The sequence below is a fragment of the Neovison vison genome, chromosome 2 (assembly GCF_020171115.1).
Source record: "Neovison vison isolate M4711 chromosome 2, ASM_NN_V1, whole genome shotgun sequence".
NCBI classification, from domain to species: Eukaryota; Metazoa; Chordata; class Mammalia; order Carnivora; family Mustelidae; genus Neogale; species Neogale vison.
Genome location: NC_058092.1, coordinates 97,702,126 through 98,227,469, shown reverse-complemented (window position 1 = coordinate 98,227,469; position 525,344 = coordinate 97,702,126). Strand labels below are relative to the sequence as shown.

General features: G+C 39.1%; 7 protein-coding genes and 2 pseudogenes across 15 annotated transcripts; 7 read left to right on the top strand and 2 right to left on the bottom strand.

The window, feature by feature from the left end:
• Positions 1-12,595: 12,595 nt before the first annotated feature.
• On the bottom strand, positions 12,596-19,149 carry DCLRE1B (DNA cross-link repair 1B). 2 transcript variants are annotated; one of them, XR_006383217.1, is made up of 5 exons: positions 18,647-19,149; positions 17,855-18,020; positions 17,326-17,508; positions 13,382-14,513; positions 12,596-12,963 (listed from the first exon to the last, which is right to left on the bottom strand). XR_006383217.1 is itself a non-coding variant. In XM_044238952.1 (4 exons), the coding sequence occupies exons 1-4, from the start codon at positions 18,833-18,835 to the stop codon at positions 13,438-13,440; spliced, it is 1,614 nt and encodes a 537-aa protein (XP_044094887.1). In that variant the 5' UTR covers positions 18,836-19,149; the 3' UTR covers positions 12,596-13,437. The 2 variants fall into 2 exon arrangements, 1 of the variants encoding a protein (XP_044094887.1); XM_044238952.1 differs by having other exon boundaries at positions 12,596-14,513.
• Positions 19,150-19,251: 102 nt separating this feature from the next.
• AP4B1 (adaptor related protein complex 4 subunit beta 1) lies at positions 19,252-33,978 on the top strand. Of its 3 annotated transcripts, XR_006383216.1 has the most exons (13): positions 19,352-19,456; positions 19,657-19,844; positions 21,521-21,745; positions 22,439-22,569; positions 22,946-23,093; positions 23,641-24,137; positions 25,383-25,466; positions 26,203-26,306; positions 27,031-27,238; positions 27,456-27,737; positions 28,204-28,654; positions 30,966-31,009; positions 33,891-33,978. XR_006383216.1 is itself a non-coding variant. In XM_044238950.1 (11 exons), exons 2-11 carry the CDS (start codon positions 19,732-19,734, stop codon positions 28,629-28,631), a joined length of 2,220 nt encoding a protein of 739 aa, XP_044094885.1. In that variant the 5' UTR covers positions 19,252-19,281; positions 19,657-19,731; the 3' UTR covers positions 28,632-30,139. The 3 variants fall into 3 exon arrangements, 2 of the variants coding, with proteins under 2 accessions (XP_044094885.1, XP_044094884.1); XM_044238950.1 differs by lacking the exons at positions 19,352-19,456; positions 30,966-31,009; positions 33,891-33,978 and adding an exon at positions 19,252-19,281 and having other exon boundaries at positions 28,204-30,139; XM_044238949.1 differs by lacking the exons at positions 30,966-31,009; positions 33,891-33,978 and having other exon boundaries at positions 28,204-30,139.
• Positions 31,031-37,552, top strand: BCL2L15 (BCL2 like 15). The gene is made up of 4 exons (XM_044238953.1): positions 31,031-33,570; positions 33,891-34,012; positions 36,582-36,806; positions 37,412-37,552. The coding sequence occupies exons 1-4, from the start codon at positions 33,444-33,446 to the stop codon at positions 37,427-37,429; spliced, it is 492 nt and encodes a 163-aa protein (XP_044094888.1). The 5' UTR covers positions 31,031-33,443; the 3' UTR covers positions 37,430-37,552.
• A 9,246-nt stretch (positions 37,553-46,798) lies between these two features.
• Positions 46,799-103,492, top strand: PTPN22 (protein tyrosine phosphatase non-receptor type 22). 3 transcript variants are annotated; one of them, XM_044238946.1, is made up of 21 exons: positions 46,799-47,026; positions 61,554-61,662; positions 61,781-61,857; positions 62,016-62,111; positions 62,522-62,560; positions 64,714-64,785; positions 64,906-64,965; positions 65,570-65,712; positions 66,256-66,322; positions 67,182-67,259; positions 69,920-70,006; positions 83,832-83,908; positions 84,010-84,824; positions 86,856-86,939; positions 87,092-87,201; positions 89,320-89,347; positions 92,439-92,522; positions 92,764-92,879; positions 94,082-94,112; positions 99,030-99,107; positions 103,138-103,492. In XM_044238946.1, exons 1-21 carry the CDS (start codon positions 46,940-46,942, stop codon positions 103,200-103,202), a joined length of 2,403 nt encoding a protein of 800 aa, XP_044094881.1. In that variant the 5' UTR covers positions 46,799-46,939; the 3' UTR covers positions 103,203-103,492. The 3 variants fall into 3 exon arrangements, with proteins under 3 accessions (XP_044094881.1, XP_044094880.1, XP_044094882.1); XM_044238945.1 differs by having other exon boundaries at positions 87,092-87,222; XM_044238947.1 differs by lacking the exon at positions 69,920-70,006 and having other exon boundaries at positions 87,092-87,222.
• A 1,719-nt stretch (positions 103,493-105,211) lies between these two features.
• RSBN1 (round spermatid basic protein 1) lies at positions 105,212-150,590 on the top strand. Its single transcript, XM_044238948.1, has 7 exons — positions 105,212-105,917; positions 117,104-117,777; positions 137,941-138,078; positions 138,388-138,530; positions 146,912-147,079; positions 148,349-148,457; positions 149,467-150,590. Exons 1-7 carry the CDS (start codon positions 105,212-105,214, stop codon positions 149,935-149,937), a joined length of 2,409 nt encoding a protein of 802 aa, XP_044094883.1. The 3' UTR covers positions 149,938-150,590.
• Positions 150,591-155,967: 5,377 nt separating this feature from the next.
• On the top strand, positions 155,968-207,296 carry PHTF1 (putative homeodomain transcription factor 1). 2 transcript variants are annotated; one of them, XM_044238943.1, is made up of 19 exons: positions 155,968-156,442; positions 156,757-156,831; positions 157,484-157,540; positions 182,510-182,579; positions 183,231-183,389; positions 188,707-188,863; positions 190,514-190,648; positions 192,578-192,737; positions 193,621-193,794; positions 193,900-193,989; positions 194,935-195,156; positions 198,275-198,403; positions 199,000-199,272; positions 200,019-200,150; positions 200,661-200,747; positions 204,219-204,374; positions 205,371-205,466; positions 206,114-206,239; positions 206,771-207,296. In XM_044238943.1, the coding sequence occupies exons 2-19, from the start codon at positions 156,787-156,789 to the stop codon at positions 206,789-206,791; spliced, it is 2,289 nt and encodes a 762-aa protein (XP_044094878.1). In that variant the 5' UTR covers positions 155,968-156,442; positions 156,757-156,786; the 3' UTR covers positions 206,792-207,296. The 2 variants fall into 2 exon arrangements, with proteins under 2 accessions (XP_044094878.1, XP_044094879.1); XM_044238944.1 differs by lacking the exon at positions 155,968-156,442 and adding an exon at positions 157,207-157,251 and having other exon boundaries at positions 156,764-156,831.
• A 25,476-nt stretch (positions 207,297-232,772) lies between these two features.
• MAGI3 (membrane associated guanylate kinase, WW and PDZ domain containing 3) lies at positions 232,773-477,895 on the bottom strand. Of its 3 annotated transcripts, XM_044238942.1 has the most exons (22): positions 477,512-477,895; positions 322,657-322,773; positions 306,975-307,094; positions 302,029-302,238; positions 296,941-297,115; positions 293,761-293,840; positions 282,428-282,485; positions 278,224-278,318; positions 271,928-272,116; positions 268,173-268,778; positions 266,875-266,906; positions 264,666-264,822; positions 262,198-262,289; positions 260,297-260,486; positions 258,011-258,199; positions 252,693-252,878; positions 243,983-244,085; positions 243,146-243,272; positions 242,432-242,575; positions 237,228-237,366; positions 236,387-236,477; positions 235,725-235,801 (listed from the first exon to the last, which is right to left on the bottom strand). In XM_044238942.1, the coding sequence occupies exons 1-21, from the start codon at positions 477,825-477,827 to the stop codon at positions 236,428-236,430; spliced, it is 3,375 nt and encodes a 1,124-aa protein (XP_044094877.1). In that variant the 5' UTR covers positions 477,828-477,895; the 3' UTR covers positions 235,725-235,801; positions 236,387-236,427. The 3 variants fall into 3 exon arrangements, with proteins under 3 accessions (XP_044094875.1, XP_044094877.1, XP_044094876.1); XM_044238940.1 differs by lacking the exon at positions 236,387-236,477 and having other exon boundaries at positions 232,773-235,801; positions 477,512-477,890; XM_044238941.1 differs by lacking the exon at positions 235,725-235,801 and having other exon boundaries at positions 236,140-236,477.
• LOC122901449 lies at positions 248,257-248,374 on the top strand (annotated as a pseudogene).
• Positions 413,866-414,932, top strand: LOC122900345 (annotated as a pseudogene).
• Positions 477,896-525,344: the final 47,449 nt, after the last annotated feature.

Sequence of the window (525,344 nt, the reverse complement as noted above, 5' to 3'; positions counted from 1 at the left end):
ATGAAGGTTTGGTCAAGCAGAGACCCTGGAGAGAAGGGGTCAGAGAGGAGAACTCTTTCCTCCTAGACAAGATGAGTGCCGCTAGAGAGGGAGCTGTTGCTAGTTGGAAGCATTGAATCTGACCTAGGGTATGATATTTCTCTGTGGCCTAGAGCCTAGATTCAGTGTTGCAGACAGGAAGTACTCGCTCAGGAGCTGCATTACTTAAGACCAAGTAGGAGAAGCTGACCCAAAGGTTGAGTCACAGGAGAAGTTGAATCAAAAAACTTGTCCAATTATCCGAACAAATAGTGAATCCAAGGGGCCAGGAAAAAAAGAGAGAGAGAGAGAATTCAAGTAGAAGCTGACAGTTGTAAAACTGGGAGAAACCAGGTGAGACAAAAGGTCTGAAGGAAAGGATAAGAGGCAGAACATGGAAAAAGCCTTCAAAACAAAAGGGCATCCTCAGTGGTTTTTTAAAATCTAGATCCCAGAAAACTTTTTACTTGGAAATAATTCCAAACACACAGAGAAGTTGATAATAAAAAGAGCACCCATATATTCTTTACTTGGATTTGTTGATTAATTTGGATTTGTTGATTGCCCCTTTTGCTCTAACACTTGCAGTCTCAAATAGATATCACACATACACACCCATTTTTTTCTGACCATTTGAAAGTAAATGGCACCTACCATGCCCCTTTATCCCTTAATGCTTCAGTGTCCTAAGAATATGTACATTCTTTTACATACACAACGTGTACAGTTATCAATTCCAGGAGACTTAACATTGATACCATACTTCAATCTACATCCATATTCCAAATTTCATCAGTTAATCCAATCATGTCATTCTTACCCATTTTCCCCTTCGAGTAAGTGGATCCATATATTGCATGTCTCTTTAGTCTCCTTTAATCTGTATCAGTTCCTTAGCTTTTCTTTGTCTTTGATATTTTTGAAGGGTACAGCCCACCCCCTTTGTTTGGACAAGAGAATGTCCCTCATTTCCAATGTGTTGTTTATGTTTGTCTCACCTGTATTCATTATTAGATCCCAGTTATCCATTCCTGGCCAGAATACTATTGTGATATTGTGATATTGTGTCCTTCTCAGGATATCAAACCCAGGGTCAGATGATGACTCTCTCCCTCATTTGGTGATGATAATTTTGGTCACCTTGTTGAGGTGTCTGATTCCTCCACAGTATATTTACTATTCTTTTCCCTGTAATAAGCAATCCATGGGGAGACATCTTAGACCCTGCAAATATCCTGCTCCTCATCAAATGTGTTCCCATAGATTTAGCATCTATTGATGGTTCTTACTTGTACCAATCCTCCCTTATCTCTTATTAATTAATTAGTTATCTATTAATGATTAGACTCATGGATTACTGTGTTTTTCAATGGTTTATTCCTTACAGTCCTTAATTATTTGCATGATAAAAATTTCCAGATTTAGTCAATGAGGGCCTTTTCAAGCTCCTTTGTCTTTCTTTCTTCTTTTTTTTTTTTTAAGATTTTATTTATTTATTTATTTTGACAGAGAGCAACACAACAAGAGAGGAAACAGAAGCAGGGGGAATGGGAGAGGGAGATGCAGGCTTCCCACTGAGAGGGAGCCTAATGCGGGGCTCGATCCCAGGACCCTGGCATCATGACCTGAGCCAAAGGCAGATGCCCAACGACTGAGTCACCCAGGCACCCCGCTCCTGTGTCTTTTTTAGCATGCCCAATTTTCACATATTCCAGATTCATCTTGATTCTTACAGGTTCACCATTCCTTGGAGCATTGGATTTCTCCACTGAATGCTTTGTATCTGGCCAGAAAAAAACAAAGGGAAGAGAAAATATGGATTATTTATGTGGGAAGTTCTTTTTAAGGATTTTTATTTACTTACTTGGGAGGAAGAGAGAGCAGAGAGAGAGAGAGGGAGAAGCCAACTCCGTGCTGGGCAGAGAGTCCAATGCGGGGCTTAATCCCAGGACCCTGAGATCATAACCCGAGCCAAAGGCAGCTGCTTAACCGACTGAGCCATCCCATGTAGGAAGTTTTTATAGGCCAGGCCTGCAGGTAGCAAACACATAGATCTACTTTGCACACATCACACTGGTGGTAACTCAGGAACATGGATACTGCTGCAATGATTAGGAGATGACACAATCTATCTGTGTGCCCAAGAGACTTGACATAGTAAAAAATTAGGCCAGTCTCCACCATGCTTGTCCAAAAGCTATTTTCTATGTTACTTCTTCCATATTGGTAGGATCCCAGTTTTGTTCAGACAGAAGGAAGATCCTTTGATTTCAAAGAAGGTAACTTCCTCTCACCAAATCAGGAAATGAATTACAATGGTCCAAACCAATCCTAGTAATTCCAGTTCTTGTCACCAGTGACTAGTCTAAGAGTGGGTATAGACTCAGTTCTGAAATAGGAAAAGAAGTCTAATGGGAGGCTCATAGGAAAATTTTTCTTTTTGTATAAAAAAGACAGGACCTTCACAGAAGAAATTCTTTTGTCCCTGCCTCTCTTTTTGCTGAGACAAAGGAGTGAAAACACCAGGCGTGGAGCTGTCATACCCATCTTGTGACCATAAATGTGACAGCAAACAAAGATGAAGACAGTCAGGATGTTGAGGACAGCAAAGGAGAAAGAAAGGAGTCTTTGACGACAGAAGTAAGCTTCTGAATGAAACCGGGACTGCCCGCTGCTTCTGGACTTTTTAAGTAAACAAACGTTCATATGTTTCAAGAACACTGCTAGACGAGTTTTCTGTTCTTTGCTGCCAAAAATCATTCTTAAGTGACAGAGAGAGAAGTAGGAGAGCTTTTCTGGGAAAAGGAACTAATTGGTGGTATCTGAATGTTCTGAGAAGGAAAGGAGAATAAGGACAGAAGAGTGGCCAGAGGATTTGCAGTGAGATGGTCCCTGTGGATCTTGGTAAGATCAAGTGGCATAGTGGGGAGGAAGAAGCAATGTAATTGCTACAAAAGATTTTTCCTGGTATGAGTGGTGACGGACAAACTGGGAAGGATGGTTTGAACCAAATGGGTGACAGAATCTACTCTGGTCAATTCCCATATTCAGTTCCTAATACCCAAGGAAGCTGTTTGGGTTCCTGCTGTCTGCTTCAGCTACACCTGGGAAATCATGAACTGAATCACTTTGCTCTCTTGAGCACTTCTCACAGCAATAAGCCAGGAAAAGTTGTTCTGGCCCCTGAACTGGTTTCATAGAGGGCAAACCCAGCATGTATGATGGGAACTAAATAGAACCTTTTAAAAAACATTTTCTTCCAGGATTTATTGACTGTATAATAAGTACCAGGCATTCAGTTAGACAGAATAAAGAGATGAATAAAGCATATTCTGTGTCCTCTGGGACTTCACAATCTAATTTAGGAAATAAATTAGGAACAATTATAACAAATCTGAGATTGGTCCTCAAAGTGGCATTACTAGTGGTCAGAAACATAGCAGTTACTGTCTGGAGATCACTGCAGATGCATCTAGAAGTATCACTATTGACCGAACAGGGACTTAAAGAAGACAGCACTGTTTCAGCTAGGCCATCAGTGAGATGTTATTTGGTTTTAGTAACTATCTTTAAGTACCTTTTCCATGCAAAATGTGAACAGACTAAAAACACCATTACATTATCACATGCAATGGACACGAGCTCTTCAGCATGACAAGTACCCATTGGGAAGGAGTTATTGGTCTGCTCTAGGCCACCAGGGAGCCACGGGGTTAGAAACTAAAACCAGGCAGAGAGGAGTGCGGTATACAGAACAGCGAAGTGAAGTGCCCACCTGTGTTATGATAACAGGTGAGTGAGTCCCTCCTCTGTATGGTAAAAAGGCTTGGTCCCCTCTTGGCTCCCATACTTCTCATGTTCCCCAGCATCTCCCCACTAAAGCTGGGTGGTTGCTGGGCTGAAGAGTGGGATTGCAAGTAGGAACTGGCTTCCCTGCTCTCAGGTGTAAGTCTTGCTGGTCTTGTTCTCTTTTTGTATCAAAATAAGACATTTGGGGGACTGGGTCCTAGCAGAAATGACTTGGATGGAAGGGGAGTTTGGAAAGAGGCCACGGCCATGGGATTAAAGAGAAAGAGTCAAATACAACTAGTTAACATTATGAATGCATGAAATGCCACTGAATTGTACACTTTAAAATGGTTAATTGTAGGGCACTTGGGTGGCTCAGTCATTAAGTATCTGCCTTTGGCTCAGCTCATGATCCCCAGGGTCCTGGAATCGAGTTCCACATCCAGCTCCCTGCTCCTTGAGAAGCCTCCTCCTCCCACTCCCACTCCCCCTGCTTGTGTTCCCTCCCTCTCTGTCAAATTAATAAATAAAATCTTTAAAAAATGGTTAATTGTGTGTCATGTGAATTTCACTTCAAAAAAACGGGAGGGGAGAGAGTTTTGCAGGATTTAGACATAATGGGCAAGAGACATGACTCCTAATTTTCAAGAGTCCATCCAGAGCCTTATGGGAGAAGAACAATGCCTTAGATACCCCTACAACCATATTTATTCCTCCTCAGACCCTCCTTCCCCCTAATCATTTCTGTTTCCTCCCTTATCTACACATCACCACCTTACTCTCTCACTTTCTCCATATACCAACTCTTTATTCAGCAAAATTCAGCTTTTCTCTCCCTTTCCCTGGGTCATTGTCGTGTCTCATTAACATGTCTCCACCATTCTGTAGCTTCTTACCTTCGACCAACTGTTACACAAGCTTTTAGCACCGCCCTCCATATGTCTTTTCCTATTTTCAATTCTAAGCCAAAGCCAAAGCCAAAATAAATGATCTGGGAAGGGACACAGAGACCCACAAGAGAGAGGTCTATGCATCGGGACAGGAACTCAAAATTCAATCATTGACTATTATTTGTGCTAAGTCATTTTGCACTTCCTGCAGGCTTGGAAATCAAAAAGGCCCTAACAAAGTATCCCTTGCCTAACACAATTCCTGATATGTGGTCAGTACCAGTAACTATTTGGCTGACTAAATTACTGTGTGTTTATTCATGGTGCTCAAAGCATCAGAATTCAATTAACTATAGAATAGAGTTTTGGAAATCCCAGCAATCTTCATCTTGGGCTGTGAAATTTAACTTAATTTTTACATTATTACTTCTGGAAACTCACTTTTATCAAATCTTCAAGCTATTATCAAGAGGTTAGCAGGTGACTCCTTTGGAGGTGGAGAGGAGGAGGGGTCTGATCAAATCCTGGAGGGTAAATTCTCTGATGTGAAATAGGCTTCTGCCTGACCAACCTCAGTGCTCCCAGAATGTCCAATACAGAAGTAAAACATGAGCTTTGGAGTCTTGACATCAGGAGGAATCCTGAGTCTTCTAGTAACTAGGGTGATAGTGGGTATACTGATGAATTTCACTTTCCTTATTCTAAAAAAAAAAAAAAAGATTTTATTTATTTATTTACTTATTTATTTGAAAGAGCGGGGAGGAACAGAGGGACAGAGGGAGAGGGACAGCAGACTCCTTGCTGAGCACGGAGCTTGATCTCAAGAGCCTGAGATCATGACCTGAGTCGAAATCTAGAGTGGGACCCTTAACTGACTATGCCCCCCAGGCACCCCGCACCTTCCTCCTTCTTAAAATGGAGATGCTAATACCTTCTCCTTACCATCCTCATTCCAGCCATCAGAAAAACTTTTCGATATTACTTCCAAAAAATATCCTGAATCTACTACTATTCATCTCCACTCCTACAGACGTTCTATTTCACAAAAGTAAGAGGTGAGATAGAGACGAATAATAAATACAGAATTTTCAGTCCTATCTTGATTAAAGGGAGTGCTGATTTTAGTTATGTGTATATTTACTAAGAGTCTTACAGAGAGAGGATGCACCCTCATAAATGAAAAGTTACCTGTTCATTCTGGTGCTCCTCCATAAAGATATGGAATATTATAATTTGGTGAATTAAACAAAAGGTTCGAGTCCGACTGAATTTGATTATACTCTGTTCTCTACTATATCTTATAGATCTCTCCTCATAGATTCAGATATTGAAAGATCAGGACTAATGTTATTTACAGTAAAATTTTATGATTAAACTTTATAATAATTTAAATAATTTAAAAATTATTCTCTGATTTTTTTTTACTGAAAAACCTTACTCGCTTAGAAAACATAACCTTTAACCCCAAGTCTTGTATTGACTCCAAAGCAAGTAAAACATTTTTCTTTCTCTTACGTACATAGTTGTAAAGTATGTCTATTATAGGAAATAGGGTAAATTCATAAAATATTCTAGTTACTTGTAAAACTCATTCTTTTCTTATTACCCCCCAAATATCAGAATGTGCACATATATACATGCACACGCTTCTTTGTGAAAGCTTTGGTAGAGGAAAAGACAGGTCTTTTATTTCTGTAGCTATGTGTAATAAAGTGGTTTCTCTAATAGATTTATACCCAGACACAGTGCAAATCCCTTCTTCCAGAAACCCCAGGTTCAGCTCACCAGGATCTCTCACAGTTGCAAGACCTTCCTAATTTGTGTATGCCTGCTTTTACTCTCCCCCTATTCTCCATCTGATGCTTTCAAAATATATATCAAATCATATCTCACTCCCCCCGACACACACACTTTAAGGCACTTCAGTAGCTTCCTACTATATCTAGACTAAAGCCCAAACTGCTTGCTTTAAGTGCCTCCCTCTCTGAGCTCATCTTCTCCCTCTCTAACACATGCACTTCTCAATGTTCCTTGGACACAAAACTCGTTCCCAACACATTGACTTTGCACTCATGCTATCAGGTCTTCCCCTGACAGGTTCCTTCTCATGACTCGAGTCTCATCTTAAGTGTCAGTCCCCAATCTTCTGACACACCTTTCTTGACCTGTTTCTGAACTGCTTCCCACACCCATAAGCCAGTTTTATTTTCTTCTTAGCATTTATCACTATCTGATCTTTATGTATACTGCCTGTCTCTCGAGAGTGTAAGTGCCATGTGGGCAGGACATTTTCTTGTTCACTATTTTGTATCCCCAATGTCTGGAACACATAGTAGGTATTCAGTAAATTTCACTGAATAAGCAAATGAATGATTGAATTTGTGAATTTGTGGACACTAGTTTTCTCATAAGAGAGCTACAGATTTAAAGGTAACACACAAAAAATGTCTACCAAGGTAAACCTTCAATAGGTGTTAGCTTGAGGGCTGAGAACTTGCTTTACTTCCTGTTTGGGAGAAACAGGATTTATTGAGGGAGGCTTGCCTAAAGGATGAACAATCCATCCATTTCTTTAGACTCATTCATGTATTCATTCCACCAGTGTTTATTATTAAGAACCTGCCATGCGTTTCAGACATTATGGATGCAATGGTGAACAAAAGAAACCAGGGGAGAAAAAAAAAAAAGAGTTCTGGAGTTTACATTATAGTGCAGTGAGATACACATCAACCTCAGTAGGTAAAAGAGTATGTTAGCAAGTGGCAAGGGCTCTATGGAGAAAAAGGAAGGAAGGGAGAGAGGAAGTGGCTAGCCACATGGTTGCAAAATCTTTTAAATAAGATGACCAAGAATCATTTTGCTGAGCAAAACCTTGAAGGAGATAAGGAAGTCATGTGGGTATAGGAATGGAAGTCCTGGTAAGGAGAGGAAGCAAAATGAGGTGAGTGCCCCCAGGGCCTGGTGCTGGGGTGACCCCAAGGAGGTCGGCAGGCTTGGAGAGTGTAAGCAAAGCGTGGGGAGTAATCGAAGAGAACAGGGCAGAGCATGTGGACCAGGAAGACCACAGAGAGAACTCTGGGTCTTATTCCGGGTGAGCTGGAAAGACCTTGGAGGATTTGAACAGAGAAACAATATGGTATGATTTATATCAGGCCTGCTGGGGGTACCAGACTGTGGGTCTGCAGGGGAGAGGGCAATGTTGGAAGCAGGGAGAACATTTAAGAGGCTCTTGCAATAACTCAAGACATGACACAAAGGCTGCTCTGACAAAGGTGGTAGAGGTGAAGATGGGAAAAGAAAGAACATTCAGGATACGTTTCAAGGTAGAGTCAACAGGATTTACTGGTAGATGGTAGTGTGCTGGGCAGGGAGAGCCAAGAGAAGGGGAAAATTGGAAACCAAGCCCACTGAATAAATGTAATAGGATTGCTTAGCAGAATGGAAGGCCATTTTGATGTATGAGGTCATGATTTAAAACAAAACCAGTCTGGTTAGGGGTTTCTCCAATAGCATCTAGCTGTTCGAGTGCAGGCAAAGAGCAGAGAGATAGTAGAATTTGTTCAGAATTGGAATTTGTCAAGGCAAGTGTGTCTGAGTGAGTGCAAGCCAAGGAGTTGTATTATACCGATAGATCATGGGATGCATTCGGGTCAAGGTGGGAAGTGAAGCTCAGAGAGGGCTCACATTGGCCATGGAGGTCCTTGAGTGAATAAGCTGGGAGAAGATTTAAAATTGAGATTTCAGATGTAGTAAAATTTCTGGTAAAGACAGGGCGGTGAGGAAGACAGAAATAAGGTCTTTGGAGGTGAGGTCAAAGAACCTGAGACTGGAATGTTGAAGTCATCCAGGGTGAAGACAGAGTTCTGGAGTGAACACATGGAAATTTGGGGAGAATAGCATGCTCAGAGATCATGAAAGTTCCTCGCCCTTTCCCCATACCTTGCCTTGAGCCTCTCTTCCATCTGAGTTATATCCTTTTGTAACAAACCAGTGATTCAGTAAGTAAAATGTTTCTCTGAGTTCTGTGGGCTGCTCTAGCAAATGAATCAAACCCAAGAAGACAAGAAAAGCTCCAATCTGTAGCCCATGGTCAGAAGCACAGGGGATAACCTGGACTTGTGACTGGTGTCTGAGGGAGAAGAGAGCAGTCTTGTAGGATTGAGTCCTTCATCTGTGGGAGTGGGGGCTATCTCCAGTTAAAGAGTGTCAGAATCCATTTGAATTATAGGACACCCAACTGAGACCGGAGACTTGTTGGCTGGTGGGGGACTCCCATCCTCCCTAGGAATTGGGTGCTCAGAACCTTTCAGCGGGTTTCCTCCAAACCTTATATCCCTGACTCCCCCTATACAGGAGTCTGGCTCCACATGCTTTGTTTTCATAGAGCCCAGTTAGTAGGGAGAGTGAGCTGGACCCAAAGTTCTTGGTTCCACAGAAGCACACTTTACAGTGAACACATTAAGAATGGGATTATAGCACTGAGAACATTTTCATTCTCCGCTCCCCAAAATTACTGAAAATTGATGGGAAGTTTCAGAATTGGTGAAATAGCCATAATTCTGTTTTTTAATATGTGAATATTTTAAGGGAAAGACTAACCCCAAGGCTAGCCAGGAGTTTTGTGTGATTGAGAGATGATTCAGTGAGCCATCTGTCTAGGAAAGGAACCAAGCCTGAGATTCTGGGAGCATTCTGTGATCTGATGGGTTAAGGTTGTGTTCAAAAAAGAGGAAGTTACCTAGGAATGAAATAGTCAAAATAGAAGGGTACAGCTAAATGAAATCACCGTGGTCAAAACAAAGACAAGCATAACCATTCTGAGAATCCCCGCAGAAGCTGTAGATTTAGAAGATTATAATAGCAAGCAGAATTCTGTATTGATGTGCTGAGGTGTTCCACGGAGGATTGGGAAGCACCACGAACCCAAGACAGAACCCAAGACAAAACAGCTTGTTGTGGTAGTGATTAGGGAGGGTGAAGAGTGGGAGGCACGTAACAAATTCATAGCCATTCTGTAGTAATAGCTTCAGTAATACATGAACATGGCATACCAGGTGGGATTTCTCTTGCTTATGAACCATTCCAAGAATGCAGAGAGAACAGTCTCCCTCGGAGTGGGCTTGACATGGAGAACCCAAGTCCAAATCTCTTTTCTTAAATAAGCAGACTCGCTTATCTCCTATTTCCTACCACAAAGGGCAGTCTGGGTCAGGAGTGAGAGATGGCCCCTCAAAGCCAGCCAGGCAGATTTTTTTTCTCTAAAGGGACTTAAGTCACTTTCCGTCTCCTTTCGGAAAGGTACGTGTTTTCCCACAGAACATGAAACGAACGACTAATTGATCTCTAGGGAATTTCCTTTCTCCAGGTATCCTTTTTTTTTTTTTTTTTTAAGATTTTATTTATTCATTTGACAGACAGAAATCACAAGTAGTCAGAGAGGCAGGCAGAGAGAGAGAGAGGAGGAAGCAGGCTCCCCGCTGAGCAGAGATCTCGATGCGGGGCTCGATCCCAGGACCCTGGGATCATGACCTGAGCTGAAGGCAGAGGCTTTAACCCGCTGAGCCACCCAGGTGCCCCTTCTCCGGGTATCCTTAAACCTAATTGTAAGATCTTAGATTCACGTGGTCATCCTTAGATTCTAAAAATAAATTAAGGGGCGCCTGGGTGGCTCAGTTGGTTAAGCCTCTGACTCTTGGTTTTGGCCCAGGTCACGATCTCAGAGTTGTGGGATCGAGCCCTGTGTCAGGCTCCACACTTGGTGAGGAGTCTGCTTGGGATTCTCTCTCCCTCCTACTCTCCCACTTTGCCTCTTCCCGCACGTGGACACACACACACACTCTCTCTCTCAAGTAAGAAATAATAAAATCCTAAAAAGAAATAAACTAGCTACTTACAGATATATGCAGTGCAGGACTTTTATGTGAGACTGTTGAGATAGCAAACAAGGCAACTGTGAACCTCTATTATAAGCCAAATTTACTTTAGAAAAATTTCCCATTATTGAAACACAAACATGCCATCAACAACTAAATTCTTCAAAGAATTATTTGAGGAATTTGCTTCCACTCCCTCATCTGAATTCACCTAGATCCCATTTCAAGGAATGTGCGTGACACAGCACAGGCCAAGAGTAGACAGGTTCCCTTGTCCCTAGAAGATAACGCCAATCTGGAGGCCCTCATATGAGGACTACCTTATCTCTCCCAGCCACCTTTGGGTAGCAGGGAAGTGAGACAGCTAGAGGCTCCTAGAGGAGCTCAGGCTAAGCCTTTGCCCACAGAGCCTTAGTAAATATTTATTAACACACAAGATGATTTGCCATATGTTTGTAAGTTCCAGTCTAACAACATCATTTGAACTTGATGAATCTTCAGGGTATTCTAATCCTATCCTCTTCTGCAGAAAGGATGGTAGGGAAACCTTTCTAGAGGGCAATAAGGCACAATTTGCATTAGGAACTTAAAATTGTAGGGGTGCCTGGGTGGCTCAGTCAGTTAAGTGTCCGACTTGATTTTGGCTCAGGTCATGATCTTAGGGTTGTGAGATTGGACTCTGCACTGGGCATAGGTTCTCTCTCTCTCAGCCCCTGCCTGCCCCCCAAAAGTTAATCTAAGATGGTAATCCCACTTCTAGTAATTTACTCTAAAGAAATAAACAAAAATGCCATGATAGATGCATAAAGTTGTTCACTGTAATACATATTTGTGAAAAAAAGGGCGCAAAATCTTGACTATGGAAATGTTATTACCTCTGTAAGGTATCATACAACTATTCATAAATACATTTCAAATATTTAATGGTACAAAGAAATGTTTAAGATATTAAGTAAAATGGGCACCTGGGTGGCTCAGTGGGTAAAGCCTCTGCCTTCGGCTCAGGTCATGATCCCAGGATCCTGGGATTGAGCCCCACATCAGGCTCTCTGCTCAGCAGGGAGCCTGCTTCCTCCTCTCTCTCTGCCTGCCTCTCTGCCTACTTGTGACCTCTACCTGCCAAAAAAATAAATAAAATCTTTTAAAAAGGAAAATAAAAAAAGATATTAAGTAAAATGGAGGATTGAAATTATATACAGTATGGCCCCAATTTTGAAAATTATAATACATTTATACATACAGAAAAGGACTAGAAACAATTGATGTACATGGAAGAATTAAAATCGATTTTTCTTCTTTCTATTTTTATATGACTTGTAAAATTTCATGTTTTATATATTGAATAATCTCTTTAGAGAGCCAGAGTCTAAGAGAACCAATATTTGAAATATCCATCATGGGGTAGCCACCGAGCTAAGAATTTTACCAGTTATCTAACTTCCACAGCAACCAGGGAAAGTAGGTCTCACAGTCTATTTTACAGGTGAGGAATGGAGGAGCCACTAACTAGGCATGAGAGCTCTTTGCCCAGCGTCCCCTGGACTCAAGCCCAGGACGAGCCCATATTTCCTGCTGCCCCACAAGCCTCACCTGCTGCGGCTCTGAGTGGGCCCATGGGAGGCTTACAGTGAAGGCCACTGACAAAACAAAACTGCACAGCTTGCCCAAGAGCAAGGCCTCCCTTTCTAAATTCTTCCTATCTTCTTCTGAAAGTAGAAACCACCTTCTTTATTGCAAGGCTCCATTCTGAAGCCATTTTTACCCCTGTACCCAGCTCCACTCGCCTGTGCCCTCTCAGAGCCTGTGGTATCTGCTGTCTTGCTGATTGGTTTGGCATGTTGTCAGGCTGTGAGCAGAAGGACAGGGCAGAGCTGCGCACCCCCACCCCTTCCACCAGCTGGCTCCTTGGTCTCTGCCCTGGATACTAAAACAAACAGGCTGTGTGCTCTGGTTCCCTACTCAACCCAAGGGGGTGGGGGGTGGGGAGAGTAGCAAATATCCCAGCCATGTGAACAATCAGGAGTATCTGGCAGCACATTTGATCTTTTATTAAAACTTTATTTCAGCCAAAGAGTCACAGCTTCCAGGCGGCAAGTAGGCCGTTGTACCCCTAAGTCTAATGTTCAGCTGGTTCCAGGTATGGCCTTGGTAAGGGGTGCCCAATTCCCCAGCTGGCTCTGTTCCAGAGAAGTCTCCTGTGACACTAATTGTAAACTCTCATGGAAGCAGGGGGAATTTCTCTCCCCTGTTCCAGGGTTCTTCATTGCTTCCTGTTCACTCCCAGAGGCAAAGAAAGGAAGTCTCTTTGATGGGGTCATGGCAAGTCAGTGACATTCAGGATTGGAACGTGCTGCCTGGATCACCACTTCATCCTCCAGCAGTGCAGTTCCTGACTAAAACAACAACAACAACAACATAACTACTTATGTTCTTTGATCTGGGAAGAGGGAGAAAGGGACATGGGGAATGGCACATGGCCCACCAAGAAACAATGGGAATAACCTGGTCCTTTCAGATTAAGACCACATCTCTTTCTGCACCCACATAAGAGGACTGCATGTTCAAGAGAGATGGAGAAATACTGGATTAAAGCTAAGCAGATTAAATTACCGCAGGACTTCTCAGAACCTTTAGTGTGCTCAAGTATACTATGCAGGGGGTATAATGGGAAGTGTTTCTTAAACACAGTCAACCATAAAACTCATGAGTCTGTAGGCACTGGGATTTCAATGAACATGCTTTGAGAAATATTTCTCCAGGGTGAGCCCATAGGGATCCTGTGAAGATAGGAAAGTAAGGCCCATCACAAACCTCCTCACCAGCCAACAGTCAGTCTTTAAAACTGCAGGCTGGACCAACCAAAGGTATCATTCTGCATTCTCCTCTCTGCACCTGAGCAAGAGTTTACAGTATTTTTCCACTTGCTGGTCGAAGTCCCTAGAAGAGAACCGTGCTTGGAAAAAGTTCACTGGAGTCAGAAGGTATTTTAGTGCCAGACCCCTGAACTCAGGAGCCAGGAGAGGAGCAGCCTTGCTGCTGTGAGACAGGAGAGACTCCCCACCCAGCCAGGTGTTCTGGTTCCCTGTGGCTGCTAAGCCATCCTGGTTTCCCCTGGGTACCAAGTGGGGCGCTACACCACTTTCTTCCCCAGTTTCTAGAGGAAGAAAGTCCTCATCTGTGGACTCTAAGTGCACTGAAAGACTCGCAGTTCGTACAGTCACCATCTTCGGGGACTCAGAGATAGGGACGGCCCCATCCCATTCTTTGCTGCAGAGGTCCGGGAAAAACTGTTTCTTGATCTGCAAAGGATGGTGGGAAGTCTCCTTCTCAAGGTCCCCAGGAAGGTTCTCATTCTTGGCCTTCTTTGAGTCCCTGTCAGCTTGAGACTGATCAGCAGTTTCCTGAGAGGAGTTAAACACGACACCCTGCGTTCGTGGCCTCCTTAGCCTCCTTTCTAACAACAGCCAGAGAAAGCTTGGTTTCCTTGAGGAGGAATTCATATATTGCTGCACAGAGTCTGGGATCAGAGGCGCAGAGAGCCTGGGGCTCAGGCTGTCCTGAAAGTAGTCCCTACAGGGCTGCCGACTGACAATGGGCACCACGCGGCCAGGCTTCAGCGCTGCAACAAAGGTCCGAAGCTCCGAGTAAGAGGAATGGTCAGAGTAAGGGATGACGTGGATGTCGGGGTGCGAGTGGCGGATCTTCCGGCTCGTGGGAAGGATAGCGATGGTAGGGTGGGTCTGGTTCCAGTGCAGCATGGCAGAATGGCAGACCTCCATGTGGTCCACCGCATGGATGCGGCCGGCCTTCTCCTCCACCGTGAACACGTCTGCCAGGCCCAGCAGCTGCACCAACTCCAGGCGCCGAGGACTCAATACCACCCAGGTCTGAAACTCCAAGGCCAGCTGCTCCAGCAGTGACTCTTTTCCCAGGCTATAGAGTCCTGAAGCATGTTAAAAGGAATGAGAAAAGCAAGAAATGAAAGAGAGGAGATCCCGGGGAATCCTAGTACGTCACCCAAATGTTTCATAAAAATACACAAATGGGGCAATCGGGGAGTGTATCAGGGAAGAGGTGGGATTTGAGCTCAAATACATGGAAAATGGGGAAGGGCCTACCACTGATTCCACCCACTGGTTTGGTTCAACAGAGGAAAGCATTTACCAGATGCTAGGCACTGTGAAAATAAGCACAAGCCTCAGTCCTCAAGGAGTATAATCTACATGGGGACTCAGAGGCCATGTCAGAGACATGCACACAGTATTATGAGAGCACAGAAAAGTTATCTAGTAGCTGACAGAGTTAAGGAAACTTCCCTGAAAATGGCAACTGAGTTGTCATAAAGGATGGGTCTGAGTTTACCTGGCAAGGGAAGGGGATGGTTTGGTGTTACCAAACTGCCAAGAAGGAACTGGTAAGAAATGATACAGGAGAGGGAAGGGTCGAATAATACACGGCCCACATATATTGCTCAGGAGTTTGAACTTAATTCTGTTAAGTGAAGGGGAGCCATTAAAGAGCGTGCAGCAGGAAAATGGCTTATTTTATTTATTTTATTTTTTAAAAATGATTAGTTATTTATTTGTTTGTTTATTTGACAAAAACACAACAAGAGAGGGAACACAAGCAGGGGGAGCGAGAGAGGGAAAAGCAGGCTTCCCGCCAAGCAGGGAGCCTGATGCAGGGCTCGATTCCAGGACCCTGGCATCGTGACCTGAGCTAAAAGCAGACACTTAACGACTGAGCTGCCAAGAGCCCTGAAAATGGCTGATTTTAATCACAGGAATAATATGATCAGAGGAGAGCTTTAGAAGACAAAAATGGCAGGAGTGTTACTGGATCGCCTAGATGAGTAGATGCTGAAATCAGCAGTTAGAAGGCCCCAAAATGAGGGCACCTGGTGGCTGGGTTAAGCATCTGACTTTTGATCGGCTCAGATCATGACCTCAGGGTTCTGAGATCAAGCCCCTAGTGGGCTCCAAGCTCAGCAGGGAGTCGGCTTGAGATTCTCTCTCTCCCTCTGCTGCTTCCCCTCCTCATGTCTGCTTGCACACTGTCTCTCAATAAATAAAATTTTAAAAAAAGACAAAAAAGGCCCCGAAATGTTTTATACTATTGAGGAATCGCTAAACAATGTTTCTAATTTCTCAGTGTGTCTGATTTTAAGCACAGCATTCACCTGAATATCTATATTCTGATAAATTTCCTGGGTGGCTCAGTCAGTTAAGTGTCTGCCTTTGGCTCAAGTCATGATCCCAGAGTCCTGGGATTGAGTCCCCTCATCAGGCTCCTTGTTCACCAGGGAGCCTGCTTCTCCCTCTGCCTGCCACTCCCCCTGCCTGTGTTCACTCTCTCTTTGACAAATAAATAAATAAAATCTTTTTTTTTTTTTTTAAGATTTTATTTATTTATTTGACACAGAAAGACACAGTGAGAGAGGGAACACAAGCAGGGGAAGTGGGAGAGGGAGAAGCAGGCTTCCCGATGAGCAGGGAGCCTGATGTGGGGCTCCATCCCAGGACCTATGACCTGAGCCAAAGGCAGATGCTTAATGACTGAGCCACCCAAGCGCCCCAAATAAATAAATTCTTAAAAAAAAATTTCACGGGGCGCCTGGGTGGCTCAGTGGGTTAAGCCGCTGCCTTCAGCTCAGATCATGATCTCAGGGTCCTGGGATCGAGCCCCGCATCGGGCTCTCTGCTCAACAGGGAGCCTGCTTCCTCCTCTCTCTGTGCCTGCCTCTCTGCCTGCTTGTCATCTCTCTCTGTCAAATAAATAAATAAATAATCTTAAAAAAAAAAAAATTTCACTCACTCAGATAACAAATATTGAGTGCCTTCTTAGGCATTAATCTAAGTGTTTGAGATATAGCCACAAGTAAAACAAAGAGCCCTGCCATTGTGGAACTTATATTCTAGCAGGGGTAGACAGACAATAAAAACCAAATATAGCAATATGCAAATTGTGGAATACATTATAAAACAGTAAGTGCAATATTGGCCCTCCTATTTAAAAACCTTCAATAGCTTTTTGCCCAAATATAATCATTTGGATCAAGTTACGTTCAAGGATTACATTTAGGATCAAGTTCAAGCTTACAAGCGAGCACTTCAGCCTCTCCTACCTTTATAGCCTCCTCACCCACTGTGTGCCTGTCATGCCGGCTGCTACTTCTCTGTTCCACAAGCAAGACTCCTTCCTACCTCCATCCATGTTCTCAAGGAGTTTGTGTGCGTGTGTGTGTGTACGGCAGGAGACGTGGAGAATAGACAAATAATAAGCAACAGCATATTAAAACACGGATAGAGTATACTGGAAGGTGATGAGTGCTATTAAAGAATGAAAAACTTGAGTTGGTATAGGGGATCAGGAGTTGGGAATATCGCAGTAGAGATGGTGGGAAGATTGCATTTTTTTTCCAAAGATTTATTTAGAGAGAGAGCGCACACATGGGGGTGTGTGGATGCTGGGCGGTTGGGAGGAGCAGAGGGAGAGACAGAATCTTAAGCGGATTGGGAGCTTAGCTCAGAGCCCTAGTCAGGGCTTGATCTCATGATACTGAGATCATGACTTGAGCCAAAACCAAGAGTCAAAGGCTTAACAGACTGAGCCAACCAGGTGCCCTGGGAAGATAACAATTTTAAATAAGGTTTCAGGTGTAAGGAGGGGATCTACAAAGACCTGGAAGATATGAGAAACCTCCCCAAACCCAAGATTCACTATGGGTAAAAGAAAAAGGAAAGAAAACCACTTACCAATCTTTATGTTATGCTGGGGGTGCTTTCGAATGAGCTCAACAATCTGGCGGGCAGCTTCTTGTCGGGAAGGAAGAATCCAGGCTGGGTTACAATTGGTGTTGTCTAGGTATAAGGTATGGATCTGTTTCCCCAGTTTCAGGGCTGGCTCCTTTAACATGGAAGGTGTATACCGAAAGTCACCTAGAAGAAGAATATATGGGGAGCAGAGAGTCAGTGACAAAAGTATAAAACACAAGCCTCTTCTGGCTTCCAACAGCTGAAGGACATTTGCTTACCAGCCTGTGGAAAAATTCATAGGAAGTCTGGCACTAACACAGTATAGCTTTTTTTGGGAAAGGTCTGAATTCTGCTTCTGTTTTTATTATTCTTTATAAGGTTTGAAACTTTAAAGAGTGGGAAATCAGTTGAGAAAGGGTCACTATGCTCATATGGGGTGAAGCTAGGAGGTCTCCAGACTTCTGAGTTAAGGCTGCTCAAGAAAAAGTAGTGTCTAGGGAAGGTGGGAGGGACCCCTTGGAAGGCCCACCTGTGTAGAGGATGGTTCCAAAGTATCCTTCAAAGAGAAACATGACAGAGCCAGGGCAGTGATTGGCATCAATGAGGGTTACAGTCATGGTCTCTCGCCCAATTTCATCTAGAGGCAGGACATGGCTCTCGCCAACCTCCAAGGCCCGGATCCACTCCTTAGGTACCTGAGGAAAAAGTTGGTCATTCTAGTGAACACAAAAATCTCCTGCTTGATACTGCCCTGGATCAGGAACTAACCCTTTACTGGAATCAGGGAAAGCAAATGACATCCTAAGCCACCCAGGAGCAGAAGGTCTAACCGACAGAGCCCTCAAATGCTCCCTTCTTCCTCTCACTCTCCCTTCCCACTCTTGGTACAGTTTAAATTAAGAGTCCAAAAGACAGTCTAGCCAAGCGATTCTCAAACATTTCTGATCATAATAGTCCCTTGACGGGCACCTGTTAAAAAAATTCCAACCAGCTTTCCTGTACCTGCACCAGCTAGATCTACTGGAAGGGGGGTGGGGGAGAACTGAAGAATGTGTCACCCAGCACTTTAGGTGGATTCTTGAGACTAGAGATACACTGGCCTAGTTTAAATGAAAACGTAGGTACAGTTTCCTTGGCTGGACAGAAAGATCTCCCCAACTTATAGCTGAAACATTCACATTTCAGGGTTCGAACAACTCCCACATTTGTAAAAATCAGTCCTCCAGGCCCCTACTCTACGAGTCAGAGGCTGTGACAGATCGGGATTCCCACCCGAATGCTCGACCCAGCTCTCGGAGGACTCCCGCCCCCTGTCCAGTACCTGCAGGTGACGATGCACGAGGTAAGCAGTGATTGGGGAGCAGTAGAGGGGCCGGGCCCAGGTGCTAGACAAACCCACGGTGTGGTCCGAGTGCATGTGGGACAGAAAGAAGAGCCGTGCGGAACCGGCCCGGCGCAAGCTCCAGAAGTCCACAGCGATGGGCGTATGGGGGATCAGGGCCCCGTTCATGGTGGCGGGGTTGGGGAGTCACCAGCGAGATCTTCATGGGCACAGAGCTCCCGCGCGAGGTTCCCGCGACCGCGCCCTGAAGGTAAGTCACGCTGGGGCAGCCACGCGGCCAGAGACCCTAACGGGAAGCCAGGCCAGCAGAGGACCAGGTCCCTAGCGTGGGCAAAAAGAAGGAAGTGGCCGTGCTCTTGAGAGTCCTGGGGGGAATCGCAAACCGCGGACTACGCTCCACTGAGCGCCACTCCTACCCGCGCGCGGGAGCCGGCGCTGAGGCCGGGCGCTCAAAGCGCGCGCTGCTGGGCGGAGACAGGCCGAAGCAGAGGATTTCCGAGGGCCCGCCGCGCCTCCACCAGAGGGAGCCGCGCGGCTGCGCCGGGAGGTGAGAGGCGGGGGAAGGGCGCCCTAAGGTCGGCGTCCGGGCGGCGCTCGGCGCTCGCTGCGTGAAGGTGAGTGGCAGCCGCCGCGCGCGGGCGGCCCGAGGAGGCGGGACTTCCGCAGAAAGCTAGATTGGGCCTATCCGGGCGGGCAGCCGCGCGGAGGCGCACCGAGGGCTGGAACTGGCGAGGGAGGGGTCCGCGGACCTCCGGCGGCTGGGCTGGAAATGGGGCGGAGGGCCTTGAGGTAGCGGGAGCGGTCTCGGGCGGGGCGAGCCGGCCTGCAGGTCCCGGGAAAGAACTGCAGAGCCTCGTTCGGGGCTCGCCGGGGCGCGGAGAGGGTTGGTGTGAGAGTGCTGGGGCCTGGGCTGCGGCCCCCGGGGAAGCCGAGGCTGGGGTGAGGTCACGCCTTTGGTCTCCTCGCTGTCTGACATTTGCTTTACCCAGGTTCCCACGTCAGGGCTAGGAGGAGCCCGCGAGTTACCTAGGGGTTCTGTGGGGGCTGCCCGGTGACTGTCGAAGATGCCATACCTTGGCTCCGAGGACGTGGTGAAGGAGCTCAAGAAGGCTCTGTGTAACCCTCACGTCCAGGCCGACAGGCTGCGCTACCGGAATGTCATCCAGCGAGTGATTAGGTATCAGCTACCGCCCGCACTCCCCGCAGCGGCCCCCATCCGGGCCCCCACCCCTGGCCGCTCGGAAAGTGTGAATGAACCCAGGGCAGGGTGTGATTTGGTCTTCCCGCTTCTCTAGATGGCGACGGCAGCCTCCCCTGTGGCACTTGCTTGACTTCGTTTACTCAGCAGGGTGGTTACACCCATGTCTTGAACTTAGACTGCTGACTCCCAGATCTATAGAGTCTAGTACAGAAAGCCTTTTGTATCTTCAAACCCACATACCCTACTGCCTGCTGGGCATTCCCATCTGGATGTTTCTTCAAAAACATGCAAAGTAGCACCTGCATCCTTCCCCTCTCCCCAAACCTGCTCTTCCGCTTATATTTGGGTTAAGGAATGTCACCGTCCTGCTGACCCAGGGAGGGAGTCAGTCTTCATGACGCCTGGTTTTCACTTCTCGAGTCAGATGGTATGGATATATAGTTCTAAATATCCATCCTTCCCCCCCTCCTCCCACAAGAAAATGTCTATGCATTTCTTTTTTGTTGGCACCGCTGTTCTGGTTTTATCACCAAAGCAATTGAAGTGGCTTCCTAGGTCACCTTGCCTCCTCATTTTTCTCCGAAGTTTCCTAACCTGAGTTTGAACGTATAATTCTTGGCTGTAGTTGTGGATCACAAACGTCAGTATGCACAAAAGTCCCTTGGGATGCCTTTTTAAAAAAAAAAAAAAGTGTACAATTTTCATCCAATCCAATAATGCTGCTTTCAGTTGGGTGGGATGGAACCCAGGAATGTGCATTTTAAACAGACATCCCATCTGATTGAGAAACGGATCTACAGAAGGAAATCCAAACTTCTTATCCTAGCACCCAAAGAACACCCTAACACAGGTGTTACTTGCAGACTCTTAAAGAATGTAGCATTCTTGCTGATGTCTACACATCTCATAGCATGTGTTGTGTATTTTATGTATGTGTAACATATTTTACAACTACACCTGCCTGGAAAATTCCAGCTCATTCAACTAACGTGTTACTTCCTCTTGGAAGCGTTTTATGATTTCTTGTCAGTATTAGACTTCTGGATCCCCACTGCACTTTGTCTGTTACTTCTTTTTTTTTTATTTTAAGATTTATTTATTATTTGGAGGGGGGAGAGGTAGAGAGAGAATCTCAAGCAGGCCCCCTGCTGAGCTCAGAACTGATGTGGAGTTTGAATTCACAACCCTGAGATCATGACCTGAGCTGGAACCAAGAGTCAGATGCTTAACCAACTGAGCTACCCAGGTGCCCCAACCTTATCTATAACTTCAGTTTTTAATACTTACCAATTTTAATATTTACCTACTATACTGTATTTTGTGGTGTTTTTGTCTTGCTCCTTAGTTATACTTCGAGTTCCTAAAGATTGAGACCAGGCCTTCTTCAGGTTTATGCCCCAGAACATATCCCTGGAATGTAGAAGCTGAATTAGACTGGAATGTACCAGGAATTCAATAAATGTTTGTTAAATGCATAGAAGAATGTTTATTATAGGTCCATGGCATGAAGTATTGTGCAATGTAATAGACAAGATAGACTTGGTTGCTTCCTTCACAATCTAGTTGGATAACCAGGATGTGTATAGATAAAATGTCTTTCATTGTAGGCTGTGGATTATGTATTTTACTTCTGCTGTGTGTGTTGGTTTCAGGCACATGACTCAGGGCTTGGACATGTCTGGTGTCTTCATGGAAATGGTGAAGGCCAGTGCCACCGTAGATATTGTTCAGAAGAAGCTGGTTTATCTTTACATGTGTACATATGCCCCCCTGAAACCAGATCTGGCGCTCTTGGCCATTAATACGCTGTGCAAAGACTGTTCGGACCCCAATCCAATGGTGCGAGGGCTGGCACTACGAAGCATGTGTAGTCTCAGGTGAGTACCCTCTTCCCTGACTGTTTATCAGTGGCTGATGGATTCAGGAGACCATGGGAAAGGTTTTCAATGGTGATAATCTATTTGAACTTCTTAATACTAGAGAAAATGTGCTTGTAACTTGAACCCAAGTTTTCAGCCATTGCTTAGGCTTAAAAAACTATGTCACATTACATTAAATGTCACATGTTACATTAAAGGGAATTTTCCATTCTCACTCTTGCTGAAATAGTTCTTGGTTTTGGTTAAATGATTTCTAAACAATTATGTAGATAATATATTTTTGCTGCCCTTGTAGTAGTATTCCAGATGAAAAGTCAACTATGACTTTAAGTTTAGCAGTGGCTTTCCGTAATTCTTTATTCTCTTTTAAAGATTTTATTTACTTATTTGACACACAGAGAGAGAGATTGAGAGTAGGAACACAAGCATGGGGGAGTGAGAGAGGGAGAAGCAGGCCTCCTGCCGAGTAGGGAGCCCAATGCAGAGCCCAATCCCAGGACCCAGGGATCACGACCTGAGCCAAAGGCAGAAGCGTAACAACTGAGCCACCCAGGCGCCCCTCCTTAATTCTTTATGATGTGACAGTTGTACATTCAAACATCTACTAAACTTTCTGTTAAGTGAATAGGAGCTGAGTTCCATCAAAGCTAGCCTTTCAGGATCTGGCTGACTCCACTATGTGTTGCTTAGGATGCCTGGTGTGCAGGAATATATCCAACAGCCCATTCTCAATGGTCTGCGAGATAAAGCTTCATATGTCAGGAGGGTGGCAGTTCTTGGTTGTGCCAAGATGCATAATCTTCATGGAGACTCTGAAGTGGGTAAGTTTCAGTGTAATCTGTCATGACCAGTATTTATTTTTGCTTTAGTTACATGTATGACTTTGTAAAAGATGACGTGACTTTGGGAGAAAATAGTAATGTGGCCTTACTTCTGTACTTGTCTCTTTAAGTAGAAAGGTCGGTTTGGTATTTTTCGAGATCACAGAAGCCTTTTCTCTGGGGCCCAGGTGAGATCCATCATGTTAGCTACTTAGAACAGTCTGCAGATGGCAGTTTTTTGCCTTGCACTTTATTATTGCCTTTGTTATTTTTGTAGCCGAGAAGTTCAGCTTTGTCTGCCTGGAGCTAGTACTCTGGCTCTGTTCCTGAGACATTGAAGCTGTTCCTTATCTGAGATCTTTGTGCTCTTTTATAGACGGTGCTCTGGTAAATGAATTATACAGTTTGCTGCGTGACCAGGATCCAATTGTGGTTGTGAACTGCCTGAGGTCTCTAGAGGAAATTCTGAAACAGGAAGGAGGCGTTGTCATCAACAAGCCCATCGCCCACCATCTCTTAAATCGGTTTGGATGCCTCGGTGCTCTCTTTGTTATGATGAGATCTACATCCTAGTGGGATCATGACATGTTGAATCAAGGATACCTTTTGAACAACTTCTGTAGAGTAGTAATGTTAACCATGACTATTAACTTCCTCATATTTCACTGAGAGGATTTCTTTTATTTGTCTTAGTTTCTTTTGGTGGTATAGAGAGATGGCAGAAATATCCCTTGGAAATAGGTTCTGTCCTCCCCTACAATCCTTATGTCCCCCAAAATATTTATGATTTATACTGTCGTAAACTGTAAAGACTCTGGATCTAGGTCCAGTGATCATGGTCCTTGGCCTTAGATGATGAGAATTTGTAGTATAAACTCATCTTGGAATTGAAAGCCAATTTTGTGTAAACTTTAAATAGCACATGAAAAAGAATAGTTCTGTTATGGCACTGCCTGTTTCCAAGAATTCTCTCCTTGTTATGATGAACAGATGACTAGTGACATGACATTTGCGTGCAGATGGTCCTAATTTGGTTGCTAAAATAACACTCTTCTTTTCTTTTTTGGATAGAATGCCAAAACTGGACCAGTGGGGCCAGGCGGAAGTATTGAACTTTCTGCTACGCTATCAACCGCGCAGTGAGGAAGAGCTGTTTGACATTCTCAATCTGCTAGATAGCTTTCTCAAGAGCAGTAGCCCCGGTGTGGTGATGGGAGCCACGAAACTCTTTCTCATCTTGGCAAAAAAATTCCCCCATGTACAGACGGATGTGCTCGTGCAAGTCAAGGGCCCTCTGCTGGCTGCCTGTTCTTCGGAGAGCCGCGAGCTCTGTTTTGCTGCCCTGTGTCATGTGCGTCAGATCTTGCACAGTTTGCCTGGGCACTTTAGCAGCCACTACAAAAAGTTTTTTTGCTCCTACTCGGAGCCCCACTACATCAAGCTGCAGAAGGTGGAGGTGCTGTGCGAGCTGGTGAACGACGAGAACGTACAGCAGGTGCTAGAGGAGCTCCGAGGGTACTGTACTGACGTGTCAGCCGACTTTGCCCAGGCCGCCATCTTTGCCATAGGTAGGGGTCTGCTGCTTTTCCTTTTGGAGACCTTCGACTAACCAGAAACCTGTGGAATCACAGAGACCAAAAGGGAACGAATTTTGCGTCCGAGACAAATTACCATGCACCAAATTACCTTGGGGTCAGTGGCCACAGACAGAAGTGGGGAGGGAGGGGTTTTTTGGCATCACTGGTGTTGCCTTATCTTCTAGGATAGAGAATACAGGTAACTCAAACTAGAGTACTTAAAATTTATATGGCCTTTTCTTGGGTACTATCCAGAATGCTTTCCCGTATATCATCTTAGCATAGTCTTGGGAGGCAGTCAGGAAAAGTAAGCAAGTGTTATCGTGTCATTTTAGAGATGAAGAAACTCAGAAACAAAAAGGTATAAATGGCCAAAAGGTCATGTGGTTCCTGACCCAGGGTCAGAACCCTGCTTTCCAGACTCAAAATCCTGTGTCAACTGGCCAGTTGTTTATTGAGCTTCTACTATGGGCTATGCATTGTGCTGAGTACAGACCAACACAATGAATCCTAAGTCTTACAGGCTTTTTTGTATTTGTTTGGAATTCAGAAGGCCAGACTGAGTCACAAAGTGAAAGCAGGCAGGGAACTATGTTTTGTTGGAGGCCTTCAAGTGGAAGAGGAGAAGGAACCTCTTATGTTAGAATGAAGAATGAGTATTTTCAGGGGCAGGAAGAGCAAATAAACAGGAGAGCAGAGCTCCTGTGGTCAGGTGTTCACTCCGTGCAGGGCCATTCCTGGGATGGCCCGCAATGCCTCGAGGCCTCATATCTAGCTGCCACACATACCTTTGTTGCTGAAGGTTTTCAGCCTTGTTCAATGGGAAGATTCACTTTTACCGAACATAGGAAACTTAGGTTGTTACTTCATCAAGCAAGGGGTGGGTTTTTTTGGTGGTGGTGGTTGTTTTTTAAGATTTTGCTGCTCTGGGGCGCCTGGGTGGCTCAGTGGGTTAAGCCGCTGCCTTCGGCTCAGGTCATGATCTCAGGGTCCTGGGATCGAGTCCTGCATCGGGCTCTCTGCTCGGTGGGGAGCCTGCTTCCTCCTCTCTCTCTCTCTGCCTGCCTCTCTGTCTACTTGTGATCTCTCTCTGTCAAATAAATAAATAAAATCTTTGAAAAAAGAAAAAAAAAAGATTTTTCTGCTCTTCTTTGTCTTTGACTGGTGGCTAGTTTTTTTAAAATGAGGTGCTAGGATTTGACTTACCACTTTTCTCTGCTTTCTGTTCTCCTATAGGTGGGATTGCCAGGACCTACACAGACCAGTGTGTGCAGATTCTAACAGAGTTGCTGGGGCTTCGGCAAGAGCACATTACCACGGGTAATAGCTGGCTACCGTTTGGGCATTTTTTTTTTTTTTTCCCGGCAAATGCCTGCCCTGTAGCAGTTGCTTAAAAAAAAAATTAATGTTGTGTAACAGAGCTTTACATCCTCATATGCTGCCGTCAGAGAAGCGTAGGGTCTGTAGATCAGAGGGTCTTCAGGTTGCCATAACTCTGCAAGGCTGTTCTGTAGATAATGAAGGCTACCAGAATGCCTGGGCTTGTTAACTCCCCACCCTCACCCCTCTTTTTGCTTTATGGCAGCAGTGGCTTCCAGGGCTAGGACTAGGGTGAGGCAAGCTAGGTGCCCAGGATGCAAGAATTTAAAGAGGCACTCACTCTCAGGCTTGTGCAAATGCTAACCCCGCATGTCTTCAATTTTATACCCCCAGCGCCTCATTTGCCTCACCCTAGTCCCATCCGTGGTGGCTGCATCTAAACTCTCTTCCAAATATCATTCAACAATAACATGACCTCACATTTGCTTTACATTTTACCATGTGCTTTTGCATATATGAGCTCCTTGATCCTCATGGCCAATCCGGTAAGAACAACACCGATTTAAGAAATTATTGCCCGTGTCAGACATTTCTCAGAAAATCATTGACTACCCCTCTGACACCCATTTTATAGAAATTCATGTAGCAGTCTACTCTGAATATGTGACTTCTCTTAAGATTCCTTCCTGTGTGGAGCCTCTAATCCTATGCTCTTGTATCCTGAGCTGTGTTGTAGTGGTGGTGCAAACTTTCCGAGACCTGGTTTGGTTGTGTCCTCAGTGTACGGAAGCTGTGTGTCAGGCCCTGCCCGGCTGCGAGGAGAACATTCAAGACAGTGAGGTAGATGGCAAATTCTCTTTTATCTCCAGGCAGAGGGGAGATTGTTGGGACCCTGCTCTGTGAAATGGAGCCTAATTCTTCTTTCTACTCAGTGTCTGAATATGGAAATTCTTAGAATTGATTGCCACCTCAGATTCTTTTTGGGTATAGTTAGGGTAGAAGTGATAAAAACATGAGCTATATCTATGATTTTTGCTACAGATGCTTTGATATCATCATTTTCTTGAACAGTGTTAAGCCAGAGATTTAGACCATGGAGTATTCAACTATAATGAGAATCAGAATCATTTGTGGATATTTGGGCTTCACTGCAGGTCTGCCAACTTAAATACTCAGGAGTGCTGGGCCTAGACACATAGATTTTTAAGAAGCTTCCCAGAGGTCTCCGATTTTCACTCTAGGTTAATTACCATCTTCATGAAGCTCTTTCAATAGCTTCCACTGACATATTAAACCCCAGACTGGGGCAGAGGCCCCCACATTGTGGAAGCCTTATTACATAACTAACACAGGCTCTGGGAGTCTTGAGTCTCCTTTTGTGTAGTGACATTTTATTCCTATTTGTTGTAGAGAGTGCAGTCGGGGTGTGGGGGATCGATAACAATGAAAATTAAAGTAAATAAAAGATTATACCTTTTCTGCTGACGTTGCGGGGAACAAAACCTGTTACTGTGTTTGGGACAGTCAAATGGCAAGGACCTGCTCTCACCTCTTCATTCCTCAGGGGAAACAGGCGCTTATTTGGCTCCTTGGTGTCCATGGGGAGAGAATCCCCAATGCTCCGTATGTGTTGGAAGACTTTGTGGAGAACGTGAAGTCAGAGACTTTTCCAGCTGTGAAGATGGAGCTACTCACTGCATTGCTGCGCCTTTTCCTCTCCCGGCCTGCCGAGTGCCAGGACATGCTGGGGCGTCTGTTACATTACTGCATAGGTAGGTTCTCCAGAAGAAAACTGTCCTTGCCATGTCAGATAGGAAACATTCTGACAGCTGACACTGTTTGGTGAGTCACGCTGGGGACCCAAGAAACCACGTTAATGTTCTCTAAGATTTCCTCCCTCCTTTCTTTTTTCCCCCATTCCAGTTGGCACAGGGTAGAAGGAGTGTTTTGGTTTTATTTGTAATTAACTCAGTCTTTGTCTTACCTCAGAGGAAGAAAAGGATATGGCAGTACGAGACCGGGGCCTCTTCTATTATCGCCTTCTCTTAGCTGGCATTGATGGAGTGAAGCAGATCCTGTGTAGTCCTAAATCTGACCCTTCTCTTGGACTTTTGGAGGATCAGGCAGAAAGACCTGTGAATAGCTGGGCCTCAGACTTCAACACGCTGGTGCCAGTCTATGGCAAAGCCCGCTGGGCAACCATCTCTAAATACCAGGGGCCAGAACGTCGGGGCCCGGAGCTTCCTAACGCTGCATCCTTTGCCACTTCAGGTAGAAATAGTCCTTACTTTACATCTTGTAAAAAATCTTTACCTTTAGCAATGACTGGTGGGAAGTAGAGTACCCTAGCTACGGCTCAGACTGTGGGCTGAATTTGAAGTCTTCGTGAGCAAGAAAGAAGTTCCTCATTGGCTATTTCAACCATTTGTCCAAAGATAAAAGTCACACTGTGTACTTATGGAAATCTAGATGAAAAAAACATAGTTTAGGGTGCCTGGGTGGTTCAGTCGTTAAGCATCTGCCTTCTGCTCAGGTCATGATCCCAGGATCCTGGGATCCAGCCCCGCGTAGGGTTCCCTGCTGAGTGGAGAGCCTGTTTCTCCCTCTGCTGCCCACCTCCATACCCCCCCGCTCGTGTGGTCTCTCTATGTCTCTCAAATAAATAAAATCTTTTTCAAAAAAACACAGTTGGTATAGATTAAAAAGATCTCTTACACAAGCTTTTTAACTCTTTCAGGTCCCCTGATTCCTGAAGAGAGCAAGGAAACGGTTCAGGAACTTCCTGATTCTGGAGCCCTCATGCTAGTCCCCAATAGCCAGCTGACTGCTGAGTATTTTGAGAAAACTTGGTTTAGCCTGAAAGTTGCTCATCAGCAGGTGTTCCCTTGGCGGGGAGCCGTCCATCCCGACACCCTCCAGATGGCCCTACAAGTAGTGAACATCCAGACCATCGCAATGAGCAGGGCTGGGGCTCAGCCGTGGAAAGCCTACCTCAGTGCCCAGGATGACACTGGCTGCCTCTTCCTAACAGAACTGCTCTTGGAGCCTGAGAACTCTGAAATGCAGATCTCTGTGAAACAAAACGAGCCAAGGACTGAGACACTTAATAGTTTTATTTCTGTATTAGAAACTGTGCTTGGAACAATTGGAGACATAAAATCATAACAGATTCTTGCTGCTTGTCCTAGGTGAGATGAGTAGCTATCAGAATTCCTAGTTTTTTATTAGAATTTGCTTTTAAATCCAGACGCTATCAAATACAAAGGAGAATGGACAATCTCAGAATCAGGGTTTTTATGTTTTTGTCCAAAGACGATTGACTTATTCCTCTCATACCTATAGGTTAATGACCCCATTTTCTAGGTGATGTTGAAAGGTTAATGTTGGTAAGGGGATGGGGAGAGACTGAGGATAGGATTTGGATTCTTTTCTAATCCATTATACGGTTTTACTAAAGATGCCTGATGTTTACGGAAACTGATAAAGTCATCATTTGTGGGGATCATCTTTTCTTCCCTGTATTACTGCAATAAATTCCTCACTGGTCTCCTGTTTCTAATCATGCTTTTCAAGGCCAGAGTCCAAAGTCTTTAGTGCGGCATCAGAAGTAACTCTTCAGTGTCCTGTCTCACTGCTTGCCTGAACACCCTGTTCTTGCATTGGCAAATGACTTGGCATTCCTTGAATGCACAAGGCTCTCTCTCACCTCTGTGCTTTGCTCCTGCTTTTATTGCTTGGCTAGAATGTTTCCTCACCCTCATATCTTCTTTCTTTAGGTAACATCTAGTCCTTGTCTCTCAGCGTTCCGCTCAGTCACGAGCCCTTGCAGGAAGTTTTCTGTGACCCCGGTTGCTTTCATTACAGGTTCTGTCAGGCTGTCATGGCCTCCAGTGCGTGTGTCTAGCAGGACAGTTGTAATTGTTTTCTGTCACTCTTTCTTTCTTTCAGTTTTATTCATACCTGCCCACATTTTCTACATTAACTGAGGCAACTTATGGCGAGAGCAGATGCCATAGGATGGTTTAAAGTATAAATAGTAAAGTATAAATAACCAGAGGATCCACAACAGGGAAGATGAAAATACCATCTCAGACCAGCTTAGTTAGGGATGGGGAAGTACACAAATGTTCAGGCTTAAGGGCCAACATAATTGGTACAGTTGAGCCTCAAATTTAGCTCTAAGTGATTTGGCTGAATGAAGAGAAATAAGTATAAAGTCGTCATTAGAGAGGAAGAAACCTTCCAATATTAATTTCCAAAAGAAATTTACATGTAGTTTCACATAGGTGACATGGGGAAAAGTACAAGATTCTTATGGGAAGTCAGTAATGGGTTTCTCATCACTTACGGTGTTCTTCAGTGAAAGAGAGCATGACTTTAACATGGACCTTAGTGAGCGCATTTCTTCAAGGGCTTAAGATAACACAATCTAAATATCTAGATTCAAGGACTTCTACCACGTAGATACGTAAATGGACTGCATACCTTTAAGTTTTTCAGCCATCACTTCTCTCAATTAGGCTCTTAATAAGAGTAAGTAACTGATTTTTCTGGCAAGGCCCTGGATTTTGTGCGTTGTTTTCCCACCTGGACAGTTTCTAAGGACGGTGATGTTCTTTCCTTCCATCTCCACAGTCTGCCATATAACGATGACTCAGTAAATATTTACCAAATGAATGGCTGTCAATAATTAGATTCTGATGGTGTTTTGGGATTGGTGTTTGAAGTGTGTTTTGTTATATTGTATCAACCAAACAATAGTGGAAATCCATCTAGACTAGGGTTTCTCAAAAGCAGCATTACTGACATTGGGTCCAGATGATTCTTTGTATGGAGGGTTTTCCTGTGGTCTGTAGAATGATTATTAGCAGCATCTTTGGCCTATACCCACTAGATGCCAATAGAACCCCTAGTGGTAACAAAAATGTCCAGACATTGCCAAAGGTGCCTCAGTGGGACAAAATCACTCCCCACTGAGAAGGATCTAGATCAAGGGTTCCCACGATTACATGTAGAGAGATCAGAACAGTTTCAGAATTGCCTTTTCCATAGTTTGATTTGTTTGGTTAAACCGTGACTATTTAATTACATACTAAAAGAAATAAAATGGAAGTGTAAAGTGCTGCCAATTTACAGCGTTATAAAGGAACAGTATATAAATGGTAGAGATTAAGTAAAATTATTTACTTCTTTAAAAATTAAAGACTATAATTGAAATGTTGATCTAAAGAAAATTAGGAATGGCTCAATAATTGAACAAATGTTACTAAAATGATCCCAGTTATTGGAGCTTTTAAAAGATTAAGTCCTACTTGGTTGTTTGTCTATAATGTATGGGGCATAGCCGAATATGAGACTGTTGCTTTTGAAAAGTGTACTTTTAAAATGATCTGAAGGAGGAAATGATTTCTTTTAACTGTAGCCTGGTTTTGCTAATTTATAAGCAAAATGACTAAAGCTTACGTATACCATGAAGTTAATTATATTTCTTCTCCCTAGGAGCTCTCTCTAGCCTTGGCAGACATATGGTTTGATGATGTGATGTAAGTACATGCATATTTTTAAAATCCTTGAGGGTAGTTGATACTGTGCTTTTAGAAAAATGACTTTCTAATGTCTGGGTTAGGAAATAATCTGTGACACGTGTAGTGAATGGATGCCCACTGATGACCATGGTGCTTTAACACTTTGCAGAGGCAGTCATTTGTGTTGTTCCTGTCTATAATCTTACTGCCATGGACTAGTGGCTGTTAAATGCCTCCATCTCCCCCACACCCCTTTTTGAGTGGGAGTCCTATAACCATTATTCTATCCCTTTCTCATATATTGGGTGTTTGGGGGAGGGGAGACAAAGAACTTATTTTCTCAGTTACAGAAGTACACATTGAGAGGAGCAGTACCCAAAGATCCTCATTCATAGGCAGACCTGGGGCAGATGACAAGACCCTAGACTTTGAGCCAATGAAAAAAGGTGATGAGGTTTTTGAGAGAGGGATGTAAATTGTGGCCAGGGCAGCAAAAGAAGCAGGTGATGGTGAAAACACTGTGGCCTTGTTTTTTGGTACTACCTGGAGATAGTACTTGAACTGCAAGAGTGAAGGGGATGTGAGCTATGGAAGAAAGGAATGGGGTGGTTCAGGAAGACGCTATAATGAAGGCTCCAGAAGAAATACACAAAGGAAGAAACTACCCCATATTGCCCAGGAGAAGATAGACTCCTTTCTTTAGCCTTACAACATTGATTCTACAAGATAACGTGAAGGATAGATAAGATAATGCAAAGATTAGTTCTGAAGATGGCATTTGCCCGTAAGCACATCACCTGTGAAACAAATTACTGTGGGAAAAGGTTTATTATTTGAGGTAGGATGGGCTTGGTTTTCAATTTCTATGCGGCCACTTACTGATGCCACTTACCTTGGGTGTTTAACACCAGCTGGATGGTATCTTATAAACCTTTCATTTGTTTTCGAATGCACTTGGGGAATATGTCAAATTAATTTGTTAGAATCCTTCAATTTTTAGTAACCCACTCTAGTGTGAAAGGATGATGGCTCAGAATTCTCTCAGAAGGATCTTCTTATGTCAGATCTGAAGCTTACTCAGCAGAACCTGGTTTCAGCCCTAGTGATAGATGACAAATAAAAATGGCCCTTTATGTAATTTCTGTTTCTCATCCAAAAGCAGTTCATGATCATTTCTTTTTAGAACAGAATAGAAAACAGAAGATTGGCTCTTTTTATTTTGTAAGTAGGACTTTCGTTCTGAACAACTGACTTACTGCTTATGCTTGAATTCCTTATTGGCTCACCGGGTCAGAATACCCTGGAAGAGCTGATAAGTTTGAGTGTTGACACCCAAATCCCAGACTGATGTGGCTTCATTAAGAAGGCAGTCACTGTGGGTAAGTGTCAGTCAGGAGATCTCACAAAAACAGTGATGGAGTCTAACGCCTGTTAGAAGAATCTTACTTAATTCTGTTGGAGAATGAATCCCAGATTCCTTTCATCCTGGTCCTCAAGCCTTGGGCTAAGACGAAAGACATTTAACACTTACTACATGTCATAAACTGCTGGATCATCCCACAGAACATTGTCTTACTTAATCCTCATATAATTTCCTTGTGAAATACTTTATATTATCTCCATTCTTAATTCCTCAAATGCGCAAGTTTTTTCCTCCCACCTTCTCAACTTCTATATATCCTAGTCCCACCTGGAATGGTTTTATTTCTCCTCTTTGCCTCATAATCCCTCCTTAAGAGCTCATCTCAGTTGTTAACAACTCCAAGGAAGCCTTCCTAACCCCCTAGGTCTGATTTCCCATTGCACAATGTAATCACACACTATCTCAATAACCACAAGAAATTATGGATTAATCATGTAATATCAGCTGTGTATGCAAAAGCGTAAGCTCCGTGAGGACAGGAACTGTGTCTGTGTCATTTTCCTGTGTTATTTGTAGTGCCAGGCATAGTTCCTTACCCATAGACACTCAGTATATAAAACATCTGAATATGGCAAATAAATGCCATCTATTAGAAGTTGAATGCTGTTCTATTATAACTCTGAAACTTTCTTTAAGTAACACCAGACTCAGAACCTAACAGGAAGTATTTCTAAATGAAATTGCCCAAGAAACTCTTCCTCAACTCTATCTCAGTTCTAAATTGGCTAACAATAAAAGTTATTCATTAATCTTAAGTTCTGGCTAGGGTGTGGTTCTAAGAAAAGGAACTGAAAGTTTTCAAAAAGTCTCCCCAGTTGTGTAGGTGAACTCTTCAGAGAAGTCCCATGTTTCTGACAGCTAGTTTTGAAAAAAAGTAGTAGGACACGCTCTAGGACTACGTGTCCCATTAGGGAGACTTTAGAAAGAACAGACGTCGATGCTTCTAGTTTACCAGCAGTTCTGACTTCCTGCTGAGCTGAAACCTGCTTGTTTTGTGGAAAAGCAAAAACTCGGCAGCAAACATCTAAAATGAAGAGGCCCCGAACTTTTGAGGAGCAAACAGAATGCATCTTGAACACTTTACTCACAGACTTCTTAGGCACCCCAACACAGGTTGCTAACCGGGACCTATGTTGTGGAGATGAACCAGATTCAGGTAAGGCTCCTGGCCTGAGGTGTTGATTGCGGGTCAGTAAGAGCGTCTGAGTATGCTTTCTTATTGCCTCCTAAGTTTCAAAAGGTGAACTAAGCTTTCAGCAATACCTGAAAATCAGTAGTTTCCATGGAAGGGAAAGATATTCTCAGTGAAGGGGGATTTTCTGACTATGGGGTTGAAAGGATATCGAAGGTGCTCTCGGGAGAGATCGATGCCACAATTGTTTGAAAGTCTAGAGAGCGTTCTCCAATGTCCAGATTCCTGGGACTGGCCGTCCCTTCGAGTTGTATAACGCATGTGAATGTGTTCCTCCATCTTAGGAGAGCCTTGCTCTTTTGATGTGGCCATCATTGCTGGTCGCCTTCGGATGTTGGGTGACCAGTTCAATGGAGAATTGGAAGCTTCTGCCAAAAATGTCATTGAAGAAACCAGTCATGGACGGGTAAAGTTGCTGCTGTTTTTCTGTTCCAGATGCTCCTTTTTTACCACTCTTGTATGACTATCTGCTTAAACTAGAAATGTCCTGCAAAAGATTTGAGGGCTTATGTTCATCCAAGGAGACACAGCAGGAATTCTCCAGTTGCTAGTTCTTCAGGAGTTAATCAAAGGCCTAAGTGGTATTGAGAGGAAAATCTTCTGGCAAGGGCTGGTCAACCTTCAGATTGTTCCCATTTGTTTTTCAACAGAGCTGTGCTTACGTGACATGGAGCGCATATGTAGCACTTTGTTCTTGGTAAAGCACTTTATTCTTTAATGCACCTATTTAATATTTATTTGGCTGGGAATGGGTGTCTTTCTTCCCCCAACCCAAGGTCCAGCAATGAAATTATGTACTGGAAAGGCAGGCAGTCCTCAAGTAAGTTGTAATGAGTACTGACAGCCACCACCTAGGGCATATCTGGCTTTTCATCAGAATGCTGATTACTAGCGGTGGCACTTGGATGCTGCATTAGATGTAAAGACCACAGACAACATTCTAGAAGATGTTGCTGATTGTTATCAATAATGGCAGGTAATACAAACTTAACAGGTGCCAGACATTATTCCAAACGCTTTATACTTAATATCTCATTTAAACCTTCCACCAGTCCCTGGGGTATTATAGGAACTGAAACTCACAGTGCAACCTCCCCTCCTGTTTGTGGAATGCCATGAGAGGCAAAATCTGACCTCTTTGTTCACTGTTGTCTTCACACAACCCAGCATAGTACCTCCTATACCGGAGACCTTCCATACATGTTTTTGTGATTCGCTATCCATTTAAGCAGATAAGGAAACTGAGGAAGAGGGAAACAAGAATTTAGGTTACCGAGTGAGTGTTGAAGTTAGGATTTTAACCCAGACTGATTCCAGAACCACATTCTTCACCATTATGCTTTATTCTTCTTATGAACTATAGCTTGGATGGTGCGCCCATTCAGGCAGAACTGGACTTATTACTCCTAATTGCTTGCCCTGAAACTTTCCTAGGTAGCCAAGAGCTGAATTTTTGTTTTTTAATTAAAAAAAAAAGCCTTTTTGGAACTTCCAAATTCATAGGAAAGTTGCACATAATTAGTTGTACAAAGAATTTCCCTCTTGAATCATCTGAGAGTAGGTAGTTGATGAAATGTTCCATCATCCCCTAATACTTTCACATTTCCTTCAAACAAGGCCATTCTTTTATATAACCACATCAAAACCAGGAAATCAGCACTAACACATTATTATCTTGTCCTCAGATCCCATTCAAGTTTGGCCAGTTGTCCCAGTGATGTCACATACAACAAAAAGATCTAGGCCAGAGTCAGATCCTGCATTTAGTTGTCTTGTCTCTTTAATCCCCTTCAGTTTGGAATTGTTCCTCAGTCTTTCCTTTTTTCATGATCTTGGTGCTTAAAGATTATGGGTCAGTCATTTTGTAGAATGTCCCTTAAACTTGGGTTTGTTTCATGTTTCCTCTTGAGTGGATTCAGGGTATGTACTTTTGGTAGGGAGGTCACAGAAGGGTTGCTGTGTTCTTCTCATTGCACCTTTTAAGTGGCACACATTTTAATTTTTCCCATTAGCATTAGTGATGCTAACTTCAGTCACTTAGGATAGTGTCTGCAAGGCTTCTCCACAGTAGTTAGTATCTGGTTAATATAGTTAAGTGTTGTGGAGGTACTTTGAAACTGTGTAAATATTCCTTATCTCATCAACATTTCAACCTATTCATTTATTTTTTATATCAACATGGACTCATGAATTCCTGTGTTATTCAAGGGTTATAACCTATTACTATCATTATTATTTGGATGCTCAAATGTCCTAGCTTTGACCAGTGGGTGTCCTCGCCACTGGACTGTGTCTTTTTAGTACGTCCCTGTCATTCTGTGAGTACTTCTTTAATTTCTGACAGCTCTCTTGTATTTTCCAAGCCCCAGCCTACAATCAGCCTTTTTCCAGGGAGCTCTGGTATCTTTAAATGGAGAATGATATTTGGAAACCAAGATCTGGGTACATATGTAGATGCCCTCTGCAGCTTATTTGGGTTCTGGCAACTGCTCTGACTACCAAGGGTCCCCCTACACTATACCACAGTGGATATTGCTTGGCCCCACCTAATGACTTTTGGATCAATTCTGAGGGAAAGGAAAGAGGAGGAGGAAAAACTTTCTTTTTAACTTTAGAATTTCACAGACTTCAATCATTCAAGTAATACCTCTACAACTCGACCAGCTATACTATTGTGTACTTAATATTTTTCTTTCAAATCACTTTTTACTTTTGGCCCTTTTTGTGTGTCCTAAGTAATCATATCTGAAATCATGGGTTTAATGGGCTACTTACATTTTCTCTGTACACGTTACAATAAATAACAAAATAACACTCCTTAAGATTACCCCAGATACGATCAGATACAATGTACTTGCCATTCTCTAGGAAACTCTTGCTCTACTGGACGCCTGCCCCTGTACCTTTCCTGCCCCTGTACCAGTCTCCTGTACCTTTATATCAACACTTCACTGATATCCCGTGTCTCTCTCCAGGCAGGAGCTGCACTTCAGGACACAGTCAAAAGTCTTAGCCAGGCTTGGTGTGCTCAGGATTCCAGCTTAGCTTATGAGAGAGCCTTTCTGGCAGTGTCAGTGAAGCTTCTTGAATACGTGGCCCACATCGCTCCTGAAATGGCAAGACAGGTCGTTGTCTCCATGACAAGCATGATTAATGGGAACAATGCCATCCAAGAGTTTGTCCAGGGCCAGGGAGGTTGGGTAAGTATGTCGGGGTCCCTGGCTTTGATAGGCATTTGTACTGTTTTTGTACTAATACCCAGGACTCCCAATGCCTGATTCTTTCTGTAAGTTGGAAACCAAGTAGAAGAACAGGTCTCCCTACTTTGCTGAAAATGGCAGTTTGTTGTTTTGTTTTGCTTTGTTTTTCCCCATGGGAAGGGGAACAGTCAGAAGCTCAGGCCTCTAGGTGTTAGACTCCAGAGATATTTTGCCCAAAATTTTAGTTGACTCCTAACAGTGTAAAGCTAAATCCCGCTTCCTATATATAACGGCCTGTTAAGTATACTGGTGATAGAGTACTAGCCTCAGCCCCGCTTCAGAAATTCAGAATCATCCCCTGTCATCTCACAACAAACAGTGCTATCTGCTGCTGCGGTAACTATAGGAGGCATTCTAAGCCCATGTCTTAGTAATCATTAGAACATCTGCTCTCACTGAGCATTCCTCTTCATTTCCAGCAGCAGCAGAGACCTCAGTAAGAGCTGCACCCCCTGGAGGTGTCTGTAGATTATTTGTGCTTTCTTTAGGACACTCCTTTTACAAAGATGTCCTTTTGACTGTAGGCTATTCCCTGTCCTTCCTAGGAGAACCTGGAGAGCTGACTACAAAGCGATGGCGCTGTTTCCTAGCTTCAATATCACTGCCACTTTGATCAAGGGATTGATTGCTGGCCATTAAAACAGACATCCAGGAGCACCTGGGTGACTCAGTTGTAAAACGTCTGCCTTCAGCTCAGGTCATGATCCCAGGTCCCTGGGATCAAGCCCTGCATCGGGCTCCCTGCATCCCTATTCCCACTCCCCCTGCTTGTGCTATCTTGCTGTGTCTCTCTCTGTCAAATAAAAAAATTTCTTAAATCTTTAAAGAACAAAACAGACAACTAAATCCAAAGCTGCTTTCCTTTGGACACAACTGGACTTATCTGAATAATTTCTTTTCCACCAATTGCTAAAGTTGGGAGCAGCCCTTGGAGGTCTACAGAGATTTTGTACTTTCCGTCTTTGCGTGAATTTGGAGGAGGTTCCATTTAAGCCAAGACCTCCAGATACAAAGTAATGGTTTGTTAGGAGGAAATTTCAAGGCAACAGAGCAGGCCTCTGCTGGGCATATTTTGGGAAAGCGAACACACAGTAAATTATTAGTTCAGATTGAGCCCTATCCTTTGGTAAGGATCTTGTCTATTTATTTTGCAGTCTAAATGACTTCAAGGGAGATTTTTGTTGAAATCTTGTTATTAGTTGAGGATTTTCTTTTAAATTCCTATCCTTAGTTTTGTGTTAATTTCACCAAAGTAGAATCATTTTATGCATTTTTAGGTTGAAAGCAAAAAAAAAAAAAACAAACAAACCAAAAACAGTTTCTTCATCTGCCCTTCTAAGAGAAGGGCCAACAGAAGATAAAACAGTGCGTTTTTACTGCCACAGGATGCAGGAAGTGCTGGCCCACATCTAGGACAGTGGGGCCATCCCAGCTTAGATGAAACTAGCTGCATACCACAGTGTTTTTCAAACCAAAAAGTGCTTTACATATCACTTGTGGACCTTATGAATTGCTGATTTCCAGGCCCCATCCCTAGAGATTCTGATTCTGTAGGGGGAGGCTGGGGCCTAGGAGCCAACCCTTTTAGCCAGTTCCACAGGGCATTCTTATGTCCATATAGGATTTGAGCACACTCACGTTAGTACAGGGTCGGGCCAAATCCTGCCTGCTGCTTTTTGTGTCCACAGGTTTACCAGCAAGCAGCTGCACTCACTTGTTTCCTTGTTGCCCATGCCTGTATTAGCACTTCAGCGGCACAGCTGAGGAATTGCAGCAGATCCCTAATGGCCTATAAAATGTATTTACTATCTGGCCCTTACAGAAGGGCATGTAGACCCCTGCTTTAAAGCTAAAAGCTAAATGAACATTTCTCTTCAAAGAATTTAAATTCTGTTGCAACCCTGATCATTCGTACCAAACACAATGGTACACAGGATAAATCTTTTTTATTTTTTTTTTAAAGAATTTAATCTAAGAGTGTTTGTCAGTTCCTGCATAGTCCACAATTTTGCTCTTTGGCAAATCAGAAAGCTCCGGGACCTCTGGATAGTCAGTCAGTAGAGGGTCTACATTTCCCCAGTCCCTACCTTAAGTGATTGGAAGTGAAGCCTGTGGTATCTGCAAGTGTATCTTGTAATAATCCTTCATAATCTCATAGATTAGTAGGCAGTCATCACATAGAGACTCTTATATTCATAAACCCCAAGGCTAGACTACTTAGTGGATTGTCAAGAAGAAAAGCATTGCTATATCTATTTTTAAAGAGAGACATTAATGGTTTGGTTACAGTTTGGCTCAAGTGTAACCACATCCCCTCCCTCCAGCAACCAGCTATCTGTTTCCCCTAAATGCATAGAAATAAATATGTAGCACTGCTACTATATTTTGGCTTTTTCAAGTTATGCTATTTCCTCTCTTCATGGGCAAATCACAATAGGTTAGTAATCCCAAATGAGATTTCATGTTTCTCTTAAGTAGAAATTAGCGCTTTTTTTTTTTGCTACCAAGTTTAGCAATACTTGGTGTATTCCTTTGTCCCTTACATTACTGTAAATTCAACATGGTAGGTTTTGTGGTATTTTGCTTCTTGGGTGAAATCACTATTTTCACTTTGACCAATGCTGTTTGTTCATGAAATAAAATTGTGTCTATGTATTTGAATTAATTCTCAGTAAATGCAATCTCAGATGAATGATAGAGAAACAGCAGATTGGTGGTTGTCAGGGGCAGGGGCTGGGAGGTAGGAGAAATAGGTGAAGGAGGGCAAAGGGTATATAACCTTCCAGTTATAAGATGAAGAAGATCTGGGGATGTGATACACAGCATAGTGACTGTAATTAACAATATCGTATCATATGTTGAAAAGTTGCTATAAAAGTAGATTTTTAAAGTTCTCACCACACACACACACACACACCACATTATTTATTTTTTTATTTATATATTTTTTGTAAGTAGTGTCTACACTCAACAGGGGGTTTAAACTCACAATCCCAAGATTAAGAGGCACAGGTTCCACTGACAGAGCCAGCCAGATGCCCCAAAACAAATTGTTTAGCTAGGTGAGGTGACAGATGTGTTAACCAACCTTATTGTCATAATCACTTCAAAATACATACATAGAGCAAATCTTACATTGTATGCCTTAAATTTATTATACAAGTTATATGTCTGTTATATCTCAATAATCTGACAGAGTAAATGACAAATGTCAGAGGCCAGCAGCCTCTTCTTTGTCTTTTCTTTTCCCACTTGGCTATAGCAGCTCCCTGTTTTATGCTATACTGCCAATGAAACGTCAGAATATGAATCTGGCTCCAAGAGTCTTGAGATTAAGGGTATTGTGCCCCTGGGGATTATACCAAGTGAATAGGAAAATCATCCTCTCCTAGGAGGGCTGAAGTGGTGGGGTGGCAGAAAGAAAACACATTGCCCAGAGATTCCGGATACCTTCAGACCATCTGATTTTAACAATTTAGTTTCACCATAAACTAATCACGTGACACTGGGCCAGTAATCCAATTCCTTTGTGCCTTAGTCTTCACATTCTAAAAGAGAAATGATTTGGTTACTCATTCGTAGGATTGTGGTGAGGGATAAATGAAATGATACACTGTGGGAAGGGCTTAGCCCAGTTTCTGGACTATTTTGCGAACTGCACCATTAACAATTTGGGGCTGCTGTGATTTGGAGCTCATAAAATTCTGCCTTGACATTTTTCTCTCCACTGACACTGTCTCTCACAAAGGCAAGCCAGACTTCTGGCTTTACCTCTTGCCTCAATGTGGGTGATTCCCATACCTGACTTATTTCCCTTCTTCCTAAATCCACATCCACAAGCTCTAATTCTTCATGTCTATGTACCTTTCTTATCCCCTATATTTTCCCAGACGGCCATCCAGCTAGCTCGAAAGCTTAGTCATTTTTCCCTGTTCCCTCTGTCCAGTCTTACACACACAATTAGCCTTCCTCACTTATTCTTTCTTTTTGTTCTAATTCTCTCACAAGAGTTTATTGCCAAGCCTCTCAGTCAGGCTGTTAATGGATCATTCTGTTGCAGGCTTGCCCCACACCAGTCTGTCCTATATACTGCCACCAGATTCACCAAAGCTATGGTTTCCTTGTCTTTTTTGATCCATTTTTAGATATGACATAATTCATTTTGAAAATTTATATACTACTGAAGGAGGTGAGGAGACTTCCAAAAAAATTATCAGAAAGGACCATTTCTTTGAAAAAAGATATTGAGAAACATTGCTTTGACTGCCATTTTCTTAAGATTTTCCAGTGGAAATTTTGAAGGTGATTAGATTTGTTCCTTATCCTGATTGTGATGATGGTTTCATGGCTATGTACACATTTCAAACTTACCAAACCATACACTTTGAAATGTGCAGTTTATTATATGTCAGTAGTACCTCATAAAGTTATTATTAAAACAAAAAGTTACTAAAACTTCATAAAGTTATTACTAAAACAAAACCTTCACTGGTTTTCCACTGCCCATCAAATAAAGCCTGACTTTTCAACCTGGTATTCAAATTTCCTCAGGGTCTGTCTCCAACTGCCCTTTCTAGCCTTGTCAGGCAGGGGTCTACAGAACCAAGGCTCCCATCAGACTGAGCCACTCAACAGGCCATCCAACTCCCTCTGTTCTTTCTCTCTTTCATAATGGTTCTTCTCAGGCTCTTTGACAGATTCAAGGCCTAACTCAAATGCTGCTTCCTCTATGAAGGCTATCCAGATAACCCAAACACAAGATCTTTGCCTCCTCAAAATTTTGTTAGCATAACATTTATGGCCTTACCACATATGGCCTTAAGTTATAGTTATTTGTGTACTTAGCTTCCTTACAAGTATAAAAGAGCCTTGAACGAAGACAATTTGTTGTACACATCTTGAGTGCCCCTCCTCCCCATTCTCTTGCATGTATATAGATCTCATAAGTATTCATTAAATAAACAGACTCAATAAACAATCAAATGAAAGATAAACATCAAGTGTGATTAGATTTTGAACAAGGTGCCAAGCCCAAGAGTTTAAAAAAAAAAAAAAAGGTAAATTACATCAGTTGAAAATCATCAGTGGACTTTTGCCCTCTGAGGATTGCATTTCTGAAACCTAAGGCAGAGCATGATTTCCTGTGGAATGTGGGGAGGTAACTAAGAAGTTCACAGCAGCTGAACTGAAGAGCTTGATGAGGTCTCGGAATCCTGTAGTGACCAGAAGCTATCATGACCAGAAGCTGGGGAGGGGATTTTCCTGCTGTGGATGAGGTAAAAACACAAAGCAAAGCAACAAGCGTCTTGTGTAAGCCTCACCCATATCCTTTTACAGAAGGGGAACTGGATCTATTGTGGAGAGGAAGGAGGTCATTTCTTCCCCAGCCATGGCAGCCCTGCAGGACTCAACTCTTGCCTCAGTGATGGTGGGCCCCATTCCTTCCATAACAATGCCCCCACCCCCCCTGCTGCTGGGCAGCAGCCCTCAGGCAACTGCTTTTTGCCAGGTTCCTGATGTCCCTGTAGGGAAGGCCCATCTGCTCCTGGCAAAGTGAAAGTGGTGGGCAGGAGACCTGGAGTCATTGTTGCAGTGAGTAAGCAAGTCGGGGTGGGTGTCTTAACAACAGCCAACCACATTACATAGTGTCCTTGATCACCATAAGCTTATTTCATGTATGCTTAAGACCAGGGTTAAGCACTGAGGGTTACACAGACGCATATAGAAGACACTAGCATTACCATTGATAAACTTAAAACAGCAGCAGGCCATTTATGTGGTTTTTTAAAAAATCAACTCTCCTAAATAAACTTATGGGAGACTAGGAACACGTGAAGAAATGAAGAAAACTGCTATGGCTGAATATAAAGACGTAATTCTGAGAAGAGGCCTCCTGAGAGAAGTTTGTTGGTGAGATGGCGTCAGGGACAGAATTGTTGAAGAGAAAAGTAACCAGGATTTACAGTTTTACTTTTGTCTTGACGAAAATTAGGGGAAAGGCGAGAAGTAGCACATGAGGTGGCAGTAGCGTGAGCAAGGCCTGTGGGGGATGTGGCTAGATAGTTTGGGTGGGGACACACAGGGAGGGGCTTGGTAGCAAGTGGAAGAATCTGGATGTGTTCCTCTAAAGTATGGGTAACTACTTCGGGTCTTTGAGCATTAAAGTGGAGTTTTAGTAACATTTATCCAGTCTTGGTTCTAGGAGATGCAAGCCCGGAATACAGATGAGAGCGCATTGAGATTGCCGCGATTGCTGCAGCAGTCTATGTGTGCCAAAGGGCCCGGAGGTCCACATGGGAATGGAAAAGACTGCATGAATCTACAAGACGTTGAGGAGAAAGGACAGGCAGGCCTTGGTGACCCAGGGCATGCTCACAAAGAACCCAGTGTCTCACAGATAATACACAGAGCCCATAACAAACCAATGACCCGGTGGAGCAGAGAAAGGCAGGCATGATGAAGAGGAAGCAAAGGTTGGTAAGTGGCTTCCCCAGGGTAGAACAGGATCCGCAGAGGGAGAGAAGGATGTGCTGAGAAACCTGAGTGTATTTCCCATTAGCTAATAATCATTGTCCTAATAATCTCCCCTGATATTCTCTCCGGTTCAAGGTTTTTGGTTTTTTTTTGTTTTGTTTTGTTTTGTTTTTTGTCATCTAATTCCAACCTCCGTGACAATGATGTTTCCCCTTACACTGGCACACTTCCCTCTTGCTGGTGCAGGTGACTGTGGGACAGGCCCTCCTCCCTGCTGTCCTCTTCCTCCTGAACACTCCCGAGAGCCACAGGGGGCAGCAGTGAGGCGTTCCTTCCTCAGTCTTCTTCAGGTGCTCATTCACTTTTACTTTCCACTAGAACTCACCCCTGAGGGTTCTGACAGAGAGTTCATGTGGGTCTTTTACTGCATGGAATTGTTGCGTTCACTCGGGGTTTACACCGGACTGGCTTAAATGTTTCATCACAAATTCACAAATTCTTTTAGGTACTTGCCGGTCTTTGCTGTATAAGATATTCCTCCCCTCCCCCAGCTCTTGATCTTCCCGCAAGATATAAATGAGTCATCAGAATCTTTATCAAAAAGCATGATGCCCCTATTGTCTGTAGACACCTGTGAGTATCTGTAGAAGGAAGTGTGAACAATTAAGTAGCATCTTAGATTTGTTAAAAATAAAACTTTTTTTTTTTAAGTTTTTTGTTTTCTCCTTCAGTTTTGTTTTTTGCTCGCTTGAGTGGTCTACTCAGGAAATGGTCTTTCAGCTAAGTGGGTTTTTGAGGTTTGGTTATTTCACCATGTTTCTGTCTCTTTGGGTTTTAGAGTGGAACAGACTCCTAAGAGTTGCTGTTTGCTTTAAAAAAAAAAAAAAAATCTGCAGTTCTGCTAAGACACTATTTTTAGATTCTTATATTTGGGGTAAAAGGGCTACAGAGGGCATCTCAGTGAGTTTCTCTTCACCTCTTATCTGTCTCTATCTTAGCTCTCCCCAAGAAGAGACTTAAGTTAGAGACTGTTCTGAAATATGAGCTTGAGAAAAAGAACGTTACGTCTTATTTGATTAGGTCTCTTTTTGTTTATTAATTAGTAAATTTCTGGTTTGGTTGATAGTGGTTACATTCTAAGGGGACAGAGAGATTATGAAACTCTCTCTCTCTTGTTAAAATGCAGAAAATCATTTTCTTTTTCAGATTATGCTTTGGTACTCCACAAAGGAGCAAGTTACTTTGGAATGTTTTTATTTTGCTTAGTAATTACATCTGCGTCTTAGTCCCGAGATGCTTTATTAAGTGGTTAAGGGTTCTTTTCACTATATTCTGGCTTGTTCGATACTGCCTCCCCAGTCCTACTATAGTGCTTAGCATTTAGTGGGCACTAAATAAATTTGTTGAGCCAATTGTTGGATTTTTATATCTTTTTTGTAGTTAAAAATGGCATAAGAATTTTAAAAGACTTTTAAAAAGAAAAAGGGGTGTCTGGGTGGCTCAGTGGGTTAAAGCCTCTGCCTACGGCTCAGGTCCTGAGCCCAGGATCCTGGGATCGAGCCCCGCACTGGGCTCTCTGCTTGGCAGGGAGCCTGCTTCCTCCTCCCTCTCTCTGCCTGCCTCTCTGCCTACTTGTGATCTCTGTCTATCAAATAAATAAATAATTTTTTTTCTAAAGTACCCTTGATCCCGGCACTTGCACAATTGAGCTTTTTCTGCATCACTTAGTCTTCTTCAAACCTCATAACATAGTTTTAAAGGGTTTTAGTTATTGTGAACTTTAGATTTTGTGCTTTTGAAGTCTTCCCCCTGCCATATTTTATATGTCTTAAAATAACCAAATTAAACATCGCATTTGTTAGCACAACAAAAATTTCCCCTTTAATGCTAACTGAAGAAATACTGTCCCACTCTCAACAAGTATTGTTGGAGAACTATGCTTCATTTTAATTTCTTATGTGGCTCAGGATTGCAATTCTCTATTGGCTTCACCTGCCTATAAGCAGGATCCCTCCAACACCATTCCTTTCCTGTTGTGGGGCTCAATAAAGTGGAGGCGACTTCACAGTGCTTGGAGTCATGATTTCCTGAAGGGAGTCTGAATAATGCAAAACAGAAAGGATTGCTAATATCTTCAATAGAGGAAGCTCTCATGCCACATTTCCCAGTTTTCTTCAGGATTATTTCAGACTAATTTTGTTAACAATTATTTATGGAGGGGCGCCTGGGTGGCTCAGTGGATTAAGCCGCTGCCTTCGGCTCAGGTCATGATCTCAGGGTCTGGGATCGAGTCCCGCATCGGGCTCTCTGCTCAGCAGGGAGCCTGTTTCCTCCTCTCTCTCTCTGCCTGCCTCTCTGCCTACTTGTAATCTCTCTCTGTCAAATAAATAAATAAAATCTTTTTAAAAAAAAACAATTATTTATGGAACTTCTGTCCTCAGGCAAAGACGATATGCTGATTTGGGGTTGCACTCACTCTGTATGAGACAGTCTTAAGTAGGTTTGTTCCCATTGAGGAGAGGATTTATTCAAGCTGAGATGTGGAAGCTTTTTCTAGAACAGCCTGCCTGACAAACAGGGCCAAAATGCCACATGCACAGCGTGGCTTCCCGAAGCGATGGCCTTTTCCAAGGCACCAGTTGGGAGGGCAGAATGTCTTCTTTAGACTCAGCTCATGCTTTCCGTACTCAAAGTTACACTGTTGCCAGCAAGGTGAGTGATTTTACTCTTTTTCTGTTCCTTATAGTTAACTAGCATTGCATAAGGAGACATTGTACCAACTTCCTGGTCAGGTGCTCCTCATGGGGACCACTGTGCTCCTGGATCCCATATAGATCAACACTCAGTCCTGAAATCAACAATACTTCCCTTAAGCAATTCAGCACTTCCCCAGCCCTGGGAGAGACACAGGCTGTCAGAAGCAGCTGACTTTGGTTCATCCAAAAGAGAGTTTGAGGTCTATATGGCATACTTAAAATTTCTGAACAAAAATGCCTTCTCTGATGAACAGAAATTTCCCACTGATCACATGGACAAGGCACTTTGGGGAGAGTAGCACAGGCAGAAGATGTCTTAACTCCAAACAGTGTCTGTCTCACTTTCTGGCCCTAGCTGAACTTGGCTGAGTTCATTTGGGACGTGAGGAAACAGAAGGTATCAACAGGGCCCTTGTGTTCACTGAAGAAATGGGGAGAGGCAGATCCGATCCGTGAGACCTGGCACACTGCCTTTTCTCTAGGAAACAAGAAAAAAGGTGAATCTCGCTTAAAAGGGATAGAGTGGAACAGTCTCGGAGCTAAGCAGACCACGTGTGATGCTTTGGTTAGCCTCTTGTTTGTTGCAACTCGAGTCGTAACCGGGTTCCTTCCTTGAGAAGGAAGGCGCTAGGGCCCTGGAGTGATGATGGCTTTGTTGTGTGACCACAGAAGCTGGTTGCGCACTAATTTCCTCTAGGGCTTGTGATGAAGTCAGTTAACCACAGCCTTCAACATGCTCTGCTCCAGCGGCAGCCCTGGCTCCTTGGTGGTATCTCGGCCATGACATACATATGACATGCCCTCCCTTCACCCACTGGCAGACCGTTTCTCTTGTCCTGCAGCATGGACCAAAGGGAAATTCTGCATAGATTCCTGGAGGAGGCCCAAAGCAAGAAAACTGACAAAGAGGAGTTTGCCGGTGAATTTCTGGTGAGTCCTACATGTGACACTCTCAGGGGAGTTACACAGACTGTTTAGCTGATGAGGATGGTTCGACTCTCCTAGACCAAATTGCTCTTCGGAGAGAACGTGCATATCAGACCGTGCAGGGCAAGAAGGGAGAACGGCAACCTAAAACTCCAACTTTCCTACAAGTTTTTTTTTTTTTCAAGATTTTAATTTATTTATTTGTCAGAGAGAGAGAGGGAGGGGGAGCAGCAGACAGAGGGAGAAGAAGGCTTCCCACTGAGCAGGGAGCCCAATATGGGACTCAATCCCAGGACCCTGAGCCAAAGGCAGACACTTAACTCACTGAGCCACCCAGATGTCCCAAACTGCAACTTTTCTTTCTTTGTTGCTTTTTTGTTTAAAGACTCCCTTTCTTTTTTTTAAAGACTTCACCCATTTATTTATATATATATAGAGAGAGACACATAGAGAGAGACACCGCGAGAGAGGGAACACAAGCAGGGGGAGTGGGAGAGGGAGAAGCAGGCTTCCCACTAAACAGGGAGCCCCATGCGGGGCTCAAGCCCAGCACTCTGGGATCATGACCTGAGCTGAAGGCAGATGCTTAACAGACTGAGCCACCCAGGCACCCCCAAACTTCAGCTTTTCTAAGTGGCTTGTGTGTTTTAAGTATTATCTCCAAAATACTGTTTTAAATATTGTGTTTGCTAGTTCTTGGAGTTGGACTAGGATTCCTACGGAAGGCCTACATAATTCCAGGTTTATAAATACTCAACATTAATTGAACATCTGGAGTTCCTAGGTATCTGAGTTGTGCCTTATGCCTCAAATGACTACTTTTAATTAATATTAAGAGGAAAGAAACCAAGATTAACTTTTCATGGAACATTATGTGTTAGCCTCCCCATGGAATTCCACTTGGATGACAAGGGCTCCTGCGCCCTGAAACTACTGGCTGCCATATTTCTTTATTTCTTCTTTTATTTTTTCTGGTGTATTTTCTCAAGAGGAAAAATGAGAACCTGTGTTTTTTGCAATAACAGGGTTTCCTTAAGCTTCTTTTGCTTGGAGGGGTGGAACGGCTGGGATGAGGAATAGAGACAAGTGAGGGGCATGGAGACAAACATGAGTGCCAAGGAGAGTAAGGCTGACTAGATCTGGTCATCCAGGGAAATGCTGCATCCCTTCTGATGGGACGGTGGTGACTGACCCATCAGCAGCTGGGTAGGCCTCATTCATCCCATAACCTAGCAGAGCAGAGGACATGGCATATCTGATAGTACCTATTATGTACTTTGGAATACTTCCAGCTGGTGTTTCAGAGCTCTAAAAACTTGAGGCCTTGGCTCTTCAGATCCAGAGAAGTAGGAAAAACAAGAGAGTTGAAGCAGAAAACCTGAAATTATCAACTCTTTGACATGTTCCTTCATTTCCCCGAGTCTTGGTTTCCTAACTTCCAAAATGGGAATGATAATTCATATCCTACGGATCCTCACATATTGTCATGACGATTAAATATCAGCAATAGTTAAATGTGCTCATTCATTCAGGAATATTTATTGAGACCCTCCTGTGTACCAAGTTTAGTTCTAGACCCTGAGGATACAGCCATGAACAAGACAACACCTCTGTGCTCATGGACCTGACGTTCTGATCCCAGAGAGTAGCTGTGAAAACACTCTGTAAAGCTGAGTGATTGGATATTGTGACTGAGTGATTATATGTTGTGAGAGAAGCCCTTATACCAACTCAACTTGACTAATATTATTTTCCATTCAATACCCAATTGATCTTCTAATAATACAAACCTGGTCATTTCCCCCCTGCTTAAAAACATTGTATAGTTAGTGTTTTTTTCAGCTGTCTAAAATTGTGAAACGTAATACATTGTTAGAAAATTCCAGACAGCATGTATAAGTATAATTATAAAGCCACCACCTCCAAGGTCAAGGACTAGAACATTCTCAGACTCACAGAGACCCCTCTATATCACTTCTCCAGCAGGTCCCTCACCCCCACTCCTCTCCCCATCCCCACCCCCACCATGTCTTGCCCTGTCCTGCCCAGGGAATAATCACTATCCTGACTTTTATATTAATCACTTCCTTGCTCTTCTAGCTCTTGGTTTTAAGGACCTTGTTTTTGGGTGGTGATTAAGTGGCACCTCACTGTTCACTGACTCATGTCCTCCAGCGGAAAAACAGAGTCTTGCCCTCAGCCCCACCTAAAGGTTCAGCTGAGATACCAGAGATTCATTTTGGGGGAGTTGGGTGGTGGTGAACAGGGCTCGGTTGCTTGCTTGGACAGGTCAATACTGCCATTAACTGAAAGGCTTTCCATAGGGTCCTGACCCCCATCCCATCTTCAACTCTTTGATGTATTCTCCCAGGATTTGATGTTTTTGAGGTTGGAGCACTAATTCTGTGACATGAGGCCACTGCTAGCCTAAATGGTAGGGACTTTGTGGGAATTACAGAAAGTCATCTCTGGTTCCAGGGAGACAATCTGTGTACCCTGCCTCCCGCCAGGTCCGAGACTTGGATTTCAGTCCCCGGCCCCACCCCCTTGGCTGTGTGTCTGCACACAGAGCACATGGTGCTGGTATTCTGGCTGAAGCCAATACCATGCAGCTGAGGACTTTTCCTTTGCCGACACTAAATTCAATCACCTTTCTGTAGCGGAAACTGCCATGAAACTAGTGGAAGTTTAGTTCTACTAAACTTGGCTCTTACTGGAGTGGAAACTGCCACAACTATAAGCTTTTCCCGCATTCATTCACGTGTTTACTGAGAACTTACTATGTGCAAAGCATTGTGTTAGATGCTGCAAGATACAATGCCCTGCTTTGGTGGAGCTCATCTCCCAAGATATCAAGAGGATGCCATAGACAGGCAGACATTAAACAGCTAATTACACTGGTAAATACTGAATTGTGATAGTCTTGGTGCGGTGTCAAGGAGGCATTGTATTCATTATCTTATTTATTACTCATTAAAAGAAACACAAAACCAATCTTGTTAATGATCGCTGACCCACAGATGAGAAAACTGAGGCTCTGAGAGGTTAAGTAATTGGCCTAAGCTCACGCCACTGTTCAGCAGCAGATGTGAAGCTTAAGCTGGATCTGTCATTTCAGAGCCCGGGAAATGAATCCTTATGCAGTAGTGTCTTGGTTCAGCCAGTAACACCGAGTTCCTCAAAGGGTTTTTAGCCTGAGCATAAGTCCTCAGTTAGTATAGTTCCTTTTGTTCTCTCTCTCTTAAAAAAGAGAGAGAGAGAGAGAGAGAGTGCCCAGGGTTGGCAGGGAAAGTTGGGGGGGACAGCGAGCGAGGGAGAGAATCTCAAGCAGACTCCCTTCCCGGCACAGAGCCTGACTTGGGGCTCAATTTCATGACCCGGAAATCATGACCTCAGTGGAAATCAAGAGTCCTACCCTTAACCTACTGAGCCACGCAGGTACCCCATATTGTTGTTATTCATATAAAACAATATTATTGCAAGTTAAAAGAAAATAAATTCACCGCAGGACCAATATCCCAAAAAATACAATCTACTTGGTGTGGAAATTCTAGTTCTTATCCACTTATATACTGCCTTTTACATTGTTATAATGACAGCATAGATACAATTTTGTATTCTCATATTTTCACTTAATATTATACCAAAATTATCATGTTAATTAAAATCTATATTTATGGCTTTTGATGGATCATGGTATAAGGAAAGAATAATGCTCATAATAATAGCTAATACTTCCATATTTCTTATAGAAACTGTTCTAAACACCTTTATGTATCAAGTCATTTAATCCATTGAAGAAGGTACTGTACATTTTATAAATGAAGAAACTGAGGCAGAGGTTAAATGACTTGCTCAAGGTTAGAGAGATAGGAAGTGGTGGAACAGAGATTTAAGTTCAGGTAGTCTTGCTTTACCATCTATATTTAAATTGACTTCAGTGTCATATAAACCTGAGTTTGGATTTAGGTTCTGCCTATCATTAGCTCCATGACCTTGAACAAAGTCATTAAAAAGTGGGAATAAATAAATATTCACATTGCAGAATGCTGCGAGAAAAATTGAATAAATACATAAAATGCCTGATGTGTGGTAGACACCCAAGTAATTTGATTTTTTCTTTTTCTTGGACATTTAGATTATTTCTAATTTTTCACGATTATTAATAACATGCAATAAATGTGCTCATCCGCATAGTTTTCGTCTTTTGAATTATATCCTGGGGCTAGTATCATTACCAGGTCAAAAAGTCTTAGCATCTAATGGGCTAAGTGTTGCCAAATGTGCTTTTCAAAGAGTTTTTCTAACTTGCAAAGTCTGAATGTATCATCTTTTCTACCACCTTGCTAGTCTTAATAACTATACAAGAAATTAAATCTTTTGGACTCCTTACTATATGTTAGGCATTAAGTGGTTTACCATATATAAACTTAATCACTACAACACCCCAAGAGGAAAGCATTATCTTCATTTAAGCCATGAAATGGCAAAGCCAGGACTTGAAACTGGTCTCGTAAAAAGCCCTTAACCTCTATACTGCATCCTAACATCCTTCCTACTCCCCACCCCCAATTTAGTGTAAAATAGTACTTCATTGTGTTAATTTTATTTGATTTTGAAGCCTCAAAAAATTTTTTGATTCTTTTCTTTTTTTTTTTAATAATCAAAGTATAGCTGATGTACAGTGTTACATTAGTTTCAGGTGTACAACATAGAGATTCCACAGCTCTATACTCCATGGTTATTTTCAACCTGCATTTTCTCATTATAAGTTGTCTGTTCATCTACTTTCAATAATAACTGACCCATGGAACTGTGTTCCATGCTCTATGCTCAAACACAGTCTCATTTACTTCCCAAAGAATCCCTTACAATACAAAGTCCTACATGGACCAGCCCTCAAGGGCTTTTCCAACTTCCCACAGTATGTTGAGCTTGTCCTTGTCATGCTCTTCTGCCACAGGGCCTTTGCACACATGCTGTTCCCTTTCCTTGAATATTCCCTCATACTCCTTTTCACCTAGTTAATTCTTCATAATTCTTCAGATCTCAATTTGGTAGGCATATCCTCAGGGAAGCCTTTTTGACCCCCCAAATCCAACAAATCTCCTATTATACGTTCTTGGTCAGCCACGTCTGTCATTTCTTTTTACATCTCTTTTTTTGCCCCCAGCATTATTAATGTTTCCATAGGATTTATCACAGTTCGAATTTTACATCTCTCTGTGTGATTATTTGATTAACATCTGCTCTCCTATCAGTCTGAAGTACCACAAAGATAAGGCTCACATTTAGTTGTGCTTATCTTGGTATCTGCAGCCCCTAGCACGTGTCTGGCAAGTCCTAGACACTGAGGGACAATTTGCCTAAGTTCATGCAGTTCATTAAGTGGTAGAACTTGGATCTGAAATAGAACTATCTAACATTAAGCCTGTGCTCTTAGCCCTGACTCTATTGCCCCCAGTTTATACATTGGCTTGAACCTTTTAAACTTGAAGTAATTGTGGAATATAGCATGTACACAGAAAAGTGCTTTAAACACACACGAGGAAAACACACACACACACACACACACACACATACACATGAGGGGCACCTGGGTGGCTCAGTCAGTGAAGGATCTGACTCTTGATCTCAGCTTAGGTCTTGATCTTAGGGTTGTGAGTTCAAGCTCCAATTTGGGCTCCACTCTGGATATGGAGCCTACTTAAAAATAAATAAATAAAAATAAATAACTACAAACAGGGCCCTTGGGTGGCTCAGTTGGCTAAGCATTTGCCTTCATTCGGCTCAGGTCATGATCCCAGGATCCTAAGATCAAACCCCACATTGGGGTCCCAGCTCAGCAGAGAGCCTGCTTCTCTCTTTCCCTCTGCCCCTCGCCCTGCTCGTGCTCATGCTCCCTGTATCTCAAATAAATAAATAAAATCTTTAAAAAAGTAAACAAACACATGCGATTTAGCACTAGGATAAAGCAGGTACCCATAGGAGCATTGCTCAGATGGAGGAACAGAACATTGCTCACACCTTGTAAATCCCTTGGGTGTCCTTCTGGATCACAGCTACCCCCAAACCCCACTATATTAGAGGTAAATGCTGTCCTGAAATGGTTATGGTTTTTACCTGTGAATTGTTTTTTTTTTTATCTTTCTGCATACCTTTAAGACCTGTATTTATCACTGAACAGTAGAGATTAATTTTACCTATTTTGGAACTATGTAATGCAATCATGTTATGTATTTGTTGTGTGTTTTTTTTTTAATGTCTTCTTTTTTTCACTCTACATCATGTTTATAAAATCCATCCATTTTGTTACATGTAGCTGGGTCTTGATGTTTTTCTAATCATTTTTATGAAACCCATCAGGGTCAAATATATGCAGTTACTATAGTGTTGTGATCAGAATGCACTGAACAAGGTCATGTGGTCATCTAGGATGGTATTAACTATTTTGGATCACCACAATCCAGTGTCTTGGCTTTAGTTTTGCTAGTCTAAAAATTCAATTTTGTCAGTATGCTCCGAGTTGATCAGGACTAGGCAAACACATGAGAAATTCACCAGAAACAAGAATGCCAATTTATTAATTTTTCAGGGAGAAAAATCACTGTCAGAATAGAAGTTTGCATGACTGATAGCATATTCAATAGTTTGGAGAAAAACTAACTATAGCCAGAAAGTTGCCTGATGAGCATATTGATTTTGGTGGCCTCAAGTGCAACGGTATGATCACCACCTCCCTGTTCTAACCCTCAGACTGGTGCCACTACTCTTTCCTGGCCAGCACTAGGGACACAGTGACGGTGCTGGACGTCTTGTCTTCAAGGCTAAGGAGGGCTCTCTGTTTCCATTAGTGCATTCTTTTTTTTTTTAAAGATTTTATTTATTTATTTATTTGTCAGAGAGAGAGCGTGAGCAAGAGCGAGCACAGGCAGACAGAGTGGAAGGCAGAGCCAGAGGGAGAAGCAAGCTCCCTGCGGAGCAAGGAGCCCGATATGGGACTCGATCCCAGGACGCTGGGATCATGACCTGAGCCGAAGGCAACTGCTTAACCAACTGAGCCACCCAGGCGTCCCCCATTAGTGCATTCTTGATCAGACAGATTACAATTTTCAGAAGAATAGGTAATCCCTTTGGCCAATTACTGCAACTGACGGTGGTTTTTATGACATGTACATTTCAGTCATTGTATGAAATATGGATCAAGACTTGGTTATGTATATTACGTGCTGGTCAATTTTGTTTAAAACTCCTCTGATATACTTTTCTACATTGGAGGCAGTTGAAGTGTCTTCATTTAGGAAACATGTGTAAGGGGAACCTAGGTGGCTCAGTGGGTTAAACATCTGCTTTTAGCTCAGGTCTCGATCCCAGGGTCCTGGGATCAAGTCCTGTGTTGGGTTCCCTGCTGAGCAGGGAGCCTGATTCTCCTTCTGTGTGCCACTGCTCCTACTTGCACCCTTTCTCTCCCTCTTTGTCTCTCTCTCTCTGTGTCAAATAAAGTAAAATAATTTTTTAAAAGAAAACATGTGTAAAAGTATGAATTGTGTATAAAAAGTAAAAGCTTAGCAAATGTCAAGAATTGTGCTAAATGTACATATATGAGCTATATGTATTTGAACAAAGACCGGATGGGATTACAGAAATATGAACACGGTTTCATGTAGATAGGGTAATTTGATTATGGTGTATCTTCTTCCTTCTAAAGAATGTTTTGGAGTGAAACTCCAAATAGAAGTATAAATAACAAAAATACCAACAACAACATTTAAGCTACCAGATGGCCTTAATACTTATAATATTATAACCCTAATGTTGGTCAGAGTTCAGAGAAACATGCAGTTTCATACATTGCCTTTGTAATGTTTCTGGAGGCAAAATTTGTATACCATTTCTGATATATAAATATATATATATATGATAATATGGATCTAAAACCTTTATAGTGGGCAAATTCTTTGACCATTCCCAAGAATTTATCTGAAGAAAATAATGAAAGATATTTGGTTTTGATATAGGTTTTGGCTACCTATAATAATATTGTTTAGAGCGGTGCCTGGGTGGCTCTGTAAAGCCTCTGCCTTCGGCTCGGGTCATAATCTCAGGATCCTGGGATCGAGCTCCGCCTCGGGCTCTCTGCTCAGCAGGGAGCCTGCTTCCCCCTCTCTCTGCCTGCCTCTCTGTCTACTTGTGATCTCAGTCTGTCAAATAAATAAAATAAAATAATTTAATTAAAAAAATAATATTGTTTGGAACTATTGTTTAGGAAGATTGAAGCACCTTTAATGTGTAATAATATGAAAGAACAGACTAAATAATTTATGTTACACCCTACAGAATGAAATACTCTGACATCACTAAAAATGTAGAACGGAAATTCATAAGTAAGAAAAGCAAGTTGCAAAGCCCTATATGCAGTGTGATCCTATCTTTATTACACAAATAGATAAAGGATTGGCATGTAATATAAAATATTAGGAATGATTAACTCTGGGTAGTGTGGGATCCTAGGTAATTTTTATAATTTTGTTTTGCTTCTCGGTATTCTAAAATTTCTTCAATGAATATGCATTACTTTTTATTTAAGAAATCTATATTTAAAATTTTCCTTTAGTGTTGCTTGAATCCATAAACAAGAAAAAGCAAAAAGAGAAATGGAGGGAGGGTGATTTTTATGTTTCTTTGGGATGAGGTATTTTTATATAAAAAGTAAACACTGCACTTATCAAATACAAAGACATATTTATTAAATATGGAGGATTCAATGAGCCCTAATAGAATATACCCAGTCATGAAGGCCATGGTAATGTTGGGTTATAATACACTAGAAGTCAGACCGGTAGTGTAGCAACTTCTGGAGACCTATCAAGACAGACAAGAGAAGGCACGGTATTTTTTATCAGCTCCATGGAGAAGATATAGATGGATTCTAGCTCTATTATTTATTTACAGTAACAATACTAACAAGGCAGTCATGACCACAGTAAGTCCTGTGTAGCCAGTGCACAAACATCCGTGCAATTGAAACGACTCATTTATGCGATAGAGCCTATCACTTGAACTTGAAAACACTTATCAGGATTTCTTGACTTTTGTGTACATGAAGCTGAATTTTTTTTTCTGCTACCACCACGATAAATATATTACATCCCTTTGAAAGCAAATTCCTCTCAACTCCATCCCCAGCCTCTCAACTAGTGACCATCCAGTCCCACATTTTCAATTATTCACAGGATTTAAAAACAAAACAAAACACATGTCTTGTCATCGCCTCACATTGTAAGTATCTAACAAGTTGAACTTCTTGGTTTGCTCACCCCATTTTGGGCTCTTGCTTACTCACCTACTCACTTACCTGACTATTGGACTGAAAGCTAATTCTCATTTGTTTGGCCGGCTAGTTGGAGCCAGATTGGAGGACTGGAATAGATCATACTGACTTGTAGTTGTAGGCATTAAAGGACTGACTACCTTAAGAAGCTCCGGAAACAGCCTGACCTGATCTCCCTCTCTCATCTAGCACGGGGGTGGGGGTGGGGCAAATTTGATTTCTCCCACTCCTAAATGTAACTTATGCAAGGTCTTCTGTACAATGATGTAGTTCTCCAAGGCAAAGATATTATGGTCTTGGGCTTTCTTTTTCTTTCTATCCTCTTTTGGGAGTGACCTTAATCCATTTATGAGTAATTAACTTACTAGTCAATGAGAAGAACATGCTGATGACTGTCCTGATTTCTATTTTTATGGCCAGACCTGTCTTGAAAGGAAAAGGATAGGATAGACCATAAACCAAATGCAGGTACTATTATTAGCATATCAAGAATACACCGAATCTGGTTTGTCATACATTCCAACTGATCGGGGCCAGGAGGGATGCTGGCCCTTTTTCTTATTCCCTTAGCAATTTTGCCTCTGATTTCTCTCATTCGTGCCCCCTCTAGTGAACGTGCATCCTCATACCTTGTGCTTGTCTGAGAAATACCTTCCCCCTTTGACCTATCCTTATTCCCTCAACCCCCAACTCACTGCCATGGCTCTGATTTCTCTTTTAGGCACTTTTGCTGTCTAGTCTCAAAGCTCCTTCTTTTCTGTGAGGTGTATCCATGATTCTGTCCTAATTCTGCTCTGTTTTGTTCTCTCTTGGGGTGTTGGAGCCTGCAGGTCTGGTAGGGACAGAAGGGGATTTAAAAAAAAAAAAAAGGCCTTCACAGTGATCTGAGCTCATGGTAAGATATCTAAAAACAAAACAAAAACCTTTCACACTTCCCAAATGAACAATTGCATAGGCATTTCCTATGTGATGTTTTGCTAAAAGTACATCACCCTGGTCATCCAGCAGGATGACTCCAGGAGGAGGAAGGAGTAGGGGAGAAAAAGCCATCCTGTTCCACTGTGGAAGGGGGCAGTCGAGGCTGCTAAACAAGCACAGGTTTACAAGCACACGTGTGCATACACACACACACACACACACACACACACAATCTTTATCTGTGACACTTTACCAAATTAATAGAGGTGTATCTTACAAAAAGGGTTTTTTGCCTATAGCATTCTCAGAAAGCACTGGACAAGCAAGCAAAGCAAAACATACAAGTAGAAACAGTGTAACAAGGAGTATGCACCAGGCTCCTTTCTAGAGATTTTTAAGAGGAACAGTTCTGGGACTTGACAGCTTTTCAGCAGCCCTGGAATGAATGGCAACATAAAAAGTGATCATTCCAAAGGTTCATAAGAGTGGAGACAGCTGAAAAACCAGTGTAACTTGAGTGGAACTCTTTAATAGTCTCCCATGTGCCTGTGGCATGTCCTTAGTTAAACTCTCAAACTAGCCCACTTGCATCCCTCTTGTGATGAAAATAGACTGCATTGTTACCAGTTCAGCATCTCTCCCCCTAAATCTAATCCTGAAAATCCACAGCAACTCAAATCATAGTCAGAAACTAGAATTTAAGAAATGACCGTACACCTGCTTTGTAATAGGTCGCCTGTGTCTGATCTACCTCTAGAAACAGAAAAAATGGTCATTAGAAGAACACGCTGGTCTTTGTGGTCCAGCAACTAAGAAGGTACTGGCTATCTGTCCCCTTTGTCACCCTCAGTTGGAAAAGGCTTACATTCCTATACTCTGAGGTGGTATAATAATTTAGCGATTATGTATTATTTGGAAAGTGTCCATTTAATTAAATTCTAGATATTTGGAATTCTTGGTGTTAAGAACTCCCAGCTAACAAACATCTCATGACCCCAGCTTTTCATCAAATTATCCAGAGCTGATCTTGAAATCTAACGATGGATTGGGATGATTTATTGGAGGAAATCTCTATTTTCTACGACCTTTTTAAATCTCTCTGTCATCATACCTTGGTTTTAGGCTCTCCCTTCCTCACCCATTTTTTTTTAAAGATTTTATTTATTTATTTGACAGAGGGAGAGAGACAGCAAGAGAGGAAACACAAGCAGGGGGAGTGGGTGAGAGAGAAGCAGGCCTCCTGCTGAGTGGGAGCCCAATGCGGGGCTCAATCCCAGAACCCTGGGATCATGACCCAAACTGAAGGCAGATGTTTAATGACTGAGCCACCCAGGCGCCCCACCCATGTTTTTTAAATGAGGTAATTATAAATGTCCTTAAGTAAATTCCTACAGTTAGACACACATACTAATTATGTGAAAACACTGTATGAAGTATAGCAACTAAGCAACAATAGGTAACACCCCCTTTTTTATTTTTTCTTGTTGCCAGTTGCTCAAAGAAAGTTCTTTCTCTATTTCCTTATTTTTCTTTATCATTTTACCCCCTGGAACAAAATAGATCATAAACTTTGCTGAGAAATGCAAAAGCAGTACCAGATATACATTTATGAGAAAGAAAAGGAAAGTTGTTATCTTAAAGTAATGATACTACATATAACAGGTAATAACATCAATTTGTATAATCTTCTTTTTTTTTTTTCTTTTTAGAGAGAGAAAGGGTGGTTTCACATGCAGAGCAAAGAGGAACAGAAGGGGAGGGAGAGAGAAAATTTTAAGAAGGCTCCCCACAGAACCCGACACGGGGCTTGATCTCATGACTCTGAGATCATAACCAGAGCCGAAATCAGGAGTTGAATGCTTAACTGACTGAGCTGCCCAGGTGCCCTTCAATTTGTATAATCTTAAAAGAAACTAGAAGTCAATCTTTTTTTTTTAAGAAAATATTTCTTGTTTTAGTAGATAATCTTAAATACATTTTTTCTAATATTCTTAAATATATTTTTCTGGTTAAGTGTTCCCATAGACTGAAAGCAAGCCTGTTAAATTGGCTAAACAAGGATATGGGTAGACAGTGAGATCATTGCAGGGAAATGCATGTAATCAGAGAGCTAGGATCCCTCAGAACCACAGCCTAGGTCCGGGTTAGGAATTTTTGGTACCTGGGGCACCTGGCTGGCTCAGTCAGGGCAACATGCAACTCTTGGTCTTGGGGTTGTGAGTTTGAGCCCCACACTGGGAGTAGAGTTTACTCAAAAATTTAAAAATAATCTTTAAAATTTTCATTAAAAGATTTTTAGTTACCTGAAGTCATTTGTTTATTCTTATTCTCTGCATTTATCTATTCCTGCATTTATTAAACATTTATGGGGCACATATTATGTCTCCTGGGAAGTCAGTCTTAAGACACCTTACAATGGTAGGGCGGTGGGAAATACGGGAAAATTTGCTCGGGGTCCAACTGGGAAGAATCTCAAGTACTTGGCTAAACAGTCTGGGCTCTTTCCCAGTAGCAAGGGGGATTCATTGAAGTTGTCTTGGGCATGAGAGAGATAAGGAAAGCAATTTTTTATTAAGACTAATTTGGCATGATTGTCCCTTAATGACTTTTAATGAGGAAAGAGAAAAGTGTGAAGGTGAGTTAAGAAGCCACTGGACTGGTTCAAGTTTTAAGGTAGAGGGTCTGAACGAATGGACCTGTGGTAGACACAGGAAGGAAGGTCGACACAAGATACTGCATGGGAAGAATCAGTTGACCTTGCTGACCCAGTTAGAGGTGGGAATTGTCAGGAGCGGGAAACCCCAAGTAACTCGGTTTCCAGTCTGTAGTTGCCCGGGATAAAAGTAATGCCAGTGTCATTGACACTGGGAACGATGCTCATTTTAGTTTGAAGTGTGTGGAGTCTGAGACTCTAATAAGATGCAGAAGCGGAAAGGTCTAGGACATGGCCAGGAATTTAGGACTAGAACTTGGTAATCGAATCTCTGTATAGAAATTTGAGAGTTCTCCCATTGGGGTTGGAACTATAATTGATTTAAATCAGGTAAATGAATTTTAAACCCTCCCATTGGTAGGCCTTTTCTAAGAGGATGTGGTGTCCCCGAGTGAGAAGGTAGAGAAGAAGGAGGACAACCAAGATAATGTACACTAGTAAGGGCCAAGGGAGGAGGAGATCTCAAAAAGGAAGTTAAAGAAATGAAGACTGAGTGGATCCTGAGGAATTGGACCTATAGGAAGTAGTTAATGCTCTTCACGTGATTGAGGCACCATTAAATAGTGGGTAGATACTGAAAATTATTTTCCATAGTTCAGTTCAACAAATATGTGTCAGCTATCACAGATGTTTCCCCCTTTTCTTTCTCAGATTGAGTAAGGCTTCACAAAGGTCAGTTCTATTAAAATCGGTTTCTTTCTTTCTTTCTTTTTTTTTTTTTTTTAAAGATTTTACTTATTTATTTGACAGACAGAGATCACAAGTAGGCAGAGAGGCAGGCAGAGAGAGAGGAGGAAGCAGGCTCCCTGCTGAGCAGAGAGCCCGATGCGGGCCTCGATCCCAGGACCCTGGGATCATGACCTGAGCCGAAAGCAGAGGCTTTAACCCACTGAGCCACCCAGGTGCCCCTAAAATTGGTTTCTTTAAATGATAAGGAAGTTCAACAACGTCTAGGACCAGGTTGTTTCCTAAGGAGCTAAAGAGGGACAATGATTTTCTCTGACATGAAATTCTGGTCTATAGTAGAATATTGGAAAATGGGAATAATTTCATGGAGTTACTTCACCATCTTGAGAAATCTTGTTGAATCATATTATGCCAGTCCCAGCCTGGTCCAGATCACATTCTACCAACAGAATTTGATACCATTTAAACATTGCTTGGTTGAGGGGTAGGCTTGCCAGAGATATTTTATTTGGCTTAAGTTCCATTTCTACTTAAAATAGTCCTGTAGTAGCTATAAAGAAAGTAAGCTTCTAGTAGCTGATGTTTGTGTGGAACATATAGTTTGTTTTCAAAAAGACATTGGCTTTTAAAATATTTGCTAGTTTCACCTCTAGATTTTAGTTATTTGTGGCTCAGCTGCTGTAAGTGTGATCTTTTCACTTCTCCAAATTGAAGTCTGCTGGCCTTATGCTCTGGGGCTCTGTCCTGAACTGGAGGTACTTCTAGAAGAGGTTACCAGTTGCAAAAGTGGACTATTTGGGCAGAAGAGAAGGAAAGCTATCTAGAGATATCTTCTTCCCTCTGTACCCTAGGAGGATTTAACTTTTGGAATTTTATTACAGAAGCTGAAAAGGCAATCCACCAAGTACAAGGCAGACAAAACCTATCCCACCACTGTGGCTGAGATGTCCACGAATATCAAGAAAAACAGATATAAAGATATCTTGCCCTGTAAGTTTTGTTTCTCCCTATAAAAATCATCTGCTATTCACAGTACTAGATCCTGACTTAGAGTAAGCCCTCTGACTAAGCCCTTTTAGTTATCCTGGCTCTGTCTTTTGTATTATAGATGATCACAGCCGAGTAGAGCTGTCCCTGATAACCTCAGATGAAGATTCCGACTACATCAATGCCAACTTCATTAAGGTACACCCTGCATTCATAGTTCTCTAGTACCTAAACAAGGGGTTGAGGTACTAGACCATATTTCTCTAGGTACCTAAAAAAAAAGGTGGAGAGGATACTAGACAAGAAGAAGAAGATACTATTTGTAGTCATCCTATATAATTTCTGTTCCCCTTTAGGGAGTTTATGGACCCAAGGGTTATATTGCCACCCAGGGACCCTTGTCTACAACTCTCCTGGACTTCTGGAGGATGGTCTGGGAATACAGCGTCCTGGTAAGGACAGAGTTGTTTCTGTTACTCCCTTCCATAGTTGTTAGAGATGGAGGGGGGCAAGGTGCTAGGATACGGGACTGAGGTTTCCTCTGCATTAGAATTGGTGCCTTTTGGGGCCAAGTCGCTAGAATTTCAGGGTTCAGGCACATTTTTGTTAAAATCACAATGTCACCTGTATTCAAGGAAATGAAAGTCCATATCTTGACAGGTCATTTGTTAAGAATTTACTGATTTGAATAGGAAAAGGGGAAGTAAGGACAGAAAGAAGGGCAGGAGTGACATTTTATCATTTACCAAGATTTCTTTTGGGGGGTTAAAAAACAAAACAGGAAAAAAACGATAATCCTGGAACCCATGTGTTAACTGCTCTTTCTAACCACATCAATGCTCTATCAATTTCATTCCCCCAGGTCATTGTTATGGCATGCATGGAGTTTGAGATGGGGAAGGTGAGTTGCTTTCTGGTGGACCTAAAGATAAAGGAAAGAGAAGGGGGAAGTTGGTCGCAGAACTTTCCTTAATTGTGCCTACTTAAAAATTATCCTCATCTTATTAACTGCCAGTTTGAGAACACCAAGTGACTCCCTTTTCACACCTAAGAACCCCTTTTGTCCACTTTCCCAGTAGACTCTCTATTTTAAAATAAAGATAAGATATGCTTTTTTTAAAAAAAGATTTTATTTATTTATTTGACAGAGAGAGAGAGATCAGAAGTAGGCAGAGAGGCGGCCAGAGAGAGGCAGGGGGAAGCAGGCTCCCCACTGAACAGAGAGCTGATGCGGGGCTCGATCCCAGGACTCTGACATCATGACCTGAGCCGAAGGCAGAGGCTTAACCCACTGAGCCACCCAGGCACCCCAAAATAAGATGTGCTTTTAAAGTAACCATTTTCCTACTTTTATTAATAAATCAGGCACCTTTAAGTGGCAGTCAGCCCTTCTAACCCCATGTTGTCTAACATGACACCCACTGGCCACATGTGACTATCGAGCCCTTGAAACATGGCTAGTTTCAGGGAACTCAATTTTATTTCTTTTTATTTTAGTGAGTTTAAGTTTAAAAACTCGGTTTTCCAATTCAGTGTCTGGAACAACTTGGGTATGTGAATCTTTTTCAACCATACACTTGATAAGCTCTATATGGAAATAAAATGTTCCCGATGGTAATTTAAGATATTGATATGTGCTGTCAATATAAAATACACACTGGGTTTGAAGACTGAGACAAATGTCAAATATTGAATATTTTCTATTGATTACTTTTTTTAATATACTGGCTAAGATGGATTATTAAAATTAATCTCTTTTTTTTTTTTTTCAATTTTGAATGTGACTATTAGAAAACTTAAAACTGCCTGGGTAGCTCACATTATGTTTCTGTTGAATAGCACTCTTCTTACCTCCTGTTGATATTCATAATTCCAGTTAAAACCAAGCCTTCAGGGGTGCCTGCGTGGCTCAGTTGGTTAACCATCTGCCTTTGGCTCAGGTCACCATCTCAGGGTTCTGGAATCAAGCCCCTGCAGAGTTCAGTTGGGCTCCCTGCTTACTGGGGAGTCTGCTTGTCCCTCTCCCTCTGCCTCTCCCCATTTCCTCCTTGTACCCTCTCTCAAATAAATAAAATCTTTTTTTTTAAAGATTTTATTTATTTATTTGATAGACAGAGATCACAAGTAGGCAGAGAGGCAGGCAGAGAGAGAGGAGGAAGCAGGCTCCCCGCTGAGCAGAGAGCCCGATGTGGGGCTCGATCCCAGGACCCCGGGATCATGACCTGAGCCGAAGGCAGAGGCTTTAACCCACTGAGCCACCCAGGCACCTCTCAAATAAATAAAATCTTTAACAAAAGAAGAAGCTTTCACTTGGCTTGTACAGCTTTGCTTTAGAAGACATGATCTCTGTTAATCCCTTTGAAATACAGTAGTCACCCTTATTCATGTGGGATATACTCAAGACGCCTGGAGTGGATGCCTGACATGAGGATAATTCCAAACTCTATATGCACTATGTTTTTTTCTATGCATACATGCCTATGGTAAAGTTTAATTTGGGAATAGGCACAGAAGGAGTTAACAACAACAATACTAAAATAGAACAATTATAACAATATGGTATAAGTTAGGTGAATGTGATCTCTTTCTTCCTCAAAATATTTTATTCTACTGTACGCACCCTTCTCATGATGATGTCTACATGATGAGATGAAGTGAGGGGAATGACGTAAGTGTTGCCACATAGGGTTAGGCTACTACTGATCTTCCAACAATACATCCTGAACTATAGGTAACTGAAAGACCATGGTTGACCATGGGTAACTAAAACCATGGAAAATAAAGCTGTGGGTAAGGTGGGACTACTGTACTGAAAAGGTCAGATCCCTATTTCTACTTCTTCAGACTTCTAGGAAGTCTGAAATTGATATATCCTTTAGTGTTTTTCCCATCCTTGAAGATTCCAGACCATGACATTGGGGATGGTCCTAACCTATGTTAAAGGACACAGAGCTGAATTTGTAAATTTGCTTCTGAATGAGGAAGTGGATTTTGTTACCCAGAAGAGACTAGAATATCTGGAGGGGAGTCATGACATTTTGCTTTGTGCAACAGAAAAAGTGTGAGCGCTACTGGACTGAGCCAGGAGAGCTACCGCGGCAAGTTGGCCCTTTCTCCATATCCTGTGTGAGTACGATGCCTGTTTCCATTATGGCTGAGCAGATGCTCCATCCAGAGTCTACTTTATAGAGACTAGTTTTTGAACATTAGTCTTTGAAATAACTAATATTTGAATTTACTTCTTAGGAAGCTGAAAATAGAAAATCCAATTACATAATCAGGACTCTAAAAGCCAAGTTCAATAGTGTAAGTATAGACCTTGAGTGGTAACCTCAAGAGCCCACGGCGGCAAATACATATGTATGTCACTTGGGCTGGCCACAAGACAGCAGGAGTGGTGGGGCTCTTGAGGTTCTTGATAAATCTTCATTTGCAAAAGAGACCTTTGATGTAATCCCTACTCCCCAATCTATTACACACCATGGCACGCTTATAAAATGATAATATTTGTAGGATGAATAGAGGCTATGCGGTGAATAGAGGCTGGGAACCACCTTGAGAGCTCATGTTGCCCAGTCTCTCTATGGCAAAGGCGTTTACTATATCAGCATGACTGTGACCCACTTGAACCGGTGAAGCACACCAGTTGGCAAGCTCTGGTTTGGACTATCTTAATATCTACCTCCTCTTGTGAGTGGGGCGGATAGAGACAGACCAATAGTCAGTTACCTGAAATCACTTTTAATTGTTCTCAGAAGGCACGTGGTCCTAGAGCCTATAGAGAAGAAAGCAGCATAAATCGCCAACAGGACAGAGATGCTACTTAGGAAGTCAGAATAATCTTGTGGTAGAATGAGGTGGGGTCCTGACACTGAACTCTCTTTTTATTCTGGCTACTTCTTTTTTATAGGAAACTCGAACTATCTACCAGTTTCATTACAAGAATTGGCCAGACCATGATGTGCCTTCATCCATAGACCCTATTCTTGAGCTCATCTGGGATGTACGTTCTTACCAAGAGGATGTCAGTGTTCCCATATGCATTCACTGCAGGTAAGATGCTGGTCTATGAATCTTCCACCCCAAACAAACCAAATGTCACAGTGTGGCCAGGACTCCTGCTATACCTGAAGGAAGACAGACTCTGTTGGAATTCAAGGTGGTACAAGCATGTAGGATGTAGGCTCCTGATCCTAGTCTCATTTTTTCCAGTTGATGAGAAAGAAACAGAGCTTAGAAATGAGAGTGATTGAAAGGGCAAGGTCCATAGCAAAACCAAATCATAATAAATTCAACCAAATCACAATAAATTCAAATAAATTTAAATAATTCAATTAATTAAATTAATATTTTCTGACAATTTACTTGGGAACAGTGCAGATCTAGAGACTCTTGTTGAGAAGTCACTGAGGATCTGTCCTGAGGTTCATGTGGGCATATGGCAACTGACAAACATGCTCTGGGAATAGGGGGGTGCTTTGGAACATTTCATTGCCTCTAGGTTTCTTCTTCCCCAATCTGCTTGTGACATTTCCCAGCTACTGTCAGTGACCCACCCTCTGCAACTGTATGTGCTCCTGTGATCTTTCATTTCAGTGCCGGCTGTGGAAGGACTGGTGTTATCTGTGCTATTGATTATACCTGGATGTTGCTAAAAGATGGGGTGAGTTTCTCTCTGCAGGCACTTCCTGTCTACTTAACCTGCTACTTTCAGACCTAGGAATTGTTTGATTCTTCCAAACATCTATCTCCATGACTCATATTTTCTAGAATATTCACTGTAGACCCACTTTGTCAGATGCTTAAATTGGGCCCTAGGTTGGTGGTTCTCAAAGTTGGTTCCCAGGCAAGCAGCATTGGCATCCCCTGAGAACTTGTTAGAAATGCAAAACCGTGGGCAGGGCCTTGGATGGATTGAAGCAGAAACTATGGGGTGGGGGTGGGGGGACCAGCTAGCTCTCCTGGTGCTTCTAAGGCATGCTGTAGTTTGAGCATCACTGCCCTAAATTCCCTTCCTTTATCCAAACTACTTTAGTAGATGGGCTCTATCTATCACAAATTTTGTGTTCCAATCTCTAAGTCATTTAAAAAAGTCTAATAGGAAGTGGGAACTTTGAAACACGGGCTTGAAATCTATCTGCCAATTTCTTTTATTCCATAAAATTCTCAAGCTTCCTCATCTGAACCTTCTCCCTCATTGTATTATTAACTTCAGACATTTGATCACCCCATGCGAAATCATGCCCGAGAGTTTCTTCAGTCTTTTCTGGGGAAAATACCAGGCTCTAAATCATGACTCAAGTGATGAGAAACCTCATTCATTTTAAAAATGCATTCTTTTTTTGGATATTATCTTCTGTTAGGAGAGCAGATATCATGGGAGTGACAAGACCAGTCTTGTCAATAATAGTAATGATTTATTAAATATTAAATAATATTAAATATTAAATAAATAAAATAATAATTTATTAACAAAGTAGAGGAACAAAGGAGTAAGATTTTTTTTCCCTTTTATTTGATAGATACTTCCAGAGAACTTCAGTATTTTTAGTTTGATCCAGGAAATGCGAACACAAAGACCTTCATTTGTTCAAACTCAGGTATGCAACTACGGTGAATAGATCATAACATGTGTCTCAGTCTTGCTATATCTCTCTGTTCAATAGTAAGGCAACCCAAAACAGCTGACTGCCTAGCTATACTACCAATTTCCTCTTAGGAGCACTAGCCCATTTGCATTTCCTCGAACTCTGAATAGATAATTTTTTTCCCTGTATCCCTTGCCTTGGGTCAAATTCCTCTCATTCCTTGTATTTTACTGTCTATGCAGAAAATATTAAGAAACTATTGTAATATTTGTTATAAAGGATGTTTGATTTAAAAGCTGTTATAAAAGCTGTTTGATTTATTAGGAAGAAAGAGTTAGGTCAGGTTAACTTGAAGTTTTGTAGCAGTAATTCACTTCTGAAACTGTAGAAAAATCAGAGATTTGTTATTTCTTTTTTTAAAAGACTTATTTATTTATTTGACAGACAGAGATCACAAGTAGGCAGAGAGGCAGGCAAAGAGAGAGGGGGAGGCAGGCTCCCTGCTGAACAGAGAACCGGAGTGGGGTTGGATCCCAGGACCCTGGAATCATGACCTTAGCCGAAGGCAGAGGCTTTAACCCACTCAGCCACCCAGGCGCCCCAGAGATTTGTTATTTCTGCTTCAGGAAGTGGTAACAGAATCCCGAGAGTGCAGTCAGTCTGTATACTCATTTTTTGACTTGAAGAAAATTAAAAATAAAAACAACCATACTCCTGTCACCTAGAGAGAGCCACAATTACTATTGTTTTGTAGTCTCTCCTGATCCTTATTGTATGCATACTTTAAAAACCATGATTATAACCATACTATAATAAGGTTACATATCTACCACAACATTTTCATCTACCCCAAAGTGCCCACCCTCGTTCACTCTGTTAGGAATGCTCTTCTCCTGCTTTGTTCTCTCCTCTCCCACTCAAGTTCCACCTTCTCGATGAAACACTTCAGGACAGAACTCTCACCCTCTACAATATTAATTTCACCCAGATTTCTACACCAATAATTTTACCCACCTTTCTAAAAAAATGGTCTCCATCTTTAAGATGGAGTTTAGCTTTCACCCATTCATTCATTCACCAAGCATTTGTTGATAGACGTAACAGACGTTTTTACATAAATTTGTTAGAACTACCTTCTACTGCTTAAGTGGTAAGACCCTGAAGTGTTAAAAGCACTTACAAATGAACTTGCACATAGATTTGGAAGTAAAATAACTGACAGTGGCAGTTTAGATATTTTCATCTGACATTTGTGAATTGAGGGGAAAAAATGAAGAGCTATTGTAATATAAGCGTTCTGTTTGGCCCACGTAGGTTTTCCACTAATAGCTAGTGGAAAAAAAATTTTTTTTCATGTGTCGACTGTAGGTGTTTTCTATATTCAACCTGAAGGAAAAAGTTTCTGTGAAGTAAAAGCGTTGGCTGGATTAGTTGCACCAGACTTAAAAGCAGGTCGATCCATATAAATGTCTAAAGACCCCAGGAAGTATGCAACCTAGTTGTCTAATATTACATTGTAGTATGAATCAGTCAATAAAACCCTACTTCATTTCAGAGAAAGTCCATTTCCGGCCTCCTCGTAAAGGTCGGAAGACAGAGGAAACGATTTCTGGTTAGCTTTCATAATCAACATTATCAACAACTAGCTGAACAAATCCCTTACCAGTTGTCGCTGCTTTTTCTGACACCACTCTCACCAGGAAATAGCACTGTAACCAGCTGATCACTTCCTGTCTGACTTTCCTTTTCTTAAAAAAATGGGAGAATGTACCAACAGCTGTGTGGGGTGATGCAGATTCTGTATGGTTCTCCTGCTAAAATTATAACTGGCAAAAGTTGTGCTTTATTTGTATTGTGTGAAGTGCCAGGGAAACCCCATTGAGGCTCTTTCTTTGGAGATGAAAAGTAGCTCCAAAATCAAGTGCTAGAGGAGGTCACATGGCAGAACCCCACCCCCACCTGCACGGACACTTTAAGTGTGGTGGTGTCATTTCTCAACAGTGAAATCCTTTCACAGGTACAAATTTCCAGACTGCCTTGGGTGATCTACTTATTTTTGGTGTCTTTGCTAGGAGGGCATGTCAGCAGCTTGATCTAGGTATATTAAACTAAGAGTCAGAAGACGCGGGTTCGAATCCAAGCCTGGAAATCATTCTGAACAACCTTGTACGAAGTGTAAACAGGGATAATAGCCTACCTGCGTCAGAGATAAATTGTCAGGGTCAAGTGAAGAATATAACTGAAGCTCTGTATCTACCCCTTGACCACAATCTACCTCCCTTTTCCCAGAAAAGTTGAAGGTGCCTGACCAAAAATGCATCCAGAATCAGATAAAACGTTGAAAATGTGAGCCGGGAAAACGAAATTGGAGGGATGATGGTGCGGAGGAATATAAGTGAGAAAGTGGGGTTGGAACATAAAATATGGGGAAGGCCCTTATATATTTAAAGGTAGAAGATCAAATATTTAGCTATTTCTAGTAGGCTGCACGTGCTTTGCAATCCAAAATGGGCTTCGCAAACGTAAGGGCATTACAATGAAACTATGGTTGATGGTCTTTTCAGGTCTGCTGTACTAGGGTTTGACTGATGTTCACACTCCTGAACTCTGGTTCTGTGGTTCACCAAGTTTCTTGTTTGTTTTCATTTATTTCGGTTTGTGATGCTCTTCAGGAACAGTATGAACTGGTCTACAAGGCTGTATTAGAACTATTTAAGAGACAGATGGAAGTTATTAGGGATCAACACTCAGGAACAGAGGTAAACATTAAACTTGACATTTTGTCTTTTTTTTTTTTCGTGTTTTATTTTGGTCACGGGATCACAGATCAATTATAGGACTAATGATTTATTGCCAAAACTGAATTGGAGTGTCAGGGGCACATGGGGTTATACTGAAAATCTCCTGTGGAGAAGGACTGATTAATTGAAGTACTTCAACTCAGAAAATGAATCTTTTGGTTAACCTATTGTATACAATTTTCAGCTAAATTTAGAAACAATAGGAGTGAGTGACAGGGCAAGTGTCTATTCTGTTCCCAGGTCTAATAGCTATGTGGTGAGTTAAAAGTGAGAGTGGTGGTTACAAAGTGAAATCATAGTTGAAAACTGATATAATTTTTCAGGTTTCTTTAGCCTCATTTTGATTGCATATGTCTCATCAAATTTTGGGAATATTTTAGAATATACAGAGGAATTTTTAGCTGAGGGTCTTCAGTATAAAAATGATTATGATTTAACCAAATTCCAATTAAGAGATATTGAGTATTCTAGGATATGCTATTTTGATCGCATCACAAAAATTGATAAATCAAATACTAACTGTGAAGTCACAAAGTATTGGGTTATGAACAAACTTTAAGAAAATAAGATTACTGATTTACCTTTGAAGGGTGTGTTTTGTAACATATTCTTATTAATTTAATTTTTAATATCACATTTTGGATTCTTAATCTGAAAATATTCACTGAGGACCTTCTACCCAGTGTTAGGATACTGGGTAGTATCTACTAATACTACTAATACTAATATTACCTAGTATTAGGAATACAAAATTATACAAGACATGATTCTGATCATAACTCTTGTCAGTCAAATGTTGAATCATGGGGAAGGAAAGCCAGAAAAACTGTTGAGGTTTGAAATGGACTAAGCAATCCTCATCAGTGTCACCTTCAAGGGAAAACAATATGGTAGAAGGACATGGAAATAAGAGTATAGTTTTGTCAGAAATTGTTATTTATATCCTATTTATATATGTTTTATTAGCCAGTATTCCCATACCAAGGTTAAATGATAAAGGTGATTTTGGACAACCAAATTTTAATGGGGAAGATTCTCATGTTTCACTACCAAGTGTGCTGCTGCTGACTTGTTTGGAGATATTTGTTTGTTTGTTTACATCTCTAAATCCCCACCATCTATTTTGCCTCTTCCTCCACCTACCTCCCTCTGGCAACCACCAGTTTGTTCTCTATTGTTAAGAGTCTGTTTTCTTTGCGGGGTGTCTGGGTAGTTCAGTCAGTTATGTGTCCAACTCTTGATCTTAGCTCAGGTCTTGATCTCAAGGTTGTGAGTTCAAGCCCCATGTTGGGCTCCATGCCTGGAGCCTATTAAAAAAAAAAAAAAGAGTCTTTTGTTTGTTAATTTTGCTTTTCAGATTCCCCAAATGAGTGGGAGCATTTGGTATTTACCTTCCCTTATTTGACTTATTTCACTTAGCATATTACCCTCTAGGTCCATCCATGTTGTCACAAAATGGCAAGATTTCACTCGTTTTTCTGACTGAGTAATATTCCATTTTATAAATATACCATCTTTATCCATCTAGGGATGGACACTTGAGCTGCTTCCATAGTTTGGTTACTGTAAATAATGCTACAATAAACATAGGGGTGCATATGTCTCTTGAAACTAGTGTTTTCGTATTTTTTGGGTAAATACACAGTAGTGTGATTACTGGATCAAGTGGTAGTCTTATTTTTAATTTTTAAAGGAACCTCCATACTGTTTTCCATAGTGACTGCACCAATTTACATTCTCACCAACAGTGCACGAGGGTTCCTTTTTCTTTACTTCCTCTAACACTTGTTTCTTGTGCTTTTTATTTTAGCCATTCCGACAGGTGTAGAGTGATATCTCATTGTGGTTTTGATTTTCATTTCCCTGATGACTAGTGATGTTGAGCATCTTTTCATGTGCCTGTAGACCATCTGCCTGTCTTCTTTAGAAAAATATTTATTCATGCCCTCTGCCCATTTTTTAATAAGATTTTTTTTTTGTTTTGAGTTATACAAGTTCTTTATATATTTTGGATATTAACTCCTTATGGATATATCATTTACAAACATCTTCTTCCACTCATTAGGTTATCTTTTTGTTTTCTTAATTATTTCCTTTGTTGTGCAGAAGTTTTTATTTTGATATAGTCTCCATAGTTTATTTTTGCTTTTGTTTCCTTTGCCTGAGGAGACATATCCATAAATACGTTGCTAAGGCCAATGGCCAAGAGATCATTATAAGAAATTACCTATGTTTTCTTTTAGGAATTTGACAGTTTTAGGTCTCACATTTAGGTCTTTAATCCATTTTGAGTTTATTTTTGTGTACAGTATAAGAGAGTTGTCAAGTTTAATTCTTTTGCATGTAGCTGTCCAGTTTTCTCAACACCATTTGCTGAAAACACTGTCATTTCCACATTGTATATTCTTTTTTAAAGGTTATTTATTTATTTATTTGAGAGACAGAGTGAGAGAGAGTGAGAGAGAGGGCACAAGCAGGGGGAGAGGCAGAGAGAGAAGCAGACTCCCTGCTGAGCAGGGAGCCCAACTGCTCAGCAGTTAAATCTCAGGATGCCAAGATCATGACCTGAGCCAAAGGCAGCACTCAAAAACTAAGCCACTTAAGGGCCCATCCCATTGCATATTCTTACCCCTTTGTCATGGATTAATTGATCATATAAATGTCGGTCTCTTTTTGGTCTCTTTATCTGTTCATTGATCTATGTGTCTATTTTTGTGTCAGTGCCATACTGTTTTGACGACTTTAGCTTTGAAATATAGCTTGAAATCTGGGATTGTGATACATCTAGCTTTGTTTTCTTTCTCAAGATTGGACTTTGAGGGGCACCTGGGTGGCTCATTTGTTAGGCGTCTGCCTTCAGCTCAGGTCATGATCCCAGGGTCCTGGGATCAAGCCCCACATCAGGCTCCCTGCTCAGTGGGAAGCCTGCTTCTTCCTTTCCCACTCCCCCTGCTTGTGTTCCCTCTCTCACTCACTGTATCTCTCTCTGTCAAATAATAAAAAAAAAAAATTGGACTTTGACTCTTTGAGGTCTTTTGTAGTTCTATACAAATTTTAAGTTTATTTGTTCTAGCTCTGTGAAAAATGCTCTTGGTATTTTAACATGGATTGCATTGAATCTGTAAATTGCTTTGGGTTGTATGAACATTTTAAGAATATTAGTTCTTCTAATTCATGAGCATGGTATATCTTTCCATTCATTTTGTCATCTTCAATTTCTTACTCAATGTCTTTCACCTTTTTGGTTAAATTATTCCTAGGTATCTTTTTCTTTTTGGTGCAATTATAAATTGGACTATTGTTTTTCAATTGTTTAAAGAGAGTATTCATTGATTTCTATTTTATTAGGAAAATTTTAGAGAAAGAATGTTGAATTATGTCAATTGCATATTTCGCCTTAAGGGAGTGATCACCTGGATTTCTCCTTTGATGTATTAATATAGTCACACCATTGGATTTGTTAATGTCAAACTGTCCCTGTATTTTAGAATTAACCCTTTTTGAACAAAAAATATTCTTTTGATATGTCACTGGAGTATGTGTGCTGATATTTTATTTAGATTTCAGGAAATGCCAATACTCAAATTTAGTCCAGTAGCAGTGTCATGGCTCCTGCTGGGTTGTTTGGAGTGGGCCCTTAGTAAGTAAATGGGAACACAAGAACACAGTTCAAACTCTCACAGAAAGAATTGGTTACAGTTAAATAAAGAGGACTTCTGTTTCTGGAAAAGATCAAGTAGACACACTTTTCCGTGTGTGTGTGTGTGTGTGTGTGTGTGTGTGTTTTTCTGGTTGAACTAAGTGCATCCAGAAACTATATATATATAATTGGCATTATATTTAAAAAACAACTATAAGAAGGCTCTGAGAGATAGAAAGAAGACAGTCCAGTGAAGGACCTTGAGACCCAAGGAAAGACATTACGCTAAGTTCCAGTTTTCTTTTGACTCATATATCCCAGACTTGAAACTGAAGAAGTCAACAACCTGGAAATGCCAGTGATACAGACAAAAAAGCCCCAACAAAAGCCTGCTCTGTCTAGCCAAAGGACCAAAAAAGAGGCAGTCCAGCAAGACACAAAACTTTTAGATAATCATCACTCTACTTTAGTCAACACCATCGAAAATAGTGGTTCCCTAACCCATGCATGTCACTAAAGACTGAGTAGGGTCCTAGATTCCCACCTTTCTAACACTGTATTAGAATGTTGGAGTGATGTCAGAGAAGGTTAGGTAAAGAGGTAGGACTTTCATCCTCAATGGCCTGAAATGAGGGTTTCCTGCAGTGTCATTGGAGGCTGCATGGGGAACCTAAGCTTCTACTGGACACTAACATGGTACCCTAATGCCTCCCCACTGAAGTAGTGTCAGAAGAAGCCTAGTAGAGAATTAGGACTTCCACCATCATCGAGCAGTGATAAGGCCTCCACTTACCACAGTGTCAGTAGAGACCACATGGGGAGTGTCTTCCATGATGTCTCCCCTTGGCTGTCAACAAAGGCTCGGTGAGGAAACTGGTGGAGTTAGAATATACTTGGCAGTAAAAAGGCAGCACCTTCCCTTTCCTCTGTAGAATGTAGTTAAAAATTTAAAAACCTAGCTAAAACAGAAGGTTTAACTAAGATCTAGAGCCTCATAACAATACAAAAATATCTAGGTTTTAATTGAAAATCACTCATCATACCAAGAACCAGGAAGATCTCAAACCAAATGAGTAAGACCATCAATAGAGGACAAGGTAAAGATGTTAGAATTATCTGACCAAGTTTTAAAAGTAGCCACAATAAAAATGCTTCAATGAGCAATTACAAACATGCTTTAAATTTTTTTTTTTTTAAAACGAAAAGGTTGGGATACCTGGGTGGCTCAGTAGGTTAAGCCTCTGCCCTCAGCTCAGGTCATGATCTCAGGGTCCCGGGATCGAGCCCCACATAGGGCTCTCTGCTCAGTAGGGAGCCTGCTTCCCCCTCTCCTCTGCCTGCTGCTCTGCCTACTTGTCATCTCTCTCCATGAAATAAATAAAATCTTTTAAAAAAAAGATTAAAAAATGGAAAGGCTCAGCAATAAATATAAAAAGATTCAGCAAAAAATCTAGAAGATATAAAAAAGAACCAAATGGCAATTTTAGAATTAAAAAACATAGTAACTGAAACAAAATAGCTTAGTAGATGAGCTCAACATCAGAATTCAGGATACACACAGAAAAAAAGAACCAATAAGATAAAAGATAGAACAATAGGAATTACCCAATCTAAACATCAAAAATAAAATAGACTGGAAAAAAAGAACAAACAGAGTCGTAGGAAACCTAAGAGACTGCAAGAAAATAACTAGCATTTGTGTCAGTAAAGTCCAAGAAGGAGAGGAGAAAAAAAACATGGGGTTAAAAAAGTACTTCAAGGCTCATTATAATTAAACTTCTGAAAATTAAAGACAAAAGTTCTAGAAAATAGCCATGGAAAAATGATCTTACTAGTAGGGAGAAAACAATTAGAATGATAGCAAATTTGTCATCAAAAACCATGGGAGCCAGAAGAAAGTAAAACAATATGTCTTAATGCTGAAAAAAAGTAACTGACAACCCAGAATCCCATACCCAGTGAAAATATCCTTCAGGAATGAAGAAGAAATAAAGACATTCTTGGATGAAAAACAAACAGACAAAAAACTAAGAAAATTAGTTTGGTAGACCCATCTTTTAAAAAATGACAAAGAAACTTTTCTAAGCAGAAAGGAAGGGATGAAAGGGAGAACATGATAAGGAAAACCATGGGTAAATGTAATAGGCTTTCTTTTTCTTTTTCTTCTTCTTCTTCTTCTTTTTTTTTAGATATTTATTTATTTATTTATTTGACAGAGAGAGAGAGAGAGATATTACAAGTAGGCAGAGAGACAGGAAGAGAGAGACGGAGAAGCAGGCTCCCCGCTGAGCAGAGAGCCCGATTCGGGACCTGATCCCAGGACTCTGGGATCATGACCTGAGCTGAAGGCAGAGGCTTTAATCCACTGAGCCACCCAGGCGCCCAGCTTTCTTTTTCTTTTTGAATTTTCTAAATTGTTTGATGATTGAAGCAAAAATTATGCAGTCTGATGTAGTTCTAAATGTATTAGGGGAAATATTTAAGACAATTATATTATAAACAGGGAAGGGTTAGGAAACGTAAAGGGAGAAGTTTCTGTACTTGAACTAGTGAAGTGATAACACCTGTGGACTGTGATAGGTTATGTATATATAATGTAATACCTAAAGCCACAAAACAAGCTACAAAAGCTATACAAGGGTGTACCTTAAAAACCTCTATAGATAAATCAAAATGAAATTCTAAAAATGCAGGAGAAAGAAAAGAGAAGTGAAAAACAGAACAGAAAACAAAAAACAAAATGGCACAGTTAAGCCCTAACATAACAATAATTACATTAAATGTAAATGGTATAAATATACCAATTAAAAGACAGATTGGCAGAGTATATTTAAAACTATATGCTATATGGGATATAGCATATATATATATGCTGTCTATAAGAAATATACTTTAAATATATAGGTTGGTTTAAAGTAAAGATGGGGAAAAAGATATATTACATATTCATATAAACATGAATAAGGGAGCAAAAATACTGATTCAAAGGGGCCCATGTACTCTGATGTTTATAGTAGCATATATATATATATAATATGCCACAAAACAATCTCAAACATTAAAAAAAAAGATCTGAAATCATACAGAATGTATGCACTGACCACAATGAAGTCAAACTAGAAGTCAGTAACAGAAACATAACAGGAAAAGATCCAAATACTTGGAAACTAAACTATATTCTTCTAAATAATCCATTGAGTGAAAGAGGAAGTTTCATGGGAATTTTTTGAAAAACCACACATTGAACTGAATACAAGTGAAAATATAACACATTGATATATATATATGTGTGTGTGTGTATATATATATATTTAGTATTATTTATGTATTTTACATTATACATGTATATGTATATTATATATAGTATATATTATATATTATTATTATATATACTATATATATATTATTATATATATATATATATACTAAATACACACACACACACACACTGGGCATTCTTTTTGATGGTTACTAACCATGGGAGGTTGGGGTACCAGGTGGTGGGTATTATAGAGGGCACGGATTGCATGGAGCACTGGGTGTGGTGAAAAAATAATGAATACTATTATGCTGAAAATAAATAAATTTTAAAAAAAAGAATGCTCAGTGTGTGTGTGTGTGTGTGTGTGTGTATTTTTTTTAGTCAACCATCAAAAAGAATGAAATCTTGCCATTTGCAACAGTGTGGACTGAGCTTGAGTGTACTATGCTAAGCAAAACAAGTCAATCCGAGAAAAACAAATACCATGTGATTTCATTCATATGTAGGATTTAAGACACAAAACAGATGAATGTAGGAGAAGGGCAAAAAGAGAGGGAAATAAGCCATGAAGGACTCTTAACCATAGATAACAACCTGAGGGTTGATGGAGGTGGGATAAATGGGTGATGGGTATTTAGGAAATTTTTGAAAAACCACACATTGAACTGAATACAAATGAAAATACAACACAGCGACATTTGTGGAACAAAGCTACAGCAGTTTTGAGAGGAAGGTTTATAGCTCTCTAAATACAAACATTTGAAAACAGTAAAAGTCTCAAAATTAACATTGGAGCTCCCACTTTAAGAGAGGGAAAGAGCAAAATAAACTCAAGGAAAAGAGAAGGAAAGAAATAATGAGCAGAAATCAATGAAACTGAAAACAGAAAAACAGTGAAAAAAAAAAGAGCCAAAATAATCAATAAAGTTGACAAAACTTCTATGAAAACTGCTGAGGAGAAAAGATAGAAATGACCGATATCAGGAGTGAAATGGGAGAGCCCTAGAGTCTCTGTAGATATCAAAAGGATAATAAAGGAATATAGTATGAACTGGACACATCTACACTTGACAACTTAGACAAAATGGATTGCTTCCTCATAAAACACAAACTGCCACAGCTTACTCAACATGAAAGAGATCATTTGAATAGCCCCATAACAGTCAAGGAAATGGAACTTATAATTTTAAAACTCCCAAAAAAGAAGTCTCCAGGCCCACGTAATTTGAGTATTCTAGTCAAATATTTAGAGAAGAATTACCATGAATTTTACACAATCTATACCAGAAAATAGGAGGAGGAAATACTTCCCCCATTCATATTTTCTGTTACAGTCAAATATATCATTGTATCTCAGTGGAAGAAATTACCACCTTACCCATGTTTAAGTGTACGATGCAGTGGCAGTGAGTACCTTCGCTATGTGCATGACCATTGCTACTATTTATTTCTAGAAGTTTTTCACCATCCTAAACCGAAACTCTCCATGCTTCCTACAACAGCCCCTAGCAATTTCTATTCTACTTTTTGTCTTTATAAAATGGCTTATTATAGGTACATCATAAAAGTGGAATCATGTATTTATCTTTTGCATCTGGCTTATTTCATGTGGCACGTTTTTAAGATTCATCTATTTTTTTAGTATGCATTTAGGAATTTCATTCCTTTTTATGGTTGTATTATATTCATTGTGTATATATCCCACATTTTGCTTATTCATTCATTCACCAATTGACACTTGAATTGTTTCCACCTTTTGGTTACTGTGAATAACGCTGCTATAAAAATTAGTGTGCAGGGGCACCTGGGTGACTCAGTTGGTTAAGTGTCCGCCTTTAGCTCAGGTCATGATCCCAAGGTCCTGGGATGGAGTCCTGCATTGGGCTCCCTGCTCAGTGGGGAGTCTGCTTCTCTCCCTGCTTGCGTGCTCTCTCTATCAAATAAATAAATAAAATCTTTTTAAAAAATGGTGTACCAATATTTGTTGAAGTCCCTACTTCAAATTCTTTGGGATATATACCCAGAAGAATCCAGAATTTCTGGATCATACAGTAATTCTAGGTTTAGTTTTTAAAGGTACTGCCATACTGTTTTTTACAGTGGCTACAAAATTTTACATCCCCACTAGCAATTCATAAGAGTTTCAATTTTTCCACATCCATGCCACCACTTGGCATTTCCTGGTTTTTGCTTTTTGCTTTGTTTTTAAGATAAGAGCCATCCTAATGGGTGTGAAGTGGTATTTCATGGTTTTGATGTGCATTTCCCTAATGAATGGTTGATGTTGAGCATCATATTTTTGTGTGCTTATTGGTCATTTGCATATCTTTTTCAGACAAATATATATCCAACTCCTTTGCCTACTTTTTTTTTTTTTCAAAATTTCTAAGTTGTAGTAAAATAGGGGCACCTGGATGGCTCAGTCAGTTGAGCATTGACTCTCGGTTTTAGCTCAGGTCATGATCTTGGGGTTGTGGGATCAAGTCCCATAGGGCTTATGCTCAGCACAGAGTCTGCTTGGGATTCATTCTCTTTTCCTCTCCCTCTGCTCCTATCCCCTTTGCACATGTGAACGTGCACTCTCTCTCTCCCTAAAATAAAAAGTTTTTAAAAAACTGTGGTAAGATACACGTAAATTTAACCACCTTAACTAATTCTATGTGTATAGTTCAATGATACTATGAACATTAATACTGCGCAATTATCACCACCATCCATTTCCAGAATTATTTTTACTGGAAAAACTGAGACTTTATACCTTTTAGAGTTTCCCATTCCTTTCTCTCCTTCCCCCATCTTTGGCAACCACTGTGCTACCATCAGTATCTATGAATTTGAGTATGCTAGTTATCTCGTATCAGTGGGATCACATGATATTTGTCCTTTAGTGTCTGTCTTATTTCACTTAGCATAATGTCCTCAAGGTTCACCAATGTCTTAATGTATCAGAATTTCCTTCCTTTTTAAGGCTAAATAATATTCCATCATATGCCACATTTTGTTCCTCTATTCATCCATATTCATCCAAGTAAACCAATAGGTGGTTTACTTCCACCTTTTGGCTATTATGAATAATACTGCTAAGAACATGAGTGTGTAAATATCTTTTTGTGTTCCTGTTTTCAGTTCTTTGGGGTATATATGCAGAAGTGGTAATGCTGGGTCATATGATGATTCTTTTTTCTTTTCTTTCTTTCTTTCTTTTTTTTAAGTATTTATTAAAGTAACCTCTACACTCCACCTGGGGCTTGAACTCCTGACCCTGAGATCAAGAGTCACATGCTATTCTGATCAAGCCAGCCAGGTGCTCCTCACATGATAATTCTATGTTTAATTTTTTGAGGCACTGCCACTGTTTTTTACAGCAGCTGCCCCATTTTACATCCCCACTAGCAATGTACAAGGTTCCAATTTCTCCATATCCTCAGCAACACTTTTTATTTTCTATGTTTGTTTACTGGTTTATGGTAACCATCCAATGGGTATAATATCTCACTGTGGTTCTGGTTTGTGTTTTCCTTTTTTTTTTTTTTTTAAAAAGATTTGGTTTGTGTTTTCCTGATTAGTGATGTTGAGTATTTTTCATGTGCTCATTGGCTGTTGTTTATAATCTCTGGAAAGTGTTTATATAAGTCCTTAGCCCATTTTTGCATTGGGTTTTGTTGTTGTTGTTGAGTCTTAGGAGTTCTCTGTATATTCTGAATTGTTGTTTTTATCATAAATTTTGTCAAATGATTTTCTTCCCTAAAGGGAGTTTTCCCCTTTATTTTATCAATGTGGTGCATTATATTGATTGATTTTTGTATGTTGAACAATCCTTGCATTCTGGGAATAAATCCCCCTTTGTCATGGTATATAATCCTTTTAATATGATGCTGAATTCAGTATGATACTGAATCTTTAATATTTCCTTCCTTCTTCCTTCTTCTTTTACTGATTCAATATGATACTGAATATTAGTATTTTGTTGAGGACTTTGCATCAATAATCATAAGTGATATAGATCTATAGTCTTCTTTTTCTTGTAGTATCTTTGTGTGGCCTTGGTATCAGGGCAATGCTGGTGTCACAGTATGACTTAGTGAGTATCCTCTCCTACTTAATTTTTTGGGAGAGTTTGTGGAAGACTGGCATTATTTCTTCATTAAAGGTTTGGTGGAATTCACTAATGAAACCATCTGGTCCTGGCTTTTCTTTGTCAGAAGGTCTTTTGATTACTGACTCAGTCTACTTACTAGTTGTAGGTCTATTCAGATTTTCTATTTCTTCCTGAGTCAGTTTTGATTGATCATGTGTTTCTAGGAATTTGTCCATTTCATCTAGGTTGTACAATTTGTTGGCGTGCAGTTGATCACATAAAAAGTCTTCTAATACTTTTTATTTCTGTAAAATTGGTAGTAATGTACCCATTTTTATTTCTGTAATTTGAGATTTTGGTAATTTGAGTCTTCTCTCTTTTTTCCTTAGTCAATCTAATTAAGGTTTGTCACTTCTATTGATCTCTTCTAGGGATCAACTTTTGGTTTTATTGATTTTCTCCATTGTTTTCTTAGTCTCTACTTCATTTATGTCTGCTCTAATCTTTAATATTTCCTTCCTTCTGCTAGTCTTTCGTTTAGTTTGTTTATTTTTTCCTAGTTTAAAGTTAAGTTATTGATTTGAGATCTTTCTTCCTTTTTAAAAAATTTAAATTCAATTAATTAATTAACTCAATCAATTAACATATAGTGTATCACCCAAAATCTTTCTTTTTAAGAGTAGGCATCTGTAGCTATAAATTCCCTCTGAATATCACTTTCACTATATCTCATACATTTTGGTATGCTGTGATTTTGTTCACTTTTAAATATTTTCTAATTTCTGTTGTGATTTCTTCTCTGACCCATTAGTCGTTTAATTTGCACACTTTTGTGAATTTTCTAGTTTTCCTTTTGTTATTAATTTTTAGTCTCAATTTGTTATAATTGGAAAAGATAGTTTGTATAACTCTAATCTTTTAAAATTTATTAAGACTTGTTTTGTGGGGACGCCTGGGTGGCTCAGTTGGTTAAGCGGCTGCCTTCGGCTCAGGTAGTGATCCCAGCGTCCTGGGATCGAGTCCCGCATCGGGCTCCTTGCTTGACAGGGAGCCTGCTTCTCCCTCTGCCTCTGCCTGCCACTCTGTCTGCCTGTGCTTGCTCTCGCTTCTCTCTCTATGACAAATAAATAAATAAAATCTTTAAAAAAAAAAAAAAAGACTTGTTTTGTGGCCTACCATGTGGTCTATCCTGGACAATATTCCACACAAGTTTGAGAAGAATGTGTATGTCATAATGTGGAGTGTCCTGTATGTGCTGTTAGATTTAATTGGTTTATGGTGTTGTTCATGTCTGTCATCTATTTCCTTACTGATCTTCTATCTGATCTATCCATTATTGAAAGTGGGGTATTCATGTCTCTTATCAGTTTACCAGACTCGCTGTAACAAATATCACAAACTCAGGAGGACTTAAAACAAATGTATTTTCAGGGCCTCTGAATGGCTCAGTCAATTAAGCATCTGCCTTTGGCTCAGGTCATGATCCAAGGGTCCTGGGATAGACTCCCTCATCAGATTCCCTGTTCAGTGAGGAGCTTGGTGCTCTTTCTCCCAGTCCCCCTGCTTTGCACTTCCACATTCTTAAGAAGTAAATAAGAAAATAAGAAAAAAAAATCTTAAATTTTAAATTCAGCACACCGCATACAACTGATACTTCTTTTAAAATATTTTATTTTCTCATAGTTCTGGAGGTAGGAAGTCCAAAATCAACATGTCAGCAAGGCCATGTTTTCTCTCATAGCTCTAGCGAGTCTTTCTAGTTTCTTCTTAGTTTCTGGTGTTTGCCAGCAATCTTTGGCATTTATTGGCTTGCAGATCCATTTCTCCAGTCTCTGTCTCCATTACCACATGGCATTCTCCCTTTGTGTCTCTGAGTCTCTGTTTTTTGTTTGTTTGTTTGTTTGTTTTTAAATAAGGACCCAAGCCATTGTGATAGGGCCCACCTGAATCTAGTATGAGCTCATCTTGACCAATAACATCTGTAAAGACTCATTTCCATATAAGATCACATTCACAGATACCAGGGGTTAGATTTCAACATGTCTTTTTGAGAGTCATAATCAAACCCATAACAGGGGGAATCCTACAATGGTTGATGACATTTAAAAAATGCATATAAACATTTCTAAATTCAGGATATAGTTTATAAATTGGTGGTATCTAAGATTCTACATAACATATTTCATAATGCAATAATTGCTATGAATAAAAAGAATGGCTGACAAGTGTGTGGGAGTATGATTTTAGGTTGAGTGGTCAGAGAAGATTTCCTTATGCAGGTGACATTTAAGTAGAGCACAATTACTTAGAAAGAGCCAGTTATGCAAAATCTGGAGCAAGAGTATTTCAATCAGAGGTAATAGTAAGTGTAAAAGGCTGGAATTGAAAACAAGCTTGGTATGCTTAAGGAATGACAAGAAAACCAGTATAGCTAGTAGGTTGTAAGGAAGAAAGAGGTAGAACAAGTTAAGTATAAGGACCTAATAAGCACTTAGTAATTTAAGAGTTGAGATGATGTCATTTCTGAAGGTAGATTGTTCTTAAAAGTTACCCCCAAAGACATGTTAAAAGTCCCACATTTGATACTATAAGTGAACACTTTCTAGGTTCTATAACACTATTAATCCTTTGATCTTGGTACGTGAACAGGTTCGTGTTGGACTCAATATTTTGGAAACTCATCTCCTTTGTGAATGATTTTAAATCTTATGTTTTCTGAAAAGTAACTTCTCAACTTTATGAAATGTTAAAATATTGCCGTTTCTTTCACTAAAAACCAATGTCTTCCTTATTTCTCTTGAAGATTCAAGCACAGGATTCCGTTCTTAAGCAAAATCCCATTCTAGAAACAGAGTCTTATTCTCCCAATTTACCAAAAAGGTGAGCACAATTTTACACACCCCAGTGTTGTCTCACTGATGTGATGCTAACAGGAGACCTCTCTGGGGTGCGGTGTTATCCTTCCTTTGTTTTTGTTTCAGCAGCTTAAAAGAAGCAGAGATGATGAAACAACAGAGCAAACCAAGGCTAAGGGTGAAAAGTGCAGAAGTTTCTTCTTTTGACTTCAGGACTTTTGACAGAAGTGAAAAGGAAAGGTTAGCCTTGCACGGTGGTGAACAGAGACGTGCTTTTGACCTTTTGGAACTAAACTGTAGTTCTAACAAAAATGCCGACATAACCACACATTGGGAGACCAAGGCATTTCCAATAGCTGGGAAGCCTCTTCAGAAGCATCAGAGTTTAGATTGGAGTGCCATTTTGTTTGGAGCGTGTCCAAATTCTAAAGCTGCCGATGTGGCAGGAAGGTATTTTAAGGCAAAGGCGCCGATAATACGGACCAAATCAACGCCCTTTGAGCTGACACAACAGAGAGACACCGAGGAGTTGGACATCAAGGAAAATGTTTCTTGTTTGGAATCTCTACCCCACAGTTCTTATCTCGCACAGGCTCAAAAAGCGAGGCATGCTTCTTTGGCAGAACAGAATTATTCACTGCCATCAGACTCTCAGCCCCAAATGGGCAGCGCCTCTGTTGCAAAGGGGCAGGACTCTCAGCCTCTTCGTGTATATTCTTACATGTCTGTAGAAGATCCTTATTTCTTATCATTGTCTCCTAGTAGCGCTGGTTCCAAGATGTCTCTTGATTTATCTGAGAAGCCAGATGGAAACGTTTTGCCTTGTTCCTCATTGCCAACATCTTCTACAACCCTCTTTTCTTCTTACAATTCACGTGATTCTTTAGCACTGAGTCCTCCGACCCAATACCCCTCTCCAAACCCAGAGACAGCAGTAGTAGGTAAGGTTTTTTTTTTTGAAGTTTATATGGCATTCTAGATTTCATTCTTCTCTATAGAAGATTTGGTTTCTTTTCATGCTCCCCCTTGTCTTTCTCAGCTTCTTTCTCCTTCTTTCTCCTCCTTTCTTCTCCTCCTCAAAGAAATAAATCCCCAAGGGTTTTCATGATGGGATGAGTTAAAAAATAGCAACATGTAATCATTGATGAAACAGGCAGCAACGGAGACAGGCTCTATGCCAGCAAGAGTGTCCCTAAAGAAGGCAATCCCCATTCCTCGGGATGTTTATCAGAGGTCAACAATTCACCCTTGCTAGGCAGAAGCAAAGGAGCAAAAGCAAAGAAGCAACAGAAAGGATTTGATCCACAGCACTGCATGGTCCCTCAGGACATTTTTGCTCAACCATGTGGCTGCACTGAACTGAACAGATCATTAAGCATTCAGTTCTCCTCTGCGGGAGTTGGAAAAGGAGGACCTGATTTCTTCCCATCCTTGCATAATAACGTAGTAGATGAGAACATGCATTTATATGCTGTGTGGGACTATCCTCTTATACTCCCCTTTACTTTCATTTTTTTTCACCTTTATTGTCCTGGATGTTTGCATATTATGCATATTGTTTTTGTTTTATTGAGTGGTTTGAAAGTTAAAAAGTAAGTATCCTCCTAGAGATAGTTATAATAGCTTGATAGGGAAGAAGGTGAAGAAAAGAGCAAGCTTAACTCTCCAGATATATTATCAGAAGTTTATCAATGACATTTTACCTAAATAGGAGCTAGAAAAAATTTTTTTTTCTATAACATGTTTTATTGTACAGCGTTTCTTAGTAGATAGATGTGTGGATGTGTAGTTTGTGACAAAAATGTTTTACCTGGATCTAATTGCTTCTTTATTCTATATATTTTGGTCCTGTCTTATAATTTAAAGGATTTTTTTAAAAAAGTTACCCACAATACCTTAAACTTCTCTGAGTATTATCTTCAAAAGCAAATCCGAGCTTTAGGGATTGTAACATCATTGACATGTGTGCCACCTGGTGGCAGTTTCTTATAACAGCATTTCAATTTTTCTATAAAAATTCTGAATTTTTCTGTAGAAAAATAGAAAACCTTGTTATACCATTGTTTAGTAAAAAGGAAAAAATCCATATTCTTCACTGTAGAATGAAGAAGTGATACTAAAATCTTTAAACTTCAACCTACTCTGTAACTGAATCCTTGGCATATTTAAAAGTGCTTTATCATGCTTTATTGAATATTGTACATGAAACAAAAGGGTTATATAGAAAATAACTCAAAACTTCCTGAATTAATATAATGTTTTATATTCTGTTAACTGGTACTGAGTGACTCGACCAAAACACTTTGGGGCCTTTAAAGGAAATAGGGAATAACTTTTGAAGAAGCAGCAAAGCCTCCTGGGTTTGCAAATTAAAATGGGAGAATTTACTTTGCTTTTTCCTTGAGTAAAAACATACCAGCTTAAGTATTGTAATGATGCTTGATGGACTTTACTTCGAGGTTAGAATATAAGAATTTCCTTTGGCAAAAAATCTTAAAAAAAAAAAAAAATGAGGTACCTGAGTGGCTCAGTGGGTTAATCCTCTGCCTTCAGCTCAGGTCATGATCTCAGGGTCCTGGGATCGAGCCCCACATCAGGCGCTCTGCTCAGCTGGGAGCCTGCTTCCCCCTCTCTCTCCGCCTGCCTCTCTGGCTACTTGTGATCTCCCTCCCTCTGTCAAAAAAAAAAAAAAAAGAATTTCCTTGGCGGGCACCTGGGTGGTACCGTGGTTTAAGCATCCAGCTCTTGGTTTTGACTCAGGTGATGATCTCAGGGTCCTGAGATGGAGCCTCATATACGATGACTCCAAGCTCACCATGGGGTCTGCTTGAGATTTTCTCTTCCTCCCACTCATGCTCACTTGCTCTTTCTCTCTCCCTCAAACAAATAAATTAATCTTAAAAAAGAAAAAATAATTTCCTTTGGATGTTTCTAATGAAAAATTATGGTTCTATTTCTGGCATTTTGGATAGCAACTTCTCCAAGGATAGATGATGAAGTCCCCCCTCCACTTCCTGAACGGACGCCTGAGTCTTTTATTGTGCTGGAGGAAGCTGGTGAGTACTGTTTCAGTTAGTGTAAAATAAAGTGGATTAACTAGAATATTTCTCAGGTCCTGTCAATGTTCTGCGTGCTGCTGGTGAGTAACATTTGCATTATTCTGTAAGAATTTCAACACTCCTAAGAATTGGACCATATTTACTTTCAGGAGAATTGCTACTGAATGTTCCCAAATCGTTATCTTCAGCTGAGGAGGCAAAAGTTGGAACATCACTACAATGGAATAGAACGTCTGAGTCAAGGACATCCAATGACACTGTGAGACTTAGACCAACTAAGGTCCATAACACTTTTTCTTTTCTTTTCTACTCATCTGGATTCCACGGACCAAAATCATATTCCTTGTATTTTTAAAGTCTATCACTCAACAAATACTAAGCAGTATTTATACTGCTTTTATGTATACCCCTTATACTCATTTATACTCTTTATAGAACAATGTGCTAGAGGATATGGGGATAAGGCAATGGATAAGACACAAGTCTTGCCCTTATGAAACTTTTCAAGTTTGAAGTGACTAAGGAAGGCATAGTGAAAGAGGAAATGTTTGAATTGGTTCCTGAAGTACAGTTAAGGCAAAAATAAATTTTTATAAGTAGGTAGCCTGTTCATAGTAGTCATTTGGTAGGCTGTATCATGTTCTCTGATAATATGTTGTAGAGAACAATTTTTTGAAAGACAGATGCTAAAGTCCATGCTATTTAAGATAAACTTTTCAGGATAATGCTCCCCACTTTTGAAAGTAAAATCACATTTCAATAATCTGTTATGTTTGTATATATTCTATGAACCAACTACGTTAAAATTTCAGAGATCAGAAACAAACATTTTAAAGTAACTACAACTGCAATGCTAGTAGGCAAATATTCTTTATCTTTTTGATTACACTTTTAATATATTTGTAGTTATTATTGTTAATAATATGCTCACATGTAATGGTCTTTACCTTAACAACTGCTAGAGCCAAGAACAATCACTCCTTTTCCAGTGTCATGAAGTAATTTCAATTTCAACAATTTTCCTCCAGTTAAATTTTCTGGGAAATGTTCTGTAGGACAGAAATAAATTTAAAAAGGATCACTTTAGAACCAATTGCCATGACATACAAAAATCACCATAAGGTTATGGCAGAGGATATTTGCAAATGATATATTTGATCAGGGGTTAATATCCAAAATATATAAAGAATTTATACAACTTATATTAAAAACTCCTACATAATCTGGTTTTAAAAATGGACAGAAGATATGAATAGACGTTTTTCCAAAGAAGAAATACAGATTACCAACATGAAAAGATGCCCATCACTAATCATCAGGGAAATGCAAATCAAAATCACAATGAGATGTCATTTCACCAGTTACAATGGTTAAAAAAGAGAAAGAAACAAGTGTTGGTGAGAATGCGGGGCAAAAAGAACCCTCATGCACTGTTGGTAGGAATGCAAACTGGTGCAGCCACTATGGAAGATAATACGAAAGTTCCTCAAAAAGTTAAAAATAGGATTGCCATATAATCTAGTAATTCCACTACTGGGTATTTACCCAAAGAAAACAAAAACACTAATTTGGAAAGATATATGCACCCTTATGTTTACAGTAACATTATTTATAACAGCTAAGATATGGAAGCAGCCCAAGTGCCCATCCATAGATAATAGATAAAGAAGATATGACATATATATGTATACACACATACACACATATATTACACACATACACATCATGAAATGTTACTCGGCCATAAAAAGAATGAGATCTTGCCATTTGTGACAACATGGATGGACCTAGAGGGTATTCTGTTAAGTGAAATAAGTCAAATGGAGAAAGACAAACCATATGATTTCACTTATATGTTGAATTTAAGAAACAAAACAAAGGAGCTAAGCTAAGAAAAAAGAGACAAACAAAACAGACTCATAATTATAGAGGACAAACTGATGGTTAGCAGAGGGAGGTGGGTGGGACATGGGTCAAATAGGTGAAGGGGATTAAGAGCACACTTATTGTGAACAGCACGGATTAATGTATAGAATTGCTGAATCATTACATTTGACACCCAAAACTAATATAACACTGTATGTGATTTACACTTGAAGCTTAAAAAAATAATTAAAAATTTAAAAAATTCACAAGCTTTCTTTATATAAAAGGGAAAAAAGAAATAAATTTAGAGAAAGAGAGTAAAACACTGTAGGAGTTCAGGATGCCTTTTCATAATTTAGTGTGCTTACAAATCAGGAAAAATAAGGTCAACATTTCATGACTGTCTCTATAAGAATATGAAATGCGCTTTCAAAAATGCCTTATATTGCTTAGAGTTTCTAAATTTGTGTACCGATTCTTCTTTCACTTTTTTTTAATTTCTTTCTTTTAGAGTGTAAAACTCCGGAGTCCCAAATCAGGTAAAAAAAAGAAGAAGAAGAAAAAAAAACTCCCCCTGGTTTTAATGACATTTAGCTCTAAGAATTTATACTCTTAGAATGACTCATTAAGTTTAGAGTAATTCACCTCAGGAGATGGCATGGTTCCCATAATGGCTCCTCTATTTATTGTTTTTTGTTTTTTTTTTTTTTTCTGATTTTCCCAGGCTAGGAGTTTTGCTTTGTCAAGGGCAAGGAAAACACAGGATTTTAGAATTCTACTCCCTGACATATAATCCTTAAAAACAAAGACAAAGACAAAAACAATTTCAAGTAGAATTTTCTCAACATTTTGCAGCATTTCTATTTTATAGGTTTTAACATTGTTAGCAGTTTGATTCTTTAGATCTTTAATTTGCTGTTATTTCTCCAGTACTTTGTTGCTGTTTTTTTTTTTTAAAGATTTTATTATTTGAGAGAGAATGGGTGAGAGAGAGAGAGAAGGAGCAGAGGGAGTAGCAAAGGGAGAGGGAGAAGCAGACTCCCCACTGAGCAGGGAGCCCAACATGGGGCTTGATTCCTGGGACTCCAGGATCATGACCTGTGCTGAAGGCAGACACTTAACTGACTGAGCCACTGAGGGGCCTTGTGTTTTGCTTGTTTTATATACCAAATAACGACATCTACAGCTAACATTTATTGGGCACATACAGGCCCTTTACATACGTTGTAACAGGTGGTAGGTTGCCCTTAACACAGTTATTCATATGAACATATTATTCAAATTACATAGGTAATTTAACATAGCGGTTAATGAGCATGGGCTTTGGAGTCAGATAGGCTTTAAATCAAATCTTTAGCCTACCAGGAGTTATCAAAATGCATAACCTTGGTTAAATTATATACTTTCCCTATTGATTTTCCTCACTTATATTATGAGGATAATAGAACTCATTTCTTAGAGGGTTTTTGTAAGGGTTGAGTGAGACAATGCATATAAAGCTTTTAACACAGCGATTATCAAATAATAAGCTCTCATTAAATGTTACATATTACCATCTTTATTAGATAATTATTAAATGAGCAATTCCTAAGCAAGTTCTATATGCTTTATACAGTGTTAGGATAGTCAGGATATATAAGAAAAGATACTTTTTAATGTTTATATTCAAATTGGGTAGGCAAAATTAATACTTACTTGGAACCATTAACTGATAATCTGTGTGGACTGATTCTAATCACCAGGAGCCTGGAAAAAAAGGAAGTATCACTGGAGTGGTTAGGAAAGGCTTCACTGAGTAGAAGAAAGAAATTTAAGAACATGGGTAGACCGAGAAAAAAAGAGGGAATTCCAGGAGCTGGAATCAGGGTAGCATTGACTTAAAAGGTAGAAATAAGCACGATGAGTATAGAGAAATGGTGAGTAGGTTAATTTAGTTGCAATAGAGAATCTATTCTGGGAACTATGGAAAATAAATTTGGATGAAATGTGGAAAGATTCTGAAGGATTTTAAAGTTAGGCAGATAAAATATCCAGGTCAAGGAAATCTATATATAGAGAAAGCAGATTCGTGGTTGCCAATCTAATCTGGGGGGAATGGGAAATTACTGCTAAATGGATACGGAGTTTCTTTTTAGGGTGATGAAAATGTTTTCAAAATAGTGGTGATGGTTGTACAGCACTGTAAGTGTACTGTCATTAATAGCAAATTTTATTATGTGTATTCTATCTACATACATAGAGCTAGGCAGAAGAATTTAGATTTAATGCAATAAGTAATAAGCACTGTAGGTTCTTCATCACGGGGGAAATAAAGATGAAAGTGGTATTTTAGGGGGCACCTTGGTGGCTCAGTCATTAAACGTCTGCCTTTGGCTCAGTTCATGATCCCAGGGTCCTGGGATCGAGCCCAGAATCGAACCTGGAATCGGGCTCCCTGCTCAGCGAGAAGCCTGTTTCTCCCTCTCCCACTGCCCCTGCTTGTGTTCCCTTTCTTGCTATCTCTCTGTCAAATAAATAAAATCTTTTTAAAAAAGAAAAGAAAGTGGTATTTTAGGAAGATATTTGGCAGGATATCATTCACTGCAAGTTAGCTTTAGTTCTCAGTGTACTTTCTAACAGCAGATTGGAAGATGATAAGCAACTTCAGAGTAGTTATCAAATATTTATTAAGTGCCTACTATATGCCAGTTATGATATTAGGTGCTAGAAATAAGGATTGTACTTTACTTTTGCATATCACCTGGTGTATGAGAAAGAAACAACAAGAGAACTTGCTTTAGAGACAAATCCTAAGGCCTAAAGAACCCAAGACCAAAGATAGGTGAAACTCGAGTTTTGAGCCAAATTTTCAGTTTCAAAAGACATTAATATGGTATGTAATTATACTCAGCACCGTATAATGAGATTATTATACACTCTTTGTATCTTTAGGACTTATATTTTGGGAAAATAGCTCTATTATTTAAAATTCTTTATATCATGGAAAATTCCAAACACATTTTAAGTCTACCATAGCAGCATTATCATGCCAATGGAATTAACAATAATCCCTTAATATGATTTTATATAATTTTCTCAAATTGCCTCAAAAATGTCTTTCTACAGTTGGTTTATATGCATCTGGGTTCAAAGTCTACACATTGCATTTGGTTTATATATTTGTTAAGTCTTTTAAAATTTGTAAGAGTTTTCCCTCCTTTTTATTCCCTCATTCCATTATTTGTAGAAGAGTGTGGATCATTTTTCCTAAAGACTGTGAATATTCTGGATTTTTGTTGTTTATATTCTCATGGTTTTATTTATTAACGTGTTATGCTATCCCCAGGATTCTATGTAAAATGATGGTTAGATCTAGAAGCTTGATTAATTTTAAGTTCAATTTCTTTGGAAAACTACTTTTCTAAGAGAGTACAAGTTTTTGATGCATCATAGGTTCATTGGCTAAAAAGCTAGAACAAAAAAATTCTTGTGGCTCCAGCTGTTGTTCAGATTATTTTTTATGTGTTTGTTGTAGGTTAATATTGAAAAGTTGGAAACATTATACAACACCAAAAAGGAGTTTTGACTTCTAATATTTAATTGATGGATTTTTGTTTTGTTTTCTTTTGTTGTCTATCCTTCTTATCACAGATCTACATCAAGATCGTTCTTCTCCCTCCCCACCTCCACTCCCAGAAAGAACCCTGGAGTCCTTCATTCTTGCTGATGAAGAATGTAAGTGACTAGTATATTCCTCTCAAAAAAGCTATAAATATGAGACTGCTAAAAGATTAACAATAAAGTAGGACCTAAATGGTAAAGTATAAAGAATGATTAAACAAGATAAAAATAATACATTAAAAAACCCATAATATAAAAATAATGCATAAAAAAGCCAAGCTAAGAATTACTGAATATATACCTATATATATCCCAAAGGCTTAAAAAGCTATGCATCAAATCATTTTTTTTAAAGGTATACAAGCTCAGCCTGTAAAGACTTATTCTACTAGCTGTCCTAATACCATGGAAAATTCAACATCTTCAAAACAGATATTGAAGACTCCGGGAAAAGGTTTCACAAGGACTAAGGTAAAAAAGATGGGAGTTTTAAGAAATATACCAGAGTCTTCATTTCTGAAGGTGTTCACACCCTTCACCCCTTCCCTGTTGCTAGAATCAAGATGGAAAGTAGATTATTTATAAGAACAGCTGATTGGGAACAAGACTGTTAATCACTAGGGCAACTGATTAAATAAGTCATAAATCATAGTATATGCATATAGTGAAATACTATATAGTTTTAAAAGGAATGAGGATGCTCTCAGTGTACTTATTTATAATTTATTAACTTTTCCTTAAGTGGTAGAAAATATGATCTATATTTGTGTTGTACATTATAAGGGACTCTGGAAGGATACATAAGAAATGAACAATAATGGTTATCTGTGGAGGAAGGGTCAGAAACTGGATAGATGGAGAACAAAGATGGGAGCATTTTGACTATAATATTTTGAATTATAAATTACTGATTTATTTTAAAAATTTTAAATAAAAAATTTCCCTCCAAAAAGAATTTATTAAATATGTATTATATAGAAAACTACACTTCTGTTAGGTGTTAGAAGATAGAAATGTCCTAAAGGATATCTATGTGTCCTTGAAAAGAGAACAGTTAATCCACTGGAATACAATGCCTATATGAGAAACAACATGAAGATATCAAAAAGAACAAAATACCACAAAACAGATTAAAAACATACATGCTGAGGTATGTGAAGAAGAGAAATATGGGTCAGTTCCTGGAAGAGATAAGTTAGGGACTTCACTGTAAAGGAGGCAGAGTGGTTTTGCTGAAAAGGAGAGGGAAGTAGCATGGTAACAGTATGGAGTGGACCTTAGTAAATTTAGTTCAGAGTATGATTTTTAGAAGTTCTTGGCTAGAATGGGAATGGCTGGGTATCATAGCTATCTTCAGAAGCCACTGTGGTTTCTAGAATGGTCCTAATAAAGAAGAAATGTAGGAACTCCTCTTTCTCTGATATTCTGATAGCACTCCTTCTAAATACATAGAGTGATTCTTATGTTGATGGGAAACAAATAGCAAGATAAAATCTAGTGGAGACTTTGCACTGAATTAAAATGGCAAGATGGAAAAATAATTTTGTGCATTTGATGGCTATTTTTAGGGAAATTAATCCTTTCAACTGAAATCTGTATTTTTACTTGATGAAAGTATTTTGGATTTCATAGGAAAATAAGAAAAACTAACATTTTCCTTTTTATTTTTGTAGAGTTTGAAAATATTGAGAAATGTGAAAAAGAGTAAGTTTCTTTTTACTTATTTTTTTAGAATACATATATACTTCCACAATTATGTAATTTTTCCTTATATAACCACTTTGTGAAAACATTAACAATATTATTCCTATACAGAGCCTTGCTAGGGCACTCTGTGTCAGAAGGATCACTCCTGGGCCTTGTAGCATGTGAGGATCCACAGTGCTAATGGAAGCGAGTAAAGGGAAGGGGAGTTTGTGTTTAACAGACAGGAATAATATGATGTGTGCCACTTTCCACCCATCCTGAGATGCTGTCATACAAGTGTGTTATTTAAAATTCCTAGCAGTCTGACCTTGGATGTATTTTCTTTGAAAATAGTCACAGCAAAGCATATTGTGAAACAAATGTGTTGATTTAATGAAAGAAGCAAAGTATTGACACGTTTCCATTTTTGCCAAGTATTATTAGTAATAAAAGTCTGTTGCTTATTATTTTCACTATATTGTAATGAAAACAAAACCAAAAGACTCCTGAAACTGTGGAAAATTGATTATCTCAGAAATCCTTATTTATAACTACACAGTATATAAAAAATAGTGATATACTTTTTATGAATTTGATCCACTTGGTTAATCACCAAGGACCAAACAGTGATTTGGCATTATACTGGTGTTATTATAGGGAAGGACAAAGAGCGCTGAGAAAACACAATTTATGGTATTGTCTATATAAGAAGGTTTATAGCTGAATCTTACCTGTTTCTGCTAAGTTTTCTCTTCACTATCCCATCAATAAACTTGTTCTAGCTTGCCTTCATTGACACTACACCTGATCTTAGAAGTGAATGGATTTCTTACCTATGATCATAAAGTATGATTGGAAAATATACTATTTCCTCTAAAGTGAGTCAAAAGGGAATTTAAACATTTCAGAGAAAACTGTAGTATAAAACAGGGGAAATAAAACAGCCTGAAGCAAAGAAGTGACTGACTTAATAGCTAGCCAGCTTGGCTTGAACAGCTTAGCTTATGAAACACCGTTTTCTTTCTCTTAAAAAAAGAGAAAGAGACTGACTTTTTTTTTTTTTTTAAATATAGCCCCAACCCTATCTTGGGGATATCAAAGACACAGAAATTTCAGGTAAATTTAGGTTGGCATAGTTTCAAGATGTGGAATGCTCAGAAATTCTGAGTCTTATTTCTAAATAAGACTTCCCAGATCATTCTCTAGATCTAAACTAATTTCAATTTATCAGTTGCCTTCATCCTCTGGTCTTTTGTCCTTAAGTGAAGAATAATACCTGGCCCTCAAAATATCCTGAAGCTAAAAAAAATAAAATAAAATAAAATAAAAAAAAATCCTGAAGCTTTAGATTTATCTGCCTGTACTTGGGTATGTCTCCTCTTACCCTTCCAGATGGTTCATGACTCCTGAAGTCCAGATGTTCTCCCTTTAGCCTGGATCTCTAACTTGTCTGTAGTTAAAGCTGGTCTTATTTTTAATAAAGTGAGTGTTCTTGACCTGTGGTTTTAAGCTTGCATTTAAGCATAGTGTTAATCATTCATTGAATATTCATTGAGTGCCTACTGTGTATCCAGCATTTTGAAAGGCACTGGGTATATGATGGGAAACACAACAGGTATTGGACTATGCCTTTGTGGAACTTAAGTCTAGTGAGGGATTCAGATATTAAACAATTCACAGATATGAACATACCAAAACATGGTGATAAATGCTGTGTAGGAAACCAAGAGGGTAACTATGAGAGAGAATAACAAAGGGATTTTTAAAAAAAATTTATTTTTTTCAGCATAACAGTATTCATTGTTTTTGCTCCACACCCAGTGCTCCATGCAATCCGTGCCCTCTCTCATACCCACCACCTGGTTCCCCCAACCTCCCACCCCCCCGCCCCTTCAAAACACTCAGATTGTATTTCAGAGTCCATAGTCTCTTATGGTTCACCTCCCCTTCCAATTTCCCTCAACTCCCTTCTCCTCTCCATCTCCCCTTGTCCTCCATGCAATTTGTTATGCTACAAAGGGATTTATTTTATTTTTTCAATTTTTTAAAAGATTTTATTTATTTATTTGCCAGAGAGAGAGAGAGCGAGAGCATGCGCACAAGCAGGCAGAGTGGCAGGCAGAGGCAGAGAAAGAAACAGGGTCCACGCTGAGCGAGGAGCCCGATGAGGGACTCAATCCCAGGACCCTAGGATCATGACCTGAGCCAAAGGCAGCAGCCTAACCCACTGAGGCACCCAGGTATCCCCAAAGGGATTTATTTTAGAAAGAGTGGTCTAGGAGGCCCTTTCTAAGTGATCATTAAACCTGAGACCTGAAGGAATAGCCAGCCAGGAGAAAAGTGGAGAGGAGCCCTCCAGATAGAGGAAACAGCATATGCAAACCCTCTGAGGTAGGAGTTCGGTGTATTGTAGGAACAGAAAGGAAGCCATCATAGCTTCATGGTATCAAGGGGGCAGAGCAGTAAAGTATGGCTGACAAGATGGTGGAAGTGGGGAAGAAGGTAGTTAAATCTTTACAGGTCATGCTAAGTAGTTTAGAATTTTTTCTAAGTGTAATGGGAAGTCACTGAAGAGCTTTAGGCAGAGACGTTACATGATCTGTTTTTAAAAAAGATCCTGCTATCTGCTGTGTGGAGAGTGAATTATAGGGTGACAAGAACTAAAGATATTGACCACGGTCTCTGATGCCTACTTTTGGTGGGAAACACTACTCAGGTATCCCTCAGTTGCAAGTGATAGAAAAACCAATGTAAGCTAGCTTAAGTGGAAAAGGGGGATTCATTGGCCTGTAACCAAGAGTTCAAATGATATAATCAGGACCTAATCTCATTCCATATCTCCAGCTTTGTTTTACTCTGGTTTGCTCATTCATGAGGAGGCTTTTATCATGTGGTTTCAGGCTTGTGATGGAAAAAATTAGCTCTTTCCTGGTTGCTCAAGGAACAGTCTGATGACTAGGGCTGATTGGGCCTGATTGTCTTGGTTTGATTCATTTGCCCATCCTTGAACCAATTTATTGCCAGTATATTCTGATTAAGCAGAGCGGTGTCATACTGTCATACTGTTAACTATTATTAAAATATTTAACAATTGTTATATATGGACACTGACCAATAAGAAATGAGGTCAGACCTAAATACCTGGTATGATTATGGCAATGCCCCAACTGAAAATTAGGCCTATAGGTCAGTTCCTTGATTTAAGAGTAGAATCAACTTCACCAGACATAAGGGAGCTGAAAATTGGGGAGGGGTGGTTTGCTAAAGGAAAACTCAAATTCTGTTATCAGAAGGAGGAGGAATTAATGCTGGGCAGGCTGCTTAAAAATATCTGTGACATAATATAGTTCTACTGGAGCTGCCACAGGAAAAAACCCAAGATATTTCATTAAGCGAGAAAAGCGAATTGTAGGATAATTAGTCTTATTTATATAATAACTTAACAAAACTAGGTACTTGCAAGTATATTAAGTTCAACCATATGGCACTGCCATTTTGAAGAAGAAACAAAAAAAGCAAACCAAACTGTGACAAGCCAATATGCAAAATAGCTGTTCCCTCTGATATATTTGCAAATTTTGTCCCCTGTGATAAAAGAACAACAAAAACAAAAAAAAACCCCACAACATGCCCTTTGGGCACAAATGTTTTCTGTCAGCTCACATGAAGTTTAGTGATGATTTTGATATGTCTTGAATTTCTCACCTTCACTTACTTCTTACTCATGTCTCTATCCTGAGTCCCTAGCCCAAGGCTTGGCACATAATAGGCATTCAATAAATATATATTTTAATTGAATCTGATTGAAATTCAGTATGTACTCTAGTGATTAATATTCAAGTACCTCCATGAAGAGGGTTTTTTTTTTCTTGAATCCTAGCATTAGGCATGTGTTTACAAACACAGATGCAGTCCCCATACTGCACACTCAAAATGCTGAAAGCCAAAAAAGGTGACTATTTAATAATTTCTCCCTAATCATATGTTCTTTTTACATAAAGTCTTATAGAAGGTTTATAAACCTGAAATCATCTTTTTTCACTGCTAAGTAGTGCATGCACAAAATATGGATGATGTTTTCACTGGACTGTTTTAAAAATTGGGCAGTAACTTTTACATGAATATCTTAAGGTGCTGGGAAGAGAAACATTTTTAAACCGACCTGTAAGTAGCTAAAATAGCAAAACAAAGCAATATAACAATGCTTTTGGGAGATTCTGGGCCTAACTAGAATCATCTATAATGGGAAAAATATAGGTTGGAAAGTGAAGAAAGATATTTAGTAGTAAAGGATACTGTAAGAAAAACCATAGGCGTGCCATGGATGAGCTAATGTGCAAAACAAATTATTTAAAACGTGTTAAGAGTGATCAGAGTGCAGTGGCTCCTGGGTGGCTCATTTGGTTAGGCATCTTCTTCTTGATTTTGACTCAGGTCATGGTCTTAGGACTGTGGGATCCATCGTAAAGCTTGCTTAGGATTTTTCTCTTTCCCTCTGCCCCTCCTCCCTCCACCACTCCCCTGCATGGGCTTGTTCTTTCTCTCCTCTCTCTCTCTCTCTCAAAAAAAGAAAAAAGTGATCAGAGTGCAAAGTAAAATGAAATAAAAAACCACAATGTGAATCCCCCAAGAAGTTGACTCAAAATGTAATGGATGTTATTTCTGAATACTCTGGTGATTTCTCTTTAGTGTTGGGCTTTATTAGACAATCTGTTTCCAAGGGGGAAAAAACCCTTAAAAAAATACCCACACCAAAATGAGATTATAGTGTTAACCCATTTGTAAGCATCTATATTTTGTTACATTATATAGTAATATGTTTATTTGGGAGTATTAATTTGGAGGAAAAGTTTAATTTCAAAATTATGTGGTCTGATAAACAGTAATTGGAGTCTGCCTTCATTTTTTCCCTTACATTTTTTCTTTTGATTCTAGGTATCTGTAATTCTTCCCCACCAAACAAGTCTGCAGACTCTGTTCAGTCAAATTGCTCCAGCTCCTTTCTGAATTTTGGTATGTGTGTTATTTTCCAATAGAGTTAAAAAAATGTTTATCTTATAGTGTGTTACAACTTTAAGTATGATTCAAGGTTGATATTTAAGTCCTTATATTTATATCCTTTCCATGCAATTTATCTTTTTCATTTTTGACCTTAGTTAATAATTCACCTAGGACTGAAATGCCTAGCATAGCAGAAAATGAAGCTAGGTAATGAAATGACTCTGCTGGCATGTAGTAAATAAATGTTACTAGCCAAAGCCAAATGAAATTCTGAGATGCTATGATACTCCAGTTCATATCTAATCAAAGTTAAAAAATACACAAGTATGATAATAACAGTTGCTCTCTCTTATATTGCTCATTCTACATAGGAGCTGAAGCATAATTCTGATAGTTTAAAGGAACTGTTTGCCCCACTGCCCCTAATATTAACTTAAAATAATCTTACATTATTTTAGTCATCCTATTATTCTTTTTTTTTTTAAGATTTTATTTATTTATTTGACAGAGAGAAATCACAAGCAGATGGAGAGGCAGGCAGAGAGAGAGAGAGGGAAGCAGGCTCCCCACTGAGCAGAGAGCCCGATGCGGGACTCGATCCCAGGACCCTGAGATCATGACCTGAGCCGAAGGCAGCGGCTTAACCCACTGAGCCACCCAGGCGCCCCCTCATCCTATTATTCTATGTGACATAAATTCATGATACTCTTTAATAGTATCACATATACTACAAATTTTTATATGAAATATAGTAATTAATGTAGGCTATTATTACTAAAAATTATTACTGAAAAAGCAGAACCCATGAAATGGTCTGGGAGCCCCCTAAGGTTCCCTAGGACAAGACCTTTAAGGCGGTTGCTCTGTGGTCTTGTCCTTGTTCCTATGGTTAGAGTTGAGTTACTGCCATATCCAGATTGCACGTGGCAAGAAGATGAGAGGAACATGTGTAAACATGTAAAGGTGTGGCCTCCTCTTCTGGTCTTAAGGTACTGGCCTGGAAGTGGCAATATCATGTCATCTCACATTCCCTTGAAGAGAATTTGGATATGTGCTACATCTAAATTGCAAGAGTGACTGTGAAATGTGATAATGCTAGGGAGGCAGTTGCTGAGATACAATTCTGTTCCTGAAGAACCAAGGAAAGATTTTGGTGGAAAGGTAGCAATCTCTGCCCCACCTGGATTATGGTCTCTCTATTCCACCTTGGCCAAATTATTTAACTAGAATCTCGGGATGTTTCTTGAGCTGTAAAATGTTATTTGGATTATGATTACGTTAACTCTAAGGTTTAAAATGTTAGGGAAAAAAAGTTATGATTCTTATGAAATCATTTAGCTAAAAAATTCATAGATTTTCATATAACTTATGAAAAAAGCACCAAACTTTGCCAGTTCCCTTGCTTCTTTTCTCTTAATCCATGATACCGCTTGAGTAATTCATGACCCATCTAACTTCACAGCAGTCTGTAATCTAAGATGAAGATAAAATATTAGAGAGCTTCCTCCATCTTATTTCTTCTCAAATATGCTTAGATTTGAATATTTACTTAATTAAAAGCACAACTCTTTCATTGGGTCTTTTTTAGAAAGGAAGCAACAGAAATTGCAGTAATATTTTACTTAAAAATCTAAACGTGAATTTTAAAATTGTGTGATTTATAAACATTTTTTATTTTTCCTGAATTGGCCTACATGAAAAACAGATAACTCACTATTGTTCTAATCTATTCAGAAATGATCAGTGAAAATGACTGAATGTGGATATCCCTTAAATTTCAGAAACTTAGTACTTGTATATTATGTTCTTACTTCTATTCTCAGTCTACTCAGGTTATAGTCAAGCTATCTAGACTGAATAGATGAGTTTGTGACTATGTGTATGAAACTATTTAACCTGAAATATTTTTCCTTCTGTTTTTTTTTTCTCACTCAAAGAAGTAAAATGTACATAAGCGTGGCTTTGTGCTTCTCCCCCCAATTTTTTTCATCATCACTATTATTAATTTGTTTTCCTGGTATTTAAGTTTTTATTTAAATTTTGGTTAATTAACATACAGTGTAATTTTAGTTTCACTCGGAGAATTCAGTGGTTCTATTATTAAATTTAATATTAGTAGGGTTCTTGTTTTTATATTCTTTTCTTCTCTTCCATACTCCTTTTCTTCTAGTTTTGGTATAATATTTTTGTGGTTCTGATTGGAGCAACACTTAAGTAGTTACAATGAGCCAGACATTGTGCTGGATGCTTTAACAAATATCTCATCTGATCTTTTCCTCAGTTCTGTTCAAAGCTTTCATTGTTCAATTTGAGCGCCTAAAGTTGCTGTGTCAGAGTACCTTGAAAATATACCATCATCAAAGAAAAGTCCTATGTTGAAGGATAAAGAGATAATGTTATCAACCTTATCAAATCTTAATGTTATCAAATCTCTTTGAAAGGACCCAGAAATAGTTTTCATTTGTTGTGCAAAGTTTCCTTGTTTTCCTCCTTTTTTGGGGGGGGGGGCAGAGGTAATTACTTAGTTTTTCAGGACGATACTTAAAAAACCAAACAATTCAGTTAAAAAAATGGGCAAAGGACTTGAATAGACATTTTTCTGAAAAGGACATATGCATGGCCAACAGGTAAGTGAAAAGATGCTTGATATCACTAATCATCAGGGAAATGCAAATCAAAACCACACCTGTCAGAATGGCCATTATCAAAAAGACAACAGACAAGTATTAGCTAGGCTGTGGAGAAGGAGAACTGTAAAACGTTGTTGTGAATGTAAATTGGTATAGCCATTATGGAAAACAGAAGTTCCTGAAAACACGAAAAATAGAACTATCATATGATCCAGCAATCCTACTTCTGGGTATATATCTAAAGGAAATGTAATCTTTACCTCAGAAGAGATATCTGCACCCCATGTTCATTGCACTGTTACTTAAAATAGACAAGACATGGAAACAACTAAGTCTCCACCTGACAGCTGAATGAAGAAAATATGTATATATACATTATGTGTGTGTGTGTGAATATTATTCAGTCTTAAAAAAAGGAAATCCTGTTGAGACAACATGGATGAATTTTGTGGGCATTACACCGAGATAAGTCAGCTAGAGAAACACAAATACTGTATGTTTTCAGTTATATGTAGAATCTAACAAAGCCAAACTCACAGAAATATAGAGTAGAATGGTGGCTGCCAGTGGCTATGCAGGGATGTTAGTCAAAGAGTGCAAACTTCCAGCTGTAAGATGAGTAAGTTCTGGGGGTCTAATGTACAGCATGATAATTATAACAGTACTGTATCATATACTTGAAAGTTTAGAGTAAATCCTAAATGTCATCACCACAGAAGAATGGTAATCTTATGAGGGGATGGAGGTGTTACTTAGTCTTAATGTGATAATCATTTCATAATATATATGTGTATCAAATCATCATGTTGTATACCTTAAGCTTACATATTTTATAGGTCAATAATATGTCAGTAAAACTGGGAAAAAAAGGATATTACAGTTGACCCTTGAACAATGTGGAGGACAGGGATGCCCCACTGCCCCCATGTAGTTGACAATCCGCAAAAACTTAGAATCTCCCAGAACTTAACTCCTAATAGTAAGCTGTTGATCAGAAGTCTTATGCACAACATAAACAGTTGATTAACACATATTTTGTTTGCTATATATATATATATATATATATATATGTGTTCTATATATGCTAAAGAAATATATATATGCTAAAGAAAATGCTGTTCAAGGGTCAACTGTATCTGCTGAATTACCAAAGGTTGTTATAACCAGGGTTCTTCACCTAATTATTACCATTATAAAATTTGTAAGTGTTCTACAAAATTAAAATGTTATTAATATTGTTACCATTTAAGCATTAACTTAAGTGCTATGCCTTTACAATCTACTATTAAAATAATCAAAGATGTTGCCTAACTTTTTGAAAAAAAAAGTCCATGTACTTGCATATGTTATAATACACTCTAAAATCTAAGTATTTATTTCTACACAAAAAATTTTTAATTTTCTGTTCTCAGGTTTTGCAAATCGTTTTTCAAAACCCAAAGGACCAAGAAAACCACCACCAACTTGGAATATTTAACACAACTTTGGAATATAGGCTGCAAGTGCATCTGCAAATAAGAGTACTAAAATACTATTAGCTAAAATAAGGTTTCCATATTCATTTCAACAATGAAGATAACATAATGTGTTAATAGCAATATTAGAAAAGAATATTCAAATAAGTGCCAGAAACTACATTTTCATCTCATATTGGGCTGGAAACTGGAAATAAATGTCACTTGAGCTTATGTAGAGAACACTGTATCACTGTATGAGACACAGTTTTTGAATGGACTTATTTTTCATTTTGGAAGTTATTTTTATTCTACTTTTCTACACAAATATAAGCCTCAAAGTATTTTTTTTATAAACTTCAAAATGTTTTTAAGAATTGGATGTCAACTGTTTACATTGCCAAAATTACTACGGAAAGTGTTTCACAAAATCTGACCTGTGCTTGTGACAATGACTCTTCCCTGGGAATTGTTTTTGCCTAAATGGAGTACACGTTGCACATCTTCCCAAAGGTGGAAAACTAGAGAACTAGAATAATAAGAAAAGAAGTTATGCTTAAGAGAATAAAATATGTAAATAAAATCATTTCTATATTTGGGTATATCTACTAACAAGATGTTCAACTATATTTCTGATAAGTTTTAACCAGTTATTCAGTTACCAAGTCTAGAATAATCAGTAAAATAGCTATCTTTTGGTAGCATTTTTCATTTCGAAGGACCTGCATAAGTACATGCGACTTATATCCAACCAATCAGAGGTTTAAAAAATTTCCCCTATGAATGTGGGTCTGCCTTAGTTTTAGAAAATCTGAGTTTTCAAATCTGATTTTATGTAACAAATAAGTCAATGGGTAATTAATGTTACAGAGGATTCCCGAGTTCTCCTAATGACTTTAACTTAGAAGTTTCTTTTTAACTTTTAGAAACATGAAATACTTAAAACAGCATTTGTTCTTCAATACCTTTCGTTAGGAAGCCTCATGATAGGGCTAATTGGATGACATGTTAACCTATTTATTATAGCACAAAGTACACAATAGGTGCTGAATAAACTTTGTTTTAAAAACCAGCTTTAGTGTTTATTTAGCTGAATACTTCTCCAGGCACTAGTGGTGTTCCTGAGTATTTCATTGTAATCAATTACTCCCAAAGATCCTCATCAAGGACCAAATATGCGAACAGAATCTTAGGTAAAATCTAAAATCTTGACGATGGAATTGTGAATCAATTTCCGGGCAGCAACCTTGGTGAACAGTGACGATTTTTGGAATGTTCTGTGGTAGACACACTTCTCAAATTCATGCAACCCTATACTTGCGACTTGGGGGCGGGGGGAGGAGAAACTTGTTTAAAAAAGCTTAAAAACAAGGTTTTCCTTCTAGAATTTTTTTCGTCACCGTGGGGATGGATTCGACATATATGATGGCCGCTACCTCTCCAGGCTCGAAGGTGAGGTGCGGCGGCGCTCACCAGGCGTCCGGGCTGTCCTTGCACCTGCCTTGCCAGCCTGGAGCTGTGCCCACGAAGAGGTTAAAACATGTCTTCACTGCGGCCCCATTCGATTCTAAACCCAAATCGCCCTCATTTTACGTATGATCAAGTTCCCCTTTCCTCTTCGGTACATCGCATGTCCAAAGATAAAAGGCCGCAGATTCTTCTACCTCACAAAGGTTATGAGAGGACTACGAAATATAAAAGTACCTATGGAGACCACCGACTCTGTATAAAATGACGAAGTCGCAGACGGACACGATAATGGGAACGCGCCGGCCGACTCTGAAAACCACTAACATTGTTTCGGCCGTTAAGGCGGTTGGCGGCAATTCTCCGCCCAGCGGCGGTTGCGTCGCCGCCCGAAGCGTGACTCGGCTCACGCTCTCTTTCCGCTCCTCCACTCCCAGAGTTAGGGACGCGGCGGGGGCCCAAGGGAACTACCGCTCCCATGAGGCTCTGCGCCGCCCAGGGTGTTTTACAATAGAGCTTGCTCGGAGAGGCCTGCGGAGAAGCGCAGGGAACTGCCGCTTCCGGCATGTTCAGCTCCGGAGGAAGAACCGCCGAGAAGTGGAGGGCGGGGGAGAGACTCCAATGCCCAGCGGGCCGTGCGCGGGCGGCGCTTGCGCGAAACGCGGACGGGGGGGCGGTCGGGCCATTTAAATGTGTGTTTGTGGGTGAAATGGCTGCGCAGGTCGGAGCAGTGCGCGTAGTACGGGCGGTGGCGGCGCAGGAGGAGCCGGACAAAGAAGGGAAGGAGAAACCTCATGTTGGGGTCTCGCCGCGGGGAGTGAAGCGGCAGCGCCGAGCGAGCAGTGGGGGGTCTCAGGAGAAGCGGGGGCGGCCGAGCCAGGACCCCCCTCTCGCTCCCCCTCACCGGCGGCGTCGCAGCCGCCAACATCCCGGGCCGCTGCCGCCAACGAATGCAGCCCCAACCGTCCCAGGCCCTGTTGAGCCTCTGCTCCTGCCGCCTCCGCCGCCACCTTCGCTGGCACCCGCCGGGCCCGCTGTCGCTGCCCCGCTCCCGGCCCCAGGCACCTCGGCCCTCTTCACCTTCTCTCCCTTGACGGTGAGCGCGGCCGGGCCCAAGCATAAGGGCCACAAGGAGCGGCACAAGCACCATCACCACCGCGGCTCCGATGGTGACCCCAGCTCCTGCGTTCCTGCCGATCTCAAGCACAAGGACAAGCAGGAAAACGGCGAGAGGACTGGAGGGGTGCCTCTGACCAAGGCCCCCAAGAGAGGTGAGAGCGGGCGAACTGCCCCGAGCTTGGGCTTTAGGTCTCTCTCAGTTCTGATATCCCGCCCCTTTAGCACTGAAAGACGCCAAACCCCTACTTACCTCCTGCTGCTCTACTCCCTTAAGCCCACTGGGGTGGACTCTGGATTTCAAACCGTTGACACAGCCTGACCTACTTGAGGCTTCTCATTTCGAGGCCGAGCTGTCAGTTGCTAACCCCCTTACAGGCTACCCCTCCCCGCCCCCGCCCTTCACCCCGAGCCTCTACCAACGTTTGTTTTCAAATTCGCCAGGGTTTCCGCGCCGCGCGGTCCTTGGCGTGGGATTAGTGGCTGGGGTATTAAAAAACTGTTTTTCTAAAGTAAAGACCTGTCGCTAAAATCCTTTCTTCTTGTTATCTTTGGTGGAAATCTTAACTGTTCACTTTCCCAGGCTCCAAAATATTCACGGGTATGCTGTGGGGCTTTAATGAGTTTGAATTCTTACAGAGGTTACTCGACTCACGGGTTGCTTTAGCTTTTGCAAGGTAAAAATATCAAACGTAGTTCGTAGTGGTTCTTTTTTATCTGGAGGTGAAATCGTTTTTAATTTTTATGTTAAATCTTAATTCTGGGAAGACGATTGGGGAAGGTTTTCTCTCCCTTTTGATCCTAGGAAATAGGACTAACTGTGACTGTGACGAGTGGGAAATGTGCAGTAAGTGAATAGTTAGAAGCAAGAATTCCAGTTGCAATTTATTCTTTCTGGCACACACATACACACACACACACACACACACACAAAAGGAATTTATTTGATTCCAGTAACCCTCACTAGAGTAAAAAATATTGAACTCAGAAAATATAGGTCTACCCAATTTAATGTGGGATCTAGAGAAATTAGATTTAACAAAATTGGTGTCTTCCTGTTCACAAGTACACGTAGCATTTATTTGTATTTTCTGTGGGATGAGGGTAGGAATTTTGATCATACCGTGGATTTTTATATGATTTTACATAATTTTTAGTTCTGTTTCCTCAGGAGGATTTTAAGATATAAGTATCTTAGTATTTCTTAGTATTGGGCCAGCTGAGTTATTACATGTTAATGAACAAAGCCTTTCAATCTAAAGTTTTGTGAGTCTTGGATTCCTTCCATATACTTGGTCTTGACTTAATCAGTTTTTTTGTGGTGCCACTTCCAAATAGTGCAGTTTGTTGCAAATAATTGCTCAATAAATACTTATTGAATTGAATGAAATCTTTCTTTCTTTGGTGGTATCCAGATGTTATTTTCAGGAATAAAACTTGTGCCAATCTGATAGGACTGCCAGTTTCCACCACTAGTATGCAGTGATCTTTCTGTCTTCTATTTCCCGTCTTTTCATTCTTCTGTGTGTGTGTGTGTGTGTTTTAACCATATAGAGGTAGAGGGAATCTTAGAGATCAACTAATTCAGATTTATATTGTGGAAGAGGAAACCCAGGCCCAAAGTAGTGAAGAGACTTGTCTAATTAAGCCACAATTAGTACCAAGTACAAACTTTAAATGAATAATTGGTATAATAAGGAGTAGAACCCAGATCCTTGAATCCCAGTTCAAGCATTGTCCCCCAGTGGCTTGTAGTTCCTTTCTTTTTTTCATAGTATTTTTTTCATGGTATTCAGTTACTTTTTCCCCTTCTTTGCTTACCCCTTTCCCATGCCTTGGGATCAGAATGGCAGTAGCCAGTTCCATCAAAAACTTCTGACCTTGCCCCTTTTTATGGTGGGATAGGGGCAGTTAAACGTATAATAAACAACAGTGTGCTTCTTCTCTGAGGATTGCAGTGTTCTTTAAAAAACAAACAAAAACAAATCTTTAACTCAGTGCTGTCTGACAGAACTTTCTCCAGTGATGGCAATGTTCTATATCTGTGCTGTCCAATATGGTAGCATCAGTCATATGTGGCCCTTGAAGTAAGTCTTGAAGACTTAAATGGGGCTGGTGTAGCTGAGGAACTGAATTTTTAATTTTATTTAATTCTAGTTTCTTTTGGCTAGTAGCTACCATATACGACAACACAGCTTGAAACATTTGTAGTGTGCCAATACTTGAAGAAGTAGGTTAAGATCTGGTAATTTCAACATCTTACCTTTTTTCCTGTTAATTGAAATACAGTAACATATAATGTTATATTAGTTTCAGGTATACAGCATAACAATTTGATATTTGTATGTATTGTAGAAGGATTACAAGTCTAGTTTTAAACATTTTAAGTTTTGAGTGAGGGTCTGTTGCATTATGTATCCTGTAGGAAAAGGGCTCCCTGGCCTTATACATGGGGGAGAAACTGTATATATAGCCTTCTAAGTACATGACATAGACTGGTATTTTAAAACTTCTGAGAACCCTGTAGAAAACAAACTGGCTTAACCTTGTTTAATCCAGGCTTTTGCACCCACTTTGATGGCTATCTTTACTTTTTTTTCGCTGAACATCTTTATACTTGTTACAGTGGTGTGCAGGAGGTATACCTCTGGAGTCAATTTAAGTTGAACTTGTGGCTCTACTGCTTACTGTTTGATCATGGGCAAACTACTTTAACCACTTTCTGCTTCAGTTTTCCTGTCTGTATAATGGGATTGGAGTATTTGTTTTACAAGTTTATTATGTGGATTAAATGGGGCAGTATGTGGAAAGTACTTAAAACAGTGGCTGATATAGGCACTTTCAGAACTGCCTTTTGTTACTTTATCAAGCTTTGCCCTTGAAACAACTCTAACATTAATAAGGAGAATGGCTAGACCCTTGTTATTTAGAGTTATGTCTTCCCTCCCTTATCCTAAGATTTTCGGAAAGTATTTTAACTTTTTATTTAGAGATAATTATGTACTCACAGGAAATTGCAAGAACAGTCCAGAGAAGTTTTTACCCTTCATTAGTTTTTCCCAGTGGTTACATTTTATATAACTATTGTATAATACCAACACCAGGAAATTGACATTGGTACAATGGTGTGTGTTTAATTCTGTGCCATTTTATCACCTGTAGATTAATTTAACCACCACTGCAATCAAGGTCCACAACTGTTCATCACCACAAAGATGCCCTTGTGCTAATCCCTTGAAAGTCTTAGGTACCAACTATATCTCCCCACCTTCCTTAACCTCTAGCAATCACCAATCTGTTCTACAACTGTATATCATTTTGAGAATGTTATAGATGGAATAATATAGTATGTGATCTTTTGAGGCTTTTTTTTCATTCAGCACGATATCCTTGAGATCCGTTCAAGTTGTATGTATCGATAGCTCACTCCTTTTTCATTGCTGATTAGTATTCTGTGGTAGAGATATACCACAGTTTAACCATTCACCTACTGAATAATGTTTTGGTTCTTCCCAGTTTGGTTGTTCTCTGAACGTTCATGTTCAGGTCTTTGTGTGGATGTAAATTTTCCTCTTTTTCTCTGGGAATGCAATTGCTGGGTCATAGAAATGTATGTTTAGGGGTTTTTTTTTTTTTTTTTTTGAAGTTATTACCAAACTATTTTCTAAAATGTCTGCACAATTTACATTCCCACCAGCAATGTATAAGATTTTCATTTTTTCCACATCCTTGCCAGTATCTGGTATTGTTAACTCTTTTTTTATTTTATGTGTTCTGATAGATGTGTAATAAGTATTACCGCTCATGGACTTAAGTTGCATCTCCCTAGTGGCTAGTGAAATTTAACATCTTTATTTTGACCATCATTTGCTGGCCATGTATCAATAAATTGTCTCTTTTTTATGTCTTATGCCCATTTTCTAATTGAATTGTTTGCCTTTTTTTTTTTTTTTTACTGTTGAGTTTTGAGAATTCTTTGTATATTACATATATGGGTCCTTTGTCATATATATTGTTTGCAAATATTTCCTCCCACTTTTGTTGCTTGTCTTTCTCTCCTCTTAATGTGCTCTTTCACAGAGCAAAAGTTGTAAATTTTGTTGAGGTCTAATTTCTTCTTTCTTTTTTCTTTTATGGGTCATGCTTTTGGTGTCAAATCTAAGGTCTCAAGGCTTGGATCCCAAAGATTTCCATGTATTTTTTTCCTTAAAGTATTATAATGGTAACTTTTACATTTGAATCTCTGATTCGTTTGAGTTCTTTGTGTAAGGTGTGAGGTGTTCAGGTTGAGGTTCATGTTTCCAGTTTTTCCAGGGCCTTTGTTGAAAGACACTTCTTCCTCCATTGGATTACTTCTATATATTTGTAAAAAAATCAGTTCCACTGCCTGTTTTTGTATGATGTGTCAGATAAGGATCTTTACATTTTAAATGGTTGAAGAAAACCTCATGACTTATGAATATCATAAGAAATTTAAATTTGGTGACCAGAAATAAATTGGAATACCACTCCACTCATTCAAATGTATTATCTGTTAGTTTTCACACTAAAACAATAGAGTAGTTGAGATAGACCATGTGGGCTGCTAAGCTTACTACTATCTGGCTCTTTATAGAAAAAGTTTGCCAATCTCTGAGATCATTCTGCTGAAAGATATGTTCCTTCCCACCAGCCCAACTGTACTCAGTCCAATTTCATGTATTAGTTAATCATAGATTTCAGATTCCAGGTGTTTGGAGTTGCTCAAAAATAGTTTAAACAATGATTTCTCATCTCTAAAATGGGAACTAAAGTGAGTTTTGAAGAGGTGAAGTGACATGCTTAAGATTTTCTAGTTAGTAGGTGATAGAACTGAATTTAGGACCCAATTTTTTTGACTTGTCTATTTTGCTCTTCATTTTTCACTTAAGCATACTTGGATTTTTAACTAAATAAAGAGATACTAAAATATTTTTTTATTTCTTGTAAGTAACGGGCTTGAGTCTTAAACCTATAGTTAGCTGTGTATTTTGAAATCTTAATTTTTTTCTCTCCCATTTTTGCTCATAAAAAGCATAGAACATATTTTGCTCAAAAATTACTTTTAATTCTTGTTAAGTAAATTTACAGCTTTAGTAATATTTTAAGATTTTGTAGAAAAAAGGAAAGGGAGGGTACCCAATCCCCCTAGCTCTTTTCTCTAGTGTCATTAAGTAACAGTATATACTCTTTTGTATTCACTTGTGAATCAGTCTTCCTTTCTCACATTTTTTCATCTTTGACCAACTGTCTACTTTCTGTCACAGATAGTATCCCCAAATAAGACAACTAACTGTAATTTTCTGTGATGTCAGAAAGCTATTGGCAGGAATTTAAAATCCAAATCCTATTTGGTGGTAGGAGTGAGGAATTACTTGGGATTATACAGAGAACTCAAATAAACAAATCCTCTCATTTATCAGAGCAGCAACTTTAGGGACTGATACTTTCGTTAACTATGGGTGGAAGACTTGAGGGTATGAAATTTTTGCATAACATAAATACCATCTTTGTGATCATGCAGAGTTACCATGTAATGGGCATTCAGTAAAATATTTGTTGAATGAAATAATGCTCCTTTTATTGGAGATGGGTCCTCCTCCTGCTTCTCAAGTCCATTAATTGTAACCAGGTAACTTCAGTTGATTATTTCACAGGAGTGTTGCAGAGAGTTGATAGAGAAGGGCAAAATGGAGGAGTGTAGTATAATAGTATATGTGAAGAGTTTGAGTTTTAGAATCTGACAAGGTGAACGTTTGAAACTTGGTTCTCACATACTAGTTTTGTGGCCTACGATAAGTAACCTATCTTATTGCAAGCTGTTTTCTTCTCTATAAAATGGACTTACATATCTTCTTCACCGGTTTGTTTGAGGATTAAAATGAGATAGCATGTATGATACCTAGTAGACCCTTCTTGAGTAATGATTTTCTTCCCTCTTTCAGAGATTTTTTTTCCTTTTTGTGGGATTCTCTTGTAGTATACTACATTGTATTCTAGGTCCAGTAATTTCTGTCTCTAGTTTTGATATCTCAGAGTTATTGCCAGTATTTCAAGGAGTGCATTAAATATTATTGTGAAAATGATAATGAAGATGGGGAGCACTTATTTTGTGTTCAGTACTGTGATGAGGCCCTTATATTTATTGTAGTATTATTTTTTTAAAGGATATATTTACTTATTTATTTGACAGAGAGAGAGAGAGAGAGAGATCACAAGTAGGCAGAGAGGCAGAGAGAGAGAGAGGAGGAAGCAGGCTCCCTGCTGAGCAGAGAGCCAGATGCGGAACTTGATCCCAGGACCCTGAGATCATGATCCGAGCTGAAGGCAGCGGCTTAACCCACTGAGCCACCCAGACGCCCTTTGTGAGGTAGATACTAGAATTAACATCTTAAGATAAGAAAATGGAAGTTTAAAGAGATTAATGAGTGTTCTGGGAGACCTTAAGCAGTAAGTTCTAGGGCTGGGACGTTAAGCTAGGTCTCTCTAACTGTGAAGCACCTGGTGGTGTAGCACTCTCTACTGCCTCTACAATCCATCTATTTTGGGGTAATAGTAGTTAACATAAATTGAGTATTTGTTATATTCTAGGACTATTTTAAGTGCTTTATGTGCTTTGTTTACTCTGCTCACTGATTTTATGAGGTACTGTTAATTCCCCCGTTTTACCAATGAGGAACAAGGTACAAAGAAATAAAGTTGCAAAAGGTAATCTTACGGGAGGAAGTACTAGGACAGGGATTCAAATTCAGCCAGCCATGCTTAAACGTGTTATGGAGGGTTGGGAGAGTAAAGTAAGGCAGTGTTATAAACATACAGTGAGCTTTTTAGTCAGATTTTTATATGGAATGGGAAAGATACCCAGTAAGACTAAAAAACTTATTTTCAGAAAACAACTTTAGCCCTTTTCTTTAATATGATTACAAAAATATAAAACATTGTACTTGCTTTGATATGTATCCACCACGCTTTTTAAGAATTGAGGATATTACATTTCTTTCAGTTCTAAGTTACAATTCAACTGTGAGAATGATGGTAAGAATTTAAGTTTTGTGATAGAAGCAGCTAATTTTTTTGCATTAATGAGAACTTTCAGTAGTGATATAAATAAATGATGCTATTTGATAGTTGATTATATTCGCACATGTGAGGATTTTATTTTGATTTTGGTTTCAGGTGTAGAATTTATCTTCTTTTTTTTTTTTTTAAGATTTTATTCATTTATTTGACAGAGAGAGATCACAAGTAGGCAGAGAGGCAGGCAGAGAGAGAGGAAGGGAAGCAGGCCTCCTGCCGAGCAGAGAGCCGGATGCGGGACTCGATCCCAGGACCCTGAGATCATGACCCGAGCCGAAGGCAGCGGCTCAACCCACTGAGCCACCCAGGGGCCCTCAGGTGTAGAATTTAGTGATTCCTCACTACCATAGGACATCCAGGGCTCATCATAACAAGTGCCCTCCTTAATACCCGTCACCCATTTAGCCCAACCCTCAACCCGCAGTTTGTTCTCTATCATTAAGTCTCTTGGTTTGCTTCCCTCTCTCTCTTTTTTTTTTTACTTTCCTGTGTGTTCATCTGTTTTGTTTCCTAAATTCCACATGAGTGAAATCATATGGTATGTCTTTCCCTGATTGATTTACTTCACTTAGCATGGTAGACTCTAGCTGCATCCACATCACTGCAAATGGCAAGATTTCATTCTTTTTGATGGCTGAGTAATAATATTCCATTGTGTGTGTATGTGTGTGTGTTTGTGTGTCTACACACCACATTTTCTTTATCCATTCATGACTCAATCAGTGGACACTTGGGCTCGGATGAGGATTTAATTGATAGTGTCATGCATTAATTTAGATACAGTTAGAATGACTTTTTTTTTTTTTTTAAAGACAGCAATTTGTCTCTCAGTTAAATATATCTTCCTCTGTAGACTTACATACTTCTCTTTATGCTTGCTCTCACAGTTCGGTATGTGAGAGCTTTCCTTAATCACAGATGTGGTTTGGCTTTTTTTCTGTAAAAGAACTCATGTCAATAAAATTTAGCTTTTGCACTGTAGGGAAATACTCAAAATGTTACTTCCTGATTATGTTCTCTGTGGGAAAGCTAAAACAGCCAATCAGGAATGGAAAGATTGTGAAAACTTTAGACACTTTTTTTTTTGAGATATAATTGACATATAACATTGTGTAAGGTATACAATGGACTGATTTGATACATTTATATTGCAAAGACATTGAATTTTAATTAATTTTTTTTTTAAGATTTTATTTATTTGAGAGGGAGAAAATGGTGGGGGGTAGAGGGAGAAACAGACTCCCTTCTGACCAGGGAGCCCAACATGGACCCCATCCCAGGACCCTGAGATAAAACCTGAGCGGAAGGTAGATGCTAATGACTGAGTCACCCAGGTTCCCTGATTAATGTTTTTAATTCAAGGCAAGGCAACGTTGATATTCTCATAGTGCAAGAAGGGCTAACATACTGTAATGACCTGTAACAACTTTGAATATGTGTGCCACTTTAAATTAGTTATCATAATAATTCAAAGGTAAATTTTGTTTATTCATTGAAATTCGTAAGCTGGTATGACACAAAGTACTCTAAAATTTCTCTATAAACAAAGGTGAGCTCTCTATATCAGCCTTAGATAAGAATCAAAATTAGAAAAACAGAATTAGTGAGGAGGTAGATTGACATTTATTTCATATTTTAAATTTCTATTATGTTGAAGTACGAGATTACAATCAATTTAAAGTCCCTTTCATTTCCTTGTACCGTGGTTTTTCTGATGGGCCCGTGTTGGATTATTTGAGTGGATGATTCTCATATAAATGAGTGTGGAATAAAACCCACAGAGACTTGGCCATGTTAGAAATACCATTGGTAAGCCGATAGTAATATATAAAATGTGTTACAATCAAGGCAGCTCCTTCTTGGTGTTAATTTCAGTGGCAGATCTAGGTCACAATTCATCTTCTGCATACCAAATACCTCCTCTGAAGCTTAAAATAACAGATCTATTCAGAGATAGTTTCTTTTTTTTTTTCCTGTGAAAATGCTAAAACATTTAGCAGAGGGTAATTAGATGACTTTTAAAATTGGTCTAACCTTTGTTATTTAATGGCATTAACATTTAGTTGCTTGGGAGAATTGCCTAAATTACCAATTTTTAACATGGGAAATGCATTTAATTTTATTTGGTAAGAAATAAATGACTGTTATAAGTGTTTTAACAAAATCTCAAAGATTTAGTTGTATATAGAATAAAAGATGGACTGCTTTTTTCTCTTTACAGTTTAAGCAATCCGATTACCTGTATATTTTGCTATATGGTCTCAGTTGAATCACAAGTGATGTTTGCAAATGAAGGGTTTTCTTTTTGTTTAAAAATGGATATTAAACAGAATGGAAGTCATTTGGTATCTGTATACTTTAAAGTCTCTGACTTATACTTTTAAATACTTTGTTTAGAAATTTTTCATAACTTGCAATATTTAGTGATTTGAAATGATTTTGTATAGAGTACTGTACCTATTATGTTTGCATATTATACCACATAAATTATTTACTGTAAATTTTACTGAATTTGTTATTCCCAGGTGTAGTCATAGGATCAATTGTAGTGTCTTTCTTAACACTGAATTACTTGAATGATGTCAGAAATACTGTTATTGGGTGGAAAATTTCAGTAAATACCACATTGAACTTGAAAGGTTGTTCAGGATATACCTGATATTTATTCCTAAATATTTCTTGCTAGATATGTTTTTGAACTAGTAAATAAAAATGTTATTCTACTTTGGGTTCGTCAATACATGATAATCCCTTAAAAATTAAAAATAAATTTTTAATTATAAAAGTAGTATGTGTTTATTGTAGAAAATTAGAAAATACAGATAAGCAAAAAAGAAAATATCTAGTTATTTATAATCCTACCACCCTAGATAACTACCATTAACACTTTGATATGTATTTCTTCAGGTACTTTCCTGTGTAATACATATATAAAACATGTGTAGATCAGTCAGACTTTTTCCTCTCTTTAGGTCCTTTGCTTCTCCCTGGAATATTTTTCCCTAGAAAACATGCCTGGCTTGTCTTAATATTTAGGGCTCAGCCTTAAAGTTACCTCCCAAAGAGAGGTTTCCTCAGCATCTAGAGTAGCTTACTGATGCTTTGTTTTTCTTGTTAAACTAGATTATAAAATCCAAGAGAATGAGGATTATGTCTGTCTGAGCATCATATCCGTAGTGCCCAGAAATGACCCTGGTATTTAGTGGGTACTTAATAAATGTTTGAGTGCTTAATGTTACAAACATGGGATCATATTATAAACACATTAGATGCGGAAAGAAAGGTAAGATCTATATTTCTGATCTTAGATTGCTTACAGTCTAGAGGAAAGGTAAAGAATTAGATTTGTGATAACATAGAATATTAAGTTTTGTGATAGACCAGTACAGTGCTAAGGAAGCACAGGGTGGGAAAGCTATCCAAACTGGGTAGGAATGAATTGTTAGAGAATGCTTCCTGGAAGATTGGCAGTGTAAGCATTTTATAACCTTGTAATTCATTAGTTCTTTTCATTTGTAATATAACTTGTAATGGCAGGGTGGTATTTTGTCAGTATGTAAGTACCAGAATGTAATCAACATCCTGTTACTTAGGATAGACATTTAAGGGGGAGTCCCTGAATTTAGCTGTCATGGATATTTTTGTGTATCTTCAGTTATTTTCTGAGGTAATTTTTACTTGGGAGTGGAATTTCTAGGTCCGATAATTTAAAATATTTTCAAGGCTTTTGATGTACATAGCCATTTTGGTGGGTGCCAAATTGCCCGTGGAATTTGGACCAATTTATAGTTCCAACAACAGTATCTTGAAGGCCAAAAAAGAAAAATCATGCTAATTTGGTAGGCAGAATCGTGTCTTACAGCTTAATTTGCTGTTGTTTGATTTAGCTGTACGCATTATAGCAAAATATGGTAAGCTTCAGTTTAGATTTTACAGTGGTTACTGAACAGATATTCCATACAGGGTGGCAGAAATGGACTTCTTGGATTTCCTTTACTTTGTTACTTTGTTGTTGTATTAAATTACATACTTACATATTCATTGTCTACTTTTTAGCATAGTTTTCAGCCCTGAATATTACTGTATTTTAAGATTTTTATCTCAGTCATTTTATAAACATGTAAGTTGTCATGGCAAATTCAGAGAAACTGAGAATAGGCCATTTAATTTGAGGTCAAGTACCGTAAGAAGTTTCTATGTTGACACTAGGCCTAGCAACTAACTTCTTTTTAATTATTGTGGCCAGAAACGCCAGATGAAAATGGTAAAACCCAGAGAGCTGATGATTTTGTCTTGAAGAAAATAAAGAAGAAAAAGAAAAAGAAACACCGAGAAGATATGCGAGGAAGACGCCTTAAAATGTACAATAAGGAAGTACAAACCGTCTGTGCTGGCCTGACCCGCATCAGTAAGGAAATCCTCACCCAAGGACAAATAAATAGCACTTCAGGAGTTAATAAGGAGTCCTTCAGGTATCTGAAAGATGAACAGCTGTGCCGATTAAATTTGGGCATGCAAGAATATCGGGTACCCCAGGGAGTACAAACACCTTTTATGACTCACCAGGAACATTCTATTCGTAGAAATTTCTTAAAAACAGGTACTAAATTTAGCAACTTTATTCATGAGGAACACCAGTCCAATGGTGGTGCACTTGTCCTTCATGCTTACATGGATGAACTCTCATTTTTGTCTCCAATGGAGATGGAGAGATTTTCCGAGGAGTTTCTTGCTTTGACATTCAGTGAAAATGAGAAAAATGCTGCTTACTATGCTTTAGCAATAGTGCATGGAGCGGCTGCTTATCTCCCAGACTTCTTGGACTACTTTGCTTTTAATTTTCCCAACACTCCTGTGAAAATGGAGATTCTGGGCAAGAAAGATATTGAAACAACCACCATTTCAAATTTTCACACTCAGGTAAGATAAAATCATTGTTAAATTGTTACGTAAATACAGTTTCTTGACAGTATTAACCTCATTCTGTTTCATTTGCACATACCAGCACGTTTTTTGATAAAAACTCATGGTAAACGTGATTCAAATCGTTAGTTTATTGCTCTAGTTGAAATATCTTAACTGCTGCACTTCTTTGGGATGTATCTGTTACTTGCTTGGTCTAAGAAACGCTTTATACATGTTAGACATCATTACAAGTCTTTATGGAAAACCAACTTGAAAACTAATCCAGTCTTTCAGAAATCAGGAACTATTAGTATAGAAGATGTGACTTAGATTTGGTGCCGTCAAGGTAACTTTAAGACTGACTTTTGTCATAATAAACACATGAGGGCATTGGCCTGTTTATTTGCCAGGATTTTGCTGTTTTTGTTTCTTACAGTAACTTGTTGGCAGTCTATCCCAGAAACATACCCCATTTACGTGACTTGGAAGTGTCACTAGGAAGACCGCCATAGCCTCTGCTCCTTCTGCCTATGCACTGTTGTAGGTGAAGACCTTTTCTAAAGCCTTGCTTGGGCAGCTAGGCTTAAGTCAGCAGGGAAATCTCTCCTTCCTAAGCAGTGGTTTTTAACCAGGCATTTTTTTTAATGAGTTACTTTAGGGCACAGAAAGAAGTTAATAACATATCCTAGCCACTTCCTTGCTTCCTTTTCTTACAAAGGATAATAAACATGAATGGTCAGCTGTAACTTGGTATCACAGATATAAATTCAAAACCAGTTTAGTGGAGAATATTTTACTTTTTAGAGATACATGATTATAATAACCTGTTTTTTCAGGTTATCTAATAATTTGCTGCCATTCTTTTCCTAAGATTTTTTTTTTTTTTTTAGGTATATAGACTGTTGCATAATAAGACTCTCAGCTGCCTGCATTATAGTGGTTTCAGGCCACGTGGATTTATTTGCAACCTCCTCTAACTTAAATCTTTTTAATGATTCTTACCATCCTTGCCTCCAGTGAGGGGAGTATCCAGTTTAGATTTATGAGCTTCAGAATTTCTCTAATTGAAGTTCTCTCTGCAGTAGAGAGAGCAGGAGCAGCCAATCTGGAGAGGTCGCAAGATGGGGCTGCCCAAGATGTTGGAACACGATGTGCAATAAAGGGCTTCGTCTTGGATTTTGGCCTTGTTACCACAATCAGGTACCGAAGTGCTGACTTTTGTAGTAGATTTTCTTTTTTCTTTTACTTTTTTTTTTTTAAAGGAGTTTTGCCCTTTGAAGGTTAAGAATCCCATTTTTATAAAGATCGCAGAGAAGGGGCTGAAAACAGTCTTCCTGATATAGGCCATAATCCCTGTAAGTCCCTATTTAACAAAGAAGGGTATCGCTGAGAGCAGAATTAACATGCTTCATCACTTTTTTAGTTGCAAAAATGCAGCAAATTTTCTCTTCTGATTGATAGACCGACAAGCATATCTGAGAAATAAGCCAGAAGTACGGGTGAAAAAAGTCTTGGTTTTGTTGTGGTGACTTTTTAACTTTTATGTCAGTTAGTCTATAATAGATCAAGCTCATTTGTCAATAGTATGCAGTCTAAACAGCTAGTAAAAGAAGCTAACTTTAAATATTCCCTGCTGATTTTTGTCCTCCAAATAATTTTTTTAAATGGAGCTGAAATTTAAATGACTGTACCAACAACTTACCTTGAGATTTACTTTGAGATTTATTAAAAAACCTCTTCTTAAGAACATAGGAGATCATTATTAAATTAGACACCTTTAAGCCTTCAACCAGATAAGAATATTGAGGACTAATGACTAAGTCCTGTGCTGTGGTAATCCTGGAACTTAATATTTTATTTATGAATTTTCAGTTGTTGGAGAAATATGGGGTGGGTATGGAGGTCGAAGTAGTCCATGAAACTTTAAAGTTGCACCTGTCAAATATTTGGCAGATGTTAGTATGGAGGCTAACGCAATAGTTGACATTGAGTTAGCAGTTCATGGTTTATAGAAATAGTTCCGCATTTGTAACTGAATGTTTGAAACAACCTATGGTGTAGGTAAGCAATTTTATCTCTGTTTTCCTTGAAGAAACTCTGAAGTTTGGAGGTGTTCATTGTTATCCAAGGTCATGTAGCTAGTAAGTAGAAGTCAGGGTGCTAACCTCGGCCACCTGAACAGTAGGCCTAACATTTTGGAAGAGACAAATGCTTTTATTTGTCTAACACTGTCATTGGTGAAATTAAAATAATCTTAAACACAATATGAGAAGGCTATTAATTTTTAGCAAATACCTTTATATTGTCGGGAATTAAGTGAATACCTTAAATATTTTGGACTTCGTTGTTTAATGAAGTCTTTTGAAGTTCTGTTAAGCCTGTAAATAAACTGAAGAAACTTTTTTTTTTTTTTTAAGATTTTTATTTATTTGACAGAGAGAGACAGTGGGAACAGGAACCCAAGCAGGACAAGTGGGAGAGGGAGAAGCAGGCTTCCCACCAAGCAGGGAGCCTGATGGTGGGGCTTGATCCCGGTATGCTGAGCCAAAGGTTGACATTTAACAACTGAGCCCCCCAGGTGCCCCAAACTGAAGAAACTTTTGTTACCTTAGACAGTTTTTGGAAGTTATTTATAGTTTAAATATGTAGCCATAATAATCATTCGTGACTGTTATTTCAAGATAGTTTATTTAGCGAACAGTTATTTTTCATTTATTTATATATTTATTTATTTAAGGATTTTATTTATTCATTTGACAGAGATCACAAGTAGGCAGAGAGGCAGGCAGAGAGAGAGGGGGCTCCTCACCGAACAGAGAGCCCAACGCAGGGCTCGATCCCAGGACCCTGAGACCATGACCCAAGCCGAAGGCAGAGGCCCAACCCACCGAGCCACCCACGTGCCCCTTTTATTTATTTTTTAAAGATTTATTTATTTGAGAGAAAGAGAGTGAGTGAGCATGCAGCAGGGAGGGGCAGAGGAAGAGGGAAAGAGAATCCCAAGCAGACTCTGCAGAGTCCCATGCAGGGCCTCATCCCAGGACCCTGAGATTGCGACCTGAGCTATAACCAAGAGCTGGACGCTTAATTGACTGTGCCGCCTCGTGCCCCTCAGCAAACCATGTACTAGACGTTTTGTTCTAAAAAGGACTTATTGATGAGCTCAGTTTGGTGGAGGAGAGGAATAGGGCATCAATTATAATACAATTTGCCTAAGTATTATGCATAGGGGAAACCTTGTAATAGAGGGAGCACAGTTTGCGGTGTTACCTAACAGACTTGAGGTGATTAAAAAGGGCAGTTTAAAGCATGTGGTACTTGAGTAGAGTCTTAAAAGGAGATTAGTTCTTAGCTAAATAAGGGCATTTTAAGTAAAGGAAAAAACAGCCTATGCAAACACACAGAGGCCTTAGAGAATGTGGTACTTCTAGGGAGCTGCACCTAGCCTGACATAGCAAGAGTACATGGTGACTATTGAGGGAGTTAAGGCGAGACGAAAAAATCAAGATTGTGAAGAGCTTCATATGACGTGCCAAAAGAAAGTTAGTACTTTTTCCTAAAGGTAATGGGGAAGTCATTGATGAGTTTTAATGGGGGAGTACTATCAAGTTATGTTTGCCAAGTTTACATAGGAATGTAAAGGCTGGGATTGAGGACAAAAATGAGATGGGGGCAAGAAGACTGTTACATTACTATGGTAACCAAGTCAGAAATGATCTCTGTCAAAACTGATACACTAGAGAGGAAGGGATGAAGTTTGAGAAATAATTAGAAGATGGGATTAATTGCAGTTGGTGAGGGAGAAGGATAGAGTCTTAAAATAGGGTTTGGACAATTGGGCAGATGGTGGTGCTGGTCACAAAGTTAACACAGGGTTGAAAAAGCTGGTTTCTAGGGATGAAAGGCGTTGGCGAAGAGTTCAGTTTGAGATACGTTGTGTTGGAAAGTACCTGTGAAGACTGAAGGTTAGAAACATCTATTAGGTAGTTGAAAAATATGAATCTAAGACTGGGGGACGTCTGTAGGCTGGAAATGCAGCAGTTAGATCCATTAGCATATAGGTGATGCAGGCACAGCATTAGAGTGGTAAAGAGATGAAGCTAAGAATGGAATCCTGTGATGTTCCCACATGTAAGTATGAGGAAAAGAGAAAGAAAGAGATCAAAAAGAAAGAGGTAGAAGGAAGATTAGGATACACATTTTCTAAGTTTTTAGAATGATGGAGTAATTAAGAATCATGCTTCAGGAGAGATCAAGTAAGATAAGGATGGGAAAATGTGAAGTTGCTCAATTAGGAATTTAATTGGAAACCAGTGCTTATCAAGACCAGTGCTTTGCAAACCATGGCTAAATATTGTGAGTTATGGGGCTTTTTTAGAAGCTTACTACTTTTTCTGTGTATGAACTTGGCATTCAGACCCCTGCCCACGTCTTCTGAATCAGAATCTGCATTTTAACAAGATTTGCAGGTGATTCATATACACAGTAAGGTTTGGGAAGCACTACTTTAGAACTTAATCTGCACTAGTCAAAGGAAGTAAATTGTAGGTTTGTTTTGTGCAAGAAAATTGTATCTTCTATTTTTCTATTTTTAAATTGTTGTAGTTTCAAAGTAGGATACACAAGTGTTTTTTGTTTTTTCTTTTTGCATTCTATAAAACTCAAATATTCTAACACCGAAGAAGGTGTTCAGTTCATGATAAATATCAGTTGAAGCACCAAGCTCATCCTCAAATTTGATTACTTTCAACAGTTGATTCAGGGTAACTTTGTAAAGTTGGGTTTCTTTCTTTCTTTTTTTTTTTTTTTTTAAAAGATTTTATTTACTTATTTGGCAGAGAGATCACAAGTAGGCAGAGAGGCAGGTAGAGAGAAAGAGGGGGAAACAGGCTCCCTGCTGAGCAAGGAGCCCAATGTGGGGCTTGATTCCAGGACCCTGGGATCGTGACCTGACCCGAAGGCAGTGGCTTAACCCACTGAGCCACCCAGGCGCCCCTCTAATTAAGTTCTAAATAACCATTGGCTAAATAACAATTTTGACCAAGAAGTTTAAGTGTTTGTGGAATCTTTGGGTTGATTAATGAAGAAAAAAATTAGTGTCCACTTAGAAATATATTTCTCCCTATATATGTTTATATATATAAGTATAATTTATTACTTTTTTGCTTAGGTGCTATGTCTAGTAATTATAAGTCTTCCATCTTATGGACTAACAGGATTTTAGAGTAGGTGGGGGCCTTTCCAAGCCTTCATTTTATAGATAAGGAAGGTCACATTTTGGTTATGTCCTTCCCAAGGTTAAATAGTGGCAGATCTTCAAAGAGAAATTGTTTTTTTCTTCTGTCTCTGAGTGGAATTAAATCCTATAGGTGAGGTTAGCAAGTTTTAATGTGTATATAAATGCAGATTTTGATTTTATAGGTCTGGGTTGGGGCTTTATAGTCTGCATTTCTGATGAGTTTCCAGGTGGTGCTGATACTCCTGGTCATGAGCCATCAATGGCTGTAGACTGTACAGGAATTGCAAGCCAAAGCAACAAGAAGAAACACTAAAACACTAAAAACATAATGAAATTAAATTATTAGTTGTTTTAAATGTTGCCATCTGAGATTATTTTCACCTTAGAGAGACTAGGTAATTGAAGGGTGTATATGGAAAAGTAGGATGTGTGTATGTATGTGCTGGGGAGAGAGGCAGTTGATTAAAAAGCTTGCCTACCATTGTAAGATTTGTTTTCTTTATCTGGCAAATGTGCATATTTTAGTTCTGTTTAAAAAAAAAATTCTGTATTCTGTATTCTGAAGTCTTTTACTGAGGCTCGTAGATCTTTATTTAGGTGGTGGTAGAAATTCTTAGAAATACTACTTTTATTACTATAAAATGGTAATGTCTTCTGCTCCAGAGAAAATCAGCAAGTGTTATTTCTTCATTGTGTGTTGTGACAAGCCCTAAAATGGGTTTATTAGGTGCTCCTCATCTTTGATCAATAAAATCAACATTATGGTGATTGGGTAGTACTGATTAGGAGAGCTGAACTAGAAGAGTGCTTTGTAGCTGTTAAATAACTGAGAAACTATTTGTGAACATCAGTGTGTTATATAAAAGGAGAAATAAATGCTTTAAGTAGCTGGCTTTATAAAATAAATCAGGATAGGAATGGTAGGTTTGGATCTTTCTTTCCTTCTCATTCTAAGTACATCTTATAATAAACTCATTTGAATCATACTGCTTTTTCAGTGTATGTTTTAAAGTGGGAATGCTTTTCTAGTCACAGATCACAAGGTTAGGAAGATTGCTGGCTAGCTTTTTTCTTTCTGTTTTTTAAACAATCAGTTTGAATAAGCTTCTTCCTAAAACATGAGTTCTGTAGAATAATTAGCCCTGGACTCAGTTGTGTGTGTGTGTGTGGGGGCATGTCCATATAGTGTATTTCTAGCTTGGTGTTCTTCTAAGTGTTGTTTCTGTGTGTGTGTGTGTGTGTGTGTGTTTAAGAATTTCTTTTTTAGATTAGTTTTAGGTTCATGGCAAAATTGAGGAGAAGGTACAGAGATTTCCTGCATATTGTCTGGCCCCCGTCTGTGCACAGCCTTCCTCATTATCAACATCCACCCCCCGAACCCCCCACCTATGGTACATTTATTACAAGTAATGAACCTGTGTTGATTCATCAATCACCCAAAGTCCATACTTCACATAGTTCACTCTTGGTGGTGTACTTCTGTGGGTTTGGACTAATGTATAATGACATGTACCCATTTTTATGGGAGTACACAGAATATTTTCTCATCTTAAAAATTCTCTGTGCTCTGCCTCTTCATCCTTTTCCTTTCTCTCCCAAACCGTGGCAAACTCTGTGATCTTTTTACTGTCTCCATAGTTTTGCCTTTTCCAGAATGTAAAATAGTTGGAATCAAATAGTATGTAGCCTTTTCAGATTGGCTACTTTGACTTAATAATATCCGTTTAAGGCCCTTCCATGTCGTTTCATGGATTGATAGCTCTTTCTTTTCTTTCTTTTTTTTAAATAATAATGCTGTTGTCTGGATATACTACTGTTATCCATTTACCTACTGAAGGACAGTAGGTAGGAACAACCATCTTGGTTGTTTCCAAATTTGGGCAGTTATGAATAAAACTGCGGTCTTCCAAGTTTTTAACTGACTTATGACTGTCCTTTTTAAAAAGTATTGAAAAGTAAAATGTATTTGGAGCACAGTTAAACTTCCTTCACAATTGGTGCAGGATAATTGTGAAGGCAATTGATATACGATAACTGTGAAGTTGTTTCTTTTTTTTCTTTTTGAAGATTTTATTTTGGGGGGGGGTGCATGCACTCATACGAGTGGGGGAGGGGAAGGGGGGGAGAATCCCAAATGACTCCCTGCTGAGTGTGGAGCCCCATGGGGCTCAATGCCAGGACCCAGACAGAGATCATGACCCAAGCCTAAGCCAAGAGTTGGGTGCTTAACTGACTAAGCTACCCAGGTTCCCCATGAAGTTACTTCTAATTTTAAAGGTTTATATATTTACAGAACAGTGTGTATTTTTAAATGTAATTGCTTGAACTTCTATAGCTATAAATTATAATTTTTTTTTAAATGCATGCAAAGCTAACTACTATTTTCTTATAGGCATTTTCTCTCTTGATTCTACAGTCCTTCTCCCCTCCCCGTTTGCCTTCTGATTTTGATAATGATGGAGTTTTCTCTGGCATTTTGTCTTTTGCTTCTGTGGCAGCCTTACTTTTTTCTGTTCCTTAGTCTCTACTTACCTCCCTCCAGTCCTCTTAATACTCCTCTACTCAACTTGTTCTTTGCTTTTGAGTGTCATTTCCAGGCCAAAGATTTTCAGATTTGCCAGATCCTAAGAATGATCTGGGGTTGCTGGTTGGATCCAAATACATATTTGGAATCTCGGGTTCCTCTACTGGAAATTGTGACTAGGTCTGGAGTGAGGCCTGAGATAAATACCTCAAGTGATTCAAATCCTATGAGCAGGCAAATTTAAGAAACTTTGAAAATATATACCATCTAACATTACTGTGTTTACCTTCATTTGACCTGTAGATGATCATTTTAGAATTTCATAGAAATCATAAACTAATGGCTCTTAGAGATAACCTTGTCTAACCTCTACGTAGCACAAATGTTTTAGAAATCACTTGTGGGCTGATAATTATTCAAGAGCTTATCTGTTTAGGTTTCATAAGGTTGCCAGTGGGCCCTCAACATTGTGTGGGAAGCTTGCTGCTTATCTTTGGTCAAATGCTTGTTTGCTCTTCATGAAGACTATTCAGACTCTATCTGTATACATCTTTTCTGTATTCCTGCCTATTAAAATAGAAAAGAAATCCCACCTCCTCCTGAAAAGCTAATTTTTCACCTGCGTTCTAGATTCCACTCCCTACTTTTCTTAGGATTGTCACAAAATATGCTTAACAAAATTACTGTTTTACTATTTTTACGTTATATAATTCATTGGCATTAAGTGCATTCACAGTGTTATATACAACCACCATTATCCTTTTCTACAACTTTTTCATCATCTGAAACAAACTGCACCCATTTGCTTAGGATCTTTATGCGTCCCCACCCCTGTAATTTTTCCCTCTCCATTCCCATTAAAAAGTACAAATTATAGTAAGTGAATGCTTTGTTTCCTTCATTTATAATAAAATCTAAGCTTTTTTTTCTCTACAGAAGTAAATCTTTCTTCTGAATTTGTGGTTTATTATTTTTGTGCACCTTCTAATATTTTGCTCTGCATGTATGAACATACAGACTATATAAAACTATTTTGTGTGATTTAACACTTTATAAATAGGATTTTATATATATCATTCTACAGATTGCTTCACTTGAGCATTGCTTTAGAGAATTATGTTGATACACGTAACTCTAGTTCATTCATTTTAACTATTTTTGGCATTTTGTTCTGTGATTTTATCACTATTCTCCTGTTCTTGTACATTAAGATTGTTTATAGTTTTGTAATATTACAGTATTATAATAGGAATATATGTAGAGCTATCCCCTATACATCCCATGTATCCTATACATGTTTGCATTGGAATTTCTGTTTGCCTTTTTCTCAGGTCCTGGGGTTCCATGACTATTCTGTTGACTGAACTCAGTGATTCAAATGAGATTTTATGTGTTTAAAGTCTTTATCCTACATTTTTTGTATAGTTCAGACAGGTGTGGCATTCTTGGTTGGAGATCATGTTTTTGAGATTTAGGAAGGCATTTCCTTGAGATTTATGAAGGCAAAGTGTTTTTATTTAAGCTCCTTGTATTGCTATTGAGAATTCCAGTATCATAATGATTCCTGATGTTTATAGGTTTTTTTTTTTTTTAAATCTCTTTGGAAACTTATTTTAAAACCTCTTTACTATAGAATTTCAGAATACTTAGGATAATGTATGTTGAGTTTTTTTTAATTGGGTTTTGTTTTTTAATTTATTATGAAATATTTCAGACATACATAGAGGTATAGAGTACTAAACACCTATGTTCTAACCACTTTGCCCAAGAAACAAAATGTTACTGATAAAACTGAAGACCACCTCCAACCCACTTGATTTTCTCACGTTTTATTGGTCTGAATTGTTTCGTATTCATTCTGATAGATATTTAGGCCTTCTTAATACGGAAATGCATATCCTTTTGTTTGGGTAAGTTTTCTTGTTTAAAATTTTTTTTTTTATTTTTAAAATTTGGTTTTTTTAAATTATTATTTATTTATTATTTCTTTGTTAATGTCCTTACTTTAGTGTTCATTGTTCTTTTTCCCTGAAACTTTTTTATTAGGATATTAGACTTCCTGACAGAATCTTTTCCGGTCACTCCTTTTATTTTTCTTTGTCTTTTTATTCTGCTCTCTGGGGAGATTTAACTATCTTCTTTTCCTCCTGTTGATTTATTTCAACTGTAATGTTTTGAATTTAAGATCTTGTTCTTTTTTTTAAATTTAAATAACTATTGTTTCATGCATGCAATCTCATCTTTCATCTCTTTGATGGTATTAATAATTGTTTTGAAATTTTCTTGTAATTTGTTTCATCACGTTCTTTTTTGTTTTAATCTTGTTTATTTATTCTCTTCAGATGTCTTGTGATCTGTTTATATTGAGATAAATGTTAATACAAAACTGATTAGCAACTGTGGACACATAGGTGGACGCATAGGTGGGATTGGCCATTTGATGGCTGGGTAGGGAATCTGGCCAAATCATTGTAAGAAAAGTTCCAAATATTAACATTTAGAGATCTTTTTTCTGGGGCTCTTAATTTCTACATTTAAGACTCTACCACATTTTTCCAGGGAATAGAGTAAGTTAAATCTCTGTTTGCTAGAATTCTTGGAGTTGAACTGTGGAAGTAGGTAGGTGTTTAATATATGGAATTTTACTTAATTGTCTGTTGTTGGTATAATGGTCTTTCATATTTGTGCCTGCTCTCTTTGTATTCCATATCTCTTGGGTTCACTTATTCTACAAGATAGGGGAAGAGTATGGCCTGGGGTAGGGAGTGGGGAATGTAAGCAGAGGGATCTAACTAATTCTTATATACATTTTTAACCCATCTTCTTTGTTTTAGTTCCATGCTTTGTTTTCCCCCTTCTGCTTAGCTTTTCCATGATTCTGTATCATAAACTGACTTTTGGTTATCTTCTACATGGTACTCAGTATTCAAAGTTCTCAATTGGCTAATTCCCCTGTATACTCTTCCCCTCGTAAAAAATGGTTTGCTAACTTGTATATGTCATTTTTTTACTTCTGTTCTTTTTGATCTTCTGGGATTCATAGCCTTTCTGTTTTACTCTGACTTGAGTGGGTTTTGATAAGGAATAGACATAAATCTTTTGTTTAGTTTACCATGTTTAAATGGCCATTCTCTTCACCTTTTCACCTTTACCAGATTCTTCCCATTAACATTAAGATGTCACACAAAAGAAGACTTAGGTGGAAATACATATTTTTGGATTAAGGAGAACCAACATCCAAATGATAAAAAAGAAAATCAGTGGTGGAGGAGTGCCCTATAGATACCAGTACATTCTAAAGATTTAGTGATTAAATAAGTGTATATTAGTTTTTGAACATTATTCTCTGAAACAGAAAAGTCAGTCTAGAAACAGGCCCGATTACGTACAGGCAGTTGATACTTAAAAATGATAGTACCTCGGTTGGGTTATGGACATTGGGAGGGTATGGGAAATGGTGAGTGCTGTGAAGTCCGTAAGCCTGACAGTTCACAAACCTCTGCCCCAGGGACAAATAATACATCATATATTAATAAAAATAATAAATAAAATGATAGTACCTTAAATCATTGATGGCAGAGAGATGATAGTGTTGGGACATCAGGGTATTTATCTAGAATTCATCTTAGTATCCATATCCCTGGATACCAAGATAAATTCCGAATGAGATCAAAGATTTAAATGTGGAAAATGGAGACATCAATGTAATAGAAGAAAACATGGAAGAATTCTTTCATAACTTTGTAGTTCAAAAGGTCTTTTTGACTATGATCAAAACAAAATAAAAATCACTGTCAACGTAGTCAAAAGGCAAGTTGTGAAAAATTGTATACAATTCATACAGAGGATTAACCTTCCTAAATTATTAAGGGCTCTAGAAGTAGATAAGAGAAACCGATACTAGTAGCCCAATTTAAATATAAGCAGGCATCTTGAATGGATAGTTCATAGAAAAAGAAATAGAAAAGGCCCTTTACTTCTCTTATTTGAAAAGATGCACAGCTTCATTCCTAAGAAAGTGAAATTAAAACTACTAAGATGGTAGTTTTTACTTACCAAATTAGTAAAAATCCAAAAGTTTGATAACAGTTGATTAGGCTGTGGGGCAACATATATTTTCTTAAAGTGCTTAGGGGGATTGGAAGTTTATAGAGCCCTATTGAGGGTTACTTAGTCTTTCTATTTAAGAAAATTCTCTCTTGATCATATTTTCTCCTCTTACTACCAACCTTTTTTATTTTCACAGCCTGATTTCTTGAAAGAATTGTTTACGTTTGCTGTCCACATTTTCTCATCTCTCTTCAGACCACCGATTTTGTTTCTGCCCTCATACTTCTTTGAAAAACCTCTCTTGCCAAGGTTACCAGGGGGCATTTTTCATCTTCATCTCACTGAAATCTCTGAATACATTTTGACCAAACTTCTTGAAATACTTTATTTTAATTTTTATTATACTGTGCTGTCTTGGTTTTCTTCTTAACCTCACTGACCACTTGACAACTGCTTTACATTCTTTTTTGTCAGCTTTTCTTCTCCTTTGGTGCTTTTCAAATTGGATCATCCTAGGCAAAGACGCGTGCTCTTTGAACTCTATATATGTTCTGTAGCCAATGACTAGCATTTATATCCTCAGTCTAAACCACTTGATTTCAGACCGAGCTGCCCTTTTGACATACCCACTTGAGTGTTACAGAGTACTTTGTATTGGTTCCAATTGCTCCTGTAACAAATTACCATAAACATAGGACCTTAAAATGATACCAACTTAGTTTCTTACTGTTCTAAAGGCTCTGAAGGAGAATCTGCATTTTGTTGGGTTTTTGCCTATTTCAGCTTCTGGTTGCCTTCTCTATTTCCTAGTTTGGGGCCCCTTCCTCAGTCTGAAAAGTACATCACTCCACTCTCTGCTTCCATCATTATATTGCCTTCTCTGTACTTACTTCTCCCTGTGCTTCCTCCTTATAAGAACGCCTGTGATTACGTGGGCTTACCTGGTTAGACTAGGCTACTCTCCCCATTTCAAGATTCTTAATTTATTCACAACATTTTTTTTTTTTTTGGCCATATAAGGTGATGTTCATAGGTTTCAGGGATTAGGACCAAGATATCTTTGGGGACCATTATTCAGCCCACCACACAATTGAAGCTCATCATGTTCAGACTTTAAGATATTACCTTCACACCCAAACCTGGTAGTCCTCCCATAGAAAGAGTGGTTTCTCTATCTCCTTGCAAAAGTCAGAATCTGGTAAACATCTTTGATATTCCCTATCATATCCAGTCTGTCTCCAAGTCCTGGCAATTTTATCTCCTGGATATTTTTGGTTTTTTCTTTCTTTCTTTCTTTCTTTTTCTTTTTAAGATTTTATTTATTGGACAGAGAGATCACAAGTAGGCAGAGAGTCAGGCAGAGAGAGAGGGGGAAGCAGGCTCCCTGCTGAGCAGAGAGCCCAATGCAGGGCTTGATCCCAGGACCCTGAGATCATGACCTGAGCCAAAGGCAGAGGCTTAACCCACTGAGCCACCCAGGCGCCCCTCGCCTCCTGGATATGTTCAGATCTTTTTTTCTTTATCATTTCTTATTATCTCCACTGTTATTAACTTAGTTTATCATTTCTTATTTGGATATTACAGAAGCCTAAGTCCCTTTTAGTACCCCTCTGAGAAAATGAAACAAATAACAAAATACAAGCCCCCTCTGCCCTAAAAAGACAAAGGCAAGTCGATAACTTTCCTTTTACTACTTGAGATCCTTTAGTGATTTCCCGAATATTTAATGTAGTCTTCAGGGCTCTCCTAATCCAACTACAGCTCATTTGTCCGGCCTCATCCTTATTTTTTTCTTTTGCTTTCTGTGTTTAGCATCATTAGCTTTCTTTTAGACCTTGGAAAGGGTGATTCTTAAGGGGTTTTGTTTCCTTTAAACTTGTTTTACAGATTTCAATTCCATGTTACTTCGAGGAAAACTTTATTCTCTAAATCAGGATCTCTTGTTCTCTTTCACAGTGTCTTACTCATTCCATACTGAGGACTTGTCACAGCTTATAATTAAATATTTGCTTAGATTAGTGTCTGCTTCTCCCTACTAAACTGTAAGATTCCAGGGGCCAAGAGTGGGTCTGGTTTGCTCTGTCTGTGGTTAGGACAGTGTCTGACATGTAATTTACAGTAAACTTTCAGGGAATCATACTGGTTTTCCCATAGTTCCTTTTTTAAAATTGTATGAGCATACTTTTCTACTTCAGTCTTTTCAAGTTAAATACTTTAATTTCTTCAACTTTTTCTGATTTATCTGGTTTTCAAGTCACTAATCATCTTAACTGTTTCCTTTGCATATGCTCCAGTTACAGATTTTTTAAAGCTCAGAGCAGGAGCTAATACTAAGATGTTATCTGTGCAATACGGAGTATTGTCTTCCTTAGTATAGAAAATACAGGCATACTTTGGGGATACTACAGTTTTGATTCCAGACCACCACAATAAAGCGAGTCAGATGAATTTCTTGGTGTATATAAAAGTTATGTTTGGGGGTACCTGGGTGGCTCAGTGGGTTAAGCCTCTGCCTTAGGCTCAGGTCGTGATTTCAGGGTCCTGGGATCAAGCCCCGCATTGGGCTCTCTGCTCAGTAGGGAGCCTGCTTCCCATTCTCTCTCTGCCTGGCTCTCTGCCTACTTGGGATCTCTCTGTCTCTCTCTCTCTGTCAAATAAATAAAATCTTAAAAAAAAAAAAGTTACGTTTGCACTGTACTGCATAATCTGTTAAGTGGGCAATAGCGGTATGTCTAAAGAAACAATGCATATACCTTAATTTAAAAAAATACTGCTGAAAAATGCTAACTACCATCATCTGCTTTTGGCAAGTCAGTCTTTTTGCTGATGGAGGGTCTTATCTCGATGTTGATATCTGCAGGGTGGCGGTTGCTGAAGGTTGGGTGGCTTTGACAGTTTCTTAAGACAGCAATGAAATTTGCCACATTAATTGATTCTTTCACAAACAGTATCTCTGTAGCATGTGGTGCTGTTTGATAGCATTTTACTAAAAATACAGAACCCAGGTTTATAAAAATATAACTTCTTTCAGAGTTGGAGTTAGTCCTCTCAAGCCCTGCTGTTGCTTTATCAGTTAAGTTCATGTAATATTCTAAATCCTTTGTTGTTATTTCAACAATCTTCGAGTATTTTCACCAGGAGTAGATTCCATCTCAAGAAATCACTTTTTTTGCTCATCCATCGGAAGCAGCTCCTCACCTACTTAAGTGTTACTGTGAGGTTGTAGTAGTTCAGTCCCATCTTACTTCCCAGCTCCACTTCTACTTAAAGTTCATTTGCTGTTTCCACCACATCTGTAGCTATTTCCTCCCCTGAAGTCTAGAACCCCTCAAAGTCATCCATGAGAGTTGGATTCAACTTCTTCCAGACTCCTGCTAATGTTGATATTTTGATCTCTTCCTATGAATCACGAATGTTCTTAGTGGCATCTAGCAATGATGAAAACTTTCCAGAAGGTTTTCTGTTTACTTTGCCCAGACCCATCAGAGGAATCACGGTTTGTGGCAGCTATATATAGCCTTACAAATAAAGACTTGACAGTTGAAATGACTCCTTGATCCATAGGCTCCAGAAGAGATGTTGTGTTGGCAGGCATGAAAATAATAGTAATCTTGTACATCTGCGTCAGAGCTCTTGGGTAACTAGGTGCATTGCCAGCGAACAGTGATATTTTGAAAGGAATTTTTTTCTCTGAGCAGTAGGTCTCAGCAGTGGGGTTCAAATATCAGTTAACGATACCGTGCAAGCAGATGTGCTGTTGTCCAGACTTTGTTGTTCCATTTACAGAGCACAGGTGGAAGAGATTTAGCATAGTTCTTGTGGACCCTGGGATTTTTGGAATGGTAAGTAAGTACTGGTTTCACTTAGAGTCACCAGCTACCTATCCTTTGATAAGAGAGTTTGCCTGTCCCTTAAAGCTTTGAAGCCAGGCACTGACTTCTCTAGCTATGAAACTCCTAGATGGCATTTTCTTTCAATATAAGGCTATTTTGACTGCATTGGGAATTTGTTGTTTAGTGTACTTACCTTCATTCATGATCTGAGCTGGATCTTCTGGAGAACTTCCTGCAGCTTCTACATTAGCACTTGCTGCTCTACCTTGTGCTTTTCTGTTACAGATATGGCTTATTTCCTTAAATCTCATGAACCAACAACTTCTGTTAGCTTCAGACTTTTCCTTCTACAGCTTTGCCACCTCTCTCAACCTTCATGGAATTTGTAAGAGTTGGGCCTTGCTCTGATTAGGCTTTGGCTTAAAGGAATGTTGTGGCTGGTTTGGTCTAACTACATCACTAAAACTTTCTTCAGATCAGCAATACTGCTCTTTCTTATTTGTGTGTTTCATGTGGTTGCACTTTTAACTACCTTGAAGAAATTTTCCTTTATTCACAAGTTGACTATTTGGTGCAAGATGTCTGGTTTTGGGCCTGTCTTGGCCATTGACATGCCTTCCTCATAAGCTTAATCATTTCTGGCTTTTGATTTAAAATGAGAGACATGTGAATCTTCCTTCACTTAAACAGAGACCATTGTAGGGTTATTAACTGGCCTAATTTCAGTTTTGTTTTGTCTCAGGAAATAGGGCCTAAGCCTGAGGAGGAGAGAGAGAGATGGGGGAATAGCCAGGCAATAAAGCAGTCAGTACACATGGCAATTTTTATTAAGGTCACTGTCTTATGTGGGTACAGTTTGTGGTGTCCCAAAACAATTTTAGTAGTAACATCAAAGAGCACTGATTATCATAACAAATACAATAATAATGAAAAAGTTTGAAATACGGTGAGAATTACCAAAATATGACACAGAGACTGTGACACTGAAGAGCAAATGTTAGAAAAATGGTGCTGATAGACTTGCTCTTGTCAGGTTGCCTCAGACCTTCAATTTGTAAAAAAATGCAGCTACCTGTGAAGCATAATATATGTGGAATGCCATAAAGTGAAATGCAATAAAATGATGAATGCCAGTATACAAGATACAAGAGACGACATAAGCTAAACCACCATAACAAAGAGTTGTCACATACAGTTGCTGGAACAAAATAAAAGTTACCCTCTTGAGTAACAAGTCTGGAGGTTAAGTGGCTTGGTTCTGTCCCATGTCATCCAGGATTCTCTTTTCCTTCTGTCTTTTAAGTTTTGCCAGCCCCTTTGGTGGTAGTGTCTGTGTATTTGAACCTGGCTCTCAAGAGACAGAAAGAAGTGGAGAGCAAGCTGCTTACTTATAGAGGCTTGCTTCGGAAATTGCATATGTAACTTACACTAACGTCTCATTGGCCAGAACTTAGTTCCAGACCACACTTGGCTGCCAAGGAGCCTAGCTTATTGGCTATATGCCCAGGAAGTTCTGTTTCTAAAAAGAAGGGTAGAAGTAGTAGTTTGCTTGTTTGGTATTGGCATCACACAGTTGGTACATGTTGCATTTCTGGTCATAAATGCTGTCTATCTTCTAACTTGTGCTGTTAATTATTTAAATGCATTATAAACAGTAGCATTTATGAATGTTTTTTACCCAGGTGATAGATACTGTTAGTCAGCATTGCTATTACTACTGTTTTTCTTTGGCCACAGCTTAATGTCTGATTGTTCCATTCTTTCTAGACACAGGATAAATTATAAATTTATAATACACATTTTTAAATAAATAATTCAACAATTTCCTCTTTTTAGGTTAGCTTTCTCTAAGTAGTAAAGGATGGTTTGTATTAATTCATGTCGCATATTAATTATCCCAGGTGTTTGCATTTTAAGTCATTTTCAAGTTAAGTGGTATTGATTAAATTACTGCTTATAGTTCAGGTAACTTCAAGCATTGTGATATAAAAATATTCTGCTTACTTTGTATGTAAAATTTAAAGTAGTGTGAATTCCTTCAAATTAATAATGCATTAAGAGTTGCATAATCTTGGGGTGCCTGGGTGGTTCAGTGGGTTGGGGCCTCTGCCTTCGGCTAGGGTCATGATCCTGGAGTCCTGGGATCAAGCCCTGCATCAGGCTCTCTTTTCAGCAGGGAGCCTGCTATCCTTCCTCTCTCTCTCTGCCTGCCTCTCTGCCTACTTGTCATCTCTGTCTGTCAAAAAAAAAAAAAATCTAAAAAAAAGAGTTGCATAATCTGAAAGCTAGCAAAAGTGGTATGTGGCAGTGTACTTTTTCATTTTTCAGGATTAGTCTTGAGTTTTTTAAGCTTTAAATTGTGATGTATCTCTAGGATAGTTCTCACATAAAATGCCACTCCTGTGTTTTTGAAAGTCCATCTTGGTAAAAGGAACTTCTGATAATTGGGAATAGTTGGGGGGAGATTTATAGGGGGACTGATCCCTGAAAGCATGTGATTCCCAGAACTGGTATTGAAGGTTAATGAATCTGCTTGAGTTGTTTTAGGGTGCTTAGCCTAGAAAGGTTAGAATAATGCTTAGAAAAGCTTTCCTAAGTAGAAAAGCTTTCCTTACCTTTTTATCCCATGATCATTTTTTTTCCTAGTCTGTCTCCCCTGGCCTTTTCGTAGCATGATGACCATACAAATAAATGGAAAGTAACTCATACAAATTATATGCAAGGTGTCCTGGGTGGTTGCTGCTTAACGATTATATAAGCTGATATTGAGAAATACACATAAGGAAATAAGAAATCCCTGATACTTGAGAACAGGAGTTAAGACCTTTTTTCTGTGTGTATTGTGTTTGAGTAAGGGTGCCTATTAAATTGTCTACAGAAAAAAAATAGTAGGTTCTGAAAATGCTGCTAGAGATCTAATACTTTATAAAGAACTGTGTAAGAAATACTAGATTGTCATTTATGCCTTGTATTGAGGCAAAATTAGTATATATTTAAAACAGTAATGGAATCTTCTTTTTTAAAGATTTATTTCTTTATTTTAGAGACGAGAGTGCATGTGTGGAGGGGGCAGAGAGAGAGAAGGGGAAAGAACATCTCAAGCATACTCCCCATTGAGTATGGAGCCTGACTCAGACCATGACCTGAGCTGAAATCAAGAGTTGGTCACTTAACCTACTGAGCCACTCGGGTGCCCGTTTTTAGGCTTTTCAATCTAATCTGCACTTTAACTAAGGTAGAGAATGTTTGGTTACTGATCCAAGGTAGAAATCCTGGTTAAAATTAAGCATTTTAGTCTAGTCATCTGTATGCACCAGTCTTTCTTTACTCTTGAGAAACATTAATTTTAAATTGGAGGTAGGAAGGGTGCCTGGGTGGCTCAGTTGGTTAGGGTGTGCCTTTGGCTCAGATCATGATCCAGAGTCCCAGGATCAAGCCCTGCTTAGCTGGGAGCCTGCTTCTCCCTCTGACCCCTCACCCTGCTCATGCTCTCTCACTCTCTTCTCACTCCCTCTCTTAAATAAAAATCTTTAAAAAAAATAAATTGGATGTGGGAGTACAAGAAATGACTTAGAAGAATATCAGATTGTATCAAATAAATTGCTAGATTCCATTTAAAAACATTTTTTTAAATTTAAATTTCAGTTAGTTAGCAGACAGTGTAATATTAGTTTCAGGTCTGCTACTAGATTCCATTTGAATGCCAGGATTTTCTGGGCTACAGATTGGTATAAAATACACCTTAAGTTCACTAGAGAGTTGTTAGAAAGAAAATGTCTGTGTGCTTGCAAGTAACTTTAGATTTCAGAAAAGGAAAAGGTCATGAAGGGTGATCAGGAAGACCTCAGAAGAAGTCTTGAACTGATCTTTTAAAGATAAGATTTGGATTGACAGAAAAGAGGACGTTCCAAGTAGGGCAGATTTACGAGAAAAATCTTTGCAGGTAGAAGTAAGTTTGGCATAAGTTGGATAGACAAAAAGATCAGTTTGCCCAGGGCAGAGGATTTTATAAGCAAGTAATTGGAGGAGAGATTGGGTTTGATAACAGTCAAGCCTGGTATCTGGCCTGATGTGAGTGAAGATTTCCACTAGGGAATAAAGAATGGATATGGGAAATTAATCTATTTTTTTCTTTGCCGTGCCAGTTTTACTGTTTATTTAGTGATTTTTTGCCTTAAAGATCACTTTGTTATTATTACAATTATTATTACTTATTTTTAGTGTTTACAGAGTACAAAAATCATCATCCTCAGAGAAATTTAAGTATATCTTAATGTCTTCAGTGTTTCTTTGAGATGTTGGGATCTTAGGTTAATTTGCTCTTTGAAATTTCTGTTTGTGGCACTTACCACGTTAATGTGTTTGTCAGTGTGCTAGGGCACCTTTCTGTAACTATGGACTTTATACAAGGTACTGACCATTGAGTTCTTAATATGTAGAAGAAATAGCAACAGTAGAAACAATATTCTAATTCTTTAATTATATTATAGTGTACTTCAGTCGTTTCTCCCCCCTCTTTCGTTTTATCTCAGGTCAACAGGACATACTGCTGTGGCACCTACCGAGCAGGTCCCATGCGGCAGATAAGTCTTGTTGGAGCAGTAGATGAAGAAGTTGGTGATTATTTCCCAGAGTTCCTTGATATGTTAGAAGAATCACCATTTCTGAAAGTGAGTGTTAATTCTAATTATTAAAGTTCTGATCCTTACTTTAGTGGACACTTTCTCTTAAAAAGTATTAATATTAAATTAATCTTGTCTGTTTAAATTTTATCCAGTGTTCTGAATAGAAATGTGTAGAAAATTATTGGTTCAGAATTTTACATGTAAATTATTATCTAATATAGCATTTATTTCTACATACACATACACAAAATAAACTTCCTAGAGCTTTCTTTTGGTTGGGGGTAGTAGAGAGGTTAACTTGTAAATAGTCAAAAACAAATTTTTTTTAATGTTATTCCTTCATCTGACTTCTAGATGACTTTGCCCTGGGGTACACTTTCCAGCCTCCGACTCCAGTGTAGGTCCCAGAGTGATGATGGGCCGATCATGTGGGTGAGGCCAGGAGAGCAGATGATCCCTACAGCAGATATGCCAAAGTCACCCTTCAAAAGACGACGGTAAACATTTATTTTTCCCAAACAAGGAAAAGCATTTTTTAAAAGTTTGGTGGCTTCTAAGAATGATTGAGACCTGAGCACAGTTTGAAAACTGTCTAGATTGAAGAGCTAATTTAAGGAAATCTTCAGTGGTCAGTTCTTCGTCCAGTCTACTCATTACATAGTCATCAGAGTGAGGCATCCTTCTAAAACAACAAATTTAATTTTTTCCTACTTTCTTAAAACCTGGGTCCTAACTGCCTGCCAGATACAAGTCTAGACTCCTTTGTGTGGCTCCAAGGATCTTTCATAATCTGGCCCCAGCAGTACTTTTAGCTGGATATGTTTCTAGTCTGTTCCAGCCACGTAGAGTTCAGTTTTCAAATAGCGGTCTTTCACAGCTGTATGCTTTTTGCATTGTTCTTTTTACTTAGAATGGCATCCCCTCCCCCATCTTCTGCCTGACAAACTCTTAATAAATTTTCAAAACTGAACTTGGCTGTTACTTCCTTTGTGAAGCTTTGCTTTGTTCCCATAGGCATTTAATTGTTCCCTTCTCTGTGTTCACACATTATTCGTTCACTAATGATCTGTTTACGTGTTTCTATTTTTACTAAATTTTGAATCCTGAGAGAGTGATTGTATTTTATTCTTCTCAGTCTCTATGGACAGGTGATTAGTAGTGTTTGCTGAATGAAACCAGTCATGTATATTTCCTATAGTAATTCATATTGGGCTAACACATTTTGTGATTTAAACACTTAAAACAAATTTAGGTTAATTTATTCTAGTACTATGAAAAAAATCTCATTTTAGTAAGAGTGAAAAATGACTTATATTTGCTTAGACTATGGAAATAACCCCAAATAAGTATCCAGAAGTGAGTTTGTTTGTTTATTTATTTACTTTTACAAGATTTTATTTGAGAGAGAGCAAGAGAGAGCACGAGCAGGGAGAGGGCAGAGGAAGAGTGAGACGCAAACACTCCACTGAGCTGGAAGCCTTATGTGGGGCACAATCCCAGGACTCTAGCTTAACCACCTGAGCTACCCAGGCGTCCCCAGAAGTGAGTTTTAATGGATTAGTCTGGACGTTACCTTAAAGCTTATAGGGGAATGATGCTAAAGCTAATTATGGAATAACCTTAAGTACTTGAGATACTGTATGAAAATACTTTGTGTAAACTATATATGAACACCAGGTGGTGGCATAGTAGAAGCTGACAGTAAACTATTTCTGAACATTGCTTGGACCACAGCGTTTTCTATATATCATGATGATGAGTCTGGAAATCGTAAATTCTTAAGTACTGCATACATTTTTTTTGTTGCATAATTTTAACAAAAAGGAAATGACCATTGTTTGTTTCCTGATTGTTAGACTTTTAGAAAAATCAGATAATAGAAAAAAGTAAAAAGAAGGCAAAAAATACCCATAGTCCCACCTATTTAGGCATATTAACCTTTAAATTTCAGTCTGTATTATACTCCTAAGCTTTGTACACAAATGAACTCATTCTTCACATGATGTTTACTTTAAAACTTGTGGTTTTTATTCACCCCTTAAGTTTATGTGTTATATTAAGATGCAACTATATGATCATTTCTTAGTGACTATGTTCTCACTAAATGGTTGTATCAAGATTTAATTCACCAATTCTTTTTTTTACATTTTAATTTTTACATTTAATAATTACCTATCAGAATTTTAATATACTTACAATTTTTTTGCTCCATCACATTCTAATACTAATTGTCATAATAACTCAAGCAAGAGTAAATTTTGACACAACACTTAGAGCTTTAGGTTCACAGGAACATTAAAAAAGCATTTAAATAGAAAAATATATTTATATATTTTGCTGCAGGGAAAGATGATAGGATTATCAATAAAGTAAATTTGAGTGCAAAAATATATATTATGTCAGGTGGTGGGTATTATAGAGGGCACGACTTGCATGGAGCACTGGGTGTGGTGGAAAAATAATGAATACTGTTTTTCTGAAAAATAAATAAATTGGAAAAAAAAAACCCCCACACAAAAATATATATATTATGTGGGTAAAATTCTATTAGAATAGAATGAAGAACTTAGGGAGAAAAAGAAAAATGTACAGCTTCCAACCATCAAGAACTCGTCTGAATTTTTAAAATGGATGATGGTGGCTGTCAAATCATTAAGGTAATTAGGTTGCACTAATGTCATGTAAAATTGTAACATGACAGTTTTGTTTGTGAATGTTAGTATTTGTCAGGATTCACATTATTTGCAGCTGACATTTTTGAAGGAAAATTTTAGATGTCAACACAAAAAGATGTGTAAAGGAGCCCACCTGGTCCCAGGGGGTCAGGACAGAGCTGGAAAGGAAATAGCCAGTGTTCAAAGATCAAGAAGAGGGTGTTCTAGGAGGAGTCCGTTCCTTGAGTCCTGGGATGGCTGGCCTTGGCCTGGTACACACGGCCTGGCTCGTGGGGCTGTGCTAGCTGAGTATACCCTAGTGGACTTCTGCTTGCTTAGCACTGGACATGGCCCCGCAGCCTGACCCCTTCCTGAAGGGAGGAGGTGGTATCTCGGCCTCCTGGGGTTAGTGTCAGGAGTTGGTTGTCAAGAATTAGGAGCCCTGAAGGAGGATAGGATGTTTGGTTCCCATACAGCTAAAGTCCCCAGGAGCTGACCTGATGCCCTGCCTTTCTAAGCCAAGTCTTGCTTCAATTCCTTGAAGCACCCCAGCATCCTTCCAATAAATGCCTGCCCTTTATGGCCTGCAACTGGAGGAACTGCAACTAGCACACCCACCGAAGGAATCCTCCTGCTTCCCGCCCCACGCTCCTGCAGCTGCTGAAAATGACTGAGGTCATGGAGCAGAGTGAGCCTGGAGAGGGTACAGTCATCACACCTCCACAAAGTGACAGAGATCAAAGATCGAAAGATCTCTGTGTGCCTAAGACTGTCTACCCTATACCGTTGATGACTAACCATGGCAACCTGACTGCCTTCCCAATCAAGCTCCCACAGAAGCCCACATGTCCAGCAGGTTCTGGAAGTCCTGAGACTCTGCCATCATTCACCCCAGTGAAGGGGTATTCGGCTCCAGCCCAGAGCTGGGTGTTGTATTGGGAGCTGTGGACAGCGCAGAACCAAACAAGCTGGCTCCAGGGCCAAAATCAGGGCTGGGTTCCCCAAAAGGCAGACTAAGGAAGTGTCTGGGTCACCAGCAGAGAAGAGGCACCAAAACAAAAGAATCAAGAAAAAAAAATATTGGAAACAGTTTGACATTTGATTTTTTTAAGTAGTCCTCATGAGAAAAGTCAAAATTCTGTTGTACTTAACGTTTTTTTTTTTTCCTGATTGCATGTTGCTTTTGCTGTGAATCACGTGCGGGGGGGGGTGCATCAGCCTGCTTGCATGTGTCTCCATTCAGTCCTGGCAAATGTCACTGCGTCTACCTCACAAAGATCTAACTGAAGACTAGCAGAAGGGGCTGACTTAGGAGAGACCCCTCCTCATTATAGTTGACGACTGGGGTTGAACACGGTTCTGACCACAAGGTGGCAAAAGAGTATAGGATACTTCCTTGAACATGTTTTGTACATTTCTCTAAAACTATTGGTTTATATCCAAGTACACTCTAAAAATATTTTTCACCAATTCTTTTTAATGTAAATTGCTTCCAGTTTTTCAATGTAAATAGGACTTTGACAAACATGACAGTGATATGTTGGAGCCAGGCTCTCAGGGCCAATTCCACAGTGAATGAGATCACATTAGTTGCTTGATATTGACCATGTTGGGAGTATTTATACCACGGAAATAGGCAGCCGTAAACAGCCATATTCCCCTGAAGCCAGTTGTTAGGAATGTATAACACATCAGTGATTGTAGGTAGCTGGCTGGCTGGTAGGTAGGTGGATCTATCTTTGTGCATATGCATGTTCATTTCTTGGTGGAAATTTTAAAGGTGCAGAGTATATACACATTTCTAAATTGATCCAGAAGTGTACCAATATATACTCCTACCCAAATAATAAGATGGTACCCCTTTCCCCATGCCCCTCCATTAATTTTTTTTAAACTTTGTTGCTCTGATTGGACAGAGATGATTCATTTTAATTAATTCTTCTTTGAGGGGTTTGTAGTTCTTATTTTGTGATTCCCTTTTCATTTTCATTTAAAATTCTCTTTTTTTAATGACTTAACTTATTTTGTGTGTTGCAGATTTTCCTGCTCATTTTTTTTCTTTCAGCTTCAGGTTTTCCTTTACTCACAGTTTTGGTGTTTTTGTTTTGTTTTGTTTTGTTTTGTTTCCCTCTCAGTTTATTTTTCTTTGCACACAGATCTGTCTTTTCCTCTGCGGTTTCTCTCCTGGTGGCCAACTTAGAAAGTCCTTTCTCATTCAGTATTACAAAATATTCATCTACATTTTCTCCTGGTACATTCATGATTTTAGTATTTACAGGTTTTACTTCCCTGGTATTGATGTCAGGACAGAGTGAGGCATTCATTTTTTCTAAGTAGTTAGGCAGCTGTACCAACATCATTTACTTTATAATTTATTTTTTCTCTACTAATCTGAGGGGCTGTCAAATTTTATTTTTATTGGGGTTAAATATTCTTGAGTGAGGCATTCAAAAGTACTTTGAATTAGAGTGAATAAATCGGAACTTAAACATTAATGTCATCATCTTTTGTTAATGAGAACTCTTTATTGCTGAAAATGATGGAATCAATGTGAGAAGCTATCTAGTTATCAAGGGCACTGCTAATGAAGATGATCTTTGAATTTATGGACTTTAAAGTTAAGTACATGTACAGGGTTTTAAAAAAATCAAATGGCACAGTAGGTTTTATAATGAAAAATTCTGGCCACCTTTCCGTCCAGAGGCAAACATGTTTTTACCAGACAAAAATGACAATTTCTTTAATTTTTAAGACTGTGGCAGGAAACTTGTCAGTTTCTTGGTATGATAAATGGGGACTTCTTCCTATTCTCCAAACAGTTAAATGACCCTTTCTCTCCAGTTAAATATCCTTTTCTTTACCCTCTTCTTCCCCCTTTCAACTTTTTGCCAGCTGTGGTTATATTATTGAGGTTAATTCATATTCTGTTTTAAAACCATAATTAGGTTTTATATGCTTTGTCAATAGGTGTAGTCTACAGTTTGAAAGTCAGTAAACAGCATTTATATAATATTATGGGAAGGTAAGTTTATTGCAGACCTAACCAGTAGGCTAAAAATTTGTATTCTAAAGTTCCAATGTTATGTTAACATTCAAAGGGATACTATACAAAAGGATCTTTCATTCCTATATTTCATCTAGATATTGAAAGTCATGCACAGTTTAATTGATTTCATGTTTGGATTGTGCTTTTTTTAAAGACAGTTGTTCTATTTTCCCTGCACTTTCTGATTTACCCCTGTTTTGAAGGGGGACATATACTTTGCTTGACCATATCCCTAATATTTTGTGTTCTCTTTTTTGCTTCACATACATTTCTTCTAGAATCATACTTTCTACTCTATGACTATGAATTTAGTCTTTTTTGGGGCACCTGGGTGGCTCAGTGGGTTAAGCCGCTGCCTTCGGCTCGGGTCATGGTCTCAGGGTCCTGGGATCGAGTCCCACATCGGGCTCTCTGCTCAGCAGGGAGCCTGCTTCCCTCTCACTCTCTCTGCCTGCCTCTCTGCCTACTTGTGATCTCTGTCAAATAAATAAAATCTTTAAAAAAAATAAATTAGTCTTTTTTTTTTTTTTGAGAATATTGATAGTTACCTTGGATTCTCTGCTTTTATCCTATCCTTAAGAATCCAGAATTTTAATAATATTGCCTACTCTAGCACATCATTTTTTTTTTAAACCTGGAAATCTTTTAGATCTCTGTGTTCTCTTCAATATGAAAAGCTTTACTTCACCATTATCAACCTAGGACTTCCTGCTTAATGCGTTTCTGCATTAACCTACATTTGTCTTCTTCCTAGGCTTATTTCCTTCTCTTGCTTTAGCACAGTCTTAAGTAATATTCTAACAAAAGGAAGGTATTCTGAGTCATTATATGTCTGAAAATATTTTTCTCTCATTAAATAGGATTGATAGTTTAGCTGGATTCCATAGGATGTATTTTCTTTTAAAACTTCTAGCATTGCTCCAGTGTCTTCTGGTGTGTACTGTTGTTCATGAGAAGTCTTAATGCCAGTGTAATTTGGGGGTTTTTTGTAGGTAATCTTTTTTCATTTCTAATCTGAAAGTTGAATTTCACAATGACGTACTTGGGTCTTCCATTCTTATTCTTATGTTTAATCCTTTTTGTTGTTTGGTAGGTCCCTTAAATTTTAAAGATTCATGTCTCCTTTTCTGGGGATTTTTCTTTCTTGTTTTGGTTATCTTTTCATTTTTCTCTGTTACTTCTTTCTGAAACCACTGTTGATTGAGTAATAGATCTCTCATTTTGATTATCCTCATATTTATTATTTTTTTGCTTTTAATTTTGGGACATTTGCTCGAGTTTTGTCTTTTAATTTTTCTTCTGAATTCTTATATTTCAGCATTGTTTATTTTGGTCTTTGTCAGGCTACTACAGGCTGTCTTCAAATAGTTGGTGATTCGTGGTTGACACATATTTAGAAATAAAACATTGGGCTTACTGAGCGTTCTATTTATATTTTAGTGAGGCTTATCACAAGGTAGTTTTCATTATAGAGTTAATAGGCATAGAACTGGAAATTAAAGGATATGTCCACATGCAAGAGGATTACATTAGTTCTATTAATATGGTAAGTTCAGTGTGTTTAGAGAAGAATACGAAGGGTTTTTATTGTTGTTGTTTTTTCTGAAAGTTTATCAGGATGCTTTGGCTACAGACAACAAAAATTTTGATTCAAATAGGTTCATTAAAACAAAATGTTATCCCATGTATCAGGTGGTCCAGAAGCTTAGCTCTAGGTACACACTCTCTCTCTCTCTCTCTCTCTCTCTCTCTCTCTATATATATATATATATATATTTATATTTATATTTATATACGTATATGGTTAGTGACTCAGTACATTCATCAAGGAATCAGGTCTTTTCCTTTGGTCTGCTTTGTCATTCTCTTTGCCTGGGCTTTGTACTCACAATGGTATTCTTTATGGTTGCTGGATGACTAGTACGGTTCTAGGAATCACATATGGATCTGGTTATATGCAATAGAAGAGAAAACTATCTTTTCTTTTACTTCTCTCTTAGGGTCTAGGAAACTTCTCAGAAGTCTGCTGATTGCCTCTCTTAACTGCTGCCCAGAGTCAGTTCATGCCCATTTTTAAATCAGTCACTGGCAAGGGGAATGCACTTACCACCATTTGTCAAGATTCATTAGGATCTGCCTCTGAAGCTCGTAAATGAGGTCCTTTATAGGGTAGGAACAGATACTCAGTGGGAATCAGTGTTTTGTCAGGGAAATAACTATGAGAGATGGATGCAGGGTGGGTCAGTCATAGTCTTTTCGTGGGGGTAGATGCCTGACCTTATTTTATCCATAGGGGTGGCAGGTGACTGGTTTATTTACAGAATTTCACTTTAGTTCCCCCCTTTCTCAGCCTTACCTCATTTCTATCTATTATCATTATACCTGGTCCCCACCCCACCCATCTGCCACCCACCTTTGCCTCTTGGCAAAGGTCTTTTGGGCAGGCCAGCTGCCTTTTTAGTTGCCATTCCTTTCATGTGTATTCTAGACCTGTGGCTTTCTCTGCTCAGTTTTATTAGTCCAAGACACTTGTAATCATTTTCCACCTTCCAGAAATTTGTTGATATTGTTCATTAACTAATTCATTTCTTTTGTTGGTTCTTATTCATTCCTTTACTGTCTCCTTTAGATTACTATATTTAGAAATTTTTGAGTATGTAAAAAAAACAGAAGAGAATATAATGAATTCTCATGTATTCAGTTCATAGCCAGTTCCGTTTCATCTGTACTCCCATCCATTCGTACATTTCCTTTCTCTCACCCCTACCATATTAGTTTGAAGCCTCTTACTTTAAGATTTTAGTGTAGAAGGAGATCAAGTACATTCTCAGTTTGCCATCTTGAATCAGGTCTAGTTGAATGTTTCGAGGGTTAAGATGGCTCAGGGTAGAGAAACACACAGCCTTGAATTTTGAATTGTGTTTTCTGAGTTTAGTTTTAGAAAACTACATTTTATGTATTCAAATCAAAGATACAGCTTTTGTGTTACCATGACATCCTTAGGGAAGAAGGTAATCTCATTAAGCTTTGCAGTATAATGTGTTAAATGCTCATGATCAGAATCATTGAATCCTTATTAGTCCTGGTCTTATTTAAAATTTGATATTTTAGCAGACTTTTTCACCTTATTGCTGTTAATACTTACCCCTGCTTTACTTCACAACCAAATCAACTCCAGATCAATGAATGAAATTAAAAATCTCCAGTACCTACCTCGGACCAGTGAACCCCGTGAAGTCCTCTTTGAAGACAGGACAAGAGCTCATGCTGACCATGTAGGTCAGGGGTTTGACTGGCAGAGTACGGCTGCTGTTGGGGTTTTGAAAGCTGTACAGTTTGGTGAATGGTAAGTTAAGGGAACTAAACTACAAGGTTGGTTAATGTTTGAGAAAATGTGGACTCAATTTAAAAGGTTGGGGAGTAACTTTTTTTGAAATTGTGGTAAAATATACATAACAAAATAAAAAATGAAAAAATTTTTAAATGAAAAATCTTTGCCATTTTAAGTGTACATTTCAGAGGCGTTAAGTGTATTTACATTATTGTGAAGCAGACTTAGAGAACTTTTTGTCTTGCAAAACTGTTAACTCTATACCCATTAGACAATAACTGCCTTTCTCCTCTCTCCCCAGCTCCTGGTACCCTTCATTGTACTTTCTGTTTCTGTGAATTTGACTACTTTAAATACTTCATATAAGTGGAATCATACAGTAGTTTTTGTGACTGGCTTATTTTTGTTAGCATAATATCCTCAGGGTTCATCCATATTGTACCAAGTGCTATAATTTCCTTCCTTTTTAAGGCTGAATAGTATTCCATTATATGTATATGGCACATTTTGTTTTCTCTGCATTCATTCTTCAGTGAGCACTTGCGTTGCTTCCATCTTTTGGCTGCTGTGAACAAGTATCTCTTCCTGCCTTTGCTTTCAGTCTTTTGGGTATATACCCAGAAGTGGAATTGCTAGATCATTTCATAATTCTATTTTCAATTTTTGGAGGAACTGCTATACTATTTTCAATAGTGGCTGCACCCTTTTACATTCAATTGGAACCAAAAGCTCAGAGCACTGAATTTAGCTTATTTTAAAACTGTTTTGTTTTTCATATTTATAACTTCAGGGCCTTCAATATTCCTATAGCTTGCTCTAACCTTTTTTAGAAGTAGAGTTCAGTCAAAGCTCGACAGTATTTCAAGTACATTGCTTAGCCTTTTTTCCCTCTCTCCTTTGGAAACTGAAGGCATGATATTTATGTGGCTGATATGTTTTCTCTCCACTTTGTTCCATCCTGACAATTACATTACTGGTGGCCTGGAAATGGGGCAGAGTGGTGAGAGGATGCAGATGTAGCTAGTTTAGATGGAAACTGCTTTTAGTCATTGTTATTTTGATTTTGTAACAACTGATCTAGTTTTCATTTTTAAAAACAGCTTTATTGTTGTTTTATTTATTTTTTAACTCTTGATTAAAAAAGCAAATGTACACTCTCTTTGTAGGAGCTGTTGGTCTACTTCTAGGCTTGTAGTACCATTTCCAGGAATAGGAGAAATGAAATTTGTCATCATCTTCCATTATGAGATGCATGTTTCTAAAATTTGATTTTGTTAATCTTAGGAGTGACCAACCTCGCATAACCAAAGATGTGATTTGTTTTCATGCTGAGGATTTTACTGATGTTGTACAGAGACTTCAGTTAGACCTTCATGAACCCCCGGTTTCCCAGGTAAAACTCTTGCTTTTTTATTACCTTTCGAGTGAGATAATAGAAATAAGTGCCTGTTACCCATTTTATTTTGCATTTGATCTTATAGTTGGATACATGGGATAGCAAATTTAATTTTATTACTATTAAAAGATATGTGTGAAGTGTGTCAGAAAGTCATTAAAACAAGCTTCCCAAGCAGAATGCTTGGCAGTCTTTAATCTTTGGAATGCCAGATGGCCAGAGGGTCTAAGCTGCTCAGTTCTTGCTGGAAGTAGTCTCAGCTGATAACCCCATTGTCCTGTGTGTCCTTAACCTGCAGAAGGTTGAAGAACACAGGAGCAGGGGCACCTGGGTGGCTCAGTGGGTTGAGCCGCTGCCTTTGGCTCAGGTCATGATCTCGCGTCCCTGGATCGAGTCCCGCATCGGGCTCTCTGCTCAGCGGGGAGCCTGCTTCCTCCTCTCTCTCTCTCTCTGCCTGCCTCTCTGCCTACTTGTGATCTCTCTCTGTCAAATAAATAAAATCTTTAAAAAAAAAAAAAAAAGAACACAGGAGCAAGTAAATATTGCCCTTCTGTGTGGCAGAGAATACATTATTTTATTTATTTATTTATTTGACAGCGAGAGATCACAAGCAGGCAGAGAGGCAGGCAGAGAGAGAGGAGGAAACAGGCTCCCTGCTGAGCAGAGAGCCCGATACGGGGCTCGATCCCAGGACCCTGAGATCATGACCCGAGCCGAAGGCAGCGGCTTAACCCACTGAGCCACCCAGGCGCCCCGAGAATACATTATTGATACCTAGCTGGGTTTTGGAATAGTTGTTTAAATAATTCCTTAGGCCATCCTGAGTTTAACCTGTACTTTGTTACTAGAGAGGTAGTAATTGGCAATTTCAGAAAGTTGTCTGTCACTTAGTATTGCTTGGCTTTAATTTGGCTCTACTACTGTTTCCCTGTATTCATTCTGATATTTTATTTGGCAAAATTATTACATATTTTAAAGTGTCATGCAACTTCTCTTTACTCTGCAGTGTGTACAGTGGGTGGATGAAGCGAAACTAAACCAAATGAGGCGGGAAGGCATTCGCTACGCCAGAATTCAGCTGTGTGACAATGATATTTACTTCATCCCTAGAAATGTCATTCATCAGTTCAAAACCGTGTCAGCAGTGTGCAGCTTAGCTTGGCATATAAGGCTTAAACAGTACCACCCGGTTGTGGAAGCCACTCACAACACAGAAAGCAGTTCTATGGTGGACTGTGATTTAACCGGAAAGCAAGAATTAGAAGTTGACTCGCAGTGTGTGAGGGTAAAAACTGAATCCGAGGAAACATGCAGAGAGATGCAGCTTTTGACAACTGCTTCATCATCCTTCCCTTCATCGGAACTTAAACTACAGCAAGATCAGATAACTCAGCCTATTCCAGTTTTAAAGGTGGAAAGTAGACTGGACTCTGACCAGCAACACAATCTACAGGAACATTCGAGCACTCCTGTGTGATATGTACATACTCAAACACATTTTTTAACTTTTTTAAATTTTGATGTGAAGTTATAGTTTTATAACTGGCTTAAGTTAAGTTTTATTGGAGAAATCTTGCCTATAATTCTATAAAGAGAAATGACATTCCACAAATGTCAAGCATATCTTTTTTACACAGATTATGCAAAGTTAAGAGTTGTATCTTATCCCGTTAGTACAGTATGTAATAGTGGGTCTGCTGCTACTTTCTGTTTTAAGGTGTGAGGTAACAATTCAATCTCTTCTTCAAATCAAACTGAGAATTCTCGGGAATAACAGATTCTTATTTGGTAAATTATTCACTTCCCTTAATTTAATCTTGCCTTGTCTCTTGCCATATTTGCTGTTTTTACGATAGAAGATCAGACTTATGCTTTGGTACTTGTGTCTTTATGACACAGATTCAGTTTCTACAGTAAAGATGGCATAGGTTGCAAGAAAGAGTTCCTGCATCTTGTACATGGGCAAGTAAGTTCCAACCATAAAGAACAGGTAGTTTCTAAGGAAAATTCAGTGGCTCTCTGGTTTCTTAACAAAAGAGAAAGCACAGCACTTTCTGATCCAAACTGTCTTTTTTGTATCTGTTATTTAAAGCCCAGTGGATATTTCAATTAAAAATATCTAAAGATGAATAGTCCTTGGTCATTCATTTTCCATGGTTCATTAATCTCTTCTAAAATACATGGTAACTATGGAAGATAATTGGATAAAGAGATAATGTTGACATGATACTCTATCATTCTGCTACCTAGCATTCTCACACATTGTGTGGATACTTTTGCTTCCTAAACTGATCACGAGTATCAAACTTAGAGAATGATATCAATCTTTCTGATGAGGCTGCCATATTTTGTGCATGAAACTTAGGAAAAACTGTTTTTTGTCATTTGGCATCAACCTCTTCATGATAAAGATCTGTTGAGACACTTTAATTCACAGTTTTAACTGGTGAATACTTGGGTTTATTTACTATTATTCTGTGTTGCTATGGCCTAATAAAGAATATGGCACTAGACTTCATCCTAGAGCTTCAGGTAACCTACTGCTTAGTAGGCACAGTTCATATAGCTAGTGTGGTCTTAACTTCCTATTATTTTAGATTGTTAACATGATACACATTTCACTTTCTCTTAGTTAATAATACAATAGGCCTTTTGTTCATTAAAGGAAGAGTATTCCCCACACCTAAGACCAGATTCTTGTATCTACCTGGTTATTGTGCAATTTGGAGATTTTTTTTCCTGGAGGGTGAGATTTGGAATATTTACATTAACATAGGCAAAAAAGATGCTGCTTTATTATGTCTGTCACCATGAAAACTTTAGCTGCATCTTTTAAAATATCAAATATGAATTTTCTCTAAAATATTCTGAAATAGGCTAAATCTTATATAAATATTACGTTGTGCAATATTGTTGTGTAGTTAAATGCATATTAGCAAAGTATAGAGGTCACTGTGTAAACCGATAGAAAAGTAACCATCAGCAAATACTGCAGTGATTAGTTAGAATCTGTATTATTCCTTATATATATGTATATGTATGTATTCTCTGTTACAAAGGATGAAGACAAATAGAGAAACATTTCAATGTAAACCATTTATGAATTGGAAGTGATGTTGGTTTTAGTTATCTTTGTAAATAAGGTAATTAGAATGGTATGAAAAGTAATGTGATTATTGCAGGGGTGTTTTAAAATCTTGGGTATAAATTCTAGGGTAAATTCTAGTTTATCAAGACTAGTTTTTAAAGGGACCTGCCTTTGAGGGTGTTTTTTGTTATTTTGGAGGGGGGAGGGGTTAATCACAAAAGTATGTGGATTTGGGTTTTCTTGTTTTTGTTTTTCTGTCCAGAAGAATTTCATAGAGCTTTAGTAGGCTGTGCAAAGTAGAATTCTTCTCAGGCAACATTTGCTTTTTAAAATAATCATGAAGAACAAGGTTGTTAAAGCAAAAACTTTTTTTATTTTTATTTTTCTTGTCTTCCAAGATCCGATTTCCCCATTTCCCACTTGGCCATCCAGCAGATGCCATCTGTCATCTAAGCTGGTCATTACTAATAAACAAGGAGACTGTCTCCTGACAGCCAGCACTGTGTATAATCACTCAGGAACCAGCGGATCTGCAAAGACCTACAATCAAAAGCAAATCCCCATTTTCCTTTTATAAACATTCTACCCTCACCTCCAATATAAACACATTAAAAGAGTATACAAATGTTTAAAATCATGTACTAATAAATTCATTGTATGTTAGAATTGCAATAGAATGGAGAGAGAAACATTTAGCTAGTAATGTATCTGGAAACTGAATGTCCTATGTGAGTATTAGATTTAATAGCATGCTTTAAAGACTGATGAATATAAAGCTCAAGTTTTGAGTTCCTTACTGCTTTCAAAGTTGTATCCTAGTTGAGTGATACAAATGATTGCAACTTTTCTAAATCTTGAAATTATTTGGTTTGGTGGAGTGAGGCATGGAGCAATCTGGCGTCTTCTGATTTGTAAAGTAGTGATGGCAGTGAAGTTGTAACTGAAATTTAAGCTGATCTTCCTTTTTGGTATATTATCTGTTGTGCCAACTCTTTGAGATTACTTGCAGAATGTGGCTGTAAGTTTGAGTATTTTGTGGAGCAGAGGGATATTTTAAAATGTGCTTATGGAAAGGACCCAATAAATGAATATTCCTAACTTAGTAACTAGAATGATTTTATGGTATTCATAAATAAGGATAAACGTCTTTTCCCCCTGCCCTAGAAGCATTCTGTAATTACCAAGATATGCTAGGAGTAGGATTATGATTCAGAGGTATCCCAAATTCATAAAGCAATAATAAAAACCTACATATTAGTTTTCCCCTCCAAAGTTTCAACTCTTTAAAAATGAATTCCTAAGCTTAATTGTACTTTTAATTTGCTTATTCAGTGCTTAGAATTTGTCTGACTGGTACTTTATTATTTTTAATTAAAAACGAGAGGTGCCCTTTCCTCTTGGAGAGTTGGAATATCAGTTGACTAATACTACAAGCTCTTGTGGGGGGAAATGGAGCTTGTTAAAACCCTTTACCAAACCTTAGGAAAAGATGTCTTGTAACATCTTGCGTCAGTCTTAATAGGTATAAAGTTCATACTTAATGCCTGGAGAAACTTTTGCTTATTGCCTTTCCCTCTATAAATAGTGTCTAGAATGAAAACTAATTTAGAAACAAGACTCCAAGATTCAAGAAAACCCTTAGTAAATATATTCTTGATCATTAATATTAGCCCATTATATTTTCATCTGTATTTGCCATTTAAAATTTATTTGCATTTATACCTTTAGGATAATTGAGTTTGTGTCTTTCTAATCTATTTTATCATTGCTACAGGTTTAAAAAAAAAGAGCCTTTCACTAGTACATGGCAGAAATTACATGGCAGAAATTCATATTTCTGCCAAGTTTTTTTTTTTTAAACAAGTTGTAGCTGTATTTATTGGTCATGCAGTAAGTAGAGGAAATGTACAAGACAAATGTTTTTCTTTAGCACATAAGGGACCTATCCTCATCCTGAAAGTTTGTTGCTTTAAAAGCAAGTATCTCCATAAATATTATGGCCTTCCATTTTCTTCATAAATTTTTTATGATCCACTTGTGCATGTAGTTGAGACCACTGTCTCTTAATATAGCACTTTTCAATTCTCTAAAGAAATACTTATGTACTACTTCTATCACCTGTTGTAAATTTTCATGTAATAGTGTTTTCTGTGACTAAACTCCATTTTGATTGGCAGCTAAGACTTTTTTTTTCCTGTGGCTTTAATTTATCTAAGAGGTCTTTGCATATAGATGAAATGTATAATTTGCCTGGCGGACTATTTGCGTTGTGTGGCCTTAGTTTGTTTATTGACATTAACGAGTGTTTTAAAAAGGTTTTTAATGAATAGTCTTAAATCTAAATTTGTGTGAATAATAATCCTTTTAACACAGTGCTTTTTGTAGCTGTCTAAGTGTGTTAAATTGTTAAGCTATTTCTTTGTAAAATAGGACAATGGAATGCATAGAGGTTTTTTTTTTTTTCCCTGTAAAGTATTTTTTTAATAAACAGAAGTCTGATTTGTCCTTTACTTATGTTTCATGAGAAAATGAATAGTGCATGTGAATTCTGGCTACCTGGAACCTGTTTTTAAAATATTAATCCCCCACTTTCTGTGTACCTTGTCATTCCTAATTTTTTAGAAAATCTTATGACGTTTCTTCCCTAAAGAAAAGGGGATGCATACAGAGATGCAACTAGTTTTTGGGATGAAGAAAAACTACACTTGGCATTTGTGGCACTTGTGCCTTCTGATGCTTATATCTACTTGAGAGGACAATCTTAAATTTTTAATTTAAAATTTAAATTTTTAATTTTAATTGATGTTGATATTTTTCAAAGTATGTGCAAACAGTGTTAGTTAATGAAGATAGTGATATATATTTTGGATGTATTAAGTGACACAATGCAATAGATTTTTTTTCCTTAGGAATTTTTGTGTGAACTTCTCTTTGAGATACTTAGTAAGTCCTGATAGACCTTGGTTGTGATTAGGAAACAAGAAGGAAGGGAATTAATGTTTTCTGAGTAACTGTCAAGGGCCAGGCACTTTCTTGGAGGGTATCTCATTTAATCTTCACAGCCTTTAGTATTTAGTACGAAGATAACAATAAATACAGGTGAGAAAATAGGCTTGTTAGGTCGAATAAATTGCATAAAATCACAGTTCTTTAACTGAAGCAGGGATCTAAATGCAGTTCTTGGTTCAAAGCCCATGCAGTGCTCATGGCAGCCTTAGAAAGTACTGAGAACTTGGTAAAAAGGGTCACCCGGAAGAGGATTTGCTACTTCCTTCTATTCCAAAATGCAACTTACTGATTTCACTTCTTCCATGAATCCCACCCCCCCCCAAAGTGTGCACTAAGCAGTGAAGTAAAATGTAATTTGTCTTAAAGCAGATATTTAGATACACAGGGATGACCTTTTTCATTTGTCATTTATCCGTTTTTAAGTTGGCCATTTTTTCTGAAACCCAATAGAATTAAAGGGAAAAGCTGTCAGGAAGCAAAACCATAAGTGTACAATATAAAAAATAATTTAAGCCCGGGTGAAATAATTTTTAATTAATTCTGTGGGATTTACTTTTACTTCTTAGTGGCTTTTTTCTTTCAGTAAAATGGGCCCTCACCTTACCCCGATTTAATATGTTTTTAAAACCTAGAACCACATTTCTTAGGCTTTCTGCAGTGGTAACCGGTGTGATCCTTATCTGTTACTAGCTTTACCTGACTCAGATGCTTCATGCTGAGCAAGCATGGACACTGCTTCAAGTGGAGTGGGAATGGCCGTTAGGCGTCAGTGTTCCATGAATGGCCAAAAAAACCAAAAACCGAAAACAAAAACCCGTGCAGTATAGAGGACGAGAGCAGCTTAAAATCTTGCTAAGGTACTCTTAAATTTTCATTTAGAGCGCAACCATTCCATTATCCTGACCTCAATCAGCCTGGACAAGAGGAAGCAAGTCCCTAAGCTGCAGCCCACCTCGCCCTTCATCCCTGGACAGCGTAAATTCAGAACATCTGTTCATTTAGTCAAGAGCCTATGTGCCAGGCCCCAGGCTAGGCCCCAGGCTCTGACCTCTCGGAGCCCACAGCCCTTTGGGGAAGACGGATAGTAAATACTGAAGTACAAAGAAACCTGTAAAATAAAGATAAGTGTTACAAAGGAAGGAACTGGGAGCTATTAGAGCACCAAGACCGACCCCCTTTAGATCGATGACTGGGGAAGTCATTTCTCAGTAAGTGACCTGGAGGCTGATCCGAGATAGCTGCCTTGGCCTTGACGCTCTAGTGGCTCCCAACCACTCCAGGCCCTGCGGGGCCTGGGCGGGGGCGGAGCCACCTTAGCAGCAAAACCCGGAAAGCGGAAGCCGCCGCGGGGCTGCACCGTGGTCTGCGGCGCGGCCCTCGCCCGCCTCTCCGCTGGCTGAGTCACGGCCAGCCGGCCGGCCCGGCCTAGCAGGACGCACGCTCGCCGCCCCGCAGCCGCTGCCTCCGGCGCCGGGCGGCCTTCGCCCCTCACCCGAACAGCCGGCATTGAGTCTTCGGCCATTGCCTTAGCCTACTCTGGCGGCGGGCGAAGACCTCCTTCACTTTTTATCCCCCCTCCTTTCCCAGTTCATTGTTCGCTTCTCGGGGGGAGGGGCGGGGGACCGTCTGGTGACCCTGTAGGTCGGGCTTGGAGGGCGCCGGGTCTGCGGCAACAGAGTGCCCTCCTCTGGGCACTGGGCAGCCGGCTGCCTCTGAGGCCCGGGCGGCCTCCGCGGTCTCCATGGTAACGGCCGCTCTGGCGTCTCCGCCTCGGGGGGAAGATGCAGCCTGCCGGGCCCGCCATCTCGCCCCCGGCCTCATGGCGGGGCCGGGGCCACTGAGGAGGAAGGTCCCGGCCACCGGACTGCGGGGCAGCGGGCACCAGGTGAGAGCCGGACGCCGGCGAGCGGAGGAGGGGCGTGCAGCTCAGCTGCAGCCAGCACCCCTTTCCCTGCCCTGCATCCCTCAACACACTCGCACCAAATATCGCAGAGAGGCTTCTCGGGGCGCCACTGCGCCAGAGGTTTTTGGTTTGCTTCTGTTTTTGTCTTTTTTTTTTTTTACCCCCTGGCAAACAGCCGGAGAGAGACAGTCAGCAGCTCATGGAGAGGCTGAGAGAAGCGATTTTGGCGTTCTCCCCAAACTGGGAGAGCACCTTTCAGCAACCGGATTCACCGACTGGTTTTCCTTCATTTTCAGTGAAATCCCATTCCCTGCCTGGAGACACAGATGGCCTCAAATGAGAGAGATGCTATATCGTGGTACCAAAAGAAGGTAATATCAATTTTTTTTTTTTTTTTTTAGGTAAAGCATCGTTCCTTCCAAAAGCTCCCGCAAAGGATATCCCGTTAGTTTCTCTTAGGCTTGGTAGTGCCAGGAATTCCTACATGGTATCTTTCAACTTACATGGAAGGCCTGATGCACAAGGTCATTAGGTCTTACAAACTCAGTTCCACGTCCCCAATAAGATTTTCTAGTCCCCTCCCTCCTCCAGATCGCATCACAGTGCTGTGCTACAGCAAGGCTTTGAAAGTTCGCTTTTGATCAAACTGCTGGTTTTTTTGAGACCTGAAACTTTTATCTTCACAGCTCAGATTGATACTGTCAACAGTCTTATTGAGCTGCCTGTTACCTTTTATTCCTCTCTAGTTTTCCTACTGATGTTTTCCTTACGAAGTGGAAATATCTTGTAAGGTAATAATTTGAAATATTTTGGACATAGCTTTTTAACTTACCTTTAGATACAGCCGCTTTAGAATTTTGAAGGAAACGGCCCTTGGAAACAATAATTTATTCTAACCTTGGAGAATCATAATCATTTCCAGATAGTCTATTGATACTTAATAGTTTCATGACTTGTGTGAGATTTGACCTCAATGGAAGGATTTATCCTTTGCAACATTTAATAGCCTGTTCCCTGTTTCAGATTGGAGCATATGATCAGCAGATCTGGGAAAAGTCAATCGAACAGACTCAGATTAAGGTAAATTGATTTCTTTGATTCTAGCTTTGTTTTGCTGAATTAATGTGAAGAATGGATTGTACTTTTTATAAAATCTGCCCTTATCCACCAACTGTGGCTATTCTTTATTCTTTGGCGTTTCTAAGGAAGACAACATTGCAAGCAGAATGACAAATGACAATTGACATTTGGCCTCAGTATCAGGGAAATAGAAAGAAGTGGTTGCTCTACGATGAATTAGAAAGCAAATGTCCCCTGTAAAGGGGGCTGTGGCTGCTTAATGCTGGCCAGCTTTAATCTCGGGCAATGCAGCCCCGGAACTGCCAGAGCCTCAGAGTTTTCAAGAGAAGCTGGGAAGATGCATTTTAATGTGAAATATCCAGATTTTTTTAGAGTGTCTTCCCTTCTCCCACATTTCCTCCTCCTCCTCTTCCACCTCATTCTTCTCTCTCTCTCTTTTTTTCTTCTTTCTCCTTTTTCTCTTCCTGTGCAAGCCAAATCAAATCCATTTGTGACCTGAATCACTTTTTCAATTACTGGTTTAGAGTATGGTCTTAAGTTTTCAATGCTCTCAGAACTGAGCAGATTCTTAGAGTAATTTTATTTTAACCAACCAAAAACTGACATGGATTCAGAATGCAAGTTTATTAATTTATAGTAGTGGAGGGAAGGATTAAACAACTTAATGTTCCAAAGTCAGGGTTGTGGGCTCAACATGTGCTGGGGAGATGGAACGATGGTGCAAATTAGTCATGGGAAGGTTGCTTGGTGGCCGTATGTAGTTGGATAGTATTGAGAGATATGGAAAAGCCTGAAGACCATCCCTGCCCTTAAAAGAATGTCTCTCTATATTGACTTTAATACTTAGATCTATGGATTCAGGGTCTCACTTCTTTGGAAAGTGCTGAATAATGGCTGGCAGATTCTTGTTTTTGGACCTTGCTATTTTAAAGATTTACTGCAGACCCTTTCTTAACACTTAAAAAAATTATATTACACCCACATATACATATCATTTAATAGTTCTGTTTATCTCTAAGTCACAGTGATTGGACTGGGGCCTTTAAATCTTGGGTGAAATATATTTAACCAACACTTGTAGGGTGCATTCTTTTTATGGGTCAATCAACTCACGAGTTCTTGGAACTACATGATACATGGCTAACTTTCACAATTTTGTACAGTCCTTGTTTTTCTATATTGAAGGGACATGGGGTAGGATGAATAACACCCACATTTTATTTTGTAACTCTCTAAACCCTGTTCTATTAGTCTTTGGGGGTTGCTGTAAAGTACTGATGGTAAGGTGTAATGGAAAGAGCACAGAACTGGGAGTTAGATCTTCTTTTTGTTATCTCTAGCCTTGTGATCTGAGCAGCAGTGTAGTTTTCTTGAGTTTTAGTTTCCTTATCCTTAAGAAGATTCTATTTACTGCTATAAACTTGCCTTACCTTCTTCTGCTGCCCAACTAAAGATTTTTTTGTCTCTTAATTCCATGCCATTTTATGCTTACCTACCTTTTAGTAAGCCATATCAAAGTTACTTGTTAACCTGTGCATCTTCATAGGCCTCTAGGGTAGGAATTGTGTTGGTATTACATTCTTAGACTGTCTTGCTTCATACTAGGAACTCGGTGTCTGTTGCTGTGTTTAATTAATACTACCTGTTATGTCTGTTTTTATTCATTATTCTGTCATAAGGTAATTTACCTAATAACTCCTTAATGTATACTTGTAATTTAGCAGCAGTGGAAAGAATAAAATTAAAGACAGCTCTAAAGAATTTGCTGAGCTGATGTACCAATGTTCTAGGTGCTAAGAATATAGCAAACAAGAGACAACCTGCATTTCATTGTCTAATGGTGGTGGGAGAAAAACCGAGATATCTTTTTAAATATGTTTAAGTCTAAATATGTTTAAGTCTTAGACAAAAATTGACCAAAGTGTAGGATACAAAGTATTTAGTGCAATTTAAAAACAGATTATACAAATATAAATTTTAAAAAAATCAAAATTAATGAGCAATATTAACTTGAGATCACCTACAGTAAAATTAGAAATTACATAATAAAAATACAGTTCGAGTCAAGAATATACAATGGGGAAAACACAGACTCTTCGGGGCACCCAGGCAGCTCAGTTGGCTAAGTGACTGCCTTCGGCTTAGGTTATCATCTCAGGGTCCTGGGATGGAGCCCCATGTGGGGCTTCCTGCTCAGTTGGGGAGTCTGCTTATTCCTCTGCCCCTTTCCCTCCTCCTGCTCATGAATGCTTGCGCACTCTCTCTCTCTCTTTCTCAAATAAGTAAATAAAATCTTAAAAAAAAAAAGAGAGACACTCTTCAACAAATGGTACTGGGAAAACTGGACAGCTGCATGCAAAAGAATGAAATTGGACTACTTTCTGTACCATATACAAAAATAAGATGCATTAAAGATCCAAATATGAGACCTGAAAACTTGAAACTCCTAGAAGAAAATAGCCAGTTATTTCTTTGACATTGGTCATAGAAATTCTAGATATGTCTTCTCAGGCAAGGGAAACAAAAACAAAATTGAGCTATTGGGACTACACCAAAATTAAAAGCTTTTGCTCAGTGGAGGAAACCATCAACAAAACAAAAAGGCAATCTACTGAATGGGAGAAAATATTTGCAAGTGATATATCCATTAGAAGTTAATATCTAAAGAACTCATATAATTCAAGACTAAAAAAGCAAATAATCTGATTAAAATGGGCAGATGACCTGAATAGATACTTGTCCAAGGGGAGGACATATAGATAGCCAACAGATGCATGAACAGAAGCTCAACATCACTCATCATCGAAACCATGATGAGATGTCACCTCGTACTAGTCAGAATGGCTAAACTCAAAAACACAAGAAATAACAAGCACTGGTGAGGATGTGGAGGAAAAGGAAATCTTGTGCACTGTTGGTGGGAATGTGAATTGGTGCAGCTGCTGTGGAAAACAGGATGGAAGTTGCTCAAAAAATTAAAGAATTACCATATGATCTAGTAATTCTACTACTGGGTATTTACCTAAAGAAAACAAAACACTACTTCAAAAAAGATACTTGCACCCCTGTGTTATTGCAGCATCATTGACAATAGCCAAGATACAGAAGCAACCTAAGTGTCCGTCAGTAAATGAATGGATAAAGAAGTGGGGTGTGTGTGTGTGTGTATATATATATATATATATATATACACACACACACACACATATACATAAGTATAATATATACATACATATGTGTGTATATATATACATATATGTGTGTGAGTGTGTGTGTGTGTATATATATGTATGAATATTAACAAAAAAGAATGAGATCTTGCTATCTGAACAACTTGGATGGACCCAGATGATATAATGTTAAGTGAAATGAGTCAGAAAGAGAAAGACAAATACCATATGATTTCACTCATGTGGAATTTATGAAACAAAAAATGAACAAACAAAAAAGGAGACAAAACAGACTCTTAAATACAGAGAACAAACTGGTGGTTGGCAGAGAGGAAGTGGATGATGATGGATGGGTAAAATAGATCAAAGTGATTAAGAGGATACTTATTGTAAGTACCAAAACTACACACCTGAAAAAGGGTTGAGTTTTATAATATGTAAATTGTATCTCAATGTAACTATTTTCTTTTTTTTTTCTCCCAATTTATTTATTTTCAGAAAAACAGTATTCATTATTTTTTCACCACACCAAGTGCTCCATGCAAGCTGTGCCCTCTATAATACCCACCACCTGGTACCCCAACCTCCCACCCCCTCGCCACTTCAAACCCCTCAGACTGTTTTTCAGAGACCATAGTCTCTCATGGTTCACCTCCCCTTCCAATTTACCCAAATTCCCTACTACTCTCTAACGCCCCTTGTCCTCCATGCTATTGGTTATGCTCCACAAATGAGTGAAACCATATGATAATTGACTCTCTCTGCTTGACTGATTTCACTCAGCATAATCTCTTCCAGTCCCGTCCATGTTGCTACAAAAGTTGGATATTCGTCCTTTCTGATGGAGGCATAATACTCCATAGTGTATATGGACCACATCTTCCTTATCCATTCATCCGTTGAAGGGCATCTTGGTTCTTTCCATAGTTTGGCGACTGTGGCCATTGCTGCTATAAACATTGGGGTACAGATGGCCCTTCTTTTCACGACATCTGTATCTTTGGGGTAAATACCCAGGAGTGCAATTGCAGGGTCGTAGGGAAGCTCTATTTTTAATTTCTTGAGGAATCTCCACACTGTTCTCCAAAGAGGCTGCACCAACTTGCATTCCCACCAACAGTGGAAGAGGGTTCCCCTTTCTCCACATCCTCTGCAACACATGTTGTTTCCTGTTTTGTTAATTTTGGCCATTCTAACTGGTGTAAGGTGATATCTCAATGTGGTTTTAATTTGAATCTCCCTGAGGGCTAATGATGATGAGCATTTTTTCATGTGTCTGATAGCCATTTGTATTTCTAGATTGGAGAAGTGTCTGTTCATATCTTCTGCCCATTTTTTGATGTGTTTGTCTGTTTCGTGTGGGTTGAGTTTGAGGAGTTCATTATAGATCCTGGATATCAACCTTTTGTCTGTACTGTCATTTGCAAATATCTTCTCCCATTCCGTGGGTTGCCTCTTTGTTTTTTTGACTGTTTCCTTTGCTGTGCAGAAGCTTTTGATTTTGATGAAGTCCCAGAAGTTTATTTTCGCTTTTGTTTCCTTTGCCTTTGGAGACGTATCTTGAAAGAAGTTGCTGTGGCTGATATCGAAGAGATTACTGCCTATGTTCTCCTCTAAGATTCTGATAGATTCCTGTCTCACGTTGAGGTCTTTTATCCATTTTGAGTTGATCTTTGTGTACGGTGTAAGAGAATGGTCGAGTTTCATTCTTCTACATATAGCTGTCCAGTTTTCCCAGCACCATTTATTGAAGAGACTCTCTTTTTTCCACTGTATATTTTTTCCTGTTTTGTCGAAGATTAATTGACCATAGAGTTGAGGGTCCATATCAGGGCTCTCTACTCTGTTCCACTGGTCTATGTGTCTGTTTTTATGCCAGTACCAAGCTGTCTTGGTGATCACAGCTTTGTAATAAAGCTTGAAATCAGGTAACGTGATGCCGCCAGCTTTATTTTTGTTCTTCAACATTTCCTTAGCGATTCGGGGTCTCTTCTGATTCCATACAAATTTTAGGATTATTTGCTCCAGCTCTTTGAAGAATGCCGGTGGAATTTTGATCGGAATGGCATTAAAAGTATAGATTGCTCTAGGCAGTATAGACATTTTAACAATGTTTATTCTTCCGATCCAAGAGCATGGAATGGTCTTCCATCTTTTTGTGTCTTCTTCAATTTCTTTCATGAGTGTTCTATAGTTCCTCAAGTATAGATCCTTTACCTCTTTAGTTAGGTTTATTCCCAGGTATCTTATGGTTCTTGGTGCTATAGTAGATGGAATCGATTCTCTAATTTCCCTTTCTGTATTTTCATTGTTAGTGTATAAGAAAGCCACTGATTTCTGCACATTGACTTTGTATCCTGCCACGTTGCTGAATTGCTGTATGAGTTCTAGTAGTTTGGGGGTGGAGTCTTTTGGGTTTTCCATATAAAGAATCATGTCATCTGCGAAGAGAGAGAGTTTGACTTCTTCATTACCAATTTGGATACCTTTTATTTCTCTCTGTTGTCTGATTGCTGTTGCTAGGACTTCTAATACTATGTTGAATAGGAGTGGTGAAAGTGGGCATCCTTGTCTTGTTCCTGATCTCAACGGGAAGGCTGCAAGCTTTTTCCCATTGAGGATGATATTTGCTGTGGGTCTTTCATAGATAGATTTGATGAGGTTCAGGAATGTTCCCTCTATCCCTATACTTTGAAGCGTTTTAATCAGGAACGGATGTTGGATTTTGTCAAATGCTTTTTCTGCATCAATTGAGAGGACCATGTGGTTCTTCTCTCTTCTCATATTAATTTGTTGTATCACATTGATTGATTTACGAATGTTGAACCATCCTTGTAGCCCAGGGATGAATCCCACCTGATCATGGTGGATAATCTTTTTAATGTGCTGTTGGATCCTGTTGGCTAGGATCTTGTTGAGAATCTTAGCATCCATATTCATCAGTGATATTGGTCTGAAATTCTCCTTTTTGGTAGGGTCCTTGCCTGGTTTGGGGATCAGGGTAATGCTGGCTTCATAGAAAGAGTGTGGAAGTTTTCCTTCTGCTTCAATTTTTTGAAACAGCTTCAGGAGAATAGGTGTTATTTCTTCTTTGAAGGTTTGGTAGAATTCCCCAGGGAATCCGTCAGGTCCTGGGCTCTTGTTTTTTGGGAGATTTTTGATCACTGCTTCAATCTCGTTATTAGATATCGGTCTATTCAGGTTGTCGATTTCTTCCTGGTTCAATTTTGGTAGTTTATATTTTTCCAGGAATGCATCCAATTCATCTAGGTTGCTGAGCTTATTGGCATATAACTGTTCGTAATAACTTCTGATGATTGTTTCTACTTCCTTGGTGTTAGTTGTGATCTCTCCCTTTTCATTCATAATTTTATGAATTTGGGCTTTCTCTCTTTTCTTTTGGATTAGTGTAGCCAGTGGCTTATCGATCTTATTGATTCTTTCAAAAAACCAGCTTCTAGTTTCATTGATACGTTCTACTGTATCTCTGGTTTCTCCCTCATTGATCTCAGCTCTAATCTTGATGATTTCCCTTCTTATGTGTGGAGTTGGTTTGATTTGTTGTTGATCCTCCAGTTCTTTAAGGTGTAGAGACAGCTGGTGTGTTCTGGATTTTTCAATTTTTTTGAGCGATGCTTGGATGGCTATATATTTTCCCCTTAGGACCGCCTTTGCTGTATCCCATAGGTTTTGGACCGAAGTGTCTTCATTCTCATTGGTTTCCATGAATTGTTTCAGTTCTTCTTTGATCTCCTGGTTGATCCAAGCATTCTTAAGCAAGGTGGTCTTTAGCTTCCAGGTGTTTGAGTTCCTTCGGAACTTTTCCTTATAATTGATCTCCAGTTTCAAAGCATTGTGATCTGATAATATGCAGGGAATAATCTCAGTCTTTTGGTATCGGTTGAGTCCTGATTTGTGACCCAGTATGTGGTCTATTCTGGAGATGGTTCCATGTGCACTTGAGAAGAATGAGTATTCTGCTGTTTTAGGGTGGAATGTTCTGTATATATCTATGAGGTCCATCTGGTCCAATGTGTCATTCAATGCTCTTGTTTCTTTATTGATTTTCTGCTTCGATGATCTGTCTAATTCTGAAAGAGGCGTGTTAAGATCACCTACGATTAGTGTATTCATATCAATATGACTCTTTATCTTGATTAACAGTTTTCTTAAGTAATTGGCTGCTCCCATATTGGGAGCATAGATATTTACAATTGTTAGATCATCTTGGTGGATAGTCCCTTTAAGGATTATGTAGTGTCCTTCTGTATCTCTGACTACAGTCTTTAGTTTGAAGTCTAATTTATCTGATATGAGAATCGCTACCCCAGCCTTCTTTTGAGTCCCATTGGCATGAAAGATGCTTCTCCACCCCTTCACTTTCAGTCTGCGTGTATCTTTAGGTTCAAAATGGGTCTCTTGTAGACAGCATATGGATGGGTCCTGTCGTTTTATCCAATCTGCAACCCTGTGCCGTTTTATGGGTGCATTTAGGCCATTCACATTGAGAGTGATTATTGATAGATACGTTTTTATTGACATCGAGTTACCTTTGAAGTCTTTCTTTCTGTAGACTGTCTCTATATTTCTGTTCAATGCTATTCTTTGGATTTTTCCTCTTTTATAGCACCCCCCTTAATATTTCCTGCAGTATCGGCTTGGTGGTTGCATAGTCTTTTAAGCCTTGCCGGTCTTGGAAACTCTTTATCTCTCCATCCATTTTGAATGTCAGTCTTGCTGGATAAAGTATTTTTGGCTGCATGTTCTTCTCATTTAGTGCCCTGAATATATCTTGCCAGCCTGCTCTGGCTTGCCAGGTCTCTGTGGACAGGTCTGACGTTATTCTGATGGGCTTCCCTCTGTAAGTAAGGAGCCTCTTTGCCCTGGTGGCTTTCAAGAGATTATACCTACAATTATAATTCCTCAATTTGACTATCAGGTGTCGTGATGTTTTTTTGGAGTGTATAATCTTGGGTGGAAACCGTTCAGCCTCTAGTACATGAACGCTGGTTTCATTCGCGAGATTCGGAAAGTTTTCATGAAGGACTTGTTCCACGATATCTTCTAGACTTCTTTCTTTCTCCTCCCCTTCAGGAATTCCAATAATTCTGACGTTGGAACGCTTCATGGCATCACTTATTTCTCTAATTCTGCTTTCGTGGGATCTAAGCTGTTTGTTCCAGGCTTCCTCCTGATCCTTTCTCTCTATCTGTTTGTCTTCCAGATCACTAATTCTATCTTCTGTCTCAGTTACCCTAGCTTTGAGAGAGTTTAGATTGGATTGGAACTCATTGAGAGCATTGTGGACCTCCTCCCTGGTAGCTTTAAGCTCCGCCCTAACATTGTGAACATCCTGTCTGGTCGCTTTCAGTTCGGCCCTAATCAATTCTGTTTGGTCATCCATGGCTTTCTCCAACCTAGCTATTGCCTGGATAATTGTTAGCCTGAATTCTCTTTCTGACATATTGTCTATCTTGATAGCTGTTAGCTCTATTGCAGAAGGTCCATCCTCTGTATTTTTCTTCTGTTTGGCATTCCTCCTCCTAGTCATTTTGGTGGGAGAAGACTGAACAGATGTAGCTGGATGTATCAACTCTGGTGCAGTCAAGGTGCACCCTGGAACACTTCCTGATCTCCGTCTCAGAGAGAAGCCTCAGTCTGGGTGCAGAAGCTGAATAAATTCCCCCTTGGACGCTGGCAGTGCAGGTTCCAAGTTAAAGACCCTGGGGGCGCAGGATCTTTTGCTCGTCCCCAAAGCCAAGGCAGTGGCGGCTGTCTGGGAGCTCCTGACCGCCAGAGAGGTTCCAAGCAGTGATCGCACACTGAGATTTTGCCGCCGGCCGGGGCTGGGAGTGCCCGGCTTGCGCGCACCTCTTTTCAGAGGCGGCTGTGGGTCGGGCGCGCGTCTGGGGCACTGAGAACGGGGCGCTGCTCCGTAAGCCGCAGGCTGGGCTTTTGCGCGCCTCTGTCCGGGGAAGAGTTTCGCGCGCGCGGCTTAGACTTTGAAACAATGGCCCGGGTCAAGAAGCGCCCCCGGGCCTTAGAAACCCAGGAGTGCTGGAGCGACGTGCGCGCGCATCTCAAGCTTTGTGGTAGGGCTAGCGCGCGTTCTGCACACCGGCGGGCTCCCATCCCCTCACAGGAGCCGGAACCCCTGTGCTCTGGGGCGCGCTGGCGGCTTAGGGACCAGGAGCCGGTTTCTCCGCCGCACTCTCTCAGCCTCCGCGCCGGGGAGGCCGTCTGGGACCAGGGACTTAAGCCCCTGTCCCTAGCCACCCCGATTCCCACAATTTTCCCCCGAGATCCTTTGCTCTTTTGGAGTGCTTTCAACCAGTCTCCAAGTTAATGCTGGTCCCCAGACGCAGGGCACTCTCGCTTGTATCGGGGTATTACTTTTGCACCGGTCGCCTCTGGTGGCTCCCTCCCCCTTTTGTTTATCTTCCAATGTAACTATTTTCTTAGGTCATGCCAATGGAAAAACATAGAATCATAACATTGCACACAAGAATGTCATACATATTCCCAATGGAAAGTATCTTCTAAAATTCCTTAATTGGGAGAGTTTATTAAATTTAAGGTCTAACATCATTTTCAGTGATGAAGCTCAACATAGTCACTCCCATATCCCTTGGGATATATTTACTAAGATGAGTGTTCTAATATTTTTCCTTTTTTTTTAAAGTTTTCATTTACATTCTTGTTAACATACAGGTAATATTAGTTTCAGATATACAACATAGTGATTCAGCACTTCCATACATCACCTGGGGCTCATTAGGACAAGTGCCCTCCTTGGCCTATTTCACCCATCTTCCCACACACCGACCCCCTGGAAACCAGGAGTTTGTTCTCTATAGTTAAGAGTCTGTCTTTTAGGGCGCCTGGGTGGCTCAGTTGTTAAGCATCTGCCTCTCCTCAGGTTATGATCCCAGAGTCCTGGGATGGAACCCCTGCTCAGTGTGAAGCCTGCTTTTCCCTCTACCACTCTCCCTGCTTGTGTTCCCTCTCTTGCTGTGTCTCTGTCAAATAAATAAATAAAATCTTAAAAAAAAAAAGTCTGTCTCTTGGTTTGCCTCTCTCTTTCTTTTTCCTCCTTTGCTCATTTGTTTCTTAAATTCCACATATGAGTGAAGTCATATGGTCTTTGTCTTTCCCTGTTTCACTTATTTCACTTAGCATAATACTCTCTAGCTCCATCCATGTTGTTGCAAATGGCATCATTCTTTTTGATGGCTGAGTAATATTCCTGTGTGTGTGTGTGTGTGTGTGTGTGTACGTGTACACCACATCTTTTTTATCCATTCATCAGTCTAGGGACATTTGGGCGGCTTCCATAATTTGGCTATTGTAGATAATGCTTCTATAAACATTGGGTGCATGTGTCCCTTCAAAGTAGTATTTTTGTATTTCCTTCCTTCCTTTTTGTTTTTTAAAAACTTTTTTGGAGGGAGCACAAGTGGGAGAGGGAGAAAAAGTCCCAAGCAGATTCTGCACTGAGGGTGGAGTCCAATGCTGGACTCATGACCTGAGATCACGAACTGAGCTGAAACCAAGAGCTGGATGCTCAACTGACTGTGCCACCCAGGTGCCCCTTTTTAATTTTTTTCTAATTAATATTAGAATAACGAAAATCAGTGTTTGAAAAAGACGTGATTTCATACCTAGAAAATTTTTTATTATTTTTTTATTCATAGAAAAAAATCTAAAGGGCTAATCATAAGCATAAAGGTGACTTCAACTGTATGTATAATGTTTTATTTCTTAAGCTGGATAGTGGGGTACATGACAGATGAGACTCCTGATTGAAGATGATGATTTGCATATGTGACTTAATTTGATCTATTTGAAACTCCTCTAAAATTACAATACATAAGAAAAAGATAGCCCACAAGGATTAAAGGAATGGGAGAGAGGATTACTGTAAATGAGAGCTATTAACATAATTTTGAAAGTTGGAAAGTGAAGAAAGTAAAAATGTAAGTATCTATAGTAAGGAATGCCAATAGGAAACAAACGACCTTTCTGTAAAGCTCCTGTATTTAATTTCTGAAAGACACAGGAATTAGATGCATTAGGCATATCTGCAGGTATGAGGTGGAACTGAAAATAAGATTGTTTGAGCCATTCATAAGGGGCAATTGACCGATCCCCAGATCCTCTTCCTTATTCTACATGGCCACATAGCTACACTCACTTCCTCTGACCGAAGGTTGGATGGAAGCTTGGATGGAGGCTGATCCAGAGAAGTTCTGGATTCTGGAACAGCAGACACAGTAAGAGTGGGGTGAAATACTGTACTAATAATGGAGATGAAGCAAAAGTCTGGTGGCCAGGTTTATGATCTCCAACAGAAGACTGGAATTGCTTCTTGCAGAAACTGACCAGCTGGAAAGACCAAAGTGTACTGGAAATGAAATGGCTGCCTGCCCCTCTACCATGAGGACCGCTGCTTAACAAACTTCACCACTGCACGCTGAACCCTCATTCAGCATGTTAATGCCTCACTTTTAAGTGTAAATGGATCATTGAAAATCATCAAATATTTGAAACCTATGGAAAAAGAAAGAGATAAAAGAAATGACAAAAGAGTCCTAAGAATGCTATTCTTAAAGATATAATTAATATGTGTAGGGCACCTGGGTGGCTCAGTGGGTTAAGCCACTGCCTTCGGCTCAGGTCATGATCTCAGGGTCCTGGGATCGAGCCCCACATCGGGCTCTCTGCTCAGCAGGGAGCCTGCTTCCTCCTCTCTCTCTCTGCCTGCCTCTCTGCCTACTTGTGATCTCTCTCTGTCAAATAAATAAATAAAATCCTTTAAAAAAAAGATATAATTAATATGTGTAAAGGACTGGATACTTCGTACGAAAGCAAAGAAAAAGAAAAAAATGGACTATAATGAAAAAGAAAACCAGAAAACAAAAATAACCAATAAATTTAGTAGAAAAGTGGAAGGTAAAGTTGCAGCCATTTCTCACAAAAAATCATACAAAAAAAACAAGGAAAAAGAAAATAGAAAACCGAGTACAGTTCATGAAGGAAGCCTAATAACCAGTTAAGAGGTGTTCCAGAAAAAGGAAATACATGGAGGGGAAGAAATTATCAGATAAATAATACATTTATCAGAACTGAAATATACACATTTTAAAATTGGAAAGATTTTTTTAAAATATTTTATTTATTTATTTGACACAGAGAGATTACAAGTAGGCAGAGAGGCAGGTAGAGAGAGAGGAGGAAGCAGGCTCCCCACTGAGCAGAGAGCCTGATGCGGGACTCGATCCCAGGACCCTGAGATCATGACCTGAGCCGAAGGCAGTGGCTTAACCCCTGAGCCACCCAGGCGCCCCTGGAAAGATTTTTTTTAAAAGATTTTATTTATTTGACAGAGATAGATCACAAGTAGGCAGAGAGGCAGGCAGAGAGAGAGAGGGAGAAGCAGGCTCCCTGCTGAGCAGAGAGCCCGATGCGGGGCTCAATCCCAGGACCCTGAGATCATGACCTGAGTCAAAGGCAGAGGCTTAACCCACTGAGCCACCCAGGTGCCCCAAAATTGGAAAGGTCTTTAAGAAGACCTATATTAGTTACAGTTGTATAACACAATGATCTGACATTTATATATATTACAAAATGCTCAACATGCTAAGTGCAGTTATCATTTGTCACCACAAAAGTTTATTACAATATTCTTGACTATATTTGCTGTATATATATGCTGTGCTTTACATCACTATGACTTACTCCTTTTATAAATGGAAGTTTGTATCTCTCAATCCCCTTCACCTCTTTTGCCCATCCTAACCTCCCCTTTCCTCTGGCAGCCACCAGTTTGTTCTCTGTAAGTATGAGTTTATTATTTAGTTTGTCTATTTGTTTTGTTCTTTAGATTCCACATATGAGTGAAGTCATGTGATATTTGTCTTTCTCTGACTTACTTAGCTCTAGGTTTACTCATGCTGGCAAAATTTCATTTTTTTAATGACTAACATTCCATTGTATGTATTTCCCATTTCTGCTTTAGTTGTTCATCTATCACTGGAAACTGAGGTTGCTTTTATATATTGGCCGCTGTCAGTAGTGCTGCCATAAACATAAGTATGCATGAATCTTTCTGAATTAGTATTTTTGTTTTCTTTAGGAATATACCCAGAAGTAGAATTGCTGGATTCTTTTTTTTAAAATGTTTTTATTATTATTATATTTTAAAAGATTTTATGTATTCATTTGAGAGAGACAGGGAGAGAGTGCATGAGCGAGGAGAAGGGCAGAGAGAGAAGCAGACTCCCCTGGAGCTGGGAGCCCGATGCGGGACTCGATCTCGGGACTCCGGGATCATGAGTCGAAGGCAGTCGTCCAACCAACTGAGCCACCCAGGCATCCCTAGAATTGCTGGATTCTATGGAATTTCTATAACTAAGTTTTTGAGGAGCCTCCACAATGTTTTCTGTAGTGGCTGTACCAGTGTGCATTCCCACCAACAGTGCATGAGGGTTCCCTTTTCTCCACGACTTTGCCAATACTTGTTATTTCTGGTCTTTTTGATACTAGCCATTCTGACAGGTGTGAAGTGATATCTCATTGTGGTTTTGATTTGTATTTCCCTCAGGATGAGTGATGTTGAGCACCTTTTCATGTGTCTGTTGGCCATCTGTATGCTTCTTTGGAAAAATGTCTATTCAGTTCCTCTGCCCATTTTTAAATTGGATTATTTACTTTTTTTGTGTTGTGTTCTATGAGTTATTTATATACTTTGGATATTATCCCCTTATTGAACAGATGGTTTGCAAATATTGTCTCCCATTCAGTAAGGTGCCTTTTCATTTTGTTAATGGTTTCCTTCACTGTGCAAAAGGTTTTTATTTTGATGTAGTCCCACTTATTTATTTTTGCTTTTGTTGTCAGTGCCCAAGGAGACATATCCATAAATATGTTGCAAAAACCAGTGTCTGAGAGTTTACTGCTTATGTTTTCTTTTAGGATTTTTATGGTCTCAGATCTTACATTTAGGTCTTTGATCCATTTTGAGTTTGTTTTTGCATGTGCCTTAAGAAAGTGGTCCAGTTTCATTCTTTTGCATGTAGCTGTCCAGCTGTCAACTCCCTGCCGTTTAGTGAGGAGACTGATTTTTCCTCCTTATGTAGTCTTGCTTTGTTTGTTGTAGATTAATTGACCATACAATCATGGATTTATTTCTCGGTCCTCTATTCGTTGTGTTGATCTGTGTGTCTATTTTTGTGTCAGTACCATACTGCTCTGATGACTATAGCTCTGTCGTATAATTGGAAATCTGATATTCTGATACTGTCAGCTTTGTTTTTCTTTCTCAAGATTGCTTAGGCTATTTGGGGTCTTTTGTAGCTTCATACAAATTTTAGGATTATTTTGTTCTAGTTCTGTGAAAAATGCTATTGGTATTTTGATAGGGATTGCCTCGAATCTGTAGATTGCTTTGGGTATTATGGACATTTTAACAATATTAATTTTTCCAATCCATGAGCCATGGTATATCTTTTATTTGTGTCATCCTCAGTTTCTTTAATCAATGTCTTAAAGTTCTTGAATATAGTCTTTCACCTCCTTGATGAAATTTATTCCTATGTGTTTTATTTTTTTTGATGCAAATGTCAGTGAGATCATTTTAAAATTTCTCTTTCTGCTAGTATTTATTGGTATAGAGAAATGATACAAATTTCTGTTAATTTTGCATCCTACAACTTTACTGAATTCATTTATTCTGATAGTTTTTTGGGGGGAGTCTTTGGGTTTTCTATATATAGTGTCATGTAATCTATAAGTAAGAACAGTTTTACTTCTTCCTTATCAATTTAGATGCCTATTCTTTCTTTTTCTTGTCTGATTGCTGCAGCTAGGCGTTCCAGCACTATTTTGATAAAAGTGGTGAGAGGAGACATCCTTTCTTTTTCCTGATCTTAGAGGGAAAGCTTTTAGCTTTTCACTGCTTAGTATGATGTTAGCTGTGGGTTTGTCATGTATGGCCTTTATTACATTGATGAAATGATCTTTTGAGTCGTTAGCACCTATACTAAGGAACATTATCCTATTTCAGAACTTAAATTAAATAAACAAACAAACAAAACTTCGTTCAGTCTACCTTGTATGTTTCTCCTATGAGTCTCTTTTACTATTCACACAGACACTTTCCTTCTGTCACCAAACATGTGGAAGTTTCCCCCAACACCATGCAGTTCTTCCTGAAACCATCTGGAGGGGTCCTACAATTCAATTCAGCTCTATATATAATTTCAGCTCTCTATATAAATTTAAATTCAGCTCTATAATATAATGTCAGATACCACAAGTTAAAGGCTCAGTCCCACAAGACTGCTGCCACCCCGCTTTGGATACCAATAGTAAGTACTAGGTCCTCAGGTTACCCATAACTTCTTTCCAACGTGGCTGCAAATCAGGTTCCGGTGATCCCTTCCTCAGGTTTGATTAATTTGCTAGAGTGGCTTACAGAACTCAGAGAAATACTTACATTTATCAGTTTATTAAAGGATATGATAATGGATACAGATAAACTAGATGAAGAGATACATAGGTAAGGTCTGGGAGGATCCAGAGCATAGGAGTTTATGTCCCTGTGGAGTTGGGGTATGTCATTGTCCTGGTGTGCATGTGTTCAACAAACTAGATGCTCTCTGAACCCCATACTGTTGGAGTTTTTATGCCAAGCTTATTAGCCAAGTATAAGGCACCACATGAAGACATATTCAGATCTTCAAAGTTTCAAAAAAATACATGATCCATGTCCCCTCTCAGGAAGCATGGGAAAACATACACAGTATTATAATGAATGAGTAAACCAAAAAAGAGGAAATCATAGTATAGGAAACAGGATAGCCAGCACAGAGAGAGGTAAAGGGAATTCCAGGATATTTAAGAGATGTCCAAGGATGACAGTTTGTATCAGGCCTGGAAAACAATGAGACTAGAGAGAAGCAGAAAGACAGAAAACTGATACGGATATCTTCAAGGGGGAAAAAAGAGAAACTGGTATTTGTTGTGTTTGAGTATATTGGGAACAGATTTTTAAGACTTACAAGGTATTTCAAGGTGAATTAGTAATATATATTTAGAAAATCAAGTGAATGAAAAAATGAAGCTTGCCATATATGGCCTTTATTATGTTGATGTTCATTCCCCCTGTATCTACTTTGTTGAGAGCTTTTATCATAAATCATTGTTGAATTTTGCCAAATGTTTTTTCTGCATCTATTGAGATGATAATATGTTTTATCCTTAATTTTGTTAATGTAATATATTACATTGATTGATTTGTGAATATTGAACTATCCTTGCATCCCTGGAATAAATCCCACTTGACTGAGGTGTGTGATCCTTTTTTTTTTTTTAATTTTTTTTATTTCCTTTTTTTTTTTTTCCAATTTATTTATTTTCAGAAAAACAGTATTCATTATTTTTTCACCACACCCAGTGCTCCATGCAAGCTGTGCCCTCTATAATACCCACCACCTGGTACCCCAACCTCCCACCCCCCCACCACTTCAAACCCCTCAGATTGTTTTTCAGAGTCCATAGTCTCTCATGGTTCATCTCCCCTTCCAATTTACCCAAAAGCACATACCCTCCCCAATGTCCATAACCCTACCCCCCTTCTCCCAACCCCCCTCCCCCCAGCAACCCACAGTTTGTTTCGTGAGATTAAGAGTCACTTATGGTTTGTCTCCCTCCCTATCCCATCTTGTTTCATGGATTCTTCTCCTACCCACTTAAGCCCCCATGTTGCATCACCACTCCCTCATATTAGGGAGATCATATGATAGTTGTCTTTCTCCGCTTGACTTATTTCGCTAAGCATGATACGCTCTAGTTCCATCCATGTTGTCGCAAATGGCAAGATTTCGTTTCTTTTGATGGCTGCATAGTATTCCATTGTGTATATATACCACATCTTCTTGATCCATTCATCTGTTGATGGACATCTAGGTTCTTTCCATAGTTTGGCTATTGTGGACATTGCTGCTATAAACATTCGGGTGCACGTGCCCCTTTGGATCACTACGTTTGTATCTTTAGGGTAAATTCCCAGTAGTGCAATTGCTGGGTCATAGGGCAGTTCTATTTTCAACATTTTGAGGAACCTCCATGCTGTTTTCCTGTGATCCTTTTAATGTATTGTTGAATTCAGTTTGCTAATATTTTGTTGAGAATTTTTAATCTACATTCATTGGGGATATTAGCCTGTAACTTTCTTTTCTTGTAGTGTCCTTGTCTGGTTTTAGTATCAGAGTAATGCTGGCCTCATAAAATGAGTTTGAAAACATTCCTGCCTCTTCTGTTTTGGGAAGAGTTTGAGAAGGATTGGTATTAATTCTGTGAATGTTAGGTAGACTTCACTAGTGAAGCCATCTGGTATGGGAATTTTGTTTTTGTTGGGAGGTTTTTGATTACTGATTCAATCTCCTTACTATTAATCAGTCTGTCCAAATTTTCTATTTCTTCCTGATTCAGTTTTGAGTTTTTTTTTTCCCCCCTAGGAGTTTATCCATGTCTTCTAGGTTGTTCAATTTGTTGGCATATAATTGTTCATATTAGTTTCTTTATGATATTTTGTTTTTATGGTGTCAGTTGTAACATTTCCTCTTTCAGTTCTGATTCTGTTTGAGTCCTCTTTTTTTTCCCCTTGGTAAGTGTAGCTAATGGTTGTCAATTTTGTTTATCTTTTAAAGAAACCAGCTCTTAGTTTGTTGATCTTCTCTATTGTCTTTTTAGTTTCTATTTCATTTCTTTCCACTCTGATCTTTGCTATTTCTTTCTATGACTTTGGACTTTGTTCCTCTTTTCTAGTTTCTTGAGATGTAGAGTTAAGATGTTGTTTACTTGTTAGGGTTCTTTCTTAATGTAGGCATTTATCACTATGAACTTCCCTCTCAGAACTGCTTTTATTTCATCCCATATTTTGGTATGTTGTATTTTCATTTTCATTTTCATTTGTTCTCAAATTCTAAATTCCTCTTTTGACTTCTTCTTTGACTCATTGGGGTTTTTTTTTAGTAGCATGTGATTTAATCTCCACGTATTTCTGAATTTTCCTTTTCTTTTGGTAATTGATTTTGGTAATTGATTCATACCACTGTGTTCAGAAAAGCTTGATATAATTTCATTCTTCTTAAATTTATTAAGACTTGTTTTGTGGCTAATATAATCCATCCTGGAGAATTTAATGTGTGCACTTGAGACAGAATATGTCTGTTGCTTGTGGATGGAATATTCTGTGTTTATCTGTTCAGCCCATCATATCTAAGTCTTTTGAGGCCAATGTTTTCTTATTATATTACTTTTAATTATTATTCCATTTATTTAAACTAATAGAAAAACCCAGTTCACCCATTTCTCCCACCCTCAGCTCTTGGCAACCACCAATCTCTTTTCTGTATCTATAAATAAGCTTGTTAGTTTTGGGTTCTTAATTTTTTTTTAGATTCTACATATAAGATAAATCATCAATCAAATCAAATCAAATATTTTTTTTCTTGTGTGTGACTTATTTCACTTACCATAATGCTCTCAACGCCCATCCATGTTGTCGCAAAAGACGAGATCTCACAGTTGACAGCTAACATTATATTTTGTGGTGAAAAGCTGAAAGCTTTTTCTCTAAGATCAGGAATAAGACAGAATGCCCTTTTCCCACTTTTATTTAACATAGTATTGGAAGTCCTAGCCAGAATAATTAGGCAAGAAGAAGAAATAAAATGCATTCAGATCAAAGAGGAAGAAGTAAAACTGTTACATTTTGCTGATGACTTGATACAATATTTAGAAAAACCTAAAGACTCCACCAGAAACAATGATAATAAATGAATTCAGTAGAGTCACAGGATTCAAAATTAATATATAAAAATCTGTTACATTTCTCTATACTAAAAACAAACTATCAGGACAAAAAAGAAAACAATGAGAATATACCATTTTTTAATATTTATGCACCCAATATAGGGAGTACCCAAATATATAAAGCAAATAGAAACAAACCTAAAGGGAAAAATAGACAATGATACAATAATCATTGGGAACTTCAGTACACTACTTTCAACAATGGATAGATCATCCAGACAGAAAATCCATAAGGAAACATTGGACTTGGACTATACTTTAGACCATATAGAACTAGCAGACATATAAAGAACATTCTATCCAACAGCAGCAGAATATACATTCCTTTCAAGCACCCATGGAAACACATCCAGGATAGATCAGTTGTTAGGTCATAAAACAAGTCTTTTTTTTTGTTTTTAAAGATTTTTATTTTTATTTATTTGACAGAGAGAGATCACAAGTAGGCAGAGAGAGAGGAGGAAGCAGGCTCCCCGCCGAGCAGAGAGCCCGATGTGGGGCTCGATCCCAGGACCCTGGGATCATGACCTGAGCCGAAGGTAGAGGCTTTAACCCGCTGAGCCACCCAGGTGCCCCGGTCATAAAACAAGTCTTAACAAATTTAAAAAAACTGAATTTATTTCAGGTAACTTTTTGGACCACAATGGAATTAAACTAGAAATCAGTAACAGGATGAAAATCGAAAAATTCACAAATATGTGGAAATTAAGTAACATACTCTTGAACAACTAATAGGTCAAAGAAGAAATAAAAAATATCATGAGACAAATGAAAATGAAAATTTTTATACATTAATAGCGAGCTATTAAAAAATGAAGAATACAATTCCATTTATAATAGCATCAAAAAGAATAAAATATTTAGGAATAAATTTAACCACAAAGGTGAAAGATCTGTAAACTATGAAACATTGGTGAAGGAAATTGAAGAAGACACACATAAATGGAAAGATATCTTATGTTCATTGATTGGAAGAAGGAATATTGTTAAAATGTCCAACTACCCAAAGTGATCCACAGATTAAAAGCCATTTATCAAAATTCCAATGGTATTTTTCACAGATAAAAAACAAACAAACAAACAAAAAACAATCCTAAGATTCATGTGAAACTACAAGGAACTCCAAATAGCTAAAGCAGCAAGAAGAGCAAAGTCAGAGGCATCACACTTTCTGATTTCAAATTATATTACAAAGCTATAGTAATTAGAACAGCATGATATGGGCATAAAAGACACATAGATGAATGGGACAATATGGAGACCCCAGAAATAAACCTATGCTGAAACAGTCAACTACTCTTTGGCAAAGGTGCCAAAAATACATGATGGGCAAAAGAATCTCTTCAATAAATGATTTTGGGAAAACTGGGTAGATATCCTCATGCAGAAGTATGATACTAGACCTTTATGTTACAACGCACATAAAAATCAACTCAAGATGGTTGAAAGACTTAAATGTAAGACCTGAAATTGTCCTAGAATATACCAGGGGCTCCTTGGTCAAGAGTTTTTTGAATATGACAAAAAAGCACAGACAACAAAAGCAAAAATTATCAAGTCAGACCATATCAGACTAAAAAGTGTTCTGCATAGCCAAGGAAGCAATAATGACAAGGCAACCTATGGAATGGGAGAAAATGTTTGTAAACCATATATCTGATAAGGGGTTTACATTCAAAATCTATAAGGAACTCTTACAACTCAATAGCTAAGAACAAGTAATCCAATTAAACATGGACAAAGGAACTGAACAGACATTTTCCAAAGAAGATATACCCAATGGGTATATTAAAAAAGCTCTTTAACATCACTAATAATCAGGGAAGTATAATTCAAAACCATAGTGAGATATCACCTCACACCTGCCATGATGACTCTTATCAGAAAGTCAAAGGATAATAAATGTTGGTGAGGATGTAGAGAAAAGAGAACTTTTATATACCGTTGGTGGGAATGTAAACTGGTATAAACATTATGGAAAACAGTATGGAGGCTTTTGCAAAAATTAAAAATAGAACTATGATTTGATCCATCTATCCCATTTCTGGTCATTTGTCTGAAGGAAATAAAGGTCTACAAGGTCTTCATTTATTAGAAAATAATACAGTGATATTTTTACTTTTAGAATTTTAATTTCTGATTGTGTATGTAGCCAAATTTTTATTCCCATGGATATTATGCATATTTCAAAAATTAGTGTACATGTTTTTCAAAGGATAATTTTTTCTTTGAAATGTGTGACTTTCAAATTTTGATTCCTCCTTAGATTTAATTTTATTACATTTAGGGTTTTAAAACCTTCTTCTATAAAATCTATAGTTTGTAGCTGAATTGGATAGAAACATAGGACCCACTTAAGAGAAATTGTTTGGCCAAAACTATTTAGTTAAACAACTAAAGATCAGTACTGGCTCAATGTCTAAAACAGGGAAATAGCAAGTGGCTATAACCTTTCATTTTTACTTTAATTTTAATGCTTAAATACCTAATTTCTACAACTGGATTAGCATTTACAAATGCTGAGTATAAAATTAAAATCCATCTTCTCAAAGTTTTATTTATTAATAGTAGTAAAACAAAACTGTTAGATAAACTGGGAGTTTGAAACACAAAAGATAATTCACAAACTTACTTTTAATTCGAGGTGGTAGAAGACAAAGTCCCCGAAAGGATTCTTTCTTCATGCCCGGAAAAAAAAAATTCATCACTAGATTTTTGGTTAAACATGGTAGATTGGCCACACACATTTATAATCTCTCCTGAGTTACCACTAAATTACATGAAAGGAATCCATAAAGGGGTTGTATAAAATGAATACATCCACAAAGTCCAGGAAGAAGATTGAGGAGGAAGATCTCAGTAGATAGTAGATCAACATGTATTTGGAAGATGAAAAATGAATGCAAGAGAGTGCCAGGAGAGCAGGGGAAAATGCCAGTTGCACTGTAGAACTTCCCAGAAAGTTCTGGGAAAGTTAGGACTTGAATGCATCAGGTTTCATGTGAGGCAGTTAAATGGGGTATTGAATGAACTTTGTATACAGAGAGATTAGACATTTGTCTCCTCGTCAATCCCTTCAAGACTGGCTAACAATGCCCTTACGAAGGAGACTGGTGATATTTCTTCTGAGAAAATTCATTGGAAGAGGGTCTGTGGACACTGAAGGGCAGGCGAGAATCATGATACTAAAAGCAGAATTGTGAGCCCCTTGATTCAATCTCAAAACTTCCACCACAGGAATCTTTAGCCTTCCTAATCTTCAACCAAAGAGAATACTAGAAAGTTCTTCAAAGAGCCTTGAATGACCCCACAAAAAAAAAGCCTCCAGATATTGACATTTTGTGATTCCCTCAAGCTGGTTGATTACCCTGCAGTGAAATCCCAAGTCTGTAAGCTATACTCATACACATAAAGCTTCTAGTAAGTTTTACAGGCTTTCTATTGAAATAAAACATGTTCAGTAAATATGGATATACTTATACACATGTATATATAACAAAATTTTAAGTGTAAAGGTTGAGGAATATTCTTAATGTAATCATGTAATCAGCATTAAGATCAAGAGATAGATAATTAACAGTACCATAGAAGCTTCCCTTCCATACTTTTCCAGTCACTACTACCAACAGAGGTAGACCAGTATCCCAACTACTAGTGCTACAGATTCATTTTGCCTTTTTGAGCTTTATATAGGAATATTATCAGGAATCAATCAGAAAGGCACTAGAGTTTGTAACAGCAACATTGGAAGCTAGAAAACAGTAGAACAGTGTCTTAATTCCTGAAGGAAAATTAACAACTTAGAATCATACACTCTAGTGTAACCTTTTATTATGAAACATATATATAAACATGTTTATATAAATGAAATTATACAATACATAGACATTTGAATCTAATTTTTTTTTGTTCAGTTTTATGTTTGTGAGACTCATTCATGTTGTGTAATTGTAGTTTATTCAGTACAACACCAAAATTATTTATGCATTCTCCTATTGATGGGCAATATCCCATTGTTGTCTCTGGGTAGTTTCCAATCTGGAGCTCTTAGAAATTATTCTTCTATGAACATTTTTACACATTACTTAGTGAAATACACATTTGTCTTGGGTATATACCTTGAAGTAGAATATTGAGTCAATCACATTTCAGTGCTTCATTCTAATATATAAAGAAAGCCATTGATTACTAGGTATTTGAATTAATCCTCCAAAAGAAAAAGAGAACAGAAATGAATTCAGAGTCAAAATGAAAAATTCAATGGGAGAATTTGAGGAAATTTCCAGAAAGCAGAACAAAAAGACAAAAGAAGTAGAAAATAGGAAAGTTATGTCTGATAAGGGAACAAGTATAAAAATAAATTATAAGAAAACTTCCCTAAAGCCACATAGAAAGAATTCTCAGCACAATAGATATAAAAGACTCATATCAAGGCATATCATTATGAAATTTATGAACACCATGAATAAAGTGAAGATTCAGAGGGAAGAAACAATTCACACTCAAAGGGTCAGGAATCAGAAAGACACTAGAATTTACAACAGCAACATTGGAAGCTAGAAAGAGTAGAACAAGGTCTTAATTCCTGAAGGAAAATTATTAACGACTTAGAATTCTACACTCTAGTGTAACTTTTTATCAGGCATAAGGGTAAAATGAATTCATTTTCAGACATGTGAGGCTTCAAAAAGTTACCTTCTGGACCACTTTCTCAGGAAGCTTCTGAAGGATGCACTCCAGAAAGACATGGGATGTAAGAGCTAGAGATTCACCACAGAGATGAAGGGAGTTGTCAGGGTGATAGTGCGAAGTCCTGCATAGAGCTAGCTGTGCAGCAGGCCCCGAGAGCAACCAGCAGGAGGATAGAAGTTTCTGGGAAGGGCATTTCCAGGAAATTTTTTTTTTTTTTAAAAAGACTGAGTAATTTTCTGGCATTTGAGTATTTGAAAAATGATAAATGTTTTAGCTGACCCGTAAACTAGGAGATTATGAAGCATGGCTTCTAGGGAATAATATTTCATAGTGATCATATCGTAGCTACTGATGACTGACTTTTCAATCATCATCAATCATGTCAGGATATAGGTTTTTGGGGCGGAAGTTAGGATGTGGAAATTAGTTGTATAAGAGAACTAAATTCTCACATGAAGTCAGTGGATTATTTCTAAAATCAATAAATTGAAAAATGGCAGCATAAACATTATTTGGAAGTATAGATGTAGGGGCACCTGGGTGGCTCAGTCAGTTAAGCACCTGACTCTTGATCTCAGCTCAGTTCTTGGTGTCAGGGTTGTGAGTTTGAGCCCTATGTTGTGCTCTGCACTACATGTGGAGCCTACTTAAAAAAGAATAGTATGGAAGTAAATACCAAGAGAAACAGTTAAAAAAAAAAAAAGAAAGTTATTTGTTTTTAATGACTGAAACTGGGAGGAGGAGAGGGGCTGAAGGGACTATTATTTTGTACTTCCTGATCCTTTGACATTGTTGGATCATTTTAAAAAGTGATAAAATATATTCCTGCAGGGGCGCCTGGGTGGCTCAATGGGTTAAGCCTCTGCCTTCGGCTCAGGTCATGATCTCAGGGTCCCGGGATCGAGTCCCACATCGGGCTCTGTGCTCAGCAGGGGGCCTGCTTCCCTCTCTCTCTCTCTCTCTGCCTGCCTCTCCATCTACTTGTGATCTCTATCTGTCAAATAAATAAATAAAATCTTTAAAAATATATATATATATATATATATTCTTGCATTACTTGGTAAACTACACACTAAAACATTAATAATAAGTTATTTCAAGGAACAATAGGATTAAAGTGTCTCCAGTAAAAGGGAGTCAGATATAGAAAGAAAGAAATATAAGTTTACCTTTTGTACTTAAAAGGGTTCTTTACCCTTATTTCTGGTTTTGTTTTGTTTTATCCTAGGGCTTCAAAAACAAACCAAAAAAGATGGGCCACATAAAACCAGACTTGATTGACGTTGACTTAATCAGAGGTGAGTTCTAAAGTTGGTTTATGTATTTTATTATATTATTTCGTCGTAGTGCTAGAGATTCTTTTTTAGATACCTTCCCTCTATGATGGCGTATTTTAATTTCCAAACGGAATATTCTTCCCTCATCATTCAGGCCTTGAGATTTTTTTTTTCCTTTGCTTTGGTTCTTTGTGGCTATGTAATCACATTAGGTGAAAGAGGGATGAACTTGGAAGCTGCTGTTGTGTAAAAAATACATTGTATAACATTCAAGTCAGCCTAATTTATTTTGAGCTCCTGTCCTAGTGATTGAGGCAAGAAGTTATTGTATTTAATGAACATCTAAGAGGATACTTTTTTTTTTTTTTTAAGGATTTTATTTATTTGACACAGAGAGAGAGATCACAATTAGGGAGAGAGAGGGGGAAGCAGGCTCCCTGCTGAGCTGAGAGCCCAATATGGGACTTGATCCCAGGACCCTGGGATCAGGACCTGAGTGGAAGGCAGAGGCTTAACCCATTGAGCCACCTAGGCGCCCTAAGAGGATTCTTTTTAACCAGGCAGGTTATGTGGTGATTTTTGCTCTCAGCTGTTTTTAATACAGTGTTAACAAGTAGGCATTAGTATAGTGTATGTAAATATTTGATGTTTTGTTTTATTGTATATTTAAAGGCTCAACATTTGCCAAAGCCAAACCTGAAATTCCATGGACATCTCTGACTCGGAAGGGGCTTGTAAGAGTTGTGTTTTTCCCCTTGTTCAGCAACTGGTGGATTCAGGTGACCTCTTTAAGGATCTTTGTTTGGCTGCTACTGCTTTACCTCATGCAAGGTAATTAGAGGACTGGAATAAATTATGACAGTTTCTTTTTGCTGCTTTTGCTATTAGATAATGCAGACTTTACTGTTCTTACATTTACCCTGAATGAAGGGATATACACCATATGGAGATCTTAGATTTATTTGCACATAGAAGGCAAACCAATCGTCCAACTCATCTTTCTTGAATTTCTTTCCACCTGTCTTACTGGCGAGGCCTTTTCAATCTTTGTTCTGTGTGACCTCTGAATATTGGATTACCTCAAGGTTGGATCCTGGATTCTTTTCTCTAGGTACTCCCATCAAACCCCTTTGTTTAAACATAGCTGATAAACTGGTGATTCTCAAATTTATATCTTCAGGCCAGATATCTGCTGAACTTCAAACTTGTAAATCTAACTGCCTGCTTTTAGGCATTTATGTAGATAGATTTAATAGGTATATTGAACCTATCATATCCAACATGAAACTCTGGGATTTTTTTTTTCCCCCGTCATAGTCCATCACACCAACATCGCCTTGCCTAGAGCACTAGAATAATGTCTACTCTGAGCCTGCTTTCTACCAACCATTCTTTTCACAGCAATTAGAGAAATCTTTTACAGTAGAATTCGTATCATGTCATTTGCCTCCTTAAAACCCTGAGAGACTTCTCACTGGCGTTGGAGTGAAATCAGTCCTCATGACACCCGGCAGGGCCCTCCATGATCTGTTCCCTGTTGGCCTCTCAGAGGTCATGTCCTACCGCGCTCCTCCTTGCCCACTGGAGGCATCATGGCCCTTTTTCTGTGCTGCACACAGAGCTCTTCCTTCTGTTTGAAACAATCTTACGGATTTTCACATGGCTATCTTTTTTCTCATCTTTAGGATCTAAACTCAGATGGAACTTTCACTGGGCAGCCATCCCTATCTATACTTTTTTTTTTTTCTTTTCAATGTTCCAGAATTCATTGTGTATGCTTTCTAAACAGTCTTACCGTTCCCTGGGAATCTATTTTAATTTCTGTATTATACAACTACCTAATGTTGGCTTTTCTCTTCTCACTATGTGCAGGAACCCAGCACCTTCTCTTTACCACTGTATGGCCACTGCCTACTGGGAATACTTTGTGAAATGGGACCATGTGCACACTCTGGTTATACCCGAACAACAAGACATAAATTAGAACAGAGTAGGGGAAGGTTGAGTTAGGGTGGAAGGATTTGGGGTGATTTTTGTCTTCTTTTATCTCTGTAGGTTTTTTTGAGTTAAGTTATAGAGGGAAAGATAAGTGTCTGAATTTACAAATCTGTAAGTTTAATTTTCTAAAGTCGTGTACAGTGCTGTCCAATACAGTTTCTGTGGTGATAGAAATATTCTGTGTCTGCCTTATCCAGTCCTTTGTGGCTATTGAGGACATGGGAATAGTGTGAATAAGGAACCATATTTTTTAGTTTTATTTCTTTGTAATGAAATGGCTGTAATTTTAATGGCTGGATAATATTCCGTCATATGGATACACCATCATGGATACACACCATCATTTAAAATGATCATTTTCATGTCTGTGAGTCTCTCATATGGATTTGCCATAAATACTTTTTATAGCTACTTAATATTCCATTATATAAAAGTACTGCAACTTATATAACTATTCCTATATTGTAAGCATTTAGATCGTTCCTGGGTTTTTTTTTTCCTATTAATTATGCCATTGTGAACAAAATTTTCCATATTTTATATTTCCTTAGAATTTCTTCTCTGAAATAGAATTAAGAAATCAAAGAATATAAACATCTTAAGGCTTTTAGTACATAAAATCAAATTGCTAGTGGTACACTTCTTTTGGAAAGTAGTGGATGAGAGTGCCTGTTTTACCAGAGTCTGACCAGCATTATTATAATTTTAAAGATTGTTACCTAATTGGATATACAAAAGAATTGTGTTTTGCTCATTTGGTCTGCATTTTTTGGGTAGCTTGTAAAGGTGAGATTAAATATCTTTTCACATGTTCATTATTGAAGAATTTCTTTCTTACTGAGATATATTAAATTATATATGTTAAATTTTCTTTTTTTGTTTTAAGATTTTATTTTTTTATTTGTCAGAGAGTGTGAGAGAGAGCATAAGCAGGGGGAGTGGCAGACAGAAGGAGAAACAGGCTCCCTACTGAGCAAGGAGCCCAATGCAGCACTTGATCCCAGGATCATGACCTGAGCCGAAAGCAGATGCTTAACCTACCAACCCACCCAGGAGCCCATATACATTAAATTTTCATATACACCATGGTCTCTTTCTAAACACATATTCTGCACAATTGATTTGTCTTGTTCTCATATCTGTACCACATTTCTTTAATTAGTATAGTTGTTTAATATGTATTAGCATTGAGCAGAAATATTCCTCTAGTATTCTTTTCCAGTATTTTCTGAAGTGTTTTTACCTACTTATTTTTTTTTTCAAAATAATTTAGAATTATTTTATCCTAATCAGAACAAACAAATAATTTGGAATTAAACTATAATCTCCCGCTTCCCATGAAGATATAGATATATTTGGGGGGAATGGGAAGAAAATAGATCTATCTCACCTTTTAATCAAGTCTTCTGTTCTATTTCCCAGTAAAGCTTTGTGGGATTTTTATTTCTTGTGAGGCCTGCTTAGATCTTCTCAAAGTTAAACTCAAATTTTTTTTATTGTGGTAAGATATACACAATATATAATTTACCTTCTTCACCATTTTTAAGTTTACGGTTGGTGGCATCAAGGCCACTTATGTTGCTGTGCAACCATCACTACCATCCATCTCCGAACTTTCTTCATCTTTCCAAACTGAAACTCTACCTATAAAATGTAATTTCCTGACTCTCCAGTTCCTCCTGAAGCTCAGGCCCCTGGCAACCATTCTATTTTCTTTTTCTGTGAATTTGACTACTTAGATACCTCATGCAAGTGAAGGCAGGGGTATTTGTCCTTTTGAGCTTGGTCTGTGGCACTTAGCCTGCTTTTAAGGCTCAGCCATACACAGCATGTACGCTTCCTTCTTTTTAAATGATGAATAAGAATCCATTATACGTATGTCCCATATTTTGTTCATATACTCATCCATCAGTGGACGCTTCAGTGCTTCCCCATAAAAGTGAAATATTTGTTTTTATTTTGGTTGTTGCTCCCGCAGATACGACACTTTTTTTGTTTTATAAATTTCAACTGGTTAGTGCTATTACATTTGAAAGCTGTTAGTTTATGTTTATTAAGAATACTTCTGCTTAAGGCAGTCTATTAAACCCTCATTAATTTTAATAGTTTTTCAGTGCTTCTTTCACATTTTCTAACCATACAGCCATGTTGCTGATAAATAATGAAAATCTGGTCTCCTCCTTTTTCATACATTTCATTTGCTATGATTGAATTAGTCAGCATTTTCAGAGCAGCATTAAGTAGTAACAGTAAGAATGCTCATCCTTTTGTTCCTGGTTCTGAGTGTCTTTCTCAGTATGATGTGTGTTCATTTCCTCTTTGGTATATTAGGGACATTTTTATATTCCTAGTATTTTAGAAGAGATTGACATTTAAGATTAATTATAAATCAGGAACAAATGTTGATTTTTATGGAATGCTTTTTCACTATAGGAATTGGCCAAACTCACAGGTTAAAGGTATGGTCCTTTGTAAGATTCCCCCCACTTCAGACACCAGCCTCACTTTGGGAGTCCCCAATGCTACCCTTACTTCTGACCCACTGGCTACAGTTTTGAAGGTCCCCTACTGATTCCTTTGATAGTTCACTAGAATGACTCCCAGAATTCGGGAAAGTGCTATACTTACAATTACAGTTTTATTATTCTAAAAGTTATATTGGATGAATTAGAAGAGGTGCATAGTTTGGGAGGATTCCAAACAGGAAGTGTTCATCATTTTCAGGGATTTGGTACACTTTTTGCCATGATGGGTAGCAATACTAATAGACAATTGCCAATTGGGGATGCTCACCCAAGCTTTGGTATCCAGAATTTTTACCGAGGATTTATTATATAGACATAACCAGTTGAGTCATTGGCCAAGTAGGCAACTCAGTCTTCAACCCTCCCTCCTACCTCTCCCCCAGGGGTTAGGCTGATACACTGTGGCTCAAAGCCTCAACCCTCTAATCACATGGTTGGTTTCTCTGGTATGGCTAACCCCGTCCATAGTCACCTTGTTGGCATGAACTATCAGGTTTGGTCCAAGAGGCCCTCTGTGAATAACTTCCATCACTTGAGAAATTCCAAGGATTTAGAGGTTACCTCCCAGGAATCAGGGACAAGGCCTTTTACCCAATTGTCAATTGGGATAATTTGTATATATGTGACCCAAATTGCATGTTATTAAATTATCAGATTAAATCATTTCAGTCTACAAATATGTAAATGCCTACCATGTCTATACATGTATTGTTCTACCAAGGTTCTGAGATATTTTTCCTTCCAGCATAAACCCTGCATGGTTTCGGTGAATTATTCAGATTTATGGTATTTTAATTACTCATTCAACAAATATTTAGTATCCATTATGTGCTACTTACTGATCTAGCTATAGCAGCGAGCCAAATAGATGAAAATCCCTTCATTCACAGTGCCTGCCTTTCAGTAGTGAATTTCTGTCCACATTCACAAGCCAGCAAGGTTTGTAGTTTATTGTTTTGGTGCTATCATTGTTATAATTGGGTGATAGGGTGTTAGGGTATGAAACGAATTTGCTAGCTTTTTCTCCACATAGGAATAGTTGATATATCACAAGAATTATCCTTATGTTAAAGTCTCAAAGAACTTATTTGTGAAATTGTATCTGGATTTTTTGGGACGTAATTTTTGATGTTTTCCTGTTCCTTTCACCACTGATTCTTTGGACAGTTCATATGCATGTACGAAGAGGCTGTATATAGCATAGTCATTTAGAGTAAGGACTCTAGAGCCCAGTTGCCTTGGTTCAAATCTCAGCTTTGCTAACTGCTGCTGGTACAGGTGTGGGCCTTGGAAAAATACTGTGCCTCTGAGCAGAACAACACTTCGTAGTATGTATCACCCAGCATTTAGCTGTTTGGTGGTGGAGAGCCTTTTGAAGTATCTAGATTCTTATACTGACAGAAAGGCAGATCCTTCAAACCCATTCTTCTCTTGCTCTGTGACCTAAGGCCTCAAGTTTTCACTCAACTGATGTGCAGGTGGATTGCACTGTTGAATATTATGTGCTTTTTCCTCGTACTTTTCAGATTGATGGGTTTTTACAGCAAAGTTTATGTAATTGCTAAGATTAGATATAAAAATGAGCCTTTCTTTATATTTTACATTTTGAAACCTCTTCTTTTCAGTTCTAGCACTCGTGTTGTATTTTATGATGCCTATTGTGAATGTAAGTGAAGTGCTTGGACCCTTGTGCCTTATGTTACTCATGGGAACTGTCCACTGTCAGATCGTGTCTACTCAGATAACAAGGCCATCGGGAAACAATGGAAATCGGAGAAGAAGGTAAGATGAGAAATTACACTTGGTAGTTGTGTATTTTCTAGGAGAGGCATTGTACATGCTTACAAAATCCTCAAAGAAATTAATTACAAATCTTCTGTTTTGCATGCCTTTTGAAATTATTTTTTTGGCTTTCACTTTTCTTCCTGATAATAGGAAACATTGTCATGACCTTGTAATTCCAGGTAGGATTTTGTCATTCAGTACAGTTGTTTAAAAGGAAAAATCTGATACTATATTGTACTTTATTAAAATTTACCTTAAATAGTGATGTTGAAAACACATTCATCAAAATATAGTCTCAATCAAATTGAAAATTCACTGTATAAATATGGGTGTTAGTACATTAGGTTAGTGCTACTAAAATTTTTACCTTTTTTTCAATGGTATATAATAAAAATGGATTTCTAAGTGTTCTGAGCTTTTTTTTTTTTTTTAAAGATTTTATTTATTTATTTGACAGAGACAGATCACAAGTAGGCAGAGAGGCAGGCAGAGAGAGAGAGGAGGAAGCAGGCTCCCTGCTGAGCAGAGAGCCCGATGTGGGACTCGATCCCAGGACCCTGAGATCATGACCTGAGCTGAAGGCAGCGTCTTAACCCACTGAGCCACCTAATAGGAATTTGACATTTCTACACATTGAGGTTATGGCATGTTTTTATTGATTATGTGCTATGTGTGGTTTTGGAACTGTTAAAGTTTTTTGTTTTTTTGTTTTTTGTTTTTTTATATTATCATTCCTCAGAATATCTGTAGATTTTGTTCCCTTAAACAGTTACTAAAGATTTTTTTTAATTTGGTGTGATGAATTTCAACATATTTATTCTTATTTTTGAATGTTATTTTCAAAACTTTTTTTCAAAAAAAGGATTCCATGATAATTCTGTTCAATTAATTGAATTGAAAAATTGAATTGAATTGAAAAAATCAATTGAATGATTTCTAAGGAAATCACATGCGATATATCCCATTGGTGATTTATAGGATATATCTTTTAACTGCTTCAGGTAGCCATACAAAGTGATCAGTTGCTATTATTTTGTGTTCTCTGATGAAGTGTGTCCAATGCATTGATTTTTGACATCCATATTTAAAGGAATTGTTCCTTCTACTAGTAGTGTTGAGTGTTCCTGAAAAGACTGTTGGTCATAGATGCGAAAATTTTCTTTAAATAATATTTTGAAATATCAGTTCCATTTCCTTAAATATTGAACAAAATAAGGGACACCTGGGTGGCTTAGTGGGTTAAGCCTCTGCCTTCGGCTTAGGTCATGGTCTCAGGGTCTTGGGATTGGGTCCCACATCACACTCTGCTCAGCAGGGAGCCTGCTTCCCCCTCTCTCTGCCTGCCTCTCTACCTACTTATGATCTTTCTTTCTCTCTCTCTCTCTGTCAAATAAATAAATAAAATCCTTAAAATAATAAATAAATATTGAACAGAATGATAGCCTAAGACTTTGGTTTGAAATCCAGTTTTGCCCCTCAGTCAGAAACATTCTTGCATGATTTATCCTCATTATATGAAATTCACTGTAATTCATTTCACGTTGTAATCCATTGGTATCAATTTCTGTAAGGATATTTAGGGCAGAAATATAAAAGTTCTTGAATAATCTGAAGTTGTTGAATTTGTGTGTGTGTGTTTGTTTGTAGAAAATTACGGAAAACTGTCAATGGTGATGGGAGCCGAGAAAATGGAAATAACTCCTCTGATAAAGTCAGAGGAGTAGAAGCTTTGGAGTCTATTCCCTTTATTGGCGGATTTTGGGAGACTCTCTTTGGGAACAGGTGAGAAAGTATCACACTGGAATGTTTATTTGGTTTTATGTTCACATCAGTGTTAACCTAGTAGGTAATCTAAGTAGGAGAACACAGTGTAAGCATATTATAATTGTGGTGTGAGCATTAACGGTTCTAGAAGGATTTGCTTCCTCCATATATCTCCACTGTCTGTCAGGTTCCCCATAAGTCCAGGATTCTACCATAAAAATTTCATTCTATTTAATCTTTAATGACATTTTAGATCACAAGTTTACAGAAATATAAATACTTAGAAAGGGTAAATATTTTAAACCATATTGGCTGACATCTTGAGGGAGAAAAGAATTTTTAAAGGATCAGGTATTTTTCAGTGTGAAAGCTGATACCTCTTTAGAAATGGCATGCAGGAAGCTGGTGTTGATGGGCTGTAGGTCAGAAAGGGAAATGGATCCAAGACAAATTCTATCTCCTTCACAATTTTACAGTGTCATGACAACACTAGCATGACTTGAAGAAATACTTATTTTGTCCTCTGTTAATGATTATGACTCAAAAATAAAGTGCTCTTCCTGCTCCTTTTTCGAAGATGAGGTACGCGTTTCTCCCTCCTTTCCAAAAGTAGAAAGTTCCTGTGATGCCTTTTGCAGGCCGAAATGGAATAAAGCAAAGAAGCAATTACCATGAATTTATACGGAAGACGTTTTTGAGCCTTCTCAGACCCAAACAATAGCCCCTCTTAGGCTTTTCTGATACCTTAGGTTGCATCTTGGTAAGGGATGCATGAAAGAAGTGGAGACAAAGCACAGATGCTCCCAGATGTAGTTCCAAGCCATGTTGGCTGGATGCTGAGAGGCTGAGTGTAGCTCCTGGGGCAGGAGCTCCAAGGGGCCTCACTCGCTGCTGCTGGGCATGCGGCTTCTGTCACGACTTGCTGGAAAACCAGTGCTGATTGCTAGTTGCACTTTCCACCTTCTCTTGTGAAAGCAAAAATCCTCTTCAGAGTTCTTCTGGTTAGCCAACACTGGTCCTGATGTGGGTCTCTCAGAAAAGCAAATTTTTGATTTACTTTTGTGAACTTTTGAAAGGTGGGGGATGCCTGTATATATTCACATACTTTTCTTAAGATAGGTTATACTCTTTAGTTGGGGTTCTTTGTACTGAACGTTGTGTGCCCTACTGGGCATCCCTGTTTTTTGGTGCTTTTACTCTCTAATCAGGAAGATAAGAGGATGATGCAATCATAGCAATGTAAAAATATCTGAATATTACCTGCTGACTAAAGGCCATGCTGTCCAGCAGACGGAATGATTTTTCAGGGGGGAAGTAGTCAGCAGGAGTCTTGAAGTCAAGAATTGCTGGTCTTTGAGGGACAGGACAGGGAAGACATTTCTTCGAGTGACATAAACAGGTGATGTGAGGTAGGCATTGGCACCCTGTCTGAGAGGGTGAAGGGAAGACTGAACCCACTTCCTTGCAAAACAGAAAAGAAGAGGCTTACTCTCGAAATTAACTATGGTGCCTCTTTGGAGACTAGAGATACCTAGGCAAGCCAGAAGCCTGAAAAATGGGGTTTCTGAATTTTCTTGATTTCCAGAATAATACACAGTTGACCCTTGAGTGCAGGGGCTAGGGGTGCCTGTTGACTGGAAGCCTTAGTAATAGTATGTGAATAGTTGATAAACACATATTTTGTGTGTTATGTGTATGATATACCGTATTCTTACAATAAAGTGAGCTAGAGGGAAAGGAATGTGATTGAGAACATCATCAGGAAGAGGAAATACATCTGTAACGCTATATGGTATTTTTTTTAAAAGATCCACGAATAAGGAACCTGCAGTTCAAACCCATGTTGTTCAAGGATCAACTTGAATTCTTCAAATGCGAATGATTTCGTGAAATATACTACTTTTAGAAAACAAGCTAGTAGTCTTTTTTTTTCTTTTTTAAAATTAGGAGTAAAAGAGTAAAACTAATCAGTAACAAAGGGACTGAAACGGACAATGACTCAAGTTGTCTGCATCCTATCATTAAGAAGAGACAGTGTCGACCAGAGATTAAAATGTGGCAAACAAGAGAGAAAGCAAAATTTTCAGATGGAGAAAAGTGCCACAGGGTAAGAGTTAGATGATTATATACAAACATATATTTATATATAACAAAATCTTTCCTTTCCTGTGTAATATTTGGCCATTCTTAGATTCTGCTAGAGATGTCAAGTAGATTCTAATAGGTTTGTGTAATTTGTCTTAACAAATAAGTGAAATGTGAAACCACAGAACACAAAAAGGAGAATAACACACGAGGACTGTAGTTTATTCTTTTAATTTCTGGAACGAGAGCACGTTATTTCTTTGGCTGCTGACCCAGCCTCAGCAGTGGGCCGGGAGGTATCATCAACAGATCCATGGAGAGACCCCTGGCTGTATTGCAGAGATGTAGTGATGATATGAGAGGGGTTTGGGAGACTATCTTCTAGGTGTAGCTGAGATGGTCTAGCTCTGAAACTACCCTTCGATTGCATCATCTTAAATATGTTCTCATTTGTTAGATGGTGGCATGTAGTAATTACAAAAATAGCTAATATTCTTGAGCCATTACTGCAACTAGGCACTGTCCTGAGTGCTTTATACATAGTAAGTCAACTCATTGTTCTCATAGCTCTGTGAGATAGGTGCTTTTATTACCGTCACTGTTCAGATGAGGAAATGGAGCCTCAGGTTAGTGACTTGCCTCCAGTTACACGCTAGTGAGGAGAAGGGCCGTGCCCCAGACACAAACCTGTGCTTCTATCCTCTACGTAGTATGTCTATGAACCTGTTTAGTTCCAAGAGTTCACTGTTTTTCTTTACTGAGACTGGAGTAATATATAGGCTTGTTCACTTTTGGCTTACTTTCATCATTTCTTAGTTTTTACGTGCTTTTTTTGTTTTTGCATGTGTGGTTTACTGGAGTATTTTGGGCTGTGCCCTGGGAAGAAATTGCTGTTCTCTTTTTAGGAGGCTTTCAGGCGATTGGGGAATGGGATTTCGGATGATCTGTCTAGTGAGGAGGACGGTGAAGCCCGGACACAGATGATGATGCTACGTAGGAGTGTGGAAGGGGCCTCAAGTGACAACGGCTGTGAAGTGAAGAATAGAAAATCCATACTTACCAGGCACCTCAACACTCAGGTAATTTTGAGTTCGTAAAAGTATTGGCATCGATCCCCAGATCACTGAATAGTCACAAGATGTTGGACATGTTTTCCTTTTGTTGGTTGGCTTCATTTTTGTCAGGTAAAGAAAAGCACTCCCAAGTGGTGTCACACGGTTCGGGATTCGGATAGTCTGGCAGAATCAGAATTTGAATCGGCAGCCTTCAGTCAGGTAAGGTAGCCTTCTGACAAGTGACTGTTCCAGGCCTGGTCCCCAGTGTCATATCTTTATCCGTTGCTTTTTTTTACTGGTTGTCCTAAAGTAGTGCTTCTGTCAGCCTGGCCTCCCCCGCCACCGCCTGTCTGTCTACCTGTCTGGCAGCTTTCCTGTGGCCTTTCACCCCCAAAAAGCAAAGAGCTGTTTCACTTTGACTCTAATCTCAAAAGCATCCTAGATGAGATGAGGCTCAGTAAGGGCTTGCTCAGTCCCCAGCGGACGAGAAGGCTCCCTTATATTGACTTGGAATATGGGCCTTATTCTCAAGCCTCATTCCTGTCTTCCGCCGCTGAGAGGTGAGAGCAGCAAATCTCACTATTGTCCATTTGGAAGGTTACCATTCAGAGATGAGTGGGGTAGATGGTGGGAGTGTGAGTTTTGCTTCGATTGACAAGGCTGTCCAGGATGTGGAAAAACTTGCATATTTATGCTTGTCCTGCAGGAGAGCCGCACTGTGCACCCTTTTTTCAGTCTGACTGTCCTTTCCGTTTGGCCGGGTCCCCGGGATGTGACTAGATCTGCAGTCACACTCACATTATTTAGGGGACACTTTGGGTATGTCAGTAGGCTTGGCCACACCCATACCCAGGGTAGATCCTCGGGATATGCATGTAGAGGTCACTATCATCCCAGGGAACGTGAGTGGAACCATCTCATGACTGGGCGAAAACTTCTTAGAGGGTGTCCTTTTAAATCCTGCTTGTTAGAGAGTCACTGGAGTTCGACGTTGACTTATTAAAATGTATTATTGTTATGTGAAGCCTTGTGGGGGTCAACTTAAGAAAGTTTGCCAGTCATCACCACAGATAACTTGTTTGACTTTTATTTTAGATAGATGATTGCTTTTAAAAAAGAATGAAAAAAATATATAAAGTTTTGGTTTTCTGTTTTCCTTGAAAGGGCTCGAGGTCGGGCATGAGTGGTGGCTCCCGAAGCCTCCACATGTCGAGAAGAGACTCAGAGAGCACCCGCCATGACTCGGAGACTGAGGATATGCTATGGGATGACCTGCTGCATGGCCCAGAGTGTCGATCGTCTGTCACCAGTGACAGTGAGGGGGCCCATGTGAATACCCTTCACTCAGGGACCAAACGTGACCCCAAAGAAGATGTTTTTCAGCAGGTCTGTAAAGGTGATGGTAATAATAGGTAATACTCATTGTACTTATAGGCCAGGTACCATATTAGCCCATTGACTTTATTATAGTCGTATATGGTGGATACTATTATTATCTCTAATTTAGAGATGAGGAAATTGAGTATAGTCTGTGAGTGAAGATGTTGGTATTAGAACACGGGGTGGGGGGAGTTCTCTGAAGTTGCCCTAACCTAAGTTTTTCTTCATAATACTTTTTCTCATTATTTTCCTTAGAATGATCCTTAATGTTCATTTTATGTGAGTGGGGTTGTTTGGTCTATCAACCTTATATTTTCGCAGACTGACAGTGTTATATATGAATTACTAAGAAATGGCATTGTTTGCTTTTCTAATAATGTATAAACCAAGTGATGCTTTTAATTTTAGGTTTTATATTAATATCACAAAATCAGATAGCCTGAAATTAGAGATTCCTTAGAAGGTATTTGAACCTTCCAATGAATGTAGGAATTCCTCAAGTGGTAATAATAGTTACCACTTCTTGGGACTATTGTGATAGATCTAACGAGGTAATAGGAAGGTGCTTAGCACAATGTCTGGCAAAGAGTGAGCACCTGAAAAAAGGTTAGCATTGTTATTAGTATCCCCATCAGATGATCAGTGGCCTCTGCTTAAATACTTCTAGAGCCGGAGTGATTGTTACTTCATGAGAGAGCTTTTTTCACTGATGGATAGATTGAATGGTTAGAAGTGGGTCTCATAAGTGACTCTTAATCTCACGAAACAAACTGTGGGTTGCTGTGGGGAAGGGGTTTGGGAGAAGGGGGGTAGGGTTATGGACATTGGGGAGGGTATGTGCTTTGGGGTAAATTGGAAGGGGAGGTGAACCATGAGAGACTGTGGACTCTGAAAAACAATCTGAGGGGTTTGAAGTGGCGGGGGGGTGGGAGGTTGGGGTACCAGGTGGTGGGTATTATAGAGGGCACAGCTTGCATGGAGCACTGGGTGTGGTGAAAAAATAATGAATACTGTTTTTCTGAAAATAAATAAATTGGAAAAAGAATAAAAAAAAAAAAAGAAGTGGGTCTCAAATCAGCATTCCAGATGTTTGGGGCAAAGTCATCATTTCTTCTGCTTTGGTTGTTGTCATTTAGGCTATATATTTCCACAGTGATTTATAAATAGTGGGTGGTGGGTATTCATTTGTTGAATTAGTGAATTTTCTAGACTCTAGGTTACCATTGACTTAAGTTACACATTTTTATGAAAAAAAATGTTGCTTCATTAGATGTATACAATTCTTAAAGACTAACCAGAATCCACGTACACTTTTTCATTAAAGCTTTAAGCCTTTTTTCTTTCAATTTTGCCATCAAAGCTTGAATCTAAAGATTATTTATATTTCGTCTGATGATTCATCTACATTACACTGGCCCTAGGAGTAACATAATTAGTAATATCGTAATACAGTAACCATTGCATAGCATCCTGATGATCTTGACGTCCTTTGCACTTTTGGGATTTTCAGTATAATTTTAAGGCAGATGTAAGGTAACATGAAACTCACCATATCAAAAGGAATTCATCATTCCCAATTCCCCTATCTATCCTGCTCTTTTATTCTCCATATTTTTGAATCTACTACTAACCACCAAAGGCAGAAACCTGGGAAACCCCTCCTTCTCCAGCATGTTTCTAATCGGTCCTCACATCGTCTTAACTCCACTGAATAATATCTCTCTGTCTACTTGTGTGTCCCCTGCTAGGGGCTATCTGGATCATTAACAGCTTTTGTGGGCTTGCTCCCTTCGTCTGCTCTTCCATACTGCAGCCGCGATCATGTCATTCCCCTTAAAATCCTTTAACTGCTATTTCCCCCATTGGGGTTATTTGCTTCCATTTCTTTATTCACTCCAGTACAGTCTCATCTTTGATCATTCGTCCCCCAACTCTCACGTGCTCTACTTTACCGCAGTTGAACTTCTTTCAGGGCCGTACCACTCCCCATGTGCCTCTGGCTTATTTGCCTAGAACGCACTTTCTCTGATACTGTTCCTTCAGCTCACTCCTTTGTCTTTTTCAGGTCTTAGCTTAAATGATCCTTCCTTAGGAAGCCTTTCTCATTTGCTCCTGAAGCCCTCTTTCTTTCCCTTGTCATGCTGTGCAGTAACTTTATTTAATTATGTCTCCCATCAGTCTGTAATCTCCTTGGTGTCAAGGACAGTGTCTGTCTTGTTCTCCATTGTATCTGGGGCGCATGTTACGTAGTTGGCACTTCATACATTTTTTTGGCATCACCAATGAATAAATCAGTAGATGCTCATCAGCATTGTACTGAGCATTGTAGCAAAAAGAGAAGAAATACACCATGTGATCATTTTTTTTTTTTTTTTAGAAATTTATATTTTAGCTTGAGGACAAGATGATTATAGGGGAAATAAGTAGAGGACATTAGAAAAGTACTATAATTACATGCTAATTTGTCTGATATAGACTCTAAGGGTCTTTAATTTCAGGGAAGGGCAGAATAGTGAGACTTGTGCCAATGAGCTGACCGTGGTGAAATGGGACTTGAGTTGGTACTTGAAGAATAAGAGCTTACATAGCAGAAGGAAATGGCACTTTTTTTTTTTTTTTTTTTAATCTTGAGCTTTCTCCTCTTGAGTTTTCTATGCTTTTCCGTGTTCCTGATTAGGCCAGAGAAAGGCTTAATTCCTCAGTCATTCATGTAACATGTAAGACTTATTAGCAGCTTCCCTACCTAACTTCCTGCTGTCTCCAGTACAGTCACTCTGCTCTAGAAATACTTTTCTCCTTAGCATGCCATGAGTAAACCAAGCTTAGGCTCACTTCCAGACTTTAGATGGGGAAGCCACCTTGAAGACCATGGAATTCTACTTCCCATCATCACAGAAGACATTTAGTCTCACTCCAGGTCAGATATTGGCTTATTGAAGAAAAAGGGACCAGAGGTGAGCATCACGGAGGCAGCTATGGGCATGATGAGCTCTCGGAAGGAGAGAATGGAATGATGAGGTCCAGCACTGTGAATGTGGCCTGAGAACTGAACAGTGGTGAGAAAGATCCAACAGAGGAAAGAAAGAAGGGTGGATGGAAAGAGTTTTTTCTTTTTTTCTTTTAGAACCACTTATTCTGGCTTCAGAACTCAAGTCCTGCCTCTGATCGAGTTAGTGCAATAATCTGGGAAGGGAGTGAGTGCAAAAAGATGGATATGTCTGTGTTGGAAATAAGTGGCATCATCATGAGCAGGGTAAGATTTCATGAGTTTTTCAAACCTTTCCAAAAACCTGTTTAATGACCAGCTATTTCATAGGCTCTATTCAGTGACCAAAGTACTGACTCTGCCTTTGAAGCACAAATATGTATTTTTTTCATGTTGTAGTTAGAATCTTTACTTGAGTATATTTTTAGATCTGTTACAGTGTTCTCTGTGAACATAATCATTATTCAGGTATACTTCGGCAAATATTCTTTATCTCATTTAAGCCTGATTTTTAATGAAATCAAAGAGTGATAAATCATCTTTATTTGTACTTCTTTTGGCTATAAAACAGGTATTTTTTTTAAGATTATTTATTTATTTATTTGACAGAGATCACAAGTAGGCAGAGAGGCAGGCAGAGAGGGAGGGGGAGGCAGGCTCCCTGCTGAGCAGAGAGCCCAATGCAGGGCTCTATCCCAGGACCCTGAGATCAGGACCTGAGCCAAAGGCAGAGGCTTAACCCACTGAGCCACCCAGGCGCCTCAACAGGTAGTTTTTAATAATCTAAGTAGTACTTGGTAAATACTTCTTGGTAACTCCATTTAACTGTGTAATAATGTTGGACATTTTAAATTAATCCCCAGGTGAATGCATATCAGCAGGGAGTAGGTTATCAGATGCTGGGAAATGTCGTCACCATTGGATTAGCATTTTTTCCTTTCTTACATCGACTTTTCCGTGACAAGAGCCTTGACCAGCTAAAATCCATTTCAGCTGAGGAGATCATGACTCTTTTTTGTGGGGCACCACCTGTTACACCTATCATTATTTTGTCTATGATTAATTTTTTTGAACGATTGTGTCTTACTTGGATTTTTTTTTTCATGATGTGTGTGGCAGAGAGAACGTATAAACAGGTCAGTAGAGAGTTAAGTAAAATTTCTCGCCTCTGCTTTTGCGTTTAATATTTCATTGAGTTGATTTTCTTTTCTTGATTTGTTCTCTCTCCAAAAGTTAATGTGGGCAATGAAGGATTGATGAATGGGCTTTTGGTATTTGTGGGTTTAACAATTGTGGTATCGGTTATTCACAATTGACATGTTATAATCTGGCATTTCGCTGAGCTCATGTGTAGGAGTAAATGCCTTAGGCAGGGACTCAGCCTGGCTGACCGCATCGCACCTGTACCTCAGTGTGCCTCTGTGCCCGTTTGCCCATGACATGTGTAGTTATCCTCAAAGTCAAAATGTTTCTGTGAAAAACAATCAAGTGAGAAATAGATTTGTTGAATTCCTATAAGAATTTGGAATTGAGGACTTGATATATTGGTGTTATGTGCAAAAAAAATGATTCCATTCATGGAAATTTAATTTGGGACTAAACCAGAATCCTGTAAATGTTTGTGTTTGTGAAGCTGGGAATTCACAAAGGTCTGTCAAGAATATTCCTTAAAAATGTCAGGAGTGTACCATGTTATAGAGACACAGATTACAATGGAATGTGGTTTGGAAGCAACAGGGCCATGAGCTATTGATGATCTAAGTGATCAATTTCATCTTTTATTATCTTTTATATATGGGGAATATTGCTTGCAATTATATAAATATGTACACAGAGACACATTTATACCTTTTACTTTATGATTTTTTTTAAACCCTTCTAGAGATTTTTATTTGCAAAACTCTTCAGCCATATTACCTCTGCCAGGAAAGCTAGGAAATACGAAATACCTCATTTCAGACTTAAAAAAGTGGAGAACATTAAGATATGGTTATCACTGCGTTCCTTTCTAAAGGTGAGTTTCACCTGACTAACATAGAGTGTGTGCAAAAACATGCAGGGAGCCCGCTCACTGAATTTGCTGGCAGCAGATCTTCAGTGGGTGGTGGAGTTAGTCGTGTGTACTGGGCGGATTGTATCAGTGGTCGCCAGACATGCTGGACACCAAGCTGGAAGTGATCTGTCTGCTGTGCTGTTAGAAGTAACTAAATAAGAGCTTAGAAAGGGAAAAGGCAAAATAAATTCCTAGGGCAGAATCAAAAATTGAAAGTTGCATCTTTTTCTGACTTTTTGGAAAATATTCCAGCTGAAAATACATCAGTGAATCACTCATACTCTTAATTTGGAACAGCAATGAATTTCAGTGCTTCAAGTGAAACATGTCCAAAATGTATTAAAATCCTATGCCAGAAACTTCTTATAAACATTTATTCTCACATTCATGTAGTAAAATTCAGTATGTGAATGGCGTGAGAGCCATTGCTGTTTCTAACTGTAATCCTAACCTATGTGTCTTATTCCACAGAGACGGGGTCCGCAGCGTTCAGTTGATGTGGTTGTATCTTCAGTCTTCTTGCTGACTCTTTCAATTGCTTTCATTTGCTGTGCCCAGGTAAGAGTTTTATATTTGTTTTAATGAAGAACGGAAATTCTAATAAGAGTAACTATCTATTCTAGACGCGTGTGTGTGTGTGTGTGTATGATGAAGATTTGTTTCTCACGAGCAAGGCACCAGCATGGTTGTATTGAAATATCTATTTTTTTTTAAATGTATCTAAATTTCTTTTGCTATTTTGAATACTTGTTAATTTTCCTTACTTTTGAAATGAGAATAAAGTAATTCTGAGTGCTTTGAGACTCTAAGATCACTCTAATTTTAGTTGGCAATTTTTGATTGGTGATAAAACTGTCATGCCATGAGGGTTACAGAATAGCGATTTTTCTGATTCCATCTTTCCTTCCACACGTTTGTTAGTTGTCACTCTATGGTTGACCTTTCCTTTGTTTCTTCTTCGTTTCCTTCCTTCCTTCCATCATGGACTCATACATTCTGATTTTTATCGAATAGATTGTAATCTATTATTGCATTTCTTTTGATGGCTAAATTGTCCCAGATTTGGCCAGTTCCCACTGAAGCTCCCCTTGAAGCTCCCTCCTGTATCCTTTCAACAGGTCCCTGTATCTTTTTGGGGGGTGTGGGGGTGGACTTCTCTACTTTCTTCATTACAAGAAGTTACAGGCTTAGCTTGTATTGTTCCATTTATTGAGTTTTAACTTAATTCTACTGTGGTCAGAGAACATATTCTGAATGTTTTCACTCCTTTGAAATTTGTAGAGGCTTGCTTTATTATCTGACATATGTTCAGTTTTATTAAATCCCCATCAGCACTTTGAAAGATCTTGTGTTCTGTTGTTTGGGTGAGCAGCATTCTCTCTATGTAAATTAGTCCACGTTTATTTGTTGTGTTACCCGCATCTCCAACATCCTTAATCATGTTTTTGGTCTTCTTATTCTGTCAGCCATTGCCAGAGGTGTGTTTAAGTCTACTGTGATGGTGAATTTCTCTTTTATTCCTTTTATTTCTGTCAGTTTTCACGTTGTATATTTTCAAGCTGGCTTTTATGACCTTCATAATTACTTTTTCTCACCCCAAGACCACATGGTGCATTTAGTTATCTTGTCTCTTTAGTCTTCTTTAACCTGGAAAAGTGTCAGGCTGTTCTTTATCTTTCATGATCTTACGTCTCTGAATCTAATGTTTCTTAACTTAAAGTCTACTGTGTTTGGTATTAACTACACCAGCTGTCCTTTGGTTAGTTTTTGCATGTTGTCTTTGCCTACCCTTTCATTTATTTTGTCTTCATATTTGAGTCATGTTTCCTGTAATCAACATATCCTTTTTCCTTTTTTCTTTTTTTTTGATTGCTTATGTCTTAATCCAGCTTCACAGACTTAGTGTTTTAGATTGTCTAGCTCATTATTTAATGTAATTACCATGTATAAAATACTGTTTAGTTCTTATTTTTTTTTTAAAGATTTTATTTATTTATTTGACAGAGAGAGATGACAAGCAGGCAGAGAGGCAGGCAGAGAGGCAGGCAGAGAGAGAGGCAGAGAGAGAGGAGGAAGCAGGCTCCCCGCCAAGCAGAGAGCCCGATGCGGGGCTCGATCCCAGGACCCTGAGATCATGACCTGAGCCGAAGGCAGCGGCTTAACCCACTGAGCCACCCAGGCGCCCCTGTTTAGTTCTTATTTAGTCTACTTATTAGTTTTTCTTTTTCTTTCCTTTCTTGCCATCTTTTATTAATCTAATATTTTATAGTATTCCATTTAATCCTCTCGGTTAACTTGTTATATGTTCTTTTACTACTACTGATCTCAGAGATTACAACGTATATCCTTAGTTTATTTAGTCTAATAAATTATTAATTTCTGCTCCCTTGATAATGCTAGGACCTTAGAACACTTTATCTCATTTACCCATTCACCCATTAGTAGTGTCCTTCATTTAAATTTTACATATATTTTAAACCCACAAGATTATTATTTTTTGTAGTTTATTATTCATTTATATTTACCTACATATTTACCCTTTTCATTAGTTCTTGCATTTCTGTTTTTTTCTGGGATTATTTTCCTCCTGTTTGCATAATTGGTTTGATGATGAATTGTTTTTGTTTGTTTGAAAATGTTTTTTATCACTTTCATGTTTAAAGGATGTTTTTGCTGAGAATACATTTCTAGGTTGCCAGTTGCTTTCAGTACCTTTAGGATTCTCTTGTTTTCTGATTTCCATGTTTTATCCTGAGAAGTTCGCTGTTAGTCTTATTGCTGCTCTTTTGAAAGTAATGTCCTTTTTCTCTGGCTGTTTTTTTTTTTTTAATTTTTTATTTTTCAAATTAACATATAATGTATTATTAGCCCCAGGGGTACAGGTCTGTGAATCGCCAAGTTTACATACTTCATAGCACATACCTTCCCCAATGTCCATAACCCCACCGCCCTCTCCCTACCCTCCTCCCCCTGGCATCTCTGGCTGGTATTAAGAGTTTTTCTTTGTGTTTGGTTTTATAGCCATTTGACTATGGTTTGTGTGTTATCTACTGCTATAAACCAACCACCCTGGTGAAGAGGTGGGTCTAGTTTGCTATAGTTGTTACTTTCATCCCCTGGTTATAGGCAGGGGTGAACACTTTACCCAGACCAAGCTAAATGTATCCCTCTTTTGAAAACTAGAATTGAAAAGCTGAGATATCAGTAGTGGACTTTGGAGAAGGAAGGTCTGTAGGGGGTCAGTGGGGCCAGTAGGGTGCTATGATAAGCCAAAACTGGAGCAAGTCAAAGTCAGGGGTGCAGTAAACGAGGTTCTTGCAAGGCAACAGAATTAGCTAAGAGGAGTGGTGATGAGAGCCCAAAGGCCCTCCAGGAAGAGAGATGGAGAAGGGAGCTGCTCTGGGACCTCCTGGTTTTCCGAAGGCCAGCATTTGGTTTCAGTGAGGGTTCTCTGTATATTTTTCAATCAATCCCATTTTACCTTGGGCTGACTTGAGTAAATTTTGAAACAACCAAAGACTTTTACAGAAAACTTGACACATAACAGGCATTTGCTAACTGGTAGCTTCTGCTGCTGCTCTTGTTATTCATGTCCTCAAATGGAGTAAAGAATTGATCCTCAGGATTTTCTAGTCATACTAATAGGGTGGGCCACATGTTTTAGGAAGCCCTACTAGTCAGATAAATGCAAATTTAATACTTTGTAAAATGGTCACCAAATAATCATGAGTGGGCATACTACTGGTTAAAAGGCTGGAAATGTGTTTGTCTTACTTCACTTGTTGTATGTTTTCCTCCTTTGTTACTCCCAGACTTTTGCTATCTTTCATGCAAAGGAAAAAATCAAGGAACTTAAAGAAACAGTGATTAGTTAAAAAGATAATGCTTTATATGAGTATTAAAACTCTTCTGCTTTGAGTATAAAATATTGGTAACTTCTAAATCTTTTTAAATTGCTAGAATAAAGGAGGGGAACCATAGATTTGGAGACAAATGAAAAACGTAACTTTTTTTTGGTCTTTTGTATAGGTTCTCCAAGGGCATAAAACTTTCCTGAATGATGCTTATAATTGGGAATTTTTGATCTGGGAAACAGCTTTACTACTTTTCTTGCTGCGTCTTGCTTCACTGGGGTCTGAAACCAATAAGAAATACAGCAATGTTTCAATATTACTTACTGAGCAGGTATTGGTTGGTCCTTGTCAACTTGGTGCTATGGTTAGAGATGGCATAATAAAGTCTGTGTGGAAGATTGAAGGTTGAGTTTAGATTTAGCACTTTCTAGCTGTGTGAACTTACAAGTCACTCTGCTACTATAGTGTTTCCTCCTCGTGAAATGAGGGTAATAATCTTCTCCACCTGTTCCCAGAATTGTTAGAATTAAGATCTTATGGATTGGAAGTATTTTGTATATTATAAAGTTATCTTTATTGGTGGTAATGGAGCATGTTTTTAATGACATATTCCACATCAAATATTAGATCTTTGTAGTACTTGTCATTTAAGCATGTTTAATAAACTTCTTGGATTTCTTCTCTATCAGCTGTAGAATACATTCAGTGTTTGGAAAATGCTTGCTCTTTAGTATGCGACTGGATTTTAAGACTGGGAAATGTTTCTTATAAATACAGAGTAGTCTAAAGGGGTTTTGTTTGTTTAATTTTGATTTCATGTTTATCCATAAGTTATAAATAAAAACATTTGGTATCATTAGATTTTCTTTTTTTTGCCTTAGAATTATAGTGGGGAATATTTCCTAGCAGAGAAAAGATAAGGAAATATAGCAAGTGAAAAGCAGCAGCTATCTTCCTACCTCTCATTTGTGTTTCCCAAGGACGTTAGTTTATGTGGGAGACACCAAAAAGAGTAAGACAGAGCTTTTGAACTGAAGGAATTCATATGTTAATTGTTGTGTTAATAATTAGTATTACACTTTTTGTGTATATATATATATATATATATATATATTTTTTTTAAATCCACTAAATAGCTTTTCTTTGCCAGATGTGACTGACTGGGGTGGGGTGTAGGGCATGTGACATACGTATTCTGTAGAAATAACTGCAGGAATTTCAAAATGTATTTTATTTGAATATATTACTCTCAAATCTGCCAGACTTAATGCAGTATGTATATATCTTTTTTTGTGAGATTTGCCTTAATATTTCCTTTTTCTCTTAGATTAATTTATATCTTAAGATGGAGAAAAAGCCAAATAAGAAAGAACAGCTTACTCTAGTAAATAATGTATTAAAGCTGTCTACCAAGTTATTGAAAGTAAGTAATACCCCGTGATACACTTTTACCAACACTTAAATCAATGCTTTACTTACTGGAGGAGACCGTAGGAATAGGTAGATGTCAGGCTGTGTACATTCAAAATACCAATTTGATAGTTTGGGGTTAATGACGACATAGAAAAAAATTTCTCATCTCATTATCCAGGTTCAGGTGATTGCTGACATCTGTCACATTTTTCAAATGAACATTTCTTTTTTTTTTTTTTTTAAAGATTTTATTTTTTATTTATTTGACAGAGATCACAAGTGGGCAGAGAGGCAGGCAGAGAAAGAGAGGAGGAAGCAGGCTCCCCCTGAGCAGAGAGCCTGATGCGGGGCTCGATCCCAGGACCCTGGGATCATGACCTGAGCCAAAGGCAGAGGCTTAACCCACTGAGCCACCCAGGCGCCCCTGAACATTTCTTAAAAATCACAAATAGCATACCATGCAAACCCACATTTAATCACGTAGCTAGTGGAGAAGTAGATGAGAGTCCATTAGAGGTTTTTTGAATGCAGCTATTGAACATGAAGGAAATGGCCTGATGCAGTCATCCCCACCCAAGACCTAAAACACAGCCCAGAAATCAGTGGCGGCCATCAAGAGGCCATGGATCTCATCTCCGTTCTTTCATGTTTTTATAGGAGTTGGACACACCATTTAGACTCTATGGACTGACAATGAATCCCTTAATCTACAATATCACACGAGTTGTTATCCTTTCTGCTGTCTCAGGTGTTATAAGTGATCTTCTAGGATTTAATATAAGAGTAAGTGAGACCCGTACTCTGTAGTATCTGCTTAGTCTTAAAAATGGCCAAATATAATAATCCTCGCTTTTCACCCTGTGTGTGTGTGTGTGTGTGTGAGAGAGAGAGAGAGAGAGAGAGAAAGAGAGAGATTGGAATAAGAACTCTTGAGGTAAAATAGACATTTTGATGGTGGTGCACAGGCTTCTTAGCTTAGGTTTCCTCATTTGACATGAGTGAAATAGACTGTGTTCTTGAATAGAACACAAAGTCAAGTTTGAATCTCATGTCAGTCTAATAGCATGGGCTGCGGGATGGCTGTCCTCTCATCTAGGGATGTACACAGTGGCAGAATGAATGAAAACCCAAGACCCACGAACTGCAGTGTGTCATTTTTGACCCTGGGAATTGTTCATGTTTCTCTATGGTGTTCTGTGGTTGCTATTGTTCTTCTTATGTATAGGGTTCTTGGTTCATTATCATGTAAGTGGACTTGTAAACCCCAACTGTTGGTCTTCAAACTAACCAATTTTGGTGATTTTCTTTTCTTAGCTGTGGAAAATTAAGTCATAAGCTGAGCCATTTGCCTGGACTCTCCCCTTGCTGGCATCAGTACTGGCCCATTAAGGAAGGAGAGGACTTGCAGAAACCATGAGACACCTACCTGCTTGTTCACACACAGAGGTGCCCTCTGCTCTGCTTAATCTTACAAATGGTGTTTTCAGAGGAACAAATCCTTTTCCAGCGTGGTGCGCATGCCAAAAATTGTATTTTCATGGTTTTCAAACATTATGAATAGTCAGATCATGCGTTATGCTAAGAAGGACAACTTTCTAAGTTAGGAAATTGATTTTGGGCATTTCAGATTCAGAGCTGTGACACTTATATTTACTGCAAGTAGTCTTTTGGGTTACTGTGGTAGATGCCCAACGCATGCAAAAAATATCTTCTCTTGGAAATGGCAAATTCAGTACTTTTCTATTAAGTCTATATAATTGGAGATTTCTTTTCTCTAACAAAGAGATATCAAATTTAAACTATTTTAGGTTGAACCCAAATAAAGAATTTTCTTGGAGAATTTCAGTTTCTAGGCTTTTTTTTTTTGTTGCTGTTGCAGAAAAAAAAAAAAATAACCTTTTAACCTGTGAGTTTCTGTTAACTGTGGAGAAAATTTTAATTCACTTACAGTTTTGAAGTTAATCCCCATAACTGCATAGTTTTTGGGGAAAGAGACATGCATATAATGTGCCGTGTAATTCAGCCAGAGATGTGTTAAGTGTATGTGTACTCATTCATGTCCGTCACACAACATGGTTTCCACATAAGTTCTCTGAGCTGTTGCCTATCACAGTGCTAAGTAAGGCATGGATAGTTCATTGTGTGACTCAAGATACCCAACCCTCGGTTTACTTTCAGGTCCTTAGTGTCCATACTCAGCCAAGTTATGCTTTTGATGATTTGGGTTCTCTCATCATCATTCCCTGTTACACACACATGCATATACGTATGTTAATGAAAACTCTCGTAGCCTACATACAATTCTTGCTCTTTAAGCTCTCTGCTTCCAAGAATCTCTTGAAGCAAATTGAAAGTCTGAACATTTTAATGATAAGATTGTATGAATTTATATTTTATCTTATTTTGTTGAAATAGAATTAATCTACAGTATTATATTATTTTTAGGCCTACAAGATGATGTTTCAACAATTCTATACTCTAGTCAGTGCTCATTACATGATAAGCGTACTTTTATTCCCCTTCATTTTGTGAATTTTTAGAAGGAAATAATTTAGAAACTTAGGTATTACCCATAAAGTATGTACCCACACAAAATCAGTGTTATCAATTATATGTATCCTAATGTGCAGGAAGATTTCTGAAGTTTAAAGATGAATTTTCCAAGAGTCCAGGGATTGAGGTCAGACCTATCTGGGTTCATGCCCTTGGCTCTGCAATTTACTGGCTTCATAATCTAAGGCAAATTACTTAACCTCTGTGCATCTGTTAAATGGGAATAACTACTACCTAATAGAGTTTTTAAGGTTGAATGCAATTATCATGGAAGGTACTTAGCATATAGTGCATAGCCCTTTGTAAATCCACAACGAACATTTGTTGTTACTATTTAAGACCTTAAAAAATCTTTCACCAGTAGATTCCTAACTGTGAACATAGAAAAATAGGTTAGCAAAGTTGCTGAACTAGGAGGGATTACTAAAAATTTGCAGCCATTTTTAAATGCTGCATGAGAGTTATAATTTCTTTTAAATATACAGCCCCAATATAGTGATTTGCTTGTAGAAGCCACTCTTCTGTAAAGGCACTTCAGGATCTCATCAGATGACTCCAAGAAATCATGCTTTTACTATTTTCCATAAGCAACAATAGCAACTGTGTCCATGCAAGACTGAGCTCAGTGCAAATTTCAGATGAACAAAGCTCATGCCTGTAGCTTTTTCTGCTACAAAAAAGTGCTGTTTGGTTTTTATCTGCAGCTTTTACCCAGTGAATTGTTTAGTTTAAATGCAGCATTTAGAATAGTTTACTTTTATAGGTTGTTTTGGTTATAGGTTTGATAGTGTATAATTGGTTTAAATTATTTTTTCAGGTGGATAAAATTATATAGAAGTACAGTTGCTCATGTTGGAAACAGGAATCATTCTTGATTCCTTCCTCTTCCTTCAGCCTCACATCAAGGCACCAAGTCTTTGAATAACTATCTTCTAGATATTTTTCTAATCAGTCCACTGTTCTCCATACCCACTTCTATGACCCCAGTCAATATCAACATTCATTGTTTTGGGGAACAAGTTTATGCTGCCTTTGCTCTTACATATGTATTACCCCTTGTCCCCCTAGCGCAGTCTGTTCTTCACAGAAAGCTAATGTGTCTTCCTGAAAATGCAGGTCTCATCATTTAGAATCTATTAGTTGCTTACAATTACTTTGAAGATAAAAATCCAAAATCCTTTCAGCAAGGTGTACAAGCCCACCTTGTTGAGAAAGATTTTTTGAATCTGTACTTGAAAGATATCTTTGCTGGGTCTAAAACTCTAGTTTTAAAGGTGTTGCTCCACTGCCTTCTGAATTGCGTTGTTTCTGGTGAGAAGTCTGCTGTTGTTCTTATCTTTTTAAATCTCTGATGCTTTTAAGATTTTTTAATCATCAAATTTGTACATTGGTGTAGTGTTCTTCATGATTTTTGTGCTTGGAGTTAGTTGCACTTATTGGACTTGTGGATTTATATAGTTTATTTTTGGCTGTTAGCTAACATTTTTTCCTAAAAAATGCTAACAGCATTTAAGGAAAATTTCCTAAAATAAGTTTTCTTTACCCCACTCTCTCCTACCTCCTTCTGGGACTCCAATTTACATGTATGTTAGTCTGCTCAAAGTTGTCCCACAGCATACTGATGTTTTTGTACATTTCCCGTCTTCTTTCTCTGCGTTGAATTTTGGATAATTTCTGTTGCCGTGCCTTCAAGTTCACCAACTTATTCTTCTGCACTAATTTGCTGTTAGCCATAAGTAATGTATTTTTGCTTGTGGAAATTTGATTTTTAAAAAATCTTACATGTCTCTCCGTAATATACTATTTCTTTTCTCTACCTTGTTTAACACAATGAATGTATTTACAATAGGAATAGTAAATAAGGACATTAAAAGAGTTAACATCTGTGTTATTTTGGGGTTTGTTTTTAATGCTTGATTTTTCTTGTTTTGGATAATATTTTCCTGCTACTTTGCATGCCTGGTAATTTTTAAATTGAATGTGAGTTTTATAATGTTGGATGTTGGGTTTTTGTGTACATATGTGTATTCTTTTAAATCTTCTTGAGCTTTGTTTTGGAGTATAATCAAGTTACTCAGAAACAGTTTGATCATTTCAAGTCTTGCTTTGAAGCAGCCTGTAGTCAGGGCTCCTTTTCTCCCCTACTGAAGCAATAGCCTCCCGAGTATTCAACCCAATGTCCTGTTTATTATATGAGGTTTCTCCAGTTGGACCCTGGGAACACAAACTATTTCCAGCTCAGAATTTCTATGCCACTTCTTTTTGGTAGTTCTTTCCCTGTTGTTTGGTATTTCCCAACAACAAGTATTGTGCTGATCAGTACTTACCTAAGGACTTGAAAGGAATCTTCTACATGTTTTTTTGGAACTGTCCTCTCTATGCAGCTGTCTTCTTTCCTGTACTCTGTTTTGCAAATTCCAGCTGTGTTGATCTTTCCAAATTCTTAACTTTGTCTCCTCAACACAGCAAGACTGCTTGGTTCAGTTTGGGTTCCCCCTTCCTGAACTGCAGCCTAGAAATGGCATCTAAGCAGTAATCTGGGGTAGTCATGGGGCTCAATTCATTTAATTCCTTTTTCCTATACTCTCTATTATCCAAGATTTAAAACATGTTTTTTATATATGTTTTTCCTTTTTTCATTGTTGTTGTTTAAGGTGGGAGAATAAATGTCTCTCTCACCTTGGTAAATTGAACAAAGTTTACTCAGTTGCTTAGGGTTTCTTCTTGGGGCTCCTCTCTTTTGTGTCAGTGCCACATTTCCTCTGCTACTAGGTTAAGCCTCCTTCACTTTCACCTGAATTACATGCTGAGCCTTTCCATTCTTTCCTCCTACAGTTGGTTCTCCACAGCCACATGAATGAGCTTAAAAATATGGAAACTGTATACCTAGATCATTCCTACTAAAGCCCTTGCTGGCTTTCCCTGTGGTGGTCTCCAAGGTCCTTCATTATTAGGCTTGCCTCTGTTTCCAGCTTCACTCCTCAATACCGTATAATCACACTGGCTTCCCTCTGTTCCTCCATTACACCAAGTTCTTTCTCATATCAGATTTGTGTCCACCATACATTTTCTTCTGTTCTCCCCTGAATGGCTGCTCAGTTGTTTGTTTCTCTGATGACCTGAAAGTAGTTCCCTGTCTCTCCTTGTTGTCAGTTATATGGCCCTATTCATTTCCTTCAGGCCACTTAACACAATCTGATCATCTTGTTGTTGTTTTTTTTAATTTTTACTGCAGAGAAGTCCTTTATTTCCTTTTTAAAAATTACTTGCTTTTAATTGAAGTATAGTTGTTATGCAATATTACATTAGTTTCAGGTGTATAATATAGTGACTTGACATTTACATACATTATAAAATGTTCACCATAGTAAGTATAGTTACCGTCTGTCACCATACAAAATTATTACAATATTATTGACTGCATTCACCATGCTGTACTTACACCCCATTTTATTTACAGTAAATTAAAATCTTACTTATTTTATAACTGGAATTTTGTTCTTCTAAATTCCCTTTGCCTATTTCACTCATCTTCTAATTCCCCTCCCTTCTTGCAGCCACCACTTTGTTCTCTGGATTTAGGAGTCCGTTTTCTATTTTGTTTGTTTTGTCTTTTAGATTTCACGTATAGGTGAAATCATTTGGTATTTGTGTTTCTCTGTCTTATTTCACCTCGCATAACACCTTTTAGGTCTATCCGTGTCACAAATGGCAGGGTTTCATTCTTTTTTATGGCTAAGTAATATTCTAGAGTATGTCTGTGTGTGTGTGTTTGTGTACACAATGTCTTCTTTATTCATTCATCTGTCCATACTTAAGTTCCTTCCACATCTTGGCTATTGTAAATAATGCTGTAAGAAACATAGGGAAGCATATATCTTTTCAAATTAATGTTTTTGTTTTGTTTGGGCAAGTATCCAGGAGAGAATTAACATTCACATTAACTAGATTATATGTTATTTGTCTTTTTAATTTTTTGAGGAACCTCCATGCTGTTTTCCAAAGTGGCTGCACCAAATGTACATTCCCAACAATAGACCAACAGTACAAGAGGGTCCCCTTTTATCTATGTCCTTGCCAACACTTGTTATTTCTTATGTTTTTGATACTAGCCATTCTGACAGTTGTCAGGTGATATCTCACTATGGTTTTGATTTGCATTTTCCTGATGATTAGATGATGAGGTTCTTTTCATGTGTCAGTCATCTGTATGTCTTTTTTGTTGAGGGAAAAACATCTATTCAGATTCTCCATCTATTTTTAAATTCCATTGTTTGTTTTTTTGGCATTGAGTTGTATGGATTTTTAAATATATTTTGGATGTTAATCCTTACTAAGTATATTATTTACAAATATCTTCTCCCATTCTGTAGAATGTTTTTTGTTTTGTTGTTAGTTTTCTTTGTTGGAAAACCTTTTTATTTTGATATAGTCCCACTTGTTTATTTTTGCTTTTGTTGCCCTTGTCTGAGGAGATTTATTCGAAACAATACTGTTAGGTCAATCTTTAAGAGTATTACTTGCTTATATTTTCTTTTAGGAGTTTTACTCTTTCAGCTCTTGCATTTAGGGCTTTTATCAATTTTATTTTTGTGGATAGTATAGGAAAATGGTCTGGTTTCATTCTTTTGTGTGTAGCTGTCCAGTTTTCCCAATACCATTCATTTAAGAGACTATCTTTTTCCTGTTGTGTATTCTTGCCTCCTGTGTTGTAGATTAATTGACCATGTAAGTACAGTTTATTTGGGGGCTCTCTATTCTGTTCCATCGATCTGTGTGTGTCTATTTGTGTCAGTTCCATTCTGTTTTCATGACTATAGCTCTGTATTGTAGTTTGAAATCTAATATTGTGATTATTGTGATACCTCCAGCTTTGTTGTTATTTCTCTTTTTTTTTTTTTTAAAGATTTTATTTATTTTTTTGACAGAGATCACAAGTAGGCAGAGAGGCAGGCAGAGAGAGAGGAGAAAACAGGCTCCCTGCTGAGCGGAGAGCCCGATGTGGGGCTCGATCCCAGGACCTTGGGATCATGACCTGAGCAGAAGACAGAGGCTTTAAACCCACTGAGCTACCCAGGCACCCCTGTTGTTCTTTTTCAAGATTGTTTTCACTATTTGGGGACTTTTGGAGTTCCATACCAATTTTAGGATTATTCGTTCTAGTTCTATGAAAAATGCTTTTAATATTTTGATAGGGATTGCCCTGAACCTATAGATTGCTTTGGGTAGTATTGGACATTTTAACAATTTTAATTCTTGCAATATGTGAGCATGGCATATCTTTTCATTTGTATCATCTTCAATTTCTTTAATAATGTCTTATAGTTTTCAGAGTACAGACCTTTCACCTCCTTGGTTAAATTTATTCCTAAATGTTTCATTGTTCTTGGTACTATTATAAATGAGATTGTTTTTGTAATTTCTCTTATAATTCATTATTAGTATATAGAAATGCAACATATTTCTGTATATTAATTTTGTATCTTACAACTTCACTGAATTCATTTATTCTAAATTTCTGGTGGAGTCATGAGGGTTTCTATATATATATAGCATTATGTCATTTGCAAATAGTGACAGCTTTATTTCTCCCTTACCAATTGGATGCCTTTTATTTCTTTTTCTTGACTGATTACTGCATCTAGGGCTTCTAGTACTATATTAAATAGAAGTGGTGAGTGTGGATATCCTTGTCTCATTTCTGATCTTAGAGGAGAAGCTTTCAGCTTTTTGCCCTTGAGTATGATATTAGCTGTGGGTTTTTCATATATAGCCTTTATTTTACTGGGGTATGTTCCCTCTATCCCCACATTGTTGAGAGTTTTTATCATGAATGGATGCCAAATTTTTTTTTTAAAGTATCTGTCCTTTTTTTTTTGTTTTTTTTTTAAAGATTTTATTTATTTATTTGACAGAGAGAGATCACAAGTAGACGGAGAGGCAGGCAGAGAGAAAGAGAGAGAGGGAAGCAGGCTCCCTGCCGAGCAGAGAGCCCGATGCAGGACTTGATCCCAGGACCCTGAGATCATGACCCGAGCCGAAGGCAGCGGCTTAACCCACTGAGCCACCCAGGGGCCCTGGATGCTGGATTTTATCAAATGCTTTTTCTACCATCCAGATGATCATATGATTTTTTAATCATTTTTGTTGACGTGATGTATCATGTTGGCTGATTTGTGGATATCGAACTATCCCTGTATACTTGAAATAAATCTCACTTGATCATGGTGAATAATCATTTTAATGTATTGTTGAATTCAGTTTTCTACTAGTTTGTTGAGGATTTTTGCATCATGTTCATGAAGGATATTGGTTTGTAATTTTCTTTTTTCATAGTGTTTTTCTTTTTGGTATCAGGTTAATGCTGGCCTTGTAGAATGAATTTGGAAGCATTCCTTCTTCTTCAACTTTTTTGGAAGAGTTGGAGGGTATGTATTAACTCTATTTTATATGTTTGGTAGAATTCACTTGTGAAGCCAGCTGGTCCTAGACTTTGGTTTGTTGGGAGATTTTTGATTACTGATTCAATTTATTATTAATAATCGGTTTGTTCAAATTATCTTTTTCTTCCCTTCTCAGTTTTGGAAGATTGTGTGTTTCTAGGTATTTACCTATTTCTTCCAGGTTGTCCAATATGTTGGCATATAATTTTTTGTAGTAGTCTTTTGTAATGTTTTGTATTTCTGTGGTGTCAGTTGTAACTTCTTTTTCATTTTTGATTTTGGGCCCTCTTTTTTTCTTTATGAGTGTCCAGTGTTTTATCAGTTTTGTTCATCTTTTTAGAGAACTAGCTCTTAGTTTCATTGATCCTTTCTATTGTTTTCTTAGTCTCCATTTTTTCAACTCTGATCTTTATTATTTCCTTCCTTCTACTGACTTTAAGATTTGTTCTCCTGTTTCTATTTGTTTAGGTGTAAGATTAGATTGAGATTTTTCTTATTCCTTAAGGTAGGCCTGTATTGCTATTAACTTTCCTCTTAGATGGAAGTGGGGTGTCCCCTAGTATTATTGCATTACTGTTAGTTTCTCCCTTTTTATCTATTAGTATTTGCTTCATATATTTAGGTACTCCTATGTTGGGTGCATATTTACAATTGTTATTAAGCCCACAAGTTTTTTTACATTATATAATGCCTTATTTGTCTCTTGTTATAGTTTTTGTTTTAAAGTCTATTTTTTCTGATATAAGTATTACTACCCAGCTTTTTTTGGATTCATTTGCATGGAGTATCTTTTTCCTTTTCTTCACTTTCAGTCTGTATCTTTAGGTCTGACGTGAGTCTCTTCTAGGCAACATATAGATGGGTCCTCCCCCGCCCCCCATCTATTCAGTCACCCTATGTCTTTTGACTAGAACATTTAATCCACTTACATTTAAAGTAGTTATTGATAGGTATGTACTTATTGCCATTTGTTACTTGTTTTATTTATTTATTTTTGTGGTTTGTCCCCGTTCTTCTTTTTTTGCTCCCTTCTCCTGTGATTTGACGATTTTCTTCAGTGTTAGCTTAGATTTCCTTCTCTTTATTTTTTGTGTATTTATTATGGGTTTTTGATTTGTGGTTGCCATGAGGTTTATGTATAACATCCTATGTATACAGGAGTCTATTTTAAGTTGATGTTTGCTTAAGTTCAAACACATTCTAAAAGTAATACATTTTTACCCCCTTCTCCATGTTTTATGTATTTGGTGTTACATTTTACATTTTTTATTTTGCGTATCCCTGAACTAATTATTGTAGATATAATTGATTTTACTTACTTTTGTCTTTTACCTTCATACAAATTTTATGTGATTGATCTGCTACCTTTACTATATGTTTGCTTTTGCCAGTATGAGTTTTAGTTTTCATAAATTTTTACTAAAGTTTTGGCTTTTCCACTTAAGTCCTTTTAACATTTCTTGTAAGACCAGTTAGTGGTGATAAACTTTTTTAACTTTTGTTTGGGAAAATTTATCTCTCCTTCAATTCTGAATGATGACCCTTCTGGGTACAATATTGTTGGTTGAAGGTTTTTTCCTTTCAGCACTTTGAATATATCATGCTACCCACTTTGGGAATGCAAAGTTTCTGCTAAAAAATCAGATGATGACCTTGTGGGGTTTCTCTTGTAGGTAACTGGTTGCTTTTCTCTTGCTGCCTGTTTCTTTCTTTTTTTTTTTTTTTTCTTCCCTTTAAAAGGTTTTTAATTTAGTTTCCCAGTGGTCCTCACAAGTAGAGACTAATCTCCATTGCCTCTTTAACCCATCCTCTCTCCCCTGGTAATCATCAGTTTGTCCTCTATAGTTAAGAGTCTGTTTTTTTGTTTGTCTCTTTTATTCCCCTCTTTGCTCATTTGTTTTCATATGAGTGAAATAATATCAAATTTATCTTTTTCTGACTGAGTTATTCCATTTGGCATTATACACTTTAGCTCCATCAATGCCATTGCAAATGGCAAGATTTCATTCTTTATTTTTTATTTTTATTTATTTATTTGAGAGAGTGAGAGTGAGAAAGAGAGCATGAATAGGGGCGGGAGGTGGGAGAGGGAGGAACAAACTCTCCATATAGCAGGCGTCCTGGAATCATGACTTGAGCTGAAGGCAGATGTTTAACTGATTGAACCACCCATGTGCTCCAAGATTTCATTCTTTGTTATGGCTGAATAATATTCCATTGTATGTATATGTGTGTGTGTGTGTGTGTGTGTGTGTGTGTGTACCACATCTTTTTTATCCATTCATCAATCTTGGCTCTTATACATAGTGCTGCTATAAACATTGGAGTGCATTTATCCCTTTGCATTAGTGTTTTGATTTTTTTTTTTAAGATTTTATTTATTTGAGAGAGAGAGAGAGTACAAGCTGGGGGAGGGAGAGATGGAGAGGGACAAGTAGACTTCCAACTGAGTGGGGAGCCTGATGAAGGGCTTAATCCCAGGACCCTGAAATCATGACCTTAACTGAAGTCAGGTGTTTAACTGACTGAGCCACCTGGGCCCCCCAGTCTTTTGATATTCTTTGGGTAAATACCCAGTAGTGCAACTGCTGAATCATAGGGTAGTTCTATTTTTAACTTTTTGAGGAATCTCCATCCTGTTTTCCAGAGTGGCTATACCAGTTTGCATTCCCAACAGTGCAACAGGGTTCTTTTCCTCCACATCCTCACCAATACCTCTTGTTTCTTGTGTTGTTGATTTTAGCCATTCTGAGGAGTTTGAGGTAATATCTCATTGTACTTTTTTTTTCTCAATTTATTTATTTTCAGAAAAACATTATTCATTATTTTTTCACCACACCCAGTGCTCCATGCAAGCCGTGCCCTCTATAATACCCACCACCTGGTACCCCAACCTCCCACCCCCTGCCAATTCAAACCCCTCAGATTGTTTTTCAGAGTCCATAGTCTCTCATGGTTCACTCCCCTTCCAATTTACCCAAATTCCCTACTCCTCTCTAATGCCCCTTGTCCTCCATGCTATTTGTTATGCTCCACAAATAAGTGAAACCATATGATAATTGACTCTGTCTGCTTGACTTATTTCACTCAGCATAATCTCTTCCAGTCCTGTCCATGTTGCTACAAAAGTTGGGTATTCATCCTTTCTGATGGAGGCATAATACTCCATAGTGTATATGGACCACATCTTCCTTATCCATTCATCCGTTGAAGGGCATCTTGGTTCTTTCCATAGTTTGGCGACTGTGGCCATTGCTGCTATAAACATTGGGGTACAGATGGCCCTTCTTTTCACGACATCTGTATCTTTGGGGTAAATACCCAGGGGTGCAATTGCAGGGTCATAGGGAAGCTCTATTTTTAATTTCTTGAGGAATCTCCACACTGTTCTCCAAAGAGGCTGCACCAACTTGCATTCCCACCAACAGTGTAAGAGGGTTCCCCTTTCTCCATATCCTCTCCAACACATGTTGTTTCCTGTTTTGTTAATTTTGGCCATTCTAACTGGTGTAAGGTGATATCTCAATGTGGTTTTAATTTGAATCTCCCTGAGGGCTAATGATGATGAACATTTTTTCATGTGTCTGATAGCCATTTGTATGTCTTGGTTGGAGAAGTGTCTGTTCATATCTTCTGGCCATTTTCTGATGTGTTTGCCTGTTTCGTGTGTGTTGAGTTTGAGGAGTTCATTTTAGATCCTGGATATCAACCTTTTGTCTGTACTGTCATTTGCAAATATCTTCTCCCATTCCGTGGGTTGCCTCTTTGTTTTTTTGACTGTTTCCTTTGCTGTGCAGAAGCTTTTGATTTTGATGAAGTCCCAGAAGTTTATTTTCGCTTTTGTTTCCTTTGCCTTTGGAGACATATCTTGAAAGAAGTTGCTGTGGCTGATATCAAAGAGATTACTGCCTATGTTCTCCTCTAGGATTCTGATGGATTCCTGTCTCCTGTTGAGGTCTTTTATCCATTTTGAGTTGATCTTTGTGTACGGTGTAAGAGAATAGTCGAGTTTCATTCTTCTACATACAGCTGTCCAGTTTTCCCAGCACCATTTATTGAAGAGACTGTCTTTTTTCCACTGTATATTTTTTCCTGTTTTGTCAAAAATTAATTGACCATAGAGTTGAGGGTCCATATCTGGGCTCTCTACTCTGTTCCACTGGTCTATGTGTCTGTTTTTATGCCAGTACCATGCTGTCTTGGTGATCACAGCTTTGTAATAAAGCTTGAAATCAGGTAACGTGATGCCGCCAGCTTTATTTTTGTTTTTCAACATTTCCTTAGCGATTCGGGGTCTCTTCTGATTCCATACAAATTTTAGGATTATTTGCTCCAGCTCTTTGAAGAATGCCGGTGGAATTTTGATCGGAATGGCATTAAAAGTATAGATTGCTCTAGGCAGTATAGACATTTTAACAATGTTTATTCTTCCGATCCAAGAGCATGGAATGGTCTTCCATCTTTTTGTGTCTTCTTCAATTTCTTTCATGAGTGTTCTATAGTTCCTCAAGTACAGATCCTTTACCTCTTTAGTTAGGTTTATTCCAAGGTATCTTATGGTTCTTGGTGCTATAGTAAATGGACTCGATTCTCTAATTTCCTTTTCTGTATTTTCATTGTTAGTGTATGAGAAAGCCACTGATTTCTGCACATTGACTTTGTATCCTGCCACGTTGCTGAATTGCTGTATGAGTTCTAGTAGTTTGGGGGTGGAGTCTTTTGGGTTTTCCATATAAAGAATCATGTCATCTGCGAAGAGAGAGAGTTTGACTTCTTCATTACCAATTTGGATACCTTTTATTTCTCTCTGTTGTCTGATTGCTGTTGCTAGGACTTCTAATACTATGTTGAACAAGAAAGTGGTGAAAGTGGACATCCTTGTCTTGTTCCTGATCTCAATGGGAAGGCTGCAAGCTTTTTCCCATTGAGGATGATATTTGCTGTGGGTCTTTCATAGATAGATTTGATGAGGTTCAGGAATGTTCCCTCTATCCCTATACTTTGAAGCGTTTTAATCAGGAACGGATGCTGGATTTTGTCAAATGCTTTTTCTGCATCAATTGAGAGGACCATGTGGTTCTTCTCTCTTCTCATATTAATTTGTTGTATCACATTGATTGATTTGCGAATGTTGAACCATCCTTGTAGCCCAGGGATGAATCCCACCTGATCATGGTGGATAATCTTTTTAATGTGTTGTTGGATCCTGTTGGCTAGGATCTTGTTGAGAATCTTAGCATCCATATTCATCAGTGATATTGGTCTGAAATTCTCCTTTTTGGTATGGTCCTTGCCTGGTTTGGGGATCAGGGTAATGCTGGCTTCATAGAAAGAGTGTGGAAGTTTTCCTTCTGCTTCAATTTTTTGAAACAGCTTCAGGAGAATAGGTGTTATTTCTTCTTTGAAGGTTTGGTAGAATTCCCCAGGGAATCCGTCAGGTCCTGGGCTCTTGTTTTTTGGGAGGTTTTTGATCACTGATTCAATCTCGTTATTAGATATCGGTCTATTCAGGTTGTCGATTTCTTCCTGGTTCAATTTTGGTAGTTTATATTTTTCCAGGAATGCATCCATTTTATCTAAGTTGCTAAGCTTATTGGCATATAACTGTTCGTAATAACTTCTGATGATTGTTTCTACTTCCTTGGTGTTAGTTGTGATCTCTCCCTTTTCATTCATAATTTTATGAATTTGGGCTTTCTCTCTTTTCTTTTGGATTAGTGTAGCCAGTGGCTTATCGATCTTATTGATTCTTTCAAAAAACCAGCTTCTAGTTTCATTGATACGTTCTACTGTATCTCTGGTTTCTCCCTCATTGATCTCAGCTCTAATCTTGATGATTTCCCTTCTTATGTGTGGAGTTGGTTTGATTTGTTGTTGATCCTCCAGTTCTTTAAGGTGTAGAGACAGCTGGTGTGTTCTGGATTTTTCAATTTTTTTGAGCGATGCTTGGATGGCTATGTATTTTCCCCTTAGGACCGCTTGCTGTATCCCATAGGTTTTGGACCGAAGTGTCTTCATTCTCATTGGTTTCCATGAATTGTTTCAGTTCTTCTTTGATCTCCTGGTTGATCCAAGCATTCTTAAGCAAGGTGGTCTTTAGCTTCCAGGTGTTTGAGTTCCTTCGGAACTTTTCCTTATAATTGATCTCCAGTTTCAAAGCATTGTGATCTGATAATATGCAGGGAATAATCTCAGTCTTTTGGTATCGGTTGAGTCCTGATTTGTGACCCAGTATGTGGTCTGTTCTGGAGAAGGTTCCGTGTGCACTTGAGAAGAATGAGCATTCTGTTATTTTAGGGTGGAATGTTCTATATATATCTATGAGGTCCATCTGGTCCAATGTGTCATTCAATGCTCTTGTTTCTTTATTGATTTTGTGCTTCGATGATCTGTCTAATTCTGAAAGAGGCGTGTTAAGATCACCTACGATTGGTGTATTCATATCAATATGACTCTTTATCTTGATTAACAGTTTTCTTAAGTAATTGGCTGCTCCCATATTGGGAGCATAGATATTTACAATTGTTAGATCATCTTGGTGGATAGTCCCTTTAAGGATTATGTAGTGTCCTTCTGTATCTCTGACTACAGTCTTTAGTTTGAAGTCTAATTTATCTGATATGAGAATCGCTACCCCAGCCTTCTTTTGAGTCCCATTGGCATGAAAGATGCTTCTCCACCCCTTCACTTTCAGTCTGCGTGTATCTTTAGGTTCAAAATGGGTCTCTTGTAGACAGCATATGGATGGGTCCTGTCGTTTTATCCAATCTGCAACCCTGTGCCGTTTTATGGGTGCATTTAGGCCGTTCACATTGAGAGTGATTATTGATAGATATGTTTTTATTGACATCGAGTTACCTTTGAAGTCTTTCTTTCTGTAGACTGTCTCTATATTTCTGTTCAATGCTATTCTTGGGATTTTTCCTCTTTTATAGAACCCCCCTTAATATTTCCTGCAGTGTCGGCTTGGTGGTTGCATAGTCTTTTAAGCCTTGCCGGTCTTTAAAACTCTTTATCTCTCCATCCATTTTGAATGTCAGTCTTGCTGGATAAAGTATTTTTGGCTGCATGTTCTTCTCATTTAGTGCCCTGAATATATCTTGCCAGCCTCCTCTGGCTTGCCAGGTCTCTGTGGACAGGTCTGACGTTATTCTGATGGGCTTCCCTCTGTAAGTAAGGAGCCTCTTTGCCCTGGCAGCTTTCAAGAGATTATACCTACAATTATAATTCTTCAATTTGACTATCAGGTGTCGTGATGTTTTTTTGGAGTGTATAATCTTGGGTGGAGACCGTTCAGCCTCTAATACATGAACGCTGGTTTCATTCGCGAGGTTCGGAAAATTTTCATGAAGGACTTGTTCCACGATATCTTCTAGACTTCTTTCTTTCTCCTCCCCTCCAGGGATTCCAATAATTCTGACGTTGGAATGCTTCATGGCATCATTTATTTCCCTGATTCTGCTTTCGTGGGATCTAAGCTGTTTGTTCCAGGCTTCCTCCTGATCTTTTCTCTCTATCTGTTTGTCTTCCAGATCACTAATTCTATCTTCTGTCTCAGTTACCCTAGCTTTGAGAGAGTTTAGATTAGATTGGAACTCATTGAGAGCATTGTGGACCTCCTCCCTGGTAGCTTTAAGCTCTGCCCTAACATTGTGAACATCCTGTCTGGTCGCTTTCATTTTGGCCCTAATCAATTCTGTTTGGTCATCTAGGTTGGCTTTCTCCAACCTAGCTATTGCCTGGATAATTGTTAGCCTGAATTCTCTTTCCGACATATTGTCTATGTTGATAGCTGTTAGCTCTGTTGCAGAAGGTCCATCCTCTGTATTTTTCTTCTGTTGGGCATTCTTCCTCCTAGTCATTTTGGTGGGAGATGACTGAACAGATGTAGCTGGATGTATCAACTCTGGTGCAGTCAAGGTGCACCCTGGAACACTTCTGAGCAATCAGGATTCCCCACCCAAACGAGAGACAAAAGAAAAGAAAAAGAAAAAGAAAAAAAGGAAAAGAAGAAAAAGAAAATGAAATAGAAAAAAAAGAAAAAAGAGAGAGAGAGAGAGACAGGAAAGAAAGGGAAGATGAAAAAGAAGGTTCAGCCCAGATGGGCCCCAAGGTAAGATTTATGACGTAGACAAACAAAAAGAGATAAAAAAACTGATATAAGTATATGGCAAGAGAAAAAAAAATATATATATATGCAAATAAAGAAAGAACCTCGTCAAAAAGAACCACAAGTGTAAAATTTATATGCTATCAGGACAAACACAAAAAACACAGAAACACTGGTGGAAGAAGATGGGAGAGTTCTTATAAATTCTCAGTGTGTGCGAGGAAGGTTGTTTTGATTCTTCCTGGATGTATCTTGAGATCTTTATTAAAGGACTCAACTTTCCTAAGATAAAGGGGATTAAAAATTGGTTTACCTATAGGGTTAGTATTGATTGGGGAAAGAGGATTACTTTGAAGTTAACTCTATATGAATATTAGAGGATAAAAATAAAAAGGAATATACTAGACTAAACTAAACTAAAATTTTAAGAAAAGGAATTCAAAAAATAAAAATGCAAAAGAAAAACATAGGTGTATGTATCAAAAAGTTCAGGTTAGAAAGGTATTATGGAATTTGATGTACTGTACAGCTTGCTGTGATGGTAAATAGGTTAAAAAAATTACCTATGTGTAAAAAAAAAATATGAACCGGAATAGTGGAAACGAGTGAACAATACAAGTTTTCCTGTGAAGTAGTGGTGGTTCCCTTGTAGTCCTTTTTTTTTTCTTGGTTTGTTTTCTGGGGGAGGGGCCTGTCACATGGGTTGTCAGTCAATGATGTTTCCTGAGTTGAGTCCTCCTGCCCCCCTCAAGGGGGTAGGCTCTGGGGAAACTGGTTTTTTTTTTCAGGCTTTGAGGCATAAAAAGCGGTTTTTATGCTTGTTCACTTTTTTCCCTCTCACCTTGATCGCCTTTGATGGTTTTTGTAGTATTAGAAGAAATCAAACCGTACCCTGATCTCCCTCTCAGGGAGAAGCCTCAGTCTGGGTGCAGAAGCTGAATAAATTCCCCCTTGGCCGCTGGCAGAGCAGGTTCCAAGTTGCAGACCCTGGGGGCGCAGGATCTTTTGCTCGTCCCCCAAAGCCAAGGCAGTGGCGGCTGTCTGGGAGCTCCCGACCGCCAGAGAGGTTCCAAGCAGCGATCACACACTGAGATTTTGCCGCTGGCCCGGGCTGGGAGTGCCCGGCTTGCGCGCACCTCTTTTCAGAGGCGGCTATGGGTCGGGCGCGCGTCTGGGGCACTGAGAACGGGGCGCTGGTCCGTAAGCCCCAGGCTGGGCTTTTGCGCGCCTCCTTCAGGGGAAGAGTTTCGGGCGCGTGGCTTAGGCTTTGAAACTCATTGTACTTTTGATTTGAATTTCCCTGATGATGAGTGATGTTGAGTGTCTTTTCATGTGTCTGTTGGCCATCTATATGTTTTCTTTGAAGAAATGTCTATTCATATTTTCTGCCCATTTTTAAATTGGATTATTTGTGTTCTAGGTGTTAGGTTTTATAAATTCCTTATATATTTTGGATACTAACTCTTAATTGGCTCTATCATTTGCAAATATATTCTCCCATCTGTAGATTGCCTTTTAGATTAATTGATTGTTTCCTTCACTGCGTAGAAGCTTTTTATTTCAATGAAGTCCCAATAGTTTTTTTATCTTTTTATTTTTTAATTTTAATTTTTTTTAATTTTTAATTTTTTAAATTTCTTTTCAGCGTACCAGAATTCATTGTTTATGCACCACACCCAGTGCTCCATGCAATATGTGCCCTCCACAATACCCACCACCAGGCTCACCCAACTTCCCACCCCCCCACCCCTTCAAAACCCTCAGATTGTTTTTCAGAGTCCATAGTCTCTCATGGTTCATCTCCCCCTCCAATTTCTCGCAACTCCCTTCTCCTCTCCATCTCCCCATGTCCCCTGTGTTATTTCTTATGCTCCACAAATAAGTGAAGCCATATGATAATTGATTCTCTCTGCTTGACTTATTTCACTCAGCATAATCTCTTTCAGTCCCATCCATGTTGATGCAAAAGTTGGGTATTCATCCTTTCTGATGGAGGCATAATACTCCATAGTATATATGGACCACATCTTCTTTACCCATTCATCCGTTGAAGGACATCTTGGTTCTATCCACGGTTTGGCGACCGTGGCCATTGCTGCTATGAACATTGGGGTACAAATGGCCCTTCTTTTCACTACATCGGTATCTTCGGGGTAAATACCCAGTAGTGCAATTGCAGGTTCATAGGGAAGCTCTATTTTTAATTTCTTAAGGAATCTCCACACTGTTTTCCCAAGTGGCTGCACCAACTTGCATTCCCACTAACAGTGTAATAGGGTTCCCCTTTCTCCACATCCTCTCCAACACACGTTGTTTACTGTCTTGTTAATTTTGGCCAATAGTTTATTTTTGCTTTTGTTTCCTTTACTTCAGGAGACACATCTAGAAATATGTTGCTATAGCCGATGTTAAAGAGGTTACTGCCTGTGTTCTTCTAGGACTTTTTTGGTTTCAGATCTCACATTTAGGTCTTTAATCCATTTTGAATTTATTTTTGTATGATGTAAGCTGTCCAGTTTAATTCTTTTACATGTTGCTCTCTAGTTTTCCTAACACTGTTTGTTGAAGAGACTGTGCTTTTCCCATTGGATATTCTTTCCTGCCTTGTCACAGATTAATTGACCATATAATTGTGGCTTTATTTCTGGGTTTTCTATTCTGTTCTGTTGATCTGTGTCTGTTTTTGTGCTAGTACCATATTGTTTTGATCATTACAGCTTTGTAATATAACTTGAAGTCCAGAATTATAATGCCTTCAGCTTTGCTTTTCCTTTTCAAGATTGCTTTGGCTATTTAGGGTCTTTTGTGGTTCCATATAAGTTTTAGGATTGTTTGTTCTAGTTCTGTAAAAAAAATAATGCTGTTTGTATTTTGACAGGGATTGCATTAAAAGTGTACCTTGCTTTGGCTAGTAGATATTTTAACAATATTTGTTCTTTCAGTCCATAAACAGGGAATGTCTCTCCATTTCTTTGTGTATAAGTCTTGTACAGAGCACAAGTCTTTCACCTCTTAGATTATGTTTATTCTTAAGTACATTATTATTTTGGGTGCAGTTGTAAATGCAAAAAAAATTCTGCTGCTTTATTATTGGCATATAGAAATTCAACAGATTTCTGTATGTGGATTTTGTATGCTGTGACTTTACTGCATTCATTATCAGTTCCAGCAGTTTTTTGGTGGAGTCTCTCAGGTTTTCTATGTAGAGTATCTTGTCATCTGCAAATAGTGGAAGTTTTACTTCTTCCTTACTGATATGAATGCCTTTTGTTTCTTTTTGTTGTCTGAGTACTGTGGCTAGGCCTTCTAGTACTGTGTTGAATAAAAGTGGTGACAGTGGATATCCTTGTCTTGTTCCTGACCTTAGGGGGAAGGCTGTCAGTTTTTCCCCATTGAGTATGATATTAGCTGTGGGTTTTTCATATAAGGCCTTTATTATGTTGAGGTATGTTCCCTCTGGACCTACTTTGTAGAGGGTTTTTTATCATGAGTAATGCTGGCCTTTGTGTTCAGATGCATGATATGATGTTGATCTTTTTGAATTATTGCAGTTTGTTTTTTGGCCTAATATGTGACCTGTTCTGGACAATGTTCCATGTGCACTTGAAAAGAATGTGTATTCTGCTGTTTTAGGGTGGAATGTTCTGAATATATCTGTTAAATCCACATGGTCCAGGGTATCATTCAAAGCCATTATTTCCTTGTTGATTTTTTGTTTAAATGATCTGTCCATTGATGTAAGTAGGGTGCTAACGTCCTCTACTATATTTGTAATATTACTGATTAGTTCCTTGAAGTTTGTTATTAACTATTTTATGTATTTGGGTGCTCCAGTGTGGGGTGCATAAATATCTACAGTTGTTACATCTTCTTGTTGAATTGTCCCATTCATCATTATATAGTGCTCTTCTTTGTCTCTTGTTACAGTCTTTGTTTTAAAGTCTATTTTGTCCAATACAAGTATTGCTACTCAGGCTTTCTTTTGACATCCATTTGCATGACAGATGTTTCTCCAGACCCTGGCTTTCAATCTGCCGGTGACTTTAGATTTAAAATGAGTCTCTTAAAGGCAGAATATAGATGGGTCTTGTTTGTTTGTTTGTTTGTTTTTAATCCATTCTGTCCCCCTGTGTCTTTTGATAGCAGTGTTGAGTCCATTTACATTGAAAGTAATTATTGATAAATGTGTATTTATTGCCATTTTACTGCATTTTTGGGTTGTTTCTGAAGTTTTTCTCTGATCCTTTCTTGTATTTCTCCCTTTCATAGTTTGCTGGTTTTCTTTAGTGATATAGTGGGATTTCTTTCTCTTTATTTTGCATGTTTATTGATGGCTCTTTGATATATGGTTACATTAGATTTGTATTTAACATCTGCATTTAGCAGTCTGTATTAAGTTGATAGTTGTTTAAGTTGAAACCATCTTTACTCCCTGCCTCCCTGTAGTTTAGGTATATGGTATCAGATTTTTACATCCTTTTATTTTGTGAGTTCCTTAACTGATTTTTTTATTGGAATGTTCATTTTTACTACTCTTGTGTGTTCTACCTTATACTCTCATTTCTTTCCCTTTCACTCAAACAGTCCCCTTTAATGTTTGTTGCGGAGCCGGTTTACTGGTCATGAACTCCTTTTGTTTGTCTGGGAAACTTTTTTTTTTTTTTTTTAAAGATTTTATTTATTTACTTGACAGATCACAACTAGGCAGAGGCAGGCAGAGAGAGGGGGGAAACAGGCTCCCTGCTGAGCAGAGAGCCTGATGTGGGCCCGGATCCCAGGAACCCGAGATTGTGACCTGAGCCGTAGGCAGAGGCTTTAACCCACTGAGCCACCCAGGCACCTCGTCTGGAAAACTCTTTATCTCTCTTTCTATTCTGAAAGATAGCCTTGCTGGATAGAGTATTCTTGGCTGCCATTTTTCCCCATTCAGCACTTTGAATACATCATGCCATGTATTTCTGGCTTGGAAAGTGTCTGCTGAAAAATCCTGATTGCCTGATTTTTATTTTTATGTGCGTTTTAACTGATAGCCTTATGAGGTTTCCCTTGTAAGTTATTGACTTCTTTTGTCTTGCTCCTTTTAATATTTTTATTACTCTATTTTGTTATTTTAATTACATTATGTCTTGGTGTGGATCTGCTTTTGTTGATTTTGTTGGGGGTTCTCTGTGCCTCCTGGATCTAGATATCTGTTTCCATTCCAGATTAGGGAAGTTTTAAGCTATTCTTTAATAAAATCTTTGATCTCTTTTTTTTCTCTCTTCTTCTGGGATTCCTACAATACAAATGTTAGGTTTGATGGAGTCACTGAGTTCCCTAAGTTATTCTCATTTTGCATGATTCTTTTTCTCTCCTTGTTCAGCTTGATTACTTTCCATTACTCTGTATTCTAGGTCATCAATTTGTTTCTCTGTTTCTTCCATCTTGCTGTTCACTCCATCAAGCGTTGTCTCACCCTGTTTATTAGGCCCTTTAACTCTGGTATATTACTCCTTCTCTCTGTTAGTAGTCTCACTGATGTCCTCTACTCTTTTTTCAAGTCCAGCAAGTATCTTTCTGATCATTGGTTTAAATTCTCCATCAGTCTTGTTACTTATGTGTGTTTTGCTTGTATCTCAGGTCATGGCCTTATCTGTTCTTTCATTTGTAATAAATTCCTCTGTCTTCGCATTTTATCTAAGTCTTTGTGTCTGTTTCTCTGTGTTAGGAATGACAGCTATATCACCTGTTCTTGAGGGTAATGGCTTTACGAAGAAGAGGTCCTGTCGTGCCCTCCAGTGTATTGTACCATTTCCCCAGAGCCTGGCACTTCTGGGACTGTCTCAATGTGTGCTGTGTATGCTCTGTTATTGTGTCATGGCCACTTTGTCCTTCAGGCCAGTCATCTGCAGTGGCTCTCTTAGGCTAATTATGGGCAGTATTGGATCCTGGCCTGAATATGGTGAGTTTTAACGAGCTAAGCTCTGGTCTGCTTCTGAATTGAGAACTGTTGCCACAGCCACTAGAACTCCACAAAACTCCCAGAGTGTGAGTTTTGTGGTGGGCAGGGTTTGAGCCAGTGTTCTGAGGGAGGGGGCCTGCGGTGCTGTGACTGAGGGAAGCTGATTGGGATGAACAGTTCCACCAAAGCGTGGGGGTGGGGCAGAGCTTGGTCTAGGCAGGGGGGTAGTGAGTGTTGGCACTGTACTGGGTCCTGCAGATGGCCCTATGCTTATGGTGAGGTGTGGGGGAGAGAAATGGTACCCACCAGTGCCTTTGTTCCCAGAGGGATCTCTCCACGAATGCTGCCTCTCTGGGACACACTCCAAAGTGAGCAACTAACCTCCCCACTGTGTGCCCCAGGTGCTCTTCAGATCACTGTGTCCACATTGCATGTCCACTAGCTGTTTGCCCTGGCTTTTCTCCAAGAGCAGCCCAATGTTCTCTGAGGTCTCCCTGAGCCAAGCACGCAACCTTGAAAACTCCAGGCTCCAGGCCCCACTGGTGATAAGAACAGACAAAATGTGGCCCCTCTCATTCCCAAGACAATTGCTATGGGAATTCATTTTCCCCATGTTCTCCCCTGTGTGCCAGTTTGTCTCTTGCCCTTCTGTGTGACTGTGGCAGCCACGATCAGTTTCTTTCCCAAGCTACCTCTCTACCTTCTTCAATGTGGCCTCTTCTCTACCTTTAGTTGTAGTTTGTTCTGTCAGTCTCCAGTTTGATTTCTGGAGTTTGATTTTCTTCATTTAAGATGATATGGTAATTATCTAGTTGTAGTCATGGGTGAGCCTAGGGTCTTCCTACTCCACCACCATTTTCCCCTCCTCTCTTGCTTTTAAGATTTATCTCTTAATTTTTGACATTTTAATTATTTGTCTTGCCATGGACCTCTTTGTGTTCAGTAGTTTGGGACTCTTTATGCTTCCTGGAACTGGATGTGTTTCCTTCCCCAGGTTAGGGAAGTTTGCAGGTATTATTTTTTTAAGTTCTGCTCCTTTCTCTCTCTCCTTCTGGGACTCTTATAATGGAAGGGCCCTTTAAGAGCAAAGTTCTAGTTTCCTATAGCCCTCTGGCTTTCCCCTAGTTAAGCACTGATGATTTTCAAAGTCCCTAGAGTTTTAAAGACAGAGTTATGGGGAGGGGGTGGAGGGTGGTGTGTGTGGCTCATCTTCCCAGAACAAATCCCCAGGGCTGGGGCAGGAGTGCCCGATGTGGGGTTTGAACCCTTCCCTCCCCAAGGAAGACATCTGTACATGTACTGTCCCTCCCACCTGCCAAGCATTTGGCTCCTTACTTGCCCCTCCTGCCCTTCTCAATGTGGCTTTTTCTCTGTATCTTCAGCAGCGGAAGAGATTTTTGCTAGTCGTCAGGTCATTCTCCAAGTGAGTTGCGCTATATGTAGTTGCAGCCTTGGTGTGTGTGTGTGTGGAAGGGATGATCTTCCTACTCTGCAGGTTCCCCTCTTATTTTTTGCCTAGTTGTTTCTAACCCCCCTCCTCTCCCCACCACTAGAATATGAGCCCCTTCGGGTGGGAATTTTTGTCTCCTCTTTAGGTCCCCAGAATGCAAAACAGTACCAGACCCCACAATAGGTCCTCAATATAAATAGAATGTATGTGTAGAATGAATGAGTACACCTTGAGGAATTTAACGTTCATGCAACTTTTTTTCTGTTAGGATGAAAGGGTTGTAACTTCATGGTTCAGGAGAACCCTCAGTGCTTTCATTTATCTCTGTATAATTTCTAGGAACTTGGGCTTTTATTTTTTTAAGATTTTATTTATTTTAGAGATAGCATGTGCGAATAGGGGAAGGAGCAGAGGGAGAAGGACAAGCAGACTCCGTTCTGAGAGCAGAGCCTGATGCAGGGCCCAAACCCACAACCCTGAGATCACAGGTCGAAATCAAGAGTCGGATGCTCAACTGACTGAGCCACCCAGGTGCCCTAGAACTTGGGATTTTGTTTTGATCCCCAAAAAGAGTGAGCTATAATATACTTTGGTAAGATTTAGCTGTTACCGAGAAGCAAAACCAAGATGTAAAAACAGGGCTAGATTAGACCATTTATACATTTAATTGGAATAGTAATAATTATTGAGGGTTAAGAGAAATACCTGTTCACTTAATAATTTGTATCAGGAAAAATTATCCCTTTTAAAATTGGTATATAGGTACAACCTGAAATTTCCTAAATATGTATAATATTATAAATATTATAGCTAATGTATGATATAAGCCAAATATTTTGTATAGTTGAATAACTAAACACTTGCCTAACTAGCATATGGTTTCCTGACTTTCAAAGACACGTAGAAAAATTCTAAATACCACAGAGCGGTATTAAGAATGGTACCACAGAGTATTTGCATTAATTATTCACTTTTGAAATGTTTTAGCGTTTTAGCTTTACACACTCATAGTGGGCTAAGTGGGACTGACTCCCAATGTGGCATATGAGTTGGGATTATGGAGAAATTCATCAAAGTTAATCTCATGTATACAGGTATTGACTAGTTTAATCATTTAAAGTAATCCTTTGCTTCTTGCAGTGATTGGTGTCCATCTTGAATAAGGAAGTTTGAATTTCACAAATGTGCAATAATTCCATACCTTCCCTGCAGCATGCCTGAGCATATAAGCTGTAGTAAGGTATTACTCAAGGTAACAAATGATTGTTAGGACAAAATAAGCCTCTAGATTTGTGTATTTGCTAATAATAGTTCTGCTTGACTTTACTGCAAACACTGACTGGGAAACAGTGTTTCACTGTCTGAAACAGACAAATTCCCAAAGGATTCTCTGTCAAAATCATAGGTTTAAACTAAGTTAAAGCACTTGGCTATGTTTTCATATTTTTAGTGTAGATGAGAAAGATTCAGAGTTCTCTAGTGGCTAGAATCACGCTCTTCCCATGAGGCACAGCAACAATGAAGACCGATCCAAGTTAGTGGCTCTCTTAAACTAATTCAGTTAACTAAAGCAGAGATTACAGACTTCATGTAATAATTATGGCATGCTTTAAACAAGTCGTTGTATTGCTGATAAACCTTGAGAGCATGACCAGTAAAGAGCTGCCTGAATAAATCAGCCTGTTATGTTTAACACACACAGATAGTTCTTAGGCATTGGAGCATGACACAATGATGTAAAAAGTTGCTCTGATAGTCTTCGTTCTAGAGCGAAACGTCACATTTTGTGCAAAAGTCTATTTTTATACCAGTTACCAGTGTTCTGCAGGAGCAACCTATGGACTGAGCTTCAGCTTAAACACATCTTTGTAGAGGTTGTTAGACTGTTACACAGTTTAAATAATTTGAAGTTTCCTTGCTTTTCTAAACCACACTCTTTGAATGTCGGACATACTGTGAAATTCTTCATTTGTGCATGTGTTTAAAAGCATCTGGCTTTTCCTACGTGGGAATATCTAGATAAAGGGAAAACCCAAGATATTTTCATGTAGAAATAAAAAGCCAAATGCTTTTGCGTCTGAGACTTCTACTTGGTTTATACAGTTTGATGTAACTAGGATCTCAGTGTTTCACTGGTAGCAAGACAATGCACTAGCGTCCCAGAACTCCATGAGAAGACAGGTCCACCCAAACTATTTTGGTGCCACTTCCTACAGCCTTTGCCATGGCGCGCAGCTCCACTGTGGGGCTTGGGTTTAACTTTTAGTGTGAGTTCATGCAATGGTAGGACTTTATGTTTACCTGCAAGAGTAAAATAACCATGGGCGTGAAATAGGTTTTGGGCATCAATCACACCAAAAATTAAATGAAACCCAAGTCAAAACACTTCATTCTGAAAGTAAGTGAAACCTATAGTAAATGAAATGACTTACTGCTGAAATGCCACAGTCTGATGAAAAATTTTCGTGACCTTACTGGACTTACACTACTCTATCCATTAGAAAGGTCTACTCGCTGAACTTCCCATAGGACAAGTCCTTTTCTCTCCGACAGGGTAGGAAAAGATTTTGTGGGGGTAGCAAATTATTTATGCAAAGCTATTTTCTTTACAATGAACAGGCATAATGATAATTTCAAGGTTTACATACAGATAAAAGGAAAATTCATCATACTGAGTCTTCCTGATTGTAGGATTTTTGAAAATTATGCACTTGGAGGAACAAAATTTGAGGACTCAGACTGTGATAGGAATTAGCCCTGTAAAGTGAAAACAACATTAAATAAGCCTGACAGACAAAGAAATGCAGCCCATAAACAGATTTTTGTTTTTGTTTTTTTTAATATCTATATAAAAAATAACGAGCAATTTACAGATCTCTTTCTCTAATCAGAACCTCAGGTGTATATATAAAGGTACTGTACAATATATAAACATTTACAACCAGTACATCCATATTTTGCTTAGCATTCCAAGGCCACATTGCTAAGTCGGTATATAATCAGTACAGTAATGGGTTACTTAGAAAGAAAAGAGCCACATCAGACTGACAACATATGACATCAAAGTTATGTCACAGTTAACAATAAAAATAGGATTTTTATCACTAATTGTGGACTATAGGGAAAATAAATCATTTCTGTGGTGCTAAATTCTTAGCATGGATCAAGTCTTCTAATTTTTCTCTATTCAAGTAGTTACAAGAGGTGGGTAAATATAGTTCTGGATGAAAGGGGATTTCAGAAATCTCACTCTGGGAAGGCATGTCTCAGCTACAAGGGCGGCTTCAGTTGGTACATTAAAAACTTTCACAGTTGGACTCTGAGAGGACAGGGCCTGGACGTACCATGTTTCACAAGAACAAGATGAACCCGGGTGACGGAACAGGTGTGTTCGAATACTCCATAAAATGGTTGTGTTCTGAGATCGGTCCTTTATTCATTGCTGCTACCGAATGGTGCTTCTGGGGCCTGAAAATCCTCGATCTCTTTTATGGAGCTAAAAATGGTCTCTACCTCCCAACAAACATCTTTACTTAGACTTTTAAAAAGAATTCTGAAAATGTACAAGCTAAGCAGATGTTTAGTCTCCCTTTCTTGTTTTTTAAATAAGTTACTGTAGCTAGAAATTAAAACGAAATCAGATCTAGCAAGGGCTGTCTACTGCCACGTCTGTCCTCTTGCTGAGCAGGTCTGAACGCAGGTTCTGCTTCGAAACACCTGAGCTTGGACAGCTGCTGCTGGAGGCCTGGTCCTGTATCTGTGAAACTGCCTGGTGCTTAAGGCCCTCACAATCTGTACCATGTTTTGACTCTTCACATACGCACTATGTAGTAACGACTAACGAATGAGTAGTAGGAGGTCCAACCCAAATATCCAGAAATAGAAACCTGGCAGTTTTTCTCTGAACAGCAGTAAGCAGTATTTCCACATGCTTCTTTCTGGTTTCGTAATGAAATAAACTGAAGGAAAAGGGTGACCTGAGATGCTACGACCACATCAGGGTTGGATAATACAGCAGGAGGGGAACTCTTCATTGCCTAAAGCACTAGCTCATTTTAAACATCTGACTGTAAGTAATATCTTTCAGTTACTTGAAATACCTGATCCAGCCGAATTAAAAACATGAAGAGAGTGTCGCTTTCTGACTCCATTTTGTTTTTCTTTTCAGTAGTGATGTTCTGGAGTTTCATTTTTAAGCTGGGCCTGGGCTATCACCAGTAGCTGATAGAAAAGGCAACTGCCATGTTTAATGATGAGTTAACAGTTCCTTCTTCTGCAAGGACTCAAATGTGTCTCTCTGTAAACATGCAGCATGCTATTGAGAATATCAACTTCCAAGCCAAACCTAGTTTTTTCATTCCTGTGGAAATAGCTGAGTGAGACAGATAAAAGAGACATGAAACAGTAGATAACTTGGCACAGGTATCAAGTGAGTTGTGACCGCACCGTGCATATCAGCACGTGTGGGTGGGGACACCCACGGAGGCGGGCTGGGCCCCCCAGGAGCAGGCATGTCAGCTGCACGCGGAAGGGCGGCTGCCCAGGGACAGTTGGCTTCCAGTGGTCCTGAGGCCCTTCATGCAACCTGGCTAAAAGGATGCTCAAATTAAAATGCGTGTGCTTCAGAATTTCTGAAAAAAATGACTTTTGGGGGTTTTGTTTTGGAAAAATGCCATTTTTCAGTAAGAAAAGATTACAACTTGTTTCTCTTTGTTTTATACCAAAGGTCACAGCCGTTTCTCAGCCACACCGGTAGTGCCTGCGGCTTTGTGTGCACTTGGAACCTTCCAGGGTCCCGGAGTTATGGGTGTTTTCTTAACGGGAGAAGCACTCTCAGGTTGGAACCCTCCGCTCTCTCTGGTTTTGTCGGCCACCTCTTGTTCTTTTCCTCGGGGAGCTGGGGTTTTGTTTAAAACCATCCTTTCTTCAGGATCCTGCTTCAGCTTCTTGTCTGATACTCTGGCATTTTCTCCTGGCTTCTCTTTGCTGGAGCTTGTCTCTCCTAAGGTTGCCTTCTTTCCTTTCTCCCGGTCAGATAGTACTCTACCAGCGGCAGTACTAGTCTTTTTGGATGGGAGAGACTTTTCCTCCATTCTCTTGCTTTTTTTCTCTGGAGACCGTGTTCTGTTTTTTCCAGACTGGCTCTGCTTTGTGTCTTTCCAGACAACACCTGATTCTTCTCTGCCCTCGGAGATCTGCTCGGCCCCGTCCCTCGCACGGCCCCCTCCTCTCTGACTCTCAGACTCTGATAATCTGGCTTCGGTGTTCACTCGGCCTTTGTTTCCTTCAGGCTTTTGTGGCTTTTTTGGGCTGGAAGACCGTCCTCTGCTTCTTCCACAGTGATCCTGTCCAGAACCTGCCCTGGTGTCCATTTGCCCCCCTTTCCTGTCCCCTTTCCTGGGGCTGAGTGATCGATCTTTGGGTCTTCTTTTGGGGTCAGCTAGTAGAGGACTGGGAAGCCTGTCCGAATGTTCTTCTGCGTGTCGGCCGGCGGGCTTTCTGGGACTAGCAGATCTGCCTCTTTGTGTAACACCATTTTCTACTCTGAAGAGGTTTTTCTTGTCACTCTGCCCATGACTGCTGGGTGGATCCCCTTTATTCACATTTTTCTGGAGAAAAGAGTGCTGCTTTCTATCAGACAGATTTTCATTTAAAGTGCTTTTCTTTTCAGGCACACCATCCTTTAATTCCTCTGTCTTTTCATATATCTGAACTCTCATCAAAGATTCTTCAATTACTGGTGCGGGAAACTCCTCAAATACGGAAGCAGAATGGAAAGATGGGGGAAATGGTGGCTGCTCGTCATAAATCACATTTGAAGACGAAGGAGTATTAAGATCCCAATCACCTGCAAAGAGGGATTTGAGTGGGACATTATTACATTTTAGAATTATAAAGAGGAACTGTAAGAATTGGACTAACTGCTCAAATAGTCTGAGTATATACACTGAGCGCACCCGATAAAGGCGGGCCATATACAAAGACAAGCACGCAGACAGCTGCGCTTGTACACGAGGTGGTTGTACTCGTAGGCTGTTTAAATACACACAGAGTAACAGTCATTCTTCCAATAATTTATGTATTCATGATACGAAGAATTCATACATTGTATATGGTAAGTAGTAACGCCCAATAAAAAAACTTAGAAGAAATAATAAAATCAAACCAAATTACTTGGTTCAGGAAGCTTACTAATTTGGCTGTTATCAAAGGATAGAGCTATGCCAAAATCACTAGTAAAGGAGACCCAACTATGGTAGCCAGAATGAGGTTTCTTGGGCATTTGTCAATAATTTTCTTGCATTAAGCTGTCAAATTTAATGTCAAAAGAGAACTGAAAAGTGCAGAAGATAGAAAGAGATGTATTTAATAGCATTTTTAATTAAACAGAAAAAAAAAAGAAGGAAGTGATTTACAAGACATGCAAATTTACCAAGTCTTTTTAAGGAAAGACCAAGAAAAGCCCTGAAAGCCTTAATGTTGCTCAGGTTTCACGTAGGAGCACAGACCGGAAGGAGCCAAACCTGAAGAAGGAAGAGAAAAAGCCTAGGACTATGTAAAAAAAAAAAAAAAATCACAGCGCAGTTAGCAAAGATGTCACGGGGAACGTATGGTTTACAAGCAGGTGGTGGAAGATCACACAGTCAAAGAATTACAGGCTGGAGGGAACTGTAGGAGGTCATGTCTAGACTTGTCCCTCAATAGCTCTGGGACTTGGGGGAGGAAACTGGAAGGGACACGTCCCAGTGGTGTGGTACTCTACTTCTAGGCTAGTGCACTCGATTCAACAATAAGCTGCAAATCCTGTGATACTTCAGAACCATACAGTGAAACCCGGGAAACTGAGGATCAGCACTGGAGTCCAGACGTGGTCCCACATCTGACTCCCTGACCCCAGGTGGGCCATAGTAACGTGTTTTCAGCAAGTGACCAGAAAAGCCTAAAGTTCTTAGCATTTGAAGAGATTTCAAATGTATCACTTGCTGCCCATATCCTTGTTTTTTTACAGGCACATTTCTCTACAAAAGCAACTATATGTTTCCTGTGGAAACTGCTTCACAAATTCCATCCCAACAAAACAATCAGGCCCGAAGGCACTGATTCTGCAGTATTACAATAGCTCTGCTGTGTAACTCGTTTCAGATGGCTCTGCTGTTTACCTCTGAACTAGCCAGTAAACCCTCTCTCCCCTTCCACCAGAGCTTCCTTTCCTGCTGTTGCCCCCTCTCTAACACCCCGGCCACCTCCGGCTCCAGGTGAGCTACGTGACTTACCGTGGTCAGGTATCAAGCCAGTTCCTGGCCTCAAAAGCAGAAGAACTTTATTTCCACCGGCCTGAATGAGCTCAATTGCTCGAGTATGTGTGATGCCTTGCGTAGGCTCTCCATTGATTTCGACAATCTGGTCACCCACCTAGAGAGCGAACATTCACAGGAACATGAAACTATGCAGCCTTCCTCTCTGCTGCTCTGGAGCCACCCAAGCTTGCTCATTGTCAGACGTGTAACTTGTACACAGTGCTATAGTGCTAAGGCCAATGATGTGTGGACAGAGGATAGCCATTGGAAGAGACAGTGGTCAGCTTTCTTTACTCTAGAAATCCTGCAGGAGAAAGTTTTATATGACTGGTAAATGGGGTCCAGGCCCCTTGAATTCATGAATCAGATTCTAAGTTTTCCACCAAAGGATAAGTAAGGGCCACCAGAGGTAACTTCGTTATGATCTACAGGATACTGTGGATCACAGCGCCTGTCATAGCCTGCCACAGGCCTATCACTGAATGATCCACCCGTGAAGGGTACTTTCCAACTTGACCCGGATCTTGCATTTATTTTCTAAAATCTGGGCTCCTCATCTTTGAAGGCTTTCTGGGCCTGCGGGGAGAACTGCCTGCTTCTTTGTGTTGCCCATGCACCCTGTACCTGTACGAGGCATTCGGTAAATGGGATATTCAGAGATGGAAACACTGACTTACTACAGCCTGGAGCACATATTGATATGAATACTTATTTAAAACGAGTAACTGGTTTACACTCCTGACTTAAACGTAAAATAATTTACCTACGAAACAGAAAACTGGGGATCAGAAAAAGATGTCAGTATCACTGCTGTATACTAGAAATGCTGTTTAGTTATTTAAAAAAAGGATAATATAGATGAGTCAAGTATAACTTTTGGCAAAGGACCTGATTAATGATGATAATGGTAGTGATTTAAAAATATGTCTCAAGGTGACAAGCATGCAAAGGGTACTGGCTTCAAAAGAGAAAAACTGGGGGCACCTGGGTGGCTCAGTGGATTAAGCCGCTGCCTTCGGCTCGGGTCATGATCTCAGTGTCCTGGGATCAAGCCCCACATGGGGCTCTTTGCTCAGCGGAGAGCCTGCTTCTCTCTTTCTCTCTCTCTCTCTCTGCCTGACTCTCTGCCTACTTGTGATCTCTCTGTCAAATAAATAAAATCTTTAAAAAAAAAAAAAAGAAAAACTGAACAGTGGAAAACTAATGAAATTCCAAGAAGCTCAAATATTTATAAGAGCTTACTAAAATGATCCAGAAATAACACAACAGAAGATGACCCAATAATTATATAACAGAGGCTGGGGGAAGTCTGAATTCACAGACCATGCAAAGCACAGGGGCCAGGAAGCTGGGCTTTGGTGTCTGTGGTTCGCTCTTGGGTCTACCTCCTATTGGTTGGGTGGGCTCGGTTTCCTCCCTGTTAAATGGGGACAATATCAGCACCCACCTTGGGGCACAGGGGAGGATTTAATGAGATAAAACCTGATTACCTGATAAAACAGAGGCAAATGTTACTTTTCAAGTTCTCTATTTCCCCATCTTGCCAAAAAAGACTTCAAGTGCATTAGGAGAAGATTCACCTGAGGCTGTACCCCACTCTCTACACTGCAAAAAATGTCAACTATGAGAAAGAAGAGAGATTGTTTTGCTGCATGTTTATGGGAGAAGAAATGGAGAATATCAAGTAAGATAGATGGATTTAACATAGCAGAAAAAAGATCTTTAAACAAAATGATAAACAGGATGGAAAAAGTCATATACGTATAATTAATAAACAAGCTTGTATCTAGAATATATGTGAGACAAAAGTCAATACTCAGATTTCCCTAATAAGTGACTGAAGAAAAATAATTTGCATGAGGAAATACACATGATAAGTTAGTACTGGGTATAAAATACTTCTGATAATGAGAGAAATGAAATTTAAGGCAGACAGTACTGAGAATATGGTTTGGGTATGTCTTGTGAAACATACTGAGGTTGTCATTGATTGCAGTCACATTAAATTCACTGTCCTAAGCTGCCTAGTTCTTTCTCTTAGTACAAATGAATTGCAATAAAGCTTGTAATTGAACAGATCTGCCACCAGGTGTCATTTTTGTTTAACAGGACACTAGAGCCCCATGGCTTTAAAATTTCTGGTAGAAAGGCCCTCAGTGAGGGGGAAACTTCTCTACGGGACTGTACAGGCTGGAGATTAAAAAAAAAAAAAAAAAAAAAGGCACCTCTGAGACAGAAATGTGAACATTCTTTGAAAATTCTGTTACTTTAAAAATTTTTGAATGTGTCAAAAATAAAATGAGAAATACATGTTTTGATAAATAGAACCAATAATGAATGATTCAGGTTCAGGTTTTTATTATTGAAAAATAAAATTATGGGGGACAGAGGAAAGAAGAGAGAAATCAAAGGGAGGGAAAAGGAGAATAGAAAAACCAAAGGAAGAAACGAAGTGGAAGAGGGACTAGAGAAAAATTGTTCCTTAAAAAAGTTACTATATTAACAACAGTCACCAAAAATGTACATCTTGTATTAAAATGACAAAATAATATTTCTAGCACATTGCTTACATGATCTCAGAAGGCCTTGAGAACCAATATGCTTCCCCTAAACAGTCCAATCCAGACACATGCCAGCCAGGGTGATGGGGGAAGCACACAGACTAGGCTTACAGAACCAAAGCCCTGGGTCCCACTGTGGCCATCACAGGCCCGGTGGCTCCAGAGAGGGACCTAGGCTTCCTGAGCCTCAGTTTTTTACATCGGTAAGTAGGGATAATGCCACCTCCCTTTAGAGGGTTTTTGTGAAACTAAAACTAAGTGAAAACACGTGTTGCCTGGAAGATGCCAGACTCCACATTTTCTACATCTGATTCTGTCCTACAGTGAAGATCTAATTAAATCTGATGCTATCCCCTAATACAAGCTTTTCCCACTCAGCTGATCTCATTCTCTTCTCCCAGAACACCTTTTTCACTCCTCTCCAGATCTTAACCAGATTTATGGATGGCTTAGGACTCACTAAATGTAGAGATACCCTTGACTCTCAACACCTTTCCATCTGTATTACAGGTTAACCTTTCCTTATCCTACTGAACTACACTATTACACTGTCTGCCACTTGCTTTATCTATTCCAAGACCTGTCTATGCAGTAATAAGTTTTGGCAGCTAATCTTGAAAAAAGCCAATTCTCTCATTATAAGTATTTTTCATCCATTCTACTCTTTCAACAAATATCTACAGAGCATCTACTATAACCATTCAAGGCACTGTATCGGGGCTGAAGACATTGACATGACAGGTACAGATATCAAAGACAGAATACAGAAAGACAAGGCCAGGGAGTTGGGGGATAGGGGATTGGGGGGAGGTGAAAGGGAAGGGGGAGGTGGGGCGCGGCAGGAAGGGAATTCAGGCAGCTCCATAGTGTGAGTTTGCTGGAGATAAACTCTCCTCATTTGGAAACGGCCCCCAGACTCAGTTGTCACTAGTAACAAAACTCCCATGATCCTTAGCAAGTCAGGATTTTGAGAGGTTGGTAGCCAGAAAAAGAATTCTCTGAAAAGCTAATTTCTGAGTTTAGAATAAACCTGGGCATAATCATAATAGTTTATTTCCTTTTGTTTTCAAATATCAGAGCTTTTGAAATTAGTTGGTTTAATCATGGAAGTCCAAAGCTCCCATTCGTTTGTAAAGAACGACACGTTTTAGAAACAAACTTTGTCTGCTTCAAGGCCTGTTTGCCTTTTATTTGTTTAGTGAGATTAGTGCATCATCTGAAGGTTATATTTGGAATCAACGTTTTAAAATTATATCCTAGTTTTTGGCTTGTTTTTTTTTTTATGACACTCAATACAATAGGAGGTTTTTTTTTTTTTTTTTAAAACCACAGGGCTTGAACTCATGACCCTGAGATCAAGACCTAAGCTGAGATCAAGAGTCAGATGCTTAACCAACTGAGCCACCCAGGCAGCTGTACAATGGGAGATTAAAAAAAACAAACAAAAAAACCAAACCCAACAGATTTAAAGTATACCTAAATAGATTTTTTTTTTTTAAGGGGAGGGGAAGGAAAAGGACCGATCTCTCTACTGAAATCTTACCCACTTTCCAATGCCACCCATTCTGCAAAATCTCCACTCATCCTTACCTCCTTTGAACTTGTGCATAAGTCTGGTCATTTTGAAAAAGGGTGGTGTCTTATTTGTTTTAGGGACACCCCTTCTCCCAGCTCATTCAGTACTCATTCATAAAAGCTTTGGGTAAAGCAAACACTCAACACATGTTTCCCAAATGAGTAATGGGAGTAGGGCAGTGATGTGTAAAATTCAAGACTGCAATCACCTGGAAGCCTTTTCCAAATATTATTAGAATATACCATCTGATTTTTAAACAAAAATTATCTTCCCTGCTGCCTATCAGTGGGAGAGGGAGGAAATCCAAAGTTCTCTTGAGCAGTACAGGGAAAGCTGTCTAGAATTTAAAATTTCCACTGTATAACCTAACAATACCAGTGAATTGTTTTTTTAAAATCGAGGCCAGCACATGTCCCCTATATAACACTCCTCTTTAAGTAACATTCAGAGAAGGGGGGCGGGGGGAAATACCTTCCTGCAGATACAGACAGTCTGAGCTGCAGGGCCCCGTACAAAGCTACAGTGTTTCAGAGTTGAGAACACCTGGGATGAACCATTACCCAGGTGAATTCCAGTCTTTCAAATACTAGTAAAGGTTGGGAGGGTCATGCTTTTTGATCTCCGGCTACCTCTGTGGGTAGCTGAGAGGAAAAAAAAAAATCTTGGGCCTATTATTTCTGGGAAGAAGTTAAAGATTCTGTTTTATCCTGGCCTTTCTAAGACTTTTAATAAGATGAAAGTATATTTTATTTACTAATTCATTTGCCTTCAAACGTTGACTGTGTAAGCCAAAAGTAAGTTTCCTATGGCCTAAAGTCAAGATGTAAAAACAGCACCACTGCGGTAGCGCCCAGGATACGAGAGCGAGGACATGAAATCACCAGGTGTCCGAAAGTGAAACAAGGAGCAGCTGCTTTCAGGTTTAGGGACAGAAAACTTGGCTGCTTCGCTTTGGGAGGTTTCTGCATGCCCTTTGATCAACTGTTTTCAGTCATTTTCAGTCTGGAGGAAGAACCAAAGGTTGGGAGAGGAAGCCAACTCACGTGAATCCGGCCGTCTTTGATGGCGGGGCCCTCCTCAGCAAGACGCAGGATGAACAGCCCCATGTTGTACTCCTTCCCTCCGCGAAGGCTGAACCCGAAGCCCCGGGGGCCTCTCTCCAGCTCCACTGGGTAACAACCAAGGCTCTGGGAAAGAAAGAAGTAGAAGAAAAGTAAGTTTTCGTGGGCTGTTCTATTGAGAGTTTGAAGAGACTACTTTTAGAGCTGGGAGATTATGACTTATACACTCAATATGCATTTCTATATCGTAAGAAAGGAATGTAAGCTTTGGTTGAATAGCTACTTTACAAATGTAGCCTAAATTAAGCTGAAGATCACGTTTTCTCCACTAGTGGGTCAACATACAAAAGAATGATCAGAGAATAGAATTTGGGGAAATGCTTCCTTTAAGGAGATCTTGACTAATTTTCCCTGGGGAAGGGATTCGAAATCCTATTTCGGCAAACTCCAACACCGCTGTTTCTAAGTACCCGACCCAGGGTGCACATTTCTCCAATTACAGGGTAAACTTGTTCACCCTTCACATCTTCTCATGGAAGCTAATGGAATGCCAAATACCCAGCAAGTCTTTAAGAATTATTAACCTTGGGAACAATGTGTCCGAAATGATTTGTAGTAAAAAGTCACCAGTGTCAGTAATGTAGCCAATGAAAATAACAGCCCACATCTGGGCTGGGGGGTGCGGTATCTGCTTACCTGATTGGGCCGGGTGCCGACAACCGAAATCATTGCCGTGTCAGGCTGTGCAAGGTGCTTGTGGTCAGACCATGAATGTCTGTAGGAGGTGGAGACATCCTTCCCAATTTCACCTTCTAGAGCACTTCTACAAGAGAGAAATCCAGTCACTCTCTGAACGGAGAAAATGAAAACAGTCTGAAAGTAAAGGCAGACTAATTTCTTTAGTCCGAAGCTGGCCATTCTCCTGACGAACCGCCGTGAAGGCAGACTGTTTCTAGTACCAGAGGTGCTGGCAATCTGGCTGTTAACTCCAGCATCGAGTCTGTCAGCACCTCCCGTTGTTTTGGTTTGGTTTTTGCTTTAAGGGCATCTCGGTGTAGTTTACAGCAAGGAAAACTGCACTCAACTAACTGACCCAGAGGGAGATGAGCTGACCCCGTCGGTGAGAAACAGCTCTCTGGCAGTGCCAGTGCCTGTGAAGATGCCGAATTTCTGGAAAGCTAGTTTTTGTTACATGCTAGTATTTTCAACAAAGGAGGAAAGAAATAGGTACAAATATTGCTGTGGTCTGCTCAGGTAGTCCGAGAAGAGAGCAACGCATGTGGTTCTGCGGCTTTCCTACCAAAGTTACGAGGACCAAGAGTAGCAGAGCCAGATGCTGCTGTCACTTTTCTTCCTAATCGCCATCATCAGGCATGACTGGACACTCGTGCACTGGGATGCAGCTGGCAGGAGGGAGGAGGTACCGAGGAAGGGGAGGGTGTAGGAAGAGAACTGACGGTGTACCTGTGTGGGGGTGCGAGTGGGGCTGGGTGCTAAGGAGTGGGGAGATGAGAGAAAAAAGACCAGCCTCACCTGTCCCCAGTCACGTGGTTGGCCTGTGACTGTCCCATGGGTCTGTGCTGTAGGGCTGGGCTTTGCCTGGCTGAGTTTGTTCCTGATGGTGGACCATGATGCTCTGTTCACGTGAGAAGACAATAAAAATATGACTTTGTACATAAAACTGCAAAGGCCAAGTGGTGTGTGAAAGTGAGACTATGCTAGCACATGGTTCCAGCCTTCCTGATCCGAGTGACTTCCGCGCCGACAGCATGGCAGTCAGCTGTCTGGAATCGGAACGTTAACATTTCTTCCCCTGTGGCTTTGATGAGTGCTCATGTTTGAAGAGGAGTCGTATTCTTTTGACCATCGATACCACACGAAAATCAGAAATGTCCACACTTGACAGCATTATCTAGAGGGCAGAGCGCCAGGAACTATCCTGTATCCTATTCCATGGGCTTCCAGAGCACACACCCCACAACAGGTAAACAACTCTAGATGACACAGACGGGTCTCAGGAGTGCTGGGACGCAGAAGCCAGTCTGCAAACCACACACAGATCTGTGAACCTGCATCTTTAATACTGGAGCCATTATTTTGCCTCACACGAATACCTAAGGCAAACTTCTAGAACCATCCCAAGAGTTGACAAATGTTTGCAAAGACTTCGCTGCTTCTGTTTTCTGAGAGCACAAATGTAGGGGGGAAAAGTTACTATTTCTTTCTGTATCATCGCCAGCAGCCCCAGACCTTCTTGAGGGCAGGTTTCATAACTAAGCATGGTAGAAACTGCTTGCATCGAGATGGCAAGTCACAGGAGGTACCAGTCAAGAGAGATTCTTAAGGCTGTCGCACTTGTATTTGTAAAGCTGGAACTTTCAATTGTTTTATCCTGTCTATATATTAAACATATGATATTTAAAATATCAGAGAAAGGGAGCACAGCTTAGTGAATAAGACCATGAACTCTGTCAAGACTGACAGGGGTTAAGCCTGACTCATCATTTACTAGTTGTGTGGTTTTTTTTTTTTTTTAATTTTATTTTTTTCAGTGTTCCAAAATTCATTGTTTATGCACCACATCCAGTGCTCCATGCAATTCGTGCTGTGTGTTCTTGAGGAAATTACTTCCATTCTCTGTGCTTCTAATCATCTCATCCAGAAAAAGGGAATTATAGCCACCTTGTGGGGTTATCGTATTAAACAAGCTTTAAACAGCACCTGGCATATTATATTCATTATATAAATGTTTCTATTATCATTATCATCAACAAAATGATAAAGTCTTACCTGGGGCTATATTTCTCTTATAGTGTACATTCTGAAATACTGACCTTAACAAAAGTTTGTTCAATGCTTTAAAATCAAGTGCTTAGGAAGAGTGGAGTATAAACTTTTTTTGGTGGGGGGAGCCCTGGAAATTTGTTGCTCTTTTAAATTACTATCATGAATTTTATCTTCTTATTTAGCTTAACAAGCCACTTAGGCTGGCCCTCCTTGCTGGTCTTTTTACCAACCCCACTCTGCTTCCTGGATTCCAGTCTTAGCATACAAACTGAAAACCCATCCTTCCTCTGCCTTGCTGAAAAACCCATGGTAACTTTTTATTGCTCGTAAGATACCATCCAGACTCATCACCTGGGCACTTGTATCTTCCCACTTCATCTCCTGTTCAAAATGTCACCTCCTCTGTGAAATCTCACCTGGCCACTTAGGCACACTGTCTTCATAGCATTTTCCGTCTTGTGTCAGTGCTAGGAGAACACCTGTTTCTCCTGCTCAACCGTGAACTCCTTGATTGCAGGAATCACACCTCATTTACATTTATATTCCTGTACCCACCAGAAATTCCCAGAAGTCCTTCCACTTTTGCTCACTGGGTACATCAATTTCAAGTTACCTGCCTCTAACCTTAAGTGCCCATCACATAGCTGAATTCTGGTCTGTCGTAAATTCATGGCTACTATTAAGGGAAAGGAAACTGATGGGAGAAACTACTTCTATCAACAAGATGATGACTGGGAGATACTTGCACCTTTGAGGAGTCCAATTTAGATAATTTTTTGGCTTCCTAGCTTGGCTGGCGCAATGGGTGTTTTAACTTCAGGACAGGAAAAAGCAGCTGATCAATTTCAACCTCTCCTCTACCTTTCCCTGAGGATGGGCGTGTCACTGTGGCATCCGGACCACGAATTGGTTTCATTCCCATGTTCCTTCCTTGTCCTTGAAAGGTTAAATAAAACTTTCTATCACTGGGTTTTGTTTTTTTTTTTTTTTCAGTTTTAGTCCTTTGACCCATGCTACGTGGCTTCTCCAATTTTCTTCTGTGTTAAGAGCTGTTGTAATTCTCAAAGTTAAATATCCCATGATGCCAAACAGGCCTATGCTCTCTCTGTTTTATCTGAGATTTCTTCAGATAATAAAGCAATGGGTTAAGTAGATCTCTCTCTCTCAATGAGAATTAAACTTTTGCTAGAGTTTCTGTGTGCAATTATTTAAGAGAAAGTATAATATCAGAGGAAAAACACAAAATTTCATAGTTAAACTACAGTGACAAACATAATAACGTACCATGAATCATCCTTTGCAAGAACAGTGAGAATCTTATGAGGGTACTTTCTAAAACTCTACTTAAGGACACAAAAGATAATCTGAATAAGTAGAGAAGACATCCCATGCTCTTAGGTGGTATGACTTAGTATTTAAAAGTATACATTCTTCCAAAGTTAATATATATTCAATATATCTAAATAAAAATTGCAGTTGGATTTTTTTGAAGGAGCATTATAATTTCCTCTAAAATTTTATACAGGAAAGTTTTATGAATTTCTAGTCAAATTTGGAATGTGTATGGGGGTGACTGGGTAAAAACTTGCCTCAAAAGACAGATACTAGCATACACCACAAAGTTAAAGATTTTTTTTTTAAAGCATGTATGGTTATGTATACATGCACACACACACTTTAAAAATATATCATGTATATTACCATGAAAAATGTATATGTAAATTAACCCAAGACCAGATAAGTCAATAGAAGGGAAGAGCTAGGAGACTCCTGTTGAAAGGGGAGGTACAGGAGTGATGGTGACATGGACCAATGAGAAAAAGAAGTGATCTAACAGCCTGTGCTAGAAAAACCTGCTCCATCTGAGAATAAAAAAATAAAGTTGGATTCCTCCCAAAAACTACATGGCCCCAGATCCATTAAAGAACTAAATGCAAAATTACAAATCAAAAAGATGATGATGTAAGAGAAAGTCTCTGTGACATGGGGTGGGCAAGGTTAACTTCTCTGAAATGAAACTTCAAAAGCATAAGTCATAAGGTAAAAATTGGCTAATGGGATCACGTCTGAATTCAGAAGCTCTGTTCAGTGGAGGGCACCATGGTCAAAGTTAACATACAGATGACAGGAAAAGATCTTTGTACTTTCTCAGATTGAACTGTACTTTCTCAAACTAAACTCCTGCAAAATTCCTAAGGAATCTCTAAATATCAACAAGGAAAAGACCGAAATCCCGCAAGAAAAGGGAGTCAAGGATGTGAAGACGCAATCCAATAGAAGAAAAAAAACCCAAAAAACAGGCATCTGATGAGATGCGCAAATTCATGGGTAATAAGAGAAATGCAAGTTAAACACCAATGAGGACACTTCCCATACTTGGGCGGGTTTGAAAGCAGGCTTGTGCCCCATCCAGGTGGACACGTACAGCTCTAGAAACGTCCATGTTCTGCTGCTCAGAGTGTAGGTACGGCAATGATAGGGGACAGTTGGAAGCACCTGCTCAAATTAAGCACTTGCCTACGCTCTGATAGACCGACTTCACTCCAAGAAATTCTCACACTGTTTATAAGGTACACATATGTGGGCATGATTATCAGGAGCACGTGTGATGAGGTGGCTGTCTGGGGGGCGGAGTGGGCGGGTATTGTGTGGTAAACACATACTATGAAAAACTGTTAAGTCGTTAAAAGCAATTATATGAAGGATTATATTCCTTCAGCAAAGTGGATAAATCTTAAAATTGGTACTATGACACCAAACAAAACACAGATTAATCAGACTTCATCAACATTAAACTTCTGGGCATCAAATGGCAGCATCTGAAAAGCGGGAAGACGACCTGCAGAATGGGAGAAAATGCTTGCAGGCACAGCTCTGTTAAGGATCTAATATCAGAATATATAAGAGGTCTTACAGTTCGACAATAAAAAAGACAATTAAAAGGGAGGAAAATACCTGAACCTACATTTCTCCACTGAAAAATCTACCGATGGCCAAAAACACATGAAAAGGCTCAAGGTAGCTTTGCGCAGTGGCAGTATTGTCGCCAATGAGGTTTATCCGAGGCGCGATTATTGCTAATTGAAAAGGCTCAAGGTCATTAGTCCCTGGGGAAACAAAAATCAAAATCACAATGAGCTACAACGTCACATGCCAGGGAGGGCGGGAAGCAGATGAACGAATAAATGTCCTGTGAAACCCTGGCTCGGATCCTGGAGCAGTAACGGGACACCAAAGAAACAAACATACCGTTCTGAGAATGGGGAGAAGAAAACCAACATGAAATCTATAACACAATCCCATGTAACTCAAAGATAAATGCTAACACACACACAATTATGTATTTTAAAAATAAATCGAGGCACACACAACACACTGGAATGGTTGCCAGTGGGAGCAGGGAGAGTAATGACAGCAGAAAATAGAGTCAAATGGGGACAAACAGATAAATAAACGGAAAACAAAGCAGAGAACTTGGTGGCAATGCTACCGGAGCCATTCTATCGTGGCCCTTGGGAGCCTGGGTGGACCTGTGTCACTCTCAGACCTGGGATGGCCAGAACCTGACACGGAAGGAGAAATCAACGTGGAAAAATAGTACATTGCGCAGATTTCTTTACAGTCAGCAAGAAGAGCCAGGCGCGGTCCACTGCCGTCCTATTCGGGAGCACGGGTTGGTGCGGAAGCGGTGGCTGGTGGCGTGGCAGCGGGCAAGGCTGGAGCCCTGAGCTACCAGTCAGTGGGAGAGTTTTATAGCGGATGTGACAGGTGGCTTGGGAACTCGGTTAACCCATTTCTTTGGGCAAAAACCCTAACTATTCAATAGTATCTGGTAAAAGGGAAAAAACAGAATGGAAGGACCACTTTTTTCTCTTTCCAGCTGTCTTTTATCTATGAACAGTGAGCGGCTTCTGGACCATAGGGAAGCAGTACCCAAGGGGAAAAGCCGCAGCTCTGAGCTATAGATCTGAAGGTGTGATTTCTGAAAACAGCTCTAGGGCGATGAATATTCATTTGATTTTTCAGTGCAAGTTGAAAGATTTTATACTGAATATAATGAGAAACCTGGAAGACTTACAAACTCCACGAATGGGATTTTTATGGACAGAAGAGACATTTTTTTCCTGAGAAGAAGAGATTCTGACTGTTTCCCTGGTTTAATAACACTTGAGTATACAATAAAATAAGGTGTAACACTGAAATGTGATTTTTATGTGTCAAATGTGATTGCATTTTAACAGGTTGTGTCTACATATGAAATAGACTATTATTTTTTTAAGATTTTATTTATTTATTTGAGAGATGCAGTGAGTGAGTGAGAGGGAACACATGAGCACATGAGCATATGAGCAGGGGCAAAGGGAGACACAGAGAGAAAGAAACAGTCGCCCTTGCTGAGCTGGGAGCCCGACATGGGGCTCGATCCCATGACTCTAGGATCATGACCTGAGCTGAAGGCAGACGCTTAACTGACTGAGCCATCCAGGCACCCCTGAAATAGACTCTAAAGCATGTACTGCTGGGGGGTCTCCTTCCACTGTTCTATTTTGCCTAAACACAGACTTGCCCTATATAGAAAATCTTGAGTACATCCATAAGTATTCGGACCACAGCGTCAAAGTTAATTTTTCCTTTAAGAAAAATGCCTGAGCAATCTTGGATAGCTTCTCAAACACCATCAACAATAAAGGGTAATTTTGGCCCCCCAAATTTTTTTTTTTACTAATTCTCTTACTGTGGCCTTTATCCTGGAGCTACTGGTGTGTGGTTCTTGGGTTGGTCAGCAGTAAGACGCCTACAGATACCAAGAGTAAGCTTTTAAAACATTTTCTAATGACTTGACAGAATGATTTTATGTCTTGATTTTTGTTTTTCATTTCATTTTTATGTATGTCACAAAACTGCTGGCTGTGGTGGGCTGGAAATGTCACTGGTCCTTTTGACACATGGCTAGAGAAACACTGAGCACGAGGACTGCTGGTCCCACTACTTGAGGGAGCTTCTTTCGCAGCTACGTGCCAGGCACGCTGACGTGAGTGTACTACAGACCTCATCCTCCAAACAAACCTAAAATGTGATCTCCTGTGATGCCGATGCCTACTTTTCTTTGTGGGTCACAGAACAAATTTAAGGCTAAAAAGCAAGCTCTGGAGAGCAAAGTAATCATAGTGAGGAAAGGGAGACAAAGAAACCTGCCCCAAAGTCCTTCAAGAACTTTTTTATTGAGCACTTACTATGTGCCTGACACTGTTTTAGGCCCTTGGGGTTCAGCACCGAACGTGACAAGACGTCTAACTTCAGGAATCTTGTGACTCTGCATTGTGGCAGAGGGAAGACGGCAGTAAACAAACCACAGGTTCACTCATCTCAGGCAGGGATCAGTGCAAGGAAGCAAAGTCGAGCAGGGCAGAGCATGAGAGGACTGGGGCAGGCAGGGTCATTCTGGATACTGTGGTTGGGAAAGGCATAGCAGTCAGGAGCGCGAATCCTGGGGCCAGTCTGCAGACTCCCACTCTGCTTCTGTCAGGAGCCTTGTAACTGTGGGCAAGTTCTCTAAGTGCTGGGAGGCTCAGTGTCCTCATCTACAGAATGGGAAAACAACAGTGCCTACCTAGGATTAGTTTGAGCATGAAACAACTGAACAGATGTCAAGTGTTTCTAACATCTGCCATAGTGTTAAGTGCTTACTAAATATGGCTACTCTGTCCTTAGGCGGTGAGATGCGGGCAGAAGCCCAGATGTGGGGGTCAGTCATGCAAAGATGGGGTGAAATGACCCAGCTACCATTAGATGAGCACCTCAGGGCACTTATGCAGACTAGGTATGTTTTCCACTGTAATCTTCATGGAGATCCTGAAATAGACATTATCAGCTCCACCGTACAGATAAAAACCTGCAGGGCAGAAACCTTAAGTGGCTTTTTCAGGTCATCCAGCTAGCTGATAGGTGTCCGTGAACGATGTCTGTTACAGGCCTCACTTCTTCTATTGGGCATCTAACGCCTCTGAGCTAGGTACTGGCACAGAACTGAAAGTCGCCTGACTTTTACTTTGTTCTTTTGTTCATTCATCCCCTCGTCCATTCGTTCATCCATTGAACTCATTTCTTCATTCAAAAAATAATCACTGCCCACCTACTAAGTATCACAGTCAACTGATAAGATTCTCTTTGTCTTCCAAGAGCAGAGCACTTCGGCAGGGAGACCATCACACAGGAGCAATGCTCAGTGAACTGCAGGGTGGCGGAGTGCAGGGGGCTCACAGGACAGAGCGGGGGGGTACCCATGGGCACAGAGATCGAAGAGGCCTTGCTCTGGAGCGGATCTGGAAGGAATCTGTAGAAGGAAGCTGGGATGAAACTCATAAAACACTTTCTGTGCAGAGAATGGGGAAACACTTGGGCTTCTGCAGGGGGGATTTTGAGGAGGAAGGAGCAGCAGAGTCTGGGACAGAGTCTTGGCAGAGCACGGACCAGACTAGAAAAGGGAAATGGGCCATGGCAGGGATGTCACAAGGTCTGAGGGCTGGAGAGCTCACATGCAGGTGGAAATGCCCCTCCGGGTGCTGGGATGGCAGCAGAGTCACATACTACTTTGGCTATGAATGAATGTGGGAGAGAAGGGCAGTGGGAAGAGTGAAGAATGGAAGAATCAAGAACAAAAAGACCCCAAAACTGATGACACTAGAAGACCACGGGGCACCGTGGGCCATGAACACCCGTTACAGTACACAGGGTTTGAACAGGAAAGATGGATGGACTCGCCCTAATTCTGCGCTTTGGGGCTTCCCCGCTCTTAGTTTTGCAAACTTGGGAAAAATGAGAGGAACATTATGTAATCCTTACCTTGTAATTCATGAACAAAGAGCACTAACGGGTGCTGTTCAAAATTCCCAATTAGAAACCCTTAATGACGAAAAGACAGCTCTAAAGCAAGGCAAGACACTAAGTGCATTTTATGCCCCATTTACCGGCTGCTCCTATGCACTGCCCGGCCCCCCATTTAGACAGCGCCTCGCAGAACAAAGCCCCGGCGGTGAGGACAGGCACACTGGGCCCGGCCCTGACACGAAAGGCTTGACAGCAACAGTGACTATCTTTGAATCTTTAGAGGATTTCCTCTCACTCCAGCAAGCAGAAACTGAACAAATTATTTTAAGAAAATAAGATCTGAGAAGTATGACCAATCTCTCTCCCTTCTGGGTGATTGCTTCTCCAGCCTGTAGAGAAACAGCCACCACTCGCGAGCTGGATTCCTTATCTTGAGCTACTGACAACTTCTTAATAAACTGTCACTTAAATTCATTCAGTGGAAGAGGCAAACGAGGAGACCAGAGTATCTAAATGGTTCTATCACGGCAGTCCTGCCGGCGGAGCTAGAAGGAACCGCTGGCTTCCCAGGGCTCTGTCCTGTGTCATTCACACGAGCTTGTGCAAAGCAACGTGACTGGCTCCTTACCTTCCTCAGCAACGACCGTAAGTGTGACGGTGACACCAGCGTCTTTGATCAGCTGAACAATGCTATCGTGGGACAGCTCAACAATGGACTGCCCATTCACCGCAGAGATGTGATCTCCGATTTTCAGCTTTCCACAGCGATCTGCTGGGCTTCCCTCTATGACTCGGCCGATTTTGTGAGGAATAACTAGGGGAAACAAACGCCCAGGTTTTTCCATTATTTAAGATACATTAGCGCGGGATTTATCATCATTTAAAAATTCCGCATCATAACATCAAAAAACGTTCTTTAAATGTAGGCCAAGAAAGTGTCGCCAGTGGCCATCTTACCCGGTGGTGACTATCTCCGTGCGGTTCTCGGCTCTCGGCCCGCACGCGTGCACACTCCTTACACGCCGGCAGCTGCAGCACGTACACCTCTGGGCGGTCTTTCACTCACCGCGAACCTCTCCCCAGTTTTCTCACTGCCCTCCTAACACTCCTGTTTGAAGGCTACCGACCTCCCTGATGTGTTACTCTCTCATGAAGCGGATGCTCCTTACTGATTGCTGGCCATGCAGACTGCGTCCTGTTTTGGCTATTTCAGAAACTGCCACAATGAGACCACCTCTGGTTCTGCTGAGGGGGCATTTACTCCCACAGGAGGCCTTGTAAATAAACGCAGTTCAAATTCAAGGTTAGGACTTGGAGGTTACTGCTCAGAAATCCAGGCACAGTGAAAGGACTGACCGTTAAAACGAATCCAAAATTCATTCCTTTTGTGTGTACCTTTAGATTTTTTTTTAAATTAGGAAAGCTGAGGGGAATCAGAACACGAGATGTTTAAGGCTGAGATTATTTGGCTCATGGATAAACTCTTGCCCTAACTGCACAAAGCAGAGTCAAAGACATTTGCAAAGACACGCTGCACAGTTCTATGGGCTCATGATGCTGAAGGCTTTTCCAGACTCTGAAGACAGTTGGCTGTTCCAGCTTAAAATGAGTCCTCAGACCCTCTCAGGAAATCTTGTCAAAATATCTTTCACTCCTTTAAAAGGGGGCATTTGCATTGGGAAGCAAATGTTCCTTCCATGTTCCTTAAGAATTTCCTTACCTGGGTCAGTAAACTTGTCAGGCCATTTGTCTCTAGCAGACTACTGACTATTACAAATATGGATAATCAATATTTAAAATGGCACTTTGAGTATGTTTAATTTCCATAGTAAAATCGGCTCCTTATATTTCTAAGTCATGGCAGGTGTATGTCAGGGACATTGAAATAGGCTTTCATTTGAACTGAAAGTTATTCTTGGCTGTGATTTATAGCCCCACAGACAGGGGCACTCCCCTGCTCTTTCAGGATTCTACAGTGAGAGATTTTATCCTAAAATAGAGGACATCAACGTTGGAAGCAAGTGCCTTTTAGCTCTGAATTATATCAAGCACTTATACCATTTTCTTTAAAGCAAAGTAATCAGAAAAGCATCTGGGGTAGTGGGCCATGTCCTGTGCCAGTCAGCATGAGCGATTCACGGAGAGGACAGCAGGTCAGAGTCTGTGCTACAGTGTCCCTGGGAGGCTCAGTTGGTTAAGTGTCTGCTTCTGGCTCAGGTCATGATCCCAGGGTCCTGGGATGGAGACCCTGGGATGGATGCCTCTTTCTCCCACCCCCTGCTGCTCATGTTCTATCTCTCTCTCAAATACATCTTATTCTAAACCAGACAGTGGCCCTGTGGTGACCTTCTATCTCAATACCTTAGCATTTCTCCTGAGAAAAGATCTACTGGTACGTGGTGTTCATTCTCAATGAGAAGGAAATCATTCAGCCCCTTGGCATGCTGAAAGGGTTTGTTCAGACTTGGGAAAGCATCAAACCAAGTGATTCTCTGAAGTCTCAGTGGTTTCCTTCTCATCACGTGAGCCATGTGCTCAGAAAGAATCGGCAAATCTTGGGACAGAACTTCCCGAAGGGTTAGTTGTCCGGGCGAAGGAAGGTAGAGTAGTCAGATGACCACATCCTCGGCGCTAACAGCTGTATTATCGAAACAGTTAAAAACAGCAGAGAGACCAGTAGAAGGATAACTTCTGAACAGACTGGGAAGTTTTCAGAGTAACCCTGTAGAGCACACAAAGCTAAGGAAAAGTCTCAAGTCCTGCCTTGCCTTTGCTGGTATACCAAGTCCACAGGCACTGGCCATAAAACCAGTTTATCCGTCTTCATCTTTGGCCTAAATCTGTCTCCCAGACTGGAATGTCCAGCTGCTGAGGTCACTGTAGTGCTCTTAAAACATTTCTTTCAGGGAAAGAAAGGACAGTAATTGGAAATGTCCCCTCTCAAAGAATCCTTTGCAACCAGAGCTGAAAAGTATATGATAAGAAAGAGAAACACTAAAACCTCTGAAGCACCAGCAAAGCAAAAACTAGCTAAGTCCTTTTGATCCTAAACACAGAGAGGTCTTTTCTAGGTACTCTGTTCACTGAGCATTTACACAAGCTGGGGCTAGGGCAGTAAGTGTACTGGATCCTGATCCCTGATCTTTGAAAAAGTCGACCGCAGAGAATCTCAGAATTTCTTTTCTTTTTAAGATTTTATTTATTTATTTGTCAGAGAGAGAGCACAAGCAGGGCAAGGGGGCAGAAGGAGAAGCAGACACCCTGTTGACCCAGGAGCTTGAAGTGGGGCTCAATCCCAGGACCCTGAGATCATGACCTGAGCCGAAGGCAGACACCTAACTGACTGAGCCGCCCAGGCACCCCAAGAATCTCAGAATTTCATGACTGGTGTCAGAGATGCTGCCAGGAACTCTGGGACAGATGTCACCAGAAAATACATTTAATCAGAAGGAAGAAATAATCCATCCCGAACAGAGTACCAATCTACACCAAGACAAGGTCCATAAAGAACGAGCTAGTCTAATAACTTTCCTGCCTTTTCACCTGTGCTAACTCTGGTCTGTCCACACCTTCTCTGTAATGCAGTCCGCAGCTACAGGTCAGTCTCTGTGAGTGAAAGCTCCTCACCCAAGCCCCTCCACCCCCGCCCCAGCACCCTCCTTCTATCTACATGAGATGCATGAGAATCCCAAGAAGAAGGCTTGCAGGGCTCAGCATTCTGTGAGATTATCAACTAGCATTTCAGTGAAATTACCGGTTCTGGGGTTGCACCAATAACTGAAAAGCTCAAGGACTTTATACAAAATTCATGGGTACCCAAAGTCTAATTTACCATTCAGGTTGATAATTAATGAGCTGCAAACACTCATTTCCTGCTACACATGAGCTGCTGCCTCGATCTTACATTTTAATTGGGTTTTCTTTCCCATCTCGTTACTCAAGTATTGATAAACTTTTTAAAGTTTCTTAACGAAAAAAAAAAAAAAAAAGCAAGAGACAAACAATTTTATAAATAACACAATGGCCAGAGCAGCAGAAGCTCCAACAGTCACCAGCAGCTTTTAGTAAAGGTCCGGGCTCAGGGCTCACATGCGTTATCTCCTTTAATCCTCAGACTCCTCTGAGACAGGAAGTGTTAGCATCATCCTCATCTCGAAGAGGAAATTGGAGCTCTTGGAGGGTAAGTAATTTGCCCGAGATCAGACAGCTATTAAAAGACATAAGCGGGGCGTGAAGCCGAGTTTGTCTGATTACAGAGCCCAACAGCTAAGGACACTATCTTACGCAGAGACCAGCATCTATGGTACACGAAACCATCAAAATGGTAAGAAACAATTAAGATGAATAAATAGAAAAATATTTGAAAAATTTAAATATAGACAAACATACACCAATGAAACAATATACTTAGTATATATTAAAATGCAACATATATTTTAAATATCAACAAAAACTACAAAAAGGTTAAGCCTATATAAATAAGGCAACTTATTCTGGATTTCTCTATATTGCTTTGTTTTGTGGCTCTCCCCTAATTTCGGCAGTCCTAGAGAAGGAGTATCTTCGGTATAGAAAGCAGTTAGCATCTCTCACAGTGAGTAATAATCTTGCACTGTTTTTGTTAATCTGAATGCGTGGGATTATTGTATGGCATTAGAAAAGAATATGGTTAACTAAAATGGTTATTTGGTTTGGGAAATCCTGATTTCCAACGCTTTAACACAAAACCCACCAAAAGTCTGCTTTCTTTCATTTTTCCAACACAGGCCACATAATCATCCCCAGAGCCTCAGTGACAGTTCCAGTTCCAAGGGTTACCATAGCAACTGCTTTTGGAAAATGGAAACTAGTATCAGTGAGCAGTGACCTAATACTATAGTAATAACTCATCCATGTCACAGGATCTTCTTCCTTTACACACTTGCATTAATTTTAGCAAGATTTTTGCAAATTGGTGTGGCTTCCAACACTCCTGAAAAGGGTTTTCTTCTTTTTCTAAGATTTTTGTGACCATCTAGTCTAAAAGGATCTCACTACTCAGGATATAATCAAATCCACTGGCAAGGCAAGCACATGTTTTCCTGTGGTCAAAGATGTTTACCATTTGACCTGGAAAAATAAAGTCACCAGACAAGTATGATAAATCAATCTCAATTTTCTGGTTCTCATCTTACATTCACTTGGATCTTATAATTATATTTAAAGATGATTATTTCTTAGAAACTTAAAGGCAAAACAAATATTGATTTGCCGGATCATAACCGCCCTGAACATACTAGAGGGAATTCCTCCTTTGCTGAAGGAGTTAATGTATGCAGTTGTCCTTCCCAGATGACAATATTCTGTTAAACTGGGTTCAGGATATTTGGATTAATACTTAAAGTTCTGACAAAAATTTTACCTTTCAATGATGCATCTATAAAAGATAAGAATGCCTGTTGTCATTCAAGAAGGTTCCTTTATAGCTGGAATGTGGCAATTATGATTAAACACCACAATAGGTCTACTTAAGACATATTTGGGTTAAGATTTTTCTGTTAATCTAATTTGCTTCTTCTCAACTGCTTCTAGCATTTGATTCATTTCTGCATTCAGTTTCTTCTAATTAAAACAAAACAAATAATCTATTCCTCCTTATTTGAAAAAACCCAGCATTGTCCTTTTGCTGAATCTCAGAGGGAGTGCACCTCACATCCCTCTCCTCTGGATGCAAACAGAGCAGAGCTGCTAAGACTGATTTTATGAAACCTGAGATGAGAGAGAAACCTGAGGCCTGGAAGTTCAGGTTCAGACCACCTGGTTTGGAAATAAAGAAAATATTCATCGCTCTTAAAAAGATAAGTCTATAAGGCAATGTATACATAATTCCTAATTAGGTTTCACGAAGCCCCCTGGGAGAGTCAGAAAACTCAAACTGCAGGGACAGGAGGCTACAGCAGTCCTTACCTCCCGGAGGGGGTTTGTTTTTGGAGGTGAGGATGACAAAGCCAAATCCTTCATTTTCCTTCCGTTGCAAGACAACATCGTAGGCCTCCTGTGGAGCAGGCCTGGCTGGGACTTCTGCTCTGTGTGGGCGGGGCGAGCCATTCTGTGTCAACAGGAATGCTGGAGAGCTGTCCTCCTCAGGTTGTTTCTCTGTAATAAACACGACAAATTCTGATATTTCCGGTACATCATAATTTTTGTTGACTGAAGTGTTTCTGTGCTAAGCCTCTCCCGGAACAAAGGAGATTTGAATACCATAGAGCACAGAAAAGCAATCCCCCCTACATGAGCTCTGGACATCATGGGAGTGCAGCTGTAGGGGGCAGCACTGGGGCTGACATCTTCAGTACTCGCCTGCCTATAACCTGAAGAATGCTATGGTATCTCATTTTAAAGGAAGCTTTCTTGAAGCTTCTGTGAAAGCTCGCGGTAAACCCATTCTTCTTGAAATTGTCCTAATTCCAGCAGGATTCTGATCAGTAATTTTAACAAAAGTTGGTCATGAAAACTGACACGGTATGACTTCCTTTTAAAATCAACATTAAATATAACTCAGTGTGGGACTAACGCTGGTGACGCCAGGGAGGTCACTGCATGGGGCAGAGGTGCTGCCCCTCACTGGTTGAGAGGTTAGCCGTCAACACAGGATTCATCCTACAGAGTGTGTTTTACAGGTGCAGCCTTCCTGACTGATGATACCAGATGTGCTAACCTCAGTGGCCCGCCGCCTGCCGCGCCCAGCAAATGACAAACTGTCCACGTGGGCAGCCAATTCTCCCAGGAGCAGAACAGGTCCTAGGGATCCCCAGCAAGCAGAGACGTAAACTTACATATTTTTTCCCATTCAAGTATGACATCAGAATTCAAGAAATAACACAAGTTAGTCCTAACTGATTTAGAAAAACAGGCAAATTTTGTGTCATAATTTGACATAACAGGAGCCATCATTAACAACAGCCAGAACACACCGCCACTGAGGAATACCGTTTAGAAGTGGTCTTTTGACTCAAAATCTACATGATTCTGAGATTATGTCTTAGAATTTCAACAAAGTGCCGCCAACATCCAATCATTAATGAAAAATAAAGGTTGTTTTTTTGTTTTTTTGTATAATGTGTGGTCATAATAAATTAGCTAAATGCCTCCAGGAATATCAAACTACTACAAAACATCTTCATGATGCTCTCCGGGAGAGAGCCAGTCTCCAGTTGTACAACAGCACATTTTTTACCGCATGTGGTTATGTTCTGACTCCAACACAACCGACACAGCATTAAAATCTGTGTGTGTCTTTAAAAGTCTGGTTCATAGAAAAACAGGCAGGCCTTTCCTTTGGATGTTGCAATCAAAAACACAGAGCCTCATTTTTAAAAGTAATGCAAATATTCATCAAGTCCACAAACCTTCACTGATGTCCGCTCTGTGCCAAGCAGACACTGTTTTACGTGTGGGGGATACAGCAGTTAGCTAAGTGCATCACTGTCCCTACCTTGATGAGGCTCACATTCTTGTGCTACGGGGTTGTCTTTTTAAGATCTTCAAGTGGCAAGAACTCACTTCTAAAATTCCGATGTAACATTCACAAAGCTATTGATGAGGAAAATGTTTTTCCACCCTCATGTAATGGTTTTGACCCTGGGCTCTATAATTAAAGTCCCTGTTCTAATCCTGACCCTGCTACTCACCAGTAACATGTCTCTCAACCGTTCTGTGGGTAACTGTAAAACACCAGTATTTATATCCTGGTGTCGTAAAGACTAAATAAAAGAATCCGTATGTCTGAGACAGAGTAAGCACTCGATAAACATTTTCTTCTTACTGTTAAATGACATTATATTAAAGGTACTCAAACAGAAACATTCGGCCCTCTTTGAATATTTAGCAATTCCTCAGGATCCAAAATCTTTTGCTATTCAGCTCAAGGGATCTCTTGATATGACTAAAAAACTGTACTTTTTTTTAAGAAAACAGACTTAACCTGATATTCCCATCTATAACACCACATTGGCAAAATCTGTCAATATGTTAATATGGTCTTAATATAGAGGCCCCAAATTTCTTTCTCTCTTCCGATAGTAGTATTATTTCTGGATCCTTCTGACGTTCCATGACCTCCCATGATGAGGCAGGCCCTGGCTCATCTCGTACACCAGGAAACAAACTAAAGAAACCGCAAAACTGTACAGACAGCACAGTAAGTCTCTTTGTTTCTTGATTGGCCTATGAAGCAGGGATGGGCTCACATACCACAGAAGACCTTTCTTCTGACCGTTAGCAGCACGTGGCCATTTCGAGCAGCCGTGGTCATGAGGTCCAAGACTTGTTTGTGAGACTTCCCTTTGACGGGAATCCCATCAATGCACATCAGCTCGTCAGCCGCACGCAGCCTGCCGTCTTTCTCCGCAGCGCCCAGAGGGATGATGGCCCCGATGTAGATCTGATAAAAGACCGAAGCGTAGGTTGGTCTCTACAGTGGGACTAGGCTCCCCTACGACCCTTAACTACTGAGCTAAAGGCTTCCTAACTCAGTACTAAGCAAACCAACACTGTTTTTTGCAGTTCAACCATGAACATTTGAGAAAGGCGATATCTTGGAAAGTGACCATTCTCCAAAAGGGTGTTTCACTAACCTCACTCCGTGATCCCTCCTGGATCTTCAGGGATGCGTAAACGCAAGGTGGAAAATGCAAAGCTGTTCAATGACTTAAAAAGTGCCAGTATCACTTCTACCAATATGACAAAAGACATTAAATTCAGAAAATGCAATTCTGTGGAGTAGCTACTAAAAAGTACAAAAAGTGTACTGAATGCCATCAGCAAAGGTTTTCTATACACTGTTCATAGCAACTGGGATAATTCTTAAGAAAATCCCATTACATATGGTTACTAGTGGAAATTCAGTATATAAACCCAGAAATATTTCTTGTTCCTAAACCGCAAAGCAGCAGAAATCTCAGGGGAACAGAATGGTCTGAGGTCCACTTACATCGATGTAAACGGATCTGGCTCATCTTGTTTGCTGGCAATTAGACTACTGTAATTAGGGAATCCTGAATGTTTGGGCTAGATTCAGAGCTGCTAAAACCTGACATTTAAGAGAAGGGTTTCTCCCAAGGTGTTTGATATAAACTCTGAAAATGTTTTAGTCATCATTATACTGATCAACAAAATAGGAAACATTAAAACAGAATCCCATCCTCCACCAAGAACAATCAAGCTACTGTATAACCTGCCTGGAGCTTTATTTGTCTCCGATCATTGTTTTAACTATAGCCAATATGGCTAATTAGAACACATGTACAATATATAAATCAGCTCTTCTATCCAGAAATAGAAAGAAGCCTATCATTTTAAAAGGTTACTGTTACTCACCTAACTTCCAAGCACGATAATAATGTCTTTCTTATATTACACAGAAAAAACTTAAATATGTTCTCCAACTCTACAAAGCACATTACTTCTCTGTCATTCAAACTGAGGGCAAGACTTAAAAATAGAACCTATTACATTTGTCCTCTAAACTTTATGTGAGAATTGTGTATAAAGTTCTAGATTTTTAAATGCCTTACAAACATAACCCTTATCCTTTCTGGACAGAAACATCAATTATTTTATATTTTTCTAGTTTCACAGGTATGGCAGATGAAATGGCAGGCGAAGTACGGAGCATGAAACTGTCAACCCATCAATAAGAGTAAGTGACCAAATACGCGCAGGCTCGCGCCACCTGTTTACGGCGCATTCAGTCAAAGGACAGACTGATGGTGGCAAACAGGATGCTTCTTTCTTAGAGAAGGCAAGGATCTTAAAATTTAACAAAGGCAAAGGGAAACAAATTGAAAATAAGCTGTAGGTACATAGAGAAGGACAGAAATTGATTACTGCCCCACTGACAGCAGACATATTCACTTCTTGCCTTCAGTTCTAGCCTCCGACACACCAAGATAACTGAGAGACCCTCCCCACCCCCGCCACACTAACAGATTTGCAGTTCTTCCTCTCATTCTGGAGATGCTTACAGCAAACAAAATCATAAAAAAAAAAAAAAAAAAAGAAAAAGAGAGAGAGAGAACAAAAGCACCATATTCTACTGAACAGCCACCTAAAATTTCATAGGAATGGCCAAATTCTGACGTATGTGAACTTACAGACTGGTCGGGTCCCTCTCCTCCCAGGACCCGGAAGCCAAATCCCGACTCCTGTTTCCGAAGAAAAACGTCCAAGTCCTTGGTGTTTGGTGCTAAGGAAAATCAGAAAAATAGAGAAATAAATACAAAAAACAAAATGCTTTGATTTACTTAAAAAGGATTACAATAAAACAGTGCAATTATTTAGTAGGATCATAGTATCGACTTCAATGAACTATAACTTCAGAACTCTCTGGTAGGTGAAAACTTACACAAGAACATACCACTTCATACTAGTACCAAAAAAAAAAAAAATCAATCCTAAATCTTTATTTTCAGCTCTAAACAAAACTTTGTATGGCAAGTGCTCAGGAACATTTCCACTTCCATTATGCTGCCATTAAATCCTAACGGTTCCAAATCCGTGTTGTGATATTAAGTGCAGAATCATCCAATTTAAGTTTGATGTTTGATAGGTACAAATTACCTAAATTAACATTTGGACAAATACTAGGAAAAGAGAGTCTGTACAATGCCTTAATTCTACTACTAAACTAATATCTTTGCTTCTGAAAAGCATTCCATATTTGCTTAGCCTAATTTTGCAAATGGTTATAATTTTAAAAGGAAATAATGATCGCTAACACCTATCATTAGCCCCATTTTCTAGCTGTGGAAGCTGAGGCCTAGCTAAGTGGCCCAGTGTCAGGCAGCAAGTAAACACAAGAGCTAAGATTTCAAGCCAGCTTGATTTCTGGAGTCCAGGCTCTTCATACACCCTATTCCGCGCCCCAAGGGCAGGTTGCATTCATCAGAATATTAAGTCTGGAAAAACCTACTTCATAAATAAAATAATTTGATCTTTAAGAAAATATTAATGTTATTCATAAGCAAGAAGTGTTTGCTAGAAACCTGGGGAGCGATATAAAAATTAAGATATCAGACAGAGTAAATCTTGATAATGTTTCTTAGAAGCAGTCTCTTTTAAGAAATGAGTCCTATTAGGATTACTGAACTTTAGGGATAAAAGACTCTGGAGCCCAACTCAGTTACTTTACAGATGTGGCCCAAAGGAACTGAGTAGTTTCCACCAATACTAAGAATATACCAGCCTGTCAATGGCAAGTCAGAAGAAAGGGATTCTCCATAGTTCTATTAATTTAAATTATTGCTTTGCTGTGTTTGCCTCTGGTTTCCATCTTTCTGAATATGGCCTGGGCCTATCAAGATACAGATCGGGGGGGCACCTGGGTGGCTCAGTGGGTTAAAGCCTCTGCCTTCGGCTCAGGTCATGATCCCAGGGTCATGGGATCGAGCCCCATGTGGGGCTCTCTGCTCGGCGGTGAGCCTGCTTCCCCCACCCCCCACTCTGCCTGCCTCTCTGCCTACTTGTGATCTCTCTCTGTCAAATAAATAAAATCTTTAAAAAAAAAAAAAGATACAGATCGGGAATTGGTTAAATATGAAGCCGATTATACATAGTATTTCCACCTGTGTACACAGTTTCCAAGGCAGATTTAGATTTCTCAGAAACAAATTAATTTGGAAAAAATTAAGCCTACATAATCTGCAATTTTACTCTGGAAAACGTTCTTCATTTTAAACAAATGAGCACCAAACTGAATTTCTGCCTTCTGCATGCTCCCCGCTCATTACCTCTCAGCTGAGCTCCTCTGAGCTAAGTCTACGCTGGTCTCCTCCTCAGGCTGCACACTTTCTGACTCACCACCCCTCACACCCCTGCCAGGAAAATCTCCGAAATACAAGTCCAAGACGATCACCCCTATCTACAGTGAAACCACTGCACGGCTCTCTATCCTTTCTATGATGGACTCCAGCTTCCTCAGAGCGGCCTCTCCTGCCCTCCCCAGCCCTCCCTCCCCAGCCTGCTGGCTCCTGCTCCCCCGCCCTTTGGTTCTGGTGCCAACTGGACCCAGCCGAACTGGGCTACTTGCAGAACTCAGGCTGTGCAAGGTCAACGTGCAAAGGTTACTCCTGCTTTCTTTCCCTTTCTCTCTGCCTCATAAACACCTCTTCGTCTTTGAAGACGTGGTTCTGGCTTAACTTGCCACGTGAAGCAGTATCTGATGCTTCCTGCCACCCCCACTGGTAAACTGATCATCTCCTCCTTTGGGTCCCAGTGAGACTCATCTGGACTCATTTAGACAGACTTCTCTGATTACATATTTGTCTTTACCAATCAGGGCTAATCATCTGTTTGGGCGCAGGGCCTGCAGAACCTATTTATCTCTCTACTCCCATCACCTATGACCATGTTAGGTAGACAGTAGGCACTTTATCCCTGGTTTTGAAAAAAAAATGGATGAATGAATGTTGAATATAAATGGAAGAAGCCCAGAGTCAAATGAAAATTGGGAGGAAGGAATAACTTTACAATACGGTTTTGAAAGATGGGAAGGTCCCAGTTTTTTAGAAAACTCAAATTGATTTTGTCGCATGCTTTCCTGAAATTGTCCACAACTACTTACGTTTATCTTCATATAAAGTCTTAGATTTCAGGTAGACCTCAGAAGGATCCAATTTCGGGGATCCTGACCTGATAATGCTGGGTGGAAAAGGCATAGGCTGGGGAATAGGCTCATTTATGGCCTCCAAACTTCCTGAATTTTCCTTTTTATCTGTTTTCTGAAATGGAAAAGGGCCTTACTTAGTATTTTAGAAAACCAGATGGCTGATTATTTCATAAAACTATTGTGCGAACCGGGTGTGTCAAGGGATGAGAGGTGGGCGGGGGTGGGGCGGGTGCAGGGTCAAAGCCACGGCGTATTTGCAGCCTTGTAGGAATCTACCTTCATAGCGGTGTGCACTTTGTTAAAATATATTTAACTTAAATTAGAAAAGATTTATACTGCTGTCAACTGAAGGGTCTGAATTAGTCCTAAGTTTACACAATCTTGCCCTTTTCTCCAGCCCCAAGACAGGAATGGAGTTTGGGAAGAAGGTGGGCAGGGACATAAGCCAGGGCAGCAGCATGTGGCAAGAAGGGGGGGCCTCCCGAGCGAACAGCCCCGTGAAGCTCTAGATCCGCCCCACCTCCCCACTCACTCTATTTAATTCCCAGGGCAGATGTTTGAGATGCCGCTCTCTCTCAGAAAATGGGGTCAGAAGTGTTACCTCTAATGTGGGCTATAAAGAGGACACTATGAAAACCCGCATGGCCAGTTCAAACACAGGAAGGAAAAACGCACTGTGCGGGGCAGTCCGGTGTGGGCAAATGGGACCTAATTATGTTCGTACTTTTCCCATTCTTTCCCAAAATAATAGCCAGGCAAAGTGACTTAATAAAATTTGGGTTGGGGGGGGATATCCAATAGACAGCCTGAGAAGATAAATACGATTTTGAGAACAGCCTGTTCTGCATTCTTGTGGAGGGAGGCAGATTATGGATGTCTGTGGTAAAATTACAAATGCGGACTAGGATGCAGCAGCAGCGGCAGCTTATTGGGGAGCGGGGTGAGGACGGCCACTACAAAGTGCTCTCCCAGTGTCACTGACCCAGCCCCCCGTCGGGAGGCAGGAGAACAACAGCAGCCACCTCCCCTCTCCTTGGCATGTCCTAGGGATCTGTCAGAGCAGCACCAGGCCAGCAGTCATAAAGCATTAGGGTCACCTAGTGGCGCTGGTAGCCACTATGAAATAGAATGGTAGCACAGGAGTTCAAAACAATGACCAGAGAAACACAGGGAAACACAGTGCCATTTTAACTACACAGGCTAAAAAAGCACTTCTGTTCACACTGGTTGTTAAGTGGTGCCATCTACAGAAGTACAGAATGTGGCTTTCCTTTTGAGCCATAAGACAGCAAATTTGTAGAGGATCTTATTGGGTGAACTAGAAAGAATTCACCCATTTTCTATCAGACAGTGTTTCCTTTAATAGCCTACGGTGGATGGTTAAGGAAGCCCATCTTTCCATTGCGAGATGACAGGCGCCCAATCGAGCAAACTAGATCTAAATTAGGACTTTATACATGATCGTCTTCATAGCCACACCCACGTAATGTGGGTATTTCGGCAGCTACACATCTGCCCCCAGCACACTTTCTTTCCTGGCACTGTTTGCTGTACCCTTTTTTAGGTCTTCTTTGCTATACGGCTCCCTAAATAGGCTACTCAGTTCTTCAGAAGAATGATAAAGAAAAAACTGTTTCAAGTCTCACAGCCTATCAATTTGATTTAAAGCAAGTTGAGCAGAGGCCACAGTTAACTCTGGAAAGTCTTGCTCAGTCCACTGTGAGAACGTAATCTCACGGTGGGTGTTTACTGTCCCCAGGAAATGACGTGAAGCTCTCACTGCTCTATGGGCGTCAGGAGATGTCCCAGGTTTCATTCTCTGCCCTCACCTGTAGCCACTTCCTCCCCGTTGCTCCTCTGAAACACCAAGAGAGCAGAAGGACTCTAAGTGGGCACACTGATGTCTTCCGGCTTCACCATTTAGAGGGCAGGGCTACTGGCAGTACAGGCCTTTAGCATTTGGGAGACACACTTAACCAGGAAAGCCCACCTCCTCTCTAACCCACAGGCTTCCCCAGAGTCTCTGACACAAGCAGGGCAGGATGCCTCCTCACTTCTCCCAGGGGTAATCAATCACCAGCACCAAGTGCTGTTCTTATGGAGGGCGCCCCGCATCTCTCTCGCTGTGCTGGGAAGAAGCATGTGAGGACCACTGTATACTCACCATTTTGGCAGTTTTGGTTGGTGAAGGAGGACCTTAAAAAAAAATGAGCCAAATTTTAAAAACAGAGGAAGCATTTCCAGATCACAAATACTGCTCACGCTTATGATAAAACTAGCTTCGACATTTAGTAGGCTAGTAAACTCTATGGCCGACACCTGCTGTATGCCAGGTGTTGTATGAATATTATCTCACTTCATTTTCCTGCCAATCCCAAGGTGTAAGTGTTACTACCACTGTATATATCAGGTCAACAAAGACTCAAAGAGATTACATTACTTCCTCATACCACAGAACACGTAGCAAGGCAGGAAACTGACATTAGGCATGTCTGACACCAAACCCTGGTCTTTTTGTTATATGTGCTGGAAATGTGGCTAATTCTCCAGCCCTCCCACAGAGATCCTCCCCTTACTCTGAGCACATTCTACTGCCTCACCCAGAGCAGAAACAAAAATAGTTCTAAGTAATGAGGAAATTCAAAAACATCCCAGTGAAGTTAAACTACCCATTTGCCTCAAAAATGAAAACTAAAAGCCAGAGAGAGAAGTGGGAAGGGCTAAATTTTATTCTTAAAAATACTAATCATTCATAGGTAGGGATTTAAGAAGGCCCATCAAAATGCAACTTGATGGTTAGTCCTTGGACCTGGATTTACGCCTGCAAGCAGTGCAAGTCAGCTGATGACCTTGGAAAACAAAAATTGTATTTCTCTTATACGAGGACTGCAGAGTTTGATTAACATTTACAGACCGATACTAAAGCTTCCGAGAAAAGCTTCGTGAGCATGCGTGCTCATGATTGCTTCACAAAACAGATTTTTTTGTTCTGTACAATATTTTGTTGTCCGTTTTTGCTTATTCACAGAGACACTAGCTCTTTCCAAACATCCCTGGTACATCACAGAGGCCCAGATGAAGAACCACCAGTGGAAAGCGTCAATTTCTACTACTGCCATCGACAGAGAAAATGAAATGAAGAGGATATATTTCATCTGAAGTAGCACAATGCTGTGACTCTTTCTAATCACTAAAACCATAAATTCAGATTTTAAAAAGAATATACAGGGAAGAAAATCCATAACGGACAGGAATGAAACCACTAATAACTAAAACAAAACAAAACAAAAAACTGCTGCCAAAAATACTGCTTATGGAAGCAGTCAGACAGAACCTTAAGGAAAAGGCACACTAATTACCAGTTAAGTCTGCTGGGAGAAAAGAGATTCTGCATGGAAGGAAGGACGATTAACAGAGATAAATGCACAAACCGTGAAGATTTTTCCTTGTGCTTTTACTCACCTCCTCTTAGGATAAGCAACGGTACATCTGCACCTACTGGAAACTGCTTTAGCACCTCTACCACTTGGAGATGTGTTAAATTCTGCACATTTTGATGGTAAATTTCCTTAATTATATCCCCTTTCTGGAGGCCTTGACACCACTGACTATCCAGTATCATTTTGACCTTCTGTCCTGTTGGGCTGTCAGCAATTGCAAACCCAAAGCCTTTGGGGCCCTTAATCAGAGGGATAGTCACTAGTTCGGGCTGGGAGCCGCCCGATGATGCCAGGGATGCTCGCTGCTCGCTCAGATCCGATGGTCCATTGAGACGGTCACTGATCAAGGTGGGTCCTGGTTTTCCATTCTGGTCCAGGACCACTGCTCCTGACTTAAAATCCTGAGTATTCATGCAAGTCTCTCCCTTGGTTAATGACTGTCCATTGATGACAGGAGTAGCAGCAACAATGTCCACGACAGGATCTTCACTGTCATCAGGAAGTGGATAACCACGGCATAGAGTGAGGTTGACATACTGATTGACAGGTACCAACTGAAACATCTGGACAACATCGGCATGGGTGTGACCAAGGACACAGTTGCCATTGATGTCTACAATAACATCACCTGTTAAGACACGTGTTAAAAATATTAAAACCACCAGGTAAGTTAATGTTTTGTTGGGTAGGGTGGAACAAAAATAAACTCATCATCTAAATTTGAATTCTGGAAACCTCTTACTATTCATTAACTGCTGAAAAGATAGATTTTGAACACAGACACATCGTTCTCCCTTCTGTGGTTCTTATCTAAAAAAAGAATATAAATGTATGAAACCTTAATTATCTTTGCGGCAAAGAGTTATGACCTCAAGCTCAAGGGAATCATTTGAAAAATAACTGTGAATTCATACGGTCATTGTTAGTATATCCTCTGTGTCATACCTAAGCGGCCACACAAAGCAAGGCTCATGGCAGTAGGTATTCAGTCCACAGACAAGGAGCAAATAACTCCATCAGCTACTCGTACAAACAGGTGATCTTTCTTTTTTTTTATTAAATTATTTATTTTCAGAAAAACAGTATTCATTATTTTTTCACCACACCCAGTGCTCCATGCAATCCGTGCCCTCTATAATACCCACCACCTGGTACCCCAACCTCCCACCCCACCCCGCCACTTCAAACCCCTCAGATTGTTTTTCAGAGTCCATAGTCTCTCGTGGTTCACCTCTCCTTCCAATTTACCCCAACTCCCTTCTCCTCTCTAACACCCCTTGTCCTCCATGATATTTGTTATGCTCCACTAATAAGTGAAACCATATGATAGTTGACTCTCTCTGCTGGACTTATTTCATTCAGCATAATCTCTTCCAGTCCCGTCCATGTTGCTACAAAAGTTGGGTATTCATCCTTTCTGATGGAGGCATAATACTCCATAGTGTATATGGACCACATCTTCCTTATGTGGCTTCCTTATGTGACATTCGTCCGCTGAAGGGCATCTTGGTTCTTTCCATAGTTTGGCGACTGTGGCCATTGCTGCTATAAACATTGGGGTGCAGATGGCCCTTCTTTTCACGACATCTGTATCCTTGGGGTAAATACCCAGGAGTGCAATTGCAGGGTCATAGGGAAAGAAGTTCTATTTTTAATTTCTTGAGGAATCTCCACACTGTTCTCCAAAGAGGCTGCACCAACTTGCATTCTCACCAACAGTGGAAGAGGGTTCCCCTTTCTCCACATCCCCTCCAAAACATGTTTTTTCCTGTTTTGTTAATTTTGGCCATTCTAACTGGTGTAAGGTGGTATCTCAATGTGGTTTTAATTTGAATCTCCCTGAGGGCTAGTGATGATGAACACAAACAGGTGATCTTTCAATACCACTTTCTGGTTCTTGATTTTAAGAGGCCAGTAATTACAGAGGCCAATTAATTACCTAAAATTAAAAATTCATTCTAGTTTGAAAAATGTACGACTGAAGACTACAATCATGTACATTATGAATGTATGTCCCTTTGGCATCTTTCTCAGTCTTAATTGTACAGATTTTCAATTTATCCTAATTTCGGATTTTGAAAGGAGAAACAAGTGACAAGTAAAGAACGTATTATTTAAGACGCAGAAAAGTCAGCTAAACACGTTCTTGTAGAAATTGTTTTTGCTTTTCTGATTTTACATTATTACGACCACTTTGTGGCACAGTCATTACTCTATGACATTCATCAGTGGTGAATTTTTTTTTAATGCAGTCTTAACTTTAAAAACCTGCCCTCTAATGTCTCACCCATTTGCTGCTTTTATTTGAATATGATTATTTAAAAGGTTATTGCCAAATACAGGTGCTTTAATTTGTTCTGATTGCATGTAGGCTCAAAAAAAATCAACATAAATGGTATTTAAAACAAACGCTAAAGTGTGCAGAAATGTATTTCATAATGTAAGACGACACAGAGATCAGACTAATAAGAAACAAAGTTTGGACTTTCCCTCCCCTGGTAAAAGTTTCCAGAATTTCCATGGGAGTACTGTATTGCTCTACAAATTAGACATCAGTTTTAGACAAATCTGCATCTCTATTATGAAACCCTGACAACACATCCAAATGCTACCAAATGTGTTTTGTGGACAAAATGTTAAAAGAAAAAAAAAAGGGCAAAACTGAGAGCTTAAAAATTTTGACTAGTGATTTTACTCTCTAGTTTGTTAATCTCATGAAGTCATAAGAACACAAATCATTTTTCTTGTAACTTCTGATTATTTTAACTTTTCTTGTTTTAAGTCTTAAGTCTCTTGCTTTTAGCTTCTAGTTTTAAGTCTTAAATGGGAAAGCAAAATATGAGAGATGCCTATCCTAAATGAAAATAAGTTGATATGTGCCATCAAAAATACTATGGCAACTGAATTGTCCAAAACCAGGGACACATTTGCTTTAGCAAATAGTCTAAGAAGGGACCTTAGCGGCAGAGTAACATCCTTCTGGGAAAGAGTGCTTAAGCCTCCCTCATAACTATAACCATTCTTGAACTTCCTCTTACCCCCTCAGCCATAAAAACTGTCAGCCATATAAAAATATCTAATAATTAGCAAGTAAAGACTTTGGGAAAACTATATAAAAGACAAATTTATATGGCTCTGTGCAAACAGTAATTTCATGTTGACAACTCTTAACATCAGAGTTTAATTTTACTAACAACCAGTAAGACTAAGGAAGCAAAAACCAAACCAAATCAAACAAAACAAAACTGGGGAAAAAACCATGGGACATCATTTGTTCCCCATCACTATAAACATCACAGTGGGTCATTTTTCAGGAAAGATTATAGGTACATGTTAGATAGCTCCCAAAGTACCCTACATCATCGAAGAAAAACAACCAAACAGTTCTCTGAGATGCCTAATCAGACTTTATCTTAGCACACTGGAGAAGTTATCTCGAGATGATACAAATTACTCAAAAAAATCAATACACTTAATATGCTTTCTCTAGATGTACACTTGCTTTATAAAAAATGGCCCTCCCTCAAAACGAGTATGCACTGAATTTAGAGGATAAACTATTTTATCCTCTAAAATAGGGAGGACTCTCCCTCCCCAGCTGTATAATTTAGTTCTCCATGTATATAAATGGTATGTATAATATATGTTTATATAGTTATTATATATGTAAATACAGATTTATCATATATCAGTTTTATAAGAACATATGTAAATGAAACCTCTGTAGTTCTTACTATACTACCACTGCTCTTCAAACCATCCTGAGAAATTCCTTACCTGGTGCAATTTTCCCATCCTGAGCTGCAGGACCGTCTTTCAGCACATTTTTTACTTGTAGGAACTCATCCGGCCTGTCTCCACCAATAATGGTAAAGCCAAATCCCATTGTGCTTTTCTTCAACGATGCTCGGATAAGGATGCCTTTCAGCTGGGATGGATCTCGAGTAAAGTGGGATTTTTCCATGTCTGCACCAGAACAAGAAATGGGTTTGAGAACAAAAATAAAAACAATGAACATGGCCCTCAGAGTCAACTTTAAGAGAGTCTATGTAACTTAAATATAGTAAACCATAAAGGGATGCACATTAGAAAGAATCTAATGTCATGAAACCGAATTTAACTTCATAAACTACTAAAAAAAAAACCCAAAAAAACCAAAAACAAAAAACCTTAGCCAGTGACTCCAGGCATCTCTTACAGGACTTCTCTATGTTATCTGAAAGGTAAAAGCATGTACTTTATCAACCCCTCATTGCTTTGTTTATTCATACTTTTTCTCAACCCAAAGAGTCCTTCATATGAAGTCAAAATATGCACCTGCGGGATAACCTTTATTATTAAATTCCTGAGAGTCTTACACACCATTCAGCTGTACATTTCATTTAAATAAACATCTACTGAGCTCTACTGAGAAAACACTATTCTGAGAGGATGAAGGCAATGGCTACACACTTATGAAAAGGAATATACTGAGATACACTGAGAACTTTTTATAATTCACAACTCGGGCTTTCTGCAGCCTTCAGTTTGTATCTGATGAAGGCATGAATTCCTAAACTATCAGTAAATAGCTTCACCTTTCTTTCCCTTTTACTCATGTTTAGTGAATACTCTGGGAAGAAAACAAACAGCTCCACTGAAAAGCCCATTTCTGGACGTTTCCTCAGATGATCCTAAAACTGAAATTGATCCATATTGGCAAATAATGAATTTATACAGCTCCTTCTCCTTCCCCTCCTCTCCTCTCTGGCTGCATTTGGGCACTTTTGAGAACCGTGAAAAGATCTAATTGTGCTATTAATAACTTACAAAGCATTGTTTAAATTAACTTCTAAAAAGATGGCCTAACATTTGTTGCCAAATATTTAATAGTTTTATTGAGATATAATCACATATGATAATTGAGTCACTTAAAGTGTGCCAGTCAACGCTGTGCAATCATCACCTAATTTTAGGAACCCATGCGGGTTAGCAGCCACTCCCCAGGGCTCTCTCACCTGCATTCACACACCCTCGTGTTAGGCAATCACTGAGTTGATTATTGTCTTCACCTCTGCCCAATTTGGACATTTCATATAAATGGAGTCATGGACTATGTGATCTTTTGAATGATTTCTTTCACTGAGTATCATGTTTTTGAGGTTCATCTGGGTTTTAGCATGTATGAGGACTTTATTCCTTATACTGCCAAGTAATATTTCACTGTAGGGATATATCACGTTTTACTTATCTGTTTCTCAGTAGATTGACAGCTGGGTTGTTTCCACTTTCTGGCCATTACGAGTGATGCTGTTATGACCATTCACGTATAAGGCTTTGTGTGCACATACACTGTCATGCCTCTTCTGTATATACTAGGACTGGAAGGGCAGCAGTTGCCATAAACTTAAGAGTAACTATGTATAACGTTTTGAAAAACTGCAACACTTTTCCAAAGAGGCTGCACCATTTTCTATTTCTACTGGCCTCTATGAGGTTTCCGACACTGGTTACTGTGTGCTTTCTGGTTCTAGCTACTCTAGTGAGCATGAGTGATATCCTGCTGTGGTCTGGGTGCTCATTTCCCTAAGGACTTCAACCAACACAGGTGACGTGTTTCATACAGAGCTCACACTCAGCACTGTATCGAGCCTAGAGTTATTTATGGAGAGCTGCTGCTGCCCCTCTTAGCAAAGGTTTTGTTTTGTTTTGTTTTAAAGATTTTATCTATATGTCAGAGAGAGAGAGAGCTCAAGCAGGAGGAGCAGCAGAGGCAAGCCTCCTTCCCGCTCAGCAGGGAGCCCGATGTAGGACTCGATCCCAGGACCCTGGGATCATGACCTGAGCCAAAGGCAGATGCTTAATGCTAAGGGCACCACCCAGGTGCCCTTAGCTTAGGGTTTTAAGAGGTACACCTTAAAGCCTGTTACCAGTCAGAAAAGAGTCATCTTTGGAGCTGCCCCATATGCCAACAGGGACTGGGTGGTATAAACGGTTCCCTCGAGAGGTAGGGATGTCCTGAAGATACTGACAAAAGTAGGCTTGTGGTGAGAGTAGGTCTACTGACATGGTCCCTACCCCATCTGTGTGTGTGTGTGTGTGTGTGTGTCTGTGGAAGGTTTCCTGTTCTTCTCTCTCGACCTCTCGTTTTTAAACTAGACTGCTTTAAAAAGAAGAGTAAATAAAGGTGGCCTTTGGTACAGGAAAAAGAAAACTTCTCCCAGTTCTGCTGATCTCTTCTAAATAAAAGTACTTGACACAAAATAAATAAATAAAATAAAGAAAGGCAAGAAGAAAGATAGAAAGAAAGAAAGAAGGAAAATCCACTATTTTGGGTTTCTCAAAGTGGAGGACTAGACTCCAGAGGGCAGTGCACTGACCACTGTAGACACTATTTTGGGAGGCCTCTTGGAGCTTGGCCAGCAAGCCTGTTCCTCGTCATCTCTCCGTGCACTGCTGAGCTGAGCTCTTGTTCAGCCTCTGACATTCCAAGTAGCCATCTGTCTCTGAACGAAATATTGCTTAAAAAAAATCATTCAACACATTCAAAGCCTATTCAGTCGTGTAAGCTGATTATGACTGCCCACTGGAGTCGCCTCCCAGGTTGTGGACCAGATCATCTGCTTAATGACTGTGTACACAAGCAATTGAGGACAAGATCTGATGAAATGTACCTTTCTCACTTTTAACTATGATACTTCAAATATTGTGGTACTTCTGGTGAACTATGTCATGCTCTAGTCCTCATGAACATTGGAATAAGAGGGCCTCCTGTGGGCAAAACTAGAAAATCAGCATAGGACACATGAGATTCAGATGCGCAAACATTAGAAGGGGGAGAAGGCAGCTCTAGCTAATACCTAATTTTGAAACTATGAATAAAACAGCCAAAGCTAATGACAAGTTGGTCAGAATTAGGTCTTGTCAGAATTAAACACAGGAAAGGGAGAATAAGAAAAGCACAAAGGGGGGCGCCTGGGTGGCTCAGTGGGTTAAGCCGCTGCCTTCGGCTCAGGTCATGATCTCAGGGTCCTGGGATCGAGTCCCGCATCAGGCTCTCTGCTCAGCAGGGAGCCTGCTTCCTCCTCTCTCTCTGCCTGCCTCTCTGCTTGCTTGTGATCTCTCTCTGTCAAATAAATAAATAAAATCTTAAAAAAAAAAAAAAAAAAAGAAAAGCACAAAGGAACGGTCTTTGATTCTAAAATACCTGATTTTTTTTTTAAGATTTATTTATTTATTTTATTTGAGAGAGAGAGTGAGAGAGAGAGAGCATGAGAGGGGAGAAGGTCAGAGGGAGAAGCAGACTCCCCACGGAGCTGGGAGCCTGATGCGGGACTCGATCCCGGGACTCCGGGATCATGACCTGAGCCGAAGGCAGTCGCCCAACCAACTGAGCACCCAGGCGCCCTAAAATACCTGATTTTAAGTCCAAACCATGGGGTTTCGTTGAGTGATCTTGGAATGTTATTTGACCTCTTATTTTTATTTATTTTTATTTTTATTATTTGACCTTGTAAAGTCTCAGTTGCTTCATCTATAAAATAGTAGTAGTAGTACACCTCATTCATGGGATTGTTATAGGGATTAAACTAGGCCAAGCTTCAAAAGCACAGGCAACAGGGCCTGACAAATAGTAAGTGCTCAATAAACGTACAGGAACACAAACACATGCATCCTGGCTCAGAAACTGGGTACTTCTGTCCTTGTGGCAAGTGTATCCTTGGAATGGATGCATCCAACAACAGTAACCTGATGCTATCAAGGCATCTGAATGGGGACCATAATATTAACCTCGCAGAGATATTTTGAGTCTTAGCTGAGATGATATATACAAAGCATCCAACTGCATACCTGACCCATTAGCTCAATAAATGGTAGCCATCATTCTTCAAGAACTAGCATAACTTCTACCATTTCTAGGAAGTTTTTCTTGCCCTCTCCACAGTCAGATTTAATTTCTCTCTCCTCTGTTCCAAGTCTCTCCTTTGTTATGTCTGCTATCATACTATCTCTTCCCCTACCTGTATCATGAGCTCCTGAAAGACAAAGCCCAAGTTATTATTCTCCTTTTGATGCCCAACTCATAAGAAAGTGCCTGGTTACCCAGATTATTAACACATCCACACTCACACCCATGCTCCCTGCCCTCGAGAAGCTTAGAGTTCAGTGAGGGAGAGAAGATCGCCCTTGATACATGGCCATGAAGACATGGGCATTCAGGAACTCTATGTTTTAATGCAAAGAACTCTGAATTAAAACTCAATAAAACTAAGTGCAAATTCTGGCTTGATACTCACTATGATTCTAAGCAAAAGGCTTCTCTTCACTGAAGTCTCAGTTTCCGTACGTGCAGTGGGGATTCATTTCTCTCTCAACTTAGTGTCCTCCGTCTAGCCTCTCTGAATCAAGGCTATCAAAACAAGGAACTGCACCCCATCTCTACTTTGTCACTCACCATTCCTTCTTCATTCTACTGCATTTTTACTTCCTGTCCACTTGCTTTTGCTAGAGTGACAAATCACTTCCACGTTGTTGACCTCAGTGTATGCGTTTCAATTTTTGCCTTTCGGGACTATTCAGCAACATGGGACACAAACACTCAACTTCTTTTTGAGACTCATTCCTTCTCGTGGTTGCCTCTCCCTACAACCTCATCTTTTTTTACTTTTTCTAACCATTTCTCTCTGTCCTCTGGCCCCTGGACCACCATTTCATGTGTCTGTGGCTTTATACATTCTGTTCCTTCTACCTGGCATGCCTTCTTGTTCCTCTAAAATTATCAATGGTCTGATTTAACTTTTCTGGACACTTCAAGATCCACTCTTAATGTGTCCTCTGCTTTGAAAGCTCCTGTGTCCTTGACTTTCTCCACCAAAGGAGAAGTGAGCACTCCCTCCTTCACGCCACCTATTAATACGTTTCTATTAATACAACATGTACATCTCTATTAATAACAATGAGACCTAGTATTTATTGCCCACCATTTGCCAGATAGCATTGTAAGCATTTTCCATATATTAATTTGCATGCTCAGAACGGCCTTACGCGGTAAATACTCTTTTCATTCCTATTTCATAGATGAAGAAAAAGAAGCACGAAGAGTTTAGGGAATTCATCCAAGGTTACATATTTGGGATTCACACCTGCTTCACCCTCCACACACTTAACTGCTCTCCGAGGATGGCACCAAATACCATCTATAACCATTAATTTCCTGCATCAGCCTGTGAACTCTTGAGGGCAAGACCTGTCTTACTCCTAATTGTTTTTGAATACTGTGTGATTGGTAGAGCACTAGGCACATAGTAGGTGCTCAGAAATATTTGTTAAATAAAAATGCTTGCTAAATCAAATGCAAAACCTAAGGGACAGGACTATGTTTCTAAAGAGTAGTTGTAAGAAACAAGTGCCTCTTTTGTGGACAACAGAAGAGAAGTCTACTTGATTTGTACAGTATGACCGCACAGACAGAACGCCGGTTATTAGGACAGATGGAGGAGCGGGGAGAGATGAGGGGGGATGAGTGGAACGTAAGAAATTTTCGGGCAGCTTTTTCAAAATACACGTGGCTAGGCTCATAAAAATGTTAGGATCTATGTATTTTAAAAATATTCTCCAAATGATACTGAATGACTGATGCCCTGCCATCCCACTTTGGGAATCAATGATACAGGCAAATACTATGATGGATTTATTCCTATAAGTTAATAAAGAATCCTGGATGGTCAAGCACATTAGACCTAAGCATTAACTTGGGAGAAACACATAATGGATTAGAGATCTCAGACTGTCCTGGCCTGAAACACTGGGAAACAATGCAGTCTTTGTACCACAACTCGAGCCCATAACAAAACTATTCAATACCTTGTGCCAACTATTTCACACTTCCCATCTAAGCAACATGGGAAGATCCCAGTATTCTCAAAAAGTTTAGATGTTTTATTAAGATTATTCCTATCTTCACAGTGACAAAAATCAGATATTCTCTGTTGCAACTCAACACTTCAACAATAAAAAGTTCCAGCTTATTTTCATTAATTCAGCACATAAATTTCAAAGGCATTCTTAGAAGAAAAGACAGGAAAACATTCTACCTGGTTTTGAAGATCCAGTATCGGCCTGTCCTAACTGCTTTTTCCTCTTGGCTTCTTCCACTGGATTTTCAAACTGGGTTTTCTGGTTAAGGTGACTGTAAAAGTAGACAAACAAGCATTTCAGTTTAAAATGAAAGAGTTATGTTATTTTTAAGTAGGCTGTTAGACCATTTCACCCCCATAGGTGAAGGGGCAAACATGTATCTCTAGACTGTGGAACTCAGAGAAGCTGAAAGATGGTAGGGGAAGGGCTTTTGACAACGAAAGAAAGACCCATGGAAAATGCCTAAAAGTGAAAGCTGCTGAAACATTCACTATAGCTTCTGCATCGAGGTGCCCAACAGAGCCAATAATAGTTTTCAAAGCTGTAGGAGACGCCTTCACATCTAATGCAATCAGAACAGTTGGTAATGGATCAGTTCACTTTCTAAAAGGCAGTTAAAGGTAGGAGGATTTTAATTCAAGTTTCTTTCAAATGAAGTAGCTGTGAAGATGCTTTTGGAAAAATTTGAGTACAGAAGCTTTCTTGAAATTTACTATTATTTTTCCAACTGACTAACCCACATCAATTTAGCACTATAACTAAGAAAGAGATTTGCTTTTATCAATTTGTATCACAGAACAACTTTTCTACACTTAACTTTTTTCATAATTATATAATAATTAAAATAATGATGTAATCACGATAGAAATTTAGCTGGTATTTCTGGTTTGGGAATGTTCACAACTGCTTTGGAAAGCACACAAGTCTGTGAGGGAAAGCAGAACGGCCTGGGGACACCAAGGGTGAGCAAATGGCTAACAATGGTCAATGCGTGACGGGTGGTAATAGTACGTTTCGGGGGGAAGGTGGGCAGAGCACTGGTCAGTCTGGCAAATCAGTCAGTGGGATGTTGGTTAAGAATGCAATTACTGCACACAAGTTATTTAAACAAGTTCCGATACAGAGGCAATGGGAATTACAGTCTAGTACTTCCATGGTACAAATGTATTTCAGCCAAATGACAGCATTTTCCCGTAGAATCCACTTTAATGAGAAGTAACATTAGCAAATACCAACAATTAAATATCAAATCATGAGAATCTCAGATTATGACTGCCTTTAGATAGGGTGAATATTACAAAATTTGCCTACAAATGGTCCTACAAGTTGGATAATTACTTTGCCATCTGTGAACATTAATGACAGTGATGGAGGAGGGTAGCAAGGACCCCCACCAGGGCAAGGTGTGCTGGTTTTCTCTATGTCATTTAGGCTTCTAGTGCATTATTAACTCTGCAACAGACGTAGTTGTTTCAGAGTTCTAAACATGGCAAGTTCCATTCGAAATTCTTTGGGTTGTGATTTCGCTAACTCTCAAGTATGCTTCTGCTTCCTACCAAGGTGAGGCCCTTATCATTGAGTTAACTGATAAGCCCTGGGGGGGGTGGAATGGAGATCTTTGGTATGAAGTTAGGGACCAATTATTTATTAGGTACCGATATTTTACATGTTCTTGAAAGAAAAAAATAAAAACACCAGAAACTGACACTCAGCAAAGAATAAACCTGTTTAGCATAAATCCTGGCTCTCTTTAACGTCATCAGTTGGAATGACTCATTTTGCCACCTAGGCATTAAAACATAAAAAGTAGTAATTTGTATTTATACTCTATTGTACTGTGTGGGAGAGGAGAGTAGAAGTATGTAAGTGAGTAATCCCTTCCCTGAAAACTCTTTGACAAAAGACTGTAAGATTTTAGTGCAGGGAGTAATTGCATCTGTCACCTTAAACTACTTGGATTAAAATGCTACCCAAATAACAAAACAAAACATAAAAGTTAAAACACTCTCCTTTTCATTTAGTTACTTATACTCACAATATTGTTTAGATGTAAGAGATTTTGTTTTCCCATATAACTAGCTATGGGAAGTAAGACAGGCATACCTCACAGATTACAGAGAAAACTAAACAGGGTAGCAAAGAAGCATGACTAAATCAAGGACATATAACTTGGAATGTCATCTGCATTAATATTTTGTGTATCATAGGTGGATTTCAAAAATTCATCTCCACAAACAAGACCCTTATTCTATCATGACGGTTTTGAGATATGTGAGCAGAGGTATATTTTGACTTTGAAACCCAAGTGCGTCAAGACATTCAATGCAATACAGGAAGACAACATTTCTAAATACGTACACATTCTTATAGAAGGCCTGCCATTAAATTTTTGGAACAATTCTTTTTTCAAAAATAAATTAATCCATTTCAGAATCTCATCCCCGAAAATAAATACTTGCAAAGAAAAAGTGCCATTGCAGTTGGTGTTACTACTACAAGGCTCTGCCAAAAGCAATCACTGTGCCATCTGGTTTGACAAAGTGAGAGCGCCAAAGAGTAGCCATTCAAGTAACAGCTTTTTATCTCCATCAGTAAACTCACTGCAGATTACTATGGTCGGGATTCAAAACCTGACTAATCTGGGAATCAAGCCACACTCCGTAGCTCAGCTGACTCCCTGCTAATGTGCATCTTGAGTACAGCCTGCTCTTTCTTAATCTAATAAATTACCCTCCTGCAAAATGAGCCTGTTCTGGGAACAATCAGACAAAATCATTTCGCCACTGCTGTTGCCTCTCATTCAGGCGATCTTACACACGCTCCATGACAACTGGGAGTGGGTCACTTCAGGATTCACCCGAAAGTTGCTTCAATATGGTATCTTTGCTTAATGAGAATCAGATCGTTTAGCCCAAGATTTTGTAAGAGGCAAATGACTTTCACCTCTTGACCATGTATTCAAATTTACTTGGCACGGACAAGAAGAGAGTGAGAATCCTTATTGCAGAAATGTTCAGCAGTGTCAATGATAATTAATAGTTTACTGAAGCCAAATTTAAATAGGCTAAACAGCTGGGGGGGGGACCCACAAAACCTTTCCAGTAGGCCTTCCAATAGTCCTTTGACTGAGAAACGGTTGTTTTATTTTAACTAAATATGCTTTAGAAAAAACCACCACAGTAAAAGAGCTGCTGTCTACTTTTCACATGAGAATATCAACAAGATACTAAACAACACCATGAAACTAAGAAGGCACAGCCTTCCAAAAGAACCGAAGTGTTGACCCTGTGGATTTAAATACTTAAGAGTCAAACTGAACTGTTCTTAGGGTACACGTTCGATTTTAAGAAATCATTCCAAAAATCTAGCATCAGGGACTCCAAGAACAATCTACACATTCTCATCAAGACAAGATGTACACTTGAAATAAAGGTGACATTGTGTGCCAACTATACTTTGTTAAAGTAAAAAGACTAGGGCAAGGACAGGAATCAGAGATACTACAGGGATAAATACTAGGAAATGACATTTGTTTACACCAAAAAGTGATGAAAAATTAATAAGCAATCCTAGAAGAATCCTAGAAGATTCCCATTTGGTTACTTTCTCAGGTAATGATATTTGGCCTTCACTACCTCGGCAGTAGGTTCAGACTCCTAGTTTCTGGGTACGCGGCAGCAACATTTCTGAGGCAGTTATCTGCCTGAGGTCAAAATTCTACCCATAGCATTTGGAAAGGAAGCAATCGCTCATCATAACAATGTCGTGACTGCATACATGAAAAGAGGGAAAGAATCTGAGGACGTTGAGAACACCCTGACTTCTCTAACATAGGCAGGTGTTCTGTGCTCCGCTCCGACACACACTTAAGTTTAAATTTAACCGTAGCAGCTGTGTAAGAAACAACCTCCTCCCCCTGAAGTGTTTCTTGATTAACTCCCTGGAAGACAGAGCATTTCTAATCCTGTACTCCAAAACTTTGGATCATTACGGCTCACTGCCCTTACAGTGCTTTTGCCGCCTTCACGACCAAATAGCTGTGGGGTTGGAAGTGACTGTAACAGTTCATCTAGTCCATGCCCTCATTTCACAGTCTTCTATACGCTACTTTCCTCTTCAGATGCTGTGGTCGTAATGGTAACACTCCCAGCTACTCATCAGCGTGGCCACGTCCCTCTCGCTCTGTTTACTTCAAAGCCAAGTTCTGGGGAGCCCAGAACCACTGAAGTAAATGCTCCTGCCCCTACTTCTAACTCCCCTCGTGGAAAGCCTCAGAAGCTGGGTTGCCGAGACATAAAGTGTTGTGTTCGGGTGATCCCCTAAAGCTGTACAGTGAAGGGAAGACGTCTGGGAGAGTTTGAACTGAGGTAACAAACTTACTCGACGTAGTAGGTCCCGTACTGTGGGTCTTCTATCTTCTCCCAGCCATAAGGAAGTTCTGGGGGGAAAAAAAGGGAGTAAAAAGCCAGATTCGAAACCAACAGAGAAGAATTCACCATGAGTGAATTTAAGTGTCTTTTAGTTCATGCCACTCATATTTGGGAGACCGGCCAAAAGCCTAGGATTTGCTTTCAAAAAACAAACAGGGCTTGGGTCTGACTGGCTTCATCAGGAGCTAGCGAGTGTCTCAGCAGGTAATTAGGAGCCCAGAACAAAAGATGACCTTCAACTCAAACGTGTTTACCTGAATCAGAAGCCATAAAACGTTAATTATTTAAAAAATCGGCTGGTGTAGATCCTTCATTTAAACAGCTTGATAATGTCAGTGCAAGACACACTAGCCCTCTGGTTCAGTACAAGCAGCAGCTGCTTGTTCCGTTCTTCACCATTATATGTAAAACTTGTCTATTTTGTCTGTTATTCTGCCCCACTCTCCCCCTAAAAAAAAGTCCAGCCTTGGATTTTTTTTCCTTTCAGGTGAGCAATTGAGATTTCCTTTACATCTAAGAAAATACCCACTTTCCCTTGCATTAACTTGAGCTTTGGAAGGAAAATGTGAAATAATGACCACAGTCCCTTTGTAGAATCTATATTTGTGTCTGGTAACAAAGAACTATCTTACATAGGATTATTATATATTATTCATTCCAGGTAACTGACCAATGAAATAGACCTAGAAAAACTGACAGTAGGTGAATATTTGATAGCTTAAAAAAAAAAAAATCTGGTCTCTACAAAAGAAAACTGACCCTGTCAAGAAAGAACCCTCTTTTCCTTCCCACTGTTTTCCAAGTTAAGGCTTCTGAAGAATCATTTTATTAGTAAGACATGGATTCACTTGGCAGGAATGTTCCTAGCAGGTGGTTTTAGTGCTAATAATTTATACATAGGAGCCAAGCAAAAAGGAGTTTTCTTTTTTTAAAAAAACCCCACAGTTCCACGCTATGATGATCCATACTTTTATTTTCAATTTCTTTTAAAGTGTTTTCCTGCTAGGATCACACATATACACACACACACATACACACATACACACACACACACATGCAATGTATACTAGACAACAAGTAGGCTTAGAATATATTCAAAGCTTTATTAATTTTTCTCCCACTTAGCGTAGTTTTGATGCACTGACTTTCTAGGTAAAAATTTCACTGTAATGTAGCTGACAAGATATACGAATTATTATGCGCTAATCAAGTTATTTCACATTCAGAATAAAGGCAGAGAATAAAAGACTAGCCCCTTGATGAAAGCTCTGAATCACCTTCACCCTTTTTTTCCATCACATTTCTCTGCCCCCCCGTCTGTGTGTGTGTGTGTGTGTGTGTGTGTGTGTGTGTGTGTGTATTGATTGGTGGTTTTGAAGCTTGGTGAGTTTTTGTGGTTTTCCTTTGAAGGACCGGGCTGAAATGTCTGAGGTAGAAAAGAAGGGAACAGTTGAAAATGGCTATGTGAAAACAGAATAAAACAGCTGAGAAGAACTGAGGCATTTTTCAGCTCACTTTGATCCTCCACAGCTGTGAAGCAAAGAATTGTCAATTAAGTAAGGATAATAATTTGTGACCAGGTAACTGTTATGGGGAGAAGAGTATTTGTTGGATTGCATGTGTAAAATATGTTCTTTAATAATACTACCAAAGCATTACCATTAAGCATCCTCCATGAAAGAGATTTTTTTCTTTAATAGGGAGTTTCTTGAAATACCTCGGGAACTGAGTGGTGCTGAGTGAGGCTGGGCCCTATTACGGCACCACAACTAGATTTATGCTTTGTTTTTAGAAAAGTCTGGAGAGCTGCAAGAACTGTAGAAACCATGTGATATCTAAAGAACTCACTAAAAAGAATGTATTAATACTTAAAAAGGATAAAAGATCAACATAAATATATTTCAGCATTAATCTGGAAGTTGATTCAGCATTTTAATTAGCAACTAACAGAAAAAGCACATCCTTTTTTAGGACAGTAAATAAAATGGTAATTTATTCTCTGGGTTACTTTTAGTTATGGCTTTAATTCCTCACCACTGAGAGCCTTAGCCAGTTTTCTGCAGGGCAGATTAATGCAGATAAAGAAGCAGTTATTATTTACCCATTCAAAATAAAGTTAATAAAAGTAACCCTAAAACACCCAGCAGTTTTATACATTATCCAGTGGGTCAATTAATTCACTGGCTTCCTTCCCTTTATCCCTCTCCCTCTCTTCCTCCTCTTTTCTTCTTCCTTAGGCAAAAATAATTAGAAACACAACACTTTTTGAGGTTCTTGACCTCAAAAAGTTCACAGTCTAAGCAGAAAGGCAGAAAAGATAAATTACATAATAAAGATAAACACCAGCTTTTTTTGGGGGGGGGGATGTGCCGAGGAATGACATCAATTGCCTGGTAAGCTATCAAGAAAGCCTTCTAGAAGAGGGTGATGGGGACGCCTGGGTGGCTCAGTTGGTTGGACGACTGCCTTCGGCTCGGGGCGTGATCCTGGAGTCCCGGGATCGAGTCCCGCATCAGGCTCCCAGCTCCATGGGGAGTCTGCTTCGCTCTCTGACCTTCTCCTCGCTCGTGCTCTCTCTCAAATAAATAAATAAAATCTTTAAAAAAAAAAAAATAGAAGAGGGTGATGTTAGAGAAGTCTTAGAGGAGGATTTGGAAATGGGGAGAAGGGAGCCATTCCGACAGGTCAAAGAGTGCTGAAGGGTTAAGAATGGGTGGGATTTTCAGTAATTACAAATAATTTGACAGGACTGGAGTGAAGGTTGTATGCAAGGTGCTTATCTCATAGGCAAGCACCAAATCACATTTCTTGAGTGCCACGTTAATGACTGTGATCTTTATTTAGGTGACAGTGGAACTGATCATGCTGGACAAAGACAAAATTAAATTTATATTTGAGAAGGATTATGGGCAGCAGTAACAGAGGATGGAATAGATGGCATGGAGAATAAGGACAGACAAATAAGAAAATGGGCAATAGTCTGGACAAGGAGTCTCAAAGGCTGGTACTAAGGCAGTGGTAGATGGAAAGGAGCAGGAGAATGTTCACAGAAGTCAGAGTAACAGGACTCAGTGATGCCCATGAAGACTGAAGGAAGAAAAGAAAAGAGGAGGCCAAGACGATTCCCAGGTTACCGGCTCTTCTGGTGTGAAACGGATACCTTATCAAATACTGACTGAATACCTACCATGAGAATAGCTGTGGGAGTAGGAAAGTGGTATTCACTTGGATTTAGAGGCATTTAGGGGACAGACAAAATGTAAAAGGTCCCTGGTACTGTCCTTTGCACCACTGGACACTCAAGAGATGGCAAGCATTTAAGAGTCAGAACTGAGAGAACAAAATAAAGAGGATCCAGTGAGGAGAAAGTTGAGGCTGGGACTGGCTGGGACTCAATGAACTGGGGGGATGTGACGTCACTGTTGAAGGCAGACAGGGCGGGCATACAGGAGACTGAGCTCAGTCAGAAAGGTAACATGTTCGAGAGGCCTCTGGAACATCCTGGCAGAGATATCTTATAATCTCATGGAGACTGAAACCTGGTCCTCAAAAGAGAAATGTGGGAAGATAAGGATTTGAGAGACATTGTATTTAATGCTACAAAAAAAAAAAAAAAAGAGACATTGTATTTAAAAGCCACAGCATGGGGCGCCTGGATGGTTCAGTTGGTTAAGCAACTGCCTTTGGCTCGGGTCGTGATTCCAGGATCCTGGGATAGAGCCCCGCACTGGACTCCCTGCTTGGTGGAGAGCCTGCTTCTCTCTCTCCCTCTGCCTGCTGCTCTGCTTATTTGTGCTATTTCTCTGTCAAATAAATAAATAAAATCTTAAACAAACAAACAAAAAAAGCCACAGCAGGGGTGCCTGGGTGGCTCAATCAGTTAAGCACCTGCCTTCAGCTCAGGTCATGATATCCAGGTCCTGGGATTGGGCCCAGCACCTGGCTCTCTGAGTCTGTTTCTCCCTCTGCCCCTCCCTCACCCCTGCTCATGTGCTCTCTCTCTCTCAAATAAATAAAATCTTAAAAAAAAAAAAAAAGTCACAGCAGTGGACAAAATTACCTGGATAAATTGTGAGCAGAACAGGTAGAGAATAGAACCGCAGGAATATTCACAATTTAAGGAGAAGATGGAGAAAGTTAAGAATAGTCAGGGGGAAAGGTGTCAAAGACAGGGAAGGGGAGCATGATCAACACTAAAAAACACTCTGCAAAGCTGTCAGAATCAAAGGGCTGAAAAGAGACCACCAAATCTGGGAATCAGGAGGCTACTGGTGACCTTAAGACAAGCACTTTCACTGAAAAGGTAGGCGGCGGAAGTCAGCGTATTGTAGTAGTGGGAAGGAAAGCAGGAGGTAGAGTCCTTAAGAAGAGATGACCTACCTTTTTTTTTGAAACTTGGTTGTGGAAAAGACAGTTGAGAACTGTGAGGAGTAGGGTCAAGAGAACGTATTTATCTACTATTGAGATAAGAAAGACCTAACACCATATCTTTCTGGGCTAGAAGCCAAAGCATTCTCCCCAAAACCATTTCTGGCAGTATTAAGCAGCTGGCTGGTTCTACAGCCCATGAATTTATCTTTGTTTCCTCTTGCCCAGATAATATTTTTCTTATTTAAATATATGAATTGCAATTATTTTCTCATTGTGGAGTAGTCAGTTGATAAATCTTTTTTATCATTCCCTAAGCTCCACAATACCATCAACATTTAGTATTTTTTAGCCTTTAGTAAAAATGGAATCTTTCATCATAAAAGAGGTGACCTGGTATAAAATGGGTTCCTATATTTTATTTTTAAGATAACTATTTAACCAAAGCACTACCTATTTTAGTTGAATGAAGATAGATATATACATCAATTAAACCACTGGATACACCACCAAGACACAGTTGGGTTCTGGATATCAGAAGACTAGGAAGGAAAAGGGCAAGTTTTAGAAACTAAGGTTTTTCTAGAAGATCATCAATGTTTAGCAGAATACAAGCAATAAACATCTTAAACTACAAAAACTTACATTTAAAATATCTTCATTATTATTATCCCTTATCGAGCATCTACTCTGCAAAGCATTGTGGAGAACACCAGTGTAAGTCAGATTTAGTGTAGAGGGAAATAGTGTATTATGGGGCCATTTCCGCCATTCAGGGAGGGCACCAAGTGCACAGTATCGTTGGCTGAGCGTCAAATAGGCTCAGAGGTCGCAACTGCGGGGTTCCCACAGTAAGTACAGGTGACCTGAGGAAGGCCTACCCAGCTGTGGGGATGGAAAGTAGCCCTTCTATCAAAAAGTTTTGAACATTCTTAGAATACTAAATGCACCTGTGGTTGCTCTATCTTAAGAAAGATATAATTAGGATGACCATATAATGTACTGCCCACTTTTGAGAGTAAAAGGAGACACTATTATTAATGATGCTGGGGCAAAAGGTATAAGCTGGGTTCGTTCTGGGCCAACCAAGACATATTGTCACCTTCAACGTAAAGAGCATTAGGGGGACACATTCATTCAACTTTTCAAATTTCCACAGAGGGGAGAGAATGGGAGACACAGTCCCCTTTCTCTGAGCCCCTTTCCTTTTTTCTCCAAGGAAGAAAGTCTATCCTATATGACTGGAGACTTTTAGACATGAATTCAGCTTGGCTCAGGGCTTGGCTCTTGAGCTCCCTCACTGTTGCCCGCATACAGTGCAGTCTGGTCTGATGTGCCAGGACTGCCTTAGGGGAGGGGGCCTTAGCTGATCAGAGAGGCCAGAGAGCCAGACTTCAGCACTCAGCTGAAGGCTGCTTTCTGTGGGGGTAAAACACCAGTAAGCCTATGTAGGTGCAGAGCTAAGGCCATGTCTGCTCACCTGCTCCCATTCTAACCCATCCCTCTGCTTCCTGGGTCTTATTTCTCTATTGACTCCCAATAGGTGAACAAAGATAGACTCACTATTCATGGCCTCTGCCCAGAGCTTCATAGAGATTAAAACATATTTTCAAGGAGGCTGAAATAATCTGGGGGATAGAGTGGCTTCTTCCCTTCCCTCTTTTCCTTCTCCCCTCCTTCCAAACATTTAAGCCTCTACTGAAGGGACAGGTAGATAAGGAAGACAAAATCATCACTCTTACAGAGTATATGCATCTAGTTACTCTGTAATGTGACACATGCTCCAGTAGAAATATATCCTGTGCTACTGTTGAGCACAGAGAAGAGAACACCTAATTCTGATCCGCAGAGAACAACAGAGGAGGCGACAAAGAAATTAGACTCTAGAACTGAGCTTAGGAAGAGAAGTAGGTCTGAGTCAGGTGGACACAGGGAGTGAGGCTTGTTCCTGGCTAAAAAGATGGGCACGTGGCAGAGGCAAAGACAAAAATGTGTCATATTTGTGACATGAAAATACTTGGGAGAAAAGAAAGAAAATACTTCAAAAAAAGAAATACAGAATATAATTCAACTGTAAACTAGACTTTATTCTGTGACTGTAGGGAGCCGTTATAGGTATTTGAACAAGGGAGAAGTGTAAGATAGTTATATTCCAGAGAGTCATAGCCAATGTGGCCAAAGGTTTTTGATCATGTAGCCTTATCAGCAAAACACTTAACATGTGCTTCAAGATGTATATGGTTATCCATAAATATATGTGTCCCACACTACTACTATGTACATAATAAAGGACACACAAAACAAAAAAAAGAGATAAAGATGAAATGAATGATTATCATGGTTTTACCTCAATGTGGTTTTAAAAAGCTAACATGAGGTATAGGAAGTACCAGCTCTGCTGTTTACTTCCTGTTCGTTTGGGCTTGCATAGTTGTATTATCTTCAACAGGCGGTATCTTTGCAGAAATCCTTTTAAGCCACATTTCAGTTGTGTGGGAATTAAAAACTAAATAACAAAGTCTATATATCCTCTTAACTAGGCACAAGTAAACTGTAAAACCTTATTGAGTGCCCTTGACAAACGTAATAGTGCTATGTCCATTTTCCCCCCAAGACACCCAGGGTACTGTGCACGATCATCTGACATACAGAATGAGAAAGAGCGCGTTGTCAATCTGTATGTAAAATAGGAGAGAAACTTAGTTTTTTGTCCCAGTAGAATCATTATGAAATTATGAAAAATAAGTTCTAACTGTATAGGGAATAGAGCAAGAGGAGAGGAAGAAGCAGATGTGCCTCTGATCATCTGGCCCAGGGGACTGTGAGCATGGTACCTATGACAGAAAGAGAGATGGGGTGACTCTGGGAGAAAGATGTCACTTAGTTTTAAATATGTGTATTAGAAGTGCTTTTTTTTTTTTTTTAAGTTTCTACATGTTTTTGGTTACGGAGATAAAGTTGATACAAATTATGTTTTAAAATTAAAACAAAGATAAATAAAAAAATTTAAAAGTCTCAAATGCAATAGGAAATACAAAAATAGAATTCAAAAGAGGACCATACTAGAGATTCAAAAAGGAGGCCAGCTAGAGTGGATTTAATAGTTAGAGCTCTGACAATAAACACATCCTACCACGGAAACAGGAAAAGGCAAGAGAGGCGAATGGAACAATCAGTGCGCAGGAAAAGGCGTGAAGAGCGGCAACAGAGATGTACCTGAGAAGACGAACACCACACTCACCCACTTCAGAAAATCAAATTCTCTGGTATTATCTATTCAAGTTGACCTTTATAGTGGCTGATTTCACCATATGGCACTTTCTGATGAAAGCCGTATAGAAAAAGGTGGTATGTTATAAACCTCAAGCAAAATACAGAGATCTTAAGTGCTTGCTCAGTTTAAAAAAAAAAAATGAGTTTTGACAATTGCATGTGCCTTCCTAAGCACCATTCTAAACAAGGTGGAGGGCATATTCATCATTCCAGAGAATTATTTCAATTCACCAACCTCCCCATTCCCTGCCTCATTTTCCAACTTCTATCAGCATAGATGGAGTCTGCCTGTTCTCAGACTTTAATGCGTAAGTGAATATCCATTCTTTTCTGTCTGGCTTCTTCTATTCAGCAAGTTTCTGAAATAGTTATCAACATCTGTTATCTGTTATCTGTTATCAACAGTTTTTTCTTCTTACTGAGTAGTATTTCATTGTATGAATATACCAAAAAGTGATTATCCATTCTTCCACTGATGGGTATTTGGAATGTCTCCAGGTTTGAGTTATGGATATGGCTGCCATGATCAGGTAGAATCTTTTGGGGAACATGGGCTTTCATTTTTCTTGAGACAATGCCTCATGGGCACTTTCCAAAGTTCTCCACAGTGTTCACATAATTTTACCTCCCCACCTACGAGTAAAAGTTCCCAGATGCTCTACGATCTCCCTATGATCCTTGAATCTAGTCCTTCCAGGGAGCGTGAATGGCCTCTCACTGTAGTGATGGCTGATGATGAGAACCTTTTCAGGTCCTTCCTGTCTATTCTGCTGTTTTCTTTAGTGAAGAGTCCAAGTTCTTTGGCCATTTTGAAAAACCACCTTATTGAGGTATATTTTGTATATTATAAAATTAATCTGTTTTAAGTGTTAATTCAATTTAAGGAGTTTTTATAATTTACCGAGTTGTGCAACCATCACCACAATCCAGTTTTGGAACATTTCTTTCACCCCAGTAAGCTCCCTCATGCCATTTAATCTCTGTTCCCATCCTCACCACTGGGCAACCACTACTGATCTGTCTTTCTGTCTCTGTAGATCTGCCTATTTCAGACACTTCACATAGATGGAATCCTGTGGTAGATGGTCTTTTGGGTCTAGTGTCTGTCATTTGGCACAACACACTGAGATTTGCTCATGTTGTTATATGTAAACTATTTCATTCCTTTTTATTGCTGAATACTATTCCACTGGATGATTTTATTTATCCATTTATTAGTTGGTGGCCATGTGAACTGTTTCCACTTTGGGGCTGTTATGAATAGTGATACTATGAATATTTACAGGCAAGCCTTTGTGTGGACATATGTTTTCATTCCTCCTGAGTAGATGACTAAGACTGGAATTGTTAGGTGATGGGGTAAATTTGTATTTAACCCTTAAGAAACTGTCAAACTGCTTTTCAAAGCAGCTGTACCATCTTATATTCTGCCCAGCACTGCACCAGGGGTACCATATCTTCCTGTCCTCACCAACATTTGTTATTATCTGTCTTTTCTGATTATAGTTACTCTAGTGGATATAAAGCAGCATCTCTCTGTGGCTTTAATTTGCATTTCCTCAATGACTAATGATGTTAAGTATCTATACTAGTGGTTTTTGGGCACGTGTAGATCTTCCTTAGTGAAATGTCTATTTAAAAAATTTTCCCATTTAAAAATTTGGTTGTTTGTCATATTAATGAGTTATAACCATTCTTTACAGATTCAGGATATAATTCGTTTGTCAGATACAAATCGCAGAGCCTACAACTTTGTCTATCCATTTTCTTAATGGTGTCTTTTGATGAATAAAAATTTTAAATTTTTAATAAGTCCAATTTATCAAGTTTTTCTTTCATGGTTCATACTTTTTGTGGCCGAAGACATCTTTGCTAATCCTGCAATTAGGAAGTTATTCTCCTAAATTTTCCTCTAAAAGACTTAGGGTTCTCGCTTTTATGGTTATGTCTTTGAGCCATCTGAAATTAATTTCTGTATATGCAGTGAGGTATAGTTGAAGTTCATTTTTCCTTACGAATATCCACCCAGTTCTGCCAGCACCATTTGTTAAAGATCCTCCTCTTCTCACTGAATTGTGAGAAGAGGATTAAGTGACCACATATGTGTGCATCTATTTCTGGATTCTCTATTCTGTTCCAGTGATCTACTTGTCTACACTTATGTCAATGCCACACTGTCTTGGGTATTGAGCTTTATAGTAACTCTTCAATTCTGGCTGCCTCTGTCCTTTACCTCTGTCCTTTTAAGGACAGTTATCTGGCAAATTGGAGCTATATATATTTTAGAATTGGCTTGTCAATTTCTGCAAGACAGACTCAGAGGATTTAGATTGGGACTGCACTGAATCTAGGTATCAGTTTAAGGAAAATGAACATCATTAACAGTACTGTGTCATTCAATCTGTGAACACAGTGTATCTCCTCAATTATTTCAAATCTTCACTAATTTCTTTCAGGGATATTTTGTAGTTTTCAGTGTGTCTTTTGCATCTTTCAGTAGATTTCTGCCAAGGTATCTCATTTTTTAAAATATCATGGCAAACAATTTTAAAATAATTCCATTTTCCAACTGGCTATTCCTAGAAAAAAATCTTAATATTGCAATCAGGTAGAACAAAATGTATAAATTGTTTAATTTTTTTTAATAGATTGGAGTTCAGTTTATAGGAGGCCTATCTGAAACTCATTCTCAGGCATTCATTTTTTAACCAATGTAAATAATTTCTGATCAGTGATACAAAATGAATTCAAATTTTATTCACCTTCACTCTATATTCAAGAAGATGTAGCAAACAATTTTGGTTGGGGTAAAGTGTGTATTTGTGTGTAAGACTATACTATTAAAAATGTTATAATTAAAAATGGTATAATACATAAGACAGACAAGCATTACTACCTAAGAATTCTTAGAGAAATTTTTCTACTAAACAGTAAAAACTGTGTGTGGGTAGGGATGGGAGGGTGGGGTATATTGGAGGCTTTCACTGAATTTCTACTGATGCTCTAAATGAAAGCTTAGCCATAAATACTAACACACCTATCCTAGTGATACTAAATTAAATATATTTTTGAAGATTCAATAGCCATGATGAGGCTACCCTGTGGGTAAGAATGTATCTAATTTATTAAAATATTGATTTAGAAACGGAAAACTTTGTCTTTAAAACAAATGTGCAAGAGGGCAATTTACTTTTATTAAGACTCTTAACAAGAATTCTCAGAGAGAAATAAAGTCTTTCATAAAATTAGATGCAATGGGGGTGCCTGAGTGGCTCAGTGGGCTGAGCCTCTCTGCCTTTGGCTCAGTCATGATCTCAGGGTCCTGGGATCCAGCCCTGCACTGGCCTCTCTGCTCAGCAGGGAGCCTGCTTCCCTCCCTACCCGCCCCCCCCTACCCCCTGCCTCTCTGCCTACTTGTGATCTCTCTCTCTATGTCAAATAAATAAAAAAATAAAATCTTTAAAAAAAATTAGATGCAATGACATAATTATCAGAGTCAGTTGAGGATGATATCCACCCGCTGCTTATGGGCTTAGGCACATTATGGTTTGTTTAGGTTTTATGAAAACTCACTGTCTAAGCAAGAAGAATAAGAAGGGATTAAGTGAGTAAGTACAGTATAAAAGATTTCTGAAGCTCTACCTCCGTCTTCACAGTCTTCAGGGGCTTTGGCTTTCTTACAAAGACGAGGATCCAACCAGGTGGTTGTCTTGGTATTGTGGCTGCAGAATAAAGATTTCAGTTAGAAACAGTCAAATAAAGAGGGAGGAAAGTATTTCAAAAGCAAAGATTAAGAGTGACTGAAAGGTATATGATGTTTGCACATTTCTCTCCTACAGGCTGTTTGTACACCTCTGATTCAGTAACTCTATTGTTCTCAATCTGCTCCTTCAAAACTGCCAGAGAGGGAAGGCAATGCTAGAGGCACTAATTTGAGGGAGAAGACTCTAAAGAAGAGGTAAAATGCCAAGAACAGAATAACAGACACTGATTTAAGCAGTCAAAAATATTTCAAAGTGTGGGCATATAGCCCTATACTGTGCATTATCCGGTTGAAAAAGCTACCTTGAAGACCTTGTTTGGTTGCTGGCTGAATTCCTTCCTCCCTCCCTTCAAAAAACCTTCTATTTCTTGAGTACCTGTGCCGCCTGGAACTGTGCTGACGGCTGGCGATACAGTGCAAGACAGACTGATTCCCCTGCCTTCTAAAGGGTTCTTTAAAATGCATAAAATAAAAAGTCTTCAAGTATCTCTTTCGGCAACATGGAAGTAAAAATCATGGGTACAGTTAAAGTCTACTCTACAAACTATGAATCACATGCCGGACAGAAAAAAGGCAGCAGCTCCAAAAGACCCCCCACCCTGCCCCTCACACACATTCCTTCTTATGAAGCAGGCCGCACGTGCTTTCGAGGAGCACTGTCACCAGGCAGCAGATACCAAGGCTAAAACAAAGCCATCACACTGCTGAGCACACAGCGGTACGGTACGAACATCCGAAACATGAGGATATTAAAGAAAGAAAACACCATGAAGGAAAATACACCGAAGACGTGATATGTAAATTAAAGTTATTATCATAGTAGTGTGAGAACAACAGTGTGAACAAACTATCATTCATCGGTGTTTTTACCATGAGACAAACTCCTTAATCTTTATATTAATTACTCTTAGGAAATTAAGCCAATGGCTTCAGGGAATTAATCGTACCTTCTCTGACTTTTCTAACTCCTGAGCTACTCTGGGCCATGCAACCCCTTTCTTACACATTGCCAGGTATGATTCTAGCTGGTAGATTGTGGTAGAAACACTTTTGTATGCTGAATAATGGATAATCCAAATAGGAGAAACTGGGATTGTTTCTAGAAAGTATGTGTTATCTATTCTGTCAAAGAGATAATTTCTCCACACTCAAGCCAGTTAAATCGATTTTAGCAACATGAAAAGGATCAGGGCTCCAGAGAGGCTTAGCAGCATGTAGACTGTTAGGGAAAAAAAAAAAAAAAATTATGTATGTATCTTGCTGAACCAAATTCAAAATTGCTACTTGAGAAAAGCTTAACTTTGGTTCCAATGCTCCAAAATTTTTATTGCAAAATTAGCAGATGCAGGCAATCTACTAGGATTTTACCCAATATTTCCCAAGGTAAAGAAATGTCCATCGGGGCTAGACCCAAAACATGATAGCTAAAGGCTACAGACTGATTTTCTTACAGAGGCGTGATTTAACAGCAGTAGTAACACAGATCAAATACTTCAGCTACAGCAGCAAATACTAGTCAGCTATATTGTGGTTACAAACCCCTTATCAGATACGGGTTTGCAAATATTTGCTCCTATTCTGCCAGTTGTTTTCCCACTCATTGACTGCTTCCCTTTGCCGCACAGTTTTTAAGTTTGACCAAGTCCCATTTGTCTATTTTTGTTGCCTCCAGTTTGTGTGTCATATCCAAGAAGTCCTTGCCAAATTCAATGCCATGAAATTTTGTCCCTGTGTCTTCTTTTAGGAGTTTTAGGATTTCAGGTCTTATATCTAGGTCTTTCATGCATTTTAACAATGTTCAACTATAAATGCATTTCTTTTGTAAATTCTATCCCCTCTCTATAATTTACTAACTTATCCCCATTTACAGCATAAAGTCCTGTCAGGTTCAATGTCTCATACTTTGTTTCTAAAGATACTCTAGGCACTTCTAATGACTCCACATCTTACTTGGGGATTTAATGCTAAAATCAGAATGAAAGCCAAAAGTCCAAGTTATCCTTGAACAACCCCTTAAATTGTACATAGAGAAAAGTATACCTGATTTTGTCTGTTTTGCATAGTACTTGTCATTAATGTTTATGCACGTGTATAATATAATCAATTATGTACCATGTATGGTAAAAAGAATACAATGCACACAAAATCTATGTCTTTTAAATACTGTAATTCCACTTGGTAAAAGCAAGAGGCTCAGTCTATGGGAAGGATGTGGAACTTGGGACCAAATGAGGAAACAGATTCAAGTCTCCCACCCCTAATTCATGTTTAAGTATATGTTCCTTGACTGTAGAGTCCGGCCCTTAATATTTTAATTGTTATTTACCTTATATTCTATAACTTCACTACATTCACATTCTGCCTCTGTACAAATTATTTTAAAGATGAGAATTATAGTTGCATAAAAATATAAAAATGCTTCATAATGAAATTCCCAAAAAAATTACTGGCATATTATTATTCTCTGGTGCAAACCGTATAAAATTTTAGGTTGATCAAATACATGTGGTATTCTATAGCTTCATAATATATTTATATTTACATTACTACTGCTTTCTCATAAATTAGGGTTTGTCAGTTTATATGGTACCAATGAGTCTGAGGATCAGTGATATTTCCTTCCCATATTATTCAACTATATTGCCTGAATATATCTAGAACAGAAAATATTCAGCTCAAATAATAAATATGCTCTCCCTCCACAGGGTGGTAATTCTTGAAATGCTCAGCAAATTGGACCACCTATCAAAAGTTTAAAAAAACAGCAAGCCAAAATAACCTCCATGCCTACAGGTTTCATTATTAGTGATAAACCTGCTATTAATCCTCCTGTTTTTATAAAACCGTAAGTCAAATACAGGATTCCTTTATCCAAGTCAAATAAAAATGAAATATCATCCAGGGAAGTCATCAGATTAAAGAATCAACAGTTACTTGCATGAAAAATCTTTTTAAAGAAAGACAAAAGAAACTGAAGTCTTGTGAATGAGGATAAAGAAATGGGAAGACCGGCCTCACAGCGACAGGGCATGTTCAAGGAGATACAGACATTTGCTTACTCAATGAAGTAGACCATCCCTGTGTCGGTGTAGGCCATCTCCCAGTTTTTGGGCAGTGGTTCCAGATTCTCATCTCTCATCATATAGTTTCTGAAGTCCATGGAGCTGTTTGTTTGGTTATAACTCGGGACAGTCTTCATCCAATCAGATGACTCAGAATGCCTCTCTCTGCTTTCTGCCATTGAACACAGAGCAGTGAACAAAGTAGGTAAAGTTACACTCGCTTCCAACAGCTCTCTTCATTTCCAACAAAATGCCAAACGTTTAATGCAAATTTCCTTGTGTATTATGTTCACATTCTGCTATCATTTTTTGAGGTAACAAATAGACGTATCGAATTTTTTTCATCTGCTAAGTGATACCAACCCAGCATAGCACCTCTGACGCCAGCCTGGGAAAGCAGCGAAAGCCACACTAGAATCAATTGGGAATATTGGGAATCCATGTGAGTTAGTGTGCGACCCACAGAAATGTCTGCAGGGGGGCTTAGGGGGTCCTTTCATGGACCAGGCTATACTTGAAGCACTTTATGTATACGAACTCATGGTCCTCACAGCAGCCCTATGATGATTTATTATACACGTGTGTTTTAGATTGTAGATAAAGAAACTAAGGTACAGTGGGGTTAACTTAGTCAGGGTCACACAGCTGCTAATAACAAAGTGAGGATTCAAATATAGGTCGTCTACGCTCTGAACGGCTATACAAACCTCTCTCACACACATTTAACACAGGCCTTTAGAATAATACTAGTTTTTAAAAAAAATTACACTCACTAGACTTTCTGTTGTTAAGTATAATTCTCTGTTGGTGATAGCACAATCCTTTGAGAGTCCCAGCGCCCATAAGGTAGGTGAGAATACTAAAATATGGTTACTGTCTAGGGAATTCACAATTCATGAGCTTCAAACTTACAACTCCAAGCTGTGGGTAATCAGAATCTTAGGAGAGGACTTAGATGTCATTACATATAGTACTTCTACTCCCACTGTTCTTTATTCAAACAAGTCCTATAATCCACTATTATTGCTACTTATTACCCTTCACCATTCCTCACCCCTCATCTGCACCCTTGCCATGTCCTCATCGCACTACTTAGGCAACTTAAGTTCCCTGATCAGCCACGATCGTTGCTCCCTTGCAAACGCTACAAATTTCTCTGCCTCAAACTTACTTCAGCATATAAGCCTAACTCTGCTTAACTCTTTCCACCTGCTCTATGTTGGCACGTGCATCTGGACCCAGGTTACAATAACTCGTCCACTTTTAATTCGTGATCATTAACCTCAAGAGAGCATATAATGGTGTACGATAATCACAGGAAATTCCTCTAGTCCGTTCACTCTGACATTCTCCTGGATAACTGTTTCATACTCTTCTTCTTAAATCTACCATCACTTCCCCCTCATCCCTAATCTCATCGGATGACCCTGTTTCATCCACAAAGCGAAATCCAACCATCAATTCTCAGTAGCCATCTTATCTGATCTATAGATGGCATCTGACATAGTTGATCATTCTCTTCCCCTGGCTTCTAGGCCCCTCTACCCTCCTGGTGCCTTCTCACTCTGCCTGAGCTCCACACCGGAGAGGGACTTCCCAGGGTTCAGTCTTTGGACCTTTCCTCTTCTCTTCCTAGAGTTTCTCTTTTGGTGATCTCAGTCAGTTTCACTGCTCTGCATGCTGTATTGCTGATGATGTCCCAACAGGCATCTTCAGACCAGACGAAGACTTTAGATCCAACTTCAAACAGGACATTTGCATTTGGATGTCTAACAAGCACCTCAAGTTTAAAATATCCCAACTGAAGCTCCTACTACACTTTTCCAACCCAAACGGACTCCTCTTACTATCCATCTCATCTCGGGGTGCCTGGGTGGCTCAGTGGGTTGAGCCTCTGCCTTCGGCTCAGGCCATGACCTCAGGGTCCTGGGATAGAGCCCCACATCAGACTCTCCATTCAGCAGGGAGCCTGCTTCCCCCTCCCTCTCTGCCTGCCTCTTGGCCTACTTGTGATCTCTCTCTGTCAAATAAATAAATAAAATCTTTAAAAAGACAACGATGACAATGACAACAACAATCTACCTCACCTCTAAGTCCAGAGTGCTAACCATTACACAATGGGGCCTCTACCTCATCTCAATAAAGGCAACTCCATTCTTCTGGATACTCAAGTTAAAAACCTTGAAGTGATCTTTGACCCCGTGCTCTCAGACCTTAAATCCAGTCTCAGCAAATGTTACTGGCTCAGGCCACTTCCCTGTCACGCTTTCATCTGGTCCAAACCACTATCTCTCGTGTAAATTACTGCAATAACCTCTTACCTAGTATCGCTGTTTATGCCTGCCTTCCTACTGCCTGTTTTCAATTCAGTAGCCAGAATGAGCCTCTTAAAATCTGTTTTATCGTGGTACTCTTCTACTCAAAACCCCTTCAAGCTTTCTCATCTCAGAATAAAAAGCAGAATTCTTTTTTTAAAAAGCAAAATTCTTCCGACGACGTATAAGATCCTCCATAATATGCATTTCCACACGCCCCCAATCACCATCCGAATGATCTCATTGCTCGTTGTTCTATTTCATTCCATCCCTCTGCTCCAACCACATATAATGCATTGTCCACATTGAATCCAACTACATTGGTTTCCTTGCCTTTGTCTGAATATTCCAGGCATGCTCCCACCTCAAGGCAGTTGTACTTAAAATTCCCTCTGGCTGGAATGTTCTCCTCCCAGATATTTTGAGTTTACACCATCACTTCTTTCAAAGTCCTCTTCTCAGTGAGATCTTTCCTGCTATTCTACCTAAAATCACAAACTTTAGCCACCACCACTTTTTATCCTTCTCCTCCTCTGCTTTTTCTCGTTAGCACTCTCTAATATGCCATATGTCATTGATTCATGTTGGATAATTCTTTCTCTCCCACTAGAAGGCAAAGTTCATGAAGACAGGAGTTTTTGTCTGTTTTGTTCAGTGCTTTATTCCTAGCTGTTAGAAAAATGCCTACCACTTAGTGGCCTGGCAGGTGCTCAATAACTATTTGTTGAATGCGTAGCTTGAATAAAACACACGATTCATTCTCCAGGCGGAAAAAAGTGACAGAAATTAAAAGGCACCCAATCTGTAAATCAGTCTGGAAGGGAATCACAATCTTGGGGCAGAAGTATGTTGGAGAAAAACAAATGCAACTATATGATCTCTTATACTTGTCTGAACACAGTTGAGGTGACTGTTTGAGAGAGTTTGCTTAATAGCCAATGACTTGAAAATACTGTTTATGTAACAAGCAACACTTGGAAAAAAGTTTTAGCATTATTGTATAACATATGTCTTCCTATGTGGGCATATTAGCATTCTCACATGAATTCTTCAGCAAGATATAAAATAATACACATACTGGTGTATACAAATTATTCTTTAACTATCCCCTCACCCCTTCCATCACCAACAATTTTCTGATTTTTCAAGGCAGGAATTCTAGTCCCCAAAAGCAACACACAAAGCACATTTCCACAGCTTTCAGTAAGTTAACAACTAGAGTTCGTACTTACTCAGAAAAGACCAAGGGCTTTTAGTCCTGTATTTTTGTTTTTGCTTTTTTCGTTAAATAGTGTGGATATTTTCTCTTACAAAGAAATATATAATCCAGCGGAAGTGCCCACACACAATACAAACTGCCTCCCACTCTTGGATACTCGCCCTTTAAATATCACCAGCAAAAGTTAGTAACCTCTGGTTTAACCACGGGCTTACAAGACAAACACAAAGCTATGCAGATCACAGAGAGGATTCCTTCCGAAGAAACTGCAGTGGTCACTGAGAAGCTCTGCATTAGGAAGTAAAAGAGAACACCCGCCCCCGCCCTGCCCCAAATGAGAATATGTAAATTCCCACCTTGGGACAGATTTATGGTCTCTAATCCCAGTCTTAAACATTTAAAAATGTTAACAGATTTCATTCACTTGGTGGGAGAACAAAGCTGATATCAACATCAAATGGCTGTACTGTGTGATGATTTCCCTTAACTAAACGCGGGTAAAGAATTAGACTGAATTCACCTAAACCTTTTCAGGCCTCTTTTCAGTCTCTACACCCAAGTATACTGGGGTAATTAATTTAACATCAAACATATTATGTGGCGTAGCTATGTGAGATGTTAGGACTGTAAGACAGGACTCATACTCCACAGCACGACACAAATGGACATATTAAGACGGTAAATTTTAGTAGCTGATGAAAGAAAACACTGATGCTTTGGGAAAATAATATGGTAATGGGTTCTGCAAATTTGGGGATGTTATCAAATTCATCCATTTATTGGGTATCAAGGAAATATTTTTCTTCGTTCCTACTTTGTGCCAGGCACTGTTTACGGTGCGAGGATTACAGCAATGAACAAAACAAGCAAAACTTCCAGCCTTTGTGAAGCTCATCTTGTAGCGCTTTGAATAAACATATTATAATAAATGGCCCAGAATTAGTTCTGCTGAGTTTCTGTAGCTTCCTACTTATATGCTCAATTAGAAGGGTAAAAGTCTTCCAAGCAACCACTGCATTTTTTAGGGGGTACTTGAAGGAAGATTCTTCACCACTAAATTTCTGTTGGTTTTGCATTTAGTGAAAAATAAGAGAGGTCTGGAAAAAGAAATTTTTTTTTTTTAGTGGTTCAGAATTTAAACTCAACATAGCGCTAACACATCTTTCAGATAATTTTTACTGGCATGTTTTTAGTTGAAGCCTGTATCTTAAAACTCTATTTTGTTCATACCCTGTAAAGTACGACGTAGACCAACCAGATTTTCATCTCCCAGAACCTCAAATCTTTCAAGCAGTGGGATCATGGCAGGTTATGTTATTTCTAATGATAGCTTATCACGGACTGATCACAACTGCCACTTGGTGCCACTTCACCTCAGCTTGTAAGACGGTTGGCAGAGACACACTTCATTCCACACACAACCTTTTACAAATAATTAGAATCGCATCACTTGCTCTACGCATGCTTTGGGAGAGATTCTACTGCTTCCAGGTCCGTGTCGTGTTCAAGCCAACCCAAGATCAATGAGAAGTTGTTCATCTATTTACAAACCTGCAGTTCCACTGCCATTGACAGCATCCTTGTCCTCGTCCTCTTCCTCTTCAGGTAGAGAGCTGTCCATTCTTTCCATCTTGCTGACAGATGTAGTTCGTTTTCTTTGGGATTCTGTGTCAAACTCATTATCGAAGAGGACCTGATCAACAGGATCTGGCTGGAAAGGGCTGGGTTCTGCTGGAGGCTTGGGAGTTCCATAGAAGTTTCCTGAAATGGACAAAATAGGCAGCTGAAAGGACTGATGTTCAACCGAGAGTCAGAACAAAACGATCCCATGTCTCTGCCCTGCTGCTTCATACCAAGGTTTCTGAATGGCCAAAAGGAAACCCAAACACTTCTTCCTGGGAGTGGAGGAGGGAGAAAACAGAAGAACTAATTTCTCAAGTGTCCTTCACCATGTATATTCTAATGCTAACTTCTTAATACTATTTGTACTAAGGATAGGAAGTTGACTTTATATATTTATTCCTACAGGGCTTGATTTGCATGGGCTCTAAATTAGGGCCTGATTTGTGAATTTAAATGCATCAATGCTCTCATGTAAGACTAACTGGCATAAGAAGTGGGAGTAAAAGAAGAGAAAACGAACTCAAATAATTTCATTCTGATGTGTAACATAATGAACTATTTTGGTAAAATGAGGAAATATGTGGGTAAAGGATAAAGCTAAGAACCAGTGTGTGCTGAAATGTAGGCTGTTTATATAAAAGTAATTTTTAGGTTCTTTGAGCATTCTAATTATTTTATTTGACAATTTATTGAACAAATAGAGACATTATTAGCATAATCCAATATTGGCTTACTCTCAGGAAAGCAAGAAATACTTTAATATTCTAAGTCTTGAAGATCAGGAATTTTTGCAGTAAAAATAAATGTTCCAGAGTAGGATGAAAACAACTGAATATCTTAATTCGTCATGCAGTTCCCAGTAGGGAGCCAAATACAATGGAAAACCACTCAAAAGCTCTAGCTACATTAACAATCTGTGGCTCCTGCTAGTTTCTACCTTTTATCAGCCACTATGCTAATGCTATCGAAAGATAATAGTTAGGGAATAAAATATTCACACTCTTCTTTCATTTATTTATTTTTAAAATCACACCTTCTAATCAAATTCCTGGACTCCTAAAGAGGCAGTTAAGATGCTCATCACATAAAATAAATTAATGGAGTATATAATGAATTATTTGTCTCTGATGAAAAAAAGCATAGGTTGTTCACCACCATACAGAGGCAAATCTACAAATCAATTTACCTTGAGCCATGTGTGCCTTGTGGGAAAAGCATTAAGATAAATTCTTTGGACATCTGACTTTGTTTGGGTGGTGACTGTCATTAAAATACTCAAGACAAAACAATGAAATCAAACCAAAAAATTTTTCGGTTACATCTTGCCTCTCTCCCCACTCAAGTACTCCATTGCTCCCAAGTCCACATTTGAAATGGAGTTACCCGTCAGGCAGATGGATGCAAAGATTTGTATTAAAACAGACTCAGAGGGTCTCTGCAAACTTTCTAGCCCAGAGTAAAACGAGGACCCAGTAAAGAGGCCAGCTCATACTTCTCTGGGATGGAGGACCCAGAAATATTCCAAAGAGAGGTCTGGTTGGGGAACAGGATGCTCCAGGATCTCAATTTTTCCTGCACTGTGTCCAACGATCATGCTACCCAGGAATCTGGACATTCCATGATAAAAATAAAAAATCCTCCTTCCCTAAGGATGGTAGTTTTAGTAGCAACATTAGACATATGATTTATTGTGTAGTCTTAGTAATTATTATCTCACTCTAGGAAGTTTACCTGTTTTCTAGGGTGAAATCAGACAAATTAAGGATATTTTGATTGCCACCCATGATCATTAAGATTTTAGGACTTCATAATAAATTCTGGAACTTCCTTATTTAAACATAATTATTGGACTTAAAGAAAACTAGCATTGCTTATAAGGAAATTGAGTCTATTTTTCTTGAGTTGTTGATAAATATCAAGATTTGAGACACAGCAAGGCATAAAAATGACATGGTCTGTGAATCTTGACTATAGTTAATGACAGAAAAAGGTTTTCATCTTTTTGAAACTGTTTTGGAGAGTTTTTTTCCTGCCTCTTTTTTCTTTTCTGAAGGTTTTTTTTTATTTTTCAAATAGAACTACCAACTATCAAATATTTTAAATACATACAAAATCACAGATAATTATATTAGAAACTTATTTATTTATTTAACTTTTGCTAGATTCCTCTCAGGTCTCCAGTTTCTCCCTGTTTAAGGACATACTTACATGGTCACATGTCCAGTTAAGGTCCTAACTTCCTGTCAGTCCTTCCCATGCTCTCCCTGAGTTGTCCTGAAGTTGGTATGTGTCATTTCCCTGCACATTGTGTACAATTAGGATGAATGTATATGCATACATAATATGTAAATACCATTGTTTTCATTAAAGGTTCATAAAGGTTTTTCTAACGTTTCATATATTTTTATAAACAGTATGCTGTACTATATTCTTTGATAACTTTCCTTTTATACAATTATATTTCTAAGACTTGTTCCTGTTCATATATGTAGAGTCAAGTTTATTTAATTGCTGTATAATAGTCCATTTTCATGAACAAGTTAAAGTAAATATTATGAATTCCCCTACTAAAACAGAGCTGTTTCCGTTCTCTCCCTATTTCAAATAATGCTGTAATAACTGTTCTGGTATGTGACTATGTAGGCACATAGATAAAGATTTCTCTAGAGCAGGCTTCCAGAAAGGGAACTTCTGGGTAAGAGTTAAGTGCATCTTCAAATTTACTAGCTATTGCCAAGATGCACCCCAAAGGGACTGTATCATTTTATACTCTTGCCACCAGTATACAGGAGTTTCCTCTTCCTACAATTATCAGACTTTAAAATTTCTGTCAATCTTATGGGTGTGAAATGGTCTACCTCAATTTGCATTTCCTTTAAATTTAGCACATAGCAATTAATAATATGTAATATGCCACTTTGTCATCTCCCATGTTCTTATACTTAACAGAGAAAAATGAAGGAAAATGCCTTTGTGATCTAGGGACAGAGCAGGACTTCTTCAACAAAACTTCAAAAGCACAAACCCTAAGAAAAACAGTGATAAATCTGACATACAAAAATTAAGGATTTCTGCTTAACAAAGAGACAAACGGACAAGCATATGAAGTGATAAAACGGGAGAAAAGATCTGTGTCCAATAAGGAATTAACATCTAAATAAATACCTAACTATCTGAGGAAAGTCCATAAACTGGAATGTGGATTGAGATCACACTTTAAAAAAAAATATACGACACAAATGAAAAGACAACGTGCAGAAGTCCAAAACACCAACAAGCATATAAAAAGGTACTCCAACGCTCTGACTACCAGAGAAGCTAGAATTAAAAGGAGCTCCCACTCCACAAGCTTCAGATTGGCCAAATGATAGAGCAGGCCAGTGAGGACATGGAATCCTTCCCCTAGTGCTACAGGAACCCAGCCCCCAAGCAAGGCTCGCGGGAATGCAGCGGCGGAGCTGCCGCGACTCCTTCATCAGACTAAGTACTGGCAGACCTTATAACCCGACAATTCTGCCCCTGGGTAGGGGACATCCTCACACATGTTTAGAGGAGGAGAATGCTGTGGCTCTATCTGTGGTGGTGCGGGGGGACCTGAAGCAATCTGGAAGTCAGTTACTAGAAGAGGGGTTCAGTAGAAGGCAGCAGAGCACTGTGCAGTGGTTAAAAGGCAATGATTACACGTAAATAAAGGACAGTGACATGAATGAATCTAAGAAACACTGAAATAATGGAGAACGGTTAAAAACTGGATGAGATCGAGAGCACAGTCCTGATGCAAATAATACATGCATGCACACAAGACACATAAGCAGGCAAAAAGGAGATCTCGGGAGACTCTGAAGAGGACAGACACGAGCCGGGCACCACAGGGGGGAGACAAGTATGACAGCAATGGGCAGGTGGGTTGGACAGAGGGAAGGCACGGCCGCAGTAGCCCAGACGTGAGCTTGTCCGGAGCCTGTGAGGAGGTGTGAGTGAAAAGAAAGGCATCATGAAAGCCGTTACAGAGAAAGAAATGACCAGATTTGGTGACAGACAGATGGGAACTCCAAGGAGAGGGAACGAGTAAATGATGACTCCACCATTTTGAGCCCAGGGTCCATCTAAAGAGAAATTACAAAGAATTATTCTTTTGGCTAGAACACCAGTGCAGACTTGGATATGTGGAATACAAGGTTAGTATTTATTGAACACTACTGAACCATCTCTAGGCATTAAGATACTACTAAGAAAGACGTGATATGGTTTTCCCACCAGGCTTGTGAAAAAGGCCACTACCACTACACAAGAAAGCAATGATGGAGAAGTACAGCGTGCTATGGGAGTGGACAAGCATGCCAGGGAAGGGAGAACAAAGGATGGAACACAGCATCATTTAAAAATTGAAACTGAGTAAGTCTCTACTTCCCAGAAAAGAGTAGAGAAGAGATATGAAAAGAAAACCAATTATTCCATTTTTGTTGTTTTCCCCCCAATCTATATTCTCTTTTCTCCAAGAGAGCCACAATATAGATTATTTAAAGTGCACAGCATTTGGAATCCTAACCACAAATAGAAAGCAAACAACAAACACTTGTTGAGTTCATATGATGAATATGAATTACTACAAAATATGCAAACTGTCTGGTTTGAAGGCTTTCTGTATATTCTTCACAATCAGCTTTATAATATGATGGAATGCTTCTGCTTACTATTTAATCCCATTTTAGGTTGTAAATTACATACGGCTCACAAAAAGAAAACGTTCCCAAAGACGAAGAGGAAACAACTTAAAAAAAATGGTACTTTACTAATCAAATTCCCTTTGAAGTAATTCCAGACATTTAGATAGTTTCCTGGGTTGCTGCTGTTGTTAGTATTTGGGGACATACCATCATACGTTCCACTTTCTAATAGTGCTCCACTCTCTTCCAGTGCTTTGAACTGTTCAACAGAAATGAAATTATAGTCCACCCCTGGTACTTCCCCATCCCTGGGGGCCCTTGTAGTGCCTAAGAAGAAAAAAAAAAAAGAAAAAAAAACAGGTTGCTTTAAACTTACAAAATAGTGAGAATAGAAAATACAGTCCATAGAGAACACATGGGAGAAAACACACTACTGAATATATGGTACCTTCTAGAATGAGGATCAGAAAATTTTAGGCAATGTTTTTAGGTGACGGTAGGACAATAATGTAAGATGACTAAATATACTTTAATATAATCTACAGATAGCTATGAAATTCAAACTACAAAGACTAACAGATTTCTACTGTCAAAGGAAGCTAACTTTCTATCACCTCAATTATCACCACTTAACATCTGAAGGAAAGAGAAATCCACAAATGATAAGACTTCATATTTTGTGGGACACGGTTATTCTTTTTTTTTTTTAATTTAAGTATAGTTGACATACAATATTAGTTTCAGGTGTATACAGATTTCATTTTTATTAAGCTACCTTATGTATTTTTTTCTGGTATAAATCAAAACAAACAATTTTTAGAAGTTCTTTTAACATACTTAAGTTTTAAAATTTGGACAAATATTAACTATGAGATTATTTTAGTTTAATGAATAAAAGGCTTAAGATAGGTACTCACATATTGCTTCTTAGCCATTATTCTCTTTAAGTAATTTCAAAAATTTAAGAAGTACATTATTTAATGAAATACACTATGGCAACAGAATAGCAAATTCGTATCAAGGAATTCACACTAAAGTAAAATCTTTCAGATCAGAAGTATAAAGTCAGGTTATGGCAGCATTGCTACATGTGACTGAGTTTTCCTGAATATGAACCAACATTTTTGTGAACTGATACCAAAAACATTATTTCAAATAGTAGAGAATACAAAGAAGAGAACCAAGGGTTTAGCCTCAAAACAGATTTGGGATATTGTAGCAAATCCTGCACAACAATGCCTTCTCAAAACTGTTCCTCCACTTATGCTCCCTAGTCGTTAATGGCACTCCATGCCAGCGGGCAGAGAGTCTGCCATCCTGGGTTCCTCTCTCCATTCCACATCTGGTCAGTAAATCAGGTTGACTCAATCGCTTCAATATGTCTAGGATTTATACACTTTTCTTCATTCTCACACTCACCTAATTCATAGCACTAGGTATGGTCTGTAATGTTGGTATCATAGGATCAACACTTACTCTTCCCCGGCTATGTCCCTTACCCGAACTGCAGCCAGTGACTTCTCCAAAATAATGATCTGAACAAAAAAATCTCTATCAAAGGTTTCCTATGATCTTCAGTATGAAAATCCTCTTCAGGTTCTTTCTTGCCTCACCCCTTTCACATTCTAGGCTTTAGCCATAATTGATTTTTCGTTTGTTTGGGGGACTTTTTTTAGTTCTTCTAATGTTTCTTGAACTTGCTTACCTCCACAAGGACTTTGTCCAAGTCGTCCCTTTCCCTGGAAGACTTCCTCTTCCCTTTCCCACTCTTACCTCAGCTAACATCTATCTACTCATCCTTTACATCCTGGCTTAAGAAGTTTCTTTAGAAAACCTTCCCTGATTCCTTCCTGGGATGGACCATGAAAGAATCATGTCTACATGGTTCAGAATAACAGTCCCAAGTCTTAACACAGTGAAATCATAGTAGGTACTCAATATAGACAGTTGTCAAGTAAATTACATGAAACTTTACACAAATATAATTGGCACACTATCTGGAAATAATGTTACATATTATATATATGTGTATTAATACACTGTTATAATTAATGGAAAATTATTAATTGCTCTTTTTAGTTGTATTACATTCTATTATATTCTGTAACATGAAAAAAATCCACAAAGACAATAAAACATTAACAATCTTAGAAAATGATTTAGTCAATACTATAAGCAACAGAGATTATATTCAGTAAGTTTTTCCCCTTGTTCTTACCCAACTTTTTATTAAAAAATGAGCATTTCTTTTATCTGTTTTATATCACAAAGGATAAAAAAGCTCGAAACAGAACTTTCTTTTGTTAAGATATTTTTGTTATTGTCAAATTTGTTTTCTCATGCATGGGCTAAACTACATTGTTAGATTCCCCAAATCCATAGCTTTTAGCTTCATATTAACTAAAAATTAACATTGGAAAATAAATTTAATGACTAAAATTTATAATTATCTATGATAGATAGGAAAACATGGCCACAATATTTTGTGCCTCCTCTTATCAAGAGATGGGGCAGCTTGCTGCTTCATCTGAAATCTGGACTGGGTTTATGATTTGCTTTGAAAAATTTAACGCAGAGGATGTGATGATGTACGGGTTCAGGAGTCTAGACTTCCATCTTTGCTTTCTTGGAACGGTTCCACCACCAAGTATGGAAGTCCAGGTTACACTACGATGAGAGAGCCCCAGCCAACAAATAGCACCAAGGTTCTAGCCATGTAAGTGAGGCCCTCTTAGCCCCTCTAACTCCAGTGAAGGTGCCAATGACTGCGGCCACATGAGTGATCCCAGTTGAGCTCATCTAACTCACAGACTCATGAGAAATAATACATGATGCTTATTTTAAGCCATTAAGTTCTGGGGTGATTTGTTATGCAACAAAGGCTAATAGAAATATTATCCAAATAAACTCCACTATGAAATATCCTGATTATATAAAACCTGAAAAACCCGATTTAAGAGCAAACTGTATTATAGATAATACTATAAAAAGAGCACTGATCCGAGGGGCAAGCTACTCTGTTTTAGTCGGGGATTGTTAGTAATGGTACAATTTTAAGCAAGCACTTAATCTCTCTGAGCCTCATTCTCTTTCTGCAAAGTGGTGTTAAGCAAGATGATGTTCATGATTCTTTCCATTAGCAGATATGAAATGTTCTGTGTGACACACATACATATATTTCCAAGACTTAAAAAGGGCTTAAATGTTAATTCTCTACCAATGTAGGTTTTAAAAATTTTCACATCCTCTCTCCAAAAATGGGTAATCCCATACATATAAAAAGTTCTCGCTTTACATCTACCCTACCCTATTGCCTTCAGCGTTCCAGAAAATTTATCTTGATATTCTCCTGATACTCTATATATTTAATGTAAAGCTTTCTATATCACCTCCAGTCCCTACTGTATTTCTTTTTACATAAAAATTCCTCCAAGTTCTGTATACTAATGGTCTCTAACTCCTCTTTTCTCCCTGTTTCTCGAGCCCAATCCAATCAGATCACTGCCCCACCACTCCACTGAGACAATGTGCTGTGTTCATCAGAGGTTTCCACTTTGCTTAGCCCAATACTCAAATCTCAGTCCTCATAATACCTAACCTAGCAGCAACATTTGATGTAACTGATCATTCCCCTTTTGGTGTTTTATCCTGAAATATACAGACAGGTACATAAGACATATATGTAAAGTTTAACAAGTAATAATAAAGCAAACCCACCCAAGTGAATAAGCAGAGTATCACCAGGAGACCAAAAAACCTCTTGTACACCTGCAATCATCTCTCCTTCCTCCACCACCAAAAGTACCCACAATCTTGATATTTGTGATGCTGATTTCCATTCTTCTTTAAAATGTTTTTTGTTTTACCAATTACATAATGCATTCCCACAGCTTAGTTTTGCCTCTTTTGTAACTTCATATGAACGGAATCATGCCATACGCATCCTTTTATGTCCACGTTAACACTTGTAGTCAGGTTTTTAAACTTCCACCACCATGTGAAGGCATCTCACTGTGTATTTAATGTGCAACTGATTTATGGCATCACACGTTCTTTTTCAAGTATTTATTAGCCATAGAGATTTCTTCTGTTGTGAAGTGACTGTTCAAGGCTTTTGCCACTTCTCTGTTGGGGTGCCTGTCTTCTAAAACTTGATTTGTAGTTCTTTACTATAGTACTTTATCAAATCTAAGTAATTAACAGCTTCCAAAATGCACTGCTATTTTATCAGAAAAAAAGAAAAAAACCCTGGCAATTAAAATCAAAAGATTCGGGCACCTGGGTGGCTCAGTGGGTTAAGCCTCTGCCTTCGGCTCAGCTCATGATCTCAGGGTCCTGGGATTGAGTCCCGCATTGGGCTCTCTGCTCAGCAGGGAGCCTGCTTCCCCCTTCTCTCTCTCTGCCTGCCTCTCTGCCTACTTGTGATCTCTCTCTGTCAAATAAGTAAATAAAATCTTTAAAAAGAAATAAAATAAAATCAAAAGATTCCATCTAGTGTAAGATACAATACAATTGCAGACAGTAAGTTAAAGTGTAAAATAACTGTGGCTTGGTATTGATAAAGCATTCCAGTCCTTTGCCAGATATATGTTGCAAAGGGAGAGTTTCTACAAAAACGTGAAATAAGGGGGAGCCTGGGTAGCACAGTCGGTTGGGCAACCAACTCTTGGTTTCGTCCTAGGTCATGGTCTCCAGACCTGTGGCAGGTTCTGTGCTCAGTGTTTAAGTTTAATCAGTGCTCACTGATTAAGATTCTCTCTTCCTGGGGTGCCTGGGTGGCTTAGTGGGTTAAAGCCTCTGCCTTCGGCTCAGGTCCTAGGACCTGAGGCTCCTGGGATCGAGCCCCACATTGGGCTCTCTGCTCAGCGGGGAGCCTGCTTCCTCCTCTCTCTCTGCCTGCCTCTCTGCCTACTTATAATCTCTGTCTGTCAAATAAATAAATAAAATCTTAAAAAAAAAAATTCTCTCTTCCTTTCCCTCTGCCCCTCCCACTTGTGCTTGCTCTCTACAACGAATAAATAAATCTTTTTAAAAAAATACTTTCTATAGGGAGAGGGTGGTTGGGTTATGGACATTGAGGTAGGTATGTGATATGATGAGCACTGTGAAGTGTAAACATGGCGATAAACAGACCTGTACCCCTGGGGCTAATAATACATTATATGTTAATAAAAAATATATTAAAAAATTTTTAAAAGTACTTTCTAGAAACAGTACTTTCTATAAAACTGTGTTCCCCAAAGAGTAGAGCTTACAGAGAAAATACATTAGGTTTGACTTCTCAAAACCTGTTGGAACTTTGTAACCAGAGCCTAGCAAAATCACTAATGACCCCAGTTAAAAATAGTAGGGCAGTTTTAAAAAGATATTTTAAATTCCCAATAAAAATACCAGAGTAAATAAAATACTTTGTCTTTAAATAACAATTTTTTTTAAAAGATTTTATTTATTTATTTGACAGTCACAAGTAGGCAGAGAGGCAGGCAGAGAGAGAAGGGGAAGCAGGCTTCCTGCTGAGCAGAGAGCCTGATGCGGGGCTCGATCCCAGGACCCTGGGATTATGACCTGAGCCGAAGGCAGAGGCTTTAACCCACTGAGCCACCCAGGCGGCCCTTTAAATAACAATTTTTAAAAAATAAAAGAAAAGATAGCTTGACAGAAAGTGTTATAAGGGGAGCTGGAGCTACTGAATAATGAAGAAAAGGCAAAAAGTGCAATAAATGATTTTTAAGATAAAGCACATGTCTAAATTGAGAACAGAGGCCAAACCGAGGTGAATGGGCACCATGCACAGTGCATGAGACATTCAACTCTGTATATTCTGTTTACTCACTGCTACTTAATAACACAAAACATTAGCTTGCTGGGGAAAATGGAGTAAGAACCAATATTACCTTCATTAAATTGACATCATTACCCTACCTACTTACCAATCATATATGAACTTACTGGTGTTACAGAAACAAATGTTGTAGCACAACAGATAGTATCTTCTCCCACTCTGATTTTTTCTCATCTTTTTTAATGGTCCTTTAATGATAGTTTTTCATTTTATTGTACTCAACTTTATGAATCCTTCCCTTTATAGCTAATGATTCTGTGTCTTATTGAAGAAATCCTTCCTAAGGATGGAGATATCCTATATTCTTTGTTAAAAGCATCACAAATTTGCCTTTCACACCTGGTACTTTAGTGCACTAAAACAGATCTTTTTCAGCCTGATGGGGGATAGTAGCACAACTTCTTTTTTTTCCCAGACGGCTACTCAACACACTTACTGAAAAATCAAGTTATTTCCGCTTCTCATCAGGCATGTCGCTTCTATCATAGAAATCTCATATAGAAATGTCTACATAAAACTGGGTGTTACTGGGCTTTCTCCTCCATCCAGTTTATCCACTGACCATTCCTGCACCATTACCAATGGTGCTATAATTATTATATTGCCATGATAAATCTTGGTATAGAGTAGAACAAGTCCACCTATTTTGTTTTTTCTATTTTTAGCCCTTCCATATAAAACCTGGAATCAGAGAAAGAGGCAAAACATGCTGGAATTTTTATGGGATTAGAATGAATCTATTAATCAATTTGAGGAGAACTCCTGTCTTCACCATATTGAATCTTTAATCCAGGAACAAAAAAATCGGTCGGTATACTCAGATCTTCTTTATGACCTCTTAATTTTATCTCGCAGAAGTCTTTACATTTCTTTAAAGATTAATTTCTAGGTATTTCAAATGCCTATATGCTATTATAAATATTTTTCTGTAAACTTTCATTTTCTAATTATTAATGATATAAAAGAAAACAATTGTGGGAATCTAGTTGGTCGCTCTATTTGGATATAACTGACCTACAATCAAATTCACTAATTCCAGCAGTACAATTCTTTAAGTCTTGGGATTCATCACTCCTAAAGGTTTTCTTATGTCCCTGTGGCAGTGGCTAATCAGCTGTCACTGTAGTTTTGTGTTTAACAGAATCTCATATACGTAGAATCATACACTGATTCCAGTAGCTCTCACTGATTCCAGTAGTGGTTTGTACCTGGTCTCTTTCACTTAGCATGATGCTTCTGAGATCTATCATGCTGTGGTTCAACATCCTTTTACTGCTAAGTGGTATTCTGTTGTACAGATATACCAAAATTTGATTACACATTCACCATCGATGGACATTTGGGATGGTTCCAGATTTGGGACACTATAAATAAGGCAGTTATAAACTTACAAGTCCTTGGGCAGACACATATTTAAATTTATGTTAATACCTAGGAGTGGAAACGCTGGGTCATATGGTAAGTGTATGTTTAAAAGAAAATGTCCCGAAGTAAATACACTTCACATTCTCACCAACTCCTCGATGAGAGCTATAGTCGATTTACATTACTGTTTCCATGTAGGCATTCCTCCTTGAAGTCTCTCAGCCAATTTCCTTTTTCTAAGTCCTCAGAAAAATCAGTTGATAGAGAAAATCAGGGGAAAAAGTATTATAATTCTCCTATGAGAATTAAAGCTTGATTATCTGACATAGAGATGTTACTGATTTGAAGGAATCTAAAGATACCAACTGAAAGCAAAGAGCAGAAAATACTGACAAATGAAAGTGAATGGTCAAGGCGACATTTCCAGGCATCAGGACAGAAGCACGTGGGAGAGCAGCAGTCACAATCCACGTGCAGCTGTCCCTGAGCTACAAGTGTGAGGTCAAGGCCCTGTCTGCTAACAGTGAGTCTTTCTCGCAAATACACTATTAGCGCGGTTAGATGCATTTATACTTCATATAAATCCTACGAGTGGTATTCTCCAAAAATCACTGGTTTTGAAAACTAAATAAGTCTTTAAATTGGCAGTTCTGATGTGTGATTCTATGTAATGTTAACCTTGAAGGCAGATCTGAATGTTATTTGAATACTACCCAACGATGAGCTTTGGCATTTTCCGCTGTTTGAATATGTGCTAAGAGTTTCAGTGCTTTGTAAATCCTTTAATAGAAGAAATGTAGAGAAGCGAATGTTGTTGTGGAACACTGCAACCTGAAATCAGTAACTGGTGTAAAATCTGAAGTAAAAGCAATATAGATATCAATGGCAAAACCAAAATTGGGGCAAGGAGACAACATATTTTCACCATTAAAAAAGAAAGTGAGCTTATTCAAATGACCAATGACCAATGACCAATCTGAAGATGCTTTTGGACACATAATAATTTCAGGAGCATGAATGTAATATGAAAAATTTTTTAAATGTCTGGAATATTTGTTACCAAAGTCAAAATTATCAAATAAGACAAGTGATACTTCTTGTATTTTACAAGTTCATTTTAGGAGTGAAAATTTCGAATAGGATATATGGATGGATTTATGTTTCAAACTTTTAACTTTTTTTTTTGTATTTATGTTTCCTTTTAATGTTTTCTATCAGCAAATGTCTGTAACAGATATAAGTGTTGAGACTTATAGCTTTGTTTTATTGATTTATAATAATAATAATAATAATAAACCAGGAGATTTTTAAAGTGCTTGGTACACTCAGGAAAAGCCATTTTGCACCATGGTGTTTGTAGCCATCATTCTTCTGCCATAAAGGTCGAGGGCTGCCATTTGGGTTCCAAAGGTACTTGATTCAGCTAGCACTTCACCTCAATCAACCAGTTTACACTGTCATTCAATTGTGATGAATTACGAGCACCCTATTTCCAGTGGAAGGAACATGGCACTGGGCTCAAGCCAAAGAACAAGACCAAATCTAAAATTCCTTCTTAGAGGGTTTGTCTCCCAGGACTACCACCAGTACCAATTCTGTATTGACCAGCACCCAAACAGGTGAGAGAAACATGGTAATTTGAACAAGGAGAGCTTAATATAAAAAATGATTAACTATTTACAAGGAATTAACTAAGAGGAAATAAAAGAGAACTTTAAAGAATAGCACCCTAGAGCTGAGGGAGAACACTCAAATAAGGAACAAACGTGGAAGAGAGGAATGTTCCCCAACTCTGGGATTCAGACTTCTCTGAGAAGGTGCGGTCGTAGCCTGGGTACGGATCTGGTTCATAGTTGATGGGTCAAGGCTGGCAGACAAGGAACAGTCTGCTGGAGTACTGATGAAATTCACCAGTAAGCTGCCTGTGGTGGGAGCTGTTTCGAACTTCTTAGAAAACCATCTGGGACATTGGCTGGACTTGTCAGAAACCCAGTAGGAAACCACTTGTAGGGAATATTGTTGATATCTGGGGAGCCATGTGGGGTGCCCATCAAACTCATTAAGAAACTGCAAGGAAGTCAGCAGGTGCACTGGAGGAATTCAGGCAGCCGCCTGTGAGGTGGGAAACTGACTGCTGGAGCACTGCTGAAATGGACTGTCTTTTTGCAGGCAGGAGCAAAAAGAAAAAGACACACTGGAAGTAGGAAAAGATGACTCTTCTTTCTCCAGTATACTTCCTGCCAGCCCCAAGATAATTTGATGTTGTACCTACCAGTTGGCAAAGGAGGAAAGTTGCAATATCATACCCGGGCAAAAAAGAGTAACTTGAAGTCAAGAGGCACTAAATAATAAATGGCAGACTAGTTTTCTGAGTGATTCTACCATGAATGGGAGTTGAATTTTGTCAGGTGTTTTTTTTTCTGCATCTATTTGAGGAGATCATGTGTTTTGTTTTTCTTTTCCAGTCCATTACTATATAAATTTCAAATGTTATCCCAACCTTGCTTTCCTGTCACAACTCCTTGGTCGTAATCTATTATCCTGCTTACATATTGCCATATATATATATATATATTTTGCTAAAATATTTTGAGGAGTTTTAAGTTCTATGTCCATGAAAAATTGTGGTCTAATATTATTTTCTTTTAATGTCCTTGTCTGGTTTTAGAATCAGGATAATGATCAGATCACAGAATGAGTTGGGAAGTTCCCTCCTCCTCTATTTTCTTAAAAAGTCTGTGTAGAATTGATATTATTTCTTCAACTATTCAGAACAATTCACCTGTACCATCTTGGGCCTGATGCTTTCTTAATGGGAAAATTACAAACTACAAATTCAATTCCTTTAACAGATTGAGAGCTACTATTAAGCTCATCTATTTCTTCTTTATTTTTAAGGATTTTATCTGTCTCTGACAGACAGAGAACAAATGAGGAGGGACAGAGGGGGAGAGATATGCAGACTCCCCACCAAGCAGGGCGTCTGACACAGGGCTCAATCCCAGGACCGTGGGATCATGGCCTGAGCTGAAAGCAGATGCTTAACTGACTGAGCCAGGCATCTCTCATCTATTTCTTCTTGAGTGAATATTGGTAGTTTTCTTCCTCCAAGGAATTTTTCCATTTTATCTGAGTTCAGTTTACTGTTGTCAGGTTGTTTAGAATATTTCTGACTGTCCACTTAACATCTGTAGAATTTTTAATGATGCCATCTCCCTCATTCCTAATAATGTTAAACAATGTTTTCTCTCTTTACCTTCTATGGCTAGAAGTTTAACAGTTTTAGTGATCAGAAAAAAAATCAACTTTGGGTTTCATTGATTACTCTAGTCTCTGTTTTCTAGTTTATTGACTTATCTTTATTTTCTTTCTTCTACTTAATTTGGGTTTATTTTGCTCTTTTGCTAAATTCTTTACTTTGCTCTTCTTTTGCTAGAAGTTTAGATCACTGATTGAGATCTATATTATTTTCTAAGTATTTAACACTATAAATTTCCCTCTAAACACCATTGTAGCAACATTCCACAAATTGTTATGTTAGGTTTGTTATGTTCTGACATGCTAATTGATATGTGTAATATTTTGTATTTTTCTTTGTGGCTTTAACTCACAGGTTATTTAGAAGTGTGCTATTTAATTTCCAAATAATCAGAGATTTTCAAAATAATTTTCTGTTAAGTGATTTCTTGCAATTCCATTATGATCACAGGATACAATTTTATATGACTTAAACTCTTTTAAATTTATTGAATCTTGTTTTATGCCCTAGAATATGGTCTTCATTTGTAAATGTTCCTGTACTCTAGAAAAGAATAAATATTTTGTTGTTGGGAGGCATGTTCTAATACATAGCCATTAGGTCAAGTTGATTCAAAGTGTTATCCCTGTTATAACCTTACTGATCTTTTGCTTACCTACTCTAAAGGAGGTGTTGAAATCTTAAACTCCAGTTATGAGGTTATCTATTTTCTTTCAGTTTTTCACTCTGGTACCATTTCCATTCCACCTGAAAATTTCCTTTAGTATTTCTTCTAGTGCAAGTCTGTTGGTGAAAAATTCCTTCACCATTTTTTCTTTTTTGGCCTGAAAAATTATTTAAGGATATTTTTGTTGCATGTAGAAATCTAGATTGGCAGTTTTTCCTTTCAGCATGTTGAAGATGACATTTGGTTGATTTTTGGCTTGTACTGATTTCTGCTGACAAGTCCACGGTCATTCTTTCTTCCCTTGTATTTAATGTATCTTTTTTCTGTCTGCCTTTCACATTTTCTCTATCAATGGCTTTGAGCAATTAGATTATAATATATTGATTTTTTTTTAATGTTTCTTCTTGGGGTTTGTTGAGATCCACAGCTCTGTGGATTTATAGTTTTCCTAAAATTTGGAAAAATTTCAGCCTATAGTTCCTCATTTGTTTTTTTCCATATCTCCCCTCTTTGGTTTGACAGTGTGCATATAGCTCAGTATGAACCAATCACAGTCCTGCTCTGCATATGACCCAATTTCTGAAAACAGCCCAATTTCTAGCTGTTTACAGTAAGAAGGTAAATCCAGTACCAGTTAGTATTTCATGGCAGAAGCAGAAATGTCTCTTTCTTTCCTTCCTTCCTTCCTTCCTTCCTTCCTTCCTTCCTTTCTTTCTTTCTCTCCTTCTTTCTCTGGTAACTTTAAAAAACAAAAAGCTATGTTTTCAGTCTACTTCCTCTCTGTTTCAGTCTGATTCATTTATATTGGTATGTCTTCAAGTTCACCAATCTTTTCTTCTGCAGTTTCTAATCTGCTGTTAAGCCCATCCATGAATTTTTGAAGTTCCATTTAATTCTTTAAAAAAAAAATTTCATTTTCTCTTTTGTTTTATTCATACTTTTAAATCCTTGAGCATATTTATAATAACTCTAAAATGCTTACTTTGGTCATACCTGTTTATATGTCATCTATTTCTGTTTTTTTTAAATCAGCTGACTTTTCTTTTGATTATGGGCCATATTTTCTTCTTTTTTGTATATCTAATAATTTTTATTAGACACTAGGCATTGTAAATACTATGTTATTCCATGTCAAAATTTTGTTGTCTTCCTTTAAAGGCTGTTGGTTTTCCCCTTTTCTCCCTTCCCTCCTTCCTTTCTTTTTGCTAACAATTAAGTTATATGCATATTTACTTGATCCTTTGGGGGCCTGCTTAATTAAGCTTTGTTAAAATGGGCCGCAAGGAGCTTACAACTATTTTAGCCCTACTAGTAAGCCATGACCCTTGAGGTCTCTCCACTCAGGTGGACTAGAACCCAGATTCTCCCAGCACTGCATAAACTCTGAAAACTGCTAACTTATGGCTCCCAGACAATCTGTGCATGCCATGTAGGGGTCTCATCCCATACATTCTCAGCTTAGTATTCAGCAACAGAGTCAAGGGGGTACTTGTGCTTATTATTAGAGCTCCTTTTCTTCATAGCTCTCTCCTCTCCTTTCTTCATAGCTCTGTCCTGCAAATCTCAGGCACCTCAGACTTCTTGAACTCAGACTTCTGCCTCCTCAACTCAGAATCCTCTGTATTCTCCCTGGGGTTTCCCTCCTTATAACATGGCCCAGAATGTGAAACCAGGCAGAAGGCTGATGAAACCATAGGACTCCTTTGTGTGCAGTCTCCTTTCTACTTCTATTAGAGATCATAGTCTTGTCCCTTCAATAGAGTAGTAACAGTAGAAGTCTTTCTTTCTCTGATTAATTTTGTTGCTCAAATTGTTTCAGATCTTGTCAGTGGGCACCCATTCTAGATGGCTTTTAAAAAAAATGTGCTTCTGATATGTCCCCATAGTCTTTTAGGCATTTACATACTTTCTGGGATAATTAGATGTTCCAAGCTCATCTTATTCTTTCCTTGCGCCAGACCTGGAATCAGAATTTTCTCCAAGAAGATTTGGTATCTTTTAGTAAAGAATGGTAATTACAGACCATTTGGTATGCTGTTACTGACATACCACTGCATTCTTGGAGGAGTTGTGGAAACTTTAGTGTCTCGGTGAATAGGTCCTCTTAGGATCTGAAAAGGCTGCAGCTGTTTGGACCTTATGAATGACAATCAAATAAACTGTAACTCCTTTCAAAACCTCACACTGAGGAGAAACTTCAAAACTAGGACATCACAAGTAAATTTAAAAGAAGACCCAAGTAAAAGTGCAGAGTACAGCCGAAAGTCCATGTTTTTATTGAGTTGTTTTAACAAGGGAAGAGGGAGCTCTAGAGCTATGAAACTAAAAATGCTACCCTGAGACACCTCACATAGGCAAAATACCAAGTTACTTACAAGGTAATGAAAATCAGATTGTTTTTAGACCTTTAAAGAGCAACGCTTTATGCCAGAAGACAATCAGATAATCAACTAATAGAATTAAGATAGTCAAGGAAAGAAAATATAAGGCAAGGATTTCATATACATCCAAACAAACTTGCAAGCATAAAGGCCTTAGACCAACTGTGATGATCCTCTGACTCTTTCCTGGGAAATCTAGAAAAGAAGAAGCTTTAGAAAACCACAGTTATTGAAGAAACAACAACATAAGGATTGGTAGTTATATTCGATGTGTATTTACCCACAGAATAAAGAATAAATGATGATAATAAAGGGGAGAGTGCGATACATAATGGTTGTTTGTTCTGTTAATATAGACACAGGTCAAGTATCAAAAAAAAGTGATAATGAGGAAAGCATATGTGAAATGGAATAAGCTTGCTGATTATCTTTGGGGTAAAAAAATTATTTCAAGTCAGATGATGGGAGAGAGAAGGAAGGAGTAAGAAGCAATAACTAGATAATTTAATATCGTTCACTGTTGGGACAAAAACGAAAAAAGGAAGGGAGGAAGAACAGAGTATTATATAGAAGTATAAAGGTACCCATTAAAATAAAGATATAAACCTTTCTAACAGGAGAGAGGGGAAATAAAATGGATTATGCACGTGGTAAAGGCTTTTTTTTTTTTTTTTGACAGAGATCACACGTAGGCAGAGAGGCAGGCAGAGAGAGAGGAGGAAGCAGGCTCCCTGCTGAGCAGAGAGCCCGATGTGGGGCTCCATCCCAGGACCCTGGGATCATGACCTGAGCCGAAGACAGAGGCTTTAACCCACTGAGCCACCCAGGTGCCCCTGTGGTGAAGGCTTTTTATACAAAAGATGTGTATATAGGTAAAATAGAAAACCATGACAAAACAGGAGACTAAAGACATAGATCACATCAATAAATATAAAGAAAGTTCCAGGTTGGCTAAAACGTCCAACACTATTTGCAAACAAAGACCTTCAGAAAGATGAGAGATTAAAACAACAGACAAAGATACACCAGGCAAATGCAAAGAAAATAAGGCAGGAGTTGCAATTCTGAAATCCAACCAGGTAGATTTACAGGAGGAAATCATACATAAGAAGTCAGATTTAAAGACAAAAACCAAATAATTTATAGCATGTAAAAGAATCTGGACTTACACTCAGTGAGAGACTCTGAAAGATAATCTGGAGATGGACAAGAATCACACATGCACTAAGAGACCAGAGCGAGGGGACATGGGAGGTGGGGAAGCAGCTAGAATGGGGAAGAGGAGACACTGAGGGCCTACTCAAGGACACGTGGTTTGCACTCGTGTTCTCATTTTAATTCTTAGAACTACGTAAGAGGTGTCTCTTGTTATTCACATTTTATATATGGGGAGTCTGGGGTTCAGGAAGGTCAAGTAACTTGTCCCAGGATCAAGATTTTCACCTCACTCTTTGCCCCTACATATTGTTATCTGTTAAAAAAAAAAAAAAAAAGTTCAAGCAAGAAAGGGTGAGGGTCTAAGGCAGTACAGAAGGATTGGTATTTAAGGAACGTATCTGGGCAGGCTTAGTGATAGAACAGACACTGTGTAAGAGTAAATAACAAGAAATTAAGAATTTCAGAGCCATTATAAAAACTACTATCTATACGAAGTTCCAAATATACTGAAAAGGAAAACAAACCAGAACATCCTTTTATAACCTTTTATTTTTTACTGCTTTTTATTCTTCCCCAGACTTCTGCTAACTAAAGCCAAAATGTAAGCATACATGGTTTCTTGTTACGTGTTAACACACACACAAACACACGTGTGCGCATGCATGCACAGCATCCTTACAACCACAACAACCAGGTCCTATGAAAACTACTGAGACAGGAAAAGATATACAAACATCTAGATAAGAATTCAACATGGATTACTACAGAGAAGGTACTGTGTTTCCTCCTTTTTTTCCTTTGGGGAAGAGGCAGATCTTAAAATTAGCAATGTCCTAATAATGAATAAAAAAATGTTTGTTCTCTGTGTATGAGGCACTGAGAGTGAAAAAGTTTATTATTTTTTCTTATTGAATAAACATTTGGAATTGAATTACAGAAGAAAATTTAGTTAGCAGAATATACATAGATAGTCTTAAGTTCTTAAAGTCTATGTTTTTAAAGTTACAACATAGAATCTTCCAGTTTTTCTACTTTAAAAACAAAAGCCCTGCATGTCCTTGGAAAACTTTCTCCTTCCCCAATTTTTGTTTCCTTCCAGTGCCCCAACTCAGTCTTCCCAATTTGGGATGAGAAACTCTATTGAATTACTTCTACATGTTTGATTAGTTAAATAAGGATACGTTGCCCTACCTTCTTTTATTCAGTCTCATACTTACATGGAATTGTTCTCAGGTAGAGATTATCTCTGATGACTTGCTGCAATTTGTGGTCAATTGATCCTTTCTGAAACTGAAGACTCAGGTAATGTCGCAAATCTTTATTAATGACTTTGCCTATGAGAAAAACCACAGAAGACATCACATAACTGTTAGATCTCCAGTTAAATATTGATGTTAGTGATTGAATACCCTTAAGCCATTTAGCTATAGACAAGAAGAAATCAGAGTATTTTGCTAAAAATAACATTGTTTTCTAAAAACAAATGATTAGAGTACTATAATTAATAATATGTACCTATACTACCTAATGTGGGCATAATTTAACAACAGTAGGGGAGGGACAAGGTATAGATCAGAGAATATGACAAATACCCAAGATAATTTCCATTTATGGCTTTAAATGCCATCTATATACTGATAACTTCTATGTTCTTATCATGTCTCCATCCCTGACCTATGTCCACCAGGCTCCAAAGCCATCGAACTCATTCATATACACTGCAGATATATTTGAAAGTCAAATAAGCACCTCAAATTTCAGCTAGCCAAAACAGAACTCTTAATTCCATTCTCCAGCAATTTTTCCTCTGCTCTACTTTTCCTTGTCTTAGCAAATAATAGCACCATCAACCCAGCAGAACAGACCCAAGGGCTATAAGTCATCAGAAGTTTCTGATTTCTCCTTTTCACTTCTATCCCTCAGATCCAATCAGTAGCAACTTTTGTCAGTTCTACCTCCAAAACATGCCCCATGTCCACTTCTCTCCATTTCCAGAGCCTCCATCATTTCCCATCTCGAATTCTGCAACAGCCTTCTAATCTGTCTCCCTGTATTCATTCTTGCCTCCTCCTGCTCCCACCACTTACACAGAAGCCAGATGAGATTTTGAACATAAACCAGATAATCACCACTCTGTTTAGTGCCCCCTCGCCAATGACTTCTTTTTGCATTCGGGATAAAATCCAAACTTCCACATGGTCTAGCTCTGGCATTCTCTGACTCAAACCCATTCACTAGCCACCCACTAGCCATGCTTCCTCCCACAATGGCCATCTTTCAAAAGGCCAAATGGACCCTACTTTGGATCCTTCTGCCTGTCTCTGACTGCACAGGCATTTGCTGTCCACTCACTTGACTCTTAAATACAAGGTGATTCAATAAGAGGATGAAAGAGGGGTTTTTTTGGGGGGGGGGGATGGGAAATAAAAAGAGGACTATCGGTCTCAAAAACATGTTAAGCATAAAAATAGAGGATTACAGAAATCTGATAGCAGTGAATTTATAGTAAAGGTTGAACTTAAGTGAAGACCAAAGCCATCCAAACACTGTTCACTAGATAAGACTTCACATGGTTACAAAAGGACAATTCTACAACATAATGGATTTCTATACCAGGTAAGAAACGACTAGGCAATTAAAATACACTCTTTGATTTATCTGGAACAGCTTAATTATGACAAGGATAGATAAGCCAAAAGGTTACTACAGATCAATTCATTCTTTTAACTATTATTCCATGATGTAGCATTTCTAGTCCCCCCACTTTTTGGTCTTCTCTCACAGGTATAAACAAGCATAACCAAATGAGAGGATGTTAATTCAAGCAGGAAACCAGGGTGCTGCTAAAGTTTAGAGATAACATTCGGATCCTAAACTAATAAACACAAAGCAAAAAGTCCCCGTTTTGCCTTGCCAAAAATAGATCCTGAGGAAGGGTGACCCCTCTGTGATCAAAGAAGAAAGCCTGAAAGATATTTACAGGGATAACACAGAAGCCCTGGTTACAGAACTGGTTTCTGCCAGGCATTCAGGGGCTCTACCAACCCAAGTTCCATTTAGATGGAATCATATTATGCCGTTTCTTATTTTTATCACAGTACTTGTTCACTGCTGGGTGGAAAAAAAACATAATTCATAATCAATACTGTATAGTCCAAGAACGAAGAAATAGACCCTCAACTCTATGGTCAACTAATCTCCAATAATGTCCAATGGAAAAAAGTCTCTTCAACGACGGTGTTGGGAAAATTGTGGACAGCCACAAGCAAAAGAATGAAACTGTACCACATTCTTATACCACACACAAAAATAAACTCAAAATGGATGAAAGACCTAAATGTGAGACAGGAAATCCATCAAAATCCTGTAGGAGACACAGCCACAACATGTTTGACCTCAGTCACAACAACTTCTTGCTAGACACGTCTCCAAAGGCAATGGAAACAAAAGCAAAAATGAACTCTTGGGACTTCATCAGGATAAAAAGCTTTTGCACAGCAAAGGAAACATTCAACAAAACCAAAAGCAACCTATGGAATGGGAGAAGATATTCTCAAATGACTTATCGGATAAAGGGCTAGTATCTAAAATCTATAAAGAATTTATCAAACTTGGAGCACCTGGGTGGCTCAGTGGGTTAAAGCCTCTGCCTTTGGCTCAGGTCATGATCTCAGGGTCCTAGGATCGAGCCCCACATCGGGCTCTCTGCCCAGTGGGAAGCCTGCTTCCTCTTCTCTCTCTGCCTGCCTCTCTGCCTAGCTGTGACCTCTGTCTGTCAAATAAATAAATATTTTTTAAAAAATTTATCAAACTTAACAAGAAAGAAAAATCAAGTAAAAAAATGGGCAGAAGACATGAACAGACATTTCTCCAAGAAGACATACAAATGGCCAATAGACGAATGAAAAAATGCTCAACATCACTAGACATCTGGGAAATACAAATCAAAACCACCATGAGATACCACCTCACACCAGTCAGAATGGCTGAAATTAACAACTCAAGAAACAACAGATGTTGGCGAGGATGTGGAGAGAGGGGAATCCTTACTCTGTTGTTGGGAATGCAAGCTGGTACAGGCTTTTTGGAAAACAGTATGGAGGCTAATCAAAAAATTAAAAATAATTCTCTTACACCGTACACAAAGATCAACTCAAAATGGATAAAAGACCTCAACGTGAGACAGGAATCCATCAGAATCCTAGAGGAGAACATAGGCAGTAATCTCTTTGATATCAGCCACAGCAACTTCTTTCAAGATACGTCTCCAAAGGCAAAGGAAACAAAAGCGAATATAAACTTCTGGGACTTCATCAAAATCAAAAGCTTCTGCACAGCAAAGGAAACAGTTAAAAAAACAAAGAGGCAGCCCACGGAATGGGAGAAGATATTTGCAAATGACAGTACAGACAAAAGGTTGATATCCAGGATCTATAATGAACTCCTCAAACTCAACCCACACGAAATAGGCAAACACATCAAAAAATGGGCAGAAGATATGAACAGACACTTCTCCAATCAAGACATACAAATGGCTATCAGACACATGAAAAAATGCTCATTATCATTAGCCCTCAGGGAGATTCAAATTAAAACCACATTGAGATATCACCTTACACCAGTTAGAATGGCCAAAATTAACAAAACAGGAAACAACATGTGTTGGAGAGGATGTGGAGAAAGGGGAACCCTCTTACACTGTTGGTGGGAACGCAAGTTGGTGCAGCCTCTTTGGAGAACAGTGTGGAGATTCCTCAAGAAATTAAAAATAGAGCTTCCCTATGACCCTGCAATTGCACTCCTGGGTATTTACCCCAAAGATACAGATGTCGTGAAAAGAAGGGCCATCTGTACCCCAATGTTTATAGCAGCAATGGCCACAGTCGCCAAACTATGGAAAGAACCAAGATGCCCTTCAACGGATGAATGGATAAGGAAGATGTGGTCCATATACACTATGGAGTATTATGCCTCCATCAGAAAGGATGAATACCCAACTTTTGTAGCAACATGGACGGGACTGGAAGAGATTATGCTGAGTGAAATCAGTCAAGCAGAGAGAGTCAATTATCATATGGTTTCACTTATTTGTGGAGCATAACAAATAGCATGGAGGACAAGGGGCGTTAGAGAGGAGTAGGGAATTTGGGTAAATTGGAAGGGGAGGTGAACCATGAGAGACTATGGACTCTGAAAAACAATCTGAGGGGTGTGAAGTGGCGGGGGGTGGGAGGTTGGGGTACCAGGTGGTGGGTATTATAGAGGGCACGGCTTGCATGGAGCACTGGGTGTGGTGAAAAAATAATGAATAATGTTTTTCTGAAAATAAATAAATTGAAAAAATATATATAGCATGTATTGCCGTAGAAAATTGTAGAGAAAAAAAATTAAAAATAGAACTACCCTATAACCTAGCAACTGACTACTAGGTATTTTTATCCAAAGGATGCAAACATAGTAACTCGAAGGGGCACCTGTACCCCAATGTTTATAGCAGCAATGTCCGAAATAGCCAAACCATGGAAAGAGCCCAGATATCCATCAACAGAGGAATGGATAAGAAGATGTAGTGTGTAGACACACACACACACACACACAGGAATATTACTCAGCCATCAAAAAGAATGGAATCTTGCCATTTGCAATGACATGGATGGACCTAGAGGTATTATGCTAAGTGAATTAAATCAGTCAGAGAAAGACAAATGCCACATAATTTCACTTATATGTGGAGTTTAAGAAAAAACAGATGAACACAGGGAAAGGGAGGGAAAAATAAAATAAGATGTAAACAGAGAGGGAGACAAACTACAAGAGACTCTTAACTGTAGGAAACAAACTGAGGGTTGCTGGAGGGGAGGTAGGTGGAGGGATGGGGTAACTGGGTGATGGGTGTTAATGAGAGCACGTAATGGAATGAGAACTAGATGTTACATGCAACTGATGAATCCCTAAATTCTACCCCTGAAACTAATAATGCAGTATATGTTAACTAAACTGAATTTAAATTTTAAAAGAACACCATATAGTCTCATTTCTTATTGTACCCAATAATGAGTTTATTTAGTCCAAATGCTTTGTAATAAATATTATACAAAAGCTTTGATGAGTTGTTACATAGGTACTTAAAAGTTTTAGTGATATTTGTGGATGTTTAGAGCTCTTGAATAGATAGAGAATGCATCACTGTTTTTTTCCCATTTAAAATAATATGGTACTGGCTCCAATATCTAAAAATCCTCTATCCAACATATTTTCATGAATACACTTCATCTGTGTATTCTATATAACGCCTCTAATTCAAGGATAATGCCTTGATAATGCCTCTAATTCAAGAAGATGACACGAGTCAACACTTTTTTTTCCCTAACCCAGATTTTGTGTTTTAATTTGAAACTTTCCTGTAAAATATGGTATAGCTCACAGAGGTAACCATATAATGCTAAGAATTCAGACTGGATTTTAATCCAATTAAAATAACAGCCATTAAATCAGATATAATTAAAGACAAAGACCTAATAAAAGTCATAGATCACGAGTTACAGCTTAAAGGGGCTTCTTACAGTGGAAATGAAGTTAAAACACCTCGTTTCCTATTTCAAAGGCCTACAAGATCTTAAGACTGGGAGGCTAGTTAAAGCAAAAAACTAGATTTAAAGAATGGTACCTAGGATTACCTGGGCTGGAACTGTGCTCACTCTCAATTACCACCCCTTGCTGGGGTTCTGGATGCAGTGATGAAATGCATAGTTGCCAAGAACAGAGTAAGGGACAATTTCATGAATGTGATATTTTACTTCAAATGTGCAAGTCATTCAAAGAAGTCCTCACACATCTTCAAGGTTGAGGACAAAATATTACAAACAGCAGTGAAATGTCAATTATAAAAGATTAACAACTTATACAGGGTTGGCCTTCTTTCAGATTAAAAATTAATAGTAAAATACAATGGATATTATAGTCATCATGGACTTCCTTGCCTCAAGAAACCAAAGACCTTCTGTAAGGGGACATAATATTATGGTTCCCTCTTTGATAGGATTCCAAGGAATTTGTTTAAAAAAGCAAAAAGTACAAATATCCTGAGTAGGCAGATGACTGTGGAATTACTAGAAGGCCAACAGAAACGTTAACTCACAAAAACACTGCTGAGTATATCTATATTATCAAGTTGTATATAAAAGTCAGCCTTTTATTTAGGCAGAGTTTCATAGAAACTTGACATTTCAAGGGTATGAAAAACATTTACTTGGGGTTAATGCAGTTGTTGCTAAACAAGGAAGGGAAAAAGATTCTTCATAATTTAGCATTCTTACCCAGCCAGCCTTTGCTTTAAGTGTTAAATTATTCCCTGACTTCTAAGTGATTTATTAAGTTTATTCATGAAACACAAAAATGGATCGATATATCTTACACAAACAGCTCAGGTGGGGAAAAGTCTGTAATTGAAATCTCAATCATATGAATAAATCCAGACACTCAAGTTTCAACATACAAATCCTTAGTCAAAAGAACCCATCATTACAAATCCATACTTTCTGAGTATATGCAAATTAATATTCACTAGCAGGTCTCTCTAGGGAATCTGTGTGTAGAGATACCAGTTACAAGTTAGATAAACCCTATGGGGTGCCAGTATGGGAGTAGCCGTTCAACCAGTTGTAAACTGGTCTCATTGTCAACATTTCACTGCCTTTTCCATAAGGATCGTCTAAGAGACTTTGCCAACCACTTCATAAAAGACAAGATGGCGCATGACTTTACTATTCTCTAATCCAGTAGTTAATTATAAAATTGAGCACAGGGGATGAGATGAGTTTGACATATCTTGTTCTTATGAATTCACATGGATTCATGGTGATCATTCCATTCTTTTCTAAACACTTAAATATTTTATATTTGTTCAATCTCTTCAAATTTTGCCATAGTTTCAAGTTAAGGCAATAGACTTGAGTTTTTAAGATCAACCTCACACCTTTTGGAAACTGGAACATTGGTTTCCCTTCAGTTTCCTGGTACTTTCCATATTCTCCATAATTTCATAAAGAATATTGACAATAGCTCTGAGATCAAATCTTCAGTGCCTTTAACTCCTGAGAGGCAGTTTAGTTGAGTTTTGAAAATGTAAATTCATTTAAACTGAATGAAACTTTTATGACCTCCTCATTTTTAAAAAATTTAATTTCTCCCATTTCAGGCTATTTGTTTTCCTTTTACTATTTGAAAAGTAATTCTGCTAGTTCAAGATTATGGAAGCAAAGCAAAAATGGTACATGTCTGATTTCTGCCTACAAACAGCTAATATTAACAACATCTTCCGACAGCAAGCCTACCTCTTCCTTTCTGTTGCTCTTGCTCCAGACACAAACTTAAAAGCATTTTGTGCTCTCTGAAGTATCTTAGCTCCTTTTGAGCTTGGTCTGTAGAGAAGAAAATTCTTAAATGCTCATTTCTTTTTTTTTTTTAATTACTTCTATTAACATATAATGAATGTATCATTTGCCCCAGGGGTACAGGTCTGTGAATTGTCAGGCTTACACACTTCACAGCACTCACCATAGCATATACCCCCCCCAGTGTCTATAACCTAACCACTCTCTCCCTACCCCCCCAACCCCAACAACCCAAAGTTTGTTTTGTGAGATTAAGAGTCTCTTATGGTTTGTCTCTCTCCCGATCCCATCTTGTTTCATTAAATGCTCATTTCCTACAGTTTACTTAGCTCTGTATAAATGTGATTATGTGCTCCTTCCATTTGCCAATCATAAACATCTTTAAAAAAAAATGTGAGCTGCTTAGAGCTTTCTGTGTTCCCATAAAGCATTTCTTTATATAACTTTTCTTTAAGACATCTCTAGTCTTGGGGAGCCTGGGTGGCTCAGTCAGTGAAGTGTCTGCCCTCAGCTCAGGTCAGGATCCCTAGATGCTGGGATAAAGCCCTGCGTCAGGTTTTCTGCCCAGCACGAAGCCTGCTTCTCCCTCTCCCTCTGCCTCTCCCCTCCTCTATGCGTCCTCTCTCTCTCTCAAATAAATAATTAAAATCTTAAAAAAAAAATCTCTAGTCTCGGAACCACACCTAGAGATGTGATAAACTTTTAAAAATCAGTTGTCCTCAACAGCAAAAAAGTACGGGCGTAACCATGTCCTAGTTCTCTTCCTTACTATAGGACAGCCTAGTGACTTTCCCCAATAAACTGTTCGATCTAACTAGCTCAACACAAGGAATTTTACTCATTAGTCCTTTCCCATTAGCCCTAGAGGTGTATTTTAGTGCTTCCTCCACCTCTTGAGCTCTACAGTAGTAAGAGAAAGCTGCATGAAAGTGGTTAAGAGGATATACAGAAGTTTAACTCCTTGGTTAAGGTGGGATGCCCCTAAAACAAAATAAATCAAATGGTAGTCTACTTGTTTGTGAAACTGTTTATGGTATTTGAACAAGTCTTCTCAAGACACCTGGGTGGCTCAGTCGGTTAAGCATCTGCCTTCAGCTCAGGTCATGGTCCCAGCATCCTGGAACTGAGACCTGGATCGGGTTCCCTGCTCATCAGAGAACCTGCTTCTCCCTCTCCCTCTGCCTGACACTCTGCCTACCTGTGTTCTCTCTCTGTCAAACAAATAAATAAAATATTTTAAAAAAAGGACTTCTCTAGAAAGTCAACCTACACATTTCACAGTAAAATATATTCTATGACACAGAAGTTATTCAAAGTTATTTTTAAAAAAAGATTTCTTATTTATGTATTCTGAGAGAGAAAGCACGCACACAGGTGTGCTGGAAGGGCAGAGGAAGGGGGAGAAGCAGGCTCCCCACAGAGCAAGGAGCCTGATGGAGGGACTGATCCCAGGACCCTGGAATCATGACTCAAGAGAAAGGCAGATGCTTAACTGACTAAGCCACCCAGGTGCCCCCAAAATTATCTTATACAGTTGTTGGACATACATGTTTGTCAGCTGAGCGCCAAGCCATGATTTGTTTTTACAGAGTTAGTTCTAGTGTCTAGCACACAAAGTGAGTGAATCAGTTGAATTTTGTATTTGTGATTTTTCATTTGACCCTCTCCATCCTTGAATACACAAAATTTTAGAAGAGAATACTTACATGATAAAGCACTTAATAGTAGTCCATATACAACTTTATCCTAAACTGTTTCTTAAACAATGAAACTGATTTTGACTATCAAAACACTAAAATAAATTTTCATTGAGGTAACATGCTCTGTAAGTCTTTAAAAGTAGGTTTAATTATAGTTTATATGCTAATTCCTTAAATTCTGTTCTTTATTTATTAATACTTTAAATATATTCACAAAATGGTATCTGGCTGTCCTGAAATATAAAATAAGGCTAAATTAACCATTCATACCTACTGTGTTCTAGCACCACTGGAGATAACTAGTCCAAGCAGGGAAAAAAAAAACCCAAACCCTTCTGCTTTTCCTAGGGGGAAGATGTAGGAATGAGAAGAGTATAGGAAATAGAGATCCCTAGGACTTATTTTAGAAATGTTATTATATATACTACATGCTATGTGCTTTCACTCCATGAAAACCTTTGAGGTTGGTGTTATTATTGTTCCCACTTTAGAGAGAAGGGGCTGAGGTATAAAGAGGTTAAGTAACTTGGCCAAGGTGACATCATTAAAGGTAGAAGACCTGGGATCTGAACTCAGTCAGCCTAGCTCCAGAACCTGTCCTGGAGTACTGTGCTAAATGCCCGGCCCCCACCTATCCATCTGTCTATATCTTTTGATGAACTTCTTCTCTTGCATAAGCTTATTATGAGAACGTGAGCTTTAAGACCTTGCCCTTCCTTGAAACAGCTGCAGCTACCGTATAAACAAGGCTGCACCGAGTCCTGAGTAGTAGGCACCTGGGGCTAAAGCCGGGAATGAGAGCTCACCCAAACGAAACCTGAAGGCTTGCAGGTTAAATGAACATTGAAGAAGACATTTCAAACACAAGAGCATTAGGAAAGATTAGCATAGAGCACTGTGGGAATCCACAATTTAGATTCTAAGTCAGGGCAGCCCAGGCAGACAATGTCACTAAGTTACAGTGGAGCTGAATCCTGAAGGATAAACAGGAGCTAGCTGGGCTAAAAAAAAAGGGGGGGGGGGAGTCGAGGGAATGGGACATACAAAGACACTTACTTGTGGTGGGAAAGAACACAGTGCTTACAGGAAGGGAGAGAAATCCAGTATAGCTGGTTCTTAGAAAGTGAGGAAGAATTCCCACAAGCTGAGACAAGAGTTCTGGGGACCAGTGGGTTGACTAGCACTTTACAACAATAAGAACACCCACAACTTAAGCCTGACACCAAGGCCCTTAATAATTGCTTTACGCTAACAACTGTGGATATGTTCTTACTGGCCTGGCCACCTCAACATTTCGTACTTCCAATGTTATCTCATTATTTCTGTTCTGTCTTCTATCTCTACATCCATGGTTCAAAAGTTGGAGAACACGTACCTACAGAAACCTTTATGCCTCTGTCATCAGAGGCAAGTAGGAACGTAATGAATTTTTTTTCTTTTCTCCCCCCCCACAGGTGAATTTTACCAAACATTTAATTTTTTTTAAATTTTTTTTATTTTTTATGGGGCACCTGGGTGGCTCAGTGGGTTGAGCCGCTGCCTTCGGCTCAGGTCATGATCTCGGGGTCCTGGGATCGAGTCCCGCATCGGGCTCTCTGCTCAGCAGGGAGCCTGCTTCCCTCTCTCTCTCTCTGCCTGCCTCTCCGTCTACTTGTGATTTCTCTCTGTCAAATAAATAAATAAAATCTTAAAAAAAAAAATAAATAAATATTTTTTTTAATTTTTTATAAACATATATTTTTATCCCCAGGGGTACAGGTCTGTGAATCGCCAGGTTTACACACTTCACAGCACTCACCATAGCACATACCCTCCCCAATGTCCATAACCCCACCCCCCTTCTCCCAACCCCCCTCCCCCCAGCAACCCTCAGTTTGTTTTGTGAGATTAAGAGTCACTTATGGTTTGTCTCCCTCCCAATCCCATCTTGTTTCATTTATTCTTCTCCTACCCCCTTAACCCCCCATGCTGCAATCACCACTTCCTTATATCAGGGAGATCATATGATAGTTGTCTTTCTCCAATTGACTTATTTCACTAAGCATGATACACTCTAGTTCCATCCACGTCGTTGCAAATGGCAAGATTTCATTTCTTTTGATGGCTGCATAGTATTCCATTGTGTATATATACTACATCTTCTTTATCCATTCATCTGTTGATGGACATCTAGGTTCTTTCCATAGTTTGGCTATTGTGGACATTCCTGCTATAAACATTTGGGTGCACGTGCCCCTTTGGATCACTACATTTGTATCTTTAGGGTAAATTCCCAGTAGTGCAGTTGCTGGGTCATAGGGTAGTTCTATTTTCAACATTTTGAGGAACCTCCATGCTGTTTTCCAGAGTGGCTGCACCAGCTTACATTCCCACCAACAGTGTAGGAGGGTTCCCCTTTCTCCGCATCCTCGCCAGCATCTGTCATTTCCTGACTTGTTAATTTTACACGTAATGAATTTTTAAAATAATGTATATAATTAAATTCTGACTCAGTCCCAAATCTGAAAAGCATGAAATGCTCTGGAGTCACTTGAGCCACTGGTTGGTGTCCAGTACTGTCCTGAGTTACAGTCTGAAGAAACCCAGAGCAAAGCAATCATGCAACGCTGCCATCTGCCGCAGAACCCTGCTGCCCTCCCCCAACCCGCCTCAGTCAGGAGAAAGTCTCCTGCTCACGGAGGTCACAGTCAGCGTCGATTTTATCCCCAGCTTTATAGAGATAATACTGACATACAACACGGGGAAGTTTAGGGTGTATGATGCCATGACTTGATACACACATATGCTGTGAAATCGTTACTGCAATCAGGTTACCTGGCACCTCCAACCCCCCACATAATTATCATTTTTTTTGGGTGTAGATGGTGATAAGAAGTAAGATCTATTCTCTTAACTTTCAAGTATATAACCCAATATTGTTAAGTTACAGCTACCATCTTAGGTACAGTCATGTTAGTTAGTCACCCAGAATTTACTCATCTTACAGATGGAAGTTTGTACCCATGGACCAACATCTCTCCATTTTCCCCACCTGCAGTCCCCGGCAACTACCCTTTTGCTCTCTATTTCCATGAGTTTGGCTTTCCTAGAGTTAGTAAGAGAACACACAAGTAAGAAAACACACAGTAGCTGTCTTTCTCTGTCAGAGGTCACATTTTTGGGCTACATTACATATTTATGGCAATTGTTAAAATGGGAGGGTCCATTCTCCAATGGTTTCTGAAAGCAGCCACCACAAATACACAGGTCACATTTCATCTTACTGCCTGGGGTCCTATGTCACAGGCAGTCTGAGGTCAAGTCTGCTGTTACATACCTGGTTCTTGCCCTGTGCACCCAAGAAAGGTTTTCTTTTTTCCCTCCCTTTCTTTCTTTCCTTCCTTTCCTCCTTCCCTTCTTCCCTGCCTCTAGAACTGAGAGCGTAGCTAAACAAAGAATTCTTTGGTTTAGGTAGACTATACATCTGAAAAACCTCTGAACTGTACCGAACTAAATATATTCATTCCTGAATGCCTAATACTGCGTAGTACATGTAGAATTCAATGTTAATGTAGCACTGAACTCGTTTCATTATATTCAAATTATGTTTAAGTAAAACACATTATCATGCTTTTTAAAGAAGTTTTTATGGTTTTTATTAGTTTAAACAAAGCAAGTATTTCAGGGTAGGATATATTTGCAAATAACAATCATCTCTCTGAAAAAAACTCGGATGCATGGCCAGGATCAGAATTATAAAGAAAAAGAGTGGGTGTCCCAGAGGAAAATGTCATTGTACCTCTGTATGTTCTTACTTCTGAGGCAACTACACTGCTCCTGTTAACACCCTGCCCTATCCTTTGAACCTTCACCTCCAACTATTACCACCGGTTTCAGTTTTCTGTCTACTCTACCAGGCACCTCCCAGTGTTGTGTACATATAAATACTGTCAGAGCAAAAGGTCTACACACTGGCCACTTGTCCCCCTGCTCTTTGAAGCCAAGACCCAAGCAGAGCTCTGAAGTCCGCAGTAAGAAGCTCCTGTTTTCATCTCTCCTCCCTGCTGGTTCTTGCTACAGAACAGTGGGGCACACTGCGGCCTCCCTCGCTGGGTCTTAGGCCTGTATGAAGTCAGGAACTCTTATTTAACTCTCTTCTCCACAATGCCTAACGTAGTGCTGCGTAAATACTTCTCTTAAACACACCAAACTAACATTTTAAATAATATTGTTGCTATACTGATAGACTTTCAATGGAATCCATCTCAGAAAAAATACTTCTACTGTAATTCTTAAAGACAAGGAAATCCTTTCATAAAGCAGCAGCATTAAAAATAATGTTTTCAGGGGCGCCTGGGTGGCTCAGTGGGTTAAAGCCTCTGCCTTCGGCTCAGGTCATGATCTCAGGGTCCTGGGATAGAGCCCCGCATCAGGCTCTCTGCTCAGCAGGGAGCCTGCTTCCTCCTCTCTCTCTGCCTGCCTCTCTGCCTACTTGTGATCTCTGTCTGTCAAATAAATAAATAAAATCTTTTAAAAAAAAAATAATAATGTTTTCAGTGTAACAATGTGGTCAAATGCTCAGGATATATTTTAAGTGAGAAAAGCAGGTTGCAACACAGAATGTTCATTTTGACCTCAAACTGAAACAATCTCAGGACATGCAAACAAACATACATAAGACAAACTCCTATTTAAATACTTAAAAATACTAAGAGTATTACTGCAGGGTATAATTATTGGGTAATTTTCTTTAAAAATAATTTAAAATAAATTTCTTTAAAATAATTATTCCATAGTTTTCTTTAAAAACTATTTTCCTCATGGTTTTTATATTTGCAAATTTTTTACAGTGAGAACCTACTGCTATAATATGAAAAAAATTTTAGAAAGCAGATTGTATTTTCAAAAACTGTGTCCTTCAAAGGTCATTAGTGGAAAAGGAAGCTTGACCCATGGCCCTAACATGACCAAAAAATGTGCTAGAAATCTAGGTGAATGCTGAGACTATTTGTGTGGTTTTCTTTTAATCATTTGTTTTTAATAAGTGTTGTTTTTGGGGTGCCGGGGTAGCCCAGTCAGTTAATTATAATTTTTGAAGTTTTTAATCTAAAAGCTGCTTTTATCTAAATGCTTTTTCTTTAAGATACTAACCCCTTGGTATGCCTGGGTGGCTCAGTTGGTTAAGCATCTCACTCTTGATTTTGGCTCAGATCATGATCTCAGGATCATGAGATCAAGCCTCACGTCAGGCTCTATGCTGGGTGTGGAGTCTGCTTAGGATTCTCTGTCTCCCTCTCTCTCTCTCTACCCCTCCCCTCCACTCATGTTTGTGTTTACCCATCTCTCTCTCACTCAAAAATAAACAAAAATAAAAGATAAATTGAGGTATATTATTAAAAAAATAAGTATTATTTTTAACCTACTAGGTTAAATTGCAACCATTTTGCTTTTAACTGAAACTCTCAAAATCGATAAGCTACAGAACTAAAATCTACATTTGAAAAATAAGACAGAAATCTTCAGTCTAGAAAAGACATGACAAAAATCACAATTTTCCCTTAAGAACTCATTTATCAGGAAGAGCAAAGTAAAATGAACCTTCCTAGAAGAAGACAGTGGAAAAAATAAGGAATAAATCATCAAAAGTGGGTCCTTTTCTTTTTGAGGCTCTTATTTGATGGAATCATGTGGACTTAGTACTTAAAGAAAAACAGTATTTGTAAAGTACTATCCTGTGGCTATTTACAATTTTTTCTTTGTGACACTCATGTCAGGAATCATTAGCAAACCTGTCATAATGCCAGATAACTAGTGTCTGCTTGGCACACCAATATCTGAATCACAGTATTAATGCTTCATCCTTTTGACAAGAGGGTACAAAGCCATCTATTGCGCACTGTCATTTTACCAAAAACAGAATAACTGGGTTCAGTAGTCTTTGCAAATCAAAGTTATATGCTTCAACAGAATGTCCAAGACTTGAGGTGGAAGATCGGTTATTGAGGTTTCATTATAACAGCTGATACAGACAGCTGCAAGGGAATACAGATGTATTTAATTAGAGCTCTGACCAGAACAATGGATACTAGAGAGTTCCTATTTTTAAGATACATCATTATGTAAACAATCTCAACCTCTGGGTTTGGGTAGTAGAATAAATATAGTTAATCACTATTAAATAAGCAATTCCACAGCCTCTTCTTCTCTGATTGATTTTAAATATAGGACTTTATATGAATCCTTAGAAATTTTCTAAAGTAGGTGGTTAAAGGGCCTATAAATTATAGTATATACCAAAAGTGATTTGACTCTAGTGGGAATCAACACTCATTAAAATTATTTAAGCATTTTCCATTTTCATTTCTAATCTCTATGTTTAATCAGGAACATATTTTGAAAGATTTTTAAAGTTACCCTTAAAAATACGGTTATAAAAAACATCAAAATTCCAAAGAAACATTTTGGAGGATAAATGGCCACTTCTATGCACATCCCCTATTCAGATTTCTCCACCAAGACTACTTTCCCCCACTCACCCTACCTGTAAGGCTGAGTGAATCAGGGCCTTCCAGAAAATGTCAGCAGATCCATAGACTTCCATTTCCCATTAAAGGATAGGAAGGAAAGAAGGAAGAAATCAATACCCTTAAAAAATAAACCAATGGCAAGAAATAAATCTATTCCAGAAGACGATGGAATTGCTATAAATTCCAGCATCAGTTAGTCAGAACTAAGAAACTGCACTCTAAGAACCATAATCAAGAGTACTAAGTGGCATTAGCTAGCTTGATAATCTTGAATTTAGGTTCAAGTACTAAAAGAAAATCTTTTGGGTTATTGGCAGTTATCAGTCACTTTTACCAAAACAAAACAAAACAAAACACCCAAAAACCACAAAAACAAACAAACAAAACAAAAAACCCCCAAACTCTGTTTCCAGTACAGAAGAAATGAAAAGGGGAAAAAAGTTAATCTCTGTCCATCCAACATTAACTTTAAGGGATACAAAATACTGAGAAAATACCAGAAGCTGAGAGGCAATGCTCTAGCTCATAAGCCTAGCACATTTGGCAGACTCTGAATAGGAAACATTCAGAAGGGCCCCAAAGACGTCTCCAGCTCACATGGGTTCTGGGAGGGCATAACAGGATTGAAGGAAGAATTTGTTGGCCAAGCATTGCGATTTTTCTTGTCCTAGGGTCTTAAGTGGGAGGTATGATGGCAGCAGGCAAACCTACTTCAAAGCTGCAGACCAGAGTGACTTTGAGAGTGGAATGATACATGCTGATCTCCAAAACAAAATGTGTGAGCTGCTGCTCCCCATTCCTAACAGCAGAGGACAGAAAGTTCAGAGAGAAACAGTAACAAAGTCCCCAAAATGTAGCTGCCCTTTGCACTGGCTTGCTCCCTAAGGCCCTGTACCTCACCAGACATCTGAAGCTATAAAGAGAGGGCTAGATACTTCTACATCAAGCTGGAGAGTTCATGTGCTAATGATAAAAGCCAAGGGGAACCCAGGGACATAGGAAAGGTACTAAAGAAATAGCATGGATGGGCTCTAAGCAGAGAAATAACAAGAGCAGACACGGGTGTATTAAAAACTAACTGGAGAATACACAGGGGAAGGAGCCAAAAACAGCCGAGGGTCACTGTCCAGGTGACAGATGATTTAGATCAGCAGTCATACTGGAGAAGAAAAACAGATTTGAGATTCACCGCATATAACCGCATATATGAAAAGATTTTCAACACGAAACACTATCCTTAGAAGAAGTGGTTGTGGGTGCCTGGGTGGCTCAGTCCATTAAGCGTCTGCCTTGGGCTTAGGTCATGATCCCAGGGTCCTGGGGATGGAGCCCCGCATCAGGCTCCCTGCTGAGCTGCTCCCTCTGCCCCCCCCCACTAGTGCACACATGCTCTCTCTCTAAAAATAAATTTTAAAATCTACTAAAAAAAAAGTTGTCATATTTGAACCTTACAAAGTCTCAGATTACAGAATGATCTACAAAGTATTTTATTAAAAAAAGTACAAAGTATTGTCTGGAGAAGACATGTTAGCCTGAACCACCTGCTTTCACAGATAAGCTAACACAACTGCAAAGCTGGGGGTGGGGGCAGTGGGGAGGATGCAAATAAAGTAAGAAGATGTAGGGATTATTCCTCGCGGTAGGACTTCACAGTTGCATGTGGAAGCTGATGCTGGCAAGCAATCTTTCAATAATCACTTGAACAAAATGACTCAGTCCATGCTTAGGTTATGAGATCATGAATACATGCCAACAGAAGAAGTGTACTAATTGTACTTGTGGCTGGGACAGCATTATACACAGATTTTAAAAATGCAGTATCTCGGGGCGCCTGGGTGGCTCAGCAGGTTAAGCCTCTGCCTTCGGCTCAGGTCACGATCTCAGGGTCCTGGGATCAAGCCCCACATCAGGCTCTCTGCTCAGCGGGAGCCTGCTTCCCTCTCTCTCTCTCTCTCTCTCTCTGACTGCTTCTGTGCCTACTTGTGATCTCTGTCTGTAAAATAAATAAATAAAATGTTTTTAAAAAATAAAAATGCAGTATCTCAAGTGACTTGGATGGAAAGGAGAAGTGGGTGATCTGGAAAGCCATGTTACAGGGCTCATCTCGGTGCTAACAAAATACTCAAGGTGTATGCTGAAAAGCTGGAACAAAATTTTTACATAAAATAGTGGGGCAAAGTATTTCTAAATTTTACATATATGTAACTAAATTAGGTATTAAACATAGAAATTGATTCTATCCCTCAAAATTTAGATTCTTGCTGCCTAGTCAAAGAATATTTTTCAAAGTGTCTTTTTAAAAACTGTGGGGTAGCTTAACTCCAGGGTCTGCTAATATTTGGACTTACGTGATACTGTGAATAGAACTCGTAAGCCTTGGCGATCTGAAGAGTGAGGGAAGAAGAGACAATAAAAAGGATCACTTCAGTTGTCTAACTTGAATCATCAGGTGAATCTGAATTCCATTAAAAAAAAAAGTAGACAAGGGAAAGAACAGTTTTGGGAATTGAAGCAAGAAATTAGGCTATGAAGATGATATGATACTATATGTGGAAAACCCAAAAGACTCCACTCCAAAACTGCTAGAACTTGTACAGGAATTCAGTAAAGTGTCAGGATATAAAATCAATGCATAGAAATCAGTTGCATTTCTCTACACCAACAACAAGACAGAAGAAAGAGAAATTAAGGAGTCAATCCCATTTACAATTGCACCCCAAACCATAAGATACCTAGGAATAAACCTAACCAAAGAGGCACAGAATCTATACTCAGAAAACTATAAAGTACTCATGAAAGAAATTGAGGAAGACACAAAGAAATGGAAAAATGTTCCATGCTCCTGGATTGGAAGAATTAATATTGTGAAAATGTCTATGCTACCTAAAGCAATCTACACATTTAATGCAATTCCTATCAAAGTACCATCCATCTTTTTCAAAGAAATGGAACAAATAATCCTAAAATTTATATGGAACCAGAAAAGACCTCAAATCGCCAAAGGGTTATTGAAAAAGAAAGCCAAAGTTGGTGGCATCACAATTCCGGACTTCAAGCTCTATTACAAAGCTGTCATCATCAAGACAGCATGGTATTGGCACAAAAACAGACACATAGATCAATGGAACAGAATAGAGAGCCCAGAAATAGACCCTCAACTCTATGGTCAACTAATCTTCGACAAAGCAGGAAAGAATGTCCAATGGAAAAAAGACAGCCTCTTCAATAAATGGTGTTGGGAAAATTGGACAGCCACATGCAGAAAAATGAAATTGGACCATTTCCTTACACCACACACAAAAATAGACTCAAAATGGATGAAGGACCTCAATGTGAGAAAGGAATCCATCAAAATCCTTGAGGAGAACACAGGCAGCAACCTCTTCAACCTCAGCCGCAGCAACATCTTCCTAGGAACATCGCCAAAGGCAAGGGAAGCAAGGGCAAAATGAACTATTGGGATTTCATCAAGATCAAAAGCTTTTGCACAGCAAAGGAAACAGTTAACAAAATCAAAAGACAACTGACAGAATGGGAGAAGATATTTGCAAACAACATATCAGATAAAGGGCTAGTGTCCAAAATCTATAAAGAACTTAGCAAACTCAACACCCAAAGAACAAACAATCCAATCAAGAAATGGGCAGAGGACATGAACAGACATTTCTGCAAAGAAGACATCCAGATGGCCAACAGACACATGAAAAAGTGCTCCATATCACTTGGCATCAGGGAAATACAAATCAAAACCACAATGAGATATCACCTCACACCAGTCAGAATGGCTAAAATCAACAAGTCAGGAAATGACAGATGCTGGCGAGGATGCGGAGAAAGGGGAACCCTCCTACACTGCTGGGGGGAATGCAAGCTGGTGCAACCACTCTGGAAAACAGCATGGAGGTTCCTCAAAATGTTGAAAATAGAACTGTTCTATGACCCAGCAATTGCACTACTGGGCATTTACCCTAAAGATACAAATGTAGTGATCCAAAGGGGCACGTGCACCCAAATGTTTATAGCAGGAATGTCCACAATAGCCAAACTATGGAAAGAACCTAGATGTCCATCAACAGATGAATGGATAAAGAAGATGTGGTATATATACACAATGGAATACTATGCAGCCATCAAAAGAAATGAAATCTTGCCATTTGCGACAACATGGATGGAACTAGAGCGTATCATGCTTAGTGAAATAAGTCAAGCAGAGAAAGACAACTATCATATGATCTCCCTGATATGAGGAAGTGGTGATGCAACATGGGGGCTTAAGTGGGTAGGAGAAGAATAAATGAAACAAGATGGGATTGGGAGGGAGACAAACCATAAGTGACTCTTAATCTCACAAAACAAACTGAGGGTTGCTGGGGGGAGGGGGGTTGGGAGAAGGGGGGTGGGGTTATGGACATTGGGGAGGGTATGTGCTTTGGTGAGTGCTATGAAGTGTGTAAACCTGGCGATTCACAGACGTGTACCCCTGGGGATAAAAATATATGTTTATACAAAATAAAAAATTATTAAAAAAAAAGAAATTAGGCTATGATTTTGGGGCATGTTATTTGAGATGCTAGTGAGGCAGACTCCATGTGAAAATTTCAAGACATCTGAATTTACAGCTATAAATTGGGAGTCTTCATCTCACAGGGATTAACTGACAAAAAGTGGCCTTGGTTGGGATGTGGGGCTATAAGGATCTGATGTACTCCTGATAGGAGTTGCCACCACCTTCCTCAAAGGCATTATGGAAATATCTGTAACATGTATTTGCCTATTCTGACCAAAGAGCTCCACTAAAGGTCTCTTCACACATAAACGTAAACAAATGTATAAGGTGAGTGTTCATTGCAGCATTATTCACAAGGAACTTAAATCTCCAACTACAGGTAACTGGTGAGTGACGGTAAATGATGAAACACACCTTCGAATACTGATGCGTCATGGACTCTGACCACACTGTTGAGTAAAACAGAGGAAGCCAGAGAACAATGTTCAGTGCAAAGTGTCATTTACGAAACAGGTGCACACTTTTTATGTGTCTCTATGCAAAACTGTATTCTAAAATGGGCTCATCTCTGAATGGTGAGAGGTTAAATGATTTTTACCCTCATCTTCGTAATTCTCTATTTTGTTTGAGAGGTTTATTGAAAAAATCCAAAGTATACCATTCTAAAAGAAAGCTATAAAGTTTTTTTTTCCCTTTTCTTAAGTGTTTTAAGAATTAGAGCACAATATAATCTTGGAGGTAAACAATAAAAACAGGAGAGGAAGACCACCCTGGCTGAATACAGCTGGCTTTCCAATTTCAGGGCTGTATAACCAGAAACACAGTGTCAAAGTTGGAGCACAATCCCAGGCTTGAGACCAAACAATCAGGCTGGAGAAGTTAGTCCTGAATGACCTAGGCCTGTAATTTGATTAGTGAAGTGACAGTGTGACTGGCTATTTCCAGAGATCACTCACAGAACTGGTTTCTGAACCCTGACTCCAGGACTGGGTGCGATATTGTGATTTAGGACAAGTTAGGGTGTGACCACATCCTAAGGATTAGTAAATCAGAAACAAGAAAATAGGCCAGAGAAAAATAATTAAATGTCTGACTATAATAAATATATTTCCCATAAAAAAGAAAAAAATAAGATACGATAGAGATCAGCCTCTCCCTTAAAGTAAATAAAACCAAAAGATAGGAGGGTCATAAAAACAAAACATGGAGCACTGCACTGGTGTTGGGGCTATAAAAATCATAATGTAGAACCTGCCTTGGTGTTAATGGTATTATAGACAAGGATAAACAAATAACCAGAAAACTCAGCTAAGAAGCATGTATAAGGTGCATATTAGTATTTTTGCCAGGAGAAAATAATTGTGTTTGATGGGCAAAGACAGTAAATCTAAGCGTGGGGGTGTGGATGGGGAGGATGGAAAAGGAAGCACAGCAGGATTCCAGGCAGAGGAGGAGCATGCACAATGGCATGGGGGTAAAGAGAGGGGTGGTTTATTATAAAACCAGTGAACTATCTGGGAAGCTCAGATAACAGCTTTGCTTGGGGAAATGGAGAGTTGGAATATTACTCTGTAGTGAAGAAGTCACTAAAAATTTTACCAGGGGAACAATATAGCCAAACGTGTTTCAGATGGATCATTCTGGCAACACTGTGGACTACAGAGATAAGAATAGTTGGAGAGCTGGATTCCAGTCCAGAAAGAACTTAGCCACAATCCAATTAATACCGGCACTAGAAGCAGTAACAGAAGAATCAATGCAGCAGAAAATTGGATTGGGTGAACCAGGAGGCAGGCTCAAGAAACATTCACTGAATGTAAGAAATTAACCAAGACATGAAGTGAATGCTTGTAGATTTGCAGAGTGCTCTAGTTCAAATTATAGGAGTCCCTGAAGGAAAAAGAAATCGAACAATTAATAAACAAGGACTGTAGTTGAAACATTTTTTAAAAAATATGACTGGAAACAGAAAGATTCCCACTGTCTCAAGAAAAAGAAAAACAACAGTATCAAAAGACACAGATTTAAATTCTTTTAGTTTTTTTGAGGGGGGAGGGGGAAGCTCTATGCTTCCCAAAAGAAAGAATAGATATTTAAAGAGTCAAAATCAAGAGAGATTAAGATGAGAGCTCCATGGTGAAGATATGATATGATTTGCTTGAAAACAAAGAATCTTTCAGGTTGAGGGGTGGTGGTTAAAAAAAATTTTTTTTTTCATCTAACTATCTTTTCTTCAGAAAACAAAGAAAGGAGAAACTGAGAACTCTAGGACTGAAGGTAAAAGAAAACCTTGTGATTTATAGCTGCTTCAGGTAAATGCTACATTATATTGCTATCATGATGAAAAAATAAGGTGACACATGAAGAAGAAACAAAAGACCTGAACAAGGTAACAAGACCAATAAATACCAGGAACAGGCACAAGCCACAGACTACCTTGTTTTTCACAGTGGAAAGTCAAAAATTACTGTTTTACAGAAAAAACATAAATTGATCACAATTAGATTGGAAAAAGTCCATGGTAAGTTCAAGACTAACATCAATTCTTCTTTGTGGCTCCTCAAAAACAAATATGAGGGGCACCTGGGTGGCTCAGTGAGTTAAGCCGCTGCCTTCGGCTCGGGTTGCGATCTCGGGGTCCTGGGATCGAGTCCCACATCGGGCTCTCCGCTCAGCGGGGAGCCTGCTTCTCTCTCTCTCTCTCTCTCTGCCTACTTGTGATCTTTCTCTGTCAAATAAATAAATAAAATCTTTAGAAAAAAAAACAACAAATATGATTGTATCACCTTGTTACTAACATTTTGAGGCACTTTTGTAATATACAGGGTTGGAATTAATGTTTCTAAACTCTCCAAGAAACAATATGATTCACTTATTCCCTAACCTCAGTAAATTTCACATACAGTACTTTGTTAAACTTTAAATCTAAAACTAAAACCAAGCCACTTCTGCTGCTCTTGAAAATACTATCTATCCTAGTCAAATGAAGGCCAAGTGGATGACAAAAACCACCACAGAAAATAAAATTATTCTTAATTATCAAGGGTTTTTAAAGATTTTATTTATTTGACAGGCAGAGATCATAAGTAGGCAGAGAGGCAGGCAGAGAAAGAGGGAAACAGGCTCCCCACTGAGCAGAGAGCCTGATGTGAGGCTCGATCCCAGGACCCTGGGATCATGACCTGAGCCAAAGGCAGAGGCTTTAACCCACTGTGCCACCAGGTGCCCCTATCAAGGGCTTTTAAAGAGTCAGATATGATTATTTTAGATGATATCTTGTAAGACAAATTGGCAAAAAAATTGAATAGCCATGGGGTGCCTGGGTGGCTCAGTGGGTTAAAGCCTCTGCCTTCGGCTCAGGTCATGGTCCCAGAGTCCTGGGATCGAGCCCTGAATCAGGCTCTCTGCTCAGCAGGGAGCCTGCTTCCTCCTCTCTCTCTTCCTGCCTCTCTGCCTACTTGTGATCTCTGTCAAATAAATAATTTTTTTTTAATTTTTTTCCAATTTATTTATTTTCAGAAAAACAGTATTCATTATTTTTTCACCACACCCAGTGCTCCATGCAAGCTGTGCCCTCTATAATACCCACCACCTGGTACCCCAACCTCCCACCCCCCTGCCACTGCAAACCCCTCAGATTGTTTTTCAGAGTCCATAGTCTCTCATGGTTCATCTCCCCTTCCAATTTACCCAAAAGCACATACCCTCCCCAATGTCCATAACCCTACCCCCCTTCTCCCAACCCCCCTCCCCCCAGCAACCCACAGTTTGTTTCGTGAGATTAAGAGTCACTTATGGTTTGTCTCCCTCCCTATCCCATCTTGTTTCATGGATTCTTTAAAAAATTTTTAAAAAATTAAAAAGCCGTTAGTGATAAGATTGAATGAAGGTGCCTTGAGTTTTTGTCTTAAACTCTGTTTACTATTTTTTATAATTAAAAACAAACTAGAAAAGGCCCAAACAAAAATATGTGGCTATACTTTGTTCGTAACTATGAAGACAAAAATATATACATTAATAATGACTGAAAGCGAATTTGCAGACATGAAAACATGTTCAGTTCTATTTCTAGGAAGCTGTGTATATTTTTAATATAAAATTTTATGAAAAACTGAGATACAAAAAGATTCACAGTTGACTCTATAAAAACGAAATGCACCATTTTTCTTCTCAAAGATTGAATAATATTTAAGCAGTAAGGCTATATTTAGTGATAACTATTTTAACTAAATTGTCTAGTCAATTCAATTAATAATTGGTGAAGAAACCAACTTAACTGAGTTTGTTAAATTAGTGATTTCTAAATATTTTAGCCATAATGGCGTATCTGTCATTGAGCAATGGTACATGTATTATAAAATTTAAAATAACAACTCTATAGCAATGGTTTAAATATTTTTGTAAAAACAGAATTCTATCTTCATAAACATGTTATGGGGAATTCCATGTACAAAAATGGCTTAAGACTGCAGAGTCCAATTTGAAAAGCATTGCTTTACCAGTATGGCTCTATGGATCTACCAGACTAAAACACACAAGATGATTTTAGTTCCTCAAGAGGGCTTCAATATGCCTCAGCCATATTAAAGGGGGGAAATTGAGATTTCTATAAACACCATGTTATGTACCAAGACTTCCCATAAACATGATCAATTTAGTCGAAGATGGTACCCTGCTTTTCCCTCCATATAACTTGTTTAAATCTAGTCTTCTTTTTTTTATAAACTGAAAAGAGGGGGAAAGCTACTAGGGGAAAAAATGGCCAAATAAATGACTAGACCACAGAAAAAGAAATGCAATGACCTTTAAACTTCTAAAAAGATATTCAACTTCACTCATAACAAGATAAATGCTAATTAAAACACTGAGATACCATTTCCTACCCGTCAGAATGATGAAACACTCAACACCACTGCTGAGGTTGTGAAAAAAACAGGCATTTTTATACATTGTTGGCGGGTGCAGTGGATACCGAGAGTGGGATGGTGGAAAGAGACCATGCCAGGTGCCCACAATAAGAAAGAACATTGTCTATAGAGATTTTACAAACCAAAGCTTAAAGTTGACTTGCTTATCATCATATGCCAGTAATTTTTTTTTAAAATATAAGCAACGAAATATCCCATAAAAAAAAATCTTTTGTTGTTCCTAATTCTAAATAATCATTGTGGTTGCTGTTATGTTTTAGTAACATTATGCAAACTCAAATTGGATGTTTTTATTGCTTATTTCTTAAACATTGAACTCTATATGGAAGTTAACTTGGAGAACTCCCAGTTTAGCCTCTGTCATACATGGACTCAATTCTATATATTCATGTCAGAAATTAAGTTGTAATGTTTTGAAATGTTCAAGTTCCATTTGAGCACAGTTAGTCTCAAGACCCCATGATATACTACATGGTCTTGCATGAAACAATAGATTGCAAATAAACAAGGACAGCTGTATGCGATTTCTCTTTTCTAGGTTATCTGTTTTTTTCCTGGTAGGAAGTTTTAGATGAGTTAATCAGACCTCAAAATATTTCCAGAGAGCTGGAATCAGCCTCAAACAATGAATAGTAAAACACAAAGCTTTAAACAGTTATTTAAAGAACAGTGAACGGAAACTGTGGCTAAGGTCATTAATATACGACAACAAAATGTAAGGAAATGGACATTTACAAATCAAATTTAAAAGAATAGTAGGAGAGACAACAAAAGATCTTGCTCTTACTGGAAGAAACCAAAAAGGCAATGTTTATTTGAATGCTTGGTTACAAACTAGTGCATCAAATAATGTCAATATTCACGACCATTCAGTCATTTTCTCTCATTATTGCAAAAGAAGAAAATCTTCAGGAGTTTTAAAATCAAATATAATGGAAATTTAAGATGATTTTCTGACAGAGATATTTTAGGAAATATTTTCTTTCTTTTTTTTTTTTCATCATTTATTTGACAGACAGATCACAAGTAGGCAGAGAGGCAGGCAGAGAGAGAGGAGGAAGCAGGCTCCCCACTGATCAGAGAGCCCAATGACCTGAGCCAAAGGCAGAGGCTTTAACCCACTGAGCCACCCAGGCGCCCCAAGGAAATATTTTCTATAATATACCATTTATTTTTAATTTACTTTTACTAGCCACGATTATATATTCAAATGCTCGATAAAAGAAAATAATGTTTCCATTTTGTTTCTATCATTATTATGGTTCATTTTATCTCATAGTTATTACTGAAAATAATTTTATCAGATAGAAGAGTAATGTACTAAAAATTACCTGCTCGAGGCATCAAACACACTAGGTTTGCCGCTGTGGAGTATAAAATGATTCAACCAATGTGTGTGGAAGAAAAAAAACAGGGACAGTTACAGTTCTAGTTACAGTTTGTTACTAATAACAAAGAAAAACACGGGGGGGGGGGCCCTAAGCCAGAAATAATAAAAATGGTTACCTACCACAGAAGTGGTGAAAGAACTAAGGTAGGGAGTAGGGACAGAAAAACGAAGAAAAAGTCTAACTATACTTTTTAATATAGTTTGACTTCTGAACCATACGAATGTTTTAAACATTCAAAAGAAGAAAACCAAGCAAAAAATCGAAATCAGCAAACCTTAACACTGAAAACAAGTGGAAATAAATGAAGTGCATATCAAGTTGATAACATAACCACATGAAGACCAAAAATATTTCAGGTCACTTTTGAACAGAGCACTCTGGCATATATACTGGGATATAACCTAAGGATAATAAAATGGCAATGAAATCTTAATTTTTACTTGACAGTTGTAGTATTAATATTAGTTTATGTAATTTTGAACCTATTAACCTATTTTATTTGCACTATACAGTAAAACAGGTGGTTATGTAAATACTATTAGGAACCAAGATGTTCAGTAGAAGACAGAAAACACCGTATTGGATTGCAGTATGAAATCTTCACAGTTACCAACACGAAGCCATGACTTAAAAAACACACATATATGTTCAAACATAACTAGGAAAGTAGTATGTATGTGTATGTTATGTACACACACACACACCTTAATTATATCCACTAGAGGTAACAGCATCCCAGTAGCAATGAACATCCCTAATGCTCAGATCTTGTTTTCTAAATACCCTTCTCCATTAAAAGAAACCAGGGCTTCTTGAAGAAATGACTGGTTCCAGAACTAGGGTAGGGAAAGTATAAGCGAGCATAGCTCATTATGTTCTTCTGAAAAGTAAGGAAAAAACTAATGAAGGGCTGTCAAAAAGGCACATAAGGCAGCTTTGAGAGGCTCTCACCAGCCACTTGAGAGAATTTAAACATCAAAAAGAAAGCTATAATTGTTTATAATAAATTGAACAAATAAAAATCCATGAGTCTATAATGATACTCTAACAAGAGAGAATGGGGGGGCGGGGGGGTGGGAGGAGTTCATGTGTAACCAGTGGTGGAGATTATAACACCAAATTCCCTGTCCTCAAAACTTCACATTAAAAGTAAAGAATTACATATTTATTCTGCCTTTGAGGGAAAGAACTGCTGTTTGACTCCAGCAGAAGAGGAAAAGTGCTTTATATCAGCTAACAGTTGCAGAAAAACTGATAGAATTAATTACCACCAAAGATATAATTTGTTCAGGTCAGAATCATCAATAGACACAATAAGACATGTGGCATGAAATTATTACCTCACAGATTACTTGCTAATTTCAGAGGGGAAACGTAGATTATGACACAGAAAAGATCAAGTTTAGTACCGCTAACAGTCTGACACTCTGACTTCCTCCTGATGAGGCACAACATGAAGTTCACAGCACCTCCTATGATGTATCCATTTTCTTGCCCAAAATTTTAATCTAAATAGAGTCAAGCCATTAGACTTACATTCCAGCTTACAGGAATTCTAAAGGATAGAGGAACAAAATAAATGATACTACGAAGAAACACTCAGACAAATAGAGGATTTAGAACATTCTGGTTTCTTAAAAAGCCAATGCTCCCTTGTAAAACAAAACAATAACAGAAAAAGCATGAAGATGTTCTAGAATGAAAGAGACTACAGAGGTGTAACACCTAAAGGCAACATGTGACCCTTAAATGAATTCTGTTTAGTAAGGAAAAAAAATCTTTACAAAACATTGAGATAATCCAGAAATCTGAATATGGCCTGAATAATAAAGGATATGAAGAAATTATTGTTAATTTTCCTAAGTGTGGTAGTGGTATTACAACAAGAAATTCAAGCTAAATAGTTAGGAATATTTAGGAATGAAGTATCACCAAATCAGCGGCTTCGTTTGAAATGGTTGAAGAGTACAGAATCTGGGTTATATGGGTGTTCATTGTCCTATTCCCTTCAAGTTCTTCATAGTTTTGAAAATTCTTATAACAAGAAGTTGAAAAAATAGAGAATTCTTCAGCAAACATGATATTAACTAAATCTAGCAATATGTGTTTCAATAGAACATGTAATTCACAAAAAGGAACTTAGAACCCACTCTATTTGAAACTGGTCTTCCATCTTTTCTTTCCTGCAGTCAGAAGCAAAACAGCAGTCTGCTCGCTACACCTTCCCCATGTTAGCAAACTGACTTCTCTAGACTTGCAACTCTTCTCAGTGGAGGAAGAGTTTTCTTCTATGTGACTACCACTTGACCTCAGCTCAAGGTCCCCTGAAGCCCAAGTTAACGTAAACGAAGTTGCACTGAAGACTGAGAGCCTTTTAATAAACCCTCCACTTGGCACCGTGTCTTAAACCTTGGCTTCTGACCTAAATAATACATTCTTAGAGATAAAACAGCCTTTAATATGCCTTCCTCCCTATTTACCATGCTCTTCTTTGGGGCAGTGGGCAGTGTCTCATTTACCCCTACAACTTCTCTATCACCTATATTCTAGTAATTCTCCAAATGATATCTACATCCAAACTCTTCAACCTACTGAATGTTTTTACCTGGGAGTCCCAAAATTTCCTCAAAACCAGCAAGTCTAAATGTGAATTCATCATCCTTCCTCTGCTACCAAAAAAGCACCATCACTTGCCTCAGAGGCCAAACTAGAAAGTCAGGCATCAATCTTGGCTCTTCTCCCTCAATGACATATCAAATCCATAATGATTAACAAAGTGCAACAATAATTATTATAATAACTAACACAGGGTACTTACGAGGTACCTGGCGCCCATCTAAGCTCTGTGCATATATTAACTCATTTAATCCTCGTGACATTCTTCTGAATGTTTCTCTTCCTTTCACAGATTAGGAAATGAGGAGCTGAGCAGTTCATTTATCTGCCAAAGTTTACAAAGCTATTCAGTGGCAGAGAGGATTTGAACCCCAACATTTTGGCTTTAGAGTCTGTTTTCTTTAATGCTATACTTCCTCTTCCATCACCAAAGACTACTGATTTCATCTAAATAGTGCTCAAACTCAGTTCTCTCCATTTTAACAACTAGCTGGATCAGGGTCACCATCTTCTCTTGCCTAGTCAAACCAACAGCTTCCTAACTGGACTCCCTGCCACCAGCATTGCTCTCCAGTGGAGCCAGGATGATCTTCCTGAAATACAAATCTGATTACATCACACTTCTACTTTCATACATAACCTTCCAATGGCTCCCTACTGAACTAAGAACAGCAACCAAAGCTTTTAATATGGTTGATGAGGCCTCCAGCTCTCATCTTCAGCCTCAGCTCCTCTGTAGTTCCCTCTCCACATTCCACATCCACTGTAATTCTTACATCCCTCAAATGCTCGTTTTTTTTCTCCTAGGGTTTTGTATGTGATGTTCTCTCTCTCTCTGGAATGCTTTTTCTCCAACCCCTGTTCTGGCTATTTCTTGCATACCTTTTAGATCCACATTCATGTGTGTACAGGAATGCCATTTCTTTAAAGAAGCCTCTTGATCTCCCAATTCTAAGTTTGCTGCCTCTCCTATTTGATGGTCCAGTACCAAACTTACACACATGTGTGCCTTATAACACCGTACTATAACTGCCTACTTGCTTGTCTCACTCCCATTGACTACAACCATTAGGAGAATAGGGATGATGTAGCAAGAGCTCAATAAATACTGAAAAACAAAATGCAACTAAATGACATATCAGGTAAAGGGCTACTATCCAAGATCTATAAAGAACTTGTCAAACTCAACACCCCTAAAAACAAATAATCCAGTCCAGAAATGGGCAGAAGACATGAATAGACATTTCTGCAAAGAAGACATCCAAATGGCCAACAGATATATGAAAAAATGCTCAACATCACTAGGCATCTGGGAAATACAAATTAAAACCACAGTGAGATACCTCACACCAGTCAGAATGGTTAAAATTAACAAGTCAGGAAATAACAGATGCTGGCAAGGATGTGGAGAAAGGGGAACCCTCTGACACTGTTGGTTGGGAGTGCAAGCTGGTGCAGCCATCTGGAAAACAGTATGGAGGTTCCTCTAAAAATTAAAAACAGAGCTCCCCTACGACCCAGCAATCTCACTACTGGGTGTTTACCCTAAAGATACAATGTAGTGATCCGAAGGGGCACGCACATCCCAATGTTTATAGCAGCGATGTCCACAGTAGCCAAAGTATGGAAAGAGCCTAGATGTCCATCAAAAATGAATGGATACAGAAGATTCACACACACACAATGGAATATTACTCATCCATCAGAAAGAATGAAATCTTACTATTTGCATCAGCATGGATGGAACTGGAAAGAAAGATATTACTCTGAGTGAAATACATCAATCAGAGAAAGACAATTATCACATGGTTTCACTCCTATGAGGAATATAAGAAACACTGCAGCGGATCATAGAGGGAGGGAGGGAAAACTGAATGGGAAGAAATCAGAGAGGGAGACAAACCATGAGAGACTCTTAACTATAGGAAACAAACTGAGGGTGGCTGGAGGGGTGATGGTCATGGGGTAACTGAGTGATGGACATTAAGGAAAGAACATAAGAACATGATGTGATGAGCACTGGGTATTATATGTAATTGATGAATTACTGAACTCTCCATCTGAAACTAAAGCTGTACTATATGTTGACTAATTGAATTTAAAGTAAAAAAAAAAAAAAAAGAGTAGGGGTGTCTGGGTGGCTCAGTCCTTAAGCATCTGCCTTTGGCTCAGGTCATGATCCCAGGGTCCTGGGATTGACCCCCGCTTCAGGCTCCCTGCCCAGTGGAGAGCCTGCTTTTCCCTCTCCTTCTGCTGATCCCTCTGCTTGTGAGCTCTCTAAATAAATAAAAATTTTTTAAAATTAATTAAAATTAAAGAGTAAAATGCAACAAAACTTAAGGCCTTTGTCAAATAAAACAACCTTTTTGCTCTAACCATTTTTTTCTTCATAAATCTAATAAATCTTATCTTCAGGAATATTTTAATCAAAACATTTATTTTATTTTTAATGATTTTTCACATCGTTCAAATTATTTCCATTAGTCATTTATCTTCTCAAAGCTTTAAATTGTAGCAGTTAAGTGGACTATAGAGAAAAAACATTGTTTAACAAAGTCTACTATCTTTTAATCTCTATATGCAGTTTTCAAAAGAACATTTTACAAAGCAATTGCCCCAGACTCTTCAAAAATGTCAATGTCATGAAAGGACAAACAAAAAAAGAAAAAAAGGAAGATTAGTCTAAATTAATAGACTGAAGAGTCAAGAGAAGTAAAGCAAATGTGATCTTTCTTTGGAGCCTAGGTTTTAAAAAAGAGAGAAAGAAAAGAAAAAGAAAAAAGCTATAGAGGACATTTTTGGAACAAGTGGGGAAATCTGGACACAGCCTGCATGTTAAATACTTTCATTGTCTCATTCTCACATTTCTTGAGGGTGCAAATGGTATTTGTGGTTATGTAGGAAAACGTTATTCTTAGGAGATACGTGGAAGGATCACAATACCACGATGTGTGTATCTCACTTTCAGGTAGTTTAAAAAATTACACACATGTGCATGTGCAAACACATGAAAAAGACAAAGCAAATCTGGCATAGGTTACAAGCTAGTCCAAGCAAAGAGTATGTGAACATTCAGTGACTCCATTTTCGAAGGTCTGAACAACAACAACAAAAAAAAGGTGGGGGAAAAAGCTACCATTTACTGAGTGATGAATATGGGCTGGACCCCATCCTAGCATATTTGCAACAATTAACTCAATCCTCACAAGATCCCCTGCGAGTCTTCACGTTGAACTTACTATTAATACTCACATTTGATAGGTGAGTAGCCTGAGGCACTGAAAAGTTAAGTACCTTAAAGTCACAAAGCTAGTTATATCCTTGAGGTAAAGCAGCAGCAGCAGGAGGAGGAGGAGGAGTTGGAGGAGAAAAGCACAGCCTGTCAGAGAGCAGAAGGTGAAGTCAAACACCCAAGTAACTCTAACGACAATAACCAGAGGTTGCACACATGGCACTGTTGGAACTTAAAGTGAAGGGGAAGAAGAGTTAACAAAAGTCTCTCTGATCCAGAGCCCCTGCCCCCTAATTTCCCATCTTGTGTTCTTTCAAGGAGCTCTGGACATGACAGAAGAATCTAGTTATTGGGTGAAAACACAGACTGAACCAACCACCCTAGAGGAATACAGACTAGAAGGAAATTCCAACCCTATCCTGTTAAGATGGCCAAATCAAAAAGGGGAATAAAGACACATGAAAGAAAGCAAAACTGATTCATAATTTGGTAATTCAGGAATAGAGACAGGAGTAAAAAGACACACTGAATGGCTGTGACAGGAAACAATGATGACTGACTTCTTTTCATCTAAAATTGTATGTAAAATCAAAACGTGATTATTATTAGTATTGAAGATTAGCATTAAATGCAAAATGTTTCTGAAATCTAGTTAGTAAAATGTTTGAGGTACAACGAGTGGAGCGTAAATGGGCTCCAACACAGTGATTTATCACAGCCAAGAATTATACAATCAAACACACCCCCTAACCTCCTTGTCTGACACAAAAGTCCAGAAATCTGAAAAGGATACTGAAGAAATTAAAAAAAAAATAAAAGCCTGAAGATTGCATAGTAGTGTCCACAGACTATACACAGACAGTTACAAAGAGCAGCATAAGAAAATGTTATTTTAAAACATCTTCTAAAATAGTTTGATAAACAGGGGCGCCTGGGTGGCTCAGTTGGTTAAGCATCTGCCTTCGGCTCAGGTCATGATCCCGGGCTCCTGGGATTGAGCCCTGGCATTGGGGAGCCTGTTTTTCCCTTCCCACTGCTGCTCCCCTTCCTTGTGCTCTCTCACTCTGTCAAATACATAAACAAAATCTTTCAAAAAAATAAAAGATAAAATAGTTTGATAAACAAAACAACATCCCTTATGTTAATTTATAAACACTTAATGGTTTACATTTCTAACACCTTTGCTGTAATATGAATATCTCCAAAGCAGGAACCATGCCTGTTCATCTCTACATCCTGGTATCTAAAGCAGGGATAGGTATATGGCACACACTCGAATGTTACTGAATTTATCATAAGTGTTTATAGAACTTACACAATGAAGAATTGAGTAAAATAAAGCCTCAGTATGTTCACTCATACTGTGATCATTTTATAACATGCAATTTTTTGTCTATTAAAAAAATAACCCAGGGCACCTGGGTGGCTCAATGGGTTAAAGCCTCTGCCTTCAGCTCAGGTCATGATCCCAGAGTCCTAGGATCAAGCCCTGCATCAGGCTCTCTCTGCTCAGCAGGGAGCCTGCTTCCTTCCCTCTCTCTCTGCCTGACTCTCTGCCTACTTGTGATCTCTATTAAGTAAATAAGTAAAATCTTAAAAAAATAATAATAACCCATCAGATCCCAAAGTTAATATGCTTGAAGTATTAAAATCTGAACTGACCATTTTATATTTACTTCAAACCACTGATATTAGGTATCATAAAACATACTGAATTTATTGTCCTCTTCCAAAGCTATAATAATTAGGATAGACCAACTTCACCCATAATTATTCAAGTTATACAGCATGTGGGCGGAAACCACTTAACACAGCAGACCTGACACTGATACCCTTACAAAGGCCTACTGGCAAGACTGGTCCTTGGCTGGCCTCTGGGAATGTGGATTTTGGGAAGGTTCCCACCATTCGCAGATAAGAATGTCTCACTGTGCCTGTTTGTGAAAACAATGTGGCTCAAGCTGAACACGTGCTTTCCCTCTGGGAGTCTAGAACTCTGGTACCTGCTAGGCAGAGGATACCAGTGCGACCAGCCCCCATAAAAACTGGGCACTGACTCTAATGAGCTTCCCTGGTAGACAGTATTTCACACGTGTTGTCATAACTCAATGCTGGATGACGTACGGGCATCCTGTGGGACTCCACTGGGAGCATAAACCTGGTTTCCTCCAGCTTTGTGCCGAGAGCCTTTCCTACTGCCACAATAAGTCACAGCTATGAGGAGGACTATACGCTGGTTTTGTGAGTCCTCCTTGCAAATCATCAAACCTGTGAGGGGGTTTGGAGACCCCTGACACAGGCGTGCTAGATCAAACAGTAGTCCCATTATTTGGAGATAATGAACATTATCAAATATTGAACACATTTCCATAAAAAGTCATAATAAAAAGAAATTTAATAGAAGCCATTAAGATTTTGACTTTGGCTGTTTTTATAATAATTACTTCTATCCAGTGGTTAATATAGGCTTCCCTCATGGGATAAGAAAGCAAAAAGATAATTAATTATGAGAAATTCAATCAAACTTTAAGCTATGAATCAGGTCTCAAGCCTCCAAAGTAACGGAATTTTTCTCAAGAAATCTCATTTTCATCCCAACCCACCCTCAAAAAATTCATATAAACCCCAAAAGGCATACGTCTAGAACAGGTTTCTGGAGCACAAAGATTACATTTTAAAAAAGAAGTTTCTGAGGGTCTTGTTTCTGTTTGCATAGACAGGATTAGGGTGATGTCAGAAAGCACCAGTGCCCTCCCCCATGCTTTTCTTTCTCCTAAAAGGGATGTGTAGCTTATAGTAATGGGGGGAACAAACTGTTGCTCAGTTCTCAGAAGAAATAAAATTTGGAAACAGAATGTATTCAACAATTATCTGGCTTTCTCCTGCATTATATATTTTGATTTATAAGTAAGAACTGACATTCTCTGAATAGGATGGATAAGCATACTTTCTTAAAAGATTTATTTATTTGAGGGAGAGAGACACACTGTGTGTGGGGGGTGTTGCAAGCAGACGGAGAGAGAGAGAATCTCAAACAGACTCCACACTGAATGTGGAGCCCTATGTGAGTCTCAGTCTCATGACCCGGAGATCATGACCTGAGCCAAAATCAAGAGTTGGACACCTAACTGACTGAGGCCCCCTTAGATCCTCCTAGATTAATAAGCATATTTTACACCAAATATTAAACAACATTCTAAACAAATGTAATTACTTTTTAATTAAAATGGCTATATTTAAGATCCTTTTAGAGACAATACACAATACTCTTTTTTATCAATCATAGGGAACAGTATTTGACCTAATGAGCTTCACAGCAATTTTACTTTGAAATAATTCTGTTAGCTAAGAGAAAGAGGAGGTGCTTTGTCAAGAGGTGCTTTGTCAAAACGTTAAATCACGGTATGAATGGGGGTAACTAATAAAGAGAAGTGGGGATTTGCAATTCTGATTGCGGGTGAAATGCTTCAATATCTAATCGAACAGCTAAGTTTAAGATATAAATAATTATGCCTTTTTTCTTTTTAAAGATTTTATTTATTTATTTGTCAGAGACCACAAGTAGAGAAGCAGGCAAAGAGAGAGGTGGAAGCAGGCTCCCTGCCAAGCAGAGAGCCCGATGCGGGGCTCGATCCCAGGACCGATCATGACCTGAGCCGAAGGTCGAGGGTTAACCCACTGAGCCACCCAGGTGCCCCTAAATAATTGTGCTTTTATTGTACAATATACAGATGTGTGAGGAAAAAAACAAGCATAGTGACTTTTTGATAGGATTTTAACTACTCTGCTTTTCCTGTCCACTAACCTGAAATTAAGTATGAGGTAATCATAATGTTCACTGGAAAGCCATTCCTTTTATAACTAAAAATATCTGGTTACTACTACTGAATGTATAAAGCATTACTCTAAGAAATACCAATGCACAGGAAAACAGTCTCCTGAACGCACTGAATGGAAACTAGAACCAAAAATCTAACTTCATTCATTGAGTTATTCGGCCAACATGAATGAACCATCCCTGGGATGGTCTTTGCACTCCAGGAACAATGTCAGCGCTACACTGCTGGTGTCAATTCAGGAGCAGGTAAGATACATACAGAGGCACACAAGAGGTAGGGGTCGATTTTAAAGATACCAAAGAGTATGAGAGTACTGGAAAATCTTCCTTGTAGCAATGAGGAATCATTAAAGGCTTAAGAGAAAGGGAATTAGAAGGATCAAATTTTTGCTTCGGCTCCAGCAGGGACCTAAGATACCCTGGAAGAAATCATTGAAACCTGATGGTGAGTCCTGCCACTGCCATTTATTTACTAGCTGGGTAAGTGGGCTTGAGCAATTTACTTACCTCTCTACTCCCTCACTTTCCTTACCTGTAAATGAAGATTATATCTATTCTATTCTACAGGGTTGTTTAAGGATTAAATGAGATGCTGAGATAATCATGTAAATGGTCTGAAACACTGGCACAGAGTATGCATTCAAAAAAGGTCAGATCACTTCTGGAAGTCACATATAAGTAAAAAAAAAACGACTTAAGTCGTGAAATGTAACTGCTTTTTTTTTTTTTTTTAAGATTTTATTTATTTACTTGACAGAGAGAGATCACAAGTAGGCAGAGAGGCAGGCAGAGAGAGAGAGAGGAGGAAGCAGGCTCCCTGCTGAGCAGAGAGCCCGATGCGGGACTCGATCCCAGGACCCTGAGATCATGAGCTGAGCCGAAGGCAGCGGCTTAACCCACTGAGCCACCCAGGCGCCCATGTAACTGCTTTTTAATGTAATGAACTTCTTGACTAATTTGAACTACTTGAGAAGAGACAGAAAAATTTGTGCCCTAGTCTTTTTTTTTTTTTTTTTTAGACTCTATTTATTTTATTTGAGAGAGGCAGAGAGGGAGAGAGGGAGAGGGAGAGAGAATCTGAAGCAGACTGCACTACTGAACGCAGAGCCCAATGTGGGCCTGGACCTCAAAACTCTGAGATTACGAGTAAGCCAAAACCAAGAGTCAGATGCTTAACTGACCAGGCCACCCAGGCACCCCATTAATGCCCTAGTCTTCATTCATTCATTCTTTTGATTCAAAACTCTACATCAAGCCTTGCTGCTACCACTTTACAAGTTAGATTCCATTACAACAAAAGTCATGTTACAAAAACCAAACATTCCCAAACATTACTTATATCACTCAAATGCCACAACAAAATGATAAAAATCGGCAGCCTTTGGAAGTTTGTTGAAATCAGAGCACACTTTTTTTTTTTTTCCATTTTTACTGAAGAACTGGTTTTCTCCTTCCCACACTTCCATTTTGGCAGTGTGAAGGTCTGCAGAAGAAAATCTTTTATTCAGAGACAAAATCAACATCTACCTGGAAAACTCTATTGTATTTACATCAGATCTGCTTATAACAACACATAATATATGCTCACAAATACCAGGCAAAGGTTGGAATTAGGGCACTGAGCCAGAACTACTAGATGTCAGAATTAATTGCGGAATGAAAATTCCTTTCTTCCTTGTTCCTCAAACTTTACATTTTAGCATTATGCTTTGCCATCTTCCATATCCTGGAGGGAATTCCATGTTTGGCATTTGGATCTGTGGTTTAAGAAAGCTACAGAAGCACAAGTATTTTGTGAATCATCATTAGATCATTTGGAAGAGGACAGAATGAAGACAACAAGCTTCGAAAGTTTTAAACACTATGTGGCATCTGGGTGGCTCAAGTTAGGTGTCCAACTCTTGATTTCAGCTCTGGTCATGATCTCTGGGTTATGAGATCGAGCCTCGCACTGGGCTCTGTCCTGGGCATTGAACATGCTTAAGATTCTTCTTCTCTCTCAACATAATAATAATAATAATAATAATAAACAACTAAGTAAATAAATAAGAGTTCTAAACATTATGCCCCCAGAGCTTATTTTCATTCCTCTTCCTTATAGATGTAACAAATATAATTTTCTAAGGAAACACAATAAAAGGAACACAGAGAGCTGTTGATGGCTTTTAGAGAGCAATTCTCTCCCTCATTTTCAAAGAGAACACTCAAAATTATTTACATCTTTAAATGTTTGCTGCAGTAATAGAGTTAATTATGCTCTTTTCAAGGCCTGCAATTTACAATTAAAGCCAAATAAGGAGAGATCTTAACATTTCATTTTTAAGTCTTTAAGTTTTCAGAATAGAAGATTAATGTTCTTAAATATCTGCAAAGTAGGACTTTGATTTAAAAATCTAACACTTGACATATAGGAAGACTTTTTTTTATGATGAATCCCTTAATCCCACAAGGATACACAAATCATTTTTCCCACTCCGTCTTACCCTAAGAATAATTATTTTATTGATCTTAAATGTGGGGATTTTTTTGGCCATTTAAGTATTTTCAAATTTAAGTTTATAATATAAAACTTAAGGTTTTAAATGTACTTAAAGTACGAAATGACTTCCAACTTTAAAGAGAAGTAAATAAGACTAAAGGGGAAACTTTTTTATTTTTTTAAAATTTATCATGTGTATAGATGGAACAGGACAGAAAATTGAAGCCAGAACTTCAACCTCTCCTATGTTTGCATGAGGGTGCAAACATTGTTGGAGGGTGTAATGGAGGTAATGATTTCCAATGATGCTATTGTAACTTTGAAAATCATGCTTTCCCTATTCACCTCAACTTCCCCCATACATTTCAAATAGTTAAACCTTCCATACTTGTAACATTGTACTGTTTTTATGGTTCCAATTTGTTGTCCCCTGAGAACAATGTTCCTCAAAGGTGACTTCTTCCTCAATGAATTCAAATTCCATTGGGTCAAAACCATTTAAGTTATAGTCGAATATCAGCTTCATGAAATATCCTTATTAATTTTCACAAAATTAGCCACTTATAATTCCCCAGTAAGAATTCTCTCACATTGCTGATTCAATCTTTTCATTGTACTGTACAAAGAAACTGAGGCACAGGAAAGATGAAGGACTTGTGCAAGGCTGCCTAGGCAGTGAATACCTTTTTTATAAAATTATTTTCACTCCACTTCCTATTAATTACTACCTAATACAATTATAAATTCTAACACTGGGCTTTAGGGGCCCAAAACCACATCATAACAACAATGAAAATAACAACAATGAAAACAAAACAAAACAAAACAAGATAAAACTACCTTAACTTGACTTCAGATAGGAGAACATCCCTACAGTTTAGAAAAAACGAGGGAGAGAGTGAGTGGGGATGGTACTACAGATTTTGCTATTAAAATAATCTCAACTGCCAGCCATCCATTTATTGAAACATATTCTGAGTGCTCCATGTGTGCCACGCCTTGTGACAGGTCACAAAGACAACTGGTTGTCCCGTCTGTGGTAACAGGGTAAAGCTATCCCTCCCAGCTCTTCAGCAGTTGACCTTCAGCTCTTCATAGTTGACCTTCAGTGTGCTAGGAAGCAGCTTCCTTTTTTCCTTCAGTACTATCTGTGACATTCAACTTGATTGTACTTAAGTAAAGACCTTTAGGTCCTTTTTGTGGATGGGAGGTGAATACTACTATAAATATTTGCCTGATTAACGCTATTATTTAACGTGGTCCTATGCCAAATTTTTATGCAGTGATAAGCAAATTTTTATGCAGATAGAACATAAAAATGTAATCAACCTGTAATTACCTCATGGAGGCAGGGAAGACATCTGCCATTTCATGAAGCAGAATCTTCTAAACTAATCACCTAGAGACATAAAAATGTAAAGTACACACCTAGAACATTTGCACAGCAAATACTTAAGTTCAGTCATACTTATGTTTAAATTTGAAACTAATTTGTTGCTCACTAAAAGAAAGGAGACAACAAATCAGATGATATAAGGCAAAACTGAGGGGTGCCTGGGTGGCTCAGTGGGTTAAAGCCTCTGCCTTCAGCTCAGGTCATGATCCTGGGGTCCTAGGATCAAGTCCCACATTGGGCTCTCTGCTCAGCAGGGAGCCTGCTTCCCTTCCTCTCCCTCTGCCTGCCTCTCTGCCTACTTGTGACCTCTGTCTTTCAAATAAATAAATAAATAAATAAAACTTTAAGGAAAAAAAAAAAAAGGCAAGACTTTTTTTTTTTGCCCCTTGAGGCAATGGACACACCAAATCCATTCACCTGCTTCAACTGACTAGCTTCCAAGCAATCAACAGTTGGTACTCCAAACTTGACTATTTTCTAGTTAAGCAAAAACAAAACACACAAATAACTCAGGGAAGGACAACTTTATAATTTGGGAGTCTGTCTGATTAAAAATGACAATCCCTTCATTCTTTCCCAGGTTGTACACATGTATGATCACTCTCCTGTAAAATTACCGGGTAAATTGTAACAAGATTTCACAGATTATACTTTAAGGATGCCTCCCCTCACCCACAACTTAACTACCAGAATATTCTCAACAGGTGCTACTTTGGAAGAATGTGATAGAAAGAGGACATTATGTTCCTTAGGCATTTTTACAGCTGAAACAAATTCTTTGGGGAGTGAAAAATGGTTTAAAACATATATCTGCACTCAATTCAACAACATTCAAAGGCATATGGAACACCCACTATAAGTCAGGCACCAGAATGGACACAAGAGGGAGAATTTACAAAAATAATGATCAGTCCACATCTTTGAAGAGTCCCCAATCTAGTGAGAAAGATATAAACAAGCATGAGGTAATATATTAATGTTATAAAGGATTTAGACACATGTTCTAAGGATGCAGAGTCCTAGAGAAATCAAAGGTCATTTGAATAGCAAAAATAAAAGAATGACACTCTGGGAAAACAGTGCCTGTGAAGGTGGAGTGACAGAGGCAGGTTTAGAGAAGAGCAAGCTATTTGATACGGCTTTAATACGATGTGACAGGGGAGGGGATGATCACAGGGCAGATGATGAAACTAGCAAATCAGGCTGAGGCCAGAAAGTTCAGGGACTTCCACGTCAGTCTTGAGCTTAGAATTTCTCCTCTACACAATTCGAGAGGTTGGAGGTCTTCAGCATGAGTGTGGCATGACCAAGACTCCGAGTTTGGCAAAATAATCTGGCAACAGCGTGAAAGAGAAACAGGGGAAGTATTGAAAAAACTTTACGGAGAGATCCCAATTGCAATTTATTTTTTTGTCTTGGTGAAAGATGAAGTTATAAGCAGAAGGGTTGGATTCAAGAGTCATACTGAAAAGACCAAAAAGATACTTGGTGATCTGAGTCATGTGCACATTTATACACTTGAAATGTCATGGGGGTGGATAACAGTCTCCCGAATGAAAAAGAAAACAAGTTCAGTCAGGACCTAGGATTAACTTTGTATGACACCTCTGTTTATCTTCGAAGCTTATTGCTCTTCTGTGGCATGTTCAGAAGCCTCTTACCAAACACTCAGTTACTTAAGTAGCACTTACGATATCAACAATATCCAAGAGATACTGGAAATATCTGGCTAAAGAGAACTTAATAATTGCAGGAAAAATGGGGCCATAACTGATGAACAACAATACAAAAAATACTAGTCACAGACAACCTTTGAGACTTACCTGTATGAATTACTGAATAATCATTCTCACGCACAGAGACTGCCCGGGAGCCACACGGACATCACTTATATAAAAAGATCACTGAGGAGCACTGATTAGTGAGGACTTAAATGGAAACTTTCTCCTCATTTCAGCTGACAGACTCCATAACAAGGCAAAAGTAAGCACAGAGTCTCTTGCTCTACGATTGAGAAATAGGTTTTTTTAAATAATAGGGATTTTATTTTTTCTTTTTGTAGGGGGCTGGCTTTGTTGTTTTGTGTTGGGGGAAAAAATTGTCTAGATCTCAAATTGGTAATTTAAGAACAAACAAACCACTCTATCAGAGTTTTGATAAATATGCAAACATAACAGCAGAGTCTTCACAAAGACCCTCTTGCTTAACATTAGGGTTGCCTGAATGAAAACCGAATGGTTTATAAATGATACCATAATTTACTCAGTTTGTGTAATTTCCTCCCACTCATTGTTAGGAGGAGAAAGAAAAAAAAATCAATAAAAATATCTTCTCCCCATCATTTATGCATAATTGTTTTCCTGTTTCGAAACAGCAATGGCAACATCCAACAAAGGCTCCTGAAGGTTTTTTAAAACATCAATCATTTTCACAGTGGGGAGGACTGATGTAGGATAAGCACCGATCAATAAAGCTTAGATGCTTCCTCCTGCTCTGACTTCACTCTCCCATTAGGGAACGCTTCCTGCACATGACAGAATGTGACACAAGTCCCTTTAGAGCAAGGAGGAGAAGCACGCTTTTTGTTAGTGAGGCAGAGAGGGGAGAGCACACCCGGGCACACTCTCCCATCTCCCAAACGGTTCCCTATCTGGTTCTCTCCTGTCTTTCTCACACCTCCTCCAGAGTTAGCACAAACAAGCTTGGCTGACTGGGAACTGGGGTAATTGCCCCTGAGCCAAGTTCAGCTAAACAAGGTGTGTTGTGATAGCTTCTTCAAAGTGCATTTATTTGCCACTTCAAGGGACCTTCGAGCCTGTGAGGAAAACAGTGGAAAAATGAGCCAGGCCTGCAAACCCAGCCTGGACTTCAGACCTCCACCCACAGAAGTTAAGACCCACATAAGGAAACCTGAAAAGAGAGGTTTTCACCCTTAAGATTCCCATCTTTCAATCACTTTACAGAGTCTGTCTCCTGTCTTTTTCCCCTTAATAAAAAAATACCTCACTGTACACTTCCCATGTTTACATAACTATGTCTCTTCCTTTTTAAAATCTTTTTTGAATTTGCACTTCTTCATAAAATTGCAGGGGTTAAGAAAGAGGCTTGCGTGGGGGAAAAAAAAAAAATCTCTCTTCTTTTGGCCATACTGACGGCCTGAAGGGCCCAGGATCCTCAATAAGGCTGACAGGTAGAGACTGGGGAGATCAGACCTCTCTCTGTACACCAGGGTAGCTAAATGGGAACAGTCAGTAGTAGTATTTTCCAGTTTCCTAACAAACCTGTCTTCTCTTTAGAGGATAAAGATGGTACCACGTTACAGAGAGAAATTGGTCTCTTCATTTAGCCATTCAGTTAACATTTGCTGTACATCTGCTCCATGCTAAGTGTTGTGCTCGGCAGCGTGGACATGAAAGCAAAGCAGTATAATGACTATTTTGTGAATCAAAAATCAAGACCTCATCAGTTGAAAGATTTTTGTGTAACTCCCGGATGTAAGAGGTCATCTGAGGGACACTGCTTTTATATAAGTTGACTGGAGTGGAAAATACTATAAAAACTGTTGCTGAGCTCTTGCAAAGGCAAAGCAGATAGTGGTAAAATATATGGCAGCAAACAGAGATAAATGCTAAGAGGGCGGCAGCCACGGTTTTTGTCAGCATCTAATCTTACCGCTGTAATGGGCTCTCAAACTTCGATCTGGAGTCTTGACTTGTCCCTTGAGTTCCATTCTCACATCTAATTGCCTGGTAATGCGCGCTTCTCTCTCCTCTTCCTACTCATGCCGCCTTATTATCAGTCCCCAAAACATGTTATCCCTCTAGTAATGCATTCTTCAACGTTGTCACATGTTAATACATTCATATGAATGTAGACATACACACATAAACCCACAGTTTTTTTGTGTGTTCTACAAAAGAATAGGGTGTATTAATACATATATCTGTGCATATTTCTTTCCTCGTTCAATAATGCCTCACAGAAAGTCCAAGTTAGCTCAGATAATGCTGTTTTTGATGGCAATATAATATTTCACATTGTGATTTACTATAATTTATTTATCCATTCCACTACTAACAGGAATTGTTTGTAACTTTCCAAAATATAATAGGGCTGAAATAAACGTTCTTGTACATACCAGTGCTTTTTTCCTTAGAGGCAGATTTCCTGAAGTGGAATTAGTAGGGCATAGAATATGTGTATTTTCAATTTAATAGAGATCGCCAGATTGTCTTCCTAGAAAGGCAGTAACGACTCATTTCTATCAGCAATGACAAATAACTTTCAATAGCCCCATCCCAAGTAACAGGTGTTTTGGATCATTTTAATTTTTTCCAATCTTACTACGGATATAATATAATAGTTGGGCATTATTTTAAGCTGCATTTCACTGACTGCTCATAAGTCTGCTCAACTTTTGAAATGCTATTGACCATCTGAATTTGCTTTTCTAAAATTCGTATCCTTTCCCTATTTTCCAACTTGATTATCTTATCAAATTGTAAGAGCTCTTTGCTTATTATACATACAAACCCTTTTATCTGACATCCCTATTGCAAATATCTTCCAAATTTGCAAGTATTAATTTTATGTTCTATTTGCAGTATGTTTCAACTTTTATATTGCCGTTATTTTTTCTTCTTGTCCAACATCTAGATTTCCTGTTCTATTAAGGAGGTTCTCTGAAGGATGAATTCTACTTAAATATCAAAATACTTCCTTCCCATATAAAATATGAGAAATCGTCCTTAAACTGTACTTTAAGAACCATAACCTTTGCTTTTTTTTTCACATCTAGTTCTTTTGACTCTCTAGTTCCCATGCTGTAAAATCTTTCTAATTACTAAATAGACTTTTCACAGAAATGTGAAGATAAAAAAGATACTAGATGTCACCTTAAACTTTCTGACCATTATAGGGACTCTCTTCAACATCACTGTCAAAGAATAACCTAAGTAAGCTCTGCTTGCTCATTTCCAGTGATGAGACACTTATCACTTCTATAGACCTTACCATTCCATTTTCCAGAAGTTTCTACTCATTTTCTTCTGAGTGATATCTGTACTTTTCATATTCCCACTGAAATAACCAAACTAAGTAAAAATATAAAAGAGAATGGAAATTGGACTCAGTAATTTAATGATGATGTTCTTATACCTGAACATTATTAAATTTCTTCTTCCCTTCCTTGCAATGAATAGCTACTTTATATTAAATATTAGAAATACAACTATAAAGGGGAGACTCGTGGCTCAGCTGGTTAAGTGTCCGAGCCTTGATTTCAGCCCAGTTCTCAATGTCAGGGTCATGAGTTCAAGACCCACACTGGGCTCCATGCTGGGTGTGGAGTCTATTTAAAAAAAGAAAGGAAAGAAAATAAAAGAAAGATAAAGATAAGAAAAACACAACTTCTGACCCTAAAGTCATGATGTAGTTAATGTATATATGCATATATGTGAATATATAAATACACTGTATACAGAAGGAAAATACTGTACTGTGAAAATGCCTCTCAAGATCTATTTTAAGGAATTCTAGTGCATATATTAGGCAATAACTGGAATACTTGCAAATTATAGAAGTTAACCAAGCTGAAGATAGAAAAAGACATTAACAGTACTGAGAAAATTAAAATTTAGCATTGTTTTCTTGAATCTGGTTCAATCTGGTTCAATCAATTAAGCTCTAATTAAACTAATATTATATTTGGGCCAGGCAATATAATGCATTTTTATAAGAGATCTAAGAAGCCTCAGGCAATAAATCACTTATCTTGAAGAGTAGTCTGGCCTAGATAAAAATTAATTAAAAAAAAAAATGTTTCCAGCCTGCAAATTTACTTGCTCATTAAGGGCCAAATTTTCTTTGGTAAGCAATACTACCCCCCCCAAGACCGAGCAAAAAATTGGAAAACTATAAATACAAACATTTACACACATCTTAAAAATCTAAACAACTGAAGATTGGCTCAATGTCATTAAAAAAAAATCAGGAAAAAAATTTCCCAATAAAAGGCAATCTGGATAAATACTAAGAAATTAATAAATCAATAAGCAAATAAAATGCTAGGAAAATACACAAGAAATTGAGCATCAGTGCTTATTCTATCAAGGCAGCAGTTTGCTCCTTCTGTGAAATGCCAAGAAACTTTGCAGATCCTTATTTGGGTTTGGAGAGCAATATGCTTACTGATTTACTCAATGCTGACAGCCACATTAAACAAACGTATGTACGATTTCAGAGGCAGTGAGCTATTGCACGCATTTGTCCATCCACCCATCCATCAACTGGAACACCCAATTCCTAATTCTAACATCCAACTTAGAAACATGCAATCTCTTCTAGAACAAAAACACAAGAGAATCTGTACTGACCAGAAATGTTATTCTTGGCAAAGACAAATTTCAACAAATTTTAAATTGAAGTAGTAATCAATTAAGTATAGTATCTACCTAAAAACATGTCTAAAGTCAAAATATTTGAAAATCATAAATAGCATTAATAACAGGCAAAAAGTAGCAAATTAAAATGCAATTCCTTTATCAGACTATGAGTCTAAAATAATATCACATAAAGGTAAACAAAAAGCTGAAAAAAAGATTTTAAAAGAATTTTAAGAGATTTTTGTTTGTTTGTTTTATTTGACAGAGAGAAACACAGCGAGAGAGGGAACAGAAGCAGGGGGAATGGGAGAGGGCAAAGCAGGCTTCCTGCTGAGCAGGGAGCCCCATGTGGGGCTTGATCCCAGGACCCTGGGATCATGACCTGAGCCAGATAGACAGTTAGCAACTGAGCACCCAGGTGTCCCGAGATTAAATTTAAATTTTAAAAGATTTAAAAGCTTCAAAGTCATTAATCAGTTCTATCCAGTATATTAAAGAAGACCCAGGAATATCTTAGAGGACAGCACTATTTGCCAAGGCAAAGACCTCTATGAATCATTGCAGATCTGATGATATCAGCTGTTTTGATTTATATAAGTCATATCACGGCTCTGTTTTAATACAGCAGTTAGCTGAGCTCTCTGCTGTGTTTCCGTATCTTCTGATGATGATTATATATATACCTTATTGTTAAGTATTTGTTTATACCTCTGTCTCTGTTAGTCTATAAGCTCCCAGGGAGAAGACTTTATATCCCTAATAACAAACACAAACTTTAGCCCTAAATGATAATTCAGTTTGTTTTATTAATGATATTGTATAAACAGGATCTTAATCAGTTTAGTTCCTACCATGTTTATCTTACGTTCATAGAATTATAAAGTTACAAGTTCAAATATGCATTATAAACCAGCATGAAAAGAAAACTGCTCAAAAACTAAACCAAAGCACAAGGTCACATTCTTTGGAAATCTACAAGCTAAGTATCTTCTTGAATTCTAAAAAAGCAAGTGGAGCTTTATCAAGTACTACATTTATAGAAGAGCTTGGCAAACGAGTTTTAAAACTCTTAAGCTACTTTATGATTTCCTGAAGTCCACGTATTTAGTATTGTTTCTGATCAATTAGCAGTTACATTGGTTCCAACTGCTTTTGGATCTCTTGGAGTAAATGGAGCATCTGCCTGCAGGCAATATAGTCTAAGAAGCATTTTATAAAAATTAACCCCTATGAAAACCTAGGAAAAAAATCAAGTACAGCAAAAGACTATAAAGATATGTTTCCAACATACATGGGATTTTTTATTTGTTTTTGTTTTAATGTATGGTCTTATTTTGAGAATCTATTTAAGCCAGCATAATAGATCTAGAATCAGGATTTCTTACAAATCACAAAACAAGTAAACACAACCTTGCTCCTTCAAACCATTATTAACAAAACTCAGTAATTTGTATTAAGTATATAAAAGTACTCACATCAGCTTTCACTAATGAGCTTTCAGTGTATGATCAAAATTCAAAAGGGAAAAGACCCCAGAGTTCTGTGGACATGTTAACTGAGTTGCCAGTGAGTCAGGCATAAAATGTGAACTGTACTTATGACTCCTTCCACTTGAAATACTCTGGTACTGGAAATGATCTAAGTTTCTGCCAAGTTTCCTACTCTAGGGAAAGAGATACTTTGATACATCATTTAACGTGTATGCACCATTACTAATTTAGAGACAGATTTTTTTATAAGCATCTTCACCTTAGTCATAAATGATCAAACTTAGCAACACCAATAATGAGACAAACTGACCATGATTTTCTGATGTATTCTTGCCAAAAACGTTTAATCCAAGACTAATCATGAAGAAACAACTGGATGTATCCAAACTGGAGATACTTCTGCAAAACAATGAAACTAGAACCTAAAGATGTGGATGCCAAGGAAGACCCAAAAGAGGCTGGGAAATGATTCTAATTTAAAGGAGACCAAACAGGATGACTAAATGCCGTATGTGACCCTTGATCAGGGGTGGGTCAGCTATAAAGGATTTTACTGGGACATTAGGGAAAAGTTAAATATAGACTCTACATTACATATATTTACATGTATTAAATTCTCTAGTGTGGTAATTATATTTATATAGTGGAAGTCCTTGTTCTTGGGAAATACATATCAAAGTATTTGGCGGGAAAACATAATGAAAATATTTAGGGAAGAAGAGTCATGATGTCTGAATCTGTTCTCAAATGGTTGGGGTAGAAGCAAAAGGATTTATATACATGGATAAAGCAAATGTAGCAAAATGTATTCAACTGATAAATTCAAACAGAGTGTATGAGTATTGATTGTTCTCTTCTTCAAAATTTGAAATTTTCAAATTATGAAAACTTCCACAACAAAAAGTCAGAGGGATATCAATCAAATGAAAACTCTAGAACTGAAAAAGACAATAACTGAAATTAAGAACTTCATAGATGGGATTCACAAGCATGTTTGACAGAACAGGGGAACAAATTACTGAACTGCAGGGTAAGTCAGCAAAAATTATCCAGACTAAAATACAGAAAAAAAGTAAGAAAATACAGCAATGAGCATACGAACATAAGACATGGTGAAAAGGTCTCACAGATTTAACTATAGTCCCAGAAAACAGGAGAAAGAGGCTATAGCAGAAGCCATATATGAAGATACAGCAGCCAAGAACTTCCCCAAACTGACCTTACACACCAAACCATGGATTCAAGAAGCAACACGGACACTTAGAAGGATAATCACTCAGCAGAATGGCTGTATAGTATTCCATTATACACACACACACACACATACCACTTCTTCTTTATCCATTCATCTGTTGATGGACATCTAGGTTCTTTCCATAGTTTGGCTATTGTGGACACTGATGCTATAAACATTCAGGCGCACGTGCTCCCTCAGCGAAATAAGTCAATCAGAGAAAGATAATTATCATATGATCTCTCTAATATAAGGAATTTGAGAGGCAGAGCGGGGTGTCGTAGTGGGTAGGAAAGGAGAAAATAAAACAAATAAGATCGGAAGGGAGACAAACCATAAGAGTCTCAATTTCAGGAAGCCATCTGAGGGTTGCTGGGAAGGACAGGGTGGCTGGTTAATGGACACTGGGGAGAGTATGTGCTACGGTGAGTGCTGTGAAATGTGTAAGACTGATGAATCACAGACCTGTACCCCTGAAGCAAATAATACATCGTACGTTAATAATAAAAAATGCATGCGCATATATACATAACTATGTACCAGTCAATCAATATAGTATAAAATTAAACTGTTCATTTGCTACCCCAAGGGGAAAAAAAGAAGGACAATCAACACAACAGAAACCATACTTAGCACATCAGAGTACAAACTGCTAAAATGAGGAGGAGAAACTCAGAAATGCAGCAGAGTGGTACCTTCAAAAGAGCAACTCCCACTTCTCAGTGGAAAATATAAGTCAGAAGAAAATTGGATAAAATATTTTAAGAGCTAGGAAAAAATAACACTCTACCTAAATTCTATAAAATACTCTTAAAAAATGGAGGTGGAATAAAGACATTTCTAAACAAATACAAATCAAGGGAATTTACCATCAGCAGAACTGCAGTACAGGGAATAATAATGAAAGGAGTTCTTCTAGCACACAAAGAATAATCCCAGACAGAAGCGAGAACACATAACAGTGCGTATCATTGAAAGGTGTGAAAATGTCAGTAAATCTCAATGATTATATAAAACAACAAAAATCATGTCCTGAGTTTAAAATATACAGAGAATCGAAATTCACTGTAAGAGCAGCCCAAAGGCAGAAGGGTAATAAATGGGAGTTGAAGTGTTCCAAAGTCCTCACTTTGTCAGGAAGTGATGATCAGACCAAGTTTAAAAAAAAAATAAGCAAGTTTTAACCTCTAGGAAATCACTAAAAGAATAGTAAAAAAAAGATACAACTAACAAGTTAATAGGATAAAATGAAAGGTTAAAAAAAAAAAATTCAAAAGCAGGCAGGAAAGGAGACTAAACAGCGTAGGCCAGGTAGAACAAGTAAAAAATAACAGAAAGATTCAAACCAAAATGTTATTATAGTAAATGCAAGTGGATTAAATATTCAATTAAAAGAAAGATTATTTTACTGGATCAAAACCAGAAGTATATGCTACTAACAAAAGAGCACCTTAAATATTAAGATGCAGAGAAGCTGAAAACTACAGGATGAGCAACATACCACACAACAACATCATCAAAATGAATTGGATCTTTATGCTTCTGTGCAATCAAATATTTTATCTACTATAATAATAGTAAAACTTATGTATCACTTATTAATCACCAGTGATTACTGCCTCCTTGTATTCACCTTGTGAAGTGCCCCAACCCTACTTCAGTTGGGTTGGCCTGTGTGACCACTGGAGTATTCTACGGTGTGTAGTTTCTAAAGCTAACTCACCACAGACATTGTGACTTAGTCTACCTTGCTCTCTCTGGCATCACTTGCTCTGGGGAAAGCCAGAGGAATATTCAACAGCCCTATGAAGAGAGCCCCATGGTGAAGAGCTGAGGCTTCTTGCCAACCATAAGCTGGCATCAGTTTGCTGGCCATGAGCGTAACTGAGCCATCGTGAATGCATGACCCCAACCCCAATAAAGCCTTCAGATGACTGCAGGCCTGGCCTCCATCTTGAGTGTCACTTTGTGAGAGACGAGCAGCAAGCCACTCCTGAATTCTTCAGCTTCAGAAACATTATGAGATAAAAATGCTTATTGTTGTCTTAGCCACTTTATTGTGGGGTAATATATCATGCTGCAACAGATAACTTATACATTCACTATGTGACGGAACTAGCACTTCAACTTCGATTAATTCATTTTATGTAGAACAGTCCTAGAGACAGAGACTGTTATCACCAGTTCACAGACGAGAACACTGAGGCACCCAAAACTTCAGCAACCTGCTCAAGATCACAGTAGTGGAAATGGCGTTTGAACCCAAACAACCTACCAGAGCTGCGGTTTGTTGTCGCCGTTGTTGTCATTTTTAATATTACACTCCACTTTTCACAAGCCAGGCACTATTGTTCACAAGCCATTCACTGCTCCAGGTAGTGAACAGACACAAAGCCTACTAGGGGAAATGGACTAAAACAAACTAATGTAAATCATGATGTCAGGGAGATGAACGCTATGAATTCAAACAGAGCAAGTTAAGGAAATACGCATGATGGGACAGAACGGGGTAACTGGGTAGATAAGGTAGCCAAGTAAGATCTGAAGAGATTACATCTGAGTTGGTATCCAGATGAACGGAGGGAAGCATTTTATGGATGGTTGTGTGGGTATCTAGGGGTGTTTCAGGGGAGGGTAATCAAGGGGGGGGCCCTAAGGCTAGACTGTTCTTGGTAATGTCCAGGGAAACTAATGCTGGAACTGAGAAAACATGGGAGACAATGGCAGAAGCTATGGTCAGCAAGGTAGCCAAGCCAGACCTGGTAGGGATTTGTACCCATGGTGGGAACTGTGTTAACTTTATCCAAAGTGCTGTGAGTGTTCATCAAAGAATTCTGAACAGGGAAGTGCAACAATTGGTTAATGTTTTTAAAAGAAAGAGTTTTGGGGCACCTGGGTGGCTCAGTGGGTTAGGCTGCTGCCTTCGGCTCAGGTCATGATCTCGGGGTCCTGGGATCGAGCCCCACATCGGGCTCTCTGCTCAGCAGGGAGCCTGCTTCCCTCTCTCTCTGCCTGCCTCTCTGTCTACTTGTGATCTCTCTCTGTCAAATAAATAAATAAAATCTTAAAAAAAAAAAAAGAGTTTTAAAATCTAAAAAAAAATAAATAAAATCTCTGTGGGAAGGACCTTTAAAGAGGCAAGAGTGGACACAGAGAAAATCATCAGGAGGCCAGCAGAAGTACAACTCCAGCAGAAAGGAAAGTCAGTTTGACTAGGGTAGGTGGAGGTGGTGGAAGCTGCCAGATGTTAGATATTCTGAAGTTAGAACCTGCAGAATTTGCTAGTGTTAGATATGAAATGTGCAAAAAAGACAGAAGCTGAAGACCACTCCAAGAGCTTGGGCCTGAAAAACTCAACAAATGGAGCTGCCATTTACTGTAGAGGAAAATACATGGCAAGGAACAGGTTGGGTAGAAAAATAGTAACCACGAGTCCCGTTTTAGACATGTGATGGTGAGATGCCTATGAAACAACCAGGCAGAGATGGCAAGCAGGGGGTTCAAGAAAGTTGAACCTGGAGACAGATATTTGAGAATCATGAAAGGAACTCCAAGGGTGTTATATATTTTTTAAAAAAAAAAAAGGTGTAAAAAATTTAAGATTTTATTTGTTTGAGAGAGAGAGGGAGAGGGAGCATGCATGCACAAGGGGAGGGGCAGAGGAAGAGAAAGAGCGTAAGAATCCCAAACAGACTCCTAGCGCAGAGCCAGACTCAGGGCTCAGATATCACAACTCGGAGATCATGACTAGAGCAGAAACCAAGAATCGGATGCTTAACTGAATGCGCCACCCAGGTGTCCCTGGATATTGTATTTCTATGTTTAATTTTTATGGAACTACCTGCCATCACTGATTTCAATAGCTGTTGCACTATTTTACATTTCCACGAACTAAGGTTCCAATTTCTCCACATCCTCACCAACACTGGTTCTTTCCTTTCTTCCTTTTTTTAAATAGTAGCCATCCTAATGGGTATGAGATAGCTACTGTATTAAGTTGAATAATATGTTCATATGTGAATGTGTGAACATGTGCTTATATACGCACCAAACATCCTGTAAAGAGACACTAGAACAGAATAACAGTAACTGCCCCCTGGAAGGGGATCTAGGGGAATTATGGGGTGCCAGAGAAAGACTATTTTCTGTTCAGTAGTCTATATCTGAATTACTAATTAAATACTACACAAAATTTTAATTTTTCTAGATTTTTACTAGTTGTCATAAAAGTCTTTTAATTTTCCCAGTGTGCCAATCACATTTCTTTTTCACTTTCTTCTTATGCCTTTCCCCCTTTTAAAATTTTTTTTTTAAAGATTTTATTTATTTAACAGAGAGCACAAGCAAGGGGAGCAGCAGGGAGCCCAGTGTGGGGCTCAATCCCAGGACCCCAGGATCATGACCTGAGCTGAAGGCAGCCGCTTAACCGACTGAGCCACCCAGACACCCCACGTTTCCCCCCTTTTAATATGGTATTTTATAAAAGCAAAACTATATACAGAACACTCCTTCCCAATAGTCAACAAAGCATTGAATTTTCTAGACTCAATCCCATGGAAGGTTTAAATAATTCAGCAATGGTCCATTAAAAATGTTAGCCACAAATTAGCAAGAGAAATGACAATGAAACATTTGGTGTGTTGAACTGTCAGGGTGAAAAATGAAGGTGGATCCTTTCAAGGAGATGGGTCTGTTCTCTCATCAGCAATTTACCACTTCTGCAATTGTTTCCTCTTTACAAAGACTGAATTCTTCGTTTGACAAAGGGGATGGTTTTTAAAATCAGGCCAGATGCACTCGATGTTATATTCCTTTTTTTTTTTTTTTTTAAAAAGATTTTTTATTTATTTGTCAGAGAGGGAGAGAGAGCACAGGCAGACAGAATGGCAGGCAGAGGCAGAGGGAGAAGCAGGCTCCCTGCTGAGCAAGGAGCCCGATGTGGGACTCGATCCCAGGACGCTGGGATCATGACCTGAGCCGAAGGCAGCTGCTTAACCAACTGAGCCACCCAGGCGTCCTTTTTTTTTTTTTTTTAAAGATTTTTATTAGTTATTCAACAGAGAGATAAAGATCACAAGTAGCAGAGAGGTGGGCAGAGGGACAGGCGGATGCAGGCTCCCTGCTCAGTGGAGAGCCTGATGCAGGGCTTGATCCCAGGACTCTGGGATCATGACCTGAGCTGAAAGTAGCCGCTTAACCCACTAAGCCACCCAGGTGCCCCTGTTATATTCCTTTTTTTTTAAATGGTGTTTACCAAAATGTGATACTAAAATGAAAAAAAATTGGGGCGCTTGGGTGGCTCAATTGGTTAAGAGTCTGACTCTTGATTTCAGCTCAGGTCGTGATCTCAGAGTCCTGGGATCAAGCCCTAAGCCCGTGCTCAGCAGGGAATCTGCTTGAGATTCTTTCCCTCTGCCCCGCACCTCCCTCTCTCTTGCTCTCATATAAATAAATAAATCTTTAAAAAATAAATAAAATGAAAACTGATTATTTTATAATTTAAAACTATAATTTACATTTGGCAAGATCAATGTAAATAAATATACAGACAAGACAGAAGAGATAATGGAAAGATAATCAAGTGACATATCGGCAGGTATTAGATTTCAATGGGATGGCTATAGATATTTTTCTTTTTAATTTCCACTTCTCTACACTTAAATTTAGTTTAATATATTCTTTTCATTAAAAATTGTAATGCTTATTCGTATTTGCACTGTATCACTTATAGGAGCTTCTATTTTTGTTCAGTTAACCTAAGTGAGTTATACTTGCCTGATGCTTCATGCAGTTAATTCCAGTTAAAATTTTTACATAAACAGGAAAACTACAATAGAAACCCAGACTTCTGTTAACAAATATTTACAACCCAGTAAAGCCTACCTATTCTCTCTCACCCAGCCCATCTTCTTCTATTTCTGAATTTTCATTGTATTTTGTTAATTTATATATATCTTACTGTTCTTCACATACACTTTACTTTCATTCATTGCTTTGTTACAACTTCTTTCTCCCTTTGAATTCTTAGAGATCAAAGATTATCTCCATATTTCCTAGAGCACCCAGCACAATGTTACATATTTAATAGATAGTTAATATCTGTTAAATTATTGAAACAATAAAATTTTAGAGTTCAAAGAGAACTTGACAAGAAACCTTCTACTCCATTCCCATCTCAAGACTTTGGAGTCTCCATGTTCTTATCTCCACAAAAAAAGTATGTAAATTATAAAAAAAAAAACAAACAGTACACAGAGCTTAGGACTTCACATCATTTGCTGATAGCTTTGATGCCTAAAACTGTATTTGAAAATTCACAGCTTGAATTCTCTCTGGCTTTGAACCGTACTCCAGGACATTCATTTAGAATTTGCCATGGTTTTCACATGATAAATATTTAAAATTCTTTTCAAAGTGATTTTCCTATTTTCAAAGTAATAAATGCCCTTTCAAAATCATTTGCTATTTCAGAATCTGAAAAGTGTGGAAATCTGAATATGAACTACAGAATACATAACAGTATTGTATCACTGTTAAATTTCCCGAGTGGGATACTTGCTAAAATATTTCTAAGTGAAATGTCTGCAATCAACTGTCAAATAATTCAGGGAGAAAAGAATCTGTACTTATACCTATACAGATACACACAATATACACACACACTTACACATGTTAGTTAATATTTTGCTACATTTACGCACATGCTATCAGTGAATATGGGTGAAGGGTTACACAAGTGTTTGTTGTACTCTTCTTGCAACTATGCTGAGGCTTGTTATTTTTCAAAATAAAAAGGTAGAGAAAAACATATATGTTCGAGTTCCACCCCACCCCCAAAAGTATTCATTCCAGGCCTTTAGATCGCTTAGATATCCTTCAAATAACAGAGATTTGAGGCACTGGCACTGCTATTTAGTACCAGAACTGAATTTATCAAACATCACTAAGAAGAAATAGCATCAGAAGTCAGTTACCTAAGGACAGATCTCATATGTAAATATCAGTACCTGCTTGCTTTTGTACTAAAATGGCATTCACATGTTAAAATATGAGGCACCTTTAAGTTTTCTAATAATCTTTTAAAAGGCAGAAAAAGTATAAGAAAAGTGTACTATACATTCTTATTTCTGATATTGACAAAGCAACTGAAAAAAGAAATATATAACCATGCTGTCACTTCATAAACACATTTCCTTTTCCATATAAATCGCAAGATTCAAGTCAGAGTAAGATCCCCAGGTACAGTTAAAAAATGGGTTGAACAATCTGAATTAAACACGAAACTCTCAGACATCAACAATTAGAAGAGAATTTTCAAAAGACAAGAGAACTTTCATGTGTATGAAAAGGAAACTGAACCCCTCAAAGGTTCAACATAGTAATTGTAATCACCATCACTGTCACCATCAATATTAAAGCTTTTCTCTCCTGTCTCCTGAGCAACACAATTAAATAGAGAGTTGGAATATTGTGACTTAGATAAAACTAGTTATACTAAAGTTTTAGTCATAGAGATTAATTTTATCTCTTCTCAAATTCTAAACTAAATTCCCTGGGATTACAATCATATTAAAAGGGATGAGGGAAGACAAAGGAATGAGAGTTTGTCTAAATTATTTTTTATTGCTAAAGCCAAACATGGGAAACTGCTTGAGAGCCCCTTTATATATTGGTTATACTTTATATACATTATATTCTACTTACAGAGTATGTAAATTTTATACACTTTATATTCTATTTAGAAATATATAAACATGAGAAATGCTGTAAGAGGCAGAATGCACTCCCAAAGATGTCCCCACCCTAGGCTATCCACCCTCCATTAACTTGGGAATATGCTACTTTACACATGACAAAAGGGATTTTGCAAATGTGATTAGAGTATGAACCTTGAGATGTTGAGATTACCCTTGAAAATCCCCATGGGCCCATACTAATCACCAGTCTGTAAAAGGAATTTAACTTGCTAGTCTGAGAGAAATGAGACTGAAGGAGGAGGAGAATTTCAGAGCCTGAGGAGACTCAACCTGCTATCCCTGCCTTTGAAAATGAAAGGGGCCATAAGCCAAGAGACATGGAGGGATGAGGTGGGGGGGGGCGCTTAGGACTCTGGAAGCTGAGAACAGTTCTCAGTTGACACCCACCAAGAAAACGGGGTCTCAGTCCCAAAAGCAACTGAATTCTGCCAACACCTGAGTAATAAGCAGGAAGTAGGTTTCCTGCTAGAGTCTCCAGAGGGAAGGCAGCCCTGCGACACCTTGATTTTGGTCTAGTGAGACCCGTGCTGGACTTCTGAATGCCCAAACTGAAAGATAATAGTTTGTAGCTTAAGCCACTGAACTTGTGGTGCTTTGCTACAGGAACAGCTCAAAACTAAATATAAATAAAGAATTAAATTTATTGTACGGTGATTGATGGGATTCTACAGAAAATGCCAGACCTGATCTGGGAAAGAAATTAGGAATGAGAGATTTGGGTTATATGTAAGACCGAGGAATTTGCCAATCACAGCAACAAAATGCATGCTACCAGCTCTAGCTGTCTGAAGTTAAAGAATTAGAGATCAAGATAGAAGATTACTTCTCCTTTTCAAAAATCTAAAGCTAAAAAATATAGTCTGCATTAGATCAAAACTGCAAGTTTTAGAAAATGATTTTAACTGCCAGCATAACTGAATTTAACTGTTATGAAACTCAGCCATTTGTTTCTTTCAATGTGTGGTGTTCATTATTCTAGAAAAATACTTCTACCTGAACAATTCAGATATATGGGAACAGATTCATAGGGTGAACTACAAAGGCAGACCTAACAACTCACAAGGCTTATATGCTTTGGGGGATAAAGTAAGTAGGACTCTTCTAAAAAGTATCTCTAAATCCTTATGTATTCTTGGCTGAGATGCACATTCTAGAAAGTAATACTCATTACTAACTAGAAAGTTGCTTCAGGAGACTTGGAAAATTAAAAACAAAACAAAAACAAGCAAGAAATTAGAAAGACTACTTGCCAGAAAAGAAAAGAGATGTGTAGTATTACCGAAGTAATACGGGAGTAGTGAAAACACAAAAACAAGTATCAACGGATTAAGAGTTTGCCTTCAGGGGCGCCTGGGTGGCTCAGTGGGTTAAGCCGCTGCCTTCGGCTCAGGTCATGATCTCAGGGTCCTGGGATCGAGTCCCACATCGGGCTCTCTGCTCGACAGGGAGCCTGCTTCCTCCTCTCTCTCTCTCTGCCTGCCTCTCTGCCTACTTGTGATCTCTCTCTGTCAAATAAACAAATAAAATCTTTAAAAAAAAAAAAAAAGAGTTTGCCTTCAGATTCCCATATTGTTAAAAAGTAGCATATTGGGAATCGAGTCTCTCGTTCCTTGGCTTTGTTGGCCCAGATACTTCGGGCTATACTTCCCACTTCAAAGACACCATCTATGATTCTTAGGATGATAAAAGAATCACCAATTTGCTATTGGTGGATTCAAAAGCAGCACAGAGTAGGACATTCTCCTTATGTGTGTGAGAGACAGAAACACACTGAGAAAATTGAGGACAGGAATAAAAGCTCACCCATGGGGGTGCCTGAGTGGCTCAGTGGGTTAAGCCGCTGCCTTCGGCTCAGGTCATGATCTCAGGGTCCTGGGATCGAGTCCCGCATCGGGCTCTCTGCTCAGCAGGGAGCCTGCTTCCTCCTCTCTCTCTGCCTGCCTCTCTGCCTACTTGTGATCTCGCTCTGCCAAATAAATAAATAAAATCTTAAAAAAAAAAAAAAAAAAAAAGCTCATCCATGAAAGCAGTCTTTTCTAATTCTTCTTCATCTCCCAGATCTTTTAATGATGGAATACTCCAGTCTTTGACCTATTCTCTTTATCTACACTTATTCTCTTATTTTAAATGCCATTTATAAACTAGAAGCTACCAAATTAATGTCTTTAGCCAAACCATTTATCCTAAACTCAAAATTCACAAATACAACTACCTATGCCACATTTTCACTTGGATTAAACAAGTATCTTAAATTTAAAATACCTTGATGCAAATCCTTGATCATCTCACTCAACATTGTCCAACTTTTTTGTTTTTGTTAATGACAGCGCTATCTTTCCAGTTGCTTGAGTCAAAAATCTTGACCCCTTCTTCTAATTAATTAAACTCTCAGGCATGTGGTGGGAACACCACAATCTCTGGGAGTCCAACAGACCCTGAGTTCAAATTCCAGCTCTTTTACTTCTGGATGACCTAAACTGAGCTGTTAAAAAAAACTCTCTGCATCCCAGCCAGAGGACCCAATGAGAAAACAAATAAAGCACTTAAGCATAATGTTAACATACAATAGATGCAGAATAAATGAGAATTATTCACAGGGGAGAGACTGATAATCTTCCAAGCTCATCTTTCTCTTTAAATAGAACACCTAGGGCGCCTGGTGGCTCAGGTCATGATCCTAGGGTCCTGGGGCTGAGCTTCAAGTCAGTCTCCCTGTTCGGCAAGGGGGTCTGTTTCTCCCTCTCCCTCTGCCACTCCCCCAGCCGGTGCGCACTCCCTCCTGCTCTCTCTCAAAGAAATAAAATTTAAAAACAAAACAAAACCTTACATTTCCGGGCCTCCCGAGCAGCTAGATATATCCATGTGACTAGATTCTAGCCAATGGAATAGGAGGATGAAATGTTGTATGTAACTCCCAGGTTGTCTATTTTTTAAAAGCTGCTTGCTCTCTACCTGGTTTTGCCCTCGTCACACAGACCAAAATGCAACTGTGGTGGCGGTGGTCCAGATTCATCTCTGCTGGCAAAAGCAACACCTTCCTTAGAGGACAATGGGACAAGACAAAAGATCTCAAGGTCCCTTGGTGGCAGCATGAAGCAGAACTGCCAACCCAAGTGCCCACCCACCAACAGAGACACATACAAGCAAAAGAAAAAACCAATTTGCCTGCAAAATGATGATGCCTGCACGTAAATTCATTTTCACTACGTAGAATCTATCTGACTCCTTCAACATATTTTTCAAGCTAAATTTTCCAGAATGCCCTTACGAACGTATGAATCCTCAAAAGATATGTCACTACTGAAAAGAATAATGTGAACAGGGGGGAAAAAACAGCATATATGGGAATTTGTGGCAGCACGTTAAAAATGAAAAGGAATGTATCTTTTCCCTTGAATGTTATACCCTGCTGCTTCATGACTATTCATTTGATAAGATTTATTCAGTATAATATCATACTGGATTTTCAATTAGATATGAAATAAAACCTTCAGTGGGAAATGTTAATAGAAAGCTGAGGAGAAATAAACTTACATCCTTGCCTTTTCACTTTCCCCCAAAAGTAAAGTATTACAGGTCTTGTCACTGAGAAGATATTTTCCTTATTCATACAAGAAGGAAGTTGATTCCTGGGACCAGTATATAAGCAACCATTCATTTTCCTGTTTTCCCAGAAGCCGAATGACAATTTTTTAATTGTAAGCCCCCCCCAAAAAAACCTGTCACTAAAAACACAAATGTAAGAGCTCACTAAATAGAATCAGATTTTAACTGCTGAACTTTAATAAATCTTAAAGTAATTAAAAGCAGACTGCAAGTTCTAAGTAAATTTCTTTCATTCCAGGAAAGCAAAGGAATCGAAACACCAAAGGTCCTCCAAGTCTAAGTGTCTCCAAGATTCACTCAAACAAATCCTTTCATACCTTTAAAGTAATTAATCATGGGTGACCAAAATTACCTACTTCAGATATCTTAGCATACTGGTTAAAAATAGAAACTATGAAGCCAGACTGCCTGAATTCAAGTCATGGGCTTGCCAGTTAATATTTTTGTGTTTTAGGGCAGGTTATTTAATTTCTCTGCCTCAGTTTCTTGTAAATGGAGATTATTAGTAAAACCTGCCTCCCTGATGAGCCATAGATGCTGTTTTGATGATTATAATGAAATCATTATAGAAAGTGCTCTGGAAAAGTGCTAAGACTATTGTCTTTCTAGATCATGCTTCTTCCTTCAATGTGCAGATGTGTGTTTATTTATGTATCATGTATCAAAATATACTATGAAATAGACACATACCTAAAGACTGGCAAAGTCCTTTCTTTAATTTAATCTGAAGTTTCAATTCTTCAAAAGGCTTCTGATTACAATTTCTAGAAACAACTTATTTCATTCATTCAACAGCTGGTTATTGGGCACCTACTATAGCAGGTGCCATAATAGTTGTGATAAAATGAAAAGACAAGGTCCTTGCCTAAAAGGGAGATCATTGTCAGAGCACCACTGTCCAAGAGAAATATGTGAGCCCCAAATGTGCATCAAATGTAGAATTCTAAATTTTCTGGTGGCTATTTTAAGAAAAAGAAAAGTGAAACAGGTGAAATTATTTTAAATAATGTATTTTATTTAATCTATTAAAATTGTACCATTTCAATATATTTAAAATTATTAATGGCATTCCTTTTTTTTTTTTTTTTTTGGTATTGTCTTCAAAATTCAGAGTGTATTTCACACTTAAGGACACATTTCTTTACCCACATCTTTCCATATTCATTCTATTAGCACACTACTACAAAGGCTATGAACTATGCTATCTAACCAAGGAGCTACTAGCCTCAGGTGGCTATTCACATTTAATTTATAGTAAGTAAAGTTAAAAAATTCAGTTCTTCAGTTGAAGTAGCCCCATTTTAAGTGCTCACTAGCCACTTATGGCTAGGAACTACTCTAGTGGACACTGCAGGTCTAGGGAGAAGACAAATCTGCAACAACTATATTTAAATAATTTCTACAGCAAAAGTATCTGCAAAGTGTAGCAGGAATATTTAAAAAGTAGCACCAGAAAAAAACCCATTGAGAGAGGTGAACTGTCAGTAGGGAATAAGCAGGAACTTGCTAGAGAGGCAGGTTAGGAGACAATACTACAGGTAAAAGGTACCAAAAAAAAAAAAAAAAAAAAAAAAGGAGAAAAGCCCCACAAGCTTCAAAGGGTTTATCAGCAAAACTTCAAATACATCAAGATTACTGAAGACATGCAACTGGCCAGGTCTTGGTCAGGGACCAAAAATAAAGTGCTTTACAGCCCATGATATAATGCTACAGGATGCTCAAAATTTGTTTGAGGAAACCTCTCTAAATTTGCAGTGAAATTGAAGAAGGAACTCTGTGTTGAAATGAGAGGAAAAGGGAGAGAACCAAAGAAGCTAAATAAACATTAAAATATAAAATTTATGAGCAGAAGCATGTAAAATAATACTTTGGCAAACATTATACCCCAAATAAGTTTAACTAACCACATCTTATCATTAACACCAAAGAATTTTTTAAATGGTCAACTTTACAAAATTTTGAGATCTTGTTTTTTTGGAGAATTTTTAGAAACTAGGTTTGGAAGTTAGTCTGAAGGGATTTTTGAGAATAATGCTAAATAATTTCTACATCCAACAATCTCATTTAGTGAAAGCCATGAAAATTTAAAAAGCCAAGACATCTGTATTATTTAACTGCCACTAAGTTCCCAGAATCTCACTTAGAACTGTTCCAGAAAGTCTTATTGTCTAAGTAGGCTTACAATATTGAGCTATCACATCTAACACAAAGGCTTAAGGTTTTAACACAAAATAAGTAAAATAAAGAATAAAGATGAAAAGTTGTAAAGAAGTTGTTTTGATTCCTGTAAATCATAAAATAATGAAGTTGGCACAACTACGTATCAAAACTGAACATTTTCTGAAAATCATATGCCAAATCTAAGGCAGATAAGAAAACCTGGGACAAGATCAGAGCCAACTTCACTGGATATAACCCTTACACACTCTGGAGAAATACTATTTTTTAAGGAAACAAAACAGTATCCAAAATAGTATTTTAAGTTCTGACTGCTTCAAACTGGCCCATTCACTAGTATTTAGTAAACTAGTTTCTACAGTAAAGGTTTTCAAGACTTTTCCCCAATTTTAATTATTTATAACTCAAAACATAAAATACGTTTTCAGAATCTTTGTTCTTCATAATCCTAAGCAATGTTCATATAAGAAAACAATAGATAAAATCAAATTTTAGAGTAGTCTAAATTAAATGCTATTTCATTTCATCTTATCATTTAGACAGTAATTATTATAGTTCATACAAGCCCCAAATGATAAGAAAATCTTGCTACCAGTACATTTCGCTTAAAGTATTAAATATATACCAGAAAACTGGGATTTGCTTAAGATTTAATTTTTTTCCCTCTTGAAAATCAGACAAGGCAAGCCAGTGCTCAGTGTTTTGTCTCTAACACAGAAAAAAGCAAGTAAAAACCCTGAAGAGTTTTTTAACATCAAAAATGGAAAAGAGAGAAGGGAGGGAGGGAAAAACTGAGCAGTCCGGACTATTCTATTCCTTCCTAGAGAATATTAATATAAAACCTTATGATAAGGTACAAACATCTTCCGGGCTCACACCCCCAATTCTAGGTACTCTACCCACTCCTCTCAATTCCTTAATGTGGATTAAAAGAAACTTCCACCAATTACCTACCATTTCTCTGCTTTCTCTTCACAACAAAATCTACTGACAAAGTTGTCTTTACTTTTTGTCTCTACTTTCTCACTTCAATCCACTATGAATGTGCTTTTGGCCCAACCATGTCAATGAAATAGCTCTTCTCAAGGTCATCAATGATGCCTTTTGTTTTTTGTTTTTTGTTTTTCTTTTTGCAGTCAATGGTTAAACTTCTCTGAGCTCATTTTTTTTTAATTATTTCTTAGCATTCTTTGGCCCAACTGATTACTTTCTCCTTAAAACACTCTTCTCTAAATATCACAGGGTCCTATCTCACTGACTACACCTTCTCAGAAACTTCTTTTCCTTCATTAAACTTTTAAAAAGTCTAGTATGCCATGGGTCTATTCCTGGCTCTTTCCTCTTTTCAATTTATACTCCCTTCCCAGATGACCCCATCTAGACTCAAGCCTTTAAATACCAAAAATGTGTTGTTGACTCTCAGATGAAATCTCTAGTCCGGCTCTCCCCAGAGCTCCAGCCTCACAGAGACAATCATTAATCCACATCACAACCAGGACATCTAATACACATTTCATACTTAAACCTTGGTAATACCATCAGGCTCTACTGGATCCAAATTTTATTTCTTAATTTCTTTTTTGAGCAGTTCTGTTTATAAGGATTGAAATTTCATGACTATTTTTTCCTAGAGGTACTCCAAAGAACAAAGAGAAAATTTATTTTAAAAAATAATAAGGTCATTTTTTTCTTGCAATTACCATATAACCACATTGGACCCTTTTATAAATCCAAGATATATTATGGGACCTCAGTGTTTTTCCTATAATCTTGAAATCTTTTCTAGTTCATCATCCTGGCAATTATTTCATCATTACTCACCAGTTATTTCCAACTATACTTTAAAAATTAAATAATAAGATAATGGAAGAATAATGGAACTGCCTAGAAGGAGGATGCACTACTGTACCACCCTTCAGCTTTCTTATTGCGTTACCCAAAAAGTATTGCCTCATATTTCATTTATTTGTCAGAGACAGAAAAAGACAGAGCACAACAAGCAGGGGGAGCATCAGGAAGAGAAAGAAGCAGGCTCCCTGCTGAGCAAGGAGACTGACGTGGGACTCGATCCCAGGACCCTGGGATCATGACCTGAGCTGAAGTCAGCCGCTTAACCACTGAGCCACCCAGATGCCCCCTGCCTTGTCTTTCAAAATGAAGTCTGGACAAACCATCCTTGTATTCATTTTGGACATAGCTGGGAATTTGACATAGCTGAGTGGACACAGTGGACACAGCTGAGAATTCAGAATATTTCATTATCCACCCATAATGGCAAAGAGATCAATGGAGAAAAATGTTTCACAATTATTAGATGCTGAGTGTGAACAGGCAGGTCATGGTAAAATTTCAGATAATGAATTTGTAAGTGGCAATAATTCTAGATCAATCTTCTCAAATCTAAGAAGGAGTGAGTTTACAGTATATATTTTTTTTTCCCAATTTATTTATTTTCAGAAAAACAGTATTCATTATTTTTTCACCACACCCAGTGCTCCATGCAAGCTGTGCCCTCTATAATACCCACCACCTGGTACCCCAACCTCCCACCCCCCCGCCACTTCAAACCCCTCAGACTGTTTTTCAGAGTCCATAGTCTCTCATGGTTCACCTCCCCTTCCAATTTACCCAAATTCCCTACTACTCTCTAACGCCCCTTGTCCTCCATGCTATTGGTTATGCTCCACAAATGAGTGAAACCATATGATAATTGACTCTCTCTGCTTGACTGATTTCACTCAGCATAATCTCTTCCAGTCCCGTCCATGTTGCTACAAAAGTTGGATATTCGTCCTTTCTGATGGAGGCATAATACTCCATAGTGTATATGGACCACATCTTCCTTATCCATTCATCCGTTGAAGGGCATCTTGGTTCTTTCCATAGTTTGGCGACTGTGGCCATTGCTGCTATAAACATTGGGGTACAGATGGCCCTTCTTTTCACGACATCTGTATCTTTGGGGTAAATACCCAGGAGTGCAATTGCAGGGTCGTAGGGAAGCTCTATTTTTAATTTCTTGAGGAATCTCCACACTGTTCTCCAAAGAGGCTGCACCAACTTGCATTCCCACCAACAGTGTAAGAGGGTTCCCCTTTCTCCACATCCTCTCCAACACATGTTGTTTCCTGTTTTGTTAATTTTGGCCATTCTAACTGGTGTAAGGTGATATCTCAATGTGGTTTTAATTTGAATCTCCCTGAGGGCTAATGATGATGAGCATTTTTTCATGTGTCTGATAGCCATTTGTATTTCTTGATTGGAGAAGTGTCTGTTCATATCTTCTGCCCATTTTTTGATGTGTTTGTCTGTTTCGTGTGGGTTGAGTTTGAGGAGTTCATTATAGATCCTGGATATCAACCTTTTGTCTGTACTGTCATTTGCAAATATCTTCTCCCATTCCGTGGGTTGCCTCTTTGTTTTTTTGACTGTTTCCTTTGCTGTGCAGAAGCTTTTGATTTTGATGAAGTCCCAGAAGTCTATTTTCGCTTTTGTTTCCTTTGCCTTTGGAGACGTATCTTGAAAGAAGTTGCTGTGGCTGATATCGAAGAGATTACTGCCTATGTTCTCCTCTAAGATTCTGATAGATTCCTGTCTCACGTTGAGGTCTTTTATCCATTTTGAGTTGATCTTTGTGTACGGTGTAAGAGAATGGTCGAGTTTCATTCTTCTACATATAGCTGTCCAGTTTTCCCAGCACCATTTATTGAAGAGACTGTCTTTTTTCCACTGTATATTTTTTCCTGTTTTGTCGAAGATTAATTGACCATAGAGTTGAGGGTCCATATCAGGGCTCTCTACTCTGTTCCACTGGTCTATGTGTCTGTTTTTATGCCAGTACCATGCTGTCTTGGTGATCACAGCTTTGTAATAAAGCTTGAAATCAGGTAAGGTGATGCCGCCAGCTTTATTTTTGTTTTTCAACGTTTCCTTAGCGATTCGGGGTCTCTTCTGATTCCATACAAATTTTTGGATTATTTGCTCCAGCTCTTTGAAGAATGCCGGTGGAATTTTGATCGGAATGGCATTAAAAGTATAGATTGCTCTAGGCAGTATAGACATTTTAACGATGTTTATTCTTCCGATCCAAGAGCATGGAATGGTCTTCCATCTTTTTGTGTCTTCTTCAATTTCTTTCATGAGTGTTCTATAGTTCCTCAAGTATAGATCCTTTACCTCTTTAGTTAGGTTTATTCCCAGGTATCTTATGGTTCTTGGTGCTATAGTAAATGGAATCGATTCTCTAATTTCCCTTTCTGTATTTTCCTTGTTAGTGTATAAGAAAGCCACTGATTTCTGCACATTGACTTTGTATCCTGCCACGCTGCTGAATTGCTGTATGAGTTCTAGTAGTTTGGGGGTGGAGTCTTTTGGGTTTTCCATATAAAGAATCATGTCATCTGCGAAGAGAGAGAGTTTGACTTCTTCATTACCAATTTGGATACCTTTTATTTCTCTCTGTTGTCTGATTGCTGTTGCTAGGACTTCTAATACTATGTTGAACAAGAGTGGTGAAAGTGGGCATCCTTGTCTTGTTCCTGATCTCAACGGGAAGGCTGCAAGCTTTTTCCCATTGAGGATGATATTTGCTGTGGGTCTTTCATAGATAGATTTGATGAGGTTCAGGAATGTTCCCTCTATCCCTATACTTTGAAGCGTTTTAATCAGGAACGGATGTTGGATTTTGTCAAATGCTTTTTCTGCATCAATTGAGAGGACCATGTGGTTCTTCTCTCTTCTCATATTAATTTGTTGTATCACATTGATTGATTTACGAATGTTGAACCATCCTTGTAGCCCAGGGATGAATCCCACCTGATCATGGTGGATAATCTTTTTAATGTGTTGTTGGATCCTGTTGGCTAGGATCTTGTTGAGAATCTTAGCATCCATATTCATCAGTGATATTGGTCTGAAATTCTCCTTTTTGGTATGGTCCTTGCCTGGTTTGGGGATCAGGGTAATGCTGGCTTCATAGAAAGAGTCTGGAAGTTTTCCTTCTGCTTCAATTTTTTGAAACAGCTTCAGGAGAATAGGTGTTATTTCTTCTTTGAAGGTTTGGTAGAATTCCCCAGGGAATCCGTCAGGTCCTGGGCTCTTGTTTTTTGGGAGATTTTTGATCACTGCTTCAATCTCGTTATTAGATATCGGTCTATTCAGGTTGTCGATTTCTTCCTGGTTCAATTTTGGTAGTTTATATTTTTCCAGGAATGCATCCATTTCATCAAGGTTGCTAAGCTTATTGGCATATAACTGTTCGTAGTAACTTCTGATGATTGTTTCTACTTCCTTGGTGTTAGTTGTGATCTCTCCCCTTTCATTCATAATTTTATGAATTTGGGATTTCTCTCTTTTCTTTTGGATTAGTGTAGCCAGTGGCTTATCGATCTTATTGATTCTTTCAAAAAACCAGCTTCTAGTTTCATTGATACGTTCTACTGTATCTCTGGTTTCTCCCTCATTGATCTCAGCTCTAATCTTGATGATTTCCCTTCTTATGTGTGGAGTTGGTTTGATTTGTTGTTGATCCTCCAGTTCTTTAAGGTGTAGAGACAGCTGGTGTGTTCTGGATTTTTCAATTTTTTTGAGCAAGGCTTGGATGGCTATATATTTTCCCCTTAGGACCGCCTTTGCTGTATCCCATAGGTTTTGGACCGAAGTGTCTTCATTCTCATTGGTTTCCATGAATTGTTTCAGTTCTTCTTTGATCTCCTGGTTGATCCAAGCATTCTTAAGCAAGGTGGTCTTTAGCTTCCAGGTGTTTGAGTTCCTTCGGAACTTTTCCTTGTGATTGAGCTCCAGTTTCAAAGCATTGTGATCTGAGAATATGCAGGGAATAATCTCAGTCTTTTGGTATCGGCTGAGTCCTGATTTGTGACCCAGTATGTGGTCTATTCTGGAGAAGGTTCCGTGTGCACTTGAGAAGAATGAGTATTCTGCTGTTTTAGGGTGGAATGTTCTGTATATATCTATGAGGTCCATCTGGTCCAATGTGTCGTTCAATGCTCTTGTTTCTTTATTGATTTTCTGCTTCGATGATCTGTCTAATTCTGAAAGAGGCGTGTTAAGATCACCTACGATTAGTGTATTCATATCAATATGACTCTTTATCTTGATTAACAGTTTTCTTAAGTAATTGGCTGCTCCCATATTGGGAGCATAGATATTTACAATTGTTAGATCATCTTGGTGGATAGTCCCTTTAAGGATTATGTAGTGTCCTTCTGTATCTCTGACTACAGTCTTTAGTTTGAAGTCTAATTTATCTGATATGAGAATCGCTACCCCAGCCTTCTTTTGAGTCCCATTGGCATGAAAGATGCTTCTCCACCCCTTCACTTTCAGTCTGCGTGTATCTTTAGGTTCAAAATGGGTCTCTTGTAGACAGCATATGGATGGGTCCTGTCGTTTTATCCAATCTGCAACCCTGTGCCGTTTTATGGGTGCATTGAGGCCATTCACATTGAGAGTGATTATTGATAGATACGTTTTTATTGACATCGAGTTACCTTTGAAGTCTTTCTTTCTGTAGACTGTCTCTATATTTCTGTTCAATGCTATTCTTGGGATTTTTCCTCTTTTATAGAACCCCCCTTAATATTTCCTGCAGTATCGGCTTGGTGGTTGCATAGTCTTTTAAGTCTTGCCGGTCTTGGAAACTCTTTATCTCTCCATCCATTTTGAATGTCAGTCTTGCTGGATAAAGTATTCTTGGCTGCATGTTCTTCTCATTTAGTGCCCTGAATATATCTTGCCAGCCTCTTCTGGCTTGCCAGGTCTCTGTGGACAGGTCTGACGTTATTCTGATGGGCTTCCCTCTGTAAGTAAGGAGCCTCTTTGCCCTGGCAGCTTTCAAGAGATTATACCTACAATTATAATTTCTCAATTTGACTATCAGGTGTCGTGATGTTTTTTTGGAGTGTATAATCTTGGGTGGAGACCGTTCAGCCTCTAGTACATGAACGCTGGTTTCATTCGCGAGATTCGGAAAGTTTTCATGAAGGATGTTCCACGACATCTTCTAGACTTCTTTCTTTCTCCTCCCCTTCAGGAATTCCAATAATTCTGACGTTGGAACGCTTCATGGCATCACTTATTTCCCTAATTCTGCTTTCGTGGGATCTAAGCTGTTTGTTCCAGGCTTCCTCCTGATCCTTTCTCTCTATCTGTTTGTCTTCCAGATCACTAATTCTATCTTCTGTCTCAGTTACCCTAGCTTTGAGAGAGTTTAGATTGGATTGGAACTCATTGAGAGCATTGTGGACCTCCTCCCTGGTAGCTTTAAGCTCCGCCCTAACATTGTGAACATCCTGTCTGGTCGCTTTCAGTTCGGCTCTAATCAATTCTGTTTGGTCATCCATGGCTTTCTCCAACCTAGCTATTGCCTGGATAATTGTTAGCCTGAATTCTCTTTCCGACATATTGTCTATGTTGATAGCCGTTAGCTCTGTTGCGGAAGGTCCATCCTCTGTATTTTTCTTCTGTTGGGCATTCCTCCTCCTAGTCATTTTGGTGGGAGAAGACTGAACAGATGTAGCTGGATGTATCAACTCTGGTGCAGTCAAGGTGCACCCTGGAACACTTCTTGATCTCCGTCTCAGAAGCCTCAGTCTGGGTGCAGAAGCTGAATAAATTCCCCCTTGGATGCTGGCAGTGCAGGTTCCAAGTTAAAGACCCTGGGGGCGCAGGATCTTTTGCTTGTCCCCAAAGCCAAGGCAGTGGCGGCTGTCTGGGAGCTCCTGACCGCCAGAGAGGTTCCAAGCAGCGATCGCACACTGAGATTTTGCCGCTGGCCGGGGCTGGGAGTGCCCTGCTTGCGCGCACCTCTTTTCAGAGGCGGCTGTGGGTCGGGCGCGTGTCTGGGGCACTGAGAACGGGGCGCTGCTCCGTAAGCCGCAGGCTGGGCTTTTGCGCGCCTCTGTCCGGGGAAGAGTTTCGCGGGCGCGAGGCTTAGACTTTGAAACAATGGCCCGGGTCAAGAAGCGCCCCAGGGCCTTAGAAACCCAGGAGAGCTGGAGCGACGTGCACGCGCATCTCAAGCTTTGTGGTAGGGCTAGCGCGCGTTCTGCACACCGGCTCCCATCCCCTCACAGGAGCCGGAACCCCGCGCTCTGGGGCACGCTGGCGGCTTAGGGACCAGGAGCCGGTTTCTCCGCCGCACTCTCTCTGCCTCCGCGCCGGGGAGGCCGTCTGGGACCGGGGACTCAAGCCCCTGTCCCTAGCCGCCCCGATTCCCACAGTTTGCCCCCGTGATCCTTTGCTCTTTTGGAGTGCTTTCAACCAGTCTCCGAGTTAATGCTGGTCCCCAGACGCAGGGCACTCTCGCTCGTATCGGGGTATTACTTTTGCACCGGTCGCCTCTGGTGGCTCCCTCCCCCTTTTGTTTATCTTCCGATATCAGTCCGCTGTTCCCATTCTGCTTTACCTGCTCACTGGCGTCTTCTGCCCCTGTAGAGATCCAGACGTGTATAATTCTGATCTCAGGCTGATTTCATGGGTGATCAGAGTTCTTTGGTAGGTAATCAGCTCACTTTGGGGTACCAGCTGAAAAGACGCCTCTTCCTAGTACCCCGCCATCTTGTCCCCCCCCCTACAGTATATTTTTAAGGACAAAAAGGAAATAAAGGATTCATAGCTAATTCCATAAAGACTTTATCATGTACTATGTTACAAGAATCTGGACTATCTCACTTACCTAAAAGGATAAGTGGCAATATTCTTTCATCTTTTATAATGTTTGTACAGCAAACTTTACATTATAAAGCTCACAGATGTATAAATGCTGTAGGCAGATATTTATACAAAGGTGTACAGAAAAGAAGGAAACTGGTGACATAGAAATGAAAACCCCATTGAATAGATCATTCTAACTGCAAATTTATTAATTCAAAAAACAAAAATGCTTTTCAACTGATAATGGTCATCCTTTTTTTTCCCAAACAAAATCATCAGCCAGGGGATGCCTGGGTGGCTCAGTGGGTTAAAGCCTCTGCCTTCGCCTCAGGTCATGGTTCCAGGATCCTGTGATGGAGCCCCGCATTGGGCTCCCTTCTCAGCAGGGAGCCTGCTTTCCTTCCTCTCTCTCTCTGCCTACTTGTGATCTCTGTAAAATAAATTTTAAAAATCTTAAAAAAAAAAAAAATCAGCCATCAAAATTTTCCAAAGTATTGCTTTGACAATGAAAACACAAGAACGAGAAGTAATGATAAGCCAAAGCCTATTAGAAATGTATTTGAAATCTGAAATTAGTATGTATTCAATGTGTATGTTCCAGGTTTATCAATGGCCATTGATTAGTTAATTATATGTAAGGACTTTTCTCGTTTTTGTCTCTTTTTTTTTTTTTTATAATTTTTTATTTATTTGACAGAGATCACAAGCAGGCAGAAAGAGGAGGACGCAGGCTTCCCACTGAACAGAGAGCCTGATCCAGGGCTGGATCCCAGGACTCTGGGACCATGACCTGAGCCAAAAGCAGAGGCTCTAATCCACTGAGCCACCCAGGCGCCCCATCATTTTGAATATCTATATGACTTCACAACCAGGAAACAAAATATAAATGACTTTGACTCCCAGCAAGCTATTTTGTGGCTATCAGCAAACTGATGCTAAAAATTTATATGGACTCTCTGGTCTTGTTATTGGAAACAAGATAATGAAGGGGTCATCATCATATGGACAGTGTCGCAGTAAGATTCACAGGTGCCGCTTCTGTGGCTCTATGGTCTGCCACCTTTGGAAGTCAGCCTGTGGTAAATGTGGCTATCCTGCCAAGTGCAAGAGAAAGTATAACTGGAGTGCCAAGGCTAAAAAACGAAATTCCACTGGAACCTGTCAGATGAGGCACCTAAGAATTGTATTGTGCAGATTCAGGCATGGAGTCCGTGAAAAGAACAACACCTCAACCCAAGAGGGCAATTAATGCAGTAGGCAGTTCATTTTAAGGATTTCAATGATTGGTCACACAACAAGCGTTCTGATTTTAAATAAATAAAAATATAAATAAAGTTTATATGAAGAGACAAAAAATTCAGAATAGCTGACATAATATTGAAAGACGAGAACAAACTAATCAATTTTAAGACTTTCAAAGCTCCAGTAATTAAATCTGTGTGGTACTGGTGAAAGAAAAGACAAACATATCAGTGAAACAGAATAGAGGGCTGGGAAATAGTCCTACATAAATATAATCAACTGATCCCTGACAAAAGGGCAAAGTCAACACAATGAAGAAAAGACAGTATTCTTTAACAAACAAGTTTAACAAACTTCTTTAACTTCTTTGACAGTGCTGGAATAAATGGACATCAACACGAAAAAAATTAATCCAGACACAGATCTTAGATTCTTTAACAAAAATGAATCATAGACCTAAATAAAAGTGCCAAACTATAAAACTTCTAGAAGATAACACAGGGAAAACTATCTAGATGGATCTTGGGTTTGGTGATGACTTTTTAGCTAAGACTTCAAAAGCCCAATCCACGAAAGGATTGATTAAACTGAAGACCTGACTTCATTAAAATTAAAAAGTTCTGTTCTGTGAAAGACACTGTCAAAATGATGAGCAGACAAGCCACAGACTGGGAGAAAATATTTACAAAAGACTTACGTGATAAAAGCCCCTTAACCAAACTACACAAAAAACTTTTAAAGCTCAACAACAAAAAACAACTCCATTACAAAATAAGCCACAGACCTTAACAGCTACCTCACCAAGGAAGATTCAGAGATGGGCAAATAAGCGTATGAAAAGACACTCAACATCACATGTCACCAGAGAGGCCCAAATGAAAACAATGAGATATCACTACACACCTACAGAATGGCTCAAAGCCAGAACACTGCCACCGAGAAATGCTGGTGAGGGTATGGATCAAAAGGAATTCTTATTCACTCATGGTGGGAATGCGGCATGGCACAGTGACTTTGGAAGAGAGTCTGGAGATTTCTTAACAAAATTAAATATATACCATACCATCCAGCAACCTTGCTTCTTGATATTTACCTAAAGGAGTTAAAAACTTATACCCACACAAACTGGCCTAAGCAGGCAGGTTACCCATGTAAGTGTTCAGAGCCACTTGATTCATAATTGCCCAAACTTGGAAGCAACCAAGATGTCCTTCAGTAGGTGAATCGATCAACCGTGGCACATCCAGATAATGGAATATTATTCAACACTAAAAATAAATGAGCTTTCAAGCCATAAAAAGATACGTAAGAACCTCCAATGCATATTTCTAAATGAAAGAAGCTAATCTGAAAAGGCTATATAGTGTATGATTGCAACTATATGACGTTCTGGTTAATGGGCTTTTATGATGCAAATTATTTCTCCCACTTTGTGGCTTGTCTTTTCATCATTCTGGAAAAGGCAAAACTATAGAGATGGTAAAAAGATTAGTGGTTTCCAGAGGTTATGGGGGAGGGAAGAATGAACAGGAACAGCACTGAGTATTTTTAGGGCAGTGAAAATACTCTGTATGATACTATAATGGTGGATGCATGTCATTGTACCTTTGTCCAAACCCACAGTATATACAACACCAAAAGTGAACCCTAAGGGGAACTATGAACTTCAAGTGATAATATGCCAATGTGCATTCATCAGTTGTAACAAATGTGCCAATCTGGTGGCAAATGTTGATAATGGAGGAGGCTGTGCATGAGTGGGGGCAGGGGCCATATTGCGTTAGCTCTGTACTTTCTGCTCAGTTTTACTATGAACCTAAAACTGATGGCGGGGGGGGGGGGGGCGGTGCACCTGGGTGGCTCAGTTGGTTAAGCAACTGCCTTCGGCTCAGGTCATGATCTTGGATTTCCAGGATCAAGTCCCGCATCGGGCTCCCAGCTCCTTGGGGAGTCTGCTTCTCCCTCTGACCTTCTCCTCTCTCATGTTCTCTATCACTCATTCTCCCTCAAATAAATAAAATCTTTTAAAATAAATAAATAAATAAATAAATAAAACTGATGAGGGGAAAAAAGTATTTTTTAAAAGTTGAGTTTGCAGGGTGCCTGCGTGGCTCAGTGGGTTAAGCCTCTGCCTTAGGTCATGATATCAGGGTCCTGGGATCGAGCCCTACATCGGGCTGTCTGCTCAGCAGGGAGCGTACTGAACCCTCTCGCTCTCTGCCTGCCTCTCTGCCTACTTGTGATCTCTGTCAAATAAAAAAATAAATAAAATAAAATCTTTTAAAGTTGAGTTTGCTATGTTTAAATTCTTATTAACATTTCTAATAAAACTGTTTTCATTATTCCTGTATATGTAATTCTGTACATTATCTGTAAAATAACTAAAAATATAAAATTGAAAGTAAGAAGGGTACAATGGATTCAGATGGTAAATGATGATGACTGTTTTCCTTGGTATACTGAAGGCTAATGTGGCCCAAATGGAGAGGATGTTCTCAACCTACATCTCCCACATCCAACCTCAAGACTTGCCCAGTTCGGCAAATGGCACCATTATGCCCTTAATTACTGACAGCAAAAAATTAGGGTCATTCTTGACTCCTTCCTTCACACTATTCGTCTCTCTGCCAATTTCTACTGGCTTCAATGCTTGATTCTCCACTGCAACCGTGGTGATCTAAGCCACCACCATCTTCCCCCCACATCAGCAACAGTGTCCTACCTGATCTTTCTGCTTCCATTTCTGCTGTCCTCTTGTCCGTCTTCCACATGGAATTATATACCTCACTTTGAAAAACCCTACAAATGTCTTCTGTCACGTGTTTAAAAATCCAAACTCCTTCCTATGGCTTACTAATCTCCATGGGACCTGGTCCCTGGCTATTTCTCCAAGCTTATCTCTTATTCCTCTTCCCCCTTGGCTCACTGTCCTTGAACATACCAGGTTTATTATCACCTTGTAGTTTTTTCTGCTGGGAATGTTCTTACACATGGCCTCTTATGGTTTTTCCTCATCTTCACCCTTCAGGTCCCAATCCAAAAGTCACTTCTTCAATGCAGCTTTCTCTGACTTCAGCTAAACAGCTCTCACCATACCCCATGACCTTTGCAATCTACCAAAACCTGTTTTATCTTCTCCATATTTATCAACATTATCGTACTGGTAATTAAGATTATCTTATTTATGTACATGTTTATTATCTATCTACCCCCACACACACATACACACAATCTTTTTTTTTTTCTTTTTTTCTATACAATCCATTCTTAAGAGTAGAAACCATCTGGGGCGCCTGGATGGCTCAGTTAGTACAGCATCCGATTCTTGGTTTTGGCTCAGGTCATGATCTCAGGGTTGTGAGATACAGCCCCTCGTCAGGCTCCACACTCAGTGGGAAGACTGCTGGAGATTTTCTCTCCCGCTCTCCCTTCCCCTCTGTCTGCCCTCCCCGACTCAAACATGCTCTTTCTAAAATACATAAACAAATAAACAAATAAATAAAATCTTCCTTTAAAAAAGAGTAGAAAATATCTTGTTCACCATTCCATTCCCCCACCAAGAACAGGGGCTAGCACTTAATAGGTACTCAGTAAATACTGGCCATTTAAACAACAAAAGGGAATCCATGAAAGTTACCATAAACTCCTTGCTGAGGACAAGATGAGAAGTGTAGAGGTCAGCACATTCTCTCCACACCCATACTTACTCCATTTTCTTCACTGTATAAGGTATGGAAATGTTTGTATATTGATCCATTATTGTCCTATAGTCTCAGATCTCAAATGGACTGCCCATCAGCATTAGAATGTTAAGTCTGTGTGGGTCAAATAGGAAATTGCAGATACATAAGAGAATAACATTTCTGCCCTCCTCCAAATTCCTTTCCCTGAAGAAAAGCCTGTTTATAAATATCAAGCAAATGAAAAGCTGCCAAATTTTGATCTCTCTCAACATTCATACTGGTTTAGTTCCATTGAAAAGAAAAAATATGCCTCAGAACATTATAGAGGTTGGTTGGGCTCTTTCTCCTCCCCAACTCATAAATGCACATGACCAAGCCAACCTGCAGCAAACACAACTTAAGAAGCACACCGGGGCTTGGAAAGCTTTTGGATGAATCAGCTCACAAACATCTGCCCTATCAGAAAAACCACCTACAGCATGTGCTCTACTGACCGTGACTCAGTGACACTGTCATTGTTTTCATGCTCAGCATCTTAGCGGTTACAAATATCTAGGTATTTCAAGAAAACAATACTATGGTACTAAAAATATTCAAGACATCTCTTCTTTTGAAGTTTTGATGGAAAAGCAATGTAAAACAATAACCCTAGGGAGCATATTCCTAAAAAGTGATGGAAGCATGAACCAAAATCCATCAATGACGGCAGCGTTTTATGCTTCCCCAAGTCAGTGAAACAAGAACTGACAGGAGCATATAAAACTAGTTCATCCTAAAAGCAAGGGTAGGTGAAACTTAAAACATCTGTAACCCAATGATCAATACTACTTTGAAATTAAATACTATAAAAAGAACTGCATTTTTAGCCATGGTGGCTAAAAACTCACAAGTGTAGGTAATGTGCAAGTCTTGGGAGGGGCAAGTCTTGGGCTTACACAAGGACCTCTTCTGGCCTATTGAGTGGAGTTTGATAGTAATTCTTGCTATAAGCAAGGGGGGAAAAAAAGAACTGCATTCTAGATCATGAAAATAAATTTACTCTATCTTTTGTATTACTCCTCACTTTTCAGTAAGAGCATTCTTTAAAGTAAACCTTTTTTTTTTTTTTTTTTTTTTGATAGGGCCCAAAGGAATAAGAGCTGTGATCTTCTGGTGATCTTTCCTTTTTTATGCCTTTAAAAAAAATGTTAAATCCAAAAAAAAAAAAAAATTCTTTTTAATCCACCTATATACAGGACAAAGCCCTTGCTCTCTATAAAATGTAATGTATCAAATTCTACTTTCTCTCCTGACTTACATTCATAATTTGAAACTAAATTCTGGGGCATAACCCCCATTAAATTCCTCAATCAGTAGACAAAAGAAAATATGTCCAGATTCCTATTCTGATTACATCTTGGCCATTCTTAGTCATTTGAAACTTTTTTTTTTTTTTTAACCCCCTCCCAGCCCAGCTGCTGAGATACGCTCTGGTCCCTTGAATTGCCACACTTCTCCTAGTATTCACCTCTTCCTCGCCAAACAGAGCTACAGGCATTTTTTTAAAAAGGAATAAAGACTGAAGGAAATAAAGGCACTACTCTCGATTTATAGAGAGACTTAAAGGTAGTTTCTCAGCAGCCCCAAACCACAAGGATTCTGGTTAAAAGGGCCACAAACTTTGAAAACAAAAAGGGATTTTAGGGATCAATCTACCTACCTCCTTTTACAAACAAGGAAACAGAAAATACTATATATCAAATTAATTCCCTAATTGAACAACTCTTTAAAATTCCATATTTAAGATGAAGAATACCTACTGGAAAATGCAAAGAACAGAAACTTTACAGTAACTTGCTTCAGAAGCACATCATCCACTTTTCATCTACTCAATGAGATTCACTGTGAACTTGATTTGTATGTAGTACAAGTGAAAGCATTTTATTCATTCCACAAACATATGTGGAGTGCCTACTATGTGAAAACAGCTGGGGTGGGCGGAGGTACGAAATTCCCAGCCCTCAGCAAGACTACACCCTAGGCAGGGAAAAGAGACCAAAAAAAAAAAATCAGCAGTAAGTGAAGCATAGTATGTAAGGTGGTAATAAGTGCTGTGGAGAAACATAAAGCAGAGACTAGAAATAGGGAGTGGGATTGGCAGCTGGGATTGCTACTTACATACAGTAGTCAGGGAATACCCACATATATGCCTGGAGAAAAACATTACAGTGAAGGCAAGGTCAAAGTCCCTAAAGTAAAGGTTGTCTGGAATGCTCAAGGCAAGGCAAGGAAGTAATACAGGTGGAATGCAAGAAGTGGAGAAAAGCAGGAGATGAGGTCAGAGAGGTATCAGGAAGCCAGAGCTTGTAAGTTCCTATAAGGCCACTGTAAGAACTCCAGTAAGATGGACTTACTCTAAATAAAAGGATATCATACAAGGTATTGAGCAAGAGAGTGATGTGACCAGACCTAGGTTTCAACATGATGACTCACTCTAGTTACTGCTGTACAGAAGGCAGGCATAGCATCTCAAGACCACTCGAATGTCTAGGACAATTATCTAATAGCTTGGACTAGAGGGAGTAGCACTGGAATAGCAAAAGGTCATTGAATTCTGGACACTTTCTGAAAGTATAGCCAACAGGATATACTGACCAACTGGAATGTGGCAGATGAGAGAAAGCTAGAAACATACAATATGTCATGATACACACAATACAGGCATACATACATAATAAATTGCATCTATTTCAAGTGTACGATTCACAGAGTTTTGAAAGATGTATGTAACTATGAAACTACTGCCACAATCAAGAAACCGACCATTTCTTTCACCCCCAAAAGTTTCCTCACACTGCTTTTCAGTCCCTAGGCAAGCAATGATCTGCTGTTCTCGGTCACTGTAAAATTAGTTAGAAGTATTTAGAATTTTATACAAATGGAGTCCTAACAGTATAAAAGTCTTCAGAGTCCAGCATCTTTCATTCAATATAATAATTATGAGTTTTATTTACACTGTTGCATGTCTCACTGGACCATTCCCTTGTTTTCCTGAATAGTGGTATATCCCATACATAGCTACACTACTTTTTACAATCCACTCATCCACTGACGGGACAAGTAGGTTGTTTCCAGTTTGGGTCTGAGATACTGTGGTATAAGAAATACATATTTTTAGGGTGCCTGGGGGGCTCAGTGGGTTAAGTACCTGACTCTTGATTTCAGCTGAGGTCATGATCTCAGTGTCGTGAGATCAAGCCCCACGTGAGCACAGAGTCTGCTTGTCCCTCTCCCTCTGTTCCTCCTCCCACCTCATGATCTCTCTCTCTAAAATAAGTAAAATCTTTTAAAAAAGAAAGAAAGAAATACATATTTTCAAGACATGAAAGCAACATTAAGTGTCCACCAATAGATGAATGGATGAAGGGAATGTGGTAAATATACACAAATGAACATTATGCAGTCATTTAAAAAAAAAAAAAAAGGAAATCTTGCTATTTGTTACAACATGGATGGACCTTGAGGGCATTGTGCTAAGAAAAATAAATCAGAGAAAGATGAAAATCATTTAATCTCACTTATATGTCAAATTTAAACAGTGAAACAAATCGAATTCATAGACACAGAGAACAGATTGGTGGTTGCCAGAGGCAAGGGAGAAAAGAGGTGGGCAAAATGGATGAAGAGGGTCAAAAGGTACAAAATTCCAGTCATAAAAGCAGTCACGTGGATGTAAGGTACAGCATGGCGACTATAGTTAATAATAATGTATCACGTATTTGGAAGTTGCTAAGAGTAAATCTTAAAGTTCTCATCACACATATAAAAATTCTATAATTATGTGTAGTGATAGATATTAACTAGACTTATTATAGTGATAATTTCACAATGTATACAAATTTCAAATCAATATGTTGTGCACCTGAGACTAACATTATATGTCAATGACATCTCAATTAAAATATACATATTTTGTGGGTCTTCCTCCAGTTCTTGGCACAAAGCTCCTAATCCTTGGAATTTTTTAAGTGATAAGGGCGATAGGAACATCTTCTGTTATTCCTAATAAGCCCCCTCTCAACCATATCTGAGTTCATGCTAATTAAATGACTGTCACAGGCTCCTTGATAGCTACACAACGGGGTGCTGGTTAACAGAGGAACCAACTGTATGACTAGAGGATTGAAACTACCAGCCCTAACCCTGATGTTCAGAGGCTGGAGACTGAGTTCAACCACCAACAGCCAATGATGTCATCAATCAATGCCTACATAATGAAAGTGTCATGAAAACCCTAAGTGATGGGGTTTGGAGGATGTCGAGGTTGGTGAACATATCTATGTGTCAGCAGGAGAATATATCCCCAACTCCACGGGGAAGGAAGCTCCTGCACTTGGGACTCCCAGATCTCTCATACCTCTTCATCTGGATGTTCATTTGTATTCTTTATAGTATCCTTTACAGTAGTAATATGTAAAGGCTTCTGCTGAATTCTATAAGCCATGATATAGCAAACAATGGAAACTGAGAAGGGGGTTAAGAAACCCCGATCGGTAGCCAGGTCAGGCTGAAGTGTGGGTAACTGAGGACCCACTATATGTGATTGGTGCCTGAAGTAGGAGGCAGTCTTGGGGTCTGAACCCTTAATGAGGAGGTCTCTGTTGACTTGTAGATAGCATAAGAATTGAATTAAATTGCAGAATTCCCATCTGGTATCTGCAGAGAATTAGAGGATTAATTGATGTGGAAAAACCACATTTGGTGTCAGAGTGTTGTGAGAAATTAACAGATCTTAGTAGTAAGGGTTAATGTAGATAAAGCTGATAGGAACATTTGTGGACCAGTGTTTGAGTGAACATATGTTTTCATTTCTCTTGGGTAAACTGGATTTCCATTATGTAGGCGTGATTGATGAAATTGGATTGTATGATTAGGTGTATGTTTAACTTTTTAAAAGAAGTTGCTGAACAGTTTCCTAAAGTGGTTGTAACATTTTACATTTCTACCAGCCATTAATGAGAATTCTACATATTTGTCAACAGTTGGTATTGTCAGGTTTAACTTAGCCATTCTAATGGGTATATATGGGAGTATCTCAAGAGGGTCTTAATTTGCATTTGCCTGTAATTAATATACTGATCTTTTCATGTGCTTATTGGCTGTTCATATATCTTTTGTTTTATGAAGCTAATTGCCTGATCTTTAAGTTTCTTTTTACTTATTTATTTAAAAAAAATTTTTTTTGCCACTCCACCAGCATTTTCTTTTTAAAACCAAATATTAACTTCTTATATATCGTGAAAGGTCTTTCTGGGCTTATTTGAAAGGTTTGATTAGTCTTCAGCATTATATTGTTTAAATTGCTTTTTTTATTAAAAAAATGGTATTTGGTAATACTATTTCTTCCTAATAACTATTCATTGAAAATTGTCTTTGTTTTTATCCTTTATTTATTCTTCCAAATGAACTTAAAATTTTCTGGTTAAATTTCAAAAGAAACATTTTGGGATTCTGACAGAGTAATTATTAACCAATTTTGGAAGCATGCATATTTTTATTCTGTCATCCCATTCAGGATCATAGTATGACTTAACATTAAAATTTTCTTTTTTTTAATCTTTCAGTAAAATTTCATAATTTTCTTCATGGATTAGCCTCATCTTTTTTCAGGTATTCTTTGATGCTATAATAAACGGAGCATTCTCCCACTACATTACCTTTTTATATTGTAGAAAAGTCACTAACCTTATCTTTTATTCAATGTCAACTTTCATATGAATTCATATCAATTCTAAGCGTCTTTCATTTTCTCTTTCATTTCTAGGTATAACCATTCCCACCTACAAATCACAGGAACTGCATCTATTTAAACCATAAATCCTACTTCTAATTCCTGTTATATTTCATTATGTTGTCTTGAACTTGGAAGAAACAAAAACAAAACAAAAAGTGAACTAATGGTGGTATTACTGAGGCTTTGTTTTATTCTATTTTCACAGAAATTTCTCTGGCATTTCATTATATAGCATAATGTTGGTTCTTGGTTTGGAAGAAATTCTTTTTTAAAAATTAACAACAGTAATCTTCATCTTATTAAAGAACAAATACTGAGTTTTATCAAACTCTTCTGGCATTGGTTGAAATAATCATGTAGTTTTTTATATTTGGGCCTCTATCCCCACACATTTTTTTATTCAATAGAGAAATTCTATCTGATTATGACATTGTTCTTTTAATATCCTGTTGAATCTGATTTGCTAGAATTTCATACTGGCTTCCCATAACTGAATTAGGTCTATAATAACTACTTTTTGGTCTTTGTCAAATTTGATATTGGCACAGAATGACTGAATGGCTTTCCATATGTATATAGGTATACTATGAAACTGTTTAATATAGAAAATGATTTCCTGGAAAGCTTGGAAGAATGTGTCCATACATACGCTTAGTTCTGTTTTGTTGGTCTTGTTTGGAGAAAATGGGTTTGTAATTCTTGTAATTAAAGAAATGGAAAAGTTATCTGACTATACAGGTATTTATTCATCCAGCAAGTATTCATTAGTACGCATCTGTGCACTGGCACTAGAGTTCCAAAAGTGTGCCAAACAGCCATTAATACTACCCTCAAAGAGACTATGGTCTTGTCCAGGGAAAAGAGACACAGATAATCAGAATCATTGTTAACAGTAATAAGCAAATGAAGAGAAGGCATAGGGAACTATGAAAACATACGACATAAATACCCAAATCAAGTCTGTGAAAATTAAGGGACTGTTTCACCAGGGACATGAAATTTTGAATTGAAACCTAAAGGTATATAGAAATCAACTGCTCAAAACAAGGGTAACAGCATTTCAGGCAAAACAAACAGGAGTACAAAAGGCCTGGAGTGAGAGGACAGTGGTGCACAAGATGAACAGAAAAATCGGTCTGGCCAGAGTACAGGAACCAAAGGAGTAAGGCCACAGGGCTGGAGAGGCAGGCAGAAGTCACACGTGATTTGAAGGCAAGTAGGAGGTTTCTTTACCTCACGAACAATGGAACCCAGCTAAGGGAATTTCATAGAGGAATCACAATCACATCTTCTACTTCTCTAATTGATTTTAATGGTTTACATTTGCTAGAAAATTTTAGATTTCAACAAGATTTCCAAGAATGGTACCACAAAACTCTGCATAGCAGTCTCATAATTTTTTAGATCTCTTCCCAATTTACAGTATTCCTTTTTACTTTATTTTTTTAGATGGGGAGGTAGATGGGCGGAGAGAAAGAATCTATTTTATTTTAAATTCAATTAATTAACGTATAGTATATATTTAGTTTCAGATGTAGAGTTCTGTGATTTCATCAGTTGCACAGAACAACTAGTGCTCATTAACATCACGTGCCCTCCTTAATGTCCATCACCCAGTAACCCCATCCCCCCACCCCTCCAGCAACCTTCAGCTTGTTTCCTATAGTTAAGAGTCTCTTATGGTTTGTCTCCCTAATTTCGTCTTATTTTATTTTTCCCTCCCATCTCCTATGATCCTCTGCTTGTTTCTTACATATGAGTGAAATCATATGATAATTGGGCTCTTTCCACAGTTTGGCTATTGTGAACATTGCTGCTAAGAACACTGGGGTGCAGGTGCCCCTTCAGATCACTATGTTTGTATCCTTTGGGTAAATACTTAGTAGTCTGATTGCTGGGTTGTAGGGTAGCTCTATTTTTAACTTTTTGAGGAACCTCCGTACTGTTTTCCAGGGTGGGAGAAGAGAGAGAATCTTAAGCAGGCTCCACACCCAGCACAGAACCTGACACCGGGCTCAATCTCACATCCCTGAGATCATGACCTGAGCTGAAATCAAGGGTCAGACATTTAACTGAGCTACCCAGGCACCTCCCCTAATGTTCCTTTTTTTTTGTACAGTCATTTTGTTCCTTTTTTGTATAGTCATTTCCTTCTCTTTTCCTCTATTAGATTTGCTATGGGTTCCTATATTTTATTGGGATTTTTTTTAAAGGTCCACTCTGGCCACTTTCATTTGCTTAATAATGAATAATCAAAGTGAAAATCCTTGCTATATTCTTTGCCGATAGTGAGGGAAAAAAAAAAAAAACCTTTTCCTGTCCTTGAGTAATACTATGTCAATGAATCTTTCTCATCTTGGGTTTTCTTTTGTCCTATTTTTGTTTGTTTGTTTGTTTGTTTCTCCTTCATCTTCCTTTAACCTCCTTACTTTTTGGTCTGTGCCATTTTGCTGAATTGGCACATCACCCTAGAGGTTGTATAATCCTATTCGAAGCAACAGAGGAAAAAAATACGTATCTACGGTGTTTGTGACTCTCTTTTTGTCACTATAAAATACTAATGCCATACTTCTAAGAGATTGTCCTGTATCAGAAGTCACTGCAAAGGCTTTAGTATACTCTTAGAGATTAAAGAAAAAAGAGAATACCTTTAATGTCAAGGTAAAACTCAAAGTACCACATCTGCACCCTCATGTCTCATAACAGCATATAAAAAGAGGTCAAACAGTTAAAACATAACATGTTCAGAGGACAATGAGATTTCAGTGTGTGTGTACGCATATGCACAGAAACTAATCCAGTAGAATTAACACATGAACACTTGGCTAAATCTGACGTCCTAAAGGAATAGTTACAGGGAGATTTTTCTGAGAGGTCATCAATCCTCAAAACAGATTTCAAATTAAAGTTCTGCAGTGAGACAGTTAATTGTCTCAAAACTCCAAAATGAATTGATGCCAAATGACTTCACTGCACTTTAATTCCCAAATAGAATCCCTTATGGCTACATACTTTGACTACCTAAAAATTGCACACCAGATCTCCAGGACAGGAACCTTACTGCAATTAGTGCTAACTGTACTCAGTTTACCTCCTGTCTCTCTTACTCCTCCCTCTTCCCGAAACGGAAAGTTGGGAGAAGTAAGCAAGGTCCTCTCTTGGCAGGAAAAAGAGAAATCAACAGTTTACACTTCTTTTCAGGAAAAGAGAGACACTGGGATCTCTCTCTCCTCTCTGTAAGCAAAGACCATCCCTCCAGAGCAAAAAGATGATCATTTCAGTATGTCTGTAATTGGCTACTTTATTAAATGGAATACTTCAGAATCCCTGTTGGGAGCTAAGAAAGCAATCATGAAGAAACATTCATTATCCATCTATCCTCATTTCTGCTTAACCAGTCAGGGGACTGACAACGGGATGTGGGCAAAGAGGGAAAAACTAGTGTGTACAGACACACTGCTATGGCAATTAAGATCACCTTTATTTCTGCTATGTGTTTATTTTCTCTGTAGAAAATGTATCAAAATAGAGAAGAAAATGCTAGAGAATAAAAACCACCCACAATCCCACTATACAGAGAAAAAAATATTGGGGAGGATTTTCTCCTGTTAATGCTATATCCCCAGGGGAATTATAACTCCTTGCAGTTCTAACTGCTTTCTTTCTGCCCACCTCTGCCTCAAAAAAGCCTCCTTAAATGATGTTGATCTCTTTATGAGGGACAAAAACCTGAAGTAAAACATTGTTCTTGTAGTGACCTTCATTATGACACTTTCAGGAAGACTGGTATCAAAAAGTGAGCCTTATGGAACATCAGGAATGAAAGAGTGATATAACTGCATATATGGGAAATTTTTTGAAAGTTTCTAATACTGGGGGGCCTCTGTGGCTCAGTAGCTTAAGTGTCTGCCTGCAGCTCAGGTCATGATGATCCTGGGGCCCTGGGACTGAGCCCTGCCTCTGGCTCCCTGCTCAGTGGGGAGTCTGCTTTTGCCCTCTCCCTCTGCCTGTCACTCACTCCCCCTGCTCTCCCCAGTGAGCACACTGGCTCTCTATGACAAATAAATAAATAAAATATTTTTTAAAAAGTCTGTAATACTGTACACAAACTTATTTTAAAGATTTTAAAATTTACAGAGCTTTGGCTCTAGGAAAACTACATATTACAGAAAGTATTTTAAGAAGACAAAGACGATATGAAAAGACTCAAAGCCGGAGGGTGGAAAACCAGTCACTTATCTATACACCCTCAAAGTCGTTTAGGATGAGTTCATTTTTAGAAGTTAAAGCCTAACAGAATACATAATCCCTATATAAAGTTAATCAGCTCATTCTATAGACTGACCTAATCCTGATAACAAAACTTGAGAAGAGCCTCCCTAAATACAAAGGCCAAACCAATTTCACTTAGGCAGACCCAATTTTCTCCTAAAAAACAATCAGCAAATTGAATACAGATATTAACTGAATGGACCGAAAGAAAGAATATATTTGCAGAGAATCTCCGCATAATTTCCAAGTCATTGTGAATGGATGTCCTTCCAATTGTTTAGAATTATAACCCCAAGATGTTACAATGATGAAAAATGCAGCTCCAACCCCCAAATCTTCTAGATAGGTTATCTTGTCTTTCTTAACATTATATGACTTAAAGATGGGAGCCTACACACACGCGCGCGCACGCGCGCGTGCACGCACACCCCAAAAGTAATAAAACCCTTACAAAGAATTCATTTCCTGCCCTAACATGAGACTGAATGAAGGAACTCAGGACTCATGCCTCATCTGCCAGGCCACTGTGACGTCACTCTTAACACCAATCATGATCAGCTTCTGCTTAACCATTTTATTCCACCTGGGCACCTATGTTAGCACTGATCCTTTACCAACCAGTATGTCACATTATGGCCACCTGCCACTGCAAAATGTTTTCTTCTAAGCAACTAATGTAACTTTAAAAGAATGCATTTGGACTGGGGCACTGGCTGGCTCAGTCGGTAGAGCATGAGACCCTTGATCTTGGGGCTGTGAGTTTGAGCCCTGTGTTGAGCACAGAGATTACTTAGTGAAAAAATAAAACTTTTTAATGTATTTGGTTAGTAACATAAACCACTACTTTATTTTTTTTTTAAGATTTTACTCATTTATTTGAGAGACAGAGAGAACACGTGCAGGCATAGGAGGGAAGGGCAGAGGGAGAGACAGAAGCAGACTCCCAGCTAAGCAGGGAACCCGATGTAGGGCTTGAACCCAGGACCCCAGGATCATGACCTGAGCCGAAGGCAGTCCCTCAACCAACTGAGCCACCCAGGTGCCCCGTAAATCGTTACTTTAAAAGAAATGAGGGTCATCTATATGAAGAAATACCACTCTTATTCCGAGCAGACATGTCTTAGCAACCTAAGGGCTATGATACCTACTAACAGATAAGGGAAAGAATATAGATGTACTACCACACACAGATTAGTTGTCAATTAAAAACTTTTCCTACCCATTATATACAAGAATACAGACCATTCTGCTTGCACAACCTTAGGAACACTGGTGACTGGTACTATTAAAGGAGAGGCATGGATTGAGGCCTACCAGGTACTTAACTCCAATCAGCAGCTTGGGTAAAGAAAGGATCTTTACTAAGTAATCACGCTACCCCATTTTATTTATTTATTTATTTATTTATTTATTTATTTGACAGACATCACAAGTAGGCAGAGAGGCAGGCAGAGAGAGAGAGGAAGAAGCAGGCTCCCTGCCGAGCAGAGAGCCCAATGTGGGGCTTGATCCCAGGACCCCAGGACCACGACCTGAGCGGAAAGGCAGAGGCTTTAAGCCACTGAGCCACCCAGGCCCCATGTTAGCCCTATTTTAATATTAAAACTTAATCCTTATTCTTATATACGTCCTCAAGAAGTATTTGAGAAAATTAGTCAAATCAGCTGTATATGCTCTCTCTCTCGCTCTCTCTCTCTCTGTGTCACACTCACACACAATCAACAAAAAGCCCAAGCATGACTTTCAGCACAGAGAAGGATTTGAAGTTCTAACTGCTTTCTTTCTACACTGTCTTTAAAGACGCTTCTTGGGGACGCCTGGGTGGCGCAGTTGGTTAAACGACTGCCTCCGGCTCAGGGCGTGATCCTGGAGTCCCGGGATCGAGTCCCACATCAGGCTCCCAGCTCCATGGGGAGGGAGTCTGCTTCTCCCTCTGACCTTCTCCTCGCTCATGCTCTCTCTCACTGTCTCTCTCTCTCAAATAAATAAAATAAAATCTTAAAAAAATAAATAAATAAATAAAATAAAGACGCTTCTTGCATCTGTCTCAGTTCATTTGAAGAAAATGATTACAAGCATAATTAGCTCATTCTTTACTAGCATTTGCCTACTTAAAATACAGTGAGTACTACCAAAACTAGCACAAGACATTTCTTATTATAGCTTATTTTCATTTCATTAAAGTTGCACTACCCATTTCTGTGAAACTACTAAAATGCAACATTTCTGTATTTTTAAAAGACTTAAAATGTTATTTTCAATTACACTTCTAATCCTATTTGAATCAGTGTGAATATATTGACAAGAGAATTGTTCTTTCACAATCAACATGAACAATGAAAGAAAAACTAAGTATTCTGTAGGCTTAAGCACTTATGCCTTAAGTGTATAAAAAATTAGAGAATTAGCAGTTCTCACATGTATTTAGGAGATGGAGTACCAAATACATTTATGAAAATTTATGTGTATGATTTTTTTAAAGGACATTTAATTTTATGTATCTGGAGCTGGTGTAATTAATAGGTATCAATTATTTAATAATAGTTATGGAAGAAAATATAAATTGAGTTAGTTTTCTGCAAATTGGAAAATAATTATTCCTTCATTAATTTAATACTATGTTATAAGAAAACTCACTTATCTTAGAGATCATGCCTCCCCCATTAGAATGGCTATCATCAAAAAGACATACAATAACAAGTGTTGGCGAGGATATGGAAGAATGGGACTCCTTAGACATTGCTCTGCTGGCAGGAATGCAAGATGTTGCAGTCACTTTTAGAAAACAGTCTATCATATTCTCAAATGGCTAAACACAGACTTAACCATATGACTCAGCAATTCTGCTGCTAGGATTATATCCCAGAGAAAGAAAACATATATTCACGTAAAAACTTGTGTACAAATGTTCAGAATGACATTATTTATAATAGTCAAAAAGCGGAAACTCCGATGCCCATCAACTGATGAACAGATGACCACAATGTGTCAAAGCCATAGAGAGGAACAGGATTCCACTAGAAAAAGTAATGAAGAACTACTACATGCTGTGACATGGATAAACCTTGGAAACATGCTAAGTGAAAGAAGCCCAGACACAAAAGGCCACATACTGTGTAAATCTATATGAAATGTCCAGAACAGGCAAATCGATAGGGACAGAGTAGATCACTTGCTGCCAGGGGCTGGCTAGAGACAAGAAAGGGAAGTGCCTGCTAAAGGGCACTGATTTCTTTGTGGGGTGGTAAAAAAAAATCTCCTGGAATTATAGATCGATGATGGCTATACATCTCTTTGGATAGACTAACAGCCACTGAAGTACAATCTATAAAATGGTAAATTTTACTATATGTGAATTATATCTCAATGTTTTTAAGTCATGAGTAAACACACAAAAAAATACAGTTATTAACACAGAGATACAAAATGAAGACTATTTTTAAATATTTTATCTATCATGGAAACTTACCCACCTATATATTTGTTAAGAAACTTTTTATGATGTAAACATTTCTATTAAAAATAATGTCACAACTGGCAGCCAATAACTTTTACCATGTTTCAATGCAGCTGCCAAAAGTTCTGATTAAAAAAGACTTAAAAAGACGTGATGGAAATTAAAACAAAACCAAGTATAGGATTATGCCAGTTATCCATCCACATTATCCCTTAGAGTGGTTCATGAATCACTGGTACATTTTGAATACAGTAAAAGATCCTGATTACAGACTTATTTACACAAAGTAAATACCATAAATTTTTTACTCAAATTCCTACCAAGAAGCCGATAACTATTAATTTTTATTCTGTACCATAATGAATGTCCCAGATCTGATGTGTATGTACACTTTTGCTATGTCTCAATTCTATTAATTCCCTTCTGGAAAAAAGAATTCTACAGGAACTTGAGACAGCTGCAGGTAATAACTTAAAATCTTATTAATTCAAATTAATATTACTGGAGGACTACATGAATTATTACTACATTAAAATAATAATGTGTGAATTATTAATATACTAAAATAACCTTACTATAGCTACTACACAGAGTAATTCATTTTAATTCTAGCAAAGTATTTTCTGAATTGCCAAGCCAAGAACCTGCCAAGGTCTACCTCATTAAGTCAACAACAGTTCTCTAAGCAATTATGTCCACAATATTGCAAGGAATACAAAGATATCCCCAGTCTCAAGAAGTCTACAGTGTAATGCAAGAGGAAAGTGAGCAGCTAAAATAAACTGGGGACAGACTATAAATGTTGAGAATCTTACAGTTTAACCAATAGGTAGTAAGGAAAGCATTAAATGATCTGAACCATCTACTCCTATGTTAAACAAGGAGAGAAGAGTTACAGGAACCCCGAAGAGGAGACTCACAATAGTCTGGATGATGAGGATGAAGAATCTAAATTAAAGTAATAGCAAGGGAAGGGCAAGTGAGGAAAAGCTCTTGAGACTTATTTACGAGGTAGAACCAAAAGGACTTGGGAGGCTGCGCAGAGAGAAGGCAGTATCACCTAGAAGTTAAGGCTTGAGAACACTCCTGGGTGAGAGGTTTGGCTCGGACTCATTTCAGCTGGGCAATGACTTCATCTCTATGGGTTTCTGTTTCCTCTGTAAAATGCAGGTAATAATATTGTCAACATACCAGGGTTGTCGTGAGGATGAATTAGAAAAGGAGACATGTAAAGCACTCAGCATTGTGCATGCCACAGAGGATGACAAGGTTAACAGTAATCCCACTGACCAGGACAGGAAACACAGGAAGAACTGTAAATGGGGATAAGCGTGGAGATTAGCTAAGTATACTACATTTCTGCTTGTGCCCCACAGACAGAATCTGTAAGTCTAGAGAATGGGGAATACAACAAAATTTGTTAAAGTAAATTAAATTAAAATATAGCTAAAGATGTCTAGCTATGAAAGGTCTTGAACACCTTGCTATAGGATTTGGACTGAATAAAAAATCTACTGTCTCCTAAATATGATGTTTAGAGTTCATGTAATATATGTCATTTATTTTTTTTTCTTTTTTCATTTATTTTCCAGGTGAGAAAACAAAGACCCACAGAATGAAGAAACATCCCAAAAGTCACACCAGTCATTGATATGCATAGCATGAGTATGTTAATAAATTAAATACTGGCTCTCTACTCCTCCCCATTCGACACACAGCCACACCTTCTGGTGCAGTGCCAGCTGAGTCCCCAAGACACGATGGTGGAGTTCGGAGTAAATGGATTTGGCTATTTTTTGCACCTGATTACCAGGGCTGCTTTTAACTCTGGCAAAGTGGATACTGCCACAATCAATGACCCCTCATTGACCTCCACTACATGGTCTACATGTTCCAGGATGATTCCACCCTTGGCAAATTCAATAGCACAGTCAAGGCTGAGAACGGGAAATTTGTTTTTTTCCGATGGAAAACCCATCTCCATCTTTCAGAAGTGATATCCTGCCACATTCAAATGGGGTGATGCTGATGCTGAGTATGTTGTGGAGTCCACTGGGGTCTTCACTACCATGGAGAAGGCTGGGGCTCACTTGAAGGGTGGGGCCAAGAGGGTCATCATCTCTCCCCCTCCCACTGATGCCTCCATGTTTGTGATGGGCGTGAACCATGAGAAGTATGACAACTGATTGTCAGCAGTGCTTCCTGCACTACCAACTGCTTGACCCCTTTGGCCAACGTCATCCCTGACAACTCTGGAATCATGGAGGAACTCAGGACTTATGACTCCACGCTATCACTGCCACCCAGAAGACAGGGGATGGCCTCTTTAGGAAGCTGTGGCATGATGGGTAAGGAGCTGTCCAGAACACCATCCCTGCTTCTACTGGTGCCACCAAGGCTGCAGGAAAAGCTATCCTGAGCTGAACAGAAAGCTCACTGGCATGACCTTCTGAGTCCTCACCCTCAACGTGTCGGTCATGGATCTGACCTGTTGCCTAGAGAAAGCTGCCAAATGCAATGACATCAGTAAGGCAGTGAAAGAGACATCAGAGAGGCCCCTTCAAGGGCACCCTGGGTTACACTGAGGACCAGTTTATCTCTTGGAACTTTAACAGTGACACCCACTCTTCCACCTTCAATGCCAGGGATGGCATTGCCTTCAATGACCACTTTGTCAGGCTCATTTCCTGGTAGGACGATGAATTTGGCTGCAGCAACAGGTGGTGGACCTAATGGTCTCCATGGCCTCCAAGGAATAAGAGCCCCTTGACCACCAGTCCACCAGTCCCAGCAAGAACAAAATGAAGACAGAAGCCCTCAGCTGCTGGGAAGTCCTTGCCCCAACTCATACCTGAGAATCCCCTGACCTCCACAGTTTTCAATTTCTGTCCCAGACCCACTGAAGAAGAGGAGGAGCTTGGGGAGTCCTACCTTGTCATGTATCATTAATAAAGTATACTGTACCCAGCAAAAAAATAAGTATACAAATGCTATTCATACTCTTCATTTGCTTAACAAAACTGAGTCCTTATATAAAACTTCCTTCTATCCCTATCCTTATGTTTTGGAAAATTTGAAATTATTGGGATAAAAATTAAAAGGATGTAATGCAATGTAGTGGAGATGGTTATAACACAGGTTTTCAACAAGTATCATTAAAACTCTTCTTTAGGGGCACCTGGGTAGCAACAGTCAGTTAAGTGTCTGACTCTTGGTTTGGATCAGCTCATGATCTCAGGGTTGTGAGATCAAGCCCCATGTCAGGCTCGACGCCCAATGGGGAGTCTGCTTGAGATTTTCTCTCCCTCTCCTTTTGCCCCTCCCACTCCTGCTCAGTCACTCTCTCTCTCTAAAATAAATAAGTAAATCTTTGACAAATAAATAAAACTCTTGTTTAAAAAATAAGTACAGAATTTTAGGAAAACTCAAATTATTTTCCTATGATATGATAAATTTTTATTTGTCTTTTCTGAAATTAAAAAAAATTTGAGTACAATTGACATGACAAATTTTAAATATGAAAATTTGTCCTTAATGATAATTTTTAAAAAAACTTTTTAAGATTTTATTTATTTATTTGACAGAGAGAGATCACAAGCAGACAGAAAGGCAGGTGGGGGGGGAGGGGGAAGCAGACCCCCTGCTGAGAAGAGAGCCTGATATGGGGCTCGATCCCAGGACCCTGAGATCATAACGCAAGCAGAAGACAGAGGCTCAACCCACTGAGCCACCCAGGCGCCCCTTAAAATTGTTTTTAATCAAGTAAATATATTCCTAAAATATTTATTACTGAAATTTAATTAACACTTTTCTTCATTTTGAGAAATAAATATAATTGAGAGAAAATAACAATTTTAAGAAGCTTTATTATATATATGTATATATATATATATATTTTTTTTTTAAGATTTTACTTATTTATTGAGAAAGTGAGCATGAGCAAGAGGAGGGGCATAGGGAAAAGCAGACTCCCCACTGAGCAGGGAGCCTGACAAAGGCTCTATCCCAGGACATGGGGGTATCATGGCCTGAGGATCATGGGATCATGACCTGAGCCAAAGGCAGATGCTTAACTGACTGAGCCACCCAGACACTGCAGAAGCCTTATTTCTTTCTCGGTAAGACCCCAGTTCACAAAGATACTATATGAATTAATGGAGTATCTAGAAGACTCTGCGGTAACTTCTAAATGCCAATAATGACCACTACTTTCCCTCTCTTTCTTTTTATAATTCACTCCTTTGACTGCACACATCCTTCCCTCTGTCCACTTCTAATCTAAGCTCCCTATGGTACTGCCAGAATGGTATTTAACCAAAACAAAGTTTCTCTCTCTGTACTCAAAAAGGCAAACACTACAACATTCTGTGCATAAAATATTTCAACTCCAATCAAAAACAAAGATATATAGGCAAAAATAAGACCAGCCAATAAGCAAAAGTTTTTGTAGCTATCATAACCAGAACAATATTATAAATTATGTGGGATGCCAAGGCTCTCAGAATCCTAGCTTTTAGTTTAAAAATGAGTTCTATATTGGGGTACCTGGGTGGCTCAGTCGGTTAAGTGTCCAAATTTTGGTTTTGGCTCAGGTCATGATCTCAGGGTCATGAGATCAAGCCCTGCATTGAGCTCCATGCTCAATGCAAAGTCTGCTTAAGACTCTCTCTCCCTCCCCTCACCCCCCACACTTTCTCATGTGTACTCTAACTCTCTCTGAAATAAATAAATAAATCTTTAAAAAAATAAGCTATATATAAAGAAACTTTAATACTTTAATGAAAGGATCTCCTTCTGGATCCACAGTATTATAAAAACTATCTTCATTTAGTTTTTGAATCAAAGCAAAAGTATGTTTTCCAGTTACTGCGCACCATTAATTAGGAATATGAATACCAAAGCTTATTAATTTTGTGCAAATTTCATCACACCCACATATTAATAAATGTTTGATTATACTTTTTGTTTTCACTTCAGACAAATTTTATCAGCCTTGATTTCTATAAAGTTTTAAGATATTTCATTTTACTTCTAAGAAAATCCCAAGTTGTGGTTTGCAACATCTCTAATTAGTGAGGAAGAAAATTGCTGAGCCAAAAGAAACTAATTACAAAGAGCTGATGTAGTATATAGAAATAATCTATGGATATAAGTTTTCAGTTTTTACTCCTGTAAGGGAAAATGGAACAAGATTATTTTAAGTACTAAGAAGTGAACTTTTAGCCTAAGTAGGCCATCCTACAGACTACCATCTATTCAATCAAAGGAGGAGGACTTCTAGGATAAGAAAGCCCTGCCCTTCTTACCAGAAGACCATGACAAGAAGGGTCAGTGGTGCTTCCGTTTGTATTTAAATGGCCATACATCTAAATTAGGCCAAGAAGCATTTTGACAGAAAATTTTAAAATAACTGATAGATTTGACCTAAAAAAATTCAAACAAGAACTGAACAAAAACAAAACAAACAAACAAACAAAAACCTGATTCATAACAGACATACAGAAGAACCAATATAAAATTATTATGTTTATATGCACCCAAATTTATAACATTTTTCACTAGTTCAAAATGCCAAGACATGTGATACTAATTTGAGATGAAGACTCTATGGGTTAACAATTTTGTTTGTTTTGGAAGTGACCTTGGTATGACTTACCCACAACAAAATCAACTTTTCGGTAACACAGATGGTAGACTAGACACTGCCAATGTTTTAAGCTTAGAAAATGCTTTTAATTTTTTTTTTTATTTCCCTGTGCTGTGCTTACTGCTTTACATATGTCTCTGACTGCCAAAGAATTGTTAACTAATCAGCATGAGATACATTTTGTTAGTACACAGCTGGGTACTTCAGTCATACAACATCTGCTTCTCAACATATCTTCTGCCTTTTCTTCATCTACCTCAAAACAGCTTCTACGGGTTGTCACAGTAAAGCATATATGCCTCTCAATATTTGGAAGCTAAACTTGATCACCATCATTATGTTTATTATTATTTTACAGAATTATCAGTGGCTTCTGAGTAACTAAAAACCATTCAGTGAATCTAAGTTGTAGAAAATCTGGCATTAACATAAATTTGTAAAACACAATTGAGCCAAAGCATGAAACTCAATATGAGTCATTGGACATTATTCTTTACATATATATCTCTAAGCTCTCTGAGTGATGCTTTAATGGAAAAATAACTGAAACTCAAAATATGAATATTAAAAAGAAATCGTTCTCTCTCCTAGCTGGGGCAATGGCAGGACTGTGGTGAGGAGAACAGTTAAGTCATTACTGTAGTCCACGCCTCCTCACTTTCTCTGGCTTTTGATATGATGCCAGAGACTTCACACACGCCCTGTGACTAGGAGAAAAAGAAACTTCAGTCATTGAAGACGACCTATCTCCAGACTTCTTATTATAGGAAGCGGTTTAAAATCTGTCTTTGCTTGAACCTTTGTTAGTCTTTCTTTTGCTTATAGCTATATATAGTGCTATCCGATTCAAAACCCTCTTCCTATAAGATTTTATTTAATGCTCCCAGCGATTTCCTGAAGTAGGTAACGTCATTAGCAACACTCTTAAAAACAGAAAGCGGAGATTTCTGAGATGGTGAAACTTGCCGACAGTTGGTTAAAGGGCAGATTAGAATTCAAACCCAGATCCTTCTGCTGTCCAGGCTCGTGTTCCTCCCACTGCCTTGTACCACTGCTCATTGTCAATCACTCATGCCATCTGCGTGGTAAAAAGAAATCACCAGAGACTGAAATCAAACCACGCCTGGGTTCAAATCCGGACTCTCCCACTTCCCGAACATCACTGGACAAATCAGCTTCAGGTTGCTGAACTATAAAATGGAGATAATGACATGGCCTTGCGAACTGTTGTGGCAACAGAACTCATTGAACTGTTTCCCAAAGAACTACATGTGTTTCCGGACATATGAGACACTCAAACTTCAGTGTTCTCTCCCTTCTCCTTCTGTCATTTAAGTGCTCTGTGCAAAGCATGGAGAGAAGAGTCCATTTGTGTTCTCACAAAGCTCTTAGCCCAGCGAGCTGCAAACAATACTGTAGAGTCATCTTAGAGGCTCAGAGATGATGCTGGGGAAGCCCAAGAGGAAGAGGTGTCATGAAGTAATTGAACGAAATGACCTCTGAACATGGTTCAAGGAGCTTGCTGGGTGATGAGAAAGAGCAGGGCAACAGCACAAGGATGCTCCAGGTGGAGGAACAGTATATACAAAGGCACAGATGTAAGAGAAAACAAGATATACTTCAGGAACTACACGTAGCTCAGTACAGTTGGGCCTAATAACGAAGAGTGACCAGAGAAGCGGCTGGAGGGTTGGGCAAGAAACAGATTATAAAAGTCCTTATATTAAAAAAAAGGATGATTGCAGGATGCCTGGGTGGCTCCATCAGTTAAGCAGCTGCCTTCAGCTGCCTGGGGTCATCATCCCAGGGACCTGAGACTGAGTCCTACATCAGGCTCCCTGCCCAGTAGGGAGTTGCCGCTGTTCCCTCTGCCTGTGCGTGTTCTCTCTCTCTCTCTCTTTGACAAATAAATAAATAAATAATCTCAAAAAAAGAAAGAAAAACTGTTTTAAAAAAGGATGGTTGCCAGTGAGGGTCAAGTGGGTATACTGAAGAAAGATTTGACAACAAAAAAGGCAGCATACAACTAGAACAAGTGTGACAAGCCTCTGAACTTCGCAACTATTAACTATACTGCTCCAAATACAAGTAGGAGAAAGAAATTAATTCTATATGGTTTTGGACTGAAAGAGTAACTGAATTATAGCTTTATGTATCATTCAATATACACAAAGGTAGTACACAGATATTCCTGCCAGTGGCAGACATAGTTTAATAAATCAGTGAATGAAAATCAAGTAATCCCTAAGTCCTACCTTCTTTCCACTTCTACTATCTGGAGAGGAGGGGGGAATCTAAAAAACACAAAGTAATTATAAGACAATGAGATAGGCAAGAAAAAGAAAGAAGGGAAGAAAGCAAGGGACTAGAAAAATCAGGCTGTTTAATGAGTAATGAATGAAGGCAGTAGTAATCCACTTAAAAGGGAACATGTGCTTGCTCTAATTCCAACTCTACTCTTCTTATTAAACATTAATAGAGAAGGACAAGTTGAATTCCAAGCTTGTAAAGATTAAAAAAGGAATTTTGAAATTTAAACAATACTTATATTAAGCAATAGTTACATAAAGTTAAGTAAAAAAAAAAAAATAGTTATGTAAAAAGTAGGCCAAGAATGAGGGTAGGGAGAAAAAGGAAAAAAATCAAAGGAATTAGATCGCTAAGATTGTTACTTTTAATTACCTTAGTTTAGAACAGCCTTATGATATGTGGTACAATATTGGTTTTATTCTTATTTGAATTCTTTATTAATATCAAGTTCAAATCACGCTATAGATGCACATATATATCTTCATAAAACATGAAATGTCTTAGGGGAAGAAAGGATGATCTATGTACTTTTTGTATATTACACAGACATCCACACAGGACACTCCACCTTGGGAGTAGAGACTGAGTAAGATACAGTATCTAATTCATCTATTCAAAGCAAATATCAGACTAAAATAATTAGTGCCTTTCCAAGGAGCAGTTTGGAGTGTAGAACTCTTCAGTACAAAATGGAAATGGGCTTCAAAGAGACCTTCATTCAGACTGCTTTTTAAACAAAACTTTTCAAAAGCTATAATTCAGAATTTTAAGAGTGACCTTGCTTTAATATAACAATATAACTTATACAGCTATAATTCCATCCCCAAAGTGTTCCAACAATACAGAAAAAAAAAAAAAAAAGAAAGAAAAGAAAAAAAAAAGAAAGGATGTTAATTAAAGGATTACCGGGAAGGGGAAAAGCACCATTTCACATTCCAATAAAGTAGTAACATTACCCAGATCAATACTTAAATAACGTCCTTTCCATTTTACGTAAACGAAAAAGTTAAACCCCCTCCCAAATAGCCTAGCTTTTAATTTTGAATACTTTAAACCTCCTTGTTGACCTATGGATTAATTCATTAATCATGTGTAAATAAAAACAGAGAATAAAAATCACTTAGGCTTTAAATATATGAGCTGCTCCACTCTGGAAAACAGCATGGAGTTGAAAATAGAGCTACTCTATGACCCAGCAATCGCACTACTGGGTATTTACCCTAAAGATACAAATGTAGTAATCCAAGGGGGCACATGCACCTGAATGTTGGACATTAATGTTCACAATAGCCCAACTATGGAAAGAACCTAGATGTCCATCAACAGATGTATGGATAAAGAAGATGTGGGATGGAGATATATATATAGATATATAGATATATAGATATATCTGGAATACTATGCAGCCATCAAAAGAAATGAAATCTTGACATTTGCAACAATGTGGATGGAACTAGAGGGTATTATGCTGAGTGAAATAAGTCAATCAGAGAAAGACAATTATCATATGAGCTCCTTGATATGAGGAATTTGAGAGGCAGGGTGGGGGTTTGTGGGGGGAAGGGAAGGAAAAAAATGAAACAAGATGGGATCGGGAGGGAGACAAACTGTAAGAGACTCTTAATCTCACAAAACAAACTGAGGGTTGCTGGGGGTAGGGAGGGAAAGGGAGGGTTATTGGGTTATGGACATAGGGGACGGTATGTGCTATGGTGAGTGCTGTGAAATGTGTAAGCCTAACGATTCACAGACCTATATCCCTGGAGCAAATAATACATTATATGTTAATAAAAATAATTTTTAAAAAGCAAAAAAAATAAAATAAATATATGAGCTGCTATGTAGCCTCTTTACCCTTCTTATTAACCAACTGGCCATAGAGAAATTTTCTGCTTTTATCTTATTAATGTTTTCATGTCTTAATTTGGTCCTCTACACTTAACAAAATATGGAAGGTCAATTATATGATTTCACTTAGATAAAAGTATATGTCTTATATAACATACTGAATTATAAAAAGGTTAGTGAGGAAAATTATTGTCTTTCAAATTTTTCTGATCAAACTATAATTTCTCTATATCTGCAATCAAAATAGTTTATATTGTTCTACAAGAATTCTAATTATTCATCATTTTGAACTGCCCAGATAATAATTCATCTGACACCAGTTGTCATAAAATGCACATTTATATACATGCTTTTCAACAATTATTTCCAACATTTAATTCAACTTCTATATTCACTGCAACAAATATGAGACACTTAAAGATTGATAACCAGAAGCTATTAGCATTTCCAAAAATTCATCACTTATGAATGATCTATAGCCTTCAACTTTCAATTCAAAATATGAGAATATCATTTGCTTAGCATAATACCCTCTAGTTCCACCCACATCATTGGAAATGGCAAGATTTCGGGTTTTTTTTTTTTTTAATCATGGGGAAGGGAGGGAAAATGAAACAAGATGAAACCAGAGAGGGAAACTCTTAAATCTCAGGAAACAAACTGAGAGGTGCTGAGGGGAAGGAGTGGGAGAGATGGGGTGGCTGGGTGATGGACACTGGGGAGGGTATGTGCTATGGTGAGTGTAGTAAACTTTGTAAGACTGATGATTCACAGACCTGTACCCCTGAAACAAATAATACATTATATGTTAATTTAAAAAATTTTTAAAAAGTTTTAAAAAAGAGTATCATTTGCTACATTTCACAGAATAGTTACGTGGGATGCCAGAAAAAGTTAAAATCCTATGGAGTCCTTCTTTGCTCTCCCTTTTCTGTCTGGTGAATATTTATATTGTAGCCTTCTGTAATATTTCAAACCTTAAAGATTTAAATATAAAATAAAGATCTCCCTCCACTCATTGACTATGTTTAATTCCTCTCTATAACACCAGCACCTTGCAGAGTGACTGATGTATTGTAAGCACTCAAAAAACACTTATTCAATAGATGAATGACTAAACCAAGAATGAAAGAATAAATAACTAAATGATATGACTAATGTTACAGAGAATCGTACCATTAATTCTTTTCAGGTAATAAATCACTTCTCTAAATTGTCCTTAATTTCAACAGGCATCAAGTTATAAAATTCAAATGTACATTTTCAAAATGCTTCAAATAGGTTGGCAACTGAGAAAATACAGACCCTTCAAAATTTATACATTAGTATTTTTGAGGGTCAAATGGGGGGAAAGAGAGAAAGTAAGTAACTCAGAATGAAAAGAAGTTATTATAATTATTATACTGAAGGTCAAGAATTTATTTAGCTATTTAAAAGCCAGGCAAGAAAAACCATTTTGGGTGAAACTCAATTAAACAGAAAACCAAAGTGGCTATTACCAGGAACAAATGCTTATTAAGTGCCCATTATGTATAGGGTACTATAATAAACACTAAAATCTAATTTTCTTTGAGGAAAAAGAATATGGAACCTCAAACCTGTGTTCTAAAATGTTTAAGACATACTCTCCCTAGAGAAAGGCTACCAAGAATTAAAAGTGAATGACCGAGAGGAGAGTGAACTACTAATCAAAATAGTATATGAATTTCAACATAACGATTTACTGTGCTTGGTTTTCAAAACACACATATTGCATAACATTAAAGATGTAGCTCTAAAAGTCAAAAGTGACACAGTAAATGCCTTAAAGATAAAACTTCACATGACTAAAACACAGAAGGACTTATGCGCAAAATATGGTTTGGAGTTATATTGAGTAAACAAAATCTAAAATACTCATCTTGTTAAAACAAACAAACAAACAAACAAACAACAGTATTATTAAGAATACTACTTGTGCATTTCCATGAATGCAAGACCTTTCCTTCCTTGTCTGTTTTGTTTCCTTCTACCACTTATCACAGTGCCTGACAAAGAGTAGGCAGACAACAAATATTTGTTGACCAGAAACGGAAATACGTCAATGAGGCAGGACACTTGTCTTCAAACACCTTACTAAGGTGATACTGAACTACTAATCACAATTCAGCATTAACCAGTGCTAAAACAGAATATGTCAGAAAATGCAGAGAAACAGAGTACAGGGCATACATACTGTCCAGGGAATGCCTCCAAGAGGTGAGCCAACTTGAAGAAAAATGGAATTAACTAAGAATATGAGGGAAGAAACTCATACTATTTTTTTATTCCAAAAACATGACTAAAGTACAGGAAAGTGAAAAATCAGAGGACTACTCAGTGACATGCAACGAGGACAGAATGGCTACATTAGGGGCATATTTGGAACGTATAACGAAACATGAGAATTTATTGCCATCAATAGAATATATACTCTACAAAGGCAAAGAGCTTTTTTGTCTGTTTTTCTATTCTTCGTGGGAAGCAGTAGAAATGGCTATAACTTGTCTCCTCCTTTTATTCACACCTCTTGAAACGTGCTATAGGAGCTATAAAGATCCTCCCATTAAAAAAAATGAAGTACTTCATTCAATCTGTTGAATTTCAGCCAACCTGTGACTTGCTTTTGCCAACAGAATATAGCAGAAACAACACTGTACCAGCTCCATATGTAAGCTACAAAAATCTGTATGCTTCCACTCTCTCTTGGAACCCTATTGCTGCCATGAAAAGCCTAGCCTACCCTACTGGATGATGAGAGACATGTAGCCCAGTCAATTCCTTTTGCCTTGAACCAGGGTCAGCAAACTTTCTGTAAAGGCACAGATAGTAAAAACTTTAGGCTTTAAGGGCCATATATGATCTCTGTCACATATTCTTCTGTTGTCTTTTATTTTACAACTCTTCAAACATTCTTAGCTTAGGGACTCTACAAGGATTTCCAATCCCTGCCTCAGATGATAGCCAATCAACTTGCAGAAGTAGAACTATCTAGTTGACTGTATATGACAGCCCAGCCAAGACCAAGAGAACCTCACTCATGAGCCCAGTATAAATCATCAACCTAAGACTCATGAACTAAGTAACTGGTTGGGTTTTTTTGCCACTACATTTTTAGTGGTGAGTTAATCATTACAAGCTTATAGGTACACTACTCTAGCTTTCGACCCTAGAACAATATGCCTGTCACTTAAGAGATGCTCATTAAATACCCAGTAAATAAAATAATGAATAGGAAGAATTACAGGAATCCCAACATGATATTTTATGTCAGGATTTGCAAACTCAAAGGTCCACAGGAACCAGAGAAGTAAGTAAAGTAATCAGTATAGAGAACAGATTTGAAAAGAGTGACAGAGAATCTATACCAGGAGGCCAGGAAAACATCTGGGAGGCAGAGTAGGTAGAAAAAAAGGCAGTGAGAGTGGGAAGAGAAAACAAGGAACAAAGATCTGAGGCAGAAACAAAAGATTTTAGGCAGAGACTGTCCAACTGGATAAGAATTCAAGATCTAACTCTATGTTGTCCGCAGTAACATACTTCAGATTCAAAGAAATATTCTTTTGCAGAAATGGTGCTGGGGCAATTGGATACCCACCTGCAAAAAGATGAATTTGAATTTCTTTCTCACATTATACATAAAAAGTAACTCAAACAGACCACAGACCTAAATGTAAGAACAAAATTATGAAACTTTTTATAGTAAAGAAAATACAGGAGAAAATCTTTGAGATCTTGAATTAGGCAATGCTTTCTGAAATACAACACCAAAAGCACAAGAAAAAGACAAAACTAATCAACCGACCTTAACCAAAATTAAAATATTTTGTGTTTCAGAAGACACCATTCAAGAGAGTAAAAAAAGGCAAACCAGGAAAATCCCTAGATAGAAAAAAGATAAGTGGCTGCCAGGGATTAGGGGAATGAGGAAGGGGGAGTTGCTGCTAATGGAAACTGGCTTTCTTCAGGAGGTAATGAAAATATTCTGAAATTACCTACTGGTGATGATGGCACAACCTTGTGAATGTATTAAAAACTACTGAATTATGCACTTTAAAGGAGTCAATATTATGGTATGTGAATTATAGCTCACATTTAAAAAAAAATTTAGTTAAAAAATAACCCAGGGGCGCCTGGGTGGCTCAGTGGGTTAAGCCCCTGCCTTCGGCTCAGATCATGATCTCAGGGTCCTAGGATCGAGTCCCGCATCAGGCTCTCTGCTCAGCAGGGAGCCTGCTTCCTCCTCTCTCTCTCTGCCTGCCTCTCTGCCTACTTGTAATCTCTCTCTATCAAATAAATAAATAAAATCTTATAAAAAAAATAACCCATACACGAGGAGAAAATATTTGTAATTCTAAGAGACTTGTGTCTAGACTATATAAAGAACTCATACAGCTTAACAATAAAAAGATAACTAATTCAATTTTAAAATGGGTAAAGGCAGAGTGCCTGGGTGGCTCAGTTGGTTGAGCGTCTCCAGTTCTTGATTTCTGCTCAGGTAATGATCTCAGGGTCCTGAGACTGAGCTCCCCACCCCCCAGGCTCTGTGCTCAGTGGGAAGTCTTCTTGAGATTCTCTACTGTCCTCTACTCCTCCCTCCCTCACTCCTCCTTGCTTACACATGTACTCTCTCCCCCTCTAAAAGTAAATAAAATCTTAAAAATAAATAATAAAATGAGCAGAGACACATAAATAGCTAATAAGCACATGAAAAGATGCTCAAAATTGTTAATCATTAGGGAAACACAAATTAAAACCAAATGAAATACCACTTCTCACCCACTAGGATGGCTATAATCAAAAAGACAATATCAAATATCAGTGAGACCATAGAGACCTCAGAACCTTTGTAGGTTGCTGGTGGAAATACAAATGGTGTAGCCACTTTGGAAATCAGTTTGGCACTTCTTTAAAAAATTAAACACAGATTTACTATAGGACCCAGCAAATCCGCTCTTAGGTATCTACCCAGAGAAATGAAAAACCATATTCACACAAAGACCCATACACAAATACTCACATAAGTATTACTCACAACAGCCCAAACCTAGAAACATCCCAAATGCCCATCAACTATTGACTGAATTGAAAAAATCTAACATATCCATACAATGAAATGCTACGCAGCAATAGAAAAGGAAAAAAGTAATGGATACAAAATATACCATGAATGAACCTTAAAAACAATATGTTCAGTGAAAGAAGTCAGACAGAAAAAAACACTTATTGTATGATTCTATTTACGTGAATGTTCAAAAAAAGGGAGCAAATAAAAAGTAGATTAATGGTGGCCTAGGATTGGGAATGAAAATGAGCAACTCTAAGTGGTTATGAGACTTCTTTTCAAAGTGATGGAAAGGTTGTAAAATGAGATGTGGTGATGGTTATACCATTCTATAAATATACTAAAGTTTGCTGGATTGTACCCTTAAAATAGGGCAATTTTATGATATGTAAATTGTACCTCCATAAATCTGTTTAAAAAAAAAAAAGAATCAGTAGAATTTGGTAACTGACTAGTAGTGGTGAAAAAGAGAAAGAAAGAAAGAGAGAGAGAGAGAGAGAGAAAGAAAGGAAGAAAGAAAGAAAAATCTAGATGTTTGGCTTTAACAACTGGTGTTGATGGGAGTACCCTTTATTGAAAAGGCAGAGTGGAAAGGAGAGGGAACAGGTTTATGGGGGGGGTGAATGGTGAATCTGGTTTTGGGCTTACTAAATATTATGGACTAACATAAAGACATCCAACTGAAGATGACCAAAAAGCAGTATGAAAAACAGATTCAAGATTCATTCACTCAACAAATGTGTAGTGAATGACGACAATATATAAGGAACCACATCTGGCCCTGGAAATACAGTAGTTAACCAGCAAGATCCACTCCCTGCTTTCATGGAGCTCATACTTAGTGGGGATAAAAATTAAAAAGGAGAAGATTTCTCTGATATATTTCTATGCAATTGAGAAGAATTAATGAAGAAGTGATAGTTTAGACACTGGTGTGACTTAAATCATAGAAGGATGAAGAATACAGAAAGGAGAAAGAGGGCCAAGCATGTGAACAGAGATTTAATGACTAATGACTGTACATATAGGAAGTTTAGCCATGAAGATGACAACCAACCAGAGACAGAAGAGGGAATACCTATGACCGAAAGAGAAGAGAGTTCAAGAAAGAAGGAGTAGTAAAAAGTACAAAGTATCAGCAAGATGCAGAAGGTGAAAAAAACATTTAAATGATCTGATTAAGCTCTTCATTCATGCAACAAGTATTTTTTGAGGAGCTATTACATGCCAGGGACTTAGGCTTTTATTCTGAGTGAAAGGCAGGAGCCATTACAGAGCTCTGAAGAGAGGAAAGACATGATTTGATTGAACATTTTTAAAGGTCACTCAGAGAAGATTAAGAGCACAAAGGCAGAGCTGGGGACCAGTTAGGTGGCTCCTGAACTAAACCAAGCAAGAGATGATGGCGACAGCAGTGGAGAAAGGGAGCAAAGGTCAGACTCTGAATAAATTGTAAAGTTAGAGCCAACAGGATTTCCTGATGTATTTCATGTAAGGTTTGAGAGTAACTAGTCAGTCAGACAAGACTATAACGTTTTAGCCTAGACAACAGGAATTGCATTAAATGATAAAAGGATGGCTGCACATGGAGACATTTGGAGGAGGCAGAGGTTAGGAGTTTGTTTACAAGACACATTCCATTTGCAATGCCTCTCAGAGATAGGAGTGAAGATGGCCGATGATCACCTGGATAGATGAGTGGAGAGCTCAGGAGAGAGGTGTGGACATTGAGAAGGCAGGGAAAGAGGAACCAGCAAAACAGAGTGAAAAGAAGCAATACCATAAAGGAAGAAAACCAAGAGAAGCAATATCTCCCACACTAAGAGAAGAAAACATGATCATGGAAGGGTGTTCTACTCTATGTACCTGAGGTTCTCTACCAGGGGGGTGACTCTGTCCCCTCAAGGGACATGTGGCAGTACTTAGAAGCATTTTTGATAGTCTGACTGGAGAAAACAGAGTATGTTACAGCATCTAGTAGGGAGAGGCCAGGCATAATTCTCCATAGTCTGTAATGCATGGAACAATCCTGTTCCCCCCACCCCCTACTGAAATTCAAACCTCTTTGGAGATGGTAAGTCGACTTTTATGTGATTAAATTTCTAAGTAATTATAATTACTTTTTTCTTGGCATAATAAGAAGTGAAAGGTCTTCTGTTAAAGTGGGATAGTTACCCTCAACCATGTACATAAAGATATAAGCACAAGAGACCACAAAGGAATATATTATAAATCACAGTTCTCTAAATAGTTTATTATCGCCTACATGTTTGTATTTTCCAAATTTTCTTATGAGTATGTGTTACTTTGAGAATTAGGGAAATTTTTAACTTTTTTTTTTAAGTATTACGGTCACCAAATATGAATGTGTGGGAATTAAAGCTGTATGGCCTCTTATGTAACAGGATTCTGAATTCTGCTGAAAGAGAATACATTAGAAGGAAATCACTTCTGCAAAGTAAATCCTGAAGTTTTAGGTTATTTTCTAATAGCTGTGGATTTAGAGAGCATAAATCAAATGTTAATCCTTTCAAATGTTATGACCTGCACCAGCAAATTCAGTGTTCTACTAAATGATTTTGGAGTATAGCTCTAAATGAAGACAAACAAAAAATACCCTCGAAATAAAAAACCAGTCTGAGAAGCAGATCTAATCACAGGTGGTTCTCTTACAAAATTTACAGATCCATGAACACCTGCAGGTTGACCCGCAATCCTCAAAATGCCAATATCAGCCTGAGTCCTATCATCTGCAGACTCTTTGTTAAAGGGAAAATACCAATAGCCATTAATGATAGGCAGCGATGCTTATCCTCACTAAAAATTAAGGATTGCAAATTAAAACCATAAATATACCACTTTATGGCCACCAGGATCAGAAGAAATTCCCATCGTGGAGGAAAACGCGAATCAACAAAACTCTTATACATTATTAGTGCGGTAAGAATTTGTTATATTTATGATTGTAATCCTTTCCTGTTCTAAGTATTACAAATATCTTTTACCAATCTCTGACTTGCCTTTTCACTTATTTTATGGTACCTCCTGACAAATCGGAAGTTCCTAATTTTAAGGTAGCCAAATTTACTGATTTTTTTTTGTTCCCTTATGATAAACGTAAAATACTTCTTTAAAAAAAAAAAAATCCTTCCCTATCTTGAGGTCACAAAAACGTGCCTCTATATTGAAAAACTTGGGATTTTGTCTGCTCATTTAAGTAAAAGCAACATAGCATAGAAGTTACAGTCACAGACAAAGATGGTTCTGCTACTGTGACCCTGGGCAAATTACTTCATTTCTCTTTGCTTGCCTCAGTTTCTTCACATAAAAAAAAAATGGTGGTAATAACAGCACCTACAATTAAAGACAAATGTAATGATCAAAGGGCCAAATGTGTGTAAGGTGCTAGAGCAAGGTCAAGTATATAATCAGCACAACAGAAGTGTTAGCGGTTTTTTGTTAAGGCTTCAATCTGACTGAATGTGATTTTGCATAGGGTATGAAGTAGAGATTCCATTCCATTTTTCCCCATATAAACAGTAATTATTCCAGCAGTATAGGGTGAATAGTCTATCCTCTTCCCACTCATGTGCAGCATCACTCTGACACACTACGCTTCTGTAAAGGTCTACTTCTGTGCCTCCCTTCTGCTGCTCTGATCTGTCAATCTCTGTGTTGCTGCCATACTGCCAAACTATGAGCTCCTGACAGAAATTATTACACTGGACAGGACAGACCTCCTGCCAGAAATTACTACACTAGACAGGACAGACCTCCTGACAGAAATTACTACACTAGACAGGACAGACCTCCTGACAGAAATTACTACACTGGACAGGACAGACCTCCTGACAGAAATTACTACACTGGACAGGACAGACCTCCTGACAGAAATTACTACACTGGACAGGACAGACCTCCTGACAGAAATTACTACACTGGACAGGACAGACCTCCTGATAGAAATTACTACACTGGACAGGACAGACCTCCTGATAGAAATTACTACACTGGACAGGACAGACCTCCTGACAGGAATTACTACACTGGACAGGACAGACCTAGCCCCAACCCTAATTCGTTCTTCAAGTTTCCAGGATAACTTGTCCTTTGCAAATTTTAAAATAAGATCTCACATTGCAATTTTTAAAATAATTTTATTTATTTATTTGAGAGCAAGAGAGAGAGAGAGCACAAGCAGGGTGAAGGGCAGAGGGAGAAGCAGACCCCCTGCCAAGCAAGGAGCCAGAGCCCAAGGCAGACACTTAACTGAGCCACCCAGGTGCCCCTGCATTGCATTTTTAAAAGCTATTGGAACTTTGAATGAAACTGCATAAACTTACAAGGCAACTTGTTAGAAACTGACTGAATTCCGTTATCCAGGTTCCCTATCCATAGACAGGATCTTTCTCTCCATTTACTTACGAGTTTTTGTTTTCATTCAATAAAATCTTACTATAGTCCCTATAAAGGTCTTGTACAGATCCTATTTTCTTTTAACATTAAGCTTTAACTTTCAACTTCCATATTTATAATACAAAATTTAGCTTCTTCCCAAATAAACACAAGGGCCTGAAGATGTTCTAGATCTAGTTATCTCCATCCCACTTACACCACTGTAGTACAGTACTTTAAATACTGCCCTGATATTACTGAGGCTTTCAGATTTTTTTTTTTTTTTTTTTTTTTTGACAGAGAGAGATCACATGCAGGCAGAGAGAGAGAGAGAAGGAAGCAGGCTCCCGGGTGAGCAGAGAGCCCGATGCGGGGCTCGATCCCAGGACCCCGGGATCATGACCCGAGCCGAAGGCAGCGGCTTAACCCACTGAGCCACCCAACTGAGGCTTTCAAACTCATACAGTAGATGTTCCTGTTTCACATCATTAATGTGTTTATATTTATCCCCTATCTACCATCTTATTTTGTTATACTCCTTCTTATGTCTCACACCTCCTTTCTAAGATCAGAAATACATCATTCAAAGTTACTTAGAGGAATGGGGATTTTAGCTAAACAGGTAAACTCCTTATTTTTGCGTATGTGAAAATATATTTTGCCTTCATGTTTTAAAGAACTGTTTCATCCTTAGAAAACAAGCAAGTCTATTTCTTGGGACTTCCAAAATGCGAAGTTTACAATATTTTTTCTAAAATCTTTTTCACTTCAAATATTCAATTTTTCAATTTGTTTTTTATTTGTCATTTCTACAATTTCTAATTGGTTCATTTTCAAAACTGCCTGGTCAGTAATAGTCACTTCCTCCTTACTCATGCTATCAGTTTCTTTTATTCCTTTAACAACATCAAAATGCCTCATGCATAAACTGCATTTATACTCCAAGAACTGGAGTCTATGGAGTTTGGTTCTTTGGTATGCTGTTACTACTGACTTTCACGCATAGTGGATTATTATGACAGTAATTTCGGATTACGTGTTCCTATCATATGTAAGTCTGTGGCAATTCTTTGCAACTTGACTGAAGATGTTTACTTCCAAACAGAGTTACAGTATAGTTCTGCCAAGTGCCTACAGCATTTATTAAAGGCCAAGTGCCCTCTTAAATTATAATTCTAGATTTAGGCTTTTTCAGATTGTGCAAACAGTATTAATTCAAACCACAAATGCACACATGAGGACAAGTGAGTGCCCACCAATTTTCAGGGGAGAGGTTCTGCTTTTAAACTCTATTCAGAGAAGAGACACGGAGAACCTTTCCTTTGCCTACTTCTGGAGGATAAAAACATTTCCCCTTTACACTTGCTTGCTCTTTCCCTAAAGTAGTCTCCAGTCTGACTTCCCAAATTGTGGAAGCCCCCATCTTAGTCCCCAGTGCCTCTGTGCTCTAAAGTAACAGGTCACCTCGGTCTATATATTTTCCCAGGGTATCCAGTGACTTCAAAGCCATCTCACTTCCCTGATACCATGCTTGTTCCTTTTTGCAGACTCTTCCATTCTTTCAAAATGACTTTCTGGGGGCGCCTGGGTGGCTCAGTGGGTTAAAGCCTCTGCCTTCAGCTCGGGTCATGATCTCAAGGTCCTGGGATCGAGCCCCACATCGGGCTCTCTGCTCAGTGGGGAGCCTGCTCCACGCCCCCCCTGCCTGCCTCTCTGCCTACTTGTGATCTCTCCCTGTCAAATAAATAAATAAAATCTGTTTTTAAAAAATGACTTTCTGTTGTTGTGGGTTTTTTTCTTTTTTGAATCAAGCACGTCTTAAATGTTTTTGAACTGAAAGGTTCAAGCAGTTATACCATCATAAAAAGAAATCCAATGAATACTTTCTTAACTGCTCCACCTGAAATCTAATGAATGTTTTCTTGACTGCTCCATCTAATGCTGTAGCCATATCAAGTTCTTCAACATTTTCCAGCTTAAAAGAACTGTGTAGAACTTACTTTAGAATAATCTATCCCAATAGGAAAATTCCTTTGCAATAAGAATTTAATAAGTCTGTTCACTCAGGTGGTGATGAAATTAAAGATTCAAATATGGCAATATTTGTATTAGAACAATTAACCAGGTAACTGTTCTTGTGTGAATACAATTTGGAAAATATTTAAAAGATAGGAGATGATTTACTATAACAGTGTTCTATTCATTCTTTCCAGTCATGTATCACGCAACATGAGTTATACCAAATTCTATAGTACTTCTATTATGTCTCGACACATCTTTTTTCAGAATTTTTAAGAAACATCATTACAAAGCCAAATGCCATATATTACTTTGTATAATAATACCCATTTTAACCAAAAAGTCTCAGGTTAGAAAGGATCCTGTTTCTTAGGGAGCAGTTACACAGATGGTTATTATTATTCTTTAAACTGTATGTTTATATACAATTATATAAAAGAAAAAGAAGGAGAGGGAGACAGCAAGAGATATGGAAGAAGGAGAGGGCAGAGAGACTTCTCGAATGCTCAGGTACATTCCTGTGATGTGATCCTGCTATCTTTATAATCAAATTTTCTTCTTCCTTTCTATATATATGTTAATTGTTTATATGCTTAATTTTGTTTCTTTTTATATGCTTAATTGTGACACCCAAAACTTCATATGTTGAAGTCTACTTCACTACTTTCACTATCTCAGAATGTGACTACACTGGGAGGCAGGGTCTTTAAAGAGGTGATTAAATTAAAATGAAGTCATTAGAGTGTGTCCTAGTCCAGTATGACTGGTGTCACAAGAGGAGACTGGGCCAGAGAAGGTTACAAACAAAACAGAACAAAAACAAACAAAACCATGTAAAGATATAGAAAGAAGATGGCTACCTACAAGCCAAGGAGAGAAGCCTAAGAAGCCATCAACCGTGCCCAAACCTTGACCTCAGACTTCCAGCCATCCAGATTTGTGAGATAATAAATATCTGTTGTTTAACATAAAATTTAAAAAAATTTTTTAAATCTGCTTACGTATCACAGGGCCCAGCTCATAAGTTTTAAGTACAATGGTCCGCACGGGAGCAAAGAGTTCTGCTAAGCATATTACCTCTACTTCTTTATTCAAATATTTGAATACCTACGATGTGTCAGGCCCTATGCTACATAATAGAAATAGTATACAAAAGTATGTAATTTCCAAAATCAACTTTTCTCTGGTCCTAACACATTCTTGGGCTCCACTCTTTGAAAAATCAGAGGAAATAAGGAAATATCTTTATTCTTTTTTTTCTCATACTGTATTACATTTTTTTAAAGATTTTATTTATTTATTTGACAGAGAAAGATCACAAGTAGGCAGAGAGGCAGGCAGAGAGAGAGAGGAGGAAGCAGGCTCCCCGCTGAGCAGAGAGCCCGATGCGGGACTCGATCCCAGGACCCCGAGATCATGACCTGAGCCGAAGGCAGTGGCCCAACCCACTGTGCCACCCAGGCGCCCCCTGTATTACATTTTTAAAATCATGTGTTCTAGGAAGAATAAACATTGTTAAAATGTCTATACTGCCTAGAGCAATCTATACTTTTAATGCCATTCCGATCAAAATTCCACCGGCATTCTTCAAAGAGCTGGAGCAAATAATCCTAAAATTTGTATGGAATCAGAAGAGACCCCGAATCACCAAGGAAATGTTGAAAAACAAAAATAAAGCTGGCGGCATCACCTTACCTGATTTCAAGCTTTATTACAAAGCTGTGATCACCAAGACAGCATGGTACTGGCATAAAAACAGACACATAGACCAGTGGAACAGAGTAGAGAGCCCTGATATGGACCCTCAACTCTATGGTCAATTAATCTTCGACAAAACAGGAAAAAATATACAGTGGAAAAAAGACAGTCTCTTCAATAAATGGTGCTGGGAAAACTGGACAGCTATATGTAGAAGAATGAAACTCGACCATTCTCTTACACCGTACACAAAGATCAACTCAAAATGGATAAAAGACCTCAACGTGAGACAGGAATCTATCAGAATCTTAGAGGAGAACATAGGCAGTAATCTCTTCGATATCACAGCCACAGCAACTTCTTTCAAGATACGTCTCCAAAGGCAAAGGAAACAAAAGCGAAAATAAACTTCTGGGACTTCATCAAAATCAAAAGCTTCTGCACAGCAAAGGAAACAGTCAAAAAAACAAAGAGGCAACCCACGGAATGGGAGAAGATATTTGCAAATGACAGTACAGACAAAAGGTTGATATCCAGGATCTATAATGAACTCCTCAAACTCAACACACACGAAACAGACAAACACATCAAAAAATGGGCAGAAGATATGAACAGACACTTCTCCAATCAAGAAATACAAATGGCTATCAGACACATGAAAAAATGCTCATCATCATTAGCCCTCAGGGAGATTCAAATTAAAACCACATTGAGATATCACCTTACACCAGTTAGAATGGCCAAAATTAACAAAACAGGAAACAACATGTGTTGCAGAGGATGTGGAGAAAGGGGAACCCTCTTCCACTGTTGGTGGGAATGCAAGTTGGTGCAGCCTCTTTGGAGAACAGTGTGGAGATTCCTCAAGAAATTAAAAATAGAGCTTCCCTACGACCCTGCAATTGCACTCCTGGGTATTTACCCCAAAGATACAGATGTCGTGAAAAGAAGGGCCATCTGTACCCCAATGTTTATAGCAGCAATGGCCACAGTCGCCAAACTATGGAAAGAACCAAGATGCCCTTCAACGGATGAATGGATAAGGAAGATGTGGTCCATATACACTATGGAGTATTATGCCTCCATCAGAAAGGACGAATATCCAACTTTTGTAGCAACATGGACGGGACTGGAAGAGATTATGCTGAGTGAAATCAGTCAAGCAGAGAGAGTCAATTATCATATGGTTTCACTCATTTGTGGAGCATAACCAATAGCATGGAGGACAAGGGGCGTTAGAGAGTAGTAGGGAATTTGGGTAAATTGGAAGGGGAGGTGAACCATGAGAGACTATGGACTCTGAAAAACAGTCTGAGGGGTTTGAAGTGGCGGGGGGGGTGGGAGGTTGGGGTACCAGGTGGTGGGTATTATAGAGGGCACAGCTTGCATGGAGCACTGGGTGTGGTGAAAAAATAATGAATACTGTTTTTCTGAAAATAAATAAATTGGGAGAAAAAAAGAAAATCATGTGTTCTACAGCTTATATTTGTGGCTTGAACAATTGATAGTCACGGCTGTCCTGAAAAGCCTATGCCATCTCATATTATGTTTTATATATCTGCAGAGTTGCACAAAAAATGAATGGTAAAACAGTGAGGCTTATGTTTCAGAACCAGCTGTTTAGCTAGGAAAAGAACCAAGGCAACTAAGTACCCAAACTCCGTATGTCAATATGGTTTTGTTTTTCTTACTATCATTTATGTAGCTAACATAGTGAATAGTAATAACTATGAAAGAAAAAGATAGTGAAAGTTGACAAAAGGATTCTAAAATTTATATGCAAATTTAAAGGATTCATAATAGACAAGAATAAAGTTGGAGTGCTTATATACCAGATATTAAGACTTATTATAAAACTATAGTAAAATTAAGACATTAGGTTATTAGGGGCGCCTGGGTGGCTCAGTGGGTTAAAACCTCTGCCTTTGGCTCAGGTCATGATCCCAGGGTCCTGGGACCGAGCCCCGCATCGGGCTCTCTGCTCAGCAGGGAGCCTGCTTCCTCCCTTCTCTCTCTCTCTGCCTGCCTCTCTGACTGCTTGTGATCTGTCTGTCAAATAAATAAATAAAATCTTTAAAAAAAAAAAAGATTATGTTATTAGAGCAAGGACAGACAATAGAAAAATGAACAGACTGCAATGTCCAGTACAGTAGTCATCACACACGTGACCACTGAGCACCTGAAATGTGGTTAGTGCAATTCAGGAAGCAAATTAATTTTTTTACTTTAATGAATTTAAATTCAAACTTAAACCTAAGAAACTTAAGTACAGGAATGCCTGGGTGGCTCAGTCGGTTAAGTGTCTGCCTTCATCCCAGGTCATGATCCCAGGGTTCTGGATCAAGCTCAGCATCAGGCTCTCTCCTTGGTGGGGAGACTGCTTCTCCCTCTGCCTGCCTCTCTCCCTACTTGTGCTCTCTCTTTGACAAATTAATAAACGTACAAACAAACAAAAAGAAAAGAAGAAGGAAAGGAAGGGGGAAGGGAAAGGAAAGGAAAGGAAGGAGAGAAGAAAAAAGAAAAACAAAGAAACTTTAGACTAACTTTCGGACTAGACTTAACTAGACTTAAGCTTTCAGACTAACTTAGGTATGTGAATCTATTGTTTCAACTTTAAATTTTATGAAATCTAAATTCAGATCAAGTATTAATGATGATAATTTTATGTGTGAGTTGAGCTGTGCAGTAAATGTAAATAAATGTCAGATATCAAAGACAGTACAAAAAATATATAATATCTCAGTAATTCCATATTGACTAAATATTAAGATATTATTTTATTGTACTGGGCTTAATAAGATATATTATTTTTAAAAATGTCATCAGTTTCTTTTTACTTTTTTTACTGGGGCTACTAGAAAATTTGTAGTCACATGTATGGCTCTCATTTGTCACTTGCATTTTACTTCTACTGAACAGCCCAGGGTGTAGTGTGTCCAAAACAAGACTCACTCATATATAGCTGATTTATAAGAAAGATTATGTTGCAAGTGAAGTGGGGGAAAGGATGATCTTTCAATAAATGGAGTTGAGTTAACTGAAGGGGGGAAAAAAAAGGAATCTTGAGCCTTCACATAATAGAAATCAATTCTAGTTGGATTGTATATCTAAATGAGAAAGTCAAAATAATAAAGTTGTTGGAAGAAAACAAAGAGAGTATCTTCATTACACTGGGTTAGGCAAAGATTTCTAAACAGATTATAAAGTATTAATCATTTTTTAAAATTGCTAAATTAGACTACACTAAAATTAAGAACCTCTGCTCATCAAGACACCACTAAGGGAATGAAAGGGCAAACCAGAATGGGGAAAAAAAGCATCTGAAGGGGGAAGTACATGAAAGAGATGGAGTATGTGAGACACGTGTGCACATGCACACACACAGAGAACATAACCATTGTATATACACTAATACCTTCATATTTTTGAAGACTTTTATTTTTAAGGAATCTCTACACCCAAAGTAGGGCTCATACTCACAACCCTGGGACCAAGAATCACATGCTCTACTGAATGAGTCAGCCAGGCACCCTAATACCTTAATACTGGACCATATTTTCCTGTTACTGTTTTACTTAAGCAAAATTTCAAGCAACTGAATGTTACCCATTCAAGAAACAAAAATTCTTAACCAATTTGTATTCATTTTATAAGTACTTATATATTTTTTTGGTTGTGAAAGATAACACACACAAAATCAACCTTTACATAGACTACATAAGGTCACTGTTGGCATATATAAAAAGATATCCTCAAATGAAAAGTATACTCTGAAAAAGTTACCTTCAAATTAAAAGTAATATTTAAAACCATAACATTAGGACTTATAATCCAAATAAGATGGCTTAAACTGGTTTTTCCCTACTCCTCCCTCAAAGTATAAGTATAAGCCCTAAAAATAATGCAAGAGACATCCAAAAGAGAATTTTGGGAAGTGTCAAAAGGAAGACACACTGGTTTGGAATCCTAGGACTAGAGGAACAATACAGAAGCAAGGCTTTTATGCCCTCCCTTCCAACCAAAAGAAAATGACCTAACCCAGAAGAAGGTGACGTAACCTGGGCATGTCCCAATCCCCAAACCAGTACAGAAGACAGTCCAGGCAGGCCATTTCATCTCTGAGATTCAACAAGAATCTCTCCAATGACACCACCAATTAAGTTCACCACCAAAGGCAAGAAGGTATGACTGGAAGTCCCACTAACAAGCAGCAGTTAGGGGTAAACAATCTCCTTCCCTTCAAGAACTGAGATTTCCCTGTCCTACAGAGAAATAATAGGATGGCCAGATAACACTGACAAGAAGGATTCTGCCATAAGTTACCAGCCTGGGAAGCACTGTTGGTCTCAGAGGCCCAAAACTCCTCTCTTCTATACAGAGATATGAGGTAGCTCAGCCTGCGGAAGCAGGAACAGGGACCAGGGGGAGCCCCAGAGGCACCAGACAAACTAAGCAGATCAAAATAATATCACAAAGTTTCAGAAATTAAGCCATCATTGGAATCATATCCCCAAGAGGAGGCAAGATGTCATACTAAACCTTAACAGAATATGTGTTAAAAGATTTAAATAGGATCCAGAGTCTGCAATAGATAAAATGCCCAGAAAACAATAAAAAATCACCAGTCACACCAAGAAATAAGAATATCACAACTGGGGCACCTGGGTGGCTCAGTGGGTTAAAGCCTCTCTGCCTTTGGCTCAGGTCATGATCCCAGGGTCCTGGGATCAAGCCCCGCATCGGGCTCTCTGCTCAGCAGGGAGCCTGCTTCTCTTCCTCTCTCTGCCTGCCTCTCTGTCTACTTGTGATCTCTGTCTGTCAAATAAATAAATGAAATCTTTAAAAAAAAAAAAGAATATCACAACTGGAATAAGAAAAGACAATCAACTGCCATCAACACAAAGATGAACCAGATATTAGAATTATCTGACACGGATTTTAAAGCAGTGGGCATAAATATGCCTTAATAGTCAACTTCATATTCTCTTGAAGCAGAAGAAAATATTAAAACCTTGGGGGAAAAAAAGAAGTTATAAAAAGGAGTCAAATGGAAATTACAGAACAGAAAAATATATTAACAGAAATAAAAAATACGGGGCGCCTGGGTGGCTCTGTGGGTTAAAGCCTCTGCCTTCGGCTCAGGTCATGATCTCAGGGTCCTGGGATCGAGCCCCACATCGGGCTCTCTGCTTAGCAGGAAGCCTGCTTCCTCCTCTCTCTCTCTCTGCCTGCATCTCTGCCTACTTGTGATCTCTGTCTGTCAAATAAATAAATAAAATCTTAAAAAAAAAAAAGAAAGAAAAAATACAAAGGAGCTCAATAGTAGAGATGATAGAGGACAGAATCAATAAAGCTGAGGAAAGTATGATAGAATTTAACCAATCTGAGCAACCAAGAAAACAGACTGAACACAAATGAACAAAGCTTCAGGAACCTGCTGGACTCTAATAAAAGAACCAACAACATTTGTATCATCAGAGTCCCAAAAAGAGGCAAGAAAGTTGAATAGGATTGAAAGAGTACTCAAAGAACTCAAAGAAATAATGGGTAGAAATGCCCCAAAACTGGTAAAACACAAAGAGAGACGCTAGAAGCTAAGCAGACACCAAACAGGATAAACCCAAGAAAATGTACAACAAGACATATCAAAATTAAACTTCTGCAACCTAAAGAAAGAAAAAAATCTGGAAAGCAGCCAGAGAAAAACAGTGGATTATCTACCAAAGAATACCTCATCAAACTATGGAGGCCAGAAGTAACACTCATCATTTTTCAAGCACAGAAAGAAAAGAACTGTTACCCACAAATTCTATATCTAGAGAAACTACTCTTCAGGAATGAAGAAGGAAAAAAAAAATTGCAAATAATAAGAATGCCTAGAAGAATTTGCCATTAGCCGACATACCCTTAAAGAATGGCTTAAGAAGTTTCTTAAAACAGAGAGAAAATAATAAAAAGAAATAAAAGAATCCTGGAGCACCAAGAAGAAGTAACAGAATGAACAGAAATATGGGTATATGCAATAAACTATCCTTCTCATGAGTTTTATAGATCATATCTGAAGATGGAAACAAGTGCAATACCATCTGATATTTAATACTTAAAAATGGGGAAAATAAAGGAACCAAAGTAGAAATAAGGTTTTCATATTTTACTCAAAGTGGTATACTGTCAATCCAGGAAACTAAGAATATACAGTAGTCCACTTTTATTCATGGGCGGGGGGCGATATTCCAAGTGGATACCTGAAACTACAGATAATGCCGAAACCTATATATATATATACTATGTCTATACTATAAATACATACCTAGCATAAAATTTAATTTATAAATTAAGTACAGTAAGAGATTAAGAATAACTAAGAATAAAATAAAACAATTATAAAATATATTGTAATAAAAGTTATGTGAATGTGGTCTATTTCTCTCAAATATCTTACTGTCCTGTACTCACCCTTCTTGTGATGATGTGAGGTAATAAGACACCAGCATGACGGCATGAAGTAAGATGAATGATGGGCACTGTGATGAAGCTTTAGTCAGCTACTGACCCCCTGACCTTCAGCAGGAGGAGGATCATCTGCTTCTGGACTACAGGTGACTGCATGCAGATCAAACTCAGGAAATAAGGGGATCTACTGTGTGTGTGTGTGTGCACGCGCGAGAAAGAGAGAGAGAAACCCCAAGCAAAAATCATACAGAATACAAATAACAAAATGGCAGACTTAAGCACTAACATATTAATAATCACTACTATCGGGGTGCCTGGGTGGCTCAGTGGGTTAAAGCCTCTGCCTTGGCCCAGGTCATGATCCCAGGGTCCTGGGATCGAGCCCTCCATCGGGCTCTCTGCTCGGTGGGGAGCCTGCTTCCCTTCCTCTCTCTCTGCCTGCCTCTCTGCCTACTTGTGATCTTTGTCAAATAAATAAAAAATTAAAAAAAATTTTTTTAATAATAATTACTACTATTGCAAATAATAACAATAATAATTACTACTATTCATATAGGTGAAACCCTAACCTCTAATGTGACTATATTTGTAATGTAAAGGATATAATTAAAGTCACACAAAGTCAAAGGATGGGGCCTTGATCCAACAGAATTAGTGTCCTTATAAGAAGAGATACTAGAGAGCTCCATTCTCTCTCCCACACAAAAAGAACAGGTCATGTGGACACACAGAATGACAGTGGCTACCTACAAGCCAAGAGAAGAGGTTTCAGAATGAAACTTACCTTGCCAACACCTTGATCTTGGACTTCTCAGGCTCTAGAATTGTGAGAAAATGTCTACTGCTTAAGTCAACTAGCTTACAGAATTTTGTTACAGCAGTCTGAGAAGACTTAAGACAATTACCTTAAAAGTAAATGATCTAAATACTAATCAAGACAGGGACTGACAGGATGCAGAAAGAAAGAAAGATGACCCAAATACAAGCTGTCTACAAGAAACCTGGTCCAAATTCAACAACAGAAGTTGGCTGCAAGTAAAAGGACTGAAAAAGGTAAGCTATGCAAATGTTAATTTAAGAAAGTAGGAGTGATATCAATATCTGACAAAGTAGATTTCAAAACAAAGAAAATTATGAAAGACAAATAGGGATATTACAGAATAAAGGATCAATCTACCAGGAAAACATAATAAACCTATGTGCATGCACCAAAAAATGGACCCACAAAAAATAGGAAGCAAAATCTGACAAACCTGAAAAGAGAAATAGACAAATCCACAATTAATAGTTGGAAATTTCAATATCTCCCTCACCAATTAACAGAACTATTAGAAAGGAAATCAGCAAGGATATAGAAGATCTAAACAAAATTAATCAACAGGATCTAATTGATGTAGATAGCACACCACGAATAATAAGAGCAGGAAACACAATTTTTTTTCACATACCTGTGGAAAATTCACTGAAAGAGATATCATGAGCTTTAAAATAAACCTTCACAAATATTTAGAAACCGAAGTCTTATATACTGTGTTCTTTTGATTGTAATGGGCTCAACTAGGAATCAATAAAAGATAAAAGGATAATCTGTAAACATGTAAAAATGAAGCAACCCACTTCTAAATAACCAAACATGTGTCAAACATCAAGTCCCAAAGGAACTTACAGAAATACACAAAACTGAATGAAAATGAAATTACAACATACCAAAATATGTGGGATATAGCTAAAGCAGTACTGACAGGGAAATGCATAGCCCTAAATATTTACATTAAAAATAAGGGAAGGTCTCAAATAGTCTAAGTTATGACCTCAAGAAATCAGAAAACCCAAAGAAAGAGGAAGAAGGAAATAAAGATAAAAGCAAAATAAGCAATAGGGGGAGAGGCCAATAGAGAAAATTAATTAAACAAAAATCTGGTTCTTCGAAAACATATCATTAGAACTGATTAACCTCTGTCTACAAAGACTAATAAAAAGAGAGCAGACACAAGTCACCAATAACAGGAATGAAATAGTAGATATCACTACATTCCCAAAGCCACTAAAAGGATAGTAAGTAGGGGTCCATGGGTGACTTAGTTGGTTAAGCACCTGACCCTTGGTTTTGGTTCAGGTCACAATATCATGGGTCAGGGGATCAAGCCCAGTGTTGGGCTCTAAGCTAAGGGGGAGCATCTGCTTGGAAATTTTTCTCCCTCTGACTCTCCACCCACTCATACACTCTCTCACCTTCTCTAAAACAAAGACATACTTTTAAAAAAATTTTTGGAAAAAAAGGACATTAAGTAGATATAAGCAAATTGACAACTTTATACTCATAGATTCAGTTATTTAGAAGAAAATGGTAACTCCTCAAAAACCACTCAACTAAGATGAAATAGATAATGTGAATAATCCTACAAATATTAAGGAAATTAAATTTATAGCTTCAAAACTACAAAAGAAATCTCCAGGCTTAGAAGATTCCAGTGGAGAATTTTATCAAACATATAAATTAAAATTAAAACCAATTTTATACAACCTGTCAAACTCTTCTAGAAAAGAGAAGAAAACGGAACATTTCCCAATTCATTTTATGAGGCCAATGCTACCTTTTCATTTATGACTACATTAAAGCCTATGCATGAATGTTCATACTATAACTACATGAAACAACTTGAAGAAACATCCAGGAAATTATACTAAATGAGAAAAGTCAATCCCCCAAAATTACATATCGCACAACTCCATTTATATAACATTTACAAAATGACAAAACTGTACAAATGTAAAACAAATTAGTAGTTGTGGGAGGGTGGGACGGAGGTGAGTGTGATTACAAGGGACAGCTGGAAGGATCATTGTGAAGGAGTGGTCTTGTCACTTGTCTATGATGGTGGACACACAAACCTACACAAATGATAAACCTGTACAGAACCAAATAAACACACACACACACACACACACACACACAAGTACTAGTAAAACTGGGTAAGACTGATGTATTCTATTAGCATTAATATCCCAGTTGTGATACTGTACTATAATCTGTACAAGATGCTACCATGCGGAAAAGGTGGGGAAAAGGTACATGGGATCTCTATTATTTCTTACAACTATATGTGGACTTACAGTTACAGCAACAAAAATTTCAAGTAAACAAACAGTAATTGCTATCTAAGTTCACTCCCTTACAGACAGTCTAAAGGGTAAAGACAGAGCTATAAAGTCAGTTCACGGTAAAAGTAGGACGGAAAACTCCAAAACAACATGACTTCTACGAAAGCACGCAGTCCAGCACCCAGATCACCAAATCCTGTATCAGACAAACAGTAGGCAAAGCCAAATCCAAACACACAGAGATTTAAAAAAAAAAAAAAAAAAGCCAACATAGTTATAGAGCATAGAGCATAATGAGAACAAAACAAGAGTAGACCAGAAATAACACCAGAAAGCTAAGAACCATAAATAATCACAGAGTCATAGTCCCTTATAAGTGGTATGTTTCACAGACATGCCCACTTCTGATTTCCTTCCTAAAATAATCAGAACTCTGCGAGGTCCACTTAGCCACAATTATTGGCACCAATTATTATAATAGTAATATAGTTCCCTAGCTCTTTTAAGTTTGGGTTACCTCCTAAGGCCACGGATAAATAAAAAAACCAAGTATGTTCAGAATTATACGTTATATTAAGAGAGAAGCCCAAGTACCTGGTACAAGTTTGACACATAACATTTATTAAAGAACAGAAATGAGGGAGAGAGTAATTTATCAACAAATTAATAAGAGTCAGTGGACCCTTGTCCCATAAAAAGACACATTCACCGAAATTTTATACGCAGCTGTTGAGGGTCCTTGAAGGCCCTAAAGCCAAGATTTTATGAAACCTCAGGTTTAGATTTGCCATCTCGAGGAATGTACTCCAGCAATTTACCTCCTCAAGGAACAGGGTCACATAAGACAATTTCTCAAAGCCCTCTCCCTCCAATGTAATTATTTAATGATTCATACCCTGGTCGAACCCCTGATGGGGACTACCTCTCTTTCACTGTCAAGTAAGTGGCACGGATTTTTAACTGAACATTTGATTTACTTAACAGGATCCTTAAACGTATTTACCATCTGGGACAGGTTTGAAATAGAAGTTGGAAGCTAAAGAAACCACGGAAATCTTTTGTGGATTGTTAGTAAAGTCAAAAGATCATTAAGTAGAAAACATGAAGCACAACAGCCTCAGGGGAAAAGAGGTCAATACCATGATGCTGCACTATGCCAGGCTGGTTGGAAAATACGCTCAGTTTAGCTCTGTTTCAGCAAAAATACATCTCAAAGCAAATGCTGTAGCCCTCTCAAACAAAAAAAAAAAAAAAAAAGAGAGAGCGAGAGAGAAAGTTTTAATCTAGAAAACTCATTAAAAATGTATGGAGGAAATGAATTTGGTACATAATACATCATGAGACGTCTAAAAGTACACAAACCTGTTCAGGTCTCCCAAAGCAATCTTTATTGACTATCAGCATAAAAGCCACTCCCCAGTGTACAGACCTTTGACGTGGATTCCCTAAGCTGCAGCACAGCTTTGCGAGTATGCCTGAAAGTGAATTACTAATAGAGACTAGATCTTCCCGGAGAAACCATCAAATATTCAATACAGATAAACTGACTCTAGCCTTACTGCTTTCCTCACCTGAAGTCTTCCCATTGACCTACTGAATTCCAAAAACTTATCTTCAATTTGGAAAACTGCAAGATTTTTCAAATCCTTTACATATATAAATTTTGCAGGATTGTCATCTATTCTGTTTTTTTTAAAAGTCTGATTTTTGGTGAATGGCTTGGGCCCAAAGACTCTAAAGTTCTCGGAAGAGCAAAATCAGTCCTGCCTTCCATCTCTTTAAGACAACTTTCTGTATAAAAATACCTTCCTGAGATTCAACCTGGCTGTAGAGAGATAGAATAATATAATACCAAATAAAGCATGGATGCACACATACACAAGCATAACACACACACACACACACACACACACACTTCATTAAAAAAAAAAACGTCTGATTTTTTTTTTTCACCTGAATGAAAGAATTGGGGTTTTTAAAATAAATGAAAATAGGGGCACCTGGGTGGCTCAGTTGGTTAAGCATCCAACTCTTGATCTCAGCTCAGGTCTTGATCTCCGTCAGGGTCATGAGCTCAAGCCCCAACCCAATCCCCCCCAATCCCATTGGGCTCCACCCTGGGTGCACAGTTTACTTTAAAAACAAACAAAAGAAAAGAAAATAAGTAAAGCTACATTTAATCCAGAAGATAGTTTAACAGAATGAATTGGGTCACTGTCTTAGCAGTGAGTTCCTAAATCTATAGCCTTTGTTTTCAAACTCTTTTTTCAGACTTTCATTTGCTGCAATGTTGAAAGGGTGACAATAAAGCAGTAAAGCAACTAATGGAGCCAAAATGGAATTCCCTAAGGCAGGGGCCATGTTCCATCTCCAGATGCTAATGGACCGGGCTGTGCATAGGGAATCACTCAGTCTCAGGGCTAACAAGGGTCTAAGTCTTGCCTCAGTCCAGCCAAAGCTGAGCACCTTCTGCAGCAATTCCAGTAAGAGGTCCTTCCTCCTCTGCTCAACACTGCCAGCGTCTGGGACATGCTGCTGCTTTCTGAGACTGCCCACTCCATTCTCACAGCTCTGGCTGTTAGAAAGTTCTCTTATAGTGGGTACAAATCTGTCTCTGCAATTTCCACCCACCAGTTCTAATTCTATCCCTTGGGACCACACAGAAAAAGCCTAATCCTTCTTCCATTTTCCACATGTCAGCCCTTCAAATATTTGAGGAGACTTATCAAGTTTCCCATGATCATTGCAGTAGGCTGAATACATCCTAATGCCCAGAATCTGAGAATATTATCTTATATGGCAAAAGGGACTTTACAGATGTGATATATTAGGAGATAGTGATTTATTAGGGAGATGGTGAGATTAGCCTGGATTATCCTGGTGGGTTCAATGTAATCACAAGGGTCCTTATAAAAGGGAAGTAGGAGGGTCACAGTGAGAGAAGATCTGGAGGAGGAAGCAGGGGCTGGAGTGATGTACTCTGAGAATGAAGTAAGGGGCTAGAAGCCCAGGAATGCAGGCAGCCTCTGGAAGCTAAAAAAGGCAAGAAGACAGATTTTTTCCTAAAGCATATGGGAGGAATGTAGATTTGCACACCCATGTAGACTTCTGACCTCTGGAACTGTACCACAATACACCTGTGCTCATTTAGGCCATGAAATTTATGGTATTCTGTTGCAGCAGCAACAGGAAACTAATAGATTCATTCTCCTTCCAAACTGAAATATTTCTTCAATCACTCTTTAAATGGCACACAATTTCAAGTCTCACCCTTTGAGATACTCGCAATCTTTCTTTTTTCTAAAACACGACGAGTTTCCATATCCTATCCTTGCAACCTCTTCTCCTGGCCCAAAATAATTTCAAACTTTCCCTCCAGCAATGATATCTAAAGCCCTATCCATTTGATTCACTGGCCCTTACCAAGTACATTCACAGAGTAACTGCTCAATAAACAAGTGCTAAGTTGAAATGAAACAACTGTTTAGAAATCCCAACAATTATTGAAACTAAAGATGTACTGTATGTTGGCTAATTGAATTTAAATTAAAAAAAATCCCAATAGTTCTAATCTAAAAGATTAAAAGGGCGTATTCCTCTTCTTTCCTCCCAAACTGAGTAATAATAATATAATTTAACCTTCAGAAACCTCAATTTCTTCCCCATCTATAAGGATTTAAGGCATCACATAGAGGATTTCTCAAATGAGATTTTCAGTCATATGACTCCCTGAAAAATAAAACCACTGTGGAATCTGAAGATAAAAGTAAAAATTCCCTATACTATGCATATGACTGATGTTTCCTAATACTGAATCTCCTAAACTCGACATTTATTTTTAGTTATCACACAAAATGTAGAATTTATCACAAAAATCAATTAAATAAAAGGATAGTGTTAGTTAAGCCAAATGTTTTTACAAAATATTTAAATGGTTATATAACAGCTTTATCTGCCAACATTAATTTCTTCCAGCAGAATAATGATACAGCAAAAAAATAATAATAAGTGAAATGTTTGACAAATGCACTGTAATAAGCATTGCACCAACAGTAGAATTCATTTTCTAATCTTAAAGGTTGTCCTACCACAGTTCTATTCATAGATGCTAGAGTTTAGTGCACTCTGATAATTATATTTCAGAATTATATCGGATATTAAATGATTCACTGTAATGCTTTCTCACTGAGCTTCTATGCAGGAGGGCTAACAGGTCTCTACTTAACTCTGATCAAATATATGTTTACTGAAGATCACTGAGCCCAGGTCCTATATTAAGGAGAGTGGGAAATTCAAGTGTGTAAAAGACATGGTCACCAGGTTCAACGTGCTTTCAACCTTATACAAGAAGATGGCATATTTATCAATAAAAGGAGGAAAAGAATAAATAACAAGTCAATGTAACAAATGGGCAGCATGGACAGTGAGTGCCATAGAAGAGTTTGAAGAGAGTGCTCTATGGACTAGAAGGATCATAGAAGTTAAAAGTAGGATGTGACCTGGGGAGAACTCAGAGACAAAAGGAAAAGAACACCACACTAGGCTAGTGAAACACACACCTAAAGGCAAGATGGCAGAAGACTTGTCCAAAAAACTGCAAGCAACCAAATCAGACACTGGGGAGAATTTTATGTCGGGAATTAGGAAGAGATGGCACCAAAAGTGGGCTGGGAACAAATCAGAGCCAAGGAAGTCACCCATCTCAGTGCATTACAGGGATCCAACACTCAACCTTTCTAAATAAAGGTCTTCGATGCTAGGCAAATAACTTTACATCTTCTCTGGCAAACAACAAGAGCCACTGAGTTTCTGGGTAAGAGAATGACTTACAGAAAACAGATTTAGCAGTACTTTACAAGAGAAAGGGAAAAGCAAAAAACTGAAATCAAAGAGCCCTAGATTTGAGGTGAGAAAAGCCCAGACAAGAAAGTAGATATGAAAATAAATGGGTGAGAACATAAAGAAGGATTACAAAAAAGGAACTGACAAAAGCTGGCACTGACTTTTTCTTTTTTTCAGAAGTGGGGTTTTAAAGAGCATAATGTTACTCTAAGTATTTAAGTCCAGATGAGAAGGAAAAAGCATTCGGAAATTGTTTCTCGAGTACCTACTCTGCCAGTTACTGAGCTAGGTGGTAGGGATAAACTAATGATTATTGACAGTGAACTCCATCAGTGAGGCTAAAGGACTAACAGGGCACAGAGGAGTAACTATCATTAACAGTGTAACAAACACTATGGATGAGTAAAGTAACGCACTTTAAAAAAGTACAGAACCCCAAAACTGACAGCAGGAGAGGAAATCAGTTTTAGGAAGGACATCAAATAGGGAAGGACATGGAGTAAGAAGCAGAAACATGAAAGGACACATATACTTTAGTGTCTTAAATAACTCAAGTTAAATATAAGCTATCAGAAATCAACTAATGTCCCCAATTTAAGACTCTAAATATTTGCTCTGATAATAATTCGGCTGAAACCACTAATTTTAACTTGAAGTATATTACAAGGTAAAATTAGGTGCCAAAAAGATCACCAACCTATAAAGGGGCACTGGAGAATTTTATGGGTGATGGAAATACTCTACATTTTGATTGTGATGGTGATTATATGACCATCCAGCCATCAAAACCAACTTAAGTATATATCTAAAAAAAAGGGTGAACTTTACTGTCGGTAAGTTATATCTCAATAAATCTGACCCAAAAAACCACCAATGATTTAACTCTTGACTTCAATGGCAGTTATTCAAAGGACATTCAAAAGTTACTTAATGTTTTATTAGAAACAAAGTATATGCCAATATTACCTTTACTATTTATAATAGTATATGCATAGGCTATAAACACACCTAGTTCCTTAATACATAATTTTATAATTTTTATTTGAGTGGTACTCTACATATTTCATCCTGACTTCAAGAAACGAGTTTTTTTTTTTTTTAAGATTTTACTTTATTTGTCAGATACAGTGCACAAGCAGGGGGAGCAGCAGGCAGAGGGAGAAGCAGGTTCCCTGCTGAGCAAGGAGCCTGATGCAGGACTTGATCCCAGAGCCCTGGGATCATGGCCAAAGCTAAGGCAGATGCTTAACTGACTGAGCCCCCCAAGCATCCCCGAGAAACAATCCTTAACACTTGCGATCAGCATCTGACCTGAGGTCCCCACTCATCTTCTATCATCATTCTAACAAATTTAAAATCTCAATCATATTCCCCCTTAAACCAGCTGTCCTTCCCACTCTCCTTTCTTCTGTATTTCAATATCTGTCACCTTGGATACCTGGTATCTCTTCCTTACCACAGTATCAATTCTATCCTGGGAAAGAGGACTCTTCCTTTAAAGGCTTCCACAATAACCTCTACCCCCACTACTCTGTCCTACACACCAGTGCCAGATTAAGCATATATCCCTTTATTATTATATAAACCCCAGTTCAAAAATATTTGGCTATGCTCACTGACTTCAGGATAAAATGCAAAGTCTCTCACTAGCTTTCAAATCCTCCATAATCTGACTTAATCCTATATATACAACTCTACCCAGAAAGTACAAAATAAACTGATTTAAAATTTATTAGAAAGACAAGATACTGGAAAAGGGTGTAAAGAGATAACATACTAAAAGTTTTAAAACTTCAAAGAAATACAAGGTATATTCTGGAATAAGGAACACACCAATCTCATTGGTATAGGAGGAAAGAATTGGATGTGAGGCTGAAAAGGCAGGCTAGGTCCACACTTTTAAGACTTACATGCTAACTTGAAGGTTTTAATACAAAAAAGAAATCACAGATTTTTCTGAAGATCTTATTTATTTATTCCAGAGAGAGGCCGGGGAGAGCAGAGGGAGAGGGACAAGCAGACTCCTCACTGAGCGTGGAGTCCAATGTGGGGGCTCAATCTCGGGACTGTGAGATCATGACCTGAGCTAAAACCAAGAGTCAGATGCTGGCTGACTGAGCCACCCAGGCACCCCCACTATGGATGTTTTTGGACACAGGAATGACATAACAGAAATGATGCTCAAGGAAATTATTCCGGGGCTGGAGTATAGGATGTAATGGTGAAGATGAAATGAAAAGCAGAGGCTAAGTAAGGAAGATCATAGCCAATGGAAACAGTTTAAACAAGAAGTGAAAAGAACTTGAATGTGGCAGGAATTTAGGAAGCAAGGAAACTGATCACTTTCAGCTACTGTAGGTAGACGCAGACCTCCCCCAAATAACCAGATAGTGGTGGGAGTCCCATCAGGCACTTGTGTAGGGGTGAATGGGTAGGGATGGTTATAAGATTCACCCATATAGTATTCGATTAAAATTAACAGAAATTATTCAATCTGGAAACCAAAGGGCCTGGGCAATTCAAAAAACACCCCAAATTCCTTTATATTTAAATGAACTTCTGGCAAAAACACTACAGGAATTATAATTGCTTACTTTGGTTATTAGTATTACTCTGTTCCTGAAAAGGCTACTAGCTAAGTAAGCATTTATAAGAAAGCTACCCAAAAACACGGTAAGGAAAAGGATCTGGGATTAAAAATTGCTTATTTCTGAAAATGCAAAAATTTGCTTCAGACCATCATTTGGTCTAGTAACACATTTCACACAAATACTACAAAACCTTCAATAATAAGGTCATCTTATTAAGAAAATAATATACCAAATTTCACATCACAGTGGTTTCAATCGAATTAGTGTTGGAAATATGAAAGAAACTTACTTCCTAATTATAGCATCGAGCCATATATTACACATAAGCATCCTTTATTTAAATCTGCTTTTGTAATTTACATTAACTTGGATTGAAGTTAATTCACAGAACTATTCCATTACTATTACTAAATGTAAAGATCTATTTTTATTTTTATATAGACACTAAACAGAATTAAAAATTTAACTTCATTCTTCAAAAAATAATTTTTCCTCAAGATTCAGGGAGGAGGGGCGCCTGGGTGGCTCAGTGGGTTAAGCCTCTGCCTTCGGCTTGGGTCATGATCTCAGGGTCCTGGGATCGAGCCCTGCATCTGCTCTCTGCTCAGTGGGGAGCCTGCTTCCTCCTCTCTCTCTACCTGCCTCTCTACCTACTTGTGATCTCTCTCTGCCAAATAAATAAATAAAATCTTAAAAAAAAAAAAAAAAGATTCAGGGAGGAGACCAAGGAACAAATCAATTCAATTCCCTTCAAAGCAGTTAGAAATTAATTTCTAACAAAATTTATAGCTCATTTACTTCCTCAGTTTTTCAAGAAGCATTTTGAACTAAAAAGACACTTTCAAATACTAGTTGAGGTTAGATACAGGAAGTAATCTGAGGCAATAATTCAAAAAAGTACCAGGAAACACATGAAAATCAGCCTTTATTTACAAATTAGCCTTCTGACAAAAGATACAACAGAGATATCTAATTACACTATCAGTAGTCGTTAATGAAAATATAAGGTTTAGAAACAATCATTTAAAAAGAAGGCCTTCTGTAGTTACTAAGATGGAGACTGTGTATGTGTCGATTTAAAAGCCTACTGCTTTCCACTAGATTAAGGTCAATGTGTCCAAACAGCTCAGCTTTAATACTAAACACTGCCACTCAACAAAGAGAAGATTAAGTTTCTGAGAATAGGTTGTATATTAGGGTTTTTATATTTGTCAAGGTCATGTTTTTAAACATTTTGGCAATTTATTGGTAGCTTACCCGAAGTTTGGTTTTAGTTTTTAACTGACTTATGGACTCAAAATTTAAGACTGATTCAGTTGTTTAAAATGGAAATATCAGCAACTTTGGTTGTGTAGCCAAGATTACTTTGCTTTACATGAAGTCCACCTGGCTATCTTAAGGAGGTCAGCAACTGGGAAGTCAGGAGTTAAGTGCCAGAGATCCAAATGAGAGAAGATGTTTATATATAGAACACCAAGACTCTGCCTTGTGCTGATCAGAGATATTACCCATGGCAAACTTTTGGGTAGAAGACCGAAATGAACCAATATCCAATAGGTACATGCCATCCTCACTGGGCCATTTAGCTACCAAGGTGGGGCGAACCACCTGGAAGGACATCATTCATCAACATGCCAGTCAGTGACTGCTGTGAGCGAAGGGCTGGAGTTCTCCTGCACTGTTAATAATTTAGCAAATAATCCAAAATCAGGGAAGACTTTTAGAACTGAAAGAAGAAAGAATCTCTTTTTGGCTAAAAGATCCCTGATGTTTGTCAAAAAAAAGAAAATAAAACTCCAGAGATAGGAAGACAATAGGGTATGATGAAAACATATTGGGTAACAGTTATCAAGATCCCCCCAAAATGTTCCTCTTTTCTTACCAAGTCATCGCAGGTCTAGGAATGTCATAGCCAACATAAAATAGTACAAGAAAAAGTAATGTATATGATTGCTTCTGGGTGGTACATCACTAGTGGCCATTGTTTTGTCTGGATTCTTTATGAAACTTTTTAACACAGAATTGTGGCAGGGCTGGAGCTCAAATGTAGGAGGAACAACCAAAATCCACACTCTAGACTTCTTTGTAATCTAAAGAGAAGTTTGTCAACCCCACACAAAGGACTGTCACTTAGAGAAGATGAAGCTGACTTACACTTCAGTCCATACAAAATCATCTCAAAATACAGGGCACTCCCTCAATTTGTTTTGAACAGCAAAACACTGTCCCAGAAAGCAATCTGGTGAGACAACAGATGGGGAAAGGTAACCTTCAGGCAACAGAAGTGCAAGCACGTGAAGAAAATGGGATGCTGAGAAAGGGTCTAGAAGCCACAGGGACCTTACTTATTATACTTTCCAGAGTCCGTTAAATTAGGCAGAAGTTTAACGGGGCAATCTGAGGAAAAGTTCTTACAGCACTGCTTGAAATTTCAAGTCACATGAGACATGAAGGGAAAAATGTGCCCAAGTAGGTTCAGCAGTGATAAAATTTCTAACAGTTTTGTGTAACTTAGGACAGGTTAACCAAAGAACTCTCCTGAAACCTATCTATTTTATAATGGGAAAATGCCAAGTCATGGCGGGTGCCAACCAGGGAGAGGGTACTGAGACTAGACAGTCAGGAGACAGTGTTCAGACACAGGAAAAAAACACCAGGAAGTAAAAATGAGGGTGAGATAGGAGAAAATAGTGTGTGTGGTGGGGGTGGTATCAGATACTAATCCTACTTTATAATCTTACCTATGTCTAGCCCTAAGCCTGGTCTGTCCCCCGTGGAATGACACTGACGCTTAAGTCTTATCCCATACATCTTATTTGATTCTGACCAAACTGCTACCAATTATGACCAAACCTTCCTGTGTTAAGTGTAAAATTTCAGGATTAGTTCATGGGGAAAAATCAGATGTCAAAGATAAAATTCATAATATGATTAATTTTATTCTTTATAAAACCAGAAACATATTCAGTTTACGGGAACTATATAAGTAATATCACATCTCCCTCCCTGACTGGACTTGGTTTCCAAAACTTAAATTGAGGGAAAAAAGATATCAAACTTGTTTAATTCAACTGGGTCAAGTCATTTGGTGTTTGTGTTATGTTTTTAAGAACAGGTTTTAAAAAAGTCAACTCTTGGGACGCCTGGGTGGCACAGTTGGTTGGACGACTGCCTTCGGCTCAGGGCGTGATCCTGGAGTCCCGGGATCGAGTCCCACATCAGGCTCCCAGCTCCATGGGGAGTCTGCTTCGCTCTCTGACCTTCTCCTCGCTCGTGCTCTCTCTCACTGTCTCTCTCTCTCAAATAAATAAATAAAATCTTTAAAAAAAAAAAAAGTCAACTCTTGTTGAAACACATATCTCCAAATTGGGCGTCAATTTTGGCTACCTCTCTCCTCTATACTTTCTTTTTTTTTTTTTTTTTAATTTATTTGAGAGAGAGAGCACGAGCAGGGTGAAAGCTAGAAGGAGAAGCAGACTCCCCTTGGAGCGGGGAGCCCAATAAGGGGCTTGATCCCTGGACTCTGGAATTATGACCAGACAAAGGCAGGTGTCTAACCAACTGAGCCACCCAGGTGCCCCTCCCCTCTATACTTTTCTAATTCTTACCCACAAGGAATTGAATTCCACTTGTCAAACCTGGGAGAGTACACTATATGTTCTTCTTGAACCTTTCCACCAAGGCAAATTTCTTCTTAGTCAAAGGTACAGAGTTGCCTTGCAGCCTGGAAAGTGTATTATTGTAAATGAAAACACTAGTAAGTGTTTTAATGTAAATTTGAATATTTTTCTCAGTACTGGTAATAGACCAATTTTATCATCATTGTCTGCTGGGTGGAGTCTAAGTTACTGAACTAAAGAGCTATAACGTTAATAGCATATTACGGCAAAGTACAGAACTATTTAAGTATCCTGGAGTTGCAAAGTATAGAAATAAAATTTGTAATAGATTAATCCTAGAAAAATCTCTGAAGGAAATAAATTTAAGACGAGATTTTGAAGAATTATGGCAAACACTTTTAGTTTGGCTCTAAGAGAGTATCCACACTGGGAAATAATGAGAAATGAGTTTGGAACGAGAAGACTGGAGAGAGTTGCTGAAGAATATTGAGTGTTAGAACAGAGAGCAAACACAGCAAGGAAAGAGCACAATGCTCTTTTGGGTTAATTTCCTTAAAATCCAAACTATCAGAAGTCAATAAAGAGTGAAAATGTTTCTTCTACCAGAAAGCATAAAAATAACATCAATCTAAGATACTTAAGTCTGACTTTTTTTTGTTTGTTTGTTTACTAGAGAGAGAGATCACAAGTAGGCAGAGAGGCAGGCCGAGAGAGAGAGGGGCAAGCAGGCTCCCTGCTGAGCAGAGAGCCCATTTTGGGACTCAATCCCAGAATCCTGAGATCATGACCTGAGCCGAAGGCAGAGGCTTAACCCACTGAGCCACCCAGTCTGACTTTTAAAGATAAACATGTCTCATATTCCTATACCAACTCAAATCATTTGTAACTTCCAAGCCTGATACTGACTTCAGGGACAGTTTAGCTAGTTAATTCCATCAGATAGAAACATTTTTAAAATGGCCTATTTTTCACTCCTTAGAAAATAAGGTGCTCACACAACACAAATGAAAAATCTGCAGTCTGTTTCTATATACATATAGGGCTTCGCCACAGAGGCTGAAATTTTACCTAGATTAAATAAACTTCCTTACCTTTTCGAACTACAGCTTCTATTACATCTTTAAACATATAGCAAAAGATGGAAAGCGATTTCAGGAAATTGAAACAAAACACAAAGGCTAAATTCCTTGAAAGGAAATGAATCATTCCCTGTTGTATCTTGGCCTGGCGTGAGGCTAAGTGCATAGTAGGCATGCAAGGAACATTTGCTAATTAAATGCAAAGGCTTTGCCAACAAAAGGATTAATCCTTGGAAGAATCCCAAGCTACATTCCTGGACCAAATATCTGAAAATGTTCTCAAGTCTACATTATACTGTACTTTCCAACAAGTCCTAAGTGATAAGCTAACTCTGTAATCCAATCAAATGCAACAGTAGTACCACATCCTTTGCATTTTGTCTTTGAAATTTGGGTCCAAGAGATTTTTTAGCACATACACCAGTTGGCAGCCAAACTTGTCCAATGTCCAAAATTAACTTTTATTCTTATTTATATGTTAAAATTTAATCAAATTAGAATCCTAGGCTAATGATAACCTGCATACTAATCCTGGATCCAAAAAATAATTAGCTACATGACCTTGAGCCTATCACCTTGGTGACAAACTAGAAACTGAGAAAACTAGACGTTTGAAAAACCTTCCTTGGGAAAATGTACCGATAACTGCAAGTTATAAAAAATACTGACATGCTTAAAAAAACCTGATGGATGGCTACAAGGATAACATAATATAGAATAAAGCAAAGAGGGTAAAAAGTTAGGAAAATAATCTAGATGGTAGATATACCTCTTCACAGAAAAACTTCTTCACTAGCCCTAATCCCCCATCTTTCCTTTCCTGGAAATGGCACCATCACACGTCCACTTGCTCAAAGCAAAAAACTAGAAGTCCGAAGTCCTCCCCTCCCTCCACTTTGCAACCCATGGGCCAAGTCCTGTTAGCTCGTCCTTCAAGACCTCTCTCAAGGCCATCCACTTCGTTCAGTGCCCTCCTCTCATGCTAGTCCAAGCTGACCTTCTTCCTCTTCCCTTCCTCCTCTCCTGTCCCTCCTGAATCATAAGAATCATAAACAATGATTATTTGAAACACATACTGGACATTCACTTTTCAACTCTAGTTTTCTGGTGACATTAAGAATATAAATAATATTCAACCCCTTCCATGCTGACAGACCCCTGCTGGCTTCTGTTGACTTCTTCGACCTCCTTTCTAGGCCTTCTACCCCTCATTTACCAGGGATCAGCCGTACCGTTCTCTACTGTCCTATGACCCGCCCAGCTCTCACATTAAGGCCTCTGGACTTAATAATTCCCTCTGTGATGCTTCCTCTCAAAAATTTCACTTGACCAACTCCTTCCTTCTAGTCATACAATGTGCAACTTCCATGTCCCCTCCTCAGGGAGGCCTTCCTGGACCACCCAATCTAAACAACACACTCTCTATCTCCTCATCCCGATCTATGCTTTTTAGAGGGTGAGAGTATATCACTTCTGAACACAGTCACATTGCCTAGATTCAGGGTCCAGCTCCGTACGTCCTTAGCTGTGTGACCTGGGGAAAGTTACTTGGCTTCTCTGTGCCTAAGTCTTCTCATATGTAAGAGACAAACAACTTCATAAGGTAATTGTGAGACTAAATAAATACGAAGGAGAACACTTAAAAGTAACACCTGGCACATAATAAGAGCTACCAATGTCTTCTTTGATACTGTTATTATTATAATGGCATTGTTTATATTTTCTTCTTTATTATCTACCTCCCCAACTGGAATCCTAACTCCATAAGAGATCTTGCATGCTTTGTTTATGGACATATACCCAATGCCTAGAACACTGGCAGGGACTTAGCAAATGCTCAGTAAATTTCCACTGAATGAAAGCATTAATATGCTCTTATATTTGACCGTGGTACTATTTCATTTGTCCTCAGTAAACATTTACCTACAACAGAGCATTTTTTTCTTTGGTTTAAGAAGTTTCCCAAATTATCTGGAAAACATAAAGGAAGATCATGCAGCCCCCTGCGTCTTAATAGTACATATAAAGGCACAAATAGGGAACAAGAAGAAGGAAAGCAGTGTTAAGAAAGAGACTTACCACCTACTCCACAATGTTGCAGTACTTTAGCCTTAGGGAATTTAGACAGTAATTAGCTTCTGTCATCTAGCATATTAATTGCTGAAAGAAAAAATATTTGACTACCCATAGCATATTAATCCTCAATTTAATATGTTATACATATGGTCTTTTTAATACGCTGAGATGTTTCTTAAATACTGTGAATCTATTTATCATTATAAAAAATAGACTCGTTTCTAAAGCTATTGTAACAAACTATATACAAATCAGGCGACTCAAGACAGTAAAAATCTATTCTCTCACAGTCCTGGAAGCTAGAAGTCCACAATCAAGGTGTCACCAGGGCCACACTCTCCCAGAGACCCTAGGCTGAGTCTGTGCCTCTTCTAGCTGCTGCGGATAGCCATTGGTCCTTAGTGCCCCCAGCTAGCAGGTGCAGCCCTTTAGTCTCTGCATCCGGAGTCACCTGGTCACACAGCATCCTCCTCTCATGACATTGTGTCTCTTACGAGCCCATCCTACTCAGGAGGACTTTGTATTAACTGCTTATGTCTGCAATGACCCTGTTTCCAAACTGCAGTACTGGAGGGAGGACTTCGAGATACCTTTTGGGGGCACACAATTCAACCCATAACGCATACCTAGGTATACACTGCATGATCACTGAAAGTTGCAAACTTTTCAGCTCACCAAGATATTTTTCAAGGCATATTTCTGAATTTGGTACTTAATAAGAACCATATTCATGTCTGGTCCCAATTCTCTAGGATAACTCACAGTTATCTCTATGGTTGAATTCACAGCTTCATGATGATGAGAAATGTAATTAGATCAGTGGTCTAAAATGGTAAATATCCTAAACCTGCTACAAACAAGTGTCATGAATAAAATAATGACTGGGGGGCCCACTTTAAAACAGTTGGGGAAACTGTCCTACCCAACTGCAGCTAACACAATTTATTTTTCAGCCCCATGAGACAGGCAGTATTATCCTCACTATAGAGGAAGAATCTGAGGCATCTTATCTGTCCAAGGTAACAGATGAGAAGTGTAGAACTAAGATTCCACCACCGATCAACTCCAAGCCTACATTTTAAAGTCACACAACTTGATGGTGCTTTGCCACAGCTTTGTGTAAAATCCCACCGGGCTTTACCAAAAAGCTATTTAGATTTGGCCCAAAGATGGGTTAGAGGTTGTGATTTCACCTCTGTGAACATAATAAAGACAACGGGTCCTACAACACGATGTGCCAAGTGAAATTACACACACGGAGAGAGCTATGTTTCTATTCAGTTATATTGTTTTTTAAAATAAATGAACAAGACAACAAAAATGGAGGAACTCTTGTCCACTGCATTGCAAAGATTATGACAGCAACTTGAGGTGAAAACTGTGGGCCAGAAACAGACCTGGCCAAGTGGGACATGAGGACCATACTCTTGAACAACTGTTCTTTCACTTAGGGTAGGAGCAGTAAACTAAGGAACAGCTCAGTGAGGCTGCACCGTGGCTTAAAGAGAGGGGCGCCATGTAAGCACAAGGAAGAAACTCTGACCATGTCCTCTCTTCTAATCAGGCCCCCCATGCCAGAAAATGGCCACAGAAGGGCTGTAAGATTTTAATATCGTTTGGGCGCCTGGGTGGCTCAGTGGGTTAAGCCGCTGCCTTCGGCTCAGGTCATGATCTCAGGGTCCTGGGATCGAGTCCCGCATCGGGCTCTCTGCTCAGCAGGGAGCCTACTTCCCCTCTCTCTCTCTGCCTGCCTCTCCGTCTACTTGTGATTTCTCTCTGTCAAATAAATAAATAAAATCTTTTAAAAAAAAAAAAAGATTTTAATATCATTTGCATAGATGCTTCTTTAATACCACCGGTGCCAGGGATAGAGAAAGAGTAGTATCCCAGGAGGTGAAGAATTTGCCAGCTGTACATAGTAAGGCAAATTATACGGATTCCCATTGAGTATTTGGGGGGAATGAGAAAATATTTCTTTTTAAGATCTTATTTATTGATTTGGGGGGTGGGGAGAGAGAGAGAGATGGAGCATGTGAGAGCAGAGGAAGAATAGCAAGCCGACTCCACACTCCCCGGAGGCTGATGTGGGGCTCGATACGGCGACCCTGAGATCATGACCTGCGCCAAAACCAAGAGTCGGATGCTCAGCTGACTGAGCCACCCAGGTGCCCCCGGGAATGACACAGTATTTCTACATTGTTTACTTATAGTAAGTTCCTTAATGCTGATGAAATTCTCATCTGCATTATATCACTTTAACAGCAGACTAATATGCCATAATTAGACAATTTTTCATTCTTTCAATTAGTAAGAAATTATCCTAAGAGACTATCTATTGGCCTTTCAAAGATCCATTTCTAATTCCTATTTTTTTAAGATGATTTTTTCAAAGACTGGGTTTGTTTAGTATGTGCGATCCAGTTTGAACCTCTAAAACAAGGATATGAAATAAAATATTACCTAGAGACAGGCGTCTGGCATATTTTCAAATCCAGAAATAGAAAAACACATACACGCATGTTCTGGGGGTACAGAGCAGCTCCTGAATAACTAAGCAAGGACAAATGTCAAAGGAAATAGAAGGATGCCCCCCCCCCCACCAGTTTCCACCTGAGCCCCTGAGAAATTGGACAATCCACGAGGGGAAGTGAAGGAACATTGCAATTGGCTGACAGGATCTCTCCAAGGTCAGTCTTTTCTTTGGAAAGCAGAGACCCATGGGAGAAGCAATCAGAGTCAAGAGAAAACAAAACTGGAGAGATGAGCAGAGAGCGAGCAGCTGATCAAAGGCAGCTGAGGAGGCTGAGGCAGGGAGCTCCAGACACGAGTGTGAACCTTATCTGTTCCTGAAGGCACAGGCAGGAGCTACAGAAGAAGAGAGATGCTACCTGTGCCCCAGGACTCGAGCCTCTGAGGTGTAGGGCATTTATACAGTAACAAGCTAATCTAAGCCCAAGCAAATGTAACACATGAAAAATGCTACAGAATAAAATGTATGTATTCAGACATCCTGTAGTGGAGATTTCAATCTTATTCTAATACAGAATCTACTCAGGGGAAGGATGTGGACCATAAGCTACAAGGTACAAATGCCTCTCTCTGGAAATACCACATATCATACTGCTCCTGGCCCTCTTGACCTTCTTTACTTGCATCTCCATCCCAGAAAATCTGAACCCAAACTTTCAACAGATTGTCTCCTCATCATGAGTAAAGGCACTGAAACAGAAACAAATAAAACACCATAAAATTCCAGAGTGTTCTGTTAAGGTCAATGACACAGAGGAATTCACAATTTCACGTAATTCTAAGTACAGGGAATAAAATAAGGCTGCACCTCCTGGAGGCTGAAGCTGTAGGATGATTCCAGAATGATTCTGTACCTTGGGAAGAGTTTGTGGTCCTTCCCTCCAGTGGTCTTCTGGAAATACCCCTCAGCCCTACTGCATGTGTCAATTTCTTCTGCTCATTCATGGTTTCTTCTCCCAAAATTTTAGTTTTTACATGGTTAAAAATGGCCTTCCCAACCTTGACTCTACCTCCCCACCTCACAATCAGTGGTGTATTTTGTAGACGCTAACAACTCCCACCACAGCCATGACAACAGTGAAAACATGGCTGGGAAGATAACCTATTATACAGTATTTCCACCACTCAGTTACAACAGATGTAAAGAAACCCAAGAGAATAGAGAGTAGTAAAATAATTAGGAAAGGGCATGGAATATTAAAAAAAAAAGAAGAAGAAGAAAGAAAGAAAAAGAAAAAAGAAAAGGTCAAACTCACAGAAACAGTGGAGGCAAGGGGAGAGGTTGGTAAAAGGGGAAAGGAGAGAGGTCTGAGGATCTAATGTATAATATGATGACTACAGTTGATAATACTATATTGCATGACTGAAATATGCTAACTTGAAGTATTCTCATCAAAATAAAAAATACCATAAAACTCCAGAGTGTTCTAGGGGCACCTGGGTGGCTTAGTCAGTTAACCATCTGCCTTCGGCTCAGGTCATGATCCCAGGGTCCTGGGATCAAGCCCCGCATCGGGCTCTCTGCTCAGCAGGGAGCCTGCCTCTGAACCCTTTCCTCCCAGCTTCTTCTTTTTCTCACTGTCTCTCTCACACACAAATAAATAAACAAAATATTTAAAAAATAAAATTAAATTCCTAATATTTAAAAAAAGAATTCAAGTGTTCTATTAAGACTGGTAACACAGGAGTGTGTTATATAAACCAAATCATCATGCTACATACTTTTACATTTACATCATCATGCTATATACTATTACAATTTTGTCAGTTGTACCTCAGTAGAGCTGAAAATAAGGAAATCACTAACTTTGAGCATTAAGTAACTTTGTTGTTAATATAATTTGCTTAATTGTAATTTTATGCAACTTAATGTTTTCAAATGACTCTTTGGACAACTAGCTCGCTCAGTTCCTGAACATTCAACCATCAGGCTCAAGAAAGAGTACAGCCAACTCAGGGCATAACTGGCAAAACCTCTCAGCTAAAGTGCCTACTCCTAACTGGAAATGCTTTCCTTTTTGTCTTAGTTCAAATCCCCAGGAAAAAGTCTTACTGGCCCCATTCAGCTTTCAAAGGCACAGAAATCACAGGTTGTTGACCAGCTTATGAGCTGGTTATTTCAGCTGAGGTGCCCTTCCTGGCCTGGATGCCTGCGGGTTATAGGGAAGATGGAGATTAAGTGATAGAAAACACAGATGTCTCATCAGCAGGGACAGGAGGTAGGACAGACGTAAGCTAGTAGCAAGATAGAGATGTTAAAAATCTATCAGCTTTGTGATCACTCCAACTACAGGCCATTTCGAAAAGACAAGCTCACAGAAATGACAGTTATCAGGAAAGGATTAAATACTATCTTTAATTAGATGGGCCTGTGGGGGTTGGCAGGAGGGACGCCTGGGTGGCTCAGTCGATTAAGTGTCTGCCTTCGGCTCAGGTCATGATCCCAGGATCCTGGGGATCCAGCCCGATGTCAGGCTCCCTGCTCAGCGGGGAGACTGCTTCTCCTTCTCCCTCTGTCTCTCCCCCTGCTTGTGCCTCACTCTCTCATGCTGTGTCAAATAAATAACATCTTAAGAAAAAAAAGACGACGACAAAGATGAGCATGTGTGATAAAGGGTCAGCAGGCACTCAGCACCCACCTGCTTACGGTAAGCTGTCCTAAATGCAGAGGTTGGTAAACTAAAACCTGTATTTCCCAGGTTCCTTTACAGCTAGTATGTGGGATAAAAATTCAGTTCCACCATGTAAGATATAGGACACAAAATATGGAAGGCAGAAGCGAAGCAGAGCTCCATCAGCCTGTGGCTTTTAGTGGCCTTCAGCCAGCAAAGAAGGTCACAGGCATGTCAGAGCCCAGTCTCAGGCCTCAGGGCTGTTGAGGGACAATGGCAGAAGTAGCAGGGCTGGCTCGGAGTCAGTCAGTAGCTCAGGGGCATCTAGAAGTTGTCACAGCACTGGCCAGACACTACCTTCCAGACTTCAAGCAGCTCTGACGGCAACAGCAGTGGCTGCTATGGTCCCCTCCGCCACAAGGGCCGTGGTATTTTCCTGCCTTCGTTGCAGTAACAACTCCTGAATGCCACTTTCCTGACAGTGGCAGAGGGAGGAGCTCCCATGCCATGTTGTTTCAAGGTGTCCTGGAAGTCATTCTCAGAGTCCTGGCCTAGAGCCCAGCTCTCCAGCCCTTTCAAAGATTCCCTAAGCAACTAAATCCCTGTATTACATCCCTCTCGTTTTCCTGCACTTAACCCCAACTGATACTACAAGAGTCTACGGTAGACTGACTACAGAGAGATCTTTCCAGGTCTCCGCTCACGCTGTTCTTTCACAGACATACAAGAGGCCCAAGTGAGACATTACTATTCCCATCAGTCATACCTACTGAGAAGAGTCTTCCCAAAACTGTGGCCAGCTCTGTGTGGCCTGAGATGTCTACTTGTCCCATACCCAGCAGGAACACAGCCCCCCATTCTCAGTCATGTTCACCATCATTACAGCCACACAAGCTCAAGGACCCTGAGCCAAAAGCACCCTTGACAGTTCATCTATCACATCCCTGAGCAGTTCCTAGCTCTAAAACTCCTCTTCCCCCGCTGCATCCCCTAGCCAGGCTGAGAGGAAGAAATAAAAGTAGAGCAGGCTCTAATTCAGACTTGTACTATTGGCCCACCAAGAAGGGAGAGAAGAGCGACAGCAGTCCACCATACAAAGCACCCAGTCAGAAGGATTCTACTGAAAGCACTGCGAAGAAACTTTCCGATGGGAGAAATAATTTTTCAAAGCTAAAACACCTAACAAGAACCAATACTTAGATATACAGCTATTACACCAGCTAACAGTTTTCTGCCTATTTAGATCTTAACCATAAGCCACTGCATTACACGAGGCCACAAATGTCATAGAAACCTGTGGCACAGAATGATCAAAATTTTCTGTCCTCCAGCCCCTGGGTTACTACTGTTGTCTCTAGCAACACTTAAGCATGCTGATGGCCTAACAGACCTGGTCTAGGCTGTGATACTTAATTGCAAAGCAACACAAATTTCATAAAGGGACAGAATATGTTTAACAGGTTACTTCTTTTTTTCATCAATTTCACTATCATTTCCTACTGAGAGCCTTATGCCAGAAACCAAAACAACAAAAGCAACCAGAGTTCCAGGCCACACCTGGGCCTCTGAGCAGAGCTACCTGCCTTTGCTAAGCCTCAATTCATTTCTCTGTAGACTCAGGGTATTAGTTGGATTGCTATGGTTCCTTCCAGTTGAATGGCTGACTTGAAGCCCACACAGAAGACATAACAGCATAAACACTTAAAGAATAAGAGGTGCCTGTGCTCTACAACCTGCTTTAACCACCTCTTCAATGGCCACCTTACCGTAGAGTACTTGATGTCCGGAAAAAGAGAGATCTCCTTGAATACAATGAGTTATTCTTCCATCTAGCTTGGCTACATTTTATTTAAAAGTAATGTATACCTTGAACAGATTCTGCAGACTTTAAAAAAAAAATTCCTAGTCCCAAAATGTATTCATTCTTACATTCAACAGAACATTCTTTTAGGCCACCTGTCTCAAGGTATGTGTGTTAAGAAATACCTTCCTGATGAGTGGATTATCCAATGAGTGGACAGGAAACATGAGAACAAGGTATTATTTGCAGTATCAAGTAGACAATCTTCCCAAGTATATTTACCCTCAGAGTATCCAGGCTTTTACAGAGAACAGCTGGAAAATTATCTTACCAAAGGTGGCAAGAATTAATGCTAACTTTCTGTCTGATGTGTAATTCTGGGGGCTAACTACTTCATCGGGCACAGTGTAGCTATAAAGATTAAGCTGCACTGCCACAAACTTTGTTTAGAAACAGAACCAAGAAATGAAGCTTTTATTTTAAGTACTTGCCCAATGTTTTACTGCATTTAACACCCACTCAAACAGTTCAGAATTGTGGGTTTTTTTTTTCCTTTTAATAGAGAAAAAGGAAGTAAGGCAGATTTTTTCAGACAAAATGAAATAATACTCTATCTGGAAAGTGAAGAAGGAAGACTCAAAGCTGCTTCAGTTCCTAGTCCTCAAGGTGAGTCTGCGACCTTTGGTGTGCTCATCTTTCTGGACCTTAGTTTTCTCATGTGTAAAAGGGAGAGGACAGTGCCTGACTCACAGAGAATGACAACATGTAAATTTCTTTAGAGAAAAACACGTATGCCAATATATATCCTTATAAACCAAACAAAGGGGGTGTATGATGTATGGACATATGACTGTTACTCAGTAAATGGCAGCTAGTAGTATCACAAGTCCCCAAGTCAGAATATTTCCCATTACACTCAGAGCAAGGTTGCCAACTTAGAGTCACCGCCAAAGGAAGGCTGATGTGTCACCTCATTCACCAGCATCTCACTACAAGATAGCTCTAGTTAGCAATTCTAACTCTATTTAAAGGAAATTAAATTTTTAAGTAGTATGGACTTTCTAACTGAAAACACTGAAACTCGTGAAAAGCATCCTTAGCTAAAATAAATATTTTAACAAAATGTCCTCCTTCCCAAAGCTATAGAAGTGGGTTAAGATATAGTTCTGTGAGCAGAGGTAAGGAAATGGTATTATTTTAACAGCTCTCATGGCTTAATCAATATGTGGAATTAATACTGGAGAACTCTAATAATATAGGATTCTGCAATAGAAGCAGTGATTTTCCAAACATGGTTTAAAGACATCCCAAGACAGACATACATTAATCTAAAAATACAAAGTCATGATGTGATTTTTGATGAATCACACCCAATTCCGTGAATGTTGGCTTTGGTGTACAATAGCATATTTATAAACAATTTAACGATATTTAACACTCAATAAAGAGGGGCACCTGGGTGGCTCAGCGGGTTAAGCCTCTGCCTTCAGCTCAGGTCATAATCTCAGTATCCTGGGATCCAGCCCCGCATCGGGCTCTCTGCTCAGTAGGGAGCCTGCTTCCCCTCTCTCTCTGCCTGCCTCTCTACCTACTTGTGATCTCGCTAATAAATAAATAAAATCTTAAAAAAAAAAAGCTCATGGGCGCCTGGGTGGCTCAGTGGGTTAAGCCGCTGCCTTCGGCTCAGGTCATGATCTCAGGGTCCTGGGATCGAGTCCCGCATCGGGCTCTCTGCTCCGCAGGGAGCCTGCTTCCTCCTCTCTCTCTCTTTGCCTGCTTGTGATCTCTCTCTGTCAAATAAATAAAATAAAATCTTTAAAAAAAAAAAAAAAACTCACTAAAGATACAACCAGACAACACTAAGCCAAACTTCAGAATTCCTACCGTGCATGTTATACATAAACTGAAGGTTGATTTTAAATTGTTTTCATGGTATTGGAGTTAAAGATATTCATCTGGTAATCAAGAATATAAAAAAGTGGGAAAAGATATTCAGTGTACCCACCCGTCTCTTTCAACCTGCCAACTCTAAGTACCTTCCTCCAGTGGAGGCAGGAAAAAACAAAGGTGGTCAGATTTTATCCTACAGTGTCTGCCAAATAACTTTTTAGATGATTAAACAGCTACTACATTACACACTTAAGCAGTGTTTCAAAGAATCAGTGAAGTAGTTTATGTTTGACTTCTATGAGATCATGGTTTAAAGGTATTATTAGAGAATGCTTAGAAATAATACAATAAAAATGCAGCTTCAGTTTATATTTAAAAAGACCACTGTCTTAAAAGCAAAACATCCTGGAGGCCCCTGGGTGGCTGAGTTAAGCCTCAGACTCTTGATCTTATCTCAGGTCTTGATCTCCGGATCATGAGTTCAAGCCCTGCATCAGGCTCCACAATGGGCATGGAGCCTATTTAAAATGAATGAATGAATGAATAGCAAAACATCCTGGAAAGCAATTATTTTATAATTTCATCTTCAAAATGATATAATATTAAGTTCAAAAAATCACATCAAACAGATTAACAATCATTTTCTCAATGGCAAAGATAATTAAATGATCCTCCAAAGCATCCTATCCACCTAAGAATAAGCAGCACTGACTTAGAGAATCCTGACGTTTTAAAAAATTGAAAAAGTACAAGCAGTACCTACCTTTTAATTGCACATATTAAAAAACTGAGATGTTGAACTCTTTTAAGATTTATTTATTTGAGAGAGAGAGCATGTACACACACATGTGCAGGGGAGGAGGGGAGGGGTAGAAGGAATGGGAAACAGAATCTCAAGCAGACTCCCCACTGGGTAAAGAGCCCAACATAGGGCTCAATCCCAGGACCCTGAGATCATGACCTGAGCAGAAATCAAGAGTCAGATGCTTAACCAACTGAGCCACCCAGGCACCCTGAGATGTTGATATCTTAAAAGAGAAAGCATTTAAATAAAAGCAGCTTTTAGGTTAAAAACTTCAAAATTATAATATTTAAGTAAACTATTTGAATAAAATCAGTGTCTCAGTTTTGGTCTATAGTCAATATCTGGTTTTTAAAAAATAATAAGCTTTATGACAACTGTATACTGTTGGTGGTTTCAAAGTAGGAGAGAGTAAATGTTTCAAAAGAGGCCATTTCCTGTAGTATTGCCTCCCCATCATCCCATCTTTTGAGGAAATACCCATCCCTTATCTCCTGGAGTTCTAGGACAGTTATTAATCACACTGTGCTTTCTATACTCAACAGCAAGAGTAGACGTTTCATGCAGGCCTGGCCAATCACAGTACCCGGCTGCCCTCTCTCTACAACTGGTCCAAGAGATGGGCACAGAGTCCCTGCATGAAATTCATTATTGGACTCCAGAACAAAGATGAGAAGCTTTAAGGACTCCATATGACTTGGGGGGTGGGTGGTTCAGAGCCACCTTTCTTGCTGAAGCTTACTGAGAGGTGAGCTGAAAAAGAAGCCAAGTCTGAGGAAAAGGGCCAAGAGATAGTCCCAATAACCATCACTTAAGAGCATGAATTTAGCTGCTACAGCTCTAGGCGTGGGTTTTCATGTGTGTAAGCCAATAAACTTTCTAGCCTAAATTAACCTCAGTAGTTTCTGTCACTTGCTATGGAATCCTAACAAACACAGAAACAGACATATGAATTGGGATTTTTTTACCCCTTCCTGATGAGATCTGACCTACATATCACCAAATACCTGTTGCAAACTGGATAACCACATCCAAAGAGTAATAGATCTCTGGGGCTACTCCATTAAAAGGGACTTTTTTTAAGTTATTTTATTAGAGGGGAAAAAAAAGCCAAGTTCGCATAATTCTATTTGATGAAAGTCAGAAATAAAGCATTTATTAATAAATACTTCCTTTTCTCTCCTCCCTTTCAGAGTATTTTCATTCCATAAAACTATTTCTGTTTAATGTCATCATGTGTATGTAAATAACCCCATTTTTGCTGGGACACCTGGGTGGCTCCATTGGTGAAGGGTCCAACTCGATTTTGGCTCAGGTCCCAGTCTCAGGATTGTGAGACTGAGCTCCATGTCGGGGAGGAGTCTGCTTGAGATTTTCTCTCTCCCTTTCCATCTGCTTCTGCTCCGCCCCAGCCCCCGCCCCCACTCACTCTGTCTCTCTAAAATAAATTCTTTAAAAGGAAAACAAAAATATTTTTCATAGTCACATATAATTCCCAATCAGTACAACAATGAGAAACGGGGTACCCACTCACAAACTCCCTGGAAGCAAGAAAAATAATTATGTATTTAAAATTATCTAAAAAAAAAAAAAAAAAAAAAGCAAAGAACCTAAGATGCTAAAAAGTTTTAATTAAGTAGATCAGGTACTGTTCATAATGTATACCCGAGACCAGGACTGCCTCCAAATAGAATAGATGCTAATTTTAACAAATTTGAAGCAAAACTTTTTTCCAATTTGCATTCCATAATATTTTTTAAAAACCCTACACTCCAGGGCACCTGGGGGGCTCAACTGGTTAAGCATCTGCCTTTGGTTCAGGTCATGATCCCGGAGTCCAGGGATCGAGTCCTGCATCAGGCTCCCAGCTCCGTGGGGAGTCTGCTTCTCCCTCTGACCTTCTCCCCTCTCATGCTGTCTCTCAAATAAATAAATAAAATCTTTAAAAAAAAAAAAAACCTAAACTCCAAACACATTATAGCAAAAAGTTTAACCCTCTATATTCCTAAGTCTCTGAAACTATCTCCAGTGTGTTACTAAAACAAGGTACCTTCCAATTTATGAGCACCATCTGTCTTTTCTCAGCTATTTAGTTATGTCACAAGTCAAATTATGGTGCTCAAAATGTAATCCATGTTCCCCTGGCCATGAGGCAATGACTGAAATTCGGGGGGTTGGGGGGAAGCAGAACCGCTCCTGGGAACACTGTGGAGCAATTGTGTTAGGACACACTGCTAAGGTTGGGGGGTAGGGGGGGTGGGGATGGAAATATAATGGTGCTACCCTTTTCTCTGGAAGCCAGTCAACTGTGACTCTAACAAAAGAGAAGGGGGAGTTAAGGTGGAAATCTATTTCCAGTTCTCTTTTTACTAGATTAGCAAATTGCATTTTCCTATAAAATTGGCTAGGCTTCCAAGGCAACACAAGAAAGCCTATAACCATAAAGCAAAGTACTACCAGTAATATTTCAGCTACATTATGGGTTAAATAAAAATACTCAATACATTATGAGTTGAATAAGGGTGAAGGTGGAAATGGCCATAAGCACTTTACCAGCATTATTTCTAGGTGATTCATATTAGAACTACCTATATATTTAAACAATATGATTCTCCATTTTCCAATTATTCTATAATGCAGATTTTGTGCATTTACACAAAATAAGGTTTTACCCACATACACATACATGACTGAGATGGGTTATACTGAAGACCTGTCTGTATTGAACATCCTTGTCCCATGTCTGTCTCTTCCTCTGCTTCCTACATACTACTGAGAGGATACAAATTTCACTCAACCAGCACTTATCCATCTCTCAAAGCCAGGGTAAATTCAAAATTCTTCACAGTTCTCTCCTCTGCTAGCCAAAGCAGAAAATCAGGGCACAAGGCAAGGACCCTACCAAGACACAAAAGCAATGAAAGCTTTCTTTCACCTCATGGGCACATTTAACTTCTACAAATTCACTATGCACACCCAGATAAGGGTAATTTTTTAAAATTAAAAGATGGGTTTTATTAAAGGAAAAAAACTAAAACAAAAACAAAAAACCTAACTCTTTAATGCAAGCAAAACTATTTCACTTAGTGTTCAGCCAAAACACAGCAATTGGTTCCAACATGGCAGGGGCGGGAGGAGGGCAGGGTGAGAAGAGGCAAGAAGTTCTGGTCCTACAAATGGTATAATACAATTTTTTTTAAAGATTTTATTTATTTATTTGACAGAGAGAAATCACAAGTAGGCAGAGAGGCAGGCAGTGAGAGAGAGAGGAAGGAGGCTCCCTGCTGAGCAGACAGCCTGATGCGGGACTCGATCCCAGGACCCTGAGATCATGACCTGAGCCAAAGGCAGCGGCTTAACCCACTGAGCCACCCAGGTGCCCCTACAAATACAATTTTTAAAAAATACACTGTGACTAAAACACAGATTGTATTTTGAGGGCAATTTAACTAAGGGCTTTTCAAAAGATAATTGTGTTTATAGTTGATTTCCCTCTTTTTGTAATGACCTGAGAACCCAAATCCTAAGATGTAGCCCCACACCACTTTTTAGAACAATGTGCTTGGTAACCAATTAATTAGTCTAGCTTCCACCAAAATTCATACTCAAACTTATCTAAAGAGTTTTATTTAAGTACTAGGAGAAGAGTGATAAAGGTAAAACCCATACTACAGGTCTTCTTGACCAATGAAACCATAAGCTCCCATTAAAGTGTGAGCTTCTTGAAGATTGAGATCATTACTGATTCATTTTTATATCTGTTTTTATATCACCAGAGCTAGCTCACATGGGTACACCCCCAAACGGCTGCTAAGGGAATGAACATGTGCCAGGAACCAAACTTTTTCTCTTTATAAAGTAAAATCAGCACCTTTTGGGGGAAACATTCTAAATAACATACTTTCAAGGAGAAGAACAACTCTTCCCGCACAAACACATCTCTCATAACACTAGCCTCTGAGCCACCAAAAATCTTACCCTTAGGAGCAGTTTTAAATAAAGGACATTCATTCTCTCTGCCAAAATGTAGTACTGCAAGGAAATTATTTCTCAAAAATTCAGAGGAGAGACAGAACTGCTTATTTAATTAAAAGGGTCACAGTTCTGGTCTTCATTACCAAAATACTTACACTTCATCATATCACAAACAACCAAAAACTGACTTAAGAATTGGTAGAGTTTGGAATTGGTATTAAATATGGAAGTGGTTCATAAAAATGAAATTCTCTGACAACACACTCCCCAAAATCCTAAGTGCTCACAAAATTTATAAAGCACCTAGAGGTTATATGGTAAAGATATTTTATGAAACTATTCACCTGAGAAGATTATGCACTGACTTCACAAGTCGGATCCTGGAGCAAATGTACATTTGTTTTACCATCAATTTAAATAAATTAGAGACCAAGAAACACACACACACACACACACACACACATACACACACACAGAAATTTGTCTCTTAGAGGTTTTATAAAGTACTTCCCAGAACCTCCAGAGGAAAACAATTTATATTCCCCAGGAACACAGTTATGTCCCATGAAAATCAGTTTTAACATTCAACTGAATAAAACAGAAATGATCTGAAAACTGAAAAGGGCCAATTATTAAGTGTTTCTTCAGCTTCTATGACATAAGCTCATTATTCACAGGAACTGAAGGTGTCAATGAATAAAGTCCAAAACCTGAAGTTACTTGAGTTGAGACCAACTGTAGACCCAAAAAATTGCTACCAAATTTTGAGAGGACAGTAAAGTTTCCAGTTTAAGGTTTATCAAAATTTACCACTATTTTCCCTAACAAAGAGGCTGCCTCACCCAATCTCTGGCTTCTATGTTAAAAAAGTTTTTTGTATTAGAAACCTAGGAAGCTAGCAATTAAATTTTAACTTCTTTCACCCTTCCCTTCATCAAATATGACAACCACCTAAACAAAATTTACAAGTCCGGGGGCGCCTGGGTGGCTCAGTGGGTTAAAGCCTCTGCCTTCAGCTCGGGTCATGATTCCAGGGTCCTGGGATCGAGCCACGCATTGGGCTCTCTGCTCAGCAGGGAGCCTGCTTCCTCCTCTCTCTCTGCCTGCCTCTCTGCCTATTTGTGATCTCTCTCTGTCAAATAAATAAATAAAATCTTTTAAAAAAAAATTTACAAGTCCCAAATTACCCATTAAACCAAAAAGACAAAAAGACCCAAAAGTTAAAAGAAAGGGATAAAGTTATTCATTATTGGCCTAACAAAACACCTTTACTCAAAAGCTTCTAGTAATGCGTCTTCACCAATGGGGAATGGATTTCTAGGAATGTGCTCATTTTAACAAAATTCCCCTATAAATCAAATGTCTCCAAGAGTCCATGGCAAACTTTGACCTACAATTAATTGGCGTTAAACAAGATCTATTTCAAACTAGTTTTTGTGTAAACAGTAACATTGTTCCTCATGATTTTCCTCTCTAGATACAGTAGCAGACCTAAGGTAGCTGAAAGCACTGTGGGCATAATAAAGCAGTAAACAATGATTTCATGTACTTAATGTATCAATACTTAACCTGCGGAATAAAGTCCACATAATTTGCAACCACTGAAATATGTGTTTAAAAAAGTATATGAATTGAATATTAAAGTCGAACATTCATCATCCAGAGAATTGTAGAACAAAACTGACTATTTCTATCATTAGCCAGAAAAGAAACTGCTTAAAAATATGCTCTGAAATAAAATCAAAGAAACTAAGACTGGTCACAGGACTAGATCATGTAACAATTTCATCAGAGGTCCAAAGTTCAACTTCCTTTCCTACTGTGAAACTACAAAGATCAAATTCAATTAAGAACTTTTCTCCTTGCAGACAAGAATTAAAAAGAGAGAGAGAGAGAAGAGAAGAAAAAAAAAGAAATAAAGAGAAGATCTGTAATTAAGATATAGGTGACCAGCTGGGCCAAGGAACAGGTGAAACTAAAGACGGTCCTCGAAGCAGGAATGTACTGACTGCTGCATATTATGTGAATACTAAGTAAGAATAAGATTCCAATAAGAAATTCCCTAATTCTCTCAAGAAAGCCTAGGATTAAGAACCATATTTTAAAGTAGGGGATTTTTCCCCATTATAATCTTTAATGGAATTTGCAAGTGAGAAAAAAAAAAAAAAATACTAAAGCCCCAACTCAAAGCTGAAGATGGTCACTGCCAGAAAGAATTCCTTAAGTCATCCAGGTGTTGACACTGGTTTTGGCTGAGCTCCCCTTAGCATGTACAAGACAAAAAGGAGAAAACTAGGAAGGATCTATACTCATCCTTTTGCCATGGACTTTGTCAGAAGACGATGAATGTGAGATCATTCCACGCTATTATTACATCTCACAGAAATGTTAAATTTACTCTTGAACTGTACTAGTTTCTAGATGATGTTATGAATATAGTTTTACAAAGAGTTGCTAATCAAGACAAGAGACAGTGCAAAGTACACTTTACAATTCCTTATTAAAATGGAAAATCCATTTCTCTCACAAAGTTTAGATTAAATGGAAAAAAAAAAAACCCAATGTGCAGCACAAATTCCTTTTTAAACTTCCTTACTTAGTATTTTCATACTTTTCAAATTTAAGCCTAACAGTATGGAACCCCTGTCTCCTCCAGAGATAATATTTATGCGATTTGTAATCACACCCAAAGTTCTAGGAATAAACTCTTCTAGTTCCTTAATTTCTAATATTTGAAGTCTTCCACTTAGCCTGCAAAAACCTTGCTATTTTACAACAAATGTTGTTTAAACAAAGCCATTTAAGAAAGCCATTTCATGTAATGCTTAACATGAGGATACTAAAAACTAAGAATACTATCCTTTGAGAAATTAAGATTTTTAAATTACAACTTACTTAGAAACAAAGAATAAGAATCTCAGATGACACATAGTGGTACCCTTTAGAAATTACTGAAGCAGAGCATATCTTTAAAAAAATAAGTGTAGTATTCAGAACTTTTAGTATTAATGATCAGAAAATATGCTAAACCCATTAATATAAATTATTCCCCTCTTTATTTTTTGGTTTAACATTTAAAGTAGAAAAATAACTGTGGTTGTCAAGAGGGCAAAATTTTATTACTATAAAAATGTCAACTACATCCCAGGGCATATGATTTTTATTCAACACAGATAATCTATATTACCGAATACACTCTAAACTTTGAATTATTTTCTTAAATTTGATATAAACATTGAGAAAATATATAACATGCACATCAGACTAATATTAAAGATCTCCCCAGTCTTCTAAAAGAATCACAATACTTTGAGTATATATCGACTTCCTCAATCTATTAAATCTTAAACTATTTATGAAAATAAGAGTTACATTCTCATTTATGGCCCCAACTAATCAAAACAAAACACTATGATGCAGATGTTCTCATTATTCCCTGACTCATGGGATTTGAACTAAATGGCACCTACACTAGTAAACCATGTATTATATAGTATTTTGCATATTACAGACAGTGCCTGACTCACTAAATTACAGCCCCCAAAACCTTTCCTCCACCTTTCACATATGGCTCTGAAAGTTTGAGTTAAGAATTTCTTAATTTGCGAAACTATACAGAAAATGAAGTTTAAAGTCTGCCAAAGTTTTTTAAATTAGCAATAAAAAAGAAGCCCTTACATAAACTGTAAGCTTAAAATGAGTATGATGAAACAGACCACATGAAGAAAATCTTAATTTAAGATTGCAGGGACATGTGAGTGTGTGCATATACACCCACAATACTCACACATATGTATATTGCACCACAAACCATCAGTTCCCAATAAGCCCATGGACTATGAAAGAGAGATTTCCAAAGTGAGCTGCTGAGAAAGAAAAAACAATGTGAGGGAGAGAACATGTTAAATTTTTCTCCCGATTTTTCTAGCATTTTGCAGTGAAGGGATGGACTGATCGCTCCAGCCGAAGTCACAATTAAAAAGCCCATTATATTCTGATGCACTATAGATTCAGTAGAGCACACATAACGAAACTAGTTTGATTTCTAATAACGTTGTGATCATAATTCTCTCTCCTACAAGACTCTCAGAAAACAGAGCCACATTCTAACCAATGCTGAACAATGCTGTAGATAACAAATACATCAGGACCATTGGATACTATCAGATTTCACTGTACGCAGTCTGATCAATGCTTTCAAACATAAACGGAACGTGCTTTGCAGTAGATCTGACTTGCATAAAAGACACCAGGGCAACGGGGGTCCGTTTTACCCACCACTTCTACAAAACGTGTGTGAAATCAAAGATTTAGTAAAGATTTTACTACGAAGAGGCACCTAGTTCTTTCGAAGCCCAGACTATTCAACAGCTCCCCGCAAGAACATTCTAATCGGTCACATATTACGTACTGTACGGCCATACCCAGCCACCTGAAACCACCTGAACTGAGTGAGTTAGGCTGTCAGCTCCCAGGTGTTGCTGGTGTGCAAGAAACACTGAAGCCGCTAAGCCCTCTTAGGCACACTAGGTGGTAACCTTGGCACCAAGTGCCTCAATAGTACAAGACCTCATTCCCGATTAGAAAATGCATAAGACTGTTCCAAAGAATACGCTACTATCATGAGGACCTTCTCCATAAAGGGGAGCAGCGGAAAAGGCTGCCCCCCCTTTTTTTCGTCTCAGGTCAGAAACTCTCGGTAGGAGTCGGGGCTACAGATTTAGGAAACCCAGCTTCTGGCTGCAATACTTGACAGCCTGCAGAGCAGCCTCAGCCAGCCAGAGCTCAGTTTTCCTACCAGCAAATTGGGAATCACCAGCACTCCCCACCCCCCGCCAGGGAGTCCCGCGCACCCTGGAAATAAACGATTACCCAGGGCGATAAGCAATAAGGAGTGGACGCCTCTCCCAGGACGCCCACCCCGACTTGCCCCCAGACCCCGAGACAAAAGGCAGAGCCGGCATACCTGGCTTCACAGTCTTGAGACGGATGGGCTCTCGGAAGTGGCGGATGACAGCCAGGGTGTCCCGGTTGGTGAGCCCGCTGACAGGCGTCCCGTTCACCTCCAGCAGAACATCCCCAGGGCTGGGCGCCTTGCCCGAGACGACGCAGCAGGTGCCCCCGCCGGGCTCCTCCCGGAGCCGCCCCAGGTAAGGGAACTCGCCGCGCTCCGCGCCGCCCCGGATCTCGGCGCCCAAGTCGCCCGGGGGCCCGGCCCAGGACACCGCGCACTCCTGCACCTTGCTGAGCCAGTGCTTCTTCTTCTTCAACGTCTTCGACATCCCGAACCCCGCTGCACCATGGGGGAGACCCCGCGCGGGCGGCGGGGGCGCCGCTCCGGCCCCCTCTCAGCCTGGGGGCCCGGCGGCCCGTGCAGCCCGGCGAGGGGGCCTCGCCGCTCTGGCGCCCCCCCCCCCGACCGCAGCCCGCCGGGGCCGGGCTGCTCCAAGCCCCGAGACGCCCCTCGGACGCCCCTCCCGGCTGCGCTCCCCGGGGCTGCCGGGCTCAGCGAGGACCACCCCGGGCTAGGCTGAAGAAAGGAGAGGGGAACTGTCCCCGGGCGGCTCCAGAGGGGTTTCGGGCGGGGTCACGGCCGCCGGCTGGCCCCCGGGCTCCGCGCCGAAGCGGCGGGAAAGGCAGAAGCAGGGGGGCGGGGAGGTGAACGGGCAAAAGCCGGAACGGGAAAAATCCGTCGAGGGGTGCGCAGAAGCGCGCGTAGACCCGTCGCAGGATCGACTGTGGCCGCTGCGGAGCTGGAGCGCGGAGACAAACGCCTGCCCAAGCTGCCAGGAAACTGCCGCTTTCAAACCCGCCGCAACCTCCTCCGCCTCCCTCTTCCCTTCCCCCCCGCCCTCGCCCTCGCCCATCCCTCACCCAGAGCCCCGCCCCCTCGTGCCGCGCGGCGCCCGGCGCGCTGCCGTCACAGGCCAGGCGCTAGGGAACGGGCCCCAGCGCTCGACTCCCTTGTCGTGGATTGGCCCCCAGCGGGCAGGGGGGCGGAGCCTCGGCGAGAGTGAGGACCACCGATTGGTCGGTGGGAGTGGAGGAGGCGGGCAGTAGGATGAGTGAAGTTTAAAGAGGGTGGAAAAAAGAAGTTTGAAGAGTGAGGGAGGGCGAAGGGAGGGGCAGGGAAATGGAACCGGCCACACATCGCAGGGCCGAGAGAGGCCCTCCTGGCGGCGTCTGGAGCCAAGCGAAAACTCGGACGGGAAGCTGGGAGAGAACCCCGAGGTGGAGGCGTGGCTGGAGAGCCGGGCGGAGTAGGGGGTGGAGCCCCAGAGCCCGTACGGGGCGCTTCCGAGAGAGGGTGTATTTTGGAGGGGAGACGGTGAGCAGAGTCCATCGCCCGAGGTGGCGGGGTCTCCAGGGTGGCCTAGCACAACCGATCACCTGCACTCTGGGTGCTTCTTGTTTGTTCATTCACTCATTCAACAAATGTTACTGAACGCCCATGATGTAAGGTAAAAGAGAGTCCTGCATACTGCTGTGTGACCTGGGGCAAAGACAACCTCTCTGAGCCGCTGCATCTTTGGCTGGAAAGTGGAGATAATTATACCCCTCGAAGCTGTTGTGAAGGTTTCATGAGGTACATATAAAATATCCGCACAGTGCCTTATAGAAGGTGGGGGCTTACCTTTTGTTAGCTGGTGATGTTAACGATGACTTTATCTCGGAAATTGGGCTAGGTACTGGAGTTCAACGATGAAGAAAACAGCTGTCAAGAAGTCCTAGTCTAGTGGGAGAGTCTGACAAGTTCACAGACTGCCTGAGATGAGGTAGGGTGATGTGGAGGATTAGCACTAGTCCGGGAACTAGCAGATCTACATGCTACCTATTTACTGTTTGACCTTGGCCAAATCTCGGGCTTCAAGTTTATTCATCTGTGAAGGAGATGGAGGGAGGACTAACCCTGAAGAAAGAACATATTAGGTCCCTTCCAGCAGTGATTTTTTTTTGAAAACTCTTGAGCATTCTCTCTTCCCTCACTTGACTCACACTCTCACCAGTCTTTTTGTCTTTTAAAAATCTTATCCAGGGGCGCCTGGGTGGCTCGGTGGGTTGAGCCGCTGCCTTGGGCTCGGGTCGTGATCTCAGGGTCCTGTGATCTAGTCCCGCGTCGGGCTCTCTCTCTGCTCGGCGGGGAGCCTGCTTCCCTCTATCTCTCTCTCTCTGCCTGCCTCTCTGCCTACTTGTGATCTCTGTCTGTCAAATAAATAAATTTAAAAAATCTTTAAAAAAAAATAAATAAAAAAATAATAATAATAAAAAAATCTTATCCATCCTCAGCCCAAATGCCATCTGTTCCAGGTAGTCTTCTTTGATTTCTTGTCCTCAAAGCAGAAACTTGTCTCTGAACTATGATACTTTATTTTACTTTTGCAGAGTGACTCCTAATTATATAGTCGTCTGTCTCCCTTTTAATGTTTGAGGAAAGCCCTCATTTACATTATGAATAACTCCACAGAATCTCATCATGTATCAGATAGAGTGGACCAAGTTTCAACCACTACAGTGATTTAGTTCACATCATTGCATCAGCAGAGCCTAGCAGGAAACAAATGGTACTTTACAAAAATGAGGGCAGCCTGTAGGAAACCACAAGGGTAGTGTGGAACCCTAGGACTATAAACTCCTAGGTCTGCAGAAGGGGAAGGAACCAAAATTCAGCCCCAGAAAGGCAGCAAGACAGGAGCCTATGAACTTCAGTCAAGGGATGCAGTGAGCCTAAGTAATTTCCCAAGGAGGAAGCTGGGGATTTATATCTCACTCACCTCCCTCTTCCACTCTCCTGCTGGTACATCCCAGTGGCCAAATCCAACCAGAAGCCAAAGGGCAAGAGAATCCTTTGCTGCAATCCATCTCAGTCAGTCACACAGGGAAGAGGAAACCCTGCCTCTGGAGAGAAAAGGGGAAATATCCCGCACAGACATGTGGATTGCCCAGATAAACCCATATCTGAGACAAAGATGAAGTGTTTTTTTTCTGAAGTATTACCTATACTAACAGATTCCTGGGTGACATCTTGATAACCTCCACATTATCTACTTTCATAGCACCTCTGAGAAAATGTCTTTTCCTACCCAGATTGTATCCATTAGGATACATTTGGCTAGCAGGAACAAAATAATTAACAGCTTAAAGCATAAGATCATTTATTCTATCTTTAACACAAAGTTCAAATGTTAAGTAGCCTTGGTTCGTTTAGAAGCAGAATCATGTCACTAAGGACCCAAGTTCTTTTTTGTGCCTGTTGTCTGCCATCCTATGCCTGTTGGCTTCTATCTCCAAGCTTATCACCTCTTGATTGCAATATGGCTGCCACAGCTCCAGACAGGACATCCTCAGAGGTCACTATACAAGCAGGAAGGGAAGCAAAGGCAGTGCTCCTCCCATTTTTATGAAGGAGAAAACCTTTCCCAGACTCCACCTTCCACCCCAACCAGTAGAATCTCCCTTATTAGCCAGACAATGGTCACATGCCCACTGCAGCCCAGTGGCAAAAAGCAAATGAGATTGCCACCATTCATTAAATTGATCCTGAGTCACCCCAAATAAAATAGAGGTTCTGTCTGAGAGGAGAAAGAACAGGTATCAAGTAGGAACGCAACAGTATGTACCACATGCCTCAAACAAGGAGGAGTTATCTTGACTCTTGGGCAGAAAACTGCAGTGATTAGGATCTTGAGCTCTGGAGTCAGAATGCAAATCCCAGTTTTTCTATTAGCCCTGTAATCTTGAGTGAACTGTTCAACCATCCTAAACTCCATTTCCTCATCCATGAAAGGGATAGAATAGCAATCTCACCTGAGTTGTTGTGAGAACTGAATGGAGGTATTTGAGTCAAGGAAGTGCTTAACATATGGTCTAGCATAAAAGCAAACATTCAATAAATTAGTGTGTGCTATTTTGTGACAAGGCAAAAAAGCATTGTTCATCAATTTGTAACACTCTAAGTATTAAATTCACCCATCTTAGTCAGCCAAGGTCCCATTTTGAAAATATTCTAGAAATAAGCTGCGGATGCCAGGGATTTAATTCTAGTAGGACACTATTCTGGAAATTACTGCATAATTAAAAGAGTCACATTATGAGTGTTTACCTGTAAAATGGCACCTAACCAAATTATATCTATGTTGATCACTGCTTCCTAAACTTAATAGTTGTGCTAATAGTTATGATTTGCACTGCGGAGTATTAGTAAGCCAAATAATATGGAAACTGGTTTAACAAAAATAAATGATGGAGTTGAATTCGATGTTCTCCAAGGTTTCATTGAGCTACTTCTAACCATCCGTAAGATAAATATAGATATGTTTCAGGACGCTGCATACCACACAAGTTAGGCTCCAAGATGGCTGTAAAGACGCCAATACAAGTATCACAATGTCTAAAGACGGAAAGGAGGGAAGTGGTTGTCTCCTTTCCCCATTTGGAGAGGGGGTGGGGAAATCAAGGAAACCTCTCCCCAAAGGCTCTGAGCTAGTCTTTCCCTCCAGCTGATTGGGTAAAATTGCTCAAATGCCCTTTCCTACATAGAAGATGCAAAAAGTAATGAAATACCCTTACCCAGTTTTACCCTCTCGTGCTCAAAAGGATATCCAGTGTCTTACAAACTGCACAGCTGCACAGTATCTGAACTTGGGGGTGGGGGATATCTCTTAGCAAATACAAAGGGAAGACTGGCTTTTAGGTAAGCAATCCATAGCATCCTTCACAAAGAGAATGCATTGATGTGCTTCTAGTATATATTCCTTCTGACAAGGTGGGGAATTGGTTTTGTTTTATGATACCGTGCAGAGTGCTCCTAACCAGAGTTAAATAAACCTTTCTACTTTGAAAACTTCAGAATGGCAGGTATAAATAAAATGGCAGGTATAAATGGCAGGTATAAATTTTTCTGAAATGACCCATGCTTGCTTACTCCTCTGTACAATCCAATGTGCCTTGTATGGTGGTAGAGTTTGTGGGCTGACAGCCCTGGGACCATCACTCACATCTGCGTCCACGTGGATCTGCGTCCACATGGATCGTGCCCCTGGAGCTGTGCATGGCTTGGTACCAAAGCAAGGCACGCATAGGGAGAAGTATTTGATTTCATCTATTTCTATATTCTCCCTAGTTTCTTTCATGGAAGCTTGAATCTCTAGTATTAGTAAATCAAATCATTATTGAGATGAGGTCGTTCTCAAGTATTAATGGTGGCAGAAGGGTTGGGGAGAAGTAGAGTATGCCGACAGAAGAAATATTTTGCCTTCCCTGCATAAGAGAAGAACATTCATCTTGTTTTTCTTCCCACGGGTTATATAATAAAATTATCTTGAATTTCAAAAATTCTGATCAACGAAATCTTTCATGTTTGGACAAAAATGTCCATATTTATCTATATTATGGAAATGTAGTCTAGCATTAATAACCTAACTGAATTCAGTATTAATTTCTATTTTATCTTTACATTTTATTAGCATTTTTATTTGCCTATGTCTACGGGCTAATTTGTATGCTAATGCTAAGATATGCTCAATTATAAAAGCAGTTACAAGGAAGATTTTGTTTCAGTTAAACAAACTAATTTATTGCCTAAAATCTGTATTACTTTCTGTTTCGTACATAAACATGCATTTTTGCACATGGGCGCCTTTACCTGCAAATGACCAAATGAATTCAGCCCAAATTCACAGAACAATAGAAACATTCAAAACCAAGTGCAGTGCCAACATGCTTTGAAAGGGGGGTTAGTTAAACAGTCAGATGTCAAGTTCATCTAACAAAGCAGAACAAAGAGAACATTGAGTGAAATAGAAAATACCAAAATACCTATCTTTCAGCTTTCAGCTTAAATACAATCTCCTACTCAAGGCCAGCCTTGATTTCCTACAGCTAGATGTCAGCTCTTCCCTCTCCAGAACTAATAGCAGGTTATCTCTATGTGTTTTCTTTTCCAGTAGACCGCAAGATCCTTGAGAGCAGGCTTGATCCTTGATTCACTCTTGTATCCCTCATTGGTCTGGGTATTTGGTCTTTAGTGGAATTAACACACATTCATTAAAAAAAAAACAGCAAGTACCCATCATAAACAGGCATTGTTTTAGGTGTTGGTTTACAGCAATGAACAGACTTACAAGGTCCTTTGTTTCATGGGGAAGAGGACAGTGAAGGGGAGGAAGATATTTTCCTCCACCCTGTTAGGGTTCCTGGCTGGGTCTGAAAATTCAACTGACATTACCAGGAGAAAAGCATACAACTTTATTTAATGTAAGTCTTATGTGACACAGTAGCCTTCATAAGGAAATAAAGACCAGAAGAAATTATTAAACCTGAGTGGTTTTTGATGAAGAGTTGAAAGTCATGGGAAGAAGTGATAAGGCAAAGAACATGAGCTGAGGTAGTAAACCCAGGAAACTCAGCGAAGCCTGTTTGCTCAGATTCTTGATATCCCTCCATCCTGGATATCCAGATGCTCCTTTTTTACTCCAGGTATGGAGAAGGCCCCTGTCCTCTGAGGGTCTTCTAACCTGCTTCAGAGAAGAAGGGCTGGGAAAAGTCAGAGAGACCTGCCTTCTTCTCCTATTTTCTCAAACTGTTTCAGTTTAATATATTCAATATGCCAAGCTACCATATTTTAGGGTATCCCATTCTGAACACCATCAACAACAAACCCAAAGCAAATAAATGATCAAGATATTTTCCATTAGTAACAATACTGTAATTAAAACAAAAGGTGAAACGATGAAATGGTGGGTATTTAGTAGAAAACACAAGTTACATCAGATGGAAATCATGAAGGATGTCTGCTTGAGAAACTGACAGTTTTGCTGAGACATGAATGCCAAGGACGAGGGAGCCAGGTGAAGACTGGAGACCTGAATATACCAGGCTGACAGAGACCTCAGTCACTGTGAAGTTTTCAGGAGAGAAGTGGTAGATCTGATTGACATTTTAGACTGATGGTTCTGGTGGCTCCATGGAGAAGGAAGAGGGTGACAGTAGAATCAGGGAAGCCAGATAAAAACCTGGAACAGGAACCCACTGAGAAAGCTCGGTGCCATGGACCAGGGTAGAAACAATGAAAATGAAAATTTATCAAGTGCACTGTGGAAATCAGAAATTATAGTTTTAATTTCTGAGACTGATCACAGTTAAGGAAATGTTACAATTGTATTTAATGAGAAGCTTTGTGAAATGTAATTGCTTTGTTGAAATGTCCCTTCCCAGTGAGAGGGAGGAACTTAGAAAATAAAAAGTGTGGAAAATACTTAATTAAGTTTAAATTTATACAGGTTCTTTCTTTTGCTGTTTATTGAGTAGCATGCCTGGAGAGGTGGAATGCTAAATTCAAGGTTTTTCTTTAATCTCTTAAGAAAGTAACATCTACTCTAAGTATACGATGACCTTAAAGTTTCTGAAACAACATACTGTTCTTTTAATCTACAGGATGTGTTGTTGTAAGAAGTAGAATTTGTTTCCTGTCTTACAAAGGAACTCAAAAACTTTGTTTTAAAAGAGCTTCACTCTATACAAAATCTTTAGTTTTGTTGACTAGTTGGAAAACTTCAGGCCCTTGAGTCTTCTCAGCGCAGATAAGATGCAAATAAACAGTGCCTTTCACAGATTCTAATACAAAGCACAATGGGAATCTCCTTTCGTCAACAGAAGGAAAATTCTCATTTACTTGGCTAAACTTAGGTGAAGTGTTTCCAAATGCACACTCCCAAATTTCACAGTAAAAATGATTGGAAACACACTACATGAGCTTAAAATAAAACACACCCCATTCAAAGTCCGCGTACTGTGGCCTCTCTTCCACTTAACAAGAGTATCTAAATAAAATCTATATTTTGCATTCAAAAATGGAGTGTGACCTTGTTGGATCTGGAGTGAAGAAGAGAAGGAGCTTAGTTTTGTTCCAGAAGCAGGGCAACATTCTAGATAAAATGGGTTCCGAGGAGGTGCTTCTGGGCTTTAGAACCTCACGTTAATCTTGGCACACTTAAATATGTAAGAGCCATTTGCTAAGAGTAGAATCTAAAAGTTTTCATCACAAGAAAAAGAAAATTATAACCATGTGTGGTGCTGGATGTTAGCTAGACTTATTGTGGTGATCATTTTGCAAAACAATCAAAGATCCAATTATTATGTTGTACACCTGGAACTGTCATATGACAATTATATCTCAAGTAAATCGATATAAGCAAATATTGTCCATTCAGAGTTTGATAGATACAAATAGGAAAAACAGAGGAAGTAATTACATCAATAGCAAACCTTTGGAACCATTAATATGATCATTATATGGCTAATTTTGAAGGCAATCTTTTCAACTTTGGTGTGTTTGAGAATGCTGAAATTAAGTATTTTGAGTTACAAGCTACTACGGACTGAATTGTATCTCCCCCACCCTAATTTGTATGTTGAAGCCCTAACCCCCCAGTATGACTGTATTTGGAGACAGGACCTATAAGAAAGGAATTAAGGTTAAATAAGGTCACAAGCATAAGACCCTGCTTCAATAAGATTAATGGCCTCATGAGAAGAGCCATCTCTCTTCTGCTTCCCCACAGCAAGGAGGAGGCAGCCTACAAGCCAGGAAGAGAGAAAAATGCTCTCACCAGAATCCAACCATGCTAACACCCTGATCGCCAACTTCCAGTCCCTAGAACTATGGAAAACTAATTTCTGTTGTTTAAGTCACCACTCTATGGCATTTTGTTGTAGCAGCAGAGCTGGTTTAGACACATGCAATCACAGAGATCCTTTAAAAAAAAAATGAGATCATGTTATTTTTTTTTTTTAAAGATTTTATTTATTTATTCGGTAGAGAGGCAGTGAGAGAGAACATGAGTGAGGAGAAGGTCAGAGGGAGAAGCAGACTCCCCATGGAGCTGGGAGCCCGATGTGGGACTCGATCCCGGGACTCCAGGATCATGACCTGAGCTGAAGGCAGTCGTCAAACCAACTGAGCCACCCAGGCGCCCCGAGATCATGTTATTTTTTGCTCAATATCAACTGTATCCCCATTTTACTCAGAATTAAAAAAAAAAAAAAGCCATTGTTCTACAATGTTCTGCAATGACCAACAGGACCACCATCACCCAGTTAGCTCTCTGATCTCTATTCCTACTGCCCCCTACTGACCCATTTGTCTCCACTCCAACTATGCTGGCCTTCTTGGAATTCTTTCAACATGTCAGACGTGCTCTTGCCTCAACGCACTCCCCCAACCCCACCACCCCCCAGTGCACCCTTCCACTAGATACCTGTGGGGCTCATTCTCTCACCTCCTCTTGGCATTGGCTCAAATGTGCCTTCTCAAGGTGTTCTACTTTACCATCCTTTCTAAAAATGCAACATGCTCTTATCTCCTGGACCTCTTCACTCTGCTCTATCTTTTCTTTGTCCATAGCATTTATCACTTTCTTATAGACATAATAATTATTCTATATTATTTTTTGTCTGTCTTGACCTTTGAATGTAAGTTCCAGGAAGACAGAAATCTTTGTTTAGTTCAGTAATTTATCCCGGGTGCCTAGAATAGTAGCTAGCTTATAGTAGGATCTCAATAAATACTTGCTTGAGTGTTTTCCCTTCAAAATTCTTTCAGATCTATTAACTAAACTCAATCGCTTCATCTTCATAATAATTTTAATACGGCAATTCAATTTTTGCAATAATCCTATGAAGCAGATATCATCATATTCCCATATACTAATGAGTCAGGTTACTCTGGGTACCCTCACGTTTCTCCACATCAAGTGTGAGTCAAAACTTCAAATTGGATATTTTTACTGCATATCTCGCCTCCTTTCCTCTGCCATGGTGGTCATTCTAAGACATTTTCACAGTGGAACAAAATGTCAGAATACTCAGATTAAGAAATAGTGATCTCGGAGCACCTGGGTGGCTCAGTGGGTTAAAGCCTCTGCCTTTGGCTCAGGTCATGATCTCAGGGTCCTGGGATTGAGCCCCGCATCGGGCTCTTGGCTCGGCGGGGAGCCTGCTTCCTCCTCTCTTTCTCTCTCTCTCTCTGTCTACTCGTGATCTCTGTCTGTCGAATGAATAAGTAAAATCTTTAAAAAAAAAAAAAAAGAAGAAGAAGAAGAAGAAATAGTGATCTCTATCACAACTGCATCAGAATGATTAAAATGAAAAAGACTGACCCTATTAAGTATTGGCAGAAAAAAGCCAGACATGCGGACACTCTCATACGCTGCCAATGAGAATGTAAACTGGTTCAACCACTTTAGTAAGCTGGCTGTTTCTACTAAAGTTAGCAAATGTCTATGCTAGGATCCAACAATTCTACTCCCAGGTAGATACCCAACAGATATGAGTACATATGTCTTCCAGAAGATCTATTCAAGAATTATTCATAATAGCCCCAAACTGGAAACAACCCAAACGTTCATTAAGATTAGAATAGCTACGTAGATCTTGGTACACTCTTAGAATACTACACAGCAATGTAAGAATAAAATTCATCTGTACACAGCAAAATGGATGAATGTCATATCCATAATTTCAAGCAAAAGAAGCCAGACACAAAATGACATACTATCAGATTCTACTGATATGAATTTCAAGAATAGGTCAAACTAATATATCACGATTAAAGTTAGAATTATGATTACCTTTGAGAGAATATTGACTGAAGGGAGCACAGAGGATATTCTGAGGCCCTGGCAATGTTTTAGATCTTAATACGGGTCATGCTTTAAAGGGTTATCAACATCTGTAGAAACAATCTAGCTATATACTTTAGATGATACACCTTACCATGTAAGTTACATATCAATAAACAAGTTTTTTTTTTTTTAATGAACACTTTCTATCAATGAGAAAATGATGAATTATTCAATAGTTACAAAACAAATGACCGGCCATCTGAAATAAATAAATGTTGATCCTTGATCCCTGCCATATTCCTTACCTGAATTTAAATTTCAGGTGATCAGATATTTAATAATACAAATGTTCAACTAGTATTAGAGTAAAGGATGGTAAACTTGTTTTATAATATTGGAGAAAGAAGGCCTTTCTTATAAAAACACAAACAGTAATGTGGAAGATTCTTCAATTTGACTACAAAAGACTTTGAATGATCATAACATAACAAAACAATTACCATAGACAAAGTTTAAAAGCAAATGACAATCTTGGAACAAATACAGTATTTGTTGACAAAATCAAATTTCCTTCTTATACCAAAAGTTCTTATAAATTAATAAGCAAGCAAAACAAAACAAAATAGTCTGGTGGAAAGACAGTCTAAGTTATAGGAGAAAATGCCAGTCTTTAAACATACAAAAAAAAGGTTAATTTTTAAATAACAATAAAATTCCATTTTTCATGCAACAGACTGTGAAGAATCAAAATGTTTGAGTTGCGTTGTTGAGACAAGACTATAAATTGGTACACTTCTTTGGTCAGTAATATGCCAGCATCAAAATTTTAAAATTTTCAGTTCAGCTCTACTAGGAATTTCCAAAGACTTATGTACTAGCTAGTATTTTGCAGATTGTATGTGGTAGAAAATGTCTAGAATAGAGGTCAGTTAAATGAACAGTGATATAAACATTCAACAGAATACTGTGCAGAATGAGGTAGAGCTTCATAGGCTGATGTGGGAAGATCCTTAAGATAGATTTTTTTTTTAAGTACTGATGTGTTTGCTCCTATTTGAATTTAAAAAGGGGTATGGTGGATATTTGCATGCACATGTATAAGCCTGTGTCCTCTGGAAGATCTGCGAGAAATTAATGGCTATGGTTGTCTCTGGGCAGTGGGACTAGGAGACTGAAAGGGAAAATATTTTTCCACTAAATAATCTTTTGCACCATAAAGTATTTTTACCAAGGATGGTTGACCCTCAAACAACACAGGGTTGAACTGTGCAGATCCACTTAAATGCAGATTTTTTTATAAAGACAATACACTGCTATAAATGTATTTTCTCTAAGCTTTTAATTCCAGTTAACACAGTGTAATATTAGTTTCAGGTGTGCAATATAGTGATTCAACACTTCTGTACAATACCCTGTGCTCAGCACAGCAAGTGCCCTCCTTAATCTCCATCACCCATTTCACCCATCCTCTACCTGCCCCCTCTGGTAACCATCAGTTTGTTCTCTACAGTTAAAAGTTTGTTTCTCAGTTTGCTTCTCTTCCCACCCCCCCTGCCCCATTATCATTTGTCCTGTTTCTTAAATTCCACATGAGTGAAATCATATGATATTTGTCTTTCTCTGATTTGTTTCATTTAGCATAATACATTCTAGCTCCATCCAAGTCATTGCAAATGGCAAGATTTCATTCTTTTTTATGGCTGAGTAATATTCCATTGTGTGTGTGTGTAATAGTATATATATATACCATGTGTATGTGTGTGGGTATAATGGTATATATATGTATACCATTATACCATATATATATATATATATACACACCATTATACCATATATATATGTACCATTATTTAATGGTGTGTGTGTGTATATATACACACCATTATACTCACCTCACATCTTCTTTATCCACTCATCAGTCAATGGACACATGGTATATGTGTCTATTTGGCTATTGTAGATGATGTTGTTATAAACATCAGGGTGCATGTATCCCTTCAAATCAGTATTTTTGTATTCTTTGGTGATCTTCTTCACATTTTTCTCCAGCTTACTTTATTGTAAGAATACAATACATCATGCATACAATATACAGAATGTGTTAAACAACAGTTATTGGGCAAGGCTTCCAATCAAGAGTAGGCTATTAGTAGTTAAGTTTTGGGGGAGTCAAAGGTTACACACAGATTTTCGACTACACAGGGGTTTGGGTTGTTCAAGGACGGACTGTACATGTATTACTTGGGAAAAAAAGACAAAAATAAAAATACTATGTTCAAAGAAAGTAGGAAGAGGAGAAAAAAAAGGACTATGGGGAGGGGAAGGAAGAGAAGGAGGAAGAAAAGTAATCAAGACCTGCCCTTCTGCATGGCCCACATGGCCTCGCCCATGTCTTAAACAGAGTAGGCTGGATTAATAAAACTCCCAAATCCAGTTTACTAGTCAGGAATCTCATTTGAGCACCAGTTTGGTATTTTCAGCTCAGGTTAGTCTTTTAAAACCAAACTATTTAGATACTTGGCCTAGATACTTGAGATGAGATACTTGAGATATTTGGCCTGGAGAATTTTCTGGTTCTTGGAGCTAGTCTATGCTGACCAGAAATTAAACCTTAATCCTTACTGTCTTTAGAGGAGATGATGGGTGAATCAACATTTTGTGAAAACACATACATGTGTGTATATATACCCTTTATATTTTTATAAAACACTAACATGTTACTTATCCAAAGCTAAAGATGGATTAGAAGTCACTTGGACAGTTCAACAATTCTCTATAGGAGCCAGTATTGTGCTTCTAATGATTTTAGATAAAAAATAGTTTTGCTTTCTGTTGAATTGTATTTTAAATAAAAGCGGACTTAAAAAAAAAAAAAGAAACTACTAGAACAAAACCTATTGGCAGAAATTTCATCAACAGTTTTTGGAGAGACCTGGGGTTCAGCTAATTTCTAGACTTGGGGTCTTTGTTCTACAGGAAGTGTTCTAGCCCACGTTTATCTTTCCAGGAGGTTAATGTATACCAAAAGGAAGTTACTTTAAAGGGAATTTAAACACAGTTTTAGAGAATATTGATAAAGCAATAATCAAGGTAAACAGGTGGTAAAACCTCAGACATTCTCAAGAATTCAGTTTTGGGATGCCTGGGTGGCTCAGTGGGTTAAGCCTCTGCCTTCGGCTCAGGTCATGATCTCAGGGTCCTGGGATTGAACCCTGCATGGGGGGGGGGTGTCTCTGCTCAGCAGGGAGCCTGCTTCCCCCTCTCTCTCTGCCTGCCTCTGTGCCTACTTGTGATCTCTCTCGCTGTCAAATAGATAAATAAAATCTTTTTTAAAAAATTCAGTTTTGAACATACTAGTGTCAAATTGGTTGATTTTAGTAGGTCAGTCAGATAGAAAGACAAATACTATATGATCTCACTTATATATGGTATCCAAGAAAACCCGGCTCATAGAAAGAAAAAACATTGGTGTTTGCCAGAAGTCGGAGCGGGAGAGGAGGAAATGAGTGAACATGGTCAAAGGCTCAAACTTACAGTTACAACTAAGTTCTGGAGGTCTAACATAGAGCATGGTGACAATAATTAACAATGCTGTACTGTGAATTTGAAAGTTGCTAAGAGAGTAGGTCATGTGCACGCATGCACAAGTAGTGGGGGAGAAGCAGAGGGAGAAGCCAACTCCCAAGGAGCAGAGAGCCTGGTGTGGGGCTCCATCCCAGAATCAGGACCTGAGCCAAAGGCAAACGCTCAACCAACAGATCTGCCCAGGTATGTGAAAACATAATCTACTGGCCTTGTTATCTAGTTCTGTAGCTTTACCACAATTAAGAGAGAGAATAAAGCCCAAGACAATAGGTTCTAGGTATTCTTAAAAAAAAAAAAAAAATCCGACCAACTGCTTGGGATATTCCAAGCCTAAGAGATTTTATTCATTCCATTAACAATCACTACAGCAATGATGCATTACATTGAGAACAGTTCTGAGTAGTGACCAGGAGACACCAAAAAGCCATAGTTATCAGAGAGAAAGATTCATAAGTTCATAACATTTTAAATGTGGAGGAGCTAAAAATCACCTACTGCCTAGTAATGTAGGGAAATGAATTTGAGCTATTTTCAACAATATAAATTGAAATACACCTTTTGCATCAGTCCTTAAGTAACTGAACAATTAAATATAAGAAAACAATAATTTTCCATTCCCTTCTACTAACTAAGGCTCTATAATACAGGGGAATTTTACCATGATGGGATTTCTTAGGCTTGGGGAACACAAGTTTAACTAGCCCTCTTTTTCTCCATCCTACAACTCAAATATAGGGACAAGTATTCTATTTTTGAAGTCATCTTTGCTGAGGATCATATATTTTGATACAAAGCATTAGGAAGCACCTGGGATAGAATATGGAAGAAACTTAGGAATGGTTTTTCATTTGGATCCTAGTCTTGACCACCCATAATGGTATGAGCCAGGGAGAGGGAAGGCTACTTTTTTTTTTTTTTTTAAAGATTTTATTTAGGGAAGGCTACTTTTTAGAAGATTTAGAAGATCAAAATAAATGAGAGGATAATAGTCATCTATCATGAGTAAGAATCTTTCCAGTTATTAAAAAAAAAAACTACCCCAAATAATTGATGTACAAAATTGATGTTTAGAAACATCAGAGTTATACTTTTGACTACCAAAATTATTACCCTTCATAGCAGCAGAGATAGAGCACTGTGAATGCATTGTAGTTGAACAAAACACAGGCTTATTCAATGGACCAAAATTTCTAATTCTAGAAGAATGTGATGCTAGGACCTTTGGGGAACTTCATGCTCCCTGCATTCAGCTAGATGAGGGGCCTGCTCTCACTCCTTCCCTCATCGCAGAGCAGAAACAAATATCACAGAAGCGTTAAGACCTGTGGAGGCAGATTCTCCCACTTTTTTTAAGTTTTCAATCATCCCTTCCAGGCTGGACCGCATGCTCTTGATTTCTTTTCCTGGATCTCGGCAAATGCTTATGTAACAGCTTGGCCTTTTCACAAAAATTAGGTTCTGTGCTGGGACAAGTTGCTAGTTGTATCAAGAGTCCTAAACCATGAAATCCCAAAATATATTATTGTAAAGGTCTTGAGTGTTCAGATTATAAGTGAGAACATCTATACAGAATCCCATCTGGGCTGAAATGTAGGCTATCTAGTACAGCTGGGGCACAGGGTCTATGGAGACAAGGGGCTAGACAGAATTCTGGAAAGAATGTTGGAAGACCTTGATGTCAAGGAGACCGAGCTATATTCCATAAGCATGGAAAGCCCTCGCGGATTAGAAAACAGGGTAATGGATTATGTAATCCAAGTGGTGTTTTCAGGCCATGGAAAGTAGAAGTTAAAGGAGAAATTCATTTTTAAACATTTGCATACGCTGCAAAGAATGTCAAGAAAGCATTACAAGAAGTTATTAATAGTACTTCAGTAATTATCTCCGAGTAATAGACTTATCAGTGCTTTTTATTCATTTGTGTTGTCTAGTTTTATAGAAAATGCATAGGGGTTGCTTTGCATTAAAGAAGGTCTAAATGATTTGTTTTATAATGAAAAATACAAATGAAAACAAGAAATAATAAGATGAACCCCACACGCGTGTCAACCAGATTAAACAACCTCTCGATTCTTTTTTCTTTCTTTTTCATTCCTCCACCAGTATCTTGCCCTGGGCGGTTCCTGTGTCTTTCTGACCTGACCCATTAGTTCCTGATAGCTTCCTTGCTTTCCAGCAGAGCGAGATGTCCCAGACTCCTCTTAATTTCCTGCCACACGCCTGGAATCAGTCTATCTTTCAAGGTGATTGGCTTCCTTTCAGCGGGTACAAAAAAAAAAAAAAAAAAAGTATATATGGTTTTAAGAAATAAAGGTATAAACAAAAAGCCAATTTTATACAGAAGTGATTTCTGGACAATTATGGGTGCTACCATCCTGGGACTTGTAGAGAAAATGTTAGAAGTAGCATTAAATAAGTGAAAATATGTAAACATTCTGAAATGAATCTGCTTCTAAAACAAAGCAGACTTGTCAGCATTAAAAACTCTCCCCAGTAGGTAATCCTTCTTCAATTTAAGAAATATTCTGCTTCTTTGTGATCCTTGCAGTAAAGATTTCAAACCAGCTCTCACTGGATAGAATTTAGCATCTGTGACACTAGATCCCTCATTTTCTAAATCTGAGGAAAATGCTGAGTACTACCTAATACCTTCTCCTTTCTGTGTCGGAGGAATCTTCATCTCATAGTCTAGCCTGAGCAGATAACACGCCATTGCTCTGTTCACAACACGGGAGGAAAGTTTTAATCTTTAAAGCAGTGATTCTTAACTTTTTCCCCCCCACTGCAAGTGAAGGATCCTGAGCTGGCGTGGAGATGGGGGTGTGTTTAAATAACATCTAAGCTCTCTTCCTCCCTGGCTGTTTGAAGCTCAGCTGCCATCATGAACCACAGTAACTATCTGGACGAGGAAGTTCATCACCAGCTGACTACTTCAGCAGAAACAGATTGATGTTCTTTACCTTGGAGAGGCAATAGTACTTAAGACAGAAATTCAGGAAAAACTAGCCAAAAATGGACAAGACCACACCGGATGTCTTCTTTGCATTCAGAGGCAGAACCCATTTTGGCGGTGGCAAGACAACTGGCTTTGGCATGATTTAGGATACCTTGGATTATGCAAAGAAAAACGAACCCAAACATAGACTTGCAAGACACAGCCTACATGAGAAGAAAAAGGTCAAGGAAACAGCAAAAGGAATGCAAGAACAGAATGAAGAAAGTCAGCGGGACTGTAAAAGCCAGTGTTGTTGCTGGCAAAAATCAAATAAACAAACAAACAAACAAATAAATAAGGTGAGCTGGTGATTGGACAATGGAAGGACTAAAGATTCTGCAGTGACTTTATCTGTGGTGATGGTGCAGATTTTTTAGGAGAACATTAATAAACTAAGAACTTAAAAAATAATATAAATAATAGCTAAAGCATAAGGGATGTTCATGACATATATCAACTATTCTCAGTCCTTACGTGCATTAGCGCTTTTAATCTTGACAACGCTATGAAGTAGGCACTAATTACCCTATTTTTATTAGACAGACACTGAGGAATAAAAGGGAAGAAATAAGGAGCCCAAGCCCACTCAGCCATAACTTCTATGGAGCCAGAATTTGAATCCAGGCACTGGGACAACAAATCACTCAGGGTGTTTCCCCGTCTCCCTGAGCAAATGGAAAAATCCCAAATCTCAAAACCCCTGCTGGAGAGAAACTACTCTATGGAAGAAGGAAATACCAGAACCATTCACTGTGAAAGCAAGAAAACAGGGGCTCCTGGGTGGCTCAATCGGTTAAGTGTCTGACTCTTGATTTTGGCTCAGGTCATGAGCTCACGGTCAGGAGATTGCCCCGAGGTGATGGGCCCTGCACTTAGTGGGGAGTCTGCTTGAGATTTTTCTCCCTCTGCCCCTCCCTCCCAATAACATCTTCTAAAAACATTAAAAATAAAATTAAAAAAAAAAAAAAGAAAACAAGAGAACAAAGTGCCCATGGTCACCATAATACAGTTCTGGCTAATCCAACAGCAACATGTTTGGTTGACAAATCCATCATTCTTACTCAGGAAAGAGCTAAAAAATGTGCTTATGGAAGGTTCGCTCTTGTTATAGGGCACTTTTCACATTGTATGATGTAAGCTGCAGGTGGCCATCCGCATATAAGGACAGTATCTTCATTTCTCTCTCTCAGTCCTGGCACAGAGGAGGTAAACAGTATATAAAGCAAATACTTTAGGAACACATGACATTTGATAACGAGCTCTGGATCTCACACATGGCATCATGACACTTACGTTCAGGTGACCGTGTCTTGCCCAAATGCACATGCTTTTGAGAGTGAAAGAGGATGCAAGTGCATCACACCAGGACAATGAGCCCTTCCTATCAGAGCAGTGTTGCTGCATTAAAGCATAACCAACCGCATGAGCGGAGTCTCAAGGAAGGTAATTTACAAAGGTGGTAGAGCACCGTAATTTAGAAGAAGAAAGGCCAATTGCTAGGACAGATTTGTCAGACAGATCCGCAGCTCCTTCCTCTTTAACTGTTTTTATGAGCCATTGGTGAAAAGTTTTCCTGCCATTTTTACAGTCCTACATTTATGCTCCTGTTCCGTTCTAAACTACCTGAGTGCCTGCAGATGTTTGCCTGTCCCCTTAGTCTCCGTCCTTAGTATCCATTTTAAAATAAGCTACAAATACTTTGCAGTGTTTTCAAGGTCAAACTCTAGGAACACCTTTTTTTTTTTTTAATTTTTATTTATTTATTTTTTTAATTTGACACAGAGAGAGAGAGATCACAAGTAGGCAGAGAGGCAGGCAGAGAGAAGAGGAAGCAGGCTCCCCGCTGAGCAGAGAGCCCAATGCGGGGCTTGATCCCAGGACCCTGAGATCATGACCTGAGCCGAAGGCAGAGGCTTCAACCCACTGAGCCACCCAGGCGCCCATCTAAGAACACTTTTATTCATAATTCTAATTTTAAAGATTAAACTTTGGGTTCATTTACATAACTTTAGGGGTGGCAAAACTTTATAGGCAATTCAGAGAAGTATCTGTTCTTTCTAGTAAAAGGAAAAAAAAAACCCAACTGTGTAATTTTTCAATCTTGTCTCTGTGGCCAAGAAAAAAAACAAAATCAGTATTTCTGGTTTCTATGAATTCCTTCCATATTCTGGCATTTGGGGACTAGGGATAGTGGGGGAAATTTGGTTGTTTACATCCTTATAAATGATTAAGCTTTCCTGTTTTGCCAACTCAGCCTTTTAGGTCTCCTAGGAGCTAGAGCAAGGATATAATATCATCTGTGGTGTTATTTGCAAACATAAAAGGAAATGACTGTGTGGCTCATAGATACCACTTACGTTCCATTGTAGAAACAAGGAAGCAGGAAACATAAGCATAGTAGTTATAGATTTAAATGGTTTGCCTGTTGTTCCATAAAACACTTGTTTCATTTACTCCTCTAAGTCTGTGCAATTCAGCTCAGCTATTGTGAAGTAGAAAATATTATCAATTAGAGCCGCAGTGTGCTGATCCTGAATCACAGGGCTTCGGTACCCTGGTGTGTTATGATACCCGAAGCTATACCCTGCTTCCCGCCCCGGCACACACATCGCAGCAGGCCTGGATGTGTTCAGGGGCTAGATGTGTACAGAAAATTAATAGAGAGCAAAACCAAAACAGCACAAAATTAAGAAACAAAAGTTTTTGGTTTTGTTTTTAGAAGCCAGAGACCTGGAACATCATAACAATAGAAATGAAAGAGTGATATCTGTCCCATAGCTCGGGCCCCTTTTAGTTCACAGAGGTTAGATCTCTAAATTGGCAAAATTGGGAGGGATGAGCAGGTCAGTTAGGCCCTCACATCAAATTCAAGAGGTCTAACATTGAGCTTATTTTCTCCCTTCTCTGCCATCCTACTCCAGCTGCTCGGTCAATGGCAAGACCAGTGGCAAAGGCCAGAAACTGAAGTCATTTTAACTGAAGGTCAAGCCCCTTCCATCTGCACAGCAATCAGTGGGCAAGTGCTGTGGACCATTTGTTTTGACATATTTCTTGTATCCTCTGCTCATTCCTCATTTCCATCGCCTTGCCATTTCCATCGCCTTGCTCTGGCCCACGGATCCATTGGCAGACCATTAGAACCGCTCTCCAGCCGATTCCTCCAGCAGCCCATCATCCTCTGCTTCTAGTCTGTCCTGCTCATTCTCTGAGAGACAGGCTCATCTTCCTGAAACGCCACTTTCCCTATCTTCCACAGGGAGGTTCAGCACGCCCATGGACTCCAAAGCCTTCTGTAATCAAGGTTTTTTCCATCCTCCTCTATCTTCTCCTACTGGTTCCAAATATTTATTCTCTAATCTGGTCAAGGTCTTCTCTGCCCAAGCCCACAAACAAACTGCAACCCCTCCCAGATGTTCACTGGCCTCCTCACCTGGCATATCCTCCTTTCCCCACGTCTGTCTTCTATAATTCAGCAGCAAGTTCAAGCCCAACATCAAACCTTGCTTTCTCTGAATTGTGTTGTATGACCAACATTTGCCTTTTTATTATTTTTAATCAACAGTGGAGCATTGTGCTATCGCTATGGGTGATCCATTCAACCTTGAACAGGGATGGCAGCGGGAGGGTCATAGTGCTTGTGGGCAGGCTTCCATGCCAGATGTTCTCTTTTAAGAATGTGATCTTGGTATGGAACCTTTGCCAACAGATGAATGGATAAAGAAGTAGTATATATGCCATGGAATATTACTCAGCTGTAAAAAAGAATGAGCTCTTACCATTTGTAATGACCTGGATGGAACTAGAGGGTACTGTGCTACATGAAATAAGTCAGACAGAAAAACAAAGGCCACATGATCTCACTTATATGTGGGATCTTAAAAAACAAGACAAACAGACTCTTCCATACAGAGAACTGGGGGGGGGGGTCCAGAAAGGAGGTAGGTGGGGCAGTGACTGAAATAGGGGGATTACAAAACACTAACTTCCAGTTACAAAGTAAGTCATGGGGATAAAATTGCACCACAGAGAATACAGTCAATAACATTGTAATAACATTGTATGGGGACAGACAGGGACTACAATTATTGTAGTGAGCATAGCCTAATGTATAGAATTGAACCAATGCTGTACTGTGAAATTAACAAAACACTGTATGTTCATTACACTTCAGTTAAAAAAAGAAAAGAATATGATCTTGGGTGACCTCTCAGCCTCAGTTTATTAATCTGTAAAATGGGGAGAATATCAGGACCTACTTCAGGGGAGGATTGAGAGATTCAAAGACACAAACCAAATGAAGTGGTCAGTGCTGTGCCTGATATGGAAAGTGCCCCCCCAAAAGTTAGCTATTATTACTCATGAGACATTTGCTGAGCCCAGGCTCAAGGACCCTGCCTCTAGCAGTTTGCTACCCAGTGGAAGAGAAAGACTTGGATATGTGCAAGTGTGCCCATGAACGACAGGAGGGGGAAGTCAGAAAGGACAGTGAAGCATAGAGTCACCACAAACCAGAGTAACTAATGAATCCAGGAGAAAGGTCAGGCTCATGAAGGAAAGACCATGTGGTTGGTTTGGGAAATGCTAAGAATGAAGAGCCAGCCTGATATCCCTCAACGGAGCCATGCTTGTCACAAATATTTAGTTTGTCCCTTCAGACCTGCTGTTCATCCTCCCCCGCTCTGCCCTAGGCTCTGGGTTCTCAGGGTATTCATCTGAGAGACTACATCTATAGCCTCCCATGCCCTCTGGCTTCTGTTTGAGTTTGGCCAAGGGGCAGCCAGACAGAAGGAGGGACAATTGGCAATACATTTGCATGACTCAAAATCAATAAGTAAAAATAAAAATAAAAGGAACACATTGAGAGTCCCTCTCCCATCTCTGTCCCCATTCACCCTGTTTGCCTCCTGCTTTCTCTAGTACTTTTTATTGATTGCTTTTACGTTCTTCCCAAGTTTCTTTACATAAACACAAGCTAAATATAACTACATATTCTTACTCCCACTCTGATTTCCCCCCTTCATTTTTCCCTTCCTTCTCCTAATGTCCTCCATGCTATACTTTATGTTTCACAAATACGTGAAACCATATGATAACTATTTTCTCTGCTTGACTTATTTCACTCAGCATAATCTCCCCCAGTTCTATCCAAGTTGATGCAAAAGCTGGGTATTCATCCTTTCAGATGATCAGGTCAAAAAATGGGCAGAAGATATGAACAGACATTTCCTCAGAGAAGACATACAAATGGCTAACAGAAACATGAAAAAGTGTTCATCACCATCAGCCATCACGGAACTTCAAACCAAACCACACGGAGATACCACCTTATACCAGTTAGAAGGACAAAAATCGACTAGGCAAGAAACAACAAATGTTGGCGAGCGAGGATACGGGGAGAGGGGAATCCTCTTACACTGTTGATGGGAATACAAGCTGGGGCAGACATTCTGGAAAACAGTGCAGAGGTTTTTTAAAAAATTAAAAACAGAGCTTACCCTATGACCCAGCAATTGATTACTGGGTATTTACCCCAAAGATACATATATAGTGAAAAGGAGGGCCATATGCACCCCAGTGTTCTAGGGATCTTATATTACCAATGACCCTGGTTTCCCTCTTGTACCTTAAACTCTCTCAAAACTGGATCATATCAAAATACAACCACTGCCTTGACCCTTAACTCTATTCTCTCTCTGGCTACTGTGCCCTCCTTCTCCTTCAGAGTCACAGTTCTTGGGGGAGTTGCCTATAGTCAAAGTTTCAGTCTCCCTCATGCTACTCACTCTTCCATCCATTTCAGCCCATTCCACCTTAATCAATCCACCAAGGCTGTTTACACTAAGTGATCCAGGACCCTGAAGTCATTCAACAAAGGTACATTTCAGTCTTAGCCTCATTTGACTTAGCAACATTTGACATTCTGATTCTCTCCCCTTTGGAAATTCTTTTTTTTTTTTTTTAAGATTTTATTTATTTATTTGACAGAGAGAGAGATCACAGGTAGGCAGAGAGACAGAGAGCTGGGGTAGGGGGAGAGAGCCGACACAGGACTGGATCCCAGGACCCTGGGATCATGACCTGAGCTGAAGGCAGAGGCTTAACCCACTGAGCCACCCAGGCACCCTGGAAATTCCTTTGAGGACACTACCTGCTCTTGGATTTCCTCTTTCAAGTCTGGTTTCTTCAACATAAGTTGGAAATGGTTTTTAACCCACAGTTAGATGTTCAAGAAATAGTGCCTAAAGTAGGGGGAAGCGAATGAGACATTTGGACTCTATTCACTTTAAAATTTAACGGAGCGGGGAGGAGGGGGTGTGCTAAATAACTCTGAAAGAAGGATACTATTTTAATGAGTAAGTCTGAAAATTCAATCAAAGAAAAAAAAATCCACACTGAACAAAACACCAGAATTTTAAATGAAGCCCAGTGTTGTGTTGGTTCAGATTGGAGCCCAAGATGAAAGAAAAATAATGTATGTCCCTATATACATGTTTTGATGTATTTCCTAATAGCTAATTTGTTCCCTGAACACTGGATTAGTTGGAAAAATACTGAGAAATTGAGAAGTACATGTATCAATATGTTGTTTAAATATATTTATACCAAAAAGGAAGTGATGATTTTACTTCAATTTAAAAATTATTAAAGATGATCACTTGTCAAGAGAAATTTTAAAACATGGCAATTTTGTTATGTTAAGTGAAAATGAGGAAATAAAGAAGTTACTTTTGAAAATATTATTGAATTCACTTCCATTAAAGCTGAAGTCCCATTTTTTTCTTCCATCTCAAAACTCCATATACTGTGTTATGGAACTGCCCAGAAACATCACATTGTGCTCTATTTTTTGAACCGAATTTTTCTACCTACTGTACCACCAGCCTGGTGAGAATTTTAACCGCAGTCATTTTTGGAACTTCCCATTCTAGAGCTGGGAGAAAGTTCTGGAAGCCACCAGGCAGATGGTGCCATGGCATTGAGGGGCATTCTCTGCTCGTTGGCCACTGACTCACCTATCTCCAAAATATGCTTGTCCACATCCCCCAGGGGCCTTCAGGCTCAGCGGTTCTGTGATGTCTGAGGGCTCTGAAAGGCTCTGGGATCTTTGTTAAGGTTGGGAGCTTGAGCTGTGTGTGGCGGTCTTTACAGTTTGAGACCCTCAGGCCTGTCTTTGCTGCTTAGCTTCCCTTTGCCTTCTGGACATCTACGAAAAACTGCTAGAGGCTTTAACTTCAAAACCCTTTTAATTTAGGCCCTGCCAAGATCCCTGAGGCCAGGAATCAAAACCAGACAATCAGCTTAAAAAGGGAAAACAAGAGAAAAAACAAACACATTAGTATTTCTACAGACTATCCTGCCACAGGAGCCTCTTTCATAGGTTCATCTTTCTCCCCAGGTCATTGGGAAGCTGGGCTCTACACCTCTCCCACACAATCCCCTTCACTCCTCGAGCCATAACTTCTATCTATGAGCCTAGGGCTTCCTGATTTGTTTCTCTGGCCCAGTGCTCTACACTGAGCCCAGAGCAATATGTTCCGTACTTCCATCTGGACATCTCTCAGCGACAAGCTAACCATGCCCAGTGCCACACTCTGCCTTCTCCCTGAAATCCAGTCTTTTCCCAGTCCTTCCCAGTTCATCCCCGAATCCCAGCCACTTCCCCTCCAACACACCTGTTGAATTCCAGGTAGCTCCATTTTCACCACCTCCCGTCTGTTGCTGCTGCTGTCTCTTGAGTATTGTGAAAAGCTTCTCTTTGACCAAAGAGGAGCACCCACTTCCCTGCACCCCCACACAGGCCTCTTCCAATCTTATCTCCATGATGCCACCAGACACACCTTTCTTGAACTATACATCTGACCATCTCACCCTCTGGCTTAAACTCTTCAATGCCTTTCATTGCTCCTGGAAATACACTCAAATGTGTGACAGCCCAGAGGCCTCCTCCTCTTTCCCACCTGACAGCGTACCTGGCTCCATGTCCCTCCCCCGGCTCTCAGAGCTCCAGCCCCTCAAGCTGTTCTTTCCCGCACACCTGTTTCTCATTCTGGTCATTACATGCTCATTTGCCTGATTATGTGTTTACTGTCTACCTCTCCCTCTAGATTAGATGCTCCATGAGAACAGGAGCTGTGTGTCCCCGAGACTTCACTCAGAGCTTGTCACTTTATATCCAAATGTTTGTGGAAACATTAATAAACACATTCCAGGGCGCCTGGGTGGCTCAGTGGGTTAAGCCGCTGCCTTCGGCTCAGGTCATGATCTCAGGGTCCTGGGATCGGGTCCTGCATCGGGCTCTCTGCTCGGCGGGGAGCCTGCTTCTCTCTCTCTCTGCCTGCCTCTCCATCTACTTGTGATTTCTCTCCGTCAAATAAATAAATAAATAAAATCTTTAAAAAAAAAATAAACACATTCCATTATTTCTTTGAAAGTCAAATCCTTCTGAAGCTTAGAACTGTATATCTGAGTTTTTCTTTCAAGAACATTTGAGAATTATTGTGTTCCAGACACTATTCTTGAAAGCTCTACATGGGGGTCTCTAGGGGGCTCAGTTGGTTAAGTGTCTGCCCTTAGCTCAGGTCATGTTCCCAGCCCCTCACTGAGCTCCCTGCTCAGTGGGGAGTCTGCTGTTCCCTCTGACTTCCCCCATGCTCATGCTCTCACTGTCTCTCTCAAATAAATAAGTAAAAAAAATCTTAAAAAAAAAAATCAAATGCTTTATATATAGTATCTCAGCTAGTCCTCACTATAAGCCTAGGAGTAACTTATTTTTATTCCCATTTTAGAGATACTGAAACTGAAGCACATGAGGTCAAAAAACTCACCCATGGTCTCACAGCTAATAAGCGGTGGAGCTAGGGCTCAAATCCAAAATGTTTGCATTGGTCCTCTCTGTATCTGGCAAATATTACTGAGCAAAGTGCTGGGCGCCATGACAGGAATGAGCTAGAACATCTTTAAAAGACAAAAATAGAGAGATAATGTCTATTAAAATGTAGGAGACACTATACAGAACATATACCCCATCCTGTCTGATTCTCTCAAAATGGAGTAAGCTAGGTATTTTTGTGCCCATTTCGTAGATAAGGAAACTGAGGCTGAGAAAGTCTACATAACGGCTTGTATATCACATAAGCAAAATGACAAACCCGAAATTCCAGTCCAAGTCAGTACGACTCCAACACCCATACTCTTCTCACCAGAGAACGCTGAGACTACCTCCTTTCCATCACAAGCCAGTCGACTGACTTATCTGCTGGGTCAATGATCCACAGACATTAGTGTGCATAAGAATCACTGGAAAACGTCTTAAAATCCTTCATTCTGGGTTTTACCATTAGAGATTTGGGTGTGGGTAGGGCCCTTTAGTCTGTGATTTTAAACAAGCCTCCCAGGTGTGCCTGGTCTAGGTGATTCTGGGCTGGTGGTTCCAGAACTTGAGCAATAATCAGAGTCACCTGAACAGGCTGGTAAAGAGAAAATTGTTGGCTCTACTCCTAGATTTACAAATGCGGAAGATCTGGGGCAGACTGAGAATCTTAATTTTTAACAAGTTCTTAGTGATGTAGGGACCAGTTTTTGAGATCCATTAAATGTCCTAAGGCAAAATTCTGAGAGGGACTTCATTGGTTATTTAGTTCAATTCTCTTGGATTCCACACTTTTGAAGCCATTTCCAGAATCTATGTGCCTCTATCCTGCCAGTCCTCCATTCCTCCTCTCACCTTGAGATTTGCAGAAAATAGCAGGTTTGAAGACCTGGAGAAAATTTATCTTGGGGAAAAATCCTTTAGCAGCTTTAGATGGAGAATCTCCTACCTTTCAGAATAATGAGACCTTTGCACACAACTCCAAAATATTACATGTTTGTAGGTAGGACTGATCCTAGATAAGAAATAGCAAAAGTAGTACTTTGAATTTTTTTTTTAATCTATCCTGTTTAAGATTTAAAAGACAGGGAGATTCATTTCTGTTCAACTATGTGGCGTTTCTGTGTGTGTGTGTGTGATTGTTTTCAATAAAATATAATTTACATTTAAGTTGTTTAGCTTTTAGCTTCTAGGAACATAGGAAGCTAAGCTATCAGACATACCCCACTGAATGAGGAAGGCTATTTGGGTCATCTGGGTGGCTCAGTTGTTTCAGTGTCTGCTTTTGGTTCAGGTCATGATCCCAGGGTCCTGGGGATGGAGCCCTGCATCAAGCTCAGTAGGGAGTCTGCTTTTCCCTGTCCTTCTGCCTCTCTCTCTCTCATTCTCTCTCTCAAATAAATAAAGAAAATCTTTTTAAAAAATAAGGAAGGACATTTTAAGTCAAAGTTAAAAACAGGATTAAAAACTTTTATTTCATAGCATTCTCTGGGAAAATCACCTTGTCTTAGGTTATGTAATTGTGCCTAAGATGCAGAAAATAGAGAGAGAGTGTGTGTGTGTGTGTGTGTGTGTGTGTGTTTTAACCTTGTCTGATTTCATGGTCCAAACTTAGCAAAGTGCACAAAGGAAAAGAAAAGCATAAAGGCTGAAGAGCTCGTGGTTCATGGCCCATTTACCTGATGAATTTTTGAGATATATTAGGTAATCTCTTCAGCATATGTGATCTATGAAGATATTTTCCATGAAGGCATTTGGTGAATGAGTTCCTGACAAAACATACTTCCAGACTCTAGTATCTTCAGAAATAACTCAGTCCTTTCATACTTCTGAATTAAAAAAAAAAAAGATTTATCTTCTAGGCATCCATGAGGAGAGCTGTCAACAGTTCATCTTGAAAAATCTTTACTAAGGGGGCGTCTGGGTGGCTCAGTTGTTAAGTGTCTGCCTTCAGCTCAGGTCATGATCCCAGGATCCTGGGATCGAGCCCCACATTGGGCTCCCTGCTCGGCTGGAAGCCTGCTTCTCCCTCTCCCACTCCCCTGCTTGTTTTCCCTCTCTTGCTTTGTCTCTCTGTCGAATAAATAAAACCTTAAAAAAAAAGAAAAATCTTTACTAGGACGGATGTGTCCACAGTGCCTCCTGGTCCTCCAGGTCCTCATCCCAACACCAGAGGCCCCCATCCCTGGGAAGCCGGCTTCACTGGAATCATGACACTCACACATCGACTTACCTTTTCTAAGTCTTCACGTGCTTCGTTGACTGAAAATCAACTCAACTTCACTTATTTCCCCTTTCTCTTTTTACTACTTTCAGCTTAAATACAAATAGAGAATGCTTCTTTCCCACAGCTATCCACAGGAAGTGAATATTTTAAAATTACCAAATCAAATGTCTTGGTGTGTAGGGAATTATGTCTTTGTAGACTCTCGATGATTAAGCCTTCTGAGAATGCCAATGGGTGTCGCAGACTTTTTTCTTTTCTCTGTTAAAATAGACCCAATTTCAGAAAAATGCAAGATCTATGGCAGAGAGATATACCCCACTAAGAGTAATGCCTGGACTAATTTGACTCTTAACACTCAGAGGAAGTGGGGGAGGGGAGAGCTGCCAAGCACGTGGGCTCTGGTACCAGACTTGGTGAGTTCAAATTCTGGTTCCCACACTTACTCATTGTATAAACTTGTACACGTTACTTCATTTCTCTGTGGCTCCTCTGTAAAACGGGATTCTAGCAGTCCCTACTCCAAAGGATTATTGTGAGGATTATATATAAAAGAGACTGAGAACAATGCCTTGAACATACTAAATGCTTAGTAAGTATTAGCGGTGCTTGTGTGGCTATGATCATTATTGAAAAGTTCATATGGTGTTAACACAGAAATGAGAAGCATTCGATTCTAAAGGAATAAGTTTTAAGGAAAAATAGGAGACTTATTACTTTACTTGATTCCAAATTAAAATGAGAAAGCTTCTTTCCGTAGAAGCCTACTACTTAATGCTAAGAAAGTTAGATGTCATAAAATAGATAACAAACACAATATAGCACAAAAACATCCCTTTAAAAAAAGCCCTAGATTTTAGTGATATAACAGAAGCCATCATATTACTACCTTGAGACATTTGCTGAGAAGGAAGCACAATTATATAATCAAACATAATGAATGCATATTCATTTATTTACTTTGCACCTTTTTCCAGAAAGGAATAGAGGTTCCTATAATGAGTGAGTCATAAGAGAAACATAACGATAAGGAAATCTTCTAATGTAGTACCTTAGTTCTCCCTGCACACCGAATTCATTGTGAAGTGTTGCAAAGAAATACAAACAAACACAAATAGAAAATGCTCCTTCTACATTTGTACTAGAACCACACTTCCTTTCTTGAAGGATCAAAGTTTTATTTGAATCTTTCCCATCCCTGATTCTCTAAGTTCAATCCATAGCCATGACCTATTAGTTTCGCTTCTGCAGTATTTTTTGGATTCCAGTCTTTTATTTCTACAGCCAATAGCTTAGTTCACATTACCTCTTTAATATGAGCGGTTTCCTATTCATCTCTTTGCCCCAGTCTCTTCCGTCTCTATCCTCCTCCTCGTCTCTTCTACTGCTGTAATTCGTCCAATACAATGCTACTGAGTTAATTTCCTAAATGACATCTCTGGTCTTGTCACTTGCCTGTTAAAAATCTTTCTGTGGCTCCTCATCACTTTCTATTTTTGATATGTTTTATTTGTACCTCTCCTATGTCACTTAAGAGTTTCTACCTTATAATAAACTTCATATACGCTTGAGTTTCCCTACTAGAAAGTAAGCTCCTTGCATTATTTTTCCCATGGTATCTAAAGCCCTGGAAGATAATGTTATCTTGTGATATGCATTTCTAACTACAGCAACTCTATCTTTATGATGACATAGCTTAATCAGGACAAGATAGATATAAATCATCAAATTAGGAAAATGTAACTAATTCAAGACCTTAATTACAGATTTGCAAGATGGTCACATAATTTCTCTAAATTGAAAAGAACACATTTTCATCTTGTTGCCCGCTATGTAAATTATGCCAACTAAAATATTGCTCAAATGTTAAGGAAAGCCGGTAGAATTTTAAAAAATAAAGTAATTTGTAAATAAAAACATTTTAAAAGGTAGCATGACGGCAGAGCTTCTAATGAAAATGATAAACCAGAATGCCTTTACATGTAAAGAAGCAAGCTGTTTTGTAAGTTAGGTGCTTTTGAGAAGATTTATAAATACATGACCATTGAAAGAGATAATTCATCGGTACATTTATGATTCTGCAGACAAACAGCATTCTTGGCAATGTGCATTTAAATGTTGTGTGACCCCAGAGTACAATTATATGAAGATGAATTTTTAGCTTGTGTACAATTTGCATTGTAGCATGTTCAGTCTCAGAAGAAAATTCATCCAGGGATTTCAGCAGACATTAAAAAGAGCTTAGAAAAATAAGCAGTCATTTTCACAACAACTCAGGTAAGGTAAAGAAAACCATTCTCAGTTATCTGTAATCATTACAAGGATTAAGGTTTGTGTCTTTCCATACAATGGTAATATCCATAGCTACTTCTAGGGATTACAATGGTTGCTGTATAAATCTCCAAAATATTTCTCTTCGTGGTATCCTCAAAGTTTATTGAATTGAATTTGAATGAAAGCAGGATCCTCTATTATACATTCATATTTTTGTATATAAGGAATTTTAAAAGCAAACCACCACCACGCCGTCACCACCCTTGGGTGTGGGCTAAATTTTAATGATTTACTTACAAAAACTAGAGTATCAAGAGTGAAAAATAGGAACTTAATGATGGAGAAACCCAGCAAATGCCACCTGAGCCAAGTGCTGAAGGTTAACACCTCAAGTGTTGTGTGGATTTAAGGTTCATTCTGATATCTTGAAGGATATTTCACCTCTGTTGGATCCTTTCCAAAAACCCATAACCTAGTTTAATCCCAAGAGAAGCATCAGACAAACCCGAACTGAAGGACTCTCTACAAAATACCTAGCCAATATTCCCCCAAACTGTCCAGGTTATGAAAACCAATGAAAGACAGAGAAACTGTGACAACCAGGGGACACTAAGGATACCTAACAACTAAGAGCAATGTGGTAACCTGGACTGGATCCTGAATCTGAAAGAGGACACTAATGGAAACACCGGGGAAAGCCACCTATAGTCTGGTGTTTAGTTCATTGTCCTATGTCAACGCTGGTTTCTTAAATTCAACAAGTGTACCATGGTCATGGAAAACCTTAGCCAGAGTAGAAACTGCATGAAGAGTGTGGGAACTCTGTGTAGTATCTTTATAAATGTAAAATGTTTGCAGAATGAAAACTTCTTTTGAAAAAAATCTTTGTTCTTCTGCCTCTGACACCCAGCAGACATACAGCCACTATGTGCTTACTGCTGTCCGGGTTAACCCATATTATGGCTTTGGGAGCGCTTGGTTAACAATGCTGTTCAGTGAAATGGACAAGAAAATGTATGGAAAGAAAGCAATTTAAAGACAGGGCATGGGAAATCTTGAAGAAAATCAAAAGCTTTGGAAACAATATATAATTTAAAAAATTTTTTTGAAGAATGTATTGTACTGCTTACAGACAGCCCAGGTAATAGAAATTCACTTCCATTGTATTGTGATTCCATTCAAGTACAAGTAATCTCTATGTTTATGCTTTTCTCAGGAAAGCTTCTGTCCTGTTATCTCGTAGAGTTCTAAGCTACCATTACCCTCTGGGGAGAGCTATGTTTTGTCCAATTGTGTGTAACAAGGTTGTAGCCCATATGCACCCTCCGGGAGAATATCTAATAGCATTCCAAGTTCTTCTTTCTTTTTCTTTTTTTTAAGTAGAATTGGGCTGCCGACTTCTTTTTTTTTTTTTTTTTTTTTTTCCCAATTTATTTATTTTCAGAAAAACAGTATTCATTATGCCGACTTCTTTTAAATGTGAGCAAAGGGAGATGCCATTTTAAAAACTGATATAATCCTAAAACTGATATGACCAGCAAACTAGGTCATAGGGTTTTCCACCCCATCTTGGTTTCTTTGGTGCCAGATTGTTCTTGCTAAATATTCATGATGACCCTGACGAGCTATTCTTAAATATTTACAAGAATATAATTGTATTAGCGCCTTGGGGAGGCTAGTTCATATTCTCACTGTAAAATTCCTTTACAATAAATGTTAATAATCCAATAAGCAAGTTTTACTCATGATTACCAGTTTACCTCTGACCACTGCTCTTAATAGACTTTAATCCTTGTCGTAGCGTACATTTGCAAACACTTATATTTCACTGGTTAACCTTTATTATCCTTCCATGGGCAACATTTTAGGAATTACCGCATTTTCTACATTTGTATCTAGAGGAATGCCTTTGTATCAGATCCGTTATTGAAAGATTCATTCATCACTGTCCTGGGAAGATTACAGATATCTCCTGAAATTTGTTCTCATAGAGTTCGCCGGTAGGTAGAAAGCCGCATATCCAGCCTTATTTTCCTGTGGATGCTAGTAACAAACGTTACATGATTTTCAGTGTAGAGATAGAAAGAAGTAACAAAGTCTCTTTAGAATAGGAAGAGCAGTGACAATGAGAAAAAAGTACAGAATATCAGATGGTCAGGATTCCATGGAGCCTGACCCCCAACCCCACCCCCGTAAGGAGATGGTACAGAAAGACTGACTATTTGCTTCCCCAAGGCTTTCTTCCTGTCTGATGCTTCCGGAGTCCTCAAGCATAATGGGACTTTGGTGGGAGGGAGAGACCACTTCTGATGGACAAGACTGAAGAGAAAATGGCTTATCCGTCTTCCTTCATTTTCTTCCCTCCCTCGCCTGTCACCCAGATATCAGAGCTAGGCTGCGTTCAAAGGCTGACCTAGGAAGGCTTGAACTCCTAGGCAGTGCTGGCTCTGCTCTTTGGGATGGGCTTTAGAACACCTGCTGTGCTTAGTACAAGAAATAGCAACATTTACATTGTTGCAACATGTAAAGAAAGAACTCCATGTATTTTCCGCTTCAGCTACTGAGAGGCCAAATAGCTCCTGTCTTCAACAAGATAAGCATGATTTTCCTCACATTAGGAAACATTTGTGTCACTTAAAAAACAGTTTTCTGTGTAGATCATTTTCCTTACATTTAGAACATTTCTACTTCTAAGAGAGCAGTTTGCTTCACTATGAAGCTAGTATGCCTTGGTCTTCATGGGTTCCATGTGTTTCCAGAGACTGGTCCTCTTTAGCATGATGTTAGAGGTAACTTTGCATATATTTGTGCTGATTATTTTTTTCTGTCCTGGCTATGCATTTGTTAAGGAAGCTACTAAGAATGGGGACAATTTCTTTCTTTTTTTTTTTTTTTAAGATTTTATTTATTTATTTATTTGAGAGAGACAGTGAGAGAGAGCATGAGCGAGGAGAAGGTCAGAGAGCGAAGCAGACTCCCCATGGAGCTGGGAGCCTGATGTGGGACTCGATCCCGGGACTCCAGGATCACGCCCTGAGCCGAAGGCAGTCGTCCAACCAACTGCGCCACCCAGGCGTCCCGGGGACAATTTCATATTTACAGATATTTGAATCTCCAGAGTCTAAGTGCTTCACACATAAAAATATGTTTCATTGCCATCAATCAAAATATGCAGAAAATCATTTTCTTATCTTTCTTTCTAATGATGTGTGTCACTACAGTATGCGCAAGAATCCAGGGTTCACGATCTTTGGATGATTCTGTAATGTCAAGGTCCTGAATCATTAATAGGTTCTGGGAGTTGTGAGTGGACTTACCAAATTTCTTTCCTGTTGGCCTGACATGGGTTCTCACAAATGACCTGATTCTACAGCAAATATCTATTACCTTTCGGTGTCTGTTATCCACTGACCTATTTTTCTGGGGGCCACTTCTTTTCTAACTTCTCAAGTTGTTGAGGTGTTTAGTTGCCTCTATTTTCTGACTTTATTTGTGGAGAAATAGAACAAGTTAGAACACCTATAGCGGCTTTTAGTGAGTTGAAAGAGTAGACTGGCAGATAAAAAATGGTAACTCTGATGAAGGGCTTCAACAAAGGGTAGGACCCACTGCAGTTGAACCTGTGAGTCAACCATCAGCTCATCCTCCTCCAGAGGAAGAAATTTTGTAGACACAAAGAAGTCATTTGGAACCTTAAGATCAGCTTGGTTTCAGACTTCTCTGTTAACTCAGTTCTAGTACGTTAACTGTACCCCTTCCCCAGTTCCAACACATCCTTTCAGTAATCTCAGCTTTGAGGTTTATATTTCCTTAGTGTGGGCGCACCCCTCCCCATTTCTGCCTCCTCCTCCTAAAGCCTCATTTCACATTCAGCTCTGTCTCCACCCAGATTCCCTTTGCTTGCCCTCTTTCCCTCACCCCCAACACCTTTTACTGTATTTTTGTTTTGCCTGTGTTTGCAACTGACATTACTTTGCAGAAAAATCTACTTGGTCTTATATGAACACTGCTCCTTTTTCTAACTCCTATTGACCCACTGGGCTGGGCGAAGGGGATCAGCCCACTCTGCTCACCATTTCCTTTCCAATATTGTTCCTTCCGTGTGTGCTTCCAAATTTCCATTACTGACCCCACCATGCTTGGTATTTCAAAGACTCAAAAGCAATTTATTTTCTATATCAGTCTATGGATTATATTTCCATACGTTAGAGTCTTTGCCACTGCCACCACAAACACTCAGAAACTCTTTTCTGTGCTGCAGCTATTTTTATGAAATCCCAATGAGTGACATTGTTGCCACTCTATCTGCCACTTTTAACCATTGTCCACTCCACATACTGTTTATTTAATCTAAAAAGTAAATTCTGGGGGCACCTGGATGACTCAGTTGGTTGGGTGTCTGCCTTTAGCTCAGGTCATGATCTCAGGGTCCTGGGATCGAGTCCCACGTCAGGCTGGCTGCTCGGTGGAGAGTCTGCTTCTCCCTCTCCCTCTGCTGCTCTCCCACCCACTCATACCCTCTCTCTCTCTCTCTCAAATAAATGAATAAAATATTTTAAAAATAAATAAATAAAAAGTTAATTCTGATGTAGTCAAAGAAGGAGGGTGAGGAGGAAGAAGAGAAGGAGGAGGACGAAGAAGAAGAGGAGGACCAAGGGGGGAGGAGTAACAACCAAGGATTTCTTTGCTTTTTGGAGTGAGTTCCAGCTCCTCAGTCTGGTGTCCATGGCTCCCGATAATATGGTCTCAACATTTAACTGCAGTCTTATCTTTCAGCGTTCTCCCCTTTAACCAATACAGACTATCTGCTTTTCCCATCTTGTGGGATTTTCTGATTTTAATAGCGGGGGTCATAGTGTCAATTCACAGCACTACACTGTAGGCATCACAGTAAACACTCTCCATTTCATCAACTCAGCAACGGCATTAAGGGTAGGAGCTCCTCACCCATTTTAACAGATGAAAACATTGTTAGAGGGAGCTACAGAAATTTCCAGAATCACATAGCTAGGAAGTGGCAGATACAGATTTGAACCCTGTCTGTCTGTCTCTATAGCCCATGCTCTTTCCTTTGTTTGAAATGTACTACACTTGACTTGTGACAGTTCTCTCATTCTCCAAAGACCATCTCAAGTGCATCGTCCTTCACGATCCCATTTTTTGTTGCTCTACCATAGGGACCCACACTTCCTCTGCACCCTCACCATTCTTTTTTTTTTTTTTTTTAAGATTTTATTTATTTATTTGACAGACAGATCACAAGTAGGCAGAGAGAGAGGAGAAAGCAGGCTCTCTGCCCTGCGGGGCTCGATCCCAGGACCATGAGACCATGACCCGAGCTGAAGGCAGCGGCTTTAACCCACTGAGCCACCCAGGTGCCCCCACCCTCACCATCCTTGAGTTGCACCTCTCTTGTGCCACAGAATATTCTGCCTTATCAGAAAATTGTATAGATACTTGGCTGAGCTTTTTCAAAAGCCAGATTGATGATATGATATGGTTGCTGCCCTACTAGACATTACATAGCCTTTGTTTCTCATCACCTTCTGAATTCCTTGTGAACATAGTAGGCGTTTAATACAAGGCCATTGCCCTGAGTCAGTATGCATGTGTGTACGTATCCATCTCTACACCAGGGTATTTTGGGGGAGGAATGTGATAGAATGCTTTCCTAGACCATTCTTCTCAAACATAGCGGCCACAATGGTATTCTGGGGCCTCATTTTTATGGTTGTCATTTGTGTAAAAAAGAGCATGTTCTATGCTCAAGAAATATTTTATTCAAGTAAAATAATAAAACTGTTTCTCTCTCTAAGTACAATGAAAGGATACACGTCATCAGTCTTTTCTTTTCTTTCTTTCTTTTTTTTTTTTAAGGCATATTCCTTCTGGAATCCGATGTGAAGGTAGCTTGTTTTTCACTAAACAGCCCTGGGGAGAAGCCAGGAGTGAGGAATGAGAAAAAAAGTGACAGTAAGGGACAGAATCAGGATTTCAATCAAGATGCACTTGACACAAGTGTCATAGTTCTTAATACGCTATACTCTTACAAAACTATTGCCTAACCATTATGTTACCTATAAGTACAGTCATTTTTTTTTTCACAATACATTCCAGCTGTTGGGATTAGAATTTGTATTTTTCCAAAATAACTTAGCAGCAAATGCGTAATTAAGGACAAAGATTCTTTGTTCTTGTTTGATTTTTGATGTAGAGGAAATGTCCTACTACTTGTCCAAAGGGAATCCCTTTTAACTCTGCTTTAGATTCTACCCCAATGGGTGCTCTTATTGCTTGTCATTTTTTCCTATTACATTTCAGAAGGCAACATCAAGTTTGGGGGTAACACTCTCCTGTCTTCTATCCATATAAACTGAGATCAAGTGTAACTTAGAGAACAAAAAATACTATTAACTGCCCAGCAATTCTCCAAAGCAGAGATGGACCCAGTCTGCAATCCAGAATAGGGCACATGGGAGGGAAAAGTCAAATTTAACCTGCACATATGATAAGTAATCTATTAAAATGGACCTTACACTGGGTCTTCCTTGCTTCCAGAATAGCACCCAAGTTCCTTCCAAAGGTGCATACTGTTCTTCATAAAATGGTCCTTCTTTACCCTTCTAGCCTCTTCTCTCACCATCTTATCCAAACCTGCTGAACTTCTTATGGGTCTTCCCCAAACACATGCTTTTACTACCTCTGGAAGTCGGCTCATGCTGAAATTTGCTTCCTTTCCCTCCCCTACTTAACCCTTACTGATCCTCCAGGACTGAACCCAGGCTTCACTTCCTTCTGGTCTCCCTAACTCCCCTAAACAATGTCATCATGGGGAGTCTTACTCCCCTTTTTTCCACACTGGTAGCACATGTCCCACTGATCTGCAATTGCCTTTTAGCTCGCCTGACTTCCCAATCAGTCTGTAAACCTCCGGGAGGACATGACCATGTCTTGCTCACTGTTGTAGTGCGAGGACCTTCAATGATTTATGGAGCATAGTGGGCGCTTGTTACATTTTAACCGGATGGATGAACAAGTGAATGAAAGAATGAACTCCTTTCCAAAATGAGACAATCTGCTCTGCATCTTTTAAGTCTAGATATTATTCCCCATGACCTTACGACTCCCAGAAGGATTTGAATGACTGAATTATAATAGTTCAGTAGCATCCAGATTATTAAAATATTTGGGAAACTGCCAGGTTTTTCTTTATCATATGCATACTTTGCATCTGGATATTTTATTTGCGCAGGGATTATTCTTCTGGGAAATAATATAGGCATTCCCAGTGAATAAACCATCAAAAGAGATGGATCAGCCTAAATTAACCAGAGAAACTAAATATAACTGAGTGGAAAGAAATAATGCTTACTGTTATTAAGAGGGAAAGCACACCCTATATTTTTTCTGTAATCAATTGCAAATTTACATTTCATAACTCTGGTTGTTGTTTAATCAAAAATGATTATCTTCCTTGATTAGGAGTATTTTTTAAGGAAAAGGAATTGCTAATTAGTTTGCTAGCACTCTGTTGAAGGTGTTTGCAATTAAATTGAGGAGGTAAAGAAAGCTGCAAATGATTCCAATGCTGAAATTAATCACCAAATATTGAAGGAGTTCCTCTTTCAAAGCATGGGAAAATTTAAACTTCTTTAAAAAGAGGTGGGGGGGGAGAGGCACCTGGATGGCTCAGTAACTGAAGTGTCCTACTCTTTTTTTTTTTTTTTCGTAGAAACATCTACTGTATTTTGTATTTAGAATTATGTAAATTTCTTTTTTTTTTCAATTTATTTATTTTCAGAAAAACATTATTCATTATTTTTTCACCACACCCAGTGCTCCATGCAAGCCGTGCCCTCTATAATACCCACCACCTGGTACCCCAACCTCTCTACTCTTGATTTAGGCTCAGGTCATGATCTCAAGGTCTTGAGACAGAGCCCTGCCTCCAGCTCCATGCTCGTGGGGAGTCTGTTTGAGTTTCCTTCCCTCTGCTCCCTGCCCCCTCATGCACACTCAGGCACCCTTGGGCTCGCGTGCGCTCTCTCTCTCTCAAATAAATAAATAAATAAATAAATCTTCAAAAACAAAACAGCCCTACTACCCAAAAATCTATTCTTATGGTAAAAATATCTGTGGACTCTTGGTCGAGGCTAAAGAGACTGAGTAATCAACATTTTAATTATACCCGTACCTAAGCAGGAAAGCAAATTGCTAGTGTGTATTTAGATACATTTAGATAAAATCATGATATCTGACCATTTTGAGGTTGTTTATTCTCTCATTTGTATGGCACCAACTATGCATAAGAGCGACCTCTGATTAGGTCACTTAAGACTGAGTCCATGAGGGGCACCTGGGTGGCTCAGTGGGTTAAGCCGCTGCCTTCGGCTCAGGTCATGATCTCAGGGTCCTGGGATCGAGTCCCACATCGGGCTCTCTGCTCAGCAGGGAGCCTGCTTCCCTCTCTCTCTGCCTGCCTCTCTGTCTACTTATGATCTCACTCTGTCCAATAAATAAATAAATAAAATCTTAAAAAAAAAAAAAGACTGAGTCCATGAGTCTCCCCAAAGCTGTAAGTTGCACACATCACACAACTTTAATTTCTGTTCCTCTTTTCACCTGGAGACAAGGCCAAGGGAGCAATCTAAAATGATGCATTGGTTCCTTTGATAATAATATTTGAAGACATTTTCTTCTTGAAAAATCAAGTTGACTAAAATTAATTTTTTCCATCTTAACCATCGTTAAGTGTACAGTTCTGTCACATTAAGCATATTCATGTTGTTGTGCGACGGATCTCCAGAACTTTCTCTTCTTGCCAAACTGAAACTCCGTATCCAGGGAACAACAGCTCCTCACTTCCACACTTCCCTCCCTCAGTCCTGGCAACCACGATTTTACTTTCTGGGGTTTTCCCTCCATTTAAAAAAAGAAATTGTAATAACATACACACAAAAAATTTACCATCTTAGCCATTTTTTAAAAAAGATTTTATTTATTTATTTGAAAGAAAGAGAATGAAAGAGAGGGAGGACAAGAGGGGCGAGGGTCCGAGGGAGAAGGAGACTCTCTCGTGAGCAGGGAGCGTGATGCAGGACTCGATCCTGGGACTCCAAGATCATGACCTGAGCTGAAGGCTATTGCTTAACCAGCTGAGCCATCCAGGTGCCCCATCTTTAAGTGTGCAGTTCAGTGGTATTAAATGCATTTATAAGGCTGCATTGCCAACAGTACCATCCATCTCCAGTACACTTTTCATCTTGGAAAACTGAAACTCTACCTATCGAACAATAACTCTCCATTCTCCCCTCCCTTCAGCCCATGACAACCATTTTGATTCTTTAAGTACCTCGTATAAGTGGAGTCGTACATTATTTGTCTTTTTGTGACTGGCTTACTTCACTTTATATGTCCTCAACAGCTGCATGCAAAAGAATGAAACTGGACCATGTTCCTACACCATACACAAACATAAACTCAAAACGGAATAATAATGAAAATAAATGTGAGGGCTGAAACCATAAAATTCTTAAAAGAAAACATAGACAGTAATCTCCTGGACATTGACCTTAGCAACATATTTATGGATATGTCCCCTCAGGCAAGGGAAAAAAAGCAAAAATAAGGTATTGGGGGCTACATCAAAATAGAAAGTTTTTGCCCAGTGCAGGAAACCACCAACAAAACAAAAAAGGTAACCTACTGAATGGGAGAAGATATTTGCATATGAAATACTTGATAAAGGGTTAATACCCAAAACATATAAAGAACTCATATAACCCATCGCCAAAAAAACAATCCAATTAAAATATGGGCAGAGGACCTGAATAGATATCTTTCCAAAGAAGACATGCAGATGGCCAAGAGGCACATGAGAAGATATTCAACATCACTCATCATCAGGGAAATGCAAATAAAAACCACAACAAGATACCACCTCATACCTGTCAGAATGGCTAAAATCGAAAATGCAAGAAAAAACAAATATGGGTGAGGATACAGAGAAAAGGAACCCTCATGCACTGTTGGTGGAATGAAAATTGGTGTGAACAGTGTGCAAATAATACTATATGATTCAAGGGCACCTGGGTGGCTCAGCCGGTTGAGTGTCTGACTCCTGATTTGGCTCAGGTCATGAGATCAGGCCACACGTCATGCTCTGCGCTGAGAGTCTGCTGAAGATTCCTTCTCTCTCTCTCTCTCTCTCTCCCCCCCTTTCTTCCCTTCTGTCCCTCCCCTCACTGTGCTCTGCCTCTCTCTCTCTCAAATAAATCAAGTAAATAAAGAAAGAAAGACCATATGATCCAGTTATTCTATTATTGGGTATTTACCAAAAGAAAATAAAAACATTAATTCAAGAAGATACATGCACCTTTACATTTATTACAGCATTATTTGCAATAGCCAAGAAACAGAAACAACCCAAGTGTCCATCCGTAGACGAATGGATAAAGTAGATGTGGTCTATTTAAACAATGGAATATTACTCTGCCATCAAAGAGAATGAAATCTTGCCATTTGTCACAACACGGACCTAGAAGACATTATGCTAAGTGAAATGTCAGACAAAGAAAGACAAATACCACATAATTTCACATATGTGTGGAATAAAAAAAAGAAGTGAACAAATGAAAAAACAGACCCTTAAACACAGAGAACAAACTGATGGTTCCAAGAGGAGGGGTGGAATGGGCAAAATAGATGAAGGAGATTAAGAGCTACAAACTTCCAGTTATAAAATAAATAAGTCACAGCGATGACAAATACAGCATAGGGAATATGGTCAATATCGTAATAACATTGTAGGGTGACAAATGGTAACTATACTTATTATGGTGGGCATTGAGTAATGCCTAGAATTGTCAAATCAACAGATTATTCTCCTGAAAATAATACAAAGAGTTTGCACAACTCATCTACAAAAAAACAATCCAATTAAAATACAAATAGATCTGAATAGATATCATGTATATATAATAGGTTATATTATTATATATATTATATAACATATATATAAGATATCAAGATTCATTCATGTTGTAGCATATTGCATAATTTCCTTCCTTTACAAGGTTCAATACTATTCCTTCATATTTATGTACTACATTTTGTTTATCTATTCATACACTGAGGGACACTTGAGTTACTTCCAGCTCTTGGCTTCGTGAATAATGCCTCAATGAACATGGGTGTGCAAATCTCCCTTCGAGGTTCAGTTTTCAATTCTTTTGGATATATACCTAGCAGCAGAATTGCTGGATCATATGGTAGTTCTGTTTTTAATCTTTTGAGGATTGTTTTCCACAACGTCTGTGCCATTTTACATTCCCACCAACAGTGCACATGACTTCCAATTTCTCCATGTCCTCACCAATATTTGTTTTCTCATTTTGATAGAGCCATCCTAGCAAGTATGAGGTACCACATCATTATAGTCATGATTTGCATTTCCCTCATTTGTGTGAGGCTGAGCAGCTTTCCTTTTGCTTGGCCATTTGTGTATCTTCCTCAGAGAATTGTCTGTTCAAATCTTTGGCCCATTTTTAAATTGGGTTGTTTTCTAGTTGTGTCTCTACATTCTGGATATTAGCCCCTTCTCAGACATATGGTTTGCAAATAATTTCTCCCATTCTGTGAGTTGCTTTTTTATTCTGTTGATAATGTCTTTTGATGCAAATATTTAATTTTTTTGAAGTCCAATTAATTTCTTTTCTTTGTTGCCTGTGTCTTTGGTGTCATATCCAAGAAACCATTTAAAGTCCAGTCTGAATGCTTATGAATTTATCTTATTACCCTGCAATGAAAACATCCACATTAGCGCTTTTGTCTTGGCTTAGCGTAAAAATTAAGTGATGTATTGATCTATAGATTCAACACAATCCATATCAAAATCCCTGCTGGGCTTCAAAAGACACCATTAGGACAATAAAAAGACAAGAAATAGACTTGGACAAAATGTTTGCAAAACTCACATCTGATGAAGGACTTGTATCTGGGATATACAAAGAATGTGTAAGACTCAATAATAAGGCAAACAACCTATCAAGAATTGGTCAAGAGCAACTTGAATAGACATTTTACCACAGAAGTTACATGAATAGTTAATAAGCACTTGGAAAGATGTTTAACATCATTTGTCATTAGGGAAAAGGAAATGAAAATCACAATGAGAAACTATTTTACACCAACTGTAAAGGCTATAATAAAAAAGACAAGACAGACAGAGAGAGAAGAATATATATTTTTAATAAATAAATAAATCTCTCTCTATATATAACATAAAAAAGACAACAATTTTGGGAAGACAAAAGCCTTCATACACTGCTGATAGGAATATAAAATGGTACTTGACAAAGTAGTGTGGCAATATCTTAAAAAGCTGAATGTAAGTTTACCATATGGCCTCACAATGCTACTCTTAGACTACCCAAGAGAAGTGAAACCATATATCCACACTCAGACTGGTACACGATTGTTCTTAGTAGTATTATTCAAAAGGGCCAAAAGTTGGGAAAAAAATGTAAATGTCCATCAATTGGTGAATGGACACACAGAATGTGGTATATCGACACAATAAAAGGAACAAGCGACAGACATAAGCTTCCACATGGAGGAGCCTCAAAAATGTTATTCTCACCACCACTCCCCCCCAAAAGGCAATCACAAGAGGCTACATACTGTATTATTCCACTTACATGAACTCTTCCGAAGGGACAAAGCTATCGAGACAGAGAGTAGTTTGGCGGTTGCCTGGAGCTGAAGGGAGGAGGAACAGGATCAGCAGTAGATTTGCAGGGGCACCTGGGTGGCTCAGTGGGTTAAAGCCTCTGCCTTCAGCTCGGGTCATGATTCCAGGGTCCTGGGATCGAGCCACGCATTGGGCTCTCTTCTCAGCAGGGAGCCTGCTTCCTCCTCTCTCTCTGCCTGCCTCTCTGCCTGCTTGTGATCTCTGTCAAATAAAAACAACAACACCAACAAACAAAAACCCAGTAGGTTTTCATAAGAGATATTATTGGGGTGATGAAAGTATTCTCAAAATGACTCATGGTGATAGTTGTATGACTTTAATAATCATCAAATGGAATATCTGAGAAGGGTAAATTTTATGATACATAAAGACATGCCTAAATAATGTTAAAAATATATTTAGATTAAAAAAAAATCCTTGGCTTTTTTTTTTTTGGCAGGAATTGACAAACTGACCCCCAAATTTATGCAAAGACCCAGAATAGCCAAGATAATCTTGACAACGAAGAACTAAGAGAGTTTACACATCCCAACTTGATTTATTTAGAGAGAGAAAGAAAGAGTGTGTGAGCCAGGGGAGGGGCAAAGAAAGAGGGGGAGAGAGAACCTCAAGCAGACTCCTTGCAGCATATGCAGCCCCACATGGGGCAGGATCCTATGACCCCAAGATCACGACCTGAGCTGAAACCAAGAGTCCACCACCTAACTGATTGAACCACTCGGCATCCCATAAATGTTCCAACTTTAAAACTTACTACAAAGCTACAGTAGTCAAGACAGTGTGAAGTTTGCATAAAAACAAAGATAAACATCAATGGGATAAAACTGAGAGCCCATAAATAAGCCCTTACGTTTACGGTCGATTGAGTTTTGACAATGTGCCAAAAAATAAGAAAAGAATGGCCTCTTCAACAAATTGTGTTGGGATAATTGGGTATGTCCAGCAAAAAAATGAATAAATTTGGACCTCTTCCTCATACCATACATAAAAAATGAGCTCAAAATGGATGAAAAACCTAAATGTAAGAGATAAAACTGTAAAAATTTTAGAAGAGGGGTGCCGGTGTGGCTCAGTAGGTTAAGCATCTGACTCCTGATTTGGGCTCAGGTCCTGATCTCAGGGTCCTAGAATCAAGCCCCACTGCCTCCTGCTCAGTGGGGAGTCTGCCTGTCTTCCTCTCCCTCTACCCCTCCCCCTGCTCACACTGTCTATCTAAAATAAATAAATAAATAAATCTTTTAAAAACTTTTAGGAAAAAAAAAACAGGAGAAAATCTTTGTGAGCTTGGATTAGGAAAGCAATAAAAGGAAGAATTAATAAATCAGATCTAATCGAAACAAAAAACTTTAAAACATGCTATTAAGAAAAGTGAAAAGATAATCTATGGAATTGGGTAAACTATTTGCAAATTATATATCCAATAAAGATCATATATCTAGAATATATAAAGTAATCTTACAACTCAGTAATAAAAGAAACACCTACATTTAAAAATGAGCAAGGGATTTGAAAGGGCACTTTTCTAATGAAAATATACAAATGACTCCTAAGCACATAAAAGATGATCAATATCATTATTCATTGAAGAAATGCAAATCAAAACCACAATGAGAAACTTCACATTCAACAGAAATACTATAGTCAATAAGACAGACAATGACAAGTGTTGGTGAGGACTGGAGAAGTTATGCCCCATACATCATGGTGGAAAAATGGCACAGGCACTTTGGAAAACAATTTGGCAGTTTCTCAAAACGTTAAACATAGAGGGTCGCCTGGGTGGCTCAGTGGGTTGGGCCGCTGCCTTCGGCTCAGGTCATGATCTCAGGGTCCTGGGATCGAGTCCCGCATCGGGCTCTCTGCTCAGCGGGGAGCCTGCTTCCCTCTCTCTCTCTCTGCCTGCCTCTCGGTCTACTTGTGATTTCTCTCTGTCAAATAAATAAAATAAAATCTTTAAAAAAAAAAAAAAAACGTTAAACATAGAGTTATCATACAGCCCAGCAATTCCATTCCATTCTACTGAGGAAAAATTAAAATAAAGGCCCCTACAAAGCCTTGTGTGCAAATGTTCATAGCAGCATGATTCACAATTGTCAAAAGGTGGAAATAACACATATGTCCATCACTGGTGAATGAATTAAAAAATGGAATTACACAATAATTCCAATTCCAAAAAATGGAATTACACAATGGAATTCACCAATAAAAAGGAACAAAGTACTGATACATGCTTTACCGTGAATGATCTTTACAACAGGAATGAATCTCAAAAACCTCTTGTTCAGTAAAAGAAGACAGACCCAAAGGTACACACATCATAAAATTCCATTTATATGAAATATCCCAGAGGGCAAATCAGTAGAGACAGAAAGTATGTTAATGATTGTCCACAGCTGGGGGTAGAAATGGGAAATGACTTAAATGGGCATGAGATTCTTGTTCGTAGTGATGGAAACGTTCCAAATTCTGATTGTAGTGATGGTTACACAACTTTATAAATATACTAAAAGTCATTTAATCATACACTTAAAATGGATGGATTTTATGGGATGTAAAGTATACTTCAAAAAAGCTACTACCAAAAATAATCATTTTAAAAAAAAGCTGTTTGAGGGACACCTGGGTGGCTCAGTTGGTTGGACGACTGCCTTCGGCTCAGGTCATGATCCCAGAGTCCTGGGATCGAGTTCTGCATCCGGCTCCCAGCTCCACGGGGAGTCTGCTTCCCTCTCTAACCTTCTCCTCGCTCATGCTCTCTCTCAAATAAATAAATAAAATCTTAAAAAATAAAATAAAAAGCTGTCTGAAATAGAAAGGATCTAGAGATCACCTAGTCTAACCTTCTCATTTTATAGATGACCTAAATGAGGTCGAGAGGTTCAGTGATATACCTAAGGTCATAAAGGCAGCTATTATCCTCATCAAATCTAGAACCCAGTCATTTGGAGGTTAGCATACTGATCGAGTTTCTTTCTCGGGTATGCATTTCTTTTTTTTTTTTTTTTTTAAAGATTTATTTTATTTATTTATTTGACAGACAGAGATCAGAAGTTGGCAAGAGGCAGGCAGAGAGAGAGGAGGAAGCAGGCTTCCCACAGAGCAGAGAGCCCGATGCGGGGCTCGATCCCAGGACCCTGGGATCATGACCCGAGCCGAAGGCAGCGGCTTAATCCACTGAGCCACCCAGGCGCCCCTCGGGTATGCATTTCTTGACTACCCAGACTAGGAGGGATCACCTTCTAAGATGGTCTCACAGCACTGGGTATATTTCCTTTATGGCCTCTAATACAGATCACTGTTGTCCTTTGATGGGATGGACAAATCCAAGAAAGGACAACTCTCTTCTACTTCTGCTCACCATTTCATCCCTTGTACCTAACACAGTGTGCAGAAGTGATGGGGGCTCTCAAAAAATATTTGTTGAACTAATGAATAAATGAATCAAGAGATGGCCCAAACATTCCCAATAATCACTGTGAAGTAATGCCCCATGGGGCACCTGTCCCGGCAAAGACCCTTCACAGAGGTCTCCAGAGAAGTGCATTACGCACTTACAACAAGGTGAAACCAAGTATTTTATTGGATTTCAAAATAAGAATTATAGATTCTTTAGAATGGAAAGAGGAGAAGACCCAGGGAGTTTTGGACAACTTTAGGGAAAGAAGAGAATTTCGGGTGAAGCTTTCCTTTAAGACAATAAAAGCCTGTAAAAAGCTGTAGATCAGAGACAGCTAATGTAAGAACTTGACAGGTTTTGCAACTGTTCAGTGGGTTCCTTTTGTTATGTTTCTGAATATGTGCTTGGGGGTGGGGCATGAAAGCAGGGGAGGGTAGAGTCCACAGCTGGGCTAAAGTCACATACTTTTAAATCCTTTTCAATTACCCCAACAATTTTAAGTATCATGAAGATGACCTGAAAACCAGCTGAACGCAGAACTTCCTATTGCAAATATAAGATCATGCTTGACTTCTGCTCCTAACAAAACAATGTGTTGGTCCCCACACTGGCCATGCCATATATCAGCGGTCACAGTTTCTAGTCCCAAGGAGCATCCCCAAAAAACTAGAGGGGGGTGGATAAGCAAACTGTCGATCATAGCGCAGAGTGACAAATGCTGAGTCTATCCAGATCTTCAGGGCGCAAGCAACACATGCTAATCGGCTGTCTCAGACAACAACAACACCCCAAAAAACTTATGGAAGGCTATGAGACAGCTCAGAAAACTTAAGGAAAAAAAAAAAAGAAGAACCAGTTCCTCAAAACAACAGAAGCTTGAATAGCACCAAGAATCTGGAGGCTAGGAAAGGACTGAGAGCCTATACAAGGCTCCACCGTTGGCATCAATCAGCTCCATCATTTCCCAACAGTGCATCAATCACTCTCGTGCCACACAAATTCCAGAAGAGTCTGATTGGTCCAGGTGGATCACATGCCCATCCCTCGGCCAGGGAATGCCCTGCTGCTTCACCAACGGTCCCAC

Bases quoted from the DNA above. Each gene is read 5' to 3' on its own strand.
- PTPN22 (XM_044238945.1), top strand. From the start codon at position 46,940: ATGGACCAAAGGGAAATTCTGCATAGATTCCTGGAGGAGGCCCAAAGC. The intron at 65,713-66,255 runs GTAAGATGCTGG...CTTTCATTTCAG, and splicing joins CCCATATGCATTCACTGCAG to TGCCGGCTGTGGAAGGACTG. The intron at 89,348-92,438 runs GTAAAAAAAAGA...TTCTTATCACAG, and splicing joins ACTCCGGAGTCCCAAATCAG to ATCTACATCAAGATCGTTCT.
- MAGI3 (XM_044238940.1), bottom strand. From the start codon at position 477,827: ATGTCGAAGACGTTGAAGAAGAAGAAGCACTGGCTCAGCAAGGTGCAG. The intron at 307,095-322,656 runs GTAAGTATGAGA...TTTTCTTCTTAG, and splicing joins CTACCTGAGAACAATTCCAT to GCACTACAAGGGCCCCCAGG. The intron at 293,841-296,940 runs GTAAGCAAATGT...TTTATTCTGCAG, and splicing joins GGGATGGTCTACTTCATTGA to CCACAATACCAAGACAACCA.
- RSBN1 (XM_044238948.1), top strand. From the start codon at position 105,212: ATGTTCAGCTCCGGAGGAAGAACCGCCGAGAAGTGGAGGGCGGGGGAG. The intron at 138,079-138,387 runs GTGAGTGTTAAT...TCTGACTTCTAG, and splicing joins AAGAATCACCATTTCTGAAA to ATGACTTTGCCCTGGGGTAC. The intron at 148,458-149,466 runs GTAAAACTCTTG...TTTACTCTGCAG, and splicing joins ATGAACCCCCGGTTTCCCAG to TGTGTACAGTGGGTGGATGA.
- AP4B1 (XM_044238950.1), top strand. From the start codon at position 19,732: ATGCCATACCTTGGCTCCGAGGACGTGGTGAAGGAGCTCAAGAAGGCT. The intron at 23,094-23,640 runs GTTTGGATGCCT...TTTTTTGGATAG, and splicing joins GCCCACCATCTCTTAAATCG to AATGCCAAAACTGGACCAGT. The intron at 26,307-27,030 runs GTAGATGGCAAA...TTCATTCCTCAG, and splicing joins AGAACATTCAAGACAGTGAG to GGGAAACAGGCGCTTATTTG.
- BCL2L15 (XM_044238953.1), top strand. From the start codon at position 33,444: ATGAAGAGGCCCCGAACTTTTGAGGAGCAAACAGAATGCATCTTGAAC. The intron at 33,571-33,890 runs GTAAGGCTCCTG...CCTCCATCTTAG, and splicing joins TGGAGATGAACCAGATTCAG to GAGAGCCTTGCTCTTTTGAT. The intron at 34,013-36,581 runs GTAAAGTTGCTG...GTCTCTCTCCAG, and splicing joins AAGAAACCAGTCATGGACGG to GCAGGAGCTGCACTTCAGGA.
- PHTF1 (XM_044238943.1), top strand. From the start codon at position 156,787: ATGGCCTCAAATGAGAGAGATGCTATATCGTGGTACCAAAAGAAG. The intron at 190,649-192,577 runs GTGAGAAAGTAT...TTTTAAAATTAG, and splicing joins GAGACTCTCTTTGGGAACAG to GAGTAAAAGAGTAAAACTAA. The intron at 193,795-193,899 runs GTAATTTTGAGT...CATTTTTGTCAG, and splicing joins CCAGGCACCTCAACACTCAG to GTAAAGAAAAGCACTCCCAA.
- DCLRE1B (XM_044238952.1), bottom strand. From the start codon at position 18,835: ATGAACGGGGCCCTGATCCCCCATACGCCCATCGCTGTGGACTTCTGG. The intron at 18,021-18,646 runs GTACTGGACAGG...CTTTTTCCTCAG, and splicing joins TCGTGCATCGTCACCTGCAG to GTACCTAAGGAGTGGATCCG. The intron at 14,514-17,325 runs GTAAGTGGTTTT...AACATGCTTCAG, and splicing joins CCAGCATAACATAAAGATTG to GACTCTATAGCCTGGGAAAA.